Source organism: Elgaria multicarinata, chromosome 1, assembly GCF_023053635.1.
Source record: "Elgaria multicarinata webbii isolate HBS135686 ecotype San Diego chromosome 1, rElgMul1.1.pri, whole genome shotgun sequence".
Classification (NCBI taxonomy): Eukaryota; Metazoa; Chordata; class Lepidosauria; order Squamata; family Anguidae; genus Elgaria; species Elgaria multicarinata.
This window is the reverse complement of record NC_086171.1, coordinates 18,957,922-19,534,637: the sequence shown is the minus strand read 5'-3', so window position 1 is coordinate 19,534,637 and position 576,716 is coordinate 18,957,922. Positions and strand designations below refer to the sequence as shown.

General features: G+C 42.6%; 8 protein-coding genes and 1 long non-coding RNA gene across 12 annotated transcripts; 4 read left to right on the top strand and 5 right to left on the bottom strand.

The window, feature by feature from the left end:
• Positions 1-25,996: 25,996 nt before the first annotated feature.
• Positions 25,997-26,938, top strand: TMEM158 (transmembrane protein 158). Its single transcript, XM_063147595.1, has one exon. The coding sequence runs from the start codon at positions 25,997-25,999 to the stop codon at positions 26,936-26,938; it is 942 nt and encodes a 313-aa protein (XP_063003665.1).
• A 70,136-nt stretch (positions 26,939-97,074) lies between these two features.
• Positions 97,075-549,068, top strand: CDCP1 (CUB domain containing protein 1). Its single transcript, XM_063124177.1, has 8 exons — positions 97,075-97,116; positions 100,226-100,579; positions 102,535-102,909; positions 103,910-104,143; positions 106,032-106,418; positions 108,844-109,209; positions 112,369-112,478; positions 549,053-549,068. The coding sequence occupies exons 2-7, from the start codon at positions 100,231-100,233 to the stop codon at positions 112,476-112,478; spliced, it is 1,821 nt and encodes a 606-aa protein (XP_062980247.1). The 5' UTR covers positions 97,075-97,116; positions 100,226-100,230; the 3' UTR covers positions 549,053-549,068.
• Positions 140,376-148,389, bottom strand: CLEC3B (C-type lectin domain family 3 member B). Its single transcript, XM_063124268.1, has 3 exons — positions 148,196-148,389; positions 142,743-142,841; positions 140,376-141,057 (listed from the first exon to the last, which is right to left on the bottom strand). The coding sequence occupies exons 1-3, from the start codon at positions 148,296-148,298 to the stop codon at positions 140,657-140,659; spliced, it is 603 nt and encodes a 200-aa protein (XP_062980338.1). The 5' UTR covers positions 148,299-148,389; the 3' UTR covers positions 140,376-140,656.
• On the bottom strand, positions 153,634-173,146 carry EXOSC7 (exosome component 7). Its single transcript, XM_063119838.1, has 8 exons — positions 173,058-173,146; positions 171,288-171,389; positions 169,954-170,048; positions 162,391-162,556; positions 160,367-160,437; positions 156,700-156,820; positions 155,327-155,482; positions 153,634-153,848 (listed from the first exon to the last, which is right to left on the bottom strand). Exons 1-8 carry the CDS (start codon positions 173,112-173,114, stop codon positions 153,744-153,746), a joined length of 873 nt encoding a protein of 290 aa, XP_062975908.1. The 5' UTR covers positions 173,115-173,146; the 3' UTR covers positions 153,634-153,743.
• ZDHHC3 (zinc finger DHHC-type palmitoyltransferase 3) lies at positions 176,747-209,265 on the top strand. Its single transcript, XM_063124010.1, has 7 exons — positions 176,747-176,836; positions 190,105-190,525; positions 192,819-192,943; positions 196,385-196,481; positions 198,618-198,699; positions 202,542-202,672; positions 207,596-209,265. Exons 2-7 carry the CDS (start codon positions 190,220-190,222, stop codon positions 207,752-207,754), a joined length of 900 nt encoding a protein of 299 aa, XP_062980080.1. The 5' UTR covers positions 176,747-176,836; positions 190,105-190,219; the 3' UTR covers positions 207,755-209,265.
• Positions 210,644-254,441, top strand: GSDME (gasdermin E). The gene is made up of 10 exons (XM_063119709.1): positions 210,644-210,703; positions 219,654-219,889; positions 223,175-223,367; positions 234,448-234,619; positions 236,621-236,741; positions 243,183-243,386; positions 247,231-247,358; positions 248,315-248,510; positions 251,556-251,629; positions 253,770-254,441. Exons 2-10 carry the CDS (start codon positions 219,679-219,681, stop codon positions 254,007-254,009), a joined length of 1,539 nt encoding a protein of 512 aa, XP_062975779.1. The 5' UTR covers positions 210,644-210,703; positions 219,654-219,678; the 3' UTR covers positions 254,010-254,441.
• PALS2 (protein associated with LIN7 2, MAGUK p55 family member) lies at positions 256,575-300,626 on the bottom strand. 3 transcript variants are annotated; one of them, XM_063123981.1, is made up of 13 exons: positions 300,531-300,626; positions 298,216-298,290; positions 278,838-278,956; positions 277,103-277,255; positions 276,104-276,256; positions 274,663-274,890; positions 272,425-272,556; positions 269,239-269,338; positions 268,893-268,961; positions 267,627-267,788; positions 266,360-266,562; positions 265,031-265,159; positions 256,575-263,266 (listed from the first exon to the last, which is right to left on the bottom strand). In XM_063123981.1, the coding sequence occupies exons 3-13, from the start codon at positions 278,952-278,954 to the stop codon at positions 263,090-263,092; spliced, it is 1,623 nt and encodes a 540-aa protein (XP_062980051.1). In that variant the 5' UTR covers positions 278,955-278,956; positions 298,216-298,290; positions 300,531-300,626; the 3' UTR covers positions 256,575-263,089. The 3 variants fall into 3 exon arrangements, with proteins under 3 accessions (XP_062980051.1, XP_062980059.1, XP_062980068.1); XM_063123989.1 differs by lacking the exon at positions 300,531-300,626 and adding an exon at positions 299,975-300,029; XM_063123998.1 differs by lacking the exon at positions 300,531-300,626 and adding an exon at positions 299,697-299,720.
• On the bottom strand, positions 428,334-456,897 carry NPY (neuropeptide Y). Its single transcript, XM_063119571.1, has 4 exons — positions 456,759-456,897; positions 454,704-454,891; positions 441,516-441,596; positions 428,334-428,562 (listed from the first exon to the last, which is right to left on the bottom strand). Exons 2-4 carry the CDS (start codon positions 454,889-454,891, stop codon positions 428,538-428,540), a joined length of 294 nt encoding a protein of 97 aa, XP_062975641.1. The 5' UTR covers positions 456,759-456,897; the 3' UTR covers positions 428,334-428,537.
• On the bottom strand, positions 490,885-523,550 carry LOC134394182 (uncharacterized). Of its 2 annotated transcripts, none has more exons than XR_010025170.1 (5): positions 523,520-523,550; positions 500,909-501,007; positions 494,420-494,656; positions 492,707-492,823; positions 490,885-491,126 (listed from the first exon to the last, which is right to left on the bottom strand). It is a non-coding gene; the product is annotated as an uncharacterized LOC134394182 (long non-coding RNA). The 2 variants fall into 2 exon arrangements; XR_010025168.1 differs by lacking the exon at positions 523,520-523,550 and adding an exon at positions 506,139-506,219.
• Positions 549,069-576,716: the final 27,648 nt, after the last annotated feature.

Sequence of the window (576,716 nt, the reverse complement as noted above, 5' to 3'; positions counted from 1 at the left end):
AGTGTTCTTGTAGTTGTGGTGGATGACTTGAGAAAAATATCAACTCAATGTGCAACTACTGTGGAAAAGGCAAAATCTATGTTGGGCATAATTAGAAAAGGAATTGAAAATAAAATAAGTGTTTTAACTGCTTTTACTGCTTTTAAATTATATATTGTTTTAACTTGGTTCATGGTTTAATTTGTTTTTAACTGTGCATATTTATTGTTTTATACTGTACACTTTTATCTGTACGCCGCCCTGAGATCTTAATGATATAGGGCGGGATACAAAAGTTTTAAATAAATAAATAAATAAAATTGCTAGTGTCATATTGCCCTTGTGCAAAACTGTTGTGTGACCGTATATATTGTACAGATGGTGCTATTGGCAAGGCCAAAGGAGATCATGACAACGATGATGATTTTGTGATTCAACCATGAAGTCACAGAATTAATGATCTGGATGATCTGCAAGACGAAGTGGATGATCTGCGAGTGTAAAGATGATCCTTCTCTGTGTAAAGATGATCCTCTTTACACTTATTGCAAAGATGATCCATCAACACTTGTTTTAAAATATTTAAGATAGATAATGGATCAACCAATCATACACTCAACGCAAGCTTAAGTAATTGTACAAATGATTTTGAAAGATGTTTCTCTGCTTTCTAGGATACACATGAGATTGAGCAATGTGACCCAAAACAAGTATATTTGATTGGAAGTGAATGATCCATCAAGCATCAGCTTATCGTGCATTTACTTTGCATAGGATATGTAAACAATTTCAAAATATATTGGAAACCTTAAAAGGAATTCTTAGGGCACAATCCTATACATGTTCAGCCAACAAAAACTCCAACAACTCCCCAGACAGCCATACTGGATGGTGCATCCTGGAAGTTGTAGGGCTTTTTTCTGTATAAACATTCAGCTTTAATTAGTTTAGACAAAGACCTCAAACAGAACTCTTAATTGGTTTAGACAAAGAACCAAAGATCCTAACAAATGTCTCAAGTTCTCAAAATTCCCTGTGCATAGTCCTCCAGAGCTATTATCCTGAGAACTGCATTACTGAATCCTTTTCAAGGGAGCTGATTCAGTCTAATCATAGCTAATGGCATAAACTTTGCTTTAAGTGGGACAGCATTACCATAAATTCTGCTTAGTGGGGTTGGTACTTTTAAGCCATTTTTGATAGTAACAGGCTATGAAGAACTGAAGCATGATGCAAACTCTCACACTCTGAACTTTAAAGAAAGACCTAGCCATACAAATTCCCTGCCCTTATAAACCCTCCATCTGTTATGAAACATAATCCTTAGCCTTATTTATTTTCCGGTATAGCATTTTTTTTCACTGATGTATGTTTACATGAACGAATGTAAAATATGACTGCAAAAATTCTCTAAATGAACTGTCACAATCTTTTCCCTATCATGGGTCGTAATGCAATTATAATGGGAATTAGGACAACGAAGCTACAGAGGTGGGACAGATCAGTACTAGCCCACTGTAGCATCTAAGCTAGGGGGCACGACTAATGGTCCACAAGTCACATGCAGCCCCCAAAGGGTTTTGTGCAGCTCCCATGTTCTCCCCTGCCAGTGTGGCTGCTGCTAAATTTATTGCTGGTTTTGCTGCCGCCCATTATTTGGATTTACTATGGCTATTTTTATCCCACCCTTCCTCCAACTCAGGGCAACATACCGGTTCTCTCTCCCTCCCCTGGTTTAACCTAACAATAACCCTGTGAGGTAGGCTGAGATATAATGGCTCCCCCAAGGTCACCCAATTAGTTTCATAGTTATGCAGATAGAATCCTATAAGGCCATCAAGTCCAACCCCCTGCTCAATGCAGGAATCCACCTTACAGCATCCCTGACAAATGGCTGTTCATTTTCGGGACGGTGTAAAAGCCGGAACGGAACGGAACAGGCCGGAACAGCCCCATTATATTAAAAAACCATACCAAAAACAGTGGCATGTGTTAGCAACACTTGAGAACAATATTTTAGGACTAAAACCATACCAATATTATATCACTATTAACCCCAAAACTCCCAAAACGACGTCCGGAACAGAATGGGATGGCCGGAACGGCCACTACTGAACAAGCGATATCAACCAAACTCACCAGTCATGCATACCTCCATGGCAGGGACGCAATAAGACACAAAAGTTGCCCCGAAACCACGTTCAGATACCCGTTCCGGGCAAAAACGCATATTGCGCAAAACGGGCCGTAACGGCAGCTTCCCAATGAGGAAAGTCAACCAAACTCACCAGATGCACATAACTAGGTGGGACAAATATAGAAAGCTCCAAAAGTTGCCCCCAAACCATGTTCAGATACCCGTTCCGGGCAAAAAAGTGTATTGCGCAAAATGGGCCGTAACGGCAGCTTCCCAATGAGGTAAGTCAACCAAACTCACCAGATGCACTTGACAAGGTGGGGCAAATATAGAAAGCTCCAAAAGTTGCCCCGAAACCACGTTCAGATACCCGTTCCGGGCAAAAACGCGTATTGCGCAAAATGGGCCGTAACGGCAGCTTCCCACTGAAGTAAGTGAACCAAACTCACCAGATTCACATAACTAGGTGGGGCAAATATAGAAAGCTCCAAAAGTTGCCCTGAAACCACGTTCAGATACCCGTTCCGGGCAAAAACGCATATTGCGCAAAACGGGCCGTAACGGCAGCTTCCCAATGAGGTAAGTGAACCAAACTCAACAGATGCACATGACAAGGTGAGACAAATATAGAAAGCTCCAAAAGGTGCCCCAAAACCACGTTCAGATACCCGTTCCGGGCAAAAACGCGTATTGCGCAAAATGGGCCGTAACGGCAGCTTCCCAATGAGGTAAGTGAACCAAACTCACCAGATGCACATGACAAGGTGGGGCAAATATAGAAAGCTCCAAAAGTTGCCCCGAAACCACATTCAGATACCCGTTCCGGGCAAAAACGCATATTGCGCAAAAATGGCCGTAACGGCAGCTTCCCAATGAGGTAAGTCAACCAAACTCACCAGATGCACATGACAAGGTGGGACAAATATAGAAAGCTCCAAAAGTTGCCTCAAAACCACGTTCAGATACCCGTTCCGGGCAAAAACGCGTATTGCGCAAAAACGGCCGTAACGGCAGATTCCCAATGAGGTAAGTCAACCAAACTCACCATACGCACATTAATAGGTGGGACAGCAATTCAATAGTCCTGTTTCTAGAAAATCACCGAAAGGAGCATTCTCTACAATCCAGTTCTTGTCTTCAGCAATACAACAGTATTGCACTTCATCTTGGTCTTTGTGCTTAATGGGTGATCAGTGCAAGAAACCCAAGAGGGACACCATGGTTCTGTGCGAGGGAGCCTGTCAGGACTGGCACCATCTCTCTTGCCTTGAGATAAATCAAGCTTCTCGTGGTATATTCAAATGTCCAAAGTGTTGTGAGAAATGAATAATCTACACTGTAGGCAAAAATTTATGTTAACAGGTGCTATATGTTAGCATTTACATTTACACACACATACACACACACACAAACAGAGAGAGAGAGAGAGAGAGAGAGAGAGAGAGAGAGAGAGAGAGAGAGAGAAAGAGTATATATAGATAGATATTATGTACATTGTTTTTGTTCTTACTGTTTGTGGTTATTTTTCTTGTATTCATGTTGTCATAAAGAATATGACTAAAGAAGCGTATATGTTAATAAAGCTTCAGAACATCACAGCCAATGACAATGGGTTATACTGAATCAAACAAATGGTCAACCTAGCTCCCTCTTATTCACATGGGGCTAACCTATTCAAAACACCTAACATACAATTAAAAATTGTGTGATTGGCTTTTAAAAATAAATTCCATGTTTGGGGAGGGGAGGGGTACCTGTCAAGATTGTGGAATGTGGGCATTAACGCTTTGTCTCCTGGTGTGATAAGGGTGACCAGATGACTCGGAAAACCCGGGGGACCTCTGGAAAAATGGAGATCTCCAGGGCAACCGGGACTGGCACCCAATTTCCTGGGGGAAAGGGCTGAGGGGGAAGGCCTCCATCAGCCCTGGAAGGGGTTGGGGGCCACGTTTTTGGACTTCCTGGAATGCAGCCTCCAGTACTCCCATGGCAATCCTCAAAAGACCTGGGCTTTTTTGACAGAACATTTATATCCCACCCGCCACCCAGAAACGCATGGTGAACTACAATGGCCTTTCCCAATTTTGTAATAACCCTGTGGGATAAGTTAGGTTGAAAGATGTGAATAGCCACAGGTCATTGTAAGCTTCATGATGGAATGAGACAGGCCAACTCCAACAATGCCATCATAGACTGATATTTTAAGCACACTATCAAACCACATGACAACTATGGGCTTCTGTAGGAAACCATCTTTGCAGAACTTCACTCCGGATTCTGAGAAAGTTTATTAAATGTTCCAGTTAGTACAATGAAAGTAGTTTATTTGATTGCATTCACACACATAGAAGTTGCCTTTCGAGGCAATTTCCCGACAATAGATAGTTTTCCTCACCCATAATTTTCTTTTCCAGCTAATTTTGGGAATATGAACTATGGCCCGGAATGGGTAACAGAACCTGACTTTCATGGAAATTTCAGAGGTTATTATATCTGTCCCACCTAGTAATGCGCATCTGGTGAGTTTGGTTGACTTACCTCATTGGAAAGCTGCCGTTACGGCCCGTTTTGAGCAATATGGGTTTTTGCCTGGAACGGGTATCTGAACGTGGTTTGGGGGCAACTTTTGGAGCTTTCTATATTTGCCCCACCTAGTTATGTGAATCTGGTGAGTTTGGTTCACTTACTTCATTGGGAAGCTGCCGTTACGGCCCATTTTGCGCAATACGCGTTTTTGCCCGGAACGGGTATCTGAACGTGGTTTGGGGGCAACTTTTGGAGCTTTCTATATTTGTCTCACCTTGTCATGTGCATCTGGTGAGTTTGGTTGACTTACCTCATTGGGAAGCTGCCGTTACGGCTCGTTTTGCGCAATATGCGTTTTTGCCCGGAACGGGTATCTGAACGTGGTTTCGGGGCAACTTTTGGAGCTTTCTATATTTGTCCCACCTAGTTATGTGTATCTGGTGAGTTTGGTTCACTTATCTCATTGGGAAACTGCCGTTACGGCCCATTTTGCGCAATACGCGTTTTTGCCCGGAACGGGTATCTGAACGTGGTTTTGGGGCAACTTTTGGAGCTTTCTATGTTTGTCCCACCTTGTCATGTGCATCTGGTGAGTTTGGTTGACTTACCTCATTGGGAAGCTGCCGTTACGGCCGTTTTTGCACAATACGCGTTTTTGCCCGGAACGGGTATCTGAACGTGGTTTTGGGGCAACTTTTGGAGCTTTCTTTATTTGCCCCACCTTGTCATGTGCCTCTGGTGAGTTTGGTTCACTTACCTCATTGGGAAGCTGCCGTTACGGCCCATTTTGCGCAATACACGTTTTTGCCCGGAACGGGTATCTGAACGTGGTTTCGGGGCAACTTTTGGAGCTTTCTATTTTTGTCCCACCTAGTTATGTGCATCTGGTGAGTTTGGTTGACTTTCCTCATTGGGAAGCTGCCGTTACGGCCCGTTTTGCGCAATACGTGTTTTTGCCCGGAACGGGTATCTGAACGTGGTTTCGGGGCAACTTTTGTGGCTTATTGCATCCCTGCCATTTAGTTATGCATGACTGTTGAGTTTGGTTGGTATCGCTCGTTCCCTAGTGGCCGTTCCGGCCATCCCATTCTGTTCCGGGCGTCGTTTTGGGAGTTTTGGGGTTAATAGTGATATAATATTGGTATGGTTTTAGTCCTAAAATATTGTTCTCAAGTGTTGCTAACACATGCCACTGTTTTTGGTATGGTTTTTTAATATAATGGGGCTGTTCCGGCCTGTTCCATTCCGTTCCGGCTTTTACACCGTCCCTTCATTTTCCTATCTAAACATGCATAGGCTTGCACCTTTAGGATGCAGTCCTTTACACACTTGACCTTGGAGAAAGTGTCAGTGAACTCCAAGGGGCTTTCTTCCAAGTAGACATACCTAGCATTGCACTGTTAGAGTGTTTAAAATTGCAAAAGTGATAACAAGTGCCTGTTACCTACCCGTTATATTTTGTGCATCCTTGTTTTGGTTGAAGTATGCAATAGAGAAATCAGAAATCACTCAATAGCCTCTGATGTGGCAACTTTAACGTAAGAAGATAGGGTGGATCTAAATTGTGAAGGATAAGGGGTCTGACCTGGGTTTTGCTTTAATTCAATGTTGATTTTTGTGGCTGCTAGGGTGGGAGGGAAGGAGCTGGGCGCGCCTGCCAAGGTCATCTTTGCCTGGCATTTCCAACTCCCCCTGTAGCACCTGGGGATTATCAGAAGTACTTAGCAGTCAACTCGTTTCAGCTGTGGGAAAGAATGTGGGTCTCGCTCCTGTTGGGAGGGGTCGCCAGGAGCCCGGGAAGGGCACTGGTTGGTTGGTGTGGATCATGGGGCCAGGTGGCCGAAAAGGGATAAAAGTGTTTAGTGCTGGAGGGCCTCCATCTTCTTTGCTGGAGGACACGTGTGTCAAGGGAAGATCAGATCCAGGCAGTCAGGGGGACTGCTTGGAGTTAGTTAGGCTTTTCTTATGTTTTAATCGTTGGGGTATTGTGGACAAGGTCAGCCGCCGCTGTGGCTGGGTGGTGGAATGATGGTTGGTTTTATTGGGGTAATTGCTAGCTTCCTTCCCTCACCTTCGTTTCTCACTCCTTTCCCCCCCACTCCCTTCCCCAACCTTCCCTCTTCCCTTTTGCTTAGCTTTTACTGACCAAGGCCTTACATGTTAGTCTTAGTGGTGTTAATAAACTTGCTTTGGTCCCTAATGTGTGTTTGTGCTTTATTCTTGGAACATCTGGCTCATCCCGGTTGTGGACAGGGCTAGGGAGGAGGGTTGCCTGGGAGTTTAGGACGTTTGGTCCAGGAGCCTACCTTGCAGGGATGTCAGGTGGACCCTGACATCCATTACATAAATAATTTCTGAACTCTAAATGTGGATCTTTAAGATCATGCCTAGATTAGTGTCGAGCCTCAAGGCTAGTGTGTTCTTATTAATCCTTTCTGTAACCTTGATCATCATTATTTCATTTAATTTTATAACAATTCTACAAGGTAGAGATTTAGCTTAAACCACCCACTGTGCTTCATGGTTCAGTGAAGATCTGAATCTACCAATGAAATCTTTTTCCTGTGGGACCATGAGATCGAATCCCAGAGCAGGAATTACAGAAAAAAATGTTTAAATGATGTGGCTTAAATTATCTTCCCTAGCCTGGTGGGGCTTTTATAATATATTTACTACTGAAGAGAGAAATCTCCCTCTGCTGTTTTCTGAAACAGTCTTTGATTTGTTCAATCTATCATTGTTGTCTACCTTTTCTAGGTCCCAAGAAGAGAGTAATTTTATACATATACATGGGAGTATATGTGTATACATATAATTTAATTCAAAAGGAGCTCTTTCTAAAGATCAAATTATAATGTGTTGAAATATGTATTAATAAACGGTAGAAATTATCTTGCATATATTTTGCACCTTTCCTCCCACGAGATCCCAAGGCACTGTTGCTAACCAAATTAATCATATCACCAATTTTTGGTATACAAGTCTAATGTTGATCTCAAGCACCCCTTTTCAGCTAAGAAGGTTCCTGTTAAACGGCCTCTTATATTTTAAGATAAAATTGCTTTCTGCTGTTTTTCTCAGGGCTCATCTACACCAAGCAGGATATTCCACTATGAAAGCAGTATATAAAAGGCAGGAGCCACACTATTGCTTTATAGAGATATTGAAGTGCGCTGCAGGATCTACACTACTACTTTATAGTAGTAATAATGAAGTGCATTTGTTGGGGCCCATGACACAAGTACACCAAACAGGATATAACACTATGAAAGTGGTATGAAAGCAGTATATGGTATGTGCCAATGGGTCCGAACAGTTGTCAGTGCACTTCAATAGCACTATAAAGCAGTAGTGTGGCTTCTGCCTTTTATATACTGCTTTCATACCGCTTTCATAGTGGAATATCCTTGGTATAGATGAGCCCTCAAAGAAAAATAACATTTTTTTACATTTCTTTCCACCTGCAGTAAACAATCAACACAGAGAGGTAGATACTTTGGGTTAGATCTGCTTTTCTCAAAAGGATGCTAGAGAGGGACTCTCTGAAGGTTCCTCCTTCCAGTTCTGGGGGATCACCCTCTCCCCAGCCCCACAGTGTACGCCATTCAGCAAGGTTTCCTGACTCTCTGTTATATGTAATCAAATAAAAGGAGTTGAGGCTTAAACAACAACAAGAAGACCTAACAGAATCATAGAAATAAAACTACTAAAAACACAATGTAGCAGCAGAAAATATACAGAGGATCAAAAGAATAAAAAGATATTTGCCCAGCACCAAAACGATAAAGTAGGTGCCAGGCGACACCTTATGAGGTGGGGATTCCATAACTGGGAGAGGGGGGTTACTACTGAAAAGTCCCTCTCCTCAGTAGAAAGCATAGGTATATGGCTGCAACTTCGTATTTTAGCTCCACATTTAAAATATCTTATATGCAGACCTAAAAATGTAATCTGCAAAGAAGCTTTTACATATATGTAGAACAGCCTTTTGGACTACAACTCTTATCACTGACATTGATCGTGTTGGTTGGGGCTGATGGGAGCTGTAGTCCAAAAATCTGGAGAGAACTATGTTGGGGGAAGACTGCAAAAGAACTCTTTTCTGAGACTTCACACAATAGCATATGCAATTAGTTAGACAAGGCATTTCAGACCTGAAATGTTAACAGTTTTGTAAAGTGGGCATGCCTACTTGTGAAAATCATGCTCAGCGTAATGTTGAAAGTTTCAGACTGAGTTTAAAAATGGGGCTGTGACTTGCACCAGTTGTCTAGCTCTTGAATGTTCTGACATAACTTATTTAGCATTCTCTGTGTAAAGAACAGTAACAGGAATAGAATAGTCTAGTTATGCATTGGGCCCATTATCCTGCCTCATCTTTCTGTCAGATGATCCTCTTTCCTGTTGTAGCACATCAATGAAGTCAGTATCTTTTCCCTGTTATTGCGCACAGGGAATCCCATAGGGACTAATTAAACATGACTTGTATGTGATAAAAATGTAGGGCATTATTTTAAATCCCTACTTTTGCATGTGTGAGATTAACAAGTGCCCTTTAAAATGTAGATTTTCCTTTGATCCTGTTAGACAATTTGGTCATATACCATCCCTTATCATCATCGAAACACACCTTCCTAGGTTTTAATATACGGATGACAAACATGTTGGAAACTGGAAAATAAGCAAGAGTCCTATGTTGTACGTTGACAGTAATAATGGCTGGGGTCATTATGCCAAATATTCAATGATGAAAGCCAGAGAGCAATCACAGCGTGTAGCTGTGTCACTGAATTCCTCCATGGGAAATGAATAACTCAGGCCTGTCAGTTTGGATGATTTATTTATTTATTAAACTTATATCCCATCTTTCCAACAAAAATGATGCTCAAAGCTAACTAAGGCCATGGCTAGACCAGGCCTATATCCCGGGATCATCCCTGTACATCCACACAGGGGATACCAGGAGCAGGCAGGGACTACCCCTCCATTTGCCTGGGATAATCCTTAGGTCTAGCTAAGGCCTCACTTTCAAACATAGGGGTCCCACAACCCTATCTCAGCTTGGGAACAATACAACATACATGTAGGCCTACATACATTTAATTGGATGCTGGATCATAGACACTGTAACCAATGCCTGTCTCAGCATAGTGTCAACTGTGTTATTGACTCTATATTGGTGATCATGGAGACATATGTCTGTGCTAACCACAAGGTCAGAGTTCTTTGATGAAATTTATGCCTACCCGATTTTTAGATTATGTTTCTTTTTCTTTCTTTTTTAATGGATGGATTCTTGCACAGTGGGCAGGTAGAGGGATCTGTCATCAAACAAATGTGATGCCACCTCATCACCATGCACTTGAGATGGTATCAGCTCACCACTGCAGTGTGTGTTGAATCTCCTCTGTCAGTTCTCAAGTGTATGGCAGTGAAGTGATCGCTCACATTGACAGAATATGATGGAGAAAACTTGATAAAGGAATAGTAAGAAGAGGTTAAAGGAAGGGTAACTGACTGCAGCATATAAGGAAACATGAACTTTTGACTATCCAGAAAAGACTTGATAGAATAATACCTAATGCTCCTCAAAAAAATAATAAATAAATAAAAAATAGGTCCATCTGTGTCTGGACCAAATTATGATGAGGTATAGGAACAAATGAGAAGCAAGCCTTTATTCAAGAGTTATTGTAACCTATCCGACAAATTTATCACCAACGTTTTTTTCCTGGAGGAACTCTGTGGATAGCTGGTCTCCATGCAGATCAGCTGAGGACAGGGAATTTCTCAGCCTTCCTATCCCCAGCTGCTGATCTATGGGAAGTGGTGGGGAAAGAGAAGGGTCATATCTGGCCCACTAGTCAGAAGTTTCCTATAGCCTAAGCTAGACCTAAGATTTATCCCTGGATCGTCCTGCCTGGGATATCCTGTGTGATTTACATGAACAGGGATGACCCCAGGACGATCCTGGGATAAACCTTAGGTCTAGCTAAGGCCTTAGTCTGCCCTATGCACATAACACTACTGTGTAGGAAAACCTTGTGTACATAGTTCTGATGTACGTACAATATAACTAGGACTTTCATACACATCAGTTTTATTCATGTTGGAAATACTGAATATGTAACAGATTTAAATTTGCTTAATTAACTAAAAAAATGCTATTAAAATTAAGGCAACTTGTCTCAGTCTTAATTAAAGGTCAGTAAGGCCTTCTCCATGATAAAATTAGTCTTTCAAATTGTCAAAACAACTGAATTTAAAGATGGTCAGTTTTAGTTGAATAGAGCACAGCAAGAGTAGCTCATACACCCACTCATTTTTAGTTAATAGTGCATTTGGAGGGCAGCTGGTGCTTTGTGCATAACAAGCTATTCAGAGAAAAGAAAAATCTGTCATTGCTGTGTTTTTCTCATTCTGTCCGTTTCCAGTTCTTGATCACTAGGGGTATTTGCATAACAAGAGGATGAACTTTGTTGCTGAAGGCATTACATTCTAAATGTTTATTCAGCTCCTCAATTTCCTATTAAAGAAACATTATTCTGTTACCTGAACAGGTGTAAAATGGTGTCCCCTAAAATGAGGGCTGAGAGCATGTGTCATTTAATCACAATACAACGATAAAGCAGCTATTTAATTAATTGCAGGCTCAAACTATGAATTGTTAATTGGATTTTTTTGATGGAGCTGTGAAACTATTGTCAGTGCTAATGGCTTGCTATAAGCATCCCTATCTGTGCTCCCAAAGGGCTCTATCCAGAACTCCATGTGTAATCTGATCCACATGCAAAGCTACAGCACAAGTGAGCGTTCTCACTCATGTCAACAGAGGGGAGAGAAAGCTCTGCACTCACATCCCTGTGTGCATGCAGTTTCTTTTTCCATTGAAGTGAATGAGAGGTTGTGGATAAGTGAACCTCATTGGTGCATTGATGTGTCTGCAAGAACTTGTTAGACCAGACAAGGATCCCCCTTTATTCATTGGGAAATGATTAAAGAAAGGATTAGATTAATCAATTTAAACACTTTTATAAGGTGCTCCCAATTAATTGGGTATTTTAAAAAAATGTTTTCAAATAGCATTACTGTTTACAAAAACTGCAGATGTAGGGTGACCATATGAAAAGGAGGACAGGGCTCCTGTATCTTTAACAGTTGCATGGAAAAGGGAATTTCAGCAGGTGTCATTTGTATATATGGAGAACCTGGTGAAATTCCCTCTTCATCACAGCAGTTAAAGCTGCAGGAGCTATACTAGAGAGACCAGATGTAAAAGAGGGCACGGCACCTGCAGCTTTAACTGTTGTGATGAAGAGGAAATTTCACCAGGTTCTCCATATATACAAATGACACCTGCAAACATTCCCTTTTCATTACAACTGTTAAAAATACAGGAGCCCTGTCCTCCTTTTCATATGGTCACCCTATGCAGATGGCAAGGACAATTTTAGAAGAGGCATTCTCATTTCTAACACACAAGAGGGGATGCCTCTTCTGAAATGATCCCTATGACACGCATGTGCATCATATAAAAAAATTACAATTTTGAACAATTGTTCTTACCCATTTGCAAATGTAATCAATTAACTGAGCCTTTTCTTAATTAGTTTTAATCTGATTCAAATTTAATCATTCATTCATTCAATTTATGTGTTGCTTCCAACTGGAAAGCAGTCTTGAATTGAATTACACAAGAAAGGAAACCAAAAGAATACCATAATTGATATAACAAATTGCAATTCAAGAATACAAATATAGTTACAACCCTCAAGAATACAACCCTCTGTGTTCTTAACAGATGCTGTGGAAACAAAATGGGTATGATCCGGGCAAAGTCAACAAACAAAACACTCAATAATTAAGACCAATGAGAATCACGTCACAGATTTCAATGGCTTTAAAGCAGGAGTGGGCCTCTTGTGGCCCTCCAGATGTGTTGGTCTACAATTCAAATCACCCCTAGGCAGCCTAGCCAAAGGTGAAAGATGATAGGAGTTATACGCCAAAACATCTGGAGGGCCATGAGTTTCCCACCCTTGCTTTAAAAACTTACCTCGATCGGCATCATTGGAACAAGCTCTCAATTAAAAGTTCTCAGAGTTTCTGCTAAGAAGTGACCCTCTTAAATAGACAAAATCCCACTTTAATCTCAGATGACAGGAAAGAAAACAAAACAGAAGTCTCATAACAGGCCTTTTGTACGCACTAATATATGCAGGAGGAGGAGATGGTTGTGTATTTGTGCCTAAATATTCTTTTCTTCATGATGTTAAAAAAAAACCATAGGGCTGAGGCTGCAAGAGAGCCAATGTCCTTTCTGCTGAGACACTCGCCTACCATCCACAAGAGTCAGTCGTGCAGTTAACATATGCCACGGTAGTCTCTCAATTGCAGAAGCCAGCAAGGGATGATGTCCTTCCTACATGTGAGGACTGGGAACTGGATCCACTGCTGAGTAAATCTGGCTCCTGAATAAACTATGTGGGAATCATTATCCTAAGAAGCATAAGCTTCTCTGTAATTGGTTTGCAGAATAGTGTTAGAACCTTTCATGCCTACTACTAAACATTCTGGCATTCTGAAGTTTAATGCTCGTGTCACCCTAGAAATAATGAGTGCTTTAGTCATCATTTCATCTCTTTTCCTCCCAGAAATGCTGTCATAAGCACTTGAAGCAAACCCACATGAGACAAAGGCTGAAAATACTACTAGTAGCTTTGGTTTCAAATGCTCAGTACTAGGAAAGTATTCTTGCTCAACATCTTCTAGTGAGCAATTTGAGCGTTCTGCTAAATCCCAGGTAGACCAATGAAGTACTCATAATAAATGGCTTGAATATATTATCTGGTGATCTCAAGGGAACCCAATCAGCTCTAATAAGGTCAAGTCAAGCAATCCTTTTGGGGAAAACATTTTGCTTCATTATAAATTAGACTTTCCTTCAGTACCAATACCTTGTTGTTTTTCTAATGTCGCTCTTGTTCCAAGCTTGATTCGTACTGAAAACGTTGTGTTCTGAGCTGCCAAACTTGTGGAACTCTTTAGTCATGTTCTCACAGCAGATGCCTGTTTTGCTAGTTTGACATTATTATGCACATCCTAAAGCACAGGCAGTACTACTGCAAAACTTGCGAGAATCTATTCACCCATAAGGTGCCCTGTTTTGAGGACTTCACACATTACCATTTTAGGTGTAAATCTAAGATGTTTTGCGTACATCTAAAAATGTATGGAAGGTAGCCATGTACAATGAAAGTGGCAAACATACACATCTGTGGGCTTTAGCTGTAGCATGGCTCAACACCACTGCAACATCACAAAACAGGACTATTGCATTGACATAGCAGCAATTTTTCACGGGTGCTGTGGGTAGATTTGATGGCACTAATGTTTAATATGGGAAGGGAGGTTATCATACAATTTGAATTTTACTTTTCAAGTTAATCCTAAAGAAAAATGTGCACCCACCATCATGTTGAGTGTTACATTGATTAACTAGAGCAAATTTGTTTTTTCAAAAGGTTTTGATTTTTAACCCTTGGTCTGTTCACCTCCCTTTTCTCTGTGCTTCTTAAAGCATGCTGTCTATTCTGAACCACCACAGGTCTCTCTTAAAATTTTCTGGGATAACCATCCGTCCCTTTCTGTCATCATTTGATAGCACTGTTTTTACACAACCCCAGGCCTGAACTCATCTCTCACTTACCTTCATCTTTTTCTACCTGCCCCACCCCAGGTCTCTAAAGTACCATCTGTTACCCTTGTGCGTCTGTGTGGGAAAAGGAGAAGCAATGCAGACATAGTGTAGTGTAGTAGTCAGCGCTGGACTGGGACTTGGGAAATTCATGTTGTAGTCCCCACTTGGCCATGAAATTCACTAGGTGACTCTCAGCCTAACCTACCTCATAGGGTTGCTGTGAGGATAAAATGGAGAGGAGACCCATGCAAGCCACCATTTTTGTTTTTTTTACAAGAGGTAAAAAGGTGGGATATAAATGTAATACATAAATATAACAGTGATGCAGGCATTTTCCGATCTCCATTTTGGACTGTCTTGGGCAACTCTTAGTTGTTTTCATTAATGGATGGGATACGGCATAAAACCAAAGGGCATTTGGAAATTAAAACTTTTCCTATAGGAGGTTGTCTTTCAAACTGAAAACTGTGTGGTGCAAGCTTGTTCCCAAGTATTTCAGTTGGGTGCTGAAATGCCCGTACCTTTTGAAAATGGTTTCCCGCCCCACTTAGGAAAAAGCTGTTCCCCTAATTGCTGTGGTGTTGTGATTCACATCATATTTAGAAGCGTTGTGTGATTACCAGATTCTGCAAGTGAGAATTTATTTCTCCACCTCCACCTTTCAGGAATGGGGTAAAAGCGAAAACGGTCATAGGAATGGAAACCCATTTTCCAACTACTTGGTGCAGAATTTCACTGATATATATTTCATAATCTTTGAAAACTACAGAATTAACCACCTTGCTGATTTGCTAAAACAACAGATCTGTCAGGGGAGACTTTCTTATCTGCCCTGGGAAAATAGAACAAGTGACTAACTACATCAGGGCCTGCTTCAGTTGGAACCCCCCCCCCCACACACACACAGGGCTAATGGTCATCTTGTCCCTGTGGGGAAGAAAGAGCTGTTGGTCTGCCCTTCTTTGGGAGATAAGAGGGGGGTGAACAGGGCCTTCCTATCAGTCCTGCTAACAGTCTCCTTAATTTATGTCTTTTGTGTGTCATGTTTTTTTTTTTTTTTTTTAGAATGTAAGCCTGAGGGCAGGGACTGTCTTGCTTACTGATTTATTTACTGATTTATCTTGTTTACTGATTTATTGCAAGCCGCTCCATATTTCAGGATGAAAATACGCTAAATAAATAAATAAAAACTACAAGCCTGTTGTTTGCTCTTGTGGGATGTGGAAAATACAAGACCAGGCAACACACCTTTCATGCCAGAATAGTTGAAGCTGTGAAATGAAGTGATCGCTTTGGGATTTGGGCATAATGGGTCAAAATAAGTGTGACTTTCAATTAAGACTATCCTTGGAAAAGATGCATCGGTGCTTTAATTGGGAGACAAATGTTCTCAGGCATGGTTCCAGTTGCTCTCCTCTTAAGCTGAAATTTTTCAGCCGCCTAGGTGTGGATTTATTTCCAGTGTAATTCTATGCATGTTACTCAGACATAAGACCTATTGAGTGTAATGGGACACAATCTCCCAGGTGTGTATGTATAGGATTGCAGCTTTGTTATACTTCTATTATGTCAGTACAAATATCTGAAGTCCAATAAAGATCCTTTAAAACCTGCAGTCTGAGATCAATAAAATAGATTGTTTATACCTCCATAGCTGGCAAAAGAGCAAACTGGCAATAGCATTAAAGTCTTCAGAGAAGAATGTGGAACTACATTTCCATTTAACTTAACTCCCCTGTTTCTGCAATAGGATTTCACCTGGGAAAACAATAGTAAAAGCAACAACTTCAACCAAACTTTGGTGTAATTGCCACTCTTAGGCCTGAGGTCTGCTTGTGGTAGGCATTCTAGTTTAGCTATTGCAAAATCCAAGTTATGTAATCCACAATGCATAGAATGAATGTTCAGACAAATGGTCCAGCAAATAGGACAAGTTAATGGGATTTCTAGTACAAGCCTGAGGTCAGTAGTAGGAATGATGTATGAAGTTGGTCCAGAGAACTTGATGGATCAGAAGGGGTAAGCAGAGGGAAAGATTCAGCTCAATACCAGCTTTTCTAGCACTATGTAGATGACGGCTATATAAACCTCCTAGATGCCTCCAGTCCAGGATTTGCCTAGTTATTTCAAATTGTGAACTTTCATACTTTCTGCTCATATGTACCTCTGTTCTGCCCATTTTCTTTCCCATTTTTCTTCACAACCTTGGGGCTTCCCATCTTTCTTCTGGATGATTCCCTCTTCCAAACCCCCTGCCCAAGGCCTCTTGCTTCCTTTCGCATGCCACTTCACGGGAAACCATTTTCTCCTTTCATGAGCTCCTACTGCTTCTGCCCACGCTCTGCCTCTCTCTAGGATCTGAGTAGTTCAGCCAAGGGCAGCCAGAGACCCTCCTGCCTGCCTTGAACTCTGCAACGTTAGGCAGTTAAATCAAACCCTCCTTGAGGTTTTACTACCACCATTGCCCTTAGTCCATTGCAAAACAGATAGCTACAACCGCCCAGAGAGCTTCAGCTATTGGGTGGTATAGAAATGTAATAAATGAAATTAAATGCCATGTTATGTCCTTTATCCACTGTTGCTGAACAGTCTTTTCACAAAACATTTCTCTAACTTTGTGTGCTAGATTTTAAAGAGCAATTCTTTAGTTCAAAGTTTATTGTACTAGCCAAAGGCTATGACAAAAGCATCGAAAGAAAATATCTATACATATATACAGTAATATAAATGTTTCAAACAGTAGACAATTATACAGATAACTTGGAATTTACCATAAGTAAAACTCAACTTTCACTCAGCAGTCTGAATCTCCATGGTAGTTTATTTATTTATTTTATTTATTTATTTATTTATTACATTTTTATTTATTACATTTTTATACTACCCAATAGCCGAAGCTCTCTGGGCGGTTCACAAAAATTAAAACCACAATAAAACACCCAACAGGTTAAAAACACAATTTCGAAATACAGTATAAAAAGCGCAAAATTGATATAAGATGAAAATACAGAGTTAAAACAGTAAAATTTAAATTTAAGTTAAAATTAAGTGTTAAAATACTGAGTGAATAAAAAGGTCTTCAGCTGGCGACAAAAGCAGTACAGTGTAGGCGCCAGGCGGACCTCTCTGGGGAGCTCGTTCCACAACTGGGGTGCCACAGCGGAGAAAGCCCTCCTCCTAGTAGCCACCTGCCTCACTTCCTTTGGCAGGGGCTTAAGGTCCGGGCAGGTACATATGGGAGGAGGCGTTCCTTCAAATAACCTGGCCCCAAACCATTTAGGGCTTTAAATGTCAATACCAGCACTTTGAATTGGGCCCGGACCTGGACTGGCAGCCAATGAAGCTGGAAAAGGACTGGTGTAATGTGATCTCGGCGGCCAGTCCCTGTTAGTATACGGGCTGCCCTATTTTGTACCAGCTGAAGCTTCCGGACCGTTTTCAAAGGCAGCCCCACGTATAACGCATTGCAGTAATCCAAGCGAGAGGTTATCAGAGCATGGATAACTGTAGCTAGGCTATCTCTGTCCAGATAAGGGCGTAGTTGGTATATCAACCTAAGCTGATAAAAGGTGCTCTTTGCCACGGAGTTCACCTGTGCCTCAAGTGACAGTTCTGGATCCAAGAGCACCCCCAAACTACAGACCCGATCCTTTAGGGAGAGTGCAACCCCGTCCAGGACAGGGCAAACATCACCTCGCCGGACAGATGAACCACCTGCTAACAGTACCTCCGTCTTGTCTGGATTGAGTCTCAGTTTGTGGCAGTTTTATGGCAGTTTTGTCTAGTTCTCTCCTCCTAATCTTTTTTGCTGCCAGAGCAAACAAAGCCACTTTATGTGTCACATAACTGTTGGCATCACTCAGAAGAAAAAGAACTGTTTCTGCAAGGGCATTCCTATATCCATGGGTTAACAAGGGTTTCAGGAATCTCTCTCTTGGGTCCCTATACAGAGGGCAAATTAACATGTAGTGAACAATGTCTTCCACTTGATGTTGGCCACAGATGCATAGTCTGCATTCAAATGGCACCTTGTGGTAGCATCCATCCAGAACTGCAGTTGGCATAACTTGGAATCTCAGTTCAATAAAAGCATTTCTTATGGAAAGTGGCCTCAGTTTGGACAAATAGATTTGATTTGATTTATTACATTTATATAATGCCCCATAGCCGAAGCTCTCTGGGCAGTTTACAAAAGTTAAAAACAATGTACATTAAAAAGTATATAAAATTTAAAACTATCAAAAACATAAACAGTATAAAAATAATGGTATCCATTTAAAACAACAGTTCTGGGGTCTGTTAAAAACAAAACAAAAACTTAGCATTGTTAAATGCTGTTAAATGTCTGGGAAAATAGCTGGCTCTGAACTGTTCTGTTTTCAAAAGAGGGAACCACCAGGAGAATTTAGAGTTTTTAGAGAAGGATCTTGGATTTAGAGAAGAATTTAGAGAAGGATCTTGGAATTGTTGTAGATCACAAGCTGAATATAAGCCAACAGTGCGATATGGCTGCAAGAAAGGCAAATGCTATTTTGGGATGCATTAATAGAAGTATAACTTCCAAATCACGTGAGGTACTGGTTCCTCTCTATTCGGCCCTGGTTAGGCCTCATCTAGAGTATTGCGTCCAGTTCTGGGCTCCACAATTCAAGAAGGATGCAGACAAGCTGGAACGTGTTCAGAGGAGGGCAACCAGGATGAACAGGGGTCTGGAAACAAAGCCCTATGAAGAGAGACTGAAAGAACTGGGCATGTTTAGCCTGGAGAAGAGAAGATTGAGGGGAGGCATGATAGCACTCTTCAAATACTTAAAAGGTTGTCACACAGAGGAGGGCCAGGATCTCTTCTCGATCCTCCCAGAGTGCAGGACACGGAATAACGGGCTCAAGTTAAAGGAAGCCAGATTCCAGCTGGACATCAGGAAAACTTCCTGACTGTTAGAGCAGTACGACAATGGAATCAGTTACCTAGGGAGGTTGTGGGCTCTCCCACACTAGAGTCATTCAAGAGGCAGCTGGACAACCATCTGTCAGGGATGCTTTAGGGTGGATTCCTGCATTGAGCAGGGCGTTGGACTCGATGGCCTTGTAGGTCCCTTCCAACTCTGCTATTCTATGATTCTATTCTATGATTAATTGCAGATCCCTCCTAGAATCTATCCAAAAGAGCAATTCTTTAACTATAAAGTAACACATCCAAAAGAATGCAAAAATTATAACCCTGCTTTCTTAATGATATAGATCTAGCATTAATTTAATGCTGTTATTATCCTTGCAATCAATTTTGTTTAAATCTTGTGTTGGAATTCATCGTTCCCTGCTTTGGAGCTCTGAAGATGAATCATTTATGAATGTATAATCTGCCTAAATCAGAGCTGTGAACCACCTGGCAAGAGCTATGACTATATGATTTGGTCCTCCCCACCTCAGCTAGAACTATCATTGTGAACAATATATTTAACAACTAAGTGTCTTTTCAGTAATGAATTTGAAGGAACAAAATACACCCACAAGGTCTTGTATGACAGTTCAAAAGACCTTCTTCCACAGGTTTCTTCTTCTTTTTTGAGTCTTCCATACAGGAACAGAGAAAAACAGAAAATACATATACTTTGATGAAAGTCTTTTAAACCTGTAGACCTTCCAGGCCTTTCCTTCTCTCTCCCTGTACAAATAGCTTAGCTGTACAGGTGTGTGTGGAGAGAACTAGCAGCTCAATCCTACACTTTGACTTAAGTTGTAGCTGTGCAAGTTGCAATTTGTTCTCCTGCAGCTTCAGCAAACTCCCTATCTGAGAAGACTGGCAGAGTCCGTCAGCTCTTCTTTTTATCCTGAGAGAAGCCCTTTCTTTCTCTTACCAACTGATATAGCTAGTGGTGTAGTTGTGAATTCTGAAGCGCAGGCGTTCATCATGACAGCCCTAAAGAGAGTTCAAAGATTCAGGCAGCTGCCTTGATCCATATCAACAAACAATTCTAGCAGTTTTCATCTCCACCTGGAGCAGGTCTTTTGTATAGCTAATGGGTCTTAATTGTCCTTTCAAGACCAAGCTACTCCAAAATACATTACATTGCAACAGGGAACAATATATTGTTGCTGCGAAAATTCATTTCCCAGCAGCCACTATGAAGACTGCAGTTAAGCTTAGAAGAAGAAGAGAATTCTGGGAGGCATGGCAGATGACATTAGCAGGATCCCTGCTAGTCAAAAAGAGCAGGCCACTATGTCTAGCTCCACAAGACTATCGGCCAGAGTACTAGCATCTGTGCTTTTATGCACTTGTCTGCCCTGTGCAGGGTTGTGTGAAATAAAGACATAAAGCTCTATGTCAAAAAGAATAGTGTAGAACTGAAGATGGTACTCAAGAAAGCAACCACATGGAGCACTGTCATCATGAAAGGAGACCTAAGCAAGTGTAAAGGGAGAAAAGGGAGGAATATGCTAGAAATGTATAAAGTCAAGAATGGGTGGAGAAATTATTCCAGCCATCCCCAATCAGGTGCTTTCCAAATGTGTTGGACTACAACTTCCATCATCCCCAGAAAGCATGAGCATTGGAGGACACCAGATTGGGGAAGGTTGCATTATTCATTTTCAAAACATGAACATTTGGAATCATGTAGTAATTCTGATTGTCACTACAAACAAAGGAGGCAACTTTTCATCCAGTGAACAATTAGTTTATGATATTCTTTGCTAATTGCAACAGCACATTTTGGTGGGCACTAGAATGCTAAATTCATGGAGATAACAACACTATCAATGGCTATTAGTCATGATAGCTAGGCATACATTTGTAAATAAGATTACTTTAAAAACATATTTGTTGTACGTGCCTCTCTATATTCCCCATACCTTCACCCCCAAAACCCAGGTTTTTTAGAGGGGTCTATGAACATTGACTGGAAGGGAGTTTCCAGATGAACAATAGGAAAGGAGAGACATTGGCAATGAAGCAAGAAGGGGAAGTAGACATCGTGAACGAGATGGGACAGATAAAATGGAAAATATGACTCTACTGGCTACATGTTCCAGTGCAATTTGCGAATCTTTTCCACCGCATTACCTCAACTAAGTCATACTGGCTGGGAATGATGGGATTTGCAGTCCAGCACTTCTGCGTAAGGCTTACAGTGACCTGGTTCACACATTTATTTATTTATTTATTTATTATTATTATTATTATTATTATTATTATTTATTTATATAGCACCATCAATGTACATGGTGCTGTACAGAGTAAAACAGTAAATAGCAAGACCCTGCCGCATAGGCTTACAATCTAATAAAATCATAGTAAAACAATAAGGAGGGGAAGAGAATGCCAACAGGTACAGGGTAGGGTAAGCAGGCACAGGGTAGGGAAAAACTAACAGTAGAAAGTAACAGTAGAAGTCTGCACAACATCAAGTTTTAAAAGCTTTAGGAAAAAGAAAAGTTTTTAGTTGAGCTTTAAAAGCTGTGGTTGAACTTGTAGTTCTCAAATGTTCTGGAAGAGCGTTCCAGGCGTAAGTGGCAGCAGACGAAAATGGACGAAGCCGAGCAAGGGAAGTAGAGGCCCTTGGGCAGGCGAGAAACATGGCATCAGAGGAGCGAAGAGCACGAGCGGGGCAATAGTGTGAGATGAGAGAGGAGAGATAGGAAGGAGCTAGACCGTGAAAAGCTTTGAAGGTTAACAGGAGAAGTTTATATTGGATTCTGAAGTGAATTGGAAGCCAATGAAGAGATTTCAGAAGCGGAGTAACATGGTCAGAGCGGCGAGCCAAGAAGATGATCTTTGCGGCAGAGTGGTGAACAGAAACCAACGGACTGATGTGAGAAGAAGGAAGGCCAGAGAGAAGAAGGTTGCAGTAGTCCAACCGTGAAATAACCAGTGCATGAACAAGCGTCTTGGCAGAAGAGACAGACAAAAATGATCGAATCCTGGCAATATTATACAGGAAAAATCGACAAGATTTAGCTACTGCCTCAATATGAGGAATAAAGGAGAGCGAGGAGTCGAAGATAAAGCCAAGGCTACGAGCTTCCTTGACCGGAGTAAGCGTAACATCATTGACAGTAAGAGAGAATGAGAGATGAGGAGAAGGTTTAGGAGGAAAAACAAGCAATTCAGTCTTTGCCATGTTAAACTTCAAGCGATGATGAAGCAGCCAAGCTGAGATATCTGAAAGACATGCCGAGATACGATCGTGAACATCAGGAGAAAGTTCCGGAGATGACAGATATAGTTGTGTATCATCGGCGTACAGATGATATTGGAGGCCATGAGATTGAATAAGCTTGCCCAAGGGCAACATGTATAAGGAAAACAACAACGGGCCAAGCACCGAGCCTTGCGGAACCCCTACTGAAAGGGGAAAGGAGGAAGACGAGCTGCCATTAGCCAACACGCTGAAAGAGCGACCCGCTAGATAGGAGGCAAACCAGTTATAGACAGAGCCACAAAATCCAAGGTCATGAAGGGAATCTAAGAGAAGATCATGATCAACCGTGTCAAAGGCTGCAGTTAGATCAAGGAGAATAAGAACGGAATAATGGCCTTTAGACTTGGCAGTAAGGAGATCATTGGTGATCTTAGTAAGGGCTGTTTCGGTGGAATGCAGAGGACGGAATCCAGATTGAAATGGATCCAAAGCAGAGTTACTAGAAAGAAAGTCAAGACAGCGAGAGTAGACCGCACGCTCCAGGATCTTTGAAACAAACGGCAACAAAGAGACAGGTCGGTAGTTAGATAGAGATAGCCTATCAAGAGTAGGTTTCTTGAGAATGGGAGAGACTGTAGCATGTTTAAAAGCAGAAGGAAATGAACCAGAGGACAGAGAAAGATTAATAATATGTAGCAAGGAAGGGAGGATAGCAGGAATAAGATTAATAAAGACGCGAGAAGGAATCGGATCACGAGAACAAGTGGAAGGCTTCGAAGAGCGCAGTATTGTAGACAGTTCATCCGCAGAGACCGAAGAAAACGCAGAGAAATTTGCAGGAGGAGCTGACAGATGAGGAACAGGAACTGGAAGAGGAGCAGAGCTGGCCAGATCAGAGCGGATAGTTTGGATTTTAGCATTGAAAAAAGAGGCAAAGTTATTAGCAGACAGAGAGGCGGGGAGAGATGGCGGATTAGGCTTCAGAAGAGAATTGAAGGACGCAAAGAGCCGCTGAGGATGCCTAGCATTTGATTGGATCAGCGTTGAGTAGTACTGCTGTTTGGCCAGTGAGATGGCAGAAGAGAAAGAGGAGAGTACAAATTTGTAATGGACAAAGTCTGCCCGGTCCCTGGTCTTACGCCAAAGGCGTTCAGCTGCCCGGGAACAAGAGCGAAGGTAGCGGAGGGAAGAGGTGAGCCACGGTTGGGGTTGAGAAGGGCGAGCTATCCGAGTTGTAGATGGAGCAAGATTATCAAGAGTTGAAGATAAGGAGGAATTAAAGAAGGAGACAGCTGAGTCCAAGGAGACAGCCGAAATTTAGAGTATTTTTATCCCGCACCTCAGCCAAAAGGCTCTCAGAGCGGCTTACAATGTATCAATAAAGAAGACAGTCCCTACCCTCAGGCTTACATTCTAAAAAAAGACATGACACACAAGGAAAAGTGTATGGGGAGGGAAGAGGGAGAAAATAAAAAGAAATTAAGGAGACTGCTCAGGCTGGTGGGAAGGCCCTGCTCCGTCCTCTTATCTCCCAATGGAGGGGCAAACCAACAGCTCCTTCTTCCCCACAAGGTGAAGATGTTAGCCCTGGGGGGGGGGGAGGTGTGTCCAACTGAAGCAGGCTCTGATGGTCGCTGCCTGCTCCAGTCTCCCTCGCATCTTCTTCCCCACAGGTTGAAGATGGCAGTTAGCCCTGTGGGGGTAGGGGGGTTCCAACTGAAGCAGACTCTGATGGTGCCTGCCTGCTCCAGTCTCCCTCGCATCTTCTTCCCCATAAGGTGAAGATGGCAGTTAGCCGGGGGGGGGGGGGGCACACACATAATGAGAAGCCATCATGGGTGAATTTCCCCATGGGATTTCTCATTGTGCTGGTGGCCATTTTGAATATTCGAGCCACACCATAGGAGCGCCATCACTTGTTAAGTGCAAAACCAGTGAGGGTGGGTTGTTGGAGTGGTTAACAAGCCACACAGAACCCACGGCCTGTTTTCGGGTTGTGGGTGGCTTGTTAACCACCCCAGCAACCCACCCATGCTGCATTTGCATGTAATGACAGGCTATGGTGTGCCACGGCTCAAATATTCAAAATGGCGGCTACCACAACAACGAAAGCCCTGTGGGGAAATTCAGCCACAGTGGTTTCTTGTTATGTGCAAACCAGGTCAGTGTGGAGTTGAGATTTAGGGCAGTTTAAGTAACAAAAAAACATTCCTGCCCGTTAGTGCCCAACACTGTATCTTTTTTTAAAAAAAATCTTTACTGAAACATGAGGAATCATGGCCTCAACAAAGCGGAAAGGACATTTGCTTATCAGTTATGTTAAGCATGCCAATGTTTTAAGCCACCCACACATATTTTAACAGAGATCTATGCAAGTCATATTTTGTATGGGAAATTTCTGAAAAACGACAGCATACTTTAAAGCCATGATTGCATGGAACCGTTTGTGGACCTAAAATGTGCTATTGATTGTTTGGTTTATGGGGCTAACTAGAGATCTCTGCCTTTCCCCCCTTTCTTTTATCACTTCTTCGTGCCACATTTCTCCAACACTTACAGCTTAAATCTACACATACAAATTAAAATAGGTGTGTGTGGGGGAGCTCCGATGGCCTTTCTTTCTTTCTTTCATCTTTCCAGGGCAGAAAAAACAGTCAACAATGCCCCAAGCTTCAAATGACGTTAGGTTTGATAGTTTCAGCAGGAACTACCAAACCCAACGTCATTTGAAGCTTGGGGCATTATTGACTGTTTTTTGAAGCCGTGTCTTTAAAACAATATTCCTTAATGAAAAAGCAAAAGTCCAACCGCTTGCGTAGAGGAGAGAGGATAATTGATGCACGGAGGCCGAAAGGCAAAGCGGAAGATCAGCATCAGAAAAGGGTTGGAGAGGTGTCTGCCTGCGCGTGGCTTGGCAGCGCAAGAGTTCCCGGTTTCAAAGGATCAAGAGAAAGCCCGGCAGCGTTCTGTTTCTCCTCGAGACCGGGGGAAGGGGGAAGCAACAGGCGGCGGACTTCGATGTCTGAGAAAAGAGAGGGAGGGGTGCGCGGGGAGATCCTGGCGTGACGAAAGAAGGGAACTCCCCACCGGCGAGCGAGCGAAAGGGAATCCTGTGGCGAGCGAGAGGCATTGGCGGGCTCTCTTTCAAGAGCGCCCCCCACCCAGAAGCCGCCCCCATTTTGCGGCGGCGGCGCGGGAGGTGGGTTCGGCCGCTCCAGGCGGAGAGTTGAACCAAAAGGGAAGGTGGGAGCTGGTGCTGCCTCTCTCTCTCTCTCTCTCTCTCTCTCTCTCTCACACACACACACACACACACACACACACACACACGTCTCTCGACGGCTACAGGCAGCCTCGCTCCCACCCCCTCATCTCCGCTCCCCGCTCGCTCGCTCGCTCGCTCTTGCTGGGAAAGAAAGCGTGCAGCCTCTCCTGCCCTTCCCCAATGGCAATGAGCAGCAGCGCCATGCAGCCTCCTTCGCCACCTCCTCGGGCGCGCCTCTAAGCCCATGCCATGCTGCTGCCGCTCCTCCCGGCGCTCTTGGCCGCCTTCGCGCCGTCCCTTCCCTGCCGAGGCTGGTCTCCCTCGGCTGCTTCGGACCGGGGGCGGAAGGAGCTGCCGCTGCCGCCTCTCAACTCCTCTGCCGCTCCCCGCTCCGCGCCAAAGACCTTCGCGGCCCGGGGCGCCCTAGTCACGGACTTCCAAGAAGAAAGGCGGGAAGCGGCGCCCGAGACGGCGGAGCCCCGCGCCACCAGTACGCCCGCGGCGGCGGCGGCCCCTTCGCCTGGGCCGCCCCGCCCCGCGCCTCAGCAGCAGCAGCAGCAGCAGCTCCGCGAGGACCCGCCGTGCAACATCAGCGTGCAGCGCCAGATGCTGAGCTCGCTGCTGGTGCGCTGGAGCCCGCTGGCCTTCCAGTGCGACCTCGTGCTCTTTTCCACCAGCGGCCCCCGCGGGCGCGCCTTTTTCTCGGCCGCCTTCCACCGCGTCGGGCCGCCGCCGCTGCTCATCGAGCACGTCGGGCTGGCGGCCGGCGGCGTCCAGCAAGACCTGCGCCTTTGCGTGGGCTGCAGCTGGGCGCTGGGCAGGCGCGTCGGCCGCCTCCGCCCGGGGGGCTCCAACCCACCCTCCTCGTCGTCCTCCTCCGCTGCCCTCTTCTCCTCCTTGCCCGCGTCGGATCACGGACAGCCCTGGCAGCAAGGGGAGCGGCTCCATTTCTGCTGCCTGGATTTCAGCTTGGAGGAGCTCAAAGGGGACCCCGGCTGGAGGATGAACCGAAAACCCATCGAGTCCACCTTGGTGGCTTGCTTCATGACTCTGGTCATCATCGTGTGGAGCGTGGCCGCCCTCATCTGGCCGGTGCCCATAATCGCCGGCTTCTTACCCAACGGCATGGAGCAGAGGAGGAGCGCCGCCACCTCGGGAAGCACATCTGGAACAGCTGCAGCCGCCAAATGACCCCCTCCCCCGGGCAACAGCCTCCGGCGCGCCTTCACTTCTTCGTTGTCTGATCTAATCCGGGTCGTATCGTTGTTGTTGGTACTAGATGGGCCGCGGAATTTGGGGACCTTACTATAATAATTATTGATTTTTTTTGCGGGGGGGGTAATGTTTAAAGGAATATATTTTGTAGATTACAGCCATCTTCTTTGGCGTCGAATACAGAACACTGGACTTGAGTGGAAAGAAATCTTATAGATGGATCGGTTTCTCGCCAATGACACTTTCGGGGAACAAGAACGTACCCCCGCATATAGGTTAATATAAAAGGAATATTATAGATATATTTCTCGTGCTGAAATTCATATCTGAAAAAAATGACCAAAACCTGTGTATTTGCTTTATATATTTCCAAAAAAAAAACACCCCTCTTTAAAGTCAATATTTTAGTAAAGAACGCACACACAAACCGAGTGCACTTTGCAGTAGTTGTAAGTCAGAGTGCTTATTTGTATATGAATACACTTTGTCTTTGCAGATTTTTATTTACTAAAAGGAAACTTTTTTTTGGCAGAATTTAAATTTGCTAATACAATATATATATATATAATATTGTTTTTGGAGAACTTCAATCACTCTTTTACAGTGTGTGTGTTTCTTATTAGAGATATTGTGTAATTACTATTGTAAGTCTGTTGGGTTATTAATACAGAGATTTTCTTTGTTGAATTGTTTAGAATTTTCTTTGGTCTGTTTCTCTCAAAGTGGTTTTGTATGACTTCACAAATCTGAATTTCCAAAGCAAATCAGGTCTAGGCAGAAGTAGACATTTTAAGGCCTGTTTTTATTCCCTTCCTGCTAAATATAATCATCCCTGTTCTTGGGGAGTAACAAGTCACATTTCTTGAACTCACTTCAGTTTCTAATTTATTTACATATTCACAGGTGAGTTTGAAAGAATCCCTAATCTCTGATATGGGACTTGACTCACCCCACCCCCTTTATCCCAGGATAATAATGCAATGCAAATAAAAAGAGGGTAACACAGGTAAGTTTTATAGAGATACACAGTGGTCGGTGAATCAGAATAGTAGAGTTGAAAGGGGCCTATAAGGCCATCTCCCTGCTCAATGCAGGAATGCACCTTAAAGCATCCCTGACAGATGGTTGGACACTCCAACGTAAAAAGTATGTGCTTTCTTACAGTCTAATACTAAACATATTGGGTTGAGTTGGGTCCAAAATTAGGCACATGCAAGTGAGCTGCTGTAAGCGGACTTCTCTGCCCCCTCTGCCCATAGCAGCCCCCCCCCGCCCAATGCTACACAGAACATCAGGGGATCCTGCTGAATAGAGTGACCTGTGGTGCAGGGGAGAGGAGTGAATCCCACCCACCCCTTCCAAATCAGGCAAAGGCACTTTCCATGAATGGAGCTCTTCCATCTAAAGAAGGCAGATCCTGGACCTGACCAATTTACTCCAAAGTCAGCCCCACTGGATTCAGTGAAAAACTTAGTGGGCATTATTTCCAACTAAACACACATAGGGTAAAGAATATATGTTAAATAATTTAGAATGACTCTAAAGCGTGTTAATTCAGAAAATTAAGATATTTTCGTCTAATTTATCAGCAATTTATTTATCATATTATTACCCCGCTCCTCAGCCAAAAAAGGCTCTCATAGAAGCTTACAATCAATTAGCAAAGAAGACAGTCTTTGATTGATTTTAAATTTTGATTGATTTGAATTTTTTTTAAAAAATGTTTATGTCCTATACTGTAAAGGTTGCTCTACAGATTTTGCTAAAATAGCACAAAATAATCAGCCATTTATGTCTTCTCCATTTAAATATTGCTATATTGCTTCCTGATTCAGCAAGAGAGATTTGTGGATATAAGCAACATCTGTATAAACATCACCATCTGCATTGCAATGTTCATCTGAGCCCTATTGAATTGGCTGGATTCATATTTTTATATGAAAAGGATGTGCAAATGCATCCAGGATCACAAGTTATATGTGACTAGCTACACATGATTACAGCTAGACTGGGACTTTGGACTGTTCATAAAAGGTACAATGGAGCATCCTTGCCAGTTCAGTAGGGCTTTGGCCCTAGCCCGTAATGAAAGTATCCATCAGTCTAGTAATCTTTATGAATTCTTAATTAACCAGGTTATAATCTTCCGTTTCTAATATGAGAGCTATTTGTATCCCTCCATTCAAAATAGAAAATGTACTGAAAGCAAATAATTTGCCTATTATACCAGGATAATATCATTTCGTTCTACGTGATTGCTTAAATAGTTTCCCAGAAGCCTCTGGAATGGAGAACATCCAACTGCAGGTAATAAATCAGAAGAGATTTATGTTCCAGCCCAACGATATGAAAAGTTTGGTTTCAGTGGAGTTGGATGGCAGCCTTCGATTTTTTTTCAGTGGCATAGCATTGTTGCTTATAAGAGTTTTCTGTAGGAAAGGCAAATGCCCTCATACTATGTATGTTTAAAGTTCTATTTAATTTGGTGACATTTCAGTGTAAAAGTGTTTAGGTTTGGGCTGGAAGGCTGCAGTCCTAGTTATACTTGGAAATAAATTTAAACACAGCAAGACTTAGGGCTGGTTGACACAATCAAAACAAGACACTATGGCTTGTTGTGAGCTTCAGTGCGTCTCAGGCGCGATTTGCATCATCTTCCCCTGGCTGTGGCTTATCATCTGGTCTGAACTGGGTAGTTGGAGGGTTAAACAACCCTCAAACAAACCTACAGCAGCCCATGGGTTATCTGAGGGTTGCTTTGATCACACGAACCGGGTCACTCTTTTGACTAAATGTATAGCATCGTCAGGTTGCATATAAGTGCTTTGTTCTTGATCAGACATGTTTTCTTCTGACATCTCCATGACTTGCTTCAGGTGAGGGTTTGTGCCTCTGAATTGGGGTTTCAAGAAACAGTTGTGCCTATTGGTGTATTTCTAAAGCAGTACAATTTTAATTGAATCTTATGACAGAAAGCGTAATTGCATCTACTGCTATCTACATCACATTTAACCTAAGCAAGTAACTTTACATAAACATTCAAGATGTAAATGGCTGATATGTGTTTATTTTGGTCAGTTATTTTGAAACAGTTCTTCGTTCAGTGTGGTTGCTTCAACTACTCTTGTTTACACAGACAGTGAATCTCAGGTGCGTTTATCACTCAATTTCGACCACTCTGTTCATTGTGGGCTTGCACCAATTTCAACCCACTTCTGCATTTCTAAATTAATGACAATTCTGTTGTTGAAACAACAGCATCACCTTGCCTTCAGGGACTAATATGAATTAGGTGTTACTATTTTACTGTAATAAATCGTAGAAGCAAGCCCTTTGTGTTCTCCTGTAACCACCATCTAACCTCACCACTGTAGTACTGGTGGTTTTGGCTGATAATCTCCAACTCAATTTCTAAGAATTCTATTTAGATTTGCCTGTTCTATTTAGATTTGCCTGTTCAATCAAAATCTTTAGTTTCTAATAGTGATGAATAGTACAAGAAAGTATTCTTATTTGGATACAGTTTCCTGAAGTCTGAATTTTTGCATGCAAACATGAAGCTACACAAAATGGATCAAAGTACTTTAATATGTCGAATTTGCTTTTTTTGTTGGTGGCTTTTTATGAACTCTACTGTGGTTAACCTTTAAGACCCATCTTCTGTTCCATTTTAGGATCTATTTTGAAAAGCAGTTATTAGTATCCCATATATGGACAGCAAAACAACCTAAATGAAAGAAAAGTTGTGTGAGGAATTGGGAGAGAGGGAAAACATTTGATGGGTATGTAGAAGTCTGCAGTTGCCGTTTGTAACCGTCTTGGAAGACTTAATTAGGTTAGAATCTAGCCATGAGATCATGCCTAGCGTAAAAAATGTCACACCTGCAGCAAGGTGTGAGGTCAAAGCCTCTACTCCACTGAAAATAGGAAAACTATTAATTATTCAAAACTATCTCTAGCTGGTATTAACAGGATTTCCTGCTTGACCTTTCTTACTTTAGAATTCTCAACAGAGTATTACATTTTAAGGGATATTAAATGAGTACCCCCACTCCCACTCCCAGATGACGAAAGACTAAAACCGGACTTTTCTCTGAAGAAAAACCTCAAAGATTAAGCTTACTTCATAATATGTACTTAGTGATGTTTCTATGAGAGATTATAGATCTTCCTTATATCTAAAACCACAACAAATTTTCATGGAACTACGTCCTATTGAAATAAGTGGGGGACACTTCCCAATAAACGTGTTTAGGTCTGACCTAGAAGGAGAGAGTGATGCTCACTGGGGTTATATTGAGTTGAATTAGACAATAGTTTGAATATAGTTTCATTTCATAGCTCCCATCAGAAAGACCACGGATACCTTTTTGACTGGGGCTGAATCTACACCAAGCAGGATATTGCACTATGAAAGCGGTATATAAAAGGCAGGAGCCACACCAAGCAGGATATAGTGTTATGAAAGCACTATGAAAGCAGTATATGGTATGTGTCAATAGGCCCAACAGTTGTCAGTGCACTTCAATACCACTATAAAGCAGTAGTGTGGCTCCTGCCTTCTATGTACCACTTTCAAAGTGCAATATCCTGCTTGGTGTAGATTGGGCCTGAGCTGTGCAAAGGAGAAGTAAAGAGGAAGTAAAAGATATGGTGTGGCCATTATTAGGCATGCATGAGTCTTATTGAAATCAATGCACAAATGTGATAGAATGACTGCTTAGAATTTCAGCCACAGCTTGAAATATTAATATAGTTAATTTAAACATGCGGCAGATCTTGAGGTTTCTGTGAAGCTTGCCAACTAATATTTTCTTTTTTAAAATACACACACATCCTTGAGCTTTGGATCCACATCTTCACTTCATTTTTAACCAGTGTTTTATTGCAAAAGCCAAGCAAAGTTATTTGCATAAAATGAACACGACGGTGGGAAAGTATATGGTCAGTTCCAAACTCAATTCTTCCATATATTTACGTGAATGTATATTTGTCATGCAGGAAAAGCTTTAGCTAAGAGGCCGATAGCAAAGTTCAGTCAGTAAAAAAAAAAAGAGAGGGCCAAAGTGGCCAAATTTGTGGATGATGCCAAATTATTTAGAATGGTGAGGAAACTCAGACTATGAAAGGCTCCCAAAAGACCTTGCAAAACTGGGTGAGCGAACCACAAAATGGTACGTGAAATCGAGGTGAAAGGTGATTCACTTTGAGGCAAAATAGCCCAGCTTCATATATACACTTATAGTATCTGTCCTGGCTGTGACTCTCTAAGAAAGACATTTTGGGATTGTGGCTCAATAAATAAAAAAAAGTGTGGTGGCAGTCAAAAATGCAAAGTCCATATTACAGATTAAAAATAAAATGAGCAGTACCATAAGGCCTTTATATAAACTACCGTGCTTTGAGAGCACTGTGTACAGATCTGATTCCCCCATCTCAATATCCCGGTTTATCACAGAGTTGGCAAAAGATGCGGGAAAGGGCAACAAAATGGATCAAGGGGTTGCAGCACCATGGAGAGCTCCTTTAGAGTCCTGGCTGATTTTGACTGAAACCTGGGGCAGATTCAACATCCCCACTGACCTCGGTGCCAGAAGCCTCCACTGATCCAGTACTCTTCTTAACACTCTAAGGCCATGGCTAGACCAGGCCTATATCCCGGGATTGTCCCGGGATCATCCCTGTGCATCCAAATGACACACAGGGGATCCCAGGAGCAGGCAGGGACGACCCCTCCATTTGCCTGGGATAATCGTTAGGTCTAGCTAAGGCTTTAGAAGTAGGGTGGTCAACACAACTTGTCACATAATTTATTTAGGTGGGTTGCAGATACTCAAATAAATCCAGTTCACAGTTTACCACATCCTGGGAAATCCTGCAAAGTAATGAACATGTAACCTGAATTTAGAACACTGAAAATTAGCTCAATATCCACTAAATAGTGAGTTGACCAGTTTGTAAAACAGGATTGTGTGAATCAGCCTTGCTGTCTGTATAAAAAATACTTTCTCTAAGACCACTTAGTTAAAAATCTTGCTTTGTTAGGTTTTTACTGAACCATAATAGTGAGATACCTTGTCTTGTGGTCGGCTTCCTCTGTGTGAAGTTAAATTGCTTTTTGCTCAATGCATAGCAAGGATTCCCAGGAAAAAACAGCACTTCAGCTTACTGAGGGACCTCATGGTGTTGCTAAGCAATATGAAGTTAGAGAGATACAAAAGAACACTAAAAGAGTATGATAAGCAAAGAAAATAAGAATTGGCACTCTTCCTCCGTTTGAAAAGATTGCAGACCAGAAAGAAAAAAAAGTGTGTGGGGGGTGGGGGGAGGAAAAATTGGGCAGAAAAGTTGTGGGAATAATTTAAAAGGGCCTTTTTGTCCCGTAATGCCGGATCAGGGCCCTCATTGGCACGGGAAGAAGAAGGCACAACTCATCTAAGCTGGGGGATTAGTATTGAAGTTCTTTAAGCTTTATCTGCTCTAGATTTTGACCAAAGATCCGAATGTCGCAAATTGCACTGGTCTGAAGAAAAGCACGTTTCAATGCTGCTAATGATTGTGTGCGTGAGAATGTGGGGATGGAAATCTCATGTATTAGGCTTCATTTGCAACGGTTCTCTGAGAATGAAACCTGCCACTTTCTGTTGTGCCTGCTGCTAATGCTTCCTTATCCACTTCCCACAGTATGTAAGGAGAGGCCTGTGGCTCCCAACAACCTCCCTCCCTCTCTGTCTTTTATATTTAAGGCAACAGGGGTGTAAATAGATGTACCTCAGTACAAAATGAGCATGACTTCTGAGCTGCAGCCTGTCCCTGAGCCAAGAGTGGAAATGTGAGTGTATTTATTATTATTTATTTATTTAAGCATTTTTATTTCGCCATTCAGCCAAAAAAGGCTCTCACGGCGGCTTACAAAAATATTTCTTGACAGTCTCTGCCCACAGGCTTACAATCTAAAAGACATGACGCAAAAGGAAAGGGGATTGGGAGGGAGGAGGAGGGGGTGGGGAAAAGCAAAGCAAATTCAGGCACCACATTCTTAGTTTCAAAGTTCAGCAGTGACAGTTGAAAGTTGGCAGCAGGAGGGAGGGGGCTCTCAGCTGGAGCTGGGCCCAGGCACGATGGAGAGGTGCCTGGCTGCTGCTTCCTCCCTCACTGGTGGCCTCTGCAGAGACAGTTGGTAGCAGGAGGGAGGGGGCTCAAATATTGTATACTAAATATCAGGGATAGAGGGATTTCCATTTGGTGGAGGGAGGCTTATTTGGAGGTAGCCTTTATTCCAGTGCCTGTGCCAGGCTTTTAGAGGCGAGCCTTAATGGTCTCCCTTTGGGAGTCCAACATTCCAGCACTATTGTAAACAGCTTGTTGCTGTTGCTCCTCTTCTTCTTCTTAATGGTCTCCTCCCTTCGTGAGTCCACCTTTTTACCACTATTGTCACGAGCTTGCTCCTCCTCCTCCCCCTCCTCCTCTTCTTCCTCATCACTGCTATCATCTGCTTGCTTGACAGGCAGAGAGCCAGGGAGCAGGTGGGCAGTGCCATCTACTGCTCCTCCTTTCCACCACCACCATGGTCTGGGCCAGAGCGAGAGGCAGGTGAACAAGCAGGTTGCCAGGGTGAAGAGGAGGGACTCTTACTAACGGGCCCCCTGTGGGACTGCGGGCCTTCAGCAAGTGCCTGACCATGCCAACTCTTGACTACGGCTTTGCTTTATTTATATGGTTGATGTGGACCCCATCCCTCACATTCATCACATCCTAGGTTATAAAGGTTTGAAGGAAGTGGAGGCAGAAACAGCAGAAAACAAAAATCATTAAGTATGGGGAAATTGACTGTATTTATTATGGTAGTGCCTAGGAACTTCAATCATAAGTCACAGCTATTAAAGTTGATATGGCACGTAATGGTGTGGAGGGGGCAAGGGGGAGCACTGTACCTGTTTGAAAGGCCTCCTGGACTGGAATGCCCTCATAGGGAAACATGGCTTGAAGCTGTGCAAGTAAATCAGGACTAGAGAAATATAGCACTGCCAGAACAAACAAGCAAAGCTAATAACTCAAATCTCAAGGGAACGCCACATGCGAAAATGTTCACAATTCTTATTACTCTTTTACAAAGCAACTCTTTTTTTAAAAAAAAAACTCTAAAAGTTGGGAAGCAATAATATGCCAACTTTACATTGTATGCTTTCTTTCTTTCTTTTTTAAAAAGTGTTTTCAGCAAATGGTGACTCCATCGGCATTCAGCAGATCACAACTCCTTTCCATCAGCAAATGGAAAGAAACACCATTACGCTTACTCCAGTCAAGGAAGCTCGTAGTCTTGGCTTTATATTTGATTCCTCGCTCTCCTTTATTCCTCATATTGAGGCAGTAGCTAAATCCTGCCGTTTTTTCCTGTATAATATTGCCAGGATTCAATCATTTTTGTCTGTCTCTTCTGCCAAGACGCTTGTTCATGCACTGGTTATTTCTCGGCTGGACTTCTGCAACCTTCTTCTCTCTGGCCTTCCTTCCTCTCACATCAGTCCGCTGGTTTCTGTCCACCACTCTGCCGCTAAGATCATCTTCCTGGCTCGCCGCTCTGACCATGTTACTCCACTTCTGAAATCTCTTCACTGGCTTCCAATTCACTTCAGAAACCAATATAAACTTCTCCTGTTGACCTTCAAAGCTTTTCACGGTCTAGCTCCTCCCTATCTCTCCTCTCTCATCTCACACTATTGCCCCGCTCGTGCTCTTCGCTCCTCTGATGCCATGTTTCTCGCCTGCCCAAGGGTCTCCACTTCCCTTGCTCGGCTTCATCCATTTTCTTCTGCTGCCCCTTACGCCTGGAACGCTCTTCCAGAACATTTGAGATCTACAAGTTCAATCGCAGCTTTTAAAGCTCAGCTAAAAACCTTTCTCTTTCCTAAAGCTTTTAAAACTTGATGTTGTTTGGACTTTATACTTAGTTTTACCCTACCCTGTGCCTGTTTACCCTACCCTGTGCCTGTTTGCATTCTCTTCCCCTCCTTATTGTTTTACCATGATTTAATTAGAATGTAAGCCTAAGCGGCAGGGTCTTGCTATTTACTGTTTTACTGTTTTACTCTGTACAGCACCATGTACATTGATGGTGCTATATAAATAAATAAATAAATAAATAAATAATAATAATAGTATGGAGAGTGATAAACAAAAATATATCACTGCTAACTTTTGTATGAGCCCAAAACAAAATACTCCAGCTTTTGAAATTTAGTTAGATTTAATAAGATTATTTGTTTTCTTATTTTGTTTTTTTGAAGACTAGTGCAATGACTAGTGTTCATACGATAATCAAATGCAACTCTGAAATAAAATTTTAAAATAGCCTTAGCCTGGAATTGCCTCCCCGAACCTCTACTTGGCTGAGCTACCAAGGGAGGGGGGAGTCGTTGTTTTAAAGATTCAGTAGCCAATAATACTAATTGAATTCAAGCTACCAATTAAATGTTCATAAGTTTCATTGAAATCTAATTTCTGAAATGGTAACTAATCTTTTTCTCTGTTATAGAAAAAAATCAATTCGGCTCTGGTTCATTTCACATTGTAGTGGGACAGGTAAGTGCATCAGGTACTTCATTTCTATTGTATATGTGTTCTGATGCAGATGAATTGCAACAATATGTTAGCATGAGAATGGATTTTCATAAGATTTCTTACAAAAATAAGAGTATTCCATTAGGTGGAGCAATAGTAAGTTGTACAAAGTGTGATTCTGAGCATTAGATAACTCAGCTAGCTCTCGTTAAAAATCAAAAGCCTGTTTTGCATGTAATGCTAAACCATAGTTTAACACTTATTTTGTTTATTTATTTGAAAATAATCATATGCCGCTTCCCATTAAAAAACATCCCAAAGCAGTTTACAACAAATTACAAAACAATAGTTCATCATAAAAGCACAACAATAATTAGACAAGTTAATGGTTGAGAAAAGCCAGGGTAAACAAGTCAGTTTTTAATCATCGTGGTAAGCACATTATCATTGTTGCCTGACGTATTGCAGAGGGAAAGTCATTTCAGAGGGAGGGAGCCCCCTAGAGATGTCATACAAATCCACAACAAATTCAAATGAGTTTGTATTTCAGAGGGAAGTCATATATTTATTGCACAGGGGAAGTCATTTCAGATGGAGGGAGCCTCCTAGGGATGTTGTAAAAATCTGCAGCGCATTCAAATGGATTTGACCTTCTGTGAGCATTTCTACACCAGGGGAAATCCTGCAACTTACTGCAGTTTTTTGCTTCTGTCTTTGTCCCACGATCTGCTCTGTTTAAACACACTTCCCTCTCCCTCCCCTTTCCCCCCTTTAAACAGGAGTTCTATATGTTTCATTTATACAGCCACAAGATGGCACTGGTCTGCCTCTTCTTATAGCGCGATTTCCTCTTTGCATGCTGAAACAGAAAGGGGATTTCACTCCTGTTCCTTAGGTCCAACAGCCCTGCCTTAGAGTATCTTGTGTTGGTCTAGGTGGATGAAGAAGGCCAGGCATGGACAACTCGAAATGGGCTTCCTCTCCAGGTTATATGCAGTTTGCCTGGAAGTGGCTTTGACTGACAGGCACAACTGAATTGGCTAATGGGCATCAAATCACATAGGCAGGGGATGCCCCAGGAAGAGGGCAATTAATGCCAACATTTAACTTGGGGAGGTGAGAAGTGGGCAAGGAAGAGGCTGATCTTTTCCCATCAGGATGCTTTGTGTCTCTGAGGGGCTGCTGGTTGGGACAAGACTTGCTGGTTTGTGCTGAACGGAGTCTACTGCCCCAGGCATTACAGGAGAAGCTAAAATGTCACCTTCACCAGGTTACAGGGCATCATGTCAAGTGCTCAACTATGGTTTAGTGTGGCATGTCAAAACAGGCCATCACATAAACATTCCTTGCCAGGTAAGACACAGAGGCCAAAGGTTTGATCATTTGCTAGAGCTGTAGGTACAGCAAGAGCTATTATATTGACACCCTTACGTCTTTTACATCTGATGTGGTTGACTAGCAAAATGGTTTTCGAGGGTCCTTCATCTGAGTGAAACTCCCACTTCACTTCTCCCGTTAATCAGCGGCCCTTACCCTGAGAAGACTTCAAGTGGAAGTGATTGTTCCACACTGTTTACACTAGGACTTCTCTGATTATAGTGGTACTTCTGCATTTTTATTTCTGCTGAGAGAAGAAGGGGAAAAAACACCGCTGTTTCCACCCCTGCCCCCTTGAAGGCTACAATCCTCTGCACACAGAACTGGGAGTAAGACTTACTTCTCTACGGCACTGCGTAGGACTGGGTTATATGGGATGTAAGTGTGATGTAGTAGTGATGGGGGACTTCAATTACCCTGATATCTGTTGGGAGACCATTACTGCCAAAAGCGGCCCTTCCAAGAAATTCCTGACATGTATGGGTGATAACTTTCTCCTACAGAAAGTGGTGGAAGGAACTAGAGGGTCAGCAATCCTTGACTTGTTATTGACCAATAGGGATGACTTAGTGGATAAAGTGGCAGTTACGGGAACTCTGGGGGAAAGTGACCACGTCATACTTGAATTCTTGATTATGAAGGAGACAAAAGTCGAGCGTAGCCATACACGTACTCTGGATTTTAGGAAAGCTGATTTTAATAAACTCAGAACTATAATAAGTAAGGTCCCGTGGCAAGGGAGCCTAAAAAGAAAAGGAGTGCAGGATGGGTGGGAGTATCTAAAAAATGAAATTTTAAAGGCACAGTTACAAACAATTCCAACAAGGAGAAAAGATAGAAGACAACAGAGGAAACCAATGTGGCTCCACAAAAAGCTTATTGATGAACTGAAAACAAAAAGGGATACATATAGGAAGTGGAAGGAAGGCCAGGCTACAAAAGAAGAGTACAGACAAGTGGCGCAGAAGTGCCGAAATGGCGTCAGGAAGGCTAAAGCTGTGAATGAGCTGAGATTAGCGAGGGATGCTAAAAGCAATAAAAAGGCTTTCTTCAGATACGTGAGTAGTAAAAGACAGAGGAAAGAAATGGTGGTTCAACTGCTTAATGAGGATGGCAAATTGATAACAGACGACAAACAAAAGGCTGAAGTGCTCAATTCCTACTTTGCCTCGGTCTTCTCCCAAAAGCGGATCTATGACCCCCCTGGAAAAAGTGAAGCAGAAGTTGAGGGGGCAGGATTGCAGTTTGAGATTGATAAACAAATGGTCAAAGAACACCTAATTTCCTTGAATGAGTTCAAATCCCCAGGGCCCGATGAACTGCATCCAAGAGTAATGAAGGAGCTAGCGGAAGAACTCTCAGAACCTTTGTCTATTATCTTTGCAAAATCATGGAAGACGGGTGAGGTGCCGGACGACTGGAGGAGGGCTAACGTTGTCCCTATCTTCAAAAAGGGCAAAAAGGAGGAACCTGGGAACTACAGACCAGTCAGCCTGACATCCATCCCTGGGAAAATTCTGGAGCAGATTATAAAGAAGTCAATCTGTAAACACCTTGAAATCAATGCAGTGATTACTAGAAGCCAACATGGATTTGTCAGGAACAAATCCTGTCAAACTAATTTGATCTCATTTTTTGATAGGATAACCTCCCTTGTGGACTGTGGGAATGCTGTGGATGTCATATATCTTGACTTCAGCAAAGCTTTTGACAAATTACCACATGACATTCTGATTAACAAACTAGCTAAAAGTGGGCTAGATGGAACAACTATTAGGTGGATCCACAGTTGGCTACAGAATCGGACTCAAAGAGTACTTATCAATGGAACCTTCTCAAACTGGGGAGAGGCAACGAGTGGGGTGCCGCAGGGCTCAGTCCTGGGCCCAGTGCTCTTCAACATTTTTATTAATGATTTGGACGAGGAGGTGCAGGGAACGCTGATCAAATTTGCAGATGACACCAAATTGGGTGGGATAGCTAATACCCTGGAAGACAGAAACAAACTTCAAAGTGATCTTGATAGGCTGGAGTGCTGGGCTGAAAACAACAGAATGAAATTTAATAGGGATAAATGCCAAGTTCTACATTTAGGGAATAGAAACCAAATGCACAGTTACAAGATGGGGGACACTTGGCTCAGCAATACTACAAATGAGAAAGATCTTGGAATTGTTGTAGATCACAAGCTGAATATGAGCCAACAGTGCGATATGGCTGCAAGAAAGGCAAATGCTATTTTGGGCTGCATTAATAGAAGTATAGCTTCCAAATCACGTGAGGTACTGGTTCCTCTCTATTCGGCCCTGGTTAGGCCTCATCTAGAGTATTGCGTCCAGTTCTGGGCTCCACAATTCAAGAAGGACGCAGACAAGCTGGAGCGTGTTCAGAAGAGGGCAACGAGGATGATCAGAGGTCTAGAAACAAAGCCCTATGAAGAGAGACTGAAAGAACTGGGCATGTTTAGCCTGGAGAAGAGAAGATTGAGGGGAGACATGATAGCACTCTTCAAATACTTAAAAGGTTGTCACACAGAGGAGGGCCAGGATCTCTTCTCGATTCTCCCAGAGTGCAGGACACGGAATAACGGGCTCAAGTTAAAGGAAGCCAGATTCCGGCTGGACATCAGGAAAAACTTCCTGACTGTTAGAGCAGTGCGACAGTGGAATCAGCTACCTAGGGAGGTTGTGGGCTCTCCCACACTAGAGGCATTCAAGAGGCAGCTGGACAACCATCTGTCAGGGATGCTTTAGGGTGGATTCCTGCATTGAGCAGGGGGTTGGACTCGATGGCCTTGTAGGCCCCTTCCAACTCTGCTATTCTATGATTCTATGATCCATCTTTCCAAAGCTAGAAAATGAATTCCAGGCTAACAGAGCTTGATCTTTGAAGTTGTTCATTGAGGTTTCCTGTTTTCAGCCGAACGTTCAGGTTCAGTGACACATCTTATATGTACTCTTGCATCCTCCCTATCATACCTAATCAGAAATGCTCTTAATGAGACTTGTATAATCCATAGAAAGTGGAAATTGTGAAAAGGCCAACACTTACCCTTAAATGTCAAAGTTGTGATCAGATTAACATCTGGGTACCAACAGCTGCTGGGAAAGAATGCAAGAATGGCGGGGAGAGGGAGGAGACCCTTTAAGACAAAACTATTAAAAGCTTATCCATGAATAATTGACTAAGTCATTTTTAATATGACTGTTAAATTATGCACGGATTGAGAAAGGTCTCAGTATAATAAGATGGATTACAGTGTGGCATTTGGAAGTGCCATTGCAGACATGTATCACATTAACATTACCGAACCACGTATGTTGCCACAGGCATCACAAATGTTAGTTCGGCCTACTTTGTTGTTGTACATTGAGCCCATCTGCTCATCTCAGGGTCCAGAACAGTGCTTGTAGAGGATTAGTACCACGTGAATTACCTGGAAGACCACATCTGGTTTGCAGGCCTGGTGAAGTGAAAGTATGTCCAAATATACTCCAATGTCTTAATTATTTGGGATGAATTCTCCACCAAGATGGCTCAAAAAGTCCCTAAGGTTGCTTACTACACACATACATATACCAATAAAAACATCTGAATCAATAAAATATTAAAACAACAAAAAACAAGCCATAAAATATAACACTGCACAACTGTAATGAACTTTAGCAACAGCAGACACTCCCACTAAAATCTTATGACAGCCAAAATATTTCAATGACTCTGAATGCTCTCAAGAAAAAGTTTTTAATAACTTCCTAAAACAGGGTGTTGAATGTCTTTCAGTCTGAGGCCCAAATTCCATTCTAGAGAAGCTCTTGGAGCCTGGTATCAATATGGTGAATTATCAAAACTACAGCTTAGAATATCTTCCTGGCAGTGAAATATCCTCTAACTGTGGACTAGCCTCGCCTACCTAGGCTGGTCCTAAAAAAGGCTTCCTGTTTGAGCTGGGACCATGATTTAGCAGCACGTTATTCCTCACCCTGATGTGTTCCTTGCCTCTGACTCCCTGGCTTGGTCCATTGGCTCTGTTCCCTGAAGCTGAGCTTTCCTACAAAGGCTGTTAATTGGCTGTTAATTTGATTATATGACGCAGCAACCACCTCACAGCCATCATGGGGCTTTCCCACAAAGCTGCGACTTTAAAAAGTCGGGGATTTATCCCAACCTTTTCCCCTGGACCGAGGCGAGTACGGCGCACCCAGCATCTCTCCTTGTGGTGGAGGCATTCCCAGGTGGATGGTGACCCCTGATTGGTCACCAGTGACCTGGGCAGAGAGCAGGGGGCAAGCCCGGTGGGCCAATTACCACCGGAAACCCCACACCATCCTTCTGCATTAGGATTAGCTGCTGCCACCCCGCTGCAGAGAAAGTGCAGGGTTTTACTTTAAGGCAGTGGCAACACAGCATGGTACAGGCAGCCCCCAGGTCATAGCTGAATCTACAATTGAGGTGTGAGGGAAATGTGCCCAATCTTGTGGTCCCTGGGACCATAGGATTTCTCCCTTAATGATACACGTTTGTAGCTTTAGCATCCCCCCCACCATTTAGATTAAAGATCCAATGCCTGCTATACATTTTAGGCAAGGCTAAATTGCCCTAATTTCAGGGAATTTTATTTGAGGCATCCCAAATCAGCATGCAGGTCATAAACACAAATATATACACTTCGGGTACAATTATAATTACAATTGAATAAACATTGGCAATATTTGTACTCATATTACATTTTGTATTTGTAGCAAATGTCAATTTAGTTCAGACTGCCTACATCCATATTTACTTTCTGCCTACAGATCAGGAAAATCAAGCTTCATATAGTTCTAATCTCAACTGACTGATGACAATAACTTTCCAGCTGTATATTCAGTAAATAAGATCTGGAATGTGCATATTTACAATTGGAAATGAATTATGGACTCCATTAATCTTCAACAGTATTTACATCATTACATGAGGATTGCTTCCCCCAAACTATTGCAAATTCTTCATCCCATAAAGCCGCCGCCATACCCCAGAGCAACCAATGCATAACTTTTAAGAACAGTGGTTTATTACTGAAAACCCTCAGGCTTCATGATTCTTCTTTTACACAAATCGGTATCGACTTGATTTGCAGAGCACATACAATAAAATAAAATAAAAAATCCCAAGGCAGGGAACAACAATATGATCAATCACATGACAATCCAAAAATTTTTGTGAACCGCCCAGAGAGCTTCGGCTATTGGGCGGTATAAAAATGTAATAAATAAATAAATAAATAAAAAAAATCCATAAAACAATCAAATAATGTTAAGCAGTCACAACAAGCAGTAACTGCAGCTCCAACTGACATATTCCGCAGTCAAACACTAATCCGGTTCTCAAAAGCTCCCTTAAGCTGATTAGATTTCCAAGTCTGGCAGATTTCTTGTAGGAGATGGTTCGCCAATCTTGGGTGTATGAAAAAGAGAGACCTCTTGGTCATAGCCACTCATTTTCCAGGCATTCAGCTGGTGCTACTAGATCTCAATTCACAGCAGGGTACATGTGGAGGAAGGGACCCATCTCCAACACCGCCATTCCTGCTGCTTCCACCCCTGACCTTTGTACACTGAATGAAAGGCCTGGAGGGGACATTTTGTGTGTGTTTGACTTAGAATCGTACACAGAGTCAGACCCTTGGTCCATCTAGCCCAATACTGACTGATCTGCAGCGGCTCTCCAGGATTTCAGGCAGGAGATTTCCCCAGCCTCCTTACCTAGACATGCCAGGGATTGACCTGGGACTTCTGCACAGAAAGCATGTGCTCCGCCACCGAGCCGTGGGTCTCTCCTGGCCCTCCACCATGGCAGGGTTGAGGAACCTCTGGACTTTGGGCACATCTGGTCAAAGAAGACCGTGATGTGCCCAAAGAGGAGACCACTTCCCCTCCCTGAAGCCTCGTGGCCCAGAAGAGGGCTCCTTGAAGCTCCTGCTTTCCCTATCAGGCGAGGGGACAGCAAACCAGCTCAAGGGTCAACCAGTGTCTTGAGGAGAGCCTCCTTGAGGGAACAGCCACCTCTGCTTTGCTCCTCCCATGCTGTCTCCAGTTGCAGAAGGTGCAGCTCAGGAATTAGCTGGTACCCGGGTGAGCTCTTCCTCCAGCAGTTGGCGGAGTCCTTCTGCCTGCCACTTGCCATCAGGATCAGGATGACAAGCAGTGAATGAACGGGATGTGGTGGGAGGAGTGACTCCTCCTCTAGGCATCCACTGAGGCCGTAGCTAGACCTAAGGTTTATCCCAGGATCGTCCAGGGGTCAAACCTGTTCATCTAGGTGACACACAGGGGATCCAGTGCTCAGGCAGGGGGGAACCCTGGATGATCCCAGGATAAACCTTAGGTCTGTGTCTCTTTGCCTGTGGCTTGACATCCTGATCAGGACAGCGAGCTGTGGGCAATGTTGATGAACAACTCAGCTAGCGCCTGGAAGAGCAAGTCCTTCAGGCACTGGCTGAGTGCCTTTTCCTTTGCCCAGAAAAAGGGAAACAGGGGAAGCTGATGTCAAGGGGGAAGGTCAACAGCTAAGCCAAGTTAAACGAAACTGGAGAATAACTAATGGAATTGGAGGTTCTGTTACAGTGACTTCATTACTAGAGAGACAGGGTGGTGTAGGGGTTGGGGTGTTGGACTGGGACTCAGGAGATCTGAGTTCTAGTCCCCACTCAGCCATGGAAGCTCACTGGGTGACTTTGGGCCAGTCACAGACTCTCAGCCTAACCGACCTCACAGGGTTGTGAAGATAACATGGAGAGGAGAAGCACCACGTAAGTCGCCTTGGGTTCCTTGCAAGAGCGGAAAAAGGCTGGCCATAAATGTAATAAATAAATAAGACTTCAAGAGTCAGTAATGTATGGAACATTTGGTACAGAAACCCAGGATTTCTGAAAAGGAAATCAAACAGCAGGAGATCAAGCAAGCAAGAACAGCGGTATATACATTTCTTCCCAGCTGTAGCTCAGCCAATGACCAACTCACTCTTACCAGGCCAGACAAAAACTTTCTCTGAAAACAGCCAACCTGTTCTCACTGGCTGTCTTCAGTGGTGGTTTCTGACTTCTCACTATGAAGTCACCAGCTCTGACTTGATGAGACATTTGGGCCAGGAGCCTTTATTAGAGAGTCCATTCAAAATGGTTTGTCTTTTCTCTTCATACTATCTTTCTCTCTCCTCCCGGTCCTCTAACGGGATTGAATGCCTGCCTGTGCATGTTTATTTGATATGCCTCACTGAATTCAGTGAGTTTTACTCCCGAATGCATTCACACACAGTCCTAAATACAGCACAAAGAATTCTATGCCATCATGCCTCATATTACCACCTCTGCTGGTGGTAGTGGGCGTGCTCTGAGATGGTTGTGAAAATGGGCTCTTAATTCCAAGTAAATTAGAATTTACTTGGAATTAAATTAGATCTTGGGCTGCTTTTGCATGGAGTGCTTAAATTTATTTTTACTTTTCCTGTATTTATAAATCTAACAAAAAAGCCAGTCTGAGCAGAACATTTGATTTAGAAATGGCTCTTTCCTACTTTCTCTTACATTAATACAATTCACTCTACAGCCTACAAAAGGTTGGCGGCCTGTTTCCCCAAGGAGGGGAGATAGGAGCCCTGGGTCATAACAGCTCCGTAGAGAAGCACATAGCTTCTAAAATCAATTTGCAAGATACTGTGCACTTTTTTAAAATAGAAATAATGCTGGAGGAGTTCTTAGCATCATTTCTGGGGGGGAAAATACAAATTGATTTTAGAGACCACATGCTTTCAAGTGGAACTGTTCTGACCCAGAGCTTCGACCCCCTCCCCTTCAGGGGAAGAAGGCCACACTTATGGACAAGCCCTCACACCAGGAGGACGTTCTTGATATCCTTACCTCTGCTGAATTCCCATCGCCAGAAAAGGCCATGAGGTCAGCCTCCCTTTAGCCTGAAGAGGTACCGTTATCACCCTCAAACTCAAACTCTAAAGCTACAAGCACTTTGTAGTTGTCTCTGTGTCATCGGAGTCAAAGGATCCTAAACCAAGCACGGAGAAGGTGACCTCATTCAATGTGGGGCAGATGTACCAGCCTAAAGGGAACCACAACTGGTTTGTGCCCGGGTTCAATTAAAAAATGTTGGTTATGACATATAAAGCCCCTACATAGCTTGAGACCAGGCTGCCTGAAAGACTGTCTTCTCCCATGCACACCTGCCTGTGCTTTAACATTTTCCAGGGAGGCTGTTCTCTCAGCCCTGCTACCATCAAAGGCACATCTGTTGGGGACATAAGAGAAGACCTTCTCAGTGGCTGCTCCCAGGCTTTGGAATTCCCTGCTGAGGGAGGCTAAGTTGGCTTCCTCACTGTTGCCCTTCTGCCTGCAGGCAAAGATGTTTTTACTCAGGCAGGCATATAAACTGAAGAGGATTTTTAATTGCTTGGGTGCTGTTTATTTATTTTTTATTCATGGGTTTTTTAAAATTGTGCATTTAATTTATTTGATTTAATGATAGTTTTTTTAAAAAAAATATCTTGGTCTTATTGTCAGCTGCCTCTCCAATTTTGGGTGGAAAGGTGGGATATAGATAAAATAAATTAATTAAATAAACCCAACTTAAGGCTCAGAAAGAGTTTGCTAGCTGTTGGAGCAACATTCAAACTTAGGTAGTCTGCCCCCCTGCCCCAATTTGGAGCTCTCTTTGGTGCCCTTCACTAACTTCTGCTTAAGTGAAACTTAACCTCTACTTCAGGGATGTGTAACTTATGGCCCTTCTGATGTTTTAGTCTACAACTCCCATAATCCTCCAACATTGGCTATGCTGGCAAGGGCTGATGGGAGTTGTAGGTCAACACATCTAGAGGGCCACAGGTTGCCCACCCTTGCTCTACCTAAACCACAATTATGGAACCTTCCCCCTTGCCAGTCATCCTGGAACTTTTGCTGCATATGACACTGCATATCAGAGCTTGACTCCTATTTTACAGTCTTGCCTTCGCTGGAAATTGACCCTGACTAGACCAGACTCTATTCATCAGATTGGTAATTCACTCCCTGACCCTGACCCGAGGTGTATCCTATCTGAGCTAGACCCCTTGCTTTAATGAAGACTGCTGCCTGGAACATAACATAAACTGGTGTTTGGCATGTCAATGGCAGAGATTTACATTTTCTAGGGACTTCACAACCTGCAGTTACTTCCTGAGCAGGCAAATTACTTTGCTCCTCCTTTCTTCTTGCACGTAAAAGCAATGAGTACATACATGTCAAGCAAAATATTTAGGCAACAATAATGGAGATAATGACAATGAGTAGAAAAACACATGCACCCTTGTTTCCTAAGCACTTGTTCTTCATATGTTTTCATCCAGACTAGAAGGTCTTTTAACCTCAAGAGTAATCCCACGCAAGAGTAGCTCTTTAATTCATAAGGGCTTATTATCTCCTCGCCTTGCATGAAGCCATTCAGATAAAGGAGACTAAACTGGGCATTGCTTAAATCTCTATTAATAAATCCTAGGGCATGTCTACACCTCCCGGTGGAGTGGGTGGGGGATCTTGCAATATGCTGATCGCTAGATCCTCCCCTGGCGTTCACACACGGTGTGCAACGTACCAGGAGGAAGGAGGACATCACGCCTTTTTTTTTTTTTAAAAAAAAAGAAAAAGCCCCGACCCTGCTCCCCTCCCCACCCCACCCCCGATGGGCACAGAGCGCTTGAAGAGCTCCATGCCCTGTGCATGGTTCCTGGCTCCTCGCATTTACTTGCAAGGAGCCAGGACGAAACTGGGATGGCTGCCCACACGATCCCGAGACCACAGGAAAAACCAGGGTAAAAGCCATCCCAGCTATCCCAGGGAAATGGAGGGATCATCCCTCCCTGCCCCCGGGATCCCCTGTGCATCATGTGGATACTCAGGGATGATCCTGGGGCGATCCCCAGGATAAGGCAAGGTGCAGACATGCCCACAGAGTTATGGATGGGGCTGAGGTGCTGTTTAAGTTAGTGAAAGTGTATTAAAGGCTTTTAAAGAAAGTCTATTCAAGACAATCCAGCCAAAGTTAAGCATTGTTAAATCCCAAACTAAATCCAACAGGACACATGTAAGCATGTGCAAAACTCTCCTATTTAAATCAATGGGACTTAGAAGACCTTTGGTTGGATGGTGATGCCCAGGGCTGGATCATTAGGGAGAGTGAGGCAACTGCCTCAGGTGGTTTATGAAGGGGGGCAGTAGCAGCCCCCTAGATAATTTGAGCCTTGGCATTGCCCTAGGAGAAAATACAGTTAATAAGGACTATGTAGAACTATACAAGATCAGGCATTGTTACTGTAATTATGGACCAATGCTCACTCTGCAGAAACATTCCGAGCTATATAATTTGGATATCTGAATTCTAGAAGGTCACAACCAGATTGAAACCACTCAATCCTGCATAATGGATTCTGACCCAGTTCACACTTAACATTGGGTAATACCTGGGTTGTTTAACCCAGGAATTGTGGGAGCAGTGGAGTGTGTGAGTCATGCACATGCCGTTTCCATTTCCATTTAAACAAATGAGTTCAACCAGCAATTATCCATGGTTTGTTGTTAGATTAACTCTGGGTTGTTTAACCCATAAACAACCCCATATTTCCAGGTTTAGATGTCACAAAACGACCTAGGGATGGAGCATTCCTGGGTGGTTAACTGAAAACTGTAATGGCTCATGCACTCCATGCCTCCTGCAATTCCTGTGTTAAACAACTCAGGAGTTGCCCACCATTACATCTGAACAGAATATAAACTGGTTTCTGGCATCATCATGGATTATCTCATCATTGGATACCTTTTTGGTTGGAGTGGGGAGTAGCAAGACAAGTCACCTCTCCTCTCCTCCAGAAGTGTTGCCTGTAAATGATAATGCATATTCGTCTTTGTCAAATGTGTTTCCATGGTAACAGATCTATGTTCACTGAACACCATAAAATATGGCATTTTCAGCTATTTTTCCCTCGGAAGGGTGTGTGTGAGCGTGAATGAGTGAGAAGAGAGGGGGGGGATGAGGATTGCATTTACTTTTTTCTAACTATCTGAAGTCTCTGGGGAAATAAAATTGTAGGAAAGGCATGAAGTTTATTTATTTATTTATTTATTTATTACATTTTTATACTGCCCAATAGCCGAAGCTCTCTGGGCGGTTCACAAAAATTAAAACCATCATAAAACAACCAACAAGTTAAAAATACAAATACAAAATACAATATAAAAAGCACAACCAGGATAAAACCACGCAGCACAATTGATATAAGGTTAAAATACAGAGTTAAAACAGTATAATTTAAATTTGAGTTAAAATTAAGTGTTAAAACACTGAGTGAATAAAAAGGTCTTCAGCTGGCGACGAAAGGAGTACAGTGTAGGAGCCAGGCGGACCTCTCTGGGGAGCTCATTCCACAACCGGGGTGCCACAGTGGAGAAAGCCCTCCTCCTAGTAGCCACCTAGTAGCCACCTAGAAGTTGCAAAGTGATTCCTTCATTTAAATTTACACTTCATATACATATCACACCCTACTTATAATAACTATTTGCTCAGTTAAAGATTTTTTACTTTATTAAAAGTGGACTTCATTTTTAAAAATTTACTCTTGAACCAGTATCGGTGATGCATTTCTAGCAATGATGATGACTATGGCCTTAGCTAGACCTACCTGATAGTCCGTGATGGAGGAGGGAAGATGTCACGTTGTGATTAATGCATGAGGTGCATTAATCACCGTTTACACATGAGGTGTGACGACCTCAGGAAGAGAGGCATTGTGCCCGCCATTTTTTTTTTAAAGAAGATGGAGCGCACAAATGCTTGTGCGCTAAAGGTAGGTGTTTCTTTAATTTAACTTAATTTCCCCGCTCCCCTCACCCTACCCCCGATGGGCACGGAGCTGGATCAAACCATGGCAATGCGCCACGCGTTCCACAGTCTCAGGCTCAGCCCAAGACCGCGGAAAAAGCAGGCCCAAAGGGGAGGGCTCTATCCTGGGGCAAGGGAGGGATGATCCCTCCCTGATCCCGGGATCCCCTGTGCGTCATGTGGATGCACAGGGACGATCCTGGGGTTCGCCCCGTGATAAAGCCCGGTCTAGCTAAGGACAAGGTAATACACCTTAATAGCATGTCCAGCTACAAATGGACTACTTGTAAACAATCTCCTTTTCTCTAACTTCATTTCCCTGTTAGTTCAGGTAATTTTAAACTCTAGACTTAATAGTTTATGGGGTGTGGCTTCTATAGAAAGCAATTACTTCACTTGCTTCAAAATGTGGAAAACCAGCCCTGCTGCGTTTGGGGACCCTCTTGCTCATTCCAGTGAGTAGTCTTCAGCCCCAAATTCCTATACCATCCTACCCTGAAGGCACCACTACGGAGGAGCAATAACCCTTGAAATTATTCTAAACAAAATCCTCAGTTTGCTTGTACAATAATGGTACAATCAGATCACCTTTTCAGCAATTTTGCCTTGGACTGCAACTCCCACCATATTCTATTGGAATATACCACCCACCCACCCCATTCCATGGGGGATTACAACTTTTTTTTTAACCAGTCCAGTTCCTATGCATTTAACAGCATCATGACATACAGAAATTAAACAGGCAAAGTTTATGTTGGCATGTCAGCCTGCTGTGGTGACAGTTCAACCTAGGTTGAGAACACTGCTTTAATTATTATGTATTTTAGAAGTAACCACCACAAATGCTATTAGCATACACAACTGCTTAACCTGATAATTAATTTTGAATAACTGTGTGCCTTTGAACCTTGCTATTTAATTCTCCCCCACCTCAAATTTCTCCCCTCCCCTGAAATTTGAAAGTGTCCTGGTTACACAGAGAGATGCCGAAACAAAGACGCAAGGAAGAGTTCTCTTTGAAAATATCCCAGCCACCAGTAGTAGGCAGTTTCATGAAAGTATAAATAAGTTATGTCTAGTAAGTAACTCACTTTGTATCACTAGTGATGTCTGCCCACAGCTAGGAACCTTCGGATGCTACACCAATTCCCTTTGATTACAGCAACTGTGATACTAGTGATGTAAACTCTGCCAAAAGAAGTCAATGCCAACGGTGGCATACTGGTATATTCCCAAATTAGGGGCATTAAATAAAACAAGGAATAATGTGATAAACATTACTGTAAGAAAAATAACGGTTAACGTGAGAAATTAAGAGTACTGATATTCCCAGTAAGCACTTCGACAGTGCTTATTTCTCAGAGTGCAATGGGTAAAGCGCTGCTTGTTCTTCAATTAGATAACTGGACTTTGCAAGGTATCATTATGAAGAGACTCATACTCTAATCAACATTCAGCTCTTGGCTGCATTTTCTTCCTACTTTACAGCAAACAACAATATGTGAATGCTTTATTTAACAGAGCAATTTGGAAACTGCATCACAGGGAGCACTTATCTGTCAAGTAATATTAAAAAGCAACAACCCCCCCCCCCAAAGAGTGTTACAGCAGCAGAATATCTATGCTTCTAAAGCCCTCTTATGGTTCAGTATCTTGTTATGCAGCAAACTATAATTTCCCCTTCAACAGAAGCACCCCCTAAGAGTCGGAAGGGGGATCCATTATATTCTGCAGTAAACTGAGTTTTCTTCTCCTGGGTAGCTTTCAAATATGCAAATTGCATTTGAACATCACAAGTGTTTTTTTTAAAAAACCCACCCACATACATACATACAAAACCACCAATCCCAGATTTGGAAATTCAGTTTGATAGTCAGCCACAGTGCTGGATCTACAAAGATCACTTCTGCATTGAAGAAAATTATCTGGACAACCCAGATACCAACTTAGAAGGCAAGGAACCAGAGGAAAATGTAAAAAAAACTACCGAAATATGAAAGAAGCAAGTACGATTCCCACCGAGAAGAAGTTATTCACAGAAACATCTGGTTGCAAAAGAAAAGCTATCTAGTCTAATGCTATCCTTTCAATGGGATAAATAGATCAGCTTATTTCGATGTGTCTCAACTAGAGGGAGAGAGAAGGAAAAAGAGATTCACTGCAGACCAGCTTGCTCCAGAAAACTCAAGCAACAACATGCTTCCAAGACACATACTTATGCTGAGTTATCTGTTTGGACAGTTTTTCAAAATGTTAGTTTGATCATTTTAAATTTTGTTTTAATTACTAACCCTCTTTGGCATTTTTTTTAGAAGCAGAAAGGTTGGATGGGGAAAAAATCTAATGGGGCACAATCCTATCGATTCTGCCCAGAAAAACCCAAATTCAGAGACTTCCCATCATCCAATGCAGGGCAGGAGGACAGGCTTTTCTGACTTCAGAGGCCAGCTGGTGTGGTTCTTTCCACGCTGACTGCACGGGGTCCAATCTCCAACTCCCCCTTCCGAGGTCGGAGTGCTATCTCCAATCTCAAAAGGGGGAATCCCCAGTATCCTATGCCCCTTAAGACAATGTTGAGGGGCCATAGGATTGCTCCCTAAATAAATTAATGGGGCTTTTCTGTATGGGAGTCTTTCAAGTCAGAATTGCAGACTTGCCTGGGTCGGTGGGTGGGTGAGCAAATATGAAGGGTTGGATTCAGATTTACACTGGATCAACTTTGCTGATGGAAGTAGACTTTGCCACTCCCTCCTTCCCATGGCAGCCCATCCAGTCCCCTGAAAAATGTTACACTGAGTCAAGAGACTCTGCCAAACATGGTGAGTTGTGGTGTGTGGTGGGATGGAGCAACCCCAAATAACTGGGCAGAAGGACCTTCCTCAAGTGGAGCTCTTCTTCTTGCAGAAGGTCCCCTTCTCTCATGAATGGCAGATCCTAGATCCAACTTGTAGACTGAAAGTAGCCATTAGGACAGAGCTGGAATGGTCCAAAAGAAATTGACTGCAAAGGCAGGAATTGTTCCTTGCACAGCTCTACAATTGTCCCTTGCACAGCTCTACAGTTCAACTGGCAAAAGGAAAGATAATCCTTAGGAAGGAACATAAGCAGCTGTCTCATAGTGAATCAGGCTATTGGTTGACCAGTATTGTCTCTACTGGATGGTGGTGGGTTTCTAGGGTTTCAGATGGGAGTGTTACTCAGGCCTGCCTAGAGAATCCAGAGATCGAGCCTGGGCCCTTCTGCGTCCAAATCACTGATCATTGAGTTACAACTGTTCCTTTAACTCCGGCTCCTATGACAGCAGGTCGGTGGATCCATTCCAGGTTTCAGTCAAGAACGCAAGGAGCTATCCAAGATGTGAAGCATACAATATACAACACGCAAAGCACTTGGGATAGCTGCTTTAGAGTTCTTACTGGTTCTGACTGAAACCCGGAGAGGATCTACTGTCCCACAGACATTGGAGTCACCAGCCTCCACTGCATTACGTTGTAGCTTAAGGCAGGGGTTTTGAACCTCTTTCAGCTTGAGAGCCGAATTCCATTTTGGAGAAGCTCTTGGGGGCTGCATTCTAGTGGTGGGCGGGGCTGAAGGAAAGAGGGTGGAGCCAAAAAATAAAAAAAAATATGCCAATGTATTGTAGTTTAAAGTGCTTACTGCCAGTAATGAAGCCTTAAGAGCCTTTTAGAATGGTGTGGTGTGGCGGGGGAGAGAAATATGCAAAAGCCAGGAAACCATCAATGATTAGTAGTCCGGCGAAAAGAGGTGGAAGGAGGCCTGGCAAAATGGGGAACACCAAAAGGATTTGGCCCTCGGGCCTGAGGTTCAACACCGCAATCTTAAGGGCTGGTATAAATATCAGCTTAATCCCCAAAGCTGATTGCTTCTGTGGGATGACTCTTGAGCTCTCAGCTGTCACATATCCGGAGGCCTGAGCACAAAATATATCTTCCCTACGAATTGAAAAGGAGGCAATTAGTTGTGCATGACTCTTTGAATACTGAGAAGTAAGAGTCCAGAAAGGTAGTGGGAAAGAATGCGGGGGCTAAAAATAAGTTGAAACAGGATGAATGAAGACTTTTATCTGGCAATGCATGAAGGAACAGCCAGGTCTTTGAACTGTTAGATACTTTGCTTTTCAGGCACTGCGGGTAAATGGAAGGGAATTCTTTGGCCTGAAATTTGGCTCAGGAAAGCTGCATGTCTCTCCACACTGTCTGAGCCTTTGGTTTGCGGTTGAGGAGAGCCAGGCCAGTGACTCTAGGTCTTGGCAGGGGGCAGCATAGTCTAGGCTTGGGGACTAGAATGATGTTTGGTAGGGATGCACTAGAAGTTCCTTTAAAGTAGCAACCTATGTGAACATGCTCCATTCGCAATCCCAAATGCAAGCAGGGGCTAGTCTATACAGCTTGTTTACCCCGACCTAAATGCGCATATTCACGTTTCGTTTCAGGACACACGACGCAGCCATCCATTCACCATAGTGCAAGGTTTTTAAAGCGATAATGCGCATATTCGCATTCACGATTTACCGTGACTTTTCGATCACGTCCGAGTTTGCACCGCATTATGGTGATGTGTCTTTGGGGGAGTTAAATCACATTTTGACATGTGGGCGTTACTTTGAGGGTAGGACAACGTGATTAGCCGATTTCCCACCAATTGGCTGCCTTGTTCCTTCGCCCTGTTTTTAGTTTGAATTCTCTGATTCTGCGGAGCTCTGCAGAGAAAGCTAATGAAACAAAGAGGGGGAATGGGCATCCTTGTCTGCTGCCTCGTTCCTTCCCCACCGCTGCCAGTTTCTCTTTTATATGAATCTGCGGAGCTCCGCATATAAAATCTATACTTTCCATCATCTCTACACTGTAGCGTCGGATCATTGTATATGCAATAATGCACATGTGCGCATTTATAACCGCATTCTAAAAAAAATTCAGTGCTGCTGCAGTGTGACACTCTTTACTTACATTCGAATCAATGAAAATTCGGGTTTATATTTAATGAGGAGCAATCCCGTTGTCGTATAGATGGGGGTCAGGAGTGGATGTGCTCTGAAAATGTCCGCAAATTCCTGAACTGGTGTTCACATTCAAAAATGCACACTTTAGACAATGTGCATCTCACCCCAAAATGCGCATTTTCACACTTTATGGGGGAATTCATGCCTTTAAAAATGTGTGTTTTCGTTATTCAGAACGTATGCTTCCCCCCCCCCATTCAAACGAAATGAAAAAGAGTGCAATCGAACGCAGGAATTGAAGCGAGGCAGGCTTCATGGTGGTGTTTGGAGAATCTCGGCCGACATGAAAATCGCTTGTTCGCCCATCGCAAATGTTTGGGGGCAAGACCCTGAGTCGGGAAAAGAGGCAATAAATGAGCCTTCAGTCTGAATCAGCCTCCTGAACTCAGCACCCCCTGCATCACCTGCCTATTTTAGTGTTCCCAAGCCATCATGGCACGTGGAAGCCCCCTGTCACGTTTGGAATGTAACTCAATGCTTATGATTTTACTATTTCCCACAGGGCTTAAAAATAGCTTCAGAATATCCTCGTCACTTTGCTGTGTTCAGTAACGCATCTCTTCTCAGGTTCACGTCTTTAGCTCTGGTTTCCTAGACAACCTGCCTTAAGTGCATGTGCAGCTCATCTGGTGCTGTGTGATCCAGTGCCAATTCAGCTAACACCATTAACTATCTAGTTCCACTTTGTGCAGCCACAGATGTGGCGAGGTTGTCAAAACCAACTTCTGGCATCTTAAGTCAGGGAAGGCCAGGCTTTAAATCAATGTCTTGATACTGCAAGTGATCTTGACATATATCACAGTGTAGGAGCTGCTCTGACTGCCTTCACAGACAGGTCAGGATATGAGTTATCTTGAGCCTCCCCCAGCCTCCTTTCCTCCCCCTCTGAAACACCCTTGCTGGACAGGAAAGAAAGCCTGTCTAGAAAAAATCAGGAAAGACAGAAGCTGTAGAGGCAAAGATTGCCTCCACTGCTCCTCCTGCCTTATTGACCTCAGCCTGGCAGGGCATAAGAAACTCAGAAATCTGTAATAGCTTCTCTAAACAAGCGATTTATAACATGCTCGTGATTACTCACAGAAGTTTGCGGGTTCATTAGATGATGATGTCAGCATCCAGAACCCCTCCTGGACATCAGGTAAAACTTCCTGACTGTTAGTACAACAATAGAACCAATTACCTAGGGAGGTCGAGGGCTCTCCCACACTAGAGGCATTCAAGATGCAGCTGGACAACCATCTGTCAAGGATGCTTTAAGGTAGATTCCTGCATTGAGCAGGGGGTTGGACTCGATGGCCTTATAGGCCCCTTCCAACTCTACTATTCTATTATTCTTGTGCTATCCCCTGGAAATTGCAGATTTAAAAACCCCAAACATAAACTGGGAATATCTGAGAAATTGCACCATCTCCCAACATGTAATCTCTGAGTTGTGCTATAATTATGCCACCAGATGGCACTGTCTCGTTAAAGTGAATTGAGCACACAAAGCAAGCTGACATAGGAAGTATTCAGTTTCAAATCATGTGTCCACCCGTGTAATGATGCTGATCACACCCAAGAAAGAAATGGATGCAGAAAGCCATGGTAAGGCAGCACATTAAAAAAAAAAACACGTAGAGAATGTCTGAGTTTGGAGGCTTCCAAGCAGTGAGGGCACAATTTATAGGACTGCGCCCTTAATCACCTAGCTCCACTTTCCGCAGACAAGTCTAGGAGTGTAAGCCAACATAAGGCTAACTGACATGATACTATGCACACCTGGTTGGATTTCCAGGTCGCCAGTCCTGGTAATACAGTTGGCTTTAGTGAGCTGGCAAGAGTTTTAACAGTCCTAGGTAGGCCAAGTCATAGTAAAACAAAGTTCGAGTATAAACATGCCTTGCGGTGTTGCTAAAAAGGAACATTTGGAATTTCAATACAATAGATCATAAGTGAATGATCCAACTCAGGCAGTCAAGGGATAGGAGAAAAATGCATTTCATAATCATTTTAGAACAGGTAGATTAACCACTCAAGTGTCTTTCAGAAAAACAAAAATGTAGATAGGAGCAGCAATATAGAAAACTGGGTGTGACACACCCAGGATACATGAGAAACCCAGAACCAGAACAGCCACATTTAGGCACAACTCTTTAACCCTTGGTAGGTTTCATAGAAAAGCAAGGTGCAAAATTAAAATGTAGAATCCAGGCCTGTTCATAGCTGTGACAGAGTGTTCTAAATAGATTGCTGCATATCCAAGAGCGTGCTTTATCACGGTGAACTGAGATTCCTACAGAGAAGTTCTAGGGTTTGTAAGATCTATGGGCCCAGACTTTTAAATAGAGTAAGCCCAAAATCATAGCTTTAAGAAAATAAAAACATAGAAGTGTGAATTAAGTTTAAAACGATATCTTAAAAGGCAATGAACAGGCTGATAAGGAAGTGAAATCCATAAGTCCTGCAGACAAATATAATTCTTTTTTATATTTTATTACATTTGTATCCCACCTTTCTTCCAAAGAGCTCAATGCCCCCCCTTTAAAAAAAACCCTTTTAACAACATTGTGAGGTAGGCAAGTCTGAGAGAGAGTGACTGGCCCAAGGTCACCGAGTGAGTTTCACAGCCGAATGGAGATTTGAACTCAAGCCTCCTCTAGCCACCACACCAGACCAGGAGATAAGGGATAAGAACATAAGAAGAGATCAGACCAAGGATCCATCTAGTCCAGCATTCTGTCCACACAATGGCCAACCAGCTGTTGACCAGGAAACCACAAGCAGGACACAAGTGCAACAGCATCTTCCCACCCATGTTCCCCAGCAACTGGTCCACACAGGCTTACTGCCTTGAATACGGGAGATAGCACATAGCTATCAACACTAGTAGCCATTGATAGCCTTCTCATCCAGGCATTTATCTGACCTCCTTTTAAAGCTATCCAAATTGGTGGCCATCACTATGACTTGCAGTAGCGAATTCCATAGTTTAACTATGCACTGTGTGAAGCACAACTTCCTTTTATTTGTTCTGAATCTCTCACCATTCCACTTCATGGGATATTATGGGAGAAGGAGAAAAATGTCTCCCTATCCACATCCTCCACACCATGCATAATTTTGTACACCTCTATCATGTCTCCCCTTACCTACCTTTTTTCCCCAACCTAAACAATTCCAGCTGTTGTAGCCTTCCTTCATAGTAATAGCCATTCAGATCCAGGATGTTATACCAAGACTCGGTAAAATCAGAATCCGATTAAGCATACAGTCCAGGGATTGGTAAACACAGGCCTGGGGGCTAAATCCAGCCCTCCTGGGGTTCTAATCTGGTCATGTCCCTTTTACCCTAGCCCCACCCACTTCCCACTGACCACCAATGATTTGGTAGCTTCCCTTTTTTGCAGTCCCCCCCCCCCATTCCAAAAGGTTGAAACACCTCTCCTAATATTTATTTACTGGGAGTGAGAACTTTTAAGCTAAAACATGCCAGATGTTTTTGGATTTTGCCTTTGGCCCTAGTATCACCTTTGCTCCACTCACCACTGGAACATGGCCTCTGACAGCACCTCTGCAATTAGATTTGGCTCAAAGGCTGAAAGATTCCAGCTGTTGGAATTCCAGAGTCTCTGTGGGTTCATCTACACTAGGCAGGATATTGCACTACGAAAGTGGTATGAAAGCGGTATATAAAAGGCAGGAGCCACACTACTGCTTTATAACAGTATTGAAGTGCACTGACAACTGTTGGGGCCCATGACACATCCACACCAAGCAGGATATTACACTTCAGTAACACTATAAAGCAGTAATGTGGCTCCTGCCTTTTATAGGCTGCTTTCATGCTGCTTTCATAGTCGAATATCCTGCTTGGTGTAGATGAGCCCTGTGTCACTCATTTTCAAGGATCCCAATAAGCCATTACATACAACCCTAAATGGTTTGAGTCAAAAATCCTTTTGCATGAAACAATTGTTGGAGGCATTCTAATTTAATTTTCCTAGCCTAATATGCACACTTACACCACCACCTCAAGGCATGATTTTGCAGACACAGACACATCCTTAATCTGCCAGAAGCTTGAAATTCCAATCAAACCTATGATCATAAAACCTATCCATTAATTGCTACATTAAATCCTATTTGTCTGCAGCATCTGGATATTATCCATTTGTCTACCCCAGTAATTACTGATTGACAAGAGTATCTGTCCAGTTGAACGCCAGCAAATTAAATAGGGATTATTACCTCCAAAAACATAGTATTCCCTCAGTCTATAACTTCTGCATTTTACTTCTCTTGTCTTTCTAAACAGCCACATATTTTGCGCTGAACTAAACTGTATCCGTTACAGAGTCTTTCATCATACCCCCTCTTTTACCATATGCCACATAATCCAAGCAACTTCTGGCTTCTTACACTGCACACAAAATTTCACACCACTGTGATATTATTTTCAGGTTTCTATAACTTGAATGAGGAGGGGCAGATTACAATCATTTCAGAGACAAACAATACATCACACACACTTTAAAAAGGTTTATGGAATAATAACACAAAGCAAACAATTAATACAGCTATGAATCAATTATATGCAACTCCCTTTTTAGCCCGCAGTTCTCTGTGAAGTGCAGTGTTAGGTTCACTGGTCCAACAACAGTTGTTCATCCCAGTTCTTTAGTTCCCTGGTTGCTTGTCTCTCTGTGTGGAGGTGCACTCTTCACTAAACTGCAGACTGTCTCCTTCTCCTCACGATGCTGCTGATTTCTCTTTCCTTTTTTCCCCTTTTCTCCTTCAACTCAATCCTTCTCCCTCTTTCTCCTCCACTCCTCTCATCAACCATTTTGCTCTCTCCTTATCCCATTCTATGCCCCTACTCTAGACAGGTATTACAACTGTACTCCATGTCAATTAATCCAGAATAGCTACTCTCATGTGCTTGATTCTTGCCTCTTTGGGCTAATAAAAGCTAGCTGAGGCAGGGGTGGGTGGGTATGACTGGGTGGGTCCAGGGAGTGATAAATGCTTCCTTTCAGGAAGGGCTGTCCCTAAGGAGGCAGTAATGAGACCACTCCTGAAAAAGCCCAGCCTGGACCCAATGGTACTAGTCAACCACCATCCAGTCACAAATACCCCTTTTCTAGGGAAGGTACTTGAGAGGGTTGTGGCAGAGCAACTACAATCTCTCTTGGAGGATACTGATTATCTATTTATTTTATTTTATTTTATTTATTTTATTTATTACATTTTTATACCGCCCAATAGCCGAAGCTCTCTGGGCGGTTCACAAAAATTAAGACCACGAAGAGCATAAAAACAACCAACAAATTTAAAACACACATACAAAATACAATATAAAAGGCACAACCAGAATAAAACCACACAGCAAAAACTAATATAGGTTAAAATATGAGATTAAAACCCATTCCAGTCTGGGTTTTGATCTGGTTATGAGATTCAATCAGGCTTGGTCACCCTGATGGATGACCTTCATCAAGAGAGAGATAGGGGGAATGCAACCCTGTTAAATTCTTGATCTCTCATTGGCTTTTGATATTGTCCACCATGGTATCCTCCTTAAATTAGCTCCGGCTATTGGGCGGTATAGAAATGTAAAAAAAAAAAAAAAAGGCATCAAAGGTGCTGTGCTATAGTGGTTCCAGTCCTTGCTACTGGGCCCATTTCAGAAAGCAACATTGGGTGACCATTCCTCAGCCTTTAGCAATTGAACTATGGGGTTCCACAGGGTACCACCCTGTTCTCAATGGTCTTTAACATCTATATCAAGTTGCTGGAAGCAGTAATTAGGGGAATTTGAGCCAAATTCCATCAGTATGCTGACAACCAGTTCTATCTCGCTGAGACTTCTGAATCAAGTGAGGCTGTGAAAGTCCTGGATCAATGCCTAGACTCAGTAATGGTCTGGATGAGGGCCAATAAACTGAAGCTGAATACTGGCAAAATGGAAGCCCTGGAGATGAGTGGTTCCTGAGTGGAGGTGCTTGGCTCATTGCCTGTTTTGAATGGGGTTGCACTCCCCTTGACAGATCAGTTTGTAGTCTGGGGTTACTCTTAGATCCATCACTGTCAGTGGAGGCCAAAGTGGCCATGACAGCTCAGAATGGCCTTTTACCAGCTTCAGCTGGTTCACCAACTATAGCCTCTCCTAGACAGTGATAGCTTGGCTACAGCGGTACAGGTATTAGTAACCTCAAGAACGAATTACTGCAATGCACTCTATGTGAGGCTGCCCTTAAGGCTGCTCCGGAAGCTGGAGCTAGTGCAGAATGCAGCAGCTCGGCTGTTGTCAGGAGTTGCCCCTTTTCAGCATGCAACTCTTTTGCTGAAGGAACTGCACTGGCTGCCTATTTGCTACCAGGCCAGGCTTAAGGTTCTAGTACTAGTGTACAAAGCCCTAAACAACTTCAGACCAGGATACCTGAGAGAGTGCCTTCTTCTTTACCAGCCTGCCCTCTCACCGAGTTCATCAGAGGGCATGCTCCTGGTGGTTCCACATGGACCTATGGCCCAAATGGAGTCCACCAGGAGAGGAGCCTTTAGTGTAGTGGCCCCTTCTCTGTGGAATTCTCTGCTCCTGGAGGTCAGGCATGCACCAACATTGTGTTGCTTCCAGCACCTCCTGAAACAGTTCTGTTCAAGGAAGCATTCCTTAAATTACAAGCTATGGTCTTTATTGGTATTGGTTTTAATAATTTTAATATAGTGTTTTAATCATTTTACTTTTGTACAATTTTCTGTTCACCGTTCTGGAATCTGTAGAGATATGGAGCTGTATACAAATTGTAAGTAACTAAATAGTGAAAACTGAAAGCTAGATCACTGCTCTATTATTTTTAGTTGGTCCCAATGAGGTTTTATGACACATTCCTGCTTGTATTTGACATTATGTAATTCTTAGCTTCCTTACAAATAGTGCAGCATTACATAATGGCGGTGAGGGCAGAGGTTGACAATCTAAATGGTATTGCACTTCCTATACTTGTGTCTCTTGGAAGCCAAAGCAGATCTTCCAATTGTATCTGTTTTATTGGTATGATACCTGTGCACAAGTTGCTGGTGTATAACAAAAGCTATGCCACATCCTAGGATTGACCTACTGTTCATTTTTTAGTGAAACAGGAAACACAATTTGATACTGGATTGTGACTTTCTGGGTATTTGTACTGTTTGGGAGATGCGATATTTGGCTGACAACTAATGTGCAAATCCCTATGACAGCTACAGTATATATCCAAATGTATATTCTGGGGTTGAATGCAATATCTCAAGAAGTCCTTGATAAATTGTGCTGTGGGCCACAGTGAAACAACTGATTTATTGCTCAATTCCCCTCTTCCACACGTAACATAAACCTCTGCTGCATTTAACATGAGGGAGAATTTCAGCAGGCACAACTTCTTTCCTGCATGGAAAATTATACGGCTGTGATCCGCTTCTCTTTGGTTCTTAGAAGCAATAGCGAAGCGGGGGGCTTTGCCTCTGTTATAGGTGGAGGAGAAGCGAGTCGGGGGCCTAGCGAAGCATAGTGGAGAGAAGCAACCACAAGTGAATTGATTCGCTTTTCACGAAGCACTCTGCCTGCCATTTTGGATATTTTTTCCCATAGGATTGCATTGCGGAAAAGATTAGTATAACTTTTTTGTTTTGAAACCCACATCCCTGAAACTTACTGTGCTTAGAGAGTGGTGGTTGGGGGTCATTTGTGGAGATGTTCAGACTTTTTTGTCCTGCGGTTTGCTTGCTATTAATTTGTTTAGAATGGCTAAAAGCTGGAGGGGGTAAGGTTTTTTTGAAGCAATGAGAGGCAGATTCAACTCCCAATCGTGATCACCTGATAAAGCATCATCCAATCCCAATGTTGGAGGGGGGAATAAGCAAAACGGGATACTTAGTAACTTGGGATACTGGGTAACTTTTCTTTCTTTGTTTGAACAGACTTTTTCCAGTGTTTTTTGAAACAGTAGCCCCACCAAACGCACAAACACAACCTTAAATCATATACTACTAAATAAATAACAGATAGGAAACACAGCACTGCTCCCCACCCTAACCTTGGTGAACAACTGAATAGATGTGGTGCGAGGGGATGATGTCCATAGGGCATGTGGACATGCCCAGTGCACACTGCCCTGCCTTGGGGGGTCAGCAGAATCCTCCAAAGGGTAGCCAGTGGAGGCTATGCCTGTCACAAGTTGAAGTGTGCAGTAGCTTCTGAAAGAGTGGTACCTAGACAGGACCAGTCAAATTGGCACAACAGTTCCCCTCCCCCTGGGAACGTCCACTTTCCTCTTACTGGTAAAAGACAGACATAGCCTTTTTTTTAAAAAAAAATCTTCTTGTTGTTGTGATTCAGGAACACTGCTGCTTTTTATTCCACCCCTCCTGTGTTTATTTGTTTATTACATTTACATACCACCCCATAGCCCAAGCCCTCCTGGCTTTCCCACTTCAGCGAAGTCAGGCAGGCTTTCATTGTGGTTCAACTTCTTATTGTTGTGATTATTATTAATAATATTATTAATATTAGTACTGCTATTTTTATTATTATTGTTGTTGTTTAATAATGGCTGTGATCACAGTGCAGTCAATCAACTCTGAAGCAAGGATCACAAAGCTTTACTCGTATCCTCCTAGCCCCCTATTAGTTATGGGATCCAAAAGAAAAGGCATCTCTCTGTGCTGTTCCCGCCTCACAGGGACGGTTTGAAGCAATCCTTGGCTCACTTACTTGTGCCCCCCAAAATACCTGCTGCATGCCTGCCTTCCCGCCTCTGCCTGGGTGCTGTTGTTGTGGGGTATCTGCTGGGACTTACTTCCCCATAGATTTATTTATTTATTTAATTTCTATACCGCCCAATAGCTGAAGCTCTCTGGGCGGTTTGCAAATCTATGGCACAGTCGTACATCTCTGCCTGCCTCTCTGCCCTCCTGATGCCTGGGAGAAGTACTAGATGATGGGCTTTGTGGTTCAACCCCACAAGCCCTGGCATGCTTGCTCCCAGTGCTACAGGGGCATGCTGCCTGTCCTCCTCTGTGCCCACCCCACAGGGATGGTTTGTGCGTATCTTGCTTTGACTCAGGGTAACCTTCCTTGTGATAAAAGGCAGCTGCGTTGCGTGCTCACCCTGTTTAAGTTTTCTTGGGGTGTGTGTGCATTTTTAACGTGTTTCACGTGAGATGAAGATCCTTATTTAGAATAAATCTTTATTCCCCCAAAACATCTGTCCTATTGATGAATTCTGTGCTATTATTGATTGCTATGGGCAAGTGCTTTGCAATGGATCCTTATGGGCAGATATGGAAAGATGTCAGAGCTATTAGCATTTCTGAAAATGGGGTGTAGGATTTTCAAAAATTCTCCCCAAATCAGTGGAGGCTTGGATTTCCTTCCAACTGGGCATGAAGGTGGATACATGGATAAGCTCTCATGGTGCCGATTTTGAGGTTTGTAACTTGAAAACTGACAGAGTTCTAGAAAGGTGTGTGAATTGGGGTTAGGGGGTGATGCTTAAAACTGAAAAAAACACCAAAAATCAGAGCATGTGGATGTGGATACATGGATAAGCTCTCACGGTGCGGATTTTGAGGTTTGTAACGTTAACAGTAAAAAAGTTATAGGCGTTTGAATTTCAATGCAAGTCTATGGAGGGGGAAACGGAGCTTCGATCCGGATCTGGAGCGGAGCGGACCATAGGTGGTTCGACACAGGGCGGAGTGGACCCGATCCAGAAGATCCAGAGCAGATAAGGGGATCCGTGCACAGCCCTAGAAAATTACATTTAGTAAAATCCCCTCTTAGAGGAGTCTGACCCCACCCTTTGCTTCTGGTCATCCTATTACAAAGACCATGTTAAATATGTGAATCTTATCTTTCAGTACACAGGAATGTTAGTGCAGCTTTTAGAAAGATGAATCTGAGTGTCAGACTAGAACTGAGGAGGTCCAGCTCTGAAACTACATTCAGCCTTGAAGTCCACATTGGGCCAATCTCTCTCTCTCTTTCTCTCTCACAGGATTGTTGTAAGGACAAAATGGGGCACCATTTAAGCCACCTTAAGCGCTATACATGAAATAAATGAATACTGGCAATTACAGGCATTCAGTTTAGTTACATTGTTGATAAACGATACAGGGATTGTATGGTTAAACTTTTGTAAAATACTTGGAGGTGATTATTTACTTATTTCATTTCATTACCACCCAATAGCCAAAGCTCTCTGGGCAGCTTGCAGCAATTCATAATACAATAAAATACATCATTAAAAACACAGCTTAAAAAATTAAATATCCAAATTTTAAACAATTTAGACAGCCAAAAACAGTTTTAAGAAAATACTAGACCTGTTTAGATTACTAGCGAAAGTGCCCCATCATATGCCATCAAATGCCTGGAAGTAGAGAGTGGCCTTGACCCAGCACCGAAAGAATAACAATGTTGGTGCCAGGCAGACCTCTGTGGGGAGTTCATTTCAGTTGGGGAGCCACCACTGAGAAGCTCTCTCCCTTGTTGCCACTTTGCAAGCCTCTCTTGGAGATGCCACATGGGATGCAGGTTGGGGAGAGATGTTGATCGGCGTGTCTGGCTATGTTCAGGTCAAGAGAGACATTCCATCAGGTATTGCAGTCCAGAGCCGTTTATCCTTCTAATGTTGTAATATCAGTCTTTTAGCTGTCAAAAAACAGTGCAGATAATCCATTTATGCTGACCATTTCTTAATTTCCATGAAGCAGGGCAATTATTTAATAGAGCTTGTATATCCGTGAATATTAAAGACTGTTCCAGTACAAAATTTATCTTTGTAAGAATCTCCTCTCCAAAAGAAGCAAGTACTGAATATGGCCAAGACATATGATAACTATAAACGTTATCGCCTGAAAAATTCATTATGTGAATTAAGAGGAAACGTGCTGTCCTGGCATACCTTTCAATATTAGATGGAGGAAAATGGGTTCAGTCATCCTTTAGACAACTTTTTAAAATACAGAGAGCCCTGTTCACCTTTGCATCTGATCTCTTTCGGACCCAAACATAGGACGTTGCCTAATACCAAACCAGGCCATTGCTTCCTCTTGCTCCGTAGCCTGTACTGTCAAGACTGACTGGCATTGGCTCCCCAGAGCTGGGAGTCTCCCCCAGCCCTACTTGGAGAAGCTGGGGCTTGAACTAGGTACCTTCTGCATGCAAAGCGGGTGCTCTGGTGCTGAGCGACAGCCCTTCCCTGCTGTGCCGTGTCATTATTGTGACAAGACTTCTGCCTCTTGGGAGGAATTCAGGGTTACATAAACTAACAAAGCGTGTGCAGGCAAGTTGTTCACAAACCAGCTGCTTCTCTGTGTTCATATATAGGCTTTCAGTGGTCTTCTGAAAACCAAGTAGGAAATGCAGATTTTGGAAATTTTAAGAGCAATAAAAACACAACCACCCCCAAAAGCATCTTTAACACCACCACCACAGCAGCAGCAAGACTAAAGAAATCTGGGATTTTCAGTTGCATTAGTAAACGATGGGAACAAGGGCTGTCCTTTGCTGTAAATTGTGGCATTGCACTGAACCCTTGCAGAGTTGAAAGTGCCATTCCTCTCTTATGATACAACCCACTCCTTTCTACAAATCAGATTCTTGGGCTGTTGTTGTTTTAAACAAATCCCTCTCTCTCTCTCTCTCTCTCTCTCACACACACACACACACACACACACACACACACACACACACACACACTCACACTCACACTCACACTCACACTCACACTCACACACACACACACACACACACATACTTTTCTTGGAAAAAGAAAGAAAAGAACAGACTAAACTTCCATTAAGGTTCTAAATCTTAATCCCTGTGCCTGACAAGGAAGGATACTGTAAAGACATTGGCTTAATTTGAGATCCTGTCTATTATTCCAAGATTTTCAGAAGTTTAAGATGGCATGTCTTGTCTACTATCTGTCATATTGCTAAGCAAGTATGTGAATAAGGTTGCAATCAGCCCTGTGCACTAGTCTTTCCCAACCTGGTGCCCTCCAGATGTTTTGGGTTGAAACTCCCATCAGTCCCATCCAATCAGTCATGATGGGAGTTGTAGTCTGGAGGGCCCCAAGTCGAGGAAGGTTGCTATACAGATTGACCACAATCACATAAAACTATATGCCATAATCCTGATTCACAAGCAAGCAAGCAACTGCTTCCACTTGGCTCCTCCCATCAGTGGGAGGAGCTCCATAACCAGGAACTCACAAGCAAGAAAAGGCTTAGCATTAAGTCCAAACCCAACTCCTGAGCAGGATATATACTAGGGTGACCATATGAAAAGGAGGACAGGGCTCCTGTATCTTTAACAGTTGCATAGAAAAGGGAATTTCAGCTGGTGTCATTTGTATATATGGAGAACCTGGTGAAATTCCCTCTTCATCACAACAGTTCAAGCTGCAGGAGCTATACTAGAGGGACCAGGTTTAAAGGAGGACAGGGCACCTGCAGCTTGAACTGTTGTGATGAAGAGGGAATTTCACCAGGTTCCCCATATATACGACACCTGCAGAAATTCCCGTTTCAATACAACTGTTAAAGACACAGGAGCCCTGTCCTCCTTTTCATATGGTCACCCTAATATATATTACTGCTTTAAAACAGTTTATAACAGTTTTGACCACTGTTGGGGCCCAGGACACATTTTCAAAATGTTTTCAAAGCATTTTATCCTGCTTGGTATAGATCTGGCCCTGAATTGTCACCCACAAACAAGCCAGGAATCGTAAGCCAACTTCAAATCCTGGCTTCTTAGTGGAACATTCAATTAGGAGGCACTATTAGGGATCTATGAGAAATTTGTTTCAGATTTTTTAAACTAGAATTGACCCAGTTTGCACCTCCCAAAACTGAATGCAAAAATGCGTTCAAGAAACATATTGCATACATTTGAAAAATACAAATGAATGAAGGTGTACTTTTTAAAAAGGCACACAAACTTGCTTTAATCAATGGAAGAAAAATCTTTACCTTTCTGAAATGTGCAAAATTAATACATGCATTTGGAAAAATGCACACCAAAACATGCATGAATTTTTCATGTTGAAAGAAAAACAAAACTTGCAATCTGATACAGACACAAGTTGGAAAAACCTTCAAAGTGGAATTTGGAGAACCACAACACACTCAATTTTTGCTGTTTCAAACTTCCCTAGATGTAATGCTAAGCTTTTTCCTCTGAATTCTTGGTTACTGAATCCACTCCTGCTGATGGGAGGAGATAAGCAGGTGCAATTGAGCAGTGTGCACCAGCACTGTTGCTCAAGATTGGTTGATAAATCAGGAGTCTCCAGAATTCTGTCTTATACTTTTGTGTGAACATGGCCATTAGTTGGGAGAAAGCCCCATTTAACACAGTGGGACTTTTCTGAGTAGACATGCATCAGATTCTGCTATAAATGAAGCATCCTGCTGTAGAAATCCACTGAAACTAAAATCATTGGGTTTTGCTTCCATGTAAATGTATTTATGAGTAGGCAGTTTGTCAACTCAAAACACAGCTGTTAACCCTCTGTCCAAAAGTAATCTAAATTCAGCATAAAGAAAAGCCATATTTAATGTAGAGAATAAATTATGCAAATAAATACAACTTGAGCATTCATTATGTGAAAAATGGCTTCATTTGCAGATTTTACTCTAAATAGGATGTTGTGTTTTCTCTTTTATGTGGAGAGGTGGGATTAGACAGTGTTGTTGGGAGTCCTGAATTAGGACTGGTTTTTTGTGATTTCTATATCTTTGTACAAGCCTGTAAAACTTGGAAGAAACTGAAGACTCAGCATCAGTCAATCAGCTTAAAAGTCAAGTTTGCAGGTGGACTTTATTGAATTATTGGGATGATGCAAAAGTCTAATTGTCTTGCCATTGCTAATTAGTGGTTTCATCATTTGTTCAGGGAAGTGTATATAAAGAGAGTTTTAGAGCTTTGTAACCAGATTAAAATATTCCCTCTCTGCTGCTGTGAGCCCTGCTGTAATCTATATGACCAAGTATGTGAGTATGTTAATGTAAATTTGTATTGCCATAAACTGTGTTATTTTCTGTCAGTAAAATACTTTATTTTTGTACCAAACAAAATAGACTCTGTCTTGAAGTTAATTTGGTCTTTGCTGACTTTCATAATTAAGACCCGCTGCTATTCTGCTAGTTCACTGGTATAGTGAACAAAAGAGTTTATAAATAATATATAAACCTCAAGAGGTTATGGGCCCAGCTACCCAGAAACCCAGAAACCCAGTAACAGTCTGGACATAATTCTAGTTCTTAACAGAGAAACAGTAGGACCTGATAAGACAGAGAAGCCGTGCGTTGACTAATTGCCCTGGAGCGTTGCTTTTTCAAAAGAACGTTGGGATTTAGACAAAGGAAGAGGCTTTTTTGTAAAGCTTTTTGTCTTGCAAAGTCACACGCTGTCTGATAGAAGGCTATTTTTGAATTTGAAAAAAGATTCTGAGGTTGTTAAGCCGGTCAGTTCCCAAAAAGGAAATTCAAATAACAAAAGGGTTGAAAAAACAACCAATTAGCAGTTATGGCACTTCAAATAGGAATGAATACACAAATGGAACAACTCACAGACACAAATTATATTACTTGGTCATTTAAGATTGAAATGAGTTTAAGAAACCAAGGGCTGTAGGAAGTAGTTACAGACCCACCCGGTGAAGATTTAAGTGCAGCTGATTTGAGAGAGTGGAATCGAAATGCAGAGAAAGCTAAAACCCACATAATCCTCTGTATGAAGAATGATCAGCTATTCTATGTTAATAGAGAGGATGCTGTTCATGTGATCTGGACAAAATTGCGTGAAGTATATGTAAGAGATACAGCAGGTTCTCGAATAAATTTAACACGCAGAATGTATAGGACGATGCTAAAAGAATCTGGAGATATTAGCAAACATTTGCAGGAGCTGAGAGAAATATTCCAAAGTTTAGCATCGGCTGGCTTGACTCTTTCAGAGGAAATGAAGTCTTATATTATTTTGTCTAGCTTACCAACGTCTTGGGACGTGTTGGTGACTACCCTAGAGGGAGTGACCGTCCGTGATTTAACCCTGAATTATGTGTGCGGAAAATTATTAGAAGAACAACAGAAAAGACATTCCAAGAGAGAAGCCGTGAGCTCAAACAGCAAGGCAGACTCATTTCAACAATGGCCTGGTTCTGAAGGGGTTAAGACCGGGACTGTGAAAAAGGAGAAGACTGAATCTGCTTATTCAGTTTCTAAAAAGCACAAGCCACAAAAAACAATTGTTTGCTGGCAATGTGGCAAAATTGGACATAAGAAGATTGACTGTAGAGTGAGATTACAACCTGAGAAAGTTTCTGAGCATCGCTAGAAAAATGCTTCTTGTTCAAAGAAGTCAGCACAGCTCGTTACAGCCAGAGTGAGCAAGATGTTGAAGGAGGAAGGAAACGGAAGCTCAGCTATCTGGCTGATAGACTCAGCTTGTAATTCCGTTATTTCTACTAGAATGGAAAGCTTCCTGGACTTCAGAGTCACGTCTAACAGATTTATTTTCCTTGCTGACGGCTCAAAGCAGGAAGTGAAGGGAGAAGGAATTTGCCATATTCCTGTCCTTAACGAAAGCTTTGCTAATGCTATTTTTGTTCCCAACTTAAGTCATTCTCTTTTAGGTGTGTCAAACCTAATGGAGAAAAAGTTCTCTGTCTCCTTTGAGGAGGGGAAATGTTTTATTTCCAGGCATGGAGAACTGAAGGGGACTGCCAGTTTAAAAAACGGTTTGTTTATCCTGGACAGGAGCCAAGGTAGAGAAGGAGATATTTCTTCAAGAGATAATCAGTCAGTTTTACTAGATTTAGATTTTTTTAGTAGACCTGTAGCAACTCAGACCGAGCCAGAAGACAGAGAGCAAGAGGAGGAGGAGGAGGTGCAGATCCCCCGCAGGTCTCAAAGACAATAGGCTTAGAATACATGCTTGAAATATGAGCTGTGAGCCTAATTCAGAGTCTTCAAGAGAACAAGGTTTTTGAAGAAGTTTTTTGCCTCCGGGACAGAAATCTTTAACTTGCCACTGAGAAGAAGTTTTTAACAGCAAGCCGCTTGTAAACAGAGTTTCTTAGAAACTAGTCGCCAAGGAATTTAGTCAGGATAGGGAGGGACTTCAACGTCATTTTCTCTACTGTGAAATCATATGCTTTACTCTTTGTGCTTATTCTATGTAGTAAAACAAATTCAGCCTGGAGTGTCTAAGAGAATCTTAAAGTATCTCGAACCTTAGAGCACTGGAGAAATTTTTCTGCAGAGGTCAGATGAGAATTTTTGTGCTATTTTGATTCAAATTAGCATTAGCTGTGCAAATGATAGAAAAGCAACGTTAGAATGTTGATGTTTAGAAGTAAGCCAAAATCATGGAAGTTCCAAGAAGCAAGAGTTGTGTGGCGATTTACAAAAAAGCTAAGTATGGTGCTGGTGAGTAGTAAAGTTACTTGACTGATCCAGCAATAAAGGACTTTAAGGTCCCAGTAGTGAAGCCAGTGACTGTTAAAGTTTAAAACACATAGTCTACTGTGAGTCCCAGAATAATTTAGCAGACGTCTTTACAAAACCGTTAGGAGCCATCAAACATTAAGAGATTTGTGAAACGTTAGGTTTCAGGGAGGGCTAAAAATGTGATTAACTGTACAAATGTTGTAACGTGGTGAAATAGTAGAAAACCCAAAAAAGAAAGGGTGTTGGGAGTCCTGAATTAGGACTGGTTTTTTGTGATTTCCATATCTTTGTACAAGCCTGTAAAACCTGGAAGAAACTGAAGACTCAGCATCAGTCAATCAGCTTAAAAGTCAAGTTTGCAGGTGGACTTGATTGAATTATTGGGATGATGCAAAAGTCTAATTGTCTTGCCATTGCCAATTAGTGGTTTCATCATTTGTTCAGGGAAGTGTATATAAAGAGAGTTTTAGAGCTTTGTAACCAGATTAAAATATTCCCTCTCTGCTGCTGTGAGCCCTGCTGTAATCTATATGACCAAGTATGTGAGTATGTTAATGTAAATTTGTATTGCCATAAACTGTGTTATTTTCTGTCAATAAAATACTTTATTTTTGTACCAAACAAAATAGACTCTGTCTTGAAGTTAATTTGGTCTTTGCTGACTTTCATAATTAAGACCCGCTGCTATTCTGCTAGTTCACTAGTATAGTGAACAAAAGAGTTTATAAATAATATATAAACCTCAAGAAGTGTTGCCTAGTGGCCAGGGGGGACCAGCCAAGCCTGCTCTTCAACAGCAGCCTGGGACATAATAATTTTGATATGCAGGTGAAGATTTTAACAGCAGGGAGATCAACATAGTTACTATTGCAGGGCCAGCCCTGTGATGTAGCAGTAGGGTAAAGTAACCTGCTTGCAGGGCCAGCCCTAACATTAGGCAGAGTAAAGCAGCTGCCTCAAGTCAGCTGGTTTTGGTTGTCATGAAAAGGCAACGAGTGGTTTGTTATTTAATTATTATTTTATTTTTTACTGCCAGAGAGTAGAGGGAGGTACCAATATAACTTGGCTGGCTTTGGATACGAAGCACCTTGACCAGGGAGTGTGGGAGAGGGGCCATTTCCTGCTCTACCTCAGGCAGCAAAATGTCTTGAGCTGGCCTGATTTAATTTTAGGTGACACCACTGTGGGTGGGATAGAACAAGGCAAAAATGAGTGTCTGAATGGTGCAGCAAGACATTTTAAAGTAGTAGCCCTAGCATGTGGGGCATCTGCAATCCACTTCAGCCAGCAAAATGGCTTTGGCCAGCCCTGGTGTTGCAGGAACAACTGAAAAAAACAAAGATACGACTGCTTAGCTAGGAATTACTTAATGTTATATTATATACTCGGAATGGTGCAGAACTTCTCTTTAGGAACTATGGCTGACTGGGGAATGCTGAGAATCGTAGGACGTTTTTCCATCTAAACATGCATAGGATCGCGTCTTAAGAGACGTATATCTCCAGTTGTCTTTAGTCCCAGCTTCTCCTGCATTCTTGAGATGGAACCACTTTTATTTCACTAAGATTGCAATCCTATACCCATTTATCTGGAAGTCAGCCCCACTGAACTAAATGGGGGTGATTTCTGAGTAGATATGTACAGGATTGCATTGCAAGTTGGTTAATTAAAATAGTTGGACAATTTCCTTTACACAAAGCTTCATTCTCCAGTATTACATTCTTCAGCACTTCCGAGCCTGATTTTAATGAAGCTGCTGGGTTTTACTTGCTCCCTTGAGAGACTATTACCTAATCCAATACTTTTTACCATTGGGCAATTATTCCAGCATGTAAAAAAGTTATCCTCTGTTCAGTGTCATTCTGCTACTTGTAATTATAATAGCCTTCAACCTCTTAAGCCACTATTTTATAAGAATTTTCTGTGTTCAACTGCTTTGTCAGTTTAATTGTAGTTTCCCTCTGTTAATTAAAAGGTAAGATGCATTTTTAATGGTAATTTTTAAGCACTGAGGACTAAATTAAGCAATACTCAGTTCTTCCCTGTGGACTCTGAAATTATAATAAAATTATATGATTATCCAGTTTCTCCAGAGCGCAACAAGATTTGAAATTTTCTCTTACCCTTTCTGATTTAGTCTTTGTTATCTCATCAATTAAAAAAAATATGAAACCCGCTATAGAATTTATCTTGGCTATGCGATTAGCCTGCATTGTAGCCTTGGGCAAATCATTTAACAATGCCCTGTGCCACACTCTTCAGATTTGCTAAAAGCTCCATCACACCTACACATTTGTCCTGGTTTCCCCTCGATTCATCCTACTTCGTTTCCATAGCGTATGAAGGCTTGCAAACTTACACCTGTGCACTTGTAAGTCCCAAGCCTCTTTACACCTCTCCTGTAGCATGTTGCTGTTATCCCATTAAGGTTCACTCTCACACCTTGTTGTTTTCGCCATCGCCTCCGCCCACTGATCTCCTTTGTACCTCCCCCTACAGTTTATTGGTTGTTGTAAGTTGGACAACTCCCCCTCAATTCATCCTGTCGGAAAACCTCCCTCCCCCTTCCATGAACTGCATGAAGGCTTCTTACTTTTGAGTAAACCCCATTGAACAGAGAGGCTTACTTCTTAGTAAACAGAAATAAGACCTCAGAAGTAAGCATGGGATTGCAAAGCACTTCTTTCCAGTTTGCTATTTTAAGACTTAAAAAAGAAAGCTTCTGAGTGACCACACTATTAAAATCAGTTCTATATGTATTTACTCAGAAGTAAGACTCTCTCTGTTCAATAGGGTTTCCTCAAAGGTAAGTCAGCATGTGTTGTTAGCAGCTGATATCAATGGGATTACTTTTGAGTAAGGGAACCAGCACATCTGTAGTTCATGAACTTGAAGATGAACAGCTTTGCATGAACAAAGGAATGGAAGAGTGCTCCTACGTTGCTTCGCACTAGTGGACTATAAGCTCCAAAAGGTTTGAGGGAGGAAATTTAAAAAATCATTAAAAAAAATCAATGGATGACTCAATCTGATTCAAATTTGGTATGCTGAAAGCCCTCCTTAAGACCTACCACTGTGCCAATTTGGATCTCTTTATCTTTAAAAATGAGGGTGCTGCTGGCAAGGAGGGTGCATTTTCTGTTTCTTTTAAGGTGAAAATGCCTACTCAGGAAGAAGCAGGAGGAAAGGATTTGAATTGGCATTTAAAAACACCTGCTGGAGAAAAGGCACACCCCTCTCTTTCGTCACCAATACCGCCCCTTGAACACACTTTCGTCAGCCATACTGCCCCTTGAAAACACGACCCCAGAACATTGGATTGAAAAGGATGGATGAAAACACATGTTGAAGTTTGAGCAGTGTGTTTTTGCATTACCAGAAGAACCGGACTTTCCGCAGACCAGAATACATTGCTAAGGGGGGGGGGGGGAACAACCACAATCACAGAAAGACATGGTCAGCATCATCAGAGTCCTTTGCATGCAATTTGCCGCAGCAGCAGACTATAAGGCTGGTGAGATGGAGTTCTAAATGCAGAGAGAAGCAATCCACTCGAGGTCATGGATGATATGAATAACTGCAAAGATTAAAATACTAAAACAAACTGCATATCCAGTTGACTATCCTAATAAGGAGCTAGAATCCATCTTTTACTTGTTGCAATGGATTAACACAATGGAGAGGAATGTGGGGAAAGAAGTTTTATAAGTGTGGCATGTGCACGCCAAGTACACACATTTATCTTGATCTAGCTTAGGAGATCTGTGTGCATCATAAGCAAGCTTCAGGAACCATGGGCATGAATTGGATGTACACCTTTGCACAGATGCCATCTACTGCACTGCATTGCTTTCAATGGGATGCACACTTGGGATGCACATTCAAATGTGTATCCCCATCCTGCCATAACTAGTCATGTAATACCTTTTAAAAAGCACAACCAGAGCTAGATTGGAAAAGAAATGAATGAGAGTCAAAACCCACAAAAGTGAAAGAAGGAAAAAAGTGCCTTCTTCTGGCTTCAGTTAAAAACTGCTCAGTCTCTCTTGCTTTCGAGTTAGAGTTCACACATGCATATTTATCACTTGGTGGCTACTAAGTGTCTCCTTATATGTACAAAACATAGAACCACCCCCACACATAAGAGTTTTCATCTCTCACCAGACACCAGCTTATATGTTTTTCTACCAAAGCAACTCACATATGCAGTGACTGTGAGACACTAAATGATGACCTGTCCAATGATTTATATGCATGTATGATTCAGTGTCCTCACATGTGATGGAGATGTGGGGAGAACAAGAAGTTCAAGTGCCTTGCAACTTTTCTGTGTCATTAGAAATAGAATTGTTTGAAACTGAGCATGCAAGCTGCATTTGCGAAGGAAGCTTGTGCATCTCCCTGGAGGGATTTGGTGGGGACAGGAAAGAGAAGAGATGGCGAAGTTCTCTTTCAAACCTGACAGAGAAGCATGAAAAACTCTCAATTTCCTGGCCCTCTACATTATCAATGGCTGTGTTCAGGCAACACAGTAGTCAATGTTAGGTTAATAGTCAACTCCATGGTTGATTATTGAGGGGGTACTCCCCACATGACATGATTAAAATCAACCGTGATGTGGATTAAGGCCAGCGTTATGTTGACTATTAGTCAACAGCGTGTTTGATTGAAACATCTCCTGCCCTCTCTCCCCTCCTCGTTCCCCCTGCTTGTATCCCATCAGCCATTGCAAGTTCTGCTGGCTGGACTAGAGTGGCAGCCACCACTCTTGCCAGGGATACTGTAGTTGCCAAAAAATAACTGTGTGCAGCAAAATAGTCAATGGTGCCGACACAATAACCAACGTTTTGTCAAATAATCAAGTCTGCACAGCATTGATTATTTGCATCGGTTATTTCAGCTTAATAACTCACCATGGTGTGAAAAAGTCCCGACAGATGACAGAATAACCCACCGTTGACTTTTTAGCTCACAGTTGGTTTTTGTGTTGTCCGAACCCAGTCATTATGTCCACAGCTGCACTTGCTTTCTCTCTGAAGCTCATGATATGGCCCACTCAAATAAAAAAGGCAACATGATCACATATTGATTGTCCATTATGGCGTATATCAGGTCTGACTGGATGATGAGTCAAACCCTTTTTCTTTTCACACTATGCTTGAGCACACATCAATTGTTCATCGAATTTGTAATTATTATAATAGAAACACATTCCACATTTTTAGAATCAGGAATACTTTGGACCCTTTTGCTTTTTAGAGAGTATACTATAATAGGATCGTAGATTATATTCTTCCAAGATAGGGGGGAAACAAACCCACACATCAGAGATCTCTTTGACATGGTGAACGTGCCAACAAGGTTTTTCGAACTAGATGACTGCTGGTCTTTTTCCAGCCCCAAAATTCCCCATTGCTACATTTCTATTAATCATGTACTCTTTCACCCAATCTGTTACAACTGATGACTGTGTATTTTTTTCCTTTAGGTTAAGGTTGCATCATGCCTTTTCTGTGGCAAGAAGCGGGGGTTAAGGAAGGGAGGGGGGTTATAAAGACAGCAGTAGCCACTGTGCCCTGTGCAATAGAGAGTAGTGAGAAGCAGAAGAGGAGCCACCGGAAAAATGGGAAGAAATGGAAGACAGAAAGAGAAAGTTAAGGCAGGGGAAGAACAAAGAACAAGGAAGAGGCGGCCAGGTGAAAAACTGAGAAAGGAAAAGAGAGAACTTTAGGGCAGCTGTACTTAGAAAGACTCATAAAGTATCCATGAGTGTGTTACCACAAAAATGCCCTGGCTTGTCCATTCCTGTGCTTTTAATACTATGATTTGCAGAAATCTTTATGTAAAGCCTTTCAGGGCATGGGGAATAATAGCAGCCTTATTAGCAAGTGGTAATACTTAAGGCACAAGCCCAAGGGCACTATTAAAAGTTGGCAAATGTAGGGATATATCATTTTTATTATTATTGCATTTATCACATTCTTTGGAAAAGATTCCCTAGCTGCGCATAAGCCCAAACATCAATGCAGTGGTAGCATCCTGCTGACCTGTACCAGAGGAGGTGAAAGGCTGCAGATGCACAGCCATTTAAAGTTGGGCTAACTTCTATTCAAGTTCTAAGTCGCTTTCCCTTTAAAACTCACACCTTGGCCCTAAAGCTATCTGCGGAAGTTAAGCCCTGTTGAGGACTTCACAAGGACTATTCTTCCAAAGTAAAAAAAAAAATACAGCTCAAGGTGGATTCAGGATTCAGCCCTGGTAGTTTATTTTCCAACCTCAGAGCTTGGAGACGGAATTGCATTTTACACCCCACCTTACAAAAAAAAGCTCGTAGTATGTTGCAAACTTCGTTATTCACAGTTTTAGTTTGAAAACACAAAACCCATAGAGGACAACAAAATACATATTCCAAAAAATATGCAAAAGTGTAAAAAAAGAGGAGGGCCTCTGAGAATGTACTGTCTGCTCCTTACCCCTGAAGGCAATGTTACATAACACACCATTATCATACATTTGCCCCACACCAGTATATGTGGCAGGGAGATCAGGGAAATTCTGGTTCATGCACCCACAACCACTTGTTTTTTGCATGTGCATGCAGCAGTAGCCCTAAAAACAAGGTAAGGCAGCTGCTTCAAGCAGCGAACTTTGGGCATTGATATAAGTAGGATGGAGGAATCTAGGAAATGTAATCCATAGCATAGTTCTCTTGCATAACTCCCATTGAAGTCTGGAGCCAGTTTGGTGTAGTGGCTAAAGTGTTGGAGTGTGAGTCAGGATATCCGGGTTCTAGTCCCCACTCTGCCATGGAAACCCACTGGGTGACTTTGGGCCAGTCACAGACTCTCAGCCCAGCCTACCTCACAGGGTTGTTGTTGTGAGGCTAAAATGAGGGGGATTCCTTAGAGGAAAAAAGGCGGGGTATAAATGCAATAAATAAATGAATAAGTGAACAGCCTTGTGCAGGAGAATTTCCCGGTGTTGAATTTAACAGGAGGTTGCACTCAAATCAAATTTTCCACTTCAGACATTAAAATATCCTGAGTTAGTCTTGAGCCTACTTCACAGCTTTAGATGCAACTCACAGTTTTAGGGATACGTGGAGAGTGTGTGTGGGGTGGGTGGGGGGAGGTAAGGCGTGAAACCACACCGTAGAGAGAGACAAGGCTTCTAGACTCCTCTTCAGGATTGTGGCTGTTGTTTTTAACACTTTAGCCTACAGCCTAAAACCGCAACATTTATTAGGAAATAAATCCCATTTAGTGGGACTTCTGAGTTAATGTGCATGCATGGGATAGAAGCTGTATGCAAACAATAAACAATCCACCACCTAAAAATTGCAGTCCAGTCAGAGAATTGTTTCACAGACCTTTAGGGGAAGGAGGACCCATACTTACTTACGAAGTCAACATTTTTGGGAACCGCGGCTTTAATATCCAGAATTATCCACGACAGATCCATTCATATCCAGGTTGACCCATAGGGAGAATTTATTTTCCCCCACCCCTTTTTTTCAAAACTGATACACCCGCGCAATCAGATTTTCCCCTTACGAGTTAAGTCCCGCGTACTTTGCAGGATTTTTGCGCGGGGACAATCCACAGCAGTCCCCATTCTCCCGGTTTCTCCAGCTGGATGCACAGAGACCCATCAGTGGTTCTATTATAGGCGGGATGATCCAATCTGGGGCTGATTGAATGGGGCAGGGGAGGAGCCGCGACTTCCTCACCCCCTCGCCAATGGGGCAAGTGGAGTAACTCAGCCGTTTCCCCCTGGGCGTGCGCAGAGGAAGAGGCGGAGTTGTACCTGGGGATCGGTAGCAGCGAAAGGGAGGAGCAGGAGCAGCCTCCCGCCTCACCCCAGATAGAGCAGGAAGCGGAGATCGCCCCGCCGCCACCACCGAGAACTCCGGCGTCTCCCCATTGGCACCATCCGCCAAACGAGAGGAAGCGCCCTGAAGGATCCCTGGCGGCCGGAGCTGGAGTTTGGGAAGACTCCGCTGCTGCTGCTGCCGCCGAGGGGCGAACGCGCACAGATGGCTGCGGGCCGGTGGATGCCGCCGCCGCTGCTGCTGCTGGCCGCGCTTTGGGTCCTACGTGGGGCAGGTAAGCGGGAAGCCGATAGCTCTCTGCACGTCTTTGGGCACATCCGATCTTTGGGTGGGGTAAAAGGAGGTGGCCCGGCGCTGCTTGCGGAGCGCTTTCTAAATGTGGGTGTCTGAATTGAAAGTGGATTGGAAAAGTCTCCTGCCCGCGCGAGTCGTTTTTAGGATCGTCTGCTTTTTTTCTGGGTGTGACAGCGAAAGTTCGCAAACGGGTCAGCGACGCTCGCTTTGGAAACGCGTGCTGGGAGCGTGTTTTCCTAGGGGTTTATTTATTAAATTAAAATGTATATATCTCCCCATAACCGATGCTCTCTGGGCGGTTTACAAAAGTTAAAAACAGTGAAAATTTTAAACCATCAAAAGCATAAAAAACAACAGTATAAAAACAACGGTATCCATTTAAAAACAACAGTTCCGGGGTCCGTATTTATGGCATGCACGGAGTTTTCACGTTGAGAGAAGCGGCTGGGCTAGTTCAATGGCAGAATGGTTTGGATCCCCACTGAAGGCATCCTCGGAGAGTAGGCCCATTGAAATCAACGGGGCAAGTAGGTCACGTGTAATGTTAGTCCCATCGATTTCAGTGGGTCGCCCCACTTAAGTCTGATTTAGCCTGGATCTAACCTGTTGAAATTTATAGGTCTGAGAGGCATATAAGGAAGTGGATATCATCTCAATCCATATCTTCTTTTTATTTAAACCGAGTTGTAGAAAAGTGGAGTGCCTGCCTCATTTTTAGTAAACTGCTTATCCAGAGTCAAACAAATGGCTACTAGATTTCATTAAAACAGTATTTTTCACTTCTAGCACAAGGCTTGATTTTTGAAAAATCAAGAGATTTTCTCTCGACTTTGATGCTCTTGGTTAATTTTTATTACTCCTACTAATGTGATTATGCCACTTTCTTGTATATAGTCCTTGCAGTACCCTGGTTTCCCAGTGATATGGTTTGTTCTGCATAAGGCAGCCTTCCAGATGTTTTGGACTATAGTTCCCATCATGATTCATTATTGGCCATGCTGGCTGGGGCTGATGGCAGCTGTTGTACATTTGGAGGGTGCTTGCTTCTGGATGGATTGCTCTGACAGCCAGGTCTCATTCATGTTTACAGAGATGCAAGTCCCACTAGCCCCGGGGCCATAACTGATGGGTAGAGTGCATGCTTGTGCAGAGAAGTTCCTCAGTCCAGTCTTAGCAGCCTCCAAGTCCGAGAAAGACCCATCACCTAGGATCCCTGCTGTCCCTAGTAAGAATAGAAACAGTCTGTCTACATAGAAGGGATTTGCTTCCTAAATATACTTAGGAGGATTTAAGTTTTGTTTTGGTGATCTAGCTTCCTATATGCTCCTGCATTATTAACTTCCAGATTAATTAAGGGTGCAATCCTATGCATGTTTAGACAGGAAAAAGTCCGCCAACTCCCAGCGTGCCCCAGCCGTGCATAGGATTGTGCCCTAAAACAACACTGTAAAGTTTGTGATTACTCTAGATGCGCCGTAGTGTGTGTGTCCCCATTCTTCTGCTCCTCCTCCCCCATGCGCTGAATTCAGGAAACTATTGTGGGTTATCTGTATTTTTCTCTGAATAGAACTTGTAAGTTGAGAAGCAGTGATCATTCTTGCCAGGGCTTTTGTGTAAGTAGATACTTAAGCTTAGCTCAGTCATTGTGATTTTTTTTTATAGGCAGTAAAACAGCCACAGTTATTGTCCGGATAATTGCTTTTGGTATGTTTTCTACCTCTGTCAAAAGGAGTGGATGCTAAGGGTGCAATTCTATACACACTTCATGGGAGGGGGGGAAGCGTCATTAAACTGTAGGATCCTACTTCTGACTAAACTTGCATTAGGCCCGGCAATTGCAGTAAATTCACATTGAGCATGTAGCAATAATTTAGGTAGTTTTCAGCCCCCTGACACTGCCTTTCTACCAAGAAAAATGGCACTCAAGGCAAGCCGGAGGTTGGACTCCATGGCCAGATCAAGCGGTGGATCTGTAATGCCTATAATTGATCTAGTGCAGTTACCTGATAATGAGCTGCATCTTGGAGCACCAGGTCAGGGTGAATTGGGTGGCTGAAAACACCCAATTATTGCCATGTGCTCATTGTGAATTTACCTGTTCACTTAGGTCAGTCTTCCTCAACCTGGTGGCCTCCACCCAATAATCCTCCTCTCCATTTTATCCTCACAACAACAACCCTGTGAGGTGGGTTGGGCTGGGAGTGTGTGACTGGCCCAAAGTCACCCAGTGGGTTACCATGGCTGAGTGGGGACTAGAACCCAGATCTCCCAACCCAACACTTTAGCCACTACACCACACTGGCTCCTATGTTCTAGATCCATCAAGCCCAATATTGTCAACACTGACTCCAGGTTTTCAGGTAGGATTCTTCCTAGCCTTACTTGGAGTTCGGACCTGGGACCTTCTGCTTGCAAAGCATGTGCTCTACCCACTGAGCTATGGTCTTCCCCCACCCCCTCACATTAGCCACAGCCAGCATAGTAAGGCATGGTGAGAATTGCACTACAAAGCATCTAGAGGCCACCAGGTTTGGGAAGTTTGAGCTACGTCATTATAAGAGGCCCTGCTCTGTATCCTCTCTCTGTCTGAAGTGTAATGGGTTGTTACAAGAGAGAAGGCTTTAAGAAAGGAAGAGCCATATATGGAAACATCCCATGGCCACTCCAGTAATATACAAATCAGGTTGGCTCCTCCCACTTAATCCACTCCATGTTTAAAATTTACCTTTGGCATGTACAATATCGCCTTTCTGTTCTTTGACCTGGGCCATCTGCTAGTATTTTATTTTAGATTTTGCTGTCAACTGAAGCTGTGAAACTGATTTCTTCCTACCTGGTAAGGGAATAAACAGCCATGCTCTGAATAACAAGATTGTTTAAAGGAGCCTCGCATATGACATAAGAGAGATGCATTCCCCCCCCCCACTTTGTGTAACTCTTCAGTCTCTCCATAATTTGGTTAAGCTGATTCTGTGATATTGCATTTGCATAATAGCTAATCCTGTGCTGATCTGATGCCAGCACACCATTGGAGGGTGCATTATATGTTATAGAGAGCTTCGGCTATTGGGAGGTATAAAAATGTAACAAATAAATAAATAAATAAACTCAGCTGGCCAGATGCATTCACATTATTTTATTTATTTATGTATTTATTACATTTTTATACCGCCCAATAGCCGAAGCTCTCTGGACGGTTCACAAAAATTAAAACCATAATAAAACAACAGGTTAAAAGCAACAGGTTAAAAACATTAGGGATGGGAACAGTCCCAATAGACCATATGCAAGGGCAGATTTCAGGCTTGCAGGATCTGTATTATTTACCGGAACCTCAAGACCCAGCAACTGAAGCCTGGTGTGAAAGTCATGCACTTAGAATGAAAGAATTCTGAGACAAGGAATTTGTTTTGAGCACCGGAACCCAATGGAGTTTGTCTACCCAAAAATCTACTCCTGGATAATCCCAAGCTTTCTTTAATTCAGCAGTGTAATGAGGTGGGGGCGGGGGGCGGCAGAGGGCCGGGAGAGTGTGGCTGACCTGGTTTGCACATAACACTAACTCATGGTTTGATGCCCTGCCCAGGGTTTGCCTAGCAGATGATCAAACAAGCCTCAGTTTGTTTTCTCAATTCCTGAGTAAGGAAGTTTCCATTCTCCTTTGCCTGCTTCCATATGCCTTTGTGGTGCTGTAGTACTGGCATGTATTGTGGCTGGGTTTTTTTCACCACTTCTGTGTCCTGGCAAAACAGCCCATGGAAAACCCACGGTTCCAAATGTAACAATAACCCATAGGTTAAATTCACCCATTGGCTCACAACCCAACAATTATTTCTGGGTTGTTTGTGGTTAACAAGCCATAGCATGGCTTGGTTTGCACATCACAGCAACCCATGGCTTAAATAAACCATTGGTTGGCATTATGTGTGAACCAGGCCACTTTCTTGGTGTTTTGTTAAGCAATTGGATGTCAGAAATCCTTGCCAATATACTGCAAACCACCCAGAGACTTACCAGTAGATCTACTTTTTGTCCACTCTTGCCGTATTCCATTTCTCAGAATTCAGCTGCTTAAAAGTATTGCAACATTGGCCAAGGCCAGCGTATGCAGTGGCTCTGATGTGCACACTCTATAGACGTATCAGAATTTGTACAAAGTATAAATGGTACAAAATGTGTTTAATTGTTGCATCATTTCAAGGGAAGAGCCATCCAATCTCTGTGCTGTCACACTTAGACATCACCAGGGCTGTCCTAAGACATTTTGCTGCTTGAAGCAGTGCAGCACATGCCTCTCTTTTCCCCACATCAAGTACCCAAGGCAGCCGCCTAGTCAAGCACACACACCGGGCAGTAAAAATACAACAGTAATTAATAACAAACAATTTGCTGCCTTTTTGTGAGTCTCAAAATCACATGCTTGAGATGGATGCCCCCCGCTCCACCCAATAGTAGGGCCAGCACTGATATCTCTTAAACAATTGGAATATGTTTTTCTAGAATACTTCTAACAAATTAGACTGGATTTCTCTTCTAAACATCTTGCATGCCTTAATTTTTTCTGTTCTGAAAAAGTGCGGTCTTCTTACCACATGCAACCAAAGTTACTCACCCAAAGAGGGGCAGGAAATGGCCATTATTGACTGGTGGCTTAATGTTCTATTTGCACCACTAGCTTTTTTGACTCTACACATGTTTATCCTGCTGTATATTTGTTTCAGTAAGAGCTTTTTTATTAGCTTACTGAGGAAATCCAGATTCCTGGAGCTTTGAGAGAAATGGGGCTTTCATAAATCCCCAAAGCCTTTTTTACTGATAAGAATGATCCTTGATAAGGCTCTGTTTGAAATTGTAGAGAATCCTGTCTCTGTAAACATTTTTGTAGGATTAGAAATGGGAAATTGACATAGAGACTATTCTGTAAAATGAAAAAGGTGTGGCTGAGTGTGATGATTTTTTACCTTAACTTAGGGATGGGTTCTATTGTTTTAGGGTGATTGTGGCTTGTACTTTAGCAAAGGCATAGCTAAATGTTGACTAAATAACCCAGACAGCATTGTGATTAAGCGCTTGAACTGTTCTGTCTAAAATTCCCAAAGGATGTGACTTATCTTGCTGGAAGGTTTTGGATCTTTTCCCTGGATGTTCTCCTAGGGGTGAGAAACAGAAACGTAAGAGCTTTACGTAGCTAATGTTCCAGCTCTCTGTCTCTCACAGTGGGATATAGGAAGCTGTTTTATACCAAGGTGGATTGATTTAAATCAAGGTGATTTAAATAAGCTGGAGAAAAAGTCACTTTAAATAGAGTATTATTTACACTGTTTCATTCTTACAAACTTATAGGGTGACCATATGAAAAGGAGGACAGGGCTCCTGTGTCTTTAACAGTTGTATTGAAAATGGAATTTCAGCAGGGGTTATTTGTATATATGGAGAACCTGGTGAATTTCCTTCTTCATCACAACAGTTAAAGCTGCAGGAGCTATACTAGAGTGACCAGATTTAAAAGAGGGCAGGGCACCTACAGCTTTAACTTTTGTGATGAAGAGGGAATTTCACCAGGTTCTCCATATATACAAATGACACCTGCAGAAATTCCCTTTCCAATACAACTGTTAAAGATACAGGAGCCCTGTCCTCCTATTCATATGGTCACCTTAACAAACAGGCTTTGCATCCCTTTGTGTCACTGTATATATTGTGCATGCTTTAAAATATTCCCATATGGGCTCATGGTGCCATGACAATTTAAGGGTAACAGCATAATCCTGTACATGTCTCTTCAGAAATAAGTTCAATTGAGTTCAATAGGCTTACTCCCAGGTAAGTGGGCATAGGTTTGCAGCCTTAATATGGGAATAGAGGAAGATGCACACTGGACAAATTTGTCTTTTCTTTTGAACCTGTTCAGACCCAGCGTGTGCTTGCAGGCTTTTCAAATGTAAAGCAGCCTTCCCTGAGCCAATGTCCTCCAGAGGTGTGACTGTATTGTAGTCCCACACCTGAAGGGCGCCAGGTTGGGGAAGGCAGAGGCAGGGGGAAAAAGCACCTCCTACAGCACTCCAGTAATGTGTAGAGGGCACTGAGGTCATCTGGTTCAAGGTGCACAAGCTAAGAGAAGTGCATGCTTCCTTCTGTCTGATGCGTCTCTTTGAAAGAAGGGCTTCGCTTTGTTGCTTAATGTTTGCAAAAGCTTTATTTACCAGAGTAAACATAATTCCTTAGGCTGTGACAGGCTGGTCAATTCCTTGTGCCCCTGCTCTCTCTCTCTCTCTCTCTCTCTCTCTCTCTCTCTCTGTGTGTGTTCAGTATTGCCCAGAACAAATTCTTTCTACCATGTGGAAAGCGTCTGGATCCGTCGTTGGCCTGTGGTTGGAGTTTCATTTTATTTGTTTTTATTTTATTTATTTATTACATTTTTATGCTGCCCAATAGCACAAGCTCTTGGTTCAAATCAGTTTAAAACCGTAAAAGGCAACACGATAAAATACATTATAAAAGTTTAAAACTACAGCATAAAATAAAAATAGAAACCAAAATTAAACTTATTTATCCTTGCCTCACCTTTCCAGTGTTAAAAGTCAGCCCACTCTTGTAGCATTTCCGGTTGTATCCTGTGAACTGTTGAGGAGTCTAACATGGAGGTTTTAAAAAATGTGAATTACATCTGCTGAAGGAGTGTGCATGGGATCAAAGCACACATGGAGAGGAGCTTTAACCCTTTTCTCCCATGCTGCAGTCTTGAGAAAAATGCTTCTTCGGAAGGTGCTATTGGCATTGGGAACAGATCCCCTATTTACGCCAATAGGAGATTCTCTCCCCTCCACCTACCCACCCACAACAAAGCCCAGCTTCCATAGTAGAGGGGGGAGTGTTAAATTCTCCTTTGATGTCTGCTCTGATGCTAATTATTCTTTTGTTGAGTGGCTTGGGACTCCTTGGAAGTAAGGCTCTGGGTTTAGATGAAGCTTCATAGTAGATGTATGATTTAATTTTACCGTTCCTTGGTTGGGCACAGATGCAAACAATCTTCTGTTCTTCCCATGGACTAGGACTGTGATTAACCCAGAGCATTCTGAAGTCCTGGCTTGGATCAAGAAATGGATCTGTCACAAAAACACATTTCACATCATGTGTACTTTGGCCCTTTAAATATGGATTTCCACAAACTTCCTGTTTGTGGCTGTTTCCTAGTCACACTCCTTTAAAGGGAGTAAGGTTAAGTCTCTTTTGCAATGGGTTAGTTTTCATCACACAGTAGTCAGTAGTCCCTTGTCCCCCACAACATTTCTCTTCAGGAAGAGAAATTTCTCCCCTGTTTGGGAGGAGACCTTCTCTTCTGTTATCTTCATTTCTCAGCATTTTGGTGGCCTTATGATAGCAAGCCGGAGCTAAAGACATCCATGTCATAATGAAAGAGAAGGAAAGGGGGAACGAGGGGGAAAGTATGTTGGTGGCTGCTAAGCTAAGTCTACGTAGTTTTCCTGATTTCTGACTCCTGTTGCACAGTCAATAACCTTAATATTGCCAAGGGGCCTATTCATCCTGTTTTGATTAGGGCAGGGATGGAGAACCTTTCTCAGCTCAAGGGCGGAATTCAGTTTCGGAGAAGCTCTCTGGAGCCATATTCCAGTAGTGGACCGAAGGCAAAAGAGGGCAGAGCCAAAAGTACCAGCATATTGCAGTTTAAAGCTTTTACTATAGTACCTACACCCTAAGAGAGGCATTTAAGTCTTTTAGAACGGAGAGAAAATAGCACAAATGCCAGGAAAGTACCAGGCAATCTGTGGTCAGGGGAAAGAGGGTGGACAGGGAGAATGTGTAGCCATATGGGGAACCCAAAAGAGCCAGATTTGACTCCCAGGCTAGGGGTATTTTGCAGCTCTATGCTACATGCCCACTCCCGCAACTTCTTTGAGGGAGACTTCGATTGCTAACAGTTCCTCTGCTTTTGATGGGTGCTAAATTCAAATTACGTTTTCAACAGCTTATTTGCTGACTCCTTGAAGTCTTATTAATTTTCTTAACAAGGGTGTGCACACACACACACACGCACGAGATTTCACAATATTCCTCCCACATTTGTTGTTGTGGAGTAAACTGCGAAAGTGACTCAGGTGTCGCAACCGTTTCCTTTACATGTGTCAGGATGGTTAGACTATTTTCCAATAGCAGGACATTCGTTTGTCTTGTTTCTCGCTGCATAATCCTCAGTGGTGCTTGAATCTACCATTTTGGCTCAGTTCTAACAACATGTTTCTAAATGATGGTTTTAGAATTCCACGGTGGAGTTTTTACACCACCATTGAGAAATTTGTTGTCTGGCGGGAAAAACTCCACACAACGGTGGAGGGTTTTTGTTTGTTTTTTGGAAAACACTCCACGCAGGATATTCATGCTGTGCAGAGGAGAGTTCCTCCACAACCGTTGTAATGTGTGTTGTGTGGCGGGCTCCATGGAGTTTTCCGTTACATTGAGTTGACTTTCCCCACTGGTAACAGAGTTTCCTGGCATGAGTGGCGAAAGGAGCAAGTGCTGCTCTAGGAGAGCTGCTGAGATTGTTTTTTAGCAGCAGTGGCTGATGGGAGGAGGACCGGGGGAGGGCAGAGGGCAGAGGAACTGTCAATCAAACTTCAGGATGGATTATACTCAACTGCAGGTCACACAGTGGTGGAGTTAGAAAATATTGTGTGGGAAGTACCCCCTAAAAACCCAACCGTTGAGTGGAGTTTTCACACTGCATTGCATAACGTGTTGTCTGAACTGAGTGTTTGTTTTTAAATTGCTGGGCATCATGTGATGGTGCTGCTGCATATTTTTAGAATTGGGGTATATGTTTTAAGATCCATGTACACTTGTTGAAAGGTCATCCAGATGTACTCTGCATATCCTCCCCTGTTATTCCTATTGCTTGGAGTCTTGTTATGGCTAGATTTATTGATGTCTTAATGTGCATCACCTTGAGCACACAATGGAAAGGCGAATAAAGGTGCAATCCTATGCATGTCTAGATGGGGGGGGGGAAGTTGTAGGACTTTCCCAGCATCTAAACATGCTTAGGATTGTGCCCTACATTTGAAATAAATACATAAATTGGCTTGGATCTTGTAATTCAAATGTTATTTTTTGGGTGGGTTCGTTGTTAGGAGTTTTCTATAGTACTGAATTGTTTTATTGTTTAGATACAGATTTTACTGTGTTTATACAGATTTGTAATTTTGATACTTTTGTATAAAGTGTTGAAGAGAGGCTTTGGAATTAAATGCCTGCCTTTATTTTAAAACCTTACGTCTGGCCCAGGGAACTAGAATCTTCTTTCCATAGCTTCTTTCTTGTCACCGTCAAGCATCACTCACTTACGCAGGATGGAATTCCCCCTTTTGATGTGTCCCGGTTAGTAAATAAGACATTTCCCCTTCTTTCTTCCCTTTATCTGGGTTGTTGGGAAGTGTTAATGGCTCATTTTCACAGGAGCTCTGCATCTAGGGGTCAAACGACAAGAGTTAAATGCAGTTTTTTAAAAAGTGTGTTTGGGAATAGTTGTCACTTTCATGTCCTGCTTATAATCTTCCGCTGGCATGGTCCTTGTCGGCAGAGTGGTTCCAAGTTTGTAGGGGCCCTGGGGGAAATGGGCCTCTAGTGGGGTCCCTCATCCATCAAGTGGGCCCTGATGAGTGCTTGGCTGCAGAAGCTAGCCATCCTTTTAATTTTATTTATTACATTTATTTATTTATTACATTTATATCCCACCTTTATTCCTCCAAGGAACCCAAGGCAGCGTACATAATCCTCCTCTCTATTTTATCCTCAACAACAACAACTCTGTGAGGTAGGTTGGGCTGAGAGTCTGTGACTGGCCTAAAGTCACCCAGTGGGTTGCCATGACCGAGTGGGGTCTAGAACCCAGATCTCCCGACTCCCAGTTCAACACCTTAGCCACTATACCACACTGCCTCTCATTTCCCGCAATGCCTCAGAGCAACGCTAGGTCAGGAAATTAAAAGGGTGGCTAGATCCAACTGGCTAACACTGTTTGCAGTTCTGGCCCAGAAAAAAAATTAAGGGGAGCCCAGGGCAGGCATCAGCAGTAAGGCCCTGCCAGCACCATGGCAGCTGCCCAAGCATGCTTGATGCTGGCGCTGGTCCTGATGGTTGGGAACAGAAAGCTGAGTTAAATAGACCATAGTCTGATTCAGCAAAGCCCCTTTTTTGTTCTTATCAACTAGCAGGGTTTGGCACAGTTTCTGTGTGACCTGAGAATTTAAATAATGAAGCCCTGTGTGGAAGCATTTCTAGGCTGCAATCCTCTGCAACACTTACTTAGGAGTAAGCCCATGGCATGCAGTGTAAGCATGCATAGGAAACGTGAGTAAACATGCATAGGGTTGCACAAAGTGAATTTTAAAAGCAGAGTCACATTATATTGTTTTTGATAGTCAGACTTCTGAGAAATTATGTACTATTATTTATTTATTTATTACATTTTTATATTGCCCAATAGCCAAAGCTCTCTGGGCAGTTCACAAAAATGTACTAATTCTGTGGGGCCCACGGAAATGAATGAGACCTCTGCTGCTTCATATACTCCTGTCATTTAGAAAATGAAGGCTATTATGATTTAGGATCAGGATCCAAGCCAATTTATGTATTTCTATCAAATGCAGGGCACAATCCTACGCATGTTTAGATGCAAAAAGTCCTACAGCTTCCCAAATAGCAAGGCTTTCTGTCTAACCAAACACTGTCTAAGCATGCATAGAATTTCGCCCTTAAATTTTATAGGATTTAGAATATTTGGGTGCATGTCTGTCTGTCTGTCTGTCTGTCTGTCTGTCTGTCTGTCTCTCTCTCTCTCACACACACACACACACACACACACACACACACACACACATACATTCCTGGCATGTAAATCTGTTTCGTTATAACTATTCACCTGTGGCGGCAACTTACTTTTCTTTTGATTCTGAGCGATTTATGTCTTGATTAATCTTGCATTTGAATTGGGACTTGCCCATCTTATCCCTTCTCCTTGGGACAGGTAATATTTACTGTGTTATCTGTACAGCACCATGTACATCGATGGTGCTATATAAATAAATAATAATAATAAATAATAATAATAATACATTGTTCCTTGAAACACATTATAAGGCAGGTTGCTGTTATGTTCATTTTAAAGAGGAAGGGCTGAAGATCAGATAATTTCTTGCCCGAAACTACCTTACCGAGATTGTGGGATCTATCTGTGATAGCTGTGCATGGAGGTGCTGAAGTTCTGCCTTAAGGGCTCCTGCCAGCTTGGACCAGGGGCTTCATTGTACTGTTTGGTACTTGTAGAGGAGGGGGAAAGGAAAAAGGGTGTGTTTATCTGTCTGTCTCTCTGTCTTTCTTTCTCTCTCTCTCTCTCTGGAAATCCTTCCCCTACTGTGGTACATAAGACTTTCTCAAGTTTTGAGTTAGTTGACCAAACTTCAGTGTTTGGTTAGATATCAGGAGTGTGTGTGTGTGTGTTTTTTCCTTTTGTTTTTGGAGAGTGAGAACTATAGTGCGGTTTGATAATTTTAGAGTCTGCACTTAATGGGCTTATGGAGACCCCTCTTTAGGTGGTAAAATGTGGTACGCCAGCCCTGCTGAGTTTAGGAGCCCATTTTGCTGAGTGGTGACCTCTACCCCCCAAGACCTGCCCTGTTGGCACCACTGAGTAGGAAAGAGAATAAGAGTCCTTTCTATTTCTCTTCTTCCCGAGAACTCTCTTTATAGTGCAGGCAAATATGGGTTCTTTTGCTCCAGGAAACACCTCTTCTGCACCACCACCATCCTGACCCTAATTCCCACCTCCAGGTTACTATTAGGATATCTGTCCCAGGAGAGCCAAGAGGGAGGATGCAGTGCAATTCCCAAACTGGGATGTTCGGACCAAGTGTGTTGCTACGTGGGAGCAGCACATAACAGTGTCTGGACTGTGTTTGTTTGAGAAGCTGGCTGGGGGGAAGCTGGAGTGGGGAGCACTTGGGGCAGCGGAGGAGGAAGAAACTGTTCAATCCTTTCTTGTCCAGCTCTCTTTCTGTTAAAAAAAATATCATCCTCCCCCACAGCCTTTTTCCCACCAGTGATGAAATGATAATGACCTGTGAGTGGAAAAAGCAGGTTTCGAGGTGGGGGTTGAGAAGAGAAATATGGCTACGGGAGAAGGAGGGATGCAGCCCTCTCCTCTGCCATGTCTCTAATTCAGGCAGAACCGCAGGCCTGGGTCCTAATCCAGCCCTCAGTGGTTCCCCAGAGGGCTCCTTTTTGCCCAACTATTGATCGTTTGGTGGTTTCCTGGTTTTTTTATGCAGTTTCCTCCTTTTCTGAACCACTGAAATGCCTCTCCTTAGTTCCAGGTAGTAAGAACTTTAAACTACTGTATAAGATGCTGGTATTTTGGGTATTCTTTGCATTCTTTGCCCCTACTACTTTTGCCTTTGGCCTGGCCCAACTTCTGTGAAATGAATTCCCGCCCTCAGCCTGGCAGTTCCCACACCCGGCTCTAATCTAATTCACAGCCTCCTGCTCCTCTTTTGCGTGAGAGGAGAGTGTTACGAACAGACAGGAGACTGTTACAAACGCCTCCTGTGTAAATCTGATCAAGGGGCTGGAACAACTCCCTTATGAGGAAAGGTTAAAACATTAGGAGGTGTTTAGCTTAGAAAAAAGATGAGTAAAGGTGTGTGTGTGTGTGGGGGGGGTATCATAGAGGGTGTTTAGATGGAGAAAGTGGGTAGGAAGATGTTTTACTCCCTCTCTCATAATACTAGAATCCGGGGTCATCCAATGCAGATGAGTAGCTGGAGATGCAGATAAAAAGCAGTACTTTTACATACAGCATGTATGTAAACTATGGAATTCGTTACCACAAGGATGTGTAGTGATGGCTACCAACCTGGAGAATAGAGCTATCAATGGCTACTAGTCATCGTGGCTATTCATTGCCTCCAGTATTGGAGGTAGTAGGCCTCTGTATACCAGTTACTGGGACACAAGTTGGATCATGCTATTGCACTTGATGGTGTTTGTGGGCTTCCCACAGGCATCTGGTTGGTGGTTGTGGGAACAGAATGCCAAGCTCTGGTCTGATCCAGCATGGCTGCTCTTCTGTTCTTCTATAACTGTTTTGGTGGCCATGAGCCAACTGTGTTCCTTCTCGTTGTCTAATTTCATTTGTGTATCTTGGGAAAGTTAAACTCTGCCTTCCTTCCCTTCATCATCTGGTGTGTCATCATGCTAAACACTGGTTAATAACCCAAAACAATCCCCTTCTTAGGAGCATGATATACATTTCTTGTAATTCGAACACGGTTACATGCAGAGAGAAGCATAGACTTAAATACACACACGATATGACACTTCAGCATGAATCATAGCTATTGCTGTGCTTGTAAACCACAATTGATTAATCAAAGGATAAATATATAATGCTTGTTTCTCCATATGCTTGCTAAGTTGTTTTGTCCTAAACATTGAGTACACTTAGGTCTTTTGCTTATGCTGTGGCCCTACTTGTTTACTGGATAGAGTTCTTTGCTTACCCTTTCAACCGTGTTTATCTTATCTTTTGCAGATTTTTAGGCTTTTAAAAGAGATTGGCTTATGGGGTAGTAGAATTTAATTACTCTTCTGTTGAGGACGGGAGAGGTTACTGTGCTAAGTCCTGGCAGAATGGTTGGCTCACTCCACATACAGTATATTATCCTTGTTCTCGTTTCTGTGAAGCAGTTCAGTACAGCTCTCAGATATTTTAGACTCAGACTGCACACATAGTCCAGCATGCCAATACCTGTGCCATTCTTAATTTACTCTTAAAGCAGTAAGTTAGTGGCTAGAGAGGCATGTTAGGAATTTCCAAAACATGTGGCTAGAGAGACATGTTAGGAAATTGAGAGGTTTTATTTATTTATTTTATTTTATTTACAATTTTTATATACTACTCCCCATCCAGAATTTTGGAGCAGTGGATAAAATAAAACAGAATAAAAACATTAAAAGTACATTTTATCAGCATCATCTTCAACATCATCAAGTACATTTCTGAACCACCTCTTAGCCAAAGCTCTCGGGTGGCTTACAAAGAGCAAAAATCATTAAAATACAGTATACAACATTTTAAAAACCCTTTTACATAAAAAAAAAAAAAGGAATCTGGAAACAGTTCCTAGTGTTTGTGTTTACTAAGGGAAGTGGGAAACCACCAGCAGAAGAAACGATTAGATTTTGGACTCAAGAATGATCCCGAGGTGGGGGGTGCACTTTTATGTTAAGAACGAAGATGTTGTAGTATGATAAGGTATATGTAATAGTTTTTGATATTTGTACTCAACAATTATTCAATATGTATGTAGCAGATGTTTGAAGTTTTTTTTCCTATTGTGTTTGTTTCAGTTATATTTTGGAATGGTTTTTTTTATGTTTATATAGTGTTGAAAATGAATAATAAAAAAAAAAACCTTTTACATAAAAATGCAACGAATGGACAATACATACAGTGGCAACATATCATACATACAGAGATAATATATATAAGCTGGTCGGTAAGAGAAATGCTGGAGCTCCAAAAAAACTTCTGGATAAATAAAAAATCAACTGGAACTTTTCCAAGGATTAAAGTGCACTTTCTTTGTGTATGTCATATGTTTTGAAAATTGTTGTGAAGTGCGTTCCCGCTCTACTCGTAAATCAAACCTTGCACCATGGTCGTAACACCATGCTGACTAGCTAATGACATCCAAACTTGCTTCCTAATTGACACTGGTCTCTATGGGTGCAACCTATGCATGTTTAGACAGAAAAAAGACCTACAACTCCTAGCATGCCCTAGCCAGCTATGTTGACTGGAGCATGATGGGAGCTGAAGGTTTCCCCCCTGTTTAAACATGCATAGGATTGTGCTTGAAATGTGTGGCCCCTTGCGCAAATACTTCTTTAGGGGTGATCAATTATGCTAATCACTGGAGAGTGGACAGTGCCTGGTGGGGTGGGGAAAAGATGAATGGGAGGACTTCGTGGTCTTGTAGGGCTCCTTGGCCATCCCCATAAGCACAAATGGGGGAATACGTTATGCAAAATAAGCCAATATGTGAATTCTGTCCTAATTTGCATGATCTATGCAAGCCAGAAGATCCAGCTGTTCTTGGCACAGAACTTGCAAATGCTATTGCTCACATTCCCAGAAGGCTATGTTCAATGATTTTCCCATCATTCACTCTTACAGCAACTCCTCAGAAACAAGATAGCTTAAAATAACAATTAATTCTTACCCTTGCTGGTTAATTGATTTTAATCAGCTAAAGCTTTAATTCATTTATCTACCTCTTAGAGCTTGCGGAATACAGTTCTCCCCAAGCAGATACCTTTTCCATGTGGTGTTTTCACTGAAGAGAAGTTTTCTCTAAACAGATGTTCTAAAATGGAGGTCTGTGGGCCACTGGTTGTCTACAGGGTCCATTCAGATGGTCCTTTGCAGAACAGTCAAGAAGATCTATACTTGGCTGTTGCATTAACCTGGCGACCTGATCAACACAGGGCCCAGTTATTACAGATTCTGGGGATGCAGAACATAAGCAACAAATGCAAAAAATAAAGCTTACATACGCCCTTCAACCATGGTCTTCTCAACTGTTGTTGCTGCGGTTCCAAGGAAGCAACGAGATGTCGCTCTGAAAGCCTCAAAACTCTGGGCGGGCCGGTGCTTTTCCTCCTCCCTAAGTGACAACAAAAGCAAGCAAGCTTGCTAGACTTTATATAGATGACCTTCCTACGTTCTAAAAATGTCATGAGAAACACAGAGTGGAACATGAATTGTTCCCCTTAGGAGAAAAGCAGGGGTTCAGCTTCTCAGGGGAAGGAGGCATTAGCTTCCATGGGAGAGTAAAGGAAACACCCTTATCTCAGAAATGAGACAAGCGAGAAGAGCCATAAAGCTACGAGACTGTTTATCTTTCGCTCTCTGCCTCCCCAGTACCATCTATGCTGCGTGCAAAGAAGAAATCTCCTTCTAGCATGGCCACAGTAAAATGGCCAAGACACAGGGCTATGCAACTCTTTGCACTACAGACCCCATAAAGGATGCAATGTAAGGTCACACCTGACTCCTCGCCATTCTTCTGATACCGATTCCAATACAGCTGTGCAGTATTTTTTCTGACAACTGAGACTGAGGCTGTTTTAACCAGGGATGGATTATCAAACAAGCTAGTTTGACTACAACTACCATCAGCCCCAACCAGCACAGACATTGCTGGGAAGTCTGTGCTAAGCTATGTTGTTGGATTATTATTATTTTTTTGAGCTATAGAGCAGTATGGCTTGGCCACAAGGCTTAATCTTTAGACTCCTTTGAGCAGACGTGACCTGACCTGCAGTCTGTCTTACGAACATGATGATTCCAGTACAAGGTTACTTTCCTCCACCTACTCACTTGTCATTACAAACTCCTCAGATTGTCCTAGTTTTTTCTTTCTTTTCCAAATGCCTCTAGGTATGAATTGGATTCTTTTCTGCTTAGCAGTCCTAACAGAGAGTTGCCAGTTACAAATTGGCATTTCACTCAAGTGAAGACAATTGTGGCAAGACAGTCTCCAAAAATAACTGTTCATATAGGTGTCTTTCAGTGTTGTTGTTGTTGTTAAAATAGTTGGTTTTCAAAAAGGCGATTATAGAGCTCAAATGGTTGTTCTTGTGGGTGGGAGCGGGGGAGTTGTGGTAGCTGTCGCAACCACGTTTGGTTTGGATCCACTGGCTGGCCGGCCTGAGCTGAAACACTTCCATGCATGCAAGAGAGAAGGTCCTTTTTCTTTCCTCCTGCTGCATCCCTGGAAAAGTTGCTCCAAGATTGGGCGGCTCTGCCGAATGTGATGCAGTGGGCAAATTAATCTCTCTCCTACACAATTTCATCAGATAAAGTGGAAGAAAGACCACATATGTTTGTCTCATAATAAATTTGTGAGTCTTGAAGGTGCTACAGGGCTTTTTTGTCTATCGTGCTGCAACAGACTAACATGGGGCACTCTTGCCAAAGAAGCTCACCATGCGCCTTTTCAGCCTCAGGTGAAGGCGGACTTATTTTCCCAGGCATTTGGACATTGGTTATGGCCCAATTGTTGTGGGCTGCTTCTGTGATGTTCATTTTTGGCTGTGAGAACAGGGTGTGGGGGAGACGCTTTTGTGCATTGCAGACGAACACTTTTCATATTGTATTGTTTCTAGATTCTGTTTTATGGTGTTTCTTTTTATTTGTATTATTATGCTGATCATGATTCCTCTTGCTTTTGAGTTCTTTTCTGTTATATTAATTTTGGATTTCTGCACTTGTGTGTGTGAGTCACTTCAAGACTGCTTTTTGCAGCATGTATTTCATGAATTAATAAACATAATGATAACATGGCCACTGCTCTAGAAGCAAATACATACACATGTTTTTCCCCTCCCATTTTTATCTTCTCAGATGCCTTTAGAATCTCCCTTCTGCCTAGCAACAACATAACGGTTAGGATAAAACCTGGAGTTTCAGATCCGAAACTCTGCGAGCTGGTTATAGGAGGAAAGACGCATCGTACTGAACAAATCGTAAAGCCTGGACAGACTCTTGTTTTTGAATTTGTATGTCGGACGCCGGAGAAATTTTGGGTATTGGTGGTTGAGAAGAACATTGGTAAGCTTTGTTATAAGGGATCTGCTCTGAAAAGCTGTGGGCTAGGGGAGAGTTGGTGAGCTTTTAAAAGTAATTTGGATATTTGACAATGTGGGCTATACGCCAGAAGCCCCAATGGAGCGCAAGGGTGTGGAGATCATCGCTATGAGAATTATTATTATTATTATTATTATTATTATTATTATTATTATTATTATTATTATGTCCTGCCTTTTTCCCAGTACTGGGACTTAAGAACCCTACCCTGTGCCTGCTTACCCTACCCTGTACCTGTTTGCATTCTCTTCCCCTCCTTATTGTTTTACTATGATTTTATTAGATTGTAAGCCTATGCGGCAGGGTCTTGCTATTTACTGTTTTACTCTGTACAGCACCATGTACATTGATGGTGCTATATATATAAATAAATAAATAATAATAATAATAATAATAATCCCTGCCACTCTTGAGCTCCAGATTTTGAGGGAGGAGTGAGTTGCTTTGGCAGCTCAGTGCCCAAATAGCCAATCCCAGCTTCCCTCCCCCCTCCCCCTCTCTCTCTGATGCTGAAGGGGAAGCCTTGGGTTTGGTTTGGTGCTGGGTGGCAAGGTGTTCTGACTCTGAGCTCCTCTACTGCCTGAAGCCAAAACACCTATCTCTGAAATCAGAAGACAAGCAGGTGCTCAGAGAATCCCTTGGCATCAGAGCAGCCAGCTCCTGGGCGATGTTCTTTCGCAATCTTGAGCCGTGCTTATTTACTTATTTATTTATTTATTACATTTCTATACCGCCCAATAGCCGGAGCTCTCTGGGCGGTTCACAAAAATTAAAAACATTCAAAGTATAAAACAACAGTATAAAACCATAATATAAAATACAATATAAAAGCTCAACCAGATAAAAACAGCAGCAGTGCAAAATTACAAATTTAAAACACCAAGTTAAAATTTATTTATAGACTGTTAAAATACTGGGAGAATAAAAAGGTCTTCACCTGGCGTCTAAAAGCATATAATGTAGGTGCCAGCGAACCTCCTTAGGGAGCTCATTCCACAGCCGGGGTGCCACAGCAGAGAAGGCCCTCCTCCTGGTAGCCACCTGCCTCACTTCCTTTGGCAGGGGCTCATGGAGAAGGACCCCTGAGGATGACCTTAGGGTCCGGGCAGGTGCATATGGGAGGAGGCATTCCTTCAGATAACCTGGCCCCAAGCCATTTAGGGCTTTAAATGTTAATACCAGCACTTTGAATCAGGCCCGGACCTGGATTGGCAGCCAATGAAGCTGGAAAAGGACTGGCGTAATGTGGTCTCGTCGGCTTCTGAGTACAGTGTAGCTGTACAAATAATCCCCTTCTCCTCCCTAACTCCAAGCTGCTGAGGAAGAGGGCAAGAATTTCTCTTGTTGCTCTTGCCAGAGACTGAAGGATCACTCGCTGTAGTCAGGGTAGCCAGTGAATTGCAGACGGCTGCTTATTTAATCTTTGTAAACCACCCAGAGAGCTTTGGCTATGGAGCAGTATATAAATGTAGTAGCAGTAGTGATGATGATGATAATAAATATTACAGTAACACAAAACCAAAATAGCTCAAAAAATAAACAAGCGTGCCTTTACCAAATCAACATTTATCCTTGACAATTAAAATTTGACTCTCTCTTGGTTGGTCTACTGAAGACTTTAATTGATTGATCTGTCAGTTACAATCTGAACACAATCTGTTTTTAAATGAGCCACATACATTAGACAGTCCGACTTTTACTGCCCAAGTCTTTGTGTGTGTCTTAAATAAACATCCATAAATGCTTAAATTCTAATAGGACACTTTTAGAATATTAGGAAAAATGAAGAATAAAGAGGACAGAATCCAATGGGGGAGCTTATGCCCTGATAATTCCTCTACACCCATTCCCTTCTGCAAGCAGTGGGCTTCGCCAACCTGCCTCCTTTCAGAAATGAGCAATTCCATTCATTTCGGTTTGCCTCAGAAGCACTAATTTGACATTGTGTAAGTGCTGAGGTCTGCTTGTGCAATGGAATTGGGGGGCGTAAGAGAATTGGGGGCCCATAAGCATCCCATTGGTTTCTGCTCAAAGACTCAAAACACAAAATTTGTCCATGGGCAGCACATATGCGATATACGTATTAAAGGGGCCATTTAAAGGTACTTGTATACTCCTTTTTGCAGTAGTATGATGAGGAAGAGGCTTAGGCTGCAATCCTAAATGCATTTACTAGGGAGCAAATCCCAAAGTCAATGGGATTTCTTAAGATTGCAGTATTAGTATGCTAAATGTATCCTTACCATACCGCTTTTAATAGCAAGCATGCCTTCTTCGGAACAGGCAGTTTTAACAGGGAAAGGAAGATGGGTGTCCATAGGATTTATCTTCCATTCAACTCTTAAGCTGAATCTGTTTGTTTGTTTCTGTTCATCAGCCAGAACGATGATGTACCAGACAGTCGTAAATCCCCCTTCTGCCTAGGCCCAGCTGACCCAAGATGTGTACATTTATTTTTCTGTATGATGTGGATTATGGGATTGTTTTATTAGAAGACAGATAGAGAATCTCTTGCCCATGGGCCTGATCTGGCCTTCAGATGGACCCTGCCCTCTGGAAGCTATGGGGCTCAGGGAGGAGATGGGGAGAGGAATCCCTAAATTATCTCTGATTGGAGATAACAGTGGGGATTCTCCTGTGTGCTGCTCCCCTTCCTAATTGTTCAGAAATAACAGTAGGGGTTCCCCCTACTTAGCGTGCTACTCATCCTGCTACATTAGAAATATATTAGAAAAATATATCCTGCTACATTAGAAATATACTTCTCAGGCCAGAATAAGGGCTTTCAAGCCAGTAATTAACCTCTTGCCTGATTATAATCTGAACATTATGGTAGTGTAATTTTCCTTGCATCACACTCAGTGCCTTCTATTTTCTTGCCTTTCCTGAAATTGTAATATCTTACATTTTAAGACTGGAAACCACAATTACGATTACATCCATGCTAACCTGCAAGTTGCTTGGTTAGAATGGGTATAGATTGAGAATTCAGTTAGTTTTATAAATGCAGGGATAAAGCAGGGACATCTGTGATGATGATTCTCTCATGTGATGCATGGTTGTATGTTTCTAGATTGTATGGTAGAACCATGCCCCTTTGGAGATGTTCTACTTCAGCCTTCTGGACTACCGCAACTTAACAGGACCTACGCTTGGGAGGTTAAAGCTGACCGGCTAGTTGGACTTGAACTGAAGTTCTCCCCATGGTTAAGGCAGCTTCTACCTGGAGACACTTGCTCTGATCAAGTTCTTTATAACATTGGCAGCCGACTGAAAGCAGACAGAGTCAACATTGGAAACTTCTGCAGAAATGGCTCAGTGTCTCGGGTGAAGGTCCAGGGGGTAGTTATCTTGACGCTCCAGCTTCCTTGGAATTCAAAAGTCAATGACTCTGGATTTAAGTTGGAAAGCAGAACTTCCATACAAAGTAAGTCTAGGTGGTTGCTCAGTTGTTTCTGTTTTCTTTTATCCAAATCCAAATTTGCAATATTTAAGTGGGATATCCTAGGTTTGCTTTCAAATAAGTGTGTGTGTGTGGTGTTGGGGTGGGGTTGTGGTGGTAGGGCATTTACTAGGAATGGGAGAATTGGTGATGTTCGGGGATCACTGATATTCTATAAACTCCACCCTCCAGCTCAGATTGCCTTGCTCCCATTTTCAGCATTTTCCTGTTTCAGTCGATCAGGAGAAGTGCACATTTCAATATGCATTATATGAACGTGTGCATCCAAACGTGCACTTACCCCCTAGACTAAAGTGTGAAAGTGCGTTGTATGCATTTTTCAAATGTGAACACAAATTTGGGAACATATGAGCTTTACCTGAAAAGAATGTGCTCATGAACACGTTCAGGGCAAATTTGCAAAAAAGGTGGATCAAGATGAAATTCTCATACATCCTTAATCTTTACTAGAGTAGGTTCTCCTAAAAGACATTCCTGACTTTGTAATGGTGGAGGAGATCAGACTAAGGAAAGAAGAGAGACTTTGAGGAAGAAGAGAGACTGCAGAATCCTGGCCTTCATTTAGTATTCCAGGTTCTAGCCACAAGTAATATGGAAGGGACTAAGTAATTGCTTTGGGATGTGTGTAATGCAGATGTGTGAATATGTATGTTAAGAAATGTACACAGAAGGAAGAGGAATATATTTGTCTAGGAAAGAACCCCTTGCTTGTTCTTGAAGTCCTGTCCACAAAATGCAGGAGCAATGGGTGGATGTCTTTGTTTCTCCCCATTTTAAGACAGGGATGCAGAACATCTGGCTCTCCAGATGTTGATGGACTGCAGCTACCATTAGCCGTAAGCCAGCGTAGCCAGTACTGAAGGATGATGAAAGTTTCAGTCCAACATCTGCAGGCCTAGACGTTCCCCTTTATTAAGAGGTGACTGCGTGTTGCCGATCTTCAATCTATAACAAGCCATGGGAAAATAGTTTGTTTTAAAAGCAAACCCCAAAATGTTTTTAAATAGTTTAACATTTCATGGAAGGGAATTTTGTGTTCCAAAATGCGTACCCACTCATCCACACTTGATCTGAGATCATAAAAGCCATGTGAGAGGACTGTACCACATGAAGAACCAACTGAATGTTAATAATTTTAACCAAATTGAATAAAGGCTAACATTTCCCTCCTTGTCTTACTATTTTTGTTGATGGCCCTCTGGTATCTTCATCTGTGTTGATCATTGCCTGTATTGGTTGGATGCTGGTCTCTAATTAGTGTTCCCTCATCTTCAGTGGTTGAGTCTGTTCACTAGACCATAGAGCAGGGGTGGACGACTTCTGGCCTTCCAGATGATATTGGACTGCAACTCTCAACGGTGAGGGATGATGGACCTGCAGTCCAACAATGTCTGGAGGGCCACAGGTTACCCATCCCTGATAGAGAGAATGGGTTGCTCTTCTATGCCAGAGCTGCTTACTCAGAGTAAAGAGCCCAAGTCTAAAAGGGGCAGTTGAGTTGTGCAAGCCCACAGAAGTCGCAATAAGGACACACTCCTCCAACGCATATCCCCTAAGCTAAACCCATAAGCTCTCTTTAATGCCCATAATGCTGTGAGAACTTCCTGTCTGGATGCACTCCCAAGATAATACATGCTTTATTTGAGGAGAAAGCCCAATGCTGCTATCAGCTTGGTCTTCAGAGTGGTTTTAGAAAGACTTTCTTCACTATCCAGATGAGCTCAATGAGCTGGTCAGTGACTTCTAATGAATGCTGGGTTCTGAACTACCAGAAGTACCTTGGGAAAGACTTCTGCAATGCAACCAACCACTAATTTCAACAGGGTCACAGAGCTGAGATTCACTGGAGATTGTACATGGAGATTTTCCCACTTTTCTAATGTTACTTCCCTCTTCCTCCTCCCCCTTCTTTTAAATAGGGTTGTTTATTATTGAATCCACGTTTCTAAGTGAATCATCCATAAAGTTGATGTCGGCCAACTACCCATTGGCATCGCCGGAAGATGAACTCATGTCATGGACGTTTGTGCTCTCATCCAACTTAAGAGCGCGTGTCCGCTTCCTCAAGTACACAGAACCAGTCTGTGTACAGAAATCTGTGAGGGCGGAATACGTCTTACCTCAATTACACTCTCCCCACGAGATTAAAATCTTACAACTGCGTGATGTGCAACCTGCCAATATTGATGGTAGTTTCAACTTTTCCCTGCATGGCTGTGATGAAGATGAGCGAAATCCTAGACCCCTCAGTCTACTCTTTCAAGTTGATGTTGAGTACCGTAAGAATGTAGCGAGTAAGTAGCCACCTTCTTCTGTTTGATGTCATTTTTCTTTGGTTAACATTTTTAATCTTTGAAGTGCAGACCAGCTAAATACCCCTCTGGACCAAGCTAGAGCTAACCTGGCATGTAGTCAGAGACATCTGGAGGGCGCTAGGTTGGAGAAAGCTGCTCTGGAGGATGTGTGTATGTGCTGGTATGTGCATGTGTGTGGTAAACCATAACGGTGCTAAATATGCAATTTATTGGTTATGAACACTCCGTTCCTGCTGTTGACAGAAACTTTGCAAAATGTAGATCCAGACTATGGCTGTAGTAGTGTGTCCTGGTTCTGGACACCATATTTTAAGAAGGGTCTGGCCAAACTGACGCAACTAGAGTATGGCTCAATGCCTGAAAATGGCTAGTCCAAATCCAGTTCACTAAGAAGTGACACATCTCTTCTCCTTCCCAACCCAAGGTGGCATCTATGGCAACAGAACTTGTTGGCAGACCATGTCAGAGGTAGCAGTTGTGGAGCTAGCCTGCCTTCCCTCGTTTTCAAACTAGCCCTTTATCTTGTGTTTTACAGCTTTTGCTGCTTCAAATCCTATCATAATAGACCAGGGGTTATTTGCAACCCCCATGACCCCTCCCAGCTAAACTTACCACCTAATTTGGTGCCACCACTACCAAGAACACTCTAGGAATCAGCACTCAGAAGGCATGATTCCAGGTTTCAAGGGAAAGTATTTTGATGGATATAGGAGAAAGTATTGGTATATACGCTCACAAGCATCCGCTCAGAGGCATTATAGCACACACACACACACACACACACACACCAGTTAACACCGAATGTGGCCCTCAGGGCCAAAAATGTTGTGCATCCCTACAATAGATCTATATAAATAGTCCTTTAGTCTGTTCTTCTATAGATCTTGTTAAATCCTGGAATAACCACAGGAACATATGAGATGAGGTGACTCTGTTCTTTGAATGATCTTATCTTTTTCTTTTTTCCTCTCGTTTTCAGATGTAACCCACATAATTGACCTAAGGGGAGATAAGAACATGAATATTACAATTTATTCGTTGCCCTCAGTTCACCCTGGGCTCGGTCTGATGTATCAAGATGAATGCAGTATCTGTATTGATCGTAGCCAAAACTGTAAATCTAATGTGACTTTACCATCTGGGGTGAGATACTCAATCACCTTTCTGTGCCCAGATCTGGAGAACATAAGGATAATTGCTGAGAAATCCAGAGGTATGAGCAATGTTTCCAGAATTTAGTTTCCTAAAAGTGAGGAGAGACATCAGATGAGCATGTATTGTGTGCTATATTTACTTGCACTTCCAAATGCTATTTGTTTTGGTTATCTTTTCCTGGATTTGTTCATGAATAGAAATAACACTGAATCTCTAGAATGCCAGTTGGAACTGGGCTAAATTGTAACTTGGGTCTATCATTGTTATGATTACCACTTGCCTACAGGATGTCTCCCTGGTGATTCCAACAATGCATTGAGATGGAGACACATGCCAGAAAACACATATCCGAAAACATCAACCACTTGCAATTCTTGGGTACATGTTTACCATGAGTTTTCAGGCATGAATCTCCATATTACTTTAATGCCTTTTTTTTTTTTTTGCTAGGGAGAAATGGAGAAGACAATGGAAAACTGTCATTCCCATAGCATATGCTATGGGACTGAATGTGGGGGCGACTGTGAGGATTGGGAACAAGTTCAGAATTCAGCAGCTAGAGTGTTAACTGGGATGACTAGCAGTCGGAACATCTTCCCAGGACTTAAAGTGGCTATCAGTTTATTTCTGGGATCAATTCAAAGCGCTTGTTTCTCTTGACCTGAATAGTCTTAAATGGTCTGGGGCCAGGGGATCTGAAAGGACTCCCTGCTCCCCTACAATATCACCCAATATTATTATCCTTATCAGAGGTGTGTCCCCGTATTTAGAGGGTGGCTGTTGGAGACAGGGCCTTCTCTGTGGTGGTGCCTCATTTTGTGGAATACCTTCATATCCCTTCAACCAGTGGCCACTTAGAAGGCTTTTATGTGCCAAGTAAAAACTGCCTCTCTCCTTTTCTTACCCATGCATTTAGGGGAAGTGATGGCTTTTTCTGCTGTTTTACTCTGTTTCTTCATTTATGTTCTGTTAGGCTTTTAATACGGAATGTTTTATTTTATTATGACATTGTCTTAAATAATGTTGTGAGCCACTTCGTTGCAGTTGAAAGGCAGGGTGGGCATGTGTAAAATAAATAACTTGAGAGAGGGCCCTCAGCAGCAGCAAGTTTTTCTTCTCAGCATGCTTTTTGATGTCACCCCATTTTGATGGGATGTAGTCTGTTTGCAAATGAGCCCAAGATCGTGGAGGTGCCGGCAGTCTCTTCCCCAGCTAAGTTATCGAGCTCCCACACAGGCCATTAAACAGCCCACACAGTCTTGTGAGGACATGAGGGCCTTGTAATTGGGAAGCTAAGCTTGAAACATGGTGGCAGTGAGACCCAAAGGCAGCACAACCAGTCTTCATGTTTCACATTGTGCCTAAACTCATTTCCTATAATGTGGGATCAATGGAACATTTTTCAGCAGAGGTGTAAAATACACCTTAGTGATATGAGGTGGTTAGTCTTCCATGAAGTAATAGTATCCAACGGAGAGGAGTATGTGCTGTATAAAGGACAGCCTCTTGTTTTGTTTTATTCTGTACAGCGCCATGAAAATTGATGGTGCTTTATAAAATAATAATAATAATAATAATAATAATAATAATAATAATAATAATAATAATAATAATAACCTGGAACAAAATTGGCCTCTAAGGGAAGGTGGAAAAATGTCTTGCCATCTATACCATCTGATTTTGTCATTAAGAAATATGGATTTGCACAGGAGTGGATGTGCGCGAATGAGCACTTGCACAAAGGAGCTGATTCCACACACACTCACAAACCCAATTGAAAATCCGGTTATGGGGAACCTTTGACTCGGAAAAAGCCAGTCTGCTGCAGAAACCACAGGTTGGATTCATAGAAACCCAAACTCATTTGAATTTGTTCGGAACATCCCTAATAACTAGTTGGCTGCTTTTTGAGTCTATAGCAGTAATTTTGTGTCTTTCTCATGCAGCCTGTTGGAATTCCAAGCTTTGCCAAGACAGACTCTTTTCTCTGGCTGTACCAACTTCTCTTACCCATCTGCCAATCCTGCTTGAGTCATTTACATGGAAACTCCAGGCTCCAGAAGACATCAACATAGAAATCAGGTCTCCAACCTTGAAACTCATGCAACATATCCCAACCAAGGGTCAAACATGCAGTGGAAGTTATATTTATTACATGAATGGTTCTACCCCAGGAAAGGCATTAAGCCTCGGTTTATTCTGTCCTGGGGGAGACATTGAAAAAATTCAGATGAAAGACAATGTCACCATAACCCTTAAGACCTATGGGAAGAGGTGGTTCAATGAATCTCGGAAACAGGATCTTCAATTATTCTTCATGCCAGTTGTGCAAGGTGAGTCCATTCAAATTTATTGCTTCTCTACATTCAAAGAAGATAGAAAGTTTTAATTTTGTATCACCTCAGGAAGTTCCTACTTGGGTAAAAAGGCCTTCTTCTAAAATTATAATGGAGGTGTTGTTGTTTTTTAATATCCATATTCTAGTAGAATCTGGAATCTTTTAGCTAGAACTTGAATTGTTTTTGACAAGGAAACGAGAAGGTGCCACTTGATATATTGCAAGGGTGGGCAGAAGGTAAATTGGAATCTACTAGAAGATCTCAGGATGATTTGCAGTAGATCAGCAAGAGTTTCTGATTCCCAGCTGTTTTAACAACAACACAACTTCACCCAGTTAAATGAGGCTGATGAAATGAAGGAATCTTGGGCCTTTGCTAGACCTACCTCTTAATTCGTGCAGCAGGAGGGGCGAGCCCGCGGTGCAGCTACTGTGGGCTGTCACTCTAATCTAGACGTCAGATGTGACGGGCTGTAGGAAAGCCCCATCTCGTCCGCCATTTTTTTTTATTGAAAGGGCCGGATGTGCACGAACGCTCGTGCGCTTAGGCAAGTTTTTTTTTTAATCGTTCTCACCACTCCCCCCCCCCCGCTCCAATCTCCCCCCAAATCTCCCCAGCTCTGATCTCCCACCCCTGGCTCCGATCTCTCCCCCTGCCCCGTGTGCAGCTTCTCCAAGCTACACGTGAGTAAGCAGCATAGCTAGGAAAAGCCCGGGACTGCAGAAACACTGGGCCAAAAGTGGTGCCCATTACCCCGGGGCCAGGCAGGGTTGACCCCTGCCTGAGCCCGGGATCCCCTGTGCATCATCTGGACGCACAGGTGCGAGCCCAGGTGTCAACCTGGTCTTACCCCTGGTCTAGCAAAGCCCTTGGAGTAACCAGGTGTGACATTTGTGTAAAAGGACTGTAAACTCAGTTCACTTCTAGAAAACAAATTCTTAGACTCAGAATGTTCTCAGACATACCTGGGTCTTTCATTCAGATGGTATTTCTTTTGCACCTGGCTCTGTTTGGTAGATTTTCGAGTTCTAGTAAAAAACCAACTAATTCTGATAAACTGAAGTCTGCTATAGGATTAAGGATCCCTGGCAAGTTGGGAAGCTTTCAACGATTAAAATGTGTCCCTGCTTAAAAGCCCTACCTAAATCCTTTCTGGTTCTAGTTTTGAATAAAGCTTGCCTGCTTGTTTCTTGAAGAATTCTCATGCAATAATAATGTTTAGACATTCTTTTTTAAAACAAGAAAGAACAAAGTGATGCATCTAGGTTCCACTGCACGTGACGCACAGCATTTATACAGTCCTGGTGAAGTTGTAGGAGGGAAGGGAGTCCATTTACTATAGAATTGGAAGAAAAACTGGACACCAAAGAGAAAGAAAACTAACCTGCTACTATACTGCTTCTCATTTAGCAAAGGAGAGCTTTGCATGTCTGAGCAGAAGTTTGTTAGCAGTGCAGACGTAGCATGTCCAAATGGTGTTTTTGTAGCCTCACTGCCATGGTACAAAATCAAGGCGTAGGGTAGCATGTCCCTGAATACTATGGGCCCAGCTACTTTGGGCTGGAATTAAAGAACAAGATGGGGAAAAGTGATGCATTTTGGTGGGAACCGGGCTGGTTATAGTTTGGCAGCTGAGCAAGACATGCTACAGGGCATTGGGAGTCAGGCAGATTTCTGGATGAGGGGTGGACATAGAAGATCTTACTGTTTTTTTCATTTTTTTCATGATGTTGTCAAGTATAATAATTTATTTCCTGGGTGGTAGCACTCATGGAATTTTAAGGTAGTACTTTATTGTACAGAGGACCAAAATAGGCACTACTTTAATTTCCTATCTAGCACCTTTTTTCATTTCTACTCTAGGACAGGCACAGTGAGCCCAATCTAGATCTTAAAAGTCCACCCCCTGCTAGGGTCCCAATCCAGATTGTGCCTCCTGTGCCTAATCTGGAGTAAAAATGAAAAAATAAGAAGATGCAACTGCCACGTACAGGTTTAAAGTAATGCCTATTTTGGCCCTTATATTACAAACTCTGCAGGTCTGAGTACTTTATTTATTTATTTATTACATTTATATCCCACCTTTTTTTCCTCCAAGGAACGCAAGGAGGCATACATAATCCTCCTCTCCATTTTATCCTCACAACAACCACCCTGTGAGGTAGGTTGGGCTGAGAGTCTGTGACTGGCCCAAAGTCACCCAGTGAGTTTCCGTTGGCCAAGTGGGGACTAGAACCCGGATCTCCCGACTCCCAGTCCAACACTCTAGCTGCTATGCCACACTGGCTCTTCTGCACCACACTGGCTACATTTCTGGTTAGCAGCTGATATTCCCTTTAGCAAGTTGTTTGTTTTGACTTGTGCTGTGGGAATAAAGAGCAGAAATGACATTGCGTATGTGCGTTTTGTGCCTCTACAGAAGACTGCATTTTCACTCTTACGCCACAGCCCAAAGCCAAAGTTTACTTACAGACTCCTAACTGGCTGGAAGGCATGCCTCCTTTCATGTCCGTGTATTGGAACATCAGTGTCCCGGCGAAGCACGTTGCGCAGCTCCAGTTCCTAAGCAATCAGATGGGCATAACTTGTGAAAAGGGCCGGGCTTACACCTACATTAAGGAACAGAGACCAAATGCAGAGGAAACCGTGTGCCGCGATGATCAGAAACTGCCAAAGGCTCTAGAACTGCAGCACCATTTCTGGATAAACATCACCAACTGTAAGCCGTCTGCCAAGCAACTCCTGAGCATGGAACTTGTAGTGACATTTGTTCAGAAAAAGCCAGGTGAGCCATCACATTTTTTTTTTTTTGCCTCTTGTTGTGGGTGTACAAGCATTTTTGGCCTTGAGGGCTTCACGGGAGGCTGGCTTGGGGGTTGGGGACTGCATGTATGTGTGCGCACAAACACCCACACCCCAGTGATCCTGATACAGATTGCTCTTTCCTCACTGCTAGCAAAGGTGGGGACACAGCAGTTTGTATGAGGATATCTGGGGGAAGGAGTGGAAAGTATAGGCAGGGGGGTAAAGTGATGCAGGGGGGATTTGGAAGCAATGGGGTGGTGGGTCAGGGCACCCTTTGGAGGGCCGCAGGTTGTGCACTCCTGATCTAAGCTGAATATATTCCCAGTTGCTTCAGCATAGTGAGCCTCGTGTGGCGCAGAGCGGTAAAGCAGCAGTTTCTGCAGCTGAAACTCTCCGCATGGCCTGAGTTCGATCCCAGCGGAAGCTGGTTTCAGGCAGCCGGCTCGGGTCTACTCAGCCTTCCATCCTCCCGAGGTCGGTAAAATGAGTACTCAGCTAGCTGGGGGAAAGGTAATAACGGCTGGGGAAGGCAATGGCAAACCACCCCGCTATAAGGCCTGCCAAGAAAACGTCAGCGAAAGCTGGCGTCCCTCCAAGAGTCAGTAATGACGCAGTGCTTGCACGAGAGGTTCCTTTCCTTTCCTTTCCTTTTTTCCTTCAGCATGCTCATGTGTACAAGGTTGAAACTTTGGCTCTCTTAGGCTGCAATCCTTTACCTAGGAGTAAGTGCCACGGCACTCTATGGGGATCAGGCGTGGATAATATTGTACTGTTCGTTTGAGTTAATCCATGTAGGTTGCCCCTACATGGATGAATCTAGTCATGTCACACAAATGACGAACTCTGCTTTGCTTTCATTATTTAATCCCGGTTGAATTTTAAAAAATAATAATCAACCGATAAAGTGCCGCATAAAAAACTGTAAGCCTGAATCAAGCTGTTCAAAACTTCTGCCTAAATCATAACAACTGATCACTTCAGCTGTACAAGTAAAATGATCTGTGGCTTAACTCAGTGGAGGCTGGTGAGGATGCTTCACACCATGGATGGCTCCTTTAGAGTTCTGACTGAAACCCTGAGAGGATTCACCTCCCCACTGACCTCAGAGCCACCAGCCTCCACTGGCTTAACTCTATAATAAGGGAGCAAGAAAGCTCTCTTGTCCTCTCTGTTAGAGGCTTGTTCACAAGCTCTGTTATAGCAACAAGACACCATTCCTGGAAGTGGCTGTGATTTCATTTCGTCTTTGTGGAAATGCAACCAACAATTGGTTTGGAACTGGCTTGTAAAAGGCTTTATGAACTCTCAGAGGCTTGAATTTGTTTAACTACTCTATATCTCACATTTCCGCTTAATAAGCCCTTAAGGGGGCTTGTATACATCAAACACCAGACCTGTCTAGAGTACATAACAAATCCTGAAATACAATAAGTCAACAGCTAAAATAAGCCAACAGCCCCTGTTGCAACTAACTTCTAAATAAAATTGGGATGTATGAAAGTGGTCAGGAAGGTTTTGCCTGAAGTTCTTTTTCTGCAGTATTTTGGATGCCCTATGCATCAAACATGGGATTGGATCCAACTGTAGTTTTACTTAGAGTAGACCCATTGAAATCAGTGCCACAGACTACACCCATTGAAATCAATGGGACTGCCTATGTATGACTAATTCTGGCTGTTTCTTTAAAAAGAGAGAACATCTTGTACGTGACTGTTCAGTTGCACAACTTGTGCCTTTTTTGGGCCATTTTTCTTTTTCTTTTCATCTTCCTCCCACTTCCTTCCCTTCATGCCACCAGCCAGCTATTAACCACTGGAAGGTTGGTCCCGTATTTGCTGAAGTGCTCAGGAGTAACAGGCTGCTTTGTATACCGCCACTTCGGTGTAAATGTATATATGTGTGTAATAAATAGTGTTGTAGTGGTAAATATTGGAATCAGGTGCCCATCTTGAGGGTCCCCATAGCCACACCCCAAGGAGAGTCCAAAATTGTAGTCAGCTGCATTGTTCCATATCAACCAACCATTTCTAGCAGTCTTAATCTCCACCAGGAGCTAAAGCTAATGAGTAAAGCTAAGTGCCCACTCAAGGCCAAGCCACCCCAAAATACTTTAGATTGCAACAGAGAAACAGTGACTCAGTTCCCACGATCATGGAGGGGGAAATAGGCCACGGTGACTTATTTCCCTTGTTGCATGAGCCAGAGGGATTTGCCGTGTCATGTGAACCCAATGAAAGTGGCTTGTGCTATGGTTAACAAGCCACCCTAGAACCCTAAGACTCTGTTCAGACAAAACACTAAGCCACAGTGGTTAAGCATTTTGAGCTGAACATTGTGACTTAGCTTATCATGATAACCCTTCCTAACCATGGTGGCTACTAACCATGGTTTAAACATGCTCACTAACCATTTTCTGCAAAGGGTTAGTGGCCTAACCATGGCTTAGTGTGTTGCCTGAACAGGCCCTAAAACAGCCCATGGATTCTGAGTTGCTTGTTAGCTGTGGTCACAAGGCAGCCTTGCTGGGTTTGCATGATATGGCAAGCCACGCTGGCAAGGGTAATTATGCAAATCCCCCCCCCACCGCAGCACGTGTCACAGGGGAAGTAAGCCACCATGTCTTATTTCCCCTATCGTGATAATGTGAACCAGGCCACTATATTGTTGCTGGGGTAATTCATTCCTCCCCTGCAAAACACCCTGCCCCCCAGCTGATGTGAAGATTGTAGCTAAGCCCAGAGGGAAGAGGGAATTCTGAGATGGAAGGATGGCAGATGACATTAGTGTCCCTGCTAATCTAAAAGTGTTGTACGCTGCATCCCTGTGAGGTTCCTCCATGACACCACTGGTCATAAGTGTGCAATATATAAACTTTAATCTTTTTCAAGTGTTTAGTACATGGTGTGGAAAGTTAGACTGGAGAGAGTCCTGTGATTAACTCCTTTCCAGATTTTTTAAAAATATTTTGTACCTCTTCTTTTATGAGTCTTTGGATTCTGGGGGTCCATGCACACGTTCCTAAAAAGACTCCCAACTCACTTCTGAAGCAGGAAGGAAAGTGAATAAATTCAGCACAAGATGAGCTGCCTCGTGGGTTGCATCTCACTGAATGTCCCCTCCCCCCTTTATCTTTTCACAGGGCTGGCAGTCATAATTGGTGCAGTGGTTGGCGGGATAGCAGTGCTAGCAGCTATTGGGCTTGCTGTCTGCTGCATTATGAAAAAGAAGAAGACGATAAAGAAGAAGTAGGTTTGCTTTATTCCCCAGGCTTTCTCAAGCAGAGTAAAATATACTGGATTTGTTGTTGTTGTTAGGTAGGGATAGATCTGTGTTTTAACAGACAGGCTGGCCCCATCCAAGTGCACTGGGAGGAGCCTGCCTTTCTGGACTGAGTCCAAGGTAGGCTTCACTCTTCTCCTGCCTCATATGCGTTCGGTGCTCTTGCAATTCTCGGTGCTGATTGCGCCAGGGAGGGATCTTTAGAATCATAGCAGCAAACTCTTCGCCTCTGTGCTCATGGTGCACACTGTTTTCATGCTAAGTGCAAGACTGTGTGGACACCCTCAGGTTCTTCTCCTTCCCCACTGTCTCTGAATTGAGATGGCCATGGAGGTCAGCCTGCTCCAACCTGCTGTGAGCCAGATGTTTTGGACTAAACTCCCCAGAATTCCTGACCATCGGCGATGGTGGCTGGAACAGATGGGAGCTGAAGTGGAAAACATCTGGAGATCACCAGATTGGGGAAGCTCATGTAGGTGAACTTGAAAAGAGTGTCTGAAGGGGGAACAGTAGAAGTTGGATCTCGCTGTTTCATATGAATGGTCCTGCATTGGCCCAGTGTGTGGGAAGCAGAGAGTTTAATTTTTGTTGTCTCCATAGCTACCTTTCATTTGGCAAGAGCGTGATTCGGCGGGGCGGGGGAGTGGGGGAAGCTCCATAATAACACAGAACAAGGAGATCCTTTCACCACCAGATCACCAACTAGTTTTGTGTTCCTTGATATTTGCATGTTTGTGATGTTATCCATGGATGCCTCCGTCCTATCCAGTCTGGAAAGGCTACAATCCAGAACACAGTTACATGCTCTTAAAACAACTGGGATCTGAATGGTGTGTGCTTTAGTGCTGCATTTTAGATAGATATAACTTAGGAACATAGGAAGCTGTCCTAAACTGAATCAGACCATTGGCCCATCTTGCTCAGAATTGTTGACACTGACTGGCAGCAATGGTTTTCCACAGTTTCAGGCAGGATTTTTTCCTGCCTTATCGAAAAATGCTGGGGATTAAACTGGCAGCTGCTCTACCACTGACCTATGGACACCTCTGTATGAGGCATAGGAATAATCTTTAGAGAAGAATTGCACCTTGACAGTATTTCCCTGCCTTCTAATTTTTCCCACCCGACTACTTCCTAGTCCTTCCCAAGGACAGGTTTTCTATGAATCCTCTTCTTCTCCTTCTCTTTCTCTTTCTCCTTGTACTGAGAATAGATATATTGTATATTATGAGTTCCTTTTTTTGGTAAAATTCTCTCTTTCCTTTCTCATAGCCTCCATAAGACAAATATACATTGGTACAATTACAATTCAATAAAGGTTCCCACTGCTGCCCCCACCACAAACCTGTTGACCTCTTTTCGTGCAAGTTTCCCTTCCTCTTTATTGACATCTCCAAGGGCAGGCTGGCTCTATTCATCACTGTCTCAAACAGTGCACAAGCCCAGTTTCCCAATTCTCTCCTGCTAACGGAAGTTGCCTTGTGACGAAGCAGTTGTGACTGTGCACTTTGTGTCTGATGCCACGCTTCAGAAATGACTGGTCCAGTGTCAGTAGGATTTAGCCGGTGTCACTGCAACCTCTTAGAGGTCTGAGTCACCATTGATTTTTGAGGACTGTACATCTTGAGCTTGCCATATTATGTGAACTAGTCCCACACACCCAATGGAAAGTGACATGCTTAAGTTAGTGTATTAATAACGCCTCCCCCCCCATACGGTGACTATTTCGTGTAGTTCTCTGTGTGAAAATAAGGCGAGATATCCATTGCTCCATGTAAGAGAGGTTAGATCAACCTTCCCCAGCCTGGTGCTCTCCAGATGTGTTGGATTACACTTTCCATCATGGGGATGGCTTTCAAAGGGGGCTGGATAAATTCCTGGAGGAGAAGGCTATCAATGGCAATGTCCTGATGGCTATGTGCTACCTCCTGTAACAGAGACAGTAAGCTTATATGCACCAGTTGCTGGGGAACATGGGTGGGGGTGCTGCTGTTGCACCCATGTCCTGCTTGTGGGTCCCTGGTTGACAGCTGGTTGGCCACTGTGTGAACAAAGTGCTGGACTAGATGGACCTTTGGTCTTGAACCAGCATGGCTCTTCTTCTGTTCTTGCATCTAGAGAGTACCAGGTTGAGGAAGGCTGGTGGCCATGATTGCTGGGTTTGTTTGGAGTTGTGTCATCTGAAGGGCACCATGTTGGGGAAGGCTAGCTTAGACAGATAGCCATACAGACTAAAGTGTTTTCAGTGTTTGTCCCATGTCTCGAACTCCTTCCCAATGGAAGACAATCGGGTTCACGTCCTTGCAGTTCAGATGGACAAAATACGTTTATTCCACTAAGCATTTGGATTGTTTAGTGTTGATGCACCGAGTGCTTTATGCTTGCTCCTCTCTTTATTAATTATGGCTGTAACCTGGCAAGCCAGTCTCTGCCTGCCAGCCATACACAGTGGCTCCACTGGGGCTTAATTGAAAGCTCTAGCTTTTGTTGCCTGTCTGGGACTGCAAAGCCCATGGAGTTCTCATTTCTCAAGCACCTGACAGACCACCATACACTGTTCTGTGAAAAGGAGAATACAGTGGGAATGATGTTCAGTCAAGCATCTGCTTTATAGGGAGGAAGGGTATTCTTTTATCATAACCCCGATGAATTGGACGAATCAGCCAGCCTACAGGAAATTGCCAATGGATGCATCCCAGATGCTTCTGGGGTTCTAATCCAAAATCCAGCTTTTCCCACACACTCTGGTAGGGAAGAGTTGATGACTCTGATAAATGTCTGAGTATTGGTCCTAGCCAAGCTCAAGGCATTAAATTAAGTGTGATGCATTTTTAACTCGTCGAACTAGCTTTGCAAGCTTCTACATTGTAAGCTTTGCAAATCAAAATCATGAAAGGGAAATTTGTGTGTGTGCATTTAAACATTTAAATGCAGAAGCAGCATATTTTAATGCTTTTCGCTTTGTTTCTTTAAACAGCAGGAAAAATGAAAGCCAGGCCCCAATAGTGGGAGTATATAATACCGATGTCAACACCCACATCCCCGGACGGCAGGGCATATTCAAAAAGGACAGGAAGACTAATGAATCTCATGTCTACGCAGTCATTGATGAGGTCATGGTTTATGGACACTTACTGGATAACTCTGTGAGACCCGAAAATGCTGAGGTAGGTGTGTACCGTCCTTTTTCTGGGCCCGTGAGTACCACACCACCTTCTCCTCCTCCAATCCGGAAAGCATCCAAAGTGCCCGACATGGAGGAATCCTTGCCCATGCTAATGATAGACAATGATAACTATACCGTTACGCGCCGTGCACCAGAGGAACTCCAGAGCAATGGTGACGTGAATGTGAGTGGTAATGGAACTGTGGGCAGCAAGTCACTACTTGAAAAGAATGAAGAGGAAAATTCAGCAGAATAGCCTTTATGCCAAATCCATGACTTCTCTGGTTCAGAGACAAAACCAGATCTTAACATCTGAGTGTACAGTGGTGTTTTGAAAAAAAGAGAATACCTTTTGACATCAACTTTTCTGTGGTTTCTTTTTTTTTTAAAAAAATGGTTGCACCTCTGTTCAGATCTTGGAATGAACTTTCAGACAACGAATTGCCATAGGATGTTGTGCAGTGATGCAAATAACTTTATACATGAAAAGGGACAGCAAAGAGGCATTTTCAGACTTTGATTATGAATGGATTTTTAAAAAACTGAACTAAAGGCAAGAGACCAAGTTCAGGATGTTAAACGAAACTGGAGATTACATTGCCCCAAATGTCTACTGATTCCTCTGACCTCTTGGAAGGTGGGCTCTCAACGATCTGAAGATGTCAGCCGTGCTACAGAATGAATGCTTGTGGCAATGCAAAGGCAGAGTGAGAAGATGGCGTACCTAAGTGGAGCTTTGCCATAGGGGCCTGACTTTTATTATTCATGTGATTTTGCTTCCTAGTATGTGTCGTGGGTTTCTGCCACTTATTGAGCGGACGGCAAAAATGACTGTGCTATTTGTAAATGGGAATTCCACTTATTTCCACTTTCAATCAGTTGTGTAATATCTGCAAAATTACGGACAATTCATTTTCATTTTTCCTCTACTTTTATATGGAAATAACGTTTTAAATGTTAAGCACTTGTTGTCAGTGGTGCTTTAAAAAGGTTGGGCAATGCCAAAGATCTTCTAACACAAAGAAACTTATTATTCCAGCATTAAAAGTGTTGCTAATTGAAGAGCAAGAGCCCTTATGTTTGATTATCAACCTACAGTGCCAAATGTAGTAGATAGAAATATAAAAATAACACAATGTGTGCTAGTGGGAAACAAATGCTTTGTGACTTATGGGCTTGAACATCACTGATTCTCAGACAGCTTTATGCTCTGAAGATATGAGGTTCCCTAGAAATTGCACTGTAAAAATATAATACAATTTTGCACATAAATGGCTAAGTACTTGCCTCCAAATACAGAAAAAGTACAGAGGTTTTTTTAAAAAGAAGCATTTGTTCAGTTTGCATGGGTAATGCCAACATGCAGTCATCTGAGCTTTGTACTCGACTTTTACAGCCCAAATTGCCAAATGTCTACCTGTGTGTTTGAGTGCCTCATTTTGGAGTATGGGAGTTATTTTTCGTAGAACATACAGAATTTTGCATATAGTGCTAGACTTCCAAGCAAGCACTCACAGGCTTATTGTGAATTTATTCCTGCATAAGGGTGAATAAATGGAATGCAAGTTAGGAAAGGAATAGAAAGACCATTTAAAATAAATAAACATCATGTTGTATTTATCTTGAACAAATAACATTGCCATACCGAGAGTTCACTCCGAAATCTTCAAGAACTAATATTACGTATGCATTTTCATTGTGAATGCTACTTGAAATTAGTGTTTTGTCTGTGTAAGTGTATGGCTGTTGCACAAGACATCTTGCAAAACTCCCATTTAACTATGTCAATCTTGAGCAAGTGATGTTTCCACTGGCTGGAGGGAGGGTGGTTATTTATAAGCAGAGTTTTAACTTATATCAAAATCCAAAATGAAGAAGCTGTATGATGATGCTCTGTATGTGCAGTTGGGCTTCTCTTTCCATAAGCAGCCCCCTCTGTAGAGTTGGAAGGGACCTCAGAGATCATCTAGGCCAGCCTTTCTCAACCTGGGGCGCTCCAGATGTGTTGGACTACAACTCCCAGAATGCCTCTGCTGGCTGGGGCATTCTGGGAGATGCAGTCCAACACATCTGGAGTGCCCCAGGTTGAGAACCACTGATCTAGGCCAACCCCCTCTTCAATGCAAGTTCTGCACCACAAGGTGCAGCTCCAGCATCCATGACAAATGGCAAAACAGCTTCTGCTTAAATACCTCCAACCAAGGAGAAGCTATGGCTTCCCGAGATAAACTTTTCCACTGCAGTACAGCTCTCACAGTGAGGAAGTTTAACCGAAACCTGCTCCCTTACATTTCCATCTGTTGATTCTCCACATTGTCCAATAATTTGCTCCTGAAACTCAGGGAAACATCAGGACTGGCTTCTACACTGTGATGAGCTGAGAAAACGAAATAGGGTAGTGCTAAGGTTCCCAGGGAAGCGCTTGCACATACCAAAGGGTCTTTCTAGAGTCCTTTCAACTGTTCGGTTCAGCATATTTTGTACATCCTTATGTCTTTTTAAATGTGTGTTATGTTGGAGCCATTAATCCAGTTTACGTTATTTACATTTCATTAATATTCTAGTTTGTGGTATCTCTTTTCACCTAAACTATACAATCAGGGGTTGTTGTTGACGTTGTTTGTATTGTATAACCTGTCCAGGGTTTCTTCAAACTTACATTTTGTGCAGAAAACATTAAACACTAGGCCACTGCACAATTGTGAGATGGGTGGAGGAGGGAGTCTTAAAAGGTCCTTGCACCCTAAAGAAAGCTCCACATTCCTGTTACTGCATACCTTCATATGCACTATCGTTGTATGTGTCTATCATGGAATTTGTCCTGGAAGGTTGGGCTTATTTTATAAATACGAAAGGACAGTAAAACACTGGACGTCCGCCTTCCAAAGCATCGTTTCCTGGCAGCATAACTACTTCTGAAACGAATGTGCCTACTCCACAGAACCCTATTGCAATAGTAATAAGAATGGCAGGATCAAATTGGTGTTGGAGAAATATTCCCAACCAACCCTTCCAGGCTACTATTTTTTTTCTGTCACTCTTTCTATAGAACAGGGGTGGGGAATTTCAGGCCCAGAGGCCAAACCAGTGTTCCCCAGACAACCACACCCTCTCTCACTTGACCACCAATAATAATTCGGTGGTTTCACAGTTTTTGGGCAGTTCTTCTCCATCTTAAAAGGTTGAAGTGCCTCTTCTAAGGCTTGGCTCTTGGCAGTAAGAGCTTTAAGCTACAATATGCTGGCATTTTTTTAGTCCTTTTGGCCTCGTCCCACTGGGCCCTGCCCATCAATGAAATGCAGCCCATCCACAACAGTTCCTCCGAAATGGAATTTGCCCCTGTGGCTGAAAGAGGTTCCCCATCCCTGTTATAAAGCTTAATTCAATGATAATTTATTAACGGTATACATTTGTCACTTACTCTAATTTTTAAACCTGGTTTAAGTGTTGCCTTAATCTGGAGATGGGCTTTGTAAATATTTGTGACACTTTTGAGTATGACCGATATTCTCTAACATTTTTGTAGTCTTGTAACATTGTCAGTTCCTTGTGTTCCTCGTACACAAGTGTTTTATTTAACTTGCATTTTCTGAGTACAGTAGAAATGTGCATTTTGATGCAAAATACTTTTATGTATGTATATTCTTTGAAATGAAATAAAAAAAATGTTTACAACGGCTTCTCTGGATCTGAAGTGATTTGTGCTTGCTCTGAAATCCTTTTTTGTTTGTTTGTTAATTGCCTCAAATTGGCAGCACTTCTGCTTGTAACAGGCCATTCTGGGGCTGACTTTGGGCTGTTTGCTGTGATTGTAATTGCTTATGAATTAGTGGAGACTAGAGGGATCTGCAACAAAATCTTGCAGTTTATCTTCCCTCCTAATGGAAGTGTGCCTAGGCAGAGTTCCAGCCAGCCATTCCAGTTTTATTTTCAATGGCTAATAAGCACGCTCAGCTCTCATTGGATTGGTTTTTGGGATTGGAAGTCCCTCCCCCATTAGACTTCTGTTCTGAAGGTTTTTTTGTAGTTCTGCAAACTTCTTGTTTATAGAACTTGAACGGTGATACTTCCCTCTTATTTTTCAATGGCCCTGTTTTGACCTGAAACCTGTTGGCACTTACCATCTGAGTTCGATACTAGAGGGTGATTTCACTATCCAGTTACCATCATGGCATGTTCACCAAGCTGAACAGAGCTCACCAGGGTTTTTTCCTGGGTTTGTGCTGCCTGGCTGTGACTACAAAAATGGTAGTGGGCTGTATTTGGCATCGGACTTTATACTGTTAGTTTTACCCTACCCTGTGCCTGTTTGCATTCTCTTCCCCTCCTTATTGTTCTACTATGATTTTATTAGATTGTAAGCCTATGCGGCAGGGTCTTGCTATTTACTGTTTTACTCTGTACAGCACCATGTACATTGATGGTGCTATATAAATAAATAAATAATAATAATAATAATAATAATCGTATGTGACCAGTTAAAAAGGCCTCTGTGGATTTATTTGTTTGTTTATTTATTTATTTATTACATTTTTATACCGCCCAATAGCTGAAGCTCTCTGGGCGGTTCACAAAAATTAAAACCATCATAAAACAACCAACAGGGTTAAAAGCACAAATACAAAATTCAGTATAAAAAGCACAACCAGTATAAGGACCACGCAGCAAAATTGATATAAGATTAAAATACAGAGTTAAAACAGTAAAATTTAAATTTAAGTTAAAATTAAGTGTTAAAATACTGAGAGAATAAAAAGGTCTTCAGCTGGCGATGAAAGGAATACAGTGTAGGCACCAGGCGGACCTCTCTGGGGAGCTCATTCCACAACCGGGGTGCCACAGCGGAGAAAGCCCTCTTCCTAGTAGCCACCTGCCTCACTTCCTTTGGCAGGGGCTCACGGAGAAGGGCCCCTGTAGATGATCTTAAGGTCCGGGCAGGTAGATATGGGAGGAGGCGTTCCTTCAAATAACCTGGCCCCAAACCGTTTAGGGCTTTAAATGTCAATACCAGCACTTTGAATCGGGCCCGGACCTGGACTGGCAGCCAATGAAGTTGAAAAAGGACTGGCGTAATGTGATCTCTAATGTGATGTTTGGTTCTTAAATTTAGTGCACTTTAGTCTTTAGGTTTCGTTTTCATTGAATTTTGTTTGTTTAAAAAAAGACACATTCAAGTTGGCTAACAAGAAGTAGCCAATCAACAAGCTAGAAACAATCACATTAGTAAAACCATTCTGAAAGAATTAAATCACAAGAAACCATAGAATGATCTCAAGTCTGAAAGCAGCAGTATTAAAGAACAAATCAGTTCTTAAATGCCCAACAACATTGTCTACATGTGGTACCTGAGGGACAGCAGAGAAGGGTGCCAGGCAGGTGTTTCTGGGCAGGGTACTCGACAATGGGGACACCACCATTGAAAAGGCCCTGCTTGCAGTTTTAATCTGCCTAAGGTCTAAGGTACGGGTGCACAACCTTTTCAGCCCCCAGGGTAGCATCCAGTGTTGGTGGGCGCACATGTGCACATGCATACATTAACTACACATACCTGCATCTCCCATTTTTGTGAACCGCCCAGAGAGCTCCAGCTATTGGGCGGTATAGAAATGTAATAAATAAATAAATCTTCACCCCTCCCTTCTCCACAGGATTGTCATTTCTATACCTCTGGTAGCGGGGGGGAAATAACAATCTTGGAACAGGGTCACTGGGAATTCGGAGAGGCAAAAACAAGATTCCCCTTCCTGCAGCTGGGGTGTGGAGAAAAGCCAGAGGATTAGAGTCTATGGATTAGGCATAGAGAAGGCCCTGCAGACCACACTGCAGTAATGACCTGGTCTGGATGTTACCTGGTTTCTCTAGCCAAGACGGCCCATAGCTGCTGAATTGGCCCACATTTTGGTCTTCTATTAGGTCCAAAAATCATCCCCAGAATGGCCTGTTAGTGTTGCCAGTTTGTGGCAATCCGTGTTGTTATGCCAAAATTTCAGACCTTTAAATTACTCAATTCAAACTTTATAGATTGCTGCTATACTCAGTTTTTATAGTAATGTAGTAGATACTATATAACAAGATAAAACACATGTTAAACTATTGTTCACAATGTTCGCTATTTTAACTAAGAAAACGCTCACAGAAAGTGTATACACTTTTCTTACTCTACTGTTGCCTCATAATTATTTTTGGTTTTGTTTTTTGTTTTTTAAAGGCAATTAAAAACAGTTTTACTCACAAAACACTGTCCATTTTAGCTTTGTACCTTGATTGCAAATTATTTTTCATTCTGAAAAAAGCGTTGCCTCAAGCATATTATTAAGCTTTGGGAACTGTTTGGAATTCTATTTAAAGCTGAATGCTTAGTTGTATTGGTGTGCATATTTCTGTGTGTTTAATTAGGATTTTTACAAAACCTAAATGCTTCTGATGAATTTGCATTTCTGATATCAATTAAGAGAGCCAATTTAGTGTCATTTTCGTGAAATCAAGCCTGTTTAGATATTGGACAATTAGTGTGTATATGGATGTGTGTGTTATGGTGGAGAGGTTAGGATAACTCATAATTTCCAACAGCTTGGAAATATTCCTTTTATCTTTCTCCTTTTGTTTTCTTAAGCTAATGAGAGCTTAAATTTGCCTTTAAAGTGCTGAGCTATGCTCAAAATATGCAAAGATGTAATATTTTTTTAACGGGACTGCGCCATTAGTAAGCATTGTATCTAAATCCCCCCCCCCAACACAAACGTTATCAGAAAGTAAGCCAAAAAAGGGTTACTCTCTGCTTCAGAGCAGCCCGAGGGCTGAATTTAATTTCAAAGAAACTCTTGGGGGCTGCATTCCAGTGGGGAGTGGCTCTGAAAGAAGGCTATGTGGGGTGGGGTCAAAGGCAAAAATACAAATTTTTTAAACTTCAAGCTCTTTTAACTTCAAGCTCTTACTGATGGTCACTCAGGCTTAAAAGAAGCATTTCAACATTTAGAATGGGGGGGGACATGCAAAAGTTTGGAAACCAGCAATCGGGGGGGGGGGGGAAAGGGGGGCAGGGAAACCCCAGAAGTCCAGTTTGGGAGCCCAAGAGGGCCGGGGATGATCTGAGGTTCTGTGCCCCTGGTCTGCTTTCTGCTCCTCTGCTCCTTTAGGGAGTATGTCTCTATTTTTCCCAAGCATAGACAAAGCCTCTCCCCACAATCAACAGCTGATGGATTCAAAAATATTCTAAGTAACTCAGGAAGATTCTCTCTCCCTCTCTTAATCCTAGAAAGAGAAATATCTGCCCTCCCTCCTCACTCCCGTTGCATCGTTGTCTACCTTTGTGATGGTTTTGTTTTGTCTGGCCAGGTCGCCTGAGAGCTGCCTTGAGTGCCATTTTTTGGTAGAAAGTCTGGGTACAAATCAATAAATCATATCTAATCAATACGTCCAGTCCAATCCCATGCGACTTACTTGATTGCAGCTGCAGTTTTGACTTGAGAATCTCAAATGTAAACATGGGGCAACTGGGTGTTTTCTCATTTGATTTGCTCTCTGTTCAGTGAGGACTAACTGCAAGACACTTTGCTGAATGTGTGAAGATCAGGGCCAGTTAATAGAATTAGCTGAAAGTTGTTGTTTTTAAACAACTACAACAACAACACAATCTCTATATCCAAAGGCTTACGAACGAATAGACATGATAATAGACAACAAACACTTGGATCTCTGGGAAATAGTTTCAAGGCCCAGGGCCCCATGGGTACAGGCAAGGATGGCATCAAGGGTAGGCATGGTTGGGCACTGGCTGAGGACCCACACCAAAACAGGGGCCCACTGACAAAATCTCATCGTCCTCTTCACCATGGCAGCCTGCGTGTTCACCTGCCCCTTGCTCTGGCCCAGACACTGGTAGTGGTGAGGAGAAGCAGCAGTAGATGCCCCTGCCTACTTGCTCACTGGCTCTGTCTGTCAGGCCAGCAAGTGGGAGCAATGATGAGAAAGAGGATGAGGAGCAATAGCAGCCAGTGAAAATGGTGGTGAGAAGGTAGACCCACTGAGAGAGGGCCCCCATTGAAGGTGTCTTGCCCAAGGGGGCCTCCAAAAGCTGGAGTGACCCTGGGTGCAGGTGTAGCAACACCCCTACCACACAGGCAAACTGTTCCCTGAACAGAATGGAAGGGCTTTGCCCAAGAAAATGCACGATTTGTCAAGATCTCTCTCACTGAAAGTATTACAATCCATTTGACAGTGCCAAAAATTCCTAGTTGGTTAACCTGGATTTGAGGCAGAACATTAGTCATTGCTGGATAGTGTAGTGTACACTTCACTGGGAAATGTATTGTGCTCAGACATGTTGAGATGGAAACTTGTTAACTCAGAAAGGTCCAGCGTGTTTTTTCCTTTAAGAAAGCAAACTCATTCTTTTGATTTTTGATGATGACACACTCTGCATCATACCGCTATGTCTGCCCCAGCTTGCTGGCTTGTGATTGAAATAGCCTTCCTGAATCAGATCATATTCAACATCAAGAGCTTATTAAAATGAAGGCAGGGAATTGCTGCTATTACAGCTCTTTGATACATGCTTGTAAGGGTGAGCTGTGTAGTGTGCAGTGGCAAGCCTACAAGAAATAATATCTGGAAACAGTTTTTAATTGACTGGGAGCAGAGGCTGGTGGCTCCCATGTCAGTGGGACTGTGAAGTCACTCTGGGTTTCAGTCAGAACCAGTCAGAACTCTAAAGGAGATATCCAGCCTGGAGCGGATTCATTGCCCCACTGAAATGGAAGCCTTCTATTTTCAGTCATTCTTCCAGTTACTGAGTCTCAATTGCCAGAGTTATATGATTAATGCCCAATCAAAGACTTGAGACTAGCCATGGTTGTTTAGAATTACTTGTCTTCATTAATGGTGATGTGAATCATGGCATTAATCATACTTCTTCTATACCTTTGGAAAGATGTGCATGTGTGTGTCTCTTTTATGTAAACTCACTCACTCTTGAAATGAGTCCACTGAGAACCACTATAAACATTTGCAATGTGGGAAATTTGAAGATGAGGGGCATTGTAGACATGGCCCAGTTAGGAACCTTAGCAGAGCTGGTTAATGCAATTTTAGGGGGGAACAAAACAAAAAAGGAAAAAAAACTAAATGAATAGACAAATAAACCAATTAATAAGTGTGCTGTGTAATCTTCATTTGTTGTTATAATGTCCAAATGCTCAAAGCTGAAGTGGGCATATATGTTGTAAGTCCAGTTGTGATGTATGTTGAATGAATCTCCACCATATAGTATAAAAAACTAGCGGGTCTGTTTTTCCTTGGATTAGAAGCAAATCCTGAATTATTTTTTCTGATATTGCTACAGACCATATATTTTGGTACCGTGCAGTTTTTCCTACTGCTGTGTAATTGTCTGCGAGTCGCAATTAGCAAAAATGATAACAAATCTTTACATTTCAAACTTACATTAGATCCTTTGTATATTGGTAGTAAAAAAATTATTCTGGATTGTATACAATTATTTCTCTAGTAATAACCATTATTTCTCTGTGTACTAACACCCACAATCCCTGTATATGTGGACAAGTCTGCCATAAATGATAATACGTGCCTTTTACCCCTCAGCCTCTCCAACATGCTAGGCATGGTCAGGCACCTGCCAAGGCCCAGTCTCCAGCTAGGGCCCACTGAGAAGAGCCCCCTGGGTGGTTTCTCCTCTTCACCATGGCAACCTGCTTGTTCATCTGCCTCTTGCTCTGACCCAGACAATGGTGGTAAGGAAGGGCAATAGATGCCTTTTCCTACTTGCTCACTGGTTCTCTGCCTGACAAGCAGTAAAGTATGAGCAATGACAAGAAGGAAGATGAGGAGCAATAGCAGCTAGGGACAATGGTGGTGAGAAAGTAGATTCACGGGGGGAGTGCCCCCACTGAGGGTGTCTTGCCCAGCCTTCCGAAACCTGGAACCAGTTCTGATTCTTAGGCCCAAACAACACGATACGTTAAATGTGTGACTGCATTTAATATGTCTGCTGTTGTTGGTTACTTTTTGTATTAAGACAACAAGAATAGAAGCTGCATTTGGTGGAGGATTAGGAAATGGACCGCTGTGCCTGAGGAGGAGGGATAGCCAAGATGGTGTCAGTTTGTTTATGAGACCAGAGATAGAATAAGTGTGACTTTTATAACAGAGTTGCCCTTTACGAGCCAATTTAGAAGATGTTCAAATCAACACTTAATTAGTGCTTTTATGTACATCATTGAAGAAGGCTATCTAACACTGTTCAACTACTAGCATCTCCTAAAGCTGGGTGCATGAGTGTTAAGTAAGCAGAGGCATGAGATATGGTTACTTCCATGCCTCGGGGACAGAACACATGTTGCAGAGGCAAAGAGGAAGAGGAAGGGAGGAGGCAAAAGGAACCCATCAAGTTACACAACAAGGGGATGAACTAGACAAGCAGCTGTTCTCCATTGCCCCCTAGTGTCTGGAAGCAAACAAAGTTGCCCTATTATCCAATATTAACACGAAAGGACCTGGGTATTCTGCACCTTGATTTGATGTGCAGTGGGGGGAACTTTCACTGCTCAGCTCCAGGCAGGAAAATGCCTTGGGCCAGAGTTGGCTGGAAGGTTTTGCCTTGAATTCATACAGACAAGGGAGGAGCTGAGGTTGGTGGGTTTTGTGATGGTGCTCCACTAATCTTTCCTAGTAATTGAGAGGGGAATGAGCAGAGGCCATGTTAGTTGTTCAACATAATTACAGTCTACAGAAGGGAAAACCCTGTTAGCCACCAACATCTTTTCCTAGGAGATCAAAGCAAAGCCCTTTGGACTTTCATCTTCTGTTGGGAGGATGGTCAGAGCCTGTCCTCCCTTTCATGAAGTAAGAGTAGCATGTGGCCTGGTTTTCACCACAGACCAGATGGTGACAGTTTTTACATGGTGATGGAACAGATTCCCCATGCATGTCCCTGAACACATGATGTGGGTGCTCCATGTGGAGACTGGTACAAGTTACCAAATAAATCGTGCAATTCTCCCTTCCCTCCAAAAGAAAAGAAGAAAAAGAAGAAGAAGAGGAGGAGGAGGAGGCATGCGTGAAAGCAGGATTTTATTGGTATGGGCCATTGAATGGCTATGCACATCATTGCACGTTATTACTCTTGCAGTCTGCATCCCAGAACTGCCCATCGAGACAGGAAATGTCCCTGAAATATAATTCAGTTTATTGAGAGAATAATCTCTTTGCTGTTTTTTAAGGTAACTCCTATGCTCATTTTATTAACATCCCCCACATCAAATGCTATTGCAAGAACAGGGTATAGCAAAGTACAGTAGGCAAATAATAATAATAATAATAAGAACCCTCCAGCAATGTGTAATAGTGTAGGAAGCTAATTGCCAGCGGGCCTTGTGTGAGAATAAAGGTAGACACAAGTATCCAATGGAACAATTTTCACCTTTGGGTGCAGACCGGCCCTACCGTGAGGCAGATGCTTCAGGTGGCAGATGCTGGGAGGTGTCAGCAAGGTGTGCCACGTGGCCTACATTTCACCCCCTAAGCTAGCTTGCTGCTTTCAGGTGTAGTGGAGCTGTCCCATCCCGATATTGAATTGAGATTCAATTGCCAGTCCAGTCAGCTTTTGTACACAGAATGGGAGGGGGAGTTCTACCTTGTTCTTAACCTAAAGAACCAAAATGTCGTGGGACAGCCCTGTCTGGTTTGAAGGTATTTTTGCAGGTTTTAGGCTTGATATGACACACACACACACACGATCAGAGGTGCAAAACCTTTTCAGTCCCATGGATTGCTTCTGGTATCAACTGGGGGGCCTGCAGCCATATTTGTGTGAATATGTGCACCGATGTAGTCATACATAGCCTCTACACAGTTTTGGGGTCACTTCAGCTTCCTTCCCATCGCAGTGAACCCAACTGCCACTTTACCGCTGCTAATGGAACAATCCTAGCCAATCTGTGGCAACTTGGTGGTGAGTTCGGTGGTCACAACAGGAGGATTGGGGATCATGAGGGGCAGTTGTGCACCTCTTCTCTAAATAGAACTATGAACCTAAATGAATTTAGTCTAACTGAAGGACTGTATTGGCTTAAATCCAAGTGCTCTAGGTTTAACTGGCTTTTTGTCGGACTCTTTCATACAGTTGTGGGTGTAACTTGTGATTTCTCTTCCCCCATGGAGAACAAACATGGGGGCCTGTGATCGGGAATAGAAGAGTGAGTAGGTAAAGGTGTGTTGTGTGCTTAACCACTTTCCCATTGCACCTGCAGCCTATCATGGCTGCTCTTCATGGGGGAGTTTTATTTTTTAAAAGGGTGTGAGAATTCTACATGTATACAGTATCATATTATGTATATACAAATCTATGGTGTGACCACACTTGGAATACTGTCTACAGTTCTGGTCACCACACCTAAAAAAAAGATATTGTAGAGCTGGAAAAATGCAGAAATGTGCAACTAAAATGGACAAGGGATTGGAGCATCTTCCCTATGAGGGAAGGTTACAACAGCTGGGATTGTTTAGCTTGGGGGAAAGAAGGGTAAGGGGAGACATGATAGAGGCGTACAAAATTATGCATGGTATGGAGAATGTGGACAGGGAGACATTTCCCCCCACTCTCTCATAATACTAGAACCTGGGGTCATCCCATGAAGCTGATTGGTGGGCGATTCAGGATGGATAAAAGGAAGTGCTTCTTCACACAGCACATAGTTAAATCATGGAATTCACTACCACAAAATGGCCACCAATCTGAATGGCTTTAAAAGGGGGTTGGATAAATTCCTGGAGGAGAAGGCTAGCAATGGCTGCTAGTCCTGATGGCTATGTGCTGCCTCCAGTATCTGAGGCAGTAAGCCTATGTACACCAGTTGCTGGGGAACATGGGTAGTAGGGTGTTGTTGCACCTGTATCCTGCTTGCACATTACTGGTCAGCAGCTGGCTGGCCACTGTGTGAAAAGAGTGCTGGATGGACCCCTGGTCTGATCCAGCATGGCTCTTCCTGTATCCTTAGATGCAGTGCCATTTCATTAACCCACAGGTTGTGTGTTCACATGGGCTTTTAAAGCCCGTGTCATATGCAAAATCCTAATGTTGACAATGCTATAAACCTCTAGGCACTGTTGTTGTTTTTAAATCAAACACATAAACAGACATGAACAGATCTGTTTAAAACCAAAACACCAGGCTCCACTTTGTCTGGAACAACAGTGACTCCCTGTGGCAAGGCACAGTGGCTAGGGGGGGGGGGGGGGGAGGGCTCTTTCGGTTTCTCTGTTTATTATGCCAGCTTTCAAATGTGAACAGTATTAATGAGAACTGAAGTAAAATGTAAGTAAGTGTTCACTCTGGGACATTTCTGCACATCAGATCAACTGGTGCAGAGGGGGATCTGTCTTGAGGACTTAATTATCTCGCATTCTCCTTCCTTCATATTAGAGAATAAACCCTGCACTTCTCAGAAGAGAAGTCAACATGCCTGTGTTTTTATATGCATGATAGAACCCTCCATTAGCCTAAGGGGATGACTATGGTATCAGTTCCATAGTAGTCTTGGCAGTCTGATAGAGGAGGAAGTGGGCACCGTGCCAAGTCCAGTGCCTGCTAGTCCTTGCAGAAAAACAAAATGAAAACAGATATTGGATGAGAGTGCGGATCTTTTGTTAACTAACAATTTGTTTGCTTGTTCATTTAGGGAATTTCTCCCCCCCCCCATCATTTTTATTTTTTCTGACAACATCTAAACTAGCATCACACATCATACAAACACACATAATACATACCAACAAAAATACACATAGCAACTACAATTACACTAAAAAAACATTTAGGGGTGAGCAAGTGTTTTTCAGATACTCAGGGCTCACGTTGTATAGGGGTATTGCTGGTAAATACCAGCACCTTGAATTGAGCCCAGATCTCCACCCTTTAACATTGCTTAAATGAATATGGAACAGTCCTGATTGCTGGTTCCATGCTCACATCAACAGCAGGAATCATCTCTTATTCTTTCCTTTCCTTTCTTTAGATTTTTATGTCCGGGCGAGGGATAATAGTATCCATTTCTCATAATACTATGCTGTTTCTATGCCACACCCCCTTTTTGTATATTTTAATTCAGGAATTTCAATTTTTGTTGTTTCATGTGACTTTTTGGGGGGGGGGGGTAGGCAAGCAAACATGCAGTAAAGGTCATCATAATTTGCTCTGGTGTGATCCCATCACCCCAAAGTTGAAAACGGCTGAATACCAGTGCATGCAGTCATAGAATTTTTTTTGCTGGTCCTGTTTTAGTGAGCAGCCACAACATACCACCCACACCCTCGTAATCCATTGCATGCTTTGCTTTTCAGGCAAAGCGATTGCTTTAACATGTTTATAAGCAGTGATGTTATATCTGGAAGCTGTCCTAAAATCTGACATTTAAAGGCAGCCTGCATGTTGCAGAATCAGAAATGCTTGTCAAGAAAAAATCACTTGGGTCACTTCTCTAGCTGTGTCTCCACCACTTCACATACAAAAACACACCCAATGTTAGTCCTCTGGAAGCTATTCATAATAAGTATCTGTAGAGAATGGTGTAATTTCCCCCAAATTTGGCTCTTGTGTATCCACCTATTCCCAAATTGGAGACTGTTCTAGCATCTGAACTTGGCTAGACCACTGGAAAGACAAAATTGGTTTTCTGTTACTTTCTTTCTCTTTTGAATCCCAACTTTGCCAAAGCCTGGTTTTGCCAGATTCCAAAGCCTAAGCTAAAGAAATAAAGACTTACAGCTACATCCAAATTCATTTATAGTTATTTTTTTCAATTTGAACACTTGGGGTGAAGGAGAAGGAACTCTGGGTCATTTACTTCCATCCTTTACTAAACAGAAGCATGGGCTTTTAACAACACATCTAAAATAATAACCAGCTGTGAGATCAGTGTACTGAGATTTGAAATCTATACAGAATGTAATGTTTATTAGGTGTAACTCTCATTAAGTGTGATTTTAAAAAATAAAGTTTAACGTTTGCAATACTGTCTCTGATCAACAGCTCACTTGGCTCAGGATTTAGTCTCTAGTAATGGCCAGCTAAACATCCCAAGGGAATTTCACAAGTAGAGAAAGATACATCCTTTGGTAGGTGAATGAATTTAGCCTCTGAATATTAAATCTGCATGTCAAGGTATTGCTGCCAGTAGAGAAGAGCCAGCCCTCTCTTTCATGAATATATGGGAGGAATGACTTTTAAAAACCACTTACTGCTAATGTCAGTCACGCCATCGCATGGTAATAAATTCCATCTGCTGAACTATGTGCTGCAGTAAGAGAAATACTACCTAGGGTTTTCTTAAAAATGGAAGTGTTTGTTGATCAGTCCTCCTAGTGATCCATCTAGCACCAGATCTTTGCAAGTTGTGGCAATGATGTGAGCTAGATGACATGGAATTGAATCCAGACTTAGTCATGCTTAGAGTACACCTTTTCAGATGAGTGGGATTTAGATTTGTCATGACTAACTTAAATTCCATTGATTTCAATAGGTCTACTTTAAGTATGACTCAGTCTAGATCCAACCTCTGGTTTCTGAGAAGAGCTAGACCACCCTTTCCCAACCTGATGCCCTCCAGAAGTGTCACATTACAGTCCCCACTGGCTGGAAATGATAGGAGTTGTAGTCCTCAAGGCACGGGCTCCCTTGCTTTCCCCAGTCAGTAGGGTAGCCACTAATAAATTGCCAAAGAACAGGAAATGCATCACCAAAAAAAGAGGATGCTGATTTGTGTAATGTTTAAATATGCTAATTTATATCTATGGATGCAAATTTAATAATAATAATTTAAAATGAAATGCAATACATCTCACTATAGCATGGAAGACTGTGATCAGATGTGCATTGCTCAGTCTGCTGTCCAGGTGCTGTGGGTGGGCAGCTGCAAAGGCCCTGGGATCTTTCTTCTGATGGAACTTTTATCTTGAAACCGGACTTGTACTGGACAGGCCTTCAAGTACTGTCCTCTGTAAAAGAGGACACCTGACCACCCTATGGGGGTGAGGGGTGGACAAAGCCAGTTCCATACTGAGGTGGCACCTTGAGGAGCTGCTCCTTGAGGCTCCGGATCTGTCAGGAGCCGGCTTCACCCCACCCCTCACCTGTCCCAATCAGGAAAGACCCAAGAAAAATCTGGTCAGCTGGCTATCTAAAGTAGGATGACCATATGAATAGGAGGACAGGGATCCTGTATCTTTAACAGTTGCATTGAAAAGGGAATTTCAGCAGGTGTCATTTGTATATATGGAGAACCTGGCGAAATTTCCTCTTCATCACAACAGTTAAAGTTGCAGGTGCCTTGCCCGCTTTTAAATCTGGTCACTCTAGTATAGCTCCTGCACCTGTTGTTGTGATGAAGAGGGAATTTCACCAGGTGCTGCCTGCATACAAATGACACCAGCTGAAATTCCCTTTTGAATACAACTGTTAAAGTTGCAGGAGCCCTTCCCTCCTTTCCATATGGTCACCCTAGTATGGGGGTGCTGATGGCAGAAAGGGACAAAGAATGAGAAAGAAAGGTTCTAGAAGGAAGGAAGGAAGGAAGGAAGGAAGGAAGGAAGGAAGGAAGAGGGGTGGTGGCCACCCCAGCCACTTTAGGCTCTGGCCTTACCCCTGAGAGATTCTCCCCAAAGATAATGTGGCCCTTGACAGAAAAATGGTTGCTCACCCCTATTTTAAAGGCAATGGGGGCTGGGGGCTCCAATTCAGAATGGATTCCACTGAAATCGGAGCCACCAGCCTCCACTGTCTAAAGGCTTAAATCTTATCTTCTTATAGGAGATCATTTTAACAGTTGAAATTACCCAATAGCAAGTGTTTGCATAATTGAATAACCTCAGAATATTCCCCAAGCAAGACATTAATATTAACTTAATTGGATAAAATCAAGGTTGTTAGCTGCTCAAAAGAGCCTTAAACTGTTTAATCATCTTATTACGTAGTTTTTAAAGAACAGATGGTACTTGATTTTATTCTGGCATTATAAAATCTAATTGAAAACATGCTTAGCGTAAGAATTTTTTTAAACGTGATCCCCAGAAGGACACACATGGCTTTGATTTAAGACTGGTCTTGGCAGCATCTGCCTTGCCCCAAATTGAGCCACACCCTGCACACAAGCACACAAGTTAGAAAGAAGTTGAAGTGAATTGAATAAAATATGTTACTTTTTTTCACTTAGCCGTAAAGATTTACGGGCTGCTTTTCCAGCCAAAAAGGGGCCCTCCCCATGGCTTACACAACTAAGTAGTTAAGGCATCAATTCTATATCCACTTACCTGGCAGTAAGACTCAATGCAATCAATGGGATTTACTTCTAAGTAGACATGCATAGGATGGTGTGGTTGGGCAGCAATTCCGTACCCACTTATCTGGGGCTAGATCTACGCCAAGCAGGATATAACACTTTAAAAGTGGTTTGAAAATGCTATATGGAATGTGTCGTGGGCCCCAACAATTGTCAATACCGTTATAAACCATTATAAAGCAGTAGTATAGATCCTGTAAATTCTATTGAACTTCAATGGGAATTACAGCCAGGTAAGGAACAAGGGATAGCATAGGAACAAGGGAATCAATAATGAAACTAGCACAAAACAAAGCAACAGCTTAAAATAAAAATTCAGCACTAAAAATTTGAGCAGCATAAAGTCAAGTCAAGATCTGCAGCAAGAGCAAGCAGTGGCACAAGAGCAGTACACAAATAAGGGTGGTGGGGAACAATGGGATAACTCATTGATACCAGTAAGACAGTGGCTCATAACTGGGCCTTCTCAGTGGTAGCCCCCACTCTTTGGAATATTCCCCCATGTGAAGTTCGAAAGGCAGAATGGTGTTTAGTTTGAAAACATACTTGTTTACAGAGGCTTTGCCTGACCTGTGAGAGGTTCTGCTACTATCCTGTTTTATAGGGCTGTGCACTTACCCCCCTATCCGCCTCGGAGGCCAGTTTTGAGCCCCCGGAGCAGCCCTGGTTCGGCTCAGGGGTTCTTCACAGGTTGCCCGACCTGCCTCAGCACCAAAGCCGAGGCGAAATGTGGGCCCTCTGAGGCGACTCAGACTTTTCTGGGTGTTGGCTGTGCAGCTGGCGCCCAGAAAAGTCTCCCCTTCCCCACTTACCTGGTGCCTCCGCTGTCCATCGCCACTGTCCTTGCATCTGGCGGCAGTGGTAAGACCCCTCCCCCTTCCCCACTTAACTGCTGTTGCCTCTGTCCGATGCCGACACCACCCTTGCAGGTAAGGGCCCCGCCATGGGCCCGCTCTGAAGCGCTGAGGTGGCCTGAAGCTTTGGAGCCAATTGGCTTTGGCTTCGGGCTGCCTCGGGCTTCACCAGAACCGCCTCGGCTCAGATTCGGGGCCTCTGTCTGAGGTGGAGCACAGCCATACTGTTTTATCCTTTATGGTGTTGTAATGTGTTTAATTTTTTTAATTGTTGGAAAGTCTGATGTGACTTACATTATATAAAGAAAGCACAGTAACACAGCTTTTAATATTAGAGGAAATCAGGGAGCTGTCTTAATATTGTCCTTGCCCCAGGGTGGCTCTGAATCTGTGCTGTGTTGGTTATATGACAATGGCGACCATATGGAAAGGAGGACAGGGCTCCTGTATCTTTAACAGTTGCATAGAAAACGGAATTTCAGCAAGTGTCATTTGTATTCATGCAGCACCTTGTGAAATTCCCTCTTCTTCACACAGTTAAAGCTGCAGGAGCCCTGCCCTCTTTTGTATCTGGTCAAGAGGGCAGGTATCCTGCAGCTTTAACTGTTGTGATGAAGAGGGAATTTCACCAGGTGCTGCATGCGTACAAATGACACCTGCTGAAATTCCCTTTTCTATACAACCTCACCCACCACTGGAATATGGCCACAAAAGTCCCTCACCAAGACTCCTGAGCAAACTTAGCAGTCATGGAATAAGGGGAGAGGTCTTCTTCTGGAACAGTAACTGGTTAAAGAATAGAAAGCAGAGGGTAGGAATAAATGGTAAATTCTCCCAATGGAGGGAAGTAAATAGTGGGGTCCCACAGGGATTGGTATTGGAATCGATTATTTTCAACATGTTCATAAATGATGTGGAATTAGGAGTAGGCAGTGAAGTGACACTGAATTATTTAAGATGGTTAAAACAAAAAGGGATCGTGAGGAGCTCCAAAAGGATCTCTCCAACCTGCAAATTTGCCATTTGCATCCAAATGGCAGATGTGGTTCAATGTAAGCAAGTGTGAAGTTATAACCCAACTTCAAGTATAACCTGATGGGATCTGAGCTGATGGCGACTGACCAAGAAAAAGATCTTGGGGTTGTGGTGGACGGCTCAATTAAAATGTCAGACTAGCGTGTGCCACTGTAAAGAAGGCAAACTCCATGTTAGGCATGATTAGAAAAGGAATTGAGAATAAAACTGCCAATATCTTACTGCCTTTATAAAAACTTATGGTGCGACCATACTTAGAATACTCTGTACAGTTCTGGTCACCACACCTAAAAAAAAAGATGTTGTAGAACTGAAAAAAGTGCAGAAAAGGGCAGCTAAAATGGTCAAGGGACTGGAGCTCCTACCCTATGAGGATTGTTGGGATTGTTTAGCTTGAGAAAAAGGAGGCTAAGGGGAGACCTGATAGAGGTGTACAAAATTATACATGGTATGGACAACGTGGATAGGGAGACATTTTTCTCCCTCTCTCAAAATACTAGAACTCGGGGTCATCCCATGAAGTTGATTGGTAGACAATTCAGGATGGATAAAAGGAAGTTGTGCTTAGGGATGGATAAAAGGAAGTTTAACTATGTGCTTCTTCACACAGCACATAATTAAACTATGGGATTCCCCACCACAAGATGGCCACCAACTTGGATGGCTTTGAAAGGGGGTTGGATAAATTCCTGGAGAAGACTATCAATGGCTACTAGTCCTAATGGCTAAGTGCAACCTCCAGTATCAGAGGCAGTAAGCCTGTATACACTAGTTGCTGGGGAACATGGGTGTGAGGATGCTATTGCACCATGTCCTGCTTGTGGGTCCCTGGTTAACAGTTGGTCGGCCACTGTGTGAACAGAGTGCTGGACTAGATGGACCCTAAGTCTGTCCCAGCATGGCTCTTCTTATCTTCTTAAGAGCTTCTTCAAAATTTAATTTTGCCCTTGGGCTGAGAGAGATTCAACACCCTTGTTTTATGCTATCAAACTCACCCCACATCCAAATTGGGAGCCTAGGTGTTGCTCTACAAACTTAACCTAATGGTTAATCTGGCCTCAAGTGCTAGGGCCACACATGTTCTGTCATCTGTTTGGACATTAGAACTTTTCACATGGTTTTAAATAGTTATCGGTGCCAGTATTGAGCAGATGGGATCCATTTGTTCTGGGTAATTGCCATTTCAAGTATTTTAAACAGAGCCAAGGTTCTTGACATGAAAGCAAATACCACAGAATTCTGGACATTATTCACAAAGGGCCACCAACTGTCTTTCTGTCATCACTTCTCCTCCTCCAGTCTCCTTTCTTCTCCTGTGTTGCTTGTGGAGATAAGAACATAAGAAGAGCCCTGCTGGATCAGACCAAGGGTCCATCTAGTCCAGCACTCTGTTCACACAGTGGCCAACCAGCCGTTGGCCAGGGACCAACAAGGCAGGACATGGTGCAACAGCACCCTCCCACCCATGTTCCCCAGCAACTGGTGCTCACAGGCTTATTGCCTCGAATACTGGAGATAGCACACAACCATCAGGGCTAGTAGCCATTGATAGCCTTTGCCCCCAGGAATTTATCCAACTCCCTTTTGAAGCCATCCAGATTGGCGGCCATCACCACATCCTGTGGCAGTGAGATGGAGATAGAAGCTTATTAAACAATAGCTAGAATCTCTGAATGGGAAAGCTAGGAGAGATAAGAGGTCATTGCAAGAGGAACTGGCAGGCTAAATGGGCCATGCTGGCAAATAATTGTAGTGTAGTTGGCAGATACTGAAATGCACCCCATTTCAGACCTCCAAGTATATGACGAGCACAAATAGTATCACGTTTTACCCTGTTGTCATTTAATATGCTTGGATATTTTAACTTCAGCACTTTCATAAAATGAACAAAGTTATGAAAACAGCAACCCTCCTTGATTTGAAATCCAAGGCAGTCTTGACTTCTTGGGGTCAAAGGAGTCGACAGAAAAATAGTATTTCAAAGACCATATTTTTGGGGACATATTATTGAGATCACAAGGAATGCTTTCTAGAGTTTGCTGGCTCAAAATGGCTTTGATGATTATTCAGATGACATGTCACATAATTCACGTCCAAATAATTTGCTTGCACAACTCTAAGTTTACTTCAGTTTGTTACCACAGCTGTTGCCATTGCTATGTCACATGTTAATAGAGAGCTGGCCTGTGCCAAGTTACATAAGGGACATATAACCACAAATATCAAATGATAGATTAATGGAAAGTGATGAATAAATCAAGTAATTTTGAAACGACAGATTCTGTGAGGTATATACAAAGCTCATACAATTAAAATGGAGTTTGCTAAAGTATTCTTGGGTTTTGTGAAATCCCAAAGATTGCCAGCATATTCAATTATACAAATAAAACAAATACATTCACATTTGCATAATGTAATCTCCATGCACTATTTGTGAGCTCCATGGCATAGAACCTCTTTTTTTTCCCCAATCCAGAAGAAGTTAGTGGGTTGGATCCAGGATCTTCCTTCTGCAAGAGGAAGCGCTCCACCCAATTTTGAGGACCCCTGCCCCCCATTGCTCACTCTATTCAACAGGGATTCCTAGAATCACAGAATCATAGAATAGTAGAGTTGGAAGGGGCCTATAAGGCCATCGAGTCCAACCCCCTGCTCAATGCAGGGCTCCACCCTAAAGCTGGCCCTGACTCTCTGTGTAGAATTCCAGGGGGATGGAGGAGCTGCCATGGGGAGGAGGGGGTGAAGTTCACTCGAGTCAATGCAGTTGATCCAGATTAAACCTAGATCCAACCGATGAACATTTAAATCCCACTGGAATTGCAAATATTGGGATGGATCCAGATCTGGCTGTGTGCAACTAGGCAGGCAAAAGCAGACCTCTCCACTTTTCTCCTCCACATGACAGCCCCTCCAATCCCCTAAGAGCTCCAGCACACTAGCGATTTATCACACTCTAGCCATGCCTGGTATGTGTTTTTACAGTGTGGTACTCACATGATGTTGTCCACGTCCTGCGCTCATCTCGCCTCTTCCCCTCCCTTTTATGTCTTACTTTGGAGCGGGGAAAGTCTAGGGTTTTTTCCCCCTCCGTGCGCAATAAAGCCGCTCCTCCTTGTCCTATATTGGACCATCCCGTTTTTGTTGTGTGTGTGTGTGTTGAAGGGCGTTCTCTCTGACAAAAGAGGAGGGCAGGGCAGTTTTCCCCTCAGGGGGAAACCACGGACTCAAGGCGTGGGGGGGGGAAGTAGGTGTGATGGAGCTCTAAAAATGTTATGCAGAGGGTTGTGGGGATCCCTGCTGAATGGAATGAAGTGTGGTGTGAGGGAAAGGAGGGGATCCCTGAAAATCGGACAGACGCACTTCCCGAGAGTAGAACTCTTCCATCCATGGAAGGCAGAACCTGGATCCACCCCATGATTTAGATTGCAACTAACTTGTTCCACTGCAGGAGCTATACTAGAGTGACCAGATACAAAAAAGGGCAGGGATCCTGCAGCTGTATCTGTTGGGATGAAGAGGGAATTTCACCAAATGCTGCATGCATATAAATGACACCTGCTGAAATTCCCTTTGTTAAAGATACAGGAGCCCTGTCCTCCTTTCCATATGGTCATCCTAACGAATGTGTTCTATCATAACTTTTTACATTATTTTTAAAATTGCTTACTGCCTCGTCCTTCTCCTCCTCATCAAAAAAGCATGCTGGGAACAGTGACTTGTACAGAAACTATGGATCCAGCTGTGAAGGCCAGCAATTCTTACCTCCCCCAACCTGGCACCCTCCAGATGTTTTGGACTCCAACTCCCATCATCCCCAGCCCATATGGCCAATGGTCAGGGATGCTGGGAGGTTGCAGTTGAACATCTGAAGGGTCACACTTCCCCACCCACTCTCTAAAGGCCTTTCAGTGCATCACGCCTCCATTTTCAATTCAGAGGAAAAGATGGACCTCAGGAGCTTGGGGAACACTGCTGTGGACAATGACCGCTCAGGGCTCTTGGATTTAGGATAACTTAGTCCTATTGAGGCAGGGGATTAAGGTAACAAACCTGAACAGTGTTGTGGGATGTGCTAATAACTCCCATTAAAGTTCAGGGGAGTCAATTAGTTTAAACCTCCAGTTGAACTCAGGTGAGCCTCATGGATGGGCTATATTGAGGAAAAATCCTTGTCCAGTAAAGCAAACATTGTGCAGTTGAGTTCTTTCTGCTGCCCTGTTATTTTCTGGTTGGCTGATGGATAACTTTGAAGGACGTATTCACATCTTAACAAGAAAACACACCATTAAAATGGAGGGTTGACACTATTCTTTAACAAGCCATATTTCTTTATTCTTTGGTCATCTCAACAGAAAGTTTGGCAGTGATAATCTCAGATATAAATCTTTCTAGATCCTTCTACCCTAGCTCACCTGCTATAAAAATCTGAAAGATACTTGTGCGCTGTATGTGGTCATGTAAAACTAGCCAACTAAGTCATCTCTAGTGGGTTTTAGAAGAACGTTTGCCACAATTCAATGTTCTGTGCCAAAGAATGGGGCATAGATGTATACTTCTGTCTTACTCATTTAAACAGAGGAAGGCAATCGTGTCCTTTTGAATGAATGGGGACATCCCCCTTGGTGAATGCAAGTGATCCATGCGTGCAGTTGGGCACATACAGTCAGAGAGAGAGAGAAATTCTTGATCCATTCATATTGCTGAGGTTGAGAAGTATTGGGTTTAGCACTGTTCTCTCAGTATCGTGAAGGCACTGGATCAAACCGCCTGCAGCAGAAACATGGATTTCTTCTCCCTTCAGTTCCAATTTAGGAGACGATTATACAGATTGGAGCTGTAGTAACCCTTTGGCATCTTCCAGTCATTACCACCACCAACAACAACACTGCAATAAGATGCAATCTTTTTTTGCTCTTGGTTGCCTGTTCCCTGGCTTCACCGTTTGGTTTTGGTTACTTCTTTTCCAGTTTTTGCCTTGTGTTTCCAGCCAGATGTGCCCAGCAAAAGGAAGTTACTGTAGCTCAGAGATATAGGACTCGTCCACCAGCAGATGCAAGATTTTTTTGATTTCGTCTTTATAATGATGAATGCTCTCGCTGGCTCGTCTTTGGCTTCTCGTTGTTACACTGGTGTTGCTCAGTTTAGGCTAGTTTAGGCTGAGACAGGTCCTCTGAACTCTGATTTCAGGGGTGCCAAAGTTGCTAAATGGACTTACGTGGCCTAACAATTTGGCTCTGAGGAGGGTGTAACATTAAATGAAAGCAGGCTGTGCTAAGGAACTTTCAGCTTTTCGTTCCAATAGATGATAAACAGGACACTTCAGCGAATGCTGGTTTTATTTGGTGCAATCAGCAGGAGAAACAAAAAATAGGATTGCAGGAAAACTACATGCAGCAACGAATGAGCCTTATGTACCATATTATTATTATTATTATTATTATTATTATTATTATTATTATTATTATTATTGCAAAGTTAGAATGTTGCTCAGACAATGAAGCCTTCCTAATAAGTTTCTGGTGTAAAAATATATCTATATCTATAACTCATGCCTTAGTAAGAATAATGCAGCTTTCAGCCAATTAAAGTGCAGCTTAGATTTCATTCTAATCCTTTACCAAGCCATGAATTGATGTGCCAAGAGTATATATGTGTGTGTTCCTTGCCGATGTGTGTGTATATTTACACACACACACACAGCTCCATTCCAGGTGCCAAATGGAATGCCTTTGCCTTATTCTCCCACTCTTAAACGATCATGAACTGGCACACATAAGGCAGCTGGTCTCTGCACCTCTTGTCAAACCATTTGCCGACAGCAACCCCAGACAGCGCTGCACAGTTTTCTAGCTTCCCGCCATCCGGCTGGGTGGTGATCTCCGTTTCCCAGTTCTTATAGCCAATGCTACTGCTTGTCATGTCCACCCAGTTTCCTTCAGCTGCCAGGTCATTAATGCCGAGCCAAATTTCCGTCTCGGTCCCAAGGCTTTTCCTCACGTAGTCATAGAGAGCGTCATTTTCATCTCCAGTCTGCGGGGTACTGAGTGTGCCACCCTGGGAGATGCAGTCTTCACTGGCATCGTGATAGGTCTTGGCATTGGGAAAAGCCAGGAAACATTTGAGATTGATCTTGGTGCCTTTCAGACAAACTAGCAAGAGACAAAAAGTGGGGGTGGGGATGGGGCGGGGGGAGGAGAGACAAGGTGTCATCAGAAAAGGAAGATTGTATTTGGAGGCATAATAATGATGCGGTTAAGTGTGAGTGTCTCTATATTAAGGGGAAATTGCGTTGTTTACTTTGCTTCCTGGTTTGTTTGGGGTTTTTGGTGCAATTATTATGGGCTGCATTACACCGGCGGAGAGGGATGACCACATGCTTTGTATTGAATACTTCCCCTCCCTTCAAGTCTATTGAAACAGCACCATCTAGTGGTTGAAGATCCTACTTTTCCCCAGATATCAACAGGGAATACCATGGGAGACGTCCTGGTCATTGACAATGTCATGTAATGGACCTGAAAACTTCTGTGAATAGCCAATCACAAGCATGCAATGCATTGCTTGTTTAGAGGAGCCCTGTATCTATAAGGAAGCAGTTTCCCATTAGATATACTTGCCAAAGCATGCTGGTAATGTTCAAATCAAAAACGTTCACTCTCCTCTCCCCCTTTGCTGGCACTTTCATTGCAATAAGGGGTGTCACAAGCATTTATTGGAAAGTAACTGTGGCATCACTGGTGACAAGCAAAGCAATGTTTTTAAACTACATTTTAGAGTCCTGGTATAAGTGGGGTCAAGGAGCGCCTCAGTCCCTTCAGAAGGACTTTCCTGATTCCTCCGGTTATTGAATGAGCTCTCATTTACCTGAGATTGGCCCTGTTCAGAAGACACCTTAAACCATGGCTTTAACCATGGTGGTTAAGTCAGAAATCCAGGCTGTGTTCAGGAGACACCTTAAACCACGGCTTTAACCACGGTTTAAAGTGTCTTCTAAACATGGCCTGGCTTTCTGGCTTAACCACCATGGTTAAAGCTATGGTTTAAAGTGTCTTCTGAGTGGGTCTGTTGATGTTCAAAGAGCTGTTCTTCACCTTGGCAGTAAAGTGTGGATGCAGCATTAAGTTGCCATGCTGGTCCACACAACCCAGACCTCCAGAGCATGGCTCCCCTGTTCCAGTGTATGGCATGGCATGGCTTCTTCTTGGGATTCTTACTGTTAGGAGGTAGCTGAGGGAACTCTAGCCTGCTGTCCATGTCCACCTCCTACTGCCACTGCCACTGCCACCTAAGGTGCTTCAGAGATGGTGGCTGACCCATACTTCTGCTAGGTCTTGGAGAAGGGAAATGAAGGATCATTGCATGGTGAGAAATGGCACAACCCATGATCTAAGTTAGAGGTTTCTTCTCAGGGAGAGCTGGAGACACAGGGGGTTGGCTAGGGGGCACTGTGGTTATGTGGTGGGGATCTCACTGGGTAGAAGAACACATGATGTGCTCGGCAATGCAACTGATGTCTACCCTCTGAAATGGGTATCCCACTACCTGCCAAACAGTTGCAGTGACCTCTCTCTAGTCTAGGAGTACAGTTGCCAGCTTATAAAATGCCATAGCTCAACATGCTATTCCTGAGCACTTTTTGTGGGTGAAATTTTCTGGGGAAAGGGGTGGGGGAGAAGGTTCACTTTCTCCCTGGACTGCTGCTCAGTGTAATCATACCCCCTCTTTTCCATAGGAAGCTGTCTTATACTGACCATTGTATTCCACAAGACCATTGTATTCCACAAGATGAGTCAATTGTGTGGTGTGTGAAAGTTATGGCTGTCAGGGTTTGTACCTGTTTGAAGTGCTTGCTTTTCCTTTAGCAGAACCACCTCCTGGGAGATATTGTCTAGCTGCTCCTTCAGATCTTCAATCATTTTGAGGCTTACAACGTCTGTCAAGCAAACAAGCAGTTCAATGATAATATCAGTCTTCTTCACCTAATGCATGAAGTCACATTTACGAATGGAGTCAGCACTTGCTCCTCCATTGGTGATGCAACCAAATTGTATAGTGAACGAAAAAGAAAGCGGCATCTTATTATGCATACTTGTCAAAAAGATGGCATAGTGCATGATATTAACAGTGGATAATATTTCCATGCTGCAAAGACCTTTACCACCTCTTTGCTGCATATCACTTCTACAGAGGTTAGTTTTTAAAAATGGTAATCCTAGTCCAGTGGAGGCTGGTGGCACCGCTATCCTGGTTCCCTATTCATTCTTTCCTCCCATACCCTGTTGTACACTCCCCGTCCCGCTTTTACCTCGATATACTTTTTAAAAAGGGGTGATGCTACCAGGTTTCTAAAGTGCTCTGTTTCAGTAATATTACATTACCCACTGTTTTGATACAATTAAAAATAATTTTCATACTTCCATTTATGGCACTGCACAAGGATCAGGGACATCTGGCAGTGCTGCAGATATTAATCGTTCAAGATGATTGTTTAAGGCAACGCTTGTTGACTTGTTGTGATGGCAACCAAACGCTTATGCTTTTGGTTGCTATCACAAGCTATTTTCAAGTCACTGTGTGGACTGCACTGGCTTTTGAACTCCACTGCACCCTCTAATCCATAATAGCCATGCTGGGCTTTACATAGAAATTGATCTTGAGATGAGAGAGAGGCAAGCCCATAGCATCCAATTAACTAGCACTTCAGTTCCTGAGCCTCAGTTCACTTCAGCCTTTAATTAATCTTCATCTTGTGTAAACAGGGTAAAAACTGAATCAAGCTAATTGGTTGCTCTTGCCATATAAATAAGCCCTTAGTAGAACAGAAGCCTGGAATGTTTCTAGGCAGATTCATTTATCTGTTAGTCTATGCATGCATCAACATTCATTCTTGACATACAGCATAAAAAGTACATTTCAAATCTGGTTAGAAATGGGACCCAAATAGCCCCAAACCTGGCCACCTTGTTGATTTTAATCCTATGCACTTGTCCATTTTAGTGAGATTATGAGCTTCTCTACATTTAAACCCGCTCCCCTGCACTGCTTTCTGCTCCCGTTTTAATTCTGGGGTTGCAATTAGCTCAATTACACAGGTTGCCATGTAGTTTGGATTGAATACTTCCTATCTCTGTGTCTTCCATTCAACACAATAAAACAGCACCATCTAGTGGCAGAACTATAGCACAATGCCATCTTTACATGGGGCAATTTTGCGTTTTCAGACAGTGGAATAAAGGGGGGATAGTGCGGGAGATGTCCTGGCTGTTCATGACATCATGTAATCAACCCGCAAACTTCCATAAGTGGCCAGTCACGATTGTGCTGTAAATCACTTAGTGTTTGAGTAACTGCCCACATGACGTAAATGACAAGAATTAAAAACATCTGATAAGTACAAAAGGAGAAGTGCATGTTACTATTAATGATATCACTACTTTAGTTATTGCTCAGTTCACTCTGATGAGCTCCACTAACATTGCATTAATCATTATTACTTTGATTGATTTTAATCAAAAACATTATGGGGAAATATCTACTTTATGGCACTCTCATCAAAGGGAATCTTTCATCATAGAACTGTTCTTATTTAAAACGATGCTCTACTTGCCCCTGGGATGCATACACAACACTCTTTGCTGTATCTCAGCATGAGTATGATTTTATGCAGTCACTGTTGACACAGGATATTTCGCCTGTGCCATTCCCTGCATTGGCAAATGTATACTTAACCACAAAAACGAGCTGTCTGAAAGGTGCCATAAGACGATTGCTCTGCTTTGGTTCATGGTTCGATATAAATTGAGGAACTTCTCAGGGAACTTGTTTAAGAACTCAGCCACTAGAGAATGATAGGAAAAGAGTTTGCCAAGGGTAATTGTTTCCTAAACAAACAAACAATGGACGAATAGCAAGTCACTGTAATGCAGTTTTCCCTAACCTGGTGACCTCCAGGGGATGGATCCAGGATCTGCCTTCTGCAAAAGGAAGGTTTCACTCACGAAAGGTTCCCCTATGTAATTTGGGGGGGGGGTTCCCCTTCCACCCCATTCAGTAGCGTCTCTTGACTCTGTATAGCATTTTCAGGGGTCTGTACGGAAACTGATTGCCTTATAAGGAAGTCTGAAGCATATACATGCTGAATGTGAGAAAAGAATTTGAGGGGAACAGTATAAGCAGGATGGGTAATGTACGTCCAGTGCATGATCAGCTTATGCTGTCCTCATGATAAGTGAAGAAAAATATCTGTGACCAGTACGTGCTGCCTGGCTCAGGCTAGTTTGTTTACTGAAATGTATAGAACTTGAAACCAATGAGCTTCGATCTGGGGAGTAACCAGAAATCATAAAAGGGAGTTGAGTCCCTTTGTCTTCAGAGTTGTTTCAAAATCACACTTTCCAGCATGTTGTAGTCAGATCAAATTCTGTTTTATTGAGTCCACTTAGACAGCTGCCATGAGAAGGAGGGGGCATGAAAGTCCATTTCCATCAGAGTAGTTGATTCAGCGTAAATCTGGAACCCACCCAGAATGTGTTGGTTCAGAATTGCAGTCCGACACTTCTGGAGGGCACCAGGTTGGGTAAGGCAGTGCTAAATTACACTTACCAAGTGGCTGGGTAGTCTTAGTTAGGCTGGCTAACCAGGTTTTTAAGTTTAGAAAAGCCTACTCTAGAAATCTATAATGTCCTCCACTGCATTTGAGGGCACCAGGCTAGCTTAGGGGAAGTAGGCCAGGGCACGTTACCCACACACTTTGTCTGCTCCTCTCCCCTCAGCAGCTACCTCACTCTGCCTAACGTTAGGGCCAGCTTTGACCACCCTGCCTCATCTGTGGAATTTTACGGCGGTCCAGACAATGTTGTCTTCCACTTGCAATCCTCCTGTTTTCCCACTGCCTCTTCCATCTATTTTGTTACCATGGATAATTCGTTAAGGATAATAGATGGTCTTTGGGAATTCCAGGAGTGCAGTGAAAGAAAAAAGTGAGGTCAGAACAGTCCGGTTGTCAATTGCCAAGAGGTCGTGGAGCCAAGCATCACAGCTGGTTAGGGGTCATCTAAAAGAATGGTCTATGAGAGTGTCATGGATCCATGAATCCAGGAATACGAGTCTCTTCATAAAGCATAAGTCAGAGAGATGAGGAAAATGACAGTTTGTCTGCTGCAAGGTGTGACTGTGGCTGAGCTGATTTATAGCCAGCTGTTAATCAGCACAGCTGGCTCATTAGGACTATGTGTTGTTCTTAAGTGAACCCGCACGCGGTGCTTGGTTTCTCTCCCTCTGCTGCTCCTGTCACTTGCTTTTCTGGCATTTTTAAAGCTCTGCTAAGATTATTCCCTGTGATATATGTCTATTTCTGAAAATATGTTAACCTCTGCTTTAGTATGGCTGTTCTGTTTTATGATGGTCTTTTAAAAAAAATACATAGCTGTTATTGGGTGGTATTTTAAATTGCGATTTTAACTTCTTTTAATCTGTATGTTGCTCTGGCTATTGGGTGACTGATAAATGGAATAAAATAAATATACTTCTATCCAATGTTAGTCCTTCTTAGAGTAGACCCAATGAAATGGCTGGGACATATGTATCTAATGTTAGTCCTTCTTAGAGGAGACCCATTGAAATGACTGGGATATATGTTAGACTATCATTGGATACAACCTTGCATTTTACTGTCTGACTGAAATACCAAAATTGTTAGGGTAACTCCTGATGAGCTAGAAACATGCAATATGATAGAGATGTAGTTTAATAACCATATCCACACTTGCTAAAGAGCTTAAATTCTGTACCAGCATAGCTCAATGCATCCAGATTACTAGACAAATCTGAAACAAGCTATTTGTATGCCTCCCCTGTGAAACAGGGACAAGCAGTGTAGCCCACAATTAAGGCACTTCCAGATGACTCAGAAAAATATAAATTGTTACTAACATAGTTCAGTGCACCATGATTACTTTTTTTAAAGCAATCTGGGATATTTGTAAGTAACCTCTTAATATGAGAGAAAATATGTATCCCAAAATAGTTAAGTACTTCCAGACCATACAGAAACCTGGAATTTGGTACACATATAGACTGAGGCACATTGATTAGTTTAAAGAAGTCTGAAAGGGGATGTTTTTGCACTTAAGAGTAAAAACCAGGGGCATAAAGATTACCTCACGAGGTAAGCTGGCATTCTGGCATGAAATCGTGGGCTCATGTGAGTTCTGTTGGTTTTTCGGACTTGGCTTTGATGGAGGGCAAATCTTTCAACAGCAGCAAGCATAAAGGTATGCTTGCAGAATGCAGTTTCACCACCTCGCCCTTTATTTTTGTTCCCTGCCTCCCAGGGGACCTGCATGTTCCAATTAGGGCTTGAGACAGAACCGAATAACAGCTACGTTTACATTTTTTTAAAAAGGAGGGAACATCCATTTTTGCTTTCTTTTTTTTTTGTCCCCATGGCATTGGATACATCTTGCAATCCATTTTATTTATTTACAGTATTTACATACCACTCCCCATTTTACACCTCCTTCAGAGGCTGTCAGCAAAATCCTCTACATTTCTACAGAGAAGTGCTTATTGCTGAATTCAATCGGACTTGTTGTGTATAGGATAGCAGTTCAGTTCAATGTCTCTGCCTGTCTTCCAGGTCAATTTTTTTAAACTAAATAAATAAACTGTGCACTTGAGGAGTAAATACATCAACTGCACTGTATTTCTCCCCCTCTCACTCTTATTTTATTTAACATACTACCTGATGAAGAGTTCTGGAGAACTCTAAAGCTTGCTTGCTTGCTAATATTTTAAGTGGTCCTTATGGATTTTGGATATGTAGATATAACCATACACAAGGCAGAATGAGCTCCATTTGTGAATTCTATTCATTTTCAAGCAGAAGCAAGGTCTTTGGATATTGTAACCTGGTCAAAGTTTTTTAAAAAGAAACTTGTAGCCTCTCTTGGACGTAACCTTGATGGAAGTATGATAGAAATAAAGATTTATATACGTAGTTTAAAAAAGGAGAGATCACTCATAGGTAAGACTTGGGGTGCTTCCAGATGGATGGCTCCTCGCATTACCAATCAAAAGACATTGTGCAGCTGTTCCGTCTTTTCCTCCTTAAGAGTCGTGTGTGTGGAAAGAATAAAATGATGGAAATGGTGGAAAAACATGAGAGGGTTAAGAATAGAAGACGGCAACATCTGTACCCCCTAGTAAAATTGCATGCACAACAAAGAGTAATTGCAGAATAAAAGCCTAATCTGGAAGCACCCTTGGAGATTTTCTTGGATGTCTTACCTCTCCTGGGCTCTGGCTTTTTCTTGGTTCTTGTGCCTTGTTGAATTGTCATGTGTGCCATACAAAAAAGGCATACAAGAAGGCAAACTCCTCGGAACGGCATTCTTCTTCAGCTGCTGCAATTCTCAAAGGGAGTGGAGCTGAAATGGATTTGAGCTGCCTCGAGCCAGGCTTCTTAACATGGGCTTTAACCAAAAATGTCTGGCCAAGAAACAGTTCCAGATTCTTCCGTAGCATTCCAGTGACTAGAGGTTATTTTTACAGATTGCTGGGAGAGATCCAGTATCCTAAGGGCTTTCAAACTCTCCCGCAAACATGGAGGGTGTGTGTATGTGGAAATGAGATATTTCTCTCATTTCCTAGGTCTTTCTTAAACTTACAGATAAAATAACCAAGTGTGAAATGTTTATTTCCCCATAGATTCATTGAGATTCCAAAATAGTGTTGCCACCTTTTTCTCTGACTGGGGCTCTGTGCCTAAGTGCTAAGCTTGCCAGATTTTTAATCAGTCACTGTAGCTATGCTTTTACAACAGCTGCTCAATGTTCACACATTTATTTATTCATTTAATACTAAAAAATTCTGCAACAGAGGCATGCAAACTGGCCAACAAAATCCAGCAAACAAATCAGAAATAAAAATAAGAACCCACAACATTAAAATAAATGACACAATACTAAGCTACTAAGTATACAGGGAGAGAGTGAACAAACAGCAACCTAGTTAAAAAGTTTAATGATGTTATTTAGCTCCGTGTCACAAAAGCTTCATCTGATGGATTCTGCATAGTAAACTATGCACAAGAGGAGGCAGTAAATCGGGAATCTTACTAATGGAAGGTAGAAATTCAATAGGTCTAGCATTTCCCAGCATGGAGATAAATTGATGATAGTTCCAAATATTGAAAACTTGCCTGCCACACTCCGGCTAAAAGAACTCTGCCACTGTGCAAGCAAATAAAGCCCTAACCTAGCAGCTCCACAAGTATGGAGCAATGATTTTTTTTGTCCATTTAGCAATTTAGAGATGGTCCCTAAAGACAATGGCATAAGCAATCAATCACCATTGGTTTAAGAATACACTCTAATGGCCAATCGGAGGTTTGCACATCATGATAAACCATGGTGGTTTATAAACTACTCACACTCTTGTCTGCGAGTGGTTTTCCCCAACCGCCAAAATAAGCCACCATGATAAGCCACGGTCTGCAATGTGGTTTATTTAAACCATCATGTCTTACTGCGCCATCCACAGGTGGTTCTAGAATAATTTAAAGATAGCCTACAGAGTCCCTAGGCAAGAGCAGTTAAAACCGCAGGTGCTACTCAGCTCCAGCTGGCAGATCTCTGTTTCTGAGATCTGCCTAGCTGCCAGTCACAGATAACCAATGAGAAAAGCAAATGACATAGTGCACAAGAAAAAAAAAGAGCAACATCAGAATTACCCTATCTGTGAAGTGGTATTTCACAGTAGCTCTATAGTGCTACTGTGCAATAGTGCAAATTATAAAGGAAAGAGCGGCATCACCAATTACCCTATATGTGAAGTGGTGAATGCCTGAAACAGTGCTACTGCGAATTAAATAGGAAAATGTGGCAGTGAAAGGAATGGGGAGGGGGGGGTCACATGGTTTGGAAAGAGCATCTGGTGCCTCCCTACTAGGGGTGTATCAAGTTTTGTCTCAATCCTCAAATTTTCAAAGGTTTATTTGTGCCAACCTCTTTTTGGTGCATATCGGGGTTTCACTCTTCTGGGTGTAATCATGCAGGGTTTGGACAGCTTACTAAGGAAAGCTGAATACGATCATGGAGAGGAAAATGAGGTAGCTGTACATCGAGAGTTATCAGGGAGTGGTATCCAGCACAAAGGAAGCTGGGATACCATCCTGGCTGAGCAGGACTGTAGAAGGAGGGGTGAGGGCAGGAGAAATAAGCTATGCACAGTAGCTGATTTCCGTGATCCTGTGGTGGGGATACAGTAGTTTATAAACTACTGTGAATAGGTTATAAGCCATCACAGCTTAAAGTGACGTGCAAATCCGGCCGTAATTGTTGAACTTCCTCTCTGCCCCTGGTATTAATGGTGTTGTGAATTGTTATTGTGAATAGATATCTTTTGTTGGTGGTGTTTTGTGGGTGTTGATGTTTCTCTCTCTCCCCTTTTTTTGTTTTGTTATAATTGCAAATAAAATTAGAAAAAAAATTGAAATCAGGATGAACTTCAGAGGGGAAAGTAGAAACAAGTTACTCAGTATGACTTTTCCATTCCCAGTTTGGACACAGCCAGATTCCACATCAGCAAAATCTATTAAATAATTAGGTCATGAGGGAATTCATATATCCTTTCTCAGAAAGAGTGATGCTTTGGCGGAGGTGGAACAGTTGCCAGAATGTTAGCTAAGATACTGCATGAAAAGAGGATGTCATGCAACAGCAGGCTCTGGATAGATTGAAAGTAGGCACTTCGTGACACCAGCTAATCGCTTCATGGTGGATGTTCTATGTTTACTTAGAACCGGTTTGCACATGGAGTGGTGATAGCCAAAGTGATAGTATACCAACATCCTTTAGTTCACATTTACATGCATTTATCTGTAGGAACCCATGAATTAAGAGTAAATCAGCCTTCCCAAACCTAGTGCTCTCCAGAAGTTTTGCACTACAGCCCCCAACATGCGTGAACATTGGGCTGCTGGGAGTTGCATTCCAAAATGTCTGGAGGACACCAGGTCAGGGAAGTCTGTCAACACTTACCTGGTTCTAAGCGGTTGCCCAAATCGGACCTTGAAAAAGCTGCACAAAATGTCTTTGCACTTACGTATAATCAGCTTTACAGCTCATATGCTACATTTGAATGGAGGAAATCTGTTGGCACCATTGGTCCTGACTTGTGAATCTTGCATATTCCAGTTTCATATTCCAGCTGGAGTCATGGCCTCCCCCACAACGGCCATCATACAACAGTGAAATTATGAGCACATTACTTCCTTAAGGAAGGGGTATGTGGTTTTATATTTATTAAAATGATCCGGTGGACTGGAAGAACTTGAAATAACGCATTTGGGACTTACTAACTAGCAACCTTGAAAATGCAGCATCTTTTGAAACAGCGAAGGTTTCCATAAAACAAATAGCCAATTGCTTCTCATGAAAGAATAAGGTTACTCAAAAGGGGATTTTTGTGGTGTTGCTGATCTGCATTAAAGCTTCCACTGTTTGGTTCAGAGGAACACTTCTATCACTGACACATCAAACGAAATATTTTTAACTACTGGACAGAGTATTCCTCATTTTCTATGAAGCTTGGGGGAGCTCTTGAAATCCTCGGTTTATTCCACCAGGCTTTGGGATGTCTGAGCAAAAGCAATGTAACGTTTCTGGGACAAACACTGAGCTTTTTGCTCCACAGATGTTTCCTTTTATTGTTCGACTGGATGAACTACAGTGAAAACATGCCAAACACTGCGCAGCAACGCATGGAAATTTCCACCAGCCCTGATGGCAAAGGCTGTTCGTGGGTCAGAGAGCAATGCTGGCATGGTGTGCAGCCAGTTGTCTGCCTGGAGCGACATGTCCGAGCATTTCTGTGTCAGGTGAAGTATCTTGCCTGTGAAGTGGCCACACCTTTCTTAGGAGCATGGAACAAGGCAATTAATTTTAATTTATTTACTGCACTTCTGTATCACCCAATAGCCAAAGCTCGTGAGTTCACCTCTGAGGCATTCTTCATGCCTAATTCTTTAAAATTTGCCCAGAGACATGGTACAGATCACTCTGCCAATGCCAGCTGCTATGCTTGTGGGTCCTTTCTCCAGTGCTGACAGCCTATTATGTGTACGGTGGGAAGACCAGGCCAGAAGCCTTGATATACCTGCTCTGTTTGTAGGCCTCTCTGTGTAGTTTGGTTGTTGCAAGTGAAATGCATGATGGGATTGGAATGATGTATGTGCCTGAATTTGCTGTAATGCAGGAACTGCTTAATTGGAAGAAGATGCTTAATTGGAATTTCTAATTGTCAAGACCACTTGATATAGTAGAAGACAAATAAGCTAGCTTGAGAAGGAGGACTGACCATCCAGGACAATCTGACATTGCCAGAAAAGTTATGGACCATCTGTTGATAAGGTATAATGAAGTTTTCTTTGATCTGTCTTTGTTTTGCTTTAGAACTTTGCTAACTGCTAATTGGTTAAGATGCTACTATGTATAAATATACCTGCTTTGCACACTGCCGGGAGAGAAGTTCTTTGTCTGTAGGACTCTCTCCATACAGCTGTATAACACTCAATAAAACAGAGTTGCCTTACAGCCAAAGTGGATTTTTATCCTTGACAATGGTGAGGAAATCCTAGCTTGACAGGGAGGAGCTCTGTGAATATAACAGGAGACTGCAGACCTGTTGTTGCACTTGCTGTGAGACATGTGGCGCCCTGATTGTGCCTGTGCACATTTAGACAGAGCAAGAGCAGTGCATGCAACCCCAAGGGCTCTATGCCAGTGATCCCCAACCACGCTAGCACTCATATTGGGGTGGGGTGGGGGGAGATCTACACAGAAACCTGTTTCCATGATCTGATCAACTTTTGTAGAAATGTTAATACGATCACCTTCTGCTCTCCCACCGATATTTAAACATCGCTTAACAAGAGTTGCAATGACAACGTTTGGGGTTACTCGTAGATCCATCTCTGTCGCTGGAGACTCAAGTGGCCTTGGCGGCTCGGAGTGCCTTTTACCATCTTCGGTTGGTTCGCCGACTACGGCCTCTCCTAGACAGGGATAGCTTGGCCACGGTGGTACAGGCATTGGTAACCTCAAGATTGGATTACTGTAATGCGCTCTGTGTGGGGCTGCCCTTAAAGCTGCTCCGGAAGCTGGAGCTAGTGCAGAATGCTGCAGCTCAGCTGTTGTCTGGAGCTGCCCCTTTCCAGCATATAACTCCTCTGCTGAGGGAACTGCACTGGCTGCCTATTCACTACCAGGCCAGGTTTAAGGTTCTTGTACTTGTGTACAAAGCCCTAAACAACTTGGGACCAGGATACCTGAGAGAGCGCCTTCTCCCCTACCAAACTGCCCAGTCACTGAGGTCATCCGAGGGCATGCTCCTGGTGATTCCACATAGACCCATCCTCCGATTGCAGTCCACCAGGGGAAGAGCCTTCAGCATGGTAGCCCCCCTCCTATGGAATTCCCTGCCTCTGGAAGTCAGGCAGGCACCAACTTTGTATTCCTTTCGGCGCCTCCTGAAAAAGTCATTGTTCAAGGAAGCCTTTCCTTAATGGCCAGCCACGGTTCACAGTTCACCTTTCATTTTGCTTTAAAAAAATCTATTTTAAGTTGTTTTATTTTGTTTTAATATTGTATTTCATCTTGTACACTGCTCTGAAATTTTGAATGGGGAGCGGTATATAAATATTGCAAATAAATAAATAAATGAGAGAGGGGAGGAGAACACCCACCTTTATTTAAAGAATACACATTCATATTTATAAAAAATTGTAAGGAACAAACAAACCGACCCATCAACTAGATTAATGTCCAGATGGTGCTCATCCCAGGAATCCAATTTTTTTCCGTGTTGTTCCAAGACTCTCTTCTTTGTCTAAGATAGTTTGCAATGAGGTGTGTAATAACTTGCCTACCCTCTTCCCTGTCTGGAATGCAAATGAAATTTAATTAGAAGAAAACAATCCATACAGGAGGCTGCTTCTTTGGTGAAAATGGTTGTTCTTAAAAGTTAAGACCTATCAGGTGTGACAGACTTAACAGAGCCAAAAAAAAAAAAAGTTTCAACCTGATCAAAATATGTTTTTAAAGTATTGGAAAATGCAAAGAAGTCATGTTTAAAGTTGTGCTCCTGTTCAGCACATAACAAGAACCATTCAACAACCACTTTCAGGCCTTATATTTAGCTTGTGCTGAATTTGTCCACACTGCGCTTATGCAAGTATATGCTGAAGCCATTGTCTGTGCGCCCCGCTGCATGCCCAGATCCTGATTTACTGCACCATTACAAAAGTAAAAACAGAAGGGAAAATGGCCTGGTAGACATTAAAGTCTGAACCTGATAACGCTTAGACAAGAGGCAGATTTTAGGTGATGAAAAATTCCCCTTCTTGAGAACCCAGCAGAATTGGATCCTTTGCCTCCCTGTCAAAACGAGGGCACAGTCTACAGATTTTACCTCTTCCCCCCATTCACAGATGTCAACAACAATGAAAAATTAGAAGGGTTATCATGAAATACTCTAACCTCCCCTGGAGGGAAAAATAGTTATTGCTAAGAGGACTTTAGCTGGCTGGATATCAGAGAGAAGATATAAAAAATTGCTGCTACAGAGCTCAGGGGAGGACACAACAAAAAAGGATGCCAAGGCTGTGTGTCTTGGATGGAAAATTAAGAAAGATCTCCCATATCATTTGAACATCTTTAGGATAAGCTATAGAAATAAAGTAATGGAACACAAAGCATAACCATACTACATAAGATATGGCTTTGAATGCTACAGATAAGCAATGTCTCCCATAACTAAAAGTTGGCTCGAAGCACAGTCTGCAATACTTTTTCAAAGCTATCTTCTAGCATTTCAGGTTGTTGTTTTTAAAGTACGCGTTTGCTAGATGGAACCATTTGCCGCAAGGCTGACAAACAAGAGCACAATTCCTGACTAGGCATCAATACATTCCAGAATAGAAGAGCTTTAAAGGGGAATTATGAAACTGTTACAAATTATGATCTCTGCATTTTTGACATCCAGCTTCCACCCCCACCTGGCAAAAATACGATTTCCATTTCCTCAGAAAAGGACCCTCCAGATCCCTACAGTTAACTGTGTCACCCTTTCAGGGGAAGAACATCACGCAACATGACGTTTGCTGATAAAACTGTAATGTTTAGGTTTTGCTAAACAAAAAAGTTTACAGGCGTCAGCACTTGTTAACAACTGTAGCAACAAGCTTTAATTTATACAGCAAATGTACCTGAAAATGTTTCTTGAAACCTACTGAAAGTTTTAGAAATTACACCGGAAATTAAAATAGGACGACAGGTCAACTTTTATGATCGACTTATTAACACGCTCAACATCCATGCTGTAGTTTGAGTTATAACCAACTGTCCAAAGCTTGCTTACCTCCATCATCTCAAATATGCTTTCTGGATCAAGGCTCCCTCTTCCCACTTTCTTCATACAAGTTAGGACACCTCTACTTGTCACAGAAATGAGGAGGCTAGCCAAGGAACAGGCTTCCTCCTGAAGGGTGGCATCCACGACATGCCGATAACCAATCTGCAAAAGCAAGGAGAAACAAAAGTAGGCTGCAGTCCTATGCAGGTGCATCGGAAACATAGGTCCATCTAGCCCAGTATTGTCAACACTGACTGGCAGCAGCAGCTCTCCAGGCAGGATTTTTTTTCCAGCCCTACCTGGAGATTCTGGGGATTGAATCTGGGACCTTCTGCATTCAAAGTAAGAGCACAGTGGGATATACCTCTGAGTAAACCTATGTAGGATCCCACAGTAAAGTCCCCAGACCCACCCATTCCGTGCACATATGGGAGTACTGCTGCTGAATAGACAAATCTTCCTATGGCTTCAGTATCGGAGACAGCTCTATTGCATATATTCCAATGAGCATGCAATGCTGTTCTCTTAAAGTGCACAGTGGAGCCCCTGCATGTCTTGGCTTCCAGTTATGTTATGATCATCTTTGGAGGCCCTCCTCTGGAGGACCCTGCCGTCTGAGGCGAGGTGGGAGGAACAAGAGAGAGAGAGAGAGGGCCTTCTTGGTGGTTGTATCCCAGTTGTGGAATGGTTTTGCCAGGAGGGTGCTAACTTTTTAACGTTATCTTTTTAGCATCAGGCAACTCCCTTTTTATTTTACAAGCATTTAAAATCATTCCCAATTCTCGATGGCATTTAATCCTGCTTCGCGTGAGTTTGTTTTCTATACTGCTGATCTTTTAAAATGGATGATAATTCTGTTATACAGGCAATTCCCCGGAGGTGAAGGGGAAAGATCAAAACCTATAATGCTGTGCAGTATTTATAAGAACCATGGGGAATTTATTTCACAACTGGAAGCCCATTCAATTTGCCCTTTAAATCTTCTCCAGACCTTTCTTTTGATCAACATGGATTTTAAAAAGCCATATCAGTGTCTGTGCTGACAAAAATTAAGATCTGAAAAAGCTGCACCTTTTTATTGTTTTAAATTTGGGGGTGGACAACCTGTTGTCCTCTGCCAAATTTCAAAATCTCTCTGCAAATTATCAATTTGGACCTCTGGCAAAATACTATACACACACACATTAATCATATTAGATTTCAAGGTGGTTATAAGCATAAAATACAGTACGACGACACACAAGGTGGCAAAATAAGGCCAATAAGTTAGGAAAGTAAGTAAGAAAGGCCATTTAATTTAACGGAGGAAAAGTGGGAGGCCAGCCTTTTGTGTTGAAACAAGAACACAGAAGAAAAGTTCAGAATTTTCAGAGGCTTACTTTGCTTAGCGTGACAATGCAGGGGACATTTTCTACATTAAGCCGAATGCAGTCAAAGGGATCATCAGAGAGCTCTATTTCACGTCCTCCTTCATCCTCTAAAACACGTACTTTGGGTATCCTAAAGAAAATGAAGTGAATGTTCAATCATTTGCCATTCCTGCCTATTTTGTCATGTGGCATTGCTCCAATTCCTAATCAAAATCAAATTTTACAGATGACAGAATTTTCATAAATTACAATGAAAATGTTACAGCTGCCTGTTTTGTTCTAAAAACATACTTCCTACTTGGGAAATTCTGGCCTCAATTAAAACATGCCCTCGATAAATCCTGTTATCCTAAATAATCTCAAAGAGTATCACATTTATAATGCTATAGCACAAACATTTAAGAGAACAATATATGCTTAACAAACATTTACCCAGTCACAATCCATTCCAGAAAGATTTTATCAGTGTCTTACATGGTCAACAGAAGCATGTTGTACAGCACAGAAATAGGCAGAGAGGGGGCAGCATTATTGGTCAATACACAATGTTACACTCACTGAACTGTTTGTACCCAGTACACACACAATGGCTTGCACTAATGACGCCTGAGCCTCATTCTGTGTTAGGCAAATCCATTCCAAAAACCTAGCATTAGGCTTCGTTTGGGGTCCGAAACACCCTAGGACAGGTCCTTCTGAGCTGGCTCGCTGGGATGGGTTTTGGGGGCACAGTGTTACAGTTGCTCTGGTCCTTCATGGAGGGCCAGTTTCAGAAGGGGGGCTCAGGTCTGATGCCTTGGCCATTGGCCTATGGTGTCCCTCAGGCTTCTATCTTGCTCCTGGATCCTATTCAATATTTATATGAAATGGCAGAGGGAGATTATCCAGGTCTTGGGGCATAAGTGTCACCAGTATGTAGATAACACCCAAGCCCACCCTTCCTTTCTATTACATTCCATGGAGGTTGTGGAGGTTCTGAACTGTTGCCTGGAGGCAGTGATGGACTAGATGTGGGCAAACATCCTTCCCCTGGGCATCAAGCCAACCCAGGATAAATTCAAACTGCTGGTGATAACTTTGACCTTAATGGTTTAGGACTGGGATAGTTGAAGGACCACCCTCTCCAGTATGAGCCTGCCCACCTACTGAGATAATCTTTGGAGGCTCTCCTGCGTGTACCAACATCCCGCAGAATACGCTTAGTCAGGACAAAGGAGAAGATCTTCTTGGTGGCTGCACGTGGGCTCCAGAACTCCCTTTTGAGGGAAGCCCATCTTGCCTCTTATCACAGAATCATAGAATTGTTCAGTTGGAAGGGACCACAAGGATCATCTAGTCAAACCCTCTACAATTTATTTATTTATTTATTTCATTTATTTATTACATTTATATACCGCCCCATAGCCAAAGCTCTCTGGGTGGTTTACAAAAGTTAAAAACAATGTACAGGAAAACCAGTGAAACCATCCATGAGAGGTGGCTGTCCAGTCTCTTCTTAAAAACCTCCAGAGATGGAGAACCAACAACCTCCGAAGGTAGACTGTTCCAACGGTGTACAGATCTTCTCTAATCACCATCTTACTAAAAGTGTTTTAAAACTGTCTGTAGCTTTTAAATAATTCTGCTGTTGTATTCTGTTATTTTTTGGTGCTGTTCCAGTGTTTTACTGTTATATTGTAAATTTTAAGTTACTCGTATATTATTTTATTTCGTTATCAGTCTTGAGTTCTCTGGAGGAAAGGTGTGGTATGTTTTAAATGATAAACAGGGTTGCCAGTAATGTGCCCCACACTCTGACCTATCTGTGCCATATAAAGTTACTGCCTGCGCCTTCAAGGGTGACAGCATCAGTTATTATTATTATTATTATTTATATAGCACCATCTATGTACATGGTGCTGTACAGCGTAAAACAGTAAATAGCAAGACCCTGCCGCATAGGCTTACATTCTATTAAAATCATAGTAGAGCGATAAGGAGGGGAAGAGAATGCAAACAGGCACAGGTTCGCGTAAACAGGCGCAGGGTAGGGTAAAACTAACAGTATAACAGTATAAAGTCCACACAGCATCAAGTTTTAAAAGCTTTAGGAAAAAGAAAAGTTTTTAGCTGAGCTTTAAAAGCTGCGATTGAACTTGTGGATCTCAGATGTTCTGGAAGAGCGTTCCAGGTGTAAGGGGCAGCAGAAGAAAATGGACGAAGCCGAGCAAGGGAAGTAGAGACCCTTGGGCAGGTGAGAAACATGGCATCAGAGGAGCGAAGAGCACGAGCGGGGCAATAGTGTGAGATGAGAGAGGAGAGATAGGAAGGAGCTAGACCGTGAAACGCTTTGAAGGTCAACAGGAGAAGTTTATAGTGGATTCTGAAGTGAATTGGAAGCCAATGAAGAGATTTCAGAAGTGGAGTAACACGGTCAGAGCGGCGAGCCAAGAAGATGATCTTAGCGGCAGAGTGGTGAACAGAAACCAACGGACTGATGTGAGAAGAAGGAAGGCCAGTGAGAAGAAGGTTGCAGTAGTCCAACCGAGAAATAACCAATGCATGAACAAGCATCTTGGCAGAAGAGACAGACAAAAATGATCGAATCCTGGCAATATTATACTCAGTTGCTGAGTAACTGCTCACAACCATGTTAGGGATTAGTTTATGTTGCCAGAACATTCCTGAAATTTTGATCACAGAATCATAGAAAATAATAATAATAATAATAATAATAATAATAATAATAATAATAATAATAATAATAATAGTATTTCTTACCCACCTCTCCGATTGGATCAAGGCGGGGAGCAACAACAAGCATAAGTAGAGTTGGAAGGGGGTTATCATAAGGGCATCATGTCCAACCCCCTGCTCAAGCATTCAGAGTTTTTAAAATATCCTTCCCCAACCTGGTGCCCTCCAGTTGTTTTATACAACAACACCTATCTTCCCTGACAATTGCCCATGCTGACTGGTGCTCATGGGAGTTATAGTATAAAACATCAGAAGGGGACCAGGTTGGGGAAGGACATTTAAGTCATAGCTTTTGAACTTGGAAAAGTGAGGAACACACACACACTAACAGCAGCCCGACAAACATGACATACCACATTTATCATTTTTAAAATATAGCACCAAGATTATAGCTAGTTCTGAGCTGACAATTTCCTTTGCTATCAAACCAACAAGCCACCCTGTAGTCAGCATTTTTTTAAAAAAAAAATGGGAAGAGACTCAATTCATTCCCTGAATAGAAAAGCTTTTCACAAAACCTTGGGGAAAGTTATGTTCCCCTTATCTAAACTTTTAAAAAATGAAGTTGTATCAGCAAATAATTTAGAACAGCTTTCCCATCTGTAAAAAGCGAAAAGGCACATTCCCAGCATATAATGGGTTCATTCCAAAGCCGGTCTTTTCAAACAAACAGCCTAGAACTGTTTTGGACAGCCTTTCATAACTGTGCCAAAAAGTGCTATGTAGGTTTTATATAATACAGTGAGAAACAAAACATAAAACCAGACGTTTGAACTAGATTGTTTGGCAAAGCTCGGAAGCTGGATGGAGTTATGGCATCTCTGTGCATGGTGGGAGGCCTGAGCACAGTGCCACGGCCCCTTCGCCTCCCTTCAGTTATATGTGTTGAGTCAAGTTGAATCAACTGCTGCATTCAGAATATGACATGTATATGCTTTACCTGGTATTAAATAGTGCTGCCTTCACTGCAATAGAGATGGCGTCAAACAAGTTACCACCACATTCCAGTAACTGAAATTTAAAAAATAAAGTGAGTTTTCCATGAACAGTCCTTCAAATGTACCAAATCTAGAACTGGTGGATATTACCATGCTATTTCTCCCCATAACAAGATATCCCCGAAACAAGATATACTAATTCCTGAAAGATGCCCAGAGAAAACACTTTAGTAATGACTGAAGCTTGTTAAAAAAAAACACATTACAGCTGATCTGCAGATTTCTTCTTTGGAACTCAAGCTGTGAACCACCAACATCACTATGCAAGCTTTTCCTGGCTTCGGCAACGTTGGAAAAAGATTTAAAACAAAGCAATAAACTATCTCTAAGGTCTGTGAAGTGATGCCCGCAGACATCTCCAATGGCACCCTCTAGCCTCCCTGTATCTCATGATTTTCTTTTTTAAACTGGGCCGTGTTGCAAAGCAATGCACTGACGTTGAGCATCATTTTTATTTCCCAGAATGCCCACACGGGCCCCAGAGGCATTCTTGGGAAATGAAAATGTTGGGCGGCTAGAGCATGCCTAGCCACCCAGGAAAAAAGACTACGGTAAATAGAAGGGATGGGGAGCACACTGGAGAGCCAGAAAGTGGGGAAAGCATTTGTGGGGGGGGGGGGGGGGCTAGAGGGTAAAAGAGGGAGGGAGTTCTTTGGTGTTATAGGGAGGAATGTGATTTGGCATTCGGGGCTCAGAATCAATCTTGTACTCTGAGACTCCTCAGTTTGCCTTCTGTGAAACGTGTTGCTGAAGGAGAAATGCGTGGGTTCAGAAGAGTGGTTTCGGGTCTTGGAGCTGAGATCACAACTCTGCCTTCTTGAAGCAGCTGCAAGGACTAGCTCCCTATCCTCCCCTCTCTCACTAGGGAGGGGCCTGTAGCTCAGTGGTAGAGCACATGCTTTGCATGCAGAAGGCCCCAGAGTCAATCCCTCACATCCTCTGCCTCGTGCTTAGATTCTTAAGCACATCACTTTTCTTTTAGCTTTACCAGTTTCCCTTTGGGACACAGAGGTTTTGTGACTGGCCACGCCTCCTATGGCAGCCATTTTGTGAGAGTGCCCACAGCACTCCCTCAAAATTCCAAATGTGCCCACTGGCCCAAAAAGGCTGGGGAGTCATGAGCTAGCTAATAAAACAGCAAGCAGGTAGTACCTTGCATCTTACAATGCTAGAAACACTATGGACAGAAAAACAAATATCATGGGAAGCGATTCTAAACAACAAAGAACACAGGGAGTTGTCTTTCATGGGATCTAGATAATTATTTAAACAAGTACCAAGGAGAAGCAAAACTCTCAGTCCTCTGGGGAGCAAATTACAAGGTTCAAGTAGTTAACAAATGGATGACCAAAGAAATTTCTTTGGTTGATTATTAAAAACCTGGGACTTACTACTAATAGGAGGGAAAAGATTTCATCCTGGTTGTGCTTTTAGATTGTATTTTATACCATGTTTGTATACTGTTTGTTTTATACTTTGAATGGTTTTAATTTTTGTGAACCACCCAGGGAGCTTCAGCTATTGGGGGCTATAAAAATGCAATAAATAAAAATAAATAATAAATAAGTAAGATTTTGACCATCTGAAGCTGGCCCAAGACTAATCTAAAGCTAGGTCACTTTCCTTAACATCTGGCAGCCTTTAGGACCATTCCTCACCTCCCAGACCGCTGAAATACAAAACAACGTACTTCAAGTAGAAGACTACAGAAACTCAGTGCAAACTGCTTGCAGGATTCCAGACTGAAACCAGAAATGCCAAAGTCCCCTCGGTAGCCCTTGCCTGGAGGCTTATCATATGAAGAGAGACTGGGCACACCAGGAAAGACAGGAAATCAACACAATGACACCCAGGGAGAGTGGCGACATTTAACTCTGAGAGAGAAAAACTCATGAATGTTCAACTAGTCAACACCTCGAGTCCTTCGAAGCTCAATTTTAAATTACGCTCATTTTTCTTTACTTACCAGGACATCAACGTAAAGCACCCAGCAGTGCTCTCTGGCATTAATGCAAAGCAGCTTCAGGTCAATACTGCTCTCGTTATTAAATATTCTGTACAGGGTATTTGCTATTTCGGTGCCAAGTTCCTCTCCGCCCCGGCCTTCAAATTCAGGAGTGGCGTTTGCTGAACTGAAAGGAAGAAAAATAAAACATCTTACAGGTCGGAGGACATGGCCTATTTCAGAACGATTAAATCCCATTCCTCCCCCTGCTACAGGACATGAATAAATTCAGATTTCACCAATCAGTATAATAAACTGGAACCAAGGAGTTCTACGGATTACCTGAAAACAATCCCAGCCCCCAAAGGCACATCGCTTATAAGAACATAAGAAGAGCAATGGTGGATCAGACCAAGGGTCCATCTAGTCCAGCACTCTGTTCACACAGTGGCCAACCAGCTGTTGATTAGGGACTCAGAAGCAGGACACAAGTGCAACGGTACCCTCCCACCCATGTCCCCCAGCAACTATCTCAGCTCTCTCTGTATTATAGCCTCCTGACAGCTAGATACAACCCATTCATTTGATGGGGACGGCACTTTTGAAAGTTAAGAACAATTGGTTCACTCTGCCTTCGGGTTACAAATAAGCGGGGTGGGTGGGGGCGAAGTTGAAAAAGGCTAACCATCTAGCCTGTTAAACATGACAGATTAAGGAGACAAATGCCGTGGGTGAGAACAGATGAAGTGACAGCGTGATCGGCACAGTCTTAATTGGCTGCTGCAGTAGCGGATATTGCTGTACTGAAGGAGTCTCATTATCTTCAACAAGTGTCACTCAGGGAGGGCTACAATTTCAAAGCTGCACACACAGGCACAGATTTTCAAAAGAACACGCAGCCCTCCTGGTTAAAAGGTATCCAAGGAGGAGGATCAGCACTAACTTGACAGAATTACTTGACAGACTAAGGCTGCCGGTGCAGCCCACCCTGTTTTCTACCGTCACATGCCTGGGATTCAGAAGCTCTCAGGTCCATGTCGGGTAGAAGCAGTTGCAAGAACTAGCTCCCTATCCTGCCCTCTCCAGGGATGGGGCTGTAGCTCAGCGGTAGAGCCCCTCCTTTGCATGCTGAAGGTCCCAGGTTTGATCCCTGGCATCTCCAGGTGGGGCTGGAAAAAATCCTGCCTGGAACCTCAGAGAGCTGCTGCCAGTCAGTGTGGACAATAAGGGCTGGGTGGGCCCATGGTCTGACTCGGTATAAGGCAGATTCCTAGGGGAGAGACAAGGGCACAGTCCCAAACACTGCCCGCTTCAAATGGTTATCCAAGGCAGGCAAAGCCACAAGTTGCTGTAGGTGGGGAGGAAGAGATTGTGCATGCGGATAACAAAGCATCATCATCTAATTTATATTCCGCTTTTCCAGAAAAAGTGGCCAAAGCAGCTAACAAAACCGCAGTGCGAAAACAAAAAAGCATTATTACAATAATACATTGTTACAACAATAAACAAGTCATTTCACTAATGCTAACACTATAATGTTTCAAATCAAGCATTACAACGCATTATCAATTATTATTTGCATCACGCACACACATACACATTGCTGCAAACCTTACACAGCCTCGCATTCCACACCATCACTCTAGGTAGGAAGGGCTTCACTGCCCCAAGAGAGACAGTTGCGGACGTCACCCAAATGAAGACATCGTTGTCAAGTTTAACCAATTCACCAAGTAAATCTGCATACATCTGCATACTAATGGACACAATAACTGAAGAACACACATATAAGTGCGTAAGCCACTGTGTCCCTTTTTAGGAGAATTGGGAAACGCCTCTTCTGGATTATGCCAATCAGCTGTCATTTTTTAAAGTACTTGCATTGAAAATAACTTTTAAAAAACAGCTGCTGCCCAATTGACCGCAGGCACTTGTTTAGTCAATTATAAAACCTTTATAAATCGAACCCAGCCTTCCCGAATGTGGTGCCCTTCTGATGTGTTGGACAGCAACTCCCATCATCCCCAGCTAGGGTGGCAAATGACCAGGAATGGTAGGCATCGCAGTTCAACAGACCTAGAGGGCACCAGGTTGGGGAAGGCTGATCTAACCAATCAACCAACACAAGGTTACAGACCAGTTCAAAGTTTTTATAAACCAATAAAGGTTTTCTTTACAGGGAACATGTACAAAAACTGTAGCATGTCAGGGTGGGGGAGACTCAGCGGCTGCAACAGGATGGTCATGTGAATCCCTCCCTATTAATGTCCTTGTCTTTTCCCTTCAGTGTCTTTATAATGTACCCAACAGCATTGTTTTGTTTTAAATAGTTTCTCCTGTTGCTATCCTCCCTTTCTGGTCAAGCAGGGAAGACTCCATGTGTTATGCATTTTCATCAAGAGGCTGATCCCATAAAACACCCTTTCCCAACCTGGTGTCCTCCAGATGTCTTGGACTGCAACTCCCATCATTCCCAGCCAGCATGGGGAAGGCTGCATAGAAGACAGCATTTCTATTGGCCTTTACCCTCTGACTGTTTTGCTATATGGGAAAAATAGAAAATTAAGATTGGGAAAACAGTGGCTCAAAACATGTGCCAAGCACACACATATTTTCAATTACTGGCTTAAGTTGTCAAGCAATAATCTTTATATTGTGTGACTCTGCCAAAATCCAAGAGCAGGTTTTAGGACTGTTGCTGCTATTTCGGCAACTTTAGCTTAGCTACTTGTCCAGTTTAGAACATGCACAGGCAAACAGTGCTCAGTTTACCCCAGGATGAAAACAGGGATATGCAAGATAAGGGATTTAAAGTGTCACTGCCATAGCAAGACGGAATTATTAGTTATAGCATGCATGAAGCATCTTGAGATGTTCAGACAGTCCTCACTGAAAGATCAGCTTTTCCAACTGATTTAGATTGTCTGGCACATGGCTGAATATGAGCTAGGGACCCGCAGGGTTAAATGCGAGAGGCTATGAAGTGATAGCACTTTTGAGCATATGCAGAGTGCCTTTCCCTCACCACTCAGGAACTGCAGTGCCGAGCAAATATCAGAGATCAACAGGTGTGCTGCGCAAAACTCTAGCCCCAACACTGTTTTAGAAATTATCCATTACATTTTGTCAGGCACAGCTCTTCTCAATAAAGGACTGGAGGAAGGCTAGGTAAAGATCAGAAAAGGCAGGAAAAGAGCAGAAGAGTCTCCTTGTTGCAGAAGCTCATGAATAAGCCTCTCTAGGAAGCTTTTATAGGGGGTCAGAGCCCAGCCACATGACTCACTCTGGCCTATGGCGGTTAAAGAGACTTCCTTGCTATTCTGATTGGTTCCACTGCCATTTCTTCATTAAGCCAGAGCTTGGTGGTCGTGCCACACTCCCTTCACCATGATATCCCTCCGGTCCCAGGCTCTCCACCAGCCACAGGCATTTCTGCTGCACTGCCTTACACTGTCCAATTTCCCAGCAACATTGACATCTTATCCCTGCTTGTGCGGCTGCCTTAGCACTGCAATCAATATCCCACCTCCTAAGACATGTTTTGTAACATACAAGCCTTGGAAGAGGTCCACTCCATTAGCCAAATAGGTTCTCCACTTTCTTATAGGATATATGGGCTGTATGTCACATACAGATAGCACCTTTCATTACAATATAGAAAGAACTCCACCCAGCACTCAAATTGCGCTGAGTCTTTTGAGTCACGCTGTGAGTCAGAGGCTGAACACTTCCTAACTGCATACTTAGAAAGGAACATTAAAGGGTTCCTTAAGATGAAGAGCATACAGAGAAAAAGTTCTAGCAAGTATCTAATTTACCTGCGCTGCACACTTCAGCCACCAAGTAATTGCGAGCAAACTGGATTTCTAAATTGTAGTTAGTTCTAATAGCCAATTTACATAAACATCAAACCACACAGTCATCCCTAATTCATTAAGGGTGAGGATCTGAGTTATGCTCAATTAAAGGACAGATTTATGCTTCCCATAGCAACCCCCTAAGTCTGACTTCTTGGGCTTCTGCATTTTAGCCCTTTATTATAGGATTACATTACACTACGCTATGCTATGCTGTGCGATTTCTGAGATAATGAATGGGAAGTGTTTGGAATACTTTAAGGCATAAGAACATAAGAAGTGCCATATTGGATCAGACCAAGGGTCCATCTAGTCCAGCACTCAGTTCACACAGTGGCCAACCAGCCATCGGCCAGGGATGAACAAGCAGGACATGGTGCAACAGCACCCTCCCGCCCATGTTTTTCAGCAACTGGTGCAGACAGGCTTACTGCCTTGAATACTGGAGGTAGCACACAACCATCAGGGCTGGTAGCCATTGATAGCCTTTGCCTCCAGGAACTTATCCAACCTCCTTTTAAAGCCATCCAGATTGGTGGCCATCACATCCTGTGGTAGTGAGTTCCATAGCTTAACTATGCGCTGTGTGAAGAAGTACTTCCTTTTATTTTTCCTGGATCTCCCACCAATCAGTTTCATGGGATGACCCCGGGTTCTAGTATTTTGAGAGAGGGAGAAAAATGTCTCCCTATCCACATTCTCCACACCATGCATAATTTTGTACACCTCTACCATGTCTCCCCTTAGCCTCCTCTTCTCCAAGCTAAACAATCCCAGTTGATGTAACCTTCCCTCATAGGGGAGATGCTCCAGACCCTTAACATTTTAGTTGCCCTTTTCTGCACTTTTTCCAGCTCTATAATATCCTTTTTTAGGCGTGGTGAGCAGAACTCTAAATGTGGTCACACCATAGATTTGTATAAGGGCAGTATGATACTGGCCGTTTTATTCTCAATTTCTCTCTCTCTCTCCCTCTCAGACTCCTTTTCCTTGTGTCATGTGTTTATTAGACTGTAAGCCTGAGGGCAGGGACTGCCTTTTTTGCTAACTAATTGTAAGCCGTTTCGAGAACCTTTTTTGGCTGAGGAGTGGGGTATAAACGTGCTAAATAAATAAATGAATAATAAAAGCCTTTTCTTATAATGCCTAACTTGGAGTTTGCCTTCTTTACAGCGGCCTCACACTGGGTGGACATTTTCATCGAGCTGTCCACCACAATCCCAAGATCTCTTTTTTGTTGGGTCGCCGCCAGCTCAGATCCCATTAGGTTATACTTGAAGTTGGGTTATTTTGCCCCAACGTGCATCACCTTACACTTGCTTTACATTGAACCACATCTGCCATTTGGACACCCACTCTCCCAGCTTGGAGAAAATGAGAAATGTGAAACATTCAGTTTAAAACACCAGCTTGAGTCACTGAAGCTGTTGTTTTATACTGAAACGTTTCACATTTTAAAATATATGTGTATTTATATAAATTAAAGCTATAAATTTATATTTAAGTTTTTTAATCTATACCTTTATAAACTTACCTTTATAAACTTGATGCACTACATGTGGTCATTGGTTTTGTTTTGGAATGCGGTATCATGCACATCACATCACCTGCATATTGGTTGTTTCAGAATACTACATTAGAAGTATTGATTACATCAAGTAAATAATTTCATGGCAATCCTTAAATACGTTGTATGTGTTTGCTATAGTCTTTGTAACTAAATAGGTTGCCTGATCTCCTGGCATAGCGCCATGAAACAGTTCAATGATAGTACTCTTCAATAGGTAATCATAACTGGGCAGGAGTAAAATCCACATTAATTTCATTCCTAATCTCATTAACATTACAATTAACATACAGAATAAACGTTCTAGCGGAAGATGTGCTTTCCGCCCTCCTGTGTTTCTCCCAAAGTATGGACGAGACCAGCATTGAAATTCAAAATGAGTTAAAAAAAATCTGGCTACCTTTTAAAATGCAGGGAGACCACCAAAATCTCCTATGAGAATAAATAGACCTAATCCAAGGGAGAAGGAGTAATTCACAGAGAATTCCAAATATTAAAATATATTCAGCTATCACCACCTAGTGGTTGGTGAATAATATGAGATTGATACATTGCAATTCACTTTCTCACTATGGGCTGCAATGGTACTCTTTGGCCTCTAGTTGCTGTTTTAAATATGCCCACATGAAAATACAGGAAAACAGGAAAATGCTGGATTTGCTAGAAGACTAAAGATTATACATTTGTAGTGGTGAAGGAGAAAAGCAAAGAAATACTAGAAAATCATTTGCTCCTTAATGGATTTTCTACGGTAAGAAAAAAGATGGGGAAAAAGACATGAGACTTATGATGAAGGACAATGAGGTCCGGACCACCCATAACATTTCTTGAATAAGGCAGGCAGACGGTGGGATAAAAGGCTTGTCTGGAAGCACCTTGCATTACAAACATCTATGCAATGCAATACATCTTGTATTGTATCACATCTTTGCAATCAGTGATTCAATACATAATGAATATAATACCATTAACTAGCGAAGATAGATGTTTTTGAACTGTGGTGTTGGAGGAAAATTCTGAGAGTGCCTTGGACTGCAAGAAGATCAAACCAGTCCATACTCCAGGAAATAAAGCCAGACTGCTCACTTGAGGGAATGGTATTAAAGGCAAAACTGAAGTACTTTGGCCACATAATGAGAAGACAGGATACCCTGGAGAAGAGGCTGATGCTAGGGAAAGTGGAAGGCAAAAGGAAGAGGGGCCGACCAAGGGCAAGATGGATGGATGATATTCTGGAGGTGACACACTTGATCTTGGGGGAGCTAGGGGTGGCAACGGCCGACAGAAAGCTCTGGCGTGGGCTGGTCAATGAAGTCACGAAGAGTGGGAAGCAACTGAATGAATAAACAACAAGCTTGGAGAAACATTTTATGGCTGTATGTTATGTTAATGTTGTTGTTTTTAATGTAGTGTTTTTTTCTAGATGTTGATTGTTATGAATTAATTGAATTACGTATTTATTAAAAATGTGAATTTATGTACCTCTTTGGACAGTATCTTGCTACCAACCAGCTATGGTCTAGAATCTAGAGAAATGCAAACTAAAGCAAAAACAAAAAACAGCTACAAATAAGAGGTGCAAAATGCAAGAAATGTATCCTAACAATCAGTGGCCTCTGCCTGATTTTTAGAAATCCCTCCTTCCCCTTCAGCACCCCCATGCCACAGCCTATCCCATTCAGCTGAATCCACCAAATTTTTCACGGAGGGGGGCTGCCAGGGAGAGGGGAGGGAATTCAGCTGTCAGCCCTGTGAAGCGTTTGGTGTTTTTTCCCCTCCTCTTCTTCTGGATCTAATCCATCATTTTGAAGTGATGCTACCACTCCAAATGGAGAAGAAGCTGTAAAATTAGATTGCTGGGTATCTTACATGAGCCATTGTTTTGGATCTTGAAACCCTGAAGTAAATATGCACATGTTCTCAAAATGAATACAGATAACAACATTCAGCTTAAAATGGGTGCTATGTATGCCACACTGAGTTCCTTGGAGAAATTTAAATGAATTTAATAATAATATAAGAATAAGAATTTTGTTTTGTCCAGCTGACATGGAAACTTTAAAGACAGAACAGTGTGTATAGTCCTACCAGTAAAATTGCTTTTAACATTGCTCGTTTATGGTCATATACAAGGTCCCACTGTGAGCAGTTTGTACTAACCAATCAACAAAGAATTCCAGGTAGCCTTCATTTGGTTTATCCAGCTTTGGTGCTCCCATTTCTGCTTTGATTCCAACTAGGATGTCTGTGTGGCCCTGTTAAAATATAACACTTCACTAGATATGTTTTCCAAGTCATTTGATCTTACCAATATACATCCTTCTGCTTTCCATATTAGCCAGCATTACCCAGTACTTCTCCTTAAAAAAATGAAAATCAGCCATCCAATTAATATCCTGATATATATATAGCTTTCTGTACATAAGCAATGATAATTAACAGTATAAGTTTGAGTTACTAACGTTGTCAAGGTTTGCTGTTCAGAACAATAACCCAAGAATCAGCCTATCTGTAGGCCTTATCTCAGTTTCCCAACCAGCTGCCCCCCGCCCAACCATCTACCCTATGTCTTTGCTTCCTGCAGCTTTTTGCCAACAGCAAACAGACTCTCCTGTGTACATGACCAGTGTGAAATGTTTCTCTGGGCCCTTTTTCTCCAGTGGTGCCTGCTTTCTTCACGCCTTGTTTCTTCAGTCTTCCATTCCTGCAGGCCTCCACCTATCATTCCTTCCAGTCTCTGATTTCCACAGCAATGGCTGCTCTGTCTCCCTCCCCTCAGCTAACCTTCTTTTGGGTGTCTTGGTTCTAAGATATTCTGAGCCGCCTCCTCACTCAGCTTTTCCTTTCTTAGCCTCTCTCTGTGTCGAACACTCAGCCCCCCTCCTTCCCCCTTTCCTCCAATAGCAAACAGCCTGTAAGTCAGTGTCTTTTTCTCATTCTGACTGACCTTTCACTTAGCTCACATAACCTGCTATCACTCCAATGCTTAAATACTATCAGGCTTTTACGGATCCTATTAATCTTCCTTTGCCAATTCAGCACCCATTGGATGAGTGATGGGCCATTACGACTGGATCTTTTAACTGTTTTGAGTATATCAAATTTCCATTTGTGCCCTACAAGTAATGTGACACACTTCTGTCTTGCATTGCTCTGTATTTTGACCTCACTTTGATATATCATCCTCCCCATTAGTACTGAGGTATACACGATATAAATGTACACAGCCCTGCCAACTGAAGAAAACACTTCATGCATCAAGCCAAGTGGGTTCTGGCCCACAAAAGCTTATGCCACAATACATGTGCTATTCTTTAAAAGTGCCATCAGAATCTTCATTGATTTTCACGATATCACAACTCAGCCAGTGTCTAGGGGAGGATTCCTAGATAGACTACGGCCAGTTTCTAGCAGTATAAAGAGAAACATTTGATGTTCAAAGAAAACTAAACCCCATAACTAGCCATGATAACATCCCCATTAGGTGTACTTACAAGTTTTACTCTAGCAGACCCACTTGTATTAGATACCACATCTGTTTCCACTTCAGTACATCTATAGTCTTCACAGCCACGGCCATCAACCCGAAGATCCTCCTAAAATACCCATCATGATGTTGTTACATAATGGCATGGTTTAACCACAAAGATAAATTCCACTAAGAGCAGATCATTACATGTTATTTATGAGACTGTGGATTAGTATAAGCAAATGCTAACTAAAAGTTTATCTCTTAGCATAACCTATCTTTGCATTCCACCCAGACATGACTTACTTAGGTGCAGTTCAGACGATAATCTCAAACATGGTTTAGGTTGATCACAAACAAGCTGTGTTGAGCCTCAGGCTCCCATGATCCCTTTCCTCTCTCTTGTGTGCAAGAAGAGGAGTGTTAAAACATCTTCTTTCATGTTAGAATAAGCCACAGTTCCACATTAGATATAAACTCAAGGAACTAACAAATAGTTAACAAATCGGGATATCAAATCATTATTTGTTTCTGTTTGTTTTAACTAACTTTGGTTGGAAGAAATCACAGTTCCTCAAGTTCATATATAATGCAGAACTCTAGTTTGTTCTGAAGTAATCTCTTCTTGCACATGAAGGAGGAAGGAGAGAGAAGGGGGGAATATGTGAGCTCAAGGCCCGTGTGGCTCATTACTGGTCTCCTAAACAATGGTTTTAGAAGTTGATCATCTGAACAAAACCTTAATCAAGACTGACCACACCAATAGCTCATCTCTTTTAAAAATGCCTAGTTCCTATACCTCACTTTTAACTGGTTGAAGCATGTTAGTATTTTAAAGAAAATGTGATGAACAGTGGATCAAGCAAACTGTGATGTCTCCATTCCACACAGATTGCATTGTTTTTGAGTATCAAAGCATTCAGTGACATTGTGAAGCTTATCAACAAGGGCTGCGCTGAGCAGGCAACATCCTCCCCACTTAGGACTCAAGTTTCTTTAACACTGCACAACAGTGTAAAAATTCAGCTGGTGCATTTTTACCTTCATAGATACGAGGAAATTCCAGCTGTTGAACTTTCACCCATAACATAGAATCACAAGAGCTGTTGGAAACTCCAGCTGAGAGAAGCACAACAGCAAAACAGTGCAGGTGCCCCCAAGAGCAGCAAAACCCTTTGCACCACCATCAACAACTCCTGCAATTTTATCACGTTTCACTTGCTAAATGTTGACATATTAGTGCATTAACCTGCTTGGAAGCCTTGCCTCACAAATCCCAGATGTGGAGAGCCTGACTGAGGTTACTCAAAGCTGGCTACATGTATTACAGCTTGAGGTATGAACAGACTCTATGGGAAGTGCTGCGTCTGAAGTAACACCTGACAATATCAAAGCTCTAAGTGTATTGTGTTAGAGCTGTGATAGCTCATTCAACCAGGCAAATCACATCATGCGACACTGTACAGCCATCAAGATGTAAGCATGCATGTCTAAATCAGTCCTGAGTAAAAGGGGGAAAGCACTCTGTACATGATCAGGTACACCATCTACTACAGCCTTCCCCAACCTGGTGCTCTCCAGATCTTTTGATGTTCAACTGCCATGAGCCCCAGCCAAACCAAGAATGCTGGGAGTTGTAGTCCAAAACATCTGGAGAGCACCAGTTTGCTGTACTGAGTCGAGGTTTCAAGGCTAATCCCTGAGCAATATTAAACTCTGCCTCCAGCGCCACCATCCTGAAGCCCTGGGAACTAGCTCCTTAAACCCCCTTCAGCAGCCCCGCCGTGCCGGTTACCTGGACGCCATGCATGATGTACACTTTCTCCGCTTCGCTCAGCACCACGGACGCCATAATATCAGCCTCCACTCCAAGCACCGCGCGCGTCTCCCTCTCTCCAACCGTCAATCAAAATCGCCCAGCGCTAACCGTAGAGCCCTGCCCACCTCGCCCTCCTCACGGCGCCTGCTAATGACGTCACTCGTCCTGATTTCTCCCCCTCCCTTGGCGGGTGCGTAGGCGAAGCGTCCTCGCGTCTTCCCACTGGGTGATTCATTCTCTGCTCCTACGTCACGGGCGGAGAGGGATGCTCAGCGCTGGGAAAGTGTCGGGCTGGGGAATTTCCCACCTCCAATGCAGTTCTTTTCTGGAAGGGGGAAGTGTTGCTGCTGCTGCTGTTAGAGCCAGAGAGCGTCTTGGCGCTTTTGCCCGACCGTACGGGTGTGTGTAGTCCGAAGTAAGTCCAATTGTTCACTTACGCCTATTCCCAAGTAAATGCATAGGACTGCAAGCGAGCAGTCCGAACTCGTGCCTCTTTACTGGGAAGTAAACCTCCCTGAAACGCAAAGCTGCTTGCTCCCCGGTAAGTGTGCACTGCAGTGTAGCCTTCCTTGTGGGTGAGTGTGAAGTTGAACAGAAGAGGCTGTGAGTAATAAACAATTCTTTACAGTATAGAAACCTAGTGTGTGCTTACACGTTTGCTGTCCCAAGTACCAGTTTTCAGAATGTAAGAAATCGATATATATTTGTATAGTTGAACGGCTTAGAGATCTTATTATGCGGTAGAGAAGTGTCACAAATGAATAAAATAGTGGATGGTTCCAGCGAAGAAGCTCGTATTGGATACAAATTCAGTATATGTCAGCAGCCAGTACAAAATATAGAAATGTGTGCTTTTGGATGGCCATATGTGCCCTGATTTCTTTTTGATACTATCATATATAACGTCCCACTACATTATGAATTAATTTGTTGCAAATATACTTCTGTGCTTTGTTAACTCCTAATTGATGACATTCTTTTTTAAATATTTGTTGACTCAAAAGTGTGTCCCATTGCATCCAAGGAAGTATGTAATAGGATTGCAGCCCAAAGGAGGCTTGCATGCATGAATTGTAGACTGCAACCAAAGATCACACATCCACTTATGCTCTTGGTGGTTCCACGTGGACCTGTGGCCCAAGTGGAATCCACCAGGAGAAGAGCCTTTAGTGTAGTGGCCCCTTCTCTGTGGAACTCTCTGTCCCTGGAAGTCAGGTAGGCACCAACACTAGACTACTTTTGACGCCTCCTGAAAACATCTCTGTTTCAAGAAGCCTTCCCCAACTAGCTAGCCACTGTTTTACTTGCTCCTTTGTTTTTAAATTGAATAATTTTAATTTGCTTTTTAAAACTTCTTTTACTCTTTATATCTACGTTCACTGCTCTGGAATCTGTGTTAGATAACTGAGCGGTATATAAATGTTGTAAATAATACATGAATAAACAGTTATATGAAACTGCTGGAAGAGATTGTTAGTGAATATAGGATTCAGCGCCAGTACCCTGTGGAGACCCAGCTCTATTAGTTGTTTTCATTAAAGTCATGTGAGGCAGACTGGTCCTTGAATACATGTCTGGATTTCGTGGGGGACTGGATGAGGGCCAATAAGCTGAAGCTCAGTCCGGATGAGACAGTGTTGGTGATAATAAGAGACTCAGTAGACACCTTAATTGGAGATATGCCTGTTCTGGATGGTGCAAGATTCTCAGGTAGCAGCTGCGGCCCAGAGTGCCGCTTATCATTGTGAAACTTGCTTTTGATAAATTCTAGATTAGACTATTGTAAAGCACTCTTTTGGGGGGCACCTTTGAAGATTGTCCGGGAATTTTAGCTAGTGCAAAATGTATCACCCCTCCTAATAGATATGGATCAATATTCACCTGTATTGAAATATCTGTACTGGCTTCCATTTTTCCTCCAGACCCAACTTAGAGTGATAATTACCTGTAAAGCCTTAAACATCTGAAGCCCACCCTCCCTGCTGCTTAAGAGCTTCTGATGAAGCCCTGCTTTGGATTCCATCTTATGGAAAGGCTAACAGACTCCATGAGGGTTGGAATAGTCCTTAGTTTGATACAGTAAAGCTTTCAAATAACATTACCCAGCTGTCAGAGTTGGATGCATTGTGTCCTGCCTTTTCTCAATGAAACCATGCCTACTTGCCCCTGAGTAAAAGGTTTACCCAAGGGGGGGGGAGTAGCCCATAGTAGGAAGGAGGGTGAATAACTGCCCTTCGGACTACTCTCTCGCCCTTTCAAACGGTCTCAGCCACAAAGCTATGGGAAGGCTACCAGCTAGTGCCCGAAGTTAGTACCGTAGGCTTAAAACACACACATAGGCCAGATCTACACCAACCAGGATATGGCACTTTGAAAACGGCTCGAAAACTATATGGAGTGTGTCATGGGCCCCAACAGTTGTTATTACTGTTATAAATCATTTTAAAGCAGTAGTGTAGATCCTTCCATACACACACTCAGATGAATGCGTTTTCAAAACGAAATAAACCCTTGGCCCGCACCCCTAGAATACCCTAAGAATATGTGCTAAATTTCAGGTGTATGAGGTTCAAGTAGTGGAGGCTGGTGGCTCCAATTTCAGTGGGCCTGTGAATCCGCTGTGGTTTTCAGTATCTAAGGGAGTTATCCAAAGTGCTGAACCGTATCCCCAAAATGGGTTCAACACCTTGGAGAGTTCTAACTGAAACCCAGATGGAGTTCATGGCCCCACTGAAATCGGAGCGCTGAAAGATCCTCTTTTATTATGCATTTGCTTTGCTGCTCTCCAGGGAGCCTTTTGAGTTTGATATTATTGTGTGATTTTAGTGGGGGTTATTTTTGTTTTTTAATGCTACAAATCCGTATGATTTTTTTTTTAAAAAAATAATGGATAGTGTTCTAGAAACATTGTAAAATGAAACAAAAACAGAAAGAGACCCTCTGAATTCGGAGAATGCATAATAAGGCTGCTTTTGCTAACAAATATTAAGTGTAAGATTTAATTGTTCATCCCCAGCTCGTCATATATTGCTCCAGCAATCTTAGGCACACTTCCTCGGAAGTAATTTCAGTTGAAATGTGTGCCATTCACTAAATTACAAGGCAATCCTATACATGTCTACTCAGCTTGAGTTGAATTGCTCTTCCTCCCAGGTAAATAACCTTACAGTGCAATCCTATGCACTTAGATGTGTGTCCCATAGTATCCAATGGGGCTTACTCCCAAGAAAGTGCGCGTAGGATTGCAGCCTTAACATGTTTAGGAACCCTGAAGTGTCCTGTATTTAGGTCAGGAAAGGCGCGGTGTGTACTCAGACCAACTCAAAGCCCAAGCCCCCGCCCCCACGGCTAGAATAACCAATAGGACCGTGAACCGATTTAAATGCAGTAGTGCCGCTTGAAGCCGCAACAACGCAGTTGCCGCAGGAGGGACGGGCACGCCTCCTTCCTTCCTTCGCGGCTCGCCCTCTCCGTGGGAGGGAGGCGTTCCGGTTCTGAGGGAGAAGGCGGGCGGAGCCGCCCTTCGCGTCGCTCACTTCCTGGTTTCTCCGCCTCCCTCGGAGCGCGAATGGAGGGGCGGCGAAAAGGGAGAGTGAAGCCTTAGCCGCCTCCCTGGCCGAGGAGCGCCGGGGCGTCGCGTGCGGCTGGCGGGCCGGATGGAACGTTGCGCTGGGCGTTGGAAGGTCGACCCGGGAGGCGCGCGCCGCTGGCAGAGCGCGGGTGGCTGCACGCGCGTTGCTCCATCTCCAGCCTGGGTAGGTTGAAGCGAGGGAAGCCCGGGCGGAACGGAACATTGAGACGCCGGGCGGGGTGGGGGGCAGGGATGCTGAGCCCGAGCTGGGAAAAGAGGCAGGTCGGCGTCCAGAGGCTACCCGGCCGGCCGCCGTTGCCTTCTCTGCGGCCAAGAAAATGCGAAGAGTAGGTCAGCGGGCGGTGCGTGTTTGGGTGAGGGAAGGAGAACGAGCGAGCCAGGAAGCCGGCAGTCGAGCATGGTGGGTCTGGGGGTAGTTTGTCGCGTGCGGGGTTTCGTGCAAGGTGAATCCAGTGACAATCCACTGGGCGCTACAATACTCCCCCCTCCCATCCCTAGCCGGATCCTAATCTTGTTTGGCTGAGGATTTGAAGTTTAAAGGCAGAAGACGCTGCTGAAAGGTCGGTCGAAACTAGTCAGGCTGCTGGATCGAGTGCGCCCACTAAGGAAGGTATACAAATGATACACCATGTTTGCATGTCAAATACAGGGAACAATGCCACGGACAAGTCCTGGCGTGGTTCCAGCTGGTGTCCCTAAAGGTATGAATATTTAGTGTGCAGACATACCCCAACACAGCCTTCCCTGACCTAGTGCCCTTCAGATGTGTTGAGCTACAACTCCCAGCATCCCCAAGCTAGCTACGCTAGAAGTTGTAGTCCAAAACACCTGGAGGGCACCAGGTTGGGGAAGGCTACCCTAACATCTTACGAGGAATATATGGATAGCATGTTAAAATATATGAATGGCATATTTCTCAACTGCAGTTCACATGTCGAGAAATGTCATGTCTCAGAGCATGTTTATTGTATAATCAGGTAGTAGTGTCTACACTGCACTGTGTGAGCTGTTACTGTTTAGTACTATACTTCTAGGCTAAAAATACCCAAATGCTCAGGTTAACTGATAAAATAGTACAAAGCTTCCCACAACGAGCCAGACAAAGGCCTGCAGCATTGCAACTGGATATAAATAAATTTATTTATTTATTTATTTATTTATTTATATAGCACCATACCTTGCTAATTTTGTTCTCAAACTGTGGTTCTTGAACAACTGGTAATCCATGAGCTCCATTCTGGTGGTCCACTGTTGTTGACAATGGGGCTGGCACGAAAGATTTTTTAAAAATTCAGATACAAGATATATGTGAGTTTTGACTAAGTTGTCCATTGAAACACTCAGCAATTTTCAAATGGTCTGTGAAAAGTTTGAGAACCACTGTGTTAGCAGTACTTAAACGTAACCTACTTCATGATTCTGGAACAGGGCTTCCTCATAAAGCAACTTCAAACAGTGTGGCGTATTGGGTAGAATGCTGGATTGGAAAGGAGAAAAATACTTGCTTAGCCAAGAAATTCTCTGAGTGACATTAGACCATTTGCTATCTCTCAGAGTAACCTATCTCACAGGGTACTGGTGGGAGTAAGGGATGGAAGGCCGGAATCATGTTGCCCTGGGTTTCTTGGATAAGGGCAAGATAGAAACATAATTAACACTTGACCGTCTTATTCAGCATCTTATCACAGGTATTGGTGCAATTGTCCAAATTCAGCATGGGTAGGGTTTAAAACAATTCTGAACCTGCACTTGCTGGAGGAGGAACCATATACATTCACAAAGATGAGTACTGTTGTTGGGAAAAGAAATATCAACGGGGCAAGAGTTCTAGCTCAGGCACACCCCTATTATGTAGTATTGGATGTCACTGTGGAGTGTTGATTGGTGGTATAAACCAGTCAAGGTCTTTATTTCATGTTGTTCTCACAGTTTGGAAGGGTATGAGCAAATACTTGTATTGCCAAGTCTGATCTTTATATTGCCATTTGCTACAGTTCATTCCTAAAGGATAAAGTAAAACACTGCATATATTCTGGATGGTGTATCTCTTTATCACTCTTATCACTACAGGTTTGCCTAGTATACATGAGTAGGTGTGATAAAAGGTGCCAGGATGTAGCTTATTTCCCTAGTTCTGAAATTGCTAATGTTTAATAGTCCTGGAAATGCTTCAGTAACTCAAGTATGATTGTAGTTGTAAGCAGCCCTTTTCAGCTGTTTATAACACTAGGGTATTATTCAGATTTTGATATCTAAATTGCTAATTTACTAGTCACCTAAATGCAAAAGTTTGTCATCGTGATCTTAAAACAACTCTTTGTATTATGTAGCAGCACATCTTAAAATTCTTGAATTGTTTTCCTTTGGGGTTCTTCGGTATCCAACAAAAGGTGGGAATGCCATTCTCTGGGTATGGATTGTTAAAACTATCTAAGAGGGCAATCCTATGGGATTGACTGACTATACTATACTACCAATCAGAATGTGAGCCTTATAACAGTATTTTGTTCACCTGTTTGCTATCTTACTTGTCTATTTCTTATCTAAATAATACAGTGGTTGCAATTCTGTTCACATTTACCTGTGAGGAAGTACCATTGAACTCAATGGGGCTTATTTCTGAGTCGACATGTATTATTTATTTATTTATTTATTTATTGCATTTCTATACCACCCAATAGCCAAAGCTCTCTGTATTTATTGCATTTCTATACCGCCCAATAGCCGAAGCTCTCTATTTTTATTGCATTTCTATACCGCCCAATAGCCAAAGCTCTCACTATGTATAGGATTTTATTGATAATTTTTTCACTCAGTTCTATTGCCTACATTTGCAATATATTTTGTTACGTTACCCTCTGCTGAAGTATTCTTGTTTAGTTAGTTATGTTGTTCCTGCATCAAAACATATAGAGGCACAATCCATAATACAGAGAGAATAGAAGCATTGCCTTAGCAGAATCTGTCCCACTGTAACTTGATCAGAAATGAATTAACCCACAATAGCATTCCAAAGAACTTTGTTGTCCGCTATGAATTGTGATTTATTATATAATCTCATTTAGCTGAATTGGTATTTCCAAAAGCCTTTTTAATTAACTAGTCTGAGTGTTAAAGGATCTTGCAAGTCCAGCAAATATTCTGATACAGGTATTTGAAGCATAATTTTTGATTACAGAAAAGAAGCTGAAGATTTGTCACAGGATGTGGGAACTCAAGGAACAAAACATTGTAGTGATCCATAATACGTATGTGAACTCTTTAAAACAACCCAGAAAAAGAATGTTAACTGGTCATTCTGACTATTTCAACAAGTATAAATATTCTGTGTAAGAATAAATTGCAGCATGAGAGAAGCCTGAAAGGAACAACAAATTCATTCTTTAATAAACAAAGCCCAAGGTGTACTATAAGTAGTACTTGGCCAGAGGAACTGTGTCTTAAAGCTGCAGTCTTAAGAGAACAGTCATAAAAGCATGCTATGTTCCATGCTGTTATTTCAGTTGATGAACCCTGGATATGTCTCACATCACATAAGCTGGGGGTGCAGAACCTCTTTCAGTCCCAAATCCCATTTCAGAAAAGTGCTTAGGAACCGCATTACAATGGTGGGCAGAGTTAAGGCAAAAGAGGTGAGGCCAAAAATGCCAGCATATTTTAGCTTAAAACTCCTATTGTCATTAACTAAGCCTTAGGAGAGGCATTTCAACCTATTTGGGGAGTGGATTACGCAAAAAGTAGGAAACTGCTAAATGATTGGCAATTGCGGCAAAGTGGATGAGGGTAGGGGAAGGGGATATGGCCATTTTGGAATTCCAGGAAGGCAAGATTAGGCCCCCCAGGATGGCCAGTGTTTCTCCATCAATGATCAGCAATGGTCTTCAGTACTTTCAGTCAGCCAACCACAATGGCCCTGCAAAGCAGAATGGCCTGTTTCACACCTAATATGAAACGGTGGTTTATTTAACCCATGGTTTGTTGCCCTTCCCAGGCGTGGTTTGTTTTCTCAGTCTGACAGGTGTGGTTTGTTTTCTCAATTCCTGGGTTCTTTGTTTTTCTACTCTCACTCCCTCTCTGTATCCCAAATGCCTTTGTAGTGCTGTAGTACTGGCATGTAGAAAGGATGGATTTACCACTTTTGCCCACCACCTGTAGCCTGCCAAAACACCCCATAATCAAACCACGGATTTGGGTTCAAATGTAACTACAACTAATGGTTTAAACAAGAACTTTGGGTTCACTTTCTCAGTTCAGCAACCCATACCATGGGTTAGCATTATGTGCAAACCAGGCCAATGTATGGTGTAGACTTAAGCTTAAGAGTGTCAGACTACAACTGGGGAGACCTAGCTTCAAACTCCCTCTCAACTGTAAAAAATCAGTGGGCGATTTTGGAGAAGTTCACTATCTCTTAGCCTAGCCTTCTTCTCAGGGTTGTTAGGATAGAACTGCCAGGGGATAGATGGGATATTTAAACTCTAGCCTGGTAGCCTAGGCATGAAGGGATTTAATGCAGTCAAGTGCCACTGCACCCAACATAGAAATGCAGTGTGCTGCTGCTGCAGGAGGGCTGGAGCTCTTCGCCCCTCTTTGCCAGCTTTCAGCAGGTTAGTAACAACAACACCAACCTCTGCTACCTAGTACTTTTATGGACTTATTTACAAGGTTGCATTTAACCAGGGATGGGCAACGTGTGCCCCTCCAGCTGTTGTTGGATTACAGCTCCCATCATCCCTCACCATGGCCTTTGCTGGCTAGGGCTGATGAGAGTTTCAGTCCATCAGCATCTAGAGGGCCATATGTCACCCACCCCTGCTAAACATTGGAATATAGAGTGGGCATGCATTTTAAAGTGTTTTCAAGCAGAGGATATTCTGAGGTGTTCTGATTTGTATGCTTGATACCCACAAACCCTGTGGGAACTGGGCTGATCTGTGTGCGAATCCAAATTTCTAGGCACAAGCAAGGTTGGTGTATTAATAAGGTTAAAAATGGCACAAACCCAATGCATTGCTTAATGTGTATTACATTTCTTTTCTCCTTGCCCCTTCTGTTTTAGCATTGCAGTGCAGAACTAGCCTGGGGGATGCTGTCATCTGGTCAAGCTCTCAGGCTCCTTTATTCAGTCTCTTGAGTTTACAATTGCTGCACTTAAACAGAGCAATCTCACAGGATAGTTATTGTGTGAATCTACAGAACAGGAATTCATTAACAGATTTTAATATCTTGTGGCTTGAATAAGGATTATAGGTTGTTCTTACACTATAAAGAGTAAATTGCTTCCCATTTTGACTGTGTGTTGTATTGGTATATAACTAAGAACGTAAGAAGATCCATGCTGGATCAGACCAAAGACTTCTCTAGTCTGGCCTTCTGTTTGCACAGCGATCAATCAAATGCCTATGGAAAGCCCACAACAGGACATGAATGCATTAGCATTCAAGAATACTGATTGTGCTGTTGTAGTCATATTTTGTATTCCCATTATCTTTACTTTTACTTTGTTAAAGTAATGGCGGCTTAAGCATAATTTAGCTTGTACTGCTACTTTATTAGTCCAGGTATTGCATCAGAGGAGATAGGAAGTTGCTTATGAACACTTGTGCCGTAATAAACCAGTCCATTTCTTGGGCACTACACTGCTCTCTTCTGCAGCAACAGTTGAACACAGTAGCTCTTCTGAAAGATCACAGAGTGTAGTCAGTGGCTCTGTAAACAGCATAACCTAGCAGGTAAAGAAACACAAATGAGACTTCATAAAATAGTGGAAATGTTCAGTAAACAAATTTAGCAAAGGCAACAAATCAGTGCATGATTTAAAGAATTATTTACAAGTTTACCCAGACCTAGAATTAGGGGAAATAATGAGAAGCACAGTAAGAAGAAGTTACTTGAATTTAAGTCAAGAATCAGCAATGCAATACATTTTGTATAAATGGAAATTGTGTAATTTACGTAGGTATTCTGAGAACATGTTCACATGAGCAATCCTATAGGTTTGGATCGTCTTAAGTTAATCACACAGATGTGAAGCCTTTCTTAACAGATGTTGCAGAAGAGTTGGTAATACGAGGCAGCCAAGAGAGAGAACCTTGTTTCACATTCAGGCCAGAACAGCTTACCGATGAATATAGACTCAAATAAACAGGGTAGAAATAATTGCTCTCTCGTCTTCTCTACACGTATGGACAGAGAGGTCTTTATTACTTTGCTGTGATCTCGATTTGCTGTCAGAATTGTTTGGAAAGCAGGGCTCTGCATTTTTATTAAGATGGATGTACAAGTGCAATGAGCATATATCCTCTAACTGTATGTTTTAGACTGCTTGTTTTGGTATTTATTAAGTCTACATAAGTTAGACTGATATTCCCCTTGCATTTTATTACTCAGTAGTGTAGCCTTCCTGTCACTTTCCTGTATGTGATATTACATCTCAGAAAAAGTTCAGCTAACACTTACCCCAGCTACTCCAAGTGGCTGTTTATTAACCTATGATAACAGTTTGCAACAGTAAAGCCAGAGCTAATATTTAATTGTACTCCATACTTGAGAAAGATTTCCTGGAAAACAGGGTCCATGTGTCTTGGTAAAAAGGGATGAATTCTGAAATAGCTCCTGCTATTTGCAGTGTTTGCATTGCTGCCCTGTTTGGTCCCAGAAGGTAGCTGAATCATTCACAGGGCATTTCAGAGGCGTTGCTTGACACTTTCCGAACTTTCTTGCTGTGTCTATCTTTGTCCTCTGAAATAATAAAGGACTGAAAATATTCCACTCTTTCAAATTTCATACTAGTGAATTGAGCTGTACCACTGTCATAATGTACCTGAAATACCAGCGTCTTTGTAATATTGTTGGTGAGTCAAGGCCTTAGATGAAGCTGTATGTTATACACTTCAGAAATGAAGTTATTTGAATGTGGCTGTTTAAGAAAACTGGTCCTTGTTTTTACGCTGTTGTAATCCCACCATTTCCTTCAAAGTTTGAAAGAGCTTGTGCAATGGACATCAAGTTCCTCCGCTTTCCATATTATAACTACTTCCTGCTCTCAGATTGTATAGTAGCAATTTAAAGCATGGAAGCTAGATGCAAGAAAGCTTGAGTTTGAAGTCCAAAGGTTTCCGCCCCTCATACTTTTTCTTAGGGATTTTTTTTTTCATATTAATATTCCTGTTCAAAAACTTCATCCAGACAAATACAGCTCCAGTCTTTTTATTGTGAATATCAACAAACAGAACAGAAAATACATCATGAAAACAGAAAAAAATACATTGTGTATAAAAAAATATCCTTTTCCATCGTATGTACCGTTCAGAAAAAAAGCTTCAGTTTAAATCTTCAGCTTAGCTAGTTGCTACATAACAGAAGGCATGAGGTTAACTTCTGTCTTTAGAGAATATTGGTTGAGAGTAGATCTTTATGCACAAATGTTGGCTCAGGACCAGTATAAATTACAAAGATATGCTACTATGCTCAAATAACAGAACAGTATTCATGTTGGTCAATAGAAAAAAAAATATTGCAGCATCTTTCTCTTATACATTTTCTGAGGCAACTGCATAATTTTAAAAGTCTACTCTGCAATCTCTTCATTCATATATAATGTATGTCTATGTGTTTTTGTTAGTGTAAGTTGTCTCTTTCACAAAAACTCTGTTTTGCCTGATGTATATATTGCGGATGAACTGATTCAAGATATCTGGAAATAATATTTCTTCCAAGAGTACATACATCTTGAAGGTACAGAATTCCATTCGCTTTTATAATTGGATGTCTAGTCTACATTTCAAAATTCTACAGGAATCTGACTTAATGCATTGTCTCCTCTGATGTCATTTGATCTCCAGCCAACGCACCTGGTGGGTGATCCATCCACCTAGTGCTTTGGTCTGGAACTAGCTTTATTGGTGGTGGTGGGTCCTTCCAAGTTTGGAGAAAACCACACAGTGAAACTGCCTTAACTGATAGCTAGGCAGATGATCCACTTGGGACATCAGCTGCTGTGGCTTCACCTGCCCTGCACCTTCTCCCGTTGCGTAAGGACATGGAGCAGGTAGAGTGATCTTGGCCAGTGATTGCAGGAACTCCTGCAGGGAGTGGGTGGAGCTCATGCAGCATGCCCAACCCACTACAGCCTGGTTTGGGCTACAGGCCAGAGGCTGCCTACTTATGGTTTAGAGTCTGGTAAGGGCCTTGTATATTTCTTAAGCAAGTGTTCATAGTTACTGGGTGCAGCCGTTTTTCATATGAGGACAAGGAACTGTAATGTTTATAGAGAGCTGATATTTTATCATTTGAGAACTGAGCAAACTACGGAGCTCAGGAAGCTAGAGTTAAAGAATATAAAAATAGGAGCATGCAAAATCAAGTAGTAATATGCAAGTTGCCATAACCTGGAAATTAGCACTATATCTCACTTCCTGTAATGACTTTTCAGGTCCTGGCCCCCAGTATTAAGTCCATAAGAATACATTACATGCCTATTTTGCCATATTTATAATGCCTGGCATCAAAAAGGTATTTTTTCCTATAATGTTTTACTTGCATAGAAAAATAGCCTTTAATTCAATGTGTTTAATAGAAAGATATTGAAATAGTTTTTAGGAATTACGTACTGGTTTAACATAGTTGTATGCAGATTTAGTCAGGCTATTTTAAAAGAGAAACAGACTTTTAAAAAGCAAAAGCCAAATTAAATATATAAAACCATGTCTTTTGATTTTTAAACTATCGCTGATTTTTTACTCACCCTGGAGCAGAGTTGAAGCCATAAAAGAGAAGAAGTCTTCCAACTGAAAGTGGCATTCATGCTGAAATAGTAAAAAAAAAGACACAGAAACTATGATAAGACAAACACAATAAAGCAAGCAAATTGTTGGAGTCATAAATGCAGTGTGTCATCCCCCCCCCAAAATTTTTTTTCAGAAGCACGAAACCTGTCAAGGAGGGATTTCAGCTATTAGAAAATAATGCTATGAAATAACTACCAAGGCAAATAGTAGAGAACTAATCCAATTTCTCTAAGTTGGTCTTCACTGGGGAAGGCATTAGATATGCAGTCCTGAGTTGCTTTTTTAGGGATGGCATTCAATTGCTAAATCAAATAGAGGTGGCAAGATATGACGTCCTTAGAGTCATTGACAAATTCAAAACTAGTCATCAGGTCTTAGTGGCAGACATCCAAGTGTTCTTGATGAACTCAAACGTGGAGTTAAGCTTGTAAATAAAAAAATGTGCATCTTGTCATTAAAAATATACATCTTGTTTTCAAAAACATCTGGAGGGCACTAGGTTGGGAAAGCCTGGGATAGACCCTTGTTTTGATACAGAAGTGCTGATAGAATTAAAAAATAAACGTATTTGAACTACTTATATTATTCACTCACTCCTGGTAGAGCAACCAATGTTGGGTGTTGCCTAAATGTAAATCGAGGCATCTGCCCTGACTTGAATTGTACTTCTGTGTCTCACTCTCAAGCAATTAGGCTCATTAGTTGTACAAACAATGAATGAGCTGCTGTTAACACTTGCATCTCATTTTATCAGGGTTCTTTTTCAGAGATAGGTGGAGCACTGTGGCTTGCCTGTTTATGAATTCAAGTACCATATCAATTGGTAGAATGCATTTTACTCCAAGCATCCTATTTTTGGCTACTACACATCTTAACAGTAAAAATGGGTTAAGGATTTATACCATGTGTTGGCCATATTTCATCTTATAAAGTAAGCCTTTGCGTGGGAGCCATGTTTAACCAAAGCTTCTTGAGTATGTTTATACTTTCCAGAAAAGTGAATGTCCATTATATATTACAGAAAATGTGTGGCCAATTCAAGGTGTACGTTTGGGGGCTTAGCTTCTTCTGTAACATATGAAGCAGTTCTTAATTATATGTGCCTGAAAATGTGCAAATAATTCTTTTTACTAAGCAGATTTTTTTTTAAATAAAACACCAGCTGAAAATAATATGCTTTCCAATTTAATGTACATTGTCTGTGTCTTAATAAAGCATTAATTGCTGAGTTAATAAAAGCAAATTACACTAACATTCCTTAAAAACTAGAAGAAAGTTTGAGTTACACAGGACTTTACCCATTGAGTCTATTCTAAAATGCAGTGAAGAAACCGGAAGCTGGAACAGGTAATATATTAATTAAGCTATAAATATCTAGGCTGTTTAGGAAGGATCAAGTTACAAAGCATTGCATGAAAAATACATGGCATCTTTGGAATACAAAAATCAAAAAGTAAAGGTGCAATCCTATGTACATTTAATCAGAAATAAGGCATCCTACAACATCCAGCATGCCCCAGCCTGCATGGCTGGCTGGACCATGCTATTTTTATTTATTTATTTATTTATTACATTTTTATACCGCCCAATAGCCGAAGCTCCTCGGGGCGGTTCACAAAAATTGACTAAATTATTACAGTTAGCAAACAGATTTACAATGGCCAGCAGGTTTAAACCCAGCTTAATAAAGTCTGCTAATATGAATCCTCATGGGAGACCAGAAATGGGGTTGGAAGGGATGCTGTTGCTGGGAGTTGTAGACCTTTTTTCTGTCTAAACATGCATAGGATTGCCCCCTAAGACCAGTCTCTCTATTTAAAAGACAAAGACAATAGGAAAGACCACAAGACCTGCTGCTCCTAGAATTTGCAATACTGGACAAGATAGACCCATAGTATTGTCTCAATAAGGCTACTTTATATGTTCCTAATTGAATATGGAACTAAGTTAGAAAGCACTCCAGATAGGAAGTTAGTGGAATAATTCTGTGACACTGCATAGTGGACACAGGGTTCCAATGACAATTCTATCTGGCCTTCTGAAAAAGGCAATTACAGAAATGAAAAAGGCAGCACCAACAATGGCAAAAATGTAAACAAAAGTAGAGAACCTCAATCAGTTATCAAGGGAGAATTTTTTGTGCAATTGAACAGATGTCTGTAGGGTCAACAACTGCAAGATCCCCCCCTTATCAAAAGGTCCTTCTGGCAGGTTTTAGTGACCTGTGCTACATGCTGTGTTGACTAAAACATGCAGAAAGCACCTGTTGATATTGGGGGACTTGCAGTTGTCGTCTCTGGTGAGACACGTGTTGACTTTTCCGGCACATTCCAACTCTCAGTAAGCTTTCCTTTGACAAAGGAAGGAGGGAACTAAACAGCATTGCGTTCAGGAAGAAGTTCTGGATCCTTAAAAGATGCAATCAGTCACAGAAAGTATAAGCATGCCTGCCACTAAAAAACCAGATTTACTTAAATGTACTGACTCTGCTTTTATCGGCTTGAAGCTTGCTTTCTATTTGTGTGTACATATGCACTCACGTTCTGTACACAAGGGAGATATATCCACATCACAGTCCACCAGTTTTGGTGGACCATTTTTTTGGGGGAACACTTTTGCACAGCGCCCACAGACAGACCTGGCCCAAGAATAATTTCTCCCGCCCACTCTCGCTCGCCAGGGCCAGCCATTCCCTCCGCGGTTGTAGCCGCCACCACACGCATGCACCCACACCCAGCTCCTCTTGCTTTGCCTGTGCTGCCTGCGTTGGCGGTTGGTGCATGAAATGATGGCGAGCTGCCCTCGCATGTGCTGGGTGGACGCAGGGCTGTCTTAAAGCCGGGGCTGCCCTTCCAGGGAATTGTTTGGTGCAAGTGAGGGAGGTGACATGAACAACCGGTTGGCGGTGGCAGCATGGTGTGGTGGGAGGGAGAAGGAGAGTGGCTGGCTGGACAGGCAGGTGGCGGCAGGTCCTTTGGGTGAGGAGAACAGCACAATTTGCCACTCTTCTCATTCGTGCTTCTTAATGCCCCTATGTGACTATTTCATTGTAGGTGCCCACAGGTACCCGATTTGCTGTGGCTTATCGTGTCGCGCGAACTCAGCAGCAGGGAGTTGTTTAAGTGTTGAACAACCCTCAAATAACACTAAAACAAGTATTTGCAGGCAATTTCCTAAACACCAATGGTAGTGGGCTTGTCAGTTGTTAAAACAATAACAACAGCAGCACGCTGCTCTTGATGCTTCTAGGCCCTAGAGTCTAGGAATGGGTTGCTGTTAATCGGACTCCTTGTTGCGGGTTGCTATTCACATATTTGCTGTAGATGGCTGTGTAGCCAGCTTATTGATCTGGATATGTGTGGACTGACTGCTTTTTCTTTCAGCTGCACTCAGTCATGTTTCATTAAAGCATATTTCGCAAAATGTTGATCTCTTAATGCATTTTGCTCTTTGCTGAAGATTAGCAATTGGCAATTGCAGGTCCGGTTCATGCATGAAGTTCCCCTACTCCCGAGGGCTTCTCCATTTTTCAGTGGCTGTGGTAGCTCTCTACACGTGCAATTTTATGGAGAAGTGCATATTGTTCTTCTGTTGAAATGAACGTGTACATGGAAGCTCTGTATTGGGAGCATTGTTGGTAGAAAATTTAACAGCATGTGGAAGGTAGATTAAGAACAGACAGCTTTCCTGTTCTGAGTGGCCTTCCCTGTGTTTTCCGCAATTCCTCTATATTCAGTGGTGAGCTCTTCCAAGAGGGTATTTATTTATTTTAAATATTTCTTGGCTGCCTTTCAGAGCAGGAGCCCTCCCAAGGTGGCATACAACAATAAAACACATATTAAAGATTGATGCGGGAGATCTCAGCCAGTATCCACTGAGCCTTGAATTGCTTGCTGTTAAAAATGTACTCAAAGCATAATTGAGAAGGCAAGGTTCTGACCAGGAATGTTTGTTTTCAGGGATTTTTCTCTGGTGGCATTCCACATGGAATTTTTTTACTGTTAGTTGCATTTGAATTCCTAACAATGCTAGTTTTCAATGTTGTTTTACTCTAGTTTTCATGTTTGTGGGGAGATGTGAACATTTTATAGGGATTCCAATTTTCTAGTGCTCTTTTGGATAGAGGAATAGTTCTATTAATTAAAAGCAGTTGCGCATTAACAATTCATATAGATTTAAAATTTGCTAAGTGGTAAATAGTTGTCAGGTGTTTTTAGGTGGTTGTCTGGCCAAGAAAAAGGCATGCTATCATCCCAATTTAAAAAGTGAATTGTTATTTCAGTCATCTTTAAGCCACTTTCAATTAGACAATAGCTGCCTTGGCATATGTGACCATTTAGATTTGAAATATTACTGAAATGTTTACTGTCTGCCTGGGTACAGAAGCTCCTTTCAAAGGAGATTGCCCAGCTCTGTTCCAAAGATCAAACACCAACAACAGCTCTTCTGCCAAGACTTCTATTACTTCTCTCTCTCTCTCTCTCTCTCTCTCTGCAGTAAAATAAGCTGTTGCTTTTCATGACTGTGTTATTTGATTATAGACTATATGAAGAAAAAGTTGTCGCAAACCTTATTTTCTTGTTTACTGAAACCCTCCCCTCCATTACTGATCCCTCTTTTATTTTAATCTCCCTCTTTCTAGCATTCCCTCTCGGAGCTGCATGTCAAAAGGAAATCTCCTTGGTTACGTGTGTAAAATGGAGAACCATTTTTTTAAAAAATATATTTTTCAGATCCAAGAATGGACATTATAACCTATGATGATTACTCCAGTCCACCGCTTCAGAGATATTGAGAGGAAACCGGAATACCTTCAGCCGGACAAGTGCGTTCCACCTCCCAGCAACGGTTCCTCAGGAACAATGTGGTTTATTCGAGATGGCTGTGGTATTGCCTGCGCAGTCGTCACTTGGTTTTTGGTCTTGTATGCTGACTTTGTAGTCCTCCTTGTTATGCTGCTTCCATCAAGAGACTATATTTACAGTGTGATCAATGGAATAGTTTTCAATGCATTGGCATTCCTGGCTCTGGCTTCACACATGCGAGCTATGATAACAGATCCAGTAAGTTTACCGCTGAATATATTAACCGTTATTTCTCTTGTTCTTTTAGGATGATTTAGGGTAATCTAGAACCTACAGGGCATATGCAGTGTTGGCCAAATGGCAACGTTTCTATAAAACCCTTGAGTGTCAAGAACTTAACTACTTAATTATGTAATTTATAATGTACTACAGTGCATTATTCAATTAAGCTATATGATGACATCAGGGCAGTACAGGAGGGATCCTCTAAATAAGAAAAGGCGGAGAGTGTAGTGTAGGGAGGGGAGAGTCTATCCTTTTCTTCTTCTTAAGGAGTACATATCATGTTAGTGTCATGTCATGTCATGAAAACTGAAAAGCAGGAAAAGCCTGTCTTGTGTATCTGTCTCTTCAGAAAATTGCAACTAAACTGCGTTCTGAATAATAATAAAAGCTTGCTTTTTTTGCTGCTGGTAGGGTTGTAGGTTACTGACATACGCCAAAGTTTTATCCAAGTACATTTTAACTGTGGACCCTTTTAAAGTACTATTTCAAGCCTTAATGGGTTTGAAATACAGATAAGTAAGCTGCTTTCCCATTTTATCGGTCTTGAATTCTGTGTTATTCCCCCAATGAATATTATCTATGGGCTTCAGTATGCTAGATTGTAACAGATGAAACTGAAGGAGAATAATTCAGTCTAGCAAAATTTGTGGGAATATTTCCGTTTACCTAACCTTTCATTGCAGTTTGGGATTACAACTGACCCCAGTGAGACATAAGCATAAATTAAGCCCTTCCCCTAACCTGCACTGTTCCATGCCACATTCATTCTCTTACAATAAAGGAATCAGATGGTTTTTGGTTCAGCCTCTCTGATCGTCGTGTGTGCTAGTGTTTAAATCTGAGCGCTTCATTGAAATAATATCGGGGTCAGTGAGACTCCAGTTAAAGCGGTCTCAGGGAATCCTTGGTCGTAGGTGATGTTCCCTGGTGATGATACACAAAAACATGGTGGCTGAGAAATGTACCGCTACACTTAACAAATGGCAGCTCAATATCGTTCACTTCCTTCATGCCTCTGTGTACATGGAGCTGCTGTTTGTGGAGAAACCTGAAGCATTTGAATCGGCCCTTGGCCTTGCCGCAGCTGCCTGAGTGCAGCTTCACATAAGCAGCCATTGGTATAAAGCAACTGCCTGTTTGGGTGTGGCAATTTAAACTATTCCATTACAATTCCGGGTTTTGGTTTTGGTTTTAAATTGCGACAGGATGATTAAAATTTCTGCAAGTGCCTGGAAAACCATTTCATCTCATTTCCTATGTAGAGCTTACAGCCCTACGGTTGGTCACTGCTTATGATTAAACGAAAACCTAAATTAGGTCTCCAATTCCAGATTTGCTCCTTGTGTTGTATGCTTGTACAGCTGAACTCCAGCGTATCAACTGTTGCAAAGAATCATCTAAAAACTTTCCCTATAAATAGGTCAGTTGTCTGGTGGTTCATATATTTCTTTGTATGAATACAATATGCATATCCATTAGTAATGGTAAGAATTGTTTATAATATTCATGCCACATCAACCAAACATTCTGTCTTGGAATATTTTGCAGTGTCCCAGGCGGGGCTACTGATTTTTTTCTAAGGTTATCTAATTATGAAATAGTACCCTCTTTAATTTGAAAACACATTTTTTGATCAAGCTTATTGAACTCCTATAATATGTTAAAAATGTAAATAGTAACACAGCATTCCCCAATGCAGTGCCTTACAGATGTGTTGAGCTACAACTCCCATCACCCCCCAGCCAATGGACATGGTGGTTGAGGATTATGGATGTTGTAGTCCAACACATGCGGAGGGCGCCAGGTTGGAAACAGCTGTTATATAGCTGTAGCACCTCTTAAATCCCCAGATTACTAAATTAGAGAGGCTGGAAAATCTCCAAAGTAGGAGACTTCAAAGGTTCCCTACAGAGTTTGTACTATTAATGTACTACTATTTATAGCTATGAAGTTCTTTGTGAATTTTAACTCGAGCCTATATCCCGGTAGTTTCAAATCCGCTACTTCCTTGTCATGTCTTCAGTATGTACAGTGAACAATAACCTTTCTTCCGATTTTCCCCATAGGGAATGTCTTGTTGTGCTTCAGATAGTAATTGGATAGATGTTTCGACTTTTGAAACATTTGAATTGGCGTTAAGGCCAGTTCATCAGTTTCCCTTTTTAGCTTACAAAACATGGTTGATGTATCTAAGATTTCACTGCTGTTCTGTTTTCAACAATTCTGTAAGGGGGCCTAGTCTAAAACTCTTTATTTTCATTTCCAGGGTGCAGTGCCCAAAGGTAATGCCACAAAAGAGTTCATAGAAAGTTTACAGCTAAAGCCAGGACAAGTGGTTTACAAGTGTCCAAAATGCTGTAGTATCAAACCGGACAGAGCACATCACTGCAGGTAGTATTGACACACTTGTTGCTATTATGTACTTACATCAGTGACATGTGAACTGTGTTTTCTGTGGCTTGACATTGGCAATAATCCAGTCTATGGCAACTGCCTTTCACTTACCTATTATGATTTGAGCAGTTTCCCCATGTATGACAGTGTGAAGTCTTTCTCCAACAGCTGATTTATGTTTAGTGTGTGCGTGTGTGAGAGAATGTGTATAAGTATAAATAGTTTCAGTGGTGAGCCCACTGTCGTTCAGTCGTTTCTGACTCTTCGTGACTTCATGGACCAGCCCACGCCAGAGCTTTCTGTCGGCCGTTGCCACCCCCAGCTCCCCCAAGGTCAAGTCTGTCACCTCCAGAATATCATCCATCCATCTTGCCCTTGGTCGGCCCCTCTTCCTTTTGCCTTCCACTTTCCCTAGCATCAGCCTCTTCTCCAGGGTGTCCTGTCTTCTCATTATGTGGCCAAAGTACTTCAGTTTTGCCTTTAATACCATTCCCTCAAGTGAGCAGTCTGGCTTTATTTCCTGGAGTATGGACTGGTTTGATCTTGCAGTCCAAGGCACTCTCAGAATTTTCCTCCAACACCACAGTTCAAATGCATCTATCTTCCTTCGCTCAGCTTTCCTTATGGTCCAGCTCTCGCAGCCATAGGTTACTACGGGGAATACCATTGCTTTAACTATGCGGACCTTTGTTGTCAGTGTGGTGTCTCTGCTCTTAACTATTTTATCAAGATTTGTCATTGCTCTCCTCCCAAGAAGTAAACATCTTCTGATTTCCTGGCTGCAGTCAGCGTCTGCAGTAATCTTTGCACGCAGAAATACAAAGTCTGTCACTGCCTCCATGTTTTCTCCCTCTATTTGCCAGTTATCAATCAAGCTGGTTGCCATAATCTTGGTTTTTTTGAGGTTTAACTGCAACCCAGCTTTTGCACTTTCTTCTTTAACCTTCATCATAAGGCTCCTCAGCTCCTCCTCGCTTTCAGCCATCAAAGTGGTGTCATCTGCATATCTGAGATTGTTAATGTTTCTTCCTGCGATTTTAACTCCAGCCTTGGATTCGTCAAGCCCAGCACGTCGCATGATGTGTTCTGCATACAAGTTGAATAGGTAAGGTGAGAGTATACAACCCTGCCATACTCCTTTCCCAGTCTTAAACCAGTCTGTTGTTCCGTGGTCTGTTCTTACCGTTGCTACTTGTTCATTATACAGATTCCTCAGGAGGCAGACAAGATGACTTGGTATCCCCATACTACCAAGAACTTGCCACAGTCTGACACAGTCAAAGGCTTTAGAATAGTCAATAAAACAGAAATAGATGTTTTTCTGGAACTCCCTGGCTTTCTCCATTATCCAGCGGATATTGGCAATTTGGTCTCTAGTTCCTCTGCCTTTTCTAAACCCAGCTTGTACATCTGGCAATTCTCGCTCCATTAATTGCTGGAGTCTACCTTGCAGGATCTTGAGCATTACCTTGCTGGCATGTGAAATAAGTGCCACTGTCCGATAGTTTGAACATTCTTTAGTGTTTCCCTTTTTTGGTATGGGGATATAAGTTGATTTTTTCCAGTCTGATGGCCATTCTTGTGTTTTCCAAATTTGCTGGCATATGGCATGCATCACCTTGACAGCATCATCTTGCAATATTTTAAACAGTTCAGCTGGGATACCGTCATCTCCTGCTGCCTTGTTATTAGCAATGCTTCTTAAGGCCCATACAACCTCACTCTTCAGGATGCCTGGCTCTAACTCACTGACCACACCGTCTGAGCTATCCCTGATATTGTTATCCTTCCTATACAGATCTTCCGTATATTCTTGCCACCTTTTTTTGATCTCTTCTGTTTCTGTTAGGTCCTTGCCATCTTTGTTTTTGATCATACCCATTTTTGCCAATTTAGAATCAAACTAAAGAGAATAGGGAAGACCCACAGATCAGTTAGATATGAGCTCACTAATATTCCTAATGAATTTGCAGTGGAAGTGAAGAATAGATTTAAGGGACTAGAGTTAGTAGATAGGGTCCCGGAAGAACTATGGACAGAAGTTCGCAACATTGTCCAAGAGGTGGCAACAAAAAACGTCCCAAAGAAAAAGAAAACCAAGAAGGCAAGATGGCTGTCTGCTGAGACACTGGAAGTAGCCCAAGAAAGAAGGAAAGCTAAAGGCAAGAGTGATAGGGGGAGATATGCCCAATTAAATGCAAAATTCCAGAGGTTAGCCAGAAGAGATAAGGAATTATTTTTAAACAAGCAATGCACGGAAGTGGAAGAAGACAATAGAATAGGAAGGACAAGAGACCTCTTCCAGAAAATTAGAAACATCGGAGGTAAATTCCAGGCAAAAATGGGTATGATCAAAAACAAAGATGGCAAGGAGCCCACTGTAGAAGTGTATTTTACATTTCCTCACACCCATATTGTTTTCTTGCCTGGATCAGGCTCAGGGGACTCTTTCTCATTTGGTTCAAAAGCCAGATATGTACTGTGCTGATTGGTCAGATTTTGTGTCACTTATAAAGGAACTCCCCCCTCCCTCATTCTTGGAGCAAGGCTGTGCATAACACTGGTTAGTTGTCCCTTGTGTCAGTCACAAAGCAACTTCCCATATCAGTTTTCACAGTTCTAAAAGTGTGTGTGTGTGTGTGTGTGTATTGGGGAAAGCTTTAACAAATATTTGAGCAGATAACATGCAGGCACTTGTGCAAAAATCAATCAATCAGTGAAGCTGACAGTCTGTCTAAAGCATGGAGGGAGGAGAAGCTATCAGTTTTTGATCTGGAGCTAGGTATGTGTGTCAGTACAGGAGCAAAAGTAGGAGGAATTAGAACTTGCCCTGCAGCAACGCCCACCCCTTGTTCTCCAACTTCAGATGTCTTTACACAGCCAAAAGTGGGTGAATGAGAGACAACAGGACACAATAAACCACAATGCCACACATGCCCATGAGAACAGTTTATACTGCTAAATGGCAGCATGAGGTCTAACTGCATATTGCACTTCAAACAAGCAGGCCTTATGCTGTCAAAAAGAGCGGGGGGTGGGGGGCAGGGGAATCTAGCATTATAATTGTCCTAAGTAACTTCTTTTTGAACTTGGAACAAAACAGAATCAAATTAGACCTCTCTGATGAAATATACTCAAACGGTTGCAATCAAAACAGGAGTGTCTGAGCCAGTTGAAGGCATTTCGGCAGAGTTTATCACTTATTAATGCTGCTCCAAATCCAACTGATATTCCTTCAATTATGAATGATGTTGTGCTTCTAATATAATGTGACCTCAGTTTAGGTAACTTGAAAGGCAAAGTAGCTTTTGGTAAAGGGGATCCCACCCACCCTGGTGATCTAAGATCAGTAGAAGACAGAATTTTCGAAGTGGATGGGATTACGTCTCAATTTATAATATCTGTATGTTCTCCTCTCCCTCCCCCTTTTTTTTAAAGTGTTTGTAAGAGATGTATACGGAAAATGGATCATCATTGTCCATGGGTTAACAACTGTGTAGGAGAGAATAACCAGAAGTACTTTGTACTGTTTACCGTAAGTAGTTCACCGAGTGAGTTTTTTGTATAGTTGTTCAACAGGAATCTTGAAACTACAAGTGGGACTTGCTCAATTTCTGTGGTTACCTGCTTAAATAATTACCATGTAATTTTCCTGGGAAAAGAAACAACAGTACTATTACAAAATGTTTGAGGCAAAGTAATTAAAAATTAATAAAATCGAAGTGTGCATTATCAGCTTTCCTCTTCATTCCATATATCACAAAATACTTCGGAACTTCTGAAGCCCAGTTACTTCATCAGCTGCTACATTTTTTCTTATCAAAGTATATCACTATCTCTGTCAAAGTGGTCTGGTTTGCTTAATAAAAAAAGAGAAAAACTAATACTATAGCAACAAAATGAGAGTGCCAGTTATAGCAGTGTGTTTTTTTGTTTTGTTTTGAAGTAACAAAATATTGAGAATTCTCTGTGTGTGTGTGTTGATTGGCTGGAGACTTCTTGCGTTGCTTTCCCCAGTCAAGTGTGATCTGGCTCTGTTGCTTGAATCATCTGGTGCTATTTGGTTTTGGTGCACTTCCTGCCATGCACTGACAGTGAACTTAAGCACGGCTGTGTTCAAGATTGCATGCTGATTTCACTTTGAAGAGGGGAGAATGGTGGTGGTCCTTATTGTGTAGGGGGGCTGAGACTAGATTGCCTCTGGCCTTTTCCAATTCTTATTCTACAATTACATTAAAATAATGTGCTAACATCATATTTTAAACATTTTTCGCCTGACTTGCGGGAAATATGCTCTTATCACATAGCATATAATATATCTAATGAAAGAGTAATTCCCCTCCCACAAGCTCTCACTGCATCATTCAGTATTGTTAGAGAAAAATGGACCTCTTGTTCAATTCATTTAACTCAGGTACTTTTCCGCTGGCTATATCTAGGTCTATTCATTCTCTGGTTGAAGTAATTTAGGAGATGAGGCTGAAGATAAGGAAATCTTTAATCATGGGGACTAGAATAATGTTTATCTGTTCGGAATGCTGTGTCTTGGATTTCAGCTCCAGCTAAAAACTGGCAAGCCAACTTGGGGCTTATTTAAATCTTCGTTATTGCTTTGTTCTGTCTTGATTGTGTGTGTGAGCGTGTAGTTTTCTTACTAAATTATGGCAGAGTAGCTGCACAGGGAAACTGGCGGAGTGGGGGGTGGGGGGATGTGACACAGGATAATTGTCCACTATATAATCCACTATACAAAACTTGCTAATGAGAGAGTTTAACTGCAATCCTATACAGTATCTCAGACTGAATAACACTAGCAACAATTATTTGTTACTCATAGTGATGTGTGAACAAAGAACTGCATGCTTATCCTGACTTCAAAATGCCTACTTAATTTTAAAAAAAACCATAAACTACTTTTATAAGATCGCAAAACAAATTCTTTGCTGACGTTTGGAGGAAATTTCAGCAATAGAAACTAGGTACAGAGAATGAATTCTTACATTCCTGTGCTGCTTATATTTCATATGTATAGAAGATGCTATCTCTTGATTATAGTACTTGCATGGGATGTAGGGTCCACTCATTTGAGGGTTCTCTGGGATAAAGTCCTATGAAACCATTACTCCTAGACATGGCATCACTAGAAGCGTTCCTCACTGTATTTTGCACATAAGAAGAGCTTTGCTAGATCAGACCAAGGGTCCATCTAGTCCAGCTCTCTGTTCACATAGTGGCCAACTAGCTGTCAACCAGGAACCCACAAGCAAGATAGAGGTGCAACAGCACCCTACCACCCATGTTCCCCAGAAACTGGTGTATATAGGCTTACTGCCTCAGATACTGGAGGTAGCACGGTGTAGTAGCCTTTGATAGCCTTCTCTTCCAGGAATTTATCCAGGCCCCTTTTAAAGCCATCCAAATTGGTAGCCAACGCTACATCTTGTGGTAGAGAATTCCATAGTTTAACTATGTGTTGTGTGAAGAAGTACTTCTTTTTATCTGTCTGAATTTCCCACCTGTCAGCTTCATGGGATAGTCCTGGGTTCTAGTATTATGAGAGAGAGAAATGTCTCCCTATCCATATTCTCCAGACCATACAGTAGGATTGTGCATATAAAGATACTGTTCTCGAGGCTGTGTTTCTTAACCGTTCAAAATTGTATTCTTTCAGATGTATATAGCATTAATTTCCCTGCATGCCCTTATCATGGTTGGATTTCACTTCCTGTATTGTTTTGAAGAAGACTGGACAAGTGAGTACTAACAAGTGTAATGCTTTCTAAACTAATTGGACATAATTGTTTCCTTTCAAATTAGTAAACTGTATGGGGGAAGATTCTCTTCGTACTCTGGATCTAGACTATTGCCAAAGCAGGAGGGTGTCCAGGCCCAAAGAATTGGCTCTTATCCTTACTGCAGTTGTGTATCAGATAGCCAGGCTTTCAACAGCCAGCAGTTGTTCGTGATTTCATACTTCCTGTGTAGCAATCCCTGTATGGTCACAACCCTCATATTTGGAAAAGCTTGAACTGAGGCTATTTCAGCTTCTCATCAATTAGACATAATCATTCTTTGGGTGCTTCCCTAACCCTCTTTGAGAAACACTTCACGGAGAAGCATGCGAGACCATACCCATTCATATATTGGCCATGGGATGTTGTATGGCTCTCACAAGATTGTACCAGCTCAAATACATGTTTGCAATAAAATTTATATATGTATGTATATTTATATTTTTAATGATTCTTACATTGTATTTTATTGTGATTACGGCATTTATTGTACATTGCTTTGGTAAATTTCTTTATGTAAATGTATTAAAGACATACATATACATACATATGTATTTAATGCATTTACATACTTCTTAAAGAAATTTACCAAAGCAATGTACAATAAATTACATAATCACGATAAAATACAATGTAAGAATCCCTAAAAAAAATCCATTTCATATCTGAAAGAGTAATCCTTATACTTGATCAAACAAAAAACTCATCTGCAATAAAATTTCTCCACCTAGCAATTTGGAAACTTTGAAATGTTCCTCTAAGTAAAATATTAATTACGTTTAATCTGCACGGTGAGACCTGTTTCATATTGGGCAGTATCCAAGTCCGCACCAGTGCTAACGTAAATTACAGGGTGCAATCCTCTAGTGCAATACCAGTAGCAGAGAACCCGTTGTGCAGACTAATGATTCCTATGATTCCAACAGATATGCCATTTCAATGTAAGAGATTGCAATTCCCAATTCGATTGGCGTTTGCAATCACCATCAACAAAGCTCAGGGCCAATCTTTAGAATTGTGCGGTTTAGATCTAGACACAGATCGCTTCCCACATGGACAATTATATGTTGCGTGTTCTAGAGTCGGCAAACCAGACAATCTCTATATCTACACAGACAATGGAACAACTAAAAATATTGTATATCCACAAGCATTGTGAAATTAAACATATTAGAAACATCCGCTTTGTCTTTTCTTTCTTTTCTATTTAACTAGACTGAGCCACAGCAACGCGTGGCAGGGTACAGCTAGTGCTAAATAAAACAACACACTGCCTCATTCTTTGTTCTCCCCCTGTTCCTTTGGTCTTTAGGGGAGGTGCTTCTCCTGGCTCAGCATGGTCCTTGGGTTGATCTGGTGGGTGCTCAGAAAAAGGCCTGTAGTCCAATTGCCCCTTCCCCTAAAAGGAATAAAGGAATGTTCCAATGACTGTGAATTTTAGGTGCATGCTAAAAACAATTCTTTTCACCCGGCCTTTTCCATATGAGTTTTTTGTTTGATCAAGTATACTGATTACTCTTTCAAATATGAAATGGATATTTTTTTAATGATTCTTACATTGTATTTTATCGTGATGACATTTATTGTACATGGCTTTGATAAATTTCTTTAAGAGGTATGTAAATGTATTAAATACATACATATATAAATATTTGTGGGGTTAAAGATCAATTTCTGCTTCATAATTAAGATGACAACAAACGTGACTGGGTAGAACTAGGAGGCTGGAGTTGGTATGCTTGAGCCTGCAGCTCATATAGTCCTCATGGGGACACATCACAATGAGCAGAAAAAAATACTAGAGAAGAATTAAGGGGTGTGGGTTTTTATTCCAGTCTCTGCTCAACCCCTCCTCTATCCCTTCATGCACCTTTGGTTGGCTACTGCTTCTACATATGTGTATACCTGTGTGCAGTAAACCTTGATTGGGAAAGGGGACCAGAGGAATGCCACTCTGCTGTCTTCAACTTCCAAGGTCCTCCTCCAGGTGCCTACTCCGAAGGAAGCTTTGAGGACGGCAACAAGAGAGAGGGCCTTTTCTGTGGTACCCCTCCAATTGTGGAACAGTCTCCCTGACGAGGCCTGCCTGGCTCCGACATTATTATCTTTTCGGCGCTAGGTCAAGACTTTTCTCTTCTCCCAGGCATTTAGCCTGGGTTTGTTTTTGTATGTTTTTGTGATTTTAAATTGTATGCTTTTGCGATTTTAAATTTTTGTATATTGTTTTTAAGTGTTTTTATCCTATGTAAACCGCCCAGAGAGTCTCAGCTATGGGGTGGTATACAAATGTAATAAATCATCATCATCATCATCATCTTGGAAACTTTGACCATTTATGAAGGAAGTACTCATCCATTTCATGATGATAAAATGTCTTATCTCTAAATGGCAGAATGCACAATAGGTCAAACCCCTGGAGAAGCGTTTAATTGGAAAAGGAACCTGCATGCCATCACAGCATGATTATTATTTTTTGCTTTCAAATGAGTAATACTAATAATTGTGTCTTAATTTTCTTGCATCCTTGGCATAGTCTTTCACAAGGACATGGTGTGTACTTTCTATAGCTGGCAGTCAGATTTATTTTTAAGTCATGTCCCCATTTGGGGCACAGTGCTAAATCTTCTGTTAATAAAGTTACTTATTTATTATATTTATAAGATGCCTAGAAAGACAATTTCTGCAGGCATTGTTAAAATAGAATCAAATACACAAAGCTTTAAAATCCACAACACAATATAAAACCATCAGAGTGAATTACAGAAACATCAAGCCAGCATGATAAAATTAGTCATCATCATTTCTATACCAGCCCACAGCCAAAGCTCTCTTGGAGGTTTGCAAACATTAATGAGGACACAAAACCAGCCAAGAAATAAATGGTGTTAAAATCACCAACATACAGCAGGGATTAAAATAGTAAAATTTAAAAGGTGCAGGACAACAAAATGGTCTTAACTTGGTGATAGAAAGAAAACTATGTTGGCACCTGGCAAATTTCCCCGGAGAGAATGCTCCATGTTTGGGGGGGAGGGGGATACCCCCAATAAGGCTTTCTGTAGAAGTCATCTTCTGACTGTCAACATGAAGTGGCACTTAGGGAAGGGACTCCGTAGGTTACCTTAAAGTATGGGTAAGCTTTAGCCACATCCCAGAAACATTTCGTTTTATTTGCTACATTTATATGCTACCCCTCTTCCAAGGAGCCAAAAACAGCATACATGATCCCCCTCACCCCCATTTTATCCTTATAATAATCCTTTGAGGTAGGTTGGGCTGAGAATTCCCACGTATCGTTTAACTTATATAAGTACCCTTTGGAGACCTGTATAAATTACGCAAATTATGTATTCATTGTGCATGAGGTTCTGTAACTTCGCTACCACAACTCCCCACCACCAACTTCCACTACTGAAATTTCATCCTGCATTGCTTTCACATAATCAAGCTAGTCTTTGCCGACAAGAGAAACTTGCTATTTTAGAAACTTAATGCGGAGGTTTTGAGGTAGTTGAATTACCAATCCTTCACTGATTTGGGTGGTATGATTATGAAATACATATGACCTTGATTATTCCTAACACCATTCACATGGGCCTTTAATATCCAATTCTGCTGCTGTATTAATTGCTGCTTTTTATGATTGGGGCCTTTTAATTCAGTAATTTTTAATATATTTTGCTCTGTGTGTGTGTGCGTGTGTGTGTGTTATAAGCTGCTTTGTGTACTTAAAAATTGAGTAATACTCCATTGCCTCTGTTTCTGTGAAGAGTATTCAAAGCTTTGTCACGTTGTTTTCACAGAGTGCAGTTCTTTCTCTCCACCGACTACTGTGATCCTTCTTATACTCCTGTGTTTTGAGGCTCTCCTCTTTCTCATCTTCACATCTGTAATGTTTGGAACGCAGGTACACTCCATCTGCACTGATGAAACGGTGAGTACGTTTTTACAAACATTACTTGGTTTTTCCTTCCTTGATTTAGCAGGTAGTAATCAATGTGAGGGAACTAACAAAATCAGTAAGCATACTCCAGAGGTAGGTTGGGGCATTTATGAGAATGAAAATATGACGCTTGTGAAAAATATTCTTTGAATTGTAATTGAAATTACTTTTCAGTGTTCCATCACTTCATAGAATAGATAATCTCACATAACAGAGGCTGGAATCTTCCAGGAACCAAATTTGCTCTAGAATTCACACCTTGATATAGTGACGTGCAAGGATGATATGAAATATGCGGTAGAAAGCTCACATAACGCTAACCCATATTTTGTTTAACCCATGGGTAACCCATAATTTGTTAGCCAAGGTTTGTCCAGCAGACAGTTGAACAAATCATGGTTTATTTTCTCAGTCCCAGGGTTGTTTCCCTCCTCCTATCTCAAATGCTTGTGTGATGTTGTAGTACTGGCATGTCTAACAGCTAGGTGTTGTTTTTACCGCTCTTGCCCACCACTTCTGTTGCCTGACGAAACAACCCATGAACCAATCCACTGTTCCAGCTTTATACATAACAACAAGCCATGGTTTAAACAATCAAGAGTTCACAATCCAACAACAAATGATGGGTTCTCTTTCTGGGTAGTTTGCGGTTAACAATCCATAGTTTGTTAGTGCAGCTGGGTTTGCACATCACATCGAATCAGAATTTAACAACCCATGGGTGAAATAAACCATGGGCTAGCATTATGTACAAATCAGGTCAAAATGTACTTCAAGGCAATTGTGTGTTTAAATTCAAGTAAATACCTTAGGACTCTGTCAATGGAACCTCTTTCAATGGAACCTCTTTCAATGGAAGATCCTGAAGTACTGTTGCAGTGTAATATCAGGCTTCACTGAGAACACCCGCACGAAATCTGTGAATAGCTCAGAATGTAAGAGGGTCAAACATCTTCTCATAATCTCTGTATGACATGAGGGATATGTCTGTAAGTTTTGATGAGTATGCAGAGAGATGGGTATGGTCATTTGTCCTGCTTCCTTGGTTCCTTCCCAATAGAAAGTTCTACTTCCTTGCACTGACCAACTTGTCTGAGGTAGTTTTTGGTGAAGAGCCATAAAAGAGATGCAGCTCTGTCCCCAACACACAAGCAAGTTGAGCCATTTTTGTCTTCTGCTTGTTTTGCTTCATGAAAAGGCCTGTTCATTTATTGATCCTCATTCCAAAAATGGTTGCCATACAGCTATGCATAGCAATTTAATTGCAGTTTTGAATGAGCAGGGTTAGGGTACAAGCAATGTTTATTAGCAGCTTCTGGAAAGGGCTGTTCATATACATGATCACCAAATATTTAATCATCAGTTTTTGTTGTTTGCCTTGGGAGGAAGGTTAGCTTGGGAAGTAAATTGCTTTGTGCCAATAGGTTCATATATGCCTAAAACTGCATACATTGATCTGTCATGTCATCATTTAATCTCTCTTACTCCACCCCTTCAGGTATATCTGTAAATTTAGTTCCTAAGGTTAGATAATGTGCAATATAATCCTAAACAAATGACCAAAGCCGCAGTCCTAGATACTCCTCCTAGGAGTTACTTCTGTAAAAACCTGATTATGATTTTTCTGTAAAACAGCATGCACACTTCTGAGTAAATTGCATTGAAAGCAGTAGATCTTTCTGTCCATGTTTACTGGGATAAGTATCCTAACAGACACAAGCAACAATTGTTGAATGGATTATCTGCACCTTACATTGAGATGGGAAAGCTCAGAGGAAGAGATCTTTTGCTCTATACTCATTGGAAGATCCAGATTCTGTTCTTTGCTTGGACATTTCTCTCTGTGTCACTCATATTTCATATTATGAAAATGTAATGTTATTCTTCAGCTCCCAAACTCCCAAAGCAACATACAAAGGTAAAACAGGTTGGGGAAGTCATAATGCATAAAAAACACATCCTAAAAGATCTTAAATGGCCTTGGTAAATATCCTTTGCATCAGCTTAAAAAGGGAGGCGTGACTGTTACACATCTCTTCTAGACCACTTGACAGAAAAGGGCTTTTGGCCTTTCAGCAAGGCCCCTGTCCAAACAGGGCATCACTGCTCAGCCCTCCAGGATGACACTTCAGTCTGGGTGACTCTTTTGCAAATTCCTTCTCCCAACTCTGTCAGGTTCTCACAGAGAGCTCTCCCAGCCTCTCAAGACTGAGCCATGGGGAGTAAAGTGACTCCCCACTTCTCTGCTCTGAGAACACTGGCAGAGATAAGCTCACACAGATTCTGACATTCCACAGACAGAATAGGCCCAAACTCTTCCAGAGAACTTCTAATTAAATCTTAGCTACAAACTACAAGGCCCATTGCAGTGCTGAAACTATTCCCTGACACATAGGGAAATACTTCTCAGAAAGATCTTAATATCTGGGCATGTCTGGGCAGGAGAAGGTAGAGCATAAGTTTCCTAAATCCTAAACCAATTAGGACTTTAAATATTGGGCCTGTTCAGATGACATTTCAGGCTCTGTGGTTAGCGAAACTGGGGTTCCCTGGGTTAGCAGTAACCATAAGCTGTGCTGTCACAAACCACACTTTAAGGCACGGTTAGAGCCGGTAACCCTGCTTCAGACGGTACGACTGTGGTTAGTGAGTGACCAGGGTTTAGCAAAATGCATTGCACAAGACACCTTAAACCCAGCTGCTCAACCCAAAACCTTAACCTGCAGGGTTTAAGGTGTCTTCTGAACAGGCCCATTAAAACCAACACTTTAAATATAAGTGCTCATACATGTGATCATCTTTAGAGAGTTCTTTAAAGTAAATTTTATAAATCTCTCTCAGGCAAACTGGTGCCCCTCCAGATGTTTTGCGTTACAATTCATAATTCCAGACCACTGGCCATGCTGACTGGGGCTGATGGTAGTTATAGTCCAAATCACCTGGAGGGCACCAGGTTGCCTACTCCTGCTCTGTCATGTCATGTGGGTCTCTCCTCACTTCTGATGAACTAAAAAGCCTCAAATAATATTTTACTCTGTCCTTGTAGGGAAGGTGCTCCAATCCCTTGATCATTTTCATGGTTCTTATTTAGAACTTTTTCCACTGCTGTATCTTTTTCGGAGAGGGAAACTAGAGCTCTACATGATATTTGAAATGTCACTGCATGATTGAATTTGATATAAAAATATTACGAAACTGGAAACTTTATATTGCATTATTTTCTAACAATTTCCAACATTCAAATTTCCTTTGTTTTTCTTCATACTAAGTTGTCATTTTCAGTGAGCAGTCTCCCTTTCCTGTGTAGTCATGGTAAATCAGATCCCATGAATGTAGATATGAAGTTTTACTTAGTGCAAATTAACCTCCACCACTGCTGTTATAAGTACTGTCTTGTTTCTCTGTACTTCTGCTTGGTGCAAACTCAGGAACTTGAGTGTTTTGCCCAAGTCAAGACGCAGATCTGAGTTACAGTCAGCACTTTTGTTTTCAGAAATGGAGATCAGCCATTTCTTCTCTGCCCCAGAATGCATTGCTAGGTGTAAACCGATACTGCAATATTAATTTATTCAGACTTCAAATCTCCATTTTGGTTGCCGTCTGCATGGCCACAACAGATTTTCAGACTTCTCTTGCTTTTTACACGACCTAGTCTGATGAAGAGTTTTGGAGAATTCAGTAGTTTGCATACATTTGTGGCATTTTGGTTGATCCTACTAAAGGTATTGCCAAACTGTGGAATTCAGATTAATATGAGGTTAGAATTCGTTAGCCCATGCATTACTTTGCACATATCTCATTTGCTATTTTGTTACCCATTCAACCAGTTCAGAAAGTCTTCAGTCTGCTTTTGGATTTCACCATCCTGAATAACCCCGGTACGTTCTGCCAATTTGGCTACCTAACTACAGACAATTTATAAACAAGTTAAATACCACTGGTTTCAATAGGATCTGAACCCCGTGGCTTCTTTTACTCCATTGTGAACACTGCCTATTTACTGCCCTCTGCTTCAACTTTTTTGACCATTTGCTGATCCATAAAAAGATTCATCCTCTCATACCATGACTACTAAATTTGAGAAGACTTTTGAAAGTTTCAAGTATATAATGGCTGCATGCAGACATCATGGCAAACTGTGTTTTGCCATTACAAGAACGGGTTTTTCATGCAATGGAGATTAGAGGCTTTTGTTCCCAGTTCATAGCAAACCATAGGTTGCTGTTCTGTATGAAACTGCTGAACTGGTGTGCACCGACTGGAGTTTGCCTGTAAATCAGGATCTTAAACCATGGTTTGATCTGGTTTGTGATCTTGCTTTGCTTAAAAAATAGTCCATTTATAGTCTTGACTTAATCTCAAATGCTAATGTTACTACTGAAGCAGTTAACAAACTAGAAACCTACAAACTAGAAATTAAAAAGGGCCTACATTTTTTCTGCCTCTCATCTTTACTAAATGTTGTTCCTTTCTCACTCACCAACATGCTTACACCTCATCCTGGAAGCCTTTTCCCTGCTTGACAGCCTCTGCTTTGCTAGTTCAAAGATTCTGATGCTTGGGGCACTTCTTGAACTTGCTTGTGGAGAACCTGAAAGTTGTTCAAGATGGAGGGGATTTTGAGGGGTTTTTGATAAAAACGTAAGATGGCCATATTGAGTGCTTTTTTTGGATGAGGGTATTACGGCATTTCTGAAAATTTTCATGACAACTGTGTGATTTTGTCTTTACTCATTAATTGCTACAGGTTTGTCTTTTGTTTTTCTATCCTTTTTCAAAGAATATATATTTTAAAAATGTGATTGTTTTCCTGCTCCAGCCATTTGATAAAGGATAGACAAGTGTGACTCTTTTCCCCAAAACCAGAACTACAAAAATAAGTTCCTGACTGAAAATGTCATATTTCTGTTTTAGGGAATAGAACAGTTGAAAAAAGAAGAGAGAAGATGGGCTAAAAAAACAAAATGGATGAACATGAAAGCAGTATTTGGCCATCCGTTCTCTATAGTTTGGCTTAGCCCATTTGCTACTCCAGACCAAGGCAAAGCAGACCCATATCAGTATGTGGTCTAAGAATTGATGAACAGCATTTCCACTAAAACAAAACTGCATTTATGGCACTTCGGTTATTATACATGAATGTTTCAAATGAAAAGGCAATTTTTTTTTACAAACTGCCTATTAAATGGCTGATCATTGCAGAGAAAAATGCCTATTAAATGGCTGATCATTGCAGAGAAAAAGCAGCCCTGTATTCTGAAAACTTTTGGTAATTCTCCATCTCTGGTGGCTGAAGCTTTTTCCTTTCTCTTTTTTAACTTGTTAACTTTACTGGCCTGTTTTGTTTTTCCGTCTGCTTTCTCTGACATGACTAATGTAAAGGGGAATTTCTTTTTTCTATGCCTACTCACCCATATTGATTGAGTAGTCCTTTCACCATGGTTGACATCCAAATGACAGTCTATGCCAGCAGTGCCACCATCTTCTTACATAAAATGTTATGGACTTCTTGATGGCAGATGATGCTTTTAGTTGGCAGTAAGGACTCTCTCCTTGTGTTGTGGTACAATTTCCCACTAAGTTTAAGCCTCACTTACTAAGAGCTGAAAGATGGAAGATAAAAGTGTGATCCTACAAGAGGGCCAGTTAATAACAAAATTGCTTAGCATTTATTGTTTAAAACATATTGCCAACATTACTGTACATTACATTATTGTACTTTGGACAGCTACAGAAAGGATTCTTTCTTGCACTGTTTGATTCCATACCTTCTCTGGTTAGCAGGAAATGCTTTCTTCCTAGGTTAAAGGATGGACAGTTTTTGTGAATATGTGTGGATTGTAATGCCTTATAATTGGAGGAGAAAGAAATATGGAGTTAAATGTGTAGAATAGCAAGATAATGTGTGTCCTGGGTTGCTTTTTTAAATTGAGGGATTGTTATTGAACAGTGTTCATGTGTAGAAAAGGCTTGCAAGTCCAGATAAAAACATAAGCACAGAATGTTTGTATAGATATGTCAGCATTGTTCTCTCTTTTTTTAAAACATTACCACCTTTTTTATATCTCTAAATGTTTGTTCTCCTTTATATTTATACATATATATATATATTTTACATTGGGGAAATGCCACGTGTTAAAAAAAAAAATCATGCATGCCTTCTGTCATGATTATGTGGATGGCAAACCGTGTATGTAGTAAGGATGGGAAGCAGAGAGATCTTCAAGAGGGCATTCTGTTTTTAAAAAGAAGCAAGTAGAAGAGATTACATCCAAGCTGATTATTTTGTATCTGGATAGGGACTTTTATCATATATTTTGGATAAAAAAAACCCCACTACTGATGGAAACCTCGGAATAATTGCAAAACCAACAACAACACCCTTTAAAATGATAGAACTGCAAATAAGCTGGGCTGCTGCATTTATTCTTTAGACTGAATCAAAGCCATGGAGTGGGAGAGAAGTCAGTGGAGGAGGCCAATAGATCTGTCTCGTTTTGAAAATAATGTGAATGCTGCATCTTTTCAATTCTGTCAATGCTTCCATAGGGGAAACAAATGCAATAAACCTTTTCTGAACACTGTTTCTGCGTCTTCTTTGTGGGGGGGGGGGGGGAGAACCTCTACATTCTGTTTGCAGCCAAGATGGTAGAAGAAAAAAAGTTGAGTAACTAGAAGTTGGGTTTAAAATGATGGAAAACAACTAAAATCAATAGTACAAGTGACTACACTTTTAAATTTGCTACCATTGATTATGTTCAAGAAATCTGCGGACATCTGTATAATCTCTTTTCCCCTCCCTGCTTGTACAGTTGTATTTCTGTTGCCATAGGAATGCACACAGTGGATTAGCTGACTTCATTGTGTGCTTAGAGGAGAGATTTCTTTGGAAGAAAGAAATATTAGCAATCAGAGGCTTTTTTTAAAAAAAAAGTTGGTGTAGTTAGAGAGGGATGTTTCCTTTTTCAGTCTGATCTCTTGCTTGGAAGTAAGATCCACTGAGCTCAGTGAAACGTATTCCAAAACAATTCTGCGTGGATCTTCCTGTTAGTCTGGTTGTCAATGGTTTATTTTTGACAAGGTCGCCATTTTTATGATTTGAGGACCCTGCAAATGGCTTTGAAATGGGCTTCTAAGACCTTAATTAGTTCTATTCTCAATTTGGAGCAGGAGAAGGAGGCAAGGCTCTTTCTGTGCAATTGTAAGGATGATCTCACTCATCCCCAGTTCCATGCTGGAGAGGAATACTGGGACTTCCCTCATACTGCTAGCCATGACAAGCATAGCTAGTGGAATTGTAGACTTCTGAATGTAATCCATATTTTATTCTGTTGAGATCTCTGTGTTACCATTTTCTTGATGTCTAGTATAAGTAGTCCTGTGGCAGCTTAAAAATACATTTATTGTATTATGTTTTGTGGAGCTCTGGCCACTGAGCTCTGGCTCACGAAAGCTGCTGTTCCAATACATTTTTAAGGTGCCACATGACACTGTTTGCTGCAACCAGCTAATGTTTGCCTCTCCAGCAATTCAGTAAGTGTGCATTTGGGCTAGCTATCCATGAATAAGATCAGGTTTATGTCAAAGAAATGATTTCATATTGAACTAAACAAGTTGTATGGTAATCTGTTCTTAGAAATGTTCAGATGTTCAAATTCTTATCATGGTTTAAAGATATGGATAAATAGAGGCAGGTAATACTACGTATAGTACACTGGAGGTCCTCAGACTTCAAAGAATGATATGGAAGCACAACTATTGTGTATATACAACCTCTGTGAATGCATGTAGCTGCTTTTCTATTGTAAACAGGTGCAAAATTCAAACAAATGATTTCTGGATATTGCAAGTGGCTTCTGTGTTTGAAAATGCAATATTGGGAGTTTGGCTGCCCACAGCACTAGTGGGCGTAATCGCCGGCAGTGATAGGCAGGCGCCAACAATGGGTCGCAGTCCAGCGGGGCGGTGAGGACGGCGGGCTCGCGAGAGAAGGCGGCGGCGCGCAGCCCCCCTGGAGGAGTTGTGAGTAACGGGAGGCGAGCCTGAGGGAGGGACGGATGCCGTTCCGGGGCGACGTCTCCAGGGCTTCCCCGTTCTGCCCGGGGGAGCCGCTTTCTTCTGCCCCTTCTTGGCTCGTGGCGCTCTTCCTCGCTGTCTCTCCCGCACTCTCTCTAACGCGTCCTCTTCGCGGCTAGATTCTCCTGAGTGAATCGGTCTTTGTCTACGTTTCAGACTCTAAAGCGGCCCTCCCCAGCCTGACGCCTGCCAGATGTGCTGGATTATAACACCCACCCCAAACACACCCACACCAGGCTGACTAGGGATACTGGGAGCTGTAGTCCCAATACATCTGGCAGGCACCAGATTGGGGAAGGCTGCTTTAAAAGATATCGTAAACCAAACGCCAAAGGGCCCTGAGATGCTAGCAGCCTTCCCTAACCTGGTTCCTCTCCAGAGGTTTGGGACTCCAGCTCCCATCAGCCTGAGCCAGCATAGTCAAGGTCGATGGGATTTATATCCCACAGCCCTTGGCATACATTTCAGATAAAGGCAGTTTCTCACAGGGCCGTATCCCTTCATATTTGTTTTATAACGGACACAAAAATCCGTTTCACCCACACCTCTGCCTTTCCCCAAGCCATTGCACTGTAGGAACATACCATCCCTGGTGAATCAGAGCAAGGTTTGGTCTATCTAGTTCAGCAACCCCTCTCCCAGAGTGTCTCCTCTTCAGGAAGGCGGTGAGCAGGACATGAAGGCAAAAGCTGCCCTTTGTGGTTGTTTCCCAGCAACTGGTTATTCAAAGCTACACCTGCCTCTGAACTTGGAGGTTCTGCTGAGCATTAAGGGCAAATGCTGTTGAGAAACCAAGAATTACCCCATCCCTGTCTAAAATTGTCAAAGCCAGTATGTGGCAGCGAATTCCAAATGTGGATTGTGAATGAACTGAAGAGCTACTTCCTTTTCTGAGTCTTTTGCAGACCAGTTTCATTGTTTGGCCCCCTATGTCGAGAGAGGAAGGGGTGGGGTGTGTGGAGAATCTCCACCATACATAATTCTATAACTGTGTCATGTCACTTAAACTAAAATCAAACTAAAAAGCTTTTTGTTTATTTAGAAATGTTCTTGTTTTAGTCTAAACTTTTAAAAAATCAAATGCTTTAGTCTCTTGTCTTGTAGTACTTGCCTATGCCCTCACAGTATTTCATATATTATTCTAAAGTTTGGTTGCTTCCTCTTTCTCTTCCTCTCTACTATCTATCTATCTATCTATCTATCTCCTACCTTCCCTCTGGGAAGCACAGGGCACATGATTTCTCTCCTCCACACTGCCTTTTTTTCCTCACAGCAACCCTTTGAAGTCTGTTAGGCTGAGAGCTGGTGACTGATTTGACTTCATAGCTGAGTACTAGAGATTTGAACATGGATCTCCCCAATCCTACTAACCCAATGCTTTAACCATTACACCACCCTGCTTTTCATAACAGTTGCACAACCATATGGTCTTGGCTACCCCCACCCCCAATTCTGTTAATCCCCTCCAGCCACCCCATCACCTCCCATTTGTCCACAGTGTATATGCTTTTTTTATGGTTTTGTTATAACCAAACTGAATGATTCAGACATGTTTCAAACTCTTGTTATGACATGGCGGTTATGTGGGGCAGTTTGATTGGCATTACTGGGCCTGTGTAAGTGCGTATTATCATATCTTCCTCCACTCCGTTAGGTTGGGTCCTATCAATTTAAGCTTAGCTAGACCTAAGGTTTATCCCTGGATCGTCCAGGAGTCAAACCTGTTCATCTAGGTGACACACAGGGGATCCAGTGCTCAGGCAGGGGCGAACCCTGGATGATCCCAGGATAAACCTTGGGTCTAGCTGTGGCCTAAGCTAGCCAAATGATTTCAAAAGCAGAGCTGCAAATTTTGGAACCAGTTATTCATATCTTTCTTTTTGAGGCAATAAAAATTGTGTGATGTCTTTCCTGCTTCATTTTCCTGATGAAAATAAGGAGCAATTTCTGTAAAAGAGCCCCAGGGTGAGAAACTGAAAAGCTACCATGTCAATAAAAGCAGCTATTTACAAACAGCAGCTCCTTTTGACACTTTCTTTTAAAAACAAACAAAACCTGATGAAAAACTTGAAGGAATTTTACACAAGCAGCTGCCCCTATGAAATTAAGGCAGTGAAGTCGTTGTCCCATAAAGACTGCAACTTCAGATGCTGTGAATTGGAATGACAAAAGATCCTACATTTTTGGTTAAAGATAGGACCAGGTACGTTGGATCATAGGAAGTTGCCTTAGATGGAGTCAGGCCATGGGTCCATCCAGTATTGTTGACCGTGAAGGCTGGTGGTTCTCCAGGGTTTCATGCAGGAGTTCTTCTTGCCCTACTTGGAGAAACCCCAGAACCCTTTGCGTGCAAAGCAAGTGCTCTGCCATTGAACTAAGGTACCTCCAGGCAGCAGATGGTGTGAAAGACTCCTCTGAGACCATGCAGAGCCACTTCTAATCTGTGTAAGCTATCCTGAGCTACATGGACAAATAGTTCACCCTGGTATAAGGCTTGTGCCATGTATTATTTTAGGTGGAATCTAATTTAAATTATTAAGAGTTGGATCCAGGATCTGCCTTCCATTCACGAAAGGGCTCTGCTCACAGAAGGTACTTCTGCCTGGTTTTCAGGGTTCCCCCCACCCCTCAACACCATAATTTACATCATTCATCTATGTAGCATTTTCAGTCGACTGAAGGACTGCTGTGGGGAGGAAGTGACGGGGAAGTCCACTTTAAAGGTCTAGTAAGTTGCACGTGCCTAGATCTGGATCCAACCCTATCTGTGTAAATGTTTTGGAAAGAAAAACATACTTTTAAATAAAATTTGTATAACTGGTCTTGCGTTTTTGCTGCTTGGTTGAATGTGTGTTAGAATGATGAGGTAAAAAGCCAAATGCTTGTTGAGGGTGGGGTAGACTTTCACGACTTCATATTTTCCCTCCCAGTATGGTTTTGGTCCAAAGACATTCAAGTGCAGCAGCTTGCATTTTCCTTAATGTGCACAAGGGTTTACTTCACCAAACAGATAGTTGGCACTACCAGCTTTGGCAGCCCTAATCAGACATTTGGGCGGGGGCGTATCTGGAACTGGTTTCCCACCCAAAACAGATGATTGGAGCAGAGACTGCCAGCCACCTGGAGCAAAAGCGTCTGCAGTCCACAAGAGGTGCTATGCTTACCTCCTGAAGTCTCAACGTAGGATTTTTCTATTTCCACCACCACCACTTCCTGGGACTGTCTTATTCACACACTGCACATGTTCTAGAAAGGTCTGCTGGTGTGTTCCTGTGATCTGTCTGCTGGTGTGTTCCTGTGATCTGTCTGTTGGTGTGTTCCTGTGCCTGAATGAGGGTGGTGTTATTTACTTACATCTTATTTGAAGGTTTTGTTTAAAAAAACGATTAAATTGGTTTCAAAATGTGGCTTAGACAGGCAATCAATCTCACAATCTTCCCTAAAGAATAGTTGGTTCACACCTCATTGAAATTCAGAGCAGTTGTCCCCTATTCTGGTTTGGTTTATTACGATTTAATTAACAACCATGCTGTAAATGTTTGGCTCATAATATGTCATACATTTTAATAAATCTCACCTGTCAAAGTCCTTCTTCAGGTAGGAGCATTGTTTTATAATTAGTTTGCAATCAATATACTGCAGGGGTGTTTTTTTTTAGTGAAGTTCACAAAAGTTACTAGCCTACAACAAGAAAAAAGTAATGGCCTGCCCATGGATGCGTATGTGCATTTTTGGGCTGGTGGTGATTGGACTCTGTAAACTCAAACTTTAGAAATGCTGGTATAAAGGTGGCTGTTTTGGATGACAAAATGTTTAAACAGAAGAAAAACACCTAAAGGGGGTTGGGAATACTTGGGAAATTGAAAAGAAAGAAGGAAAAACAACAACCTTGATGTCACTTCACAGGAACAGATAGGGAAATCATGAGAGGGAACATTTTGTTGCTCATTCCTCTTCAGTCAAGGGAGGGCAATTTCTGGCTTTTCAGATGTTGGAGTCCAATTCTGATCAACTGTATCTAAAAACAGGTTCTAGGATGTTCCTCTTCAGCAGGTTTCTGAGGGCCTTTGGGCAAGACCCCTTCAATGCTCCCCTTCCCCAGTGAGTCTATCTTCTCACCACCGTTGTCACCAGCTGTTGTTGCTCCCCATCCTCTTTCACATCCTTGATATCGCTTGCTTGAAGAAAGCAAGTAGGCTGTGGCTTCTCCCGCGTCGTCTTTTCATCGCCTCCATTGTTTGGCCAAACCAAGAAGCAGGTGAAAAAGCAAGTTGCCATGGTGAAGAGGAAGGGACTCCAGGAGGCTCTTCTCAGTGGTCCCCCGCTGGGTGTGGGCCCTCCGTGGGTGCCTGCCCATGCCTGCCCTTGATGCCGGCCCTATTCTTAAGGCAATCGCAGCTTCTACGACAAAGGTATCCAGCTACTTAGAGGGGCTGCCCAGTTCAGTCAATTCTTTGGTTAAAAATGTAAGTGATTATAAACTAGGGCCAGGCAACCTGGCACCCCTCAGATGTTTTGGACTACAACTCCCGTAATCACTGGCCATTGGCCTTGCTGGTTGAGGCTACTGAGAGTTCTAGTCTAACAAATTTGGAAGGCCCCAATTTGCCTATCCTTACAAAGCCACGAGTGACCGACACTGTCTTAGAAGTTGATTTCCTTCTCTCTGCACAGGAAGGAATGTGTCCTCTGAGGGTCCCTTTCATGACATATGTGGGTGACATCTAAACATTTTTTTTCGTATGCATGAAACTATGCATAACAAATGTGATTGATTAGTGCAATTAAAATGTATATGCTTAAATAGGACTTCTTTAAATCTTTTATCAGCTGTACTAATTAGACTTCACTCTAAAATCTTCTCTGTGATAAGAGGATAGAGATAGGGATAAGAGCATAAACCTTCAGCTGAGACTGTGGCCCTGTCCTCAGGGTCACAGAAGATAAGATGGGAGTAGTCACATTTTTGTAATTGTGTGTCTGTCTTATTCATGCATAAATCAGGGTTCTTTAACCTTGAGAGGTGCATGGATGAGGCAAGACCTAGAGTCTGAAGTGGATATAGGCCACCTGGGGGCCTGTATCCAGTTCAGTCCAGACACAGCTTTACCACCTCCATGAGGAAGTTGTTTTGTTGATTTACTAGGTGTGCAGGACAAGACTAGCGGGCTGTCTAAATACTTGGAAAGCCCTGGGGTGGGTGTGCAGTGGTGCGGTGTCGATTATACAATGCAGCAGCACTCGTGCACCCACTCTGGGGCTTTCCACCAAAGGAAAAGATTAGCCACTCCGCAGCAGTGAATACCCGGGGTTTGGTTCATCGCAGTAGCAACTTGCCGCCATGAAGACAGCCCTCTAGTAAAGCCTGGAGCCCCCAAACAGAAGAAGAAAATGACCCAGTGGAGGCTGGTGGTTCCAGTGGGGCAGTGAATCCGCTCCAGGTTTCCATCAAACCAGTCAGAATTGCAAAGATGCTATCCAAGGTCCAAAGTGCTACTGACATTGGAGCCTCCAGCCTACACTGAAAAGTATGTTTCTGCTAAGAGGGTGGCTAGTGAGACTTCAATCAGCACTATGCAAAGTGTTAAATGTGTGTCCATTTTTAAAGAAGATGCAAAAGATTTTAAAAGATCTGAGGCTTCGATCCAATGGTGCCATTCCACCAATGGAAGGGAAGCCTCTGGAGCAATGAGTTGTCCCTCCTCTATCCCCTGCAACTCCCGGCAAATGCCCCAAATCTGGATTGAGTGCCCTCTGGAGCAGATGTGGGGGGATGTGGAGGGCTGCAGGAGAGAGAAGAGGGCATGGAAAGGTGAAGTTGGATACAGGCTGACTGGGGGCAATTCTTTGTGGCTGGTGGCAAACAGTAATATGTTCATGGCAGTCCTGATAATCTGTAGTTGAATCACCTCCTTATCCTTTGACAGCATCTGGAGGGGGAACTCCCAAGCAATTTATATATAAGTCAACTCTGATGTCACTTCTAGTATAACGAAAGAAAAAGAGATAGTTGGATTACATTCCCAGTTCTGATGGTTTGAGTAAAGTTAGAAAACTCTTTTTAGCCTCCTCCAGCCATGCAACATTCTGCAGGCTTATAATATTAACATAAAGCAATAGAATTGAAGCTGGACCGCTAGTCCAATTGAAGCTGGATCTCAAGAGATCTGCCGGTTGCAAGATGTAATTTCATCTTGTCTTGGCAGAGTGTTTAATGGGACAGTTTTCTACGTAGTTCTTACCACACTGAGGGACTAATTCATTCCAGCACGGTGTTTGAACATTGCTTATTTTGATAACTGTTCTGCCAGTATGTACCACATGGCTGTGGATCCGTTGGTTCAGTATTTAGTTGCATGTTCAGTTCAAACCATGTTTGTACAAAAACTGTTGATTCATTAGTTAAACTCAAGAGTGGTGCACATAAATTATGTCATTGGCAGATAAGTTAATGTTTACATACTATCACTTACTAGCTACCTGTTTGTATGCATTTCTCATTTATATGTCTGAAAAATATTACATGTCTAACAAAATTCTAACTACTACATAATGTAATATTATCTCAGCTGTAGCCTTCAGAGCTGTGCTGTCCCTCTGTTGTTTCCATGGAATTTTGCAAAATCTTTCCCATGTGGCCTGGCTTCTCAGTCATTCTGTCCTTTGTGCATTTGTCTTTTCTGCATACTAAGGCAAAGGTAGGTTTTCCCAACCTTGTGTTCTCCGGAAGTGCTGGATTATAACTCCGGGCATCCCCCATGCTGGCTGGGGGATCCTGGGATTTGCAGTCCTGCACATCTGGAGGGCACCAGACTCTGGAAGACTGATCCAAGGGGGCCATCTTATGGGAAAGTTGACATTTGTATTCCAATACCATGTGCAAAAATCAAAAGAGGGCAACATTGTCCACAGCCCTCAGGGGGATTGTAGGAAAAGTGAACAGTGTCCAGAGCACTACAGAGTACCCAAAAAGGTCAAATTAAGCTTGCCAACAAGCTAAATTTGTGTTCGAAATGCTATTTTATGTTATAAGTAGATAAAGAATTGAATTTTGTGTTGCAACCCACCGGGGGGAGTAGTTTGAGGGGGGGAAATGTCCCTTGGACCTCCTGATGTTGCTGACATAATCAGATATGAAGACACAAATGTGTAAAATTGCCATTTTCTCTTTAAACTACATGAAGGCAGGGGCCCAATCCTTTCCTATTCACTCTGCACATGAATTAAAGGTGAAAAATGTATGTGTGTTTTATTGAAAAGAAAATTGTGCAACGTTTGTCGGAAAGACACAACATAAAATAACAAGTCAAGCACATTAGGAAGGATGCAGAGTCAGGATATCACTATTCAGTCTCACTGCATTAACTAAGGATACTACCCAGCAAGTTCTTTCTAGGGGGTTCCTGAGTTTGTCACTGTTGTGAGTTTTCAATCTTGCTCCCAGTAAGAGAGAGGGAAGGGATTTTGTGTGCAGTGTCCTGAAGTTCTGTCAACAAACACTTAATATTACCAGCTAGAGTGTGTAACTTTATTAATTAAACCAAAGATTTACCTCCAAAACTGTCGATAACATTGCATGCCCACCACATGTAGCAATATGGTTCCAAGCCCAAACATTCCTTCCAACATCTTGGAGAATCATTATTCTAAATATTTATTATTAATAATTATTATCCACTGCACAGTTCTCAGAGTTGTGTGTTTGATAAAGTATAGAAAAAATGTCAGACTTAGCCTCACAAACTGTTAGGAGCGAAGTTATTGTGTATTACGTATATGGAGAACTCTACACATACCTTCTTAAGACAATTCTGGAGTGGTGTCTGACAGTATGTGGAGTTTCTCACATTACTTTTTGGTGTACATATTATAGAATAGTTGAGCTGGAAGGGGTCTGTAAGGCTATTGAGTCCAACCCCCTGCTCAATGGTGGAATCTACATTAAAGTATGCCTGACAAGTAGCTGTCCAGCTGCATCTTGAATGCCTCTAGTGTGGGAGAGCCCGCTGCTTCCATTCATGTGTGAGGACTCAACCCCTAGTGTCAGGGAAGGCCTCAGAGCATTAGCTCATGAAGAGCTGCCCCTGGAAGGAAAGTTTCCTCGTCTCCCGTGAGCAAGAAAGCTTTCTAGTCCCACGTAGTGGTGTGTGTGTGTGTGTGTGTGTGTGTGTGTGTGTGTGTGTGTGTGTGTGCGTGCGTGCGTGCGTGCGTGCGTGCGTGCGTGCGTGCGCGCGCGCGCGCGCGCGTGCATGCATGCATGCATGCTTTAGTGTGTTAAATCACACCATGATGTTTTAAGTGTATATCTAAAAATGTGAATGTGACAACTTATTTGAAAAAATGGATATTGTGCAGCTACACTAGGTCACTGAGCTGGGTTTGGTTGCATCTCCTTGTTGAGAGCTACTTGGTGGGAAACCAGCACTTGCTGTGGTGTAATGTTTGAAGGAGCTTTCTGAAAAACCTGCTCTCACCTCAACCCCCAAGTAGACCCAGGCCATGGCTAAATCAGGCCTGTATCCCGGGATTGTCCCAGGATCATCCCCGTGCATCCAAATGACAGACGGGACCCCGGGAGCAGGCAGGAACGACCCCTCCATTTGCCTGGGATAATCCTTAGGTCTAGCTAAGGTTGTAGTCTAGCTACAGGTTCTAAATCAGGTTTATTCAACCTGTTGCCCTTCAGATGTACTGGACTGCAACTCCCTGAATTCCCAGCAAGCATGGCCAATTTGATATTACTGAACACAAACCTCTCTGATTTGGGTTTGGAAAAGCATTGCTGAGGCAACCCACTTTGGAGACAACCATCCAAACCAATACCCTAATTAAGAGTATAAAGGTAGGCCTTGTTCACAATGTTTGTACTTGTCAAGTCTTGATTTTGTTTCCTCAGGTTTTTGTTTTTCAATCCCCTGAGGATGTTTGCAAAAGCAACAAAGAACTTTGTGAGAGAGGTTGACTATGGAGGAGACCTGATCCCGGTATCTAGCCTGAATAACTTGGATAAATTGCAGTTCCTGAGCTTAGTGACAAAGAAGAAGAAGACCTGGTGCTGGCAGAAGCCAAAGTACCATCTCTTGTCAGTCTCGCTGAATGATGTGCTTGCGAAAGGCGAACCCATAAAACCAGGTATAATTGCAGCTACACCGTGTTACAGGAGATAAGAAAAAGTGCAAAGTGCAACCATTAATAAAAAGCATTTCTAATTAGACTGCTGCAGATTTGTCAGCTTTCTGGGTTTGTTGTGTGTTTTTTTAAAAAACTGAATATTCAACACTTTTCAGAAAGTCAGGTGGTGCCATGTTAATGTGTCATTTTGCTCTTCCTTTCAGTTTAAATTGTATATAAAACACTTATTTAAACAGTGAAATTGTTTCTCTGAAGCAAGCAGTGAAAGGAATGCTATTGAACCTGAATGATACTGCTGACTTAAACGATACTGTTTTATGTGCTTGATTTTCTGAAGTGCTTACCTGGAGTGGCTGTCAGGGTTTTCTTTTGCATTTCAGATGCTCTTAAACTGATAACTTTCAGAGGACCATATTAATGTGTTGCACGAAAAACAAGGAAGGGTCTTGTGGCATATTTAAAGACTACTAGTTTTAGTATTTGGTGGACTTGACTCCAGTTCATCAGTTCCATGAAGAGTTATCCTCACTTTGCACACACACGTGTGTGTGTACACACACACAAGGGATCAGCTAACTTGACAAACTCGATTTCACTTGAAAGCTTATTTTTTCACTTTTAAGTTTATTCTGTGTTGTTTCTGCATAGGATTGTGGGTTTTTTTTCATTCACATAAAATTTGTATGGATTTTTGTAATAATTTTTGAATATACCGATAATATATATATATTTATATATAATTTTGTTTGCATTAAAATGTGAACTCAACAAATTTCTCACCCATACCTTGTGTGAATAAACACACACACACACACACACACAGAGAGAGAGAGAGAGAGAGAGAGAGAGAAAGGGTGGAATAGTAAACACTGCAGTTGAATGGCCATAAACTGCAAGAGTTATAGCCTGTGACAATTCAATTAATGTGTAAATGTTTGCAAAATAAGCACACTGGCTATTCACAACAGCAGAAAATCGGTGATAGCGTAATCATCCTAGCATTGGTAAGGTAATTAACACCTGAAATGGGATATAGGATGATATTGTTTTTATTTAAGCCTAAACAGATTAGGTTGAAAATTAGATTATATGAAGCAACATAGATAAAAGAAAGTCTTGTGGCACCTTAAATATTAAGAAATAATATAATCAAGTTTCTTGATCAGTTAGAATGACAAGAAAGTTGATTGTATCAACAAAGTTGATTTTGTTCATCATTTGTTAATCTTTTAGATGCAATGTTACTGTTTTTTCCAAGCTGGTACTGTGATACATAGTTGGTATTCCATTTTGCCCTTTTGAGAACCCTAAACAGCATATCATGGGCTAGAATCCAAAAGGGTCTGCCATAAGGGAGCACAGCCTTTCTGGACCTGTGGACACATTTGAGAATTTGAAAAACTGCTGTGAGCACCAGCACAAAATGGTGGAGGATGTGGCTAGTCACATATTGGCTGCCATGGGGGCCTGTCTAATCAAAAGTGAGCTAGAGGTGGTGATGGGGAGAAAAATAGAGCGGCTCGAGGTTGAGAGGGAGGGAGAGAGGAAGAAATAGAAAGGCAAAGAGGTAGAGGGGAGACAAAAACTGGGAAGGGGGAGAAACAGCAAACTAAAGAATTGGGGAGAGAAATAACAAAGCTAGAAACTGGGAGGGAGGGGGAAGCAGGAAGACAAAGGGGAAGAGAAAGAGGAAGGCTGGAAGCTAAGAGGGGGAGGAAAAGTTAGCTCAAAAAATGGGGGATAGAAATAGCGAGGCTAGAAAGGGAGAGAAAGAAGACTGCCCTAACATTATCCAAGGTTTTTATTCAAAAACATATTTTTTTTAGAGGGACAGGGAGTAGAGCTTCATGGGCACCTTTGGAAGTCCCTGAGGACACCATGTCATCCAAAAGCCCCATTTTGGGGACTCTTGCTCTATGTCATGTGCAAATGGGGACTTTCTAGCACCAGCTTCATGAACCCCTGAAAGTCACCTTCAAAGGTTGGAGGACTTTTCAGACCATTTCTCCATGAGGTGTGAAGAGTTGGCCCCAGAATAGTCTCTGGTTTCCAATCAAGCGAGCCTTGTGTGGCGCAGAGCGGTAAAGCAGCAGTTTCTGCAGCTGAAACTCTCCCCACGGCCTGAGTTCAATCCCAGCGGAAGCTGGTTTCAGGCAGCCGGCTCGGGTCGACTCAGCCTTCCATCCTCCCGAGGTCGGTAAAATGAGTACCCAGTTAGCTGGGGGAAAGGTAATAACGGTCGGGGAAGGCAACGGCAAACCACCCCGCTATAAGGCCTGCCAAGAAAACTTCAGCGAAAGCTGGCGTCCCTCCAAGAGTCAGTAATGACTCAGTGCTGGCACGAGAGGTTCCTTTCCTTTCCTTCCAATCATAGTGTTTTGACCCAAAAACAAGGGGAGCTTTGTGTGGATAAATCCTCATCCCTTGCCCCCACCCAGAGAAAGCAAACCAAGCTTCATGTCAGATGGATCAGTCCTGTACTTTTGCACCTGTCTTTTTGCTTTCAACATGGTGGAAACACCCTTTCAGTGCTAATCTAACATAATGGTTTTTGGTGTTGTGTTGATCCTCTCCCAGGCATTTATTGGATTGTGTAATAAGTTTTTGGCCTGGGTAATTTAACCTGTAGGTAAAATGAATACTATATGTGTGTGGCAGCCTCAAAGAACAAGAAGTTAGCTTCAGAATGGGTGCATTTCAAAGCACAGGGTTGGCCAACAGATGCCCAGATACCACAGCCACCCTATCCTTCAAAATGTCAGAGTGATGCACTGTCCCCTTTAGATAGTAATTCTCTCTAGAGCTTTGATCTACTGGCTTACATGGGAGCCAAAGCACCGCAGCACTTTCCTTTCTTTTGTATGCAGGTAACTGCTCTGTGTGTGCAATGCAGAGAGTGATTTACCTAAAGCAGCCCTGAGTCAGTGGGTGATCAAGGATTTCAACCCATTGATCCAATTCAGAGAACTGTGCATCTAAAGAAGCTTCCATTATGATTAAAATAATAACCACCCACACATGCACTGTAAGAAATCTTTCCAACGTACTTATAAGACTTTGCTGCATAGGCCATCTGTCCCTTTGTTCACTGGATCTTCAGAAACAAAGACGATGGAACACCTTAAGCAGATTGTGTTAGATTCACAGGTGCTTCAATTCTGAATTTATTTGACCATTCCTCTTCTTTTTTATTATTATTTCATTAATGGTCCCAATTGTGCTTCAGAGCTGATATGCCAACATCTAAGCTATTTCTCGATTATTATTTTTTGTTTATTTTTCAAGTCGTGGTGGAATCTGATTTTGTGAAGTATGAGGGAAAGTTTGAAAACCATGTCGGGGGAAGCATTGAAACTTCGTTTGGGAAGATTAATCTCGGAGCTGGAGGAAGAGGTGTTGTAGAAAGCCAGTCATCTTTTGGAAATCTAAAAAAGCAAGAAGCTGACTTGCAGAAGCTTATGAAAGATGTCAAGGGAAGGTAGGTATTTGGCTTTAGAGTTGGCATTCTCCTTGGCATTTTTTTTAGTGGTAATGTAGTTAAAATGGATGTGGAAATGTTCACCCATTCAGAGTGAGGGCAAAGTGATGGAGGCACTGTTCTCTGAATTGGCTTAGTTTGCCATCAGTGATATTGTCACATAACTTGTCAGACTTGGCTATGTGCTGATATCACTATGCCCAGCAAGATCTTTACTGTTGTTGTTTTATAATGGTGCTAATTCAGTAATTACCAGCCAATCATGGGTGCTGACAAGCCTCTTCTTCCCAAGCACTGAAGAGCTGCATTAATGGTTTAAGCCACAACAGGCTTAAACCATTGATGCTTAAACATGGTCTCCACATAATGGGATGTAGGCTCCAAGCCTACAAATATTTTTGTGCATGTTTATATATGCTGGAATTGGAAATGGATTGGATCCAGGATCTGCCTTCAGTGGACAGAAGGGCTCCATCTGCCTCTGCCTCATTTTGGACACCTCCCTTTCCCTTTGCACTCCAGCTCACACCATTCAGCAGAGTCACTCAACCCTCTGTGCAGCGTTTTCGCAGGGCTGGGTGCTGCTGCTGCTGTTGCTGTGGGGAATTGGAGGCAGGGAAATAAAATTGTATATGCCTAAATCTGGATCCAACCCAGTCTTTTTAGCACTAGGGATTGCAAGGTTTTGTTAAACATCACAAGTCCAAAATAAAATAGTTGTTCATCATTTTTACATAGCATTTTTGAAAGTGTCAACAGGCTATCGTTAGATTGATGCTTGCAACAGCCTTTGAAGCAGATCTTTTCCTGCACTTTTTGTGAATGGAAAATGGCCATGGGCCACCTGAATCTCTATGGTTGACACTTACGGCTAGCTCCCTCACACTTAAGTATGACAGGATGGACATATCAGGACAAGCGCGGTGGGGGTTATGTAACATACATACATAGAAACTTGGAGTTTACATGATCACTGCTTTACATGACGGGCTGGTCTTGTGTGAGTCATGTGAATGCATGTACTGGGTGCTAGCTTAAGAGTTAAATTTTGAAGTTTGTCAAAGACTGTATTTATTTATTTATTTATTTTATTATATTTTTATAACGCCCAATAGCCGAAGCTCTCTGGGCTGTTCACAAAAAGTTAAACCATGAAAAGCATAAAACAACCAACAATTTAAAAACATGAATTCCTGTGAATCTCTGCTATAGGTAAGTCGCCATCAAACAAGGCAGTTGTGATGGAGAAGTTGTATGAATCCACCCTACACAGGTGGCTTTGTACAGCTTTTCATTTGAGGCAGATGCAGAGCGAAGTACTGGCACAGCCTGGGAAACTGTTGGCTTTGCAGCTTTGTGTGTGTGTGTGTGTGTGTGTGTGTGTGTGTGTGTGTGTGTGTGTGTGCATGTCTGAAATTAATCCACTGGAAAGCTGTATTTTGAATTGGATTAATAGGTGAACTAACATGGGACTCTTGTTTGGTGGAATGTGACAGAGGATTAGACTCGTGCTCTCCGGTCTAGCTAGCTCCCTTCTGGGGAAATAAAGCTTGGCATTATAGAATTGCTGCCAGCATGTTGGATAGAAGATACTGGGCGGTTGTTTGTTGCTCCAGTACCCTGGGAGAAAGCCAGAAGACCAGATTTGGGGCTCAGCCTCTCTTTACAATTTCATTACTATGAACATCAGCCCACAAGGTTTTGAACATCAACATAGGAACTCTCTCTGCCCCCACTTGGTGTATGTTTGTACGACTCCTGATTCTGCACCTCCAGCAACCTACCCCTTCCTATGCAATGGATTAGGAGTGGTTTTGGTATGGATTAATTGTATGGTGTACTGTATATCAGCTGCTCCTCCCTCAACTATGACCACCAGCAAGCATTCCAGCAGGCTATACAGAGAGGGAGATGAGAGGCAGAGCTGGGCCATTCCTACAGCCCTGCTGAAAGATGATTCCCTTCCCTTCCCATCCATTTTTCCTTGTATGTTGTGTCTTTTTAGATTGTAAGCCTTCAGTCAGGGACTGAACTTGTGTAGTGAGTTCATTAGTGAGCAGAAATATGGACTTCACAGAGTTCCCAAATGCTGTTTAGAGACCTGTGTAGCCTAACACAGTGAGTAGATTTTAGCAGGCTTTAGTTGACAAGAGCAGGCCTCATTCCCTGGATGGCCCTCTCCTAGTTATGTCATCCTTTTCTCATAGAATCTTATCTCAGGATAACCTGGGAGGTTTTCACTCCTAATGGTGCACTAGAAAAGGCAGTTAATTTCCCAAGTTTAAATGCTCTGGGAACCTGCGAGAGGGAGCCCCCATGCTTCTTCTAAGAGGGGGAGGAATGCAGCCTATCAGCTCCTGAGCAGAGGAGCCTATAAGATCCAGTGCACAGGCTTCACGCCTCGGCCTCGCTTCAGGAGGAACCGTGCAAGCGGCCTGGAGAATCTGCTGTGGCTCAAAGGGATGGCTTCTGTTTATCGTGGGGGGCCCAATAGACACCCAGCTATGAGAGCTTGATTAGCTGGAAAGAGGTGCTAACTTCCTTTGCATGTATATGTTCTGCATCCATTTTCTATCAAAAAACTGTTATCTTTTTGCGCAAGTGGCTTGTTTCATCTTGATAACCAAAAGGACCTGAACCAGAACCGAACTCAACTCAGCCTGTTTACACGTCACGTTAACTCATAGTGGCTTATAAGCTATGTAGAGTAGTTTATTTTGTAAGTTGTTTATTTTGCAATTAGCCTACTGTGCCCCAACACACGATTGGACAAATAAACTACACGGTGTAGTGGTGTGCTTTTCCCCCCTTGCCCCTCCTCTCCCTGCAGCCCTTCCGCCCAGCCAGGCAGGTATCCCAGGTTCCTTTGCAGATTTTCAAGCCTTTGCCAGGTCCCTTTTCTCCACCCGCATGCAACAAAAAGATGGGGCTCCAAGTCCTTGAATGTTTGCAGGAGTGCAACGAAATTTAATATACAGGTTCCCCTTCTGGTAAGCCACCACATGCACTACTGGGTAAATGTGGGGCTTTGCACACACGTGTGGGGCTTTATCCACACGTGAAACCATTTGGGAACTGCGCAAAGTGGTGGTGGGAAACTTATTTGGAGTTGGAGACACAGTTGAATGCGGCAAGAGAACAAGTTTGCTCAGAGATCGCACAAGAGGAGCAGAGCGGTTGCAGTGTTTTTTGCTGCTCTTGCCAAATAGCTCTGTAGGTGATATCCGTAACCCACACTAGCATGATATGCTAACCCCCCATAGATAAAATAATCCTTACTACTACAGACCTTAGGTTCCCAAGGTGGCTGGTTTGGTGGAAATAACCCACTAAGGGGAATGGGGGAAGTTCACAGACAACACACTAAGCCATCATGTTTTAAATAAACCATTGTGGTTTATTTAACCCATCGTGGGTTAAGGTGTCATCCAAACCGAGTCACTGATTGCATATAAGCCACTCCAGGAGTCTTTTCAACTGAGTGGGATAAAATATACCTATTAATTAATTAAATCATGCATACTATATGTTAATATGTAGGTAGCAGCAGAAAAGTGGGGAGGGAGAAGGTAACGCCTGCGTGCACAACATGAGTTTCCTATAAACAAGGACCTAATTGCTGAACTGTAATAAAAAATGGATTTATTAGTTGTCTAGCCACCTTTTTATTTTTTAGATCTGCCGGTAAATTAAAGGTATGTTGCATTTTCTAAGTGCTGTGTTAGTTACTTTGAAAGGATCTGCTGTAATTATCTAACACAGTACCATTAAGAGGGTTCTTTGACTATAATGAACTCTCTCTGGAGATCAATAATTAAGTCTATAGTCTTCTTTTAGAAAGGTTTTTTTCCGTTCTTTTGATGCACCACTATTATATATAACTGATATAACTCCCTGATCTACCCAACTGAGGGGGGGCGGAGCTGGCCGCCTGAGCAATGGCGGGTTTCTTCTGAGGCTCTAAGCGGCGTTTGCCGGAAAAAGCAATTATCTCTCTTCTAATGGGCATAAATCTTTGAGCAAACGACAGAAAATGATTATAAAAGTCACAGGAGCTGGAAAAGCAGAGAGATTTGAAGAAGGGAGGTGAGATGATTGATATTTAATACAATGTCTGTGTAAACGGCAACACTATCGAAACCGAAAGTAACACTGACGCAGTTTAAAAAGAAGGAATTTATGCTTGCTGGACATTGATTTGTGTTATAACCTTTCATTCTTATCTCACATGGGAAAGATTGAAATGCTGGCTTTGTAAGGTGGAAGTTGGTGATTGGATTTATTGGCGTGGTGAGAAGGGGGGGAGAGAAGGTGGAAGAAGCTGCATTCGGCATTCGGTGAGGGAGATGTGGGAAGCTGAGAGGCTGCGAATGATTAAACTGATCCCCTCTAGTGAATGCTGTTGTGAACTGGATATTCCCCCCCCCCTCATGAAGAAGGAAAAAGTGTTTGATATATAACAGAGAAGCCAGCATAAGTTGCTAAGGAAGTGAGTTACACTCTAAGATTTATGCCCTACCCAGAAGAGTCCCATGCCTAACGTTAAAAGAAAGATCAAAAGTTGGGCAAAGCTCAATATACAAAAAAAGAAAAAGAAAAAAAAAAGAAAAAAAGAAGAAAAAAAAATAAGAAACCTTCAAATCATAAAAAAAGGAACTTTCAAATCATAATTTGGCATACCTCTCCCTCCTGGAAAGGACAGCCCCTGGAGTTGAGCAAGAGGAGGAAGATAAAGACCCAGTCCCTTTGGATACAATACCAAATAAAGAAAAAAATATGACTGAAGGAGGAGGAAGTGGTAGTAACCCTCCCTCGTTGATGGAGATCAGGCCCATTATAGCTGAAAATAACATTGTTATATTTTAAAAAAATGGATCAGCATATGAGTGAATTTAGACATCAATTGTGTATTTAGCGGATAAAAAGGCGGAAAATTCGGATAAGATCAAAAAGATAGAGGCTAAAGCGGATTTGGACCAGAAGAAATAAGAGTCTTTTGAGAAATCAACTAATATACAATTTAAAGAATGGGTACTGTGATCGATTGCCTTGGAAGATTAATCTAGTAGATCTATTTTTTGAATAAAGCAGCTAAAGGAGTCGCAGGGAGAAGATCTTAGAGAAATCATCGTGAACTGGTTCAAGGAGCTGATGCCTGATATATCAATAGACGGATTGGATCCGGATCGAGTCCATCGTGTGGGGGGGCAAAACCACAAAGGGGCAAGAGACATTTTGGTGAAATTTGGTAATTATTATAAAAAAGAGCAAATTATGAAAGAATTGAGATTTAAGAATCAGATATAATATAAAGGCAAACCAGTGCAAATTTACAATGATCTTTCTCAACGTACATTAAATTGGAGACGTAGTCTTAAACCAATAACGGAAACATTAATGAAGAATAAAATTCCTTATGCATGGGGTTACCCGGTTTTTTTAAGATTTACATATGGGAGGAGGGAACATAGAGTAACCTCATTGGATCAAGGTAAAGATTTGCTGAAGAGGCTGGGTCTGGATGGGGAAGCAGATGGGGCTGGAGTGGGTGGGGGAGGGAATGAGGCTGGGACATCTGGAGAGTAAGAGAATTGTTAATTATGTTTGGAGATAATTGCAAATAAAAATGCTAATATAGAAACCTGCCGGCCAGGCACAGCACTGCCTCCCCCCTCCCCCTTTAAAGTAGATGGCTGGAGTACTAGACTCACGGGGATATGGGGGGGGGATTAGAGTGGGGGGGTGGGGAGGGGGGGAAGGTAGGGGAGGAGGGATTGGGGTAGGAGGGTGGGGGTTTTATGTATGGAGTTTGTGTTTTTATGTAAGCAAGTTTGAACTGCTGAGCACAAGGGATCGGAAGAGATTTCAAAAGGGTGATTATGGATAAAAAGATAAAGGTATCAACACTCAATGTTAAAGGTTTAGGGGCAGTCGTGAAAAGGAAGAGAATAAAACAAATGCTTAATAAAGAGGGATCAGATATTATAATGATCCAAGAGACACACCAAGGCTCCGAGAATTCGAATATGATAAAATTAAAGTGGCTAGCCTATTATGAAAAGTCATTAGGGACATCAAAAAAAAATGGAGTGGCCACTTTGATTTCAAAAAAAAGTGGGTTTACATTAGAAGAGGTAAAAAAGGATGATAAGGGTAGATATCTTATGTTAAAAGGTAAAATTGAGGGAAAGGTCTATACTTTGATTAATGTTTATGCCCCAAATGAGAGGCATAGAGAGTTTTTTATAAAGTTGTTTAAAGAAATAGAAGAATTTAAGGAGGGGTATGCTATATTAGCTGGGGATTTTAATATGGTTATGGATAATAAAAGAGACAGGTCAAATCCCACTAATGCTGAAAAGAGGAACAATATGACTATATTGAATAAATTAGTAAAAGAAAATGATTATTTAGATTCGTGGCGCTTACTTAACGGGAATAGGCCTGGATTCTCATACTTTTCCCCAGTTCATCATACATACTCCAGGATAGATCATATATTTGTTTCAAAAGACTTTGCAACGAGGATTTGTAAAATGGAAATGGGGGTAATAAAAGTAACTGATCATGCCTTGTTAAGTTTAGAATTTACAGTTAAGAAAGATTATAAAGAGGCATATAGATGGAAGTTGAACACAAAGATATTGAAATACAATAAAATAGTAGATAAAATTCGGAAGGAACTGTCGGAGTCATGGGAAATTAATGAAAAAGGAGGAACAGCTGGGTCAGTCATTTGGGACACCATGAAGGCTGTAGCAAGAGGAATCTGTATTAGAGAAACATGTAGTTTAAAAAGACAACAACGTGCAGAACAGGAAAAGTTAGAGATAGAAATTAAAAACTTGGAGGAAAGATATTGGCGAAGTAAAGATAAATATAAATTAGTGGAAATACAAGCTAAGAAGAAACAATTAGAAAATTTAAATATAGAAGAGATTCAAAAGAATTTAATGTATATGAAAAGGGAATATTTTGAAAACAGTGATAAGAACTCGAGGTTGCTTGCCAAGCTCACACAAAAAGAAAAAGGGAGGAATGGGATAGAAACGTTGAAAGATAGCCGAGGGAATTATTGTCATGCAATGAAAGCTAAAATAAAAATTTTTCAGGAATTTTATCAGGAATTGTACAAGGGTAAAGAAATTCAACAAGAAAAGGTGGAGGAGTATATTGGAAGGTTTATAAAGAAGGAAATAAAATCAGAATATAAGGAGTTAATGGAGTCAGTAATAACTCAAAGAGAAGTTGAAGAGGTTATTGATAAGTTAAAAGTGGGTAAATCACCAGGAGCAGATGGTTTGGGTCCAGAATATTATAAGGTCTTCAAAGATTGTTTAGTTCCAAAATTAATGGAACTTTATAATAGGATATTATCAGGAGAGAAGATACCCGAATCATGGGAACATTCAGTGATAATTCTGATCCCAAAACCAGATAAAGATTTGACTAATCCCGATTCTTATAGACCTATTTCTTTAATAAATCAGGATGCTAAAATTTTTACATCTATTATGGCCAAACGACTAAATAAATTTTTGGCAGAATATATAGGAGCAGATCAATGTGGGTTTGTGGTAGGAAGGCATATGCATAATTTAGTGGGTAGAGTTTTAAATGTAATAAATGTAATAAAAAAAGCAAATATTAAGGCAGGTATTATGGCATTAGATATTTTTAAAGCTTTTGATTGTGTGAGCTGGCAGGCACTAAAGAGTATTATAGATAAATTGGGATTTGGAAATAAATTTAAAAATGTAATAGAACAGCTATATTCCCAAAATACGGCGGTAGTGGTGGTAAATGACGGACTTACTGAAAAGATACGACTAGCCAGAGGAACAAGACAAGGATGTCCGCTCTCGCCGGTCCTTTTTGTAATGGTTATGGAAGTTTTGGCGAAGGCACTAAGGGAGGATAAAGAATTAGAAGGAATTGGAGAGGTAAGGGAAATAAAGCTAAACATGTTTGCGGATGATACTTTATTGACCATTAAGAATCCATTAAGAAAATTAGAAAGAATTAAATATCAGTTGAGGGAATTTGAGGAAATTACAGGGTTAAAAATAAATTGGTTTAAATCAGAGATGATGTTGTTTAACTATACTAAGAAGGAAGAAAAGGATTGGGAATTTAAGGGAATGGAATTGAAAGTTAAGAACGAGATTAAATATTTGGGAATTAAAATTACAAAAAATCTAGAGAATTTAGAAAGGGAAAATTTAACGAGGTTAAAGAAGGAGGTACTAGAGAAATTGGAAAAATATAAAAGATTAAATTTATCTTGGTTTGGGAGAATAGCTTTGATAAAAATGAAGATATTAGCTAAAATTAATTTTGTATTTAGGATGTTACCTATAAAAATATCAGAAACCGAGATAAAAAGTTGGCAAAATATTATTAATAAATATTGTAATGGAGAAAAGAGAGCAAGAGTGAATAAAAATAATTGGTACCTAAGCCAAAAAAAGGGGGGAATGGGTCTCCCAAACATAAAATTATACTACGTAGCAAATAGATTAAGACATGTTGTAGAAGCAATTATGGGAGTAGGAGATTTATATTGGATGGAAGAAAAAATCATAAGTAAGGTAGAGATGAATCTGGAGAATGTTTTTTTTAAAGATGGAGGAAGAAAGTGGGTTGGAAGTATAGATAATCCACTCCTGAGGACTCAATGGGAAATTTGGAGTAAATTTAAAGGGAAGCTGCTTCCGAGCAACTCTCCCTTAGCACCGATAATAATGTTAAAGAATTTCCCAGAGGATCTAAAGGGTAGATTATGTAAAATATTAAAAGAGAAAAATAAAATAAAATTAAAGGATTGGGTAAGAGATATTAAAACAAGAGAAGATATGGAAAATTTGTTAAAGGAGAAGAAGCTATCTTGGCTAGAATATGGTCAATTAGAACAATGGAATAAAAAGTGGATTAAAGATAATAGAATGTGCAGAAAGATGACGAGGTTTGAAGAATTAGTAGTAAGTAAGGAGAAAGGAAAAGGAAGTAGTATAGTTTCAAAAGGATTAATGAGTGAAATATATAAAATATTGTTAGAGAAGGAGTTTAGAGAGAATACAGAGAAAATGATTTGGGAATCAGATTTGAAGATACAAATAGGGCGACAGAGCTGGGAGGGACTATGGAAACAAAGAGTGTTGAGAAGTTTATCAGTAAGAATAAAGGAGAATTATTTTAAAATTTTATGGAGGTGGTACCTAACCCCGGTTAGACTGAATAAGATAAGTGATCAACATTCAGCAAATTGTTGGAGAGGATGTGGGGAAAAAGGAACGTATTTACATATGTGGTGGCAATGCAAATATGTACAAAGATTATGGAAGATGGTGTTTTCAGAAATTGAAGAAATAGTGGGAATGAAAATAGAACAAACACCAAAAATAGCATTGCTGTCACTATTTGAAGATATAAAGTGTGGAAAAGGAACTATAGAGCTGATATCGAGTTTGTTGGTTGCAGCACGATTGATGATAGCTAGGAACTGGAAGATCCAAGGGGAATATTCTATTGAGGAATGGTATAAAGTAGTATGGGACATAGCCATTAATGATAAACTGACATGCAATATTAAGTGGAGAAAAGGCGTAACTAAAATAAATGAGTTCGAAGGAATCTGGAAACAGTTCCTAGTGTTTGTGTTTACTAAGGGAAGTGGGAAACCACCAGCAGAAGAAATGATTAGATTTTGGACTCAAGAATGATCCCGAGGTGGGGGGTGCACATTTATGTTAAGAATGAAGATGTTGTAGTGTGATAAGGCATATGTAATAGTTTTTGATATTTGTACTCAACAATTATTCAATATGTATGCAGCAGATATTTGATGTATTTTTTTTTCTTATTGTGTTAGTTTCAGTTATATTTTGGAAATGTTTATCTATGTTTATATAGTGTTGAAAATGAATAAAAATTATTATTAAAAAAAAAAAAAAAAAAAAAAAAGATCTACCCAACTGATGGGTTTGCAAGACCTTGGGGTTAGAATCCAACTAAAGTCCTAATTAGAGGAGCATCTACTTGCAATGCTAAGCTAATGTTTTCTAATTCAGTGGTCAAAAACAACCTTCCCCCAACTGAGTGGTCCTCAGATCTATTGGCTATGCTGGCTAGAGTTTATGGAAGTTGCAGTTCAACATATCTCAGCGGGGGGACACCAAGTTGGGAAAAGTTGGTCTAGCATCTTGTTTTATTTGTTTTTGGGTGATGTTTGAACTCTTGGAATTTGCCAATGAAAAATCAACAGTTTATCAATTCCATATAGAACGGTGCTTTGTGTATCATTAGTACACAAGAAGAGCCATGCTGGATCAGACCAAAGGTCCGTCTTGTCCAGCACTGTTTTCACACAGTGGTGCAACCAGGTGCCTGTGGGAAACCCCCAAGGAGGACATGGGTGCAATAGCACCCTACTGCCCATGTTCCACAGCAACTGCTGTACAGAGGCATACTTCCTGTGCTATTAGAGGTAGCACATAGCCATCAGAACTAGTAGCCAATGATAGCTTTCTCCAGGAATTTATCTAACCTCCTTTTAAAGCCATCCAAATTGGTGGCCATCACTACATCTTGTGCTATGTGAAGAAGTACCTGCTTTTATTTGTCCTGAATCTTTGACCAATCAGTTTCATGAGATGACCTAGGGATTCTAGTATTATGGGAGAGGGAGAAAAATGTAATCCACACCACACATAATTTTGTACACCTCTATCATGTCTCCCCTTAGCCTCCTTTTTTCCATGCTAAGCAATCCCAGCTGTTGTAACCTTCCCTCATAAAGATGCTTCAGGCCCTTGATCATTTTAGTTGCCAATTTCTGCATTTTTTCCAGCTCTACAATATCTTTTTTAAGTATGGTGACCAGAACTGTGGTTGCACCATAGATTTGTATAAAGTAGAAGTATTTTTCATAGTAGCAAGTTTTAAGGTACAATCCTATGCATGTTTAGACAGAAAAGGTCCTACATACTGGCTAGGGGATGCTGGGAATTGTAAGGCCTTTTGCTGTCTAAAATGCATAGGATTGCGCCCTTCATGTTTTGTGGCCTCTTTTCTACTTCAGGACAATCAATCTACACCACGTATTGTTGCAGCAAATGCTTGAAAGAAAGCATGAAGTTCTTTGTATCCTGACTGAAAGAATAGTCACAACTCAGAAATGTTTAATATCTGAACATATTCAAACTGAGGAGAAAATGGCTAGCATGGTGGGAATCCATACAAAAATTATAAAGGTAAGAACATAAAAGGAAGAATGCTATTCTTCGAGATATGCAGCTTCGAAAAGTAACTGTGGAATGTTCTGCTGATGTGTTCATTACTACGGCCCCTCTAGCGTTCCGGATGATGAACAGTCCTCTGGCAATTATGCAGTGATTCCTGTTTGAGCCACATTGCAGACTTAGGTGCTACTTCTCTGGGACATTCTGCTTCGCAAGCCCCATTGAAGTGACTGAAAGCTGAATACAAACCCCCGATAGCATGCAACTTTGTTTCATTTCAGCAAGGACTCAGTGGCCAGTTTGCATGATCAAAATAAGCCATGGTGAGAACCATTTCATTGAGCCCACCAGTCCTTTCAGCAACGGAGGAGCTCCTTAGCAGTTTGTTATGAAGGCAACCACACCCTCCTCTGCCTCTTGTCACTGGGAATTCAAAGTGCACCTGCCTTTGTAGACAGAGGATCCATTTGTAGCTGTTGAGGAGAGTGTTTGGTGCTAGTTGTATCATCCATGAATTTCTCTAATTCTTTTTTAAAGCTAATTAAGCTATTGTCCTTCGCTAACCTTGTGAAGACAAATCTGTTATCTACACTTTGAGGAAAATGCTTTTGTTTCCTTTGCCTTGAAGCTGTGTCCGCACTTTATTTATTTTTATTACATTTCTATATTGCCATAGTTGAGGCTTTCTAGGCAGTTCACAAAAACTGAAACCATAAAAAAATGAAACAATAAAATACAGATAATAAAATACAATGTAAAAGTTTAAAACTATAATATAAAAATAAGATAATCGAACAGAAGCTAGTAGCAAAAAGATTAAAATACAGTACCAGATAAAAATAAACTGAAAAACTCAAAATGCCTGAGAGAATAAAAAAGTGTCCACCTCATGCCAAAATGAGTACAACTTAGGCAGCAGTTGAACCTCTCTGGGAAACCCACCCCACAACCAGCATACCACTGCAGAAAAGCCCCTCTTCCTGGTAGCCAACCACTCCACTTCCTTTGGCAGGGACAGCTGATTAAAGAGATGTTGGTTTCTGGCTACTTCTCTGCATGCATTTTAAGTCTTGGATTAGGGAAAAACAATATGAGAAATTTTGCAGAGTTCTGTAATCCTGAGCGTTGGATAGTTTCTGTTCCTGTTTCATCAACTTGTGTTAGTTGGCTTAAAAATAATTTCAAATTATTCTTATTTTTGCACTGTAGAATTAAATAAAACGAAGAGTTTTGTGGCACCTTAATGAGTAACATTTATTCTGACATTGTTGACTTCATCAGGTGCAGTGTCCATGAAAGCTTATGCCAGAATAAATGTGTTAGCCTTTAAGGTACCAGAAGACTCTTTGGGCCTGTTCAAAAGCCATGGTTAGGCCTCTAACCCTTTTGCAGCAAACTGTGGTTATGTAGCCACCATGGTTAGAAATGCTTCACACGTCACGCTAAGTCATGGTTCGCACAACACATTAAGCCATAATGTTTCGCTCAAAATGCTTAACTATGGTGGCCGTATGGAAAGGAGGACAGGGCTCCTGTATCTTTAACAGTTGTATTGAAAAGGGAATTTCAGCAGGTGTCATTTGTATGTTTGGAGAACCTGGTGAAATTCCTTCTTCAGCACAACAGTTAAAGCTGCAGGAGCTATACTAGAGTGACCAGATACAAAAGACAGGGCTCCTGGAGCTTTAAGTGCTGCGATGAAGAGGGAATTTCACCAGGTGCTGCAGATATACAAATGACACCTGATGAAATTCCCTTTTCTATACAACTGTTAATGATACAGGAGCCCTGTCCTCCTTTCCATAGGGTCACCCTGTGCTTAACCACTGAGGTTTAGTGTTTTGTCTGAAAAGGGTCACTGTTGTTTTTTGCTGCAACAGACTAACACAACTAACCTTCCAGAGAATTAAATATGTGGTTTTTTTTTACCTTGACATTCATTTTGTGTGTTAGTTACTTTGCAGCTTTGGATTATGCCAGCGTAACTAAAGAGCAGATGGATCTCTCCCTTAGGTATCAGTGAGTGAAGATGGGAATGTGATAAAGGATTCGAATGTCATCCTAGAGATTCCTGCTCCTACGGCTATTGCTTATGGTGTAATAGAACTGTATATAAAGCGTGACGGTCAATTTGGTAAGTAATAAGCCCGTTTCCCCCCACCTTTCCCCTGAGCAGCATGACAGAACACTGTTACCCAGTGAGAAATCACTTTTTAGTAGGATCTGAACATGATATATTCAATCAGGTTGTACACTGTCTGATAACTTTTAAATAAAGTTAGCGGGGTGGGGTGGGGGAATGCTAAATAAAGGGCACGGCAGGTGTGCCTGACTGCTTAAAGCTCTTCTTTGGCTGAACTTGAAAATGTGCTTCTGCGTTGAAATGCGGTTCTATCAGCTCTCTGTGTGTTTTGTGCACGCATTGCTTGTGTGTTACAAAAGCATCTCTGTGTCATTGTAAATGAGCAAACATATTAGTGACACAAGAGTCTTCCTCCCCAACAGATCCATCTGTCCAAGTCAGCCTAGTTCTTTACTCATTCACTCGGTGGCTGCAATCCATTCTTGCTCATACGCCATCTGCTTTCGCACTGGAGTTCCTCTGAGTCGTCTCTTTTCAGTAGTTCCCCTCCTGCTGAATATCTAAATTCCATTTTTAAGACCCTATAAGTTTTGCAATGTGTTTAAAAAAAAAAAAAGGTTTAGCTGTTTGGAAGTTTAGCACAAAAGCTGCAGAAAGGAAAACTTTCTCCACTTTATTCACTCTCCACATAAGTTTCTTTATCTCTCTACAACCTTCCCCCCCCAAAAAAAAAAACCCTGTTGACTTGTTTCAAGCTCCAGAGAGCTTTAAAAAAGTTTGGGGTGGTTTCAATGAAAATTCACAGATGGGCAGCGGGGGCGGGGGGAGCGAGTGGAATCCTGTCTACAGTAGATACGTGGTGTGTGCATTTGCCTGTGAAAGTTACCTAACTTGTTCTATAAAGGCAGAGGAGGAAATGGTTTGTGAGAAGGAGTAAAGGTTGCTTTAGCATAACCCCCTGAGAGCCAGTGTGGTGTAGTGTCTAAAGTGTTGGACTGGGAGTCGGGAGATCCGGGTTCTGGGCCCCCTCAGCCATGGAAACCCACTGGGTGACTTTGGGCCAGTCACAGACTCTCAGCCCAACCTACCCCACAGGGTTGTTGTTGTGAGGATAACATGGAGAGGAGGAGGATTATGTACACCGCCTTGGGTTCCTTGGAGGAAAAAAGGTGGGATATAAATGCAATAATAAATAAATGAACCCTCCAGAACTAGTAGCCTGCTGTGCCTCTGGATTGCAATCAACACTCTTACTTGTCTGTATAGATGTGGGAATTAGTTTTTGAAGGGTATGCTGGCTGAGCTGGCTTTTGACCGCCAAGTGATCTGGTATGCACTGATGACGAGCCCAACTTGCCCTTGCTTTCCCGAGTTTGTGGTTCTCTTCTGCTTGGATGTCATCCTTGGGAACACAACAGCATCAGATTGGTTTTCCTGGAGCTCATTTGAAGGGAAAGGGTCAGTAATTCAAACTGACATAAGCCACCCGTCCCTTAGCACACAAAAGGTGCAAGTTCAGTACAAAGCCTTCAAGCATTCAATTTGGTTGCCAGTGATGGACGGTCACGTAAATGGCAGAGAAGGCTCAGCTTGTCTCATCTCTGTTTGGTTGATCAAAGGGAGGAGAGCAGATAGTGTTGCCTGTAGTTGCCAAAATATTATGTATAATAGCCTTCCCCCACTTGGAACTGTCCAGATGTGTTTGATTACAGCGTTGGCTGGCTGGGAATGATGGGAGTTGTAGTTCTACACAGCTGGAGAGCACGAGTTTGGGGAAGGGTGATGTATCACATCACCGCACATGTTTTTTTTAAAACACACACACACACGGATATGACTTAATGCTATTGAAGGCTTGTCCATATACATAGCTCTAAAATTACAAATTTCAAGTACCTATTCTGTGCATACATATGAATTTTCCATCTTATGGCACTATTGGAATGTTTTGTTTGAACTAGATAATAAGTTCAGCATTCCTGGGGTCATTTTTCAGCTGCGTCTTCTGCTCTTTCTGCCCTGCCCTGTTTAATATTTGTTTATCTTATCTCTCAAGCCTCATAAAAGATGAATGACTCTGCTAGCTCAGTTTGCCCCTCCTTGTTGCTATCATTGGGTGATGGTAGGAATCCATTGGGGCCTGCGGTGTTTAACCCCATCTCTTGGACATGGTTAACGGACGGAGTGTGTCTCCAAACAAACCATATTTCCCCCAGTATTCAGGTGGCCAGCCCTCCCGCAGCAGGGTGGAATGAACATAAAGTCCACATGGAAACATGTATGTCAGAAGCCTGGTTGTTACCGCTATTCAGAAGGACGGGCCTCCAAATCTCTAGTGTCCATCTCTTTGCTTGGTGCCCAAGAACTTGTGTCTAAAATAACTGACCCTACATTGTGCTCATAAACATTTTGTTGTCTTGTACAGTAATGTTTTATGACAGCAGATGCCAAGAGATTGTTTCATTTGTTATGCTTTATTAAGTTTTCCCCCTTATTCAGCTGCTTTTCCAAAAACCAAAACTAAATCTGTGCTCTGGATTCATGCCCTCTATAGCATCATGTATCATCTCCTTGATACTGCTGTGAATTCACTATTTTCTATTTCATAGTTACTTGCTTTTTATAGTCTCACAGGTAAGGCGTCCTCCAAATGGTTATAATGTATATAGAAAGTGAGCACATGTCTCTAGTGCTCACTGTGAATGCATGATCTTACACATCATGCACTTCTAATCTCTTGGTAGTTCCTGTTTGCTAGCAGGAGGGCATGTTTATGCGTGGCATGTGTTTTGCTTCATCAATTTCCTATGTGCTTTCTGGTTCTGCCTCCCCTTCTGTGTCAGTAGCACAGGAGTTGTGGCTGCCTGAATGCTTTATAATTATTTGAAAACCACAGTCCATACGACCTATTGACTTAACGGCGGGGAATGTTCTGGGCCTTCTTGCCAGTTAGAACCTGGTAACTGTAAACATGCAACTGTAAACATGCAAATAGATTTATCAAAAGAGAGGGGAATGGCCACTTGGCTGTTGATGGCTTTTCTAGTGGGAAAGGCACGAGTGGGGTGGATGAAAGCCATGGGTCTAAATGAAACATTGTAGTTTATTACCCATGCTTCCCTCTCTGCCTCCTGAAGATGGCTCTCCTGCCTGGACTGACACAGGAGTTCAGAAGGAGAAGGCAGAGCAGCCAGGCAGCCTTGCTAACTTGAAGCATGATTAGATCAGATTGCCCCTGGAACAGGAGTTAATTTATTAGTGTCACCAATATTATTTTCTTTCTGGTGTTTGCACACAGCTCTTATTAGCTTTAACACAGAGGCACAAGAAGCATCCTGGCACAGTCTCATTCCTCTCGGGGCGGACAGCAGGGAGAGCTTTAATTTGTATAACTCTTTTTCTCTTGCTGTGTAGCTTGCCTTGGTCTCTAAAGGGTTTTAATGTGCTAACAGCGCCATAAACAATTGCTTTCTTCATTTGCATTCTGTAGCACAGAGAAGTAAGTTTGTGTGTGTGTTTGCAGCCTTTTTCTCTTCTTGAAATGCTTCTTTCCTGTTGCTCTTCGTACTTCCCCTTCCCTTTTATAGATGCCCTCAATTCGGTGAGAATTGATATGAATGTGGAGCAGATATATTTAAATTCCGAGCATGAGTTGTGAAGAGTACACTTGATCATTAACATTTCTCTTCCCCTCTCACATTTGTCCTTAATCTGCTTTTTTCTCTTCTCTTCATGTGGGCTTCGTTGCAATGTGGCAAGGGTGCTCTGGACAGCGTATAAAGGGGAACTGAATCTTTCTCGTCTTAGTTTGAGCATTGTTGGATTTACAAACACCAGCATCCTTAAGCTGGCTCTAACAATTTGTCTGTTTTCTAATGAGTTATCCTCGAACCTGTTGCCTAAAGAGGTGGTGGGCTGTCCCTCACTTGGAGACTTTCAGAGGCTGGACAGCCATCTATTGGACATGGACTGGCTCTTCCTCAGATGGAGAGCTCCAGGCGCTACAAAACAAAATACACTGGGGCTATTCACACAGTATGCTAACCCACACTCAGTGGTTGAGGGTGGGTTGTTTTGAAACCTGGATTGTTTTTTGAACTGTGGGTTATCATGTCTGGATGCAGCATGTTTTCTGCAGGGTGGGTTATCGTGTTGTCTGAACTCAGCCAATGTGGCTTGAACAACCCAACAACAAACCATGGGTTCTCAAGGTGGCTTGTTCAAGAAAATAAGCCACACTGCATGATTAGCAATCCACCCTGACTGTGTTCAGACAACACGCAGACCTGCGGTTCAACAAAAAAACCATGGTTCAACAAACAACCCACACTCAACCACTGAGTGTGGGTGAGTGTGTTTTGTGGAAAGTCCCATCATGTGGCTATTCTGTCCTTTCTTCCTTTAATTGGTTTTTTTGGTGCGTGTGGAATCAAAAAGGTGGAAGAAGTGGAATACACAAGTGGAAAACAATAATATCTGCACCTTTACCATTTTGTGAATGAAGCAGGGCAACAGCAAAATAGAGGCCTCATGTGGAAGCACCCTGGATTGCCTGTCTCGAGCAAGGGGTGGGACCAGGTGGCCTACAACTCCCCCTCCAATCCTGTGATAAAGATGAAGCATCTAACCATTGTTTCAGTTTTCCCTGCTGCAAAATGTGCTACTCCCTGACTGCTGTTAGTGATCTTTAACAGCTTGTAAAGTATAAACTGAATTAATGATGATGCTCAATAGTCCTTTCACTCTTTTTTGAAATGTCTCTGTAATTCCCCTAGGTAACACCCTTCACTGAGAGGATGGATCACTTAGTGTCTGCCTCTTCAAGATCCCGTAGTTCTCTAAAAGTCAAGGGGGCGGGGGGGGGGGGAGAAACCTTGACGCAAAGTCTTCTCCAAGCTAGGTGGTATGTGTTGCCTGCTATACACAAGGGTGGTGGTGGAGGAGCCAGGCCCAAATCTAACTAGGTGAAACCAGTACATATTTCTAGGAGGGCAGGCAGAGGTTATGTCTTCCGGCAGGCCTATCCAGTGGAATTTTAGGATGTTTTTTTAAAACGTTTTTAGGATGTTTTAACAATTATATTATGATCTTAATTCAGTTTTATGTTTTTTATATTTACTGTTGTTCCCTGCCTCAATCAGAATGGGGCGGGGGGGGGCGGGTAAGAAATCATCATCATCATCATCATCATCATCATGCAAAGCAAGTCTAACTTGAAGGTATTGGTCAAGTAGCCCATCGGTCCTGAAAGTGTGTAGTCAAGTAATCCATCCTGTAGAAATGGTACTTACACTGAGCAACACAATATTCAGGATCTGCTTAGATTATCTTTCTATAGAGATGGTACAAATAGGAGTGTGAATCCTGAACAGGTAGTAGCTATAATTTTCTCTGACGCAGCAGAAAATCTTGGACTGTACATCAGGGCATAAGAAGAGCTACTCTGGATCAGACCTAGGATTCATCTAGTCCAGCACTTTGTTCACACAGGGGCCAACCAGTTGCCCAAGGGAAAACCACAAGCAAGACATGAGTGCAACAACATCCTCCTGCCCATGTTCCCCAGCAACTCGCGTACTGCCTTTGGTACTGGAGGTAGCATATAGCCATCAGGGCTAGTAGCCATTGATAACCTTTCCCTCCATCAGGAGCTTGGGACTGATAGTATGATTTCATGAATGGATAGCAAAATAAATGGATAGGTGTAGCTGTGGCCCTTTCTCACATGTGTGGAGCTTGCGGCGAGATTGGGCATTTACCACAACATGGTTAAATGTACTCCCCTTAGCAGACTATATGGGGCACCTCCAAGGTATCCCCAAGGAAGCCAGAGGTTGTCCCTGCAACCTTTTTACTTTAGAAGACGTCACCCATTTTATTTTAGAATGCGAAGTCTATTCAGACATTAGGAAAATTTGTATCCTTCCTTTGCTAGTTCGGATGAAGGGAAGATCATCCCTTGAAAAACTGTTTTTTATTGAATGATTTTAACAAATATGTAACTTTTAGACCTACTAAATTTCTTGTGCTGGCCCTGCTCTTGTGCACAAAGGCCAAGAGAACGAATGAATGCAACACATCTATGTGGAGCTGTATGGCAGCTGGAGGCTAAGTACAATGAACTTGACTTGGACAATATGGCAGGGGAAATTCTCTCATGACAAACTTTATCAGGTAAAAGAATTCAGTGATACTTGGGCCCAGTGTTTTCTTGTATCTTTGTGAAAGCGTAGCCTAAAAGGATATATTTCTCTCTACAATTTATAGCCCTCCTGTTCAGCCAATAAAAATGTTCAAAGCAGCTTATATATTAGGAATATAAATGGATACTGGGCAGCAGTTTTTGTGGACCAGGAACTTGGGCTTTTCTCTCTCTGAAAGTTCAGATGTACACGGCGAGAGCGGTTTTGTTTTGTTTTTGGCAAGTTAGGGTGTCACCTAATCAGTATTCTTGGTTTCTGAGTTTTTCTGGATCACCGTTCTCATCGACAGAATTCTGCCTGCTTCATGAGCAAGAAGGCGGCTTTGAAAGGGAGAGCACGGAGAGCTCGTCTTACTGCTCTTTAGGCTTCCGAGATGCTCTCTTCCCCCATATTCTGGATGCTGTGGATAACGAGAAGCCACCTGGCCCTGACCGCCCCAGGGATGTTCCATTAAGTATCCCCAGCGATGCTCCATTAAGCATTTTGAGCAAAGGTAGGTCTGGGAAAATATTCAGAAAGATAGAACAAAGATTTGTTCCTGATCATAAATGGGTTAGAAATGAAGCTGTTCTCAGTTTAATGTGGATTTTGGAAAGCCCTTAGAAGCTAGGGTGTACAAGCAGCGGGAGGTGGGCGTGGGAAGCTGAAGTAGAGGAGTGGTGGAGGAGGCAGCCCCCGACCTGAGTGGCTCAACATGGAGAGTGGGGCCTAAAGCTCCCCTCCCCAGGCCTTACAACCAGCCTTAAACCTGAGTGCCGCAGCGCTATAGAGATAGGAGGGTTTGGAACGGCCTGAGCAGCAAACGTCTCACCCAGAGCTCAGCTTGAATAGTCCAGTCAGAGAGCAGCTTCTTCTCCCATTTCTCTGTGCTGTCTGGAAGTCTGCCTCCCCCACCCACCCCGTTCCCCTTACTGAATGTATAAATCTCTCCTCAAAAGTGCCCAAGCTGATGTGCAATAAAAGCACTGACATTTCAAAATGTTGTTTGCGCTAGCTGCCTTTCATGCTTGACCCAGGCTAATTGGCGGCTGAAGGATGGGCTCCCACCTGCTCTTTTCTCGCTCCTCACTTCAGTCAGGCTGTCTTTGCTCTGCTCCCTTCCTGACAGGGTGGCTCTTATGCCGACCTGTGAGGGGCAGGCTGCGGAAGGAGGAAGCATTCGCCAACGCTCTGATCTTACAGGAGGGCTTTGCGCACGTGCAGTCCTCATCCGGAGGACAATTTTGACGCCGCTTTCTAAAAAAACCCAAACACGAATATATTGAGTTTTATCCTCCATGTTTTGGGAGTACCCAGAGAAACCCCTCCGTTAATCATTGATTGCCCTGTTTCATGGCCCCACTGGTTGGCGCAGGGCCCCAAGTGTGCCATTGGAGAGAATGATACTGTTTCAATTGGCCCAAAGGGAGCTGTTTTTGTTCCATGCGACAACAGTTGATGAAAAAGGGGGCAACCACAGTTGGGCAAAGGTGGTAACTCTTGACTTGGGGCAGTGCCACGTAGCTTAGTATAGTATTTATTTATTTATAAATGGCTTATTTATAAATAAATAAATAAATAATAAAATAATGTGTATGTGGCGCGGGGGGCGGGACTACTGGCGTCACCTGCTCAGTGTGGTGTTGTGGTTACAATGTTGGATTGAGAGTCAGGAGATCCGGGTTCTAGTCCCCACTTGGCCATGGAAGCTCACTGGGTGACTTTGGGTCAGTCACAGACTCTCAGCCCAACCTACCTCATGGGATGTTTGTTGTAAGGATAAAATGGGGTGGAGGATTATGTACACTGCCTTGTGTTCTTTGGAGGAAAAAAGGCAGGATATAAATGAAATACATAAATAAATCCGCCACCATTCTGTTTACAGAACCCCATTTAGTTTTTCCCTAGCTTTCCAGTTATGTCATGCTCGTGAATATGTGTTGTCTTTGGGCTCCAAAAACCGGGGGGGGGGGGAGCTTTCTATTCCCCCTCTTCATAATCCACCTCCATGTTTCTGGAGTGTTTGCCTGTGTGCATGTTTGCTCAAGCAGTGACTGTTTTTACACGGACTGCTATTGACCTGGAGACCCCCTCTTAGAAAACAGGGCGGGGGCACACACCACCGTGAAAGTCCCTAATGGCAAAATGTGTTGCTTTTGGAATATGCACCTTTTGTTCTTCTTGGAAGGTACATTGTCCCTTGCCATGAACGTAATTATGGACTATAGTGTGTCCCTGCCAAACTGCTCCAAATTAATAACGTTTTTGGGCTTGTATGCATGGCCTAGCAATTCTTCAGAGCATTTGTTACACAGCATGGACACATTTTCTTAATTAAATTCCTCCGCAGAGGCTTACTTAGCATCTTGGGCTACAGGATCTTATTTTTCTCAGTGAGCACCAGCGAGACACTGTACAGAAGGTTGGATCCAGGATCTGCCTCCTGTTGACAGACGGGCTCTGCTCACGGATGGTGGTTTTGCCCAATTTTCAAGGATACACATGCGCACGCACACCCACACCCCAGAGCTCCTCCCGTTCCACAGGGTCCTTCTACCTTCTGTGTAACATTTTTAGGGAGGCTGGAAGGGCTTCTGTGGGGAGAAGACCATTTCCACCAACCCAGTTGCACATACCTAAATCTTGGAGACCATGTCTAAGGGTGGGCCCTCTAACCCAGGGTGGTGAAAACTGGGTGCTGGCATGGCAGGTAGCTAGCTGCATCCTGCACAATTAAAGACTCTTTTCTCTGTGGTGGCTGCACAGTAGGGCTGCTTCAGTTATCTGATGCAGGTGCTGGTCCACAGCCACCGCAGGGTTTTCCCCCTCCAGCTTTGCATTAAGAAAATCGGGGACTTACCCTGACTTTTCCCTTCAAAGTGAGGTCACCACAGCCTTTCCACTGTGTGACCTCACTCTGGAAACTGAGCAGAGGGCGGGGGGCGGGCTGGATACACCGAATGGCCACCTTATTGCACCTCCTCTTCAATGAGGATTGCCCGCCGCCACCCCGTAGCAGCGAAACTGTGTGGTTTCATGGCAAAGTGGCACCGTGAAGGCAAATTCAGATGAACAAAGTTGGGACAAGGAAAAAAATGGCACCTTGAAGCAGCTTGTTGGTTGCCTTATTGCATTTAGCCTGCTCTACCCAGTCAAGCAATGCTTCAGCTTACTTGCAACTGAACCAAATTGGAGGCTTGATTTTGCTGTTCAACATCAAATTCAACCTTCTGCCCCATAAATGATTAGTACACAAACTTACCATGAATTTTTTTTTTAAAATGGCCTAAATTAGGCTGGATTCAGATTTTTTTGCTGGATCATCTGTGCTGGTGGAACTGACCTTCCCCACCCCCTTCTTCCCATGGCAGTCCCTCCAGCCCACTGAAAATATTACACAAAGTCAGGAGGCCCTGCTGAATGGAGTGAGCTATGGGGGGCAGAGGGATGGGATCCCCCCCATATTGGAGGGAGGGTCATTCCATGAGTGGAACCCTTTCCCTTGCAGATTGTCCTGACCTCTTGCAGATGGCAGATCCTGGATATAACCCATGCTAAAGAAAAGTATTTAACCTGCCTTTCCATCAAGCCCTCTACATTTGACATTGGCATTCACTATGCTGGTACTGTTTATTATTTTTCTGTACACACTAGCTTCCTCCTCTTTCCTGGAATTTTAGGGTAGTTGTTGTGGTTTGTTTTTTAAATTTGCTTTCAGAATAAATGCTGAATTTGTACAATCTATACACAGAGAGAGAGAGAGAGAGAGAGAGAGAGATCAATTTGATTGCAGTAAAATAGCTAGGTTTGGCAACTGCTAAAAGAAATCAGCCAGCGATACATGGGTGAAATAGTGCTGCTGCTATTATTATTATTATTATTATTATTATTATTATTATTATTATTATTATTAAAATTATGATTCTGTTAATGAAACAGGATGATAATTGGGAACAGAGAGACTCCAAGACTTCTGCCTAAGCCATTTACAGGAAGAATTGTATCTCTTGACTACAATGGAAGCTTTCCTGCCAAAAAGCTCATTGGATTGGAGTGCTAAACAGTAACAAATTATGGATTGCTACAACAGTTTTGCACTGCAACAAGATTTACTTTCCAGCAAAGCTTGCACCTGTCTCTCTGTGGCTTGGAATTATATTTAGTAATGGTCTATAAATTACTTAATGAATATATTTATTTTATTTCTTAATTAATTACATTTCTATACTGCCCAATAGCTGAAGCTGAATAATATGACTTACTAAGCATGTTGTAACTTCCCCCACACCCAATATCTCTTTGTATGGTTTTTATAAAGTAATAATGTATGTTTTATTTGTCCTTTTTTTCTTTGAAAGATGTCCTACAATACAAGACCCAATTCCAGCCATTTGTGAGGCTATCAGATGGAAAGCGGGAAGCATTATACAAAACGCTCTGTGAATTTCTGCTTCATGAAGAAATTGTGGTTCAGCTGGAGGATGTGGTAATCTTTGATTCCTAAACACACATGCAACCAGTTCACAACTGTGCTAACAAACCATGATTTATTAACCACAAACAAATCAGAAAGAGGTTTGTTATTAGGTTGTGAACTCTGGGTTGTTGAAACCATGGATTGCTGTTGTGAACTCAGAACCATGGGCTGTTCATGGGTTGATTTGTCAGGATCCAGTGGGCAAGAGACTTTAAAAAATCCCTCAACATACCTGTACTACAGGGCTGCATAGGCATGTTGGATACAAGGAGGAAGGAGGCGAAGGAGGAGGGAAGCAAACAAATTAGGGGTTGAGAAAACAAACCGTGGTTTGTTGATTGTGTGCCAGACAAACCATGAGTTAAATAAACCATGAGTTAGCCTTCCATGTAAACTAGGCTAATGTATTTCTGGAAAATGCCTTCCTAATTCAGGCTATAGTAATTGGGTAGATTTGGAATGAGAGAAACCCCCTACAAGATACATCTGTGAGACAGCCCTAGCCCAAGGTCTCTCACCATCTAAGGTAGGAGAGAATACATGTGGCAGCTGATTTGCCCCTTTTGCTGCCACCACATTGCGTGCCCCTTCCTTTTGCCACTGTGTTGGCTCTCTGGCTGCAGAGTTTGTGCGAGAGCGTGGCTGGCCAGCTTTGTGAGAGCTCCGCCTGGGTCTCACAAGAACCCTGCACCTACTTCTTTTGGGCTACAGAGAGGGAGCAGGCAAAGGAGGAGGGAAAACAACCTAGGGATTGAGAAAACAAACTCTGGTTTGTTTGATTGTCAGATAAATCCTGAGTAGGGCAACAAACCATGGGCTAAATAAACCATGGCTTTGAGTCATGTGTGAACCAGGTATTTAAATCTGGCTGTTTATAAACAAGGAAGACTGTGTTTGATTATTCCAGTTGCTGGTGTGTTTCTAGCTCAATATTTAGCATCTGTTTTGTTTTGTTTGTTTTACAGCTGGACAATATATGTTCCGAAGACAATCCAGAACTCCGAGTAATGAAGGATTTAAAGCCACCAGAGGAGCACAGCATGGAGGAGTTCTTACATCTTTTAGGAGTCCATTTACAGAACAAGCAGTTGATACAGAAGGATCCAATTCATAATAAGGATCTCCTCTTAGCTGCTCATATCCTCCTCAGTGCTGTGGCAGGTACAGAATGAAAAGAGAAATTAGCAGCTTTCTTACTAAGATCAATTTTGCACGCAGCTTGTTTTTCTCCTTTAGGTTAGTTGCACTTGCAACGAGGGGTAGAAACAGAAGGGTTCACTTTCATAGTGCAGAAATGGGCAGGCTATGGAACAGTTTCTGAATCTGGCTGAGACTTCTGTGCAAGCACAAGGCATTGGAAAGTTGAAACATAAAACTGGGCATTGTGCTATAAATCATTCACCCCCCAACTAGCATTGAATGCAGGCTTTTTCATTCAGGTTTGCAAGGTGATTACTATTCCTATTGTGTGCCAAGGCTCCTTCACATATCCTAGCAGGAAGGCACATGAAAGTTTCCAGCTTTCATATCATGCTGGTGATATAATGGGCTGTTTTTGAGTGCAAACGCGTCTTCAAAAATAAATGTGACATGACAGCATTGGAGTTGGAAGGTCATTGAACTACCAAAGGAAAAGGCTGTTGGTTAGAAATGTTAATAGATGCTGTCGCCTTCTGAAGTTGGCACCAAAGCATTAATTAAAAGCCGCCAGGTTTCTCTCTCTTAAGAAGAAGAAAGCTCTCACTGGGCAAAATGACCTTTCTCCACCGCATCTTCCTAACTAAGCAGCACCTCCTTTATGCACACTAACTTTACAAAACTTCAGTGCTTCTTCTCTGCCTTTTGATACCATACTAAGATCTGCCTCATCACCTCCTCCCTCCCCCCCTCCCTCCCTCTCTCTCTCTGGACTTTGCCTCCTCCTTCAGTGATGACATAGAAACGGCATCCTCAGGTCTCTCTCTTTCTGAGCTCCCTATCTTCCAACTCCTCCTTCAAGCCCTTCCTCTCCTCCCCCATCTGAATTGAGGAGTTGACTGTATTGTTGTCCTTGGGTAACCCCACCTGCTCCTGTACCCTGACTTGAATGGGGAGCCATAGCTCCAGTCTAGAGCACATACTTTGCATGCAGAAGGGCCTAGAGAAAATCCTTGACACCACCAGTTTAAAAGGTTGTTGGGCAGAAGGGCTGGGGAAAAACCCTCACTCTCTCACTCACTCCCCTCCCTCTTCCAAAGACCTTGGAGAATCACCCACTTAAAGGCCTTACTTACTGGGATAGATTGGACCAGGTCTATCTTGGCATAGGATGGCTTCATATACTCACCTTGTTGTCATCTTTTCTGTTCCATGACGTTGTCGAGTGACCCTTCTCCTCTGGCTGTTTCCCTACAGCCTTCAAGGATGCCCCATTTTCATGCATTCCCAGAAAACCATGACCTATCCTCTGACTAGTTTGCCTTTGAACCTCTGGGATATGCTACTAGCTCCAGCTGCCTTCACTTGCTTTCCTAGAATCTTGCTATTGTCTTCTGTCCTCCACTAAACCTGCATCACTGTTCCTCTTCACTGCCAGATTTGAAGTTCTCTCGTCTGTCTTCACCCCCTTTGCATTTGATTCAGTTGATGCCTTTCCCGTGACTCTTTTCCTGCTCTGTGCTCATCTAATTCTTTTCCTGCCGATCCTATTACTCATTCAGTGTTTCCACAGAGGGAAACTTTCTCTGGTTTCCCCATTGAGGTCCCTCAAGGCTCCATTTTTGGCCTTCTGCTACTCTTGCTCTATGCTGTTCTTGGAAGACCTTGTCAAATCCTATGCTTTTTTCAATACCTCCTGTACCAGCCTTCCTCACCAACCTGGTGTCCTCCAAATGTATTGGACTGCTACTCCCATCATTCCCAGCCATTTATGAGACTTGTAGTCTGACATATCTGAAGGGCTTCACTTTGGAGGAGGCTGACCGATACATATGACTTGTCCCAACTGCCTCCCCTTTCCATTGAATCCAACAAGTTTGGCTGATATTTCTGCTTGGATTGTCTCCTCAAATTCAGTCTGTCCATGTCTCCAACTCATGCTGCTTCCCCTTGTACAACATTGTGAAAATACAGCCTGTCTCCTGCTTCCTCAGTGAAAACTGTCTCATATCCTAGACATTTTCTGCCTTGACTACTGTACTTTGTCACTGTGACCTTCTGCTGTGTCATCTCAGTTCCTTCATTACTCTCCAGAACACCACCCAAGAATTCATCTCCTTCATCACCCCTGTATAGCTGGGTGCAGCCAAATTGGACTCTTGCCCCAAACACAGGAGCCTATGGTGTCACAGACTTGGGGAGAGTTTTCAAATGTATCAAATTTGCTTTCCCCCCATAGATATGAATGGCAACAATTTGAGGGCAAGACCCAGTTGTGTGTTTCACAGCACTAGGCGCTATGTTTTGTTAAATTGTAGAAAAGATTCTTGGGAGATGTTCTCTGCCCCTGGAAATCTTAAACTGTGGCTGGTTCCTTACGAATAGCAGAGTCTGTTTCTGTGCAGAGTTGGAAAAAGTGCAGACAAGGGCAAATAAAAGGATCAAGGAGCTGAAGCAACTCCCCAGTGAGGAAAGGTTACAGTGCCTAGGACGGTTTAGCTTAGAAAAAAGGGAGTGAAGAGAGACATGATGGAGGTGTACAGATTTGTGTATGGTGTGAAGAAAGTGGATAGGGAGACATATCTCTCCCTCTCTCATAATACTAGAACTTGGGATCATTCCATGAAGATGATTGGTGGGAGATTCAGGACAGATAAAAGGAAGGGATTAAATTATGGAATTCGCTACCACAAGATGTAGTGATGGCCACCAGTTTGTATGACTTTAAAAAGGGGGTAGATAAATTCCTGGCTATCAGTGGCTACTCTGTAGCATGGCCATGTCCTCATGTCCTCCTTGTGGGCTTCCCATGGGCAGCTGGTTGGCCACCTTGTGAACAGAATGCTGGACAAGATACACTCTTGGTTTGATCCAGCATGGTTCTTCTTACATGCTTTTGCTCTGTGTTTGTAGTTGATTTTGAACTTTAGGGACTCCCTCAACACACCCACAGTTCTACATTCCATGAGTTCACTTCATTAACATTTCCAAACAGTCTTGCTTCACTGATCAGTAGGAATGATCCATTTTATACTTCTGGATGTTTTGTTACTTATTTCCTTTTCACAGAACTGTCAGATTATGCCCTTGTCCTGCTGCGTGCCTGCTGTGATCTCCAGGTCGTCCCTACTCTGTGTTGCTTGGTAAGTCCTGAAAGTACAATCATGATTAGTCCTGAGAATAGCAAGGTTCCATAGACTGCTGCTGCAGCTGGTTTCTAGCACCACTCATCCATGCCTTAGCCTGCTCCAACCTACACCGGGAATGCATTCCATTCAGCCTTGGAAACTTTGTAATGTCTAAGGGGACATTTTTTAATTATGCAGTGGTATGCCACCCTCAACCAACTGGTTTCCAGGGCAGTTCAGTGTTTAAAAAAACACAAGACAATAAAAAAAATCAATAAAAAGCAGTTTCAATAACCCAGGGGAGGTCTTTCCTTGATTCTGAATAGACTTTGTATAATAAAGATTGGTACAAATTTATTCAGCAGCATCTCTTGGCAGGTGAGATAGGTGGCTGCTGTTACTGAGTGGGAGGCTTATTAATTTTAGGGAGCAATCCTATGTCGTCCCCTGACTGGGCTCTGACCTTGGAGCCCTGAAATCATGCTTCTCCCCCTCTCCGCCTTTTACCCAGCATAGTTCTGGCTTCATCTCCATGCTCGGAAACAGACTGCAAAGACAGGCAAAGGGGGCGCTCCCGAGGAGACTGAGGCAGCAGCCCTATGATGTTTCCTGTGACTGCCCCAACTTCCTTCTCTCCCACTCTGAAGCACTGCTGCTAGACAGGCGAAATCGCCCATCTAGCAGAAATGCAGAGCTGCTGGAGAGGAAAGGTGATGATTGCCTCTGCATTCCAGCCACCTTGCATTGGATACTCCACACCTTTGAGATTGGAGGCTGCTGACTGTCTTCATAGGGTTGCCCCCTTAATGCTTGATTGTTACTTTTGTGTTGTAATTACATTCTTGTGCTGGATTGAAGTTAGGCTGTTTTTTGAGTGTGTTGGTCGATTTATTTATTTAAGTCAGTATATTCTGATTTCCGTCTATGCATTTTAAAACAATGTCATTGAAAACTATTTCAAACATTTTAAAATCTATATTGGCTAATATCGTTATTAGGCCATCTCAAAGATCACAAAATTGTGCAAGCTTTTGAGATCTCCACATTGCTTCATCAGGAAAGAGGTTACAAAATGTAGGTAGGTGGGTGGTGGGAGGGAGGGAGGCAGGCTTGAAATACATTAACATTTAAAACATCTCAACTCAGACCAGCAAAGATAAAAGGCTTTGGACCAGCATCAGCAATTAAAAACAGTCTAGAATTCAAAGGCCCCATTTAAAAACAACACAGGGTTCAATCCTATGCATATTTATACAGGAAAAAAAGGCTTTTTTCTGTCCATATATAGAATCATAGAATAGTAGAGTTAGAAGGGGCCTACCAAGTCCAACCCCCTGCTCGATGTAGGAATCCACCTTAAGGCATACATGGCTGTCCAGCTGCCTCTGGAATGCCTCTAGTGTGGGAGAGCCCACGACCTCCCCAGGTAACTGGTTCTATTGTCGTACTGCTCTACTGTTGGAAAGTTTTTCCTGATGTCCAGCCCAGAATCTGGCTTCCTGTAACTTGAGCCCATTATTCTGTGTCCTGGACTCTGTGATGATCAAGATCCTGGCCCTCCTCTGTGTGACAACCTTTTAAGTATTTGAAGAGTGCCTTCAGCCTTCTCTTCTCAAGGCTAAACATGCCCAGTTCTTTCAGTCTCTCCTCATAGGGCTTTGTTTCCAGACCCCTGATCATCCTTGCTGCCCTTCTCTGAACCCCCTCCAGCTTGTCTGCATCCATCTTAGTGTGGAGCCCAGGACTGGACACAATACTCAAGAGGAGTCCTAGCCTGTGCCGAATAGAGGGGAACCAGTACCTTGCATGATTTGGAAGCTATACTTCTATTAATGAAGCCCAAAATATTATTTGCTGTTTTTGCAGCCACATCACACTGTTGGCTCATATTCAGCTTGTGATCTACAACAATTCCAAGATCCTTCTTGCTTGTAGTATTTTTGTGCCATATATCCCCCAATTTGTAATGGGGAAAAGAATTACACCTTAAAGAATGTGGCACAAACATTGGAAGTGAGCTTTATTAGCAAGTGGGATTTGAACTTGGTTCTAACGATTATACCCCACACTGGCTCCGTAACTGCATTTACCCTTGCTCCTGAAAGAGGCACTGCATTGCTGTGCTAATGCCTCTTTCCTTTCTCTCTCCGAACAGCCTAATGTGACCTCAACGGATGGCAAGTTGACACTGGCAGATCCGATGCTTGCTCCGCTTGCTGACACAGGAAGATTTTGGATAGCACAAAGGCTATTTGCTTTATCAAACATTAACCTTGAAATGACAGAATCTTCCATAAGGGCTGTAACCATGAAGAAGCCCAGATTGTTTCCTATCATTCTCTACATAGCATTGTATGGACTTTGGGTCTTAGGCTGTAAAACAGCTCAAGTTTGAAGTAACGGCTTGGATGGTTTAATAGCCGAAACAGCCACATTATTTAATATCTGTCTTTGTGACAAGTGTTGAATCTGGCTGATTAGCTGCAGTGAAACTGGAACATCAGCAAAGAGGCTGTGTCATTGAAGCATGGCAGTAGTTGAAACTGACTGTATTAATGAACAAATCTAAAAAAGCCATGGAAGGATACTTCCATCAGCAATATTAACACACTGTCCTCAAACATTACTGGTGCCAGTGAGCCAAAACCATTTAGTCTCTCTATTGGAAGCCCTCATTTCGCTTGCTGTTAACTAGTGTTTGTACTAGCTAGAGCAGCCTTCCCCAGCCTGGTGCTCTTCAGCTGTGTGCTCTTCAGCTCTTCCCCAAGTTCCCTTGCTTTTTATCAGCGCCTTGCTGGTTCAAATTACTTGTTGAGACGTCCTTTTGAATAAAGACATTATGTACAGTACCTTTACTTGCTGAGACGCTTTATTTTATATGCCAACTTCTCTTCCTTTCTTGATCAAGGGAAGCACAGCTTCATATTTTATAAGTGTTGCCTAAAAGAGTTATAGGCTCTTAGGAATATAAAATCGGCAATAAAACTAATCTTCAGCAGGCTACCCAAACATAATCGGGCCAGATTTATGGGCAGCAATCTACCCTCAATATGCAACCCTATGCGCTTATGTTGTTGAATGAATGGCTACAGAAAGGTCTGCATGGGCACAGGGAGCTAAATATGAGTAACTGCAGGAACCAAAATTTTCCTGAAGAGATATAAAGCCAAGAGTAGGCTGGTAGTGGCCTTTCCACTCTGTGGAGAGCCTATTAGAATGGCCAGTCACCACAGGCAGATGGATTCCCAAGACATTTTAGAGGATTTTCTTATGGATAGGGTGAAGCTTTGGACAGTTTGACATGACTGTTCCGAAGCATGCCCCATCCCCCTGAACGGAGTTCATACAGCGTTTTGGTTTAGGAACAGAATGCCATGGAGCAGATGGGGTGAGAAAATACAAGTGGTGTAAGGCTCAAAATGAATCCAACTGAATGCATGCAAGTGCCCGTCTTTGATCTTAAGATGCAGCAGTTGTTCAAGGAGACCTCTTCTGACTCAGCCCACAAAATGATCCAAACGAAGTTTTGGCAGCCTGTTTACTAAGCACTTTTTAGAGTAAAACCTTTTGCAGCTGCTTTGACTTGTCATTAGTTTTGCAGATTAGCCTGCTAATTTTTGAGCTGTCAACAGCTTTGATCTCTGGGTGACTGGTTCCAGATGGTGGTACTGGGAGACCATTGATCTGACCTATGGCTCTTGTGCCATGTGGATAGCTCAGAACCCCCATGCTTTTTAACCACCTTTACAAAACCACTGAGTGAGATGCCACCAGCCAGCTAGTTCTCTTTTTCATCAGTCATGTGAGGCTGTGTTAGTAGTATCCTAGATGAGGACCAACAAACTGAAACTCACTGTAGACAAAACTGTTGGTCAGTAGTTCATCTACCGCGAGAGGTAGGATTCATCCCATTCTAGATTATTTTTAACCACCCTTGGGGGGTGGGGAGGAGAACCTATGGCCTTCCAAGTATTGTTAAGATTCCATCTCCCATCAGTCCTAACCAGTATTGCCATTGATCAGAGATAATAGCTGATGTTAAAATATCTAAGCCTACCCTGTTCCCTAAGTTGAGGAAAGAGTGTAGGAAGATCTCACCAGTTCATGAAACTACTTTCCTGGTCCATTTCTGAGCACAACTCAAAATGGTGCTGCTTATCTTTATCAAGTCCTAGTTTATACAGCTTGGATCCCAGGTTTCTAGAAGGGCACAACGTTACACATTAAGGTCCACTAGATAAGACCACTAAACCTGCCCAAACATTAAATTTAAATCGAGCCTGTTTCCAGAGTGCTACACCTTCAAAAGTGAGGGAAACCGCAAAAGGGCCCTGGCAGTTGTGGCATCCCATTTATAAAGCAGTCTGTCCAGAATGACATGGCTGGTATCAAGTCTTGTATCATTCTTGTGCTAGGCAAAGGCCTTTTTACATATCCTACTAATGTTGTAGTATTCCACACCAATTTGAGCTCTACTTTATTAACTCTACATATTATAGTATGTAAGCTGCTCTGGAGATTTTAAACTGGAACAAGATATTAAATATTTTAATTAAAGGATGAAAATAGACTGGCTAGCAGTCAAAACCACCACCACCACTTCCTGCGTTTCAAATTCCTTCATACTTCCAAAGTTCTTTTACGGGTTTACTCTTTCTTCCCCTAGCTTAGAGGTGAGTAATGTTTGGCCTTCCACATGTTTTGGCCTACAACCACTCCTCAACATTTCCTTACACTGACTAGGGCTGACAGGGTTGTAGGCCAAAACCGCTTGAGAGCCACAAGTTTCTCGCTCCTGCTATAGATCTTTATAATACTTTTCTATCTGGCCCTTTCCCACCCTCCTACCCCAATCTGTCAGGGAAAAAACCACGGTGTTTGCCATTATCCAGGAGGCAACAATCATTTTGCAATGCAAATGTTCACAAGCACTTAGAGCAACTTGTGAGAAGCAACTGAGTTCTTCCAGTATTAAATGTTTATTTCATATATACAAAAATACTTTATTAAGAGTTAACAGGATTTCACAGCTTTGTACATTTCAACAATTATACAGAACAACATATGACTTGAGTGCGAAAACTTTAGAGATTCGTTTTTTAAAAGTTATTCTATTTTTAGCCAAATAGCTCTTACAATATCTTTAGCATGTTATTCAGTAATTCTCCCATTGCCCTTCATTAGAAGATTCTAAACTGATAAATGTGACTGGCAGACAGACAAGATTTTACTATGAATTAGCAGTGGAGAAGGGATACTTAGATTTCCTTGCAACCAAGTCCAATGTTTACTCATATATCCCAAAAATAATGCATATCAACATTGGTGCACATGTAGAAACTGAACAAGTTGACAGATGTTTAATAAACATCTAAAACATTCAAGCAACCAGAATTATGAATTGTAGAACATGATGTAATTCAAGATTTTGGATTCTCTGCCACTATCCTTATAAACATAAAATACAGAGGAACATGTATACAGAAAAGTGTAGGACTTAAAGAAATGCCCGCTTATGCATTCAAGGAAAATGCATGTCAGTGGCATCCAATATACATTAGTTTGAATACAGATGCCAGTACAAAGGTGTATTTCCCTGCCTAGTTTACTGCCATTCAATGAAATGTAACTTTTTTCTGCTAGCATGTATGAGAACAACTTTTTAGGTCAGTCTTAATCAGACATTCCTCTTGTCCTTAAACAGAAAGAAGCAACATCTAGAAACACTAATTCCTTGAAAACTCATCATGGTTCTCTGCCATGCTTTTGTCAAATCTAACAAATCCAACCTTTTCCTATTCAGTAGGGAAAATGTCACTGTTAAAAGAAGGCTATTCCCTTAGCCACAAGAGGCTGATAAATAATTCCTTTATCTACTTCTGAAGCCACTATAGGAAGTTTACATACTGTTCTGCCAAGTAAAGCCATATAAGGCAAGGCCCTTTAAACAAACCCAGAAGATACAATTAATTTAGATTTTTAAAGTACCAAATAGTGAGAAAGCTGTAAATCTTCAACAGGAGACGCTAGAAATCTGGTAGACAGATTGAGGCCTATTGTTCCATGTTTTCATAGCTGACATACCTACTTCTGAGAGAGGTTTAACATGTTGTTTTTATTTTTACAGCAGCTACAGCCATATTGGAAACACTGAATTTGAATTAAAGATCTAAGCCAAAGTAATTTACAGCAGAAATAAAAGCTCTGTCTGTATTTAAATACAATATGCTAGGGTGAGGGTGAAGAAGAAAAAGTCAACGACTCCTTTTTTGGGATGATGTTTCTGAAAGTATGTAAACAATGCTTTATTTTCTCACAATGTTTCCAAAATTAGTTGGAAATAAAGAGACTTTATATACCAGATATAGGCTGTATCTTGAAGGTTATTAAAAAATACTGAAGATCCCAAATCATGAGGTCTGTGCAAGATACTAATTTGGGAATTTTCCTGTAAGTTTGCCTTTAGTGCTTGTCTTCTGATTGTTTTCTGGTACCGTCTTTCCCAGGGTGCAAAAAAAAATCAAAACTACTCTATTATCACGCAACATTATGCACATCTATGCCATTTGAAGAACTGAGCAAAACAATCTCTTTCCATTCTTCTAGATTCCACATCACAGTTCTTGAAACGTGCTACTGCTATTCTCCCAAGACAGCCTCTCACAAATTCTACAAACTGTAGAAATTATGCAAAATATCTAAGTTGACATATATGGGGTTTTTTTTTGCATGATTTCATCTGCTTCTATTAGTCATGGGAAGTGGAAAACAACACATCCCTGAAATCTTGTCTCTAGATATACTGCAAAACCCCAAAACTCACAACCTGAAACTTTTCTGCATGGCTATAAGGGCTAGAAATTTGCTTTAAAACATGATTCTCATTAAGAGGAAGCTTGAAATTCTCCAACCATAGAACAAGATTTAGCAAATTGCTCTTTGATAGCTTTGAAATTAAATTGTTATAGTTGGTTTTAAGAGCATTTATTGTGGTGGTGGTGGTGTTTTTTACAAATCTCATAACAGCAAAGTTATCAACACAAGGCAAACAGCATATCACACCTTTTTAGAGCAAAGGGAGTAATGCTTTTGGCATGCACACATAGCATGGAAGTCCACATCCCATGTGTGGAGCCAGTATGTTGACCCGAGATGCAGGTACTCTTGAGGCAGAAACACATGTGATCTGAAACAATGGAGCGTAACTGCTATTCATCAATATGTAATCTCAATTTTCGGTGCCTGTGACAGGATCTGTTGGTGCTTATTTCACCCTTGAAGTCTTTACATTGTAGCCTTATACTTTGGCAACTAGATATCTTCTATTCTTTACTGTGTTAAAACAGACTGGTCTGTTCCATATTATATTGTATTTACAAATTTAGGAACTTAATTTTAAACACAATAGCAGCTCTGTTTTTCAAAAAGTCAAGTAACTGGATACATACAAATGAATAATCAATTTAAACTAAAATTAGTTCTTTGTTGGCCTGAATCAGCCCCATCCATATATTCTGCAATCCTTAGATTTTGGTATGAATTAGTACTTTAAATGAAACTTTGCAAGCAAAACAAACAAAAAATACTGAATCTAAGCTCATGTACATATATCTTACTGTACACCACTCAATGAACTGCATAGTACCTATTGAATTGAGGATGACATTTTAGAGTTCAGTTTTAAAAAATACCCTGAATGTATGAATTGGCCTTTAGAAAATTACCATGATAAAATCATTAGTTTAAACTCAAAATGCATTGAACATAACCATCTTTGATTGTGGATTTTAATGCATCAATGCACTTTCAATGGTCTTCCACACCCAGTTGTTCTATTCTACCAAATGCCCATAATAGTCTCAGCAATGTTTCTGATTCCCGCTGATCTACAGGACAGGCAGTTGCATAAATCAATATTTTCTACTTTTATTATGTAGGCATACACAGCCATGTGTATTTCAGTACATAAATATTTAGTTTGGGACAGTTCCTTTGGCAAAAAGTGGCCTTTTGGAATTAAGATTTAAGTACCTTTTCCCTGTCTATACTTGGTGTATTAACTTCCCATCCCATGTACTCACATGAACATAATATACACTCTTATACAATCTCCATTTTGGAAAACACATGTGAAGTCATCCCCATTCTTCTAACTTCCTCAATTACTGAAGGAAAAGGTAGGTGAAACTATATTTGATCCTTTAAAAAAAGAAGCCTCTGAAAGCACATACTTATCGCAGGTTTCTGTGCCAGTTCTGAGTATATTCTGGGTGGGTTCACTATGCATACATACGAAGCTCTTTATACCAAGTCAGGCCATTCATCCATCTAACTTCAGTATTGTCTACATTGAGAGCCTAGTAGTCAGGTGGATCATCTACTGAGCTTCACCCTCTCTCGTCATCCATTCCTCACCCTATGTATTGAACACATCACCGTGGCACTGTCCTCAGCAGCAGGACCAGAATTTGCTTTTAAAGTTTCAAATTCCGCATGCTCAGTATTTGAAAGTTCAGGTACAGGATAAACTGGATTAGTGGCACTATGGTGTGGAAGATAAAATCACTTTTTGAATATTAATTAGGGAGGAGCTAGCTCAACCCTCCTTTGGCATCACAGTTCAAAAAGTTCTTCTGACGCCTAATAAAACGGGCATGCTTTTGTGTGAAACACAGTTACTCCTATACATGATGGCATGGATCTGTTTCCCTTTTGATAATGGCAATGACACAAGCTGTTTAAAAACCTGCACCAACTTTGTACCAAGACTGAATTTAAAGAATCAAGTGCAGGTTTGGCTATTGCTGCCTCTAAAGCAGGGGGTGGAGAACTTGCAGCTCTCCAAATGTTTTGGATTACAACTCCTATCATCTCTCACCATTGACTATGTTGGCTAGGCTGACTGGAGCTTTAAGCCAAAACATCTGGAGTGCCACAAGTTGCCCATCCCTGTACAGATACAAACCTTTCTTCCAAGATCTTCAAAGAGTAGCAGCATGAAAACTGCACGTCCAGAGAGATCATCTCTCTGAACATGCTTCCTAGATTTAATGAACTCCTCAGACAGTAATTAAGAAAAACTCTAGTGTTTCCTCTTTTTTTGCCTTCTATTGTCCCTGGGCAGCAGCATTTATTCTGAGCTTCTGGAGTTTGATACCAAAAAACAAACTCCTGTAAGTTGTTTCATGAAACTTTCTCTACAATCTATTTATTATTAACTCCTTCTGCTTTCCAACCAAATGGGACCATATAAATCTGTAACGCTGAGGCAAAACAGGATACCCAGAGGATATGGAACAGATTTAATTAATGTTCAGTCTTAGAATTCCTTTCTCCTGATGATAATTCACAGCTGGAATCTCAGCAGGGGAGCAGCCCCAGTCCAGGCTACCTGAATTCATCTTCAGTCTCCTGTCTCAAAGCAATAGCACCAAACCTATTTGAATGCTGCCTGGTAAAGTACTGGAAAACAAAGGAGCGAAGAGTAAACATTCACAGTTAGGATTCACTAAACCTCTTGCACTTACAAAGTTGTATCCAATAAAAGTAGTCATCATCCCATAGTCCTATAACAGCAGCAAAACTGTAGAGCCCTAATTTTTAAAGTGTCATTCTGGGTACCACTCATGAAAATAACTTTTCAAACTCAGCTGCATACATTTTTCAAATACTTAAGATCAGCCTATTTATAGATTTAATGCAACAGAAGTTAATAAATTCCTTAAAAATATTTTATATTGTGAAAAGCTAAAATCTAAGTACCAACAGCAATTAAGACAAAGATATGCAATAATTTGCATAACATTTACAAAATATACTTAAGTCTTTAAAAAAATACCTTAAAGGTTTTTAATCTATAATACCTTTTTGGTGTCTCATCATTTCTCTGTATAAAGTAAAAACTATCCAAACCCTGTTTTCTTGTGCACAATCAAAATGCTTAAAAACCAAAAGGGTTAAGAACTTGTTTGCACTTTCTCAGCCTTTTCCAAGAATTCTCCTTTGTTGGCATCTTGTGTATGATACTTTGGTGTTGAAAATAAATTCTGAAGCCAAGTGCCTATTCTCACATGGAAAAATAAATGAAGTGAGTAGATGACAACTGACTCAGGCATGTAGCATGTTCGTGATGCATGGGCATATTTACAGCAGCAAGCGTAATATTAAACATGGTCACCAGACTAGGCTGTCTTTGTGACAATCTGCATCTATATTCATTAAACAGAATATACATCAGCAAAAGTGTTTAAGTGATCAATGAATATGAATCTAAGAGAATATGAATTTTGTCTTCTAAAGGGAAGAGTTAGTTATTATGATTGTGTAAAAAACCCCAACATGATTGTAAAACAAAAATAAACCCACTTATAAATAACATTGAATTTTAGCATCTGACAATAACTTTAGTTTCACAAGCTATTTGGTGAATAAAGCAGTTTAACACAAGGTAACAAATAGCTCAAAAGTCCCATCACATCACATTTCATAAACACACAAAATCACTCATAAATATTCCGGTGTAAAATAAAAGCCTGTCACAGAACAATATACAAATACAGAGCAAGGTCATTATTAAAAAAAGAAAGTAAAAGGTTCTGTTGTTTTAAGCAATGATTTTTCACAAGTGAGAACAAACATCCTACATGCTGAGCCTCACTGCAAGGCTCTGTATTGTAAGGCTCTCTCAGGCTACTTCACCATGATCCCAAACACAATGAGTTACTTTACACAATTCTCTGAAAAAGTAATACTTATTCTAATGGGTTGAAGTGTGGGCTCGTCAAAGCAGCCTCCTAGAGAAAGTTCAAGATATTGCTTTTACTTCTTGTAAAAAGGTAACATATACAGGAAAGTCTACAATACATCTGTCTAAAACAAGACAACTGCAACATATATATAAACATTAAGCAAAAAAAGATGTCAGTAACATGGCTCAGTGCTGGTTGCTTCTTAAGTATTGAAAATTCTGCTCATGTCAAGAAGACTGACATGTTTATTAGGATAAGGATTAGTGTCTTCTCCTAAATAAGAAAAAACTGATCAGATGAAAGAATCGCTTTAGTTTTGCATTAAAAAACAACAACAACAAAAACATACCTTTTTTTCAAGTATTTTTCGCCTTATCACAGTGAAAATGTAAGACCAAATGTATAAGTGAATGACTGGAAAGTTCCTTATATGAGTAAAGGCAAAGTAGTAAATCAAAACATTTATAAAAATGCTTCAACGCATTTCCTTCATGTGATATGAATAGAAAGGTTATTTGTAAAAAGTTAGAAAAATTAAAATAAATTACATATTTAAGTACACTTTCCCGTCAGCATTTTGTATAAAACTTGGAATAGCATACCATTATCTGAATATACACAGAATAAAAATGCATTGGGTGCTGGCACCTCTATACAATGTTTTCTTGGTAGAATGTTTCCTTCAGCTAGCTTAGGTTGGTGCTTACACTGGTCTTCAAAAGAACTGTCAGTATACCCAGCTAATTGGGACCCACTGAGGTTCCGTCCTCAGCTTCTCCGTAGCAGTTTGCAACTTTTCAAAGGCTTTGTCTAGATTGTCATTCACAATGATCAGATCAAAATAGTGGCTGTACGCTCTCTGGATCCGTGCACTCTCGTCAACTGTTTTCTTTAAATCAGTGTCCTGTTGGAAGATTAACACACAAGTAAAACCGTGATATAAAAAGCAAAGAAAACAATCAATATAGGCTTTTCAAAAGTTGGGCTATGTTTAAAATCTGGCTTCCTGTGTTATAACTTAATTATTCAAAAATTCTTAATGAGCACAACAAGACCTGGTACCTAGCAAGATGTACTAAAGATTTCAGGCTTATACATGCAACTATACAAGTACCTGAAGAAGTGCAAACAATTGTATTTAATGGACCAAAAGGTTTTTCTATGTTAGGTTGAGGTCCAGATCTTCATGATGCCCATAATTATTATAAACACTTGTTTACCATAGTCCTGAGCCAGCAATCTTTGACATCTTTCTTTCAGGCAACTCAGCTGCCTTCAGATTATTGCAATCCATTGTATTTGGGCTGCATTTGAAAACTTCCCAAAACGTTAGTTTTGTACTACATTTTGTATTAACTGGGACCAGCAATCTGGACCATATTATACCAATTCTAAAAACAATTACATTGACTGCTGGTCTGTTTCCAGGCACATTTTAAAGTACTAATGATAACTAAATCTAGTTCCAATCCACTGCTTTTACTGCAAGGATGGGCAACCTGTGACCCTCCAGCACAAGCTGCCCATCGCTGGTTTGCTACATGCTACTCTGAGAGACTTTATTGAACATAGGCACAGAAATTTGCAAAATGAATAAATAAGCTATCCCAGAAAAATCTCAGTGCCATGTTATGAATAATAATAATAATAATAATAATAATAATAATAATAATAATAATAATAATAATAATAATAATATTTCTTGGTCACCTTTCAGGGTAGGGCCCTCTCAAGGTGGAGTACAATAACAAAACACATAATAAAAAACCCAATGTGGTATTAAAATTATTTTAAAAATTATAAAAACACTTAGAACATAATAAAAACAGCAACATCAGCAAACATATCAGGGGAAGGCCAGAGTAAAACAGTATGTTTTCAGAGTCTTCTTAAAAGCCTGCAATAATGGTGTTGTCAGATTCCCGACAGCAACTTATTCTTATTGTTGTAAACCGCCCAGAGAGCTTCGGCTGGGGGGCGGTATATAAATGTAATAAAATAAATAAATAAATAAATAAAAATTCTAGAGGTTTGGGGCAACTGCTGAAAAGGCCCTCTCTTGTGTGGATACCCACCCAACTGCTCTCACAGGTCAGCAAATGAGAAGGGCCTCTCTTGCTGGTGTTAAAGTGAGGGCAGGCTGATATGGGTGAATTGATAACAGAAGGCATCTGTAAGATTATATCCCTTTACAGGAACAAATGTATGTATATCTTTCAGTTTCTTGTGAATGTCATGTGAATTAAAATGGTGGTTTTACGGGTTATAAGAAAAAGAGGTTACTAGCTCTGGTGTTAAGAAATGTCAAAAGAAATTTCTTTATTTTAATTCGAAATATAAAATTTTAAAAACGTTCAAAAAAACTTTCAACCAAACTTGTACAACACTCAACGTTTTGGATCCGGAGATCCTTCGTCAGGAGCTGTACAATGAAATAAATTACTTTTTGAAGTAATTATAAATTTAAAAGCTTCTAGATAATTTTTACAAAACCGCAGTCGTGTTCATTCTGTCTCCATCAGCAGTCAAACTGTGCAAGGAGTGTGAAAACACAGGCAAGGAAAGAAGAAAAAGTTCTGGAAGTGGCCACCATTATACAAGCTAGCATTAAACACAGATGTTAGCGTTGATGCGACAGGTCAAGTTTGTTCTTATTTATTTTCCTTACTGTTAGAAGTTTGGTTGTAATTCCTGCATCCACCACAGCTTTGTGCATGGCTCGCAATGTCTCTAGTTCTGGAGCAGCAATAAATACAACATAGGGCATAAACTCTGATGTCCGCAATATTTTAAGTGCCTGGAGATAACAGAGAATTAGTTAGATTGCTCAACATTTTGAACATTCGGTAGAAAGCAAAAATAGCATAAACAACTTAATACACTAAAAGTAAGAAACGCTTGCTAATATGTAGTAATCTTTCCCCGTTTAAAATATGAATTCAGTCTTACTCTGCTCAAACAGATTAACAAGAAGCAATAGGAAACATTATAGCATGTCATGGTTAAGTGTCAGACATTCTTTTAATTGCCTCTGTAATGATAGCAAAAAGTACCCTAAACTCTATAATGTATCCTCATTGTTTATAAAATATTTCTGCCCTTCCTTTCCATTAAAAATACTTAAGGTGGCTTACAATATAACTCCTTTTAAATAGACATAGGCAGGATCTACACTACTGCTTTAAAGCGCTTTATAACAGATTTGACAACTGTTGGGGCCCAGGACACACTCCATATATCTTTTTCAAAACTGTTATAAAACGCTTTAAAGCAGTAGGTTAGATTTGGCCATATTAAACCAATAGTACACAGATAGAAGAGAGGAGCCAGCAGATAAATCAACTAAAATTTCAGATATATTAAAACAAAAAACTAAGTTCTGTTAGAGAACTTAGTTTTGGAACGCGATCAGAGAGGGATGAGATGGGCCTCTCTTGGATGAGAGCTCCAGCATGCAGGATTCCCCCAAGTCTAGGCATAAGACCTCTATGGAGAGAATATCCTCTAAAAAATGGCAAGCCAAATTCAATTGATCCCAGGGTTATTATGGCACATGTGTGACACCCCCTCCCCACGCCACCCCAAATACCTGGCGATCACAAAAGGGATTGGCAAAGGGAGATGGACAAAAATGCAGCATGGGTTTAGTAACAGGACTGCCTGACACAATGGAGGTGTAGGTACAAATCTGGCCAATCTGGTTTTCACCAGTTAATTTGGCTTTTCATCCAGCTTCAGGATTCAATGTGCAGTTCATTAGGACAGCATTGGTTGCAGCCCTATAATAAAGTCTCTCTTGTCCTCTTTTAATGAGATACGGGTTTTGCTATGTTCTGGAGTCTGCAGTTCAGGTAATCTCTTCTTTAGTGTTCAAAATGGGATCATATTCACTCAATCTGTAAAACAAAGGTTCTCTCAAGGGTAATTTATCCTGTATAATCTTTCCCCTTTGATGCTTTTTAAAAATTATTATTATTAAAGTATTACACCAGCATACCTGTGGATTGACATCCAAGATGCACGTCCTTCCAGTCTGAACCACTTCAAGGATGGAATCTATTTTTGTGCCATAAAGGTTTCCTTCATATTCCCCATGTTCTAAGTATCTTCCACCTTTAATATCTGCCTCCATTTCAGTTCGTGACACAAATCTGTACGCTTGTCCATCTTTTTCATCTTCCCTTGGCTTTCGCGATGTAACTAAACCAATTTGATACACACACAAGTAACAAAAGTAAGACAAGTATTGACGTATGTGAGTTTACATAATGGCATCTTAGAGAGAGTCACAGTGCAGAAAAGCACTTCATCCAAGGTGGTGGGGTACAGGTCAGTTCTGCAGTTTCCAAGTTATTGCACTTCTGGAAAACAGTTTCTGGAGACAACCATTATGGTGGCAAATATTTTAAATGTATTTCCTTCTTACCCTACATCTATATTTTCCTGCCACCAATTCTCATTCCATCCTTATAACAAAAGAGAGGGTAGTATCAAATGTTAGTCCTGCATAGAGTAGACCGAATGAAAAGCATTGACTAACACTGGAGAGTGAAAAGAGCCAGAGAGTACAAACTGCTCTTAAAAACCAGAGAGTGAACAGGAGTAAGAGATTGTTTTGGAGTTTGGAAGCAGAAAAAGATAAGAGGCAGATTATCAGAGGAAGTAGGGCTGCAGTAAAAGTGAATTAAAAGCGAAGTTGCCATAAACTGACACAGAACCTCAATTTATGTTTTTTAAACAAATAATGTATGTTACATCATACCATTCTCAAGTTTAAAGCAAAGGCTTGACACATCAAAAATGATCTGTAAAATGTTTTTCTAAGTATCAACTATCCATTATTAAAATTTGTAAACCAACTTTTAAGCAGATAATTTTAAACTGGAACTGCATTAATCCTTACATAATGTACAGCCCAATGTTTGTTTAAAACTAATCCCACCGAGTTCTATGGGGCTTATTGCCAAATGAGTGTGCTTTGGACTCGGGCTGCTTATGTGCTTGCTGGCGCGCTCTTACTGCCACATAAGCAAAAACTACCCCCCACAGCACTAGGAAAACATTCTAGCTACAAAATATTAGGCAAGTTTATGCCTGGAATTTTAACTTCCCAGTCACTTCACCTTTCTTTTTGCATCACCTGAGCCTCATAATTGTCAGAGAGAATGAAAGGAAAGTATCAGAACCCAATAAGTATATGGTTAATGAATCAATGAACATTTCCCAGAAAACAAAACATTAGAGAGAGAAAACTGGCAAATTACATGGCACTGTGGTTCCAAACTTTGTGGGATTCAGTACAATAAATCTGTTTTTCAAACTTCTCCGACCCACTCCCTGGGCTCCTATTAACACCAGTGTTTTTCTTTGAAATGGAGGCATTTTGGCAACTTCTTCATATATCTGAATTTCATGACGGTCAAATTCTAAACACAAGAAAGTAGAAGCAAGACAGCATAAGAATTATATTAAAAATGTAAAACTGGTAGCACCACCATCTCGTTGGAGAATAAGGATACAACCTAGCAAGACTGCTAGCTCCCTAAGGAAGCTAACAGTCTTGCTAGGCTCTTAGGCTGTGCTGATGTTTTCTATCATGCATATGTTGAGCCAATATCCATGGATTCAGTGTCAGTGTGAATGGGTCTTACCCCTCCACAAAAATTAGAAACTCACATGACTCTAGAGTTTCAAATTGCATGGGGGAGTCTATGCATGTAAGGCCCCTTTAACCAAATGCGTTTACCCTCAAAGGAGGGTACTGACAAATGCAATACGTGGAACTACTATTCTAGTCTTTACTGGAGTTTTTGTTTTTATTCTTCTATTCTTAGCACACGTACACTAACACAATGGTTTTCAATGCCTGAGTTGGGATCTACAAATAGAATGCACTCTAAGGCCTAAGACTGGATCAACCAAGTAGCATCACTAGTTATACAGAAGCTGCTACAGCTTGTTACATGAGGGTGGGGCTCTTGACAGAATGGTGACAACATTGTTATCTTTTCGGTGCCAGGTTAAGACTTTCCTTTTCTCCCAGGCATTCAACAGCATATGCTGAGTTTTAACTGACTCCAATAGCTTTAGCTTGGCTGAGTGTTTAAAATTTGTTTTAAATGTTAACTGTTTTTTAAATGTTTCTATGCTTTTAAATTTTGTATATTGATTTTTAATGTTCAGTCTTTTTAATCCAATCTTTTAAATCTTTGTAAAATGCAGAGAGAGATTTTGCTATGGGGTTGTATTTAAATATAATAATAATAATAATAATAATAATAATAATAATAATAATAATAATTCCCCACAACTTTGAAAAAATACAGGAGCCCTGCCTTCCCTTTACATTACCTTAGACAGAGAATGTAGTTAGAAACACAGGAGTTAAAAAAAACAGTGAGTCCCATTTGAAAATTCTAATATACATTACAAATAAAAATCAGAAAGAAAATGAAAATAAGGTAAAATTCATAATGTTCCTGCTTGACTGTTCTGTTGTGCTATAACATTTAAGACTGACATTCAAATACCTGCATTTCTAGTTGTGAGATACATCATCTTTTTCTTCTTTTTACTACTTATTGTTCCACAAAAAGGACCTGAAGACAGATGAAACAATTTAGAAACACCATGTCATAAGCATCCCATGGCAATTCATTAAATGTAGTTCAGAATTTGTTTTCCACTTAACATTGCCCATTACCAGCAGATGGCAGAAAGGTCTCAAATTTGCAAGAGATGTTTTCATTCTTGCTTTTTATCTTGGGTCAAATAATTTGTAATTGCCAACATTGTTGAATCAACTCCTTTATTCAGAGCTTTTGGATTTTATAGACACAAAAGTGATGAAAAGAATTACATTCTTGTTCACCTTACCTGAATTGTCCCAGTCCCGTCTAACAAATGCCTTCCTCTTTTCTTCCAAGAATTGGCTAGGAATAAGTCCTGCACTTCCTCCTTCTTTGACATGGCTAGCCTGTAATCAAATTAAACATGTATCATTTTGGCACCAATCCATAGATAAAAAATTAATTTAGCAAAGGACTTACTTAACATGGTCTGGTGTGACTAAATTAGCATGTTTAGAAGCAAAGCACTACCTCACACAGCTAATGGAACATCCAAATTCAGTGCAGGTGTTAAGGTTTTCCTTAAATAGTGATTTGATGCTCGCTCCCCAAATAGATGGTTTTTCCTAAAACAGTGATTGGATGTGTGCTCACCCATTCGCAAACAAATAAAATCCATTTTTCAGTTAATATTCCCAGAGTATAGTTTTGATGCTCTATTAGCAGTTAAGATCTTTACGTTTTCATTTCATAGGATTATTTCTAGTATGAAATATGTACTTAGGTAAATATGTACTTAAGTAAATGCAAATGATTCATAACAGTTTTGCATATTTTTCAGCCAAACATACTTAGACTGAAAAGAATCTAGCTAAGATTTCGGATTACTTCTAAAATGCTCTAAGCAGCCTCTCTAAAGCAACTGCAATGGTTGTCATTTTGCAAACCAGAATGTCATCCTACTCGATCAGACCAACAGTCCTTCTAGTCCACCATTCTGTTTTCAAGCAGGATATGAAAGCAATAGCCCACTCTGGTTGTGCCCATTCAGTGGCATGCTGCCTTTGAACCTGGAGATTGCACATAGACTCATCTTTCATGAATTTGTCTAAACCATCTAAGCTAGAGGCCATCACCACATCTTGTGGCAGAAAAAATCACAAATTAATAGCACACTGTACAAAGTACTTCTTCCTTTTGCCTGTCTTGAATCTTTTTCCAATCAGTTTCATTGGATGATTCCAAATGTATTACGAGAGAGTTCTCCAATGCATATAACACAAGTCCAGATGGTGCGGCAGACACTTCCATAGACTAACCTGATTCAACTGCTGCATCCAAGTCACTATGGATGTGCGCAATTTTATCCTCAAAGCGCTTTGCAAATATGTTGCAGCAGGCTTCTGTGTGTTCTTTCAAAACCACTATAGATGGGCCAGGTTGCAGAAGCACCCAGAAAAAAGCTCTACTGGAATGCAGTGAGGGTGCATTGGGGTCAGAGGAACCTGTGTCTTTGCCAACATCACAGCCACTGAGTAATCTTGATAATGAGCTCTGACTAGTGATCGATATTAACTGCAAATCTTCCTCCACTTGCATTCTAGCCAGCTTCCTATTTGTTTCACTGTTCTCATCTCCTGAGAACACCAAGGAGCTGACCTGGCTCTGATCAGTGGAAGAGGGTACTTAGGAGTGGTTGTGTCAACTGCCTGGGTCATTTCTGCTTTCCACAGAATGACCAGGGTACTGACAGGAGCGTCAGCTATGCAACTAGAAACTCGCCAAGAGCTCTCTGTAATCTTATGGAATCCAATGGTATTTGCTCATTCACTTTATCTTTGGAGTTCTTTGTGGAACTCATTTTTGGTTTTTTACCACCCTGAACAATTTGGTATCATCTGCTTATTTCAATAGTCTCAATGGTCAGAGCTAATTCCAGATCTATTTAAAAAGCACTGGTCCTGATAAAGATCTTAAGAGGAACCCACTTCTTAACTCTCTCCACTGTAAGAACTATCCATTTATTCCTACTCTCAGCTTTTTGTTTCTCAATTAGTTAATGATTTATAAGAAGACCCATTCTTTTATCTCAGTTTGCTCAGGTGCCTTTGATGAAGGACTCCATCATACACTTTTTGGAAGTCTAAATAAATGATGTCTACCATATCACCCCTATCCACAGGTTTGTTGTCACTATCAAACAGCTCTAAAAGATTAGTAAAGCAGGACTTACCTTTACAGAAGCCATGTTGATTCCTCTTCAGTAAAAATTCTCTATATTCTTGAAAAAGTTATATTTAATAGTGCTTTCTATCAATTTACCCAGAACAGAAAGCAACACAAAAGCATGACCATTTTCTCCAACTTCACTAAACTGTGCTCTTAAAAGAACAGAGGTTTGATTTTTTAAATCCAGAAGTTAGATTTCGGGATTGTATGACCTACACTTTTCTTATATCGGCTATATAAACTGGTATCCAATTCAAATTCAGGGACTTATGTATGTTGCCAAAACCTGGAATGTAGTAAGCACAAACGAAATTCTGCAGAGATTTAGTTCTCGTGTGCTCCTTCCTCTTTAAAAAAACAAAGCAAAATGGTGGATGCAATGTCCTCTTTCTCCTAGAACGTCGCGCGCCATGTGCAGACAGAGGGGGTGATCTCATGATAACCATATCGCGAGATCATACCACCTCCATTGCGCTAGACCGGTTAGGTCTAGCCATGGCACAAGGCCGTTTCTACACCTAAGGATTACCCCAGAGAAATGGAGGGATCGTCCCTGCCTGCTCCTGGAATCCCCTGTGTGTCATTTGGATGCACAGGGATGATCCTGGGATGATCTCGGGGGAAAAGGCAGGTGTAGAAACAGCCCAAGTCATCTTTGTGATCTCACCAGCTGCAAGGGGGAAGTAGAGCGGAATCCAAACTATCCTATGGTCTCCCAGAAATCCAAGCTATCCTATGCCCATCCCGACACTGTCTAGGGGCCATAGGATTGCTCTCCCCACTAGCCTTGCACATGTGTGTATCAGTAGATTTTCTAGTATGTTTTCATCCTTCATTCTGATTGAACATAGCAGCCCCAGCTTAGCTGGGGACAGGAGGAATCAAATGGGTACAAACTGAAGATTCCTACATCTCCTATTCAGTTATTTCTCTTGAATCTAAAGTTCACTGTGGCCATCTGGAATGGATGAAGTAACGTTTTGATCTAGTATGGCAATTTAAATTTTATGTAACAGTTCTGAACACTTAGCAATGTATATAGAAAAGAGCTGCCTACAATTGGAGTTTGAAAGTAATTCCTTATGACAACAACCAAGCTATAGGCAAAACAATTTTAAAAAATATGGCAGTGCAAATTTGAATAAGAAAGATGTTGTGCAATGAGAAGTAAGCAGAAACTATGTCAGGTCAACACAGCTCCTGAAAATTTCTGGAAAAGACTGGATTAATACCAAGAGATTTAAATTGTTTAATATTTTCTAACCTGCCACCAGTTTGGGTCTTCCCGATTTACAATCTGAAGAATTTCTCCTTTGGAAAACTTGAGCCCTGCTTCTTTGCATGGAATCAGGTTGTCATTATATGGATTATAGTCAAAGTGACACTTCACAAATACCTGAAACAGATAATGAAAAAAAAAATAGCTTAAAATACTGGGATTCTGACAGTCTTAGAAATGCTTAGTAAGTTCACAAGCTGCTTACAGCTTAACCTTTTTACTTCATTAAAATACAGGCTATGGAGGGGAATTTTTAAAAAGACAACTAAGATCCTGGCAGAGGTGAAAGCAGTGAACACAATTAGGCCAAATTATTGACATTAGTTTTGTACTGGCATAAGAGTATTACCATAAAATATGTTTTAAATTTCTCAAAAACCTTGGGGTGAACAGTGGTACATTTTAAAGCAAGAAGAGTGCCAGGACTCAGGCCTGTGTGGAAGTTCATGCCATCTGCTATGGAAAGAAATTGTGCTCCTTAATTTTATATGCGGAAGGAAGTTTTTAGGTGATCAGCTGCATCTGACCTTTCACTCTTTTACTCCACCTGCTCAAACCGTCTCAGCAAATAATAGAACTCAAACATGATTTTAGAAAAAAGTGCACAGAAGCCCTAGAGACCATTTGTGAATGTAGTTAGATTTTTTTAAGCGAATGCCATTTGTTTTATCCCAGTTTTTCTACAGTTACCAGAACATATATGGCTGGTTCTATATTTTATGCTGTGTGTCACACTGTGTTTATAAATGAAAGTTGTCAAGAGCCTTTTGGAGAAAACATTGGGGGAAAATTAGAACAAACAATTTCAAGCACCAGGCAAACACACTTCACTGACGAGTTGTGAACACTTCAAATGTCTACCGACATCTCATTTTTGCTTTAAAATCGATGGCAAAGCTAATGCTTTCTAAACATTTAATCAGTATACTTTATTCTGTGTGTTTTAGAAGAACATGATCCTTCTGACAAAACAAGTGGATTCAGCAAATCCTTTTTGGGGAGAAAGACAGACTCACTTTTTATGCAATGGGCTTTTTCTTCTCTACTCTGCATATTTTGGGAACTAGACCAAGGCTCAGTCAACCACACAGTATAGGCTTGAAAACATCTTGTTAGTATTGCGCAGACTTCAAATATTTTTCTACCTCATAAGCTCGTAAAACAAAAAGCAAACTGTAATCCCAGTCACAAACTATGAAACCAAGAAAGTAGAAAAGAAAAATCAACAAATACTACAAACATTCTTCCAACTATAAATTACACATAGGTTATGCTCATACTGGGAAAGCAAGAATAAATTATATAACACTAAATATAATGCTATTTCTCATTGGAGAGGAATTATTATTATTATCATTATTATTATTATTAATTGCATTTGTATACTGCCCCATAGCCGAAGCTCTCTGGGCAGTTCACATAAGATAAAACACTTAAAAACAATATACAAAGATTAAAAACCACAAAAACAAGCAAAATACACATACATTTAAAACCACTATAACAACTTTAAAAACAATGTGCCAAAAAACAGACCCAGGCGCCAGGTGGGCCTTGTCAGGGAGATTGTTCCACAGTTGGGGTGGGGGCACCCAGAGGAGGACCTTATATGTTGAACATAGTGTTCGGGTAAGTACATGTTGGGAAAGGCATTCTGTCAGGTATTGTGGTCCCAAGCAGTGTAAGGCTTTATAGGTTAAAACCAGCACCTTGAATTGAGCTTGGAAACATACAGGCAGCCAATGCAAGCGGGCCAGAGTGGGTCTTATATGCTCGAACCTTCTGGTCCCAGTTATCAATCTTGCCGCTGCATTTTGCACAATTGGCAAAACAAACAAACAAATAAACAAAGCAACCCTCTTCAAGAACTTAATGTAAAGCCTTCTTATAGACAGCAATGAGCAACTACTCAAATGCAGCTTCACAGCACATGAAGAATAAAAGAAAACCCAGTGTGATTGTGGGATGTAATCGTGGCATTTTACAATCTACACAAGACTCATGTTAATCCTACATGGCGTACATTCTCTATTAGGATTGCATATCCTGTCAACTGGTTGTTAGTGAAACATCAATTGAAGATAAGTGGTTAGTAGACAAATGGTTATTATCAGTATGAACACATCATTGAATTAGCTAGCATATTTAGTTAAGTGTGAGGAAAAGGAAATAAACGTGTGATGTGTTTCTGAATAACGTCAAATCAAGCACAGTGCTACTGACCTGCTGGGGAATAATATTATCTCTGTAGCTAGGAAGAATCTTCAGAGTGACACTGCCACTAATACTTTTCAGAAGTTCTTGCAGCTCTTTGGGGTTGTTTCCGACTTCATGGCCATTAACTTCTTTAATGATATCACCCACATGTAGAAGACCTTGTCGATCTATCATTCCTCCATGAAGGATTCTTGCAATTACCAGATCGTTATTCTCCACCCTAAATGTCACACCCTAAATGAACATTTGAAAAGCAACAGAGTTACTCTCTGAAACACTGAACTCCAGTTCAAAACTTGGAACCTTAATACTGTGATTTCTTATTTTTATCAATCGATGCCACATAAAACCTATTAAAACTTGAACGTTCTTATGATCTTGAAATTCAAAAGCAAAGGGTTTTCAAATAAGGAACTGACAGACCAACATGCCTTTCTGGTCACAATAATTTCAGTCATATCTGGGCTAATTAATATTGACTTGTGCATCTATTCAGCAGCACATGTACTGGAAGTGTTAGACAACTGCTATGTATTTTCACTACTATTTCTCAAAATGTATTTAAGGAACTTTATATACCCAGTTAACATAAATAAATCAGGTTTAATATTACCTATCAACCTGGGTAATATGTTAAATGTTAAAAAGTGACATTCTATGCCCTCCCCTTGCCCCCCCCCTCTCTCTCTCTCTCTCACACACACACACACACACACACACACACAGAGAAGGCTTGCACTCCTTGAAAAGCTCTGAACTGCTCAGTGAGTCTCTAGAGGTGGGGTCTCCAATGTGGTGACTATCTATACCTCTATCAGGTTCCCTTTGCCTTCTGATTATTTTAATTTAAAGATTTTAAAAGTAATTATCAATCAATCAATCATCATGATCATAGAGACTGGCATTCTGCAACACAAAGTATCTGTCCCCAGCACCATCTTCATCTCCAAAAATGCCTCTTGGTTGGCCAGGTTACTTGTCACTGAGCCTTATCAATTTGCGCAGAAAACTGCGGGTTCAAAAGACTGGTTTTGTGTCTTGGGAGCAAAACCTCCACCTCTCCCTTGTACTTCTTGAGTACATTAGCCTCAAGAGTTTGCATTCTATGAAATGGATGTTTCGTGAATGGCCACACTCACCATGGCAGCCATTTTAGGAATGGCCAAACCCGTCATGGCAGCCATTTTGTGAGAATGCCCATGACACTCTCAAAATTCTAGATGTGCCCACCCAAAAGGTTAAAAGGTTGGGGACCCTTGCTCTAGAGGTTTTCGTATCCCACTTCTCTTCTGCCTTTAGGATGTAATTTCTACTTAGAATGCATATCATCTAACAACTCTGATTGAAAGAAAAGCAACAGAGCCAGTATAAACCAGTATGTAAAACTTTCCTCCCTCTGTATTTTAGATCTCATTGAAAACACAACTGTCTTTCTTTAAATACTCACCAGTGGCTCCCCTGATCTTTTGTGAATGCCAAGTATACGAATGGCATCTACTGGTACTATTTGATTGTTCACTGAAGCATTATTCATTTCTGGGCTAGAAGGAGGAGACTCAAAACACTTTGATGCCACAATATCATGGGCTTCCAAGAGTGACTGCAAATAAAGAGTTACAGAGTGAGTGGAGTGATACAATTAATTTAGCTGCATTTGTTTATACTTAAGCTATGATTGACCCAACAATAAGAGAGAAGGATTTAAAGAATTTTGGACGAGGATACCCGAGAGAGCGCCTTCTCCTTTATCAACCTGCCAGATCAGAGGGCAGATCAGAGTTATCAGAGGGCTCCTGGTGGTTACAACGTGGACCTATGGGCCAAATGGAGTTCACCCAGAGAAAAGCCTTCAGTGTGGTGGCTTCTTTCCTATAGAACTCCCTGCCTCTGGAAGTCAGGCAGGCACCAACACTGCACTGTTTTCACCACCTCCTGAAAAGAGCTCTTTTCCAGGAAGCTTTCTTTGGTTGACCAGCTTTGGTTTTATTGGCACTCTGTTTTTTAAATAATAATTTTAATATCATGTTTCATTATTTATCTTTCATTCATTTTATCTCTTGTTCTTCACCACTCAGGAATCTATCTAGATGTGGAGTGGTATACAAATGTTGAAAATAATAAATTTATATGCCTCTTCTCAGTAATCCAGAGTGGTTCTTCAATGTTAGGAAGGAAAGGTTTCTTTAATATTTCTGCAAATTTAATAACCTCAATTCATATAAGCCCAATGAGCTTCTATTTAATCTTTCTCACTAATTTTCATTTTAAGCTCCATTTCAGAAAAAGTTAGTCATGTTCAAATCTGAAATTTCATTAACCATAATTAACTTTATCTGGATGAGGGACACGGTGTTTTATCTTTCGAGAGGTGAACATTGTTTCTGATACATTACAGTAAAGTGAACAAAAATATTGTTTAAAATTATTGACTGTAAAGTATTGTTACCAGAAAGTGTGGCTCCTTCAGTATACCAACCAACTCTGCAATGCTTTCATCTTTGTTTATTAATGGACTGATGTCTTCAAGTATCTCATTTACCAATTCCAGATTGTTGTCACTTACAGCCTCAAGTTTAGAATCTTCCAGTCGTTCATGAGCCTATGAAGATTACAGAATAAACCGAATACTATCAGGAAAAGTGCCTTTGATTTAACATTTACTTTACATGACCCTCTTGGTATATTGATAACAACTGTGCTTCTCAAATTGTATTGCATCTGCTGCAAATTGCTCTTTCAGATAGTCATAATCTAAGATTTGTATCATCTAAGATTTGTATCTTTGCCACAGGATACTTTGAAATGGCAGTTCAGTTAAACAAAACATACAGGCGTGCCTTCTGAGCAGTTAACCTGCCCCTCTATCTCTAGTAGTAAAAGCAAGGTTATTATTGTTGGCATGCAGCTTTGTGGAAGCAGTTAAGACATATCTATGCTTTTGAAAGTGTTTTAATAGTTATTCCCTCAGCCCAGGCAACCTGGGTAGTGTAATAGTATCTAGTGATCTCTTACAAAAAATTCTATGCACCATCAATAAACAAATCAATATTGTTTTACACCTCCTTCCTAATTACAAATATCAAGTCCCACTATTGAAGTCAGAATGCTTATCTTATGTTTAAAAAAAATCTGCATAGGCCTATTTCTCCAAGATTACATTCTGTACTCTAGTCCTTAATACAAGAAAAGGGATACTAAGAAAGCATGCAGCATGTATATCCAGATTTCCAGTATGTACTCTTTCGCTGATTCTACTGTACTGTGAGCACAACAGGAACTACCACTTCCTAAAGGAACCTTGGAAACAAGTGGAAACACTAATTTACAAAACAGGACAGATCAATGAAGCTCCTTTCTGTGAGCATTACTGACCTGTGCTGTTCCTGAAATGAGGGTTTCTGCTTATTTCCAATTGCTTTGGGAACTGCTAGGTTCTCAGTGTGTCCCGCTAGAGTGGGAGCAGTACAGGATACTGTCCATATTCTCATTTTTTAAAGAGAACCTGCCCTTTTTCTTTAATAGGGAAACAATAATTCTGTCATGGAAATTTCCATTCATAGCTTCATCTGCTACATTTCCTTCATAAGCAGCTATCAGACCTTCTTAATTCATCTGTTTGCATGAACCAGAAGTTTCCCATTTCCACATCTCTTCAACAGTTACAAGTCTTAGAAAAACAAATCAATATCCATTTATTGAAATCAAGTGCAAAATTTTGTGAGCTTAATGTTTTATAATACAGTAACTGAACCAGCAATTACGAGATTATATCTAGAGTTGCCAGTGAACTCGAGAGTTACCTGGGAGGGTCCATGATTTAGGGGCAGTTTCAGGTACCAAATTGATGTGATCATGCAAAATGCCAAAACAAAAAATCTAAAAGGCTCAGGCATTCCCAAATTCCCTTCACATGTCAGATGGCACTACTGCTTACATGAAGGGACTAGAGACTGATTGACCTACTGATTTAATTTAAGCTCCCTGCACCCAGTTCCCCTAAAGTCTTGCAATGGGCTAGAGAAGAATTCACAATCCACACTAAGGAGCAGACAGACAGACAGACATCTAGGCCCCATCATACACCTGACGAAGTCCAGTAATCCTCCATATACTAACTGAATCCTCCTCAGTCTTGTTTCACACAACATTCTGGAGTATTCATTAACAAAAATATTTGTTACCTTCGCAAGGGATCTTACAATAGGATTCTCCATAATTCCTTTCAAGAAAATAAGGTCTATTTCTTCAGCTGCAGCTGATGGGGGCAAGTCCGTAAGGTTATCCAAAACTTGCTGCATTGCTGGTGAGAAAACAAATGTAAGGGAAGAAATTGAGCAAGAGCTCTGTTTAGGTTTAATTACAGTAAATGTAATATACCAATTCACCTTAAAAATTATAATGTGACCAGTTTAAGGCCAAGCACACCATCCTCTCCTCAATGAATTATCTTTCAAGCAATATTTTAGCACTATTATTTATTTATTTATTTATTACATTTCTATACCGCCCAATAGCCGGAGCTCTCTGGGCGGTTCACTAGTAGTTCAGGCACACATTACTGCATTGTAGCATTGTACAGAAAACTGTAGAAGTCAACACTAATGTTAATGATACAATTCAAGCATTTATTGTGTATATATGTATAAGTGCTTCTATATATATTTATATAAGTGCTTCTCATATGTAACATAGACACGCAAATGAAATGTAGCAAACTACTGACCCTCATTATGTAGCAAACTACTGACCCGCATTTGAAGGCACTTTCATATACAAAGATACTAGCATTAAATTCTAACTATGACCAAAATAATCCCAATACTAAAGTAAACAGAAGTACATGACATTGAGGAGAAAAGGTACGCCTGAGACTTTATTCTGCAATGTTCAGAAAATAAACAGAGAGAAAAAGGAGCTAACTACTTCAACAACCTAAGCATATCAAACAAGAAGTCTTACAAGAGTGCATATTTCCTTTGTGAAAACCAGACAGTTCTGCACTGTTGCTTGTAAAAGGAAAATCCCAAAACATGGCATTTCAGGAGGCCATAATGAACAACTTGCATTACACACACTCTGTCCTTCACAATAGCTTTCATTATATACGGTTTTAACAGAATGTATGGTATTTAACATTCTTACTATTTCCTTCCTTAAAAATCCATTCATTTACTCACCACTCTAACTGGGTAGAAAGTTTTCAACATGTAGTGCCGTTCTCAAAATGAAAATGTGAGACTCAATGGAGGTTTTCTTAAAACTATTTTTAAAAATTAAGTTGCTATAACTATACTCTGCAATAAATGCATTCCTATTTCCTCCTAGTAAATAGGTTCTCCTTGAAAAGCAAGTGTAGGAAGCTAATGACACTTACATTATGCTTTCAGAGATTCTGACAGCATTTTTTTCCTTCAGTGAATAAACCAAGATTGTTGCCAAAAACACTAAGGTTTCTGGAACATAATGCACTTATGCAAATAAATACAAAGACTACAGAGAAATGGGGGGGGGGGGGAGAGGCAGAACATTTAAGTTAATAATTTGATAAAAAATGTAAAAGGACAAGGCTAAAAAGGCTCTAAGCTGTTGTGGCCCCTAAAAGGGAGAAGCTTGCATTTAGGGATCTAAAATATTTTCCCAGCCCTCCCTATGAAAATGAAGACAACCCATGTAAGGTACCACCATACTTCAACTCAGTCTAAATAGTGCAAATCAAAAGTTTCTCACATTTCATTCATCTGTATGACATCCAGTTTCCCCCACATGTATTGGAGGCAACAGGCAAATATTTAAGCTATATCCCAAATTCTACCTCATTGGAAACTAAATGCTGCTCACTAGGGAGAAGCTTCGGTACTCAGAAGATACAAGTTTAGTTTGCAATAGGCAGGAATTTTATTCACATGAACAAATGTTTATTTTATCCTGTATCAAATATATAAAAACCAATCCAAAGAAGTTTTAACAACCTACCCCCGGCCCGGATTACATGTGCAAATACAAAATCCTGAAAATATATTTTTAAAAGCTGTAATGGGATAGCACCCAACAACATCCTTTTGCCACAAACCATTCAAACAAAACTATGTATGCACATGCACAAGCAGAATATACAGCTTCCCACCCACACCATATCTATGGTAATCTTGGATTAGTGTTGCCTATTGGCCACATCTTAGATCTCATTATTCCCTTCCAAAACTCTCCCTAAGAGACAACATGCCTTACTTTCAATATGTTCTTGCTCTTGTGAAATAGTCTCTGATTAATCTACCCTCGTAGGGGCAGAGAAGGGGAAGGAGCAGCGGAGAGCCAAATCATGTGCACGCTCTGTGATATTTTTCCAGAGCTTTGCCAATGGTGCATGAACTAAGAGGAGGCCACCAACAGGCAAGCATCTCTGTATCTTTCTATACTGGAGGATATACGTTATGGCACTTGACAGCCCAACTTGTGAAGCCATTAGAGAGAAAGGAACCTCTTTCGAAATGTGTAAGGATGCAAGAGCTATATCTGGGGAGAAGCACAGTTATAGTGAAGAGCATTTAAAATGAGCCAACAGTGTGATGTGGCTGCAAAAAAAAAGCAAATGCTATTTTGGGCTGCATTAATAGTCATAAATCGCGCAAGGTACTGCTTCTCCCCTATTCGGCACTGGTTCAGCCTCATCGTGAGTACTATGTCCAGTTCTGGGCACCACACTTCAAGAAGGATGCAGACAATGAGGATGATCACTGTTCTGGAAATAAAGCCCTATGAGGATTAACTGAAAGAACTGGGCATATTTAGCCTTGAGAAAAGAAGATAATGGGCTCAAGTTACAGGAAGCTAGATTCCAGCTGGACATCAGGAAAAACTTCTCACTGTTAGAGCAGTATGACAATGGAACCAATGACCTAGGGAGGTCATGGACTCTCCCACACTAGTGACATTCAAGAGGCAGCTGGACAACCATCTGTCAGGTGGATTCCTGCATTGAGCAGGGGGTTGGACTCTATGGCCTTATAGGCACCTTCCAACTCTGCTATTCTATGTGAACATGGAAGATTTAATGTGACCTCAGTAAGATTTAGTATATTTCTATTAAGTGGTCACTGATATGGGAAGGAAAATAAAACCTGAAGTGGTGACTGGCCTAAGTGTTGCTAAATAAATTTCTCAGAAAAGATAGCTGCCACCAATAAACACTGTTTAGATGTTAAAAAATGTAACATGTAGAATCTGGACTCTGAGGCAGAACACAGCATCCAGATAGCAAATTGTCAATACTGTTAGATGTAGTGCTGTGAGCAAGATATCTCAAGGGCTCAGAAAGCCAAGTGGGTGTGGGTGGATGTGGGTGCTTAGCCTTGTTTCATTGTATCGTTGTTTCTGCCCTCCCTCATTAGGAGCTGAAATTACATAAACCCCAAATTGCTATAGATTCTGATGAGTATGATAGCTCTACTTACAATCAACAATAATTTCAACAGCAATACTATGTGTTTGGTAATGTTCACTTAATAACTGAAGTTGCTATTCTCTTAGGAGACTGAGGCAGTTTTGTAAAGTTTACTACTGGAATAAGTTTTGTAAACAGATGTATTCCATGAAGTAAACTCATCCCGCAAAATTATACCTAAGCAAACCCATATCTTACATCCTAAATGAGCTACATATTTTTCAAGAGCTACATATTTTTAAAAGTAGCTCTTGAAAACGTACTCTGTGCTAGTAATACAAACCTGATTTGTTTCAGTATTTTGTTTATTTCACAGGACCTATTTCAGGTACTAGCAATATTAGCCAACAGTGTAATAGTTATAAAAGCAAAGAAGGGTTGAAGGATTAGATCCGGATTAAGTTAGTTGAACTCTGGGAATTAAGTTCAGTGAACACAGTCTGGATACAACTGTAATATACATATTTTGGAATAAATTTCATGCCCCAAAAATATTGTAAGAGTACAACGAGCTGTCACACCCAGTACTGTTGAACTGGCAGTGGCTTACCAAAGGTTCAAGCAGAAATCTTCCCAACACTTCCATAAGAGATTTTTTCTAACTGGAGTTCTACACTTCTACGCAATGGTTATCAAACCACACTCAACCACACTGCAACCTACCATGGCTTAAATAATTTAAGCCATGCTGGGCTATAGAAATCATGTGAACCAGGCCCATATTTTGAATTGAGCAAAAACTGTAGGATCAAGCAACATCATTCACTCCTGGAAGAATCTAGTCCATGGGTAGGCAACATGATGCCCTTCAGATGATATGGGCTACAACCCAACAAGCCTCCGCCAGCATAGCAAATGGTTAGGGATTATGGAAGTTGCAGTCCAAAACATCTGGAGGGCACCAGGTTGAATATCCCATAACCTACTCCAAAGAGCTTCAGAAGAGTTTACATGCCTAGAGAAGAGGTATGCCTTTCTATATAAGTTATTCCCCTGTGGAAAAGCCAAGGCTTGAAAAACATCAGGATTCTTTAATGAAAACTGCTTTATACCATTTTGAACTTTTACTTCTGTCTGGTTTCTGATAGTACCAGTCAATGCCTTGAATAGAGTTCAGAAACACAGCAGGAATCAATATAATTTTGCTAATATAGGGGTAATATGCTTTCTGCAACCCACACTTATTAATAGGCAAACTGCATAATTACAAAGTGATCTCATTTTGTATTGTCATTAAAACCAACTAGACTGAGCCAAATATAACTATTTAGGAATAATCTACACAGGCAGTATTAAGTATTCCCAAAGCTACAAATGATTTGAAACTTATACAACTATTTCCAAAGACCACTCACTGGCTTTTGAACATACAAACACAGAGAACACACACACACAAACACTCAAATTCAAGTTCACCTGGTTTCTCTAGTTTTTAAAAATAAGACTAGAAGATAAAGCAAATGCCCCATGAATTCTTGATAAAGTGTAGCAAATGGCCTCAGGCAAGAAATCTCTCAGCTAGCCCATTCACAACGTGTTTAGAGGATACCTTATGTCATTGGGTAGGCAAACTGGTAGTCCAAATCATCTGGACGGCACAACTACCGTGGTCCCTGACTATTGCCCATGCTGGCTGGATTTATGGGAATTGTAGTAGAAAACATCTGAAGGGCACCAAGTTACCTACCCCTGCCTTTATCATTATATAACATTCTGAGCTGTTTAGGGGAAGGACATTTTTTTTTCAAATTTCCACATCTTAAGGTAGCAGGTATCATGTTAAAATGATACCTGTTCCTCATTTCATAGTTTTAGGTGAAATCTTACAGGCTCTCTTACACAAGATACAATTATTCTACAATTTTATGGGAAGGATACATTCTTGAGGTACATTAAAGCAGAACTGATCAATTAAGTTAAGTATTAATCAATTGAAGGCTCACAGTAGAATCATGTAAAGAAGAACAGTGAGTACATTAAAAGTCTTAAAATACTGTAGGTATTAATACCTGCCTGGGGTTTGCAGCCATCCTGAAAAAGTATGGGGTTTTCTGTGCTTGCAGTCAGCAGAAGACAGGAATCTTTCTGTGCTTGTACATGCATGATAGATAGATATAGAGAATGGATATATGGATGGGTGTGGGTGTCAAACCATGGAAGAGTGCACATGCATGACTATGGGTGGTGATCTGAGAGGAACAGAGAGAAGGAGAATGAGCTGGCTGATGGGGGTGGGGAGAAAGAGTTTGCCTTCTGTGAAATAGGTTTCTGTCAGTGCTGAAAATGCGGTGTTCAAAGGACTTTAGTGTGTTGGGGCTCAAATCCCACCTCTGCTTTATACTCAGTCTTTCGGGCAGATTACTTGTCCTTTGTGACTAACCATACCTCCCACAGCAGCCATTTTGTTGTGCTGTCCAGGACAGTTTCTCTATTTGCACACATGCCCCAAAAGGTTGCTTATCCCTGAACTAAAAGTGTGTGTGTGTGTGTGTGTGTGTGTGTGTATTATTATCTAGCACTTTCACAAGTTGTCACTTGCTAAAAGAAATCATGACTATTTTAAGATTTATGAATTGTCCTCAAAAACAAAGGGGAGATACACAGAAGATTAAGCCTTGCTAACAGTTTTTAAAATAACAAGTTCCCCAACTTTCATAATCTGTTTTCCCTTCACCTACTACTATTTTTCATCACTCCTCCTTTTCAGTTTTTTCCATCCCTCCTACTATTCAATCTATTGATTTAATGCATGCTCCAATGATACATTAAAGTGTTAAAATTGCCTGAAGCTATAAAAGCTTCTTTATGGTTTGGAAAGTGGGAGGGGTATGATTACAAAGTAAGAGCACGAGGAGCAACCAAGCGCTGTAGGCAATTTCCCTCACTTAAATGTTTTTAGAGAACTCAGTTTGAATAAGATGAAAGCACCAGAAAAAGAGGATTGCATTGCTACCAGGACTCTACCTTTAGTCAGTTAAAGTCAATTCTACTGAAAGTTGCTAAAAAATATCAAAGCTGCACCACTATCCCAACAGATATCTAATACAGCACAAAGCTAACCCAGTTTTGAATTATTCAACATAAATAACTTGGAAATATTAGTTTGAACTTTGGTTGTCAGTTGCATAAGTGTGACTTATTAGCAATCAATATGGTAGGCATGGCTAAAGATGGGAAAGAAAGCATAACTATATCTGGGCATTCTGAGTGTTATTGCTCCCATTAGTCAGGCAGCTAAATGACAAGGCTTTAGAATCCCTAATGTAGCCTTTCTCAATCTGGTGCCCTCCAGATGTTTTGGACCACAACTCCCAGCATTCCAAATCATTTGCCGTGCTGGCTGGGGTGTTGGGAGGGCACCAGCTTGGGGAACGCTGCCCTAGTATATAGCGCATGAAAAAGCTTATGACAGATGGAAGAGAAGGGATGATACAATTGCAATAGAGGTTGTGTTCTATTTCTGAGATTGATTGGGGGGGGGGGAGGCACCAGTCATGCAATTAATAGACCTACTGAAAATCCATACTGATCAAGGAAAACATCAGAGAACACCAGCAGTTTTGAGTTATGCAAACAACAACAACAACGGAAAAGAAATATAACAAGGGCTTTAAAAGCAAGTATCAATCATAACAGTTTTGACAATTTCGGTTCCTGTGCTAAAGGTAGAAGAGGCCCTAGCTTGGAACCAGGAAATGGCTCAGGCTGTAGATATGCTCATTCCCAAACATACTTGGTCAAGCTGTAGAGTTACATTCACTCTATAGTATGCTGTGGAGCTGAAGACAGATGCTGTACACCAGTCTTCCACAGTCTCCAGATCTTCCTACTGCATATTTTACAATTTTCCATTTCCCCTTAAAGAGCAGGAAATATTCCCCCCAGCCCATGGTCTTAAAATTTCCAGCAATTTTATACTTCTGCCATTATGCAATCTGTGTTCCATTACTAATTATTATTCTTAATAATCTGTCATTAATCTTTGTAAACTATTCTGGGAGCCATTTTTTGCTTGAAAGCACTGTAAAAATGCTCTAAATAAGTAAGTATTTCTGCAACACTTGGGGCCAAAACCGAATGGAACTGTAAATTTCTGTTTCTGGCAGAGAACACTTTTCAGCTTATAGAGGAATAAGTGGTCAGAATCAGAATCTATGAAAAACAGGACAGGAAATGAGAGCTTATAATGATGCCCACTCTAGGAAAATGATAATCTATCATTTTCAGGTAATAATGTGGTGGCCAGTGAGGCAAGAAAGAAGGAACTCAGAAAGTGAAGTACTAGACTTACAAGTTCAGTAGGAACATATTGGAAAATTTCTTCAATAACTAAGAACATCAATTAGGGGAGTTGTCTAAGACATGATCTTTACCTTGCCAGATATATATATATATATATATATATATGAGAGAGAGAGAGAGAGAGAGAGGGAGGCCTTAGCTAGCTTGACCTACCTGCTATCCCGGCACGGAGGAGGAAAGATCTCGTGTTGTGTTTAACGCGAGATCCCTCCTGTCTCTACACATGACACACGCCAACCTCAGCAGGAGAGGCGTTGCATCTGCCTTTTTTTAAAAAAAAAAAAAATTAAAGGACCAGCAGCACACAACGCTTGTGGGCTAAAGTTAAGTCCTTTTTAAAATTTAAATTATTTCCCCCGCTACCTCCACCCTACCCCCGATGGGCGCAGTGCTCCTGAGAAGTGCTGTGCCCTGTGCGCAGCTCCCGGTTCCTCGCATGGAATCGCATGGAGCTGGGTCAACCCGCAGCACCTGGCCACACATTCCGCGGTCTCAGCCCGGGACTGTGGAAAAAATGGGGCCAAAGGAGAGGGCTATATCCCAGGGCAAGGGAGAGATGATCTCTCCCTGATCCCGGGATCCCCTGTGCGTCATGTGGATGAAGTCATGTGCATAAAGTCCCGTGTAGCTAAGGCCAGAGAGAGAGAGAGAGAGAGAGGGAGAGATTGTGTTATATAAAAACCCACACTGCAATACAAATGTTAGAACCACATGCATTCAGATGCACTTTTTTTTAGGTCAATGTACTCTCCCACATACACAATCCAATCTTTTTCCTAGAAAATGAAAGTCCTATATTCAGAATTGTACAAAGTTTGCATATGCTTTGTGCAGTTTATTTCACTTCCTACATTCTGGTTTTCAAAGAATCTATCATTTTCTGGTAATAATGTGGTGGCCAGTGAGGCAAGAAAGAAGGAACTGGGTAGGTACACTGGGAGTGAGATTTGGAACTGTGTATGAAATGCAAGACTATTAGTACAAGGACTGCATGGGACAAAAATGAAGTTAAAACAGCAAGAGAGAGAGCATCCGGACACACCTGGGTAAAGTCAGTTTCCTTCCAATTCATGCTAGCTTTTCCTCTGGTGGAAAAATTATCTATGCATTGTTCCCATAATTTCTATCCCACATTTTAAAAAACTTATTTGCTGAAATAAAATGGCTTTGAGGCCCACCTAAAAGAAAGCACTGATATAGCCAAGAAGACTTTTCTAGGAGGCTATTCAGATTGTGAATAGATTGTTGCCTGGCGCCTACACTGTACTGCTTTCGTCGCCAGCTGAAGACCTTTTTATTCACTCAGTATTTTAACACTTAATTTTAACTTAAATTTAAATTTTACTGTTTTAATTCTGTATTTTATTCTTATAATCAACTTTGCTGTGTGGTTTTATCCTGGTTGCGCTTTTTATACTGTATTTCGTAATTGTGTTTTTAACCTGTTGGATGTTTTTTTGTGGTTTTAATTTTTGTGAACCGCCCAGAGAGCTTCGGCTATTGGGCAGTATAAAAATGTAATAAATAAATAAATAAAATAAATAAAGAAGCCTGAAAAATCTACTGCTTCAAAGGAAGAACCCAAGTACCTGCCCAACACATAAGTGACACTGGAGAGGCCCAAAGCAAAGTTTCAGAAGTAGAATGAATTTCTTGGGCAAGCTTGTACAGGGGAAAGGTGAGCCCAGAAGCAATTTATTATCCCAGTTATTTAGAGTCTGTTTTCAGGAATATAATCCTTCTAATGCAGTTTACAAGTACTATGCATGAAAAGACATTTATAAAATGTAATCAGGGTCCTTCCGATAAAGCAGTTCGAAGTAGATTGTCAGGGAGACAAGGTGGATGGCCAGGGAGGCAAGGACACAGGCACCTGATGTGTTTTCTATGCCTGCCTTTGTCTCTCCCCTCACTTCCCCAAATCCCTTCCCACAAGGCAGTTGGTGTCATTTGGTCTTTTGTGTGTGTGTGTGTGTGTGTGTGTGTGTGTGTAGTACTCCAGCTATAGCAGGCATGATCCTTTGCCTGTTTCTCTCGTTAATATTCAGTAAAACTGGAACATAGTCAGTATAATGTGATCTAACCTACTAGCTCCTTTCAAAAATCTGACAGCAACATTGAACCAATTGAAATTTTGTTTCCAGATTTGTCTTCAAGAGCAGTTTGATATAGAGCACACTGAAGTAACATAATCTGGAGGTAACTAGGGTATGAATGGCAAGATCAGGTTATCCAAGGAAGGATGCAGTTGGTAAAACATATTCCTGGCAGGGGCTGCTACTAGGGGCAGGCTGCACATAAACAATAGTTCATATTGTCTGATTAAATTTCAGTTTGTTTATCCTCATCCATTACAAGACCGCTGCTAAACAACAGTTCATTCAGAAATGAGACTGGTGGTCATCCACATATTGACATCGCCCAAATTTCCAGAAGACCTTCTTCAGAAGGTTCGTGCTGATGCTAAATACCTTGGGAGACATGATGGAGCCCTGTAGCACTGACAAGTGGAGCAGCAGTGTCCCAGCATTAGCTTTTGGGACCGACCGACCAGAAAGGACCTGAACCACCTGAAAAACAGCATCTATGCATTCTATCCCATCTAAGCAGCCCCAAAAGATACCATTGTATCAGAAGCTGCTAAGAGGCCCAGGAAAAGCAACAGTCACATGAGACCAAGGCAACTTCAGTTCTAAGTAAACCTGGAGTTCTCCACCGCTTAAAATGCACCCTTCCAGTACCAAACCCAAGGTATGGAATAATAAAGCTTCCTATGGAGACAGAGTAGGTGTAGCATCTACTATTCAGAAGCACCCTTGTTCCTAGGTGATACCCAAGCTCCTATTCAGGTGTTTTTTTAATGTAGTTAACTCCACACAAGAATAAGGGCAGAATGCACTGAGTAGTTCTGCCTCCTGAGATTGTGCACATCATACAGCCTCTAACCCTGGCCTACAGTAGCACTTGTGGAGGCTTCCACATGATCAGGTACCCTGCACAATTAGGGGTCTTGTGCATGTGGAACCTTATGTCCATACAATTGTACATGTAACACCGCCGATGTTCACATTGTACATGTAGATACTTGGAGGAAGGGGGAAATGGTGCACACAATGTTGGGAGTGGAGCTACACGGCATGGCTCCATTCCCATGTTAAAGTAACTGCTTTAAAAAGAAGCCTTAATAAGGCTCCTTATCCTATTTGCCTCACTACTGAGTAGTATGCAGTGTCCAAAACTCATGTGGCATAATGGTTCTTTTGGAAAATACCAAAAATGTTCAGAATCCAATTGAATGTTATCCAGAAGAATGTAAACTCTTTGTTGGGAGTAACCAGGATTAAGCAGGGAATGGATCTCTTTTATGTTCCCACTCATCCAGGATAAAGCAAGACATATAAATGGATTGCATTAATGTATTCAAAGAGGTATGTCTCATCTCAGCATTCCTGCCAAAAATGTTCAAACACTGCTGTTTTTTAATTAGTAATTTCTAGTCACGCTTACTATAGCTGTATGGTCAGAGAGAGAGTACAAAAGAGGTAATTACAATTGTATTAGGGACTGAAGAATCTATGCAGAGAACACCTAATGGGAGTTTCGATAGCCACACTATCAGAAGCTTCACCAAACCTCTAACATTCCTGCTTATGTTGTATGTGGCCAGGAAGTATCTAGAAGGAGGGAGATTTTGAGAAAGTATGTCACTACCAACTTTCAGCTCAGCAGCACAACAGGCTTTCAACCATAGAAAAAAGTGCTATGTCACCACCCAGTGGCTAAATATAACCAAGAATTTAGACATATGATATCTTCATCATTTTTCAGGTAGATAAAGCAATTTTTTATTTTTATGTTCTGAAGTCAGAGCTGCAAGTAAACAAATTTTAACTTATCATGGAAGAAATTAAATTGGAGAGAACTAAGCTCTTGCCATGTTTGCTTTCAAGAAGCTGCCAACTAAGGAAGTGAACATACTGAAGAAAATAGAAATAATTCTGAAAAAGAAGACATCTTGACAATTTGTTTGTAAATCCCAATTCCTTTAAATACATTTTGGCAACTAAAATGAGAAGAGTGGTTTGTGTCATTTGATGTCAAAGAAACATGAACAGCTGAGAATCAAGATATATTTATATAGTTTCTTTTATTTAGCCATATCAGTTAGCCTTGCAATTATTGGGTCCTACCAGAAAGGCTAAACTGGTATCCATTCTGAAGAATGCACATTCAATAGGACTTAATCTATTAATTCAATAAGGCTTATACTCAAGTTTGTAGAGGATTGGATCATTAAGCTACTCTGTGCTGGAAAACAGACCTCTACATTTAACTTGTTAAAAAGTGGGATGAAATTTAAATTCTCATATTTACAAGGTCCCAGAATATACCAGACTGGTTGTACATCTCATGTATAACAAACCCTGTACCAGACATCTCAATGGGAGTCAGCCAGTGTTTTATTGTTGTCCCAGTGTCCAATTTAAAGGTGGGAATTCCAGGTTTGAACCCCTGATTAGCTATGAAGTTCTTGGGAGTGATGTTGTACATGGCAGGCTTTAACAGTGCTATGAGCTCCTTAGAGAGGAGGAAAGAATGAAACAAGAGGCCACACTGTTGCCCAAGGCCTAAGCTAGACCTAAGGTTTATCTCGGGATCGTCCTGGGGTCATCCCTGTCTGCTCCCGGGAAATCCTGTGTGTCATTTACATGAACAGGGATGAACTCGGGACGATCCCGGGATAAACTTTACATCTAGCTAAGGTCCAAGTGTGCTGGCTTTTCTGCCAAACCCTGCCCACACAGGTAAATGAAATTGTGTTCTGTGGCAAGGACTGACAAAGCTGCTATAGAAGGTTGATTAGCAGCAACCTGTTTTGTGTTAATTTAAAGTCTTAAATATGTTCATATTGCTTTCCAATTACATCATTCTTCTAAATTTAAAGCCCTCCAGTTCTTGCCTGGAAATAAGACCTAGTGTAATAGTGAGATTTACTTTCCATAAATGCATTTAGGATAGTGGTGGAAGTCCATACAAAACTATTCCAAATATTTGTGTATTTGGTTGCTTTCCTGTATTCTGCTCCAGGCTTTCTGCCTTCACAGAAATCAATGCATTTACTTAAGTTATCTTCTGTTCAAGCTTCTGATAACTGGTATCTTGTTCTCCCTTGCTTGAGGCACCTTGATATCTAGTCCAGAGGCAACCAACCGTTTTAGCAAGTGTGCCAGCAGTCCAAATGATGAGTGCAGTAAATACATATGTAGCACTCTTCAACCTTAAGATGGTTTTGGCTCTCATTTACTGAGCTAGGGAGCAAAGAGCAGCACAGTACTTGTCTAAAACTCCCTGTTAGAGCAGTGTAACAATGGAACCAGTTACCTAGGGAGGTTGTGGGCTCTCCCACACTAGAGTCATTCATTCAAGAGGCAGCTGGACAACCATCTGTCAGGTATGCTTTAAGTGGATTCTTGCACTGAGCAGGCGGTTGGACTCGATGGCCTTATAGGCCACTTCCAACTCTACTATTCTATGATTCTATGATACTGTGTGGTATCTTCACTCCTCTCCAGGCACGTAAAAAACATTTGCTGTCTGTGCCATTTGTTATGCAGGATGGGCACCCACGATAAAGATTAGGTCAATTAATTGGGAAAATGGGGGTGGATATGTCCATGTGCAGAGGATCCTACCTTAGGATAGGTTTTAGAACAAATGCCCTTCTCATCCTGTTTCATGTGCCTCAGACAGGAGGGGTGAAAACGCTGATGACAGGAAAGAAGTCATCAATTAAGGCCAGAGAGGGATGAGAAAGATGATTTCACATTATGTATAGAATAAGATTTGTTACAAGTTTATAACCAAAGTTATGCTCTCAAGAAATTGAATAAAATTGTTAACAGTGATTTCTAAAAAGAAACAAATAGTAAAGCAACAAAGCAGAGAAAGTAATAATTTCAGACTGACTAGCTGAAGTGGCAACTCAGGCTATGGCAAACCCAATGATGAAGCCAAATGTTGAGGATTTGATAAATGGCTAAGTCTAATCATGCCTTCTCAAAAATATGTCAGTGGCACTTACTTCCAAGGAAATAAGCAGGCTTAGGATTGCACTTAAGTCTCCTAGCAACAATAGCAATATGATTTAGTTCAGTGTATATGTGGGCAGGGTATCAGTCATTTAATTTCGAAGAAAACAGCACCAGAAAGAGAGAAGTAGTTAAAAGGAATTTAAAAACATATAGTTGAAGTCAAATTGCTGTAGGTAGAATGGAAGCTATTTAAATATACTATAAATGATTGAAATAGATTTGCCACAAAGCAAGAGACAAATACATGTGCCCAATCCAACTATGGAGACTCACATTTAGAAACAGATTTCCACTTATGTATCAGATACTCCAAACAAACTTGAACCCTCATCCCCATTGAAAATAATCAAGGATTTTTAAAACACACAACTTGAATTGGATCAGGACAAATGCCAAGATATGCCAGGATGGTAGAAACAGAGCCAAGGAAGATACACAAAGCAAAAAGACTTTTTTAGAAGTAATGCCCATGTCCAAGCTGATGAAAAAGAATTTAAATGCACAACAAAACAGCTAAGAAAGCATCCTAAAACCCAGAAGTAGCAGCTGTACCTGAAATACAGAGGTGTTTGGATGAGTGCAAGAGGAAAGCCATTGTGGCTTCTACACCAACCCCTGCACAAATCATTTACAGAATTACCTGTGCTGCAGCACAGGTTGATGTGGCGACTGAACCCAGCGTGACTGCTTCATACCCACCCACAACCCCTACTGCAAATCATGGATTGTAGGGTTGGTACAATGCCACTCCCTCCGCTAGCCAGGCTTGGACTACACACCAACCCATGCATTAGCTCAGGTCACAATGGGCCTGTTCAGACAACACACTAAGCCATTTTGCAGCAAATGGTTAATGAGCATGTTTAAACCATGGTTATGTAGCCAACAGGAATATTCACATGACACATTAAGCCATAATGTTTAGTTCAAAATGCTTGACCACCATGGCTTAGTGTGTTGTCTGAATAGGGTTTATGTAAACAACACATGATGGCTTCTTTTCTCTCCATGTTCATCCAAACCTGGACATAAAAAGGATTAGATGATGAAGTCAGAAAAGCAGCCCTCAAGAAGTTGAATTTAAAAATGCTATCCATCTTCACAACTGACAATATTGGACAAAAGTATCCACATCTCAATTCTTTCTGGTCAATACAACAGAAGCACTCAAATAGAAGGAATAAAAAAGGTTTTCAGAACAAAACCATGTAAAAATAAGAAATTATAGGGATCAGATTGTCAGTTAAGTTTGAAATTGCAATGCTATTAACACATCATGGAACGTTACTCTCTATCAGGCAATGCAAGGTAGCTAGCACAATACTGACTTTTCAAAGGGATCCAGGCACATAGGAGGACATCATTCAAACCTCTGACAAGCATACTGATGAAAGGCACCAAGGCTAGAATTGATAAACATATAAATGAACATGCTAAGAAAAGGAAAATCACTAACATATTTGAATTCTTTAAGGGTTTCAACAAGCACGGAATAAATTAACTCAATAGATCCAGGGTACTTCGATTTTCAGATTTTCATCAAATCCCTTCAACAAATGCTTCCAAGAATATTTGGCTGAATGCATTTTTATTACAATGCGTTTTTATTACAATCTTTAAAATTTCTCTAACATACTGGCTGGGTTTGGACATCATGATAGTCAACAGTGGGGTAATAATCAATTCAACAGCTGTTTTTCTATGGGGCCCTCCTGACACATTACAATAATCAACTGTGGTATAGATTAGGATCAGTGTTGAGTTGGCTATTCGTCTACACTGACTTGACTCACTCATCCCATCAACCATTGCTGCCTACAATCTATCCTGCCAGATGGACTAGAGCGACAGCTGCCGCTTTGACCTCTCTTGCCTTACAACTCTGCGGCTGACAAAATGATCAATGGAGGCCAAGGAAATAACCAACTCTGCACACACTGCAGAGCCACACTGGCAGTGTTGGTAATTTGCATTGGTTATTTCAGCCAAATAACCAACTGTTCATTAAAAAAAGCTCCTGTTAGACAACACATTAACCCATGGTGGGTTAAATAGCCAACCATCAACTATTTAAATCATTGTTCATTATCACGTTGAGGGATTTATTCCCTTGAAGCATGTTCTAGAAGCTTTGTGCAGTTACTTTGCTTAAAATACATATATCCTTTCTCACACTTTTCCTGGGCTGTTCTTTACATACGGAGAACTTTATAATCACTCAAACGTGAGCTCCCATTAGACACTGCTGAGTGTGGAAAAAAATTATAAAGGGGGGAGGGGAAGTGACCAAGAGCCCAACAGCATGCACATACCAAAGGTTTTCCAACATTTCCCCTTCCCACACCAAAAACTGTTCCTGAAAGTTGGAGCCTCCGCAAAAGGACTAAACACAGTGGAAGGGGGAAAACTGGTAACCCCCTCCTCCCTTGTGCAGAAATAGTTTCCTCTCATTAATGGGTTTAGTTGGCCCCTCAGAATTGGGGAGGGGGGAATCATCAAACAACTGCAAAGCAAACAAGTGTGTCCTAAGTGTGGAAAAATATATATTTAGGACACTATCCCATGCTGGCTGGGGAAAGCTGGGAGTTGTAGAATTTGTTTGTCTAAACATACATAGGATTATGCTCTCAAGTAAAGCAAAGGTCATCGCCCCTGCTTCTAGTGGCAGTCTCAGTTTCATCATGCTCTTCAATCAATTTCTGCTCCTAGTAATCAAGACTTCCTGTAGAACAACTCAACAAGTTTGATTCTCCTGGAAATGTGTTTTGACAAAACTTTCCTTTGATTTAGTTGTGATACCAATGACTGAATACAGTTGGTTTTCTGCACAAGCTGTAATTGCCAGCCCTTACATCAAAGGCTCTCTTGGAGAAATAGTTCCTTCCTACTGTTTGATGCATTAATTCCTGGAAACTGAATATCACAGAACTAGCATTTATCTGAAATTTGTATGTATATCAGACCCAGGTATATCTAATTATTATATATCCTATCTATCAGCTTTCACCAACCTGATGCCCTTCAGAAGTTTTAGAATTCAACTCCCATCAACCCCTGCCAGTGTGGCCTGATTTTATATATACAGGTCCTAAGTAGGTTGGTTACCTGCTTTGTCTTAAATAATCTGGAACTAGACTGAATGGATGAACATATGGATTGCCTTACATTATCCAGATCTGGACTCACTGAACACTTGTAAAGAGGGCTGTGCATGATTCAGCCTTGGCCTTGGAATTCCAACACTGAATCATGCACAGCCCTAAATGCAGGCATCCTCAGTCACCAGTACTTGATTAATCCTGATACTATAACCTAGCCTTCCCAAATGTGGCACTCTCCAAAAGTGCTGGGCTACAACTCCCATCAGCCCCAGGGATGATGGGAGCTGCTGTCCAGCACATCTGGGGAGTGCAGGTTGGGGAAAGCTGCTGTAACCTAATAGTGCCTGTCTGCAGTAGGTTAGAAGGGAAACTGCTTTAAAGGCCATGGAATTCCCAAGGCCAAGTAACAGCATCTATAAGGGGATACTGAGTTACAGTAATTGTTAGTTTACAACCTCTCCTATTATAAGCTTAGGTATCATTACAAAGTTTTGTTACAAAGTGAATGATGGCAGGTAGTGTAACATGGGAGGAGAGTAACACACTCCAGACCATGAGTACAGCTACCTCACCAAGACTCCCGATCTGCAACACTATATTAACATAAAACTAGTTTATTGAAACGAAACAAAAAGACCCTGGTAAGTTCACAAACATGGCATGAAGGAAACAGCCATCTTCTTATTACTGTGCAGGTCAACTGGGTATTCATGATCTTTTTTCCTTATCTAGAACTGACGATTAACGTGTCCCCAAATCTTAATCTAAAGTTATGCTCCTAAGCACATATATCCAAAGTACTATTGAAACTTAAGAGAACTATTTCAAGCAAATTTGTTTAAAATTGATACAAACACTTTTATGAAAGGTTTTGAAAAACCCAGTTTTATTAGGTTGTATCCAGATTTAAGCACATGTAACTAAGCTTGCACAAACAGATCTCCCCACTCCTTCCTCATAGTAGTACCTCCAGACCCAAAAAAATTTACACCTAGGGTTGGGGAGCCCTACTCACGGATAATGCCACAGTCTCATTTTCAGGGTATTTTCCTTCCTCCCCACCACCACCACACAACAGCCTACCCCATTTAGCAAGGCCCCATCATTCTCTATTTATTATATCCAGTAAACTGGAAGGGTTCTGTGGTGTGGAGGGTTTGGGGAAGTCTGTTTCTACTAGCCCAGCTGCACATGAATAAAACTGGAAATAAACCATTATATCTATTATATCTGCACATGAATAAATCTGGAGACAAACTATTAATCCGAATGTAATGTTTCCAAGACATTATGGTGACTTATCTACTATAGCATTCAGAGATATAGGCCTCTATGTTACCATGTCTACAACAAAACACATACATCTGTTAGAATAACGTCTTTAAAAGGATGTTGTATGGTTTAAAACTGAATCAGAGGGCCACACAGATCACACTATTGACCTGTACATTAGAAATAGAGACAACACTGGCAAAAATATTGTACGCAATTGTGTATTACATGCAGTGTCAATGTATAGTTCTATATACCATCTACAGAGGCACTAGCCTTTACTAACATCCATTTTCATAAGTAGCATATTGCACTATGGCTGTAATAACTGAATTCCCTGTTTAAGTTTAAGACGCAAGCACTAATATAAGGAACAAATTCTGGGAAAAGAAATATGATCTACATAACATTTCAGTTTCCACTGCAACACCTAATCATTACATAAGTCATTCACCAATATACTACCTCTCAGTTCACAGCATTGTTTAGAACTGTTCTTACCTTTGGGATTCTGCTATTCCTTTTTCTCAAAGCCCTAAATTACAGATTACAAAGTCCCCTTCACATACTACTCATGTGAAGGGGCAGCATGGATAGAAATTTGGATCCCCCTGGCACCAACTAGCTATAAGTGTGGCTGTCTAAGGTGGGAAAACCTATGCAGGTTCCACAAACTGGGAAAACCTATACACATAGAGCCATAGGCTTCCTCTGCTCAGACAACCATGATAATTTCTGGATAGTAGAGAAGGAGAGGGGACAGGGTGAGCTACGTATCACCAGAGGTTCCGTCCCAAACACCCTTTCTCCCTGCCTACTCCTTCATATGCCAGGAACATAGCATCATATGTAAATGGATCACACTTTCCAAGACATACAGACACTAAACAAGAGAAGTCTGAGATCTAATATCTATGTATCCACAGGCCCACTGCATAATTCAAATTCCATATTCGCCATCTGCAACTTTTTTCCTTCCATATATAATCTTCATTTGTCCTTTTTGTAGCAATCAACAGCTGCATACTAATAATGTACTGGGAACCACAAGTTATTCTGATAAGTAATTTAAATCTTATCCAAATGTAACTGAGCATACAATGAACTCTAGATATCACTGCGAAGAGAATTCTTATCCCTGTACAGAGCACTTATGAATGAAACTGACCACTTCTCTAGATAGCAGTACTCATCATGACATTGAGGGGGAAAAATACTTCTTATTCTCATAAGGCTTTGTTACAGGGAATAATTTCCAATAAGCTCTTAAATAAGGTTAAAAAGTAGTGTTAAAATACTTGTACAAATGCATATCTAACACTAAAATCCATTTGCAAAACTTCCAACACACCTGCTTACACACGTCTTCATCTGGATATTAGGCTAACACGTGAGACATCATTTTTTTCTTCCACACAGCCATTCCCTTTAATGAAAGGGAACAGGAAATTAATTAATACATGAGATAAATTTATTGCCATAGACTGCTGCTTCATTTAGAAGAAACTCTACTGTACAAATTTTACAACAGCTATGCAGACACATCATAAGGATTTTTTGGTCATATAGAATTTGTCCAAATATGGCATCAGAACAGATAGAACAAAGTCACTGCTTCAGAGTTCTATCAATCTCCATGTTAAGTTATTACTGAAAGCATAGTCAAAACAACAATCCCAGTGGAAAATCTCCAGACATGATAATGACCAAGATGCAGATGAGTTGATATTCAGTAAGATAGCTTTATATCAATACAAAGCACAGTTATTAAAGGGAACATTTAACAAAATAAACTAAAATATATATCCCAAAATGATTTCCATTATCATTCAAGGCACAAGGCCCTGCTGCTGTAAACATCTTGCATAAATTGATAAATTTAATTTGCCCATGAGATGTAAACAAATTAAAGATTGAACATTGTAGAGTTTTGCCAGTTTATACGCAGAGTTCAAGATTGCTAGAATGTATGAATTTACAGCCAATGCCTCCCAACTATGTCAATACTTGCTTCCAAATGAAACTTATTCTTTATGGTAGTTTCATGCAGAAACACTGGCTAACCATTTAAAACACTTATACACACAAGATAGAAGCCATCAACCATAATAGGATTATGACAGTCATTCACCCAAGTGGTGTCTCAAACACAATGTATCAGAATTTGCTCAAAAATTCCTCTAGCCCAAAGGTTTATTTATAGCTACTCTGCCTCTTTTCAGTTCCTTGTGGCCCCTCCTTTTCCCAAAGCCAAATAAAATGAAGTTTAATAGGTAGATATAATCCTGGGCTCTGTGCAGCAAAATCGGTGAGACGCTCTGCAGCAGCAGTCATCTAGATCCCTGCACCTAGCTCAGAAAGGTGAGAAGAAGAAAAAGAGGACAGATTCTGCTAAAGTAAGAACTACATAACCAGATTACCACCATAAACCAAACATGATGATTTTATATTGCTTTGTCCTCAGAGCAATAATTTAAATTATGTCTGCCCCTCCTGCAGTCAGCAAGAGTCACAAGCAATTGGCTGAAAGCCAGAAAGAAGTCCTCTCCATTCAGATCTGACACAAGCTAACAATAAATGACATCCATGCAGTTTTTCATTCACATTTTCTATTTAAGTAAACTATTCGGATTGTTCTGGGGTGAGAGGTACCAAGGCATTTCTGGGAGTTTGAATCCAAAAATAAAAAGGCATGCTCTACAGTTTCGTAACGACAAATGTTAATTCACCAGGGGTGTGGGGGTGGTAGGGTAGGGGGGAAGCATGACGCCAAAAGGACCGGCTGATTTTCCCTTTCCCTGATAGAAACACCCCCGGACACAGAACTACTACCGTAGGGGAAGGCGCAGCAGCACGTTTTCTCTTGCATCTGGCAGATTGCAACATTTACCTCCCGTCTCCCCCAGCCAATATCCCTTCCCGCGGCCAATCCATGCGCTTGTCCTGCCTCCCGCCCCGCTAGCTCCAAACCCAGTGAGGTGACAGCAGCAGCACCACCACCGTGGCAATTACAACCCACCCACCTCTTCGATCAGCCCCGCCACCCTCTTCCCCCTCCCCCAGCCCAATGCGGATTGCGGCCACTGGCAAAAGAAAAAGAACAAACAAACCGAGCCAGCCGGAGACGTGCCTTTCATCCGAGAAAAGGAAGAAGCGAACGATCTGGGGCGGGGGGGGTGGGTGGGTGGAGAGACCGCGCAATAATCCTCGAGGGAAAGGGGGGAGGAGAGAGATTTGTCCCGCCCGCCCCTAGGATTTGCGAGAGGAGGCGGGGTGAGAGGGAGGGGGCAGGATAATCCCGCAGAGGGCGGGCAGATAATCCAGGGCGGGAGGAGAAGATTATCTCCTTTCCCCTCCACAAGTATTTTCTCTTCCACAGGCGATAATCCAGGGGCAGCAAAAGGGGGCTGGCTAAGGAGTTTGGAGCAGAAACCAGGGAGGGAGAGAGGGAGGGGAGACAGGAAGGCAGCGCAGGCTAAATCCCCCATTTCTGAGTGGGCACAAGCCGCCGCCGCCGCCGCCTCCCGGAAGATACCTGCGTGAGCCCCTCAGTCCCCAGCACCAGAGGCCGCCCCTCGGTTGGCCCGCGCGACACACGGGAAGCCGCCAGTCACCGGGCAGCCTCCACCCTGGGAAACCGAAAACCAGCCCCCGTCCCACACGAACCTCCCTTCTTTCTTTCTCCTCCTCCTCGGGGCCAGCGAGGCTCCAAACTCTGTTGCACACAAGGCGGGCGAGTGAGCAACAGGACCTTCTGCCCGCCCCCGCGAAGAAACGCAGGCGCACGCTGGCTCCCGAAAGCCCCTCACGCCGGAGCAACGAGGTTGGGGCAGTTACCCGCGAGGCGGTCGTCGGTTGGCTGGCTGGCTGGCCGGCCGGCCTCGTCTGCCCTCCGCTCGCTCAGTCGCACGCACACACGCACGCACAACCGCCTGCCGCTTTCTCCTCAGTGGGCGCCGCTGTGCCTCAGCCCCATCTAAAGATCTGGAAGGCTCGCAGAAGCTTCACCAAGCCGCCGCTAGCAGCAGCAGCAGCAGCAGCGCGCGCTGAGCGCTCGCGCTCGCGAGGCGCACACGGCGGGGAATCGAGAACACGCCGGCGCCGCTCTTGCGCCTTTTGCGCGCGCGATTATTACTACTAGGCTGCTCTAAGAGCAGGACGCGCACGAGCGCCACAGCTTTTCCCCGGTCGGTCTGGTTGGTTGGTTGGTTGGCGGGCGCGCGCGGGGAGATTGGGAAACTCCTCCTCTTTTCTGTGAAGCCCCCGCCCTTTTAACTCTTTCTTTCCGGAATGAGCTGGGTGTGTTGTAATTGCCATCGCTTCACTCGCTTGGGAACTGCGGTTTCGCCATTCGTTCTGATGCGAAGAAGAAGGGAGGAAGATACGTGCGCCTTCCTTGTGGGTCCAGGAGGTTCTGTTCATTTGTCTGGTGTGTAACGACAAGGACAAAAAAAAAAAAATTAAAAAATGTCCCCAACCCCATACCGGCAGCCAAGCTCATCCACGTGTGCTGCTTAGGGGTGTGTGTGTGTGTGTGTGAACGCCCCCCTCCAGCTAGTATGACAAATGGAATGATAGGAATTGTGAGAGCTTCGGCTATTGGGCGGTATAAAAATGTAATAAATAAATAAAAATTGTGATCCAACATCGGCAGGGCCACAGGTTCCTCCACTCCTGTCTTGGAGGGGTGGTGGATGGGCTGAGACATTTAGACTGCAATTCTATACTCACATGCCGGGAGTTCAGCAACTTTTACTTCTGAGTACGTGTGAATAACATTGTACTGTCAGCCTGATTGAGGAAGCAACTCTGAACACGGTAGAGCTCCTACTAGTGACTGAGCATACAGGGAATTAAGTTGTAAACTTACCTTTTTTATACTTATCTTGGGGCGGTGGGGGGGGGGGTAATTCGAAATTCGTCAGGATGTCAACTGACTTTTCTTCTTTCTCCTGACTGAAGTGAGAGTTCCCCGTTGTTGGTCTTAAGGTAATTTTTTTATACCCACGGGCCACATATAATTAGCCATAAGCTATATATGTTTCAGCAGAGATAACCTGCAGTGGATTGTCACCCGTTCATAATTTGTCTGGATTGACATTGCAAGAGTTCTGTGTTCAGTACAGAACAAGTGGACAGTTTATTCATTTTTTAAAAAAAGAATGATGATGATGATAGTACCATCCATGTACATAGCTCTTAAAGAACAGGTATTACAGATCCCTACACCAATCTAAACATGGGGAAACCATGGAGAAAGGGGGAAATGAAGGCATAGGCAAGCAAGGGAAGAATATGCCATTGCTTCAATTACACACACTTTGAATTAGTTACAATAAGGTATAGGGACTAAGAGGATGATTGAAAGGCTTCCTGAAAAAGGTGAGGTTTCAGGTGGGACTTTTAAGGAAATATGATCTTATAACATATATATGGGGGTGGGGGGACTGCAGACTTTCTCACAACTGATGAATGACACACCTAAACCTTAGTTTCCTAGGTTTGTAGATCCAGAAGAATTTCCATGACTTAGACTAGGACTACTACTGGTGTCCTTCCAGATGTTGTTGAACTTCCACTTCCATCAGCCTAAGCCAGCATGGCCAATGGTCAGGAATGATGGGAGTAGTAGTTCAACATCTGGACGGCTGTAGATTCCTCCTCACCTCTGGGCTATGGAAATTATGGTAGAAGTAGGAAAGGGCACTGTTCTTACCACAAGGAGTGAACAATAAGGAGGAAGAAGCCTTCTTTTGAAGATTTCAATATAGGAACAGGAAGATTTCATTTCCTGTCCCTGCATCTATAGGCCGGCACCAACATGTTGTCTGACTACCTCCAGTCATAATGCATTTTGCTCCCCTTTTCTCTTGCTCACAGAAATATACACACCATGCCTATGGGCTGCTAACCGCAGATTGACACATCTATTAATGGATGAACAGGTGTAGCCTGTGGTGAAGGATTGCACCAGTCCTTTTTGTACCGTGTGTGTGTGCACGCGCGCATAACTCATCCTCACCATAACTCTGTAGAGAAATAGTTAAGCATGTAGGGGGAAATTTGATGAAGACAATCTACAAGCTTTTGTGCCATGAGCCTTAGGAGAATCACCCTAGTTTAAAGAAAGGAGGCAGCTTCCTAACCCTATGCATGGTTATTCAGAAAGTCCTACTGGTTTCAGTGGTATTTATTCCCAAGTAAGTTTGCATAGGATTGTAGTTCAAGGTTCATGTGGGAAACAGAACGGTAGGGTGCCCACGGTGTACTATGCAAAACAACTAGCTTATGAATGACCTGTATGTATGCATAGTTAAACTATGGAATTTGCTACCACAAGATGTAGTGATGGCCACTAATTTGGATGGCTTTAAGAGGGGATTAGACAAATTCATGGCCCACAAAAATGGCTACTAGTATCAATAGCTAGATACTACCCCCAGTATCAGAGCCAGTATACCTATATATGCTTGTTGCTGGGAAATTTGGTGCTATTGTGCTAAGGTGCTATTGTGCTAATGTCCTTCTTTTGGGCTTCCCACGGGCAGCTGGTTGGCCACTGTGAGAAGAGAATGCTGGACTAGTTGGACTCTTGGTCTGATTCAGCAGGGCTCTTATGTTCTTATGTATTTATTAATAGAAATATTGACACATGACTACTGTAGTCACGAGAATCTCTTTGATGTCCTAGTTATGGTTCACCTGACTTTATAAGCAATCTACATGGCTGCTTGGCATGGCAGTGTTTCGAATAAAACCACATGCGGTGCAAGAGGTGAGCCCTACCATCCCTTCTGAAATTACAAGGGATCCTGGTGCCCATCTCTCAGATGATGTAGCACAGTTACTGAGGTTAAGAAAATACCTTGAACCGACACTGGTCCTACCCATCCTGTTCAGCTGGTGCATTCTTGTGTGTGTGTTGAAAAGGCTGCCTGGATGCTGATGTTGAGACTTGTGGATGGTAATGAATCATGCATACCAACTTCAACTCATATTTCCTGTGACTAGGTGCTCGTTAGAGATTGGTGAGTGAATATCTGAGAAAATATGCTTCCATCTAGGTGCTTTTCCATACCTCAGCCTAACTTCTCAGTCTCCCATTGGCAGTGCCCAAATTAGTAGAGGACACACCTATTGGGTAAAATCAATACAGGGAGTCAGTGTGTTGTAAAGGTTAGATTGCTGAACTGGGACTTGGCAGATCTGGGTTCTAGCCCCCACTTGGCAATGAAGTTCACTGGGTGACTTTAGGCCAGGCACTGACACTCAGCCTAATTTACCTCACAGGGTTGTTGGGAGGAAAAAACCAGAGGATCACATATGCCACCTTGGGATCCTTGAAGAAAAGGTGGGATATAAATGTAATAAATACATTACAAAACTTATCCACCCACTGCAGGAGTTGCATTGGTTTCTCCTAGTTCTGCCCCATGTGCCCTCAAGGGAAAGCAAATCTTGAATGTTTGTCCAGCAGTGGCAACAGGTAAAGCGAAATGCCAGGTCTTTGCCAACAGATGTGGGTGTGCTGCCTTCCACTGTCTTGACTGGTGCATGATGGGAGCTCAGCTCCATTTGAGGGGTTACATTTGGCAGCATACAAGAATAACTAAGCATGTATATGTACCGTGGCACATAATTTATGCTGACACTAAAAGCATTATTGATACACTGTACCGGAGAAGATGGCCAATGGTAGGTACCAAGGAAATTATTCAAGCAGGAGAGAGGACCTAACCAGATAGATAATAAATCATTATTGCATAGTACCTATATTTTAGCAAACAATTTGATCCACCAAAAGAAAATCTAAACTGTTAAGTCATAAAAATAAAACCAGATAAGGTTTAATATTTCTCTCGCCATGCCAAAACTGAACTGTCATTGGCTTCCATATGACAGCATTTAAGAACACATATACACTTGGAAATGAGCTATATTAAGAAAACAAGAACATATGGGGCTCACTCTACCCAAATGTAAGCTGCTTTAACAATTCCCATTAACAGCAGATATAAAACTTACATGTTCTCCTGCCGAAATCTATGGGGCTTAAATGAGTTTAACTTTAGCTAAGGCTGGTGTCAGGAGTTGGCTTGGTTGGGCAGCTGCTGAAGGTCCAGGAGTTCAAAAGGGCCCATACCAACCTCATTGGATCCCACAGAGAACAAACAAGCTTCTCTGCTGCAGCAGGTGGTAGTGCTTTTTGGAAGGAGCTGAGCTGCTCAGCTCCCATCTGTGGTGGCCACCTGCCATATTAGTTTACTCAAAATGTAACCCAACGTCTGTGTTGAATCAGGCATTGCACTGGGGAAATCTAACATGACCAATGGTCGCTGTGGGTCAGAGCTGAGCGTTGGTTCGGCTCCCAATCAAAAACACCACTTTTGCCACCTGCCCAGGAAAATGCTTCCAGTTGGGTGGAGTCCAGTCCAGAATGAGGGTCGTGTCTCAATGACTGACCAGCAGTGACAGAGAGCAACTTGGTGCTGTGACAAAAATTTGGCTGCTCTGGGCTGGAGGGAACTCGGAAGTTTGGTGGAGCAGAAAAGGGCATCAGTAGTGCCATGCTCAAGTGCCTACTGACATCTGATGTTACAGTACTTACTCATGGTAACTTTCACATTGCAGTCAAAGAGGATGCTACATAATTCCTGGCTGGAATACTGAAAGAGGGGAATCAGAGCATATATTTATAGCCCATCTTTCTTCCATAGAACTCAAAGCGGCAAGTATGAAGACCAAGCAAAGATGGCTGCGGTCCTGTTGCCAGGACTGGAGCCTCCTTGCTTGGAGAGTTCTCAAGAACAACTTTTTAAAAACAGCTTGTTAGGTGCTTTCCCAGAAAACATCATCTGGGTTGTTATCAGGGGTGGGGGGTGAGGCTCAGCCAATCCCTCAAGTTTGGGGCTAATTGGCAAAGATGGTGCTGACAGCCTTCAGTTGTGAGAAAAGCGGCCTGGTGGGAAAGGCTCCTTCCCGAGGGGAGGAGGCTGGAGAGAATGCTATGGATTGGCCTATGTTGGTCAAGGTAACTGTTGGCCCAAAAGGGTTAAACGAGTTAGTAACTGGGAGTGGCCCATCTTCCCTGGAACTAAACTTAAGTGGATGTGGGGAGATCCCTTTCAAGTAAGGATAGAACTTGGGCTGTAGTTAGGATTTCTTGTGTTAATTCCTGGCTGCTCCAGGGAACTGCTTTGTCGCCTTCGGGCATGATTTACAGTGGTTAATTGTTTTAGTGCTGCTATCTACCTCATTCCTTTTCCTCACTCCCCCCCTCCCCTTCCTTCCCTTGTCTGTGTTTTTAACTGTATGTTTGACTGGAGCCTTACATGACTAGTATTAGAGTTTTAATAAACTGCTTCAGTCCTTATTCTGTTGTGTTGTTATTCTCCCAGAGGCTGGCTTCTGCCATCTTGGCATAGGATGAGGGAATTGGGTCTCTGGGTAACCGGACTGTTGATCCAGAGCCCATCTTGCATGGAGGGCAGCTGGACCCTGATCTTCCTTCACAGCAGACATAGGGCCCCTACCTTCCGGACTCCGACTCTAGGATGGCCAAGTGTTCTACTTTACCGAAGAGAGTCCTCAATTTTTGGTGAGCTGGCAGAGGGCTTTCCTCTATTTAAAGGTGTCCTCTATTTGATGAGGCAACTAGTCCAAGTCTGAGTTAACATCAAAGAACTATAAATAGGGCAAGCAGGGGAGAAGCCTTGAAGTTGCCCATCAACACTTAGCACATGGACAGCAGATTGAGAAGCCACACAGGTCCCAGTAGTCCATTTTGTCCACTATGGTGAGATATACCGTATTTCTACTTAAATTATTTAACATTATCTTTTCCAAATTTGCACCCATACTTAGCCATTTGCAAATGTTAGGCAAATTGGTGTCCTCTTTTTCAGGATGCATTTCCTCATTTTGGCAATGTGTAAGTGGCTACCCTCTACTAGACCAAGATTTGCCTGGGACCATGCTCACATACTAGTACAAAATATTTTGGACCAAGCTGATAAGGACACCAGAGACTGGGATAAAGATGCAGTGATTTAGTTTTTCAAACTCTTTAAACAAGGTTAAGAGTTTCCTCTGCTCCCCGGCATTTGACGGTATATGATAAGGTTTTAAGTGGTCCTGGGATATTTATTTATTTATTACATTTTAGATTGCCCAATAGCCAAGGCTCTCTGGACAGTTCGCAATTAAAGCCATAAAGTACAACAGTTCAAAATGTAATATAAAGCTTTAAAAGTTTAAAAATACCACCTGAAACCAAAATAAACCCAGGAAAGCCTGTGTGAAAAGATGTGTTTTCAGTTGGGCTGTGCTCCGCTGCACTTCGCTTCGTAGAAACGATATCGGAGCGGCCTGATTCGCCTGCACCAAAGGCGGAGATGGATCGGGTTGGGGCAAGGTGAACAATTGTGAAGCGGGTCACCCATTTGCAGAGCGATCCACTTAGTCGCAAGGCTCCACCCGCCATTTTGGAACTTTTTTCACATAGGATTGCATTGGGTGAAAGAATGCCTATAACTTCTTTGTTTTTAAAGCTACATCTCTGAAACATACTGTGCTTAGATAGTGATAATTGGGGGTCATTTGTGTTGATTTTCAGGATTTTTCATTGTGCGGTTTGCTTAATATTAATTTTTATAGAATGGGTAAAGCGGGAGTGTGTGAACTGTGACGGAGGGGTGTGGGGGGTGCATCTTGAAAAACCAACACATAATAGCACTTTGAAATGAGTGCATGGCATGAAAGAAATTATGTTTTTAGAAGTATTGCGACCCAAGAGTGGCAATGCAAGGTCTGTACGCTCACCCCATTTATCTTGAAGTTCCCTGTGTTTATTTTTGACAAGGTTACCTGAGAGGAAGATTCTGATTTAGGTTTAACTTTAAATATTCCCCAAAAATCAGGGCATGCTCGGATTCCTTCAAAATGGGCATATATCTGGATACATTTATAAACTCTCATGGTGCCCATTTTGATGTTTCTAACTTTAAAAGTGATGGAGATGTATGTACTTTTGTTAATTGGGGTTAGGGTTGAGGGTTAAAATTTTCACAATTCCCCAAAAATCAGGGCATGCTCAGATTTCCCCCAAAATGGGCAATAATAAGGATCTAGGTGGAAGCTGTAATGGTGCCCAGTTAGAAGTCTGTATCTGGAAAAATGACAGAGATCACTGGATTTCTGAAAATGGGATTTTTAAAATATTAACCAAAAATCAGGTCATGCTCAGATTTCCTTCAAAATGGGCATGTATCTGGATACACTTATAAGCTCTCATGGTGCCCATTTTGAAAACTAAAAAAGTTATAGGTGTTTGACATTTTCAATGCAAGTCTATGGGGGGAAACACAGAGCTCCGATCCAGAGCCCTGCCGTGGAGTGGAGCGGACCATAGGCGGATTGGGCAAAAGCGGAGCAGACCAGATCCAAAAGTTGCGGTTCGGGATCCAGAGCAGATCGGGAGGTCTGTGCACAACCCTAGTTTTCAAGAGGTCTTTAAAGGATGTTACATTTTTATTGCTGGTTGTTTAAAATTTGTTTTGTATGTAAATGGTTTTTCTATTATGTTTTTCTTTTGTATTTTTAAGTTTTAATCTTTTATTAACTACCCAGAGAGCTTTGGCTATTGGATGGTATAGAAACGAAATGAAATAAATCTCCCCCTCCCTGCTGTTTCCCCCCCTTTTTTCTTTCCTAAGAGGTCATTTCAGAGAAATTACATGGGTGTTCCTAGTTACAACTAACATCTAAATCTGAATTAAAGTGTCTGAAGCGTAAGTCACTTTTACCAGTCAGCAGCCAAATGAAATATCTCGACACCAGACATAATTGTTGTGGTTAGGTTTTTACCCACAGAAGGAAAAGGACTCTAAAGAGTTAAAAAGATGTCCTTGGCCAGATTGTCTCTGCCAGGAGAAGTCCAGTATGAAGCAGATTCTTCCCTGGCCTACGTGCGGTACGAGATGTACAAGATGAAGAGACTATTGGTTAATTGGGCCAAGGAGAAAAGTGTATTTAAGAAGTCCATGTTGTATGGCTTCTTACTGCTGGTTCTTACTGCTGGAACTTACTGCTGGAACTTACTGCTGGAACTTACTGCTGGAACTTACTGCTGATGTTATACTGCTACGTTGTTGCTGTACTGTGAAAGGACTGTATATATGACCATTTATTCTGTAAGTAATTTATTTAGTGTCAGTAAAGCTTCTTACTGACCAAAGACCGTGAGTGCTTCTTTTGTTCCTAAATTCAAGCTGAAACCATTTCCAGACTCTACGCTGCTGCTATTTCGCACTCTGCTATATTTTTGGGTAAGCAATTACCCCGATAGGTTATGGGCCCAGAGAAAGTCTGGAAGGCATAATTTTTGGTTGCTGGAAAGCTTGAGAGCAAAGGAACGCTGGAGGGAAAGACGGAGTCTAGCTCAGGCAGTTCATCGAGCTCAGACGGGTCTGTATCCAGTGTGAGTCGCGCTCCAGCCCAGCCGGTGAGGATGGCCCAGGTTCAGATGGCATCCAGTATTCCGGTGGAACGGCTGAATGAGAGAAATTACTTAACGTGGTCATTCAAGATGGAAATGTTTTTGAAGCGGGACAGATGTTGGAACGTCGTGAGTGTCCCGAGGCCGGTTGGTCAGACTGCTCAAGAAGCACAAGTGTGGGAAGAGCAGAATGAAAGGGCCAAAGCAAACATTGTCTTGAGTATGGAGGACTCGCAAATTGTCCATATCAACAGAGATGAGACGGCAAGAGACAGCTGGAATGCGCTGAGACAGATTTATGTGCGTGCGTCGGCAAGCACACGGCTGAGCCTCACCAGAGAGCTGTATCGGTTAAAGTTGGAGGAGGCTGGAAGTTTGGCAAATCATCTCCAACAGGTGAGATCTCTATTTGTCCAGTTGCAGGAGGTCGGAATCGTTTTTACGGAAGAGCATAAGTGCTACCTGATTTTGGGGTCGTTGCCTCAAAGCTGGGACATTCTGACAACCAGTCTGGAAAGTATGAAGACTGATGAACTCACTCTTCATTATTTGACGGGTCGTTTGCTCCAAGAAGAGAAACGGCGTCTTTCCAGGAAGGAGGAAAACTGCCAGGAAAGGGTTAAGCAGTCAGCCCTTGGCAGCAGAGAAAGAATGCAGAGAGATAAGTGTTTCCAAGACAACAGTGTGGAGAGAACCGCAGTTGCAATAAGAAAGTGTTATTTTTGCAAACAGCCGGGTCATATCAAACGCTTCTGTAAAAAGAGGAAGAAGGGAGTTACACAGGCTGAAGAGGAGAAGGAATGCTCGAATGCATTTGTTTCAGCCACAGTGAGGTGTAACGAGGCCCAAGAGGTTTGGCTGATTGATTCTGCGTCGTCCAGAACAATTTCTAATAATCCAGAGGCGTTTCGGAAGTTGGAACCAAGCAAGGTGAAGTCAATCACGCTTGCAGATGGACGAACGTCGAGGGTGGAAGGAATTGGCTGTTGCTACGTTCCATGTCTGCAAAAGGAGTGTGAACAGGTTCTGTATGTTCCAGATTTAGATTTTTGTCTCCTTTCTGTTAGTGCTCTAACGTCTGAAGGATACGTTGTTACGTTTCAGAAGGATGAGTGCCAAGTGATTAAGGATGGACAAAATGTGGCACTGGGACATGTTAAAAATGGACTGTTTTACATGGGTGCAGGTAAAGAAAGGGTGGCACAAACTGGTAACGTGCCAGACCATAAAAATTGTGTTCATGAGTTGCACAGGCGTTTAGGTCATGCAAGTTTTAAAGTGTTAAGTCACATGCCTCAAATGTGTACAGGGTTAAGCTTGCGAAACTGTAAAAATTTCTTGGATTGTTCAATCTGTCATCAGACCAAATCCCGGGTGCAGAACATCTGCAGGAAAAGTGACAGGGTGTCACAAAAGCCTTTTGAATTGGTGTTTATTGACTTGGTAGGGCCATTCACGCCTACACAAGGGGGATCCAGTTACGTGCTTGTAATTCTGGATGATTACACACGCTTTAGTTGGTGTTATTTACTGAAGCGAAAATCAGAAGCTTTTGAAACTTTTAGGGATTGGAAAACTTGGGCGGAAAAGTTCTTTAACAAGCCCATTATTTCTGTGCAGTCGGACCGTGGGGGTGAGTTTGTTTCTGGAAGGTTCTGTGAGTGGTTTAGGAAAACAGGAATCACACACAGGTTAATAGATCCCCAAACTCCTTTTCAAAATGGGTCAATTGAGAGAAGAATTGGAGTACTTCAAATGAAGAAAGATTCTCTAATGGCTGATGCAAACGCTGAGCAAGATTTGTGGGGAGAAGCATTTTTAACCGCAAACTATCTGTGTAATAGAACCTGGAGCAGGGTTACAGGCAGTTCGCCTTACTGTTTACTTTTTGGTTCAAAGCCAGATTTGTCTCACTTGAGAACATGGGGGTCTTGGGCATACGTGCATATCCCAAAGTCCAAAAGATCTAAAGGTGAAACCAAGTCTGTGAAATTACGTTTTGTGGGTTATTCTGGCATGCAATCCAAATCTTGGCGTTTTTCCCTAAGTCATGGGAAGGTGGTTGTTTCTAGGTCTGCTACTTTTCAGGAGGCAGGTTGGGACAGGATTCAAGGTTCCCAAGTTCTGTTAGAAACCGTGAACAACCAGGAGAAAACAGTAACTCAGGGGTTAACTTCTCAGAGCCCTCACATCTCTGAGAAGAGTGTTTCCACTCCCAAAAGTGGAAGGGAGGAGGGAAATGAAAGGGAGGAAGAAATTGCCAGTGTACCTCGTCGTTCACAAAGAAAAAACAAAGGAATTCCACCTTTAAAGTATTCAGATGAATTCAGTGTATGTTATGTGAAGTCTGAACCTGAGAGTTACAGTGATGTGTTGAAATTGTCTGAACAAGAGCAAGAAAAGTGTTTTCAGGCAGCGAAAACTGAAAGGGGGTGTTTTCAAACACACGTGTCTGTATGCAAAGGGGCAAGCAAAAGAGTACATGATTGTGGAGCTAGTGGTTCGTCTACTGGTGGCAGGGAGTTCCCAAGACCACATTCAAGAAAACTCAGCCCAAAGCTGCAGGAAGGGTTGAAACTGAAGTCTCTGGGAAAGTTAGGTGTTACCTTGGTGTAGAGGTAGAAAAGTTTCCAAAGGAAATTACCTAAAAAGCCAGAAGCAGAAAGTTTTAAAATTGCTGAAAGTTTGCAAGTTGGAAGATTGCAAAGTAGTTCAACGCCCCAAAGCACAAAGTTTTTCAACAGTGCTTGGAAGAAGAAGAAAAGAAAAGCTTACATATAAATAAGTCTCTGGGAAATGTAACACACAGAGAAATGTACACAATGTTGGGATTGTTGTAAACATGTAAAGTTGATTTCTTACAGGTGAAATGTAATGAAATGTAAATTGTATTTTTTCTGTAGTTAAAAATGAAAGGGTGTTGTGGTTAGGTTTTTACCCACAGAAGGAAAAGGACTCTAAAGAGTTAAAAAGATGTCCTTGGCCAGATTGTCTCTGCCAGGAGAAGTCCAGTATGAAGCAGATTCTTCCCTGGCCTACGTGCGGTACGAGATGTACAAGATGAAGAGACTATTGGTTAATTGGGCCAAGGAGAAAAGTGTATTTAAGAAGTCCATGTTGTATGGCTTCTTACTGCTGGTTCTTACTGCTGGAACTTACTGCTGGAACTTACTGCTGGAACTTACTGCTGGAACTTACTGCTGATGTTATACTGCTACGTTGTTGCTGTACTGTGAAAGGACTGTATATATGACCATTTATTCTGTAAGTAATTTATTTAGTGTCAGTAAAGCTTCTTACTGACCAAAGACCGTGAGTGCTTCTTTTGTTCCTAAATTCAAGCTGAAACCATTTCCAGACTCTACGCTGCTGCTATTTCGCACTCTGCTATATTTTTGGGTAAGCAATTACCCCGATAATAATCCCCATGCAATTCCAAGGGAAGGGTTCACAAACACTCCCATTCAACAGTTCATAATGATGTGGCCATCAGAATCCCTTCCACTCTTTGGGTGTGTGAGTCACGTGCAGCTACTGCCGCATGCATCCTGGAATAGTATTTTATCCATACTGTGCCAAGGCCGGTTGCAAACATGAATTAAAGCCTGTGATTGACATTTTTGCAGGCACCCTGCCAGCATTTATGCTTCCTATGTCTCAAAATAGCAGAGCATAGAAGTCAGGCTCTTCTTTTCAGAGTCAGGCATTAAAATCCTGCTACTTTGGCTTGATTTTATTACTCTTGTACTAAGTCCTGGGAAATATGATTTTCAGTATTTTGCAAATGTTCTTTGTTGTGTTGGAAGAATTCACAGATGTGTTCACAGCTGAAAGCGACACCAGGACAGACCAGCCCTGCAACCCATTTTGTTAATTGAATGGATATTAAAGTAATATTACAGTAGAAGGAACATATAAGCATTTGCAGAATGCATTCCCCTTCCACTACCATGGAACTAGAGTGTAAGGCAGGCCGGCATGCTTTGTGACTCACCCACTCCTAGGCAACCTATCAGCCATATATGGCAGCTTGGTCAACAACGTTCGGTTTTTGCTGCCTGAACGGGACTGCAAAAATGGATTGGGTGCACCAGCCTCCATAAGAAGAGCCCTGCTGGATCAGAACAAGGGTCCATCTAGTCCAGCAGTCTGTTCATACAATGGCCAACCAACTGTCGACCAGGGACCAACAAAGCAGGACATGGTGCAACAGCACTCTCCCACCCTTGTTCCCCAACAACTAGTGTACACAAGCTTACAGCCTCTGATACTGGAGGTTGCACATAGCCATAAAGGCAAGTAGCCACTGATAGCCTTCTCCTCCAGGAATTTATCCAATCCCCTTTTAAAGCCATCCAAATTGGTGGCCATCACCACATCCTGTGGTAGTGAATTCCACAGTTTAACCTTGCACTGTGTGAAGAAGTACTTCCACTAGTAGCCCAGCTCATGACTTTGATGCACAATTTTACAAGCATGATTTATTTATTTATACATTTATTATAAATACATTTATGTATACATTTATTCCTGTCATACGCATTTGCATGTGTGGATCTGAAGACAATGGCTTACACACCCTACTTCTTGAATGAGCACTGAGACTGTAAATGTCATGTAAATAAAGAAAAGTATATCGACACAATGTCAGCTGCCCTAGCTTTGCGCGTGAAGAAGAAATGTTTGTACTGTTTGCTTTAGCTGTTGAGTAGATGTGGGTATATAACCTGTGACAGTGCACTCACCTACTCTAATTTTGGTGTCCCTTTTAGCCCAGCACTATCGAGCCTCGTGTGGCGCAGAGTGGTAAAGCGGCAGTTACTGCAGCCGAAACTCTCCCCATGGCCTGAGTTTGATCCCAGCGGCAGCCGGCTCAGGTTGACTCAGCCTTCCATCCTTCCAAGGTCGGTAAAATGAGTACCCAGGGAAAGGTAACTGTGACTGGGGAAGGCAATGGCAACCCACCCCGCTACAACGTCTGCCAAGAAAACGTCAGTGAAAGCAGGCGTCCCTCTAAGAGTCAGCAATGACTCAAGTGCTTGCATGAGAGGTTCCTTTCCTTCCTTTTTTAGCCCAGCACTACAGGAAGACTAAATCTGAACCTGTACACTTGGGAATAGGGCCAGCCCAAGATATTTTGCTGCCTGCAAAGGACAAGATGGTGCTCCTTATTTCCATTTAATGAAAGTGACCAGACTGATAGGTGAAGCTGACTTCAAGACTGGTAACAGTGTCCTCCATTGAGGAAAATAGACTGGCTTAGGCTTTGCAGGGCAGGCCACATAGTATACATAATGCCAACACCTCGCTTCATCTGCCCACTTCAGTACTTGCCACCTGAAGTGGCCGCCTCACTTTGCCTAATGGTAGGACTGGGCCCTGCATTGAGACTTAGGCCATATTGAAATCTGTTTTATTTCCTCCCCAGAGAGCATTTCCATATAGGAAATTCCATTCACATGATGTTCCATTCAAACGACCTGTAGACATGTGACAATCATGTCTGCACAGGTTCTGTGCAAACCAAATTGTAGGTAGGAGCGGGAGATGCTGGGAATTCTGTTTTGTTTAAGCCTGATGGATTCCACAGTGTTTCCATTCTGGTAAGCAGCAGGCAGACATTTCCCCAGTCATGGATGGCTTTTTTAATTTTGTTTTCAATTCATTTTATCAACTGCAGAGCCACTTTTAAACTGTTGGGTGAAAATAAAAGACAACTTGTGGGGAGGTATTTAAAGTTTAAGGATTTGATTCCTTTCAAAAGAACAAAGAGGTAGAAGTTAAAAGCTGCAGGGTGAAGGTAGGAGAATATTTTCTAAAAGCCACATTTGACATAATGCCTTTAAAATGGAGGATAAAGGTCTTTAAAGAAAAAGAAAAATAGAGACTGCCAGTAGCTTTTTAGCTGGGATTCATCTATACCCATGTCAAGCAGGATTATTATTCTCATTAGAGAAAAGCCTCTATAAATCTAAAGAATTGAATTCTTTTTTAATTTAGTTTGGGGTTTTTAAAACAGAAATAGGAAGTTAACAGGGGTGTCCTATTATAAGCAGCCCAAAAGCAAAGTTCAATAATCACTCACAACAAAGTAACTAAATGATTTAAAGGGTTTGATGGTAAATGTATGTCTTGCAGAGAGATGCACAACTGACACCATCCTCGGAATTACAGGGATCTCTATGTTAACATAGTGTGTGTGTGTGTGTGTGTGTGTGTAAGAGAGAAGTCGTCTAGCGTTTTTCATTTAAATTTCAATTTAAAAATACAGAAATGCACATACTGTGATCACAAAAAATGCTACGAAGGCATGCGTATTTTGGTACACTTATGTACCTTTCACAACCTATGTAAAATGCAAATTGGTGTGTGTAAGTGTAGGAGAGAAGTCACCTAGCATTTTTCATAATGGAAATTGGGTGTGTGTGTGTGTGTGTGTGTGTGTGTGTTTAATGGAAGAGACTGGTTTGATGAAGATGGAATGAAGAGGTGACATGAGCTTTTAAAGGACACCTTTGTGGTTTGATGGGCACCTTGAGCCTCCACCCACCCATCTGTGTGTGCTTTGCTACTCAGTTGGGGCGAAATTGGCAGCCTGCAGAGGAAAAGTATGATGGTGAGTTCATTGTATGTATCATAATAGGCCAGAGCCTTTGGAAATAATAATAATAATAATAATAATAATAATAATAATAATAATAATAATAATAATTATTCTTGCCCACCTCTCCATTCTGATCAAGGCAGAGAACAACAGTAAATATAAAATACATAAAAGTGAATTAAAACATAATATACATTGTTAAAAACATCCTAAAAACATTCTAAAACATATGTGCATTTGAATAGCAGTCAGAGGGTTTATCCAATGGGTAGCTTTGGTAGAGCAAAGCTACCGCTTCCAGAAATCCTGTTTTTATCCTTTCATGAGTGTCAAATCCATTACTTTGATTATGCTTACCCAACCTGTTGTACAAGCTGTTGCACGACACATTTCACAAGCCATGTGCAAGCTGTCACATAGCTCAGTGGATTTGACATTAGTGCAAGGATAAAAATAGGGATTCCGCAAACTGTAGATATGTTGCGCTAGCGGAATGCCACTGCAGGGTACAACGTGAGACTGTGCATTCTTGGGTCTTCTCCACTTCCATACCTTGGAATGGAGATGATCTTGGTCTTTTAGAGTGTTCTAAGTATATGAGAAACAAGTTTTGAACTAGGGCTATAATGTCTTAACACTTGCTGAGTGATCCCTGTAGCGTTTCTACATGAGGAAGTCAATTTAGATAGTTCTGCTGGAGGAACTATGCTTACTTTTTCTAACTGTACCTACTTATGTTCTTTAAATGTATGTCTAAAAAACCTGCCAGCAGGCACATTATGCCACAGAAACAGTAGGCTTAATAATAAACGCCACACTCTGCACTCATATTCCATATACTTGTGATGTACAGCTGCGACGAAAGAAAAAATGGATACCCTTTTCCATCATTGGCAATGACATGGCCATGGCTGCACCTTCTGTTTCTGCTGCTCTGGAAACAGAAGGGGCTGTTATAAGGCACTCAGTGCCTTGAAAATGAGGGGCACTGTGGCATGGGGCAGCCCAGCATTTAATCAGCAGCTGTTGGCATGCAGTCCCCTGGAGTGTGATCACACCAATGAGGACATTGTACTGCTTCTGCCTGGCGGGGCTATGGTTTGGGGTGAAAGCCACAGAATAGTTGTGCACCTGTCTGAATCTAATCCATGTTACCTCATGCAAAAAAATACAGGTGTGCATTTACTCCAAGACTGCTGCCTTAGTAGTAGTGGGGGGGAGGACAAGGCTACAGAGGGAAAGGAAGGAGGCAGCAGAACACATTTCCTTGTCTGGCTGCCCTTTTCCCTCTCTTTCTTTTTGTGGACTGCCCAGAGAGCTTCGCATATTGGGTGGTGCAGAAATGCAATATATATATATATATAGAGAGAGAGAGAGAGAGAGAGAGAGAGAGAGAGAAGGAAATAAATTTGTTTTAAGAAGTTTTCTCTGCGGAGCTCCACAGAGAGACTTCAAACTAAAATTGGCGCGAATGAAGGAGGCAGCGGATTGGTGCAAAATCAGGAAATGAGCCAATCATTATCCTACTCTCAAAGCTCCGCCCACATGTCAAAATCTGACATAACTCCCCTAAAGACACACAGCCATAACGCGGTGCAAATTCGGACCCGGTCTAAAAGTCACGGTAAATCGCAAATGCAAATATGCGCATTATTGCAGTTAAAACCCAGCGCTGAGGCAAATGAACGGCTGCGTCATGTAACCTAAAACACGAATATGTGCATTTAGGTCGGGGTAAAGAAGCCATATAGACAAGGCCCGAGAAACAGGCAGCCAGTCTCCTTCCTTTCCCTTTGTAGCCTCGTCCCCACCCCCGCTCCCACTCGGTTTGTGTGTTATATTAGTCTGCGGAGCTCCGCAGATAAGATTTATAGCTTCATTAGCTTCTACTCTTTATCATCGTATATGGGATAATGCAATAATGTGCATGTGCGCATTAATAACTCACTATAAAAGTAAATAAATCAGGAAATAAATTGCTGCTGCTGCCTCAGTGTGACGCTCTTTACCTACATTCAAATCAATGAAAAATCAGGTTTTTATTTAATGATGAGCTATCCCACTGTCGTATAGATGAGGGCCGGGTGAAAGACAGGGGGAATACTACCCTGTTGATCTTCCTGGATCTCTCAGCAGCTTTTGATACCATTGATCATGGTATCTTACTGGATTGGCTCTGTGAGATGGGAGTAGGAGACACCCTGTTACAGTGGTTCCACTCCTACTTGCCGGGCCGATTCCAGACAGTGGTATTAGGGGATTCCTGTTAAGCTGTGAGGTGCCACAGGGCTCTATCCCCCATGCTGTACAACATCTAAATGAAGCTGCTGGGTGAGGTCATTAGGGGTTTGGGGGCTGGGTGTCATCAGTATGCTGATGATACTCAGTTCTACTTCTCCTTATCATCAGAGTCAGCTGGGGCTGTGAAGGTGCTGCACCAGTGCCTGGAGGCTGTAATGTGCTGGAAGAGGGCCAATAAACTGAAGCTGAATCCTGATAAGACAGAAGCTCTGTAGATTGGTGATTCCTGAGTCCGGGAATTGGGTAAGCAACCTGATCTTTCTTGAGGAATGAATGAATGAAAGAAATCTTTATTGCTAAAAGTGATAAGTCATCACAATTTGATATAATTAGAAAGAATACAAGTAAGAAGAGGAGTTAATATAAACACAATAACAATAGTGAGTTTAAAATAAAATAAAAAATAGTAAAAATACAAGAATATAAAAATGGAGAATCATATTAGCATAAGTTAAGAGCTCCCCAATGGGGTACTAGACCAACATATATAAAGAAGGACAAAAATTTATCTCCTGCTACCTCTTATAATACTTATAAATGGTTTTGATGCCTAGCTCTTAACTTACTTACTGCCAAGGCAAATTTTGCAACCAAAGCAGTGATAAATACATTATTGCCAGCCAACAAGATACATATTTGCTCAAGGGGAGGTCTGTTAGAAACGGAACAAAGAATGTAATTTATTATTATCATTATTATTATTATTATTATTATTATTATTATTATTATTTATATAGCACCATCAATGTACATGGTGCTGTACAGAGTAAAACAGTAAATAGCAAGACCCTGCCGCATAGGCTTACATTCTAATAAAACCATAATAAAACAATAAGGAGGGGAAGAGAATGCAAACAGGCACAGGGTAGGGTAAACAGGCACTGGGTAGGGAAAAACTAACAGTATAAAGTCAGAACAAAATCAAGTTTTAAAAGCTTTAGGAAAAAGAAAAGTTTTTAGCTGAGCTTTAAAAGCTGCGGTTGAACTTGTAGTTCTCAAATGTTCTGGAAGAGCGTTCCAGGCATAAGGGGCAGCAGAAGAAAATGGACGAAGCCGGGCAAGGGAAGTAGAGACCCTTGGGCAGGCGAGAAACATGGCATCAGAGGAGCGAAGAGCACGAGCGGGGCAATAGTGTGAGATGAGAGAGGAGAGATAGGAAGGAGCTAGATAGTGAAAAGCTTTGTAGGTCAACAGGAGAAGTTTATATTGGATTCTGAAGTGAATTGGAAGCCAATGAAGAGATTTCAAAAGTGGAGTAACATGGTCAGAGCGGTGAGCCAAGAAGATGATCTTAGCAGCAGAGTGGTGAACAGAAACCAACGGACTGATGTGAGAAGAAGGAAGGCCAGTGAGAAGAAGGTTGCAGTAGTCCAACCAAGAAATAACCAATGCATGAACAAGAGTCTTGGCAAAAGAGACAGACAAAAAAATGTATTTCTTCTAATACATGCATTTTTGCGCATTTCCCTGATATGCAGATTTTTTTGCAAGCAATTTTCTTAATATAATGCATTTTAATGTTCTTTTCGCTAATATATACACATTTTTTGTGCATTTCCCCCCAGCATATGCATTTTTGCAGACTTTTTTGACTGGAGAACTCCATTACAGAATTTGGAGAAGTGCAAAATTTGGAAGGATAACTGAGTTTTGGTTCACATGTTGGTTCAAAAGTGAGAAATTGAGTATGTTCACCTTAAAATCGAACCAATTGAATATCTCCCCCATCCTTAGCACCAAACTTCTCATTCATAAAATAAACATTTTTAAATTGTTTTTTTAAAAAAAGATACTGAAATTCTCTTTAACTGACCAGACAGGAAGAACGGATCGTGGAAATGCTGAAATTAATCATGAAATTAATGATGAAGCAAGTTGGTCCCCTGGACCTGAGCCAAAACACACTGCACAGTTTTGTCTGAATTAGAGGTTTGAGAGCTGTACAACATACATTGCTTTGTGAGTTCTAATTCTTGCACAACAAAAACTGTGAGAGGGCTCAGATGCAAAAATAAATAAATCTGTCAATATTCAGTAAACTTGATGGGGGTGCCTCTCTGCTATAATGCATGGCAAACAGAATGAGTTGCTGTCCACCTGCTCATGCCCTTGAAACCTTCCTTAGGGGAGGGGGAAATGGGATGTCACTTCTCTAAAGTGCAACCGCTATAAATTAATGCTGGCAGTGTTGGGGAGGTGTGTCCATAACATTATAGCAAGTTTTAATGTTGGCATCCCTTCTACATGCTCCCCTCCTTCAACCTCACACTGCATCCATTTTCCTGCCTGGATCAGCAGTTTCCCCTCTTCCATTTAAGGAGAGCATATGGCTTCACACATCCATCTTTGATTTCTCACTGTCTTTTCCCCATCCACAGTGTCATAATTAAGAATAGCCTAAGTGAGTGTTAAAAACCCATGTCATCTTCCACTTCCTTTGCACTGTTCTAGAGACATGTATTGAAATTTGTTTGAACACCCCACTAGGAAGCAAGTGTGATGTGCCATGCACCAGAATTTAAAATGCTGTTACAAAGTGTAAAAAATAAAATAAAATCTAATCTTTAACATGAATTCACCCTATCAGAAGTGCAGATACAATTTTTTACAAGTCCATATTGACATTCGTTGGTGGATGTAAAAAGGAGCTGCATTTTTATAGCACAGTTAGGCATATGCAAATAGGCAATTAGTACATCGCTCGGAGGGCTGAAGCTCTGTGGTGTGTTCACAGAAGGCGCAAGCTAACCGGCCATTAATGTATGTCCTGTTGAGTTTTGTGGCTGAAGTAATGTACTGCTAAATAGGAGCTGTACTGGGACCATTTAGGGAGTAAACTAAATGATACCAAAAGCTCCATCATATGTACATAGAAACATGTCCGATAGGTTCCAAGGGCCAGAGTATCACGGGATGTATTTTTGTGCCAAGATGAGTTACAAACTTTGGTCCTCAAGGTTTTGAGTAGCCATCAGAGATGCTGTGTAGACACAAATCTCCTGCCTATGATACAGCATGCAGGTGATGAATAAGACCAGAAAGCAGGTGGGGCCCATGATCAACACTGATAAGTGTTTTGGACCCTTTAGATCAAGGACAAGCAATTTTGCATGGTACAGGGGCATTTTTCCTGTGGGCCATGGTCAGATAAGCAAATCAAAAACTAATTAAAAAAAAAAACCACAAAGAAGGGCATCCAAGGGATTAGGGAGTCCCAAGAAAGTCAAATTTAGTTTGTTTTCAAGCTAAATTTCACTGTTTTGGTGCTCTGTAGTGCTCTGGATGCCATTTTTCTTAATAAAAAAATATAATAATGGTGAATGCAGCCCACAAGCTGTGTGTTGCTCACTCCTGCATTAGATCTTGGATGACAATCCCCATCAGCCCCAGGTAGCATGGCCAAAGGACAGGGATGATGGGAGGTGTAGTCCAAGAACATCTGGAGGACCACAGATGAGTGGTCTTCCAGATGCTACTCCTGCTGTAGATCTATGGAGACCTCTGCAATCTCAGCTGAGCATAAGCTTCAGGATGGAATTGGGTTGTTGCAGCCACTGTGGCTCTGTTGCCCAATGGCTCTTCTCTTTTGAGTTCTGGATGGGGTTGCACTCCCTCTGAAGGAGCAGGTTTGTAGATTGGGAGTTCTCCTAGAACCATCTGTCACTTGAGGCTCAGGTGGCTTTGGTTGCATAGAGTGCTTTCTACCAACTCTGGTTGGTGGCCCAGCTATGCCCCTATCTGGACAGGGATAACCTAGCCTCAGTTGTCCATACTCTGGTAGCCTCCAAATTAGATTACTGCAATGCCCTTTACATGGGGCAGCCTTTGAAGATGGTTCGGAAGCTGCAGCTTGTGCAAAATGCAGAAACCAGATTGATAGCTGGAACAGGGAGGTTTGAGCATATAACACCGATTCTGGCCCGCTTGCATTGGCTGCCTATATGTTTCCGAGCCCAATTCAAGGTGCTGGTTTTTACCTATAAAGCCCTACATGGCTTGGGACTGCAATACCTGATGGAATGCCTCTCCTGACATGAACTACACTCAACATCTAAGGTCCTCCTCCGAGTGCATTCTCCGAGGGAAGCTCGGAGGATGGCAACAAGGGAGAGGGCCTTTTCGGTGGTGGCCCCCTGACTGTGGAATGATCTCCCTGATGAGGCTCACCTGGTGCCAACACAGTTATCTTTCAGGCACCAGGTTAAGATTTTTCTCTTCTCCCAGGCATTTAACAGCATTTAATAATGCTAAGTTTGTTTTCTAACGGACCCCAGAACTGTTGTTTGTAAATGGATACTGTTGTTTTTATATTGTTGTTTTTATGTTTCTGATGATTCTTAAATTTTGTATACTTTTTTAAATGTTTATTGTTTTAACTTTTGTAAACCGCCCAGAGAGCTTTGACTATGGGGCGGTATATAAATGTAATAAATAAATAAATTCATAAAGGTTTGAGAGCGTTTTATTGCACAATCATTACTGGGCACTCACGGATTTTTGCGGGTCCCTCTCATGACATCGTCTGCCTCCCAAGTGCCTCTTGCCCCCTCGTGCAACAAAAAAACACTCCAAGAAGTCCGACTTATTTTTAAAGATGGAAGTAGCCGCTATCGCCTGCTGTGTGCAGCAGAAGCAGTGTGAGCAAGATGGCCCACTGAATGAGCCGCATGCACATTGTTTACTTCCTCTTTCAAAAGAGGGAGTAATGAGGGAGAAATGCACGGGCGGAGGAACGATGGTATGCAAACGCAATTTTCCCTGTGTGATGACGCCCTCCGTCTCTTTACACTTTTAGAAAATAGCAGCTATGGGGTGGGATGGAGCTGAGTGAGGACCATCATGCAGGGGAAGGAGATTCTCCCTGCACCTTTTCCCTGTTGGAAATTGTCTCCCCGCCCCTAACTATTTACTGTAGTAGTAAGCCCAGACACATACACACATGGTTTTCCTAATAGTGGAAATAAAAGTTGTAAATTAGCATATGCAAAATTTATGCAGATCTTTTTTGTTGATGCATTTCCTCTTTTTTGGCGATTTGTATGTGGCCACCCAGTTGGAAAGTAGACACGTCTGTTGAACCCAGAGCAGAAAGCCTATTGGCAGCCCACTGTACCTCTGCAGCAGTCACAATAAGCAATACGTCTATTGCAGTTGTTCCTTGTAACTGCCCTGTACATTTCAGAATGGGTGAATGGTTTGTTTGCTTGTTTTTGTTAAAGCTCAAAATCATAAGTAGCGCTGTTGTAACACACTCTCTGTCAGTATTCAATATTGTTTTGTTGTCTCACCACACTCATTAGCATTCCTCCATTCATATCCCATAATATATATATATATTGCTCCTTTTTATGCCAAGACATGTCGAGGGAACTTTCATCTCCTCCCTCATGCAAGCAATTAAAATTAATGAGAATGCCTTTATTTCTCTCATCTCATAGTTCTTCCCCTCTGCTTTCTTCTTTAAAAATCATCATCATCATCATCATGGAGTTGCATTCAGGTATCACAAACCACCAATATACACAACAACAGCACATTTCTGATTCACTCTGTTTGGCATTCATATGGTTGGGCAGGCAACTTCTGCCACAAGAGAGGTGATGCATTGATGTCGCATTTGTGTTTTAAAGGGCAGGGGAAAGGGTTTGAATAAGAATGGGACAAGGAAGGGCAACAAATGTGTCTATTTATTTATAATACATTTTTAATAAAATGAATTTCAAGACATTTAGTAATTTTTTAAAAAAAAACTTTGGAAAGGGATGGATTAAAGTTGACAAAGGGCAGGACACAGAAGAGGGCAGGATCCCACATGACACTACTGCTGCCATAAATGATGTGTGCTCATGCAAACTATCTTTAGGGGTTGCCAATAGCATTTCCTGGTGCAATGGATTTCCTGGGCAAATCAGTTACACCAGCAAGCACTATTAGCATTGTGCTAGAGCAAGTTTACGCCAGAGCAATGACATTTGTGGTAGTGTCTTGTTGAATACTACTTAGCCACTTGTAGCCAGCCTTTGAGCAACTTCAACCCGGATCGAAGGAGTTGCCAGGTCAACGTTTCAGAGCTAATAGAGAGGGAAAGGGGCTTGTGCAGACAACTGCCACGCCAGAGCTAGGGGACCCTTGGCCATGACATGTCCACCATTCCTTTGCCTTCTCTAGACTAATATGTTCTGAGTTCTTATTCACTTTCAGCTCCATTTCTAGCCTGATAGAAAAGCTCTCAGCAGAAAAGTAATGGAACCATTACTTCTTGTGTCTTATTTCCTGTGTCCTGGGCGGGATCCACTCTACTGTTTTATAGTAGTATTGAAGTGCACTGACAACTGTTGGGGCCCATTGACACGTACCGTATACCACTTTCATACCATTTTCATAGCATTATATCCTGCTTGGTGTAGATCTGGCCCCGCTGTAAACCCAAGACATTTCTTGGGTTCACAGAAGGACACAGGAAATAAGGGCTAGGCATGGGATGAATTCTATGCCCTGGGTTCTAATGGGTTGGCCATGTCCCCAGGGCCAGAAATTTAACACCATTTCAGGCTCTTGGATCAATAGCCAAATGATATAGCTTAAGTTCTTTAAAAATGTGGGGAGGGGAAAAACAAATGTTGCATGTCTTTTCCCCCATCGTTTTACAGATGAAGCATTCATGGGGAGGGCTGGGCTTTCTTTTCATTTGTGTTATGTAATAGGGATGTTGGAGAAATGAGTTCTGATTAATATGGATCCAACCTGTAGATTCCACAGCGAAATGACTTTTTCCAAGTCACATGGACTCTGTGGACTTCTGGACTTGCGGACTGGTTTCTCACCTTTGGAGGGGGTTCACTAATGTGCATTTTGGTCTGTTTTGTATGTCAGTGCAAAGGACTTCTTTTCACAGGGTTGCCTCCTGAATACTCAAGAAGCTATCTTTGCCCCATGCAGTACAGATAGGATGGACAAAGAAGAACTTTTACTGTTGCTTCCTTCAAACAATAAAAACAGGGAATAATGTGTATATACCTATCACAGCCTAAGTTGGCTTTATTTAGGATTTGTGGTAAACTCTGAATATCACAGGGCTGTGATATATAGCTTAAGTATAAGCTTAATTATAGCTTAATGCTATAAAGATGCAGGGAGGGAAATAAGATATGACAAGAAGTAAAAGGACTGGAGAAATTTGCTACAGATTTAAATGAGATCAGATTTCTCTGAGTAGGACCTCTAGATTCCATAGTGGACTGTCTTTTTCCGAGTTGCATGAATTTCATGAACTTGCAGGTGGGGTGTTTACTTTGGGGGTGGGGAGATTTGTGCAAATGTGCCTTAGTGCAAATATGCATTAGCACACACATGAGTGCATTAGCACAAATGTGTACCAGCACTAATGCCTACTTGTACAAGTTTAACAAAATTCTCGTACATCTATAAAAACAAATCTGATTCTGTCAATTGACAGATAATGGAACAAATGACACCTGACAATCTGCAAATTGAATGGATTTTTTGTACACACCTTCTGGAAAAAAAAAAGTTTGCAAAAATCTGTATCATCTGCATAATTACCCATGCATAATTACCCATCTTTTCCATACTGCCATTTCTGGTGTCAAAAAAGGCAAATGTGTCCACATTATAATTTGAAAATTCACTAAATTTTGGGAATAATTTGGGAGAAGTCAAATGCTAATAATGGAGTTGGGAACACATTCAGTTGCTAATAATGGATCCCTCAACACCCTCATTATAGACAGGGTCTAATTTAAGCCAGAACTCAGTAATGTTCAACCTTGGATACAATTTTCAATGCCAAGGTCCCTGTAAGAAGCTGAGCACATTTCAATAAGAACTGAGAGCACTTGGCACATCTTACAATGCTAACCTAAATGCCAATCATCCTTCATTTTTATGGCTACATAAAATAACTTCCATTGTTTCTATTGTTTGTGGCTATATCTAATAGCTGGCCAAAAAGAAAGAAAGAAAAGCTAAACATAAAGACTTTCTCTTGAACCATAAAGGCAAAGAGCTTAAAATATGTAGTGCTGAGTATAATAGGATAGAAGGCAGGGATAACACAACCTGAGTTCCAGCATCTCTTGTTTAATATTTAGGGCATGGATGGCAACTGGTGGCATTAGTCCTAGCCAACATAGCCAATGGTACGGGATCATGGGAGTTGTTGGCCAAAAAATCTGAAGGTCCACATGTTCCTCGCCTCTGATTTATGAGATCAGGGAAAGAGAATGTGAGGCTGCACAAAGAATAAGTCAATGCCTGGGCTTTTGAACCTGCCATGGCAATATGCCAAGAAGAAAGATGGAAGCTGGAAATGAGCTACAGCCTTAGGCTGCTTCAGGAATTAAAACTGTGAAGCAAGTGTGGAAATTGAAAAGATGACAGATCTGCTGATTGACTCTTGGCTGTGACAGCTGGGAAGGAGAAAGCTTATAAGGGACAGCATGGATATGATGCTCAGGGTGAGCATGAGGGCAGGCCCAATCATGTCCATTTTCTGCCCTCAGACCAGCCTGCAGTGCAACTCCCTGTGCGGAAGCAGCACATGAGTTTATCTCATTCATCCAGAATGAAACCACTTCAGACCAGACTGGAGGCATGAATGCTCGCCCATGTAAAGTAATCACTGCACTTGGAACACTGGTGTGTGTCAGGGAGACGAGGGCTAGATAGATAGCCTTCTCTTTCACCCTAGCTTTCAGGGTATTGGGAGTCTTGTTCCTGCATGTGTCTCTGTGTGTGGGATATTCAAACATGTAATGACTACATGCAGTCTGAAGTGGAACAGTTAAATGCTGCACACTGCCATGCATCCCAAGCTGGTCTGGGTCCTTGCATACTGCTACTTCACCTGGCAGTGAAGAAATGCTTTGACTTGAAGTAAGAATGCACCATTAAGACAACTCCTCCTTCAAAGTGACAACTAGAGGGACAGAACAGCCAATGTATACAGTCTGACCCTTTAGCAGACTCCTGAAACTGCTGGGGAAGGATGATTGAGCTGCCATGTAATCACCTTTGTAGGCAACACCTTGGTATCTTCACTGCGGGGGTGGGAGGGAATGTTCTTTGGGGTGTTGTTTCCCCCCATAAATCTGATTGTGTTGCTTTTTTCACTGGTTAGTTAACCTCTAATTTTTGACACAAGGCAGATGCATGTCCACAAACTTTATGGGGTTATGCCACATGGTACCCCAAGGTTTTTTAAACAATGTTTTTAGTTTTTTTTTTAAAAAAAATGGGGATACTGTAGGGCCTCATCAGTGTATGAACCCCGAAAAGTCATAGCATGGAAGCTGCAATGTCTACCTCCTGAATGAAAATGCTTCTGGGATGCAAGCTGCTGGTATTTTAAACCTAGACACTTGTCAAATGTCTGTGTCCATATTGTATGTATTACATCATTAATAAAGAAAACTTGCATGCAGCATTTTAGAATTTCTGTAAACCGCCCAGAGAGCCCTGGCTATGGGAGCGGTATATAAGTGTTATAAATAAATAAATAGACGTGTGCAGCACATTTCATTAGGGTATGGACCGAGGGATTTTTTTTTAAGGCAAACATTTATTGAATACTCAATCATAAAGGACATTTTTAATTCATTTATTTATTAAGCACTGTAGACATGGATGCCCCACTCCACGTTCAACTTGTCTGACCATGGGAGGGCTGTTGCAGGTAAGGTGGGGGAATGAGGAGATGCTTTTCAAGCCCCAGCATTGATGGGGCTTTGTGGTGACACTGGTGGAGGAGGGGCTTATGAGCAATATTAGCCTTTGGGGGCCCTCCTCCTGGACTGTTTGAAGCATGGCTCCGGCAGACGGACTCCCAGCAGAGCAATTTCTTTTCACTCCTCCTGCTGGGAGCAATTGGACTCTGTCAGAGGCAGTGGTTCTTCAGCACAGCAGCTGGAGGACTGTCCCTACTGTGTCTGGATCCCCTTGTGGATCCCTATTCAATGGCCCACTCAATTCAGCACATATTGCTTGAGACACTAGGGTGTGCCTAGGCAGACCTGGCACACCCTTTGTGCATGCCATGCATACTGCTTTAACAAATTTGAATTGGCTCTGCAGTGCTGTAAGGCCAGTATATACAGTGCTGTAAGGCCAGTATATACACAGTGCTCATTCTAAGATACGGAGCAATGTCCTAAATGTGTTCTACCCCCATTAAAAGTAGGTGAGAATGCTGAACACTGATCTTCATCACAGACAAATGCTGAACGCAAGATCTTCATCATAGACAAATGCAAAGTTCCTGTATCCTTGCGGGAAATATACATGTGTCTTTTTCAAAATGTTTGATGTTGGGTTTCTTTCACAGCACAATGGGAGTGTGGGGGAGAGTGTGTGTAACATTTGTAGTGGCTGACCTCATCTGGTCTATATTAGTGAAAAATACCCACCTATGGGGAATCTTTGCCTCTCAAGTGAATGAAGTTAACATCTGTGTAAATAAACATAATTAAAGTAAAACAAATTCAGGGTTCCTGGTGCATTTTCATTCATAAACAATAATATGCACATCTGCTCAGTGTTATGTATCTCAGTCAGTCGAGTTCCACTTTTGCCCTCAGTGACCTGAGAATGCAGGGGAAGTGGAGAAACTGCAGTTCAATAATGTCAGGTTCCCGGCTGGGATGGAGACCATGATGTCCAACAACCCTGTGGATCCTCCTGATACTACAGACACCCCTAGCACTTCCAGGGAAGCTACGCTGGGTTCTCCAGTACCAGTGGAATCTGAGGAACCCCTAGACAGGGCCCTTGAAAACCATACATTCCCTGTAGAGTCTGAGGAGGAGACCAAGCATCCGTCCAGCCCTCGAGTGTGATAGCACCAGAAAGTGGACGCACAGGCTGCCACCCAGAGGTGAAGCAGATGCTTCAAGGACCACAGCAATTGGACTCCTCATGAGTAAAGGATGTTGCACCCACTGGATATCACTCAGGAGGAGGACTTCTTATACAGGCCTCTGATGGGATGCAGCTGGTTCTCTCAGTTTAGGCATTTAAGCCTTCAGTTTAGGTATTCGAGCTGCTGGAACAACACCTCTTGTTTCTCTGACCTTACTCCATGCTATTGACCTTTGGATCCCTGCTTAACTCTGCTTCTTGGATTTCTTTTATGTTTGATTGCTTACCTGTGTTTGGATTTTAGCCACATCTCAGACCTTTCTCTTGGAACTCTCTTTCTTGTCTGGTAATACTGAGCCTTTGACTACTGACTACTCCTGCCTTAAAGTGCTCTCTTGCTGGACTGATACCGCTTGATTTTTGCTTGTTTACTGATACCATTGAAATTGTCCCTTAATTTGTCCTGACATTGAGTTTGACCCACTGCTGGATAGGTAACAGAGGAGAATGTGAGCACTGGAGCGGATGTAACTGTTCCCCTCCCCCAATTAATGTCAATCTGGGAGGGGGATTTTAAAATGCTAAATACGGGAAGGGGGAACACCCCCCCACCTCTTGCTCTGTCTGAAAGGCCCATTTGTTGTTCATTATTGTTGCTACTATTGCAAGTACTTACAAACACCTTAGCTGCTAAGTGCCCTCTTAAAAGAAGAATCCCCCCTGCTCTTTCCCTTTACATCAGAAAAGATGTCTTTTTTCATGCCTGCTTTGTTGCACGGGCAATGGGCATATAATCTAAAACAATGAAATTGTTCCTCTTTCTTTTTTCTTTTACCTGGGAACTAATAGTTTTAGCCACCTGCATATTTAATAGACTCAAACCCATACAATAAATCAGCTACATTTTCTTTAATCAGGTGACAGCCCTATGTATTAACTCTGATTAAAGTGAAAAACATACACAGGTAAAATTTCAGCTTCTTTTCTATTTCACTGTCAGTATTGCAAATGAAGTGATTATTCAAATATCTTTTTCTATTTTAATCTCTGTTGTTCACATAGGGAAATATTGCAGCTCACTGTTGGCTATCTCAATATCTATATATTGTCTTGCATATTAACCAAAGGCAGCATACCTAAAGCAGAAAATGTATGTTATATTTCAAAGATGTTGAATTAAAATATGATTAAAACTGGGATTTGTTAGTTGTATTGGTATGTACTACTCCTTTGCAGATTTTTAAACTGAGATCACTTTCTATATTTATTATTTAGTTATTAGTTATATAACTAATATATAACTAAAATTAGTTACGTTTGAACCATTCCAACCCCCACATTCTCTAAATCACTCCAATATCAGTGATATTCCCATACGGGTGTAAGGCATTAATTACTTATTCCCTCTCATTACTATGTTTCTTTTTAAAAGTCAAAATAGTACCTTTTCACCATGAAAAAATAACAGCAAATTGGAAATTAAATCTTCCCTCCACAGGGGAAAAAACTGATACTAGGAGCATCATCACATGGGGGGAAATCGTGTTTTCTTTACGTCGCTTCTCCACCTGTGTGTTTGTTCCTCACTACTTCCTCTCTCAAAAGAGGAAGTAAACAACGTGTACGCGGCCCATTCAGTGGGCCTTTTTTGATCGTGCTGCTTCTTCTGCACACAGCAGGAGGTAGCGGCAACTTCCACCTTTAAAAATAAGTCGGACTTACTTGGGGTTTTTTTGGTGGTGCGAAGAAGGCTAGAAGGGGCGGGAGGCATGTGGAATGCAGACGATGTTGTGAGAGGGACCTGCAAAAATCTGTGAGTGCCCAGTAATGAGCATGCAATAAAATGCTCGTCTGATGGAGCACTTGGAACCATTTTGAGAGGCTATCCACCGGACAAAGCAGAATGTGTTCATCATTAACCTATCAGCCTAGATCAACAGGAAGCAATAAAATGGACAGAACCTGCAACCAGGAGGCTTTTAATCAGCATTAGAAAGGGTCTTTGTTGAATGGAACTTACTTGTGCGTAGTCATTATAGAAAGGTCTTGGCCACTGGGAAGGCCACTGCAGAATAATCTAGGGCTGAGTAAAACCTCTGTTTTAAATGCAGAGAGGCAATGCCTCAGCTAAATTAAAGGGCTGAAGGCCCAGGCACTTCAGGGTATATAAATCTTTCCCATGGGAAGAATCATGATGGAAATAAGTTCTACCCTAAAAGGTTGTCTAAAAATCCTTTTCAAAATATTTTTTAAAAGTGCTTAACTTGCATGGATCTTGCCAGATATTTCCCCCCTAGCATACAAAGCCATGTTTTGGAAGATTAATATGAAAATAATTTGCCTGCAAGTCAAAGTGTCAGCAGGGTTGTTGACTGTATGATCAGAAGACGTGCACAGTACCCATCAAATTCGAATAGGATTCCAGTCACTGTACTTTTCCACATTGGTATGCATAACAGTTTGAATAGCCTGCAGTGAGCACATGGCTCTTCAGGACATCTAATGCTTTTCAAAGGCAATATAACCTACATTTCTTAGAACCGAATATTCTGTTTATGGAAATATCCTGCTGCACAAGATGTTTTGGGTCCTCTGAAAAAACAGCAACGTATCTCTCAGAATCCAATTGTTCATTTAAAAATAGCATTTGTGTGTGTGGAAGATGTGAGAAGCACAACCAATTATATTAAAGCCCTATTTGTGATATGAGCTTTAAGAGGAATTCTGGCTCAAGCTGCATCAAGGGGAAATTCGTCATTCCCTATGCCAGCCTGGTGCCTTCAAGATGTTTTAGACTACAACTCCCAGAATTCCTGACCATTGGCCATGGTAGCTGGGGCTGATGGAAGCTGAGGTCCAACATATAGTATCTGGAGGCCACCAAGTTGAGGAAGGCTGCTCTGTGTTGAGAATGAGTGGGGAGCATTCTTGACTGCCATTTCAGATTGAATTATTATTATTATTATTATTATTATTATTATTATTATTATTATTTATTACAGTTATATACTGCCCCATAGCTGAAGCTCTCTGGGTGGTTGAAGATGGGATGGGGCATATTTCTAAATGTTCCATCACTCTCAACATAAAAAGCTCTCTCGCTCCTACAGGACTACGCTAAACCTTTCTCTTTGTCATGCCATTAGTTACATCCATGGTGTATTCACATATGGAAGCACTCCGAAATGCAACCCAAGAACTGCAGAACTGTATAGAAGCACACTCCCGCTTCTGCTTGGCCAAATGATCAAGGGCCACTGGGAAGTGGAACCACTGCCTTGCAGAAAGAATATCATAGCAGGGGGAAGATCAGCCTGGCTCCAGCATTTGGGCAGAGAAAAAGTAGCTGCAGGAAGGTTGCTTCTTCCTGGCCGCCAGAAATAGCATTCTGTTCCAACTACTAGTTGACTTGGGACTACAGAATCAAAGGGAAGTATACTCTGGACCCATCCATCAGCCAGAGGACTAGGGGTTGATGGGTTTTGTGTGTATGTATCCGTTTGCAGGGGGACAGTGATGAAGAGTTGTATTTTTGCAAGCTGTTGTAAGCTGCCCTATGAGGGAAGATTACAACCATTGGGATTGTTTAGCTTGGAAAATAAGGAAGAGGCTAAGGAGAGACAGGAGAGGTGTGGAAAATGTGGATAGGGAGGCATTTCCCCCTTCTCCCATAATACTAGAACCCTGGGCCATCCCATGAAGCTGATTGGTGGGAGATTCGGGACAGATAAAAGGAAGGACTTCTTTACATGACACAGCGTTAAACTCTGGAATTCAGTACTACAAGATGTGGTGATGGCCACCAGTTTGGATGGCTTTAAAAGGGGGTTGGATAAATTCCTAGAAGAGAAGGCTATCAATGGCTACTAGTCCTAATGGCTAAGTGCAATCTACAGTATCAGAGGCAGTAAGTCTGTATATACTAGTTGCTGGGGAATATGGGTGGGAGGGTGCTGTTGCACCATGTTCTGCTTGAGGGTCCCTGGTTGACAGCTGGTTGGCCATTGTGTGAACAGAGTGCTGGACTAGATGGATCCTTGGTCTATGGCACTTCTTATGTTCTCATGCCCTGCAGGGCTGGCCCTCCCATGATGTGGGGTGAATCTCCTGCTTCAGGTGGTGGATTGGGAGGAATGGCGGATTACACCCTACCCACAAGGAAACACCACCTCCACCACCCCGCTGCTTGCTACCACTCAGATTATGGCATCAAGGCAAGTAGATGGCCAAGGCTAGGGGCGTTGGTGTGTGCGGCGGCAGTGAAAAAATAATGATGGTGGTAGCAATGGTGGCAGAGGGAGGAGGAGGGGAAGAGGGCAATCTGTGCCTCCCCCCTCAGGTGGTGGGACTCCTTGCACCTCCCTTGCCATCCTGAGAATCATGTGATTAAACGATGGGGTATAAATCTCCAAAATAATACATGAATAGCACCCCAACATAAATCTGAATAGGTACAATCTGCACCTCGTTCTGCATAATGTGTATAGCAGCTCTTAAATCTAGCCCTAGCTCCTGCTTTGGTGTGATCCACAAGATGAATACACAAGCCTGAGACTACTTTTTTTTCCCTCTGCAATGAAGGATGGAAAATATCATTTTAGGAACTGCCTCCTATAAAATGCATCTCAAAAATCCAGAAGCAAGGATATTCCAAAGGCAAGCAGGGAACTGATGATGATACCACAACACTTAAGGATTTTACCCTGGTCCATCAGATATCCCTGGCTCCATCCGAGCCATCTAATGAACAAAGATGCCCTGGATAATGAACTTAACTTTAAAACCACAGGCTCTTTAATAGGCTATCAAGATTTAATTTGATGATATTAATCATCCTCATTATTATTAGACTTCCCCCTCAATCTCAGAAATTACCATCTATACGTGTCCTGCAAAATCTGCAGAGGCTGTTAATTCTTTAGACTATATTCTTAATAATATTTTATAGAGCTAGAAACTTACTTTAAAATGGAAACAGGTTCCAAGCACTTACTTGCATAAATCTTTCATAGAATCATAGACTAGTAGAGTTGGAAGGGGCCTATAAGGCCATCGAGTCCAACCCCCTGCTCAATGCAGGAATCCACCCTAAAGCATCCCTAACAGATGGCTGTCCAGCTACTTCTTGAATGCCTCTAGTGTGGGAGAGCCCACAACCTCCCTAGCTAATCAGTTCCATTGTCGTACTGCTCTAACTGTCAGGAAGTTTTTCCTGATGTCCAGCCAGAATCTGGCTTCTTGTAACTTGAGCCCATTATTCCGTGCCCTGCACTCTGGGATGATCAAGAAAAGATCCTGGCCCTCCTCTGTGTGACAACTTTTCAAGTATTTGAAGAGTGCTATCATGTCTTCCCTCAATCTTCTCTTTTCCAGGCTAAACATGCCCAGTTCTTTCAGTCTCTCCTCATAGGGCTTTGTTTTCAGACCCCTGATCATCCTCGTTGCCCTCCTCTGAACACACTCCAGCTTGTCTGCATCCTTCTTTCAGTGGCAGCAACAGGAGGAAATGGGGAAGGGGCACAGAAAAGGCAAAGTGCCTTTCTGGAGGAGGGGGTGAGCTCTGCCCCATATGTTAGATCTCTGAAAAAAGGGAAGAAATACTGAGGGTGGGGCATGTGAGAGTTACTTCTCTGGGGGAGAACTTGCTTTCCAATGTGGAATCTCCATGTTAGATTAAGTTAGTTAAATCCTTAAGGTGAATAAGCAATGAGAATTTGTGGATGAATACTTTGCAGTACTCTGTAATGTGCAAGGGTGTGTTACACAGCAGATGGGCCAATATAGGAAGGTTTGGACTTCAAACATAGATAGTCATTGGAAAGAATGAATGAAAGTTAGTTTGGGTGGCATAAAAAAAAGTCGTAGAGACAGGAATGTTGAGGGGTGGGAACATAACTGGGCCATTGAGACTTGACTGTGATAGTCTCATTCAAAAATGTCCATTGAGAATCAATTCAGGTTTTGGAAGGAAGAGAAAGGAAGGAAGGAAGGAAGGCTTTGATAGAAAGTTACGAAAGTTATGATCGTTATGAATTTCTGACCTAGGATTTGTTGGGAGTTTCAAACCTGGAAAGACAACATTTCCCATCTTTGTGCTGCTTCTTCTTTTATGGAAAGATTACATAAGGTATCATTCAAACAATCAGTGTTGTAATGTCAGTGGCAAAATCGCCCATATCATGTATTACTGATTTAAAGTCTCTAAGTAAAATGATGCATTACAAATATGATATAATTGCTACAGAGGCTATTGATGACCCATTGTCTTCGACTGATGTCAGTTGAGATCAACTTTCTTTAGAGAGACACTGCTTATAGGGTACACAATTCATTTGTTTTATTGTCATGGCATTTAAAAATAATGACTTGTCTACTTGGGGTTCTGTAATTTATATGTTCATTGTCTCATATCTTATGGTGAATGTTAATCTAGTCATTATGGGGAGGCCTTCTCGGTGCCATTCACATGGGCACACTGTAACAAAAATTTATATACTACTTCCTATCTGAAGATTTCAGAGCAGTCAGCAAATAGAACAAAAGAATAAAAACACCATTAAAATTACATTTTTAAATAACACGGTTCAGATAAAACTATAACCGGTCATTCAGAGAAAGCTTCTTGGAACATGAATTTGTAATTAAACCAAATAGGAAAACCAGCTATCTTGAGAATGTCACATTACAGTTGCACATCAGCATGTGTGGGGCACCTGGTCGAATTGGGACCTAGCAGGGGGGATTGGGGGCTTTAACCCTGTGCCCACCAACTATGGTTTTGAACTGAATTGGGTTTCACACACCTGCTCTTTGCATTGGAAGAAAAGCTCCCATTTGTGCCAATGAAAGCTTTTCTTTTAATGCAAATATCAGGCATGGAACCCTCAAGGCAAAGGGTTAAAGCCACCCTAAATCACTTGACAGATTCCCAATCAGGATCAGGGCTCCCACACCTTAAATTTACTTTTTAAAAGCCACTGCCATTCATGCAGCTGTTAACTGCATGAATGGGGTTTCATCCATTTTGGCCCTTAGGGCTCTCGCTCTCTCTTTCTCTGTAATGTTTAGTACAACTGACCTATGTCCAGGTGTCTCGAAAAGATGCATTCCCCTGTCCACCTCCACATCACTGGTTGCTGCTGGCAGGGATGGAGAAAGACACCATGCAATAGCATCACCAAATATGAATAAAATTGTAAGGAGATGTTACAAAAGGGGTGGGGGAGAGATCTGACACAGGGTTGCCATTTTTGGCGGCGGCCCCTGTGATTCTTGTAATACTTCCATGCTTACTTCCAAGTACGGACGCTCAAGGATTTCACCTGGATCTCATTTGTAAGTGAGCTGACCTAAGTTATCATTGCTAAACGAATGCGCAGATTGCAATGTAGGTATCCTTCCATTTTTGCAGTCCTTTGAATGCTACGATACAGTTCTTGCATAAACCCTCCACATACATACCGTATATTAGGTAAAATGTGTATGGAATTGCATATTTTGTGAATTTTTTTTTTAACATATTCATTTTTGTGAGTTAAAAAATACCCTGCAGACTGATACGGAAATAGGATGGAATGGACTAATGAATGAACTAATGTGAAATTGACCTGGATTAATGTGAAATTGACATCCTTTGTTAAGGTATGAATTTAATATAACATTCTTTTGACTTTCAATATTGGTTTTAAATCTATTTGCTTGCTCTCTGCAAAAATGCTTCTCATCTATAAAGGTGCTTTTTGTTATGTGCACTTTTTATTTGAAAGATAGTGTTACGCTCCTGCACCCCAGTCCTGCAAGGGGTGGACTTGCAGGGGCTTCAGCACTTGTTCAGAGTCCAGTTTCATAGAATGAGGGCACTGGAGAGTTGCAGTGTTTCTTTTATGAAGGTTTATTTACACTGTGTTCAGGATCAAGGCCTACAACCACCCAACTCCAAGCAAAGCCTGCTGCCTCTTAGAGATCTCCCAGCAGATCTCCTTGGAAGACAAAAGCCCGCTCTCCTTCTGTGCCAGATTCAGCCTTCCCCCAGATTCATTTCCTCCCACCCCCACAGACTTTGTAGAACAAAAAAGGTTGCCCATTTAGGAATTACAATGTGTGGGGGAGGGATGGGAAATCCTCAATCTCTTTTACTCAGGGACACTAAGGTCCCCTGGAGGTAATTTAAACTGACCCCAAACCCATAACACTATTAATCATACTTGCTAAGCACATCCCTTTTCCTGGAGGTTGTTACTTTCCTTCCTTATTTTTTAATCATTAAGATCCCCCCCCCACCTTGCATTTTGAGAAAACAATTTACAACCCAGTACTCGTCCACTCAGAAATAAGTCCCTTTCAATTCAATGGGGCTTACTGCCAGATAAGCGGTATAGGATTGTAGCCTTAAATGTTTTATTACTACCTCTACTCTTTCCTTTTTTAACCTCCTATTTGAGGAGGAGGAGGAATGTGAACAACTCTTTTTATGCTTTTCTGAAGTTTGCAGATTACTGCACCTCTTTTTATATACTATGGTCATTCAATGCTTCTTTCTGCTTCCCCACAATGTTTCTTTCTACTTCCCTACATTTTACAAAGGAGCATTGTATAACTATTAAATAATAATAAAAAAAACATTGGTAGAAATCTGCATCAGTCAGCAAAGCCATAAAGCAGTGGTTCACTGTGATTCTTCATTGTTATTGATATTTATTCTTGGTTTGACAATATAATTATAAACATTTTAGTCTGTTTTAGAAACTTCCTTATTTCCCCTCAACAGTTGTCTTTTTTTCCACACGCACTTGTCCAATATCTGGAGGGCTCTGCCTTCCCTACCCTTGGATTTAGGGCTGATTCTTCTTCTTTCTTTCTTTTTAAAGTTGCAGATTTTGCTATAAACCTTGAGGATTCTCCCCTTCCACAGAGAAGGTACCAATCCCAAGGCCTTTTTCTGGGACCCAGTGCATCTACACACAGGAATCACTAACAAAAGGAATGGTGATTACTGAGGCTGCAGTCAGGGCAGCCTCAGTAAAAGATTTGGGGCCAGGCATATGCTAATTTATGCTGATTATGCACCTGCTAATTTAGATCTATACATGCAAGCTTATAAATAATTACTAGGATTTATTTCAATCTTAACAAAAGGCAAAAGCAACCAATTTAATATCTCACCTGAATTATCTTGAATAATTCCCCCCCACGCAATTAATTTACATCCCCATCCCGATCAAACCAAACCAGTGGGATTCCCCCACCCCACCCTAGGCTCAATTCCTGTGGATGGGAAGATTGGGAGCATGTTTAACCTTTGGGAAAGGGAAAGTCAACCCTTACCTCCCCTGCTTGAGAATTGCCCTCTGCATGGCAATTAAGCAGAGGGGTGAGAAGGGGTGGGGAAACAACTTAGATTCACACCAATGGAAACTCAGGGCTCTGTGGAATAGATCCAGGACCCTGGGAAATAGATCAGGGGCTGGTGTCTCATGGGCCCAGGCCTAGGAACATCCCTGGTCCCTGTCTATACAATGGGATTACTCCTCGTTGAATATAAACCTGGATTTTCATTGATTCAAATGCAGTCACACTGCAGCAGCAACAACTGCAGCAACAGTGCAGTTATTAATGCGCACATATGCACATACGATGATACGGAGCACAGACGAGCGAAGCTATAAATTTTATCTGTGGAGCTCCGGGGGGGGGGGGAGGAACGAGGCAGCAGAAGAGGATGCGGGGGGGGGGGGGGAAGCAGCGTGTTGCAAAGGACAACCCTCCAAAAAGAAAAGGTTTCCCAAAGGCAGGAGAAGAAAAGGGCATGGGTGGAGAGGTGGTCAGATCAGGGGGATGCAGCATTTAAACACACTGAGCTTTTCTCCAATGAGCGAGAGGGGGACTGAACACGTCTCCTCCCTCCGGCTGTCCGTTCCCCCCTCTTTGTTTTAATATCATAAGCTCTATCTGCAGAGTTCCGGAGAATGATATAATTCAAAATGAAAATGGTGCGAAGGAACGAGGGAGCCAGAGGAGGACGCAATAGGTGGGAAGGCGGGAAATCGGCCAATCACTTTATCCTGCCCTCAAAGCTATGCCCACATGTCAAAATGCAATTTTTACTCCCCCAATGACACATAGCTATAACATGGTGCACACTGACGTTGACCCAAAAGTCGTGGTAAATCGCAACTACAAATATGTGCATTATCGTGTTAAAAACCCAGCGCTGCGGCGAATGAACGGCTGCGTCATGTGTCCTGAAACACGAATCTACGCATTTAGGTTGGGGTAAAGAAGCAGTATAGACACCCCCCTGCTTGCCTATGTGATCTAGCCTTCTACACGTTGTTCTGGGGACCACAAGGTAGTGGGAGGGCATGCTTGGGATGGCTTGGGTTCACACTTACAAGCCCTAATTGCAACACTGATGCCAACAGGAGTTTCTCTCCAGGGTGGCATTGGATTTTCATTGCCAGGGATCCTGGAAGAGAAGGAAAGCCCCTGCTATGTTATTTTAGAGTTTTAAAAAGGGATCCGCAGTACTTGCAATGGCATGCTTAGCATCACGCGCAGTTTGCTCCTGAACTGCACTGGTTGTGTATGGCACTAATGTAGGAGTCCATAATGACTGCCTTTGTTGCCTATGCGGTGAAATTACATGGGCGTGTAGTTTGTTTTTATAAAAAGACTGAATGTCTCACTGCAACTCAAGCACAAAGCCGACTCACCTCTTCTCTTGCCTGGCACGCTTCCACCTTCTCCTCTCTCTGCACTGGCCCATGGGCATGCAGCCTACTAGCTTCATCCCATGTACCTGTTTCCCTCGAATTATCCCCTACAGCGTTTAGCTGTCATTGTTGTTGATGATGTTGCTAGCTAAATCACACCCCGGGCGGAAGCGCTCCTAAGATTCTTTGCATACCAGGAAATGGGTTTAAGGGAGGAAATGTAAAAAAATAATTAAAAATCAACAGATGACCCAATCTGACTCAAATTTGGTATGCTTAAAGCTCTCCTTCATATCTATTACTGTGCCAATTTTGATGTCTTTATCTTTAAAGCTTACGCAGATGTAAGCATTTGTTTAAATTGTCTTTAAACATATCAAATCCTGCTCCTGCGCCCCCAGTGGCCGCTCGGAAAACAACAAATGTTTCACTCGAAAACTACTAGCAAAATACTTAAATTCTTTCCCCTTTATAGCACAATTAAAGCAGGATGCATGGGAGTATTTCACAGTCAAAGCAGATTATAAACTGGAAAACTTCAGAGTACTTCACAATAAAAGCAGATTATAAACTGGAAAACTTTGGAGTCCTTTGCATGCAATTTGCAGTGATTGCACAGTATAACGCTGGTGTGATAAAGCTCTACGTTAGCCCAGGAGGCGGAGCTGGGGTGACATATTTTGGCAACCCCCTTTTCTGAAAGACTGCCTCAGCTGTCGAGTGACAGCCATCCATCATCCCTACGAAAGATTTAGAATGCCAGGCAGATCAGTATGATCCAGAAAATGTGTTATTATAGTCATCCATATAATCTCAATGAAAGCAGAAGGGCAATAGGACTAAAATCCATCATGATGATTGCTTTCCATGGTAGTGATGAGTGCTCAGCAGTTCTGAAAATTCAGGCCAATAAGACACCGTTATTCTTATTCCCCTGCTTGGTAGGCTTACCACTCAAGGAGTCTCTTCTTTCACCCTTTAAAACAATTATCCTGTCTTTGCAATCAGCTGTAGGTCACTATCTAGTGATTCACCTGTTTTGCAACGGTAATAGGTGAACTTGCATCTTGCCAACTTGTTTATCAAACCTGAAAGCAAGCCACCCTTGAAAAACAAAGATGCACCTCACCTTTTGCATAGCTAATATCAAAAAATTTAAAATCCACACCAAGATCATTTGTTTTCTCTACGCACGCCGTCTCTCTACATGTTCTGTCTACAGCATGTTGGAGGTCGGAAGCTTTTGACAGTGTGCAAAAATATATTAATGCTCATCACCTTTTATTAGCTGAGCCAAAGTTGCTTTAATTTTCTGCTGGCAATTGCAGTAGTTCCATCAGACTGCACACCTGAATAGAATCCCAAACAGAATTTCCTCCCTCTCTCTAGCTAGGAGATTTTAACACTTTAGCATACAAGGAACCAGCCATGGCACATGATGCAGAATGACATTCTCCTCACATCGAGAACACACTAGAAGTCAAAGGCAGCCCGTAATGCATGCAATGCAAAAAACAAACCCCCAATCAGCTGGTATCTAAGCACCTTTATTACTCCCGGTGCTTGTCTGTGGCTAAAACTGTCCTATTAGATTATTCAGAACAAGAGGCACGTGTTCGGCCCTGGGTGTATGAAATCGCATATCAACAGAGAAACCAACAGCATCACACACACAAATGATATGATCTCGATGATGCATCTCTCTACCTAAATGATTTATTTATTTACCTGCACCCTAAAGGTAGATTTTTATTATGCAGCATGGCTGCAGCTTGGGCTCATTAAGTCATTCCGCCTGTTGCTCCAGCCATCAATTCACCTTGCAATGGCATTTTAAAACAACATGAGCAAATGCCAAGGAGAACTTCCAAACCCACTCCCCCCCCTTTTTTTTTCCTGGCAGGACCCCTGCGCTTTAATAGTGTGCAGCTATTCAACTTACAGCTTTCCTCAGCGTGGAATGGAGAGACGAAGAAGAAACTTTCTGGGTTGAATTTCTGCCTGTGGTGCAGGCAACTGTGAAAGGAAGGTCTACTCAGTGGAGCTGTCAGACTTCTCCCTTCACCGCTCCCTCCCTCCTTGCGTGGTTCGGATCGATTTTGCTTATAAGCTGACCAGACGTTTTATGAACAGCTGAGCTTTGAGTTTCTCTTGATACCAGCCTATTAGGGTTGTCTGTGCCTAAAGGACACATATTGAAACACAGCTAGTTGTTACCTTTTGACAGGGCTGTCAGGGGAGGGCCCATTCTGAGCATGTTTCCTGGGATGCTGTGGCAGCCGTCACAGCCAGCCTGGGCTCAGTTCCCTCTAGAGATCTGCCGGAAAGCAATTTGGAGATTTTCACGCAGGTTTACAAAACGCTCCGGCTGCCTCCACTTCCTGGCATAAACAGCAGCTTCTAATTCCAGCTAGGCTTAGGGCCAAACCAAACCTGCAGGCACTTATCTCATGTGGCAGAATCTTCTTTGCCACCTCAGGATACACGTAAGGGGCCGACGGGGGTGAATGAGCCTTCCCACCCACTCCTTACCCAGCCCAATGCAAAAGCTTCTTCCTTGCTAGAAAGCTAGTTCAAACTTTTGGAACATAGCTGAGTGACCTGAGGTCCACGGGACATGTGCTGTCCTTGGCCTTATTGTATGCACATACACCCACCCCAGAACTCCCATTCCCTCCTTCCACCCCATGGTGTCATTAGGAGAAAAACAGAGACACAGGCTCAGTTCAGACAACATGATTATCAATGGTGGTTTTAGAACTCCACGGTGGAGTTTTTACACCACTGTTGAGAAATGTGTTGTCTGGTGGAAAAACTCCACCCCACAGTGGAGGTTTTTTTTTTTGGAAAACACTCCATGCTGAATATCCATGCTGTGCAGAGGAGAGTTCCTGCACTACTGTTGTGTTGCACATTGTGTGGTGGGCTCCATGGAGTTTTCCGTTGCGTTGTGTTGACTTTTCCCACTGGCTACAGAGTTCCCTGGCAAGAGCAGCAAAAGGAGTAAGTGCTACTCTAGGAGAGCCGCCGGGTTTGTTTTTTTGCAGCAATGGCTGATGGGATACCATTGGGTGGACCAGGGGCAGAGAGAGGGCAGAGGAACTGTCAATCAAACATCACAGTGGATTTTACTCAACTCAGCCCAAATTCACACAACGGTGGAGTTAGAACATGTTGGGTGGGAAGTACCCCCTAGAAACTCAACTGTTGAGTGGAGTTTTCACACTGCCTTGACTAACGTGTTGTCATAACTGAGCCAGAGAGAGAGAGAGAGAGCAGAAGGCAGGTGCACACATGGCCTTTGGAAAGACCCTTTGTGCTACAAGTTCAGGCTCACGAGCTCATGTGCGCTCATGTCTGCCTCCTTCCCAGAGTTGTGCTCCAAAACATCTGCAAGTTGTCTACTCTTGCTCTAGGGAGCCCAAAGGACACAAATAAAAACTAAAGATGGCCATTCTGCACATGATAATTGCAGCCGGTCTCCCTTTCTGGCTGGCCTGTAGATTCAGCTCCAGTTATGTTTGTCTCTCGCACATTTAATTTCAGCAGCAGAGTCACCTCCTGATAAACATATCCCTCCTCAGGAAGAGATCAGCTCCTTCAGTTTTATTTGACATTTCCATTCTGTGTAAGACATCAATCCTACATTTCTCTTGTAGCTGTTGACTTCTCTTGATGTTCCCCCTCCTCCTGTCCTCCCCCCCACCTCAAATCAAACACGGAAGTCTGCCTGGAATACTTAAGAAAGGGATGCTTTTTTCTATGCCTTTCATCCACATGAGCAGATCTTGTGATGGAACTAGCAAACTATCAGAGTCTTTCATTTACTGCAGGCCACAAACAAACAAAAACACGAACAGGGAAAGACACATTCTGCAGTTTCACTGGGAGTAGATAAACCGGGGCGGGGGAGAGAACATTAATTATGCAAATGTTATTCATGATTACACGGCCTAATAACATTACTTGAGTTTGATTTAGGAGACACAGCAGAAGAAGCTGCATTATACTGAGTCAGACTATTGCTCTGTCTAGTCCAGCATTGTCTACTCTTGAGACTGCAGATTCCAAGGTTTTCAGCAGGCAGGCAGGGCTGTTCCGCAAACTGCACTCCTGCTCCCTAATGGGAGATGGTGGAGGCAGAACGTGGAAGCATCGGCATACAAAACGTGTGCTCTGCGACTCATCTATGATGTCACCACAAATCTCCATTTTGCATGGGATGGGCCCATAGCCCAGAATGGGCTGGGGGGCCCTGACCCCCTATATTTTCTCTGACCCCGATTTATTTATTGTTTTACAAATAAATAATTAAAAAACAGCTCACAATTTTGTCTTGAAGAGGCTTGCAAACCAGATGAACTACGCTCTCCCCCCGCCCCAAGAACATTTAGGCTGGGCAGAATCTGCAGTACTGCTTTAAAATGGTTTATAACAGTAGTGACAACTGTTGAGGACCAGGACACACTCCATATACAGTTTTCAAGACGTTTTCAAAGTGTTAGCTACTTGGTGTAGATCTGGCCCTGGTATAGGAGTGCACAACTTGCAGGCCAATGATTGTGCCCCCCCCAATGCTTTTACTCTGACCTCCCCCCCCCACTGTGGCCAAATCCCCCCATTGCCCCCAGGGCCGGTGCTACCATAGGGGCCACTCAGGCGGCCGCCTAGAGCGCCAAGCTAAGAGGGCGCCACGCCACGCAGCACTCACGCGCGTTGTTGGCTGTGAGCCGGCCTGGCCCGAGGATTCAGCTGGGCCTGGGTGGGCGAGATGGCACCCTACGCCCGCCCAGCCGAAGCCAAGGATGCTGGGGTGGGGGTGGGGAGGATCCATGTTTGGACTTCCACCTGGAAGCTGCCCTCCCAGAGCCGCTCTAGCCACCCAGAAGCTGCCCTCCCAGAGCCGGGAGGCCGCCGCCAGAAGAAGAAGAAAAAGCACGTGGTGAGCTCGACCCAGGCTCAAGCCAGCCTCTGCCTTACTCCCGAGGAAAGGGCACCAAGTCGCCTCAACTCTCTCCTCAAACAGGCCGCGATGTCCAGGCAGGCGGGCAAGCGGGACTCCCTCTCCCTTCCCCCAGGAAAGCTAGGGACTTGTGGACTCCTTGCAAGGCAAACTCTCCTGCTTCCCGATCCTGCGAGTGTGGATCAACGGGACTTGCATCCGAGAAAGTGTTGTACTGGGAGGCACCAGTGCAGCCCAATCTGTCTATGCCTTCTTACTCGGAAGCCTTATTCCCCTGAGTAAACGTACGGAGGGGATCGGGACGCCAGGATGCATAGTGGGTTGCGTTCGCACGGAAGTAAGTCCCGGTGAATTCCAGACGGCTCGGTCCCAAAGCAAAGTGAGCCAGTCCCAGCTCTCCACTCGGCGCACACGTTGGGACTTCTGTGCAATTTGGGGGTGGGGTGCAAGCAGCTCGCCTTGCCTAGAGTGCAAAATAGTCCGGCACCGGCCCTGATTGCCCCACCGCCTGTACTTTCCACACCCTCTTCCAGAGCTCCCCATGCAGATCGCTCTTTTCTCCTGGTGGGGACCAACGATGAAAGAAGACCTGTCTCAAGAACATTGGTATGTGTGTGCACGCGCATCTATGCGTGTGCAACTGTGTGTATGTGCATGCACTCCTCATGGTCCAAGCCAAATTATCATATGATAAAACCTATTTGTTCCCCTGTATTCATTAGCGCCATTTTGCTATCCTCAGTAGCCTCCTTCATAGCCGAATATTAATTCCATCCTTCCTAGGGAGCAGGATATACTTTTTATACACATAATAGATATTATATGCTAATGGAAGTTTCTTCATTTTACCCTGCCCTTGCCTTAGAGTCACCTATGACAAAACAAGTTTCCCACAAGGCCTCTATTAAAAGAGCACAGCACCACATCTATTTGGTGATTCCTGCCCTCTCCAGTCCAGTGTTCTATGCATGAAGAGTTATTGCTCATTGTTCTTTGTCTTTTACTTCCTTTTATATCACAGAAACATGTTCTGGGAGGAGGAGGAGCAGCATTGCCACAGTTACTATTTATAGAAACCAATGCTCAATAGGCGTCATCAATCATACAGCAGAGCAATGAATGGTATTAAAGAGATAAGGAGATTGGTTTTTATCTCTCTACCAAACCAGAACATGGCTCCTGACACCAAAACAATATTTGTTGTTGTTCTAGGTAGCAGGAAATGAGCCTCCATGTGTGGTGCTGCTTGAAACAATAAATGGACATGTGCTTTCCAGTAACCTGCCTTCTCTCATGCCAGATATCCTCCCTGGCACTAGAACCCATGCAGTCAATATGTCAAAATCATTCATTAATACATATTAATGAATTCTGTTAATGTAACACTTTTCAATATGGATGTTGAAAATTAACACCGTGCCAAGTCAGAGCTCTGCAGTCATTTCCGGAAATGGTGTGCTTAATGTTCACCAAGGCTTTGCATATGTCTCACGACCCATAAATGAAGTGTGGGATTGAGGACTTGGGAAGGGAAGGGATTTGTTGGATCATTCCCTTGTAGGATGGCTACTTAGGACTCACCAAAAAAAGAGGAGATGCATCACCCAAAAAGAAAACAAATCAGTTCGCATAAAAATTGCATATGCTAATTTATTTGTAAAGATGTAAATTTAGAAACAATTGTTATAGATTAAATGAAAATACAATACATTTCACCATCGTGTAGAAGGACCTGTGCATCTGCCTGTTCAGTTTGCTGTCTCAGTATCAGTTCTTATGCTTCTTATTCTCTCTCACACACACAAGCCCTTCACTATCCATCATACATGCGTACACACACGCATAAACACCACTGCAGTTTCTAGCCCCTTCTCCCCACTGCTCGCTTTAGCCCTCCCCACAGGTTGCCAGCCAGACGTGACAGGAATCTTTCTGTTCTTGGGGGCTGGGTGCACTGCAGAGGGAAGTATCGGTCTGCAGCCGCCGCCACCATCATTTCCTATGAATGTCTTTGAGTCCCACGTGGTGTGTCCCAGGGGAATTCATAGGACATGAAAATGGTGGTGGTTGGAAGCACTCACTTTGCTCTGAGGCAATCCCAGCTGCCAGTAAGAAAACTGTTTTTTTCTTTATGTGCAAGGGGTAGAGTACCTTGGCAGGTGCCAAGAAATATGTTTGGGGGCGCAATGGTGCCCATGGACACCATGTTTCCTGTCCCTGACACAGTCTTTTGCCAGAGCCAGCGACTACTATACTGTAGATGTCACATGATGACAACCAATGGTTGTTACTCTGGACTAGATCCAAAGTAGTGACATAGAGAGACAAAAGCATAAGCTGGCTGAGCCCCTCTACAGCCTAGAGACTGTTTGATACTTGCTGACTTCTTACTTTGAACATGTAACAAAGAGATCACGGGGCTTTTGGAAGGTGTGCTCTTTTGTTATCTCCCCGGCAACTCTTTAGGCACATTTAATCTGTCTGTTTTTCTCTCTTTGCATTGCAATTGTTTTGATTCTGCAGCTGCCCATTAAGAGTGTAATTATCGTCATGCAGCACTTTGTTTTTACCAAACAGGTACCTCATCTGATTACAGTTTGCAGTTAAATCTTGCAAGGGCTGGATGTTATGTGTGTGCATGATGCTGTTTCATGTTCCCCAATTCCCCAGGTAATGTAAAGAAAAACCTTTTAGAGTCAGGGCCTTACTAGACGAGGCCTTAGCGCGCCTTCTGACCCGGTTTCCCTGCTGTGCGTCCAGATGACGCACAGGGGAATCCGGAGGCAGGCCGCGCTGAGGCCTCCTTCAACGCGCCATAAGCTAAGTCGCTTATGGCGCGCTTTTTCCCCAGCTCCGGCCTGAGGCCGGAGCTGGGGAACGTCTAGCGACTTCCACGGCTTTTCGCGGCTCCTCGCTTACTTGCGAGGAGCCGCGAAAAGCCGCGGACCTGGCATAGCGCTCATAGGAGCGTTGTGCCCATCGGCGGGGGGGGGAAGAGAGGGGAGGGTGAAGGATGGGAGGGTGAGTGGCACGGGGGGAGGGCGGGTGCGATCGCGCCGCTCGCCGCCCGAGCAAGCAGCTGAGCGGCGCTTGCCCAGGAATGCCGCCCCATCCTGGGCATTGCCCGGGCAAGCGCGGCTCGGCTGCTTGCTCGGGTGGCGGCAGCGCGATCGCACCCGCCCTCCCCCCGTGCCACCCACCCTCCCATCCTTCGCCCCCCCCCCCCCGGTTTGTTTGTTTTTTAAAAAAAACACCCACTTACCGTCACGGAGTCTTCGGGCCACCCGCAGCCCTTTAAAAAAAAATAATGGCGGACGCCACAGGGCTTGCGTCCTCCCTGCGGCTCCGCCGTCTGGAAGCGTGGTGGAAGCGCGCTAACGTTAGCGTGCCTCGGGCCCATCTCCCTGCCGGCGTAAGCCGGCAGGTCTAGGAAGGCCCTCAGTTTCCTCGTAAGGAATGAGTTCTGGTGACCTGTAGTGATTTTATAAGGTGTTAAAGCCTAACAAATGTATTCCGGCATAGGCTTTCTTCGGCAGAATAAATTTATGCCAGAATAAATTTGTTAGTCTTTAAGGTGTCACAAGATTCTTTGTTGTTTTTGTTGCAAGAGACATGGGCCTCATCTACACCAAGCAGGATATTGCACTATGAAAGCGGTATATAAAAGGCAGGAGCCACACCAAGCAGGATATAGTGGTATGAAAGCGGTATATGGTATGTGTCAATGGGCCGCAATAGTTGTCAGTGCATTTTAGTACTGCTATAAAGCAGTAGTGTGGCACCTGTCTTTTATACACCGCTTTCATACTGCTTTCATAGCGCAATATCCTGCTTGGTGTAGATGAGGCCTAATACAGCTACTGGAAACTGTTTATAGTTTCTGTACCTTAAACAAGACCAGACAGACACCAGTCAGACATTGTGCTAAACTTTAAGGCAGAATGGGGAAGCTTGTTGTTGTTGTTGTTGTTGTTATGAAGGGCTCCATTTCCTTTGGAGGTAAATCTGTTAGGAGCCGCATGCCTGCAGTGTGTGGGGACTCTCTCTCTCTCTGACACTCTTTCTGACACCCCCTTCTCTTTCACCCCCTCTCCTCCCCAAAAAGTGGGCTGCTAGAGAAGGATCAGATAGTTCTTGCCAGGTGCTTGAACCAGGAGCGGCCCTACCATTACAGAGAGTGAAGTAGTGGCCTCAGGTGGCAGATGCTGGGGGGTGGCAGGAAGGTGTTGCGCGAGAGAGCTGTATGCCACCCAGTGCTCCCTGTCTCTCCTAAGCTAAGCTGGTACCTTCAGGTGTGGTGGAGCTTGCTGTCCCATCACCAGTGTCGAAGAAAGATTCAGCTGCCATCGAGTCAGCTTTTGTACATGGAATAGGAGGGGGCACCGTCTTCTTCTTCCCCTCAGGCAGCAAAGTGTCTTCGGCAGGCCCTGGCCTAAACTGACTTCGATTGCCCTGGTGGGCTACATTCAAACTGTTTCCTTCAGCTTCTGGTCAAGAAGGGTGGGTTGTGCTTAGGTATCAGAGCTTATTAAATGAGAGTCTTCAGCTAGGAAACTGCCTAAAAAGCCTTAGGAGAAGATAATTTTGCATATCCAATGAGGATGTTTGCAACAGTATTTTTTATTCTATTTGAATTGTAGAGCTTGTTTTTTCCTTCTATTAAACTATGCAGTAAAAATTGTTTTCAGAGCTGGCTGGTTTACATTTTTCAAATAAACAGTATATGGGACACTGGAGATGCTTTTAACAGCTGTAATGCAATCCTGATCAGTAGATTTTTCTCTAAACACATGCATGCACACACACATCATAATAACCGTGTGATACATACATCGTATTATGCATACACTGTGTAGGGTGACCATATTTTGGAAACCAAAAAGGAGGACAACATGGTCGCCCCCAAGGAGGCGTGTCCAGTACCAAGGGGGCGTGCCCACCCGAACATAGCCTTGGTCACATGTCTGATTTTACAGCACACGTTTAAGACAAATCTGTTCTACATAACATCTTAATGTTAAAATCACTGAAATAAAGAACAAGTGAGAGATTCAATGTATCTGAAATTAACTTCACTCACTCCTACTTTTGTAGGTTTTGCTGTACTTTGAAGCTTTTGCTATACTCTGTGTGTTACATTCTCCCCTTCCCTCAAATATCTTTTCTGACTGTATCTTCACTCATTGCAAGCTGCTGTTGTTGTTAACAGGGTTTGCTACTGGCCCCAGATCTGTTTCAAATTTGGTACGGCTAAAGTTCTACCTAAAAGCTATCGTAGTGCCAACTTTCAGCTCTTTATCTTTAAAAATAATAATTTTAAAACCACAATTTTTAAAAAATCCTGAAAAAATCAATGAACGAACGGATCTGTTTCATATCTGGTGTGGCTAAAGCTGTACCTAAATCCTATCAGGGTACAAAGTTTCATCTCTTTAACTTTAAAAATGACAATTTTAAAAATAATAATTTTAAAACCTCAATTTTTAAAAAATCCCTAAAAAATCAATGCATGAACGGATCTGTTTCAAATTTGGTGTGGCTAAAGCTCTACCTAAATCCTATCAGGGTACAAAGTTTCATCTCCTTATCTTTAAAAATGACGATTTTAAAAATAATAATTTTAAAACCTCAATTTTTAAAAAATTCCTAAAAAATCAATGGATGAACGGATCTGTTTCAAATTTGGTATGACTAAAGCCCTTCCTAAGAGCTACCATTGTGCCAAGTTTCATGTCTTTATCTTAAAAAATGATGGAGTTATACGCATTTTTGTTAATTCCCATTGGAGCTGCTCTTTGTGGGGAAAATCCGGATTTTCCCTCCCGGTCATATGGTCACCCTAATGCTGTGTGATGCATACCCTGGTCTATTGGGTAAATGTTGGTATTTTCTTCCACATGTTTCATCCCCAACAGTTTTAATTCTTTTGGAAACACAATATGGTGAACTTTAAACGGCTGTAACATTCTAGAAACAGATCACCATAGCAAAGCATATACTGAAGTCCAACAGATATTAAGCTCATGTCTACCCACCCTGGTTGACCTCATTGCTTACACAGCACTGCCTAGTTGCAGTGAGAAACTGGTTATGGGCAAACCATTGGAACTCAAATAATTATCATCCTATATAGCAATATTGAACTCAGATGCTGAGGTCATGGTGGCTCTGTAGCAAAGAAACAAGAAGGAGGGAGGCGCACGCTCAGGCAAAACAGGGCAGCTAGGCTGCTATAACAGGTGCATGGTATCAGAACCATATGATACTTGTCTGGAAAGGCCTGCACTCTTTGCCAATTGCTTTCCAGGCTCAATTCAAGGTGCTGGTTTTAATCTTTAAAGCCCTAAATGGCTTTGGACCTGGCTATCTAAGGGACCGCCTCCCTCACCTATGAACTTACCTGGATATTAAAATCTGCAGGAGAGATGCTTTGGAGGTTGCCATTCCCCACAAAGGCCCATTTGCTCTCTTGCTGTACACCCAGTCTGCCCAGAGGAAGAGACCAAGGGAAGCCGAGGCCCTTGCGAATAGTAAGGCCTGGAGAGACCAGGTGAACAGGAAACAACAGTAATGAAGAGGGGGAGGAACAGGGGGACTTGGGGGTTCAGCAATGTTGTGCTAGGTGTTAGATGGGGAATCAATGGCCAATAAACTGTAAATGGCTAGGGTGACCATATGACCGGGTTTATCTTCCTAGTTTTTCCCACTGAAGAGGACAAGACTGGGTATCAAATTCACTATGAATGAATTCAACATCCAAGAAAACTTTACAATAGGCAGCATCCAGGCTGAACAGCCATTCAGAGCTTTTCTACATGAGGTATTTACTGTGCACTTGTGATTACCTACTCACAGTTGTTTACAGGTTCTTTAGATGATGTTGTGATCCTTCAGTTCACTTCTCTTTTTTCAGACCATTTCCCCTTTTTTTCAGAATGGGGAAATGGGGTATTATTTCTGAAAGTACTATTTGTATATTTGTGCTATTCCACTATAGCACAGCACCACCTAGAGGCTATGTAGCAGAAAAGCAGGAAAGGAAAAGCTCTTTGTGTAGTCCTCAGATCTCATTTCTGCAAGGAAAGCAAAAGTAGATACAGCAGTTTACAGCCTTGTGTACAAAAACTCTTTGTGCTTAGAATCCAGTGCCTCTATTTGACACCACACACCAAGTTCCCCTTGGTAATTGCATACAAACGTATTGAAGTATCCAGCAAAATCTGTTATTCAATGCTAATATGAATAACTTACATATACTAATATTTTGAGTTTAAATCCCATATTATTGCTCATAGCAGAATGTAATGGTGTTTGATGACCCCTTTTAATAATGTGCCTGAATATGTTGAGAAATGCACAGCTTACTGGGAAAAGAATACAGGTTGATCAAAACGTTTGTTGCTAACCCTTTTTGTGTGTGTGTGTTGGGGGGAATTTATTGCCCTTAAATTTAGCAAGAATAATGTAGCATTCATATTGCAAGCACAACTGGTTTAATTCCCTGATGTTCATAATCAAGGGAATTTGAAAAGATAATTTCATGTTAGATGATGCATGAAGATATAAATAATTTAATTCACGGTTTATATATGCAAGCACTATAAATATAATTAAATACATTAATAGAGACATTGGTCTACAGTGCTGCACTGTATAATCTTATTAATGCCTTTGAGTCAAATGTTTCAGATGGAAAGTTGAGGACAGTTCCTCATTTAATTTATAATCATAGCCTAATTAAACAATGAATTCTATGATGTACTGGCAATACTGGCTGAGTTTGGACATCACAATATACCATGGTTTATTCTGATGGGATTGAGCTGCAGCAAATTTAGGGCACATGGACTCTTCCCTTCCCTCTACTTCCATTTTCCTTCCATTTTGATTAACCACAGTGTATTGTTTCATCCACACCCAATAAACTGTGGCTAGTCTGAACTATGGTTTCTTTGAAACAAGTCAACTTCAAACCACAAGTTATGAAACTAGCTTGTTTCAAAAAACTTTGGTTAAGATTAACCACAGTTTAAGGTTCAAATTATCAGATGTATTCAAAAATGATTAATGCAGTTAATAAAAATGGAAGCAAACTCTTCCAGCTACCTCCACATAGATGTGCTGGAGGAAGAAAAGGGAGGTGGAACAATCAGCCCAAAGGCTCACCTATACCACAGCTTATTATGATGTCTGAATGCAGCCATTGTATTTCTGTTAACTTCAATAAGAACGTAAAATATTCAGTAATCCAACAAAAATGCTAAGTACTTTAGGTTGGTTCCTCAACTCTAATGAGTTGTTGAATTTTAATAAAGTGATGTTAATGAGAAACAAATCTGCATAGGACAGAAGGCATGCTAATTTAAGATTTCCTCAATAATTGCAATAAACGTATATGCTGTTTAGTAGTGCTTATTCAAGGAACTGCAAATTAGCTAAGGAGAAGCATAAACTATGATGCCAGATTTCTAGTTGGTTTACATGATAGTGTTAAAATAACAAATTTGTGCCCACATAAAGCCCCTTCCATGCAATTATTTTAACAGGAAAATGAAATGAAAACGTTTGCTATAATTTCTAAGAATATCACATTTGAAGATTTCTGTTTATGGTATTCCAAGGGCCTTAGAAACGAAATATTGAAGCAAAATCTGCAAGACCTGCTGGATGCTAGACTGAGCCAATTGCAAAAGCTTTGATGTGATGATTCCTTGAGGAAATGGGATCTGGAATGATCTGGCCCACCTGCAAGGCCTTCTCAGTTCCATCCAGAGGGGACATGGGCAAAACTGTTGCTTGACTGATGTGTATAGGAAGCAGGTTTACATGGGTGTTCAGTCTGCATGTTGGGTCACACTTGGGCATTTGGATCTTTTCAGGGTTTTTCAGCAGAAATATGATTATAACACTCATGTGAAGCCCACCTGTGCAATCCCAGTTACAGAGGAAAGATGTTCCCTGAGGATCCAAGGTAAGTTTTGCTGCTGCTGCTGTTAGTTGATCAGCTGCCATTCACACTTGCTAGTCTTTGGATAGATGGAGTGCCATCACTACATGCATATGATGGGTCTTTATGCCAATCATCTAAACAGAACTAACATTTTATTGAAACTGTTTTTAGCAGTCTAACTTATTTTAAATTTATTTATTATTTTATTTATTATTTTATTTATTACATTTCTATACCGCCCAATAGCCGGAGCTCTCTGGGCGGTTCACAAAAATTAAAACCATTCATAATATAAAACAACAGTATAAAACCATAATATAAAATACAATAAAAAAGCTCAACCAGGTATAAACAGCAGCAATGCAAAATTTCAAATTTAAAACACCATGTTGAAATGTATTTATAGATTGTTAAAATGTTGGGAGAATAAAAAGGTCTTCACCTGGCGTCTAAAAGCATATAATGTAGGTGCCAAGCGAACCTCCTTAGGGGGTATTTAAATATCCAATTTAAATGTTGGATATTTAAATTGTTATGCTGTATTTTTAATCCTGTATTTTATTGTCTTATGAATTGTTGCAAACTGCCCAAAGAGCTTCAGATATTGGGTGAAAAATTGATAAAATTGATAAAATAATAATAATAATAATAATAATAATAATAATAATAAATAATACATTCTAAAGACTCCCCATGTTTTTCCAGTGCCTAAAGAAGGACAAGGGAGAGAGAGCTGAGGTCCAGGGATTTTTTGTAACTGTTAATAGACATTGGAAGGAAAATTAATTACTATAAGAATTTATTTTATATCCCACCACAGGACATCTAACAAAATTTCACCACTCTCACCTCGCTAGAAGCAGCAGAATCTATAAGAGAAATATAAAAATACAGAAAACTCACCATGAAACAGGCCAGAGAAAATAATTGGGTTGGGCTCCCCAAACCCAAAATGAGCCTGCTTTCAACGAGGTCTAGAGCCAATTTCAAAACAAGGGTCCATTTAAGATATTCCTGGGAATTAATAGACACTGTTTCCTGTAAATAAACTGCATTGTTGACAGTGTTTCTTTGAAGCCGTTGGCCATCTCGCCTGCCTACTATTCTACACACAGGGTTCCATCACACCAGCGATTTATCGCACACTCCCCTTGCCCGGTATGCAGTTTTGCAGCCCGATACCCACATGATATCGTCCACGTCCTACACTCATTTCGGCTCTTATCCTCCATGTTGCATTTCTTTTTGGAGTGCAGAAAGTCTGAATTATTTTCCCTCCCTGTGAAATAAATGCTCTCCTCCCTCCTGTGTATTTCTGTGGTTGTGTTCAATCAACCATCCCGTTCATTGATGTGTGTGTGTCTAAGGGTGGTCTCACTAACAAAAGAGGAGGGCGGTGCGATTCTCCACACAACTGTGAAGGGGGAGGTAGGTCCCATTTAACTCTATGTTCTTACTCCTGAGTAAGCATGACCAGGGGTACATTTTCACCTTAAAAGAAATGTGGAAAATGCACCCTCCTTGCCCACAGTTCCCTCAATTTTAAAGATAAAGAGATCAAAATTGGCACAGTGATAGTGCCTAAGTAGAGTTTTCAGCATGCCAAGTTTGAATGAGATCAATCTATCTTTTGATTTTTGTAGTATTTTTTAAATCTCCCCTTAAACCCTTTTCCTGGTAGTCCACAAGTGCAAAGGATAAATCCTTTGATCATGCTAAGCTGTGCATTTCCAAGTTTATAAAATAGTGATCTGCTGTTTCCTTACTCAAGAGTAAATCCCACTGATTTCAACTGCATTTACATCCAATTCATACTAAAATCCCATGCATGCCTACCTTTGAATAAACCCCATTTTAGTAAGTCTGACTGTTCAATGGGGTTTACTCAAGGGTAAGCATGCATTGGATTTTAGTATGAAATGGATGTAATGCAGTTGAAATCAATGGGACTTACACAACCCTGCAACCCTCTCCAGTTCACGCTCCAAAGCCTCTAGGCAGGGTGAGGGGAACAGGCATAGCCTAGGCAACAGGGAATAACCACAGAAGTACGTAGGAGAGAGAGAGAGTTTTCCCGAAGTGAGTTCTGTAACAAGAGAAGCTACTTCCTAGGAAAAAGCAGAGCAAGACCAGGGGTGCCCCATGTCAATTACTAGGGAGAGAGAGGTGTCCAACTACCACCAACCAATGAACTGTAGGGGGAGATCTGAGAGTGCATCTTAATGGAAGAACAGTTCCGTTAAGGAGAGGAGGAGGAGTAAAGATGAATGAAACAAAAAAGCGCAAAGGTGTAAGTGCTCAAGCTTTCATATGCTATGGAAATGCAGGCAGATAATTTGAGGGCAAACCAGGGCAAATGTGTAAGTGTGATGGAGCTCATTGTGAGTGACTAAACATCACAAGCAGAACCTGAGCAAAGCCCAACATTGGAATAGAAACACAATCTCCTTGTTAGGCCAGGTTTGATCAATACTATTAATGTAATTGTGACAGATTATCACTCCATCACTACCACCTATCATTGCACCTTGATCTGGAAACTGGGTAAGTGATTCCATTGAATATGCCCTTTTAACTAGTTTTATGTATTATATTGTATTTAATGTTGTTCCCTGCCTCGATCCAGAGGGAGAGGTGGGTAAGAAATAAATTGATGATGGTGATGATGACCCTGCACCCTTATCTCCAGCAGCCTGATAGTAGACCATGCAAGCCAACATAGCATATCACCTAGACCAGAGGTAAGCAACTTGGTGGCGTCAGGATATTCTGGACTGCAACTCCCATGATCTGTGACCATTGGCAATGATGGCTAGGGCTTTGGAGTTATTTTACGTATTTTTCTATGACTAAATTAGTGTGAAATTCCAGAAAGTAAACAACAACAACAGGTCATTGGGAAAAACCAGTCTGCTGTAGAATCTGCAGGTTGGATTCCTAGAAATCCAAACTCATTTGAGTCTTACACATTTCTCTGACGTTCCTAATTACAGCTCCCATTGCAACCTCACCATTGGCCATACTGGCCGGAGCTGATGGGAGTTGGAGGCTAACATTGACCCAGGAGTCCCACCTTTGGTTTCACAAAAGTCCTCCTCAATTCGAAGAAGTATCCTCCATCTTTCAAAGGAAGCTTCTCTACTGGCAGGGCCATAGCCCAGTGGCAGAGCACCTACTTTGCATGCAGAAGGTCCTAGGTTTGATCCCCAGCTTCTCCAGGTAGGGCTGGAAAAATTCCTTCCTGAAACCCTGGAGAGCTGCTGCCAGTCAGTGTCATCAATACTGGGTTACATGGACCCATGGCCTGACTCCATATAAGGCGCCTTCCTATGTTCCTATGATCTTCAATCATAGGAACATAGGAACTAAAAGCAGCCACATTCTTGCAAGGTAATATCTATTCACCAGCATCTTAGATTAAGAAACAGTTGAGGGGAAGTAGGGAAAGGGGGGCTTTCCCATAGCCAGCTTGTAATGCCTTCTAGTAATATTTTCAGGACATTTAAAATGGCAATTGTTGACTGTATCGGAAGAAGTCAAATGGATGGCACAGCAACGTCGGTCAAACAGAAGCAAGACCGCCTTTACAGCAAATTTACTGTCTCCATAAGGACGAATGATTCCGTGTTTCTCCCCTTCTGGAGTAGACACTTGCTTTTCGTAGTATTCCCTTTACTGCTGGTTCCTGAACTTCAGAAATAGCCTGTGACTTGGCAGGCTGTTCAGATTAATCATTCTGTGGCGGCTGCCAGATACACCGGTTTAAGCATAAACTGTCAATCACATCTGGGGGTAACATTGTTGTAAGCAAGGTCATCAGGTAGCTGTGGACCATCTTTTGTTATCAGCTGCCGAGAAATGCCTTGTGTGTTATTTGGCTTACAAGGTTTTTGGGGACCGGGTCACAAATAGATCTTTGAAGAGCCTGCAGAATGGAAAGGCTGTCTCCTTTAGGAGATTTCCTTATTTGTGACACTGGCCAAATTAGCTCTTTGGTAAAAACAAAAAAACAAAAACAGTTTTGCATTCCTCAGATCCACAAGATGTCAAGATGTACTTTTTTTAACTGAAATCTCCCTTTACTGCCAAATTGCACAAATTATTTACTCTTTTCAAACCAGCCCCCTATACCCAGTATTAGGAGCAGTGCACGCAGCCCACATCTTTAACTAAAAGATTATGATGAGAGTAAAAATCCCTAGATGAGTCTTAGGTAATTAGTACTTAACCTCAGTACCAAGTGGAGTCACATGAGGAATATTGAAATAAAATCCCAAAGAGGCCTTAGCAGATGCCACAGTGCATACCAATAAAGCATATCTGAATTGCAACAATATAAATATATTCCAGTGGAAATGTGGATCAAGAGATGTTACACATATAGGTAAATATGCTATCAAAAGCAACAAGAGTCTTGTGGCCCTTAAAGACAAACACATTTATTATTGCATAAGCTTTCATGGACTGTAGCCTACTTCGTAAGATGCACCTGATGCCACAATAAGGTGACACAGTGCTCTTTGTTGGTTTTCCTGCAATAGACTCTTGCAGCTCCCCCTCTGGATGTTGTTATTCTACCAAAGTCTCAGAGCTCCATCAGATGAGCATTTTATTGTACACTTGTTACTGGGCACTTGGATTTTTGCAGGTCCTTCTCACATCTGCTTCCCACGTGCCTCCCGCCCCTTCTAGACTTCTTCGCACCACCAACCAACCCCCCCCCCCAGTAAGTCTGACTTATTTTTAAAGGCAGAAGTTGCCGCTATTTCCTGCTGTGTGCGGAAGAAGCAGCGCGATCAAAATGGGCCACTGAATGGGCCACATGCACACTGTTTACTTCCTCTTTCAAAAGAGGAAGTAATGAGGGACAAATGCGTGGGTGGAGAAGTGACGGTAAGCAAACGCAATTTTCCCCTGTGTGATGATGCTCTCAGTTAAATGTCTGGAATTGCTCATTGAAAATACATACATAAGACCATTTAACCCTTGCTCATAGGTGTTCTTTTTTTTCTTTCTTTTTTAATGCCGTTATTATGAGACTGTCTACACAACCAGGTAGTTATTGTAAATTAACTAACCTGGAATAAAAGTAAATGATTGGTATATAATGCCTAAATCCACAATATTGAATTATATGAATCCTGAGCTGGATCGACATTAGTACTTTTTATTGCTATTGAAATGCACTGATAAGTGTTGTGGCGCATTACACATTCTGCATATTGCTTTTCTGGTGTTATTTCTCACTTTTTAGTCCATATTATCAAAAACACCACAACAGAAGTTATTGTGTGTGCTTTGAGGTATAAATGCGCAAGAGGGATATATCCCTCTTACGCATTTATACCTCATAGGGCACACAATGATATTTGTTGCAGTATTTTGGATAATGTAGAATAAAAAGCAGGAAATAACACTATGAAATTGGTACATTGGATGTGTAATGCACCCCAGCAGTGCACTTCAATACCAATAACTACCGAGGTCAGTTCAGTGCTTCCACCGACTGACCTTGCTTCAGGGCTGATCCGGGTGGGTGGGGGGTGTCCTGGTGGAAGGCGACTGGCAATTGGTCACCGGAAACCTGGAAGAAGGTGGGGGGCAGCTCTGGACCCGGATGACTGCCAACTTGGCACTGTGATGACAGCCCCCAGGAATTTTATACTCCAGGGTATAAGAACTGAATGGAGCTCACAATCTTTCTACACAAATATCCAAACCTGATTAACCCAACCTTTTTTCTTTTCTTTTTTCATTTAAGTAATACAATTGAGGGCAGGGGTTTGGGGAGAGTTCGTTTGCTGCTGCTAGAGTTACACAATTGTGTTTTTTTTTTAATATCCTTGCCAATCTACTGCATATCACCCAGAGATCTAGCAGTAAATCCAGGTTTTCCTTCTGCCCACCCCTAGACTGGATTATACAGTTGCATTCTTTCCCTCATTCTCTCCCGCATTAACAGCAATAAAACAGATTCTGTGAGGCAGGCTCAAATATGCAACTAAATGCAAAGACACCCTCTCAGTCTTTCCAGATCGCGTCTAACTCTGCATTGATACATGCCTCTAAATACAAAGGCATCCTTGATTCACGCTCATATTCCATGTGGCAAGTCAGACGAATAGCTAGAATAATTGGGGGAGTGGGAACTTCCCAAATAAATACAAGAAAAACATTCTAACTAAATATAGGGAAAACATTATTATCTTTAAAGCAGAAATAGTGAAATAGACAAAGACAGGCTGTTCTTGAATCCTACACAGACTAAGAAGGCAGTGAGTGCTTAGTACAGCGAAGACCAAAGGGAAGAACTTCCTCTGTGAGTCCCCTCACTGCGTACAGTGATGCTGCTTTGGATCTTGTGTGTCGGATTTTCTGTGGGGTGAGCTTGGCAGGGGCAGAGCACAGGGCCAATCACTTACTGCATCCCTGTCCTTGTTTGACCCAGAGGATTTGCTGATTGGAAATCTGAGCTACAGTTAATGATGCTTGACACAGAATTAACTCTCAGGAGAACCTTTGGTAGCTGTTCTTAAGACAGCTACGAGGAATTCTGTCAATGAATTATATCAGTGAAGCACCATCTCTGATCCCATTTTACTATGACAGTTTGAGAGACAGGGCACCTATACAGAGGGAAAGCTTTCTCAGGGACTGTGGGCTTCCCTTTGTCATAGATTTCAGATAGGAATGCTTTTGCTTTGCGCCATACATACATTCTGTGCTAATCGTCACATGCCACAGATCTCTGATGTACTTCCCACAAGTAAAGCCATGGAATTATATGGCCCACAATAAGCCAGCAGGCCAGTATATTTTGGTGTGACCTAGGGGATATGAGATTTATAATAATCCTATTTCATGCTTTCTTAATAAACCAAATTTGATATTTACAAGAAGGCCAGGATATTTTGGTATGACCTAGAAGATATGAGATTTATAATGTTCCTATTTGATGCTTTCTTACAAAGTGCAATGAAATAGTTACAACATAAACAATGCAGTAATTATATACCAGCTAGTGACAAACACATATATCTGATCGTACAGCTCACCACCTGGTTTTGAGTCAGTCATGTTTGTTTGTTTTTCAATTTTATTTTCTTTCTTCCTTTAAAATATTTCTTGTCCTCTTTTCAGTGTAGAAGCCCTCTCCATCCTTAGAACCATCCATGTAACCTACGTAGTGATGGGCGAACTAAGCAATTTGCTCACAGGGTTATGAATAAGAAACACAGGAGTTCTCTGTCGTTTCAAGATGTTGAAGAATATTCACATGGTGCATATCACCAAAATGCATCTTGGGGAAATGGTGTGCAAAATATGGTACTCTCTTCTACCCTGTGCATAACAACGTCACATGTCACCATGTATTCCTTGACTGACTGACTGACTGATATCATGGGAGATTTGTTTACAATAGCACATTGACTTGGAGGCCCAGGCAGAGGCAGTAGCCGTGGAAGCAGTACAAGCAGAAGCAGAAACAAAAATGCCTGTTCACTGCAGGACTCAGCATGTTGTTGATGCTGTCAAGGGGGAGAGTTTGGCTGCTTAGTCATGCCAGCCACGCACATCTTGGGGGGGGGGGATTAACCCATGATCAACCTCAGTTTGAATTATGAAAATGTTAAAGTCCATTGGATCAATGTCAGGGCTCATGAATTACAACCCTACTAGCTTTGACCTACAAATAGTGAAGTTTGAGTTTCAGTGGCATCACTAAATCCACAACATCTCTCAAAATACAATTGTGTCAGTGCAGCCACCTGATATCACCTCCGCACCATCCTAGGAACCCTGTCACAAGCTCTGCTGCTGGGTAGGGGTGGCATTCAGTTCAGTGTGAGTGAGACAGTGGACTGTCCCCAACATTACATGAGATGCATGTTGCATTTGCTGTTGGTAGACTCTCTAGTTTCTGCTATAGAATAAAGGGTCACTACTGGACCATATTTCCTATTCTGAACTAGAACTAGAGCAATTCTAGGAGTCTGTCCTGCCTTATCAAGAGTTCCCAATCATGAGAGCTTTGTTTGCACACACACTCAGCCGAACACACTTACAAGCCCCTATTCCAATGTTCACACTCAATGCATGAGGGGCTTTGACATAGTCCCATCCCCACTGTATCAATATTGCAGGCAAACACCTGCAGGCAGTTTTATTACTGTTCTCAGTTACCGGGTACAAACAGAGACGGGAGATAGTTCTTCTCATTTTCTCTTAATATACTCTCTCTGGTTTTTCTCTCTCTCTCTCTCTGGCCTGATAAATGTTTTGATCTGGGGAGGAATGCAGCTAAAGCTGTAAATCACCGTTCCACACAATTATGAGAATATTTGTAAATTCTCTTCCCACCTGGCTCCATCACTTTATAATTTGTCACACCTCTATGAGGGCTTGGGGTGCAGCCTTATGTAATTCAGCGGGTCCACCAGAAAGGAGAATGAGATGTCCCCCCCCCCAAAAAAAATGAGCATCCATCATTAATTTTCATTGGCAATGATTCTACTGGCCAAATGCTTGAATCAGGTCTCAGATGTGTTAAAAACTAGGGAACTACTTGTTGGGAAAGTGATGGGGGAGGGGACCCCCTACACTGAAAAATGGGAGGGGGTTTGTGGATAAGACAGGGACTCTACGCACCCATCCATCTTATCCCTACCCAATCCCAACAAAAAGGAAGGGGTACAAATGGAAAACAGACAAGTCAATCTTGTCAGATGACACCCTGTAGCTAGTGTGGTGAGTCTTGCACTAAACCTGTTTCCCCCCCCCCAAAAAAAAACCCATTTTGAGACAGGATTTCCCATCACAGTGGCTTCAGTGCCACTTTGGAGTCCATGTGACCTCAGCTGGCTTCAGCGCAGGCTGGTGGAAGTGGCGCTGTCTTGTGGAAGGGAAGGTTGGGTGGGTGGGGGCTAAACATGTCTACCTGGAAGTAACTCATTGCCTTCAATTGCACTTTGCCAAGGGTAATTCATGCAGGGGGCAGGGCTTCAATAATCTCACAATGGTGGGAGTTGCCCAACACATCTGGGAGGGAGCCACGTTGGGGAAGGATGGGTAATGTTTACTGTAGTTGCTTTAATCCTGATACTCTCATTACACAGAATAGGAGGACATTTTGTTTTGTTTTTAAAGAAAATGGAGTGGGTGGAGACTATTTAAAAGCACAGAAGCAGAGGGCAATAAAACCTCCTACCTCCTCCACAGTGCAGGCTGTATTTGTAATTAACCCTCTCTTCTCTCTTGGCTGCTTTCTCACCTGCGGGAAAGATATGGTGGAAAAGCAGCTTGTGGGGTTAGATTTTCATAGCTGCAGTACCTAATGCAGGCAGCAGGATTTCAGTCATGCAATCGCGCAACTGTGCAATGCCACAGTAGCATGATAGTCAAAACTGAGCTGTACTAGGGTAGTAATTCATTCTCCACCCTTACAGAAATGCAGGGAGCAGTCCTGGTAGATGCAAAAGGAGAATTGTGGGGTAAACTATGGGGCCTATTTCATCTCCTCCATTAAAAGGGGTGGGGAGTAAGTCTCACTCATTCACTGAGCAGCACCTATACACTTAATGGCATTCAGTTCACTCACTAGACTCCACCCACTCAACCCCAAAGTATTGCAGTTTCAAGTGCAGTTTAACTCATGAAAGTGACTTTATGGGTAGTGTATGCTCCACTTTTTCTTGCTTTGTATGCTGCTGATGGACCAAAGTGATTTCATGAAAATCCGGATATAAACAGAATGTGCTTCTCATACAGCTTCCATGTAGATTGGGCCCTGATGTGACTCCTGGCTCCCGTTCAACAGCTGACTGCACCTCAGGCTAGATACAAAGTAAATTAGATAGCTAATTGCAGCAGAACAAGATTGGGAATGTAAAAAAAAAAAGCACAGGGAACAAAAGAGAGCCAAAGGCTTTCCCGAGAAAGGAAGTCTTTGCCAGTTTTCTAAGAATCAGAGGAGAAACATCCAGGCAAGGGAGGAAGTTCCAAAGACTAGATTTTACAGCTGAGAAAGCCTGGACTTTGTCCCCTGCATCTGGATAACCCTAGATGAGAGAATATGGAAAAGGGCCTCTCTGGCAGGTTTTCAGGTGCAAGGGGAAATATGAGGGAGGAAGCTAGGCCTAGGCTTGCATGACCTTCACTTTGAACTAAACCCAGAAATAAGTTAGCAACCAGTTATCTAAAGGAGTTTAGTTCCTTCCATTATTAAAGAAGTCATGCCCAAATGAGGAAAACAAAGAGGAGCAGAAGCTCTGGTCAAATGGGTGCAAATTGGATCTTTCAAATAATTATTGGCTCCTTTTGTGCTAAGATCCCTGTCCCTTGATTTCCTATTTTCATGGTTGGCATCACAAGGCTAAGTCAGCCCTGCTGCAGGCCTTCATATCATTCTCAATGGTAATTGAGTGTTTTCAGGAGTCACAAGACAGGATCAACACTAAGTCTTCTAGGAATTGTTGGGCTATTTAGCTATGAGTCAACATGGAAAAGAGATGGAGCCCCAAGCCTTCATAGCTCATGATTCAGTTGTTGTTGCTGTTGTTCCTCTCAGTTCATCCTCCAACAACCCTCTGTGGTTCTTGTCTTTCTTTGGGGGAAAAGAGAGGCCTTAGCTAGAGCAGGCTATATCCCGGGGCGAACCCTGGGATTGTCCCTGTGCATCCAGAGGGCTATATCTGCATCCAGATATAGCCCTCCCCTTTGGACCCACTTCTTCCACTGTCTCGGGCCCGAGACCACGGAATGTCTGGCCTGTTTCAGCGGCTTGACCCCGCTCCACTCGATTACTTGTGCGGGGCCGGGAGCCGCACACAGGATGCAGCGCTCCTCAGGAGCGCTGTGCCCATCGTGGTTAGGGTGGGGGGAGTGGAGAAACCAAATTAAATTTTTAAAAAGACTTACCTTTAGCGCCCGAGTGTTCGTGCACTGCGTCCTCTTTAAAAAATAAAAATGGCGGGTGCGATGCCTCTCTTCCTGAGGTCATTGCGCCTTACTTGTAAATGGGGCAGAGATCTCACATTAATCACAACACAAGATCTCCCCTTCTCTGCCCTGGACTTTCAGGTAGGTCTAGCTAAGGCCAGAGAGAGGGAGATAAAGTTTTGTTGACTCTGCATAAGTCTGTCTCCAGCTTCTCTTTGGCTTTGTTTTTCACATCAATGGGTCCCGCTCCTGAATGTCTTCCAATCTTGCCTCACTCCTCATCTGCCTAGCTGTTGCATTTCTTCCCTCCGGTGAATCCAGCTCTATGATTTAATTGCATCCATTCCTGATTATCCACCTGGTTCTGCTCAGTTGTTTGTCAGGGACCACTGGGTGAGGCACAACACACATCACTCTCATGATTACTCTAATAACTGGTATTACATCCGATCACCACATTCCACACATTCTCTAGACAGTTATAATTATAAGAAGTCGAAATGGCCCGATGTTAAATTACAGAAGGAGCACAGAATGAAAGAAAATCAAATGACATCCATGCCAACTTCCAACAGACAATAAAATACTATGATGAATATGTAGAATAGTTCTCTGACTCCTCTCTATTAACATGAGTGCAATGAAAGGTATAAAAAATCTATAACCTATTATCAGTTCCATTTCGCTGCCATTTTAGGCCACTTACGATGGCCATAGAAAAAGAGTGTAGATTTTTTAAAAAAATGCTTCTTCCAATTTGCAAAGAAATCACAGGAGCGACAAACACCTGACAACAAGAAACAGCAATTCATTAAATGAAGCACGCCTATCACCTGTCAATCTGAGCATTTCTATGCTGTTGTGATGTCACAGATGTTTTGTAGTAAGAATTTCTAGCAATCTAATGCCAGTTTATTTAAATAAATTTAGGGGGCCTGTTCAGACAATATTAGGGTGACCATATGAAAAGGAGGACAGGGCTCCTGTATCTTTAACAGTTGCATAGAAAAGGGAATTTTCAGCAGGTGTCATTTGCATGCATGTCGCACCTGGTGAAATTTCCTCTTCATCACAACAGTTAAAGCTGCAGGAGCTATACTGCAGCTGTACTGTGACCAGATTTAAAAGAGGGCAGGGCACCTGCAACTTTAACTGTTGTGATGAAGAGGACATTTCACTAGGTTCTCCATATATACAAATGACACCTGCTGAAATTCCCTTTTCAGTATAACTGTTAAAAATACAGGAGCCCTGTCCTCCTTTTCATATGGTCAGCCTAGACAATAAGCTAAGCCAGGGTTAAGCTGCTAACCCTTTTGCCGCAAATGGTTAGTGAACATGTTTATACTTTGGTTATGCAGCCACCATGGTTAGGAATGGTTCACATGACACATTAAGCCATAATGTTTAGCTAAAAATGCTTAACCACTGTGACTTAGTTTATCATCTGAACAGGGTCTGGATGTAAGTTCTAAACCCCCAGTGAAGCAAATTTGGAGAGTTCCTAAATGAAAGAAGTGGTGAAGCAGTCTGGAAGGTGGAATGCTGGCAGCTAAGAATAGAAGGTGAACGGAAACCAGAAGCAGCAGAAAACAGATGCAGACCTGGCTTGGCATGAAGAACATGGAGGCCTAAAGAGGGAACCTAGGGCCAATGTACTTTGTCCAACAGTTGATAACGAGAACCCACTAGCTTCTTTAAACTATTTGAGGGTGACCATATGAAAAGGAGGACAGGGCTCCTGTATCTTTAACAGTTGCATAGAAAAGGGAATTTCAGCAGGTGTCATTTGTATATATGGAGAACCTGGGGAAATTCCCTCTTCATCACCACAGTTAAAACTGAAGGAGCTATACTAGAGTGACCAGATTTAAAAGAGGGCAGGGCACCTGCAGCTTTAACTGTTGTGGTGAAGAGGAAATTTCACCAGGTTCTCCATATATACAAATGACACCTGCAGAAATTCCCTTTGCAATACAACTCTTAAAGATACAGGCACCCTGTCCTCCTTTTCATATGGTCACCCTAAACTATCTAATCTGCCCAGTCCCTCTGGGGAAATTCAGATGGGGAAAATGGGGAGGACCCTTATGAATCTGTAAAGCTGCCAGCATTACGTTAATCAGGCAGGATGACAATGTGCCCTACTTTTCCAAGGACAGTCCTCTATTTGAAGCACTGTCAGAAGACAGTCCTCTGGTTGAAAGACTGTCCAGTCCAAGTCTGGTTTAAAGATAAAGAACCCTAAGAAGGGAGAGCAACAGGAGCCTTGAAGTTGCCTACCAACAGTTAGCACCTAGAAAACAGACCGAGGAGGCACACAGGTCACCTGGTCATAATACTCCCCACTAGGGGAGATGTATAGCGCTCCTAAAATAACATCTATGCATATCAATCATCACATGTCATTTTGATGCAATACAGCATCCTGTTTTGTTCTCTCTTTCAGCAATACGTTTCCTCTATTTTTAACAATGCATAAGTGACCATCCTAGCTTTATGGATCATCTCCCACCCTAAAACCATTTGAAGGGATGTGATGGGCTCTGACTGCTTTAAGAGAGGCCCTGTTGGATCAGACCAAAGGCCTATCTAGTCCAGCATCTGCTTTCCCCACATTGGCCTACCAGATTAGGTGTTAAAGGCAGGCATGGTTGGGGGCCTGCCAAGGGGAGGGGCATACCCCAGTAGGGGTCTACTGACAAGAGCTCCCTGGAGTTGCTCCTCCCCTTCCTCTTCACCTCAACCTGCTTGTTGATCTGCCTCTTACTCTGACTATGGCCACAGTGGTGGAGAGAGGAAGAAGCAGGAGATGCCACTGCCTATTTGCTCACTGGCTGTCTACCTGCCAAGCAACCAAGTGGCAGCCATGATGAGAAAGAGGATGAAGAGCAATAGCAGCTGGTGACAAGGCTGGTGGGGAGGTAGACTCACTGAGGGAGAAGGGAGCCCATTGAGGTTGTCTTGCCCAAGGGCCCTCAAAAACCTGGAGCTGTTATTGAAACTGATGACTCTGGGAAGCCCACAAGCTGAGCTTTTTACATGAGACTGCAAGGGCCTGTTGACTGGAGATACCTTCTCTTTTCAAGCTCCCTGGAAAACAAACACTCTGCTTTTTTCAGACTTCAACTTGTTGCTACATAATCCCCAGTATGAGCAGAAGAGTGCCAAAAATCTATGCCAAAATTTCTTTTGATGGTGAAGATAAAAGGATTCTCCACTTCGAGTTCAGTTTGAATCACATGCTGAGGCAATTCAAAGGTAGAAAATACATGCAACGTCACAATATAATTGGTGGTGCAGGAGAGGCAACAACTCATCAGTGCCATCAGAAGAATACATTTGCAAACGTTTCAAAGCACCAAGAAGCACAAAGTCATGCTAATTTCAGGGTAAATTTGCCTGAATTACACATCGTTACCATGGCCACATGAAAAAAAATTGCTTCTTTGCCTGACCTTGCTTAATTTTGTATCTGGCCTGGTCTTTGTGATGTCTACAAAGGAAGACCCACCAATGTTGAAGACGCTGAAAAGGTGGGAGATAGGGTGACCATATGGAAAGGAGGACAGTTGCATAGAAAAGGGAATTTCAGCAGGTGTCATTTGTATATATAGAGAACCTGGTGAAATTCCCTCTTCATCAAAACAGTTAAAGTGCAGGAGCTATGCTAGAGTGACCAGATTTAAAAGAGGGCAGGACACCTGCAGCTTTAACTGTTGTGATGAAGAGGAAATTTCACCAGGTTCTCCATATATACAAATGATACCTGCTGAAATTCCTTTTTCTATGCAGCTGTTAAAGATACAGGAGCCCTGTCCTCCTTTTCATATGGTCACCATACCCTAAGGAGGTTTGCCTGGCACCCACACTATATTCTTTCAGATGCCAGGTGAAGACATTTTTATTTTCTCAGCATTTTAACAGTCTATTAGCTTAATTTTAACTTTGCTGTTTAAATTTTTTACTTTAAATCTGTATTAAATTCTGCATTTTTGTTTGATTTTATCCTGGTTGTGTTTTTATATTGTATTTTATATTATGCTTTATACTGTTGGCTTTATATTTTGAATGGTTTCTATGGTTTTAATTTTTGTAAACCACCCAGAGAGCTTTGGCTATTGGGTGGTATAAAAATGCAATAAATAAATAAAGAATGAGGACTGTCATTTCCCCTGTCAAGTGCTCCTTGCTGCATAACCAGTGTGATGTTATTAGTGACACAACTTCTACACCCTGTGTTTTCACCATCTGGTGAACTTCCTTTTGCAGATGTTCAGTTTTGAACATTTGTCAGTGGCTGCCTACTCTCTAGCTATGAAGCTCCATTGTTAGGCACTCATTTTGGAATATGAAATAGTGAAAAACTTCATTTTTATTGGTGTATTTTTAAATTGTGTTTTTAATTCATTTGTTTTTGTTTAATTCTGTATTTTATTATTGTTAACCACTTTGAGCACTATTTTTAGGGGAAATATGGGATATAAATTTAATAAAAACCAATCAATCCATTCCCACCTGTTGACTTACATATATTTGACATTTGATTGCTTATTTGATTTTTTTATTATTATTATTTTTTGGTGGAACAAGAAGCTGCCCTAGCCAGCTTTTAAATGCCACATAACAAGAGACTATTTTTTTTAGTATTATTCTAGGGCAACCTTCCCCAATCTGGTGCCCTCCAGATGTTTTGGACTACACCTTTCAACATTCCTTGCTATTGCCAATGGTGGCTACAGCTGATGGGAGTTTTAAGTTCAAAACATCTGGATGATACTAGCTGGGGAACACTGTTCTAGATAGGGCTGTGCACAAACCCCCACCAGCTCAATTCGGAGGCAATTTGGGTTTTCAGAATGGGTCCCAATACGCCTTGGGCCGATTCAGACCCGAAATGACCATACAATTTTTTTTTAGTTTTTATGATAAATAAATACAATTTGGAGACCTGGCAGTCCCTATGGGATGTGTGTGATTGAACCTGCAAAGTTTCAGACAGATAGGTCCATTAGTTTTTGTGGTAGACACAGGTAATTTTTTTTTAAAAAAGAAAATCTGTCAAAGTATATATAGCTTCCACATAAGTGCATGACATTTGAGGATGTGGCAGCCCCTATGGAGATGCCAAATTTCAGACAGTTTGGTCTGGTGGCCTTTGTGCTAGCCATGCATGTAGTTACATTTCTTAGGTACACTGTCTGGGCTTCAGTATCATCAGATTCTGATCCAGACTGATTTGGTCTGAATACTGCACTTCAGTTCAAAATTCAGATCCAGAACCAACAGTGCACAGCTCTAGTATAAGAAAACTATTTCCCATGTGAATGCACACACAGTCTTGCCTGCCTCAAAATAAGGCAAGAACTGATGCCATCAGAAAACAAGGAAGGGAAATAGCTAGGGCATTTCCTCTTTTTTTCAGACAAGGAAAAGCAAAGCACTGCCATAAGCATGAGTGGGTAGCAGCAGCAGCTGTCCACTTGTTAGGAAAATGGAAGAAGGAGGCCCTTTGTCCACAACCATTTGTAATGGCTATCAGAAGAACTGCTGGTGACCACTACAGCTGTAGGGAGGCTTCAATAGATGTAGCTCCTCATGAAAAGCTTAATGCGTTAATCAGTCTCTAGGCCATGGATCTGACTAAGCACTGATAACCATTGATTTAATACTTCCAAGTATCAATCATTAACAATTAGATAGGGAGCTTAGAATGTGACAGATGGGTCTGGTTCCTAGTCGATTATGCTAACAATGGTACAAGATCCTATTTTTAAGCAGCTATCACTCTGAATTAAGTTGGAGAAACCCTGCTGGCAACTTGTGTTAAGAGCCAGGATAGGAACTTCATGGAATGGGGTAGTTCCAAACAAAACACAGTTAATAACCAGTTAGAAATATCAGCTACCCTCCCAAAGCTTCTTGGATAGCTCCTTTAGGGTTCTGACTGGTTCTGACTGAAACCCAGAGCAGATTCCCCACTCCAGTGACATCAGAGCCACCAGTGTCCTCTGGTAGCTGGGGAGGTCTCCTTTGCCTCAGGCAGTGCAATGTCTGGCAGTGGTCCTGGTTGCATGGACAGGTGCTAGTTGTTAGCAAAGGAAAAAGAGAAAGAGTTTGTTACTTTTGTCATGTTAGATTCTTCTTTTTTTTGTTCTTGAATTACTGTAGACCAAGAGAAGGCAATCTGGTGCACTCCAGGTGTTTTGGACTATGGTTCGCATAATGCCTGGCCATTGTCCATGCTGCCTGGGGCTTAGCGGAATGTTAATTCATCTTGCCTGAATACAAGGCAAGGCCTGAATTTTATGATGGACCTTATCCTTTTAACATAGCCTGGCCCCTTGTTTTGTGGGAAAAGGCGGTGGAAACTAGATAGCATAGTGCCTGCCACAGGGCATAGTGCCTGCAATAGGGCACTCTATCGCCCTATTGCCTTATCTGGGGAAAGGCTGGATATTTAAAGTTTCAGAAGGGGCACCACTGAACCCTGATGTCGTGCAATCACACCATCCCATCTGCTTCAGTAGCTCAGCCCTCCTGGTGACACAACACTCATCCTGCAATCTCTTCCCACTGGATCCTTTAAGCTTACACCAGTAGACAGCACATGAAGGCCACTGACCACCCTAACTCATTTGCCTTGCCTCTGATATCACTCTCATCATGTCATCAGGCCTCTCCCTTTAGGGTGACTACGTGAAAAGGAGGACAGGGCTCCTGTATCTTTAACAGTTGTATTGAAAAGAGAATTTCTGCAGGTGTCATTTGTTTATATGGAGAACCTGGGGAAATTTCCTCTTCACCACAACAGTTAAAGCTGCAGGTGCCCTGCCCTCTTTTAAATCTGGTCACTCTAGTATAGCTCCTACGGCTTTAACTGTTGTGATGAAGAGGGAATTTCACCAGGTTCTCCATATATACAAATGACACCTGCTGAAATTCCCTTTTCTATGCAACTGTTAAAGATACAGGAGCCCTGTCCTCCTTTCCATATCGTCACCCTACCTTAGGGAGCTCATTCCACAGCTGGGGTGCCACAGCAGAGAAGGCCCTCCTCCTGGTAGCCACCTGCCTCATGGCAAATACAGTGCCTTTGGAAGAGGCATGAGAAAAATATTGTCATTTTCTGAGATGACAAAATAATGCTGTTGGTAGTTTTGGGAAAAAGTGATATCCCTGCAACAGAACATTTACTTTGAGGAGAGACATGAGGATTGTGCATAACCAATGAGTATTTATCATCCAAAATAACTGATCATGGGGCCCAGTCGACAAACAAAGAGAAAGAGATTGCGAACTTGACTCTGCCGATAAAGAAAAGACAGGCCTCACCCTGTGGATGATAGTAATTGTTAATACCTTTTTTTCTCCTGCAGGCCTTTTCGTCATCAGTATCAAGGTAATCAATTGCGTATCTCTTCCTTCTTTGGCCTTTCCACACGACCAGCTTTTTTGCATGATTATAAATCTCTTGCATAGATAATTATGTGAGCTGGAATGATCAGGAATGTGAAAGACTAACTTCACTGTGTAGGTCAAGAAATGGATTAAATTATATCCGTCTATGTTAAGTCTGAGGATGAGTAATTGGATCAATGAATGAATAGTGCTTATGAAAATTATTCTCTAAAACTTATGGGCATTGAGACAATCAATGACTTCCATATGATGGACATTGCATTAGGAGTCATCGTGAGACAGAATTCCTATATAGCACAACTGGCACTGAAACAGAGAAAAACAAGATTAAAATGTTAAGACGGAGCATCCTTTTTTGCCCTACTAGTTTGTTGAATTTTCAGTTTCATGGTTGTTTTCTTGATGAATATGTTGCCATATCTTGGTACAGTAAAGCTAGTAGTTTTTCCATCAAGTGGTGGCTTTTGTTATCTAACTACAAAAATACAGAACCATCCATGTGTTAAATATGCATGTGGGAATGGAATGTGGCAGATGAATAGCAGCTTGATCCTACACAGATCAGATGACCTAACTCAAAACAGGCTGCAAAGTCGGTGGAAAAAGTCAAAGTATATGCAAAGTCTCGTACAAGCCAGGCAGTGCTCCAGTAATCAAGCAGGGATGATCTCTCCCCACCCACCCTGCCATTTGCAACACAAAATCTGCATAAGCAAAATGCTTACACCAGACTCAAAAGAGCCTCTGTGTGTGTGTGTCCTTAACATATGCATGAATGCCTATTCAACAACTGCTTATGCCTTCTCCTTCACCTTGCATCATTCCATGTTTTCTAGAGTTAATTAAACAGCATTAATATGCAGTGAGTGGTGATTTCTTCAATTGCCAGCAGGTGGGGCTGTTATTCTGATTCTTCTCTCTGTTGCAGGGAACTTTGTATTTAAGTGGTGGAGAAATTAAGGGAAAGAACTGGAAATTATTCAAGTACATCCTACCTAGGCCAATCTATTGGGCCAACTGTTGAATTTCAAGGTATAGAAGTTTGCTCTTACCGGCAAAATGATTGAATGAATGAAATCATATCAGCTGATGAGAATTGCCTTACTGGATCAGAAGAAGGCCCATCTAGCCCAGCTTCCTGTCTCCAGGAGTGACAAGCAAGCTGAATGGTTTTAAAAGGTCACAAACAGGACAGGAAGATGATTGGGGGAAGGACTACATCTCACTGGTAGAGTACAGAGGTGCCACTGCGGGTAAGTTGCTTTCAGGGCAGCGGGGGGCTGAATCTATTTTGGGGCTAGGTGTCAGCATCTTGGATAACTCATTTAGCGTTCTTGCTGGTTCCGACTGAAACCCAGAATAAATTCACAGCCCTACCAAAATCGGAGCCACCAACCCCCACTGCTGGCCTCTCTACTGAAGAAGTCCAGGTAGCAGGTGATGGTAAAGACCTCTGGCACAGAACCATGGCAATGACTCCAGAGAGCCATTGGAAGGCAGCACTGGACTGCGCAGACCTACAGCCTGACCCAATCCTACAGTTTCATAAACTGTTTCTCTCCAGCCTCTGACAACACAGATATACCATTTGTGAACATGGATGTTCCATTTATTTATTTATTTATTGCATTTCTGTACTGCCCAATAGCTGGAGCTATTTTATCTGCCACAGATTATGGGCACTGATAGATCCATCCTCCATTTAAATTTGTCTAAAAGCCATTTACGCTCATGGCCTTCACCACATGAGTTCTATCTCAAGTTCTGTCGGTTACCGTTGCATTTTTGCATGTCCAGAATCTCCTACCCAAGTATTGTATGCAATAACCCTAGTATTATGCTAAAGAGAGCTTTCTCTCTGTTCACCGTCTTCACACTCTCCATAATTTATAAATCCCTATCACATCTCCCCCTTAATCATTGTCCCCACAACCGAAATCTAAATGAAACTAAAAAGCCCAACCTCTTTTTTACCTTTCCTTATATGAAAGGTGCTCCAGTACTTTGATCATCCCTAGTTGTCCTTTTGTATATCTTTTCCAGAACCCTTTAACTCATGAAGACCAGAAATCCATCTACTTATTATCCCTATCTTTGAATGCGCCTTAAAAAAAAAAGTATTACTGTTAGCTGAAGTTTTCAGTTACATTTCTGCTATGTTCTTAGTACCTCTTTCTAAAGTAGCCACAGCTTATGTTGGGTTGAACTATACATCACAGACAAACACGTGCAACAAAACCCTGAAACCCTATACATCACAGACAAACCATACCATGACTCCTAAAAGGAGCTTAGTTATTTGGAATGGAAAAGTGGTGGAGCGGAGGAGTGCTTAATCTTTTCCCCCAAAGGTAACATTGCCGCTGCCCAAGCTATTCCCGATCCTCCAGGGAATGCAAAATGCATGCTTGCTAAAATCTAGGATGTAACTTTTGAATATGCACAGCCTCACAGCCAGTGCTGTAGTGCTGGTGCAGGCATTCATTATGATGGCCCCTGTAGCCACACGATCAAGGAGAGTCCAAAAATACAGGCACCTGTATTGCTCCATCCATGTGTCTGTTGAATATGTCTTTAGTAGATCATTTGTAAAGTTGCGGAAGGGTGTGTGTCAAAATTATCAATCCAAGACCAAGCCACTCCTAAATACTTTTCATTGCAACAGGGATAGCTAAGGACAATATATTGTTGCTGGGAAAATCCATGATCTCCCAGCTACTGGGAGGATTGCAGCTTAACTCAGAGGGAACAGTGAAGTCTTAGGGGATGGAAGATGCTATCATCATCCCTGCTCATCAAAAAATCCTAATGCTTTGACCCTGTGAGCCCTGGCTCCACTACAACACAGCTCACAGCCCTATCTGAATATACTGCAGGACGAGCTGACTAGATATGGCCTTTGCTACAAAACATCGCAAAGGCTCTGTGCTTTTAGAGTGTCGTTTTGTCAGGCTGGTCACAGTGCAGGCGTTTGGCTTCCATTTGTATTCCTCAGTGCTGCCTCTGTACTGTAGGGTTTTAATAAGATTTTAAATTAAAAGTTTCAAAGTACAGACATCTCTGTCTGTAGCCACTTATGCATCACATCTAACAGGACACTTTCAGAATAATGCTGAGCTGGGCGAGGTACATCACACCTGCTTCCCCCTCCTTCATTAGCGATTCTTAACAAGTAACCCTCTAAATGAGTGGACATGTATAGGATTGGGATGTTATTTAAAGGAGACCCTGCTAGGTACACAACAGATCTGAAGATGCACCAATGGCAAAAAGAAACAGCAATGGTGTTCTCCTATTTATTGATTTGAAAATATAAATGCTAGCATCTTCTTCGATATGGGATTCTCTGCTGCCACTATGGAACGGATAGCTTAATTGAGACATTTTTTTCAGGGAGAGTCTATTGTTGCAACACAAACAATTATTGTTGCTAGAATTGTATGAACAATTTATATTGATGGCAGTCCAATAATTTCAAGCCTGGACTTGCTGCTAATTATTTTCTTGTTAGTCTGTTATTATCATCTTCACTGTTGCAGCTTTTGTTTTCTCTTCCCTATCCTCATTTATAGCCTTGAATGCTAGAACGTTGCTTTGTTTTACTGGGGCAGTTGTTTTGTTTGTAATGTACATAATTAAGACAATTAATTAAGACACATGCCACTTACAATGCACTAATTTGTGCTACTCGCTGGAAGCCTTGTACATGGGAACAACTTCCTGCAATCGCCTTGTCAATTTCATTAAAGAGATTCTTTCCTTTTAAGTCCCCCTAACCCAGCCCTAAGGTCACTGCTTGCTGAAAATGTAACAGCAGCCTCCCCAGAGGGCTGATGCCTTCTAAAACTGTAACCAAACACCTACACCGCCTGTCAGTATTTAACCACTTTTCAAAAGAGAGGAAACAAAGCAAAGGGAAGTGCCAAGAACTGCTAATTGCCAAAGCGAGCAGTCAGTTAAACAGAAAGTTTCTGGAATGCTCTGTAGTTTTAACTAGGGGCTTCCATTAGAGTTAAAAATACTTTTCAAACCTGGGACCCAACCTTTAGTCCAAACATGAATCAGTCCATGTCTTCAGCCTTTCCTTCAGGGAACTAACCTTCATCTTCAAGCCTTTTAACACACAGGTATGTTTTTGTACCAGTTTGTGTTTTTGTTATGGCCATTTAAATAATGGGGGGGGGGGGGGAGGAAAAAAACCTTGTATGTATTTTCTTTCGAAAAAACAACATTCCTTTTATTTCTAGTAAAAACTGTAATAGAACCACACAGAGATTTTTTAATATACTAAGCAGTATACAAGTAGCATTTATAAATAAATAAATAAATAAATAACAAATTCACATGTGTTCAATTGTAAATGCATTCTGTCCATTTTCTGCATCACTATGTGAATTTAAAACAAAACCACAAACAACCATGAATTTTTGCATTTGTTTGTGTAGGCTATTTCCCCTAATTTTATACATAATGTAAGCATTCTGGTGTGCAATGTTTGAGCCTAGAACCACATCACAACATTGGGAGGAGAGTGTGATTTGAAGGATAACTGTGTCCTTTTCCAAATTGCAGTCCAGGAAGTACAAATTAGGTCAGTTCAGTTAGAAATGTGGACCAAATGAAATTCCCCCCTCCCTAATTTGGAGGGACACTTCATTTTTTTAACATATATTTATATAGTGGTAGTGCTGCTGTTGTGACCTACCTTAGGTCAGGCTATGAGCTGGTAGTGACTAAGGACAAAGCTGTTGAAGACCAGAGGACTAGTGTGTGAATACAGAAGTTGGTCCAGTAATGCCAACACAGAATTCTTCTGTGATTGATGTCTTGAACAGCCAATGTATTCTCTTGGTTAGGACATGCCTCTTCAATACTTGAATTAACTTCAGGCAGAATGGTGGGAGGGATACATTGGCTCCCCCCATTAGCCCATAGAAGACCTGCCCTCTGACATGGAAGGCCAGACTTTTTGAGAAATCCTTCCTCAACCTTGTTCCTTCCAGCTGTGTCAGACTACAACTCCTATCATCCCCAGGCACCATGCTGACTAGGGATTATGGGAGTTTTAGTCCAAAACATCTGGAGGGAACCAGGTTGGGGAAGGCTGCAAGCTATGGCAAAAACTCCAAAACTGGTCGAGGGGGGGATCTCATCCCTGGAAGCCATTGTAATATTTAAAATTGAGTCAAAAAAAGTACAAATGAATAGATTTTATTGTTCTGTGAGCAGAGATTAATTATTATGTTTAGTTCCAGTTGAGTTAAATTTTCAGCTCAGTTTAATTATTATTTTGATATCATTGATTATGGGTTGGCTATCATCATTACTTTCAACTGCACTTTTCTGAATGCCTACTTTTTAAACCCTTCTGTTTCCCTTGCAAGGCAAGGAGCTCCATTACTCCTGGTCCTAGTTTAATGTTACTTAGCTGGTGTGAGACTCTGCCCATAGCTGGTAGGACCAAGCCAAACTTAACTGTGACATTAGTCCTCCATTTAAAAGGCTTAATACCATGATCAGAATATATTGGCTGTTGTTGTTTTTTGTAAGGTACAACTGCCAAACCAACTTCCTTCTTCCTTTCTCTGATCAGGACAAAGGACTGATCAGAGCAGATATGCATAATCCTATGCATATCTACTCAGAAGTAAGTCCTACACAGTTCAGTCAGTTAGCTTCCAGATAACCATGTCCCAGATTGCAGCCTTAAAGACTACTATTTCTTTGTTACTCCTAGTACCTTTCTACTTCCACTAAAACCAGGTCACCTGTTCTAGAGGAGTAGAACAAGGAAAACACAATTCTCCCCATCAGTCACTTCTGATTTTGTTGGCTGCAGGGGGTTAGGATGTTGTCCTGGTGCCTCTCCACTGTCCACTGTTTCTGGATGGGCATTAAGCTACTTCTGGTAGAAAGCCCAGAAACACAGTGGTGGACAGGAGGCTACTTTGGATCCACAAGGAACAAAGCCTCTTTGGCTCCAGACTATCCCAATTCGGAGCTGGATTTGAAAAACATGGCCAAGCTCCCCCCAGCCCCACCTACCTCCAACCTCCCACTACAAGTTTTCAACAGGGGAAGCTGGTAGCTTCAGGTTTGGTGGGGCTGAGATTCCCTCCAGGGTTTCAGTTAGAACCAGCCAGAAGTCTAAAAGAGCAATCCAAGGTGCCAGACCAATTTGGGGGATAGGTTCCAGCAACTTGGATAGCACCTTTAGACCTCTGGCTGACTCTAACTAAAACCCCAAACAGAAGCTCCACCCCACCACAATTGGAGCCACCAGCCTCTTCGGGTTTTCAGGCCGCAGCACAACGCTGCATGATGCCATCATCAGCTGGCAGCCGTTCTAAAGCACTGATGGCAGCCCCACCCAGAGTCAATTTAGTGCAGGGGTAGGAGAACTTTTTAGGACCAGAAGCCCACTGGACATTTTGAAAAAGTATCCTGGGCACCACCACAAAATACTTGGGGGGAAATGTTGGAAGACCTGGCCTCCCTGTCATCACACTTTCCATGCCTCTCCCCACCCCACCCATTTTTGGCAAGGGACTTTTGTCCCCACCTCTATTTAAAGTTAGTGAAGCAATATCACTTTATTTTCTTTAATAGAGAGGGGGAAAGGGTCCCGCTGCCAAAAAAACAGCTGGAGGGAGGGGGAGCCCACCCACTGTCATGGAACCTGGTGCCCCAAGCGTCCTTGGAAGGGGTGGGCTTCCTCCCCCTCAAGCTATTTTCTTGGCTCCATTGACTTTGATAGAGTTGGGAGAAAGTGTGATATGGAGGCAAGTGGGAGCACAGTAGAAGAGGCTTCATGGGTGTGTGTGTCTTGGCAGGTGACTGTGCACCCACGGACATCACATTGCGGACTCCTGATTTACTGAAAGTGTTGTGATCGTGTGCTCCCCAAAAGATGGAGGAATGGTTAGAGTAATCATGCAATCTTAATGTCATTGGAGTGTCTTTTTCATGTCACACACATGCATATAGACATAATTGTATTCATGCCCCAGGACTTTATTCTCTCAAGGAAGTAGCTAGAGGGAGAGCTATGTTGGAATCCGTACATGTTTTGCTTCTTGATTGGCTGTTTTTTAATGGTCACTGTTTTATTTATACTATAGATCTTTGGATTAAGTAACTAAAATAGCCCATGCTGTTTACCATGGATGGATGGGCTGCCTTTGAAGATAGTTCAGAAGTTAACTCTAGTGCAGAATGCGGTAGCATGGATTGGTTGGCTGGGGGGCAAGGTGTTTGGATCATGTTACAACAATTTTGCACCAGCTATATTGGCTATCTATTTGCTTCCAAGCTCAAATAAAAATGCTGGTATTGACTAACGATGGGCAAACTTTCCTTCGGCGAATTAATTTTGCCTTTGGAAAGTTCCAAATTCATCCATGTACTCGCAGATGAGAGTTCTCCTTTAATATGAATACTCGTTCCACGTATTATCAAAGTAGATCTTAGGAGTCGCAGTTTGGAAACATATATTATAGCATGTCATGTGTCACTAAATTATGTACCCTTTCTTCACTGATTGTTTTGAGGGTTAAGCCAACCACCTCAGTGCATGAGCAGAAATGGCGCTGTTTAGATGCAGACTAAAGCAAAGCTTGCAATCAGTTCCAAACTTAATAGCGAATTGGTAAAACACTGATCCAGGCTCACTGCAAAGGTGGGCATTATGAACAGATGAGTATCGACCAATGAGCCAACTAATTATGGAATTCAGCAGCGTCATGGGAAAGGGCTGTAGCTCAGTGCAATAGAGCACAAGCTTGGCATGCAAAAGATCAGAGGTTCAATTGCCGGCTTCTCCAGGTAGGGCAAGGAAAGAATCCTGCCTGAAACCCTGGAGAGCCTCTGTTGGCTAGTATTGACAATACTGGGCTAGATGGACCAATGGTCTGACTCAGTATAAGGCAGTTTCTTGTGTTCCTATCACCAGTATTGACCTTTCATGACCTGAATGGTTTGTTGCTTGAAGAATCACCTGCATCTTTGCCAATCTGAATGAGCATTAAGATCAGTGACAGGGGCTCTATTCATTTGCCCGCCATTAGCAGCAACTAAATCAGTTGGCGTGAGGGACAGAGCCTTTTCAGTGGTGTCCCCTTGTGGAATTTCTACCCCCCCCCCAAAAAATATACTTCCTTCTCTGTCAGTATTTAGATGTACCATTGAGCCTTTTTTTAAAAAAGCTGCTTTTTGTTAAGTAGGGTGGTTTACTCTATTATGCTGATGTTTCGCAGTATGGTAAATCTGTTGCACACCACCTTGGGGATCTTTCCATCAAAAAGAGGGCTCTAAGTCCTCCAAATAGATAAATAATAAATAAATCAGGCCCCTAAAATGTATGAAAACATACTTCATGGCATGTTGAGTCATGTTTGAATTGCAAGCATGAGAACATAAGAACATAAGAAATGCCATGTTGGATCAGAGCAAGGGTCCATCTAGTCCAGCCTTTCTCAACCTGGGGCGCTCCAGATGTGTTGGACTACAACTCCCAGAATGCCCCAGCCAGAGGGGCATTCTGGGAGATGCAGTCCAACACATCTGGAGTGCCCCAGGTTGAGAACCACTGATCTAGTCCAACACTCTGTTCACACAGTGGCCAACCAGCTATCAGCCAGGGATGATCAAGTAGGACATGGTGCAACAGCACCCTCCCACCCATGTTCCCCAGCATGTCCGTATGGGTTACTTCATGTTATACAAAGTTATGTTTATGAATTAGCCAATCAAAGGGGCTTTTGCTTTGCTTCTTAATTATGCTGGTAGAGGAAATGAACAAATGCTTCAGGGAGAACACAGTTGAGAGGGCTACGGGTTAGACAAAGAAGGTTAATGCCTTCTCCAGAAGCTCATCACAGGGCTTAGGATAATGTCACCAGAGCAGAGGATTACCCAGCTCGGTCAGCGGCCTACGCATCACAACAACATCAGCATTAAGCTAATTAAATAGAAACAAATTAAAACCATTTGTAAGGATCAACATTATCCTCAGAGTACTAGCTTTTGCTTCAAATGTTCAGGAAAAAACATGTGCTATAACCCTCTGGAGGCCAGCGGCTCTGATGTCAGTGAGGCAGTGAATCTGCTCCACGTTTCAGTCAGAACTCTAAAGGAGCTAGCCCCCTTGAATAGCTCCTTTAGATTTCTAACTGGTTCTGACTGAAACCTAGAGCAGATTCACCACCCCAGTGACGTTGGAGTTATCGGTCTCCACTGCTTGAGACTGTTCCACTGCAGAATGCAGGTGAGGAAATGTGAGTATCGGAAGCTACCATATCAGAGCAAACAAATATGCTTCAGTTTTCAACCTTGCAAGAAACTCAACCAGTGCAAATTCCTAAGAACTGAATCCAAACCAATCTTTTCATAAAGTTGACCCATTTTTCCACTTTTTGGAGAATGCAGAACTAGAATGAAAACATAAACTTGCCCCATGGTCCCTTCCAGCCTGACTATAAGCAGGCTATTCCAAGACCCCTAAGAAAATATATTTCCATATAATGGCTGGTTCAGGATTCCAGTCCTGCAATTCTGACAAGCTTACCCTGGTAAGAAGCACTTCTAATACTGAAATCATTCAAATGGACCTGTGTCATATGTTGATAGCAAATAGCAGTTTGGATTTGAAGTGCAAATATATCCCGAGTTAGATTCTCAGCCATTTCTAAAAGAAACATTCCAGTTTCCCCAACAAACATCTATTGGCATAAGAGATTAAGACTGACGTAAAATAAACTAAATTGCTACATTGTGTTTTCTTTACTATTTCAAGCCCCACAATCCGATCTTGGCAGCCAGGACATTTTCCTTCTGCCGGTGCACAATGGCTGAGTTCAGAAACCCCAAATCAACATTCTTCAAGTGACCAAGTAAAACCACATGATCGTAGAAAAAGTTGCCCCTGGTGCCAGCTTTGGAACTAAGCATCCTAATCTTATTTTAAGGCTTGTTTTCTCAAGCTGTGTTTTGCGTTGGTTCTGCTAGGCAAGGTGTTTCAGGCACATAGCTTTGAAACTATAATGGGAAGGAAGCCAGTTCTTGCCATATGGAAACTATGGTACTATCAAAAGCCGATCCTCTCTTCAAAACTTTGACAGACTGCTGAGGACCCTTCTCAAAGCTGCTTATCTGGGACAAATGTCCCATCCATTCAATGCTCCTGTTTACCACCATATTAATTCATTCTCCTGTTTACCTTTTTACAATTAAAAATAAAGATATTAATGTTGCTTTTGGAATTTTACAGAAGTAATAATTATTAGAGCACTGAGAAAGAATTTCCCTTCCCTAAAGCTCTGGAATATAAAGTAGTCCATTTCTCACTTTAAATGACATCAAATGCATTTAGAATTTTAAAGTTCACCACAATTACACCTTCCATGATGGAAAGTATGGTCATATACCGTTTTGTATTCCATGCAACTGAGTAATTAGAAAAAAGATGTAGTTATAACAGGTAGGTCATCCAGCAGTCTGCCAAATGCTTTTATTGCATCGTTTGTTTGCTTTTAATTTAAAGGTTAATTTTTATGGATATCTTTCAATAATATTTGCTTGCTCAGAAAAAAGTATCTAATATAATCCATGGACAAAATGCAACAGAATAAGCTGGGTAACTGGTTGTACAAATGAATGGAATAACATTTTGCATTAAAATACAAAGTAAAGAGCAGCACTTTGGCTGCAATACAGTACCCACTTACTTGAGAGTAAGCTCCATTTAACTCAACAGGAGTTACTTCTGAGTAGACGTGTATAAAAGTGTACTGTTAGATTGCAATCCTATACACATTTTCCTAGGAGTAAACTCACCAAACACAGTGGTTCTGAATTCCAAATAAGTATGCATAGTAGTCTAAACTTCTACAAAGCTGGTTTTTACTCTGATTTTTTTTAAAACTTTCAAAGGTTTTATGTTATTACATTTTGTGAATCACCCTCAGAGCTTTGGTTATTGGGCAGTATAAGAAATGTAATAAATGAATAAGTAAACAAATTAAATTACATTACATTAAAATATAGTTATTGGCATACAAGTAATTATTACAAGAGATAATTTTTAAAAAAGTGATTCTTTGAAAATGACCTTATGTTATGGATTTGAATGGGGGAGGGGGATAACTGTCCCTATTGGTTGACCCATTCTTCTCCCTTCCCCCACAAAAAATATATAATGATGATAGGCTATCACCATAGGTTAATCTTCACTTTAAAACTAGGCTGACCAGCTGCTAAGAAACATTCTGTGCCTTTATCTAAAGGCCCCTGACTTCAGACAAGTTCCAGAATACAAATTTTAAAAGGCACTTTGGTTTTTCTTGCCCAAAGCCCAGAAAATGGGACTTATCAACATCTTACAAAAATCCTAAAATCACAAGGATTAGCAACTGTGTTGTCCTGCATGTGGGGAAGTTTCAGTGAGAAATTCCCCTTTTTGAAACAATATAGGCAAATAGCTAGATACAAAAAAGGGGACATTTGAGTATTATTTGGGCTGGGGAGGGAAATAAGAAAAAACAAGGGAAGACAACAATCACAAAGAGAGAAATCCAAATATTAATCCATCAACTCAATCTAATTTAGCTAGTTACTTGTTAGTTACTTGAGTAGAATCTCACATGCAGAGTTCCTTGCAGAAGGGACAGTTAGAGAGAGAGCGCATATTTGGACAAATTGAGAATGAAGCTTCACAGATTTATGAGGTTCTGAGATCAATGAAAGCTTAGCAGTTACTGACTGATTATTTGTCCAGCAGTGTGATATTCTCCATTTCTGATGTCAGTGGTCTAGTTAGGAAATCTAAAAATTACTTAGCAGCTGAAATCACCTTGTTAACGACTCTGAACCTATATCTCAAAAGAGGTGGCCCGTTCCAACCAAATGGATTATTATGGAAAAGAGATTAACTTCTGGATATGTATTCAAAGACAGAGATCAGGATGCTTCCTGGCAGGGTTCCAATATACCACATGCTATAGGGGGCATTGTTGGGCTACATCAGCATAAAGGAGTTTGTCACACATATAGGGGTTTCTCATATGAAAAGAAGAGAAATGTTCTGAATAATGTCTGACTAGCATGGAGAAGTACAGCTGATTCATAAACTATTTAAATTCAGATACAAGGAGAGCTCCGGCTATTGGGCGGTATAGAAATGTAATAAATAAATAAATAAGGAGTGTCATCAGATGAGTATTTTATGGCACACTAGCAACTGGCCACTCATGGTTCTTTGTGGGACATTTTGACCATACAGCATTCTTTCTGTGTGTCTCCCATTCCTTTTGCTCTTTTTTCCGTCACAAAAAAAAGACCCAGAAAATCTGATTTTGGGGGGGCTATAACAAAACTAGCTGCCATTTCCTGCTGTCTGCAAGACAAGCTGCGTAATAAAAATGCCCACTGAATGGGCCATGTGGTCACTGCTTGCTTCCTCTTTCCTCCCCGTGTGAAGAAAGATAATTTGTAATTTTGCATTGCTGCTGTTTTTATCTTTTAAATTGTATTTTATATTATGGCTTTTAAATTGTATTTTATATTATGGTTTTATACTGTTGTTTTATACTTTGAATGTTTTTTAATTTTTGTGAACCGCCCAGAGAGCTCCAGCTATTGGGCGGTATAGAATTGTAATAAATAAATGAATAAATAAGAAAGAGGAAGCTGCTCATCCCTATTGTGGGACAGAAGCAGGAGGCAAAGCGACGGTAATGAAATGCGATTCCCGCCCCCCCCCCATCTGATGAGGCTCACAGAACACAAGCAAATAAATGGTAAAATAAAACATGCATGAATGCTGTTAATTGTGAATGGTGTGGGTGGGGGGAGTACAAACATGCAACATGGGCCAGTTCAGTTCCCATTATCCCATCCTGTACATACACGCCCATAGGATTGTATCCCATACATACAATCTCACCAGCATATGCTGGCATTGACTTTCTAGCTCCCACAATTCTTCAGTTAAGACACTAGATAAAACTTTGTTTTGACAGTTAGAATCCACTATGTGGAGTTTTTTAGCCCACAAGCCTTGGGGAACTTTCCTCTTCTGCTTTGTATAAATGGTGCTAACGGTGATATTACCTGCCTATTTTTTCAAAGGCATTTGATTGAACTTGCATGATGCAGATCTGGCAGCTTTTCTTTCTCAGTTTCTACAGAAACTACATCTACATTTTGGTTTTGCTCATCTTCCCTAATTAGTGTATTGCATGAGCCAGGGTGCAGAAATGCCTTGTCTGTTTTGAAAAACTGGAGGACTGATTGGTGGTCTTAAGCTTCTTTTAGTCCCTGTTGCTTAACCTCTGTAAGTTTCTGACTGTCTTATTTTCATAGCCAGACATGTCTGAATGGTCTGTGTGGACATTTACTCACAGAAATTACTGGCCTGTAAATCTTACTAGAAACACTGAGCTTCTCTACATTTAAAAAACAAAACAAAATCCTGCAGTCTTAACCAGGGCTTTCTGCTTCTGTTTTTGTTCTGGGATTGCAATCGGCTCAATTACACAGGTGGCCACCTGCAGCTGTGTGGTTTGGACTGAATACTTCCTATCTCTGCATCTTCCATTCAAATAAAACAGTGCCATCTAGTGGTGGAATTACAGCACAATGCCAACTTTATACAGGACCAATTTGGGGGGTTGGGTTGTTGTTGTTTTAAAAAAACTGGTTATCTCTGTGTTTGTTGACAGCAGGATGAAGAGGGGATAGCGCACAAGACATCCTGGCTGTCGATGATGTTATGTAATCGACCTGCAAACTTCTGTGAGTGGCAGTCACGAGTGTGGTATAAATAGCTCATTTAGAGAAGCCCACTAGCTCCCACTGTCCCTGGGATCAATGTTCCTGTTTATTATGGTGTATTATCCCTTCCACTCCACCCCTGGGTCTCTGGACCTCAGTAAAGTATATCCTCTCACCTTACCCTGGAATACTTTGTACCTGAATGGTGAATACATAACAACAAACATGGAAGAAACTGGAAATCCTGAAAGGGTACAGGTCCTGCTTCCAAGTTTATTGCTGAGCAACCTGATCATGGAAACGAACATGTGCCATTCACAACTGATGATACTGCTACTATGCCCAAACAATGAGATATGGATAAGGTACTATTTCTAGCCACATTTGCAAGGTGTACTATCTCTTTGAAAAGCAAGACTTAAAAAGTCCTTCATATTTCAGTGTCACTATATATGACTAGCTAATTAAATAAAAGTGTAGTGATTATCATTTCTTTTTTCCTTTCTTTTTCAGCTCTGAAGAGAGGAAATGAAACACTTAATATAATACTGTACGATTTTCTTAGATTTATTTTCCATTTCAAAAGCACAACATGTGTCTCTTCCTTTTACAAAATAAATTATGTACTCCCTCTAGTGTCTGAAAAGGTATATGCCTAATCTAAGTTTGATCAAGTAGTGCTATAAATGTCAACTAAGGTATAATTTCATCATTTTCATATTTGAGGTTAATAAATTAGGAGAATATCTGAAATTAATAACACATTTAAGCGATCCTTTCCCACAGGCACAGCCCAATATAATTTACACATTTTATCTATAAACGAAAACAAGTATCTGTAAAATCAGTAACCTGATTTTTTTTAAAAAAAAAGTGTTGTCATCCCCCACCCACCCCTGTAACTTGTCACCTGTAATTCTGATTGTTTATGAAGAGTTAAGTACATGGCTGGATTTCATAATCCCTGTGCAAAACACAGACAGTAGAACAACCAGAGAGTGAAACCTTCAGGAAGAAATGTGTTTTTTTCATCAGCTTCCTGTAAAATCTATCATTCATTTATAATCAATTCTGAAATGATTCTCTATGCAAGAGACCAGTTTATCCAGTCTTGAAACTGAGGGGAACTATGTATGGCTCTAGCTGGCTTTTCTACAGTTTTGACCCAGCTCCTGGTCATAACCTATAGAACAATCCACAAATGTATTCTTAGGCTTTTAGAAGGGATAATAGAGTTCACACATTGTTAACATAAGAAGGGCCATGCCGAATCGGACTAAATGCCTATCTCAGGATGTCCCCAAACATTTTTGTTCAGTGGGCAAATTTGGAATTTTGAAAGGTACTTTGGAATTTTGTGGGTACAACGGGGACTGCCATGGTGGCATGGCCAATCACAAACCACTAATTTCGCCGAGGGCAAACTAGCACGGCTTAAAGAAAAGAAGCTCACCCAAGATCCTAACTACAAGGCAGAGGTGGGGTCTGAACTCCAAAACACAAAATCACTCTTTTGAAGCCAAATAAAGATGTTGTTGGAAGGAAGCACTTTCCTTATGGAAGATTGATTCAATGTGACAACCACAAAAAGAAGATGGTGTCAGCCTGTTTGTGAGAGGCCAGAGACAGAACCCTGGGATGTCATGACTCTTTCCCTACCTGTTTTCTCCCACTGCTAAATGTCAGCCAGAAATGAAGAGTGCTTCCATAATGAGGTCTCCTAGTGCTAGCACAGTCCCTGGCCATTTTCAAAACTGGGAAAAGAACAAAGGGTGCAGAAAAACAAAACCTAAACTTTAATACTTTCAAGGAACTGTGGAAAAGGATAACTATGCCACATATACTCGTAGGGCCATGGCTTTGTAATTTGGCAGTGTTGCAACTTCACAGTCCTGCAACTTTACATTAGTGCTATATCATAACTGTGAGATAGCGCAATAGTAATAATTGACTGTCATTTCTGTGGAGAAAGGAGGCTGACAGGAAGAGATGTTGGCTACACACTTCTGCTGGGTAGGAACTCATTCTCTACCCTTACAAAGACCAAGAGTGCATGGAGCAGGGCTTCAACAATGTAATAATGCATCTTTGGTGGTATGGCAGTGCGCTGCATTGTACCAATGTAACCATTCCAGAAGCAGAGCACACTTCTGAAGACAAATGGTGGATACAAGGGGAGAGATGTGGGGTAAACTACAGGGATGTAATTCATCTCTTCCATGAAATTCCCTGAGCAGGGGAGCATTGAAATGAGTGGGGTGCAAGCCTCTTCCATTTGCTGAGCAGCACTGATGTAGTTGATGACATTCAATTCTACTCATAGGATTCCTTCCACCCAACCCCAAAGTTTGGTGCTTTCAAGTCCCGTTTGAACAGGAAAAGTGGGTTTTTAGGTAGCATGTACTCTGCTTTTCCTGTGTCGGGTAATCTGGGTGACCACCCAGGTACAAGAGCCACCCCTGCCCTGATCCTGGTGGAAGGCAACAAATCGCTGGTCGCCTTCCACCAGACACTGCCCCCAGGTTGACCCGAGATTGGCCCTGTAATGATGTCAGACAGTGGAAATGCCATATTGATGTCACTCTCTTTGAAAAAATCACAGCATCACAAGTAAGCGCCGCGGAGGTTGCAAAGCTGCGCTTGCATCATCTAACCAACGCAGCGCAGATCCACAGCCACCACGGGGCTTTCCCCGCATATAGACAGCACCCTAGTGTCTTAGAAGCCTGGGGTATGAGCCTTTAAGTACCTCTGTCACCATCACTCTTTCAAATGAATTCAGAGCTGAATTCAGTGCCAATGTGCCAACAAATTCAGGCCACCAAAGCAACAGGAGACATACCAGAAGGCTCCAGTGAATCACGAGGTGAGTTTGCAGAACTATAAAAAGTCAGCCATAAACAGAAAACAGGAAGAGTTACGCACGGGTGAGATCACATAGAAGACAGGGGGCTGGGAAGGAGCAGGGAAGGGCAAATGCATATGCAACCCAGTGAGCCTCCTAGTGCCATTGAACTGAAATGTCAGGGGAGGAACATGGGAGAGGAAGAAGCAGGCGGTGCAACAGAAAGAGAAGAGATGAGGGGGAGGGAAAGAGGCAAAGGAACAGATGAGGGTCAGGAGCCAGAGCAGGAGCAGAGGCATCTAGGTGGAGGAAGCAGGAGGGTCAATGGAAGCAGGAATGCGAGGTGAGGGACACGCAAAGAAGAGATGGGGGAGACAAGAGCAGAGGCAGCAGCAGGGGGAAAGGTAGGACAACCAGCACGGCACTGAAGATGGAGGGAGAAAAGAGAAGAGGGAGGAAGGAAGTGGAATCCCAAAATGTAGTGACAGGAGAAGGGAAGAAAGTGAGAGACAGAAGTGAGGGTTAGTGAAGACCAACCAAGTCAAAGGCAGCCATGGATCCACAGGACATATCCCCAAAAGCCTTCAACCTATATTAGCCCTAGAGCTGATGTAGATAATATGCTCCCTTTATTTATTTATTACATTTATATACCGCCCCACAGCCGAAGCTCTCTGGGCAGTTCACAAAAATTAAAATAGTAATCATTAAAAAGTATACAAAATTTAAAAACCATCAGAGACATAAAAAACAACAGTATAAAATCATCAGTATAAAAACCCCTTTACAAGGGGGGGGGGAGAGAAGAGACCGTAGGACTGGAATTGGGAAATCCATGGGTCAAATCTGGCCTGCCAGACTGGTCTACATAGCTCATGTGGCCTCAACTGAGGCACCAATGCTTCCCTGAATTCCCACCTCTGTAGGGTAGAAGAGAGAAGAATCCCTCTGTTATCCAGTGGAGGTTGGTGACTCTAGCACCTTTAGAATTCTTTCTGGTTCTGACTGAAATCTGGAGTGGTTCCACCACCCCACTGACATCAGAGCCACCAGCCTCCACTGCTATTATCTCCAATCACTGATTGGAGATAACAGAAGGATTCCCTTAGTGGGATGCTCCCCTTCCCAATTCAGGGGGGGGGGGGAATGGAACGCTAGCTGCTTTGTCCCCCCCCCCCCAATCCTTCCCAATTGGGGAAGAGGACATGGTCCCTGACAAGGCCCCGGGTGTATAGTGCCTCCTCCTTCCAGCACCCTGTCCAGGAACCTGGCTTTGCCATGTGCTAGCTTTTCTCCGCCTGGGAAAGATAGTGTGCAGAGACGTTAGATATAGATACCCTGCTGAAGCACTGGTTGGAAGAGTTCCAGACTGCACTTCAGCCAGGGACCAAATTAGGTTTTTTTGGGGGGGGTGTCCTGCTCCATTCATTCATTCAGCCCATTGAGGGCTGGGGGAGGTGCTGAATGATTTCCCACCCAAAAATAATTCCCCATCCCTGCCATAGGGAAAAGGGGAAAGCTGGGCCACCTTCTGACCTGACCACAGCAAGACAACAGGGATTTTGGTGGTTGATTCGCTGCAGGATTCTGCACCCTCCTCCCAATAGGATCGCTTTGTTTATCACCAGCAGCAATTGCCTTCCTAAAGCAGTCTAATATGTAGCACTTGCCTTTTAAAAATCCATTTGTCTTGTGTTATCCCACTAGAGGGTGCTTCAGCTATTGCTTCAACAACCTATAACAATGATCTCTGAAGTGCCTGCATGTCCAGCTTTTATAAGAAATGTTTAAAAAAATGTTTTTTTAAAAAACCCGAACAAATACAAATAAAAACCTTGTAGCTTTACTGAATCTAATATTATGCAAAAGGTGAGGTAGAAATGGAAAAGGGGACATTGAGAAACTTGGACTAAAAGATACTTATGGAAGATTACCACTCATGGGGATTATGCAGCCTGGGGGAAAGGAAAAAAGAAGGAAATGGGGGGGGGGGGAAGCCCGTCTCATTCATGTATTTGTGGGAGGGAAAAAGAACAGAAGAAAACAGTAAAGGAATATGTCAAAGAGCAAAGGAAATAAATGCATTCCCATGCATGTTTACTCAGAAGTAAGTCCAACTATTTTCAATAGAGTTTATTCCCTAGTAACTGTAAACAGATGAAGAATTCTGTATTACTTGAAAGCTTATACATCCCAGCTCACTAGTTAATTTCATATATCTTCCTTCACTATGTGCATTTGAACAAAACATGAAAAGGTACAGGGCAAACATGGGTAACTGATGCCTTTCATTGTAAATGCATGTCTCTTGACATCTGACATAGAGATGCACACAAAAAGTGTAACAGAGCAATCATCTGCTCTAAGTATGCCAAGGTGGGGTTGAGTGGGGAGAGATACGCAGTTGCTATGCCAGCAGAATGACATGCTTAGCCCAGGAGGGGAAGGGGGAAACACACAGCAAGAAAATACCCCCAAAATGGGACAAAATGCTCCCATTGTCTACGAAGCACCATCAGTTTCCAATCAGCATTTGAGGGGGCGGGGGGGGGGGGAGAAACCCTAGGCAACAGATCAAGTCAGGGTTGTTTCCACTACCCCCCAGATAAAAGCCTTTTCCCCCCCCCCCCGCCTTTAACACATGCATAACAGTAGAAATATTTAACAAGTGAAACTTTTTTCCTTTCTAGAGAAAATAAATTTTCCCTGCACCTGTTGAATTTGTGCCTACCGAACAGCTTTTTACAGACAAAGATTCAATGAGAAACAAGGGTGGCAACTGTAACAAGAGTTCAAAAATGATAATTGGCCAACTACTCTAGTATTGGCAAGTTACCAGACAGGAATGGAAAGCCCTCCAGATGTAAGCCATAGCATCATCAGACAGAAGGGAATCACATTTCCCTAAGGTTGCTCCCCCTCCCTGCTTCTATCTCACAATACTTCCTCTTTTTTCACAAGGGGAATAAAGAGGAAATAAACAATGGCCACGTGGTCCAATCAGTGGCCGTTTTTATCGCACTGCTTTTCCTGCACACAGCAGGAAATGGCAGCAATTTCACTTTCCGAAAAACAAACAAACTGATTGACTGGGGTCTTATTTTGTCACGGAAAGAAGACTAGGAGTGGGAGACGCGCTGGAAGCAGACGTCATCATCAAAAGAACCCACGAAAAACCGTGAGTAGCCAGTAATGAGTGTGCGATAAAACGCTCATCTGATGACGTTACCAGTACCTTTAGCAAGATTGTACACATCTGCAGAAGACCCATGCACTAGTGCAAGTGTGAATTTCAGCACTGTATTGGGACTGTTCTTTCTCTACTGCTGTTTCCTCTTTAGATGTTACTCAGTAACAAAGACTTGATATTTATCATCAGGTATATATGACAAGGAATGCCTTACCCACTGTTCAGTGTTGCTGTACTACAATTGTTGCAATACACAGGGAGTAGAACAATGAAAACAGAGCCTGACATACTGCACACTAGGGGTGTGCACGGACCCCCCGCTCCGCTTCACTTGCAGATCCGCCATTTTCCGGATCGGGCCGCTCCGCCCCGCCCCCCCCACTTCTGCTCTGCTCCGCTCGGAGCTCCGGATCCGGATCCGGAGCTCCGTTTCCCCCCCCCCCATAGGCTTGCATTGAAAGCTAAAAAATTATACAACTTTTTTTTGGTTCAAGTTAGAAACCTCACGTTTGGCACCATGACACCTCATGGGGGTATACACACGCACGCCAAGTTTCAAAGCAATCCCATCATCCCCTGATTTTTGGGGAATTTTTGAAAATCGGGCACCCCATTCACACCCCTTTCCATAGCTCCGTCAATTTGCACGTTAGAAACCTCAAACACGCCACCATGAAAGCTTATCCAGGGATACATACGCACGCCAAGACTCAAGGCAGTCCCATCATCCCCTGATTTTTGGGGAATTTATGAAAATCCAACACCCCTTTCCATAGCTCCGTCAATTTTGCACGTTAAAAAAAAACCTCAAACTCACCACCATGACAGCTTATCCAAGGCAGTCCCATCATCCCCTGTTTTTTGGCGGGGCTTAAACCTGCAAAATTTGGAACTTCCAAAACTCCAAGTGAGCGCAGGAAGGACTTCTCCCCTGAGTCAAAGCCACACACACACAACATCCCTGCGAGGTGGGCAGGGGAGGAGGGAGGGAAGGCAGGCAGGCATGCAGCTGGCATTTCTGAGGGCATAAGGAAGTGAGCCAAGGATAAGCCAGTAATGCATATAAAATGGAATAAATCAATAAATAAACAAAGGAGGGGTGGAATTAAAAGCAGCAGTGTTGCTCAATAAACAGCAAGAAGATTTTTTTAAAAAAGGCTATATCTGTCTTTTACCAGCAATAGGGGGACGTGCCCGGGGGAGGGGGAAGCAGCTGCCAGTTCAACTCAAGACAGCCACCAACAGCTCTGAGATTAAGAAGTAAACGCTCACTTCAACTCATAACAGGCATCGCTCCACCACTAAGAAGTAAACGCTCACTTCGACTCATTATAGGCATTGCTCCACCGTTTTACTCTCTTTGGAAGGCTCTAATGGCCTTCCAGTGCAGGAGAGAGTGGGGGCACGTCCACGATGAGATGCCCTAGGGGAGCTCATCCCCTTGCACCACATCTTTTCAGTTGTTCCCCAAAGTTAGGGTGGGGTAGCAGTGCTGTATTTCTATCTCTTATTCTTGGCTTAGTATATGATTTCAGGTTGTGTTTGTGCATTTGGTGGGGCTACTGTTTTAAAAAACACTGGGAAAAGTCCGTTCAGATGAAGAAAGAGAAGTTTCCCAGAATCCCAAGTTACCTGTTTTGCCTATGCCCTCCTCTAACTTTGGGATCATGTGATCATGACCGGGAGCTGACTCTGCCCCTCAGCCCTTTGAAAAAGGTATTTTTCCCGCCGATTTTTTAAAAACTTCTAGCGCGCGACCCGCACCACGCAGAAAGTTGAGAGTAGTCTCAAAATGACCCCCATCCACGACTCTCTGTGCACAAGAATTTTCAGAACGATAGCTTAAAAACCAACCCAGTTATGCCCGAGTCTTTCCCGCAATGCAATCCTATGGGCGAAAAGCCGAAAACGCCGTTTGAGCCGCGCGGTTGACCCGATTTTCAAAAAAATATAGCACGCGACCCGCACGACGCAGAGAGGTGAAAGTGGTCTCAAAATGACCCCCATCCATGACTCTCTGAGCACAAGAATTTCCAGAACGATAGCTTCAAAAAGAACGTAGTTATCCACGATTATTTGCCGCAATGCAATCCTATGGCGAAATGTTTTCAAGATGGCGACCGGAGCGCTCCGCCTGAACTAGGAGCTCCGAAAAATGGTCGCTTCTCTTCGCCTTGCTTCTAGGGGTCCGCGGTCCGCTCCTACTCCGCCTCTGGGTAAGGCGGAGCAGGCCAATCCGCTACTGCTTCTACGCTCCTAATCGGAGCGGATCACACCCCTACTGTACACCACCAATTTGTTATTTATCTGTATGAAGAAAGTATCCACAAAAGTCTCCCTGATTCATTTTTCTGATATTGTTGATTTAGGACTTGAAATTTATCACCAAAAGGATCCTGGGAGCCTTTGTTTCTAGACTGCTAGCAAAAATAGTATAACTTCTATGAAGTCAAACTACTGCTAATACTGGTTATGGCGGAGTCCATTAAAGGGTCAAAGTCGTGACACCCACCTGCTCTCAACTCCTACTCATACGTATTCTTGACTACTCCAGAGATCTTCTGTTTAGGGCTGCTTCGTGAGCATTAACATATCTGTGAAAGGACAGATCATAAATTTAATTTCCTAGTTAAATTTATTTTTTCTAGTTATATTTATTTTTGCATTATTGGAAGTAAACATGTTGTTCATTAATAACATGTCAGGTGCTAAATATGCCAGCTTTTCCTTTCCAAGCCAAGCTTAAAAGGCAATTTATTAGTCTTGATTATCTTATTTGAATGTTATTTGATTCTTCTCTGTATAACAGTCAGACAGCAGTTAGTGAAAATATTAAAAGATATTAGCTCTCTGCTGGGGTCTAATGACATACAGGCACACCACGTACTCACACGACAATTGTTCCTATTTTGACCTTTTACAGGATTGGCAAATTATTCCTTCAGATTCTGGTGGCTGATGTTACTAATAAACTGCTAATTTTGCTGCATAAATGTATGGTATTCCCACCCACGAAAAACTGAAAGCTGTGAAATTAATCCCTACAATACAAGCTGTGCAAATGTGATCTCCAGGATTAAGTGGCATTTGCAGGTCAGCCTAATGTAACAAAAGTGCATTATTACCATGTAAATTATAGGAAACATTCACTCTTCTAACCCAAACAGATTCTTAGGAGGATAGCTGGGTGTAAAGTGCTAATGTAAAGAATAGACAGAGCATGTAGAGATAATTTTCTCTTATTTTCTTGTAAACAAGTGGCCATTATAGTTATATGAGTGGTCCTTTTATTAGGGTCCATCCAGAGTAGTGATTGACAAATGTGTCAGTTTCACTCTCCCCCCACATTGGAGTTTTTAAAATCTCAAGTTCTTTCAATTCTGTATATGAAGAAGTGATATAAAGGTGATGGGATGTGCATTATGCATCACTCCAAAAACAAAACAAAAGACCACAAGTAGCACATCCAGTGTATACATTTTTATAGATTTAAATTTTTTCAAAAAATCTAAAATTATTATTTGTTATAGCTTTAAAAAAACAGATTTAAAAATGTGAAATGTTTCGGTATGAAACATCAACTGTAGTCACAATAAGAGTATGCTTTTACTCTTATTTGTGATTGAAGCTGGTGTTTTATACAAAAATGTTTCACATTTTAAAATCTGTATGTATCTATTAGGGGTGTACAAAGTGGGTCTCCTCTGCCTTGAAATTCGAGCTAGAGCTCCATTGAGGCAATTTTCTGCCCCAATTTCAGAGTAGCTCCCCTTACTCTGCCCCATTGTATTACCCATCAGAGAACCATCCATTTTCGGATAACCACTCTAGTCAATGGAAATTCATCAAATGCTTATGGCTCCCTCATTTTTAAAGATAAAGTGATGAAACTTGGCATGGTGATAGCTCTTATGTCTTTAGACATATCAAGTTTGGAATAGATCCCTCCAAGCCTTGATTTTTTTAGGATTTTTTTTTAAAGTTTGTGGTTTTAAAATTATTACTTTTAAAAACTGCTGTCATTTTTAAAGATATAGGGATGAAAATTGGCACAATGATAGCTTTTAAGTAGGGCTTTAGGCATGCCAAGTTTGTAGCAGATCCATTCATGCTTTGATTTTTTAGGATTTCCCCCCCCCCCATCTCAATCCATTATCCCACTTAAACACACACACATTAATCCACCCCTGTATATTTATGGAGGGAGCTTTTATCCTTTACTATGCTGATGCAGAGCTCCAATGCTGTTGGTGAAAGTTTCTACTCCAGCCTTCTCCAACCTGGTGCCCTCTATATCTATTGGACGGAGCCCCCTCCCCGTCATTGGAAGCCCAGCCAGGCAATAGGAGTAATAGTTTAACTGAAATAAAGAGCCTGCCTGACTCAGGTGTAGAAGATTACTCACTCATGATGCCAGCCACCCCAGCAGCACTTTTGCTGTGGATGATTGATTTCTATGAGTCCAAGCAGAAATGAGCTCTCCCCACCCACGGCCAGAACCAGCAGCCAGTTAGTGTTTCCCACTTCCCCGAACACTGTGATCGGAGGAGAACATGGTCACAGACAGAGCTGTGGCAATTCCTAATTGGTTAGCCACAGATGTCAATATCAAAGCTACCCCTCACCCCACTCAGCATCTTCCAAATATGGAGAAATTCAATTCACACACACACACACACACACAGAGAGAGAGAGAGAGAGAGAGAATTGACACCTGAAAAACAGTTGGATAATTTTAGAAACATACACTCCGATTGGGCATGTCTCTGCTCTGATATTAATCAATGGGTTTGGAAGCAGCCAATCTCCACTCTAGAAGATTGAATGCTCTGTGGATGTTTGCAGTTACCAGATAATTCTGGGCTGGAGAGCAAACCCCTAGTTACATCTATCTATCTGTGGTCATTTGTTTTGGTTTGAAGAAATGAGCAAATTTTGGTAAATTCTTTAAAAAAATTAACTAAGTTGAAATGCTCACTAGGGCAAAATATGGGACCCTCTACTCTAGGAAAATCCCACCTTTATAGCAACCAAAAATTTGGAGGATCATGCCCTCACTGAATTATTCTGCTATTTTCTTCTGCTGCCACCATAAAACTATACCCTCATATTTAATGTCCTTTTTTTCCTGAAGATAGGTGGTCATTAGGCAGGAGACAAACAGATCAGAAGTAAAATTATATTGAAGATGTTTAGGAATAGAACAAGAAAGCTTATAATTTAAGGTTATTTTTTTAAAATAGGACTTTTACGTTGTTTCTGTTACCATTGCTATAGAAGCTACAGTTCCTAACCCTAATCAAGCCAATTCTTCTATCAATATCCTCCCAAGTTAACACACAGGCCTCCCAATGAGGGCTTGATATTGTAGTAAGGAAACACTAGATTTAATTTCAACCTGAGACCTTTAATGACTGTTTACCAATCTTCTGGTCTATCAGCTGCTCTGCCTTCAGGCCTCCACCATCCAGATCTACTGCTAGACCTCCAGGTGACTTACAGTATATCAGCAAGGGTTTCCAGTTCCCAATGGCTTAACAATAGAGGCAACAAAAAGTCCTTTCTTGACTAAATCAAGTGACTGAAATCAAGGCAGGATCTACACTATTGCTTTAAAAGGATTTATAACAGTAGAGACAACTGTTGGGGCCCAGGCAGTTTTCAAAACGTTTTCAAATTGTTATTCCCTGCTTGGTGTAGATCTGGCCCAAGAAAGCTTGAGGAGTCATAGGAGTAGATCTGTGTGTGAACTCCAGTTCTACAACTGAAAACAAATTCATGGGCTGAGACAATAAGAACCAGTTTGTTCTGCAATTTGATGTCTGTCTTCTTGAGCCACTATTTGGCACCTGACCTCGGGTTCTAGTAAAAAATGAAGTAAGTCCCACAAGCCCAACATCTGCCCAGCCCTGATCGATATTGCTGAATACCACCCTAGAGCCTGATTTGATGAAGGGAGAAATAGAAATGATTTAAATAACTAAAGAATCTCTACTTCCTGTAACATGACCAACACCTCTCATTGATTCAACAAGACGGCAGTTCTTGGGTTGGATCTATATTTAAAAGTAGACCCATTGAAATCAATGAGATTAACATTACTTATAACTAGTGATGCCACCGAATTTCATAATTCATCCACTCACTGGTCAAACCTTTTTAACAAGCCTGGACTGGTGATTTCCAAATTTGCTATTAAGTTCAGACTTGATCCCAGGCTTCTGAGCATGTGCATTCTGCATCTAAACAATGACATTCTGCATGTGCGCTGCATGGATTGGATTAACCCTTTCCTTGCCTACACCAGTGCTGCTTCCCTCCTTGCTGCCACCACTGTTCTGGCTCTGCAAGGAGGATGGGCACACAGTAGTGCACACACACCCCTGAATTTTTAGTTGTCCTGTCACTGCTGCCACCACTCTGGCTCTGTGAGAAGGAGGATGACTTGGTGGCAACACACACACACTTTTGGGGGTCATCTTACCATCTCCTTAGTAGTTTCCTTTGTCAGCACAACAACCACTGCAGTTCTAGTTCCATGAAGCACTCTGCAATTCCAAGCTACAGATACCCAAGATGAGCACTGGTATCACGCATGTGCAAAAGTGCATTTACACGGAACAACGGTTCGCTTTGAGGGAGAGCTCTCACCAAAGCCTAGATGAGTGAGTTAGTTATTTTCTGAGTAAATAACAAATTCTTTGGGGGTCCGTTTGCTCATCAGTACTTGTAATTAACTTGGGTCCCAGTGATTTTAATGGGCTTATTCTAGGTATGACAAATCTGGATCGTGTGGAGCATAATAAGATGGACCTTTTCCACTTGCATCAAACAAAAAGCTGTTTTTGCTATAATGGGATGCAACGCTTCATGTTCTGTGAAGGCTACCCAGTCAAAGGGTTTGGGAATTAAATATGTTTATCATATTCAAGGCGAGAGTACGAATCCACTAGTGAGCAATTATTTACAGAATTTCTGCGTTGAGTGGTAGCAAGTAAGCGATTCACTCTACGGCTGCTCCAGTTCAATATTTTCAAAACTACCTTAAAGTGCGGATGACTAAAGAGCTTTACTGTGCAGCTCATATTGATGTCAGAAAGATGCACTGCCACAGTAAATCAGTGAGCAGAGAACGCATTCTTATTTGTTTAGATTGTCACCAGAGGACTAATTCAAATCACATTTCTCAAAGTTCCCTCCATCACTGTTGTCAGTTTCCCCCTGCCTTCTCTCCCTGCCACCCACCACCTGTGCTTGTAGCTCTAAACAAGCCTTGTTAGAAAATGGAAATGGTATTTGCTCAGAAACATCCACAGCTGTGAACTTCTTTAGATTTCTGAAGCAGAACCAGGCTTGCTGGATCTAGTAAAAATAATGCTTCAGGCTCTGAACACTGCACAGCCGTAACAAGCTTCTTTTAAAGCCAAGTTACAAATAGGAAATGTGCAATAGAAATTCTGATTGTGTCATTTTAGAAAAGAAGCCACTTTTTATAATAGTGAAGAATCCCCTCAGGCTCTCTCTGGTTTTGGTTTTGGTTTTTAAAACATATCACCAGGGTTTGACATATTTGTTTTCTGTTCTGTTTGAAACGTCAGACTTTAGAAATATCACAGAAGGGTCAAAAACTGGACCCCACATTTAATAAATAGCTTCCTAATCCTTAACCTAGCCATCAAGACACCATTCCAGGGCAAATGTTAACTTGTGGGCATATGGAAAGGGCACATATGGGAAATGGGATCACACACACACGCAGGCCAGTCCTGATCTCTCCCATGAATATTCAGCATAATGTCTGCATGGAGGACAGGCAGACATTACCCAGAGATCATGTTGGCGGAATTGAGGCCAGCCGGCACACTCCCCAAGCAAGTGTGTTTAGTCTACACATAGGTCAGGTTTTCACAGTGCTGCAACAGCATCACAACAGTGGCACAATCACAGCTTCCCAGGCCCCAAGCCAGGGTGGTCACTTATGCCTCCCCCCCAAGACACCAATTTGCATAAGATTGGCATCTGCTAATATATGTATAGATGCACCTTTAGAAAGAATGACTATAATGGAAATAGAGATACATCTCACCTTTATGGGGAAGAGGGTGACCTGTGTGCCTGCTTGCTCAGTCTGCTGTCCAGGTGCTAATAGCCGCTGAGCAACTTCAAGGGGGAGTGTGCCCCCCTTTGTCTTTAAACCAGATTTCAACTGGACAAATAGAAGATGCCTTCCAATCCTCTGTAAAGCAGGACACACAGCCACCCTACACCCATCAGGAGCTGGCATCGTCGGGCACCTGCTGAGGTCCAGACCCAGGAAGAGGTCTACTGCTAAGCTCTGGAGCCCCATGGATTTGCTCCTCCTTCTCTTTGCCATCCCTGCTGTTCACCTGCCCTCTCTGAGCAAGGGGGGAGTGAAAAAAGCTCATAGAATGAGCAGCAGCCACCAGTCATCCTGCCTCTGTCCAGTGGGAAATGGTGTGTGTTGCGCTCAGAAGGGGAGAGCAAGGGAATGTGCAGCGACGATCCCAGAAAGGAAGACGTGGGCGAAGAATGTTGGAGAAATCTGCAACGGAACCAAGAGAGTTTGGATTTTTGTGAATCCAATCCAGGGATTCTGCAGTGGAACAGCTTTTCCCCTCTTGGGCGGAGTCCATGAACTGGCCGACAGTTTACCTAAATTTCAGGAAATTTGCGCAAATTTCGTTGTAGAAAAATACACACACACACACACACACACACACACACATATATATATATATATATATATATATATATATATATATATATATATAAAAAGCTGGCCAAAAATGTACATTTACCCTATAAGCTAAAGCATGAAAATGTGAATTTTGGGGGAATTGGTGAATTGGGGGGATATGCACATGTTCACACATGCAAATTTGCACAAATTTGGAAATTGAAAAAATCCGATTCAATCGATGGGCAGATGATGGAATGAAAGGAGCCTGACAATGTGTGAAACACAGAACAGATTTTGAACAATCTGTACATCCCTAAGGGAGGGGAGCCCTCTGAAGCCCCCCCAAAACCGACACCAGCAGTACCAATGCTCCTCTCTCACTGCGATTTCGCTGTTGAAGTCTCACCTTTTGTGTCTCTTTTTCTGGCTATATTCCATTGAACTGCACTGGGCACAAGCTGTTTAGGTGAAAGGAATCTCACAGGGGTTGTTTCAGCTCTGGCACTCCTTAAGGCAGTGAAGTCCCAAGTCAGCGAACTTCCCCTTGCCTGAACCCTTGGTGTGGAGAAAGGGAGGAGGTGGGAAGGAGAATTCCAAGGTACTGCCAACATTTTAGACAATCTATTTCCAAAGGAGAAGGCTGTAAACTTCATCTCTCTTGCTTTTAAGAAAAAACATGCTACAATTACACTTTTATAAAGTATTCTCTCTTAGAAGTACATAAATATATATGTACACACAATACATTGCAATCCTTCTCTCATTTATCATCAACAACCCATTAAGTTAATCATTGCACTCTGACACTATTATCACAAAATTTTTGAAGTAGTGATCTTTTAGCAGAAAACAACAACAGCCAACAGATATACAGAAACTTCAAGCAAGATGTGTTTCTGCCCATGAGAAATATTCAGAGCTGAATGTGTTGAGAAATAGTCAACACATTCCCAATAATATCACGTTGGTTTTTTAACTTGGGAAAAATAATAAACTACTACTTTATATATATAATAAACTAGAACGGACTTGAGGATAGATAGCATGGTGGAATGGAGATCAATATTTCTGTCCCTGCATTTAGGTACGGTTGTCCAGAAACGCAGCACAATATGCTTCAGATAATTCTTGAATAAAATCTAGGATAAAAGAAGGGTAGCTCTTTAAAAAACAGATATTGCTTTGTAATGTCTCCTGTGGCTAAGAAAGTATCAGTCTCTTTATGAAGTGGCTTCTATATCTGTAAAACCCTACAGTCTTCCCGGGGGAAGACATTCAATTTGTGACACAAAAATAAAATTGTTGTTCCCCAATCTGATATAGCTGTTTGATGGAAAACTTTCCGATGCTTGGGTACACACACACACACACACACACACACACACACACACACACACACACACACAGAGTCAACATGTTTATAACATATAAGACATGGTTATAAGAAGCAAATTCACCCCAATCCATTCTTTATCGGCATTCTATTGTTCCGTCCAGGCTGTGAGTGCCATTGCTTATGTAGCTAACATGGCAGTACCCACACAAGGTTTGCAGAAATTCTATGTGTGTGTTTGTGTATTAGTGATATAGGGTGGGTTAAAAATGTTTTAAATAAACAAATAAATAAATAAAGTAACTCTCTCTCTCTCTCTCTCTCCCTCTCCCTCTCTCTCCCTCCCTCTCCCTCTCTCTCTCTGTGTGTGTAACCTAAGACAAGGAAGATACCAAAAAAGAAAAACAAATGTGGATGCTAAGCATATTCCATGGCCAAGAAGGCTGATCACTATTTTGTGTACATTTATGGGGGTTGGGGAGAAAACCAGTGAAAGGAGAATCACATGGTGTAGAGCGGCTTGAATCTTGAACAGCAGCACCCTACACTGAATTTTAAGCTAGGCACATTTCCATAATTAAATTCCAGAATTGGTGCACTTTGCCAGAAATTTCCATTCATTCACATCTTTCCCCCTCTGCTATGTTACCACATGCATGCTGATAACACAGTGCAAGAAGAAGAAGAAATAACAACAATCTTGATGTGATGGTACCTATGAATGCTTCAAGAGTCTTTTTGTGTGGGGTTTTTACTGATAGGCAGATGCACTCCCAAGCACTGGTAAAAAGCACCAAACAAAATGAGTCTTCATACAAGCTCACATAGAATCACATCAAGGTGGCTGTTGTCTGTCACCATTGCTTGTAGTGTTTTATCAAAGTGCAGAGAGAGAGAGAGAGAGAGAGAGAGAGAGAGAGAGAGAGAGAGAGAGAGAGAGAGAGAGAGAGAGAGAGAGAGAGAGAGAGAGAGAGAGAGAGAGAGAGAGAGAGAGAGATGTATAGGGGGAAAGCTGTGGCAAATCACATAGGCACGACACTCTACACAACAGTTGGAACTCAAAAAATGGAAAAACAGAGAGTTCCTAAAGCATGGTTTCACCTTGGAAAAAGCAGCCAGGTGATTCAGAACTCCCGGGAGAAATTGAGCAGCATCTCTTACGTGTATGTAGATATTTGAATAAGTGGAAATGAACTCTGGTCAGCTTCATACCAATCACATCTTCTTGAATTGTTCTCGCAGCAGTTAATGATCATACCTATCTGAATAGAAGGCAGAGAGGAATGCAGGTAATTTAATGAAGGCAGTTATCCAAATGCAATTGCACTGCTTGTCACCTCATTTACGAAGTTCACTCCTTGTCGGCATTTACAAAGTCATTGCTGACACTGCAGACTACCCAGAAGAGAAAGGAGTTAAAGAATCCTTTCTGCTCGTTACAGAATAGCTTGTATGGAGATTATTCATATGCTAAATTCAGTGGCACCAAAGGAGACTCCCCGCTCCCCCAGGGGATGGTCATGAAACTTAAAGAGGTTAGGTTGCCTGTTAAGGATGTCTCAACGATGTCCTTCAAATAACACCACAGCAATCTGAGGGGTTCCTAACCTTACTGTTGATCTTGACATCAGGTACTTTGATGAGGAAGGCTCAGACATTGCAACTCCTGGGCTGCCACCTCTGCCAGCCTGGTATACTTATCTAATTCAGTGGAGGTTGGTGGCTCTGATTTCAGTGGGGCTAGAAATCCATTATGGCTTTCCGTCAGAACCAGCACGAACACTAAAGAAACTATTCAAGGTGCTGAACACTACCCCCAAAATAGGATAAGGACCCTGGACAGCTCCTTTAGAGTTCTGACAAACCCAAAATGGATTCACAACCCCACCGAAATAGGACCCACCAGCCTCCACTGATCTATTTTTTATTTATTTTTTGGCCTATTTTAATTTCGTCTCCCATTTTGGAGTTCCAGTCTGAGATACATGGAATGGTTATGTATTATTATTTAATTTATATCCCACCTTTTCCTCCAAATCCTTCTCCATTTGTAATAACCCTGTGAAGTAGATTAGGCTGAGAGTCAGAAGTCACCTCATGAGCTTCACAGCCCTGTGGGACTAGAACCTGCATCTCCCCAGTCTCAGTCCACCACTCTAACCACTACACCACACTGCCTTTCATGGATGCATTAACTCTGCTTCAACCTAGATAGACGTCAAAATGATGAGGGGAAAACACTACGTGAAACCAAAAAAAGGAAGAGATAGTCTCTAGTGTTAAAAAGAAAAGTTTTAATCTCTTTGTACTGATATCTCAAACGTTTAAAAATGTATTGTTATTACAAGACTATTTGAATAAAAGCTTGACGTTTCGGCTCTGCTGATCCTTCTTCAGGAGCTACGAACAAAGAAAAATTTTTTTGAACAACACATGTCATATTTATATTGAATATCATGATACATTATACACGAGAAAGAGTAAAAGTCTGAGAAAAAAACAGGAGGAGAAAAATAAGAAAAAGAAAACATAACAACACCTTTTTTTCTTTGTAATTAATAGTAACCTAACCTTGACTGGAAAACATTAGTATTGTATAAGCAATTTATTTATAACTTGAGATGGTGACCTTGGAGTCTGCATTATATAAATAAATAAGGGTTAACAGCTTTCAACTTGTAAACTCTAACCACTACACCACACTGCCTTTCATTGCTGCATTAACTCTGCTTCAACCTAGATAGAAACATACGTTCAAGTAAACTGAAGGAACTGAAAGCTGTGGAAAACTGAATGTGTGCTGATGCTGACCTCAGTTTCAAAATGAAATCGCCTAGATGCTGCAACCTGCCATTCAATGGCTCTCCTAACCAAAACCTGGGGCAGATTCACCGCCCCACTGACATCCAAGCCACCAGCCTCCACTGGTTTGAATCCTGCCAGGTCCTCGTGTTTTCTTCCATTATAGTCAGGAGATGGTGGAACATAGCATATGTTTTAACTAATACTCTGCCAAAATCTGTCCTTTAAGTTCCCAGAAGTTTTCTTCACCCATGAAAGAGGCCTCTGGGTTTATTTATTTGTTTGTTTTTCCATATTCTCAAGGTGTTTTAGGATTTCTTTTGGGGTTTTATTGAGGTTATTTTATCATTGTGAAGTGGCCAAAGATACTGTTTTGTGTTGTTTTTCTTACAATTGCAAATCTCTCCATCGCTCTGTAGCCTCACAGACTGTCTGCACTTCCTGATCTGAAAAAGCCCTGTGGGTGACGAGTTATTGAGTTTCTTTAAATAAGCAGTTTATAGCATGTTCGTGCCTGGCCACTCACAGATGTTCACGGGTTGATGACATCATCAGCCTCCTGCACATCTCCTACTCCTTTTCCCAGTTTTAGCATAATAAATTAAGCCATAGAAAACCTGACTCTTCTGAAATTAGCCAGTATTTGTTGGTATTTCCTGCCATGTGCAGGCAAAGTTGTGCTATAAAATGCCCACTTGAGGGCACTGTTCCCATTGAACTGCATGGGCCATATGGTCACTGCTCTCTTCTCTGGGTAATTTCAGCTCATTGCAAACGTGGAAGAGAAGCAAGAAGTAGAGCAATGGTAAGGACACGATCCCCCCATCTGTCTTCCCCTATGCTTTAATTGAAGCACGGGAATGCTGGGAGGCTGCCGTATAGATATTTGTACAAAGAGAAATAGGCGCACACACACTTTGACCATCTCATAAATAAGGTACAAACAAGTATACTGAGCCTCACCCATAAGAGCCTCTCTATTTTCTTCTTCCTCTTTGATCATTATTTGGAAATCATTTTCCCCCTCTCAGTTTGCATGATGGCAAAAACAAACAAACCTGTGGAAGAAATTTGCAGCATAGTTTTTACACTAACAGAGGCTTCTCTCACAGCAAGGAACTCCTCAGCTGGACAGCTCCTGACAATCTGTTTTAAATAACAGCACAAATATTTCTCTAGTTTATAACAAACCTCAATGTTCCTTCAGAATAGCAATTAGATTTGATCGCAGATAGCATAATTAAGGCAACAGCTTAAAGCAACTTCTTTGCTTGGTGTGAAACTATTAAGACTAAATTATGTAATTGAAATAACCAAGTGACCCTCTTTTCCAAATGGTTCCTGGTTGGCAAGTTTGGAGAGCCATTAATTATCTGTTTGTCATCTCCGCCTACAGCTGAGGCAGCACTTAGCAGATGATGGCATTAAAGTGTAAGGTGGGTGTAATTTGCATTCAGCATTGCCGTACCTCTTAATTTTTCCTTCGGCTTCCAGCAAGTCTTGAAATCTTTTGCTGTGCTGTTCCAGGGACTGGCCCCTCACTCCTTGCAATCAACCAATGAATCAGTGGCATCAAATTGTTCCCATTCAAAGCAGAATTGTTCCCTGCCATGTACTTATTCCCTAGTATTTTACATGTTGCTTTTAGAAAGGAAGTGACACATGTGCCTGTCAAGGCATGCAATTTCTGTTCTTCAAGGCTCTTAGGACTGTACCAGGTGGGCTGCTCCCTTGAAGGCTAAAAGTCTTCACCTCTGCAAACATGAAAAGGAGATGGCCGTGGACTTTGCCTGGCTTTCGTGGCCTGTGGTTTTTCGTAGTGCTCCAGTTCCAGAGGACTATGCTATTCATGTCAGAACTTTCTGTGAATGGGAAAGCAGGTTATAAATGCAGCGCCAACAGTGGTAAATGTAATGGGGCAGTGAATCCACTCCAGGTTTCAGTGAAAATTAGTCATAACTCTAAAGTAGCTATTCAAGGTGCTTCAATAGCTCCTTTAGAGTTCTGGTTGGTTATGACTGAAATCTGGAGTGGATTCACCACACTATTGACATTGGAGTCACCAGCCTCCACTGTGTAAATGCACCCCGTGGCCTGAAAACCTGTCTAGAGGTGTAGAAAAGCAAACAATCTTGCAAAGAAGTGTTAGGACAGAAACTGTTGTTAGCGAGAAGTAATAGCCCCAGGAAAGGAAAGACATATCCAGCCTCTACTTTATTATTTTCCTCATTTTCTTACACAATATTAAACCTTGAAAGCCTCATCATCACCTCATTCACTTACAGATTACATCATACCTGCTCTGAATAACCCAGAGCTGTGCTCCTGTTCCCCCCTACAAAAAACCAGCATTGGACCCGTGGCCCACTACAGGGGAAGAGCTGCAGCTGCCACTAAAGCTGTCAGCAGAAACTGAAGACTTGCCCTCCCCAACTGGGGATGTTTTGTACTACAATTTCTATCATCCCCAGACATCATGGACAAGGAGGGCACTTTATTTTATTACACTGAATCAACCAGGCATTGATTTTTTGTTTCATTTCAACCTGCCGTGGGGGAATGGCCTTGAAGAAAACTGAGTTTTAAATGTCTTATTTCACCTTCAGCTCTTATTGAGTCTTAATGTCTTGCAGGCTAAGCAATGGAAGGGCCAAGGGGGCACCGTTATTGGGCTGTGCTTAGGGCATCAGCTGGCCCTGATGGGCACCCACACCACCCGCAGTCCTCAGGATTGTCCCAGGACCGCAGGTAAACCCGGGATAACTGAGATCTCTGTTATCCCGGGGAAATGGAGGGATCATCCCTCCCAAGTTACAAGATGGGGGATACAAGATGAGGGACACTTGGCTCAGCAATACTACAAACGAGAAGGATCTTGGGATTGTTGTAGATCACAAGCTGAATATGAGCCAACAGTGCGATATGGCTGCAAGAAAGGCAAATGCTATTTTGGGCTGCATTAACAGAAGTATAGCTTCCAAATCACGGGAGGTACTGGTTCCTCTCTATTCGGCCCTGGTTAGGCTTCATCTAGAGTATTGTGTCCAGTTCTGGGCTCCACAATTCAAGAAGGATGCAGACAAGCTGGAGCGTGTTCAGAAGAGGGCAACCAGGATGATCAGGGGTCTAGAAACAAAGCCCTATGAAGAGAGACTGAAAGAACTGGGCATGTTTAGCCTGGAGAAGAGAAGATTGAGGGGAGACATGATAGCACTCTTCAAATACTTAAAAGGTTGTCACACAGAGGAGGGCCAGGATCTTTTCTCGATCCTCCCAGAGTGCAGGACACGGAATAACGGGCTCAAGTTAAAGGAAGCCAGATTCCAGCTGGACATCAGGAAAAACTTCCTGACTGTTAGAGCAGTACGACAATGGAATCAGTTACCTAGGGAGGTTGTGGGCTCTCCCACACTAGAGGCATTCAAGAGGCAGCTGGACAACCATCTGTCAGGGATGCTTTAATTCCTGCATTGAGCAGGGGGTTGGACTCGATGGCCTTGTAAGCCCCTTCCAACTCTGCTATTCTATGATTCTATGAAATCTATATAGGGCATTGATGCCTTTTTAAAAAACAGAACAAAAAACCTTTTATTCTGGACTAGGCACAGGACCCTCAATCCAGATCTTAAAACCTCCCCTTTCCCCATGCTAGGGTCCTGATACAGATTAGATTAGGTACACACATACAAGAGTAAAAAAAATTAATCACACTTCTTCTGGCAATATGCAGGTGTCCTTTAACTGCTATGTAACACAGCCCCTTGGGGGGCTAGTGCAATTAGGCCTCCTGCTGTAATACTCATTGAACTACTGTGGCTGAATGCCCCCAAACAGTTTGTCTCATGATGAGTACAGTCAGTTTAAAAGCTTGCTAACAGCAAGCAGATTACAGGATCAGCAAAACACAAGAGGAATGATGTTCTTAATATGATTTATAAGCACCTAGCCTCAAACAAATGAAGCAGCCATTGAAGCAAAGCCATGCATGTTTCTACAACTGCTTGTTCCAGAGTAGTCACGTTAAAGTCAGTAGAATTGTTCTTACATAAGTAGGCTGGAGCTAACAAGGCAACCTCAAACCTGGACACAAGTCCTTCTATTATCTCCGTTTAAGTTTGCTTTCATTGAGCAACATAAGAAAAAAAATTAAACATATGACTTTTTATGAAGGGCAGAGCAGGTGAATGAGCAAGCCAAAATGGGCAATAATTTCTGGAACACTTTGGCACAAAAAACACATTTCTCATTATATTCATAGATAATGTTCTTCTCCCAGTTCACAAAAGAGACAAGTATGCTTGTGGACAGATTTCATTTATTTATGATCATTGTTTTCATATCACATTTAGCTGTTTTCTGATAATACTATGAAATAGGTCAAAGTTATTCTTCCCATTTTATGGACTGGGTGTGGCATTATAAAGATCTCCTTTATACAGTGTCTGTTCAGAAATGGGCTTAGAGTGTACAAGAAGAATGGAGAATCTTTTTTTCCTGTTGTGGTCCACATAACTTCAGGCCACACCTGTCATTACACATTCCAACAGTGGGCCTGGCCAGAGCCAAAATTAGGTACTTTTGACAGGACAAAACAGTGGAAGGGTGGGGGAGAGAGAGAGATTTGCATCCAGGCATTCTCCTTGCACAACTTACACAAGATCCCCTCCATCAGCTGTGTAGCTGGGGACAGAGCAGGGAGGAGTCAATAATATTAGTAGCCAAGGAGTCATTGTGAGGAGACTTCAACACAGGCTATGGCAAGGTTGGTCCAGATAATAGGTAAAGGTCAAACCACGGTCACTCAGTCAGATACATTACACAGTCCAGAGTCAATAACGTCAGAGATCAGTAACATGGAGCATCAATTACAGGGCAAGGTCTACAACACAGGAGCTGAAAGAACTTTATTGTTCCATCCCTGACTAGGTCTACAGTGAAGGCTTTTATCCCAAAGCCTGCTGAGCCCCACCCAGAGCTCAGCTGCAGCAATCAGAACTCCCTATTCAGAACCCTTCTCCTGAGGAGTCCTTCTCTGTAAGCAAGCACTCCATCTCACCGGGGTGGGGGTGGGCTACTGGCCTGTTGGTTGAGGTGATGGCACTCCTGGGTGCCAGAGGATTGTTCTCCTGACAGGGATGGACCTGCAAAATAGAGTAATGCTAACCAGCACACAACTGCTAAAATATTAAATGATATCAAAAGAATTGGGATGGTAAACAGACATTTTATATAACCTATCGTAGGTGAACAAACACTTTATAACTTATCATATAGCAAACATAACAATACAATGATAGTTTACAAAAAAACAAAAACTGTTTTGCAATAATCAAGCATAAATAGCTTATGAAACTAAACAAATTGTTAACAAATAACCGAGCACAAATGGTTTACAAAAACAGAGTGATAACTGAATAGTTCACAATAACTAAGCTACAGGCCTCCGGCTTCTTCCACCTGTTTTGCAACTGCTTCGTCAGAGTCAGAATATCACAACAATTTGACTCTGCTTATGGGTGAGGAAAGAGGAGGATTTGTTGGATTTATTCCTCAGATTTCAAAAAGACTTTTTAGTCTGTCAAAAAAGGATTGACTTAGGTCCCCAGCGAGAAAATGCAAATCTTCAGGAGTGGTGAGTTCTTGACCAGCTGGTCTGGGGACAGTATTTGATCCTGCTGGGTTGGGGGCAACATTTGTTCTGGGGTGCCCTAGTTCCCTGGGGGCTCCAGCTCCTCTCCTTCAGTAGAGCCATGACAATGTGCACTGACTAGCCTTGGCTCTTGGGCAGACTGGGAAGGATCTTTCCCATTACTTTGCAAGCTGATCTTTTTAACTGGAGATGCCAGGTATTGAACCTGGAACCTTCTGCATGCAAAGCAGGTGCTCTCTGCCGCTGAGCTATGGTACCTACCCACCCACACTACTGTGTGACACCCTTTAAAGGCTTTCTCAGCACTCCTTCTTGCTGCAGCCTCTTGCACCCCACCGCCAAAACCACTGAAGGTTAGCGTGTTATGCAATAGTGGCAGTATCAGCAAGGGGGGAAATCTATAGAAATCAGCATATAATGCCTTCTTTTGAGCAAGAAGGTTGGATCCAGGACCTGCCTTCCAAGAAGTCTTTGCCCTCCTCCACCTGAATTTGGGGGGGGGGTCCCCTTCCTCACAGCTCACCCTCATCTGTGTAGCATTTTCAGGACGCTGGGAGGGGCTGCCATGGGAAGGAGGAAGCAGGGATCTCGTTGATCCAGTTTAACTCTGGAACCAACCCAATGACTTCTACTCATGCACTTTGTTTACTCAGAAGTAGGATTGCAAACTTAAACAAGGACTAATTTTCTTTTCTTTTCTTTTCTTTTTTTACCCCCAGAATAAGTAAATATGCTAACCCTGATAGATTTTATTGCTGTAAGATCATGCAAAACACCATTAGACATCAAAATTGTGTAACAAAAAAGAGGTACTTGTCTCTTACGGGGTGAAAAAAAATGATAGCATAACTGTGCACTGGGCAATGTATCAGGATTTTAAATATGAAGCAACATATTGTTCAAACTGGTTCCTGATTAGTTTTGCTACTGTGGAACACCATGTGTGAAATGGAATAGCTTTTCATTTAAGCAAACATCACAAGTTGTTTTCCATTTATAATGCCTTAAACAATAGATATAAGCAGGCAGTGGGAACAAATTAATTTTGCTTATGGCTATGTAAATTAATTTTTTTATCTTCCTTTTGTTCAGTTCTATTATGTATGTAATCCTTTATTGCAGAGATCAGGGGGACAATTCTTATGTGATCCTTTTCTTCTGATGTACATTACTATTAAGAACAGTTAAGAAGGGGCCAAAGCAGGATCCCTGCACCTATTCTAGAATAAAAATGGGGGGAAAGACATAGCTGCTAGACACACATTTAAACCAATGTCTGCTTTGGCCCACAGAAAGCCAGCAATGCGATATATAATATCTGCACATTGTTAACTATTCCTGTTTTGTTGAATCGTGGGGATAATTGCATTGTCACACTTGATGGAATGAACTGGTCATCCAGTTCAGTGTTAGGCCTCTTACTAGATGACCAGAACAGAAAAAAATAAATCCTAGATAAAGAAAGAAACAACCCCCGCTTAACTGAAATAATGGCATGTTCTTCTCCTGTTTTCTGCTGCCTCAGCCGCATTCCCTTTTCCTCTGTTGTCTCCTGTGCTGAATTTTAGAGCTCCTTCACGCAAAGCTTATGTAGCGCAATCAAGATCAGTTACTCACTGAAGTTTGCAGGTCCTTTTCATGATGTCACCATCTTCCAGTGCCTGTCCCACCACTTTTAGCTCTATTCTGCCATGATTTAACTTGCCAAAAATGCAGTAATAAATGGGATGGCTGAATAATGTTGTAATATTACAGCACCACCTACAGACTGTATAAATGGAACGTGGAACTTCCCCACAATGGAAATGACCAAAAATTGGGGAGGAAAGGGGAATGCATATCTATTTTGCCCATAATAATCCTGGGAAGACTCCATAAGAAGAAAGCCCTGTAGGGGTTTTGCCCTCTTATACTTTGAAAAGCACCATGCATATTGATGGTGCCATCATCATCATCATCATCATCATCATCATCAATAAAAATAATGGAATTTGCTGGACTAGGTACTCAAGGGGAAAAGGTATAATAAAGCCAGCATTGAAGTACTTCAAAATATGTAGGCTCTGTCTGAATTCTTCTCTGTATTGTGATAGTTTCAGCTTCCAAAACAGAATCCTCTCCTGAGTGAACTATCAGTCTGGTTCTATCTGTAGAGGCCTGTAGTGAGGGTTTTCTCCTACTTCAAAAGGAGATTCGCCCGTCTGAAAGGCCCAAGATCTAAGGATTTCCATGGAAGCATTCTCTATAGTGGGTCTTGGCACAGATATTCAATTTTCCCTTTTGTAGAAAACTTCACAGACCCCTTCCTGTTGCTGTTATCATATCATATACCTTTTGCTGTTGCTGTGCTCCTGAGTCCTGACCAAGCTGAGTTTGTGCAAAGTCAATGTTTGTGTGAACTGGCAACTGCAAGTGGGTCAAATGTATGCTGAACCACAGTGTTCTTTTAGGCCATTCCTGTTCAATACAAGTGTTCTTTTAGGCTATTACTGTTCAGTAGCTAGCAAGTCTAAATAATGTTATACTTTTGGCGTAGTTTCACTTTCTGTGAACCAGGATCTTAGAGCAGCCTTCTCCCACCTGGAGTCCTCCAGATGTGTTGGATTACAACTCGCAGCATCCCCCAGCTAGCATGGCAAACACTTTACAATGCCATCAAAAAGCAATTTGTCAGGGCTGGCCCTAGCATTTGGCAGAATGGGGTATTATGAAAAAGCAGCAATTTATTGGTTTTGTAATCTATAATTATAGTACTTTTATTTCAAGGAAGAGATACTTCTAGGATTTTCTGTCTCAGGAACCTAAATAACTAGGTAAGCCTTGGATACTATACACCTTGCCTTGGGGATCAAGGCACCATTTGCTATACTGACTCAGATAGCAAGACAACTTGGGCTGGCTTTGCAGTGTTTTGCCTTTATGGAAGAATACCACTAAAATATTTTTCAACTTAGGGTAAGTTGGTACCAGTGGCTTTTCTGACGTTTGTTATCAGAACTGCCATGATGCCACCATAACTGAGTCTTTATGTCAGTGGTTCACTGTGCTTTTCAACATAGACATCTTGAAGGGTGAGCAGTGTAAGCAGAAAAAAATATCTTTCAGGTAGTGTTGCAGATTCACCTTTAACCATATCCATTTAGCACCACTAGTAGTTGGGCCACTGTCCAGTAGGGCAAAAGCAGGGCCATGGCAGCTGAGGAGCTGTCCAGCCAAAGAGTCAATCCAGAGAACAAGGCACTGTTTAGAAGAATATGTTACACCAGTTTTATAGCTATTCCCATTGCCCTGGTCCTTCCTAGAGCATCAGCTGGGGACCTGAGTATGCTCAGGTTCTTCCTTCCTCTCGCTAGGTATGGCTCAGAGAGGGAAAGTCTTATGATTTCATGTGTGGCCTTCATCTTGGAATAATTACCTAGGGTCCTGGGGATGACAGTGGGAGGTCTAAGAATGGTTTGTGTGTCCACTGATGGGTCATGAGGTTCCCTGATTACTTAAACTTCCCAGGTAGGGCATTTTCCAGTGTAGAAGACTCTAACAGTGTAAACTAACTCCCTTTGCTCCCAGGTAGTGGACTTCTCCTCCTCTGAGGAAGATATCTCATCTGGTTATGGATCTAGGCATGAGCTGGTTGCTGATATGTGCAAACTCAGAACTATGTGTGGTTAACCAAGAACAACCCAGAAAGAGACCACAAGGTTTGTTGTTGGTTTGTGAACTGAAGGTTGTTTAAACCATGGGTTGTTATAACCTGCGAAACTAGAATTGTGGGTTCTTCAGGGGTTCAGAGATAGCAGGCAAGAGCAGTAAAAAAAAAAAAAACCACCTTCTTCATTTGCCAGAGCTGCAGTCCCACAAAGACAGTTGGGATACAGAGATGGAGCAGGCAAAGGAGGAAAGAAACAAACAACCCAGGGACTGGTAAAAATATCAGCATATTTTAGCTTAAAGCTGTTATTGTTATTGTTGTTGTTGTTGTTGTTGTTGTTGTTGTTATTATTATTTATTACATTTATATACTGCCCCATAGCCGAAGTTCTCTAGGCAATTTACAAAAGTTAAAAACAGTGAACATTAAAAAGAAATATACAAAATTTAAACCATGAAAAGCATAAAATACAAACAAAACCAGACAATATCCATTTAAAAACAACTATTCTGGGGTCAGTTAAAAAAACCTCAGTATATCAGTAGCTATCAGTAACTAAGTCAGGATTTCAACTTTTTAGACTGGGGAAAAACCTCTACAAAATCTAGAAAGCCATCCAATTATTGGTGGTCAGAGGGGAAAAATAGGTATGATGCATGATGTGGAAAATATGAATATGGAGACATTTTTCTCCCTCTCTCAAAATGCTAGAACCTGGGGTCATCCCATGAAGCTGATTGATGGGAGATTCAGGCCAAATTAAAGGAAGTACTTCTTCATACAGTGCATAGTTAAATTATGGAATTCACTACCACAAGATATAATGATGGCCACCAATTTGGATGGCTTTAAAAGGGGGTTGGGTAAATTCCTGGAGGCAAAGGCTATCAATGGCTACTAGCCTTGATGGTTATGTGCTACCTCCAGTACCCAAGGCAGTAAGCCTGTGTGCACCAGTTGCTGGGGAACAAGGGTGAGAGGGTGCTGTTGCACCATGTCCTGCTTTGTTGGTCCATGGTCGACAGTTGGTTGGCCACTGTGTGAACAGACTAGATGGACCCTTGGTCTGATCCAGTATGGCTATTCTTATGTCGTGATGTGGGGAAGGGACATGACCACCTGGCAAAAGCTAGAGGGCCACATTGGGACCTCAAGAAGGCTAGATTTGACCCCCAGGCCTAAGGTTCAACTTCCCTGCCATAAAACAATATAAGCAAAATCCATCATGAACCCTTTGGCCCTGTTGAGACAGCACACTAAACCATCATGGTTAAGCATTTTGAGCTAAAAGTTATGGCTTAGCATGTCATGTGAACCATGACTTAGTGTGTGGTGTAAATTATTCCTAACCATGGTGGCTACATAACCACAATTTAAACATGCTCACTAACCACTTGCTGCAGAAAGGGTTAGCGGCCTAACCATGGCTTAGGGTGTTGTCTGAACAGGCCCTAAATGCTCTAGCCCCACCAAAAAGAATTGTAACCATTACATTACCATTTGTAATTAGGGGCCATCCATAAAGTATTTCATGCATCGGGGGTACAAAACATTGGCACAAAGAGGAGCTTTAGAATTGATTAAAATCATTTGACAATGAGAAGGAAGGAGGCTGAGTGTTTAATTTAAAAAATGTCTTTTAATATGTGACATATTTTGTGGATGAACTCTTATATCCTAGGGCTGCATTACATAAGGCCCTGAGCATCACTACATACTAGCTCCCTCAATTAAATAACAATAGTTTTGAGGCATTCCTTTATGAGCAATGAATGACGATCTTTATTTTTGCATCATGGCTCTGAAAATGAAACTCACCATTGCTGGGTATATTTTCTCCATTCAGTTCATCAAGCCCTCTGAAGCTTGAGGCTGGACTACAAATTAAATTAACTGCTAGAGAAAATGAATTTTACAGTCTAGTAATAGAGAAGGGGAGAGAGAATAGAAGAGAAGGAGGATATTATAATTTAACACCAGCTTTGTTCATCTTTAAAATACTAGAAGAAAATATGTCAGGCCTTATAATAAAATGTAGTTTTTAATGGAGATTTAAGTTTACAAGGTGAAGGGGTGGGGAAAATTAGTACAAGAACATTTCCTCAGTTCAAACATTTAAATGTCAGCAGTGATGATGATTTAAATTGGGGGGAGTGTCCCTTGCCCTTGCGTCCCTCCTGAAGGTCTCCCCACAAAGGGGTGACCCTGCCTTTGGCGGTGCACCTTGAATACAGCTGACCCAAAGCAGTTGTAATTTGCCTGGGGAAAATTTACCCCCCACCTTCAGCTTGAGGGTAGCTTCTCTCTCAGGCAGCAAAACACAGTGCCAGGCAGAGCCAGAAAGATGGTAAGTTGGCCCAACTGCAGCTGCTGTAAAATGTCCCAGGTGCCTGCCTCTCCTTGCTCCAAGGCTAGCCATTAATAGCTATTTGTAACTACAGACCATTCTATATAAGTCATTGTGTCATTTACCATATTGTTAGTAGAGTGGGCACTTATGAATCACAAAAACAGAGGAAATGCCTCACCCAAAAAGAGGAATGTGAAGAAACTGAGGTAAAAGTGAGGTAAATGTTTAACTGTTATATTCTATTTCAGTAATGTAAGGATGAATGGGTTAACAACAGAAAAAAGGTATGCTTTTTACCTGAGGCATCTTCATGTCCTTAGGCGTGGAACTTTGGCATGAAGCGGGAGTAGGACTGCACTGCCTGGCCACACACCCCAGCACCAATGCACCCACTGGCAACATTCCTAGCAGTGGCACATTTCATGTTAGTGCTAAAAGGGCTTTATGCACATTTAGCATTACTTGTGTTGTAATGCTAAAAGCTTTTAGGGTGCAATCCTATTGTGGTGATCATAAATCTACAAACTCAGAGGCTTATGCTCATCCTATGCAGACTGGGAGGAGCAGTATAGGTGATCTTCATTATCCCATCCTCCTGTCCTGCATTTTGTGCTAGATGGGCTTTTTTCGCCTGTCTAGCTGGAGCCTTTGGAGGGGGAGGGAAGGAGGCTGAAAAGGCCTTAGGATAACTTGTATCCTGGCCTCTCCTTCCTACCCTGCCCACTGAATTACACCCTTTCCTCTGCTCCAAATTCAAGTTCCTGACCTCAGAGAGCAGCTGGCATGATTCTTTCCATGCCAGCTGCAAGGGGGTGAGGGAGGGGATCAGAGATCCAATTCCTCCCTTTGAGGTCAGAGTACTGTTTCCAGTCTTGGAGCTGGGAATCCCAAGTATCAGATGTCTCCTCAGACACTGTCTAGAGGTCATAGGTTTGCTCTCTGAGGAACCCTGATTGGCTAGGCAGGGTTCCCAAAAGCTTGAAGGGGGCTCCTCTTTATGTCCAGGCAGCTGATGAATTCAGTTCTGAAACCTCTCACTCCAGCTCCTTTTGAAAAGCTGTTCATCTGTTTAGGAACATAGGAAGTGCCTTATCCAAAGTCAGACCACTGGTCCATATTGCCTAGAATTGTCTGACTGGTAGTAGCTCTCCAGGGTCTCTGATAGAGGTCATTCCTGTCACCTGCTATTTGGTCCTTTTAGCTGGAGATGCCAGAGAGTGAACATGAATGCAAAGCATGGTACTCTACCACTGGATTATTTGCAATCCCTCTTTCCAACCTTTAATACCGAAAATCTTCAAGAACAGTGTGTGTGCACGTGCGCAAAGCAAAATTATTTCAATACTTTTATAGACATGGAGCAAATCCAGTGTAACTCGTACTTAGGAGTAGAACCATTGAAATGAATGGAACTTAAAATTAATCATTACTAACTTAAATCCCATTTATTTCAATAGGTCTACTGTAGGTAGGATTTACGTTGAATTTTACACATAGCTTCTTATTAATAGTCGTTCCTGACCTATATTTAGAAGATATAAACTTAATCCATGTGTGATATTGTGGCAACTATATATATAAAAAAGCAAACAGGGAAGTGCAAACGTTCTGACACTAAAGGAGCTGCAGCAAAACAAGCTGCTTTTGGTACATGAAGGAATATAAATGGCATTTCTGGTTTTGCTAGATAAGACAGCCCTCTTTTAGATGGAGTATTAGGCAGTTCTAAAAGCAATTCATCTTTCCCATGTAGATTTATATTAAGCTCATTGTGCAGCAAATACATAGCTTGTACATCATGTGTCATCATAATTCTCTCGCCTTCCCCACCGTTAGTTCGGAGGCAGGGTAAGATGGCAAATAAAAGCTGGAAAATGTCCACCCAACTGTAAATGTATCAGGATGGCTCATCATTTCTGAGAGGTGTCACCACTTGATTTGACAGATGTGCCCTAGCCTGCCCATGACTACTAATATTCCATGAATAATATTCATTTTCTGCCTTATATCAGTTAATTTGGAATCTTGCCCAAAGCTTTGGGGAGTTCCACGAAGAAGTGTGATAATGGAGCAGCTCTGATGCATGAATGCATGACAAAATTAATAACCGTTGTTGAAAAATAGTTTCAGCAGGGACTGACTTTATTATGGTGCCATGCTTGGAGATACTTTCTGTCATTAATTTTTAACTACATTTTAGCATATGTTACCCATGCTCATTAACTCAAAATTTAAGTTGTCTGAATCACATGCCATTTTAATATAATATGAGATTTCTTGTATTAATTTCATGAGATCATATTGATTAAAGAAGAAACATGAGGGTTTGAAGTTGACCATGCATGCATGAATTCATCTGGAGCAATCTTTTCTATATATTTGCATGTACGGTTCATATTGTGAACCACTCAGAGAGCTTTGTGTATTGGGCAGTACCGAAATGTAATGAATGAATGAAAAAATGTCCAGATGTTAGGTGTTTTGAGGTTTCAGAACAGCATGAATAACTTCAGTTAATCCAGCCAATCCCCAAAACAAAGCAATTTGCACCACGGTGTATGTACGAGAGTATACGCATACTACCAGTGCACTAAAATATGTCTCTAATGTGTAATATACAACATTATGGCCATTTGACTATCATGAAAGAGGTCAAAAGCCTTTGCTACTGAAAACACCTATCTCCATCATTAAAGATACAGGGTCACAATGAAAAAAGTTTTGGTTTCAGATTGGAGACTGGAACTAAAAGATAGATTCTAAACTAAGAGAAGCTCTCACGAGTGAATATAATATATATCCTTTGGAAACCACTCTAGGGCATTGAGGGAAATTAAAATTAGAGCTGTCTACAAATGGTCTGTCAAAATTCTCCACCCTAATTGGGGGCAGAGAAATTGGGGGGACAATTTCACTGAATTTCTCCAGGGGGCGGAGAAATTCTCAACAGTTTCTGACAGGCAGGGCTCACCATTGGTAGTGGTTCTAGCACAGCACCTTTCTTTTTTTCATAAGGACTTTTAGTAGGGGGGGGTGCTGCCACTACAAGTGGCAGTAGCATCACCTGATTAGATGATTGTACAATGAAAAAGAAAAAGACACTTGCACATAACCCTCGGACACTTCCTAAGTAAGGTAAACACAAAAAACCTGAAACCAACCCATCAAAATTTCTCTGAAATTTTCTTCAACTTTGAATGTTGTTTTCGAAAATAATGTCTTTTTTCATCAAACTGAAAGAGAAAGGTTGAAAAAATATGGAAGAAATTTCTGGCACAGCACTAATTAAAATGCAACGGGACTCAGCCACCCAATCTGCTTGCAGCATCATTGAGAGGACTCCAGTCCTGCCTGCCATCCCAAGAGGCCCATTACCAACATCCTCCACTAGAGGTCACTTTGCACAGAGGACCCTCTCAAACCTGGATCCCCTATGCATGTTTACTTGGAAACACGTCCTGCCACGTTTTTCAGGGCTTATTCTCACATATAGGGTTGCAGCCTACAAAATATTTCTACACATGGGAGAAATTCCTTTGAATTTAGGCCATTAGTCATAACTCACAGCAATCTCTTGAGACCCATCATATTGGTAAATAGAATAAAGAGATAGTGCCCACGTCATATAATAAATCAGCTACAATTTACCAGGTTTTTCTTATACTGTGTCTTCAGGAATTTTTGATAGAAACACTACACTTCTGGATCAAAGACATGTGATAATAGCAATTACTCAGCTGCTTCCATACACTTTTCTTTTGCAAGCAGACCAATACTGAACTCTAGCACGAGACACCAAACATGTTGGTTACCAAATGGATTTAAATAATGGCCTCTGTGCATTAGCATTATGCAGTAATATTAGAATCTGAAGTCTTGCAGTATTACCTGATAGATAGATAAAATAGATTTTTCTATGTAAGTGGCAGAAATCATGCACTTGTTTATTTCTGTCCTGCTCAGGCTTCCTTAACAAATTAATGGTGCAATGTTATGAATATTTACAGGAGGATCATGTAGCCATCTTGAGTTCCTTGCAATAGGAAAAATGTTGGTTATAGATGAAATAAATGAATAAATAAATATTTTGACAGAAAAAGTCCTACAACCATGCTGGCTGAGGGATGCTGGAAGTTGTAGGACTCTTGTCTGCCTAAACATGCATAGGATTGTGCCCTAAATACCTTTGAATTTTCACCTAAGCTAAATTGCACTTGGATGCCTTTGCCTATTCCTGAGATCATTCTAGTAGCTCCTCTTTGCATCTGACCAGTTTGCATTTATCATTTTTTGAATGGACATGATTTAAACTAGGGCTGAAGCACATAAATTTACATCGAAACAACACTTGCCGCTTTTTCTGCTCGTTCGTAACGCCCAGAATCCTTGCTACACAAGCACTCTAAGGCCTAATCTACACCGAGCAGGATATTGCACTATGAAAGTGGTATGAAAGCAGTGTATAAAAGGCAGGAGCCACACTACTGCTTTATAGCGGTATTGAAGTGCACTGACAACTGTTGGGGCCCATTGATACGTGCCAGATACTGCTTTCATAGCGCAATATCCTGCTTGGTGTAGATTAGGCCTTAACTGACTGATGCCCTTACCAGGTGTTCCAGTATTGACTGAGTCATTCAGCTTGCCGTTTCCTCCATGCTTCAAGCAGACTCTCTGCTTAAAAAAAAAAAAAAAACTGCTGCAAGTGCATTTAATCAATCAAATATTCTACCCCACCCCACCCACTTTTGCAAATTATTGATAACAGGAAAATCAATGTTAAGTTGCAAAACTGTTCTGGGAACAGGGGAAATATGATTGGTTGGAGGCAGAATGTTCTTGGGGATGTGCACACTTAAACACATATCCAGATGCACATCTTGCTGAAAGTGATGCAGTATGGACTGATGATATCCATATTTTGATGCCTGTCTGTGCACACTGAGATCTCAATGTTCTCCACAGTACATGTCTTTCAATGGGATATGCATACAGAGGCACCACCTGATGCCCATCTCCATCCATCTTCTGCCCCAACTATGCATCAGGATCTGAATGAGGACACATTGGCCTGGTTTCTTTGGCATTCCCTCTTCACCTGATACCCCTCCCCTTGTGGGCAGTTTTGCACCCTTTCAGAATGGGGTACAACAATTGCTTAAATGGGGAATGCTTTTTGTGGGGGATGAAAATGTTTGTATACTTCATTCCACCTCCCCTACTGTTAGTCTGAAGTCTTACAGTATGCTGCTACTTTGGATTAAGGAATATCTTTCTGTTTTTACAACATTAAGAGACCACTGAGATTTACAGGCAGACAACGCAGTATTAGAGGCTGAAAGTATATTGGTCTCTCTCTCTCTCCCTTTCATTTTAGCCTATACAGAGAAAAATGCCTTTGGGGGGAGGGGGTGGAATCCATATTCCCTTTTGTAATGATATTGCCGTACAACTTAACAATGCTATCTTACAAGCTAAAATGCGCTAGGTACTTAAATGAGAAACCATCCATAACTATGGTCCATTGTGGTTTCCATGTCATAGAATCATAGAATAGCAGAGTTGGAAGGGGCCTACAAGGCCATCGAGTCCAACCCCCTGCTCAATGCAGGAATCCACCCTAAAGCATCCCTGACAGATGCTTGTCCAGCTGCCTCTTGAATGCCTCCAGTGTGGGAGAGCCCACAACCTCCCCAGGCAACTGATTCCATTGTCGCACTGCTCTAACAGTCAGGAAGTTTTTCCTGATGTCCAGCTGGAATCTGGCTTCCTTTAACTTGAGCCCGTTATTCCATGTCCTGCACTCTGGGAGGACACGGACACATTCATTGGTGTTTGATAACACTGTGGCCAAGTTAGTCTTGGCATTTGACATAAATCTCAAAGGGTTGGAAGTGTGTTTACACTATTTTTTTCTTTCTCTTTTTATTTCTATCCTAATAATTATTTAATTATTTGATTTATACCCCCATCTTTCCACCAAAGAAATGGCGCTCAAGGCAGCTAACTATCATAAACACTTTTTAAAAATCACTAAAAACAATAATAAAACAGATACATTAAAACACACATAAAAATACACCTAAAATTACAGAATGAAAACAGCACCCAACTGAACAGACCGTTTTACAAACTGAAAGCCTGCTTGAACAAGAAATATTTTTTTGCCTACCAACAAACCCTTAGGACCTTTCAAAGCATGATGAAAATGGACAAAAGTCACACCCCTCAGGAAAAGACGCAGGGACTTCTTCCGTTATTGTGTTTCAGAAGAGTGCAGTTCTATGTTTCCTAGGGGCAAGAGTTTCCCAGGGGCCATAGGATTTTTTTATGGATCTCCCCTTCTGAGGGCGGAGAGAGCAGCCCATCCTCCCTGACCCTAACCCTATACCAAGCAGGATGTTGCACTATGGAAGCGGTATATAAAAGGCAGGAGCCACACTACTGCTTTATAGCGGTATTGAAGTGCACGGACAACCGTTGGGGCCCACTGACACACATCATATACTGCTTTCACACCTCTTTCATACTGCTGTATCCTGCTTGGTGTGGCTCCTGCCTTTTATATACTGCTTTCATAGTGCAATATCCTGCTTGGTGTAGATGAGGCCTTAGTGTTATTAAATGAAGAATTAGGATCCAGCACCAGCCTGTGTGTGTCTTGCCAGCGATAGTGCAACCTTCTCTGAGATCACTCTCCCTTCCTTTTGTAAGAAATAAATAGAGCAGGGAAAATACAATTATTCTCAGGAGGGGTTCATTATTTGATGTCTGCCACTCCATCAATTCAAATACTACAGGCCTTCTTCCCCACCCCCCATTCCCCAGCCACCCTTGTAATTGCTAAGTGATAACTAAATAACTGATTAATCTGCCCGCATAAACACTGTTGATATAATGTGCCACTAGCATGTCATGGTGACAATGGCCATGGATTTATGATTCTTTCACGTTTCTCTTCTCTGCTTGTATGGTCGATGAACTAGGTTATTTCACAGCCTCTCCAAGGAATCCAAATCCAAATGGCAATGCAAGATTCAGTGGAGGGGAGGGAGGCCTGGAAGGAGTTATTTCAATGTTACTCTCCTGCTACTTTGTTAGTTGCAAAGCTCTGTCTATTCCATTGTCCACTCTGTGCCTTGGTTAAGTATAAATTAGGTTAAATATAACAGACGTGAGAAACCTGTAGGCCTCCAGATATGGTTGGACTACAACTTTCATCATCCCTGAACACTGGCCATATTGAAAGTGGCTGATGGGAGTTGGAGTCCAACATCATTGTGGGGGTCACAGATTACCCTTGGACTATGCAGAATAGAGATTTCAGAAAAAAGTCCCAGCATAGGGTTGCGCCCTAAATTACTTTAATTACTTTTAAAAAAGTGAAAAAATGCAAACCACTTTAAGGATGCTGTTCTTCAAACGAGCAGTGTAAAATTTACAAATAATAAGTAAGCTTCCTTGTAGAACTCCTGAACTCTGTTTCACTTTAAACTGAAGCCAGTGCATTGTCTTAGCAAGGGCCCAGAGGGGAGCAGTTCTGTCACTGATAACTAGTGATGTCATGGGGACAAGGGATGTAAGTAGGTGCCCATGGTCCTCACACAATTATAGCCCATGAAACACAACAGTACTAGTTGGGAAGAAAATTGCATTTCTCAGCAAGATGTTTTCCAGTCTGAGTGCTGGGTGTGTGTGTGGAATACTGTTTCTCCCCACAGAAGAAAAATTACCTCCAGACAACGGCAATTCTGTTGAGGAAAAATGTTCAAATTCCCCACAGCAACTGAAAAATAGCTGCACTTTGGATGGGGGGCATTAAAAACAATACACTGTAAAATTTAGGGCATCCATATGGAAAGGAGGACAGGGCTCCTGTATCTTTAACAGTTGCATAGAAAAAGGAATTTCAGCAGGTGTCATTTGTATGCATGCAGCACCTGGCGAAATTCTCTCTTCATCACAACAGTTAAAACTGGAGGAGCTCTGCCCTCTTTTGTAGAGCGACCAGCTTTAACTGTTGTGATGAAGAGGGAATTTCACCAGGTTCTCCATATATACAAATGACACCTGCTGAAATTTCCGTTTCTATACAACTGTCAAAGATGGAGCCCTGTCCTCCTTTCCATATGACACAATAGAATAATACTAACTAGCACACAACTGCTAAAATATTAAATGATATCAAAAGAACTGGGGTGGTAAACCAAACAAATAGTTTTTCAATAATGAAGCATTTATGAAAACAAATTGATACCAATATCAAAACATAAATGGTTTACAAAAACAGTGATAACAGGATTACAGGCCTCCGGCTTCTTTCACCTGTTTCGCAACTGCTTTGTCAGAGTCAGAATATCACAACTGAAAAACATAGTTGTGATATTCTGACTCTGACAAAGCAGTTGCCAAACAGGTGAAAGAAGCCGGAGGCCTGTAATCCAGTTATCACTGTTTTTGTAAACCATTTATGTTTGGATATTGGTAACAATTTGTTTTCGTAAACGCTTGATTATTGCAAAACTATTTTTTTTGGTTTTTGTAAATTATCATTGTATTCTTACATTTAATATATGTTAAGTTATATAAAATGTTTGTTCACCTTATGATAAGTTAGATAAAATGTCTGTTTACCACCCCAGTTCTTTTGATAACATTTAATATTATAGCAGTTGTGTGCTGGTTAGCATTATTCTATTGTGTCTGTTCCAACTGCTGCCTTCTGTGTTGTTGTATTCTCCTTTCCATATGGTCACCCTACTGTAAATAATACCTGAATTATTTTAATAGGTTAGGAATTTTTCATTTACTGGATATGTAATTGATTATTTAAGATGGTATACATTAGTCCACTTTAAGACCCCTGGGGGGTGGTAGATTTGGCCCCCGAGTTTAAGTTATTTATTTATTTATTTATTTATTTATTTATTTATTACATTTCTACACCGCCCAATAGCCGGAGCTCTCTGGGCGGTTCACCTATGTCAACTGTCAGTGGCTTTCCAAGATTCCAGGCAGGGTCTTTCCTAACTCTGGAGAAGCCAGGAATTGCATCTGGTACTCAATCACTGAACTACAGCCCACTCAAATGAAAGAGCTCAAACATGCTTAATTTTGTGTTGGATTGTGGCTTCTATGTTTAGAAGCAAAATGTCCCTGAGAAGCAGAGAATGGAGGCAAGTTACAGAAGGAGGAGGTAGAGGAGGAGGAGGAGGAGGAGGAGAAACCATCCCCTTCATGACTTGATTGTGAGCTTACAGAGCAATCTGGCAGAGAATTGCTAGAAAAATAATTCTGGACAACAGGGAACTTGATTTGATCCAGTGAGGATCACATCTGTTTATGTTTGTATGCTAGTACATTGATCAACATTGTAGACCATGGGACAAGCCACAGGAGACACAAAACCATGCAGGAGCCAATAGATCAAGGGCATGATTTAAAATATCTGAATAGTTGTAACACCCAAGAAGAGTTGTTGCTGCTACTCTTGTTCATGTGCTTGTCTACATTTGAAGTTTAATTGCCCAGAGAGCTTTGGCTATTGGGCTGTATAAAATGCAATAAATAAATAAATAAGAGCAGATCTCACATAGAATGCTTTATTTCATCCCTGGATACCCAGTGGTTTTTTTAACATAAGAATTTCATTGTGGCTCCAACTTTGAGAAGACTTTTCATAGATGATGTTATTGAGTAAATATCCCACAGAGAACTTCTGCACTTTAGAGAAGTGAGTCTCCTCTCTCCAGCTGAGTGGCTTCTCTGACATGGTAAATGGATTGCAGCCTAACTTTTCACGTTAGGAAATCTGGCCTAAACACTCCCAATCAATGGCATTTCTGATCATACTGTTAAAGAAATTGTAGCATTTTGTAAAATTATTTTGATCGAGCATTGTAAACCTCAAGTGTTGGGATTATATAAAACGTGGGGTGCTCCTTTTCAGGAATTTAGCCAGTCATATCCAGTTCTAGGATACTCCGTTCTATTCCCTCCTTATCCCTTGATTTTTCATTTCCCCTCTCCCAGACAGCATGCTATAGCCATTGGGCATGCTCAGTCTTCTTTGGGCTGGTTTAAGTCTGCCCCTGTCTCAGCTTTAGTGGGGTTCACCAAAAGACTTTTTGTACTTCTGCAAATCCTAGGTTCCCCCCAAGCCTGCTGATGCCTTCCTCTTGTGCATAGATGGTGCTATTTTAACTACATAAGGATCCACACTTGGAGACTGAACTTGGTTTTGATACTGAGGTGAGATTTTTTTCATAACATCCTGTCACTACACCAGTGGCTTGAGAACCATCCATCCATATAGTTATTCATCACCAATGAATGGTAGCCCACGTGGAACTTGATAAACCTCTGGTTTTTGCTGATAGCTCAAAAAGGAGGAGTTGCAGGAAACTGGCAGGCCATAATACATAGTTGGTGGGCAGCAACCTGGCTTCCATTGGTAATGCTGATGCTCCTGCCATCCTCTCTGCTGTCCAACACACACACACACATGCGATGCAGCTGTGGCTGTTGCATATCACCAACAGTTGCTGATGTTCTTCATCCCCTTGGATGTGTTTACCCAGCCACAGCACTATTTATTTAGGTATTTATTACATTTGTATCCCACCTTTCCTCCAAGGAGCCCAAGGTGGGATACATGGCCCACCTCCTCTCTATTTAATCCTCATAACAACCCTGGGCCTTGCTAGACCTGCCGGGATAAGCCGGCAGGGAGGCGGGGCGATGGCGCGTTAGAGGAGGCTTCAGTGCGGCCTGGGGCCGGATTCCCCTGTGCGTCATGTGGAAGCACAGCAGGGAAACCGGCTCTCAAGGCGCGCTAAGGCCTCGTCTAGCAACGCCCCCTGTGAGGTAGGTTAGGATGCGAGTCATTAACTGGTCTAAAGTCACTCAGTTTGCTTCATGGTAGAGTGGGGACTAAAACCCAGGTCTCCCTAGTCCTAGTCCAATGCCATAACCACTAGACCACAATGGGAGCAAAGCCACCACTCAGTTCCATTCCACAGTGAGTAGCCACCATGTTAGATTCCCTAGGGTGCAATACCCAATGCCAACGCGAGGAATTGCATTTTAGTGACTGCTTCATGGTGGCTGGTTGCTATAGAACAGAGCTGAGGGGTAGTTATGCTCTGATAATAAACACCACTGTCAGATAAATATGTCCAGGAGAAAGATGAAGGAGGTGAATGAATGAAGATGGCAGTAGTGGAGAGCAGCAGCAGCTGTTCCACAGCACAGGTTGATGGTGGCAGAGGCACCCGGCAGAGGTTCTGGTGGCAGGGTCAGCAGCGTTGGCAGTGGGCCCTTCTGAACTCCTGGGGCCATCAGCAAGTACTTAATCATTCTAACCCTGCTGGTGAGCTGTGTTTAGCTTGGTGGGTCACAAATTGTGCACTCTATAGTCAGTATTTTCCCTGATACAAATACTCCCTAAACTCATTCTTCTGTTGTCCTAAAACAACCACAACAACAACAATCCAAAAAAAACCTGAATTCTTTTGTTTGTGGAGAATCTTAAAACAAATCAAGTGGCAGGAATTTTAAACTACATGTTTTAAATAGTCTTGGGGGTCTAGTAGAATTCAGTGGATCATGGGCCCTTTTCTTATTCTAAAAATGCTATTATAATTAAGGGAGTTATCAAGGCAGTAAATAATATTCTGTACAGTGTTTAGAAGAATATGCACTTTCCACATCATTTTATTTATCTCAGTTGCATCACGGGCAGTAATTGTCATGAAACAAATAATGTTCTATAAATCAAATATTAAAAGTGAGCCCCACTGTTTACAGGAATTAGAGTTGGTGCTGTGATAATTGTTCATGCCACTTTAGACAGTCAGGAGTAAGACAGTTGTAACTCAATTTTAATGGCTTAAAAACAAATATTTACCGATTCTAATGGCCTCTCTCTCATGTAAAATGTTACCATTTGGAGTGCACAAGTAATTTATTTAAATAAATGTATGTACAAGGATAATGCAGGGAAAACTCTACAGAATTCAGTACAATGGTTGCATGCACTGGGGGTGAAACTGGCTGGTCTTCTAGCAATGGAACATGGACTGAAAACTAGGGGAAAGATTGAAGACAGGCTGTTATTTCCATCACCACATTGCAGGATCTTCATACCTGTAGCAGAAGGAGAAAGAGAAGGGGAATAAAAGAGAATTTAAGGTAATCTATATTTTTTAGGGCCATTATAAGTTTATTTATGGTCAGTTACCATCTGCAGCCCAATCCATAGTATTTTTACACAATTATGGTTCTGGGTGATTGCAAGCAAGATGGATCCATCTTGGCTTTATATTTGACTCCTCACTCTCCTTTACTCCTCACATCGAGGCAGTAGCTAAATCCTGTCGTTTCTTCCTGTATAATATTGCCAGGATTCAACCATTTTTGTCTGTCTCTTCTGCCAAGACTCTCGTTCACGCACTGGTTATCTCTCGGTTGGACTACTGCAACCTTCTTCTCTCTGGCCTTCCCTCGTCTCACATCAGTCCGCTGGTCTCTGTCCACCACTCTGCCGCTAAGATCATCTTCTTGGCCCGCCGCTCTGACCTTGTCACTCCACTTCTGAAATCTCTTCATTGGCTTCCAATTCACTCCAGAATCCAATATAAACTTCTCCTGCTGACCTTCAAAGCTCTTCACGGTCTAGCTCCTGCCTATCTCTCCTCTCTCATCTCACACTATCGCCCCGCTCGTGCTCTCCGCTCCTCTGATGCCATGCTTCTCGCCTGCCCAAGGACCTCCACTTCCCTTACTCGGCTTCGTCCTTTTTCTTCTGCTGCCCCTTACGCCTGGAACGCTCTTCCAGAACACTTGAGAACTACAAACTCAATCACTGCTTTTAAAACTCAGCTAAAAACTTTTCTTTTCCCTATAGCCTTCAAATATTGAGTTTGTTCTGACTCTATACTGTTAGCTTCACCCTACCCAGTGCCTGTTTACACTTCCCTGTGCCTGTTTGCATTCTCCTTCCCTCTTTATTGTTTACTACAACTTATTAGATTGTAAGCCTATGCGGCAGGGTCTTGCTATTTACTGTGTTAATTGTACAGCACCATGTACATTGATGGTGCTATATAAATAAATCAATGAACAAAAAACCTACGGTTTATAAAACAACGTTAAGGCCCTACACTTTCCCACCAAGCACCAAAAAGCGGGGAAATTGGGAGTTAAGGCTCGCCAGCCTTAACGCCACATCCTCCCTAAGGAGGCAGAAAGTACCAGTGAAATTCTCATTCTGCCAAAGCAGATAAACCATGAGGACAGGATGGAGAATAGGATATGCAGAGGTGACTGTGGGGTTGTGGAAAACTGATGACGAACAACTTAGAGCCACCTACTTCTTTTTTTGTTTAGAGCAGCCCTTCCCCAACCTGGTGCCCTCCAAAGGTGTTGGACTGCGACGATCTATCATTGCAAGTCAGTATGTCCCATGGTCAGGAATGCTGGGACAGCAGGATGGGGAACGTAGGGGGGCGCCTCCAGGCAAGCCCCCCCCCCCCACCTCACCCTGCTTACCTGCTCTGTCGTCGTTGGGCCCGGCCTTGAACAGAGTGCCCTGGTGCACCCAGAAGCAAGGCCACACTTGCAGCCTTGCTTCTGGGTGGTCCCAGGGGCTCAATTCAAGCCTGGGCCAGGTGACGACGGAGCAGGTAAGAACCCACACACACACACCTGGCCCCTTACCTGGACCTGCTGCTACTGCTGCACAAAGTGCGGCAGCTCCAGCCAACCCCCCTTCTGCCTGGCCCCTTACCTGGAGCTGCCACTGCACAAACTGTTGCGGTGGCAGCTCCAGGCAAGCCCCCCCCCCCCCCCGCACCCAACCACTTACCTTCTCCGTCATGGCCTGACCCATGCTTGAATCGAGCCCCTGAGTCCACCCAGAAGCAAGGCTGCAGGTGCGGACTTGCTTCCGGGTGGACCAGGGCACTCGATTCAAGCCAGGGCCCAGCGACAACGGAGCAGGTAAGTGGGGTGGGCTGGGGTGGGGGCTTGCCTGGAGCCGTTGCTGCAGTTTGCACAGCAGTGGCAGTGGGTCTAGGTAAGGGCCCAGGCAGGAGGGGGCTGCTTACCTGCTCCATCGTCCCCAGGCCCAGGCTTGAATTGAGGTTCTGGATGGACCAGGGTGCTCAGTTCAAGTCCAGGCCCAGTGACGATGGAACACGTAAGTGGGTTGGGGCTTACCTGGCAGCAGAGCCAGGCAGGAGGGGGTGGGGTTTCTTACCTGCTCCGTCGTCGCAGTCCAACACCTTTGGAGGGCACCAGGTTGGGGAAGGGCTGCTCTAAACAAAAAAAGAAGTAGGTGGCTCTAAGTTGTTCGTCATCAGTTTTCCACAACCCCACAGTCACCTCTGCATATCCTATTCTCCATCCTGTCCTCATGGTTTATCTGCTTTGGCAGAATGAGAATTTCACTGGTACTTTCTGCCTCCTTAGGGAGGATGTGGCGTTAAGGCTGGCGAGCCTTAACTCCCAATTTCCCCGCTTTTTGGTGCTTGGTGGGAAAGTGTAGGGCCTTAACGTTGTTTTATAAACCGTAGGTTTTTTGTTCATTGAATTTCATGGCTTTTTATAAAGGATAACGAGCCCTTCCCTCTTTTAAATGCGGTTACTGTAGTATAGCTCCTGCAGCTTTCACTGTTGTGATGAAAAGGAGATTTCACCAGGTTCTCCATATAAACAAATGACACCTGGTGAAATTCCCTTTTCATCAGAACAGTGCACGCTGCAAGAGCTATACTAGAGTAATCAGATACAAAAGAGGTCAGGGCTCCTGCAGCTTGCACTGTTGTGATGAAGAGGGGATTTCACCAGGTTCTCCATATATACAAATGACACCTGCTGAAATTCCCTTTTTGATGCAACTGTTAAAGATACAGGAGCCCTGTGCTCCTTTTCATATGGTCACAGGAGCAGGGGGCTGGTGACTCCGATGTCAGTGGGGCTATGAATCCGTGCGTACATAAATCCTACAATCCTATGCAAGGTTAGACATAAAATCCTACAATTCTATGCATATAGCCATGGATTCATAGACCCACTGACATCGGAGTCACCAGCCCCACCTTGTGACCATATGCAAAGGAGTACAGGGCTCCTGTATCTTTTACAGTTGCATAGAAAAGGGAATTTCAGCAGGTGTCACTTGTATTCATGCAGCACCTGGTGAAATTCCCTCTTTATCACAGCAGTGAAAGCTGCAGGAGCTATACTAGAGTGACTCCATTTAAAACAGGGCAGGGCTCCTGCAGCTTTCACTGTTGTGATGAAGAGGGAATTCCACCAGGTTCTCCATATATACAAATGACACCTGGTGAAATTCCCTTTTCTATGCAACTGTTAAAGATACAGGAGCCCTGTGCTCCTTTTCATATGGTCACAGGGGCAGGGGGCTGGTGACTCCGATGTCGGTGGGGCTATGAATCCGTGTGTACATAAATCCTACAATCCTATGCAAGGTTAGACATAAAATCCTACAATCGTATGCATATACCCACGGATTCATAGACCCACTGACATCAGAGTCACCAGCCCCCCCTTGTGACCATATGCAAAGGAGTACAGGGCTCCTTTATCTTTAACAGTTGCACAGAACATGGAATTTCACCAGTTGTCATTTGTATGCATGCACCTCCTGGTGAAATTCTCTCTTCATCACAACATTTAAAGCTGCAGGAGCCCTGCCCTCTTGACCAGACACAAAAGAGGCAAGGCTCCTGTGACTTTAAATGTTGTGATGAATCCCAGGTGGATTCCTGCATTAAGAAGTGGGATGGACTAGATGCCCTCATAGGCCCCCTTTTCAACTCTGCTATTCTACGACTCTATGAACATGGGCAGAGTGCATTGCCTGTGGCTGATGTGAGCCAAACATGCAACGATAACTGGAGGGAGGAAGTTCTCCCTAACTGCCAGCTAAATTCCTGCATTAAGAAGGGGGTTGGACTAGATGCCCTCATAGGACCCTTTTCAACTCTGCTATTCTACGATTCTATGAACATGGGCAGAGTGCATTGCCTGTGGCTGATGTGAGCCAAACATGCAACGATAACTGGAGGCCGGACGTTTTGCCAACCCTACCAGCTGAATTCCTGCATTAAGAAGGGGATTGGATTCTTTATTGTTTATAAATTAAAAATTATAAATTTTAGTGATAGATACATGAGTGTATTAGTGGTAAGTTAGATAGAATACTAATGTATTAGTTAGTGTAAAACCTGAGTTTGTTGCAGTTTTTGTCACGGACTTTTGCGTTCGGGTGTACTTACTGTATCCAGAAAGTGTTTTTAATAAACAACACCTCCCTCCAAAAAAACTCAACTTGCTTTTTCACAAAACACAGATGTGACTTTATATAGCCATCTATTTCATGGTCACATGTATTTTATATTTATATTTTATCTTTGCCTTGTAGCTCCTTTGTAGTTCTGACTGGCTATAACTGAAACCTAGAGCGGATTCACCACCCCACTGACATCAGAATCACAAGCCACTGCTGGATTTAGCATGTCTCGCTCCTGTAGAGTGACCATATTCAAAGAAGTACAGGGTTCCTGTACCTTTAACAGTTGCGTAGAAAAGGGGGTTGGACTGGATGGCCTCGTAGGCCCTTTCCAACTCTGCTATTCTATGATTCTATGATTGGGGTAGTTTATGCGCTCTCTCTCTCTCTCTCTCTCTCTCTCTCTCTCTCTCTCTCTCTCTCTCTCTCACACACACACACACACACACACACACACACTCAAACCCAAATATGTGGCAGTGTAGTGCAATGGTTAGTGTGTCAGGCAGGTTCTAGTCCCCACTTGATCATGAAGCTCACTGGCTAACTTTGGACCAATCACTGACTCTCAGCCTCACCTACTTCACTGGGTTGTTGTGGCTATTAAATGGACAACAGGAGAACTATGTATGCCACCTTGGGTTGCTTGCAAGAGGGAAAAAAGGTTTCTCCCATATACCTTTCCATGTGGCTAGGGTGATGAATTCAAAGGAGTACAGGGCTCTTCTATCTTTTACACTTGTATAGAAAAGGGAATTTCAGCAGGTCTCACTTGTATGCATGCAGCACCTGGTGAAATTCCCTCTGCGTCACAACAGTTAAAGCTGCAGGAACCCTGCCCTCTTGACCAGATACAAAAGAGGGAAGGCTCCTGTGACTTTAATTGCTGTGATGAAGAGAGAATTTCACCAGGTGCTGCATACATACAAGTGACACCTGCTGAAATTCCCTTTTCTATGCAACTGTTAAAGATACAAGAAGCCTGTCCTCCTTTTCATTTGGTCACCCTATGTTTAGATTGTTCCAAAAGTGCCGACAACTATTTTATACATCTGAGTTTCTGTCTAAACTTGCATAGGATTGTAGGTTTTTCTGTCTAAAGATGCATAGGATTGTAGGTAACAAGATCCTTCTTGCTTTCTTAAAAGAACTACCTGTTGTTACTAAGCCTAAAAGAGACCTGTCTAAAAGACAGTAAATAATAGGCAGAACTAGACACTTAATTCTATCGGGCCAAGAAATCCTATACACACTTTCTTGGGAATAAGTCCACTGAACTCTGGTACTTACTTCTGAGTAAACATGCACTGCAGTAAACCTTCCTTTCCTCATGCCATCTAATGGATTTATATTCGGCCTTTTTCCTCCAAAGAACCCAAGATAGTGTACATAATCCTCCTCCCTGTTTTATTCTTCGTCCTCCATATAAAAGTTAGATGCAAGTTAAAGCCATCAATTATACATGTGATCATCAAAAGGTACCAAAGAATAAGGGCAGAGGCCCATTCCTTATGCATCAGAGCTTGCTTTCAGTAGTACTACCCACTGGAATTAATAATACTTTATACTGTTAGTTTCACCCTACCCTGTGCCTGTTTACACTTCCCTGTGCCTGTTTGCATTCTCTTTCCCTCCTTACTGTTTACTATGATTTTATTAGATTGTAAGCCTATGCGGCAGGGTCTTGCTATTTACTGCGTACTTTGTACAGCACCATGTACAGTCATGGTGCTATATAAATAAATAAATAAATAAATAATAATAATAATAATAATAATAGGGTTGATTCCTGCATTGAGCAGGGGGTTGGACTGGATGACCTTGTAGGCCCCTTCCAACTCTGCTATTCTGTGAGCAGGCGGAGAGCGAAGGGAGGTAAGGGAGCGCGGGGTGGGGGGACGTTGGGGAGTGAGGGGTGGGGGGGCCCATCGCGCGGAATCCCTCCCCGCACACACACACCAGCAGGTCTTAGCCTCCCGCCGCTGCCACGGTAGGCAGCAGCGGAGGCCAGGGGATACATATACACACACGCGGGGGGGGGGAGAGGATTACGTTACCTCCTTCCTCATCGCAGGCCCGCTGGGAAATGGAGTTTTCAGCATAAGAGGAAGTGACGTCACTTCCTCTTATGCTGAAAACTCCATTTCCCAGCGGGCCTGCGACGAGGAAGGAGGTAACGTAATTCTCTCTCTCCCCCCCCCCCCGGCTAGGGCCCCCCCTCCACTCTCCAACATCCCTCCACCGCGCGGTCACTTACCTTTCTCCTTCACCTCCCGTTCCAGGCTTCGAAGCCAGGACGGGGGTTTGGAGGTGGACTCTTTAGAGCGGTGCACCAGATGGTGTAGCACTCTAAAGTGTCCCCCTCCAACTCCCCGTCCTAGCTTCGAAGCCTGGACCGGGAGGTGAACGGAGAAAGGTAAGTAATACCTCCTCTCCTCCCCCTCCTACCCGGCTAGGGCCCCCCCCCACCGTCCACCCCCCCCCCCCGCCGCGCGGTCACTTACGTTCCTATTATCACCTCCCGGTCCAGGCTTCGAAGCCAGGACGGGGAGTTGGAGGCGGACGCTTTAGCGCTCTAAAGCATCCGGCTCCAACCCTCCGTCTTGCCTTCTAAGCCTGGACCGTGAAGTGATCATAGGAACGTAAGTGACCGCGCGGATGCCCCAGCGCGGCCCAGTCCCGTCCCGCAGGGCCCGGCCTGCCGCCACCGTAGCAACTACGGGGCGGCGGCGCGGCCCAGGGGATTCCCCCCAAAACCCGGTCCTGGCCTCCCGCCACTGCAGCGGTAGGCAGCAGCGGGGACCAGGAAATCACCCCTCCCCACCCCGCACAACATCACTTACCGTCCTCCACCGTCCGTCGCAAGATTAAATTTAGGCCGCGGCTTTAAGCGGAAGTAAAGACCTTGGCCTTTACTTCCGCTTAAAGCCATGGTGTAAATTTAATCTTGCGACGGACAGTGGAGGAGGACGGTAAGTCTCCGCTTCCCCCCCCCCCCCCCCGGGCCTGGGAGGCAAGCTCCCTCACCCCACTTACCTGGCCCGTCGGGGATGAGCGCCGGCCGCGCTCTCCCTGCTTCTCCGTTTCCCTCTGGGGATTCTGAAGCTCACGCGCATGCGTGAGCTTATCAGATTCCCCATTGAGAAACATGGGGATTTTAAAAATTAATTAAAAATTGATGGAACGGTCTTTCGAAAAAAGAAAGGCCATTCCATCAATCGGATGGATAGGGGAATTTAATCCTGTTTATGCATTCCCCCGGGAGGCTTCCCCTTTTGCGCTACGAGTGCGCAAAAAAAAAGTCGCCACCCCCCGAGAAAAACAAAGCAGATTGTGACGGACAGACTTTCTCTCCCTTTTACTCCTTTAAACTCCCACCCAGACCTCAATATTTCAGGAATCTCCCTGAAACGCGCAGGGAATGTAAAGCCAGCATTTCTTTCTGGCAGTACCGCGTTTCAGAAAGATTCCTGAAATAGTTTTCATTTTAGGACCCTAAATTCCCCTTCCCCCCCGCTAAATAAATTATAATGGTGGAATGCTCAGATTACTGATGGGCCTTAACATACAGCAGCCACTATCGTGGCTGCTGTAATAATAATAATAATAAAATAAAATCCAGGAGATTGGATCCAGATTGGACTTTCCTGCCCGCTCCATCCCACGACAATCATTCTAGCTCCCTAAAAACGCTACACAGAAAGTCAGTGGATCCTGCTGAATGGGGTGAGCTGCAGTTTTGTGGAATCGATTCTGGGGACCGTCCATGAAAGGAGCCCTTTCTCTTGTGGCTGGTTCCTTCCCTTCACAGAAGGCAGAATAGAACAATGGGGATCTGTCAGATTTATTTTAAGAATGTGACTCCTGATTAAGACAAGCCTGAATCTGATTCTATTCTGGAGGAGCTAATCCAGTAATGATAATTTATATGCCACTGAAAAAGTCAGCAAGGTTGATATGCTTCTGGTCACTGAGCTGGTAGCATATTTATCAGTGGCTTCTCTTTCTCTCTCTTTCTTAATGAAGGGCATTATTTTGTTAACAATGTGCTGAAAGGTTTTTGTATTTTATACATTTCAGTATTGATTTTTTAACATTTAATTATATGCAATTATAAACCGAGTTTAAAAAAGTCACGTTATGTTGTAAGTTATTATTTCTGAATTTAATAGTGGATTTGATCCAGATTTAGGCATGTGCAACTGGGCTGTTAGCAGCTGACTTTCCTCCCCTGGCAGTCCCTCCAACCACTTGTAACAATGCTACATAGTGGGTCAGCAGACCCTACTGACTGGGGTAGGTTGTGGTCCAGGTGATAGAGACGAAGGGGAGATCCCTGAAAATTAGGTAGAGGCACTTTCCATAAAAGGAGCTCTGCCTGTGTTTCAGGGAACACCCCACCCCACCCCACTCCACACACACCACAGCTTACCCAATTCAGCAGGGTACCCTGACCCACTCTGTAATTAAGATTCTCAAGAAACTGGATGGGCTGCCATGAGGAAGAAGGGACAAAGTTGCGCAACTAGGCCAGTTCCACCAGCCTATTTGCACATGACTACATTTGGATCCACCCCCTATTGTTTCTTCCTTTGAGGTGAGTTCAATGGGACTTACTCCCAAATAAGTGCGCCCAGGAATACAGCCAGTTCACACTATTTTATTGTTATAAACCTGGAATGTGGGGAGCAATGCACACCTCCTCCAATCATCACATGCAGGGTGTTACATGGGATCCGGGGCCTATACATGGACATTCCTGCACCCTCAAAAACCTGCTTTCATGATCTGCCAGTATGGATGGATTGCACATAGAGCGAACAGATGTAAACCAATGAATGCTGGTCACATGTGACAGTCTACATATGGTGGAAGATAATAAGCTCCATCACACCAGTGATTTACTGCACACTCCCCATGCAGTTTTGCAGCCCAATACATGATGTCATCCATGTCCTGCACACATTTCGGCTCTTATCCTCCACGTTTCATTTCTTTTTGGAGCACATAAAGACTGGATTATTTTCCCTCCTTGCGAAATAAATGCTCTCCTCCCTCCCGTGTATTTCTGTGGTTGCGTTCTATTGACCATCCCATTCTTTGTGGGGGGCGTGTGTGTCTAAGGGCGGTCTCGCTAACAAAAGAGAAGGGCGGAGTGGTTCCCTATTCAACCGTGAAGGGGGAGAGAGAGAGGTCCCATTGAACTCCATGTTCTTACTTCTGAGTAGGCATTTTCACCTTAAAAGAAATGTGGAAAATGCACCCTCCTTGCCCACAGCGCCCTCATTTTTAAAGATAAAAAGATCAAAATTGGCACGGTGAAAGCTCTTAAGGAGGGCTTTAGCCACACCAAGTTTGAATCAGATTGGGTCATCCCTTGATTTTAAGAGATTTTAAAAATGGAAATTAAATGGTTGGTGCTGTGTCCCTCGGAAACCCCACAGCTTCCCTCCCCCAGGTGACGGTAAGGTAATCCCGATGTGGAGGAGGGAGACCGGGACTTTTGGGCAGCCATCTGGGGACCGGAGCCACCCCTGCCCTTCACCTGGTGGAAGGTGACCAATTGCAGGTCGCCTTCCACCAAGCACCACCCAGCCATGCCTCCGCTGTGACTCCAGAGTGAGGTGAGGAGCTGTCTTGATGTCGTCTTGCGTGTCCTCACTTCACTCTGGAGAAAAAAGTTGGGCTAAGTCTCTGACTTTTTTTCTCTGCCACTTTGGCGGAAAGCCCCAGGGTGGGGGGGCGTGATTGCAGCTGCGTCGTATAATCGATGACGCGCCACCGTGCACCCACCATGGGGCTTTCCAAGTGTTTAGACAACCCCATTGTGACTTTAACATCAAGTCAGGTTTTTTCCCCTCTCCCTATTACCCCCTTTTCCCTGCCAAGCCTGCTTTTTTGTAACATCTTGCCTAATGAAGCTCTCTGGAGATCTGAGATCTTTTGGTTGGCCTCATAATACTAATATGGATTTGGGTGTGGGGGGGGGGTTATGTTCAACGTGGCTAGCTTTGTTTGTTTTTGTCTTTGTGGGGTAGTTATCATATATCAGCATTTTAGATAAAAAACCTACCAATAAAAGACAAGTTGAGGGACAAAATTGCCTGCTATACAATTATCCAGTGATTCGTTCTGTGTACAGGAGTTATCTGGTGCAATGCTGACCCACTCTTAAGTGGAGAGAGCATTCCACCCTCACCAAAGGATGTGAAAATGCAGAGCCGCCCTTCGGTGGAAGAAAATAAGCAGCTATGTGTGCTTCAAAAATGCACTCAGAGTGCTGGAACAAGACCTATCTTGGTTTATTGTCTATTCTCAAATCTAGTTGATTGCCTATTAAACTGGATCTGAAACACATAGTTCCTAAGGGATCCTCAAGAAAACAGGGACAAATTCCTTCAATATTGTACCCTAGTACCATGCGGTGTTCCTTGTTAAAGTCTCTTTAGTTGCTGTGCGCAAGAAAATAGATTCTTGTAAATAGTCATTTGTCTCAATACCTATCAAAAGACGATCAAAAATGTCTGGGGTCATTTAGCTAAATCTCTTTACACATCCCTTTGAATACTGCAGCATTGGAAATAGGATTTGGGGGAGGGAGTCAATAAGAATAACTGCAGAACAATTTTAAGCTTACAGTGAATGGTCATTGCATTCACCTAAGAAATAGATGGCTGTTTTATGCTAAGCCATAAAACAGAAATATCCCCCATCAGCCATTGATCCTTATCTCTGATTCCCATTCGCATTCAAAAATGGTTTTAAAACCTCAGACTCTGACTTCAGGAGAACATGTCTGCCAAGCTTGGTTTGTTCAAGTCCAGTGAGCTGACCAGAAATCAACCTTGGCATTTGTTTTTAATGACAGGGATCACAGCCCAGGAATAGATGAAATAGGAAATAGGAATAGATTAAAGATTCCCTGAACAGGTACAGTCAGTGGAGGCTGGTGGCTCTGATGTCTGTGGGGTGGTCAATCCTCTCCGGGGTTCAGTCTGAACCAGTCAGACCTCTAAATGAGCTATCCAAAGTGTGAACCAGAGTTCTGATTGGTTCTGGCTGAAACCTGGAGCAGATTCATTATCATCAGAGCCACTGCCCTCCCCGGGGGTATGGTATGTATTTCTCTTACCACTTAGAAAAGGAATCCCCAACTTTTTTTTGGATTGACAGGCATATCAGAGGTTTGAGTGTGTGTCATGGGCAGTCTCACAAAATGGCTGTCATGGGGGAGGATTGTCCATTCATAAAATGGCTACCATGGTGGGCATGGCCAGTCACAAAACACCCATTTCCCAGAAGCCAAATCAGGGGGACTAAAAAAAGGAGTAACTTGACCAAGAACTTAAGTACAGGAATCTGAGCTCCAAAACACAAACCACTCTTCTGAACCCAAATAAAGATGGCACTGGAGAGTAGTACTTTGCTTTGCCAGCATGCTAGCCTCCAAGTTTTTAAAAATACAAAAATCTTCAATAAAATAAATACCAGGAGAGGCAGGGGGCCTAGTGAACACCAAGAGAAGTGTCCACACCATGGTGGAGACCCCAGTGATGGACAGTTTGATGAAGTAAGTCAGCCTTCCCTGAACTGGTGCCCTCCATATGTTTTTAACTGCAACTGCTAGGTTTCCTGGCCATTGGTCATGCTGCCTGGAATGGACTGGAGTTGAAGTTCAAAATATTTAAAGGGATAGACTGCTGTAGGTATCTTCCATTACAAGAGAAGATTATTTTCCATCCATACTTTCATAGAATCATAGAATAGTAGAGTTGGAAGGTGCCTATAAGTCCATAAGTCCAACCCCCTGCTCAATGCAGGAATCCACCTTAAAGCATCCCTGACATATGACTGTCCAGCTGCTTCTTGAAGGCCTCTACTGTGGGAGAGCCCACGACCTCCCTAGGTCATTGGTTCCATTGTCGTACTGTTCTAACAGTCAGGAAGTATTTCCTGATGTCCAGCCGGAATCTGGCTTCCTGTAATTTGAGCCCTTTATCCCGTGTCCTGCACTGTGGAAAGATCGAGAGGAGATCCTGGCCCTCCTCTGTGTGACAACTTTCAAGTATTTGAAGAATGCTATTATGTCTCCCATCAGTGTTCTCTTCTCCAGGCTAAACATACTCAGTTCTTTTCATCTGATTCACGGAAGCTGTTCTTTTTCTTTTCAACTGACTTGGGGGCAAAGTATAGAAGACAAAGTATAGAAGACTGACCTAAATCTATGGATACAATCCAGCCACCATATTGTTAAGCCCATAGTTATCTGTCTGCTATTGAAAGCAACCAGATGGAAAATTACTCAAAGTGGGCAGGCCCCTATCTTATTTGATCAATGTAGATGTGTAGTTAATTACTCAACTGAAAATATGTTTAGTTTCTTTTTGTCAGAGAGAGAGAGAGAGAGAGAGAGAGAGAGAAGGTATTGGAAATAAGCATGAGCCCTTTCCTTCATGTAACATTCCATATATTTGTAGCAGTGCTACAAAACAGAATTGACCAAATTTATGGCTGCACAATAAAATGGACATTTTAAAGCAACTATTGATTTTTTATTATTATTGGAAATCTTGAACTAAGTTTGGCAACTATCAAAGCATGATACAGAAACTGGCTTTACAGCAGTAGTCCACAATCAAGATCACTCAAAATAAAAATGAGCCTATTATTATTATTAGTAGTAGTAGTAGTAGTAGTAGTAGTAGTAGTATATATTGATAGTTCAGAAAAACTGTTAAAGAACTTAATAGGAATAACTATTGCAAAGCACTTTCATATTTACCTAGATCTAGGAATATTTTCTGTGCTTTCCCGCAACAAAAGATCGGAGATCAGTGTCTCTGGGCTGGATCGCTTTCCATACCTGTTAAAATAGTATAACAATACATACGTTTAAAACTTTTAATGTCAAAAAGACTAGACAGATACACACACATTCATTTATAATCTAAATTTCAATCAGGGTTTATTTGTAAATGGAGTATAATATATGCCACTGGTCATTATAGGTACTTCACCCACACATACATTTTCTTTCAGATTTAGAAGGTGAGCACATAATGCAGCATGAATGCAAAGATTTACCATGGCTCAGTAATAGACCACATGCTTGGTATACAGATGGTCCCAAGTAAAATCCTGGCATCTCTAGTAAAAACAGAGGTATGGACCCTTTCCCATTACAGGATAAAAGGTACCAGAGGTACCATGGAAGCATATTGGGAGGCATATACCAGATGTGAGCAAGGCCGCCGCACCCCCACTCTCTCTCTCTCATGCACACACCATGTTCACACACATGCCTCTCGGTGCATGGAGAAAGGGGCAACCGGTTTCCTTGCTCCTCAGCCAGATTGCTCCATTTTCTCTACGCATGGAGAAAGGAGTGGAAAGAAGTTCTGGAGGTGATGGTAAAGGCTCCACCACAACAGAAGCTCCTTCTATGCCTACTACCAATGTTTCTCCCACGAGTGGAGACAGACCGAAAGCCCTGAAATGGGACTTTCCAGGGGCAAAATGGAGCCAGCTTTGGCTCCAGTGGGGCCTGGTTCATGCCCCTCACCGTTTTGAATCTGGAGTTGGTATAGAATATTTCCTTGCATTGCAACCTATTGGAAGAAAGATTCTTAAAGCCTCTTTCCACCTGGGGAAGAGAGAGAGAGAGGAAAACTATCCAGGCCTGCCTTGAGCTGGTGTGGGGGGGCTGTGGATGAGGTGGTAGATCTGCCTCATCGCTCCCCAGCCTCTGACCCCTAAGGATGTCTCTGTCCGATTGCAGTCCTAGCCACACATATCTGTAATTAAAACGCAATGGGACTTACTTCTAAGCAGACCTGTATAGCAGGGGTAGATGTTTTGGAGTTCAACTCCCATATGCCCCAGCCAGCATGGCCAATGGTCAGAAATGCTTGGAATTGTAGTCCCAAAAATCTGGAGCGTACCAGGTTGCCTACCTGTGATGTATAAGATTATGCTATAAAAGTAATTTGTAGTCCCACTGCAATCTATTAAATTCTTATTTTACAGATTGGGGACTGGGATTGAAAGGCAGCCCTTAAGAAAAATCTTACAGACTTTTTAAAAAACACATATTTCGAGGACTGGAGGGAGGGAGAGAAAATACAAGACTTCAGAGAGAACCAGTTGCATTATTAACTCCCCCCCCCCACACACACACATTAATTCAATGAAGCATAATGCTAAACTCAAATGCTCTTCTAGCCTGATTGATCAGAGGCTTCTTTCTGCTTCGTTTCTCCAGTGAATTTAAATGTGACCAGAGCTTCAACAGCAGAGTGAGTTAATATCCTTAAAGAAAATGTTTGGGCTTTTATTTTAGTTTACCAAATTAAAAACAACAAACTGGTCCTGCTTCCTATTATGAGGCAAAATCCTTATTGATGTCAATTAATCATATTTCTGGATGCTGTCTAAAGATGAGACTGCAGCAAATGTGATAGAATTCAAGCAAAATGGCCTTCCCTTCAGGGTTTCATATCATAAAACAGGGTCTCAGTTAAAAATGCACAGAGCTCTAACACTGTGAGAACAAGTTTATTTGTTAGCTTGGGGCAGTATCCCATGCTGGAGGTAGGGAAGCAGCACTCCTTGGGTTGTGCTAGCACAGGGCCTGGTGTGACAATCCAGCCCTCCAAGGCCTCTTAGATGGCCCCTCCCCTTCCCCCTGCCCACTAGTAGTTTCCCAGTCTTTGTGTAGTTTTTTTTCCCCCATTCCAAGATGTTGTAATGCCTCTCTTAAGGCTTATTTAATGGCTGTAAGAATGTATGTTGGTATTTTAGCCCTGCCCTTTTGACTTTGGTTAGGATGACCATGTGAAAAAGAGGACAGGGCTGGTGAAATTTCCTCTTCATCACAACAGTTAAAGCTGCAGGAGCTATACTGCAGCTATACTGTGACCAGATTTAAAAGAGGGTTATTCTATTCTATTATTCTATTGTGTCATATGGAAAGGAGGACAGGGTTCCTGTATCTTTGACAGTTGTATTGAAAAGGGAATTTCAGCGGGTGTCATTTATATGCATGCAGCACCTGGTGGAATTCCCTCTTCAGCACAACAGTTCACGTTGAAGGAGCCCTGCCCTACTGACCAGATACAAAAGAGGGCAGAAGCCCTGTCCTCCTTTTCATATGGTCACCGTACCTTTGGCCTCATTCACCACTGGAACATGGGGTGCCCAAAGCTTCTCTGAAATGGAATTCACCCTTGGGTTGAAAGAGGTTCTGATCCATGCACAAGCAGGAATGACCACTAGCACAATGAGAAGCTAGTACTTGCTGCCACAAACTCAGAAATTAGTCCAAACTAGCATTTTCGGAACAAAACGGGTCAGCAGAGCTCCCTTCAAGGAGCTCAGCTGACTTGTTGCATTCCAGAAATGCTAGTTTGGGACAGTTTATGTAGCAAGCATTAGCTTCCTGTTGCACTAGCAGTCATTTCTGCTAGCACAATGGCACCATTTGCATACCGCCCATTGAGTCTTGCAGTGCTGATACAGACATGCTTCCAAGCATTTCTCCCTCACCACAGGACAGCCTTTCCCATCCCAATGTTAGTCTAACTTCAGTGTTTTACTTTTAATAGGTCTACTCTAAGTAGGACCAACATTGTATGCAGCTCTATTTATTCAGTTTTCCTCCCCAACATTAGCACTAATAGCATCTTATATCACTGATAAGTGCAACCACAGGCTGCTCCCAGACAACGGGGAGAACTGCTGAGGCTTGGAGTGTGGGAAAGAGAAAGAAGCTGTGGGCTGGGCAGACAGCAAAACATTTGCACTCCAAACATTCAGGTATAACCCTGGTGAATGGCAGGTCTTTTTAGGACCTTAGGACCAACAACAGCACTCTTCCATTCACTGTTAAGAGAGCTTCAGCTATTGGGCAGTATAAAAATGCAATAAATAATAATAATAATAATGTTCCTTTATAAGGATATTTCTGAGACAAAGATCAAGAGTTTTCTCATCATCTCATTTCTCAAGCACACATCTGGCCCTTAAAACAGGTGTGTTAAAACCCCTTCAAGGGTTTAGTATTCACATAATTGGAATACACCAGAAGATCCTGCGGTGTGAGGGGTAAAAGTTGACATATAATTTTCCGGTTGTTGCTCGCAGCCTCTAAAACCCTACATTGTATAGGAGATCCTTGGAGACATCAGATGAGGCCTAAAAGACAAGATCCTGCTGGAGATCCAGCTTCTCCCCTGCCTGTCCAAATGTCTCCCATTGAGGAAGAGATGAGATGTGAGCACCGATCATGCTGGAAATCAAGAAAGAAGAAACTTTCTCTGCTCCAGCAACTGAACTTGAATGAAGGAGCAGATGGGGAGAGAGATGCTGGGATCCCATCCCGTTGGAGACCTAACAGGATGGAGATTTTTCTCCTCATCACATGTCTTCTACAAGAGGAGATGAGGGAGGGAGATAATGTGTATTCCAGTTTGCTTACAAGCTTTTTGCACCTGATTTGCCCTATATTATTATTTTATTTATTTATTTATTTATTATTTATTTATTAATTACATTTCTATACTGCCCAATAGCTGGAGCTCTCTGGGTGGTTCACAAAAATTAAAAACATTCAAAGTATAAAAAAAGTATAAAACCATAGTATAAAATACAATATAAAAAGTCAACCAGATAAAAATAGCAGCAATGCAAAATTACAAATTTAAAACACCAAGTTAAAATTTATTTATAGACTGTTAAAATGATGGGAGAATAAAAAGGTATATAAAAGCATATAATGTAGGTGCCAAGCGAACCTCCTTAGGGAGCTCATTCCACAGCCGGGGTGCCACAGCAGAGAAGGCCCTCCTCCTGGTAGCACCTGCCTCACTTCCTTTGGCAGGGGCTCGTGGAAAAGGACCCCTGAGGATGACCTTAGGCTCCGGGCAGGTACATACGGGAGGAGGCGTTCTCCCGTATGTAGGTTCTCCCATATATGGGTTCTTTATTGAAAAACTATATACAGTATTCTTTCTTCTCTTAGAGCATTTTCATACGAGACTTAAACCAGTTCTTGTTTTAATTGTTCTGTAATGGACATGTCAAAGCAACAATTGGTGTGATATACATTTTGGTTTAAAAATGGCCCACTTTCGATCCTGGATTTATATTTCCATGTGAAAATGGGCTAATATACAGAATGCACTGAGATTAACATATTTTCCCCAGTATAAGTGGTGGTTTATACTACACACATTAGATTGGATCCAGATTTAGTAATATTTGGAGTAGCCTAATTGAAATCAATAGGACTTAAGATAATCACAATTTCAATGGGTCAACTCTAAGCAAGCATGGCTAACTCTGAATCCAACCCAGAAGTAATGCACTATGTTATGCCTTCCACCTTGATGCTATATCAATTATTTGGTACCACTGATATCAAATCAAGTGACTTCCAAATTATGTCTTGATGTGTTTCTTTTGGTACATTGGTGATAAACATGCATTGTATATTGAAGAATTAATGGAAATCACAAAGCTCCATGAGGAAGGCCTAGAACCAATGAGTGGAAATTGCAGGGAAGCAGATTTCAGCTAAACATTTGGAGAAATTTCCTAATGGTAAGAACTGTATCACAGAGGAACAGTCTACCTCAAGAGGTGGTGAGTTTTCCTTTACTGGAGATATTTAAGCAAAGACCTTGATAAACACTATAGATCCTGCATTGAGCAGGGGTTGGAATAGATTACCTTTGAGGTACCTTCCAACTTTATAATTCTAATATGCCAGCATATTGGAACCAAACTAAGCACAAACTTCTTTATAACTTTGTCCTTGTATAGCTGTTTAAAACTACTACCACAGCAACTAGCAGGTGTAGGGGGAATGGGGAGAGAACCAGGTCTGGGATGGCACAGAGGGATCAGAGCTTTGGCCTTTTGCCCTAACAGCGGTCCCAATCCAAATTGGGTAGGGTGGGGGAAATGCCTGCTATTTGCAATGGAATGAAAGCTTCCAATGGGCATTTTCCTCTCATTGCAAATAGCAGGGGTGGGGAGGGGAGGGGTCGTTTTAGGGCGACCAGATACAAAGACGGGCAGGGCTCCTACAGCTTTAACTGTTGTGATGAGGAGGGAATTTCACCAGGTGCTGCACACATACAAATGACACTGCTGAAATTCCCTTTTCTATGCAACTGTTAAAAGATACAGGAGCACTGTTCTCCTTTCCATATGTTCACCCTGTGCTGTTTGGACCAGGACTTTAGCATATTCTTGTAAGTAGGGTAGCTGACGCAAATAAAAAAACCATGAATTTACCTCCATTGCTACTGACTAACTTACCTTCACAGACAACTGTCCATATGTTCATTATTTCAAGGAATGGTTCTTTCTTTAATAAGTAGGAACCCTAGTCAGGCATTCTGCATCTGAGTATAGTAAACATGTGTGGAGGGGGAGCACACTAGCCCTGCCTCCCATGTATCTGTTGCCCCGGCGAAAGCTGATGGCTCCAAAGTCAGTGGGATAGTGAATCTGGTCTGGTTTTCAGTCAGAACTCTAAAGGAGCTATCCAAGCTATCCTTTAGAATACTGATGGAAAACCGGTCTGGATCCACCATTCCACTGACACTGGAGCCACCAGCATCCACTGCATTGCCCTCTACTCATGGAGGGTGACTTTCCAGGACACTGAGAAATCAGTGTTCAAAACCGCATGGAGTGCTTCCACAGCTACAAGATGCCCTCCACTTGGATGCCTTATTTGAATTGCCTTGTCTTCTTGATTTATGAAGTTGTTATGAAGTCTTGATGCTGCGGGCATATGTTGATTCACGTTAGGATTATCTGAACTAATGATAAGAAAACAACTTCTTTAGTTTGTTTGTGTTCGATTTAATTAACCTTTATAAGATTATTACAGACATACTATGATGTTACCTTTGGCTAATTGCATTTGCTACAGCAGCAGAAAAACGGAGAAGGGCCTTTATAACAGAAAATATTATAGAAGACTGTCATGGAGATTGATTGTCTTTCCTTTGCTTGTATTACTACTAACTACTGTTCTTATGGTATTATGCTTATGTCTTAGTAATGTAGTTTAAACAATAAACATTTTTTTTAAAAGATAGTTGCCCTCCATGAGTAGAAGTAGAGCCAGGAACAAGCAAGGAGAGGAAATGTGGTTTGCACACTCTCTTCTTCACGTATTTAATATACTCGCATTTAATATATCGTATTTAATATATCACGTATTTAATATACGCCTGAGACTCTTTATGTTCCTTTTCACACTTCTCCTTTTTTGTTCCTCTTTTTTAAAAAAATGCCTTGGCCAGTAACACCAGTGCAGAGCACACATGGTGACAGGAGGATGGCTTATGGCAGACATAATATGTCTTTTCCTTATGGCATCACAACTGTCCCTTATTTTGAAGCTCTTCAGGTGTTAACCCACAAGGCTGGGTTGTCTAGATGAGCCATCATGGCTTGGTCGGTGTACACATGGAGAAATGTGATCTAAGAAGCAGTGAATCACTTCTATAGATAGTAGCAATTGCTGCTGGGAATATGGCAACAGTTATGGGAATTGTGGCTTGTTACTTCTGTGATCCATTGGTACACACAGTGGGTTTATTCCTGAGAGCAGACGCCATTACACATTTTTGTTTGAAGAGAAGCATTCCTTTCGTCTTCATTTTTGGCTCTTTATTGCACAGACAGTAAGTTAGCAGTTTGCTAAGGCGTCTTTAACAAGATATTATCTTCCTCCCTTCTAATTCAATTCTTCTGGCTGTGAGAGCACAGAACCAGTGAAAACCTAATTAAAACTATCTCATCTGGTTTGAATAGTAAATCAATTAGGGGATGAGCCAAAACTGGACTGTGTTGTAATCACTTCCTAGGACTAAATGTGAGATCTAATCAGCAGCGGAATTAAGCTATTGTTGCATCCAAGTGGAGAGATTTTACCTCAGAATTTTACTTTTTATTTGAATTCTAAAACTGAGTCCATAAAGTAATTCTCTCTGCCATCACTGTGATATGACCATGATTTTTTCTTTTCTCCCCAAAATTAATTCCAACGTAACATTTGTTTTACATGCATCCTATAAAAAAAAAGACTTGTAACTGAAGAAATTTAATCTTTTTTATTTGAAGATGTATAATCTACTTTTCAACAGCAAAAATTGAAAGCAGAGAGCAACACAATCATAAAATACTTTAAGCATGAAAAAGCATGCTTAATCCAGGATGAATCATACTTACAATAGACCCATTGGGGCTTACATTACTAACTTAACTCTCATTGATTTCAGCGAGGCTGCTCTAAATATGACACAAGTCTAGATTTAACCCATTAAAAATACAAAACTTATCAAATAATGCATGCCTTATTGGAAAACTGAATTGCACTCTTGGGAGCCTCCTAGGTCTGCCTTTTTCCTTCCCAAGTGTCTTGTTTTAAAGGGAAATTGCGGCCTTTATTTGCCACCAACGCCCCAATGAATTTTGGTGGCAAAATTGGTGGCAGTTTCAGCAGTGGGAGGGGTACCGCTCCTGGTAGATTTTGGTGGGGAGGGGGAAATTGGTTCCCAGTCCTGCTGAACATGCCCACCCTTACTCTAAGGATTGCACAGATTCAAACTCTATAAAATACAGTAAAATCCACAAGGAATTAAACACCAACACAGATAAAATGTCCAACAGACACAAACTAGTGTAATACCATAAGATACATGGTTTTACGTTCATGGTTTTAATTTTTGTGAACCACCCAGAGAGCTTCGGCTATTGGGCGGTATAAAAATGTAATAAATAAATAAATAAATAAATAAATAAATAAAATACACCATTGATTACAAAAGCTAAAGCAGCTAACAAGAACAGGAATTAAAACCAAACCACCGGGACTAAAATGCAGACCTAAAACATCCTGGGAAAACAAAACAAAACAAAAGGTCTTGGCCTGATGCCAAAAATACAGTACTGGAGGTGTCAAGTGGGTTCCCTAGGGAAAGCATTCCAAAGCTGGGGGTGGAAGCCAACACTCCCTTTTTCATAGCCATCCTCCAGATGTCTGATTGAGGGGTCACACGGACAAGGGCTTCTTCAGATATGTACAGATGGAAGGAGAAGCTCCATCTGATACTGAGGTCCCAAGCTGTGTAGAGCTTCAAAGCCACTACACTGAATTGGGCGAAGAAATGAATTAGAATGTGCAAGTAGGATAGGACTGTCATAATATGTTTATAATGCCCACTCCTAGTTAAAACTAGGGCTGTGAACAGTCCCGTCCCGTCCCCCCCATCGCTTCGGATCCCGATTCGGATCATGCCCTGATTTTTAGCGATTTTTTAAAGTTAAACCTCAACCACAATAATATGTGTATTGGAAGGAGCTAATCAAAAGTGCCTCTCAGGACAACATTAGCACTTCAAGTACAGACGAAGCAAAGAGCAGCTCAAGAAATATAGTTATAACTTTTATAACTTCCAGTTGTAGCGAAGACAACAAAAGACCAGGGTCAGATCTACACCTAGCAGGATATAATACTTTGAAAACAGTTTTCAAACTGTATGTTCCATATGTCCTGGGCCCGAACAGTTGTCAAAACTGTTGTAAACCGTTATAAAGCAGTACTGCCCAGGGTTAGGTCCAGATTTACTCTGGATCATCTGCACTGATGGAAGTGGACCTCCCGTCCCCTCCTTCCCATGGCAGCCCCCCAAAAATGCTACAAAGAGAGTCAAGAGATCCTGCTGAATGGATTGAGCAGGGGGGTGCAGCGGAAGGGGAATCCACCCAAATTAGGCAGAGGGATCTTCTGTGAGCCCTTCTTCTCATGGAAAGCAGATCCTGGATCCAACCCTAACAAATTTTTGATGACATAAGCTTTCATAGACTAGAGTCCACTTACATTTGTGAAATGGACTGTAGTCCATAAAAGCTTATGTCATTATAAATGTGTCCGTCTTTAAGGCAAGGGTGGCCCTCCAGATGTTTTGTCCTACAGCTCCTATGTTCCCTCATCATTGGCTGTGCTGGCTAGTTGTACCCCAAAGTATCTGGGGGTGGGGCAAGTTGCCCACCCCTAATTTAAGGTACGCAAGGCTCCTTGTTTGTGTTCCTTTTTAATAGTGAGAGATCAGAGCAATCACTTTTTTGACTTGAGCAAGTCAATGCAGGTATTAAATGCAGGTATTTAAAATAGATTACTGATCTGGACTATCTGCCAAAAGAAAAGAAAAAAGAAAAAAGGAGGAAGCAGAAAGTACTACAAAGCACTCAAAAAGCAGGGAGACATTAAAAATAGAAATTGTGTATGTGTATATAAACAGATAGAGATATACGCACATATATACTAAAAGTATAACAAATGTCGCATAAATGTTTGGAAATCTATTGTTGCAAAATACAAGTGGCACATATATAGGTTTGTCTCCATTGTTAGTCCTCCTTAGAGTGGACCCATTGAAATGAAAAGTACTTGTTAATAAGTCCATTCAATGGATCTACACTAAACAGGACTAACACTGGTGACAGCCCAGTATAATTATGCACGTAATTTACATATTCCTTCAAAGATTGTTTGGGATGGGGTGGAAGATCCCCTTCTTTTGTGGATACCGATTTGGACTATGCTGCCCACATTGATCCTCTTTGTCTTTTTGAACCAGCAGCAAGTAGAACCGGAACCGGCTCTGGCCTCGTGTGGTTTGTGTTGGGACACATTGATTCAGCATACCTAATCTCTTGCAAAATGCTCTGCCTTGAATGTGTTTTTGAAGGCAGTGGCATATAGGCAAGTAGCACACAGTCCATCCTGCACAGGATACTTGCTTCTCTTAGCATTTGCACCATAGGCAGCAATGGGTGTGACATCAGCAAGGATTCTGCACACAAAAAATCCTACTTACTGACTTGGATCCAACCTTAGACATGTGTAGAGCAGACCCACTGAAATCAAATGGATTTAAATTAGCCATAACTTATTCATGCTATTGATTTCTATAGGTCTACTCTAACCACAACTAAGTCTGGATCAAACCCAATGTTTCATCTTCTACACCAACAAGCTAAATACAGATGATTGTGTACCAAGTGAAAATTCACCATTGTACACACACAAGTACTGGGTGTGCTGATTGTTTATATTGCCCTGGTAAGTGATAGGAAGAATTTTACACTCCTTTCCCCCCCTCCCCCCCGCCGCCTCAGTTTCTAATTAAGAATAGAAGTCTGTTTTTTAAAAAAATCAGTGGTACGTAGATCTGGACCTACTGGTAGATCTTTGAGTAATCTGCAGTAGATCAGCAAGGATTTCTCATTCCCAATTATTTCACAAGAGCAGCAACTGCATAAATTATACTGCTGACATGGCAAAAGTTCAGGGTGACCAGGAGAGTATTTATTTATTTATTGTATGGAAGGACTGGCAGCTTCGCTCAGTTCTGGTACTTAAAACAAATCTCTGGATTCAGACTTCTTTAATTCTAAGTGTATGTCTTTTCTAACAGGCTCCAGCTGGTTAATCTCAGGGTTCCTGTGAAAACAAAGTAGATCCCGTAAACCTGATGTCTGCCTATTCATGCTTGACACCCCTTCGTTGGATAATATGAGTTGGCCAACTTACCAAATGCTTACTTTTGCACGGTGTGACCCAGTTTGCACATAACAGTAGTGAATCGTAGGTTAATTAATTAACCCACAATTTGCCAAGTTGTGTGCCATGTATGAGCCACTGCCATTTTGCATAATCAACCTCTGATTAGCCCAATCATAAGTTGTTGCCTGATGTGCAAACTTGGACACTGGGCTATTTGTGGGTTAAGCAGCACAAAGTTAACCTATGATTAGTTCTTAGGTTAACTTTTGGTTATTTAACCCACAAATAAGTCACTGGGTTTGCTTGTCTGGCAACAACCTCCAGTTGAGCGGATCAGACCTTGATTATGCAAAGCTGAAGCGGCTCACATGCAGCACGCAACCCAGCAAATCATTGACCCACAGTTTGCCACAGTTATGTGCAAACAGGGCCTGTATGTAAGTTGCCACTTGGAAAATGGTTGTCTGTACTGACCCAGAGTTTTGAACATAAGCACCAAATGGAGAAAGTGACAGCCTGTTGTCCGGATGCACCCTCAATCTTAGGTTCTGCTCTTGGCATCAAACAGGCTTTGTTCTCAGTTCTCAGCAGGTGGATGATGGAAGAATGAACATGAGATAAAAGATTCTCATAGATGGTCTGCCAACTCTCTGTGGGGTGTACCTGGCAAGGTTCTCTGACCTGCCTGTCTGCTCACATCCACAAAGAGACAAGTATTGATTTCCTCAGAGCTCCAGGCATGCATAATAAACAAGGTTAATGAGCTCCCATTCTTGAATTGGTCCCTCCGAATTTTTGTGAACCGCTCAGAGAGCTTCAGCTATTAGGCGGTATAAAAATCTAATAAATAAATAAATAAATAAATTAGGGGTGCTTCCGTTGTGAACAAAATGACCACAAAAGAAGGGGTTTTGTTTTGGTTTTGACTAATGCCGTTCTAGCGCTGGTCTAATGCCAGTCCAGTGGTGATTGCCTATTATCTCGTAGCCCCTTCCACAAATGCTCATTATCGAGTTCTCAGTGAAAGTGGAAGGAAATCTTTCAGAAACAAAGGCAGCCACAACCTGCACTCCAACAGCACCAATCCTGCCTTTTGCCATCAATTGTGCTTCAGCTCAAAAGAGGGGGATATGTTTTGCCTTCAAAAAGAGGCAGGAGTATTGGGGCACAAGGTCATCGCTTTTAAGCAATGATGAAATTGACAAGATCCCTCCCCCCACAATCTCTGCTGCAAGTCTGGAATCATGTCAGTTTCAGGAGGCTTCTCCAGACCCTTGGCTGAGGGGGAAACCTGTCCATTCGACTTTAAAAATAAACAGGGGTAGCATGCAGGGATGACAGTGGGTGAGGACAAGATAGAGGTAGGCAACCAGGGTCCCTCCAAATGTTTTGAACTACATTTCTCAAAATCCCTGAACATTGGCCATGCTGGCTGGGCCTTGGGGAGTAGCAGTCCAAACATCTGGAGGGCATCAGATTTCCGTACTCAGTGACATCAGCAACAGCACTGACCACTCCACCACGGCAGGTGAGATAATAGCAGTACTTCATGCATAAAAGCTTGCACTGCAACAGTGGTAGATGCTGTTGTTGTTTAATTCCAATATCTTATTACGGGAAGGGGGAGGGGATGACAGTGGTGTGAGCAGAGAGAGGAATGCAACAATTTGGGATGAACCATGTCTGGATTCCCAGAAATAATGGTATGAGCAAATGGCTAATATAGAAGTACTCAAAGTTTTCCACAGGGTCTATTTAGATCTTATGTGTTTAATTGTTTTATAGAAGAGCAGAATTTCACCAAATCCTGCCATATCACTGCAGTGGTTACAAACATGCAATTGGGGAGGGAATCCCTATTTCTACACAATTGAGTAAAAGTTGAGAGTGATTCAGTGTAAAAATAAGGTATAGATTAGATTCCCTTCATTTTTCATGTATAAGAGGAATTAGAATTTCCTCTTCGAACTAGACTGCAAGCTCCTCAAGAACATGGATCAATCTCATATGTTTGTTTGTGTATCTTTGGAGACAGGACAGGCTATAAATCATGATAAATAACTAAATTAATTATAGCCCTGTTCTGTATTGCGTCTGTCAGCTATAACATGAATCTGAGGATCACACTCTATGTATGGGATAAAGTGGGCTGTAGTCCATGATAGCCCATGCCGTAATACAAGGTGCCACAAAACTCTTTGTTGTTTTGGCTTCAACAGACTAACAGAGCTGCCCATCTGGATCTCATGAACCTGTGATTCTTAGCACCACCTCTGCTAGGCTTTCAAGAGGGATTGGGAAATTCAAATGTTCCCTTACGTGGTAGGTTACCTTACAATACTTTCCCCCTTCCATATGGAGCGCTGGTTTTGTACCTACCTCTGCCGTGTGATGAGGTTGATGTAATGCCTCAGTGCTGAGTAGTATCTGGCCATGTCTTCTGCAGGTGCATCCTCGCCAGGACTGTCCGGTTTGGATGGATACGCTTCTGCCAGAGTCCCCAGACAGATCAGCAGGCAGAGGGCAAGCGTCATGACAGACAGCCACAGTCTCATGGTCCCCTGCATCTGTAGGGAAGGATTGTGCGAAAGGGTGGGTGAGCGTTTGACAAGCGATTACATTACATTAAGTAATTCTAGCAGCAGTTTGGCATGGCAGAATGACCCAAAAGTGGGGGGAAAGGCGATCAACTGGCCTCCATTCTCAGAAAAACCCTGTGAAAAAACGCAGTTGCTCAAGTGTCTCAAATCCTGTTGCTCAGGGGCTAGTTTCTAAAATCAGGAGGTGCTTTGATGGAACCCATGTCTGTTGCCTTGGCAAATTACATCTCAAACCCCACCAGTGTGTGCATGTGTATTTTAAAAAAGTTTTTAACTTATTACAAATGTCCCTGGGATATATAAAGGTTGATATTTGTTTAATCTTTTAAATAAATAAACTGTGCACAAGCTCCACGGCTGCAATGCAGTATTGAAAATATACTTGAGGACAAAGTTTGGGTGAGCCCAACCTCAAATTTATGCCTGTATTTCCTGTGTCCAGAATCAGCATGTTGTTGTTATCAATTCAATCTTCATTAGGCTTTATGGTGTGGGTGGGTCACTGTTTCCCTTTTGCTTGGCAAATAAGAGCTCAGTGAAGCATAAAAGCTTACATAGCCTTTGACCAAGACATATCAGGGGTAGGCAACCCAGTGTCCACCAGATGTTTGGGACTGCAACTCCCATAATCCCTGACTTCTGGTCATGCCGGTTGGAGAAGATGGGAGTTGTTGTCCAAAACATCTGGAGGGCACCACATTGCATAGCCCTGACTTAAATCTCTGTAAGTTCAATTTTTTAAAAAAGTAATCACAAAGATCCCTACGTTTCTGAAGTCTTTATACTCTATTTACAGAAAAAGAAATAGACAACCTGCAGGACCAGCAAGTTTCTCCTTTGAAGGAGGGTGTTTTTGCTTGTAGTAAGGTGTGTGGTTAAGAGAGATATACAAACCATTGGTCCATCTATCTCAGCAGCCTTCCCCAACCTGGTGCCCTACAGATGTTCTGCCCAGCAGGGCCAATGGACAGGGAAGATGGGAGTTGTAGTATAACACATATGGAGGGCACCAGGATGATGAAAGCTGGTCGACAGCCACTCTCCAGGGTTTCAAACAGGGGTCCTCCCTCCCCACTGCTCTGTCTCTGGAGATGCCAGCGACTGAACCTGGGACCTTTCCTATGCCAAGCAAATGTTCTTTACCACTGAACTAGAGACCCATCCCAAACAAACAGGAACTGATAGATTCCGAACAGATTCTATCCCAGTTTAGTTTTTGTTTTTTGAAAGTACGTCATCTTGGGGATTGTAACATTTGCCAGCTAGCGGCTCAGTCACCAAACTCCAGACCCCCCAAAACAGGCAAACGTGGTGGGAAGGAAAAAGTCTCCCACTCTCTCTCTGCGCGCGCGCGCGCCTGTGTCTGTCTTGCAAAGGGACTTGTTTAAAATCCGTTAATGGGAACGCGGAAAGGAAAGGAGACCAAATCTTTCGAGCGGACGAATGTCATTCCTAAAACTGCCATCCGAGCGACGCGCTTCCTTGAGCGGGAGCGCGTGGGGAACTTGTTCCCCAGTAAGCCGCGCTCCGGAGCAGGAGGATCGCGGGCGCCGAAAAAGTTCGGCGCCTCGGGGCAGGAGGGAAAGTGCGGAAGGAAGGCTGCGGTCCTGGAGAGGAACCGGAGCCCTGCGCCAGGGGTGTTCGGTCCTCAGGTTGAGGCGAACGCGGGCGAGGAAAGGCAAAGCGAGGGAAGGGCGTCTGAAGCCCACGTTGGACGGACCTCAGCTCTGGGGAAGAGCGAGGGGACGAGAAGCAACGCGGGGAGCTGAAGGAAGGAGAGAGAGGCGGGTGGGCGAGGTGGGAGGAGACCGGTGAGGCTGGGAAGTCGACTCACCTTCGGTGCCGCTGAGGCACGCGCTTGTCCCGCGACTCCGGAGTCTTCTGCAGCCGCTGCCTGGGCGAGTGGACGAGCTCTCCAGTGTGGGGCTGCGCGCCTCGGCGAGGTGTTTTATGGCTTTCCCAGCAGGCAGGAGGGGCCTCGGGCGATCACGCCTCGCTGGCGCCAACTTCGCCCCCCTCCCGCGCCCGGCTCTCCGCCTGCGCCTTGCCCCGGGAGGGGCTTCAGAGGCGGCTCCCTTGCTGGAGACGCGGCGGGGCGGGGGGTCTCTCGGGCGGGGGAAGGACAGCCGTGCTTGCTGAGCCATCTCTGGCCGGGGCACAAGGGTCCTCTCAGTCCGAGCAAGTTGAAAGTCAAAGGAAGGAAGAGCTTTCTCCTCTGTTCCCACCCGATTCCACATCACCCCACTCCATGCCATCATCCGCAAGACTTTGGCACATCAGTGGATTGCAATTAGCAACAAAGGAAGCTGCCTTAGCGTCAGACCCTAACCCAAGCAGGCTATATCCCTTTGAAAGCGGTTTGAAAACGGTACATGGAATGTGTCCTGAGCCCCAACAGTTGTCAGTGCCATTATAAACCATTATAAAGCAGTACTGTAGCTCCTGCCTTGGTCCATCTAGCACCATATTGTCGACACTGACTGGCAGCAATTGCTCTCCAGGGCTCCTGCCCTATCGGGAGATGCCAAATTGAACCTAGAGGTGTTGGGGCAGCAGCATCAGGCCCTCCTGGCAGGACAGGAATTTCTCTGCTCCTCCTCCACCACCACTTGATGCAGGAACCTGCTTCATAGGAGGGCCAACCCTGGAAATTCAGCACCTTCTCTCCTAGCCTCTATCTACGTCACCCTTCCCAAACCTACAATCCCATCATGCCTGCCAGATGTGTTGGACTGCAACAGAGGTGCAGCTAGGAAATTTTAGACCCTGGATCTTATTCCCTCCCTCCCTTTAGATGCCCCCCTTTGTATTACTTCAGCTGGGAAGCACAACAACTAACAATTCTCTCTGTCCTCCACACTTGCTCCTATGTCATTTCATGCTCTACAACTGCTTCTACATTCCTGATACACTATGGAACAATAACAACAAAACTCTTTAGCAATCCTGATTTAAAAATAAATAAATGAATAAATAAATACTCTGAGCATACCTACTTCCGGGCTTCAGCGTCATTGGAGTAGAAGCTGCCAGACGCAAGCCACCAGCAGTGGCTGACTGTGGATGCAGGGAAGAGGGGAGGGGGCTTACCTGGTACCTCCGCCGTCTGCAGCGGTGGATGGCAGAGGCACCAGGTAGGTGGGGAGAGTTTTCTGGGTGCTGGTTGCGTAGCCGGCACCCAGAAAACTCCAAGTTGCCCCGGAGGGCCCGAATTTCACCTCGGCTTCAGCGCCAAGGTGGATCGGGAACCCCCGAGGCAGCCCCAAGGCAGATTGGGGCTGCTTCGGGGGCTCCGGATCAGTCTCCAAGGCAGATTGGGGGGTCCCTGCACAGCCCTAAATCATAGTACCATCACGACTAAAATGGAGTTTGCCTCTGCTGTTCTGATGCCCCATCACCTGCCACTCTATGGTGGTGATTTGGGGAGGGGAGCCTGGACTCTGGGGCCCTGGGCCAGCCCTGGCTGCACCGTTGACTACAACTCCCACTGTCTCCAGATAGCATGGCCACTGGTTGTAGTAAACCAACACATCCAGAGGGAACTAGTTGAGGAAGACTCTCCCCACATCGAAAGGGACAAGAACAGGCCATTGGGTACCGATTTCACCATGGGCGGAAGGTGGGGCAACTAATTCAAATGTATTCTATCCCAGATCAAAAATAGTTGGCAGGCAGCATTTGAAAGACAGACAGACACACACGTATACACACACACACACGTATATATATACTGGTTTAGACTTCAAAGGGAAAATAAATTCGCCTTGCACCAAAGAGATTCAAATTCTATCTGTAACCTGACAGGCAGCATCTGGAAATCCCTCCCCTCCCCCCCTCTACCCCAACTTTGATCTTGAAATTGAGAACACAATGATCTAAAAGGAGCTCAGTTCTTGTTGTAATCCCACACAGCGAGGCGACAAGCTACAAATCCAAAGACGGATTCCTGCCAAAATGGGACTAAAAAAGCTGCTAGGCATTGACCCTCCAACAGAGGTAGGGAGGCTTTGGAATTCCACCCGTATGTATGCACCACCATATCTCCAGACTTCATAAACTACTTTTTTGACACAGAGATTAAGTTCCAAACTTGATGGGGAAACCTAATGTGTAACTGTCCCTTTGCCATAAGTATACATGGATAAAGGAGTCCTTAGCTTCCAAATATACACCTGCCATCACGTTTCAAGGAACACAGAAGAAATAGCTTTAAGGAAGGAATTTTAAAGATTTATACACCACCTTTCAGGGCAAAGCCTTCCAAGGCGGAGTTCAACAAAATATAAAACAACAAAACATAATATAGCAATGATAAGAACAATGGTAAGAACAGAAGATCAAAATGTTTTTATACTGTTTGTTTTATACTTTGAATGGTTTTAGTTTTTGTGAACCACCCAGGGAGCTTCGGCTGTTGAGCGGTATAAAAATGCAAATAATAATAATAATAATCAGAACCAGATAGCACAAAATGACACCCGCAAAGTACACAGAACTCTTTAGGGCCTGCTTGAAAGCCTGTAATGATAGGTCCTGGCAGATAGAGTTTTTACACCCACAATATCTGCAATGTGCAGTGTTAATTTTAAACTCTGGACCCACCTCTCTTTGGATGGCAATGTGCATTACTTCAGTTCCTTTCAAACGGACTTATTTGGGGGGGGGTCTTTAAAAGGTAATGTGTATTCGTTTACTTTTATTTTTAAAATGTCCCTTGCTGAGTGGGGCCCTGAAGTCCTGCCCTGAGTCCACTACTCATCATTTGTGAAGCAGTCCTGTGTTGGAAGATGTAGCAACGGGAAGTGTGGCCATCACATCTTGGGGCAAGGAGTTCTTTGGGTTAATTTTGCTTTGGATGAGAAATATTTCCTTTGTATTTGTCTTGATGCTATCACAGTTCAGTTCCAATAGTTTGTATATCGTTTGTAATGTTTTGATCTTTTGTAAACTGTCCAGAGAGCTTCGGCTATGGGGCAGTATAGACATAATAATAATAATAATAATAATAATAATAATAATAATAATAATAATAATAATAGATTGTGGAGATGTGGACTTGTAGACTCTTTTTGTACAAGGAAGAGGATCTCCATCCCTCATCATTTGAGTTGCCCTCTTCTATATGCCTGCTCCAGTTTCATGGCATCCTTTTTTGATTTCTAGCCACTCTTTGGATTCCACACCATTAATTCATATAATGGCACTGTGATCCTTGCTGTTTTGTTTTCAGTCTGTTTCCTGGCCATTCCCAACACTGTGAAGGTGTTCTTTTTATGGCTTCACCACACTGAGCCAACATTGTCAGTGAGCTTTGTACAATAACCCCAAGATCTCTTTTCTGTGTGGCTTCAGCTAATTTAGAGCCTATTAGTATATTAATCCATTTTTGTACATTTGGTTTAAATTGCTTTGTGCTTAAAACTAATATTGTATTAGTTTTGGTCGTGGCAGTGAAGCCTTACCAGAAACACCAGATGTATCAAGGAGAAGGTGGGGGAGAAGGAAAGAGACAAGTAAGAAGCAGGGGGTGGGACTCAATGGCCTTATAGGCCCCTTCCAACTCTACTATTCTATAGTTCTATGAGAAAGAAACAGATGAGTGAGAAGACAGTTAATGCACTAGACAGAGATGGAGAAAGACAGAAAAAGGGAATTTCTCCCACAGTTTGCTGATTGGGTAGCTAGGTACCAAGTGGAGAGAAGTTGTATGCCTTGGTGGTTACCAGCGAGAACACTGTCTCTGGTTCTATAGATCATGTGAATGCAAAACCTGAGAATGTACATTAAAGTTTCCCCTTATTACATTACTAGATAGCCCAAGAAAGAGACTCAAATGCAGTTTTTAGTGTCATGTCTGAAAATAATCTAAACTATAATCATAGCAGATTCAGGGCAAACTAGACATGAGACTTTCAACCACGGGATGGATCCAGATTTATGCTGGATTAACTGCATTGGCAGAAGTGGATTTCCCCACCCCTCTCCAGTCCCCTGAAAAGGCTACACAGAGGGCCAGTTCACATAATCAAAAAACCTGTCATGGCATATTGAAGCCACAGAGGGCCGCAGCTTGTTGTCTCATCCGAACACAGCAAGGCCTTGCATAACTCATGGCCCATTTTAAGGTTATGGGAGAACTGTTTAATTCTCTCACAACCTACTCCTGCCAGGTTCAGATGATACAACGAGCTGCACTCACGGCTTGAATATTTAAAAGCTGCCCAGCATGCACCAGCACACACTGCGAACCAGGTCAGAGAGTCAGTAGACCCTACTGAATGGGGTGAGCTGTGGGAGTAGGGGGGACCCCAAAATTCAGATGAAGGAACCATCCACAAACGAAGCCCTTGCTCTTGCAGAAAGGTCCTTTCTTCTTGTGAAAGGCAGATCCCGGACTCAACCTCACATCTGTGTTGTTTTTAATTAAACGTAGGCATGGGGAAGGATTTTCATTAGGACTACAACGTGAACAAAGGGGAGGTTTAGCCCTTTCCTCCCCTCCCACAATACCAATGAAAATTACCCCTCCTCAGATGCTGTTTGTCTAGAAAAGGAAGTTTCCATTGATGCATGGGAGCAAGCATTGTGGGACTGACTTTGGAGAAGAAATGCATAGAATCCGGCTGAACTCAAGTTTACTGTTAGGGTTTCAGAGGTAGCCCTCCAGAGGTTGTTGGAATCTAACTCCCTTCAGTCTCAGCCAGCAGAGCCAATGGTCAGGGATGATGGGAATTGAAGTCCAACAAGATCTCGACAGCCACCCTGATCCCATTGTTTCTGGGTGGATTAAACCAGATTTAAACTGCAGGACTGGACGGCAGCCTTAACTCTCTAGCAGTCTACAATCAAACGGAGGTATATGGACTTGATCTGATTAAATCCCAGCGAAGTAAATGGAAGCAAATGAGATTATAGAAGCCAGGGCTTAATTGGGCAGTGGACTCCAGGAGAAGCCATCCTTTGGCATCTGATCTTTTTGACTGTCCGCCTGCATTTTTACAATTCAATTCTGAGAGGGCTTTTATTTATGCTGATTTTTAAATACAAGCTTTTAAAAAGAATGCTCTGTGCCCTGGTAATTGCTCCGATGGCATCATACACCAAGATGTATTAAAAACAAAACTGACTTATCTGAGTCAGCCAGCATTCCAGACATAAATGCCCATTTACCATCACTATCCTTTTCATCTGGAACTCCTGCAGCAGCAGTATGTTTCTTGTTCTGCCTGCCAGTGCTGTCCTATCCATGTCTGCTCGAAAGGAAGCCCCACTCAGTTTAATGGAACTTGGTCCAGGTAAGTATGTATTTGGATTGCAGCCTAAATTAATGGCAGTGAGAGGTTTTCCTCAATAGTGTGTCTAGAAGCTTGGTATTGTTTTACTTTGTAACACTACTGGTGTGGAGATAGTGGAGAGCGAGATTTTTTTCTCCCTCCTGGCCAACCAAAGTCATTTTTCTGTCTCCAGCAAAGAACAAGATGGCGCCCTCTCCCATTCCATGTGCAAGAGCAGCCGAGTGGCCTGGCAGTTGAATCTTTCCTCAACACTGGCAATGGGACACATCCTGCACTGTGCCTGAAGGCAGTAAGCTATCTTAGGGGGCACTGAGCAGGCCACAGAACACAGCTTTCACCTTCAACAACTGGCTGCCACTTCCCAGCATCTGCTGCCTGAAGCAACTGCCAAACTCTGCTAAATGTTAGGGCCAGCTGTGTCTTCTTCTCTCGGCATGCCAGAACTTAGGATGATCCAATGAAATTGATTGGCAAGAGAATCAAGACAGACAAAAGGACTTCTTGACACCATGTGTCATTAATTCCTTCTGCCAAATGTGATGGCCACTGCCTTAGATGGTTTTCTTAAGGAGATTAAACAGAGGAATGGATGATAAGTCTATCAATGGTCCATAGCTACATGGCTATAGAATTTCTCCATGTTCATCAACAGTATGCCACTGATTATCAGTGGCTAAATGGGAGAAAGCAGTGGGGAAAAGCTGTTGCCTTCATGCCCTGCTTGTGGGATACCTGGAGGCATCTGGTTGGCTACTGTAGAATGCAGAAAACAGGACTAGATGCGCCTTTGGACTGATCCAGTAGGGCATTCTTTACATGAAGAACAGGTCCATCCTGTCTTGTGTTGCATTTGTAAAGTAAGATGCACCTAATAGGCTCAGTGAAAGAAAGGCACATGCTCTGAGCCAGAAAAAAATGACTATTGGAGTGAAATTAAATAAAACACCAATGTCTCATAACCTGCAAGAGCAAGCTCAAATCCTGTACAACCATTTAAATTCATATTTTTTTATTTTTATTTTTCAAGAGCAGAGTCATCTCAGTCAGCAGCTAATTAAATAACAACATCTGGAGGGCCACAGGTTCCTCACACCTGCTATAGAAAATAAGCTGGAAACTGTTCATGAAGAACTTCACAGACAACGTCTGCTCTGCGTGCAAGACCATTCCTTGAGTTTAGAGGATTCCCCTACTTTATAATGGAGCCTCCAGATGTCACCCATCTGGCTGTGGATGCTGGGAGTTGTAGTGTGACACATCTGGGAGGCACCAGGTTGGGGAGGCTGTTCTAATGTAGGTCTTTTATCTGTCGGGGGGGGATCTACACTACACCTTTAAAGCACTTTATAACAGTTTTGACAACTGTTGGAGCCCAGGACACACTGCATATACAGTTTTCAAAACATTTTCAAAGTGCTTTAAAGCGCTTTAAAAGCAATAGTGTAGATCCCCCCTGGACTTATTTTTGGAAGCTGATGTGTTTCCCTTTTTTATGGTTTTATTGTAAAACACCTCAAGTACTCATTGAGTGCAGGGTTGATTCATTAAATAAATGACTAGGTGGTGTGGCAGGGGCCTTTGGTGCAGCAGTGTGACCCTCAAGGTATGATGGGTATTATGTAGGGTGACCATTTGGAAAAGAGGACGGGGCTCCTGTATCTATAACAGCTGTGTAGAAAAGGGAATTTCAGCAGTTGTCACTTGTATGCATGCAGCACCTGGTGAAATTCCTGCAGGAGCCCTGCCCTCTTGACCAGATACAAAAGAGGGCAGGACTCCTGCATCATTAACTGTTGTGATGAAGAGGGAATTGCACCAGGTGCTATGTGTATACAAATGACACCTGCTGAAATTCCCTTTTCTATACAACCGTTAAAGATACAGGAGCCCTGTCCTCCTTTTCATATGGTCACTCTAACACCATCCCCAAAAACTGACATAGGGCACACTAAGACAACATGCCAAGCCATGGTTAGGCCACTAACCCTTTTGCAACATATGGTTTGTGAGTATGTTTAAACTGTGGTTATGTAGCCACCATGATTAGGAATGGTTCATACAACACACTAAGCCATAACGTTTAGCTGAAAATGCTTAACCACCATAATTTGGTGTGTCTTCTGAACAGGGTTACATTGTTCTCGTGGTCCCTATACTTTAACTGAGCTACATCATTTATTTATTTTTGCTCTTCAGAAGGCAGTACAATCCTATACATGTCTCCTCAGAAGTAAGCCCCATTGAATTCAAGTACCCTAGAGGATGGCTTATTGCTTATTGGACGGAAATCTTGATCCCTAACACAGTCTATATATTTTGTAACACTAAGTCTATATGTATATCCAGTTGTAAAGTTTATTTAATGCACTCTTCATTGGTTTCTAAATCAATATGAAACACTCACTGACATTTATCCTGATGACTGGGATCCTCTAAACTACCCACAGAATATTCACATTTTTATATTACCCAACATTTCCCATAGGATACTAAGGTACACATAAGCTATGACTTTTATAACAATTGACTTAGAAACAGTCAATCGTTATAAAAGTCATTGGACCTAATACATCTTTAACCTACATGGATTTATTTCAGTGGAGTTACATGAACAGTGAATTAGCTAATTTCCTTGTAACTAGCTCATTGGGGGTCCCCACTTCTCTAATTACCCACACTATAAATGCATAACTTGGAAGTAAATCCTGTTGGTTTCAATGAAACTAGCAATGGGATTGATGATGTGAGAATGTTAAGCCACTCCCCCTCACAAGCCACTCCCCCATTACATTTCTTATACATGGAACAGTACCCACAAAGTATCCAATGACTAAAACCATTAGCCTTTATAGCAGACTTTTAAGTTGCAAACTGTTTTTTCTTTCAATATACTTTGAGGAATGTCTAAAATTATTTAAAGGCACACAACCTCATTGCGCAGGATTCTAGTTCCGTACTATTTCATTGTAATTTAATTCTTCGAGAGAATAATGTTAGGTTCTGGCAAGGAGAATGATCTTAAGAACATAAGAAGTGCCCTGCTGGATCAGACCAAGGGTCCATCTGGTCCAGCACTCTGTTCACACAGTGGCCAACCAGCCATTGGCCAGGGATGAACAAGCAGGACATGGTGCAACAGCACCCTCCCACCCCTGTTCCCCAGCAACTGGTGCACACAGGCTTACTGCCTCAAATACTGGAGATAGCACACAACCATCAGGGCTAGTACCCATTGATAGCCTTTGCCTCCAGGAACTTATCCAACCCCCCTTTAAAGCCATCCAGGTTAGTGGCCATCACCACATCCTGTGCCAGTGAGTGCCATAACTTAACTATGCGCTGTGTGAAGAAGTACTTCCTTTTATTTGTCTTGGATCTCCCACCAATCAGTTTCATGGGATGACCCCAGGTTCTAGTATTTTAAGAAAGGGAGGAAAATGTCTCCCAATCGACATTCTCCATACCATGCATAATTTTGTACACCTCTATCACATCTCCCCTTAGCCTCCTTTTCTCCAAGCTAAACAATCCCAGTTGATGTAACCTTCCCTTGTAGGGGAGATGCTCCAGCCCCTTAATCATTTTAGTTGCCCTTTTCTTCACTTTTCCCAGCTCTATAATATCCTTTTTTAGGTGTGGTGACCAGAACTGTACACAGTATTCTAAATGTGGTCGCACCATAGATTTGTATAAAGGCAGCATGATACTGGCAGTTTTGTTCTCAATTCCTTTTCTTATAATGCCTAACATGGAATTTGCCTTCTTTACAGCAGCCACACATTGGGTGGACATTTTCATCGAGCTGTCTACCACAATCCCAAGATCTCTTTCTTGTTTGGTCACCATCAGCTCAGATCCCATTAGGTTATACTTGAAGTTGGGTGTTTTTTGCCCCAACGTGCATCACCTTACATTTGCTTACATTGAACCGCATCTGCCATTTGTATGCTCACTCTCCCAGCTTGGAAAGATCCCTTTGGAGCTCTTTACAATCCCTTTGTGTTTTAACAACCTTAAATAATTTGGTGTTGTCAGCAAATTTGGCCACTTCACTGCTCACTCCTAATTCCAGATCGTTTATGAACAAGTTGAAAAGAATTGGTCCCAATACCGATCCCTGTGGGACCCCACTATTTACTTCCCTCCATCGGGAAAATTGACCATTTATTCCTACTCTCTGCTTTCTGTTCTTTAACCAGTTACTGATCCATAAGAGGACCCCTCCTCTTATTCCATGTCTACTAAGTTTATTCAGGCGTCTTTGATGGGGGACTTTATCAAAGGCCTTTTGGAAATCCAAGTAAACAATGTCCACCGGATCACCACTGTCTACCTGTTTGTTGACCCTCTCAAAGAATTCTAGTAGATTAGTGAGACAAGACTTGCCTTTGTGGATGCCTTCCCAGGAGCTTTATAAAAACAGATAAAAATTTGTTCCCAATCACCATATGGAGAAATGTTATCAGAGAATGTATTTATTTACTTTACAGATATTGTTGAACATTATCAGTTGCACCCATCATTTTATGTCATCCACAATATTAGCAGACAATTGTAAAGCACAGTGGACAGAGCTTGTAGCAGTCTCTCAATAGAGTTTATAGGCCACTGTTCAATTAGAGATCTATTTATTTATTGTGATAGTATTGATATAAATAATCTCCCAGGTTTGGTGTCTTCATGCTCAGTTTATCCCACTAGATTTTCAACAAGACAGACATCATTATCCTAAGTCACCTGTTTGGCACTGACTGACTGTGTGCAAATGCCAATGCTTAGCACATCTTGACTTGTTGGCTTTTGTTTTGTGGTTCTAATCATTTTAGACCTTCCCCTGAAGCGACACACTTTTTTCCACCGCAGGCATCCTAAAACTCTCAAGCTTCACTTCTAAGTCGAACACTGACCATTGTCCTGTCGCAGTTTTCTGGAATCCGATCTGCTCTTCTTAGATAACAATTCCCCTGATGCTGGGTGTTGCAGGACATCTCTACATAGAAATTATTTACTGCTGCCACAGGAGAAATATCTCACCTCTGAAAGTGGGCCACAGGTTTGCTATCCAAGTGGCCAGTTGCTTCTGACTCTAAGGGCAGGACTCTCCTTTCTTGTGCCTCATTGGTATGGTGCAGCCTTTCCCAAGCTGAACATAAGAACACCCATGCTGGAACACATCAAGGTCCTTTGGGTCACCATAGTGGTCACCTAGATGCCCGTCCATGGGAAGCCCATAAGTAGGACATGGGTACAACAGGACCCTTGTGCACATGTTCTCCATCAACTGGTATACTTATTGCCTCTGGTACTGGAGGTAGTATAGAGCCATCAGGATTAGTAGGCATTGATAGCCTTCTTCTCCAGGAATTTGTCCCATCCCCCTTTCAAAGCCATGCAAATAGGTGGCCATCATTACATCTTGTGGAAATGAATTCCATTAGGGATGTGCTCCACTTCTAATCGGACTGGCGAATTAGAAGTAGAGCGGGATGCTTTGCCTCCCCTTAAGGCGGAGGCGAAGAGGATTGGGGGGCCGGCGGAGCATGGCGAAGAGGATCGAGGTGAAGGCGGATCCTTTGCCTTGATCCGGAGCTCCGCCGGAAAGGTAAGTGGGGTTTACCGGGCCCTGCCGCTGTCGCTGTCGCCCATGCGGCGACAGTGGCAGGGCCCGGTAAACCCCCCTCCTCTCCCTTACCTGCCTCCGTCCATGGTCCCTCAGCTTCTTCAATTGAGCCCGTGGTTCAACCAGGAAGTCTAGGCCGCACTTGCGGCCCAGACTTCCTGGCTGAACCACGGGCTCAATTGAAGAAGCCGACGGACCGCAGATGGAGGCAGGTAAGGCCCCCCTCCCCCTTGGTCCCTTACTGGGCTCTGCCGCCATCGCCGCACGGGCGGCGACGGCGGCAGGGCCCAGTAAACCCCCCCGCCCTCCTCTCCCGGCCTTACCTGGCACCACTCCCCTCCACTGCGGAGCTCCGATTCGGAGCCGGAGCTCCGCAGCAAAGAGGAGCGGAGTATGGGCGGAGCGGAGTGGGCCGATCCAAAATTTTCAGATCGGCCCGCGGGGCAGAGCGGGGGGTCCGTGCACACCCCTAAATTCCATAGTTTAACTTTGTGCTGTGTGAAGAAGTGATTCCTTTTATCTGTCCTGAATCTTCGACCAATCAATTTCATGGAACGACCTCAGGTTCTAGTATTATGAGAGAGGAAGAAAAATGTCTCCCTATCCACATTCTCTACACCATGTATAATGTTGTACACTTCTATCATGTTTCCCTTACTTACATTTTTTCTAAGCTCAGCAATCCCCGCTGTTATAACCTTTCCCTGTAGGGAAGTTGCTCCAGCCCTTTGATCATTTTAGTTGCCCTCTTCTGCCCCTTTTCCAGCTCTATAATGTCCTTTTGGGGGTTCCGTGTCCAGAACTGGACACTGTATTCTAAGTGTGGTCTTCTCACAGATTTGTATAAGCGGAGTATGATCTTGGCAGTTTTATTTTAAATTCCTTTCCTAGTTATGCCTAACATGGCATTTGCCTGAAGTTCTCTGGGCGGTTTACAAAGTAGTTCTACAGAGCAATACTCAGAAGTAAGTCCACTGAGTTCAGTGGGATTTACTCCAAACTAAGTGTGCTTCGGGCTGCCGCCTAGCATTTATGAGAATTCGAACCAAGGCTTTATCTATGCTTCATGCCACAATCCTATGCACATCTTGGGAGAAAGTCCCACTGAAGTCAACGTGCCTTGCTTCTGAATAGACATGGTAGTGTTATTGTGCAGCTTTTCTCTCTCCACACCATTTGGACCTGGTCAGACAACTGTGAAAATGTCTGGTAAGGCTCATGCTACATATTTGTTTGTACTGAAGTAGTTCGAATAAAACCAGACTTTTGCCTTGGAACATCTCTCTGCTTTTTTTTCAGGGTCCATGTTTGTTGCAGGTGATGAAGTTGTTGATTAGAGCAAAGTTGTTGATTAGTGCATGCTTGCAGGATTAGAAACATCTCATTTCCATAAAGAGGAAACTAATACAGCCAATAAAAGGAATAATTCCTGATCATCTGTTTTATATTAAATGAAAATAAGGAAACCTGAGACCCCAAACTGTATGATAGGATGCATAATCCAAGAGCTCATTCAAGTACAAACTCTCTTCTATAAAACAATGGGAGATTTTTTTCTCAATTATCTAATAAACAGAGAGAACAAATTACTTTCCGCCCACTGTTTTCTACAGTTTCATGGTTTAAAACGTCTCTTTATTGGCATGCAGGTTTTAATTCAAGCCTTACTCTCTTAATGTCATCCAAATCAATCTCTTCGTCGCTAAGAAGTCTCCGGGGGCTCATGGCAGGAGTGCTGCTAGCTTAGCCAATGATGCCATCTTAAAAAATGACAAGTGTAGAATAAGCATGCATGAGACAGCCCACCTAATAGGCCTTGTCATTATTGACTTGGCACGGGTCCATTTGAGTTCCGTTTTGCAAGGGTTTGGAAGAGAAGTTTCACTGGAATTATACCAGACGTGAATTTTGTCCAGTCTGTTTCTAGGACGCACACAGACACCCACAGAGAACAGTCCAATTAAAGAGCCCTGCTATGATGTGATAGCAGTACACCCAAACTTTGAAAATAAAATGGGGCCTCAAATGAATGATTTTTAATATAGATAGGGAGTTCTGGAAACAGGTTTTGGATACTGAGTCTGGGATCTAGACATCTACTTCAGGTACAGAGATGTCGAGGACCCACACCAGGACCGGCCCTACCATGAAGCATTAGGAAGCGGGCGCATAGGCAGTGGAGTATTGGAGGAGTGTCGCTTTCCCCCTCCAAACGGTTTGGTGCTTCCTGGTCCTGCCAGCCGCCTGCATTGTAGGCTGGCCAACCATGCAGACAACTGGCCATGCAGACAGTCAGAAGGACCAAGAAGCAGCTGCTAGCTCTTTCACACGGTGCAACTCCTGCTCCACTCTGCTCTCTGTCCCCATCCACCTGGCTGCTGGACAACCATCAGCTGGTTTACTGCTCTTTGCATGCACGCCTCCCCAGGGGGCTGCCCTCTGGTGTTTCCACCTTTAGGAGCTGTGCAGCACCTGCACAAGGTTGGGTAAAGTATTGTAAAAAATCCCAGAAGTTCCGGGATCTCTCACGACACTTGGCCAGACATAGAATCATAAAATCGTAGAGTTGGAGGGGGCCTAGAAGGCCATAGAGTCTAACCCCCTCCTCAATGTAGGAATCCACCTTAAAGCATATAGCTCCTGAAGCAGGAAACAACTTAAGGTCACCGCACTGGCAAGGCGGGCATGTGTATCTGCCCAGGAAAAGTAAGCTAGTGGAAGGGCAGGCACCCTGAAAGGGAGAGCAGGAGTGGGGGCAGTTGCAGGTTACCACTTCAGGCCTTGGGCTGGGTTTGTCCCACACCCCAGCAGGGGCCCACAAACAAGCACCCCTTGGACTTGCAACCTGCAAGGCTCTCACTCTGGCCCAGAGAACAATGGTAGTGAGGAGGTGCAGTCGATGCCACTGCTTACCTGCTTCCTGGCTCTCTGCCTGTCAAGAAAACAAGTGGCAGCAATGAGGAGGAAGAGGGTGATCAACAATTGCAGCTCTTGATGAAGGTGATGAGAAGATAAGACTCACCGAAGGAGGAGGACCATGGAGCGGACCTTGCCCCGAGAACCACAAAAACTAGACCCGACACTGATCAATATTAGGGGTGTGATCCGCTCCGATTAGGAGCGTAGAAGCAGTAGCGGATTGGCCTGCTCCGCCTTACCCAGAGGCGGAGTAGGAGCGGACCGCGGACCCCCTAGAAGCAAGGCGAAGAGAAGCGCCCATTTTTCGGAGCTCCTAGTTCAGGCGGAGCGCTCCGGTCGCCATCTTGAAAACATTTCGCCATAGGATTGCATTGCGGCAAATAATCGCGCATAACTACGTTGTTTTTGAAGCTATCGTTCTAGAAATTCTTGTGCTCAGAGAGTCGTGGATGGGGGTCATTTTGAGACCACTCTCACCTCTCTGCGTTGTCTGGGTCGCGTGCTATATTTTTGTGAAAATCGGGTCAACCGCGCGGCTCAAACGGCGTTTTCGGCTTTTCGCCCATAGGATTGCATTGAGGGAAAGAATCGGGGATAACTGGGGGGGGGGGTTTAAGCTATCGTTCTGAAAATTCTTGTGCACAGAGAGTCGTGGATGGGGGTCATTTTGAGACCACTCTCACCTCTCTGCGTTGTCTGGGTCGCGTGCTATATTTTTGTGAAAATCGGGTCAACCGCGCGGCTCAAACGGCGTTTTCGGCTTTTCGCCCATAGGATTGCATTGAGGGAAAGAATCGGGGATAACTGGGGGGGGTTTAAGCTATCGTTCTGAAAATTCTTGTGCACAGAGAGTCGTGGATGGGGGTCATTTTGAGACTACTCTCAACTTTCTGCGTCGTACGGGTCGCGCGCTAGAAGTTTTTAAAAAATCGGCGGGAAAAATACCTTTTTCAAAGGGCTGAGGGGCAGAGTCAGCTCCCGGTCATGATGATCCCAAAGTTGGAGGAGGGCATAGGCAAAACAGGTAACTTGGGATTCTGGGAAACTTCTCTTTCTTCATCTGAACGGGCTTTTCCCCGTGTTTTTTAACACAGTAGCCCCACCAAATGCACAAACACAACCTGAAATCATATACTAAGCCAGGAATAAGAGATAGAAACACAGCACTGCTCCCCACCCTAACCTTGGGGAACAACTGAATAGATGTGGTGCAAGGGGATGAGCTCCCCTAGGGCATCTCATCGTGGACGTGCCCCCACTCTCTCCTGCACTGGAAGGCCATTAGAGCCTTCCAAAGAGAGTAAAACGGTGGAGCAATGCCTATCATGAGTTGAAGTGAATGGTCACTTTTCAGTGGTGGAGCAATGCCTGTTATGAGTTGAAGTGAGCGTTTTACTTCTTCTCAGAGCTGTTGGTGGCTGTCTTGAACTGGCAGCTACTTCCCCCTCCCCCGGGCACGTCCCCCTATTGCTGGTAAAAGACAGATATAGCCTTTTTAAAAAAATTCTTCTTGCTGTTTATTGAGCAACACTGCTGCTTTTAATTCCACCCCTCCTTTGTTTATTTATTGATTTATTCCATTTTATATGCATTACTGGCTTATCCTTGGCTCACTTCCTTATGCCCCCAGAAATGCCAGCTGCATGCCTGCCTGCCTTCCCTCCCTCCTCCCCTGCCCACCTCGCAGGGATGTTGTGTGTGGGGTGCCCGATTTTCAAAAATTCGCCAAAAATCAGGGGATGATGGGATTGCTTTGAAACTTGGCATGCGTGTGTATATCCCCATGAGGTGTCATGGTGCCAAACATGAGGTTTCTAACTTGAACAGAAAAAAAGTTGTATAATTTTTTACCTTTCAATGCAAGCCTATGGGGGGGGGGAAACAGAGCTCCGGATCCGGATCCGGAGCTCCGAGCGGAGCGGAGCGGAAGTGGGTGGAGCGGGGGCGGGGCGGAGCGGCCCGATCCGGAAAATGGCGGATCTGCAAGTGAAGCGGAGCGGGGGGTCCGTGCACACCCCTAATCAATATACATAACTTAGCTGATTGATTCAATATGCTAAGTGGATCCAATGGCATCATCTAAGCTCCATATTTTGCATATGGTTCTCACACATGTGGTGAGGCACTACACTTGTGACCTTGAACGTGTGAAAAGCTTGGCGAACCTTTGAGAAACAGACTAACAAATTGGAGTAAAAATAGAACAAAAGACGTAGCTCCTTGCTAGATATTTAAAGTAGCATCCCCGATATAATCACTGACATTTCCACACTTTCTCCCCAAATACTAGTTTGATACATATCTGAATATGTATTTTCTCTCAAAATATGCATTTAAATGTGCATTCCTTTCCAAGTACATGTAATGCATTTAAACTGCCCAAGAACTGTGTCACAACGTTCGGGGACGTGTGAAATCCAGTGGGTAGCTAAGTTCCAATCCAAACATTAGTCTGAGGTACAGACCAGGTAATTTCATGTAGGAAATTACAAAGATCAGATTCCTCAAGCATCCCTAATCAAGTGGTTTCGCATTCACACTTTCATGGGGAATTGCCTTGAACTTGGAAAGATCGGTACACACTTGCACATTCAATTATTTTTGAAGTGTTGCGGCATGGCCAGAACGTTTTCAAAATGCTCACGCTATTCTCAAGAGAGCATTGCTAAGCATGTTTTAACTTGACGAGAAAAACATAAGCTGAGGAAATTTGTTAAGTCGTCTTCTAAAACCATTTTTTGTTTGCTTTCAGTGGCAAATTGCACTAGTTTGCATGACTCTGAACAGTTCGTGATGTGTCATATATGGGCCAAAATATCTTTCTAAATTGGTGGCTGTATACCAAATTTAGAACAGAGACAACCAGTCCACAGGTATCCTTTGATATTGTACCATCAGCAGAACAACTGACATTTACACAGGTGTGTGTGTGTGTGTGTGTGTGTGTGTGTGTGTGTGTGTGAGAGAGAGAGAGAGAGAGAGAGAGAGAGAGAGAGAGATCAATTTAGCCTAAAGTGCCATACCTTTTTCCTTATAAGAAAGTTTTGTTTATTTATTTATTATATTTATATACTGCCCAATAACTAAAGCTCTCTGGGTGGTTCACAAAATAAACTTGAAACCATAAAATAAAATAACATAATAAATCATAATATAAAACCCTAAAGTTAAAAACCAAATAAAAACCAGTGTGTGGGGGGGGAAAACAGAGTAAAAGCCAGCAGCAGTACAGAGATCTAAAAATATACTAACACCGTTTTTTAAACTGAAAGACTAAAAAGCTGGAAAAACAAAATAGTCTTCAGCTGGCACCAGGCGAGCATCTCTGAGGAGGGTATTCCAGAGTGGGTGCCACCACTGAAAAGGCTCTCTCCTTAGTAGCCACCTGCCTCAGCTCATTAAGTGGGGGCACCCAAAGAAGGACCTCTAAAGGTGATCTTATGGTCCAGGCAGGTATATATAGAAGGGGACGATCCTTCTGGTAGCCTGGCTCCAAGCCATTTCCAGACTGTTTTAGTTATGATACCCTTAAACTCCAAACAGGCTGAATTATTTTGCTCTAGCCCATTAGGAAACACATTCCAATGAGAGGAGATACCTATATTGGTCTTTGCGCCTGGATGGTGGATCTTTCCTAACTGTCCTGTTCATTAGCAAGAAACAGTTTCTTCCAACTTGAGTGGTCAGCCATCATGATGTTCAAATCAGGCCAGACTTTGAATGGGAAATTACAGGCCTATGCAGTGTTGCTGTTTGTTGTATTGGGTGAATAATTGATATATTTGACTTTTTCTGTGCAATCTAGTGCATATCTACTCAGAAGTAACTCTCATTGAGTTCAGTGGGATTTGCTCACAAGATAAGTAGATATAGGATTGCTGCCTTAATGAAATTTCTTTCCCTTTCCATCTGCCTCTGTTTTGGATAACACTGGATAACTGCCTCTGTTTAGAAGTGGGGGGGGGGGGACGAGGGAGGACCTCCTCCCACTTGGTTTCCAGTTTCAGAACTGAAAAACATCTCATATAATGTTTGTAAATCTAAGAACATAAGAAGAGCCCTGCTGGATTAGACCAAGGGTCCATCTAGTTCAGCACTCTGCTCACACAGTAGTCAACCAGCTGTCAACCAGGGACACACAAGCAGGACAGGGTGCAATAGCACCCTCCCACCTATGTTCCCCAGCAACTGGTGTATCTAGGCTTACTGCCTCTGATACTGGAGGTAGTGCATAGCCATCGGGACTAGCAGCTATTGATAGCCTTCTCCTCCAGGAATTAATCCAATCCCCTTTTAAAGACATCCAAATTGGTGGCCATCACTACATCTTGTGGTAATGAATTCCATAGTTAAATTATGTGCTGTGTGAAGAAATGCTCTCTTTTATCTGTCCTGAATATCCCAATCAGCTTCATGGGATGACCCAGGGTTCTAGTATTATGGGAGAGAGAGAACCCAGGGTCATCCCAATCTAAGAACATCTAAAACACATGTTTATAAAGAGGGATTTTGTATTTATTTAGACTGTAATCCTATATATACTTACTTGGGAGTAAGCTCCATTGAACTCAGTGGGACTTACTTCTGAGAAGGCATGCATAGGATTTCTTTGCTATTGTGTTTAATAAATGAATTTGCAATGTCAGCTGGAATATGCTTATTCAAGCTGTTCCTCTGATATAAGACATTTCTTGAAAATTATCATGGGGTTTTCTGTTGACAGGCCAGAGCACGATACTCTGATGCACACAGGAGCTTCTACACAACAGATGTCTCGTTCAGTGGATGGGGTAGTTCTATGTGCAATTGTCCTTCACATTGGCATATGTGAGCCTCAGTGCCCCTATGCCCACAGGAGGCAAGGAGGGAGAAAGGAAAAGATTGTTTCGGCATATCATTGGAATTGATGGCACAAGGATGAGTGCCATCTGTTCTCATGTTATACTGGCTGTTGAGTATAGCTATCACAGGTAGTTGTCCACATTACTGTCTGGAGGATGCCTGCAATTACCTAACGATAAATACAACAGTTACTTTGTCAGTACAGTATCCAAAGGCCAAATCATAGCAGTGGTGATTATGTTTCCCTACTCTGCCCACTCAAAATAACCCTTCCCAAATCATTTTTCTTCCTGGAGGGTTCTAAATATGAGTTTGAAAAAGTGGGAAAGTGTAGAATTTGAAGGAAAAGCAAGTGGACAAAGGGTTAAGCACCTCTTTCCCCTTTTTCTGCTCAAAATTGAACTCCTCAAAGCTGGTTTTCCCTAGAAAAGGCTTTTGCTACATGCTATCTGCATTCCTAAATAAACCGTTTACTGCTCTTTGCTGAGACATTTCCCAGCAATATTGGTCAAGAAGCATTGGTTAAGCTTCATTTAGAGTTGCTGTCAGCTCTGCTTGTGAAGATGTGGGCCACTGGGAACATTATCCTGGTCCAGGTATGGCCATTAAAGGGCTGCTGTTCAATCTAAGAAGACCTTGACTTTTATCATACTGTAAGGTTATTATTATTATTATTATTATTATTATTATTATTATTATTATTTGTTTTTAGGATGTTTTTTAGGATGTTTTAACAATGTATATTATGTTTTGGTTCAGTTTTATGTATTTTACCGTTTATTGTTGTTCCCCACCTCGATCAGAATGGAAAGGCGCGTAAGAAATTAAGTTGTTGTTGTTGTTGTCGTCATCATCATCGTCATCATCATCATCATCATCATCATCATCATCATCATCATCTAGATTAGGCTTCCTTAACCTGGTGCCCTCCAAAGTTGATGGCCTAAAACTCCTATCATTCTCAGCCAGCCTATGCTGGCTGAGAAGGATGGGAGTTGTAACCCAATACATCCAGAGGGCAGCAGGTTGGAGAAGGCAACTCCTTTTCCCAATCTTCACTTCCAAATGGTAGAAATATTTGCCAGAGACCAATGTTCTGTCCATTTCAACTTTGAGAGAGAGACCAGCAGAGACAGAAGCGGTTTAAGTGTTTGGAGTCAGCTGTTAAGGAGCAGCCTTGGGGAGGGTCACAGATCTTTTGCTGCTTTAGAGGGACTGATGATGCTATAGGACGAGTCCAGCCCATCTATGTGCCTGCTTGCTTCCCTAGCCCATGACCTGTGGTTAACCTGTGCATTTGCCAATGCCAAAAATCCCAGAAGCCTCCAAAGTACTCCTCTCACAAGGACACTGACCCTGAAAAGCTGTCTTGGGACTTCCTTCTGCTCTTGCTTGGGGAAGCAGGGAGTTGTCAAACAATACACTAAGTCTTAGATCACATCCAGGGGGTGGGGGTGGATGATAAGTGGTTCAATAGATAAAAAGAAACATGCGAGCAGACAGAATTCCCTACTTCATTAGTCTTTTGGTGGTAGAGCAGAACACAGCCCACAAGTGTGTCTCGCGGTCTTATCTAAGAGAATGACATCATATTATTGCAGTGGGGGAGGGTTAGAGTGAGAGAGACAGCTCAAGAAAGAAAGACCGGGGGCGGGGGGGGGGGGGGAGAAGGAGAAAGTGGGGATACAAGTGCCATTGGCCAGGCAGAAGCTGCAAGCAAAGCTTGCTGAATAAAGAACCACACACTTAGAAGTTTCACGCTTCCCCAGGTCTCCTCGGCTCTTCATTTTGAAAGGCTGAGATTTGGTCCTATTCTTCCCATGTGAATACCATTTATTTATTTTTTAAAAAAAGGTCTTTTGGTGGCAGGAATCTGCATGGAAGGAAGTGGTAACATTAAAATGCTTGTTACTATTTCGCCCTGTTGTTACAAGCAGCCTATGAACAGTAGCACTGGCGTCCCCTTGGTAGTGATATCACTGATGTTCCTAGGTTCACAGTGGGATGAACCGCCCAAAGAGCTTCGGCTATGGGGCGGTATATAAATGCAATAAAATAAATAAATAAATACACAGGGCGAAAGACCTATTAAATTAGGAGCCTTGAACCTCAGGTCTACAAGCCAAATGTGGCCCACCTAGCATCCCAATCTGGCCCTGCAGATGGCCACACCCCCTTCTCTAACCCCACCCCTTTCCCCACGCACCCATAGTTTCATGGCTTCCTAGCTTTTGCCCAGTTTCCCCCCGCTATTCTAAAAGGATGAAATGCCTCTCCTGTGGCGTAGTTACGGGCAACAATAGTTTTAAGCTAGAATAGACCAGGGTGGTGGTATTTCTGCCCCTACCCCCTTTTGTCTTTAGCCCCGCCCATCTTTGGAATGTGGCTCCTGACCGCTTCTCTGAAATAGAATTCAGCCTTTGGCCTGAAAGAGATTTGACACACTTGATGTTATCAGTAGCACTTCCATATGGAGCCCTACCACACCAAAGGGCTTTTCTGTGGTGGCTTGAATGATTGTGTCCACATGCCCTGAGCAACATGTTGTGAGGGCTTGACTGGGAATAGCTCTGCTGAACAGGCCTTCTGCTTTACTCTCCAGTCACACCTCCTGCACCTTGGTCCAGAATAGTATCAGAGGCAGTAAGCCTATATATACCATTTGCTGGGAAACATGGGCGGGAGGGTTCTGTTGCACCCGTGTCCTGCTTGTGGGTTCCTGGTTGACCACTGTGTGAACAGAGTGCTGGACTAGACAGACTCTTGGACTGCTCCAGCAGGGCTCTTCTTATGTTCTTAATGGGAGCTGCGTCCTGATCCACAATGATGCAGAAAAAGCAGGCACAGGCTGGTTCACCCACTACATTGTGGTCCCTGAAAGCAACCCATCCTAACCATCCCTAGGATGGCAACCACTCCTGTCATTGTGGGCAGCTGCCTAAGTAAATATTTCACAAAAAGAGCAGGACTTGTTGCTGGACATATGTGCCTGCCATGTAGTTGGCGCATCATGTTACTCCATGCAAATGTATACCTGGAGGATTTCAGCACTGCTTGGGTGCACTGAACTGGCCCTGGATTCTCCTTGCTGTCTCCTAACATGAGGTTCTATTCAGGACAATCTGCAAAAGCAATAACTACTGCAACCCGGTCCCTTGCCCAACAGCTCCCTGCAAGGAACGATCCTTATTGGTTAGAGCTGAAGAACCACAAATGAATCATTAATTGGATTGGGAAGGGAGCCCTTGAGGGAAATTGGTCAGAAAGGTGGCAATTGGACTCAGAACATTCAGCTTGTAAGAAGCTCCTGCACTTTGGAGTAAAGTTATTTTAGCTCAGAATTAACAACCTCTTTCTTCCAACTTGGCTGCACTGATAATTAAATCAGCTTGCTTTGTCATTACAAGTAGTGACTTTACTATACTCCCCTTCCACCTACACTCTCCTGTCAAACAACACTCCTTTGAGGCCATAATCAACTACAAAGGGCTACTCCCCTCCACAGAGTACTCAGCACACTCAACTGTTTTAATGACAAAAATGCATGTGAGAGTGTGGCCAACAACCACAGAAATGCGAAGTTCTTGCTGGCCCCACTCAAGACAATTTTAAAAACTCTCACTGGGCATTCTTGGACAATTTGCTAGACATTAGCAAATAAAATATCTCGCATGTCTAAAATGAGAAGCTGTGTTTCAAGCTATAAGCCAAATCCTGTAATCACTTTTCTTGAAATTTGTTTTGGCTGAGAATGTTGTCCTGAATAACCAAGATCATGCAAGTGAAGAAGTATAATTCCATTTTTTTTAAAAAAAAAATATCAATCCTTCTATGTGCCCTGATCTATCTAGGTTTCATGAATTCATAAATCAGAGGAGAGTCAATCTATGGAAATGGATGATCTCCATACATAGTGTGACCATATGAAAAGGAGGACAGGGCTCCTGTATCTTTAACAGTTGCATAGAAAAGGGAATTTCATACAATTTCATTTGTATGCAGGCAGCACCTGGTAAAATTCCCTCTTCATCACCACTGTTAACGCTGAAGGAGCTATACTAGAGTAAGCAGATACAAAAGAGGACTCCTCCTGCAGCTTTAACTGTTGTGATACGGAGGGAATTTCACCAGGTGCTGCATGCATACAAATGACACCTGCTGAAATTCCCTTTTCTGCTCAACTATTAAAGATACAGGAGCCCTGTCTTCCTTTTCATATGGTCACCCTAGCATACACGAATAGACTTTGTCCACGTATGATTGTTCAGGCCAGTATAGCGCAAGAATAACAGCCAGAAAAGTGTAAATGAGAACCTTGGCAGGTCTCACATTGGCCCTGTTCAGAAGAGTCCTTAAACCACCATGGTTAAGGCTTTTTTGTTAACAAAAAACCCTTAACCACCATGCTTAAAGCCTTAACCACCATGGTTAAGGTGTCTTCTGAACAGGACCTTACACTGCTCACACATATAAACCAACCCTGTACCTGCAGGCTTCTGAGGGTCCTTGGGCAAGACACCCTCCATGGCCCCCTTCTTCAGTGAGTTTACCTTCTCACTCCCATTGTCACCAGCTGCTATTGCTCTGTATCTTATTTCTCATTGCTTCCTCTTGCTTGCTTGCCAGGCAGAGAGCCAGCGAGTAAGTAGGAAATGGTATCCAGTGCTCCTCCTTCTCACCACCACCTTTGTCTGGACCAGAGCAAAAGGCAGGTAAGTGAGCAGGTTGCCATGGTGAACAGGAGGGACAACTCCATGGGGCTCTTGCCATTGAGCTCCTGCTGAGGTGTGGGCCCTTGCCCTGCCTATTCTTGATGCTAGTTCCCCCTCCCTGACCCTCCCATCACATTTCACTAAAAGTTATCATATTGTTTATACAGTTGAATGCCCCTTTTTTTTCCTTCTCCCCCACCCCAAATGCAGAGGACGTTAGGTGCCCAGAGGAATTCATTGACAGGTAGGGAAGTAAGAAACTGCTGAAAAGTTCCATTTGGAGTACAGCAAGAAATCAATCACTTGTTTAGCTGAATAGATCCTCAGACTGACAGACACGAATCTGTAAGGCTGCACCTGGCCAGGAAACCATGAAATAGGACAATTTCTCTATTGGTGAAATAACCATGCTTCCGATTTAATCATCAACGTCATGCTTAACAAAATAGAAGCTACAGCAATGTAAATGAGGAAAACATAGGTATTTAAATCAGGAATTATTCCCCCCTCCTCCTCCTGCCCTGCTCCAATTCGTATGGTGATGAATTTTTACCATTTGTTTGAAATTCTAGCTGACGCTGTCAGTAATCAGAATTGAGGTTTGAAATACAGTATAAAATTGACTAGTGACAGGGCGACACAAGATGTGTCATTTTTGCTACAGGCTGAATATAGATTTTTGATGACTTGAATCATGATTCCAACCCGCCCTCCCAATGCAGATACAATTAAAATATTACTAGCTATTATCTATTTGGAATAAGTCACCTCTCTGCTTCTCCATCACACATTTCGCTTTCAGATTGCTGGCCTAACAACAGAGGGGAAGAGCAAACACAGCTGTACATCTTATTACAAAAGTTGGCCATTTAGGGCAATTTAAATCCCACCTTGTGAGTCTTGCACGCAATGCTGAAGTTTGTGGAACTCGTCCCTAATCACACTGGAAACTGCCTTATATCTGTCAGACTGGGCTCATCAACACCAAGCAGGATATTCCACTATGAAAGTGGTATATAAAAGGCAGGAGCCACACTACTGCTTTATAGCAGTATCAAAGTGCACTGACAACTGTTGGGGCCCATTGACACAGACCGTATACCGCCTTCATACCACTTTCACAGTGTAATTTCCTGCTTGGTGTAGATGTATCATGGGCCCCAACAGTTGTCAGTGCACTTCAGCACCACTATGAAGCAGTAGTGTAGATCCTGCCTTTTATAGACCACTTTCATACCGCTTCCATAGTGGAATATCCTGCTTGGTGTAGATGAGCCCTGTATCTATTGAACCCACTTCCTCGGCCTGCTTGCCCTCCAGATGTTTTGGACTACAGCTCCCACCAGCCCCAGTCAGCATGGGCAAAAGTCAGAGGTGATAGGAGATGTAGTCCAAAACATCTGGAAGGCAGCAGGTTGGGTAAGTCTGGTCTAAATTAATTGGCAGCAGCTCTTCAGGTCATCTGCCACCTGATCTCTTTAACTCAGGGGTGCAAAAGCTCGTCCAGCCTCAGGGGCCGCATTCCATGCCGGAGAAGCTCTCGATGGAACTGCATTTCAGTGGTGGGAGGAGCTGAAAGCAAAAGGAGCGGTGTAAAAAGGCAACCATACCAGCGTATTGTAGCTTAAAGCTCTTACAGCCACTAACTAAGCCTTAGGAAAGGCATTTTGATCTTTTACAATGGGGGAAAATGCACAAAAGCCAGGAAACCAGTAAATGACCAGGAGTTGAGGGCAAGGGGGTGGGGTGAGGGCGAAGGGACATGGCCATCTGGGGAATTCTAGAAGGCCAGATTAGGACACCAGGATGTCTGAATGTGGCCCAAGGTTCTACACCCTTTCTTGAACTGGACATGCCAGGGTTTGAACCTGGAACTTGCTGGATGTAAAGAATATGCTCTGCCCTAGGGCTGGCCTGTGCGTCCACCAAAGTATCACGAGAGATCCCAGAACCTCCAGGATGTCTCAGGATTGCCTGATCTTGTGCAAGTGCTGCATGACTCTTGAAGGCAGAAAGACCTTACAGGCAACACCAGCCCACGTGAGTGCACCAGGAAAAGTAAGCAGACTGGCCAGCAGGGTTGGGGGGGCAGGTGGGAGGCATGCAGGTGAGCAAGTGGCTACTTCTTGGTCCTGCCGGCTACTTGCATGGCCGGCCATGCAGGCAGCCAGCAGGACCAAGAAGTGGAAGACCCTTTGGAGGGGCAAAGCGCCACTCTTCCCATACTCCGCGCCTGCTGCGCCTGCTTCCTACCACTTCATGGTAGGGCTGGCCCTGCTCTGTCTACTGGTGCAGCTATGCAGTTTTAAGCCCTAGACTTAATGGTCCTAGGAGGGCTCCCTTCTGAAAGCCTTGTGAAGCATGCAAGTGACATTTCTCTTCCCCACCCACCAAGCACCATTCCATGGCCTACAACTGCTTATACCCTCCTTTAATGTTAGAATAATTACCAGCCCTGATTATATATATATATATATATATATATATATATATATATATATATATATACACACACACACACACACACACACACACTCTGAGCATGTGCAGTTTTGCATTTTAAGATCATTTAAATCATACCACCATCACGACTGCTGGAGAAAATGGGAGTTTGCTTCTGCTGCCATCATCATTGCCACTCTCTGGATGGTCATTTGGGTGGGGGGCTGGGTTGCAGGGCCCAAATAGTTGTACCACTGGCTCTACCACTGAGCTATCTGCCCACCACCCCCTCCCCATTCACAGTTACCCAAAGGAAACAGTTGAGATGAACTGTGGGGCACCTCAGGTTTCAGCATTCCTTAGGATAAAGTAGGAAACTAATCTAAGTAATACTAAACTTTAAAAGAAAAATGAATGGGGAAACAAAGAGATGTTTGAGGAGGCATTTGCACTTTTAAATTTGGATGAAATGAAAACACGTCTCAAACCCAGTTTAATTATGTTGCAAATTGAAAATGTCAGCCTGGAATTCTTGTCATCCAACCTCAAAATAACCCACCTATTTTTAAAAATAATATAGGCTAATTCCTTTATATCAGATAAAGACCGTAAAGGATGTTGCGAGTTATTACCATGTTTCCTACTAAAAAGTTAGTCAAATCCATTTAATTAAATGCTCAGTAAGTCAGATTTTTCCTTTTTCTTTTTAGCATCCAGCGAGACATGATAAAGAGCAAACACAACAGAAGTCGTGTGTGTGTGTGTGTGTGTGTGTATTAGTATTAGTATCTATGTATGCAGGCATTGCAATGAATAACCGTCTCTTTGTTCATGTTGTTTCCAAAATAGATAAGCGTTCAATTAATATTGAAAAACATATAATGTAGACCAAGCTTTAGATAACATTCTTGGCTATAAAACTGGTAACTCACTAGATTTTCTGAATATCAGAAAAATAATGCTGCAAAACAAAAGACAGGAATGTTGGAATAAACAATAGAGATACAATCACGGAAATGTATTTTTGCTTTTAGAATAGCTTCAAAAAACATTTTATTGAGAATAATCCCATAAAAAGCATACCCCTCTCTCTCTCACTCTCTGATTTCTGATTAATATCATATTGTAACCCAAATGACCCAGTGCAGTGAATCAGAACCACAGCATGGGGCTGTTCATTGTGGAGTCTTATTTCACATTGGAAGCTGCCTTATACTGGGCCTGTTCAGACAACACACTAAGCCATGGTTAGGCCATGGTTATGCATGTTTAAACCATGGTTATGGTTAGGAATGGTTCACATGACATGCTAAGCCATAATGTTTCACTCAAAATGCTTAGTGTGTCATCTGAACAGAGTCACTGATTTAGACCACTGATCCATCTGTATCTGTATGGTTGACACTGAGTGGCAGCGGCTCTCTAGAGTTTCAGGCTGGGAAAGGACCCTGCCCTACTTGGAGATGCCATGGCTCAGGGGAAGAGCAGGTGCTCTGCCCCTCAGCCATGGCTCCTCCACAGCTCAAAGTCTGGTGGAAAGTCTCTAATGCTTGCCCAGCTTTTACCTTCAACACTACACCTGGGTTTAGTCCATGCTAGTCCTTCCTGTTTGCAATCACAGGCCTGGTATATGTGGGGGTGGTCTGCATGATTGGAGGAGACAACTTAGCAGGAGAACCTCTAGAAGGATATTGTTCCTGATGTTTGTCTTTCACTTTGAAAGCTGAAGCAAGAGGATGGGAACTTTACATTCAGCTATGGGTTGGATCCAGATTTAGTCTTACTTATAATTCCAGTTTGGTCATAGGCTGGCCTAGGTGGTCTTCCCCACCTGTCCATACAACAGATGCTTGTCATCCTAGGTTCAGTATTTATAGCACAGACCCCAAAGTAGTGATGCTGCTGTTGTGCAAAACTCCTATGGAGAGTTTACTTTCGCCTATAAGTACTATCAATGGTTATTAGACATCATAGCTAGAAACTGCATCCAGTATCACAGACAGTTTGACTTTGTATACCGTATTTCTTCGATTCTAAGACACACTTTTCCCCCAATATAAACATCTCTAAAAACGGGCTGCGCCTTAGAATCGATGGCGTCTTAGAATCGCCTGCAAAGTGCGCTGTTATCCCTCCACCCTGCTCTCGATGCCCAGGTGGCTCAAGGGCTTGTTGAGCACCTAAGCAGCTCTGCAGTCACCATGTAGCCTGGGGAATGTGCTTGGCCTGATTGGGAGCCTCAGCGACGATCCGTGGCTGCCCTGGGCCTATTTGTGCTCCCCAGAGCTAACCGGGCTCATACACACCCCAACAGAGCTCTGAGCACTAAGCGGGCCCCGCCCGCCACACCACGAGCACAGCCGGCCCGGTTGGGCCTAGTGGGCATAGTTATGCGGCTCCGTTCGGGTCGGGCCTGGCGCGTGCCTCACCTTGCGCATTGGGCCGGGGCGGACGGGCGGGTGCTGCAGGGCTTGCGGAGGGCTGTGCGAGGCAGGCGGGCGCCGCCAGCTTCTTGCAGCTGCTGGTTCTGTGCAGCAGAGGAGGAGCAGCAGCGCCGGCTGGGAAGACGGAGGCAATGCCCGGGAGGTGAGTTGCTGGGCCGGGGAGCGGGCGGGACGCGAACGACCCCCTCCCGCTCCCTGCAAGAAGTGGTGGCAGCTGGTAAAGCCTCCAGGCCCTTGCACGTGCTCCCCGGTTGGCTCCCACCCACATCTCTTCCCTTACCTGCCTGCAATCCGCTCCCCATGCATGGCAGAATATTTTTCCCCCATATAAACATCTCTAAAATGGGGTGCGCCTTAGAATTGATGGCGTCTTAGAATCGAAGAAATACGGTACTAATTTCTGGGGAACATGAGTGGGATGGTGCTGTTGCACTTTTGGGTTTCCCACAGGCAGCTGCTTGTCCACTGTGTGAACAGAATGCTGAACTAGATAGATTTCATTGAGCTTCTTTACATGAAGCGCAAATCCCTCAACCTTACCAGAGTTTCATTTTCTGGAGTCTTCACAGGATAACAATTGGCAGAATAAACACACTTCCCTTCCATTTCTTGTGTGGGCAAGCTCCATATATTTCATTATACATCCAGTAGATGGTGCTGCAATATTGTACAACATTGAGTGATCCCTGAAATACACCACCTCTTTGATGGTGATAGATATACAGTACGATAGATAGATAGATAGATAGATAGATAGATAGATAGATAGATAGATAGATAGATAGACAGATAGATTACAGTATTTTTGGTGAGTTTAAAATAGTGGAGTAAAACTGAAAAAAATGATAGGAAAGGCACTGGAGGTTGACAACATCATGAAAAGGACCTGCAATCTTCTGTGAGTGAATCACCATGAGTCTACAATAAAAGCCTTGTGTGAAGGAACTCTTGGTCTGATCCAGCACTGCTCTTCTAATGTTCTTACTATTCTGTGTACCTTCTGAACCAGGAGAGCTTTTAGAGTACAAAGCAGTTATATGGGAAATTGTGATAGACAGAATAGCAGTTCTGAAGGTAAATGATAGTGTCACAGCCAATTCTTTTGTGATTGCAGCAGATTATTTCTGTTGCACAGGGCCTAAAATTATTAACTTCCTGTCACACAAACATATGGTTTGTCTGTACAGTTTAACCACTGAAGTCACAAGTTGCCTCTATCTGGCTGGGACATGTTGGAATTGTAGTCCCATGCAACTGGAGTGCACCAGGTTGGTGAAGGCTGTCGTAGGCTATGCATAGGTACTATGGCGCTTTCAGGGTTTAAGCGTTCTAGAACTCAATCCAGACAAGACTGAGATGCTGCTGATGGGTGTTTTTTTCTAACTAGATGGAGAGTGCTCAACCTGTCCTGGATGAGGGGAGGGTACATTCCCCTTGAAGGAGCAGGTTCATAGCTCGGGGGTTCTCCTGGAACTATCACTGTCATTTGAGGCTCAGGTGGCCTCAGTGGCATATAATGCCTTCTACCAGCTTCAGCTGGTAATCCAGCTGTGCCCCTATCTGGATAGGGATAGCCTGGTTTCAGTAATCTATGCTTTGATGACCTCCAGGTTAATTACTGCAATGCATGCTAAATGGGGCTGCCCTTGAGAACCTGCAGTTTGTGCAAAATATAGCAGCCAGATTAACAACTGGGACCAGACATTCTAAGCATATATGACCAATACTGTCCCACTTGGATTGCCTGGCTCTGTGTTTTTGAGCCTGATTTAAGGTGCTGCTTTAACCCATAAAACCTTAGGTGGTTCAGGATTGCAATACCTGATGGAGTGGCTCTCCTAACCTGAACCTACCTGGATGCTATGATCAACATCTGAGGCCTTTCTTCAAGTGCCACCTCGAAGGGAGGCTTGGAAGGTGGCAACAAGGGAGAGGGCCTTTTCAGCAATTATTGAATGATCCCCTACTAAAGCCTGCCTGGCACCAACATGGTTGGCTTTTTTTTTGCCGCAGACTAAATCTGTCTTCTACTCACAGGTTTTTAATGGCATATGATAGGGCATTTATGCCAGCTGCCTGAACAGGTCTAGTATTTTATTAAAATTGTTAAATTGTTTTTAAGTTTTGTATATGTAAATTTTTATGCTTGTGAATTGTTGGGAACTGCCCAGAAAGCTTTGGCTATTGGGTGATTTAAAAATGAAATAATAATAATAATAATAATAATAATAATAATAATAATAATAATAATCCCATGATGTGGCAGAGCTTTCCACGTGGAACTATCCAATGTCTCATAGAGCAAGGAAAGGACTTATTTCCTGATAGGTGTTTTGATCAGCTTTTCACAGCCATTTGGAAAGAAATTACAGTGATTGCAGTGTCTAGACTCCACTATGAGGATGAAGAATGGAATCCTGTGCAATCGCGGGCAAATCGAACCTCAGTTCCGTGTGTGACCCACTCTGAAGTGCAGCCCCGTTAGACCAAGAAAATCATCACCTTTCTCTGTTTTCTTAGTGTAGGCACTGAGTTAATATGAACTATTTCAGGTGTTAACATTTCATTTTCCATTAAGTCCCCTGACAATGGGACATACATAACCAGTGACTAATCATGTCTGACTGTAGAAAAAGAGGAACCTCCAGTTATCCCGTTGACACATGGGAAGTATGTGAGGGGGTGAGCCTGGCACTTGACAGGTTGACATTTCAGAGTCAAACCGAACATTAAAAAAAATTCACTTAGGGCTTATGAAGCCTCAATGAGGCAGCTAGAAAAAAGCCTCCTAGGGCATCACAGTTCAAACCCAATGGACTAGTAATAAAGGGTCATTCGAACCAAGTCTTTGTCGAAATAAGACAGGGTGGATATTGTGTCCAGTGTAATGACAGCATTCACTTTAATCTTTTATCACAGCAAATTGGATTTGGGGATGGGGGCGTTGGGACATACTTCCACAGTCTTGATCTTCAAAAATCTGGCTTTTGTCATGCTGCAAAAGGACTTCTAGACCTAGATTCTAATTCTATCCAGTTTCTTTACTTTAGTGTAGAAGAATTTTCTCTCTTTAAAGACTCGATTGTATTATAGTGACAATTTCCTAAATTAAGGGCAGTATATTTACTTCCCTTTATTATTGTTGGTCTCAATTTGTACCTTTGTATTTCTCTAAGGCTTCAATTTGTACCTCTGTGGGTCTCGGACCTTTCCTTTAAGGTTCCCTGACGCTCTGCTCTGACGCATTGTTATTGGGATAATGCAGCTCTTCTTTCTAAACGAACCACCATTTTGGGGGTCAGAGTAGCTTCTGCCTGCTAACCTTAAAAGGCACTGCATTTCTTCACTGTTGCTGCAGTGGAAATGAACTGCTAAAAGGAATGGGACTGGGGCTTGATAACCGTCAAAGCAGGTGTGCTCAAACAACAACAGCAGAAGGTGAAACCACAGATTAGGGCTAAATAGGGTGACCGTATGGAAAGGAGGACAGGACTCCTGTATCTTTAAGAATTGTAGAGAAAAGGGAATTTCAGCAGGTGTAGAGAAAACGGAAATTCCCTCTTCACAACAGTTAAAGCTGCAAGAGTCCTGCCCTCTTAGAGATACAGGAGCCCTGCCTCCTTTCCATATGGTCACCCTAAGTCATAAGCCTTATTCTGTCTCCCTAGTCAGGCAACAGTGTATGTGGTTCCTTTGTTGCCCATAAAGAAGGGTTGCTTACCAGTAATTAACTGCTGTAAGTTAACGGTAATTAAAGGAAGTACCACTTCACACAGCGCAGAGCTGAGCTGAGGGAGATGAGAGGGAGAGCAGCCCTGCTAAAAGAATTAATTTCCCCCCTCTTCCCTCCACATTTCTTTTTCCTTGTCTGTCGTGTCCTTTAGATTATAAGCCTGTGGGCAGGGACTGTCTTGTTTCATTGATTAGATATAAACTGCTAAGGGAGCCCTTTTCACTGAGGAGTGGCATTAAAATACTTCAAATAAATAGTTAACCTGTGGAACTTGCTACCACAAGATGAAGTGATGGCCGCCAACTTTGATGGGGATTAGAAGGAGATTACACAAATTCATGGTGGCTTTGTATGTCAGTTGCTGGGGAACATGAGAAGAGGTGCTATTGCACTCAGGTCCTACTTTTGGGCTTCCCATGGGCATCTAGAAGATCACTGTGCAAGCAGAATGCTGGACTAGATAGCCTTTGGTCTGATCCAACACAACTCTTTTTATGTTCTTGAGCTGGGGCCTATAGATCGTAGCTGAGTGGTAGAGTTGCATGCAGAAGGTCCCAGGTTCAATTGATAGCAGGTGCTGGGAAAGACAGGACACGCAACTAACCATTTGCAAAACACTTACTCAGAGCTAAAGTTGTATCTTGTGCTAATAACAACCAATACTCAGACATAAAGGTGTTTTGTTAATGTGGTGTTGCATACTCTAATGTTATGGTGGTCCACATCCTACTACTTCTCAAACCTTCAATTCAGGTAGAGAGGAAATTGACAACTGACTTCTACCACACTGGTGAAACAGAATGGAGAAATCTGCAGCTACACAGAAGATCTTTTTGCCTCCAAATTCTTAAAAAGACAAAGGGCATGGCTAGACAAGAGGGTTGAGGGGGATGATCTCACAATTTTATGATTGTGAGATCGTTCCCCTCAGTCCACACATGGCGTACAACATCCCAGGAGGAAGAGGATGTTGCGGCCACCATTTTTTAAAAAAGAAACAGGAGCTGGAGGGTACCAGCTCTCCCGTGCAAAGGTTAGTTTTAAAGAAAAAAAAGCCCCGCCCCGCTCCCCCCACCCCCGATGGGCATGGAGCGCTTGCAGAGCTCCGTGCCCTGGCTCCTCACAGTTACTCACAAGGAGCCGGGACAAAACCACAACAGCAGGCCACACGACCCACGGTCTCGGGATCATCCTGAGACCGCGGGGAAAATCAGAATTGAAGGGTAGGGCGATATCCCGGGCCAAGGGAGGGATTGTCCATCCCTGCTCCTGGGATTCCCTATGCGTCATGTGGCTGCACTGGGATGATCCTGGGACGATCCCTGGGATATTGCCCCATCTAGCCATGCCCAAAGAGGCATCTCCAGGTCCAGGGAGGAACATGCACAATTTTTGTTACATTCGTACTTAGGGTTTTGTAGGTGAAGCATATCCAGTGTGATGGACTGAGACTCAGGAGATTCAAGTTCTAGTCCCCACTCAGCCACGAAGCTCAGTGGGTAACCTTTGGCCTGTCATTGACTCTCAGCCCAACCCGTTTCACAGGGTTGTTGTGAGGATAAAATGGAGAAGCAGAGGACCATGTAAGCTATAAATGTAATACTAAAGTAAAGAAAAATAAATTAAGTTTCAGGAAAATGGCGGGGGAGGGGGCATATTTCCCTCAGCTTTTCTCTGTTTGTCCTTGATGGGCTTTTCATTGTATTGGTTATAGAATCAATGTAAAGGTCAGCCACTCAACAACACAATCATCAGATTTGTTCATGTCTTGGTTAATAGAGCTTCCTTGGCTTCATAGACAATAAGGGAATGGATTCTTGAGTGTGAAGAACAAAAGAAGGATCTATGCACTATTTAATATTTCCTTGGAATGAATTGCACAGAATTAAAGTTTCTGAGAATCATTCAAAACCATAAATTGTTTACTATTTTGTCATAACAGATGCTTCAAACAAAGGAAGCAGGAAGTTGTTGCAGCCCCTGGCTGATCCATGGCTTGACGCAGCTGAATGCAGTTGCATAAATTGGTTGGTAGACTTTGTTGAAGAAGCCCGCCAGCAAGAAGGAACCCAAATTACAGCACTGCTTAAAGGCTCTTTCGTTTGCAATCAGCTAAAATTGTGCCATTTTCTATCTTCTCTGCTGATAATGCAAATGTACCCTTTTGAAGAAAACTGCTTCATGTGTAAGACATCCTGAAAGCAAGAAAAATGACAAGGGAAAAACATGTTGAAATAAATACTCTCCACCTCTGAGACATGTCCTTGACAAGATGGAAACTGTCATTAGACTGGTCCTAACATGGGCAAATATGCGATCCTTGCTGGAAATAGTAAGGCTGCATCAAACCGTTAAGAATAGAACAAGTTCCACTAGGACAAATGCACTAACATGCCTTGAATGTTTCGTCCTGGAAATAAAAGCATTGTGGCCAAACATGCTGAGTTGAGATAGTAAGTTCTAGAGAGCAACAGGGGAAATATTAGTCCTGTTAAAATGGTAATTTCTCACCAAATGAGCCAACAAAAAACCAACAATTTGAATAGATCCGCCTATAACTACAACTCCCAGAATTCCTGACCATTGGCCGTGCTGGCTGGGGCTGACAGTAGTAGAGGATGGATTACATAGGCTGTGTTCAGACAACAAGCTAAACCATTGTGGTTAAGCACTTTGAGCTAAACATTATGGCTTAGCAGCTCATGTGAACCATGACTAGCATGTCATGTGACCCATTCCTAACCATGGTAGCTATATAAACACGGTTTAAATATGCTCACTAACCACTTGCTGCAAAAGGGTTAGCGGCCTAACCATGGCTTAGCATGTTGTCTGAACAGGCCCGTTGTAAAAATAAAGGCAAACGTGCTCACACCATGAATAAGATATACTTACATGACAACAGTAGAGAGCTTGAGCTTATGTGGAAGGTAGCACACTAACTGAGCACATGCATTGTATGTGGAGGATCCCTGGTTCCAGTGAAGGCCAGTGGCTCTGATATCAGTGGTGCAGTGAATCTGCTTCGTTTCAGTCAGAACCAGTCAGAACTCTAAAGGAGCTACCCAAGGTGCGGAAGCACCTTGGATAGTTCCTTTAGAGTTGTTACTAAAACCTGGAGTGGATTCACCATCCCACTGACATCAGGGCCACCAACGTCCACTACTTGGTTCAATCACTAGCAATAGTAAGGGATCAGGTTCAGGTAGGAGGCAATGTGAAAGACCTTTGCCTGAGACCTTGGAGAGTCGTTCAGATAGATAAATCTAGCCTGGCCACTTGTCGTGTTTCCCAGAATGCTCTTAATTCCGATGGGAGGCAATGATGAGGCTTGCTAAGTAATCCACAAAGCTTTTATTAAGCAATAAATGTCTCTTCTACCTGAATAGAGTCTAGCCTTTTGGAAGCGTCCCCCTAGGCAAAACTATGCAAACTAAGCAAGACAATTGTCCATTCAAGAAGAATAAGAAGCTACTTCTCAAACTCCCGTAACTTCAGAGCGCCTGGTGCAGTGGCAGGTTCTGGCGTAATCTCTCGGACCTTCTCACGCCTTCCTTTCGTGCCTTGTGTTTCAGCTTCTTGTCAGGACACTCACCCCCAGAAGAAAACTCACTTCCCACTGAGTGTGTAGGATTTGGCCTTGAGGAGATAAGCTCTGGAGAGGGCTGACTCCCAGCTGGGGAATCACCCGTGAGAGCTTCCTCCCCCACTGGTACAGGCTGGCTGGTGTCTGGCGCTGTGTCTTCTAGTTCTGAATCTGATTCTGATTGATTACCTGAAACATCTTCTCCCAAAACAGGGGCAGTAGGGTTAGACATGACACCACTGTAGTGCATGCATTGATTTCTGTAATGCTCTTTATGTGCAGCTATCCTTGCGCTTCGTCTGGAAGCTGAACAAGGGCACAAAGTATTTTATATCAAGGGGTTTGTATTTATTTTAATGAATTTTAAACTTTGTAAACTGCTTAGATATACTTTTTAAAATATGGCAATAAATCTAGATAGATAAATAGACAGACAGACAGACAGACTTGCTAGGAGGCACCTTCCTGCATATTTAAACAATTCTATTTAAGGACAAATTCAGATAAACACCTGCGGTAATAAAGAGTCTTGAGTGGTGGCCATTCATGCTGACCTATCATTTGGCTCACACCACATTTCAAAGGAACTTTAAGATAGAAGCTGTCATCAGAATTGGTCCTAAGATCTACAGATCTTTGCTGACTGTAGCAGTGGAATCAAATCAATAAGAACAGAAGAGGTTCCATGGACATACTTCCTTTTGAAATATGTTGTAAGTCAAGCCGAACCATTTCTACATAGCATAATTGGTGCAATTAATATTAAATTGTTATCCTATGATGGCCTCATCATCTCAATCATCACCTAAGCTGCTCTCTTTAATTCACCCAAAGGCTGAGTTCACACAGGTGCATCATAAAAAGAAGATTTGCATGTGTGAAACAGCTATCATCGATCAAATGCTTAGAGACCGAGCTTTCTGACTGATACATCATCCCAAATGTGCTTTTCCATAGAGGCGGTTCACATAGCTATGAGTCATTGAGTGTTGACTGATCAACTGATGCATAAGCATGTGTGAATCAGCCCTTAGACAAACCACAAACCACAATATTAAGCACTGGAAGGACACTTGTCATGTATACAAAGGTTGGTATGACATGCCTTCTTCTCCTCACACTGAACTTCTGTACTGGTCCACATTACTTTCATTATGGTGCTTCTTTGCTAACCTCCTCTTCCCACAGTGGGGTTGATGCTGAGATAGACTGTTGAAAAGATAAAATGCTCTTAGAGCATTTTAAAGGTTAGTAATTTTATTATGGCATAAGCATTCATGGATTACAGTGTTTGCCTTTAAACTGCGACAAAATTCTTGGTTGTTTTTGCTGCAAGACACTGACATGGCTGCCCTTATGGAAATCATTGCAAACTAAATGCATTTATGGCCTATTTGTTACTATTCATCCTTTTATCCAGATCCTCCATTAACCACCCACTGCATTAGCCTCTTTCAAATACTTTTACGGTACTACACTATCAGGTAACTTGGGATACATCCAATGTTGTGCAAGCAGACTTCTGCTCACACAAAAGGCTTTCTCCTTCCTCTCCTCCCTCCCCGAACCCCCTCTCACACCCTTAAAGACTAACAATTAAAGAAAATAAAAGAATAAAAACATTTATTAGTAAAACTATTTTCAGCACAAGTGTATTAGAGTAGCAGCAGTTAAACAATGTCCAAAAAACACCTGCTGAAATCAAACAAGTCTTTGCTGTCGCTTAAAACATGTTCAGTAATGGATGCAGGCAGATCTCTTGTGGAAGGCTGTTCCAAATTCAGGATGTCACCATCAAAAAGGCCATCTCTCCCTTGGCTACCTGTGACACATTTGACCTACAGCCAATTCTTGACATACTGAGATTTTTAAATGTGTCATTTATTGTACACTCATACTCACAGTTGTTTACAGCTTCCTTAGACAATGTCATGACCTTCCAGTTTTGCTTCTGTTTTTAAAGAGCACTTCCAGTGACTTTTTTTTAGAGTAGAGAAAATGTAGTATTATTTGTAAAACCGAAAGTTGGTGCTTTTCCACATGTGAATCTGCACTATTCTGCTATATCACCATGCCACCTAGAGGTCATGTAGCAGAAAAGTAGGAAAGGAAACAGTCTTCATGTTTCAGATCTCAATTCTGTGATGAAACAAAAAGTAGATACAGTAAATTAACAGCCTCATGTAGAAAAGCCCACTCAGGTTGTTTTGCCCCTTGGACAGAGACCAGAAACAAACTGGCAACCAATGTAAATGTTCTGCATTACAACCAATGGAACTGATTTGATATGATGACTTCAGTGAGAATCCCAGCAGCCACATTTTGAAGCAATGTAAATTGCTGAACCATCTTCAAAGGCAACCCCGTGTAGAGTGCATCACTGTAATCTAGTCTGGAAGACATTAGTGTAATCTCCCCTAGCCTGGTGCTTTCCAGATGTTTTAGACTACCAACTCCCAGCGTTCCATATCATTGGCCATGCAGGCTAGGGCTGATGGGAGTTGAAGTAAAAAATATCTAGAGGCTCAGGGTGGGAAAATTATACTAGGACATAAGTGCCTGAGGCCATACAATTTCTCCAGAAAAAAGGCAAGGCTGGTAAAATGCACTCCAAGACACTACAGCCAGGAGCAGGACAAGATTTAGGAGAACCTCTGAGGTGTGGACCGGCTGTTTTAGGGAGAATGCAACCCCATCTAATACATGTTGTATTTCTAAATCATCAGCACCAACCAACGGTACCTCTGTATTTTTTCCAGATGTATACCCAACTACTGCCCATTTAAAAACAAAAAACAGACACCGTTCAAAAACTGAAAGAACAAATTGAAAGGAGAGAATTGGAACAATTTTGACAACAATTTATGTTTGATTGCTTGGGCCTAGAGTTAACATTTATCATAACTGCACATTGCTGGTGCTTTTTGAAAACTACATAAATCATGGGTCATTTTGTAATATATAAATATATCCCAGCCATTTTCACTAATAATGCACTCAGGCACTATAATGCAACAAAACCCAGATTTATGATACAACCCTATGCACAACTAATTGGCCATGAAACCAATCAAATATAGTGGAGCTTACTCGGAAAAAAAACGCAAAGAATTGGGCTGCCCAGCCCCTCAATAGATTCATGCCTCTGTAAGCCCAACTGAATGTTTACATGGCTGGGATGGAAACAATGTGACATGGCTGAAGCCAGTGGTAGAGCTAGAGCTGGACTTCAGGGCACGAATCCAGGGCCACACAGCCCAGGCGTCCCACCCCCCCTGCCCCAAATGACCACGTGAAGAGCAGCAGGTGATAGGAGCAGAAGCAAAAAGGTTTGTTTGTTTGTTTGTTTGTTTGTTTGATCTAACGTATCAGGAGTGTTGAAGCCATTTTAAAGCATGATATGGCAGCTAGGTGGAGAAGTGAAATATCATGCTCTTCATAGTATTCTATATTCTTTACAATTTATTTTACACCTCTTAAGTTATCCTTGATTTAATGTTTATTTTAATAACCAATTTAAGGACCAATATATGGAAAGGTCTCTGGACCAAACAAGGACTTTTGTTTTGGTTTAACTGAAGTAATACACAGGGCTGTCTAAAGAGGGGGCCCTGGAGAACCATTACGTCCATGGCCTAAACTGACCTAGTGCACCATCTGGTGAAGCATGGGACATCCAACCTCAGCCCAGGGCAGGATCTACACTATTCATTACACCGTTGTTTAAGTGCATTGTTGCGTCCTCCCTTGCTACGTTACAAAATGCAACTTGAGCCCAGTCAATTGAAATACCTTTTCTTCTATAGTTTTACCCGGGCACACTCTTCTTTAGAACGTTCTTCATTAGCTCTGAAGTAAACCTCCTTCTTCCGGTGACTCTGAGCTAGACCTGCCGGGATAAGCCGGCAGGGAGGCGGGGCGACGCGTAGGGACGAGGGAAGCCCTGCAGCGTCTTAAAGGGGCCACGTGCGCCCCGAAAGATAAGCAGTTTTTTAAAAAAATTAAGCCTCTGTCCCCTCTTTCACCGCCCTCCCTCCCCCTCCCCCTTGTCGCATTGTGCCAGCTCTCCCTCCCCTAGAAAAGCCCTCACATCCTAATCAGGAAGCAAAGACCATGGTCACGAGACATGACTTTGAAAGACGGCATTGAATACAACAAAAGGTTGGGGCACATTGTTAGTTTTAAAACGATTTTAACAGAAAGTGGAACGGTTTTAAAAGTCAGAAGAAACGTAACAACAACAGCATCACGTGACTGCTGATGTCATCTCTGCCAACTTGTTACGTTTCATCTAGACAAGTGTAGACGGGCTCCAGGAGATTGGATAGCAAATAGCAGAGAGGGTACAGGAGCGACGGAGAGCTGAAACTGATCAAAGTGAAGAGTCAGAAAGGAGCCCCCAGGCACTGGGGGTAAGTAGTAGCCAAGGAATGCCTTCCCCAGAGGACCCAGGACAATGAGGCTGGAGATAGAAATGAGGGGAAAACATTCTGCAATTTGCACACAGTTCTGAGCAATTTGTGTAAATTGCAGCCAAATTTGTACAAATTCAGCTGTAATTCATGCAAATTGCAGCACCTTTTCCCCACCACCAAAATGTGCAAAATTCCCAGAAAATCCACAGATTGACTCAATGCGTTGCAGTTTGAGTCAGGCACTGCAGTGAGAACCGAAACTAAGTCTTGGGGCCAAACCTAAGAAACTTGTCAAACTTCAACCCGCAAACAGATTTCTCTGACATCTCTGGCTTGAGGTGCTGGGAGCTGAAGATAGTGCTTGGTTGATGAAGCAATGCGAAAAGGCCGGACTCAACGTATTTAAGCCAGTCCTGGCCAATGCACATAATGCACAGGACTTTATACTACATGTCAATCAGGTTGATGCTTCAAGCCCTCATTTTCCTTTTGTACCCCAAAAGAGCTCACCAAACTAGATTCCAGAGATTGGTGGATCCCTGAATTGTGGAGGAGGAGGAGGAGGAGGAGGAGGAGGAACAATGACAACAATGGATTTATTTATACAAACATGTGTATCCCAGTTTTTCCTCCAAAAAGCAGCCATTCAAATGGCTAACAAAATACCAAAATAAACACAAAGAAAATCATAATAATCCATCATTAAAATAAATTGACCAGACTGACAACACAATCTTGTCCATGTCTATTCCAAAGTAAACCCCAATGAGTCCAGTAGATTTACTCAAAAGCATGGGTGTGTAGGATTGCAGCATAAGTGCTTCAAGCCAAAATGAAGAATATATAAGTTGTATTAAGCAATAATAGTTTTTAAAATGTTTTTAAAATGTTTGCAATTGCCGCTGGGATACACATAGAGAGGGGGCCATAACCTGCACTCTTGAGCCAGAGAGCTTCACATATGGGGCTCTGTCAGAAAGAAAGACCTCTTGCACAGTGCCCGCAAATGAGTTTTGGAAGGCGGCAATGGAGCATGGATTATGGCTGCTAAAGCAAGGATGGGAGAACCTCTTTCAGTCCAGGGCTAAATTCCATTTCAGAGAAGGAAGCTTTCAGGGACTGTTTTCCAGTGGTGGGCGGGGCTGAAAGCAAAAGGGGTGGGGCTAATGTCATGCACCCCCTGAGCTAAAGGATGGGCCAATTCACAGGAGAGGAGACAGTCCTCCAAGTGTCCAGGTCACCAGCTATTTAGAGGTGTAAAGGTAATACAGTGGCTTGAACTGCACTCAGAAACAACTATTATAAATAGCTGGTATCAACAACCAATTTCCTTCTGGATGCCTTTTGTGCTTTGCAACATTTATATTTTGCTACAAGTTAGTTTGACAATCTTCTTGGCACTGGTAAGAATTCTGTTCTTTAAAGAAAGGGCGGGGGGAAACCTCTCCTAAGATATATTTAGACAGATGTGTATGCAGTCTCATGATCAAAGAAGCCCGTAATCACCCAGGTCATTTCAATGTACTCATCCACCATTTTATGTGAATACGGAGCATAATTCTACAAAGCACTCCGTTTACCCTTTTGCAAATGTCTACATATCACAATCTGATGTATAATAGTATTTTCATAACGCTGATCATATTTTCTTCCTGTGCATTGTACATTTCCCGGAAAACCATCTGACATGAAGCCTAACACAAAGGAAAGGCACGCTGCTCTCTTGCGGGCCTAGCTTAATTGCACATCCTACGTTCATCAGATCTGTCTTTCTTCACTGGAGCAGGGCTCATAAACACCCCCAAATTCACAGAGCATTTCAGAAATTAAGATTACATTTCTTTGGCCACAAAATCTGCTCAGTTTGTCATAAAGCAACCCAATCTCTAAGGAGACATATAAGCATCATCAAATGTAAAATGGGGAGGGGTTTCTTTACGGGGGTTCGATTGCCAGAGCACTTTCATGCTCTGTGTGGGTGGATGGCAGTCGATTTGCAAAACACAATTTGACTCTGACTCTATAAACGTCACATCAATAGACAAATGTAAATGGCCGGTTTATGGAGATAAGATAGACCTTGGCCACAGTTTGTTAAAAGCCTACCTTTCATTAGTCACGAGCAATGAAGTTCATTATCTACTAGTGCACAGATGGTATGTACAAAAAGAATATGGATTAAAGTTAGTAAGGGCCTCATTTCTGTTTTGATGACCACATCCACTAACAGGGGTTAAAATGGAAAGGGAACATCACAGCAACTTACATTTCAGGGGGGAAACCTGATCAAAAGAAATTGCTTCGTTTGGGGAGGGAGGGATTATATTCTGCAAAAATGAAAGGCCAGTTTGCTGGTTGCCGTTGCATAAAAGCACCTCATTAGTAGTTCAACTAACACTGAGCAGAAACAGAGAGAGAGATGTTGCAATCTGGTTAGAAAAGCAGAGCCATGCTTACAACACGTAGTTGGTTCTGCAATACTTGTGCACTCATGGAAGGCTTGCTCCAAACCAGCGTTTTTACTCACTTAGGGCCAAAGAATATATGTTGTAAACTGTGTTTATGCATGAAACTTGCACATCTTTAAAAACGCAAGTAGCATCTGCTGGGGGGGGGGGGGAGTGTACAGGTAAGATCACAGAGGCAGAGAACATAACGCTTTCCTCCCCTGCAAATAGCAGTTTCAATGAAGCAATTTTCATCAGTACAGCAGCATGCTAAGGAAGGATTAAAACTCCCCCTCTGCCCATGCTGCTGTAATAAGGATGCACTCCTGCAGATGTTAGTTGTTGTTGCTTTGTAGTTTTGTTTTGTTTGTTTTAAAAGCTCATTAAATGCACAGTTGCAGTTAATGTCACATCCTAGTTTCAGCCACATGTTCAGTGCTTTGCCAGAGTGTGCAAAGAGTCTGTACAAAGGTGCACTGTCCCTTTCTCATGCAATCTGCTTGAGTTTATTAGAACGATTTGTAAGCATGGCACTCCAACGACCTCTTTTTCTTTTCAGATTATATCTGCTACAACAGCTATCCCAACCTAGTACCCTCCGTTGTTTTGGACTACAACTCCCAACATTCTGGACCATTAGCCAGGGCTGATGGGAGTTGAAGTCCAAAACAATTGAAGGGCACCAGGTGGGAGAAGGCTTCCTTACAATCTGTAGTTCTTCTTTAAACAAAATGTACTATTGTTGTTTTGCCAGGAATAAAACCCAAATGAATTATTAGCAGGAAGTCTTTTGGCTGGGCCAAGGAGCTCTTTCCTCTCCTTCATTCAACCTCGGCTTCCACCTTCTCCCAGAGTCTCAGGTCTTCCATCTGACCTTTTTCTCAAGTTGATATATGCAGGGAAGTGTGCTGGTTGTTTATTAGTTGCTTGTTTATTTTCTGCCAGTGCCTCTTTTTAAAGTATTTGTGGGATGGGTATGTGTGTATAAGAACAGCAATTCCCTTGAACACCCTAACTCCAAATGGTCACTTTGATGCATACTGTTTTTATACTCAGCTACTTCAGAGCTTTTATATGAATACCATGTGAATTGGACAAACGGTTGTTTTGGTGCAAGACAAAACAATATCTATGAATGGCGTGGTGTAGCTCACATCTTGTAAGAACCAGGAGCAACATTTTACAAAAAGAGACTCTAGTGCAAACAGGCATGAAAACAAAACACTGGGCTATGAGCAGATTGTAGTGTGCAAATAAATTATAACATCTTCCCCAAGACTCTACTGCACACCGTCTGTTTTGCTCTGCCTTAACCCCATCCCAGATTGCCGCTGTTTTACTCACAGAACTCAATAGAAGCTAATTGAAAACTGAGGTGATCCCATCTGGAAAGCTTTGACCTCCCAATTTATTGATTACGTTTGTTGATCATACTAAAGCACAACCAGGAGACAGAAGAAACCAAGAAGTATATGTTGAACCTCAAGTAATCAACAGGATACACACATACAAACATACACGCCACGTACTTTGATGGATCACTTTCTCCCATCAAGTTCCATTTCTGTTCGTCTCTGTCCTTCTTGTGGAAGGATTTCCTCAAGTTTCTTGGAAGCATTCTGGGATTACTTAAAACAGAAAAGAGCAAAGAGCAAGTTGGAAGGCAGATATTCACTTCACTATGGAGCTTTTGATCTGTTCGTGTACAGGCAGTGTTGGACATTTGTAAGCAACTACGTGATCTTCTACAAAGAGACTCTGTGACAAATGGCTGCACAACAACAAAAATTACATTTTAAATTTTCTACTTCCAGGTGGACAAATCAGTCAGTGTTGCTTTCACTCAGTTACACCCTTCCCCTGCGTCCAGCTCACATGGCCACTTGGGGGAGAGACGACATGCCTGATCGGCATTGGCAGTGATCACATGGCACCACTGGCTGGAGATGGAGTGGCTCTGCCGACAATAGGCAACCACACCCAGCCTGCCACCGTCTTTGGATCGTGGCTCCCTTTGCCTCTCCCTGGGGGTGTCTTCATGGTGCCAGCTTGGTGCCCCATCCCTCGGAAACTTTGTGCTTTCTCTCTCCCGAGGTGGTGTCGGGTAATCCCTACTCTGAGGAGGGAGCATGGGGTTTCCAGGTGGCCAGAGCCGCCCCCCCTCCTCCTAGTGGAAGACGACCAATCACAGGTCACCTTCCACCAGGCCCTGCCCTGCCCTGCCTTCACTGAAAGCTTTATCATACCAGCGTTATACTGTGCAATCACTGTGAACTGCATGCAAAGGACTCTGAAGTTTTCCATCTTATAATCTGCTTTGACTGTGAGGTACTCTCATGCATCCTGCTTTAATTGGGCTATAAAGCCAAAAGACCCGACCTATTTTGCTACCTCTTTAGGAGCGAATCATTTGTTGTTTTCCGAGCGGCCACTGGGGGCGCAGGAGCAGGATTTGATACTTTTAAGCTTCAGATTAAACAAATGCTTACATCTGCGTAAGTTTTAAAGATAAAGACATCAAAATTTGCACAGTAATAGATATTAAGGAGCTCTTTAAGCATATCAAATTTTAATCAGATTGGGTCATCCGTTGATTTTTAATGATTTTTTTTACATTTCCCCCCTTAAACCCTTTTCCTGGTATGCAAAGGAACTTAGGAGCACTGCCACCTGGGGTGTGATTTAGCTAGCAACAATAACAACAACAACAACAGCTTTGCATTGTAGGAGATAATTCAAGGGAAACGGGTACGTGGGATGAAGCTATGAGACTCCAGAGCAAGGCTTAGGGGCTGTCTTGACATCATCTTGCGCGTCCCCATCTCGCTCTGGAGAAAAATGTCAGGCTAAGTCTCTCTCCCGTCTTACAAACAATGGGCCTATTTGGAGTTCACAACAACCCATCCTGGCTTAATTTACCCACAGGGGCTGTCGCGTCATGCTGGCTGCCCTGCCATCTGGGATCCAGAAGATTTGCAATAACTGGTTGTGAATGCAGCAACCTCACCTCCACTGGAAGAGAAAGCAGTTTCTCCACAGCTTCGCCAGGCAGCCCCAGGGTAGGTGGGCGATTGCAGTGCAACATATAATTGACGCTGTGCCGCCACGCACCCACCTCAGGGCTTTCCAAGTGTATAGTCACATACACCCCTGTACAGTAGGAGCGGAAGCCGGACCAGGGAGTAGCGAGGCTAGGCGCAGCGGCAGCGATGGAGTGGAAGAGGAGAATGAGGAGAATGAGGAGAAAGAAGCAGCAGCACCCACCAGCGTCAGCAGCAGAGTAGCAGCCCAGGCAAGGGGAAAGCTCTGTCAGTTTCACCACTACTGCTACCTGAATGAGCACTGGGACACAGGACAAGAGCTGCAGAGAACTGCCTTCTCTTCCAGGGGAGGCAGGGCCGCTGCACTCACAACCAGTTATTGCAAATCTTCTGTATCCTAGATGGCAGGGCACCCAGCATGACGCAACAGCCCCTGTGGGTAAATTAAGCCAGGATGGGTTGTGATCTGCAAATAGGACCATTATTTGCAAGAGGGGAGAGAAAGTGGAATGCATATTGGTGTTATTGGATTGAATACACAGAAACCACCCAGTATCCATGACAGAAAAGTAATATTGTTCTGACTGTGTATTTTTTCCTAGTGGTGACATTTGTATTTCATTAAATACCACCATTTAACGAGAAGACCCCTACACACCCAGGCCTTCGTCCGACTATGAGTGTAACACAATACCTTCATAAACGTTTCGGTGGGCAATATTTGAAGCAGCAGGAATCCCAGATCTCAACAACATGCTAAATGATAGCTTCCAAGTGAGTTCAGCTGGAAATAATTTTAGGCATTGATACAACAGGTCTCAATAATACCCAATTTTCTAAAAGCATTGGCTGGTTTTAGCTGATACTGTATAATTTGTTAGAGAAATACTGTCTTAGCCAAATTATATAGCAGATAAATTTGAAATTCACTCACAGCATGATACGTTACACGTTTCATTATGAAGCTATCAGCTATGGCACAGTTGTTTAAAACAGAAAGCTAAACACAGTGTCTTGTCAGTTTCTATTCCTCACAGCTCCGGTAGGAGAGGAGTAGGAAAGAGCAAGCATACGATCGATGATCAAGTTCTTCTATTTTAGCCCATTCCATAATTAATGCCAAGTTGTTAGGCTTTATATACTATTTCTCCCTTTATAGCATCCTTTGCACTTAGGCTATTTGCTTTCGTGACATCAAAGGTGCTGAACCGTTTTCAGCCTGGACTCAGAGAAGCTCTTCAGGCCATATTCCAGAGGTGGGCGGAGCTGAAGGCAGAAGGGCGGGGCTGAAGGCAAATGACAAACCAAACTCAGTGTCAGTATTGGGCCAAAGATTCTGATTCGGAGGCCGGATTAAGGTAAATTCAGCTGAGACAGAGGGCAGGGGAGGAAATTCCCCAAGGCTCTGTAAGAGCCAGTTAAGAACCGTCCCAGAGGCATATCAAGCAAGGGGGCCAGGGGACAGATACCACCTCCACCCCACCCACCCCGTGGGAACTCAGCCTCTGTCGGAAGGGGAGGAAGGGCATGAATTGGCAGGTGTGAGAGTCCACCATCGAATCAAGCGGGCAGACGCTATGGGAAGTGGGAAACTCTCCACCAGGCTGGCTGGCTGCCAGAGGAAAAGCAAAGAGGAACCACCTTGGAGTGGCTCAGAAAGCCATTCAGGCAGGGTGTAGTAGCCTATAGTTAGTTTAGAGGCAACTGTCCTGCCTACTAGAGGTGCCTTTAACAAAGGACGCTACTTAGCTAATTAGGCCCCGAGGGCATCTTCTGACCTTTGCTAACTCTGATGGTTTGAAGAGCTGCCCTTAACCCAATAAAAGAGTTTTAGGAGGGAAAGTTGAGCTTCTGGTTGTCTTACTGCTCAGTAGGTGGGCCTGGGATTGTGATACCCAGCCTCTTTTAGCTTAATAGAAAACTCTTGCTGCCTTAGGAGAGGCATTGCAACATTTTAGAATGGGATGTCTGTGTGTGTGTGTATGCAAGAGCTGAGAAACCACCAACGATTGGCAGTTAGGGGGCAAGGGGTGGGGTCAGGGGAAGGGGGCATGGCCAGATTTGGCCCACTGGCCTGAGGTTCAACACCCCTGTGGTACCTGCTTGTTTAGATAGAGCAGGTGAAACCTCTGCAAATGTTACCAGTGGAACTATCATCATGTAATATCTCCCCCATTTTAGGTAGGAAATACCAGATTTCTACTTTGCAAATATTTCTCCTGATTTGCCTTCTGTTCTTCTGACTTGTCTTCAGTTCTTTGGATTTATTTCTCCTTTGATGTGTTTTGATTTCCTTATCAGTGTTACTGGCAATGACGGTTGTAAACCTAACCGTACTTCCTAGGCATTTCCACTGAACTCAAGGCCAAACTAGATATGCCCAAAAATGCATGATGGGGTTTGCACGTTCAGGCCCTCCCTCTCCCTCCATTACATTTTAGAAGAAGTGGCCCTGTGTTGTGATGTTATCATGTTTTGCATTTTCTTTCCCAGCCTTCTTGCTACTAGCTGACTTCTCTAGCTGTAGCTCAGTGGCAGAGCCCCCGTTTTGCATGCAGGAGGTCCCAGGTTCAGTCCTTGGCATCTCCAGGTAGAACTGGGAAAGAATCCTGTCTGAAACCTTGGAGAGCCACTACTAGTCAGGGTTGACAATATGGGGCTAAATAGACCAATGGGCTGACTCAGGCAGCTTCTTATGCTCCTAAACTCAGACAAAAGAGTTATGAAGCAAGCAGAGCAGCCACCCAGCCAGCATATAAACCATTCAACAACTGCAGAAATAAATCCCATTATACGTAATGTGAATTCCTCACCACGTAAGTCAGGCTTGCTGAAATTCCACCAGCTTGACTGGATTCTTGACTTGACTGCTAGTTAGAAAAAAAGGTTAGGAACTATGTCAAGCATCCCTTGAATTCTTAATAGAATGGGAGGGGGGATGACTTACTACCCAAGAGTGAATATTTGTGACTTAAAAACAAAAAACAAAACAGTACTATTTCACTTTGAATAAGTATTGGTTCTCCTCTCCAAGCAGTTCTTTTAACTTATTCTTTACTCAGTGTGATCTCTTTGACCTGACAGAGGCTGAACTTACAAGTCTTAGTTTTGGAAAACGTTTCATTTCAAAGGCCGGAACATGCCGTTCACTCAAATATTTACTCTGCCATGTAAAAAAGTGCAGTTTAATAACAACACAAGACCGAGGCCTCCATTACCTGATATGTCATTTTCATTTGGTTGGCAAATATACTCACAAATGGGAAAAGGTCTAACAGGGATACTGCAGGCAGCCCAGTGAAAACATTTTTGCTACTTAGTGTTGAGCTTAGACAAAGCAAATAAAGAGTGTGGAATTAAATCACAGGTCAAAAAAAAAGTAAAGGTACGTAGGAAGGGGGGAAAGCCTTGTGTGAAGGGAGGAAGGGGGTGCACTAACTCCGGGAAGGTTGTTTGATTTGAACACCAACCCAGCAAGGTAGGCTCCCATCACCATTATTATCAAGGCTTAATTGGAATGAAACACATATATGCAGTTATGATAGGTGGTAAACTTATTTACAAAAAGGGAAAGAGGAAACATGCAACAAACAGAGCAGTATTTGGAAACAGTACCAACAGGGCAAAACAACAATCCTGTGTCTATGTACTAGTGGCATGGTGTTGCATAAATTATGCCTAATCCAAGTGTGCCAAAATCCAATAATGAAACACTCACGAAAGATCTCCGTCAAGGCATTGGGCTCCAAACGTTTATTCTCGAGAATAGGTGATGACCTGGCGCTCTCGCACTGCAAAGGCAGGCTCACACCGGGCTGGGGGACGACACTAGCTTATATACTTCTATGCAGTGGTCAGAAGGGGAACTGCAGCAGAGATTGCCATGTGCTTTGCCTGTAGCTCTTCCTCTATTAATGATGCGGCTAAGGGCAGTTGCAAGGACTTGGCTGAGTTTAACTGATCGGTGTTATTTCGAACTGACCTATAATGTTGTCCTGGCAGTTAACCAGCAATGTAGATTCAACGGGATTAACTTCGTCTGGCAAGAAAGGGGCTTGGGAGTCACCTACGTGCTACTTACATGGGGGTAAATTGAGTTCTTTTCTGGGCCACTCCCCACTCCTTGCCTTGTGTGCTTCTTTACTTTTCTAGGTGTGTGCATGTCAGGGGGAAATGGACACTCTAGTTTATACTTCAATGGGTCTTCCATAGAGCAGGACATCAAAAAGCAAACCCTCCAAGGCAAAACACACTCACCCAATTTTATACTCCAAAACCTTTAGCAAAACAAAGGTAATTCTTATTAGCCAATCACAAGCTAGCTGAAACAGTCTTCCAAGGCTTTTTGTTGGGTAGCGGGCAGAAAGTTCCCTCAATGGAACCCACTCAACCCAATAAGTGAGTGTTTTGCTCTGACCTTGAAGCCAAGGATGGGATAACACCCACAAATGGCTAGTGAATACATGCAGGCTCAGCCTTACAAAATGGAACTTATCAGGCTGCTAAAACACAGAAGAAAAAGGGATTTCTTCTCTTCTTGATCATCCTAGAGTGCAGGACACAGAATAACGGGCTCAAGTTACAGGAAGTCAGATTCCGGCTAGACATCAGGAAAAACTTCCTGACTGTTAGAGCAGTATGACAATGGAACCAGTTACCTAGGGAGGTTGTGGGCTCTCCCACACTAGAGGCATTCAAGAGGCAGCTGGACAACCATCTGTCAAGTATGCAGTAGGGTGGATTCCTACATTGAGCAGGAGGTTGGACTCGATGGCCTTTTAGGCCCCTTCCAACTCTACTGTTCTATGATTCTACTATGAAGGACTATTTAATGTGGAAATGTTTCCTCTAAAACCTTCCCCACCTTTTATAAAACTGTCAATCTAGTATTATTTTCTAGGGTGACCATATGGAAAGGAGGACAGGGTTCCTGTATCTTTAATAGTTACATTCAGCAGGAGTCATTTGTATGCCTGCAGCACCTGGTGGAATTCCCTCTTCAGCACAACAGTTAAAGCTGCAGGAACCCTGCTCTCTTTTGTAGAGTGACCAGATACAAAACATTGAGGACCATACTGCTCAGGGCATGCATGGGCCGCAGGGGAAACCTCCAAGGGCTGCAGGTTGTCCAGATGTGGTAGAGGATCTGGCAAGATTTTGAGTAATACAGATCATTAGGCTGACATAGAAAACAACAATGTCTCTCATATAGAATAAGGTTTAACTACAGCCGATCTTGCTACTGTGGTTGATGAAGAATTCAGTAATAAACTGAAAGAGTGTGTGTGTGCGTGTGAAAAAAGCAGCATGTGTCTTTCTAATATGTGATTTATCATATGATAACTTATACCTATTTAGTACTTCCAAATTTGTTTTTCTGATTAGTTTTGTTGCTCTGTGGTTTTCCTTGTATGCTCCTGTTGCTAGGTCCATTGGCTTTTACAACACAATACATCTAAAGCTAATGTCTCAAAAAATAAAATAAACACCTACCCTACTTCTCAAGAAAACAGGGAGTGCATAAAAGGGGTCACAACACTTTCTTTTTCTTTTGGCGTTATAGTTTATGTCAGTTATTCTCTTAGTATTTCTCACCTATTTTCTTTTCTTCGTTTTTAAAGTCTCTGGAATGAATCTCTACATGGAACTGTCTTTAACAGAGAATATAAATGAGAACTGAACGCTGCAGCAGGGCTAGGACAGTCCCCCCAAAGAAACGTTGCTCTGAGTGCTTATCCTATGCTTTCATTGCATGTTATTGCCTGAGGCTTTGGCTAGCATTGAGCGACTTGCTTTCAGCAAATTTAAACTTCTCACAGTCACTGAAATGTTTGGCAGGGGCTGTGGGCAACCTTGAGAAGTGGAGGGTGTGTATGTGTATGTGTGCACATGCACGTGTCCTCTTTACAATAACCTGAACGGAAGGGTATCTTCTCTTTTTAAACACATTTTAAACACATTTTTCAAAGCTATTGTGTGTTACCCCCTTCACCAGGCTGTGCAGAGGAATTCTACGGAGGAGGAGGAGATCAAGAAGAACAAGAGCAACAACAAGAGCCAGTGTGGTGTAGTGGCTAAAGTGTCAGACTGGGAGCTTTACCACACCAGCGTTATACTGTGTAATCACTGCGAATCGCGTGCAAAGGACTCCGAAGTTTTCCATCTTATAATCTGCTTTTATTGTGAAGTACTCCCATGCATCCTGCTTTAATTCCACTTCTTAACCAAAACAAGTGTAATATTTTGCTACTAGTTTTCGAGTGTATCATTTGTTGTTTTCAGAGCGGCCACTGGGGTGCAGGAGCAGGATTTGAAGAAAAATTAAACAAATGCTTACATCTGTGTAATCTTTAAAGATAAAGACATCAAAATTGGCACACTAATAGATATTAAGGAGAGCTTTAAGCATACCAAATTTGAATTGGATTGGATCATCCATTGGTTTTTTATGATTTTTTTACATTTCCCCCCTTAAACCCATTTTCTGGTATGCAAAGGATCTAGCCGCCCGGTAGCAACAACAACAACAATGGTGACAGCTTAGCACTGTAGGGGATAATTTGATGGAAACAGGTACGTGGGATGAAACTCTGGGAGTTGAGAGATCCGGGTTCTAGTCCCCTCTTGGCCATGGAAACCCACTGGGTGACTTTGGGCCAGTCACAGATTCTCAGGCCAACCTACCTCACGGGGTTGTTGTTGTGAGGATAAAGTGGAGAGGAGGAGGATTATGTACGCCCCCTTGCATTCCTTGCAGGAAAAAAGGTGGGATATAAATGCAATAATTAATAAATAAATAAATAAATAAATAAGAACAAGAATACCGTAATGTACATCTACTGTTAGATGAACCTAATTTACCTATTATCTATTTCAAGGATGTTTCCCCACTAGAGCCCTTAAGTGCTACACAGTCACTGTTCTTCTTCAATCAGCTGGAAGCAGAATTATAATTATGGTTCTACACATTCAACCATTTCTCCCCCCACTGACATCCTGCAACCCCTGTCTAAAGTACAAATGTATAAGTGGTTGACGCATAGCAGTGGCACATCACAGACAGGTGATGAACACCTTGTCCCTGGTTTCCCCCACCTCCTGCCCTTACCTATAAAGACATGATCAAAAGAACCACTGTGCAGTGTAGTTTTTCACAATGTTTTAAAAAACCAATAGAAACATACCAGGCAGAATTGTGACCAAAAAACTAAATAAAATGGATAAATAAAATTAATTCATGAAAAAAATGGATTGTGCTCAACTGTACTATAAACCACTCATGTATGCATCCATTGTTTCTATCCATGCCATTCCAAAGCCCCCCCCCCCCGGCTGCAACAACAGCAAAAATCATTATTACAAAATCCCATCATTTATGAGTAATTGCAGCTTGAAATTGAAACTCCATAATTTTTGTTTCAGAAGAAAAAGAAGAATGCAAATGTTAATGACAGGAGGAATTGTGTTTCACAAAAGGTAATGGTGGTAATACAGGCATGGAATAGAGGCATAGAAAGCAGAAAGGAGCAGAAAAGCTGCATTTACCAGTCACAGACTGCTCTTCCATAGAAGTCAAGATAATAACACTTTGTCAGTCTACATATGTAAAGACAGAGGGCTCCATCACACTTGGGAAAACACACTCCCTACCATCGCTTCTCCACTCCTGTTTTTGTTGCTCAGTTACTTCCTGTTTCAAAACAGGAAATAAACAATGAGCACAAGGCTATTGAGTCCACTGTTCTAATCCTGCTGCTTCTCCTGCACACAGCAGGAGAGAGCAGCAACTTCCGGGTTTAAAATTATATCGGACTTTCTTGAGAGTGTTTTTGTCATGCAAGGAAGGCCAGAAGGGATGGAAGGCGTGTGGGAGGCAGACAACAGCATGGGAGGGACCTGAGCAAACTCCATGAGTGTCCAGTAAGGGGCATGCAATAAAACGCTCGTCAGATGGAGCCCTGAGCTTCAAATTTAAAGATACACACTCCAATCACTGTAAAAGAGGAATTGGGAAGAAAATGGGAAGATAATGGGGAATGGAGTGGTTAAGGAATGTCATTGTCTGGAATATCTGGAAATATGCCCTTCTAAAGAAACTGGCTATTATAAAAACAGCCCAAACCTGAAAATTACCAGACACTGTTGTCCCATCATCAGTCTGAGCTCAGTAGATGGGACCAAGCCTCAGCTCCCATGGCACAAAGGACAAGGCAGTCTTAAGACATTTTGCCACCTGAGGCAAAGAACAAGATGGTGCCCCATCCCCAAAATTCAATGCTGAGAAGCTGACTGGAATATTTAACTGAAACACTGCTGACTAGTAGGGATGTGTGATACTGTGAATCCCATTCCATTTAAGCCCGATCAGATTCTCTAGCGTTTCCATTTTGGTAAGCGGTGGTGGACTGTAGCGGATGTATTTTTTCTGATTCCAGAAATATTTTGCACAGTGTGTGTGTGCAAATTGTAATTTGTGCAAAAAGAAACTTTAAATTTGTGTAAATATATGGGTGATCTTGTGCAAGTGTGCATGATTGCAAGTCCACCTGTCCACCATGTAGCCCCACAGACTATATTCCTCTCTTGTCAATATCCTTGTCAGTTTCATCCTCGCCACATATTACTTTGTTTGTTTAGCCCAGCAGAGCCCTATTCCCTAGCTGTCAAAGAACTCAGAATGATGGAACAGGACAGCAAAAGCTGCCCCTAGCTTTGGGGCACCAGGGAGATAATCAAAAAGGTCTCCATGATGTGAGAAAATTGCTATAATATTCTAGATTCCAAAACTGCAGCATGCAGAGGTAGTTCTTCACATCCTCACTGGAATGTACCCAGATTAGGAGACAAATCATGCAACCTCTCTTTTCAATGATTTGCTAGTTGTCACCTGCTGGGGCAGGTCTAGAGAATGACGAACCACTCTCTTCCTAGGTCATACATGTAGGTGTTGGGCGAGCAAGCTTTTGTGTTTATGTTTAGTCCATGTTTACCTGTCATTAACACATCCAGACTGATTCCTCCACCCACCGCCTGGCACTCCTCTTGACTGGTTCATCAGCAGGAGAAGACTCCCGGAAGACTCTACTACAGGGATTGACAAACGTTTTGAGCCATGGGCACATCTGCCAATTTGAGAAACTGCCCAGGGCAAAACCACAAAATGGCTGCCATAGAAGGCATGACAAAGGACCTTGCCCAAAAGATTAAGTACAAGGCAAAAGTGCAGTCTGAGCCCCAACATAGTAAACAATGCCTCTGAACCCACAGTTTTCAGCACCAACAAAAAAACTATTTTACAACTGATATAAATAATAGTTAACTGTTCTCTATCAGAACACAAGCAGTAAGGCAAATATGCAGCCTAGGCGCCTGGTCAGGAGAGGAGTAACTTATAGGTAACCTTTGCCTTGTCAGCCATGCAGCCTAGGTGAAGAGACCACATATACAGTTGAGGTCAAGAGGTAAGCACATTATCTGGAAAGACCTAGCTTGCTCAGTCAACAGACAATACACAATGGGTTTCTGCTAAGGGCAGTGGCTGCAATGTTAGTCTATGAGCTTCTTGTGGAAATTTACCCAAGCATGCACACTGTATAACCAAATATGATGTAACTTGTTTGCCACACAGCATATAAGTCCTGGACGAGATGGATTTGGGGCTGCTGCTCCTGAATTTGAGGAAGGCAGTCTTTTTGCTGCAGAAATAAAGCCAAGGCTTTGATCTTACCCAGTGTCTATTTGCTATTTGGTTCCAGCGGCTAGACACGTTCTTAGAGAGAGAGCCCATTTTGGGGGTTCTTACCACACAGCAATCTCAACTACTGGTAGGAAAATGTATTACTTGAAAAAGAAAATAAGAGGAAGGGCTAGGGCACCTTGATCGATGCCAAGAAAAGTGTTTGGGGCATCACAGGCATCATGTTGGCCACCCCTGTTCTACCACATGCACTTATATCTTTGTGAGCTGTTATCAACAAGTTAACTACTTCATTGGTCAAGCAGTATGTGTAATTGTATCTGTGTGAGTTTTTAATAAGCCACTCTCCTTTAGCCCCCTCGTTGATCACAGTTTCTTGGTAGTAGCACTTAGGTGAATTTTGCCATATTTAGTAAAAATCTGAAAGAACATTTGCTATCCACACAGCGGAAGAGTGTTATAAACAGATTGAAATCCATTTGCACATGTGCCTTTCTCTGATTGCCCTGGGGCCACAGCAGACGTCACCAGGCCCCCATCTATACAACAACGGGATTGCTCCTCATTGAATATAAATCCGAATTTTCATTGATTCGAATCTAGGCAAAGAGCGTCACACTGCAGCAGCATGATTTTTTTTCTAGTGCAGTTATTAATGCGCACATGAACACATACGATGCTATGGAGTATAGACAAGCGAAGCTATAAATTTTATCTGCGGAGCTCCGGGGGACGGGGGAGGAACGAAGCAGCAGAGGAGAACGCAAGAGGGGGGAAAGCAGCGTGTTGCAAAGGACAACCCTCCAAAAAGAAAAGGTTTGCCAAAGGCAGGAGAAGCGCAGGACGCGGGTGGAGAGGTGGTCAACTCAAGAGAGAACAGCCTCTGCTCAGGAGTCTTACGCGGGAGAGACAGAGAAAAAACAGAGGCTATCCCTAGCAGCGGCAGAAAGAAGACTGCGAGTCCACCTCAGGCTGCAGAGTCCACAGTGATCCATCATTAGATGTATGTGCATAGTTTATATATATAGTTTTAGTCACAACCACAAGTACAAACTGCCAGTAGCATTTAAACACACTGAGCTTTTCTCCGATGAGCAAGAGGGGGACTGAACACGTCTCCTCGCTCTGGCTACCCGTTCTCCCCTCTTTATTTTAATATCATAAGCTCTATCTGCAGAGCTCCGAAGAATCAGATAATTCAAAATGAAAATGGCACGAAGGAACGAGGGAGCCAGAGGAGGACGCGATAGGTTGGAAGGCGGGAAATCCGCCAATCACTTTGCCCTGCCCTCAAAGCTAGGCCCACATGTCAAAATGCGATTTAATTCCCCCAACAACACATAACTATAACGTGGTGCAAACTCGGACGCTTATTGAAAAGCCGTGGTAAATCGCAACTACGAATATGCACATTCTTGTGTTAAAAATCCAGCACTACGGCGAATGGGTGGCTGCACCATGTGTCCTGAAACGCGAATCTGCATGTTTAAGTCGGGGTAAAGAACCTGTATAGACATCCCCCAGTTTAACACGTCTGTTGTTGACATTTGCAACCTGATCCTTCAAGCTAAAAAAATGGGGGTGGACCTAGAAAAAAATGGGGTGGAGCTGGAAAAAATGGGGGTGGAGCTAGGAAAAAAATCCTTCAGCCCTAAAAAAAATATGGGGGTGGAGCTAGAAAAATGGGGGGGTAGAAAAATGGGATGGAGCTGGAAAAAATAGGAGGTGGAGTTAGAAAAAATCCCTTAACCTGACCTGTCTACTTTAATAAATGGAGGTGGGGCTAGGAAAAATAACTCAACCTGATCCCTCTACTTTAAAAAATGGCAATGGAGCTACAGCAATGTTTGGATTGTTCCCGAGAGGAGACAGGGATGGATTCCATAACTATTACAAATCTGCATCAATTTGTAAAATGCTCTTTCTGAAGCCAGAGGTTTCTGAGAATTTAGACAGGGCAAATTACACTTTATTGCACTCCACAATCATTGACAGGGGCAATTATTGTTTCAAAAAGAGGTAAAAGAAAGTACATGCTCGGCCGATTTCCCAGCAATTATTATTACCCTTTCAGATGCCTTAATAATATTAATACTGCATTTTAGTTATTTTTCCATTATAGAGTGTCACAACAAATCAGTTAATGCAATGACCCAGTTTGCATCTTTGAAAGGAAGATGGGATACTGGGCTGAGGGCAGGAAGAAAGATTGCACATGTGCAATTTATTCAGATAATCAGCACATTTATGGTTTAGTATTTCCATTCTGTGTTGTCATGCTGATTTATTTGGCCTTTGGTGTGATGTTTGCCCAACTACTCTAGTACAACTTTCAGCAAACAGACGTACAGTCCTCTGCCATTGATTTCTCAAGTAGCTGAAGCCTAAATCTAGAGGAAGTTCAACAGAAAGATTGAAAGGAATAAAAGGAATATTGCAAGATTGCTATCTAACAGGACCTCCTGCTGCAAACATTACCTGCCTCTCTCATCCAGACAAAGCAAAATGTGATGGTTGGTTTACAAACAAAAGGACAGCGGGATGCACCATTTCTTCAGATCTATATCCTGCGCATCATCTCCTTAACTTCAAGGAAGAAGAAGTAGTGCAAGGTATATTTGTACTACACTCAAGTGTAAACCTCTGCCTATCAGCTTATACCTGAAATGCTATTTCCATTTCGCTCTCAGGATCCACTTCCAGTCTGGGGGAAGGGTCGTAGCTCAGTATTATAGCCAGCGGTACACTTAGGTAATTTTAGACCCTGGATGTAATGATCTTATAGGGGAAGGGGGCTTTAGATGGCCATCTATGTGACTTCAGTTGTTGAGCACACAGCTAATATTTTTCTTCCCTGCCCTAAACTGTCATTCTATGCTTTAAAACTGCTTCTACAGTCCTGATACGTTGAAACAAGAAATTGTTTGCCAACCCTAGTTAAAACAAACAAACAAACAAACAAACAAAAACAACCTCTGAGCATGTGCAGTTTTATATTTTAAACCCATTTGAATCATAGCACCATCAAGACTACAGGAATAAAATAGAGTTTGTTTCTGCATCTGCCCCTCTCTGGGTGGTCATGGGGGATGGCAGGTGCATCACTGGTTGGAGCAAATGCTTTGTATGCAGGTGGTCCCAGGTTCAATCCCTGGCATATTCAGTTAAAAGAATCCAGTAGAGATAATGGGAAAGACCTTTGCCTGAAACCCTGGGAGAGCTACTTCCAATCCTATTAGTCTACACTAGGCGGTTCTAAACTAGATGGCCAAATAATGTGACATATAGGGCATGGCTAGACGAGGGGGTGCAGGGCAACGATCTCATGATTTTATGATCGTGAGATCATTGCTCTCGTCTACACATGGTGCGCGACGTCCCAGGGAGAAGAGGCTGCTGCGCCCGCCATTTTGTGTTGTTGTTATTTTAATCGGAGAGAAGCGCCGGAGTGCGCCTGCGCAAAATGTGAGTTTTTTAAGGGGGAAAAACAACTTCCTGCTGCCCCCACCCCACCCACGATGGGCACAGATCTCCTGAGGAGCTCCATGCCCCATGCCTGGCTCCTCGCGGTTACTCACAAGGTGCCGGGACATACCAGCGATGGTGGGCCACACATTCTGCGGTCTCGGGATCATCCCAAGACTGCAGAAAAATCTGGAAAAACGGGTAGGGCGATATCCTTGGGCAAGGGAGGGATCATCCCTCCCTGCTCCTGGGATGCCCTGTGTGTCATGATCCCGGGGTGATCCCGGGATAAGCCCTCATCTAGCCATGCCCATAGTAAATGGCAGCTTCCTATATCGAGGGCAAAGAAGCTGCATTATTGTGCCAATCCCATGCATTGATTCTAAATAAAGAAGAGGCTGGAGTTTTTACACATTGCAAATCAATAATATCTATTGGGGTTTGTTGCTGTAAACCTCGGATTGTTGGCAGAAAAGATGGTGTCACTGACTCAGAGACTTTGGAAGCGATTTCATGGTTTCACAAAATCCCAGGGAGTCCAACAGAAATCAAAACCAAACAGAAAGAAACAGGTAAGAGAAGTGACGCATGAAAGCAGCAGCATGTCCTACTACTGCCCATGGGAAGAGTCAAAGGAAAACAGGAAAATAAAGGGCATGTATAAATAGTTTAGTTCTAGTAGAGAAGGCAGCTCTATGGCATGCCCAAATAGCTCTGATTTAGGGTATATACAAAAACACATGATTCATTCTTAGTAAGTCCTTTGTTGATCCACACAGCTCATAGGAACTGGCTAGCTCCTCATCCTTAGCAGGTGGGGAATATATTCACCTGGGGAAAACTTCCCATACTACTACTTGTTTGTCACAGCAGCAAGCTGGGGTTGAATGAACCTGCTATCTGGGTAAACCTGGCTGAAAGGTTGTTGCTTTCATTTGTCTTTTAATGTGTAATTATATGGTTTTTATACTAGGGCTGTGCAAGCTTCAGATTCAGATTTCCAAAGCACGCTGGGCATTTTATTTTATTTATTTATTTATTTATTTATTTATTTATTTATTTATTACATTTATATACCACCCCACAGCCGAAGCTCTCTGGGCAGTTTGCAAAAGTTTAAAATGGTAAACATTAAAAAGTATACAAAATTTAAAAACCATCAAAAACATAAAAACAGAATAAAAACAACGGTATCCATTTAAAAACAACAATTCTGGGGTCCATTAAAAACAAACTTAACATTGTTAAATGCTGTTAAAATGCCTGGGAGAAGAGAAAAGTCTTGACCTGGCGCCAAAAAGACAACAATGTTGGTGCCACAAAATCCTCCATTTTGTGCAGAGCAGGTGCCTCCCTCCTACACCCTCCCTTTCCTCAATATTCCTCCTCTGCCTGGCCCCTTCCAAAAGTAGGTTGCGTCTTGCTGAAGGAAGTTGAAAATGGGTTGGTTGAAGTGTAGTCAATCTAACGAGAGTGTGTAGTTTTCTGAGTTTCAAAGTTCCATCCGACGAGCGTTTTACTGCACGCTCGTTACTGGGCACTCATGAATTACTCACATGATGTCATCTGCCTCTCGCCCGTCTTCCGCCCCTTCTGGCTATTATTGCACCACAAAAAAAACTCATTGAGCTCCATTACACCAAGGGTTAACACGCTCCCTACCTTCGCTTCTCTGCCCGTGTTTTCCTTCCTCAAGTTCCTTCCTCTTTTCTAAAGAGGAAGTACCCAACGAGCATGAGGCCCATTGAGTCCGCTGTTCTAATGGTGCTGCTTCTCTTGCACACAGCAGGAGAGAGCAGCAATTCCGAGTTTCAAAAAACATCAGACTTAAAGAGGGTTTTTTTTCGTCGCACGAGGTAGGCCAGAAGGGGTGGAAGGCATGCGGGAGGCAGGCGATGGCATGTGAGGGACCTGAGCAAACTCCGTGAGTGCCCAGTAATGAGCATGCAATAAAACGCTCATTGGATGGAGCTTATTAAGTCCGGTTGCTGCTCTCTCCTACCAGACTGAATGAGACTAATTACTTCCTGTTTTCAGGAAGCGACGTGAGAGTGGCAACAGAAGAAGTGACGGGAGCCACACATTTGACTAGATGTGATGAAGCTTTCAGTTTCTAGATGCCACATCATCTCTCACTCAACCTAGGAAGGCTTAGTCCCTTATTCTCTCCGCAAAGGCGTGGCCCATTGTTTCCAATGAGAAGACAATGCTGATCTCTGATTGCCTGCAGTGCATGTTGGGACTTTTTCTCTCTTCACACTAGAGCTGTGCACAAAATGGCGGATGCTTCGGAAATCTGAATCCAAAGCTTTCATATAGCTCTATTTTATACTGGATATGTTTGTCTGTTTTAACAGTGTATACATCGCCTAGGGATCCCTTGTGGATGAAGGGTGGTTTATACATTTTAGGAATATAAATAATGAAAGAAAGAAACACCTACAGAACAAAGGTGTTTCAAGAATTTTCATGCAATGCTCTGCAACCTCCCTCTGTAGCTCACCTGGAAAGCTGTAACCCAGTAGACTGCATTATTCAATAAATAATGTGGCCAAACAAAAAGGCCAAGCCCATGGACAGCCTTACCAAAAGCCAGATATGCTTATACACCAATTTGGAAGGGGCTGAGTGAGGCTACAGCTTTTGCTAGAGTTTCTTTTACCAAAAGCAAAAGAAGAGAGGAACCCTCACTGTGAGACTGAAAAGATCCACCAACACTGCTGAAGTTGAGCGCACAAAATATAGGGAGCCCAATGTGTTGTGCATATACCAAAAGCCTTAACACGATTTATCCTAGCCAGCAGTCATATAATGAATGTCAATGGATGTTTAACAAAAATTTAATAAACAGCAAAGTTACTGGTGATTAACAAGGACAAAAACATGTCATAAACATGAAAGAATACAAACAAGGGAAAACGTATAAATATAGTATAATTATATATAATATAAAACATATAAAGTTTATAATAATAAACTTTTCAGGATTTCTTTTACGGCAGGGGGCTAACCTGGAGTCTGAAATATGGCAGGCAGAAACTCCTGCTTTGTTTACCATGCAAAGCCGAAGATCTGCCTCCTAGTAATTATACCTGGGCTGACCAATCTAGAGGTGTCGTGCACTGCCTGCCTGAGAAGTTGATGTTGCATACCTGGATTCCCTTCGGTGCTTTAAATGAAACACCAAAGTCCTGAGCACACACAGTCCCTGACAGCTTGCTAAAGTAGGCCTCAGCCTCCGGCCACGGATGTCCTGCGCCAGGAGTCAGAGACCTGCTAGCAGAAGAGGGATCTGAGAACAATGCAGTTGGGGAAGACCAGTCCCAGGGCCCAGCCATGCCTTCTTTCCCAGAGCCTGAGGAGGTAGTCCTGCTCCCACATCTGACTCTAAGGACTCTGCATCACCCCCACAACCTCATCCCCTTCCTGCATTCCTTGTGAGAGCTCCACAGCTTCTTTTGACCACAATGAGGGGGGAAAGGGGGGTGGCTGCTCTAGAGAGAGACTTAGGCCACAGCTAGACCTAAGGTTTATCCTGGGATCATCCAGGGTTCGCCCCTGCCTGAGCACTGGATCCCCTGTGTGTCACCTAGATGAACTGGTTTGACCCCTGGACGATCCAGGGTTAAACCTTAGGTCTAGCTATGGCCCCACTGGCCACTCTCTCATTGTGGCAAATGCCACACTGGGACAGCAGCTGCCAAGGCTCTCCAGAGCACTGTGGCAGCAGGCTCTCCGGATTGGACCAGTGGAGCAGAGCAGCACAATTTGCCATTTTTTTCCCATTCTACCGCTGGATGTGGGCTTGTCACCCTGTTTTGTGGGTGGTCTGGCTCTGCCCACAACACCCAAGAGGAAGTGGGAGGCACCTAACTGCACCTGAAGAATGGGACAGAGCTCCTTGAATTAACCATTTCCTCAGAGAGGGTAGAACTGACAGCAGGACTAGTTAAGTCCTCAGCTGGCTCCAGACCATTGCTATTTCAAAATCTTAGCTTACTGCTCTGGGTGTCCTGTGTGCAACCAACTCTACCCAGTTCCACAAGGAGCTGATTCTGCCCTCTTGCTGAGTTGACATATACCTACTGTGAACCTCAGCCTGGAAGAGAACAAAGTTCAGCATGTACAGAAATACACCAGAGCCTCCAAAAATTAGTCTACTAGTTGAGGTTTCAAAAAGCCGCAAAAGTTTGGAATACACAGCCTGTTCTTTTGTCTTTATTTCCAATGGACTATTTTTTAGGATCATTTTTATTTTCCACAAATATTTTATTATATAAGCAAGGCACATTGTATGTTACGACGGAGATATGGTACTGTGAAGAAGATCAGATAGCTCTAACTTTGAATCAATCCCTAGACAAGGGAAAGCCTGAAAATATTGCATTATTTTTTTAAAATATCTCACATCTTCCAAGAGCATGGAGCCAGATTAAAAGTGAGGAGCTATTATATGTCACTGAATGAAAATGCATTACCTAGAGTATTTCGTAGAAATGAGACTGTTTCATTACATTTAACTTATCAAATCAGCATACTATTATAAAACGATAATGTTCACCATCTCCACAGGGTACAATTTAGTTGCTATGAGAGAAAAAAATGAAGGAATCAGACATATTTCTCCTCTTTCTAGCCTGGGCTGTACCTACACATTTAGTGCACAATGGAGATAAAAACCAAAGCCGTTGTAGTTCCCATGAATGCAACAAACTAATCAAATTTACAGCACAAATACTGACACTCTAATTCCTGGAATTTCACTCAGCACTGCAGGACCAGATTCGCTTGCCCCCAATCAATAGTGAATCGTTATGCATAATAAGAGGCAGTAAGTCTATATACATCAGTTGCTGGGGAACATGGGTGGGAGGGTGCTGCTGCCCCATGACCTACTTGTGGGTTCCTGCTCAACAGCTTGTTGGCCACTGTGTGAACAGAGGGCTGGAGTAGATGGACCCTTGGTCTGATCCAGCATGAGACTTCTTATGTTCTTAAGTTACTGGAAACTTATTTATTTAAACATTTGTATCCTGCCTTATTATCACTGGGATCTCAGGGCGGGGTACAGATAAAACTTAAGTTATAGTATTAATTAATGCTGTTATAGTAATAAAATATCACTGCCAGGGTGGCTAGGTGTCCTACTTTACAGAGAAGGGTCCTCTAATTGAAGGCATCATCTCTTTGAAGAGCTGAAGTCACGTCCAGTTTAAACCTTCTCCATAGGGAGAAAGTAAGTAGTGTGAATAGCTCTCTGGTATTACCTTCCCACCTCTTTACTTTCTGGTTGGAAGAAAGAGATGGTGTCCCACTTTGATTTTTGACAGCCTCCTCAGAACCCTCGAGTACAGAGATAATCAAGTGAATGATACTTCTGAAACATGGTTTCTCATTACAAAGCCACTTCTTGAAAGGAAGTTGTCATTGGCCCTAATCTCCTGTCAAAAAAGTTAACAATAAGCTCCATCCGACAAGCATTTTACTGCACGCTCGTTACTGGGCACTCACAAATTACTCACATGACGTCGTCTGCCTCTCGCCCGTCTTCTGCCCCTTCTGGCCATTATTGCGCCGCAAAAAAAACCTCATTAAGTCCGGTTGCTGCTCTCTCCTGCTCCTGCCGTACTGAATGGAGCTAATTACTTCCTGTTTTCTGGAAGTGATGTAGGAGCGGTGACAGAAAAAGTGAGGGGAGCCACACATTTGACTAGATGTGATGAGGCTTAATGTCCATCCACCCACATATCACATCAGTTTCTTGTAGCAATAACTCTTCCCATGGTCTAAAAGAGCACATGGTAGAGTTAAGCCAAGACATTTTGCTGCCTGAGATGAAGGACAGGATGGGGTCTCCCCACTCCACCCCCCATTCCACATAAAGAAGCCAACTAGTCTAGCAAATGAATCTTGCTTCAATGAACACCAGCAATGGGACAGTTTTCTCCACCATGCTTGAGAGCATTAGAGTTTAGGGGGCACAGGACATGCCACTGCAGCACATATGACTTTATCCACACATGACTTTACACTGCCCACACACACACACAAACACCAGCACCTGCCACCTGAAGTTGCTGCCTCTCTCTGCCTAATAATAAGGCCAGCTCTGATTACACATCCTATTCCCAAGGCTATATGTTCCTTTGTGTAAAGCAGGTTCTTTTCCCCCTCTTCCATGTTTTCATAAGAAATAGAACTTAACTGCCGCAAGAGTAATCCCTTGTTGTTACGCATGGACCTATGGCCCAATTGGAATCCACTGGGAGATGAGCCTTCAATGTGGTAGCCCCCTTTCTATGGAATTCCCTGCCTCTGGAGGTCAGGCAGGAGCCAACACTGTGTTGTTTATGGTGCCTCCTGAAAACACGAAGCCTTCCTTGACTGGCCAGCCACTTTTTAAAAATCGGTATACTGTTTTTTAAAAAAATACTGTGGTTTAATATGGAGTTTTATTCTTTTAACTTTTCTTTTTGTCTTTTATTCATCACCACTCAGAAATCTGTCTAGATGTGGAGCAGTACATAAATACCAAAAATAAATAAATAATAAACATTTGTCATTCTGGGGCCGGATCTACACTATTGCTTTAAAGCGCTTTATAACAGTTTTATAGCGCTTTAAAGCAGTTAAAGCGCTTTATAACTGTTATAAAGCGCTTTAAAGCAGTAGTGTAGATCCAGCCTAGCACATCTATTTTGACACTCAACCCTGATGTGAACAAAAAAAATTAAAAGATGAAAGCTGGAGAACATATTCCATAGCTTGCTTGCTTGCTTATTTATTTATTTATTTGGAAATGTCTGAGCTGCCCATTACTGCTCCCCAGGGTGGCTAACAAAAAAGAAACCATTAAATGGATAAAACCAATAATCAAATTAGCCACAATAAAACAGCAGGACAGAGTAGAAGCGCATAAAATTGCACAAGCAGATCAAACCAAACTCTGATCTGGCTGATGTGGCCCAGATGACACATGGCTGATTTCCATCATGATTGGATTGCTGGAATGTTCTTGGCATGAGGCTTCCTTGTCTGGAAACTCTGGTTTGTCAAGAATGCGGCAACGAGAGCCAGTTACCAGGGGAATCTAACTCCCTTACAATGGCTACACTGGTTTTGTTTGTTTCCTTGTTCAATTTAAAGTGCTGGCTTTGGGCTTTAAAGCCTTTCAACATCTTGGGACCAGGATACCTAAAAGTAGGGCTTTGCTTCACCACCCTGACCCTCTTCGGAGCTCCCAAATCAGCCCCAAACTGCCTCTGCCCAATCAGGGCACAGTCTGGAGATCTGGACATGTGAAGCGGGGTGGATGTTGGGTTTCCTGGTCATGAGGCCGACCAGAAGTCCATCGGACTCCCTCCCCACCACTCACAACCCTGAATCCTGCAAGCTGCTGCCCTCTGCTTGCCAAGCTGCACTAGTGGCTGGGACTTACCTGACTCCTCCAATCATGCCCAGCAGCTGTTCATCCTACCTGAGATCCACCATCTTTAATGAAGATGGGGACTGTCTATTGTCATAAATCTAATGTTGGAAACTACAGCAGCCATAAAGGGCCATTCCAGATTTGGACCGAGTCAGCCCACTTGGGTTCAGGAGTGGTGCACAACCCTACCTAATAGGACCATTCACTATAGTGGAGCCAGGGCTCATAGCGTCAAAGCACTGGGATGTTTTGATTAGCATGATGATATTATCTGATGAGGATATTATCTGCCACCCGTCTCTGGCTTCCCCAATCTCTCCAATTTTAGCTGCAATCCTCGCAGTAGCTTGTGTGATGGGATTTTCCTAGCAACAATATATTGTTGTGAGCTATCTCTGTTATAATGCAAAGTATTTTCAGGTGGCAATTAAGACCCATTAGCTTTAGAAAATACCTGTTTCTGATGGAGATAAAAACTGCTAGAATTGGTTTTTGGATATACACTTACCTGAATTTTTGGACTGTCCTTGGAGACCCTGCGACAGGAATCATGATGATGAGCACTTGCACTTCAAAATTTACCACTACACTACTGTTCTTCCCATATAAGCCCATCTGCTCAATTGGAGATGCTTTCCTTTACTTCCAATCAGCATCTGAGTTGTGATTTATTTATTTTATTTATTTATTTAAAACATTTATATCCCGCCCTATATCATTAAGATCTCAGAGCGGCGTACAGATAAAAACATATAGTATAAAGCAATAAATATGCACAGTTAAAAACAAATTATGATCCAAGTTAAAACAATATATAATTTAAAAGCAATAAAAGCAGTTTAAACAATGTGCCAGTGAGTTTAACCATCAAAGGCTTTGTTAAAAAGCCATGTTTTTACTTGGCATCGAAATGCAATCAATGTTGGCACCAATCAGGCCTCCAAGGGGAGGGCATTCCACAGTCGGGGTGCCACCACAGAGAAAGCTCTCTCCCTTGTCCCATCATAGCGTATATGTTGTATTGGTGGGATGCAGAGAAGGGCTCCTCCAATAGATCTGAGGTCTCAAGCAGGCATATATAAGGAGAGGCATTCTCTCAAATATTGAGGTCCCAAGCCATTTAGGGCTTTAAACATCATTACCAACACATTGAATTCCGACCAGAAGCGTATAGGCAGCCAGTGCACTTCCTTTAAGAATGGTGTAGATGTACCCGCCAGCAGTCTAGCTGCTGCATTTTGCACTAGCGGCAACTTCTGCGTCGTCTTCAAGGGCAGCCCCACGTAGAGTGCATTGCAGTAGTCTAATTGGGAAGTTACCAGTGCATGCACCACTGTGTCTAGGTTGTCCCTGTCCAGGAAAGGCCGTAGCTGGTGGATCAGCCGAAGCTGACCCCAAGTACTCCGTGTCACAGAGTCCACCTGGGCATCCAGTGACAATGATGGGTATAGGAGTACTCCCAAGCTATGTACCTGCTCCTTCAGAGGGAGCGCCACCTCATCCAGAACAGGTCGCTTACCCAATTCCCAGACTTGGGAACCACCAATCCACAGAGCTTCCGTCTTATCAGGATTCAGCTTCAGTTTATTGGCCCTCATCCAGCCCATTACAGCCTCCAGGCACTGGTCCAGCACCATCACAGCCCCTGCTGACTCCAATGACAAGGAGAAGTAGAGCTGAGTATCATCAGCATACTGATGGCACCCAACCCCCAAACCCCTAATGACCTCACCCAACATCTCAAGTTGCCTGGCCACCACACATTCAAGCACCTTGCCCAAAAAGGGGATATTACCAATGGGGCAGTAGTTCTCACATACCTCTGGGTCAAGGTAGGGCCTCTTCAGGAGAAGGTGCACTACAGCCTCTTTCAAGGCAGCAGACACCACTCCCTGAGAGAGGGAGGCATTTACCACCCCCTGGACCCACCCAGCCAATCCACCTCTGCTAGTTCGAATTAGCCAGGATGGGCAAGGGTCAAGCTTACATGTGGTGGGACGGACTGATTCAAGCGTCATGTCCACATCATCAGGCTGCAACTACTGAAACTGATCCCAAAAAACATGATTAGATGGGGCACTGTACACCTCCCCAGGCTCTGCAATAACTGTGATTGGTTGGAACATAGTAGGGGACTTTCTCTGTGGCCACACCCAGGTTCTGGAATGCCTTGCCTAGCAAGGCTTATCTTCTCCTCTTTGATGGCCTGCTATAGCTATTTAATATCTTTCTTTTTTGAGAACCTTGAAGCTGATTGGCAGGAGGTTTGGAAAGATAAAAGAAATCACTTCTTCATATAACACATAGTGAAGCTATGGAATTCACTACCACAAGATGCCTTAAATGGAATATGGCCTTATATGTTTTGTATGTGTGCTTTTATAAGTTGTATTGTATTGTTTGTGAAGTTTGTGAAGTTTTGCTTTGTCTTTTTCTGTAGAAAATAATAAAAATTGTAAAATGGAGTGGAGGGAGAAAAAGAAAAAGAAAAAGATGTGATGACCACCAATTTGGATGGCTTTAAAAGAGGTTTAGATAACTTCCTGGAGGGGAAGGCTATCAATGGCTACTAGTCCTGAAGGCTCTGTGCTACCTCCAAATTCAGAAGCAGTAAGCTTATATAAGTTACTGGGGAGCATGGGCAGTGTGGTGATGTTGCACTCTTGTCCTGCTTGTGGGTTCCTGGTTCCTGTCCACACTGTGTAGACAGAGTGCTGGACTAGATGGACCTTTGGTCTGATCCAGCATGGCTCTTCTTAAATGCTTAGTTTCTTATGAGAGACATTTGACATGTTGAGTTGTGGGTGGTTTCAGTGCCCCTTGCATATCAGCTTCTGAATTGTAACTTCAATCTCTTACCTCTTGCTTTTGTCTTTGTGTTTTAATTGGTATTTTCCAGTGTTTTCATTGGAAAATATCAAAGCAATTCGATGTACAGTTTTTCTTTTCAGGAAATCAGTGGCCTCTGGTATTTTTTTAAAAAGAGGAGGTCCAGTTCTTCACACATTTTGCCAATGGAAAAATATCCCTCCTAGTCCCGACATGTTTTTCATCCCCTATGGCAGAAGTGGGTGGGTTTCCAGATGTTTTGGACTTCAACACCCAGCATTCCCGACCACTGGTCATGCTGGCAGGGGCTTCTTGAAGCTGCAGTCCAAAACATCTGAAAATCTATCTTCTTCCCACCCCTGTTCTATGGCAATCCCCTGCCCCATGTCCCATACAATTCCCAAGGGTCCCCAAAACCCCAGAAGCAGACTTTCAGGGAATATGAACAACCAAAAAAAAAAAAAGGTGTGGTGAGAAAGCCTTGTTCCATGAACATGAACTCTGTTCCATGCACAGAACGAAGCCCACATACTGTTGTTTGCTTTTCTGGAGGTAGAAAAGAAGATCAGCAATTGCCTCTGAAAAAAACATTCTCCCTCTAGTTAGGAAGTTGAGTTTACAGCCTAGCCAGAACTTGCAGTGGTGTATTTCACATCCCTTTGCCATTTGTTGATGAAATATTCCAACAAAGTAAAGCTGACATCAAGGCTTTGGTTCAGAGGTTAAGATAAATTCCATCTTGACTCCCTGGCTAAACTCCAGTAAATTAATTTTCTTATCTCTGCCCTTCAGAAACGTGCACAAACTAGCCTCTGGACCATGTATCTTCCATCAAGATTAACTTTTATTCCAGACAGCATTTCTTTTTTGCTTTGCTGCCAGTGGGGTGCTGAGGAATTTGATGATATTCTTCAATAATTATATGCACCATTCGTGAGATGGTACCAAAAACTTGTCCATTGAAAACAGCAATAAATCCCCACGGGGACTTACAAAACAAGGCCACAGATCTTACCAATGAAATGTGTATTTTACCCAGAGAAGACAAAAGACATGTGACTCTTTTTAAATCTTTGTTTTAATCAAGAATTGTCAGCCATGCTGGGGCGGGGGGGGGGGGGGTAAACAAGCGAGGGAGAAAGGGAGTGCCAGGTCTCTTCTCTTCTTGAATTTCTTGACAATTGTCATTGACACTGATGGGAACGGTTGTTCATCCGAAGGAAACTTGGACTGTATCTTGAATCACAATCACCTGCCAGGGTGGGATTGAGACCAATTTGGCCTGGAAGCAGTTATGAGTGAGAGAGCTGGAAAGTGGCATTTTGGGGGGGGGGGGGTTAAAATGGGGGGTGGGGCGAATAGATGTTGTTGTGAATTTGATACTGCCTGAATCCTTGCCTTTGCGTGACCATAATATGTACTCTACACACGCAGTTACCAAATAATCCAAATGAAACTAATTCTACAGAGGCAGGATCTACGCTACTGCTTTAAAAAGGTATATAACGGTAGTGACAATTGTTGAGGCCCAGTACGCACTCCCTATACAGTCTTCAAAACATTTTCAAAGTGTTATATCCTGCTTAGTGTAGATCTGAATCTCTTGCTACACAGAGAAGAAATATTGTGTGACTGACATGCCCATTCACATTTACGAGTGAGTCTCAGTGGAACACCAGTTCCAATGGAATTGCATTTTATCTATAATAAAAGTGTGTGTGTGTGTGTGTGTGTGTGTGTGTGTGTGTGTGTGTGTGTGTGTGTGTGTGTGTGAGCACCCTAGTGTCTAAACATTGAAATCTAGACACTTGAAACTTGGCATGTATACTAAAGGGACCCTAGGAGTGTGCACCTCAGGGCTATTTTTTTTTAAGTGCATTAATTTAATTTATTTAAGTGTGTCCATATGGTTGTAACCATCTTCAATCACTAAGAGGCAGACTTCACAAACCAGTACATAACTTTGCAGACCATACACTTTGAAGCCAGGAAGGAGTAGTCATTATATGGCTGCCCCTCCTCCTTGCTGGGGGGTGGGCAGTCCCCTCAAAAGAATGGAGTGGACAGACCTCTCCCTCAGGGGTGCGCCATGGCAGAGACTGGCTTAAGGCTGCCAGCAGACATGGCTTCAATCAGACAAGCCGGGTGCAATGTGTCCAACTCTGACACCTAGGAGGAATCCGCACGTTGTTCTGAGATCGCTTCTAAGCGACCCCAGTGCAGCGTGAAAGAGAGCGTGTAACTTGCCTTTTGAAGAGCCGACGAAGAGACGTCCTTCCCGCCGCCACCACCCAACTGCCTCCTCGCCAGCTGGGACTGAAAGCTCGGGGGAAGAAGGCGGGGTCCCCCGAGCTTTCCGTCCCAGCCGGCGAGGAGGGAGTTGGGTGGCGGTGGCGGCGGCAAGGACGTCGCTTCATCGGCTCTTCAAAAGGCAAGTTACACGCTCGCTTTCACGCCGCACTGGGGTCGCTTAGAAGCGATCTCAGAACGACGTGCGGATTCCCCCCTGCATTACTTTGCTTAAACACGTCACTGTATCAACCACTGGCTACTCCGACCTGTGTAAAGTCAGGTCCATTTGCTAGTTTTGAAATATAGTTAAAAACAGAGGCTACAAAAAAGACAAACACAGACATCACAGTGCAACAGTGTCACTAAACAAACTCAGTGGTCATAATTCGTAGTATATCATGAAACAGCTGGTTGGCCAGGCCCATTTAAGGTACATCCAATTGGTTCCAATTTAAGCTCAGTTCTGACCCTTGCAGCCCAGAGGTGAAGGTGGATCCCATCAGGTCCCATGACTGACTGACAGGGACCAAACTGAGACCAGAGTAGGATGTACAGCTGGGCCAGCTGCCTTCTTCTGCAGACCACAGAAATGTTTTCCATGGGAGATGGAGGAAGGTAGTTGTCCCTTCCCAGAAATGTTCCTACATTACTAGCTCTGTGTAGCACTGCACTAGGAGGACAGGCAGTGGTCATCTGGCTGGCTAACAACCCACAGTTCTACATTTACAGAATACACCTGGCAAGATAGGTTTATCACAGGACTGTCCATCATGCAGACTGGTTGCACAGGGCTGATGAAAGGGGATTGGTTTCAACAGCCTTATGATGCCTTTCACTATGACCCCTATATTCGAGGATGGGCAACACACCACCCACAGGCTGCACGTGGCCTTCATTGCCCCCTGGTGTATCCCCTCCTGCTGCTGCTACTGCTACGGAAGCCTAAATAAACCAAATCTTGCTTGAAAACAAATGAGATTTGGACAATTTAGGCCTCCCTAGCAGTTTGCCACAGCAAATCAGGGAAAGGGGGGTTGACATGCTGTGGCGTGCAGCCACGTGGGTTGGAGGGCAAAAATGGCCCTGGCACCCCCCTCAGTTGCTTTCCCCTGCCTTAACTGATGTGCAACTACCATGCATTCATGAATAAATTCACAACTGTTTGGTCTGTGTTTGCCACATAGATTCGATTAATTACAGATGCACCTTTGCAAGTTAGGAGTTAAGGCCACTCTTTCCTTTTCTCTGTTTTTAAAAATCTGGACAGTGTGGGGAACAGAGTGGTTTGTAATGAAGACTTCAAGTTTCGAGCACTACAGCAGATGCATTGCAATGATGCGACAAGGTGAACCTTTAAGGCATCATTTCAATGAGTTGGTTCTGATGATAGGCTGGCAGAAGACTTGAGGAAGAAGAACCTGCTCAGGCAAGCAGTCGCCTCAAATAAGCAATGGAAAGTGAAAAGCTATGAACTCCCAAGAGCGCAGCTCAACTTCCACAAAAAGAAAGACCAGTCATAGTCTACGCTGGCTTGCACTGCGCATTTTTCCCCATTTTTTTATTTGTTGTCTTTCTTTTCAGCCTTTCTGGAATCAACCAAGGTGGTTTACCAAAAAATCAGAAAATGGAAATCATAAACAAATAAAGACATCATAAAACATTCCAAACCACCTGAAAAAAATGTCACGACTATTTAAAAAGTCAAATTAAAAAGATGTGTCTTGAGCCCTAAGTGCAGACAGAGCAGGGAATAGTCATAACTCCAGGCGGAGCACGGTCCACAGTTTGTAAATAACATCAGAGGAAGCTGTTTGCCATGTGCCCGATGAGCAGGCCTCTGCAAGCGAGGGTATCTTTAAAAGGGCCTTTCCAGCTGATGCAAGCAGATTTGTACCGAGAAAGGTGGCCCTTCAGATAGCCAGGCCCTAAGTCATTTAGAGCTTTCATGGTTAAAACAACAGCTGGAATTGAGCCTGGAAAACAACTAGCAACCAGTGCAGTTGCGAAGTGATCATGATGCTGTTCACCAATTAGCAGCCTAACCGCCACATTTTCCACCAATTGTGGCTTCCAGAGATGCTCTTCAAGGGTAGCCCCATGTAGAATACATTGCCATAGTCTGAGCATGATGTCATCAAGGCATGGATAGCTGTTGCCAGCTCAGAATGCCCCAGGAACAGGCAGACTGGATCACTGGATGTAGTTGTGTAAGGGCTTCATCACATATACCCATTTCCCTCGAATTATCCCCATAGCGTAAAGCTGTTGCTGTTGTTGTTGTTGTTGTTGTTGTTGTTGTTGCTAGCTAAATCACACTCCAGGCGGCAGCACTCCTAAGATCTTTTGCATACCAGGAAAGGGTTTAAGGGGGAGAAATGTAAAAAATCATTAAAAATCAACGGATGACCCAATCTGATTCAAATTTGGTTTGCTTAAAGCCCTCTTTAATATCTATTACTATGCCAATTTTGATGTCTTTATCTTTAAAACTTACACAGATGTAAGCATTTGTTTAATTTGTACTTTAAACATATCAAATCATCCTCCTGCGCCCCCAGTGGCCGCTCGGAGAACAACAAAAGATTCGCTCCTAAAGAGGTGGCAAAATAGGTCGGTTCTTTTATATATGAAGCACAATTAAAGCAGGATGCATGGGAATGCTTCACAGTCAAAGCAGATTATAAACTGGAAAACTTTGGAGTCCTTTGCACACAATTCGCAGTGATTGCACAGTATAACCCTGGTGTGATGAAGCTATAAAGGCGATCTTGCCACCCTGACACCTGAAGATCCATCAATAGCATAGGGTTCCAGGAGCATTCCCAAACTACGAACCTGACCTTTCATGGGGAGCTTGACCCTGCCCAACACAGGTGAAATCGCAGTCCCCAAGTTAGGCTGACTCAGATCAGAAACAACATCTTACTTATCACACTTGTGAAATGCTCACCAAATTGTTGGTACATGTATGGAAAATAGCTGTGCTCACTTCTGAATGCCCACATACATTCTTGACCCTTTCATCCAAGCCTGTGGTAGTCTTTTCCCTTTCCTTAGTATAAGGTGGTGGGTTGTTAAGTATAGAAATATGCCTGAAATGAAAGTTGGGATTGGTTAGTGGCTGCTGATGTTCTGGCATATTTTTCTTATCCTTTTACGTTGGAATTCTTATTTAACTCTTCAAAAATAGGTCAGTTTAAAGCACAGAAAACGGGCGCCTTTTCATATTTGCACTTTCTAAATTAAATCTCCAGGACAAGATTGCTTTTTTTGAAAGATGTGTCAAAGTACAGCAGAAGTACAATTTTTTTTAACTAAAAAAAATAATTTCTTCTCTGACTTAAAATCATTTACGTATAAAATCATGGGGTAAAATGCACAGTGCTACCAAAATATGTTTACAAATGTTATTTTCTATGAACGCTAAAGCAAGAGTTCATAACGCCTTCTTGAATTATCAAATTTCTTATTGGCTCTATGTGGTATACAATAAAAAATGTGAAGCCAAATGGCCCAAAATTGGAAGAGGTATAGTTTGTGAAATTCTAGGTAAAGCTTAAATATACAGTATATGAGATAAACACATCAACCATTTGCAGCCATTTCACATCAACCATTATCAGCAGTAATAAGGGATAAACACAGTTTTCCCAGATTTGCTATGTTAAATTAAAACCTGTAGTGGGAGAGAAAACGGTTACCTCGATTAAGCCCTAAACTTAGACCTTTACACACCAGCCTTATAGTCTGCATACACGGCGCATTGCATGCAAAGGACTCACTTGATGTGCAGCAGCATGTCCAGCTGTGATCGCGGGTCTCCCCCCCCCCTCTTGGCGATGTATTTTGCAGTGCGGAAAGAACAGTTCTTCTTGAGCTCCAAGCAGCCACTGGGGGCGCAGAGGGATGACGAGGAGCAGAGCTGCTGCCCTCAGCAGCCCGGAGTGCCTCAGAGCCCGGAGCAGGCCCAGCCCTGCCAGCAGGGCCTCCCTCTGCAGCCCCCCAAGTGGAGTGCCACGGAGCCTGGCCCAGCCTTCCCAGGGCGTGCGCTGGTGCAGGATGGAGGCTGTTGTGATGGAGCTCAACAACAACAACAACAGCAACAACAATGGCATGGGATAATTTGTGGGAGAACCAGAATAAAAGTGTAGGTGGGATGAAGCTTTCAGTTGAGGTAACTTTGGGTGATCCAGGGGCCAATTTCCAGCCCCTGGATCACCCAAACAGCCCACACTCCTGTTGCTGCCATGCTGCCAAATTCAGTGGCAGCAAAACAACAGCAACAACTCGGCTGTTTACCACCAATCCTTTTTCCTGCTGCCACAAATTTCGGTGGTGCAGCAGTGGTGGTGTGAGGTGGAAAGGGGTACAGGGGCCTCATATAGTGACTTTCAGATCAGCAGCAGCTTATCCTGGGAGGCTGAAATATTCTCTCGCCTGTTTCTGAATATTACTATTTTTGATGTCAGGTTTGCGTCCTAAGAACAGAAGAGCCATGCAGGATCAGACCAAGGGTCCATCTAATTTAGCATTCTGTTCACACAGCAGCCAACCAGCTTCCAGTGGAAAACCCACGAGCAGGTGATGAGGGCAATAAAAATCCCTCCACCCAGTGCATGTTCCCCAGCATCTGGTACACATAACCATACTTAGAGATGTAAAATTTCTGGAAATTTAGAAGCCATGGGGGCAAAACATTTTTTTCCCCAGGGGGTTTCCCAAAGCAACAGAAATTCTGGGGGAAATTGAAAAATAAGCAATACTTAGGTTTTTTAGTGCCCTTTACAGATTTAAATTCACTTTGTTGCTTTAGGAAAGGCTTCCCCAATGTGGAGCCCTCCAGATATTTTGAACATCAGCTCCCAGCGGCCTCAGGCAGCATGGCCAATAGTCAGGAATGCTGGGCACTGTAGTCTAAAATATCTGGATTGCACCAAGTTGAGAAGGGGTGCTGTAGGAACATGCAACATCCTTTATGTTCCTAAAGTTGCTTTGCACATAAAATGATCGTTCTATTTAAAACTGTAAAAATGGGCACTCATAGCTCCATCCAACGAGTGTTTTATTGCATGCTCATTACTGGGCACTCACAGAGTTTGCTCAGGTCCCTCACATGGCGTCGTCTGCCTCCCGCGCGCCTTCTGCCTCTTCTGGCCTTCCTTGCATGACAAAAAAAAACCTCATTAAGTCCAATGTTGTTTTAAACTTGGAATTGCTGCTGTCTCCTGCTGTGTGCAGGAGAAGCAGCGCCATTAGAACAGCAGACTCAATGGGCCTTGTGCTCGTTCTGTACTTCCTCTTTTGAAAAGAGGAAGTAACTGAGGAACGAAAACACGGGTGGAGAAGCAAAGGTAGGGAGCGTGTTAACCCCCAGTGTGAAGGAGCTTAAAGTTAGGATGCAATCCTATATTGATAATTGACAGCCTCCGAAGTACTGGAGGTGGGATACTACACAATTCTAGAATGCCTGCCATCTGACAATTAATGATAATCTTGTGTCTTTTCTTCCACGCATATTATCTTGAAAAACAAAACAGAAGAATCCTCTTTGCTGCAATAACATTTAAATAAGGCAACAGGCGAAAGCAAGGTGTTTGACGCAAACATCTGATGCTATTTTTTTCAAGGGGGGGGGAGTAGAACTTGGTTTCGACTGGCACAAAGGTAATAAACTCTCATTGATGTTTCAAAGGATTTTATGAGCACCGCAACTGTAAGGTTGATGATGACTGAGAAAAGCAATAGAGAGAAAGAGTTTCCTTTGCGGTGTGAAAATTAAAATGTATTATCTTCTCTTCATGGCATTGATGCACCTGACAGCTCTACTTGGCACCTGCTCAGCGGGGGCCTTCCATTCTTTTTGTTAATCCTAGAGAAATTAGCAACCTTTCCCTCCCCCCCCCTCCCCGCCCCACTTCACATCAGGCATTGAGAGCAATTTGAGGTGAAAGGAATGCAATTTGCAGCATTTTCCTGTAGTACTTTTTTCCCAGGCAAGTAATTTAACTGATGACTTTTGTTTCAAGCACAAAAGTCTGAACACACGATATGCATTTACAGCTGAAGTTCCTTTCTCTGGATTTCAGCTAATGAGATCCCAACAGCGTCACATCAAAAGTAAGCGGTTAGCAAATTTGGGGGAAGGAAGTGCTCGTGAAATTTCCTCTCGAAGACATTTTAGGGTAAAATAACATAAAGAAGGAGAAGGAGAAGAAGCAAGGGAGCGGGGGAAACACATTGTGCAGCAGCTAGGCGAATACTGACATATATAGATAAAATATTCTGACTTCTGCCGAATTGGAGGCAGCCATCAATCATACCCAATAGGCTTTGCACAACCAGTGCCTAAAACCCCAAAATCGTTAAGTAGATGAATCAACTAAGTGATGAGTCACTTCTCATCATGCCAAGTTTGGGGTTTTATGACAGCATTAATTATCTATTCTGAAGACAGAGAGGAATAGGATAATATCATGCCTCCCCCCAAAATGAAGAAGGGCCATCTAGTTCTTTGGGGTATTAAATGCTGGAATTTAAAGTGGCAGTTCCCAGCCAGATCTGTGTGGCAATACACAGCCCAGCTCACAGACAGCATGAAAGATGCTCATGTTGAAGACTGTGGCCGTTTCTACACCTGCTGTTTTCCCTGGGATCATCCCTGTACATCAAATGACACACAAGGGATCCCAGGAGCAGGCAGGGACGATCCCTCCATTTTCCTGGGATAATCCTTAGGTGTAGAAAGGGCCTGTGTAACAGCATCATCATCATTAATTGATTTATTATTACATTTATATCCTGCCTTTTCCCCCTCTTGCAAGGAACCTAAGGCGGCTCACGCAATCCTCCTCTCCAGTTTTATCCTCAAAACAACAGCCCTGTGAGGTAGGTAAGGCTGAGAGTCAGTGACTAGACCAAAGTCATCCAGTGAGCTTCATGGTCAAGTAGGGACTAGAATCCGGATCTCCAGAGTCCCAGTCCAACACTCTAACCATTACACTACACTGTCTCTCAGTGCATAATATATTACTTAATATAATAACATTCCCAAGTGGTTTACATGTACCTATAGTAAAATCAGAGCTTAAAATACACTATTAAGAACAATTTCAGTTACAATAACAATAAAAGCAACATGAGATCAATAAAATGGAGCAGCAACATGATTAATTTTGATTAATTACAAGCCAGCAGAGTGATGCAGGCATATGCTATGCATACAGTATCCCTGATGGTAACATACAGATGGATTTTATACTTGTGAAGCAGCCCAATGCATACATAGGGGCTGGAGTGGGTTATTTTCCAGCCGTGGGATGAATTTACTTTCCCGCTACCATCACCATTTTCATACTGTAGTCAATGTATTTAAATTGATTTTGCCTTCATTTTTGCCCCTCCCTCCACCCCACAGGCTTCAAGTAAAAAACAGTTTGGGAAGGGAGGAGCCTAAGAGACCAATCCGATGCCTATTTAGATAAGATGGGGAATGCTGGGAATTGTAAGGGGGGTTCTGTTTAAACAGGCATGGGATTATTGCACCCTTAATGAGATTAGGGTCAACTACTAGGTGTCAGGTTGCACCACTATTTAGCCCAGCGGTAGGCAACCTGGTACCCTGCAGATATTTGAAACTTCAGTGGTACAGGTGTTAGTAACCTCAAGACTGGATTACTGCAATGAGCGCTATGTGGGGCTGCCCTTAAGGCTGCTCCGGAAGCTGGAGCTAGTGCAGAATGCAGCAGCTCGGCTGTTGTCAGGAGCTGCCGCTTTTTATATCGCTCCTTTGCTGAGGGAATTGCACTGGCTACCTATTAGCTAACTGGGCCAGATTTAAGGTTTTGGTACTAGTGTACAAAGCCCTAAACAACTTGGGCCCAAGATACCTGAGAGAGCACCTTCTCCCTTACCAACCTGCCCAGTCACTAAGATCATTAGAGGGCATGGCCCCTGGTGTCTCCGCATGGACCTATGCCTGACTGGAGTACACCAGGGCTAGATCAATAATAATAATAATAATAATAATAATAATAATAATAATAATAATAATAATAAGAAGAAGAAGAAGAAGAAGAAGAAGAAGAAGTACTACTGCTTTATAGCAGTATTGGTGCACTGATAACTGTTGAGGCACATTCCATATTCAGCTTTCAGAGTGCTATTTCTTGCTTTTTATTCCACGCTACCCAAAACACCACAACAAATGTTGCTGTGTTTCCTACGAAGTAAAAATGCGCAAGAGGAATGTAGGGATCGTAATGATTTGATACAAGGTGTAGATCTGGCCCAGCAAAAGAAAAACCTTCAGTGTGGTGGCCCCTTTTGTTTGGAATTTCCTGCCTCTGGAGGTCAGGCAGGCACCAAAACTGTGCTGCTTTTGGCGCCTCCTGAAAACAGCTCTTTCCCACAAGCATTCCTCAACTGACTAACCACCATTTTTATTGGTATTCCATTTAAACTGAAGAATTTTAATGTGCTGTTTTAATCTTTTTATACTGTTTTATTCCTATGTCCACTGCTAGTGCTCCAGAATCAATTTTAGGTATGGAGCAATATATAAATATTATGAATGAATGAATGAAAAAACACAACTCCCATAATTCCTGACCATAGGTCCTGCTGGCTGAGGCTTCTGGGAATTGTAGTCCAAAAATCTGTGGGGCGCCAGGTTACCTAACCTAACTTAGCCTCTCTGAGGTCAGGCTTGTTTGTCTAGAGATATGATTCTCATTGTGGAGGATGAGGTAAGGGATGAGAGATCCTGGTTCAAAAAGGGGGAAGCACATCTTACGGGGAGAGGGGATAGCACAGTGGTAGAGCACAATGCTCTACGGGAGGGCGGTTTTGGCATTTCCCATCAAATAAGGCTGAGACTGCTGAGAACCACTGCCAGCCAGATCAAGCAGCACTGGGATAGATGGACAAATTATCTATGGGCCAAAGTTGACGAGGCATGAATTAAATGCATCTTTGCATTTAACCTGCAGGTGTTGACTTGTTTTGTTTTGTTTTGTGCAAAGACCACTGGCTGGAGAGGCTAATCGTTCTCAGGCTTGAAGCAGGGTTTAGCATACAGGTTTAAGAAGTGGACATAGCTTGAGCAGGGAAAGGCTGATGATGATGGGGAGGGGGAATGAACCCGTTCCAGATCTTCCCCGCTGCACTGCTTAGGAAAACTTCTCCTCTGAAGATGCTATCTGCATTGGGAGGAAATCCCCTATCTGCACCAACAGGAGATTACCCAGGCCCAAAGCAAATACTAGCTCCAGAAGACGGATTTCCCTTAGCACTGCAGTAGGGGACAATTGGAAAGGGTTAAATTCCCACCCACCCACCACATCATTATCAGTCCCTCCCTACTCAAGCTATGTACATTTCTGAAACCTGCATGCTAAATTCAAAGACACAGTAAGCCTCACACCTAGTTTTGCCTTAAGTCAATATGAGACCTTCCCCCCCTTTTTAAAATTACACGCACATACACACACACGCGTACACACACACACAAACAGAGAGAGAGAGAGACTAGTCAGAAAGATATACTGTCATATTTCAGAAACACCAAAATATCATAATTGGGAATGATTTTGTCCAATTTCTCCCAACTGTGGGGTTTTTGTTTTTTTGGTTTTTGGAGAACATTGCTAATTATAATTTTAAAATTGTGCATGAATAAGTCCAAATATAATTTAGAAAAAGTGGAAGCAAAGTAGTAATGACATGCAGAGTCAAAACTGTGCTCAAAGAAAAGGGGGGAAACTATTGGGGGGTTTCAATAATTAGAAAATGGACGGGCTGGGCTCCACTCTGCATGCCGGATGGAAAAAGCTTCAGGGAAGACACGAGCAGCTATTATTAGACAAGCATATGCATGAGCATCTTTTGACACATTCAGCCTGTCAACACATTTCAATCCCAGGAGGAGCCTAAATGAAAACCTCTTCCTTGCATATTGGGAGACGTTCTCACGGAGGGAGGATGGCGTAATGGGAGGCAAACTGTATGGAGCCCCAGGATTTTGCACCAGCCAAAGCAATAAGAATCGAGAGTGGCTAAATCTTCCATTTCCTCTCCATAATGAGTCTGTCTACTTGAATATAGACTTTGCTTCTCAGCTGTTATCTGCAACTTCAAGAAAACAAAATAAATAAATAAATAAATAAATAAATAAATAAATACCTGCCTTGAATTAGACAGAGAGCCCCCCACCCTCCAACTAATTTTTGTCCTGAAACTAGGCTAGTGCTCCCCCATCACTGTCAATCTAATAAACCAATAAGTCTCATTTGCACAGACTACAGCCTGCTGACAGTCTTGTCACTCTTGTTGTAAGAGTAACTTTCCCTGTTTCTGTCTACCATCAAGGCGCATAGCTACCAGCCCCCAATTCAGCCCACAATAAGACATAGATATAAGTACCGAAGTTGCACGGGGATGGAACATGGACTGCGAGTCTGGGGGAATAATCAGAACATGGAATAATCAAAGTCAGAGCTTGCTTTGAGGCAAAATGACCATTTTCTAGTTCCCATGCTTATGAAGAACAACCTCAACATACATAGGCCTATGTACGCTGAGGTTGTTCTTCCTAAATACAGGAACTAGAAAATGGGACCCTTTCATTCAATGTATTGACAACGCAGACAAGAATAGAAAAAGAGAAGAAACCCTATTTCTGTACTTATATTATTGATGGTATTGTCTCAGGTGCTAAATGTTATGAAAGTCTGTAATATTGTTGGACTGTATTAGATTTGTATTCTTGTATATATGATATATATGATTGGTTGTTATAGTACCCAACATTGTGATGGTTAACCACTTTGAGACACATCAGTTGGTTTTATAAATTGTAAATAAATGGGTTATTTGATAATTATCACATTTTATTGGTGTTTGGAGTAGTTGTGTGCCTTTTTGGCACTTTATATAGTACTACTTAATAACTACTGCCTTCCATTACTTGTTGTACTAGTTGCTGGGGAACATGGGTGGGAGGATGCTCTTGCATTCACATCCTGCTTGTGGGTTTCCCACAGGCAGCTGGTTGGCCACTGACTGAACAGAATGCTGGACTAGATGGTCCCTTGGTCAGATTCAGCAGGACTCTTCTTATGTTCTTATGAGGACACCAGGTTGGGGAAGGCTAGTTTACACACTTTATAGGCTCTGGTTAAAGGTGGTGGGTCTTTCCCCCCCCCCCCCACTCTCAGCTCTTGTGCCTTTACCTGGCCTCAATGCACCAACTGGTCCCCCTCTTTTATGAGTCCCATGTCTCCATCGTTTCCTTGTCCAAAACCAGATCAATTGAAATTCTGCAACCACAATTACAAAGCACACAAATTGGTGTAGTGAAACAAATCAGCCATATTCCATATGTAGGGTTGGATTAGGAGATATTTTCCCATGCCCCTGATTCCTGACCCATTGCAAATAACACTATGGAATTCACGACCACAAGATGTGGTCATGGCCACCAATTTGGATGGCTTTGAAAGGGGGTTGGATAAATTCCTGGAGGAGAAAGCTATTAGTCCTGATGGCTATGTGTAACCTACAGTATCACAACAACTAAAGCTGCAGCAGCCCTGCCGTTTTGACCAGTTACAAAAGAGTGCAGGGTTATTGCAACTTTAACTGTTGTGATGCAGAGGGAATTTCAGGAGGTGCTGAATGCATAAAATTACACCTGCTGAAATTCCCTTTTTTATACATCTATTAAAGATACAGGGGACCTGTGCTCCTTTTCATATGATCACCCTAGCATAGGAATCAGCCAAACATCTGTCTGGGTGGCCATGGGTCCTATCTTACAGACAGCAGTCTTCTGAAAGGCTGCCCGAGGACAGACCTTTGTTTCTAAGGCATCCTATATTTGAAGGGCTGTCCTGTCAAAGTCTAGTTTAAAGAGTAAAAAAAAAAAACCTAAGAAGGGAGAAGAGCCGGGACCTCAGAGTTACCTATTAATATTCAGCACCTGGATAACAGACTGGCCACAATTTCCCCTGTTGTATAGTAATAGTATTGTATTACTATTTAAAGTACAGCAATTCTTCCTAAATTTGCATCTCTCTATATAAATTAGCACATGCAGATATTATGCAAGTATGTTTTCCCCTTTGACCTCTTTTTCACAATAGTAAAGCTATTGTTAATTCCTCTTTTTGGGCAATCCTTAAGAAGCCACCCTAGGTGTATCTATGCTAGAGGCTCAAACTGTAATAGTCACTCCTTTGCCCTAGAGAACCCTGGAGGCAATAGTTCTCTAAGAAGGGTAAGACTCCACTAAGGCCGAAAGCCTATGCACACTTACTTTTGGGAGGAGGATCCACTGAACTCAGTGAGAAAGGGTTCTCAGTAGACATGTGACAGATTGTGCTGGAGAACTGTCCGTACCCTCACCAAACTGTCATTCCCGGCAGACCTGGTGTCATTAGCGTTTGAGCACATCTAGTGAACTTGCGGTGATGGACGATGGGAGGCTTGGAGATCATGTAGATTCTCAGCACCATCCTATTCCCCTCATGAACATCCTCAGCTATGGTCAGAAATCCGACTCGGATGAGGGAGCTGCCATGGCGCTTCCCGCAGCAGCTGCAAGGGGTGGGGGGAAACAATCCCCATTCGGATTGCTCTTTCCGAGGTCGTAACAACGGGCTCATCTACACCAAGCAGGATATTCCACTACGAAAGCGGTATATAGGATGTTTTTAGCAATGTATATTATGTTTTATGTATTTTATCATTTATTGTTGTTCCCCACCTCGAACAGAATGGAGAGGCGGGTTAAAATTATTATTATTAATTATTATTATTATTATTATTATTATTATTATTATTATTATTATTATTAAAAGGCAGGAGCTGCACCAAACAGGATACAGCACTATGAAAGCAGTATATGGTATGTGTCAATGGGCCCCAACAGTTGTCCGTGCACTTCAATACAGCTATAAAGCAGTAGTGTGGCTCCTGCCTTTTATATACCACTTTCATACCACTTTCATAGTGCAATATCCTGCCTGGTGTAGATGAGCCCAATGCCTCGGAGGAGGAACTCTGCAATATCCTATGATCTCTGGGACCATAAGATTGCTGTCTTACTCAAATACCTTTTCCCATTGACATTTAATTTAAGCGAGAGAAAATGCAAAGGGGAACATGCCTGCAGTACATTCACAGGGTCAGTATCTAACTGGCCGTTTAAAATTAGGGAAAAGGGAAAAAAGAGAGAGTTTGCAGACTAAAAGGGCAACATCTCACTATAAGATATCACATCAAATTATAATAATTAGATCAATGGTAACATTTAAAATAGAAGATTCTGTCACAAGAATGATCCAGGGCCTTCTTTATTAGTGAAGTACATAGTTATAGAAAAGGTTATACACCACTCAGCAGCAAGAGTAATGGAAAGAAAATGCATTCAAATGATAGGGAAGAAGATATCACAGGGGGGAGGGTTGCCACTTTATGATCACCAAGAGGGGATCACAAGTGTCAACTGGTTTGCATGAATGCTCAAACATTTTCAGCTAATTAGCACAGATCTGCAGTTAAAGTTCTAGTTAACATTCTGGGGGGAAATATGCTAGTTGATTTCAAGACATACACTGGGTGTACACAAGACAACAAAGTTGAGCATGGGTTGAGTGTGGGTCGTTGTTGAAATATTGGTCATTGTTGAAACAAGTTTTTTTAACCAGGAACAACCAACAATTCACAACCCAACAACAACCCTGTGTTCTTTTCAATGGTTGTTTGTGGTTAACAAACCATAGGTTGTCAGTACAGCTGGGTTCAGACGTAGAGTATGGGTTATCATGTTGCAGCATATTCTGTCATACAAACCCAGGGACCATGGGTTATGTATGTGAATATTGAATATTCATGGGTTATGGTTGTCTAAAATATGGAACCCAAGTTCAGTCAAGACGACAAGCCACCTAGAGCAAACTATGGTGGGCAGCAGTAATTGTGTGAACCAAGACTCTATCTTGATAAAAGGAATCTCAAGAAACTTGGTGACACTGACTGGATTCACATGATCACTGGAGTAAAAGAAGCCATCGTGGCTTCTCTCCCCTCCCCACCACTGCTGTGCATGTGACCATAATTTGTATAATTACTCCCGATGAAGCATTTGCTGTGTCATCTGAACTCAGCGCAGTGCATGGCAGGGATGGCTTCTTACCCACACTACAACCCATGGCTTGTAATAGGATTTGTGGCATAGGTAGAAGCCACAAATCCATAGGTAGAAGACATTCATGGCTTTGGCGTAAGCTCGATTTTAGTGTGGAGAGGTAGGCAAGAAGTTGCCCGCCTAGCAAGTCAGACTTGCTTTCTCCTTGTGGCTCCCCTCCAGCTGTCTCTGGGTCCCAGCTGAAGTGAGTCCCATGTGAGATCCCATCCCCATTTTATACTTTGCCTGTGATGTCACACAGCCCCCCTGGGCAGCAGCCCTCCCCACGCCACACAGCCCCCCTGGGCAGCAGCCCTCCCCACGGCACACAGCCCCCCTGGGCAGCAGCCCTCCCCACGGCACACAGCCCCCCTGGGCAGCAGCCCTCCCCACGGCACACAGCCCCCCTGGGCAGCAGCCCTCCCCACGGCACACAGCCCCCCTGGGCAGCAGCCCTCCCCACGGCACACAGCCCCCCTGGGCAGGAGCCCTCCCCACGGCACACAGCCCCCCTGGGCAGCAGCCCTCCCCACACCACACAGCCCCCCTGGGCAGCAGCCCACCCCATGACACAAAGCCCCCCTGGGCAGCAGCCCTCCCCACGTCACACAGCCCCCCTGGGCAGCAGCCCTCCCCATGACACGCAGCAGCCCTCCCCACGACACAAAGCTTTCTCAGTTACAAAGTTGCCCTCAGGATAAAATTACCAAAAGGGTTATAATGACACCTGCCAGTTGGGGCAAGATGGCGATTGTGGGTTGATTGTGGGGCCTTTAGTCTAGCCTTAACCCTGCCCTAAAGCAGGACTCCCATCTAAGGCATTCTTTAGACAGCTGCCAGTCTAACGTTTCCTGGGAAAACCTCCCAGGACGGAGATGCTTCAACTGCCCTGGACATCCTAAGAACCCAAGGAACAGACCAAACGCTCTATTCCTACAGTGGCCGACAACAGAAGGCAAGCACAGCAGCGCTCCCGTTCGCCAGCCAACTGGGATTTAGGCCCATATTGCCTCTGATCGTGGAGGAAGCATCTAGCCATCTTGACTAGTAGCCATCGATAGCCTCCTCCTCCTCCTCCTGCATGAATTTGTCTAAGCGCCTTCTAATGCTGTCCAAATTGGTGGCCATCAGTACATCTTGTGGTAGCCAATTCCATAATTCAACTATGTGCAGTGGGAAGAAGTCTTTCCTTTCATCTGTCCTGAATCTCCTGTCATTCAGCTTGTTCCAGGCCTGGCCTATTCTTTCAGTTTGGGTTGTTCTCACCTGCCCCCGGCTGCTAACTTCAGGGGTAAACAAAGGTTAGATGCGAATGAAGCCCCCCAAAAAAGCAGTTTGGGGAGGGAGATGTGATGCCAGGAGGGAGGGGATGCTTTACCCTTTCCCTGTCTAACCATCCCGTTTCCTCCCCACTCCATGGGGTTCTAAATGCAAGTTGTTTATCCCCACAAATATCTGGATCTCTACAGAAGGAAAAACAACTTGTGGAGGGGAATTTGCAGTGGAGAATTGGCAGTTCAAGCTTACTTCCCCCACCCCGCCATGTCGCTTCTCTGCTGAAAATGGCTCCCTCCCAAAGCCATCAGGACTTTGCTACCCACATTTGAGCTTGTCCTGGCACCTCCTATCCTGTAGCTAACTGATTATTTTTTCTTCAGCTCTCGTTGTGTACAATGAATTATTGCTCCACCTTCTGCCTTCCAACAAGCTTTGAAGGGGTCCAGGAGCACAATCTTTTTCTCTCTCATCTAAACCAACCCATTCCCCCCCCTCCTCATAGAACAGCAGAGTTGGAAGGGGCCTACAAGGCCATCGAGTCCAACCCCCCACCCTACAGCATCCCTGACAGATGGTTGTCCAGCTGTCTCTTAAATGCCTCCAGTGTGGGAGAGCTCACAACCTCCCTAGGTAACTGGTTACATTGTCGTACTGACCTAACAGTCAAGAAGTTTTTCCTGATGTTCAGCTGGAATCTGGCTTCCTTTAACTTGAGCCCATTATTCTGTGTCCTGCACTCTGGGAGGATCGAAAAGAGATCCTGGCTAAACATGCCCAGTTCTTTCAGTCTCTCTTCATAGGGCTTTGTTTCCAGACCCCTGATCATCCTGGTTGCCCTCCTCTGAACCCCCTCCAGCTTGTCTGCGTCCTTCTTGAATTGTGGAGCCCAGAACTGAATGCAATACTCTAGATGAGGCCTGACCAGGGCCGAATAGAGAGGAACCAGTACCTCACGTGATTTGGAAGCTATACTTCTATTAATACAGCCCAAAATAGCATTTGCCTTTCTTGCAGCCCTATCACACTGTTGGCTCATATTCAGCTTGTGATCTACAACAATTCCAAGATCCTTCTTGTTTGTAATATTGCTGAGCCAAGTATCCCCCATCTTGTAACTGTGCATTTGGTTTCTATTTCCTAGATGTAGAACTTGGCATTTATCCCTACTAAATTTCATTCTGTTGTTTTCAGCCCAGCACTCCAGCCTATCAAGATCACTTTGAAGTTTGTTTCTGTCTTCCAGGGTATTAGCTATCCCACCCAATTTTGTGTCGTCTACAAATTTGATCAGCGTTCCCTGCACCTCCTCGTCCAAATCATTAATAAAAATGTTGAAGAGCACTGGGCCCAGGACTGAACCCTGCGGTACCCCACTTGTTGCCTCTCCCCAGTTTGAGAAGGCTCCATTGATAAGTACTCTTTGAGTCCGATTCTGTAGCCAACTGTGAATCCACCTAATAGATGTTCCATCTAGCCCACTTTTAGTTAGTTTGTTAATCAGAATATCATGTGGTACTTTGTCAAAAGCTTTCCTGAAGTCATGCAAGAAGGCCCCAGATTCAATCCCTGGCCTCCCCAATGAAAAAGATCCCAGAGAGTGGTAACAACTCCCTGCTAGAGCTGCTGGATAAGTGCTGCTAGTCAGACTAGGCAATATTGATCCAGAAGAGAGGTGTGAAACCTCAGGCCTGCAAGCCAAAGCCAGCCTGGCTAAAGGCCAAATTCAGCTATCTGGGGCTTCCAAGATTGTCATGTTCCCTTCCGTTGGTGCCACCCACTTTCCTCAAGCCACATTTGGTAATTTCCTAACTTTTATGCAGTTTCCTCCCTCAATTTCAAAGGCTGAAATGCTTCTTCTAATGCTAAGTTACTGGCAGTCAAAGCTTTAATCCAGAATATGCTGGCATTTCTCGTATTTTTGGCCTACCCCTTTTGCCTTTGGCCCCATCCACCATTCAAGGTGCCTCCTCCCATGAGCTCCTCCAAAACTGGTTTTTGGACCTTGAGCTGAATGGTCCAATACTCCTAAGTTAGATGGACAAACAGTCTGAGCTGGTTTAAGGCAGCTCCCTGTGTACCTGGCTCCTGATATGGGTATGAAGTCTTAAAGCTTCAGTGGCCAATTTATTTACAGGCAAAATGGGTTCAGAGGACCCTGCTGACCTGAAAAGTAATTTTTTGGGCTGATTTAATATATCCACCATTAGATGGATAAAGCCTCAAAGCTTGATCCCCTTTAACTTTATTCTGCAGGCCACAATGAAGCGGAAATAATTTGTAGGTTCAATGGTGGTGAAAGCCATCATTGGTACAAGCCTGACAATTTAAACCCAAGAATTACATTTCTTCCTTGACTTATTCACACATACCAATTTGCCACATACATTCAGAATACAAAACTCAACCAAAGGGCCTGGAAAATGTTATGTTGATGTCAAACTCCAAGTATTAAAATGGGAGCTGAACTATTTTGTCTCTTTTAAAGCTACAGAATATTTGATTCAGCAATTGCTTCCAGACATACGACTTCTAGACCCACCACTCAGAAGACACTGTGCAGCTATTCCAGCTTTCCCTACTTAACCTATTTGCTGGAGTAAGCAAAAAGATGGAATAAGCAGTGAGAAAACTCAGGAGGGTTACAAATGAAAAATGATGAAATCTGTACCTTGTTAAAGTTCCATAAATGAGGCTGTTCTGTTCTGCTTCTGCTGGGATGAGGGCTTTGAGTAGTTTAGGGGGTGGGTGAGCCATAGGTTCAACTATGGATTGGGGATTTTTTTTCTGTAAGGTTAGGTTTCAGGAATAGGAATAGATCAACATCATAGAAAGCTCCTAGTGGTACTGGAGCCAGAAGCCAGAGAGGCTTGTCTGTATGTCGCTCCAACAACGAGCAGAGCAAGACTGGGGCTTAAATAAAAGTGTAGCTGCATTTAGGCAGTTTGGCCCCACCTCCCTACTGACTGAGGCTTGGTCTCTTAAAGAAACATGGCTTGTTTTGGCAATCTCGGGTTGTGGTGATGTGGGAATCGCTCATGTCCTGAGCCCTCAGATTCTGAGGACTGTAATACAACCTCTTCTGGTCAGAGCAGAGCCGCCCCCTAGAGAACTGGTTCCTGGGTAGATGGAAGTTTCGTGATATCTTTCCATAGCCAAGTCTTCTCTCATTAACTTTGACTCCTCTTCTTTTGAGGATAAGAGTTTGGGATCCTCTGAGGAGATGGGTTCAGAGTCCTGGACCATGATAGAGGCAGGGCAATGGCACCATAAAGGCCTCATTTGGAAACACCCAAAGTCAAAAAAGAATTGTCCTGTTACAAAGATTTCTTTAGGGAAACATTATTTTAAGTGTATTTCACAAGTCAAAAAGTTTTCAAGAATTATTACTTCCTTTCCTCCTTTTAATTGTCTATTGCAGCAATATCACATGATATTCCATTAATTTTAATGGCTTAGGTGAACTAATCAAGTACCTGTCTCCATTCCATTGAAACAGACACACTGTCTATTGTAAGACATTCAAAACTGAACTGATTCATGCATCAGAAATACATTTACTTCAGATTACTGGGCAACATTAAGAAAAAGACCCCCAGTGGCTTAGAACAACAGAAGCTTGTGAAATAGCCAATTCTCTCCACTTGTCAAAAAATAAAAATAATCTTGTACAAGTACAAGAGCAAAAGTACAAGTTAGAATTGTTAGAAATACAATCAATAGGCTCTAATTACAATCTATTCAGTGCCATATCTGTATCCAAGAGCTTTGTACAAGGCTGCTTCTTCACAGTGCAGATGCACCAGGTAGAGTAATGCTTTCTGTATAATGTAGAAGATGATAATACTGGTGTGACACTAAATTACAAGAAAACATACTTATCACAAATTTATCAGAGGAAGAAATAGCTAGTTGTCCACATGCAAAACCAACTGCTATTTCAAAACATTACGGAACATTGTAAAATAATAAATAAATAGGGAAATGGTTACAGTTGGGTTTCCACATTTCAGTTCCCCAAACCCAAGCAGCCTAATTGGCATATTATGCAAACTGCTTGCTAATTATGCAAATCAAGCATATTCATTGGGGCATTTATTTATTTATTTTACCAGTCATTTTGGTATGTTTATTCCTGGCACATACCAAAAGAAAATGGAGGAAGAGGCAGTGGAAACACATCTGGCCATGTGCTCATGCCAGAAGAGAGTGATCTCCCTTGTCTGTTCTGCCTTCATATCTTCTCCAAATCTGAGAGCACAGCAAGGCTTGCTAGGCAGAGATGTGACAATGTTCCACATTGATTGCTTTGGGTGCCCCAACAGTACCTCTACCCTTGCTCTCCCTAATTATGTGAAAGCAAAAAAAAAAAAAAACCACAGAAAAATCCAACCAAGAAGAAAAGATCCTTGGTTTTTCTCCCAAATTGCAGTCATTGACAGTTATGTGTACCAAAAACCATCAGCAGCCTCCTTTCACTTGTGAAGTTTAGCCTTGGTTAAAAGGAAATGTGATGGTCTCATAAGCAGCTGAAAAGATAACCTAGGCTGCAATCCAAGACACATCTACCTGCTGGGAGTTGTTGGGACTTGTTTTCTGCCAAAACATGCAGCAGATTGTGCCCTAAATGAGTCAAATTCCGAATGTTCAAGCTCTGCTGAGCTTGATGCAACTATGATCAGAGGGTTGGATCCATACCCAGTGAAATCAGTAGGACAGGGGTGCTGTCCCAGCTTCACTAGCCCCATTTTGCCTTAATTGACCACATCCCTGATTACTGTCCTACTCACAATAGTACCCCAGTACAAAAATAAACACTCTAGACAAGTTCCATTGTTCATTGTTATCCCAAGAATTACTCTACTATAAAATATACACAAACACCCCATCAGTAATTCCCAGAGAAACACACTTTGTACAGAGAAGAATAGGCTGACACTTAAAGCTTCTGGCTCCACCCACTTTCCCCCTCTGAATTGCAGGAGGGACTTATGAATAGACTACAATGTTGCCTTGACTGAATTAGGAAACAAGTTTAGGCACTATGAATTCCAGCAGGTCCCAGGCCAGTGTATATGTAGCAAAGCTAAGAAACATGTAGCCTTCCAGCTGTTGTTGGACTCCATCAACCCTAGCCAGCCTAGCCAATTGTGAAATATAGTACCCCTGTTATAGAGGGTGGGTCACTTCCTTGCCCATCTCAATAGAGAATGTCAGCAGGAAATGGAAAACCTTACTAAAACTTCCCAGCTAATGGCTCCAGACAAAAGCAATACTTTAAACTAAAGTGACTCAGTGGGGAATCAAAATGGAGGTAAGTTGGCTCTCTCTGGATACAGTTGCCAATCTCTCTGTTGCGTCAGAGCAGATGAGCTAATAATGGCTGAAATACCTTGACAAGAAGGTCCTGCATCAAGCCCTCTGATAGGATGGATGGATCAACCATCCCACCAAGCATAGGCCAAAAATGAAAGCCATGAACTAAGGGTCAAGCTAGATGTGTTGTTAATCTAATGATATGCCGTTGTATCTTGTTTATTCTTTAGCAGCCATGTAACAGGGAAGCACTCTGTATTGGGACTTTAACAGGTACAATGGGCCATGCTCATAATCTGCATTTCCCTACCGCTTGCGCCCATGACTAGGGTGGCCAGTTATGAATCACCCCCCAAAAGAATAAAAATAGGACAGTGCATAGTTAAACTATGTCATTCACTTCCACAAGATGTAATGATGACCCCCAATTTCGATAACTTTAAAAGGGGGTTGGATAAATTCCTGGAGGAGAAGGCTATCAATGGCTACTAGTCCTGCTGGGTATGTGCTACCTCCAGTAGCAGAGGCAGTAAGCCTGTGTGCACCAGTTGCTGGGGAACGTGGGCAGTAGGGTGCTGTTGCACCATGTTCTGATTGTGGGTTCCTAGTCGACAACTGGTTGGCCGCTGTGTGAACAGAGTGCTGGACTAGATGGACCCTTGGTCTGATCCAGCATGACTCTTCTTATGCTCTTATGACAAAAGAATACATCAATATGCATAAAATTTGCACACGCTAATTTACATGTAACTATGCAAATTTAGACATTATTATTATTATTATTATTATTATTATTATTATTATTATTATTATTATTATTAACCATAATTTAAACAGAAATACAGTACATCTCACCATAATGTGGAAGACTATGTCCAAGTGGCCTGTGTTCCTGCCTGCTGTCCAGGTGCTGTTGATGGGCAAAAGTTCTTATGACCCTTTATCTTTAAACCAGAATTGGATAGGACAGCCTTTCAAACAAAGGATGGTCCTCTGACAGTTCTTCTCTGTAAAAGAGAACACCTGGCCCCCTCTACCCATTGCTCTTCTCCAGAGAACTTTGCAAACAGGAGCTTTTGAAGATGCTCAGAATTCTCAGAGATACACAGCCCTCAACATTTCCCATGATTCCTTGGGATGAAATCATGTGACTGTTAAACTAACAGAACCTTACAGTTCATCCTATTAGGCTGCAGTCATATGAGGTTTAGATGAGAATAAGTACTACTGAATTCAATGGGGCTTAAATCTGAGTAAACTTACATAGGATTGAGCTGCTATGGAAGCTCGATATTTTATCAAGTTGAATGGATCCTTCTCCACCAAGCCAATCTTATTCATTTACAGGTTTTTTAAAAAAATACCCTTTTCTCCCCTTTTTGAGAATTCAATTTTGATGGGGAAAGATAGTCATTATTATTGCATCATGACATTCTAAGGTATTAAACTGACAGATTTCAGTTCAAAAACTGAATGAATTCACCTATTCATGTTAGCAGATAGGGTCTGAATAGAGATACTCATCTAAGCATTAGCAATTTATCAGCTTTTGTCACTACATGACTACCAAATGCATTCAAATTATATATATATATATATCTCGTGGCAAAAGGGATGTGGAAGTTGAGAAAATGATATAAAGCCAGCCAGACATAATTAACAGAGGAAGAAGAGGAAAAAGTGTCATTGAGCTCATTAAAGTATTGTGGCATGTCTAATTAATGAAAGGAAAACTCATGAGGACTGGAAATGCTGCTAAGGTGTTATTTGATCCATACATTTAGGCAGCAGAACAAAGTCATGTTAGGGTAGCTATCCAAAACTTTATCCAGTAACAGTGGACCTGTTCAGATGACACTTCAGGCTCTGTGGTTAACAAAACTGTGATTCTCTGGGGTTAGCACTAACCACAAGCCATGCTGTCGCACGCAACACTTTAAGCCACGGTTAAAGCTGCTGACCCTGCTGCAGACGATCCGACTGTGGTTAGTGAGCGGGTAGGGTTTAGCAAAACACATCGCACAAGACACCTTAAACCCTGCTGCTTAGCCAAAAGCCTTAACCAGCAGGGTTTAAGGTGTCTTCTGAACAGGCCCAATAAGGTACGATGTTGGGGCTTGGATAGCGTGGCTACTTATGAATGGCCAAAAAATATAACATGCATCACTCAAAAAAGAGGACAATAGAGGATACCTATTTGCATAAAATTTACATATACTTATCTATATGTATAGGTGTAAATTTAGAAATAATTATTTTTATTTAAATAGAAGTGCAATACATTTCGGCATAGTTTGGAAGACAGTGACCAGGTGAGCTGTGTGCCTTGCTCTGTCTCCTGTCCTGGTGCCATTGATGAGCAGCTTCAAGGCCCTACTCTTCCTTCTGATTATTATTATTATTATTATTATTATTATATTTATTTGTATCCCGCCTTTTGCCCAATGCTGGGCCTCAAGGCGGCCTTACAAAGTTTAAAATATACATGGGGGGGGAGGGAAACAAAACCATAAACAATTAAAAAAATACACAACAAAATTATAAGACATTAACGTAGATGGAGGGCTGGATTATTCTCCAAAGGCCTGCTTGAACAAAAAAGTTTTAGCCTGCTTCCGAAAGCCCATCAAGGAGGGAGCCAGCCTAGCTTCTGATGGTTCTTGATCTTGGCCTGGACAGCCCTTCAATTAGAACACAGCTTCAGACTAGAGGACAGCCTTTTGGCAGACCTTCAAATGAAGTACTGACCATTTACATAAGATTTGCATGTGCTGATTTATATGTAGTGATGCCAATTTGGAAATAATGATAATTGGGGAAAGCTGTGATGGGGTGATCTGTGCACCTGCTTAATCTACTGTCCAGGTGCTAACTGGGGCAAGTTCAAGGCCCCTGTCACTCTCCCTTCCGATGGTTCTTTATCTTTAAACCAGTCTTAGACCGGGCAGCCTTTCAAATCTTCAAATAGAGAACTATCCTCTGATAGCCTTTCAAATAGAGGATTGTCCTTTGTATAGTAGGACACATGGCCACCCTACCACCACATCTCCCTGTGCCTTCTCCAAAATCTACATGAGCTCCAAAGAGAACTGTTTCCAGTTTGTGCATGAACTCATGCAAGTTAATCCTTCCTTTCCATTTTTTTCATGCTGCACTTAATGCCACTTCTAGCCTAGCTTTGTCAACTGGGAATACCTGTACAATGTTCCCCTAAAACCAGAATTTCTGTATACTAGGACTACATAATTGACATAAATGTGAATTCTTTAAGCCTGCAATTTGGGTTTTCTATGGGATAGAAAATGGTGCATTAGCATTCTCATTCCTGGAAAAATTGTAAACATGCAATGTCTGTTTTAGAATACAATTGGCAATGTACCTTTGCTGCTATTTTACTTGTATTTACTTCTGTTTCATTAGACTCTGAACTGCTGTATATTGAACTAATCTGTTCACGTTGATTGATATATTTTATGTTCCCCATGACTGATTGCTTTAAATTACAAGAAGAAACAAATAGTGGGTAAACAAAGGCCAGCTCCTAATGGGGAAACCCTTCCAGGTTTCATGAGGTAAAATTGAATTATTTTGTTTCTCTGTAACAACAATTTATATAATTCACAACCACCTGAAAACCTTTCAGCCAAAGCCTTAGGCCAATCTATGAGCAGTTTTTCACAGAGTAAAGAGTTCAGACTAATTTAGTTAATGTACTACTATTATAAACAAATATGACTCGTGGGCATTGAAAATGAGATGGATGAAGATTAGTTGAACGAAGAAGTTGCTACACCAGAGAAAACTGGTGGGCAGTGGAACTCCGGCACTATTTCTCATGAAGCATAATTAAAATAAGGCCCCGTGGAACAGATGTAGAGGCTGCCACATTATGTATCAACAAGACATGGTGTTGCCTTTTCCCCTGTAAGTCAGCCCTCAGTGGCTACTTGTGCAGCCCACTGTGGACGCCCTGGCCCTCCCAATCCCCCCCTCCCGGCAAGCCACGTGGGGAGAGGTGCCCCCACATATTCTGCTTCCCAGCAAAATTGAGTCCCTAACAGCTGCAGGGAAACAGGGTGTGTGAGACTGAATCTCCCCACATGCCCTGTTTTCAAGCAGGATCACTGATACCCACCACCCATCCTGTATTTGTGTATGTTGTGAATCAGCATGTGGGGGGTGCCACTTGTATGACCCCAAAGAGGTTCCTTGGAAGGCCAGTGCAGCCCACCACACACCCCAAAAGTTTGCCTACCCCTATTGTAAGCCTGTTCATTGAAACCCTGAATTAGGCCAAGAATCTAAGAACCTGGACTTCTAGTTAAAAAACAGATTTTCAAAGAACACTTGACAGCTGTTGTAAACATTTGCCATTGATCAAGTTGTTGCCAATAGCTGAGTAAATATTCCATGGAGACAGAAACTGATTTTAATTGCAAGCCTCTTACCCTCCTGGAGATAGATGCATACTAATTAAAGTGAGGAGAAGAACATACCATGAATGCTCCAGAACCAAATATCTGTGTGTTTATTGCCATGTCCAGCACAGACAGAGATGGGAGTGGCAAGACTGTGGTGCATAGGCCACAATCTGTGCACAGGTATGGTATTGGTCCTCTTGCTCAGTATCGTCCTCACACTGAAACACTGCAGAGTTGCTGCCAGTCCTTTTCCAGCCCTACCTGGAGACGACAGGGAGTGTACATGGGACCTTCTACATACAAAGCATGTGCCTGAGGTGGTCAGAACATGTGCCACCACAGCAGCAGCTGCATCCCTCCCCTTCCCGCCACCACATGGTGCCTGCCTTCTTTTTATCTTTGCCACCGTCGCTGCCATGTCAGCTCCGTGGAGAACATGGCTCTCTGCAATAGATCAGTGTAGCCCATGGTGAACAGTTTGCCTGGAAAAGCTTCTCTTTCTCCCCCTCTCTAAAAAAGAAGGAGGGAGCAGGAGGAAAAAGCCAAAGTCAGCTGGTGAGGAGGGAGAGATGTAGGTTCTCCCCACATACACAAAAAAGAGGAGATGGCTACAGAAGAAAGCTGAATGTCAGTGGCTCAGAAGGGAGCCCATCCATTAGTTCCCAACTCTGAAGTTTTCTTTCCCAGTACTAGTTTAGTCACTGACAGATGGAAATAGGCCCATGAGGAACTGCTTTTAAAACATTTTGATTTATGATAATAAAGAAAAGAACCCCAAATTTGAGAACAGTGTGTTTTCTTCAAATAACTACTGGGGTCAAACAAAGGTGAGGGGGGAGTACTTGTTGTGGTGGCGAGGCTGCTTAATCAGCCACCAATTGGGATGGCTTTAAAAAGGGGTTGGATAAATTCCTGGAGGAGATGGCTATCAATGGCTTCTTGTCCTGATGGCAATGTGCTACCTCCAGTATCAGAGGCAGTAAGTCAATATACAAATATTGCTGGAGAACATGGATGGGATGGTGCTGTTGCCCCATTGTCAACAGCTGGTTGGTTGTGTGAACAGAGTGCTGAACTAGATGGACCCTTGGTCTGATCCAGCATGGCTCTTATGTTCTTAATTTCCCTCTGTACAGGTAGTCTCCAGGGCCATCTTGCCCACAATGCCTCACTTTGAGGAAGGACCCTTCAAATCATGGCATTTGGTTCTGGACAGCATTCCAGAGAAGCTGCTTGCCCTCTCTCACACACTCAGAGGACTCTCTCGGAGTGAGACGTCAGGCTGGTGGCCCATCTAGTTTGCCCACATGTTCATATCACTCTGGGGAGAATCTTTAAAGTGAGAGATCAGGGGTGGCTACTCCAAGGAGCCCTGCTGATTACTCTCCCATTGTGGCATTTGCCAGGGCAGGCAAGCAGGGCTGGTACAGCAGTGACAGAGCCCACAGGGGCTTTTCCTGCAGAATGTGTGAGTGTGATCTGCCACCCTCCTGCTCCACTGCTTGAGCAGGGGATTCACCCTGCACATTGGCTGAATATCACAGCTGATTGTCAGGTCTTAAGAGGCATTGTCTTAGGCCAGCCCATACTGACAGCTGTACTCACACAGGCATCTTACAATGAAGAATCCCAGAGCTGGAAGGATTCCCAAGGGGTCATCCAGACTACTACCATTCCAAACTTATAGCACAAGCATGTTCCTATTTTTGTCTCTGCAATTTTGCAGGGTATGTTGGAGCAAGTCTCTTTGTGCTGAAATAATTGGAGAGGGAAACACAACACTGATGCAATGTGTACCTATTAGAACAGTGGTTCCCAAAGTGGGTGGTACCGCCCCCTTGGGGGCTGTGGGATTGCATGGGGGGGCATTAAGAGGCAAGGGGATGGCAAGGGGGTGCTAAGAGGCAAAGGGGCGGCGGGGGGGGCGCTCAAGGTGGTCTTTTCCGAGAAGCGCCTCTCCAGAAGGTCTTAAAACCCAGGCACATTTTTATGGGAGAAGGTAGTTTGGTCCCAAGCCATATAGGGGAAGAATCCACACATGTATTAATACCGTTTAAGAAGAGTCCTTTTAATGGTGAATTGAAATGTTTCAAAAGCACCGAAACACTAATGAGGAGACATACCCTGCTTGGTGTGCCCCGCTATCCTGCACTATGGAGAGTGGTTTAAAAACTCCTGGTTGCATTTCCAACATCATATTTGGTGGAATGTAGTTTTAGTGTGGTCTGCCTACTTCTCTCCAAACAATGAAATCGACACCAGATTACTAATCACAGTGATTTAAGACTCATGTTAAGTGACTTTAAACCAAACGTTGGGAAACTGATATTACTTCATCAAGCCCATCCATCACATTAAGAATTTACAGAATAGTGAGGTACTCTACCCTAATTAGAGCCTTGTGTGGTGCAGAGTGGTAAGTGGCAGTTACTGCAGCTGAAACTCTCCCCACGGCCTGAGTTCGATCCCAGCGGAAGCTGGTTTTCAGGCAGCCAGCTCAGGTCGACTCAGCCTTCCATCCTTCCGAGGTCGGTAAAATGAGTACCCAGCTAGCTGAGGTAAAGGTAACTGCGACTGGGGAAGGCAATGGCAAACCACCCCGCTACAAAGTCTGCCAAGAAAATGTCAGCAAAAGCAGGCGTCCCTTTAGGAGTCAGCAATGATTCAAGTGCTTGCACAAGAGGTTCCTTTCCTTTTTCCTACCCTAGTTACTAAATGTGATATCTAATATTCTTCCTAAATGACTATCAGACTTTGAAAAGATGGCATCACTGAATCAAGTTAAATTAAATAAACTAAAAAAAATGTAATTGGATTTTGAATAAATATTCAATTAATCGTTACTGTTTTGAATTTTATTGTTATTATCTTCCTTAGTGGGTCGTTGAAAACCACTATTCTGAATAATTATTTCTATAGGGTAGGGGGCACTGGGTTTGTGGAACCAAGGGGGTGGTTAACTGAAAAGGTTTGGGAACCACTGTATTAGAACATCTACAGGACCCTGGTTTGGGACTCAGGGTCAAGCTACACAATGCGTTAAACATACATAAATAAGGGATAAATAAAGGGGGAAAGCCTCCATTCATGCTTTTTAGCTCCTGCTTGCGAGGGGGATTAATTTTGGAAAACAAGCAGCAGGGAAAGTTTGCAACTCATACAGGTCGGTCCCAATCCAGATTCATAGCCTGCATGCTTACTGTGAGTAAAAAACAAAACAAGCAGAGGGGGAACTGCAGGCAACTTTAAACGTATTGTGTCTTAGTCATTATAACTAATGTTCATTGGTGAAACTTGAGACTAGCTCCCTGCTCCTGGAGTTCCACAGCACCCATGATCCTTTGCTGAATATGGCTCCTTTTCTTTCTCTGTAAGTTTAACAAAACCTCAAATGTTGATGTGTTAACACTTGGCACTGATATTACTGAGTTCGCAAAGTGACTGCACGTGTTAACAATACTGGCTTCTACGCTGCTATAGCTAAAAGGGTGAACAACCTCTGTGCGGAAGGGCCTCTTTGGTCACATAACTTTACTCAGGTTTTTGTTCATTTTCAGTGAAATGACAGATGCAAAACGTAAAGTGTGTGTGGTTTTACTCATCAAGACTTTAAAAAAAGAAGAAAAAGAAGAAATGGGCAATTATCATTAGACAAAATGGCAACTGAAAAGCTCGAAAGCATTAATCATAAATTAGTCAATTAAGTATAACCTTTGCTACCCTGGTGGTTCAATAATGTTCTTGGAGATATTTAGGAAGTTAGGCCATATATGTGCTCTTTAAGAGGCCATTATCTGGAAATAAATTACTCATTCAGACTATAATATGCTGGACTCTCAGCAAATGTACAGAGGGCAGCTTTTTTTAAAAAAAAGTAAGCCCACATGTAGCTTTTCATTCTAATTGAACCACTCTAATTGTTTCTCAATCTCAGAAGGCAAAAGGGTTTTTTTTAAAAAAATATATAAATAAGGGGTCTTTGGATTTAATTACTTTGCTGCAGCCAGGGAACAGTGGGGGAATGTTTTCTTGGATGATATGTTGACATATGACTAGGATTTAAAAGGTGTGACAAAGTCATCAAAGCAGGAAACCGGGAGGACACCCCAGAAGGAATGGCGGAAACGGTCACATTATTTTTGTTTGTTGTGAGGGTGGAGGGGGGGGAGGGGAGGTAAAAGTAACAGGACTGCATTATAAAGAACCACAGCTCTCACTGCCAACCAGCATATGAAAAGTGATGTCACGGCCTTTGAACAACATACACTTCCAGGTGTGAATGTGTGGTGTGATGACCAAGATTTTCACCCTTCATATTTCTAAAAGAAAAAAGGAGGGGGTGTTGAAAAGGACAAAGACAAGAGAGACCTTTGAAAAGGAATGATTAACTCCTAACACAGCGGAATATCCTGCTGCCTGGTTTTGCTTGTCCAGGACCAAACATTGGTACTACTCACAATGTAGGCTTTCAACTGCAGGTTGGTCTGCCATTTTTTCTTTTCAGTAATGTTGAATCAAGAGCTTAATGCCCTGAGGTGCAGAAAGCAACTAGAAAAGGGAAAGAAACAACTACCATCACCAGCAGTTTCCCTTCAGAACTGAGTTTGGACCGGAGCCAGACTCTGTACATCTCAGAAAGAAAACGTTGATTGCTAAATTCAGCTCTAGGAAATAAGAATCTGAGGCAGGAACAATGCCTTTGCCTCATCATTACATCACCCAGTCTATCAGTTAGAGTTGCCCATCACTAACTTGTCCAAGACCATTTAATGGGAGCATCATCTATTTCCCACCAAGTCCAAATACAATGTACTTTCTAATGCATCATACCTGTGACCACAACATGATACAGTCCCCATGAGACCCAATTCATAACCCAAGTACTTTTTTTTTTAATCATCTGTGTTCTGTATTATTTAGCATACACAAACCATCAGCCAGTAATACAGGGGGTTGCTATATGTTTATTTAAAAAAAGAAGAAAAAGAAATGGATTTGCTTGATATATTTATGCAACTGAATGTAACAACCATAATTCTCAAACCAATGCTTTCCAAATGCATTGAGGCTGCTCCTATGGCTGATTACACTATATTCTTTGAATTATTCAATTATTCAAAAGAAGTATTCTATTAGCTGTTGAGAGCTAAGAAATGAACTCTGGTTAATGGTTTTAATCTGTTGTGCTATCTGCTATGACTACCATAAAGTCATTTTGCATTACAGTTGCATCTCCAAGGCATGTATCTTCCCTGACAACTCTATTTACAAATAGACAGACAGACAGACAAGACAGATATTTTAAGCTCCTTGGATGGCTCACAATAGATGCAATTGACTCTACCCATTGTCACTCACTTCACTTCACTCCACCCACCATTCCATCACATCCTCCTGGTCTCAATCCTTCTCACTTCTCAAGAAGGCCTGCCTGGTGCCAATATTGCTATCCTTTCAGCACCAGGGAAGGACAATGCTATTCTCCCAGGCTTTAAAATGTATTTACAGTTTTCCTCCCCCTCTTTTATCAAGATGTTATTTATTATGTTTTATTGATTTACGTTCTTGACCTTGTTTTTGTTAATAACCTTGGAAGCTGTTGCTGAAGCGGGGAGGTATATAAAACTGTCTGGAGATGATGGAATTGTGCTCCAACACCTCTGGAGGGCACCAAGTTGGGGAAGACTGACTTTGTTATTTCCCACACACACACACACATATTTAATAGCTGGTTTGCATATTCAGTTCAAAACTTTTCATCCCTTCCTATTCCTTGATTATTTCAAACAATGAGCTCTGCTTGCTGAAATCACCCCTTTGCCCAGAGCTTTTGCCTTCGATCATCACCTCTATATTATTAAGCCTTGCTGCTTAGTTCACACATTAATTTGAGAAAGGATTGTAGCAGAAAGATTACTCTGTATGGAAATATGTTAAAGGAATTCCTACTTTATGCTACACTCGCTAATGATGGCTTGCTGTTGTTGTTTTTTAAGAGATGCATGCCAGCCTTCTACATAGTCTCCAAATCTGCCAAAGGGAAAGCAAGGGGCCATAGTAGCAGAGTACATGCCTCCATGGATGTGTCTAAACCACCCAGAGAGCTTCAGCGATGGGGTGGTATATAAATGTAATAAATAAATAAACCACTTTTAAATAGGGCTGTGCACTGCCTTCAGCTGAACCCCCAAATCCGCCAAGGCAGACAGATTCGGCCTGCCTCAGCATGAATACAAGGTGGTACCAGGGGTGGCCTGAGGTACCTCAAGATGAAGCAGATTGGGTCTGAAGCACCTTAAAGTGCCTCGAGCTGATTTGTGGTAGTGGTGAACTGATCCCACTACCTGCCATCCATGTGGAAAACCCAATGTGAGAACAACTGTGAGTCCATTGGACTCCCCCTCCCTTCCCACTAAGCCCCCTGAATCCAGAGTCACTGCCCATGGGACTTACCCATGGGACATCCATCCTTCTCCATTAGAGCTGAGATACAGGGTCAGATGTTTTCATAGATCTACAGTCGCAAACTATGGTGGCAGTAAAGGGCCATTTCCATAGATCTATGAAAATTACAGAGCACCCATCTTACTTTCAAATCACGGCTCAAATGGAGGAGGATGGACAGCAAAAGTATATCCCATGGATGGCGGCTCTGAGTTCAATGGGGAGGGAGGTAACTGGGGCAAGCAGGGAGTCCAATGGACTCCTGGTCGGCCTTCCATCCACCTTTCCTCAGTACCTGCCACACAGCCACACAGAGAGCACCCAGGAACTTGCAAGGGCTGACTCGCTTTGGGGGGCAAACATCGCTTTGGATCAGTTCTGAAGTGAGGCAGCCCAGTCCCAAAGCACCCTGAGTCAAATAGGGGCTGTTTTGGAGGCTCTGAAGTGGCCTCCAAGGCGAGTCAGGGGTACGCAGCCCTACTTTTAAAGCCATCCAAATTGGTGGCCATCAAAACATCTTGTGGTAGCGAATTCCATAGTTTAGCTATGCACTTTGTGAAGAAGTACTTCCTTTTATCTGTCCTGAATCTCCCACCATTAAGCTTCATGGGATAACTCCAAACTCTACCATTATGGCAGAATCTTGGCCAGCCACACCCAGAACATTTTCAGCTCTAATAATAACAACAACCAGCCTCCAGCATTGGTTATTTTAACTGCAGACATTGTACATGGCACCCTTAGATTCATGATTTTAGTTTGGCTTCTCCCAATTAAGAACCAACACTGTATTTTGACATGTATAACGCCTGTGTTTCATTAGATGCACATCCTGACTATCAGCCCATCAGAGGACTACAAAGTGGCTTATCTTGCACATTCAATTGTTTTGCTTTGTTATGGATATATATGGATGCATAAATAATAGAAAGGGGGAAAGAAAATAATCCATTCCAAACCTTGACACTCTTATTGGCTACCATTCTGTGGTTTCTCAGCCTTGCAATTTACATCCGTGAAAACTGAAATATGTCAGGCTTTTAGTCAGGATCTGCAGCTCCTTTGTCACAGGAGATAGTCCTGTCACATGGATTTGTGTCTCCCCCACCCCGGTCTGGCTCAGAGCCTAGAACTGTGTTGGTTGGTTTACTTACTTGGTAATATTATGACTGTCATTCCTGTTTTTGTTCTTAGTACAGAAGATAGTAAATTTTTTACTGCTACGTAGCTACCTGATGAAATGAACCATTCATGTTATACCAATTTTTCATATTGATGTCTGTGAACAGAAGTAAAACTGGAACAAAATAGGGTTGTTGTTTTTAAAGAAAACAAAGATAATTGGAATTACAAGATGCCACTTTTACCATTTCTGTGCCATTTGGTAAACTCGCTGGGATGCTCACCTGTAGTCAGCTATGCAGTTAGACTGCCATAGAATCAAGCATGGTTTGACAGTTAAAATTTAAGGATTATATTGCAAGACTGGGAACAGTTTGGATAGAAGCCAGTTAAAGCAGCCAGAAGCACTCCTGGAGACCCCTTTCAATGCCCTGGCAAAGGCGCCTAGTACCTCTCTTGTAAGGGAAATTACAGCTTATGTGTTTCCATAGGAACTAATTGTTAGATGATCTTCCTTAAGTATTCTGAGTAGGGCAAATATAGAACCCACCAGCAGCTAAAGATAATGTGATCTAGGCGTCTGAGAAAAACAGAGAACAAACTAGCCTTCAAATGTTTTGGGCTTCAACTCCCAGGATCCCTGACCATTGGTTTTGCTGGCTTGAGCTGATGGGAGTTGAAATCCAAAACATCTGGAGGGCACCCACTTGAGGGAAGTTGGAATAGATGACAACTTTCAAGTAGGAATAAGACAAAGATACACACTGAAGGTGGTTCCAGATGAGGATTTTATTGTGCAATTGCCCTGCCTCATTCATGGAAGTGTACAGGGGATTCAGATGACAGTAGCTTCCATTTGAAACCCTTCTGTGCTTTTCTATCACTTCTCTTTTCTTATCACAGAAAACCTGTGAAGGAGGAAAAGATATAATAGCTGCACTATGCCCTTTGATTGGCAATGCTAACAACGCTCTGTCTAGAAGCACCCAGAGGCAGAGAGCTGGGTTTGGGGTCTGTAAGCTAACAGTATTTGGGTCTGTGGATTGTCTGCCTGGAAATCTGATGTGGGACAGGGGACTGGGCTGACTGTTGGAAGTGTTTAAGCTGTGCCTCTACTAGCTTCATCCTACATACCTGTTTCCCTCGAATTATCCCCTTCAGCACTAAGCTGTCGGTGTTGTGGTGTTGTTGTTGCTGCTACTGGGCGGCAAGATCCTTCGCATACCAGGAAATGGGTTTAAGGGGGGGAATGTAAAAAAAAAATCATAAAAAATCAACGGATGACCCAATCCAATTCCAATTTGGTATGCTTAAAGCTCTCCTTAATATCTATTACCAGGGCCAGGGCCAGGCTATTTTGCGCCCTAGGCAAGGTGAGCTACTTTCTCACACACACACACACATGCCAACTTTGATTTTTAAGAACATATGTTTCCTGGAAAAAATAAGAAGCACAAAACTTGAAACTGCTAAATTTATTTTAAAGTGCAAGAAATACGTCATGCCAATTATAGCAAACAAATTGGAAAGGAACATCTATGGGTTTAAAATGCATTATTTAATAGGAATATCACCTCCAAATCATCCCCCCCAACTCATTCGCTCATGCACACACACACTCAGCATCACTCACTCCAAACAAACACATGCATGAACACATGCATTCACTCAAAGACCCCATGCACCCCTACATTCTCTCTCTCTTCCGGGCGTGTTCCAGAAGTCCGAACGTGGAGCCGCCCCACCCCAGCATCCCTGGCTTTGCTTCGGCTGGGCGGGCATGGGGCGCTATCTCGCCCACCCAGGCCCAGCTGAATCCTCGGGCCAGGCCAGCTCACAGCCAATGCGCGTGAGTGCTGCGCTGTGCCCGGCGCCCCTCTCAGCATGGCGCTCTAGGCGGCCGCCTGAGTGGCCTCTATGGTAGCACCGGCCCTGTCTATTGCTGTGCCAATTTTGAAGTATTTATCTTTAAAGCTTATGCAGATGTAAGCATTTGTTTAATTCATATCAAATCCTGCTCCTGTGCCCCAGTGGCCACTTGGAAAACACGTTTGGAAACTAGTAGCAAAATATTGCACATCTTTTGGCTTTGTAGCACAATTAAAGCAGGATGCATGGGAGTACTTCACAGTCAAAGCAGATTATAAACTGGAAAACTTCAGAGTACTTCACAATAAAAGCAGATTATAAGATGGAAAACTTTGGAGTCCTTTGCATGCAATTCGCAGTGATTGCACAGTATAACGCTGGCGTGATAAAGCTCTATGTATCCTCAATCTTTATATCTCGAAATAAACTAAACTATTACAAAAATGTCATAAGCCTCCTTCCAAAGGAAACCAAACTTTGGTAAGTGCTGCACTTCTGGAAAGTCTCATCACTGCATGGAGAAGTGAGAAGAGCAAAAGCAAATGTAGTCACTTCCCTGTGAGCCAAAGGAGTCACTTCTCTGTAAGCAGATAGAGTCATTTCTTCCCTTTGAATGAAATAACCTTCCCCCTGCCCTCCCCACCCAGACTTGCTGAAAGTGGAATGCGCTGATCTTTCCTCTTTTCTTCCTTCTGTTCCCATTCTCTCTCTCTCTCTCTCTCTCTCTCTCCCTCTCTCTCCTGAAGTAAGTAGCAAGTAAATAGTTTATTTGTATAGCAAAAGCCATTGCAATAAACAAAACACATTAAAAAACAACCAAGAGCAAGATATACAACAGTTTAAACAATGATAAAACCTAACAGTAAAAGATTACTCATCAAGACAGTTCAACTTGTCACAAAATTTCCTCCTTAGCATTGCTGCTCTGAAGTGTAAGTATTGTCCCTTCCCCCCTGTCATGCCCCAACTGGAAGAGTCCTCCTCAGAGGAAAAGCTCACAGAAGCCCCCGACCAAGGATTGCCACCAAGCCCACAGGAGCCTGAGCCCTCAGGGGAGATAGCTTCTGGGCCATTCCTTTTAGGGGAAAGGGATTCCTGGGGCGTGTCTTCATGGCTCAGACTTGGCACCACATTCTCCCAAATCCCCGTGCTTTCACTCCCGTGGAGTCGCATTGGATAATCCCAATGCCAAGGAGCAAATGCAGGGTTTATTGCTGTCATTGCCCCCTCCCCATCCCTCCCTGAGACTAGGGCGAGGAGAGCCAGTGGTGGCAACAGCAGTTTAGAGAGGTGAGAAAATGTTATTTAGGAGGAGGAGGTGGCAGCAGCAGTTTTGGGGAGGAGAGAAAATGGTGAAGGAGGAGGAGGCAACAACAGATGGAGGGGAGAAAATATAGTTGAGGAGGTGGCAGCGGCAGCTCAGGGGAAGAAAATACTCTTCTCCCAGAGAAGGCAGCACAGGGCATTCCGGCCTCCATTCTGCTTGCAAGCCCACCCTCTGCCCCAGCAGACATGACCAATTAGGGCTTGCCATCCACTGGGGTCACCCCCAGAGCAGTTCCTGAGCAAGGACCAACCAGCAGAAGAGCCGGGCTGCCCTCACCCTGACTGGAAAAGTCAGGGTAAGTCCCCAACTTTTCAGCTGCACATTTTTAGCTCTTTGCCCCGGGGGGCTTCAAATTTGTGGCTGCGTCATGTAACCGATGCTGTGCAGATTCGGAGCCACCCCAGGGCAAAGGAGACGTCAAGACAGCCCCTTGATCCCTGATCAAGCAACAGGCTCCTGTGCGAAAGAGCACTCCCCTCCAAAAAAAAGTCTCCTCAGGAGAAAGTGACTCCCCAAGAGTAGGGCTCTGAAAAAGGCGCTCTGATTACTGCAGTTGAGCTTGGGATAGGGTCCAGCAGGCTTTGGGCTTAAAAACCTTCACTAGAAACCCAGCCAGCATTGGAACAACTTGGTCCATCTTGCCTTGCTGTATATCTTGTCTCCTGAACTGTGCCCTGTGATTAATGCTCTGTTTCCTTTCGGACTGCCTAATGGCCCTGATTCTGAACTGTGTAAAGTACCTCCTCCCAAAGAGAGAATTAAAAGGAAGCCCAGTCCTAAACATGTCTACCTAGACATACTTTTCAGTGGGACATACTCCCAAGTCTGTAAATACAGCATTACAGTCCAAGGCTCATTGATTTAAATTTCTACATTAAAACAGACTGATGTGGGTAATGCAGTGGTACATTTATTTATTTATTTATTTATTTATTAACAATATTTATATACCGTTCCCCATTCAAAATTTCAGAGCGGTGTACAAGATAAAATAAAATAAAAAACAGAATAAAAACACATCAAAGTAGTTTAAAAAAAATGCAAAGTGAACCATTGCTGGTCATCAAAGGAGGGCTTCCTAGAACGATGACGTTTTCAGGAGATGCTGAAAGGAATACAAAGTTGGTGCCTGCCTGACCTCCAGAGGCAGGGAATTCCATAAGAGGGGGGCTACCACGCTGAAGATGAACTCCAGTCAGAGGGTAGGTCTATTTGGACAACCAGGAGCGATTTTGTCCTCAAAGTGCGATTCAAAAAGGTCACAGCTGGTCCTCAACAGGGACAGGGCCCCATTTGCTGGGGATGGTGTTAGAAGTCCCTGGACTACCCAGAAGAGCTCCACTGGATGGCTACTCAAGGACACAATGGAGGCAGCAAACTAAGCTTTCTTTGCTGCTGCACTGCCATGCAATAGGCATGATTACGAGCTCCAGAGCATGCTCGGTCACCTTCGCTTCAAATCTTATGCCAGTTGCATTCTAGCTGACCGCTTCATTGACTGCAGCTCCCTACTATACCAAGGATCAGAGCGGGCTCTATAGGGCTGGAGAAGGCACTTGCAATCAAGTTGATGGCCCTCTGCATCTCACTGTTCCACAGTGAGGCTAGAGCCTCGGCTGGATCACCAGCTCTCCCCACTGGAAAATCCCCAAGAGCATTCAGGAATCTGTTGGATTCCATCAGTCTCCTGGGTTGAACTATCCAAATGGATCCCCCACCCTTGCAGGAGGGGAGTAACACCATGAGTTCAAATCTCACCAGGAAATAGTCTGACCATGACAATGGGGTTACTTGGACCCCTACAATCTTCAGACTACCCATCGCACAGCTTGGAGCAAAACACAAATCAAGGGCATGTCCTGCTTCATGTGTTGGGCCAGTGACAAACTGAGACAGCCCCATGGTTGTCATGGAGGCCATGAAGTCCCAAGCTGGAGCTCCAGAGACAGCCTCAGCAGAGAAGTTGAACTCACCCAGAACCACCATCCTGGGTTCCTCCAACACGACACTTGAGACAATCTCTGCCAGCTCAGTCAGGGAGGATGCTGGGCAGCAGGGTGGGCAGTACACCAGCAGCATCCCCAATCTGTCTCTATGGCCCAACAACTGTTCAAGGCCTGCACCAAGGTGGAGTGGTTTCCTGGTGATAGAGATGAAAGATCTATGAATCACAGCGACTCCACATACACCCCGTCCTCCAATCTATGTTGGTGCTGCACTGAGTACCCAGGTAGGCAGAACTGGGTCAGATCAACCCCACCCAGCACACCCACCCAAGTTTCAGTAATACATACCAGGTCAGCTTTCTCATCCATGAATAAATCATGGATGAGAGCGGTCTTATACTGAACTGGCATTAAGTAGCAGCCCTGCAAGAAAGGGAGGCTCAGTGGATGAGCTATCAATTACATGAAAGCTAGAGGAGGGGAGTAGAAGGGGGACAGTGCATAGACACCTGTAACCTGTTCTACATTAATATCCCAACTCCCTCCTGCTGCCAAAGCTCCTTCTGTCCCAAATCACCTGCATCAGGTTTTCCCAAGAACATCCTTACTTACACCACCAATACACTCACTCACCATTCAACCCACTCTCAACCATACATCTCGACAAAACAACACAATCACAGTTCTCTCTTGTGGTTAGCAGCCACTGGTCACAAATCGACATCAGACTTACTACCAACCAAGCAATAAAGTGCTTTTTTCTGTTCCATCTCCTTCCCTTAGTATCTGCTCATTCTGCTTTCCACCTGGAGTGTGGTCACACTTCCCCTGGCTTTCACCCAGGGGAAACCCCTGCTTCAAGTACCACTGTCTCTCACCCTGGGCAGATGAAGCAGCTCTAATATGTGAAGCCTCCAACCTCTATCTCTCACTCAGGGTGGGTAAGCAACAAGGTGTAACTGTAACTATTCCCAAAAGATCCCTGCTCTCACTCAGGGAAACACTACACACGCAACCCAGGTGAACAGTAAATGAGCAGCAAGTTGACAGCCCAGGGAAAAGAGAGAAAGAGTGAAGCACCCTCTCCCTCATGGCAATCCGAAGGGGCAAACCAAAGGGGGGCAGCCCTGCCGGGGCAGCCCACCATCTCATTGCAGGGATAGCTTAAATCTCCGCAATTCCTCAAGGTCTCAACGGGCTTGGAGATAGCACTCTTCTGCTAACCTTTTTATTCACTCAGTATTTCAACACTTAATTTTAACTTAAATTTAAATTTTACTGTTTTAACTCTGTATTTTAATCTTATATCAACTTTGCTGTGTGGTTTTATCCTGGTTGCGCTTTTTATACTGTATTTCGTAATTGTGTTTTAACCTGTTGGGTGTTTTACTGTGGTTTTAATTTTTGTGAACCGCCCAGAGAGCTTTGGCTATTGGGCGGTATAAAAATGTAATAAATAAATAAATAAATAAATAAATAAATAATTGGCTTCAGAGAACTTTGGCAGGGGTCTCCACTCTGCAATCACCGTCCGGCCAACACCGAGGAAGGTAGCTGGGAGGTTGGGGGGGTGGGGAGTTGCAGTCAGCGAACAACCAGGAGGAGGCTGCTGTGGATGATAGAACAGTCCTCTCCCCCAGTTCTCCTCTGTTCTCTCAACAGTCCTATGAGCAGAGCTGCCAGTCCCGGCAAGATAAAAAAAAAAATACAGCTGATGAGGGCAGCAGGTTCAATTGAGCTGTCACTTGTAGGTTCTGACAAGATTAGTCATTACATTTAATTTTTCTTACAACAAAAGAATGCTATAATTAATGTGCATACCTGCTTGCTTATCCCCCCCCTCCCAAAAAAGGTGTTTCTCCCTCATCCTGGAACAGCAAAAATTAATGTCATGAGCTGACTGGTTTGTCAGTTGGTTTGATGGATAAAATAGTTCTATGGGGTGGTATGTGTTTTTCATCCAGAGATAAAAATCAAAGTTTTGACACATGGATATTTCTTAATCAGAAATGTTCATGGACCTCAGTGTAATTTGGGGAGGAGGGAAATCCTGTCACTCTTGGCCTAATTCAAGTTTCCAAAGAAAATCATTTGCCTCCCAAAACTGGCTTACACAAGATGGTGGCAGCAGGAAAGCCATTATAGGTTTCAGGCAGGAGGCCATCCATGTTTCTTCCACACGCATGAATATTTATTTGAGAATCTTCTATCATGGAGAAGGTTTTATAGAATGGACACTTCTTGAGCCTTTCCAGAGGTGCAGTAGATCAGATGTTGTCCATGAAATGCATGTCAGCACTTGCGCACGTGATGGAAATTCTATGCACTAATCTCACAAAACAAGAAGAGACTTGGTGGATTAGAGTGAAGTCCAAAACTAACCTTTAAAAAACAAAATTAAAAAATGAGACACACCTTTGAACATTACATTCAGCCATTGTTCAGTACGAAAATGGGCTTAATTTCTCCTACTTTGCTCCAAAATTTCCTTTTCCCCCGCCCTAGATATTTATGGGTTACATCAATATATTCCAAGTCCAAAATTGTTCTGAGGCCAAATTTGATTGAGAAAATGCTTCTATGGAGTAAAAAAAGAAAGCAACATATTTTCTTATTATTTCTATCACCATGCCTGGTGTGTGGGTTTGCAGCACGGTATTCACATGACGCTATGCCTGTCCTGCTGAAGCCCTGCCTCTTCCCCAGCCTTTTCTGTCTTTTCCTAGAACACCTAAAGTGTGGATTATTTTCCCTCAGCACATTTAATGTGGTTTTAGGCCTCCATGTAGTGCTGCACTCTCACGTTTTCCTTTGTTTGGGGCATGTGCTGTGACGGAAGTCTTGCTGTTGGCTTGAATGGATTGCATCAGATCCTGGCAGGGGAAAGCGATCTCTCCCAGCTGCTGCTGTAAGCCTCAATATAAAACCCAAACCTTGCATCCCAGGCTCAAAAGCATTTTTTAAAAATAGTACAATGCCAAAATCTGTGCAGAGACAGGATTGTACTCTCTCGATACCCCCAAAGAACCAAACTAAAGGGTGGTTCCATTTTTGCCGGGCAGAGAGGCGGTCTGAAGTACTCAGCTGACAGGACCTGCTTGTATATTGTTGTTCGAAGGGGAGGAGCAACTAATGAACTGGAGGGAGGGAGAGAGAGAAGGGGCGGGGTGGAGCGGAAGAGCAAATGTGTGAAAGAGCAGCATATTCAGGTGAAAGGGACTGAATACATGCTTATCCATCAGAGTTTAAAAAAAAAGTGGAGGGAAAGCAGGGGGGGGAATTACGTGTGTTGGAGTTCTTTGTCTTTAAAGCAACATGCAGTTTGGGCCTATGTGTGGTAACTGAAATTGGCTAATTACTACACTTTCTCTTTTGGATGCCTCCCTGATTTCATTTTCCATTTCAAAATCACCCAGAACATTTTGGTCAACATTTGGGGCACGGAGGGGGGAGCATGGCTCTATTACCGTATTTCTTCGATTGTAAGACGCCATCGATTGTAAGACGCACACTAATTTCAGTACTACCAACAGGGGGGGAAAAACCTAAGACACACCCGCAACTCTAAGATGCACCCCATTTTTAGAGATGTTTATATGGGGGGAAAAGTGTGTCTTAGAATTGAAGAAATAGAGTACCTTTGGAGCCTGTTATTGTCACCCACAGTGATTCTGCAGAGGAGGATTCAGAGGAGATTTTTAGTTTTCCTAAATTCTGATACCCCCAAAAAATTAGCTATTCTGCCAGCTAGATTACATTTGAAGAGAGATACAGCATTAAATGCAAAAGCAGTATGCACAAAAGACAGCTGGAATGGAAGAATGAAAAGCATTAAGGAAACCCAAGGCTTCCAAATGAGGAGGCCTATGACAATACATGTCTCAGACAGCTTCAGACATTGATAAGCTGGAGGTAAAAGAGAGTATAAATCCTTCTCTGGTGCCCTTTTTTCCCATAGCATTTTGACAACAGAGGTGAATGGATTGTCACAGGAAAGCTGCTGTGGTTTCTACCTTTCAGAGGTCTTGAGGCTGGCTGCATGGAAGCAAAGTATTTTTTGACAACTCCTTAGGTGCCGTAACACCTGTGAGAAGTTCATCCTGATGGACCAACAAAGGGCATGTGCGAAAAGCTCAGTGAACTTCACAATCAAAGGCAGCTGCTGGCATCCAGTAGTGCCATGCACGCCACCAGCAACATAGCCACCATGACTCATTTTGCATGTATAAATCTGCAGGTGCTGATATTTACAGCTTGTCACAGTGTCTGCAGAGTGTACATAAATGGTTAGTGAACAGCGGCAGGTGGGTTACAGCTAGTTAAATACGGGAAGGATTGCAAAAGTACCCTTCATCCTTTTCAACACAATTTGCTGTTTTAACTTTTATCCACTTCTTCGTGAAAGGAAGAAGACTATTTGATATAGAATGAAAGGAAATTCAATACCTTGCTGACAAATGCTTCCCCCTCCCCCCAGTGATCACGGGCTAGGTGTTTTTCCAACTTCTTACTTTCTTCTGTTTCACTTACTAGAGAAAAAAAAACATTTACAGAGCCAGCCCTACCATTAGATAGAGTGAAGCACCCACCCCAGGCCGCAGATGTTGGGAAGCAGCAGCGGCAGTCCCCTGGCTGTTCTCTCCTGAGCTCTTCAGACATTCCTTTCTGTTGGCAGATAAAGCTCTGTTTGCATGCGCCACACCCTGAACCTCTAAATCAGCCTGCAGCCCTCAGTTGCTATGTTGGGATAGCACCTCCACAAGTACTGAAGTAAGATTCAACTGGCAGTCCAGTCAATGCCTGTCCGTGGAATGGGAAGAGGCTACGTCAAGAGCATTGTGGGAAACTTAAGTAGCAAATCCCAGCCGCCCAGGTCTGCTTGTGGCGTTGTTGCTTTCCACTGTGGCCACTGCCACAAAGTGAACCCAGAGCGGCCCCCTCTCAGACCTGGAGCTAGCCCTTTGCTGGTATTTGCATCCAAGTACCAAAAGGCATTTTGTAAGAAGTCCCCGGAACTGAAGTAATGCCATTTTCCCCTTGCACACTGTGTCAAACTTGCTCAGGAAACTAGCACACACCTCCTACATTTCACTGTAGGCATAAATCTGCCAGACACTACATATATACAGGTAAGAAATTTTTGGTGCTAACAATATCCTCTAAATGTGCATACCTAAAGTGCTACTGAAACACCTAGGGGTGCTCTTTGCAAGGCAAAAATCAAAACACAGAGTAAATGCATCTTCTTTTAAAAGAGGATTTCCTAGCCCCATCTCAGAAATACACTGATTTATTCTGAAAGAATCTGTATGTCCTTCGGGTCTGTGTGAAACACACACACATACAGAGCTCTCATTCTGAGACTGTTTCAAACACAGTCTATCAGCAGAAGCAGTTGCTTTCTTGAGATATTTCATACTCAATCACCGGCAGCATCTGGAGCAACAAGCACCAGGCATTTAAGTTATTGGCCTCGGTAGTAATAAAACTGACAAAGCAAGTCATTCTAGGTGGCAGCAATACCGGAGCCTTTCTGTACAGATTAGCTCGAGAAACCTGATGTTGTTGTGGCCAGGGGCAATTAATGAAGTTGAATCAGATGGCAAGTTGTTCGCCTGCAGATATGGGATGTGCGTCTTGGCCTGTGTCACATCTATGTATTTGCAGGGAAACAACAGCTAAAGTAAGTCCCAGAGCAACAAGCCATGTATAAGAAAAGGTACTGAGCCAAAACAACGAGGCATCAGAGGCAGACCAGAGGGATCTGAACCCTGCAGCTAGAAGACAGAACATAAATATATTACCTACAATTTGGGAGACTCATAAAAAACAGACGGAGGCAACACACAATGCTTATAAATTGCTTTGGTCCATTAGCAGGAACAGAGTTTTCCTCAATCCTAAGCGCTTAATGTAATTGCACAAATTAGTTTTTATTTTTTCATCTCTAATAGCAAACCCTAGTAAGAAAGAGATATTGGGAAGCAGAGAAGTTAACTTGATGAACAAAATGAAAATGAATTCCCTCAGGATAGCTAGCAGCCCACTTACTCACTGGGTTCACATGATCAGGGGAGGAAAATAAGCCACCAGGTGAAGGTTGTTGTGACATCTGAACTCAGCAAGGGTGGGTAGCGGGGATGGTTTACAAACAAACCCAATAACCCATGGCTTATTCTTGGGTTGCAGGGCGGTTTCTAAGCCATCTCCGCCACCCACACTCACTGAGTTTGGATGTCACATCGTGAGGGTAATTAAGTATATAAATTAGGCCACTCATGACTGGCATGGATGGGGCGGGAAAATAAGCCACTGTGGCTTATTTTCATTCCTCAACTGTGTGAATGTGTCCACGGACAGCTGGAAAACAATTTTAATTAGCCTGACGGAATCCACAGCATTCCTAGTGCAGAGGCCTGAAGACACCAGTTAAGTTCAACCCTGTCTTAAATAGGCCCCAGAAGGCACCCATCACTGGAATTCAAAGCAGCAAGTATTTTAAAAACTTCTATCCTGGCGGCTTCAACCCCGACCCTCCAAAGTTCATTCTCCTCTTCACAATGTAGCATTAAGTGCTAGGTGATGTACAGAAATGATTCCATCTCTGACATATGGACTAAAATTTGATAGTGGATAGAACAAGACAAGACAGAGCTCCTGACAGTGGAAATATAGGTAAGATGAAACTGAGCACAGAACAGCAATAGGTCTCAGGTAATATAACAGAAACCAGTTGGACCCAGATTTAGTCATTCTTATGAAAAGATCCAATGAAATTAATGGGACTTAAGTTGGTTATGATTAAATCCTAACTATGGCTATTTGTGACTAAGTTTCATTGACTTCAATGGGTCTACTCAAAGTATGACTAAATCTGGATCCAACCCAAAGCTTCTGGCCATTGTCCACTCTGGGATGCTCAGTGATTTCATATCGGTGTTACAACTGCTATGAACATCAGATCAAAAGAGAGACAAGACTCACTCCTCTGTGTGGAAAGACCCGTTCTTTCAGCCAGTTTTATCATGCTGCACGAAGCCTAAGGAGTCACTCCTCATCTCCATTCCCAGTAATGGATTCCAAAGCCTCAGCTTTCCTATCCCTATGTCGGTCCTTCCCTAATGGCGAGTCGGCAGAGATATTTAACCTGATCTTTGCATAAATCCACAAGAGAGTGGTTCCCCTGAGTTGATCGTGTCTATTTTTCCAAATCACACCTCTTAAAATTACTTCGATGAACAATGTAATGTGCATCACCATCCAGAGTACACGGGGGGTGAGGGGAGAAGGCCCAGGACCCAAGGTGATTGGTCACCTGCTTTCTCTTTGTACATCATGTGCCCCCCTAGAACACAACATCAATATGGATAATTTTTGACCATGCATTTGTCTTTGCCTTTAGCTACCTGGGGAAGCTATGTCCTTCCCCATCAAGACAAGTCTTGTGCTAGGAACATGTCATCTAAAGATACTACTTTCTTTTCATTTTGGTTACTGGATTTATCAGAGAGACTATGGGCATGACTAGACCTACCGGCGGAGCGGGGAGGATCTCACAATATGATGATCACGAGATCCTCACCCTCAGTCCACACGCGGCGCGCACCTTCCTGGGAGGAAGAGGACGTCGTGCCTGCCATTTCGGATTTTTTTTTAATCGAAAATTAGTGCTTGAGCACTCCATCGAAAAGGTAGGCTTTTTTTAAAAAAAATTCCACTCCCTCTCTCACACCCCTGATGAGCACGGAGCTCCTGAGAAGCTCGGTGCCCCATGCCTGGTTCCCAGCTCCTCGTGTTTACTCATGAGGAGCCAGGAAGAAACTGGGACAGCTGACCACATATCCCGTGGTCTTGGGACAATCCTGAGACCATGGGAAAAGTCGGGATTAAAGCCATCCCTGCCCCCAGGATCCCCTGTGCATCATGTGGATGCACAGGGGTGATCCCGGGGCAATCCCCAGGATAAGCCCTCATCTAGACATGCCCTATATCTATCAAGAATTAGTTAGAAAACTCATTGGCTTATTTTCTTCTTATGTGACTACTTCTCTACTCACCGAACTGAATCCTTTTATAAAAATCTTAAAAGTTGACTAAGTATTCTGTCTAGACACAGGGTTGGTCTCACTCACTTACCTCAGCCATTCATCCATGCTATATGCCTTTAAGGGGAGATCAAAGAAAACCTGATAAAAGATCAGTCCTTCTCCATAAGCAAATACTGCAAGTCTGATCTATGTGTCTCTGTTTAGGGGAATGCAGGTGGTAGTGGCAGTTACCCATGTGTAAATTAAGATGCAGGATGCTTCTGATCCTGGTCTACCTCAAAAGAAAGACATTTCCACCTCTGCAGCTTATCCCTGTTTCCAAATCCACTGCAGCACTCCTTCTCCTTCTCCCCCCCCCCCCAACCCTTCTCCCAGACCTATTCCCACACACCTGACTACCCTAGGGAGCAGATGGGGGGTTTCACCTTAAGAAGTCCTGCAAAAACAGTTACACATTAAAAATATGTAATTTTTTCACGTGTGCTTTTCTTTTCAAAAGACAAGATGTTTGAAAATGCAAACATAAAACACGCTGGTATGCAATCATTTCATGTTTCCTAATATGCCGAAAATGTGCAACTACCAAGACGTCTGAAACTATTAACTATATAAATAGAACATTAACAGGGTGCAGGCAAAACTGCCTAAGAAGATAAGCTGAATGCAAGGTTTTGTTGTTTTGAAATGTACAGCCTATGAATAATAATATCTATGGCCCAAATTACATTTTGCAATCAAGGCTTCAAATGTAGAGGTGTTGACTTTTTCTCCTGAGCAATAATCTCTCACAGTTGTGAGCATGGAGTCAAAAGGGTATGTTAATGCTGTCCTGCTGACAAAACTAGCCCCAGGTGAACAGTTACTGCACCAAGAAACATGTTCTTAATTTCAGTGGGAAGTCAAATGAGACACATTTCCAGAGTTTTATTTTGTTTAAATGCAGGTGCACCACAAGGTTTTGAAAAAATGAAACTGGCTGTACTGATCATGGCGTGCACATTCAAATAATTTCAACCTGGATTCTGCCTGTTTCATTTGTTACTTTAGCAGCTTCCAGGCAAAGGGATCCTAAAACCATCACTCATAAAGCATTGTGCAACCATTCCATCTTTTTTTCTCTTTCTTATTTATTTATTGATTGATTTATTTATTGCATTGATATCCCACCTTTTTACCTCTTGCAAGGAACCCAAGGCAACATACGTAATCCTCCTCCTCTCTATTTCATCCTCACAACAACAACAACCCTGTGAGGTAGGTTGGGCTGAGTGTGACTGCCCCAAAGTCACCCAGTGGGTTTCCATGGCCAAGTGGAGACTAGAACCCGGTCTGGATCCAAGCCTGTCGACTGTATTTTTAAAATGTAATTTTGTCACCAAAGAACATCAAAAATTTGTATGAACTACATATTCAAAGCAAAGTAAAGAATGTGGTTTAAAATAGGTAAACAAAAATAGGTAAACAAATTTGCTACCAGCCAAAATGGGACTACCTGCATCTACATGTATATTGACACCTTCCAAGGATTCTAACAAGTTGGGGACACAGGACTTCCTTTGACGAAGCCTTGCTGATTCATCTTCAGCAAAATTTGGGACCATGTTACTTGAAAGATCGCCTACACCCAACTGAGCTTGTTTGGACATTAAGATCCGACTCAGTGGACCTCTGTAGACCAATCCGTAAGGTCAATTTGGCTGGCAAGCAAAAGGCAGGGCCTTCTGTGTGGTGGTCCCCATGATATGTAACTTCCTACCCATTGAGCTTCACATGGCCTCAACTTTCATAGCTTTTAAACAGGTTTTTTAAAATGTATTATTCCAGGCTGTTTTTTATTGAATGTGATTCATTTAATTCTTGCAGGTTTTAAAAATTGAGCTGTTGTGAAATGTTTTTAGCATTGTTTTTCTATTATATACTGTTTATTTTTAACTGACCTAGGTTTTAAATTATTTTTGAATGTTATCAAATGTTGCAATTTAGGTGTTGCTTTTTTAATGTATTACATATTTTATTATGTAAGCCGCCTTGTTAAGGGCTATATATATATATATATATATGTTTACTCATGACAGAAAATAGGTTAACAAGCCTGTAATTTCCTGGGTTCTTGCAAATCCCCTTTTAAAATATTGGTGTAACATTGGCTACCTTCTGATCGTCTGATAGGTTGGAAATTTTAGTGTCAAGTCACACATATTTGTTAAATCAATGATTTTACATTCAAGCTCCTTAAAACCTCTTAAGGTACATAGTAACCAGATTTGGTGAGCAGTTAAAAATTATCTGCAACAGAAACAAGTAACTAGCCATTAGGCCACAGCATGAAGGGAATACTACAGAGGTGTAGGGAAATTATAGAGAAGCTAAATAAATTATTTGTTTTGATTCCTACTGCAGAATATGTTGGACGTAGATGCCTGAATGGGTGTTTTGTGAGAGGACATTTGAAAAACAAAGTCAAATAGAAGGAACAGAAATGAAGTTCTATAGTTAACTGACAAATTACAAATGATTGTTGAATTATTATTTTTTAGCAATGTGCTCTACAAATCCTTCTTGCAGTTGTCTTGTAATCGCCTGTAAAGGAATTCCATTCTGCAAGCTCTTGACACCTCCCTCTGCACAAAT

Bases quoted from the DNA above. Each gene is read 5' to 3' on its own strand.
- CLEC3B (XM_063124268.1), bottom strand. From the start codon at position 148,298: ATGCCGTTCCGAGGAGTTTGCCTTCTTGTATGCCTTTTTTGTATGGCA. The intron at 142,842-148,195 runs GTAAGACATCCA...TTTGCTTGACAG, and splicing joins AAAGCCAGAGCCCAGGAGAG to ACGTTGTAAGCCTCAAAATG. The intron at 141,058-142,742 runs GTACAAACCCTG...GTCTCTTGCTAG, and splicing joins AAAGCAAGCACTTCAAACAG to TTTGTCTGAAAGGCACCAAG.
- PALS2 (XM_063123981.1), bottom strand. From the start codon at position 278,954: ATGCAGCAAGTTTTGGATAACCTTACGGACTTGCCCCCATCAGCTGCA. The intron at 274,891-276,103 runs GTGAGTATTTAA...ATGTTCATTTAG, and splicing joins AAAGATCAGGGGAGCCACTG to GGTGTGACATTTAGGGTGGA. The intron at 268,962-269,238 runs GTAAGGTGAACA...ATCTGTCTTCAG, and splicing joins ACGGGACTGGGACAATTCAG to GTCCTTTTTGTGGAACAATA.
- NPY (XM_063119571.1), bottom strand. From the start codon at position 454,891: ATGCAGGGGACCATGAGACTGTGGCTGTCTGTCATGACGCTTGCCCTC. The intron at 441,597-454,703 runs GTAGGTACAAAA...CTATTTTAACAG, and splicing joins AACCTCATCACACGGCAGAG to GTATGGAAAGCGATCCAGCC. The intron at 428,563-441,515 runs GTAAATATGAAA...CTTCTGCTACAG, and splicing joins GAAAATATTCCTAGATCTAG to GTATGAAGATCCTGCAATGT.
- TMEM158 (XM_063147595.1), top strand. From the start codon at position 25,997: ATGCTGCTGCCGCTCCTCCCGGCGCTCTTGGCCGCCTTCGCGCCGTCC.
- ZDHHC3 (XM_063124010.1), top strand. From the start codon at position 190,220: ATGATGATTACTCCAGTCCACCGCTTCAGAGATATTGAGAGGAAACCG. The intron at 190,526-192,818 runs GTAAGTTTACCG...TTTCATTTCCAG, and splicing joins GAGCTATGATAACAGATCCA to GGTGCAGTGCCCAAAGGTAA. The intron at 196,482-198,617 runs GTAAGTAGTTCA...GTATTCTTTCAG, and splicing joins AGTACTTTGTACTGTTTACC to ATGTATATAGCATTAATTTC.
- EXOSC7 (XM_063119838.1), bottom strand. From the start codon at position 173,114: ATGGCGTCCGTGGTGCTGAGCGAAGCGGAGAAAGTGTACATCATGCAT. The intron at 162,557-169,953 runs GTTAGTACAAAC...TCTTCCTTTCAG, and splicing joins CTGGAATTCTTTGTTGATTG to TTCAGCAAACGCCACTCCTG. The intron at 155,483-156,699 runs GTAAGCCTCTGA...TTGCTTTTGCAG, and splicing joins GCATTGTCACGCTAAGCAAA to ATTGGTTATCGGCATGTCGT.
- GSDME (XM_063119709.1), top strand. From the start codon at position 219,679: ATGTTTGCAAAAGCAACAAAGAACTTTGTGAGAGAGGTTGACTATGGA. The intron at 248,511-251,555 runs GTACAGAATGAA...TCCTTTTCACAG, and splicing joins CCTCCTCAGTGCTGTGGCAG to AACTGTCAGATTATGCCCTT. The intron at 251,630-253,769 runs GTAAGTCCTGAA...CTCTCCGAACAG, and splicing joins TCCCTACTCTGTGTTGCTTG to CCTAATGTGACCTCAACGGA.
- CDCP1 (XM_063124177.1), top strand. From the start codon at position 100,231: ATGGTAGAACCATGCCCCTTTGGAGATGTTCTACTTCAGCCTTCTGGA. The intron at 100,580-102,534 runs GTAAGTCTAGGT...TCTTTTAAATAG, and splicing joins AAGCAGAACTTCCATACAAA to GGTTGTTTATTATTGAATCC. The intron at 109,210-112,368 runs GTGAGCCATCAC...ATCTTTTCACAG, and splicing joins ATTTGTTCAGAAAAAGCCAG to GGCTGGCAGTCATAATTGGT.